We start from the raw sequence: 576,716 nt of genomic DNA on the forward strand, positions 1-576,716 counted from the left end.
CCAATTCACCAATATTTATTAAATAGACACAGGATTTGGTGGCTGGCAGAATCTTGAGGGTGGGTGGAGAAAAAGAAGAATCATGAACTAGTCCAAACTCTTCAGTCCTACAGAGAGGAAGAAAATTAGGGAAGAGATGTGCAATGATGGATTTAAGTCAGATATGTGATTGGACGGAAGGCACAGCTGGGAGGAAGAAGGGATATTGGGGTGGCAGAGTCCCTGAGACAAGGATGGGGAACTTCTGTGGTCACCTGTGTCAGCAGGGCCAAGTCCTGGGGAGAGAGAGTGTGGGGGAGGGGTGCCCCTGGAGAGGAGCTGAAGGCAGGCTACGGGACACTGGTGTGGGTGCCAAGGACGTGAAGACCCCTTGGGGGTGAAGGGAAGGAGAGAAGAAGGATGGTGATGTGAGCATGAGGAGGGCCAGGGAATGACCAGTTTTCAAGGCTGAGGAACAGAATTGTGGGCTTTGGTGACAGAACCGGAGGAAGGGGCGATTTGGAGTGCGGAAGTGAGCAGAGAGATGAGGTGGGAGGGGAGGGGGCAGGAAGCGCCCCTGGCACTGGGTGAGAGGAGGGGGCTGGTGTGGGGGCCAGGAGAGCGGGGAGTTAGTGAGTGCCGTGTCCAGGGGTGAACCTGGACGTGAGTGTGTACATGTCCCTTGTGTGTGATGGTGAGCACGCTGAGGTTAAGCTGAAATGGGGTTGGCCAGGGCAACTGGGTAGAGATGGGGCTGAAAAAAGAAAAGCAATTCAAAACATACCTTATCTATGAGGAAGTCGCCCCTGATCACAGCTGTTAGGACAATCATCAATTATTTGTGGACTGCTAGAGGAAGACGTGATCCAAGGGTCACCTGGGGGGGATGGGCCCAAGCCCACTCCAACTGCATGGTCTGTGGGAGTCCAAAGTCCCCCGTCTGTCTTCCGCCGTCTGGATATGAACTTCTCACGCATTCTCTGCCCCTAACGCTGCTGGTCTCCGCAACCACACAAAGTGCGCCTCCCCCGGGGGCTCCCAGAGGCTCTGGATGCCCCCCTCCTCCGGCATCATCCTCTGGGCAGTGCAGGCTTCTCCCTTTTAGAGTCTTCCTGGGCAGGTGCCCCTGATCCTGAAGCCTTGGCTCCCACAGACATGCAGCAAGACATTTTTCCCAAGAAAGAACAGTGTGTCCCATCGGAAGGTTGCACTGAATGGATTTTTCACCATCCACTTATTCATCAGGTTTCAGGTTTGCTCTATTTTAGACGGCCCTCCAGCGTCACACTGAACTTGGATCATGTCTGTTTTCTACCATCACAGGACGGGAAGACTCTCTGGGTGGCGTGGTCAGGTGATCTCAACCCCCCAGACAGGACCCAGCCATGCTTCCTAGCTGTTTACACAGAGGAGAGGCGCCGGGCCCGGAGCCGAGCCTGGGCTTTAGCTATGGCCTGTGGAAGGCGCATCTTTCCCAGGGCCTCGGTTTCCTCAGCTGTAAGGTGAGGTTGGTCCAGGAACCTTGACAGCCTATTTCAGGCTAAAGAGTTTGGCGACTTGGCTTCCCCGTGGCCGGCCTGAGGGGCAGCTCTGTGGGGCACTGCCTCTTTCCAGCTCTCATTGCTGGGCCCATCTCTGCCCAGCTCTGGCCCCATTTGTTCCAATGCAACCACATCCTCATCCCCTAGACACAGCCACCTTGGCTTCCTAGGTCGCTGTGAGCCAAGGTCGCAAGCCAGCCTGGGACACACCCTCAACTTTATTTCTCCTTCTGCTCTTTGTCACTCAAATTTGGACTGCCCCCATCAACGGCAGCTCCAGGTCCCTTGCTGTGAGTTCCCCAGGGTGTGTGTTGTTTTGAGACCCAAGGGACCACCCACGCCCCCGGGGGTGCTCAGCTTCAACTTTAGGGCTGAGCTGGGGATGCCCAGGGGTCCTTCCAGTCATAGACCGTCCCCATATGTACCTCCCCACAGAATGGGATTCTGGTTACTAAGGAGCAGGCAAGTACCCCAATTATTAATTCATTTATCCAACAATTCCTTCTGGAATGAGTTGAATAGTGACCCCCCAAAAAGTTAGGAGGTCCTAACCCCCAGTACTTATAAGTATGACCTTAACTATTACAAGGGTTTTGCAGACATAATTAAGTTACAGATCATCCTGGATTAACCAAGGAGGTCCTAAATCCAGTGACAAACATCCTTCAGGAAGAGACACAGGGAGGGGAGGGAAGGCCACGTGAAGAGGGGTCAGGAATCAGAGAGATTCTGCCACAAGCCAAGGAAAGCCTGGAGCCACCAGGAGCTGGAAGAGGCAAGGGAACAGTCTTCTCTAGGACTTTCAGAGGGAAGGTAGCCCTGCTGGCACCTTGATTTTAGACTTCTGACCTGCGGAACCATAAGACAATAAATATGTGGGCTTCTAAGCCACTAACTTTGTGGTCATTTTTTACAGCAGCCAGAGCAAACACAGTCTGGCTAAATGGGTCTTTCTCCCGGTTATAGGAGCAGCCCTGCACGGCTACGGCCCGTGAGTTCTTAGGAGTCAGAGCCTCTGCTGGCCAGCTTGTTGGTGTTTCTCATGAACTGGTACCTTTGCCTCTAGCATCATCACCTACTGGATTTTCCTGGCAAGGGAAACTTTCCCCTCCCCGCATGCTGCCTACCAGAGACCATCCAGCATCCAACAATAGGAAATTAATCCAAACGAGCAGGAAACAGGCGGGCCTGGACTTCGACTCTTAGCACCTGGATTTTAAACCTGAAAACCAGGAAAGCCTGACTCGTAGGACTGTGGTGTGGAAAGAACTCTGGTTACAGTGGAGGTTGCTGTGGGGGGAAGGGAAACCAAGCCACTCTCCTGATGTTGTGTGTAAGGGGCAGGGGTCTCTGGCAGTGACGTGTAAGTGCAAAAGTCTTCAGGGACAAGCAACGTAAAAGTGGAACTATGACCACGATCACAGCACAGACCCCTATAAATAGCAAGCAGAATCGCCGTCATAGTCAGAGAAGAGGAAGGCTCACGACCGGGTACGATCCGCCAGCCTGTCTTCCAAGCACTTCGCCCATACTTTTCAGTCTCCGCAGTAACTTACGAGACGTTTGCCTTTTGTAGTCCCTGTTTTGCTGATGGAAAACTGGAGCACAGAGAGGTTAAATAATTGCTTAAAAAACAATTAGAGAAGACGGAGAAGATGGCGGAGTAGAAGGACGCTCGCAGGTCACCCTCTCCCACAAATACACCAAGACCCACATCTACAGACCCACTCAGCCAACCAGAGCACCTGTGGAACTCCGACAGAACATCGCCCTCTTCAAAAGATAAAGACGCCAAAAATCTGGTAGGAGAAAAGGAAAAAAGAAAGAACAAAAGGCAAAGCAGCGCGGGACAGGTCCCGCGGGGAGGGAGCGGCAAAGGAGGACTGGCGCTCGCTCGCTGGGTCTCCCCTCTCCAACTGAGAGGCCAGCGGGACAGAGGAGGAGCCTCCGAGGCTCGGATCTGTACAGAGGAGCCCTTGACTAACAGAACTAAGTTAAACGGGCACAGAGCGTCCCCCCGACACCCAGCCTGAGACGCAGGCCGGCAGCGGCGGGCAGGGCCAGGCTGCACAAGCCGGGCGGAGGACAGAAGTGGCTGCACGGAGGCAGCCCCGGGGGAACACAAGGGGCTGCGTGCCGTGGCTGTGGGTGCACAGGGCAGAACAACCTGGGCCCTCCATAAAACAGCAAGGTTGATGTGCTCTCGGGGGAAGGGTGCACACCCCCATCTCTGAAAACCCGCGGAAAGTTTTCGGGGGAAGAGAGGCGGGGCTCAGGCACAGCCGCCATATCCTCCGCGCTTAGCACCCAGGCGGGGGCGGGGGCGAAACCTGCATCCGCACCGAAGGGCTTAGCAGCCTCAAAGGCCAGACTGAGACTGGCCTGCAGCCCGGGGCAGATAGGATCCTTCCATCCTGGTCCCTCAGAGAACTTGCTCCACAAAGACAAACAAGGAGCTGGGTTTTGGCTCGGAGCAGGGACAGGGCTGTCCTTCGGTCTTCCCCGAGCCCACCCGCGCGGAGCCCCGACCAGGGCGGAGCGCGCAGCCGCACAGAGCAGCGGAGCTACCGGCGGCGGCGCAGGTAGAGCGAGAGCGGATCGCCGCCTTTCGGGCAGGAACACAGCCCCTGACCGAGGTGCTGGGAGGGGGCACGACCCGCCCTCCTACCCGGCCAGTCTGCAACATCTGACTGCGGCATCCGGAGGGGCAGCGACCCGCCCGCCCACAGCAGAGGAGAGCTGCACCTGACCCAGTGTTAGGAGGAGGCGCGATCTGCTTGCCGACAGGTGCTGGGAGCAGCACAGAAGAGGGCGCCAACGGAGGGCCTCTGAAAACAGCAAGCTGAGCTTCCAAAACAGGATGAAGACAGAAAGACTTCACATTAAAAGCACACAGACTCCAGGAGAACACCGACAAGCCCCCCCCCTTTTTTTTTAAATCTGTTTTTACCTGTTCTATTTTCTATTACTCTCTTAATCTTTACTTCTTAATTCATTTCTATTTCTCTTGGGTTTTGATGTCCTGCTATTGATTAGACACAGGTTTCAAATACATCTATTCATCTCCCCCCCTTTTTTTGTAAAGGTTTCAAAAGGACGTCTCAACCCGATTAATACTCTGCTTCAACTCACTCTTCTATTATTCATTATACACTGTTTTCAAACCCTCTTTCTCCCTTCTTTTAAAATTCTTTCTCTCTATTTTTTTTCTTTTTTTTCCTAAGTTCTATTCCTAAATAGGCATCAGATAGATAAAATCCTTAAGGACCAAAATAAACAACTGATACTCCATAAACCACAGTGCCAAAGAGGTATGAGCAAGATGAAGAAGCAGAAAAACCTTTCCCAATTAAAAGAACAAGAGAAATCCCCTGAAAGAAAGATCAACGAAATAGACATCGATAGCCTACTAGATCAAGATTTCAAAAAAGGAGTGATCGAATTGCTGAAGGAATTAAAAGAGATAGTGTTTAGAGATATAAAACATGTCAAAAATGAAATTGAAGCTATAAAGAAGAGCCAAGTAGAATGGATAAACTCATTGACAGAGATGAGGAATGATCTAATAGCTGTGCAAAGCTGACTAGATAATGCAGAGGAACGAATTAGTGATCTAGAAGACAGGGCAATAGAAAGCACCCATTCAGAAGAACTACAAGATAAGCAAATAAAAAATAATGAAAATAGCATAAGGGACCTATGGGATAATATAAAGCGTCCCAATCTTCGCATAATAGGGGTCCCAGAAGGAGAAGAAAGATCAAAGGGGATTGAAAAGGTTTTTGAAGAAATCATGACTGAAAACTTCCCAAACTTAAAGAAGGAATCAGATATCCAAGTACAGGAAGCTCAGAGGGTCCCAAACAGGAAGAACTCAAATAGACCCACACCAAGACATATCATAATCAAGATGGCCAGAGTCAAGGATAAAGAAATGATTCTAAAGGCAGCAAGAGAAAAGCAAAGAGTAAGTTACAAGGGAACCCCCATAAGGCTCTCAGCTGATTTCTCTACACAAACACTACAGGCCAGAAGGGAGTGGCAAGATATATTCAAAGCCCTGAATGAAAAAAAGATGCAGCCTAGGATCCTTTATCCAGCAAGGCTATCCTTGAGGATAGAAGGAGAAATAAAGAGTTTCACAGACAAAAAAAAGCTGCAGGAGTTTAGCAACACTAAACCCATGCTAAAAGAAATATTGAAAGGACTATTCTAAATAGAAAAGCAGCAGGATGCTACAGAAATGAGAAACACACAACTGGAAAGGTGATAACTCATGAATTACAAATAAAGTAAACATGAAATTATAAAAGAAGACATACAAATCACTGAGAGTGGGAGAGGGAGGCAGGGAAATATAGAATATTTTTTTCTTTCTTTTTTAAATTTTTTTAACAGTAGGATGGGTTTGAGATCATGTTACTATCAGTTTAATAAAAACAGTTATAGTAATGGGGTGATAGACTTACAAAAAAGGGTAACCACAAGCCAAAAATTTACAAAGGAGTCACAAAAATTAAATAAACCCATGATAATACAAAGGAAAATTACCAAACCACAAAAGGAAGAAGAAAGGAACAAAGAGGATATACCAATTCAACTGCAAAGATAAGTTCAAAATGGCAATAAACACACATCTATCATTAATTACTGTAAATGTTAATGGACTAAATGCTCCAGTCAAAAGACACAGAGTGGCAGACTGGATAATAAAGCAAGAACCTTCAATATGCTGCATACAAGAGACCCACGTTAGGGAGAAGGACACATATAGATTGAGAGTGAAAGGATGGAAAAGGATATTCCATGCAAATGGAAAAGCCAGAAAAGCAGGTGTTGCAGTACTGATTTCAGACAAAATAGACTTTAAAACAAAAGCCATAAAGAAAGATAAAGAAGGACATTTTATAATGATTAAAGGAGTGATACAAGATGAGGATATTACACTCGTTAATATATATGCACCCAATATAGGAGCACCTAAGTACATACAAGAATTACTAACAGAAATAAAGGGGGATATTGATGGCAATACAATCATAGTTGGAGATTTTAACACTGCATTAACATCACTAGACAGATCTTCCAGACAGAAAATAAACAAGGCAACAGAGAAATTAAATACTACAATAGAAAAACTAGATTTGGTGGATATTTTCAGAGCATTACACCCCCAAAAAATAGGATATACATTCTTTTCAAGTGCACATGGAACATTTTCCAGGATCGATCATGTACTTGGGCACAAAAGAAACCTCAACAATTTTAAGAAGATAGAAATTATCTCAAGCATCTTTACTGACCACAATGCCATGAAACTGGAAATCAACAACAGAGAAACAAAGGAGAAAAAAAGGAAAGCATGGAGATTAAACAATATGTTATTGAAAAAACAATGGATCAATGAGGAAATCAAAGCTGAAATTAAAAAATACCTTGAGACAAATGATCATGAAAGCACAACCACTCAAAACCTATGGGACACAGCAAAGGCAGTGCTAAGAGGGAAGTTTATAGCGATACAGGCCTTCCTCAAAACAGAAGAACAATCTCAAATAAACAATTTAACCCACCACCTGAATGAATTAGAAAAAGAAGAACAAAAAGCCCCAAAAAGCAGCAGAAGGAAGGAAATAATAAAGATCAGAGAGGAATTAAATACAATAGAGATTAACAAGACCATAGAAAAAATCAACCAAACCAAAAGCTGGTTTTTTGAAAAAGTAAATAAAATTGACAAACCTCTGGCCAAACTCACAAAGAAGAAAAAAGAGAGAGCACAAATTAGCAAAATAAGAAAGGAAAATGGAGAAATTACAACAAACAAAATAGAAATACAGAATATCATACGAGAATATTATGAAAAACTATATGGAACCAAACTGGATAACCTAGAGGAGATGGACAAGTTTCTGGAAACATACTGTCCACCAAGACTGAATCAAGAAGAATCTGAACACTTGAACAATCCGATCACTAGAAAGGAAATAGAAATAGCAATTAAAAACCTCCCTACAAATAAAAGTCCAGGACCGGACGGCTTCACCGGGGAATTCTACCAAACATACAAAGAAGAACTCATACCAGTCCTTCTCAAACTCTTCCAGACGATTGAAAAGGAGGGAATACTCCCAAACTCATTCTATGAAGCCACCATCACCCTGATACCAAAACCAGGCAAAGACACTACAAAAAAAAGAGAATTATAGGCCAATATCACTGATGAACATAGACGCCAAAATCCTCACCAAAATTTTAGCAAATAGAATCCAACAACACATAAAAAAGATTATACATCATGACCAAGTGGGGTTCATCCCAGGGACACAAGGCTGGTTCAACATACGTAAATCAATCAGTGTAATACATCACATCAACAAGAGAAAGGACAAAAACCACATGATCATCTCAATCGATGCAGAAAAAGCATTTGATAAAATTCAACACCCATTTATGATAAAAACTCTCACCAAAGTGGGTATAGAGGGAACATATCTCAACATAATAAAAGCTATATATGACAAACCTACAGCCAGCATAGTACTCAACGGTGAAAAACTCAAAAGCTTCCCACTAAAATCTGGGACAAGACAAGGCTGCCCACTGTCACCACTCCTATTCAACATAGTCCTGGAAGTCCTAGCCACAGCAGTCAGGCAAGAGAAAGAAATAAAAGGGATCCAAATTGGAAAAGAAGAGGTAAAAGTGTCATTATATGCTGATGACATGTTACTATATATAGAAAACCCTAAAAGGTCCACACAAAAGCTACTAGAGCTGATTGAAGAATTCAGCAAGGTAGCAGATTACAAAATTAACGTTCAAAAATCAGTTGCATTTCTTTACACTAACGATAAATCAACAGAAGAAGAAAGTAAAGAAACAATCCCCTTTAAAATAGCACCCAAAGTAATAAAATATCTGGGAATAAATCTAACCAAGGAGGTGAAAGAATTATACACAGAAAACTATAAACCATTGATGAAGGAAATTAAAGAAGACTTTAAAAAATGGAAAGATATTCCATGCTCTTGGATTGGAAGAATCAATATTGTTAAAATGGTCACACTGCCCAAGGCAATCTACAGATTTAATGCAAACCCTATCCAATTACCTAGGACATATTTCACAGAACTAGAAAAAATCATAATAAAATTCATATGGAACCATCAAAGACCTAGAATTGCCAAAGCATTACTGAAGAGAAAGAAAGAGGCTGGAGGAATAACTCTCCCAGACTTCAGACAATACTATAGAGCTACAGTCATCAAGACAGCATAGTATTGGTACCAAAACAGACATACAGACCAATGGAACAGAATAGAGAGCCCAGAAATGAACCCACAAACTTTTGGTCAACTCATCTTCGACAAAGGAGGCAAGAATATACATTGGAATAAAGACAGTCTCTTCAGCAAATGGTGTTGGGAAAACTGGACAGCAGCATGTAAAACAATGAAGCTAGAACACTCCCTTACACCATATACAAAAATCAACTCAAAATGGATTAAAGACTTAAACATAAGACAAGATACAATAAACCTCCTAGAGGAAAACATAGGCAAAACATTATCTGACATACATTTAAAAATTTTTCTCCTAGAAGAAATAAAAGCAAGAATAAACAAATGGGACCTAATGAAACTTACAAGCTTCTGCACAGCAAAGGAAACCAGAAGTAAAACAAGAAGAAAACCTACGGAATGGGAGAAAATTTTTGCAAGTGAAACCGACAAAGGCTTGATCTCCAGAATATATAAGCAGCTCATACGACTCAATAAGAAAAAAATAAACAACCCAATCCAAAAATGGGCAGAAGACCTAAACAAGCAATTCTCCAAGGAAGACATACAAATGATCAAAAAGCACATGAAAAAATGCTCAATATCACTAATTATCAGAGAAATGCAAATCAAAACTGCAATGAGGTATCACCTCACACCAGTCAGAATGGCCGTCATTCAAAAATCCACAAATGACAAATGCTGGAGAGGCTGTGGAGAAAGGGGAACCCTCCTACACTGCTGGTGGGAATGCAGTTTGGTGCAGCCACTATGGAAAACTGTGGAGATTCCTCAAAAGACTAGGAATAGACTTACCATATGACCCAGGAATCCCACTCCTGGGCTTGTATCCAGAAGGAAATCTACTTCAGGATGACACCTGCACCCCAATGTTCATAGCAGCACTATTTACAATAGCCAAAACATGGAAACAGCCTAAATGTCCATCAACAGGTGACTGGATAAAGAAGAGGTGGTATATTTATACAATGGAATACTACTCAGCCATAAAAACCGACAACATAATGCCATTTGCATCAACGTGGATGCTCCTGGAGAATGTCATTCTAAGTGAAGTAAGCCAGAAAGAGAAAGAAAAATACCATATGAGATCGCTCATATGTGGAATCTAAAAAACAAAAACAAAAACAAACAAACAAACAAAAACAAAGCGTAAATAAAGGACAGAAATAGACTCACAGACAGAGAATACAGACTTGTGGTTACCAGGGGGGTGGAGGGTGGGAAGGGATAGACTGGGATTTCAAAATTGTAGAATAGACTACACTGTATAGCACAGGGAAATATACACAAAATGTTACGATAACTCACAGAGAAAAAAATGTGACAATGAGTGTGTATATGTCCATGAATAACTGAAAAATTGTGCTGAACACTGGAATTTGACACAACATTGTAAAATGATTATAAATCAATAAAAAATGTTAAAAAAAAAACAATTAGAACTCACAATTAGTCTGACTCTAGGGAATGCGCGCTTGATAATGTCAAGGTATTAACTGGCATCGTCACAAATTCCCAAAGCACTTTTCCATTAGTGGTTCCATTTTGGTGCCCAGAGCAGCAGACAGGAAGCCTTATCCCGTTCTTCAGATGAGGAAACTGAGGTCAAGAGACTGGTCCAAGGAAAAGTGACCACTGCCACCCTTGTTCAATGTCTGTCTGGTGTATCCACCCAGTAGAGCCCTAACCTTGTGTTACGGGAGAGTAAATAGGATAACTGAAGGGTTAGCAGTTACTGAGCAATCACTACACGCCTGCCAAGAATGGCGTTAATGCATTATCATGTGCTCATTCAGTCCCATAACGAATGCCACGAGGTGGAGACCAGAGAGGTTAAGGAAATTGTTTGAGGTCACACAGCTATAATAGTCAGTGGTCAAGCCAGAGCTAGAAACGCTCCCAAGCTCTTGGCCTGAGAGGAGCTCCGAGTTCAATGCAAATAGCTTCCTCGTGGCTCTTTGCAGACCTTGATGGGACGTGCTGTCCTTGGGCCTCTCTGGATTGGAGGTTACTTGTGCAGCAAGGGATCACACTCGCTTCATGCCTCAGGGCACACAGAGCGCTTTCTCTGCACTGTTCTACAGATATCTTGGGGTTGAATTGTGCCCACCCCCCAATTCCTATATTGAAGTTTTCACCTAGTTCCTCAGATGTGACCTTATATGGAGACAGGGATTTATGGAGGTAATCAAGCGAAAGTGAGGAGGTTAGGGCTGTTCCTAATCCATTAGGACTGGTGTCCTGATAAGAAGCGGGAATCTAGGTGCAGAGATCTGCGTGGAGGGAAGATGTGAAGGCACAGGGAGAAGACGGCCGTCCACAAGCCACAGAGCAAGGCCTGGACCAGACCTCCTCTCGCAGCCCCCAGCTGCCTGTGGGATCCTGCCAGCACCCAGATTCCCCGGAACGGTGAGACCATACATTTCTGTGGGCTTTTGCAAACTCGTACAGGTGATTTTTTTTTTTTTAGCAAAAAAAAGAACAAACAAAAAACACCTCTCGCCATAATTGCAGGACTCAGTGAATAAGCGGGTATGAGCAACTCCTCCTGGGGTCCCAGACAGCTCACCACTAAGTGTCCTGTGGACCAAGTGTCTCCACTAGATGTCTGAGTTGTTGACCTTGGTGTTCTTAGCCTTGACCTCTGGCCTGATCGTTTTAAATCATGCTCCGTTCTTAGTGAGCCAGTGAACGCTTTTCTGGCTCCAGGCAGCAAATCTGCTTTTAGTGGGGCATCTCCACCACTCACTCCTCATTTCTTAGGGCAGCCCCTCTCAGGGCACCAGGCAGAGTGACAAGGACTGCAGATCAAGGCTTCCCCTTGATGCTCTCTGGTTCGTCAGGGCAGCCCACGGCTGGCTTCATTTACTGTGTAGAGTGTATTCTGCCGGCACGTGAAAGACTCTCCGGGAGCACGCTGTACAGGGACAGGCAATTTAGCAGCATATGGTGGAACAGCACCTTCCCACTTGTCATAGTTCAACGAGCCTCTACTTCCAGTCATCTTCAACGCCAAGTTTAAGTCGGCTTCAATGTATGAGTTCCTGCATTCCCGGTCCTTAAAGGAAAGGGGACCCTTTCTGGTGAGCCTGCAGGCACAAGCCCCAAGTTCAGGTTGGGGCTCCTCTTTCCAAAGCCTTCCGAGGCCACCTCACTCTGCTCTCCCCTTGAGCACAGCCCCTGGGTCCTTTCATCTCGCCTTTATAGCAAGTGTCTGACAGTACCCGCCTTGTTGCATAGCACTGACTCCCTTCTTTGGACCAGGTTCTCATCATCATCCTGACCCCTGTTGCGATCCCTTCCTGTCCTGCCCTGAGACTCCTGCAGCCACTTGCCTGTCACTTCTGTGGCATTTACCTCTCACACCTGGGCTGTGTTTCATGTCTCACAAAGGGGCAGCACACAGAATGGGGAGAGGGCTGGCTCCCTCGAACCCACCGTGAAGGGAACCCTCCCCCATCCCAATGCTTCTTACTCCAGCCACGAAATCAGCCTTTTACTCTCCTGGTTTTCCTTGTGATTGCTTTTCAATTTAGTCTCCAAATTATTCACCCGACAGAAAGATTCTCTCTCCTCCAAACTCTCTTCATCTGCAGTGACACCTCCGTCCCTGGAGTTATAGTTCTATAAATATCAGTAATTTGGAGAATAAACTCAGCTCAACTGCTCCGAGGGTACAGCTCTGCTGAGCGTAAACCATCCCCAAGAGTGCTGGCCAGCGTCCTCCAAGCGGTGTTCACGTACAGTCATACTTCACCCGGACCCGAGAGTGTTACTATCACTATTATTCAGAATATTCTAGTATTTTTACTCCTTTGAGGCCTCATCATGTGATGGTGCAGTGGTTCTCTAACTTGAGGGAGCATCAGAGCCGCCTGGAGGCTTATAAAAACCAGATGGCTGGGCCCCACCCCCAGCGCTTCTGATGAACGGGTCTGGGACAGGGCCTGGGAATTTGCATTTCTAAGAGGTTCCCAGGTGATGTTGATGTTGCTGGTCCAAGAATCACACCGTGAGAGCCGCTGTTGGTGGCGCATGCGTAGGGTAGTAAAATTCTGCCTCATTTGAATGTAGGCTAATATCCTAGAATGACAACAATCAAGTTCATGTTGTTCATCCATCAATTCAGTGAATATTTTCTGACCACCTACCAGCCACTAGCCAGGCCCTAGGGATGAAATGGTAACGAGGATGGCTGTGAGTCCTGCCCTCACAGAGGACAAGGCAGACCAGCTCTGATGATGGAGTGGGCTCAGAACTGCAGGAGGGGAAGGACAGGCTGTTCCTGAAGCTCAGAGCAGGGGCCCCAATCCAGTCTGATGTGTGAGTGAGTGAATAAGGGAGAAGGGAGAAGTCCTGAAAGGCTTCCTGGAAGAAGTGGCATCTACGCTGGAACTTCAAACAGAAGTAGAAGCGAGCCAGAGGAAGTCAGGGAGGGACGGTGTTCCAGGTAAAAGAGAGAGCAGCTATAAAGATCTGGGGAGAGCTATAGCATATGAAAATTGGAAGTTCAGGCAGTGGGGAAGGTATCTGTTTGTGAGAGGAAGAGATGGGGCAGAGAGAGAGCCTGAAGGCTGGAGCTGGCCGTGCTAACAGGTGATGCCAGAGCGGTAGCTCTCCAAGTGTCCTTGGACCAGCAGCAGCAGCAGCAGCACTCGGGAACTTCTTAGAAATGCAGATTCTTGGGCCCCATATAGACTCTTTGAGTCAGAAACTCTTGGGGTGGGGCCCAGCCATCTGCGTTTTCATAAGCCCTCCAGGTGGTCTGATGCAGCTCAGGCATGAGAGTTACTTGACTTGAGAAGTGGGCAGAGGCTGGTGAGAGGCCACGTTAGTCCTGTTAGGGCATCTGGATCAATCCCACAGCACCCAGAGCACAGAATCGTTTCTTGGTAAACACTTGCTTGTTTGAGTGAACAAGTGACAGAATTTAAGCAAAACGATCACGTGACCTACTAGCATTTCCAAGGGCTCTCGGGCCAGTGTGGAGGTCATCTGCAGCAACATTTCTGCACATACCTTTATTCTTTTCTCTTCATTGAACTAAGGCCTTGAGGTCAGAGTCACATGGGTCAGAAGGTGGAGATACTGGCTGAGCCTGGCTCCCCACGACTTTCAAATATATGTATTAATATACCGCACACCTACAGTAGAATCAGCTCGATCAACTTGTGTGGGAAGAAAGGGAGCTCTGGTCTGTGAGACGTTCTGGACACCTGAGGTTGGACATGCTTATGCTATGAAAGTCCTTGGGATCAGGGCCTTATTGTGTGTGTGTGTTGGGATCTGTGTCTCCCATGGTTTTCCTCTGCTGACAGCTCTGATGCTGGAGGCTCAGAGACGCAGATCTGAGCATCTCTGGAATGCAGGGGAGTCTCTGTGGTACTGACCCAGGTCTTGTTCCTCCTTGTCCTGCACCCAGTTCTGGTGCCTGCCTCTTGAGGTGGGGGCCATCCTCCACCTTCAGATTCTTGGGACCCTACCCCTCTCTAGCACAAACCCTAGCACCGCTCTGCTGCCTGCCTGCCTGCCTGGATCTTTACCACCAGGGCTACCCTGCAGGGACTGCTCTGTTTTATTCTAGAAAGGGCCCTTCCCATCTTCCCTGACCACACTCCCCTGGTGGGGGCTAGCTGGGGAGATCTGCCACACTGGCTGGACCAAGGGTGGTCATCCCAGACTGTGCCTGGGCTAATGTCAGGCCAGTTCAGACTCCTCCCTTGAAAATGTGAAAAACAGTCTGGTTTGGACTGAAGGAGCAGAGCTGTGGTGCAGGGGAAGCAAGGCCAGGACAGCTGTGGGGGCTCGTGCAGTCCAAGTCACGTGGGGACAGAAACCATGTGCGAGCAGAGGGTGCTGGTCAGGCGACAGGGGGAGCAAGATGACGCAAAGGCGAGGGACAGCAGAGACACCGAGGGGGAAACACGTGCTCACAGCTTCCCTGCTCCCCGCTGCCTTTAAGTTCCAGTTTTCCTACAGTCTGGTGACCCCCAGTTTCACTCAAAGCATTGGGCAAGCCCAATAGCATTTTAAAAATTAGCTCGAGAGGTCTGCGTTCTTTGCAGCTCCTTGACCCTCAGTGGGCCTCCCTGTGACTGGTTGTGTGCCTGACTGACTGGTTCTGTCCAGAGGCTGCCCTGCCCTGTGGACGCGCACCCTGCCCGTGTGGCCTGGGCTGTGCTCCGGAGGACCATCGGGTCTGCTTCCCAGTCCTCTCTTTGAGCTCTGTCTTGCTAGCTCTGGGCCCAGCGGTGGGAAGAGGCTGGCTGTGGACATGTGCACTCTGCTGTGACCTGGCCTTTTCAACCACTGCGTGGGGAAATGGGCTGCCCAGTGCTCAGGCCCCAGGCACAGACATAGCCACACCTTATCCCACGTGGCCGGTGTTGTCGTCCAGGTGGCATCTCCCTCTTAGACAAAGAGGCCTCGACTGGAGGCTGAATCACAGGCCCCCTGCCACTAAAGGACGGTTTCAGTAGGTTAACTTCATAGACACTTAAACTCAGGCTTGCGGGTTTGGGGAAACGGAGGGCGAGCACTCTAGCCTCGCCGGCTCCAGCCTTTGGCCCATGTCGTCAAGACTGCAGGCTGGCATGTGCCTGTGACGCTGACAGGGCTCCGTGCTCAGGAACAGCCCAGGCTTGGTTTAATGCTCTGTCATCTTGAGAGTCTTAATAACTGCTTAACAAGGGACCCTGCGTTTTCATTGTGCAAAGGGCCCTGTAAGTGAAGAGGCAAGTCCAGCAGACTGGGCCCTCTTCTGGCCCTTTCCTGACTCCCACACTGATTATTCCAACTCATCGTCACACGCACAGATCTGGCTCTGATTATGCTAAGTTCTTGCCACAGGTGGTGTTCTTTTTGCTTGTAAGCAAATATTTTTGAGGGCCTACACCAGGCCCTCTTTATTCAAGGAGGAGACAGATTTATAGCTGGAAAATCAACACGCAGGGACAATTAATCTGGTCTAGCCATGGACAGAGAAGAGCCCTCTTGAAGGCATAGACACATGAGTTGAGTGATGGGTGATTAAAGATTAGTCAAAGGATGGGGAAAAGATATTCTAGGCGGTTCAGCCTGAGCAAAGATCTGGAGATGTGGATTGCCACAACGTGTGCAGGGAGCTTGAAACACTTAGGGAGACACAGTGCGAGGCCAGGAGGGACAGGAGATGAGGCTGGAGGGAGCACCTCGGGCCAGACCAGAGGGTCTTTTATAGACTCAAGGAACTTCGAATCTTTGGCGCCAAATGGGCAGTCATGGAAGGGTCAGAAACAGGCAGGAACACGACCAGATTTGCATATTGGACAACCTACGGGGGTGGCTGTTCTGTGGCCAATGGATTCCAGGCAGCGAGCCTGGAGGGTATCAGAAACATGCTACCCCATTACTGAGGATTATCTTCAGCTAGTCAGACCTGAATCTCCCAGGAACAGGGCTTCATTTGTCCTGCTGCAGGCTTTGCCTACAGATCGTAATTTTGCAAGCCCTGCTTAAAATTTCCGGGAGCTCTAATTAAGGCAATGAAAGGCTTTAACAGTGTCCAGAGGCATTTTTCCTTCTCTCCCTCCTCACACTGTGCCAGAAGGAGCTGAGAACCTTTCTCTCTTTTCCATCAGCATTGGCATCCCTTCCTAACTGTGGGCCAGCCCAGGTGCTGGGAGCCCTGGGATGCTGGAAGCCCAGGTACCGAGTATTTACATGGTGGACACTAGGGAGGCGTAGCTTCTCCGAGTGCCTGCTCGCTGGAAAATGGCATTAAGCAGGTAGTGTGCTGCGGGGGACAGGAGTCTAAGGATGTCTCTCAATGTCCTTGTCCCCTGGCTACTCAACCCAACATTCACCTCAGTGCTGATGTGAAGGAACTTTGCAGAGGCATTAAGGTTGGTACTCAGCTGGCTTTAAGACAGGGTGGTTATCGGGTTGTCTAGATGCCCCCCATGTAATCAAATGAGACTTAAAAGCAGAAGAGGGTCCCAGGAGAGAGTCTCAGCACGAGAAGGGTCCGGTGCACTGTTGTTTGCTCTGAGACAGCGGGGCCGTGTACCGGGACCACAGAGGTTTCTATGCATTAGAGGAGCACGGGCTGACAGCCAGCGAAGAAACGGGGACCTCAGTCCTGCAAACCCAAGGAACTGGATTATAGTGACAACCTGACTAAGTGTGCCCCCCTCTCCTCACCCTGCCAGAGCCTCCAATAAGAATCCAGCTGTCTGTGGCTTTCTAAACAAAACAGGCCTCCAAGCCAGGCCAGGAGTTTAGGCTTGGAGACTCACGAGGAAGGATAGCTTTGGGTGGCCCTGTGGTGAGGGAGTTGTGCCTGTGGGCGGGCTCTGACGCTGGCTGAGAAACAGGCACAGGAGTGTATTATTAACTGACTGTAAGTTTCATGAGATGCACTGCTACGTATCGCAGTAGCTCTGAGTGTGGAAAAGCAAATCCTTGGGCCCCACCGCAGACTTGCTGAATCAGAAAGTCTCAGGGTGAAGGTGGAAATCTGTGGTTCACCAAGACCTCCAGGTGGTCCTGCGACTGGCTCGCGTTTGAGGACCACTGGAGTCACGCTAGTGCGGTAACTCTCTAACCCCGGCTGTGTGCCAGGTGCCACTGGGATGCTCCTAACACGATCACTGCCTAGACCCTATGGCAGACCAACTGACTAAAAATGTCTGGAGTGGGGCTGAACATTTGTAATTAAGTTCCCCCTGCAACTCTAATGTACATTGAGAATTGCTACCCAGGTGCTTAGCACGTAATTGATGCTTGATAAATATTTCCCGACTGGATAGATGGTTGAACAATAATAATCTCTGAAAAATCCTTGATATTAGTAACCCCAGAGGAGTAACCCCGAAGCCTGACCATAAGCACCTCAGGAGCTGTGGGGGAGGGAGGGACGCCAATCAGCCTTGGTCCTGGTTGTCATCTTCCTCTCTGAGCACTTTTCTGACCTCCCACCTGTCCTACTTCAGTTTACCCAAAAGGGGTGAGAGGAGATGTAGGTATAAGATGAGAGCTTACAGTTATTTCTAGGCCCTCTTACATCACTCTTCAGCCCGAGGGCATGGAGTGCAATGGGCTCATTTCTGAGACCTGGGGGAGCTGTGTTACACCAGCTCCTCCACCACCTTTCAGAGTTGCTTCTCTGTCACTTCATTGATGTGCAGAGTCAGCATGTCAAGGCTACTTTCCTTCCCATGGGATTGCTTTCCCCATTAAGGTAAGCAAGTATGTGACTGGTTCTTGTCTTTTTTGTCCAAATAGCTATCCTTCTCCTGCAGGTGGATAACAGAGATACCAGGTCATTCTCAAATCTGGTTGCCCATCAAAATCTCCTGGATAGGCGGGTGACAATTCACACTGCTGGGTCCCAGATAGACCCACTAAATCAGGATGTTCAATAGTTGAGCTTTGAATAGAACCTCCAGGAGATTCTGATGTCGCCATTCCCTGGGAGTTTGGGAATCACTGCCTCCTAACATACTCTTGGCAAAGCTATGCTCTTTCTTAAAAAAAGTTCTCGAGATTATTAAACATAAACTAGCTTTAGCAAGAAGATTGCATCCAAAAAGGTGGATGAGAGTGAAAATTAAAGACTTGTCAATGCTTTGCAACAGTTACAATTCTTTCCATGACTTTCCATTTCTTTTTCACTAATCTGATTCCAGTCTCAGGATTTTGTGGGAATTCTCATCCTAACCTGATCTCAGAATTTAATCGTCCCCTTGTGATTTGAAGGCATCAGACTAGTTTGTTATCAAACACCATTCAAAATGCTGTTTCTTTTCCCCCTTCCCAGCCTCAGTCATTGGTTAACTGTAACGTAATTGCTGAGGGGTGACAGAATTCACCTCCCCACCCACGGGGTCTTTGCCATTTTCTCTCTTAGCTCCCACTGTCCTCTTGTCAAGCGGCAAAGGAAAACTATAAATAGTTAATGGTATCGTCAGGCCCACCCCTGAGTTCTCCTCTTGTCTGTTTTGTCTTAATCACAAGTACAAGGGCTAATTAGCTTCCAAGTCTTTCAAAGTTACAGATTGTGTGGATGCTAATTTGGAAAACAATGAGAAGATTTACATACCAAACATTTTCCTCTTGACTCCCTTAGCAACCATCCCCAAACTTGAGTCGAAATTATCAACCCATGTTGGCCAGAAGGCAATTGTAGGAATACATTTGGACAGATGCTAACAAGAGTTACCCACATCCTGGCTTCCATTCCTGGGCGCTGAGCCTCCCAGCAGGGTCAGGTCCTGAAGGCAGGGCAGCCCAGCCTCCTGCTTCCACACCATCAACTCTGCTGGCTTCCTGAGTCCAGCCAAGACAGGTTTTACTGTCCTTTCTCCAGGCTGAGTGAGGCAGGCCGACTGAAGGACTAGCCGAGACTCATCCATGCCCATCTCCACCCCCACGAGGCACCAGATCGAGGAGACCTCATTTTCTCTTCCAGTTCTTGGCCACTGACACTTGAGAAATAGCCAGAATATTCTTCAAGCCCTGTGCACTCTGGATCCTCGACTTAGGGGGGTCCATCTCAGGGAGGAGGTATTTACAGATGTGCTGATGGGGTCAAGTTACAAACATCTCCATGGGGAAAGGGATCCAGCCATCCAGGGCGGTGGGTGGAAGCAGAGGTGGGTGCACGGAGTGGAGGCATCCCGGCTGGGCCCGTCTGAGACGTGAGTCTTGGCTGCCTGTTGCCTCTCCCCCAGAGGAGGGGCGGGCATTGTGCTCTTTCGGTGCCAGGAGAGGAGGTGGATGGGAGAAACCTGACCCCTGAATGCCAGATGCCCAGTGCAGCTGATGCATGGCTGGATCCTCTTGCCAGACTTGGCTGGCCTTCCTCTCTGTTCGGGGCAGCATTAAGAAGATTGATTTCTGTTAGCCAGCCATAATGGGAGACAGTGATGGCTGTGAGGGAGACACTTGGCTTGTGGACATCTTGTCTGGGTGCCAGTCACTTCGGGGGAGAGCACTTGACAGAGAGCCAGGCCAGGCTCCTCTTCAGCTTCTTGCCGATCTGCTTTCTCTCCTCCCCTCCCCCTTCTCTCTTACCCTCCATTTCTTCCCTCTGTCCCTTCCCACCATCTCCCTTGCAGTCTGGGAGCTGCTCCACGTGGAATGGGTTCAGAGCCACTCTTGGCTTTGCATGTGGGGTGCTTGCTCACCTTGATTCTCCCCATTGTGTCCCTGCCAAGGGTGCACGTGGGGTGTGGCCTCTGCAGCTTCCCGATGACATTCCCAGACTGCCCTCAGGCTCATGCACAGAGTGCAAGCATTGCCTTGTGATGCTTGATCCCTCCCAAGAGGCATCAGAGAGCTGGGCCACCTCAGGAGCCAAAGGGTTGTTTCCAGCTCAACTGTGACTCAGTTGCAGCCCTCTCAGGTGATGAGGAGGGGATTTGGCTTCTGGTATGTGGAGACAGGTATCCAGGCTGGTGTTACCAAGGCACTGTGGTGAGTGATTCTCTCCTGGGAAGGGGTCTCCAGATTCCAAAGCATGGGTGGCAGCTGTGCCCAGAGCCCCCTGGCGCCCAGAAGCCCTTGCAGTGTGCTTGCCAGCCCCAGCCTCCCACCAGTGCACGAGTGCTCATAGAGATGGCAGGGCTGCCCGGAGTCAAAGGCTGGCCAGGTGCAGAGAAACTGTGCAGCTTTCTCGTTCTCTTCCTCTATCCTGGCTGCAAGACATTGCTCCTGTCTGCTGCCACAGGTCTGGGGCCAAGGCCTCAGGAAAGACAGGAGCCTCAGCCTCCACGTCGATGGGCCATCTGGTGGGTTCCTCTCCTGCCAGCGCCAGTCGCCCTTGGAGCAGGCAGGGCCCTCTCCACATGGCATGGCTGGGAGCGACGTTTAGGGAAAATTCTCTCAGCCTGGGTGAACGGCATCCATAGATCCAAGTCCACTTTGAGCATTAAGTTCCCAGTGCTGCTGCTGTTAGCGGGTAGGGGAGGGAGAAGGGCGAAGTGCACCCTGCCATGCTCCCCCTGGTCCGAGGTGTACCCCTCAGCATGCCACCTCCATGAACAAGACATACAGAATCTTACCTCAGAGCAAATGGGGCTCCGCATGAATGCATGCTGCCCATCTTACCAACCTCATGTCCTATGCTCTTGGCTACTGGCTCCTCACAAGGCTTCAGCCCCACTGCCCTGCCCTCTCCCTGACATTTCTGTCTCCTTCCCCTGATTGAGTGTCTTGTGCTCACAGCTGCCCTCCCCGGTGGCCCTGGGGGATGCACGCTCCTCATCCCACCAGTCATCACCCTCTGTGTGCAGTGTTTTACTTTGGTTTCTGGCTGGCATCCTCTGAGATGATATTATTGCATTTGCTTCGTCCTTAGAGGGGAAGGTCTGTCTCTTATGTAATTTTACATCCACTAGGACAGGGACTTTCTGACCTGTCATTGATTCCCCAGCACCCGCCATGTGGCTGCGTTGGTTTGCAAACTGACCCCAGTACAGGGAGGGTAACTCATTGCTTTTGCAAGGCTGCGTCCTCAAAACAGTTCCTAGTGTGGGACAGTGGGCAGAACGTACATTCCGAGGACGGGGGTAAGGATGAAGAGCCTCTGAGTGCCAGGGTCAGCTCAGGGATCAGCTGGTGGTCACATCCTCCCGGGGACCTCCTCCAACAGGCTGTCGGCGTACTCGCCTCCACTCTTGTTCTCCGCCACGGGCTCCCTGGGAGACGCTGGTACCCGCGTTCCTGCTCATTCCCTTGTGCTAAGTCATGTCGCCAAGAAACGACACAAAAAATGTACTCTCCAATTCAGCACACAAACTCAAAACTTAACTTCGCTCCAGGCAGTGTGATAGCATACTAATGTAATCCACAAGTACCTTGTCAGGAGAGCGAGTCCTGTAAAATGAATGACGCTTTTGTTCCACCGAACCCCCTGATGGGCTCTTGTCCACATGGGTCGCCTAGAGCTGAGGCCACAGAGAGGGTCCCTGGGGTGGGGCGGCTGAAGAACTCTGAAGAATAGGGACTTGCAATCTTATCTGAAGCCACCTGTGTTTCTACCAAGTTAACATCTCCCTCCCCACTGCTGAGTCCTCGGAGAAATCCACCTCACACACACATGCTGTGTGAGGGCAGTGAGTGTGTGTCTGGCTCAGTTTGGTGCCCAGTGGCGATGTCGTGGAGGTCCAGGCATTGAACTCACGAAGCGGAGACAAGCGAGGGGCTGGCACTGAAGGCGTTCCCACCGTGATCACATTTCCTCGGCCCTGGGACATCAGTCATGGTGGCCTGACTTCCAGCTGCCAGCATTGGGGCCCCAGGCCTTTCTCTGGGACCTTGGAAGGGTGGCCTGGCTGAACTCGAGCAGCTGGAAGTGCTGTGACGTTGAAGCACCCCCACCTTGGCAGCCCGAACCAGTGTCTGTTGGGAAGTGGTGTATAAAGACCCCTGCTTCCCTGCCCCTCGGGTGTGTATTCTACCCTGGTTTCCAGATTCCCCCGCAGTGTTACTCCCCGGTCCCCCGCGGTGGTGCCGGTTTGGCAACACGCCCTCACTGGTTGCATCTCTTCCATTGCCTCACTTTCCCCCTCACCTCTCCAAGCTTCCTTCCCCTCCTGTAGGAGTGAGGTCCCTGGAAGCAGAGCCTGAAGCAGGGTCTTGGTCAAGTGACTTAGCGGGGAAGAGGGAACAGAAGAGGAGAGAGGCTGCAGTGAGGCAGAGGATGGAGCTGAGCAGAGCTGTGGTCTGGGCTGGAGACTGGCTTCAGCCTGATCCCTTGGGGAGCACAGACTGTTCCACAGAGTTGGTCCCCTCTGGAGTCAAGGTCGCTAGCCTTTTGAACCTCCATTTCAGTTAGTTACTTCCTGAAGATTGCTCTGAGGGGTGGGAGTGGGTGGGTATGCCCCCCACCCCCAGCTGAGGCAGTGCCCATTTGGCCAAAGGCAAAGTTCCAGAAAAGGGCTCAGCTGTGAGCTGTTCACAGCCAGCGCTCACGGCTGGAGGATGGGTGCCCTGGCCAGTGGGGGCAGGGCGTCCAGTGCACCTCCACGCGGGCTTGTGTTTTAATCTGTCTCAGGGTCTGATTCTGGGGAACGGAATGAGAAACAGGTTTACTTAGACCTCCAGGAGAAGGGAGGCCTCAAATCTCTTGAGAGTATATTCAAGTTCCCATATGTCTGTTTGTTTCTGGAGGCTGCTTCGGATAACTGGTGGAGTTAATCAGACAGTGACCTCCTCGCTCTCCATCACTCATTCTGTGTGGAACAGTACCTCTCATTCTGGAGAGACCTGGCCCCTCTTTTTCGGTTTCTTACTGTCATTCGGCTGTGGATGTGGGGTGTCTGCCTGCCTGAACCCCTCTTCTCTGAATCAGATCTACACAGTGAGCACTAACAGCTGAAATGGCAAAGATGTTAAATATTACTGACCTGACCAGTGTTTTACCTGCAAGCCCCCTCCCCTCCCGTGAGCCTGTGGTGTTGCAGGACTGGGTCTCTGACTCGCCTCCCCTGTGTGGCAGCCCAGACCCTCTGGACACCCGGTACCTCGACCCACCTCCGTGTGACCTTGACACCCACCTAATCCCTGACAACCCTTGGCCCCAGAGAGCCACATTCTGTTTCACACAGTTCCAGTCATCAGCTGGCTAAGGTAGAAATAGAAGCTATATATTCTCTAATAAACACATTAAAAAGGTAAAAGAAACAGAGGAAATTCACTTCAATATAATTTAACCCAATATATTAAACTGTCATTTCAACACATAATCAATATAAAAATTATGAGATATTTAACATTTTTTTCACCCTTGATCCTTGGAAGATGGCATACAGTTCAGTATATTTTATACCAAAAGTACATTTCAACTTGGACTAGCCACATATCAAGTGCTCAAGGGGTAACGGGTACCATACTGGAGAGTTTAACTCTGGAGTGTCTGGTGGTAAAGCCGGCTGTGTTGAAATGGCCTGACCATGGTGTCTAGGCTGGACTAGGAGGCATGTGGAGCCAGGAGGTCCTGACGTTCCTGACGGAGCGGGGCAGCTGGACTGGGGCTGAGGACTGAGATTCATGATGAAGCTGAAGCGTAGTGATGAATGGGGGAGGGGCCGGAATGGTGCTGGAAGCCTGGGAGGTCCTGGTCCAAGACAGGAATTTCCACAGTTGGAGATTATGGAAGTGGGGCAGTGTCCAATGCTGGTGGCTGTGAGGAAGGGATGCAGATGGGACCTCTATGCCTGAGATGCAGGAGGAGTTTTCAGGCCAATGTTTTTAAGGTCTTTGAAACACCCACAATACTGGTAGGAAGACGGGCAGATGGACAGACCACAACACCGACGCTGACGCTGTTTGGGGCATCAGGGCCACCACGTTCAGACTGGGCGAGATCAGAGCCAACTGTGTGGATCTGAGGCTCATCTATGCATCGTGAGAAAAGCCAACCATTCTTAATTCTAATTTTTCAAAAAGAAGATTTCAACAGGCAAGAAGTGACAAACACAAATTTAACCAGCATTCTTTCTACTGCGTTATCGAGTCCTTGGCGTGGGTGTTAAAAAGGCACACGTTTCACGTTGACCTCCTTGAAAAGCATTTGTGGGTTTTACCATTAATAAGTCCCCTTTGGTTCTCTCTCCAATTAGTTGTGTGATCATCCAACAGTGTTTTGATCTGGATTGTATTGCTTGTTATAATGATCAGCATTTCATACCTTAGACTCTGAAGAGCAAGATAAATTGCCTTCATTTCTTCTTCTTGAACAACGACACGTGGCATTTCATAAAGGCAATGATCAGATTCTGCACTCCCAGTGCCTTATAGCTGACTTGGGAGCAGAATCTAGACTCACTTCATTTTTTTCAGATGGGTAAACTGAGGCTTTGAGCACTTACTGGACTTGTCCAATGTACTCACTTAAAAAAAAAACATAAAAACCAGGGAGTTTGCTTAATAAAAACACATGGAAATGGTGTGTCTTGTGGTTTCTAAGTTTTACTTTTGGTGAGATTCAATGCTTCAAATAACTGAATTCTGCAAAGAAGGCACTTTGTAATTCACCGCTGTCCCTCAGATTCCGACACATCATATGCATCAATAAACATTTACAAATAAATGGATGAGTTGCATCATCTCTTCACTTAGTTTAATTTAAATGGCCAAGTATCTTTTATTGGTTTTAAAACATTTTTAAGTTTAATATTTTAAAATAATAGTTCCTCATACAGGCATTTTTAAACAGCAAATTCTTTTTGGAGATAATTCTGGACAAATAAAGAATCCACATACACACCTTTAGGGGACATAAAATACTGTTTCCTCTCACTTGTTTTGTAACTTGCCTTTTCACAGAACACTGGGTCTGGAAGATCTATGTACATTAAGCACAAATAGTTCCACATCCCTCTTTCTACTCTGGCATTATTAGTATGACTGGATCACAGTTTAGTCCGTTCTTTCCTTAATTAACAGCATCTAGGGTATTCTAATTTTTTTCCCGTTTTAAAATTTGCTGCACCAAACGTCTCTGCCCATCACCTCCTTATGTGCCTCCCTGGCTGTTTCTCTATGTTAGGGTTGCACAGGGAAACTGCAGTTCATAGAAATGCCCAATTTAAGGTTTTTAGATACTGCCGAAATGCCCTAAAGGCTAAAACTGCCATTTATACTTTTACTGTCTCTCTGCCCACATCCTTGCCTATATTTAACATTAAAAAACATTTGTTTTTACCAGTCTGTTGGGTGAAAAATTATATCTAGTTCATTTTGAAGAAGTAACTTTATTATAAATACAGACATACATTCTTATATATAATGTGCACGTGTACATATATACACATACTATTTAAATTTTAATGCCTACTACTCAGCTGAATCTTAATATTGCCTTAGGAGCATCTTTCTAATAATGCAGCAGTGATTCATTCATTTGTGCTCCTCTATATGAATATACCATGATTTATTTCTCTGTTCTACAGTGATGGACATTGGAGTGATTTCCTGTCTTTTCCTGTGATGAATTGTGTGTCTGCGAGCTTCTTAGTGTCTGTCTCGTGGTGCACGTGGGCACGGGTGTTGCTAGGGTACAGCTAGCTATGAAATTGCTGAGTCTTAGGGTGGAGTGGAGACTACCAGTTGTCCACCCAGATCCATTCTGCCTGTCTTCACACAGGTGTCCTGCTAGACGTCATTCCCAGCCTCCGTTTGAGGTGAATGTGACTGCATGGCTAAGTCTTCACAATGGAATCTAAGGGGCTTTCTGCTACTTTGAGATCAGAGCCTTAAGGCAAGGTGTACACCTCCTCCACGCTTTCATCTGGCTTCCCTTTCCTCTAGCCAAAATCTAAAAGTAGTGGTGATCCAACCTGAACTTTGCAGAAAATGACAGAATCCAATTACCTGAATGACTGTGAGGATCAGAGTTGTCCCGCTGATCAGGACTGTCAACTTCAGGGATGATGTGTGAGAGGGAAATGAACTACTTTACCTTTAAGCCATTCTGTTGTTAGTATTTTATTGTTAGCATCTTTATTATGGCAGCCTGTACTTTAATTGATACATAAGGAAGCACGTGTTAAACTTCACTGATGCCACACTCTTACCCAAAATGTTTGAACCAACGGAGGCTCCCACTGGCAGTGTATGAAAGCTTCTGTTTCTCCGTATCACACCAAGCCTACCATTGTCTGGCTGTGTTATTTTTGCCCATTGGCGTGTGAGAAGTATTATCTTGGTGTTTTCACTTGCAAATGAGGTTGTGCATCTTTTCAGATATTGCTAGCTCATTCCTTTCTCCTTTTACCTGAAATGTCTGTTCTAATTTTTTACCCCCTTTAACATTGCGTGCTTTTAAAATTACGGTCAAATACGTATAACATAAAATTTGCATTTTAATCATTTTAAGTGTACGTTTCAGTGGCATTAATTACATTCACAATGTTGTGCAATCATCACCACTGTTGCCAAAACCCTTTCATCACTTCAGACAGAAACTCTACCCATTAAACAATAACTCCCCATACCCTCTTCCCGCAGCCTCTGTTAACCTCTAATCTACCTGCTGTCCTTATGAATTTACCACTCTAGATATTTCATGTAAGTGGAATCATACAACATTTGTCCTTTTGTGTCTAGCTTGAAAACGTGGAACGCTTGGTGAATTTTTGTTTCAGGGGCTATGCTAATTTCTGTATTGTTCCAATTTTAGTTGCAATATGCTGTCAAAGCAAGCACTTGGGCACTTCTACGCTGTTTCTTTTTAGTTTGTAGAAGTTCCTTATATATTCTAGATGCAAATACTTTCTTGATTAAATAAGTTGCAAACATTTTCTCCCAGTATGTGGCTTAACTGTGTCTATGGTGTCTTTTTGCACTAAAGCTTCTCGCTTTATGTAGTCAAATGTATCTATTTTCTTTTGTAATTGGGGCTTTTTGTGTCTTGTTTATGCCACCTTCCTCCACCGAGCTCACTTCATTAAGCAATTCTACATATTCTTCAAAAACATTTTTAAAGTTTCACCTTTCATACTTATTTTCAACCCGCTGGATTTGATTATATTTGGTGTGGAATAAAAAAATCTAATTTTATTTTTTTCCAAATTGTCTCAGCAACATTTACTGTATTCTTTATCCCTTCCCTAATACTTTCGTTGCCACGGGTTTTTCCATCTACGCATTCGTCCCAAATCACTACATCAGTTCCATGTTGTTTTATGTAAGACAGCTTTATAATAAGTATGGATAGGTGGTCAGGCAAGGCCCGGCATTCTGTTTGCCTTCAAAATTGTCTTGGTTGTTTCTGCCTTTTGCCTTTGAATTTGGACTGTTGTCAAATCCTTCAAAAATACTCTGGATACTTTTCATGTATTTGTATTCAATTTAGAGTTAAAACTGGGGAGAATTGCCACCAGTTTTTTCGCCCATGAACATGGTGTATCTTCCCCATTATTTAAGTATTCTTTAATAAAGTCTTGCAGTTTTTCCATGCAGGTCTTTTAAGGCTTTCTTTAGATTTGTTCCAATATACTTTTGTTTTCATTGCTATAACTCAATGCTATATTATTGAAAATTACAGGGAAATATACACAAAAATGTTATGATAACTCACAGAGAAAAAAATGTGACAATGAGTGTGTATATGTCCATGAATGACTGAAAAATTGTGCTGAACACTGGAATTTGACACAACATTGTAAAATGATTATAAATCAATAAAAAATGTTAAAAAAAAGAAAATTACTATTTTTTGATGATGTTTAGGAAAGCAGTAGATTTTTATATATTGACTTTGTAACCAGCAAACTTTCTCATTCCTCATGTTCAGTCTAATGGTTTGTCTGTAGTCTCTTGGGTTTTCTAGATAGATAATCTTACTATTTATGATTCAATATGGTTTTCTTTCTTCATTTCCTTTCTTTATAGCTTTCATTTCTTTTTCACATCTTAGAGTGCTGGCTAGGACCTGCAGTAAAATGTTTAATAGAAACAAAGAGAGCAAGCATCCTTTTCTTTTCCCCAACTTAAAGGGGAATGCTTCTAATGTTTGACCATTTGATGTATTATTTGCTCTGGGTTTTTAGTATGTACCATATCTCAAGATAGGAAACTCCTTTTCTGTTCCTCCTATTAAATACATTTCATTTATTTATTTAATAATTGTTATTTTTTTTTTTAAATTCCTCTTGGGGGAAAGTAATTAGGTTTGTTTGTTTGTTTATTTATTTATTTTTAAATGAAGGTACTGAGGACTGAATCCAGGACCTCACGCATGCTGCACATGCACTCTACCAACTGAGCTATACCCTCCCCTGCTTAAATATATTTTAAATTTTGAAAAAGTTCTGAATTTTTATCAAATGTTTTATGTGTCTCTTGAGAAGATTCTATACATTTTGTCCTTTAGATAATGAAGTGAATAGATTTCTTTAAAATTCAACCATTCTTGTAATCCTAGGACAAGCCCAAATTGGTCCCCTTGAAAAAGAGAAAATACACAGTACACAGCTGGGTCCAGTTTGATAATATTTTATTATATATTCGTGTATTTATTCGGTCCTTTATTTTCTTGTATTGTTCCTCTCTGGTTGTGAGGTCAAGGGTAAATTAGCTTCTTAACATTACTTGGGAAATACATCCTTTAATGTTTGGAGTAGAACTCATTGGCAAAAACCATCTGGACTTAATGTTTTCTTTTTGGTGGGTAGATTTTTATTGATTCAAATTATTTCATGGTAGTGGGGCTATTCAAATATTCTAATTTTTTGTGAATTAGGTTGTATATATTTCTTTTAAAGAAAAATGTCTATTTCATTTAAGTGGTTTATAGTATTCTTTAAAGTTTCAAAGTTTTATTCTATATGCATGTCCCCCTTTTCATCCCTAATGCTGTGTCTCATTATACATTCCTTGCAAACCAGCTCAGTCTTGTCGGAAACTTCTTCTATTTTATTAGTTCCTTCTCATCAGATAGGGAGCTTTGAGATGTGGGGTGTTGTTGATAATTTCTATATTTTCCACTCTTGTATTTTTGTGTACTTATCTTTATATTGTGTTTCTTTCCCTTGAGTGAGTCTCACTTTTATTGCTTCGTTTTTTAGCCCCATGAGTGAGTTGTTTAACCTGGCAACTTTCTTCTATTCTTATATACTTTCTAATATTCTGATATAAAATATAAAATTGCCTGTAAGTGTCACTTTAACTGCATGCCAAAATCCTGAGAGGTTGAGTTTTAATTATTCAATTTGAAATATTTTTCATTTCCCATTAAGATTTCTTATTTAAAGATTGTTAAAGTGTGTTTCAAATTTTCTTTTGTTACTGGTTTCTAATTGAATTGCTTTGAGGTCAGATAATGTGATTTAAAGTCAGATCATGTGATTTGCATGACAAATTGTTTGACCTTTGCTGAGACTTACTTTGTGGCCTGGTAAGTAGGCAATTGTTTGCAATTTTTCTACTTGTACTTGAGAATAATGGATAATCACTAGTGATTGGATAGGGCTTGTATACGTCTATTTATGTTGTTTCAATCTTCTATTTTCAATTTTCATCTGCTTGATCTATAAATAACCAAATGAGGAAAGTTAAAATCTCTCTCTCTAATGATAGATTTGTCAATTTCCTTTTTGAAATTCTGCCTTTATTTCTTTATATAATTTGAGGCCATGCCTTAGGTGCACAGAAATTCAAGATCCACGTCTTCCAAAAGAATTCACCTTATTATTGCGTAATGCTTCATTTATTACCAATAATGCTTTTTCCTTTTTTTGGAGTTAATCTAGCTATAATAGATTTTTTAAATTAATGTTTTCCTGGTATTTTTTTTCTTATTCATTTACTTTGAACATTTCCAAATCCTTATTTTTTTAAGTGTCTTTCTTCCGACAGTATATAAATGGATGTTCTTCTTAACCAATCTGATGTTTGTCTTTTTAAATCGGTTTCTTTCATTTATATGTATTATATGGCAGGTGCATTTATTGCGGTTGCTGGTGTACTTGGATCTGTTTCCTTCATCTTATTTTATGCTTTCTGTATGCTGTGCTTTTTTTCCCTCCTTTCCTCCTTTCCATTGTACTAATTAAGTTTCCTTCTTCCCCTTTCCCCCCGCTGCTTATCTGGGAAGTGGTTACCCTTAACATTTTAAAGCATGATTGCTTTATTCAAAGCCTTATATTCCACTGATACACATTAAAATTCAAGCCAGTAGATATCCCTACCAGGGCCTAATCCCTACCCACCTGCAGTTTAAGCGACCACGTTTATCATTCTGGATTTTAGTACTTTGTTTCTCGGCTTTTGGGGATACATCTTACGAACTCTGCAATTTATTGAAAAGAAGATATTTTACACATTATTGACTTTTTCTAGATGTGTTTAGCAAGAGTTTTGTGGGTTAACCTATAATATTACCATGAATGAAAGTTATTCTTTTACTGTTTATTTTCCCCTTTGTTTTAGGTATGGTATGTAACAAAATTATTTTTTAGTCAAAGAGACGTTTACATCAATATTCAGTTCATTTGTATTTGTTATTGGAAGTGATCTGTCATTTCTTATAAATGTTTATTGTTTAAACAATAACTTACCTCCTGTTTGTTTAATAATTTTTCAATTCCTTTTTTTAAAAAATAGGCATTATATTTTATTTTGACCTTCTCCAGTGTTTTCAAATGTATATATATATATACTTCCTTAAGTAATATTTGTGAAAATCTTTAACTATTTAAAACTGTGTTTAAACAATTTACACTATTTTAAACCAATTTCAGTATTTGTAAGATATAAGCATTAAAAAAAAAAAGCTTCTGAATCACTCCTATGTGAACAAAGAATTTCATATAGACTTGACCTGCCACCTAACATTCCCCTTCTCTTTGGTCTTAATGTAATTTGAGCTATTAGATCTTGGTTTTTGTAACAATTTAACAACATACATTCCTTATTGAGACTACTTTTGACATTTGAATTAAATTCAAAAGCAGTTTGCAAATATTTAGACTTCTATTTTAATTGATTTTAAGCTTGCCACCAAACCTCATCTCTGTCATTTGGAATATATTTTCAAGTAACTTTTTTTCTAAACTGTTGCAAACTTACTGAGATTTGAAAATGTAACTGAAAACGTCTCTTGCTCTCCGACTACCGGAAATATCTTTTCTGTGTGTCACAAATCTTCCCTCATCAAAGTCTACAGCTCTGGCTCCATTTTCTTTTGGAATCTAGTGTTATGAAACTAATGATATTTTTTATATTTTTTCCAACTGTAGGTAATCTATTTTTCTATGTGTCCATTTGTGTATGTCCTTGGAGAGATGGTAAGGTTTCTTCAAAACATCCATACAATTCAAAAACATTACCTAGATGTGACTTTAAGATCTTTATTTAGCCAAGAAGAGTTTTTTTTTTTTTTTTTTTTAAATAGCTTTGCCATTACTTTCACAGCATTTGTACTGCTGGCTCTTTTAGGAACTCTAAACTCTTTCAGGGATGCTTCTAGGGACTCTAACAAGTCCCCAGCCTCTTGCAAACATGAGAGCTCAATTTTACATATGTTGGTCTTCCATCTTCTGTCTTCCATGTGCTTTGTGGTGTCTCTCAATGTTTTCCCTTTTCTGTCCAGTTTGCATATATTCTTGGAAAGATTCTCCAGCTTGCATTCCACACCACCCATTCAATGCTCAGCAGCAACAGATCTGCTGTTTCCTGCCACACCAGTGTAAAGTTTAAAATCTGACCCTGCATTTTTGTTTCCTTAAGACACTTCTCTCTTTCTCCTCTCTTCTCTCATTCTGTTGCTTTTTCTGTTTAGCCTGTTTTCTCATCAGCTTCTTCCTTTGTCACGGAGTTTGTCTTTATGCATACCAACAAGCTTCCTGAAAATGCCTCTTGACGGAGCAGAGCATCACTTTTAAAGGGATGCTCTCCCTCTGGGTCTTGGTGGTGCTGTCCCTGCTCTTTGTCTCGCAGTGTTTCTAACACGCCCCTGGAATCTCCTTGCCCCTTGAGAAGGGAGGGACTCATCATCCTGTTTTATGCTAGGCAGGAGGACTGGATTGGCTGGGGACTCCCCCCCCCCCATGTCACTGCTTGATTGATGGTTGAATCATCTTTTCAAACCTACAGCTGGAGGACCAGCCAATATTCAATTGCCAGTTGCCAACGGGGTTCATCTAGTGCCTCTGCTCCACTGAGGTGGCATCATTCTCCAACTACCCTCTGGATTCTCTGGTGCTCTGACCTGATGTGTCACAGGAAAAACTACACTCAGCAGGCTGCACTGCTCCCTCAATTGTTACCGTGTCTGCTCCCGCGCCTTGATTGTTCCTCCCCTCCAGGAGGCACTGTGTCTCCACCAGCAGCCCAGTCTGCCCAGGTGTCATGCTCATTTTCAGGCTCTTCCTGGGTATGAGGAGACCTTGGGGAAGGAAGGAGGATGACCAGGGGAGACTGCTCTTCAATTGGTTTGGACCTGAAGCAATAATGGTGATGGATATTCACTCCATTCTCTGGTGAGTAGAGCTCGTGGGTGTCTGAGTCAGGAATTGACAGAGTGGGAATTATCACATATCTTCCTATCTATTTCCTTAAGGTGAGTTCCCTTTGTGAAAGAGAACTTGGCAGATGTCATATGTGTGCTTGATAGGTTTCTCTCCATCCAGCTTCATCTGCCTTATAAGTATTGTCAGCTCCTTCCACATCCTGGCAATTAGGTTGTCTGTCAGTGTTCATTCACCTTGTTACTCTGAGTCTTCATATTTGTCTGTATTTGCTAGGGTGTTTTCCTGAAAATAGGAAGAGGCTTTGTTGGAAGAGTCTAGCCAGAGCCCATTTTTTACAGAAATTCCTACAGTGCATTTCAATGTCTGTCTTCCTAGGGGGACCCTGAGAGCCTTGAAGGGAGGGTTTGGGTCACAGACATCACTGGGTCCCCAGCACCCTGCAGTCAACTAACACAGAATTTCTGCTCAATAAACATTGAAAGAACAAAAAAGGAGAGGAAGGTTTGTTATTTGTCTATTATCCATTGTTAAAATGTTTTAAAGAGCTCATAAATGATCCACCTCCCTTTTCAAAAAGAATTGATGAAAATGTGTCTTGCAGCTTAAGAATCTAATGAAAGGTAGCTTGGATCATGGAATCATAACTAAACCTTTCATGTATGCAGTTAAGTAATGCTTATAAAGAAAGAGGTGGGATAAGGGAGCAACTGAGTATCTCATGTAAAGACATACATATGACCATCCTCAAGGTGGTACCTATTTGTCTAAGCTCCCACTACTAAGAAGAATGAAGAAAACAGGCTTAAACTACAACAAAAGGGATGCAGGTTAGAGCTGAGCAGGAAGCGTCCAGCCGGGTAGCTTCATAATGTGTCGAAGGGACGTTGGGTGATTGCTTTCACTAGAAATGCTTTTCAACCTTTTAGCCACAAAACTCTTTAGAGATGAGGGTGACCTGGTTGGCTGCCCCCAAACCTTCCAGCCAGAAGGGCCTCTAGGCCCTGGCCGTTGGGTGCCTGAGAGCCCTCAGCTACTGGCTTGGAGGCAAACATCTGTCACTTTCAAGGAGTGATTTAGTGATATCAAATAGCGGGGTGATTAGTCAAGAAAACAAGCAAGGATTTGACATCAGAGAGAGAAAAAACAGCCAAGGAGATGCTACTGGGGAAATGGGCACCCAGGCTTGGAATCCCAAGCCAATGGTGCTTTCAGGGATATTTACAGAGCATAACTCGTTGCAAGAGAAAGATCAATCTGCTGCACAGCTAAATTAATATTTAACTTGCTCAGGAAAAGTCAATCCCCTGGGTTACTAGGGAAATTAACAAAAGCCCTTAACCAATGCTATTCTTGCCCAAGTCATCGGCAGGTTCTAAAAGTCCTCAGTGCTGTTTCCTCGTACCCTTGCGAACTGATGTGCCCCATCTCCACCCCAATCCAACCCTCTCCTCTCACCCACTTACTCGTCCCCTACCTCCTTCTCTTCTTGCCACAGAACCCTTCCTTCAAACAAAACCGGCTATAGATGCCCAGCAAGACAAAAAGCTGCCAGAAGAGAGGTGGGACCTGAAGCCCCGGCTCCTGACTGCTCCTGTACCTCCTCACCCGGCCGTCCCCTGAGACCTCAGAACATAGTTGTTTTTTTTTTTTTAATTGAAGTATAGTCAGTCACAATGTATCAGTTTCTGGTGTTCAGCACAATGTCCCAGTCATCAGTGCAGTTTTGAACGCCTAGACAGTGACTCCCAAGCCTCACTGTGCAGCAGATTTGATTAGGGTAGGGACTATAAAATCACATTTTGACCCTACTTCATCCCTGTTGACTTGGAACCCTCAGGGTGAGCTTTGGGGCTGAAAGATACGAAGTTAGCGATCCCTGTCTCATTTCCCTGGCCCAGTTCAGAGACCCTGGCCTGAGTTCTTCTTGGGATCCCCGTACTTGTGGTGTCTCAGGAGTGAGGTTTGCCGTTGGATAAAGGTCAGTTCTGTCTTCAGCTAGGTCTGGGAGATCCACTCTGTACTCACACAAAGAGATACAGCATGAAACTGTGGGTGAAGGGACCAGCCACGGGACACCAAGGCTTCCTGGGAGAGGTGGGCTTTAAGTAGAAGTCGAGGGCAGAAAATTCAATTCATTTCATTTCAGTTTGCATATAAACATCTGGTATAGTGCTTGTACGTAGCAGGTGCTCAATAAACAGAAGTCATTCTCCTCGTGTCTAGCTACCCACTGTCACCCTTTGGCTGTTACATTGCTTATTCTGCAGTCCTCACTGTAACACAAAAGAACAAATCTGACTCCGTATTAGATCTGTTTCTTTGGCTTTAACCCTGTACCCTGTTTTCTAGGCTAGCTCTGCACCTGTTGTAAAAAATGTTGCCTTCAGCCTGAAATATACAGGACAGCCCATTCTCAAGGCTATGACCTTTAAGGATATTAACACTTTTGCACTTATATAAAGATAACAAGTTACAGAATAGAAGATAACATTTGTTTTCTTTAAGGTTTTACAGGGGCACCATGACCTGACCCACGTGGACAGCTGCAAGAACTAAAAATTCCTACACCAAGAAGTTTTCAACAACCAACCACACCACCTCCCCTTTTTAGTATAAAAGGAACCTGAATTCTGACTTGAGTTAAGATGGTTCTCCAAGACATTACTCTGCCATCTTCTCCATCTGCCGGCTTTCAGAATAAAGTCGCTATTCCTTGCCCCAACAACTTGTCTCCCTATTTATTGGCCTGTCATGCGGTGAGCAGAACGAATTTGGACTCGGTAACATCATCATCAGACATACTATTGCCTCTTTATGGTCATTATTCTCCACTGCACCGGAAGCTCCCTCAGAGCAGGGCCTGTGTCTGTGTCCCCACTGCCTAGAGCAGAGCCTGTCTGGCTCCTGGCAGGTACCCAACAATTATCTGTTGGATAAGTGAGTGACTGAGTGGCTAGCCAGGTGCCAAGAAAGCAGAGCCTGGGCAGGGTGTGCAGGTGGCGAGGGGATCAAGCTGGCTGAGCGGCCCAGTGCAGAGGGAGGCTGGCGAGGTCCAGGCTGAGAAGGAAGGTTCCCGAGAGCTTGTAGAGGAATCTGGGATGCCATGCCAAAGCGATTGGTTTTCTTAGACAGTGAGCCATTCAGTTTCTGTACTGGGAAGAGGTAAGATCAAGCTTGGCTTGAGAAGGGTTTATTTGGCTGCAGGAAGATTGCAGAGGAAGAGGGGATGGAACTGGGCGACCATTCGGACACTCTCCAGTTGCCCAGGGGAAGGCAGCGGGCTGGCATGGGGACGGGGTCACCGGCTTGGGACAAGGGCATTGGGAGGAAAATGTGGCAAGGAGACTTGGCCTGATGGGCCTCTCAGAAGCCTGGAATGCAGCAAAGGGCAGAAAGGAGTCTGAGACCCATCCATCTGTTCCTCTGTGGGCGGAAGGCTGGAGGCAGAAGAGCAGGTGAAGCCGCCCAGGAACTGTCTACAGACCCAGCGAGCAGTGGTTCCAAGGACAGTGCCTAGTGGGGGGAAACTCTTTGAGAGCTGAAAATGAAATACTAAGAAGTGATAAGACAGTCAGGGGAGCGAGGACCGTGGAAACTGAGGCAAGAGCTCCAGGAGGACTGGTCCCTGATGTCAGGGGCTGTTGCAGGTTTAGGAGGACGCTAGGTAACTGGGAGAGGGTTGTTCCTGGGGTGACGGACGGCTCCAGTGATGTTAGGACACACTTGAGGGGATGTGGCAGGGCAGAGGGCAGCTGGCGTGCTGGTAAGGAGGAGGGTGCGGGAGTGATGGTCGAAGCTGAGGCAGGGTTAGGTGGAGGGTAGGGTAGAGGGAGGCAGCTGAGTCAGAGTGGGGGGGGGGGAAGCAAAACAGTATCAGCCTATGGAGAGGAGTCTGGCTGTGACTGGGGGGGAGCAGTCCCAGCAAAGCGGAGACTAAACATTCAGGGTGGGAAACTGAGGCAGGAAGAGGACGGAGCACCTGGGAGGGGCTGTCATATTTGCCCACTGTTAACTCACTGACAACTCTGGGAGAGGCATGGTGGGGCAGAGGCTAAGGAGGTGATCTAACAAGTCCTCTCTGACCCTGTAGGACCAGACCATCATCAGGTCTAGGGTGGGGGTGATGGGGTGAGGACATTTCATCAACACAGCATTGCAGCCTCAAGGCAGGACCTTGAGCTTGAACCCTCTGGCTACCCCGAGAGACAGGCAAAGACAGCAGAGCTGGGGGGCTGACCCAGGGAGAATCGCTCCTACCTCCAATGCCCTGTCCCCTTGTTGCTGCCTCTGCAAGTCCTTCCAACCCCTCACTCACAGTCATGGTGCCTTCCTCTGCACCTACCTTCCAGAACCCTCTGCTGCCCTATTATATTCTGACCCCATAGGGGACTGTGTGACCACTGGTCCCCCCACCTGACTCATCTTCTGGTTCAGGGCCCTCTGTGGATGTTCACAGAGCATGTTTGGAGACCTCTGGGGGACAAGAGCAGCAGGGAGTTGGCCAGGAAGCACATCCAGTGCCCTGCACACACTGGGGCTGTAGCCCCCAGATTCTCTGAACCTCATTCATTCGGTCATCAGATACATGCTATCAACTTTGATGGGCCCGGCGCTGTTCTAGGCACTGGCCATTCCATACTGAACAAAGCACACACGAACCCCAAGAATGAATACCCCTATTCTAGTAAGAGGAGACCCACAATAAAACTGATTAGTAAAAACCATACCCTGTTAGGTGAAGTGCTATGGGGGCTGTGCCATGCGGATTGCATTAAATAGCGTGGTCAGGGTAAGTCTCGCTGAGAAGATGAAAGACAAGTTTGATTATTTTAAAGCTCACCAGTCCTGGTGGGCTATAAGGGGAAGTCCTCAGCCTGCTCCTTCGCTAGGCCCCCTAAGTCCGGGCTTGGAGAGCTGGGGCCAGCCGGTGCAGTTCTCCAGGAGCACCACCAGAGGGAGCCCGGACCCCTCCTAGCGCCTTCCGAGCCCTCCCGCACAGCCTTGCAAGCAAAAGTTTTTCTTAAACTAACAATGCCAGTGTAAGGAGGTGCTCGCGCCTGATTGGACGGGGGAATTTTGCAGGTTTGATTCCTTGATTGGACAGGAGGTGTTAGGGGTGGGGAGAGAGCTGATGGTGGGGGATCCCGCTCCCTCCCTCGTCAGTCTGGCCGGCTCCGTCCTCTCGTAGGCTCGGCTGTAGCTCGCAATGTGACACTAGGACGCACACGCACTCGCGCGCTCTCCCCGGCTCGCACTCCCTCGCCCTCTCACACACCCGCACGCACACACCCACCTCTCCCATAAACACACACACACACATGCACACCCACACCCACGCGCGCCCGCACCGCCCCACGCGCGCACACTCCCGCCCACGCCCACGCCGCGCTCCGGGGAGTCCGGTCCCAGCCAGAGCGCGAAAGGATACGGAGAAGCCACCGGCGGGGAGCGCAGCGGCGCCCCAGGACGCGGCGCCCTCCCCGCGCGGCCGCCTCGGCTCGGGCTCGGCCTGGGAGCCGCCGGCCGGCGATGGCCCTGGATTGCCTGCTGCTGCTCCTCCTGGCAACCGCAGTGGCCGCGATGGAAGGTAACGTACCCTCCGCGGAGCAAGTTGGCGGCTGTATCACCCGGGCTTCTCTGGCGGCTACATGTCGCCCGCATCCCGCGACCCTAGAGCCAGGCGGTTGGGGAGCGTTGGCCGCGGCCGAGCGCGGGGCTGGGGCGGCACCCACAGGCGCGCCCCCGGCTGGCTTACGGCGCCCGCAGCTGGTTCGCGGAGCCCTCTGGCTCCCGCGCCCTGGCGCTCCCTGGCAGCCCCGGTCTCCCGCAGCTTCGGCTTGGAGAGCGCGGAGCCCGCTGCATTGCGGTGCAGGCTCCTTAGCTCCGGCGGAGCTGAGCGTTGGGGAAGTATGGACGCCTCGGGCGGTCCGGCCCCTGGAGTGCGGGCGCCTGTCTACTCCCTTCCTATCCCGGCCACAGATGCGCTTAGGCTGCCGTGCGCCCTCTCCTTTTCCTCTGCTTGCGGTCCGCGGACTGTAGGACTCTGGGCTCGGCGGGCTGGCGTTGCGCGCGGGGACCGATGAAGCAAGCACTGGCCCGGTACCCCCAAGTGGCCGCCGAAGGAGAGGAGCTGAGTTCATTGGCTGAACCCTCGGGGGACAGCCTGGTGGTCGGGGAGCCTGCGGGCTGCATCTTTTCGGGGTCATTCGGGGTGAGGTGGACACCTTTGTCACTTCCTGAGCCTGAAAACGGGGCGGGGTGGGGTGGGTGTTCGGTCCTGCCGAAACTCCCCCAGTATCTCCTTCGTCCCGGCAAGGGAGCCGACGCATAGCGACGCTCTCCCTGCTACTTCTGCCTTGGCTGTGCCTCCCTCCGCTGTGGCCGGGAAATCGCGCTCCGCGGGCACCGCGCCTGGCGCAGCAGGGAGCCCCGCGCTGGGCTGCGCCCGCGAATCCCTGTGGGAAATCCCTGCCCCGCTCCCGCCTCCCGCCTCCCGCCCCTTCCCCCGCCCCATTTCTCGCCGCGGAGCGGCGGCCGCAGCCCCTTCCCAAAGCGCTTCTCGGCCTAGAGCGGAGTTTAATGCCGGGATGGAAGCAACTGTGCGGGGAGATGCGCGCCGCAGCCCAGCTCGCAGCCTCGGTGTCCGGCGCGGGTGAAACTCCACTGAGGGACTCCGAGGACGGGGAGCTCGCTCCGCTGAACTGCCCTGGTCCTTGCCCAGCTGCTACCGTGGCCCAGTGGAACCCCTCCCCGTCCCTCAAGCCCCGGGTTCGGCGCCCCAACCCCTCCGGAAAGTACTGCCCTTCTGGAAGCGAAGCAGGGGCTTTTTGGCTCTAAGGCGGGTCTAAGATTACCCAGCCTCGTAGGGAAGACCACCATATCCCGCGTTCGTTCTGGTGGCGGCGCGGGGGTGCGGCGATGAATGCTTGGAAAGCTCGCTCTTGCTTTTCTGAAGGTGGCTTTTTGTCTGCCCTCCGCCTACCACTGCCCTTTCTGGCTGCTGGTCTTTGTGCGGGGCGGGGTGCTTTTGGGAACGTGCAGGGACTGGAGCATTGGGGAGCGGGGACAACATCCCGCAGAAAGGATGCTCGGGTTTGCCTTACTGGGGAGCAAGCGCGGGAGCGGTTAAATTAGGACAAGCCGGGCGAAGCACACCTCCAAACCGGTCAGGACGACCTGGGCGAGCGAGCATTTGCAACGGGCGAGGCTAGGCTGGACTTTCTAGCTCTGGGGCGGCGCGTCCTGCCAGCCGCTCTTCGCGGCCCCTGGAGGGGCAGTGGCTTGCTCTCGGAGTGCAGAATAGGTGCCTACTTTGGGAGCATGGTCCTGGCGTTGGGTCTGCGTCGTTGAAGGAGGACACATGCATTCGAGCGAAATTGTTTGAAGGGCAGATGTGTGGGAACACACCAGGTGTCTGGCGGCGCGCGGTTTCCGCCCTAGACCCCACCTGGGTTGGCCCTCCTTGTCTGCTCGCTGGAGCAGCCCAGGAAGGGTACCATTGTGCCCACGGCCAGCCGTGTATACCGGCCCTGTCACCTGGGGCGTCTGGTGCTGCCCACGGTGTGGGGGCGGTGTTCTTTCCCTCAGCGCAGCCCAGGGAACTTTGCCATTAGCCCCGCAAGAAGAGCCCGGCTTTCTGGGCTGAACATCTCTCCTGCAAGGGTTAAAAGAAATGCCACATTCAGCAGAATATTAAAGCAGCCCCGGCGTCCCTGCTCGGTGCACAGGGATAGTACACACCATTCACTCCTTCGTCTCCTCGAATGAGCACAGGCAGGCTCATTTTCTACTCTCCACACGCGGAGCCGCCTTCCCGCCTGCCTTGCTGGGCTGGGGCCAGCGTCATTCCACTTGTGATGAGTGAGGAATAATTATCAGAAAAGTGAATCAATGAGCTTCCTACACAGAGAGAGGATCCCACTCATGCAACTGTGGCCAGGGGGAGCCTCTCCTTGCTGGTTTGGCCCCTTATGTGTCTATCTGTCTTCTTGTCTTCGTGGGTCTCTGGTGGAATTGTAGTGGGGCCTTGTCACCCAAGGCAGGCAGCTCCAAGACCAGGCTGGTCCTCAGCCTGGGCCAGGGTGAGGACAAAGGGATAGCAGTAGCCACGGGCCAGGTGGGGACACTTCACCAGAAGCAGGCAGGGCCCTATGGGACCCTCTGCCTGGGTGGAAGAAGGAGGGGCTGGCTAACCCAGAGAGTGGGAGACCCACCCTGAAGGAGAATGCCCCTTTCCTCCCTGCTGCCCCCCCCCCCCCCCCCCCGCCGCCCACTTCCAGCCAGTGGCTCTGGCCTGCAGGGAGAAGGCTCTCTGGGGCTTTTAAAGTCTATTTTCAGAGGGGAGCAGGGCAGGCTGGGAGGCAGGGATGCTGACTTCCTCAGGCCTTCTGGACACAGAACGAGGCCTCTTTTCTGCCTCTGGGAAAACAACTGCCTCTTCCAGTCCGCACCTTTTCTCATTGGTCTGAGAGCTTGTTGAGGACCGGCTGCTGGCATCTATGGGCTGCCTCCTCTGAGCTGCCCTTTGGCCTGTGCCCTTCTGGTCGGGGGCTGAAGACATTCTCTCAAGGTGCAGCAGGAAGGACATGTCAGGCTGACAGCAGACACTTCGCCCTCAGAGTGGAGTATTTCTGGGCTAAGCCGTTGGCCCTTCTGGGAGGCAGCGATCTGGAATCACTGACAGCTCACAGCATCCTCCCAGCCCCAGCACCGGCGTCTGTGAGTGACCACACACATGCAGGGGGCCTCAGTGTGCGACACTGGCTGACCAGAGCACTCCTAGGAGAGCTGCCTTTTGATGTGGCCCAGAGTGAAATTCTGCACTTGCCACCCTTGAACCTGCATGTGTGTTTGCTTTGGTGGTAAATTTCTCAGGGCTTAACAAATAGTGGGTTCTCCGTAGGAATTCCTGAGGCCTGAATGCATACACGCCTGAGTTACAGTACCCCTTTGTGGGATAAGTTACCTTGAAATGCAAGGGCACTGCATTCCACGGCACACAGTTAAGTCTCCATCACGGTTTCATGGTGGAAACCCCCAAGCTCAGCCTGTGTGTCTGTAACAGGCTACCAGGCCCAGAAGTGATTGGCTGTTTCTGCATTTCCTGTGAAGATTTGTTTGCTACGAGTGCATCTGTTTTGGGTATCCATGAGCGTGCATGAGCCTGCAAGCAGTAGCAGGCGCCAAAGATTGAAAAAAATGTCTAGCGGAGAAAAGTAAAATTGGAGAAAATTCTATCCATTAGCTGATTTTATTTTCTGTGCGTCGTGAAAAGGTGGCTATTACTCAGTGTTTGCGGAGGGACCCCCTGAAGCAGCGAGTGAAATCCTGGTGAGGTAGGGTAATGCAGCCCTGGGCAATTGTTTTGAGAGAAGTCTTGATAGTGTAGACAGCTGCTGAGGTAAGACCCAGCCCCAGCCCGAACCTTCTGGATCGGCAGAACAGAGCTGCCCCAGCTGGAGCTGCTCACCTATTCTAACCTTAGAAATTGGACGAGACATACGTTATGAGGACACCCCAGTACTAGTTTAAAAATGAAGATGCTATTAAAGTCAAAGATACATTCATATTATTAAACTATGACGATCATCTTAGTTAACTCCCCAAGAGTTCCTAGAAACGCTAAGGTTTAAGAATGTAGTGTTTCCAGCATGGGCAAAGGGTGGAGGTGATTTTGGAAGCCAGCAGTGTGGGGTATTGTCTCAGGCAGGCATCTCAGGCTTCAGGCAGCCTTGTGGCACCTGGGCAATTCATTCTAGACTCCTGGACTCTGTTCCCAAAAGGTCAGCAGGTGTGGAAAGATCCTGAAAGTTGACATTCTGGCCTCCCAGAAGATCCTGTTGTAGGTGCTTCCTGAAAACTTTGCCCAGAGGAATGTTTCTAAATTAGGCTGCAGTCAGGAATCCTGAGCAGGTCTTGCTCTACTTGTCACTTCGGGAGTTGGAACGGCCAGGGCATCTGCATTTTTAACAAAGGGACTTGGCGATTCAGATGCAGGGAGCCTGGCCCCAGTACATTTAGGAACTGCTGATAATAGCTACCACCTAACACGAGGTGCCATTCTAGGTGCTTTACATAAATTAATTCTCTTAATCTTTAGACAATCCAATCACATAGGTATTATTATCCATTCTCCTCTCCCATTTCTCAGATGAGAAGACTGAGGTCCAGAGTGTTTCAGTAATTCGATGATGCCACATAGCTAGTAAGTGGACTGCACTTGAACCCAGGCAATCCATGTTCTGTACCACTCCACTCTACTATTTTTGTAGGCTTTGCTTGAAGAAAGGTTCAGATCAGCCTGATTCCATGGGTGGGAAGAACTCTAATGCTGATTCAGCCACTGGCCATAGGGTACTTAACTGATGAGTAGGGACTCCATATTTCCGTGGTCTTGGAAGAAGAGATGATGGAAATGTTCGGATAATCCCAGCACTTCGGCTCCAGCCCAGTTTCCCTGTAGCTCCCTTCCTGCCCCTTCTTTCCCACCTCCCACCCTCTTGCCACTCTATACACATGCAGATGTGGGGCTGGGAACAGCACGGCTTCTGATAAGGAAGGATCCCGAGCATCTTTGCCCCTCTCCCTGCCCTGGCCAGCTCTCCCAAGGAAAAAAATGGTTGCGGACAAGGGTCCCCAAAAGATGTGGGCCTGGGCATCCTGTGCATTCTGAGAGCAGTGGAGTGAGCACATGAGACCCTTACCTGTCCCCACCTGATCGTCTGAGGCACATCCCTGCACCGGCTTCCAGGAGCCCACATTCCTTGGAAGAGCTCCCTTTATGTCTCTGTCTTCTGCATTAGCCACTGAAGCAACCTGAATATTTCTCTCAGATTTCCATGTCCCCAAAGGTGGTGGAGAAACAGAGTATTGGATGCCTGCCCTTCTGAGGAAATTACTATAATAATAAAGTAACACCCTGGGAGAGATTTCATATTTAAGAGCACAATTTTGCATGAGAAATTTCTCAACCCCTTCTATGGATGCCATTTCACTTATAGCGACAGACTGGGCCCTCAGGTGTGTGTTTTTGTTCAGAGGTTGGGGGTGGGGGGATTGAATGGCCAGCTCAGGGCCACCTGCTCCATCAAAGGTCCCTGACACCTGATGTCTGAGCCACCTCGCTGGCTTTTGTTAATCACTCCTGGGGGTTAGAGAGATGGGAACACACTTGGCAGGGAGGCGGGGAGGATGGAGAGCTTGGTTCTTCTTTGCTTTCCATCTGAACTAGGGCTCAGGAAGCAGCAGGACGTACAGTTAGCTCTTGCCCTCCCTGGACCCAGTGTTCTCATTGTTGAAAGACTAAAGGAGGGGTTGTTATGATGGAGAGGGTAGCAGGGGCTTGGGGTGGGGGCAAACCCCAGAGTAGAAACAGTGATAGAAGTAGGGGGGCTTGGGGTTGACAACTGTAGGTGAAGTGCAGTCCGCAGCGTTGTGACCCCCTGGCTAGTTGTGGGCGGGGTGTGGATCCTCAGAGTCTGGGGGCTGGGTTCTGCAACAGTAGCTCAGAGAGAGTGAGGGTGAGCCTGGCCAAAATCAAAAGGGCCTTAGCCTAGTGCCCTGCTCGAGAAGACCCCACTCTCAGGACCTGTCACTGCCCAGGCTGTGTAGCTGGTACAGGTGGCACCTGGACCACAGCCCCCTCTAGTCCATTTCCACAGAGAAGGTTTCGTCTCCACAGCCTAGGAAGGGCACCTTACCCACCTGCTCCCTCACTCCCGAGGCAGCGTGGAGTGTCAGCCCCAGAACCGAAAATCTGGGGCCCTACGCAGCACCATAAGGACCCTGCTGATGATGGGGACCTCGGATGCTCCGTCCACTAGTGGGGAAACAAGGTGATGAAAAAGGCCAGGTCTCCCCCTCCATCCCCAGTAGAGGTGTTCCTCCCAGGCACAGGACACCCCAGCACCTGCAGACAACACCATTAGCAGCTGCTGAAGGAGGCTGCTCTGTCCCCTCCTGGAAGGTTCCCTCAGAGCGTTCGGTAGCAGAACTGGGCTGAGGTGGAAACATATAGGAAGTTTTCAGAGAATTACCAGGACTCATTTCTGCCCACAGGTTGCACCTGAGGCCCTGCCTGTCTCTCCTCTCTACCCTCCCGCTCCCTGGCAGCAAGTGACAAAATGACTGATTTGAATTTAACCTCCTCGAGCTGCTGCTTCATCCCCCAGCGGAGGTGATAATGAGCAGAGAAATGGGCAGAAGCAGGGGGCCAGGAGGGGAGGGGCCGGTGAGGGAGCGTGGCCCCGGGCTGTAGCCTCGCACTAGCGTCTGAGGTCCCTGGGACTGAGCCTGGAAGCCAACAGGGCCTCAGGCTTGTTCATCCGGAGCAGGACTGGAGACAAGTTTTAGGGAAGGGAAGAGACTTTCCAGAAATTCTGTAGCCTGGCAGCACTGGAGCCAGGACTGGACTGAGCTGCTGTGGCCCCTTGAGCATCTACCATGTGCTGATCCCCGACCCCTTACTGTCCCAGCATCTGCTCTCCCATTTTCCAGGTGAGGGAGGAGAGGCTTTGAGAGGGTAAGTTACTGGCACGAGAGCTGAGATTCAAACCGAACTTCTGACAAAATAAGTTGGACAGCTCCTCAGGCCTCTGCCTCCCAGTTAGTGCTTTTCCATTGAACATTGCTTACTCACGAATTTAATCAGGAGGCACTTATTAAGCACCAGCTGTTTATTCACTGTCCGGCCGGGTGCTGTCAAAGGTACCCTAATTTATTTTTCAGAATTTGCCACAGGGGTCACCTCCTCCTGGAAGCCTTCCTCCCAGCCCCAGGCTGGATTCGGTGGCCTGCTGGTCCCCACCACAGCCACCTCTGCCGCCCTCTGTGGGAGCACAGCCCACACTGGTCTGTGGTGGTGTGTTGACTTCTCTGGGTACCCCGCAGCTCTGTGAGCCCCTGAAGGATGGGGCTCTACCTTAATTGTCATGGTATCCCCAGAATGCGGCTCTGGGTCTCCACGCCCGTCCGTGGGGCAGGTTCTCCTCTTGCTCTCTGGAATTGCCCTGCCTGTGCCTCCAGCTGGAGGAAAACCTTTCTCCTTCTCAGTTTGCGTTTTCCTATTTGCACATGGCCTTTCCCACGTGCCCCCACCCGTCAGACCCCCACTGTGGTCATTAGTGGTTTTCTTTTTGCTGTGAGTCTGTCTGGCTCTGATCTTTGATGAGCTGTGTGGCTTAGATGGTTGCAGCTTGGCTTCTGTGCCTGGCTCTTGGCAGCAGGGGGTGTGTGTTGTGGGGGCAGGTTGCTGTGGGCCTCCTGGAGCTCCCGCTGTAGGCCCGCCTTCCAGAGGAAGGGCCAGCTGCCGGTGTTCACTGTTGAGGGCCGACCTGGCTTCTGTCCTGTGAACCCCGCCCTGCCTGGGCCTGTGCTACTCCCGGAGCTCTGGCAGCTTCTGCCCATCTGGTCAGGTGCAGACCCATGACATCAGGGGAGGATGCTGGGATTTAGCATCAGGTCTGAGCACGGCAGGATATGTGGGAGGAGGGAAGAGAGAAATCCCTCAGCATCCTAGTCTCAGTGGACAGGGTCTGGTCCCCTCAGGGCCACACCCATGGACAGGGCTGAGCGGGAGGACCGGGGATGATAGCAGGCAGCTTCGTCGACAGTGGCGGCTGAGAAAATGCCTTATCTGTGAGAGGCAGCTGGGCCCTGCGGTTAACTGTTCTGTTGTTTTCCTCTTGCTGTTTTTCCAGCACATCAAGGTGGGACCTTTGCCCCTGGCTTTCTCATTGATGCTGAGGCTAGAGCTGGGTGATGCACTTGGAAAGGGGAGAGAGGAGGGAGGAGGCTCACTAGGGAGGGTTGGGAGGGGAGCCCATCCCGGGATGCTGTCAGCCCCTCTGGCCATGCATCCAAGTGGTCTGGGTGGTGGGAGTGCAGGCTGTGAGCTTCAGGGCAAAGAGAAGGGTCTCAGGAGCAGAACATCTACCGTGTTGTGGGCGGGTGCCCAGGGACCTGTGCTGGGCACTGGTCAGGCTGTACTTTGGGTGTCAGACCGCACTGTGCTGTTTGGCTTTGCCCTGGCTAGCACATATGTGAACCTCTTCCCGCACCTTCAGGACTGTTGCAAGACCCTTCACAATCTGGGTCTTCCCTTTCCTTTCCCAGCAGCACCTCCCGCTGCTCTGTCTTCCCCTGCCCCACACAGGCACTGACGCACACCCACTGCTCAGGTACACGCACCCCGGCATCCCCTTTTCTTTTCCCCATCTGTGTGGGGGCCCAGCTGAGCCTTCTGCTGCTCTGTGCCTCTGGGGCTGCCCCTGCTTGTTCTGCCTGTGTTGCATTTTTAACCAGCTTTTCTTGGGTAACCCTAACTTACTTTTTAGAATTTGCCATAGGGGTCACCTGCTCCTGGAAGCCTTTCTCCCAGCCCCAGGCTGGATTCGGTGGCCTGCTGGTCCCCACCACAGCCACCTCTGCCGCCCACTGGTCTGTGGTGGTGTGTTGACTTCTCTGGGTACCCCGCAGCTCTGTGAGCCCCTGTAGGGTGGGGCTCTACCTTAATTGTCGTGGTATCCCCTGCACGTGGTATGTAGGTAGTGGCCAAAGTGTGTTGTACTGATGAACACAAAGAAAGAAAAGATCAACAGAACACATAAAAACCTGAAATCATGTCCTCTATGGTAGTTTAAAACAGGCCTGTAAAGGTTTTGACACTCTTTTCATCAGAATATGAAACCTAATTCTCCAGTTAAATATGTGTTTGCCTTCTGACTCACTCTAATGGATAGAATCTGGCAGAAGTGATCTTGCAAAAACTTTGGAGGTGAGATCAGAGAAGACATTATAGCTTCTGGCTAGTTTGCTCTCTCTCTCACCCTCTCACCAGGGATGCTTGCCCTTGTGACCCAGCCACCATATTGTGTGGAAGCCCACGCAACTCAGAGAGACACGTGTGGATGTTCTAGCCATAGCCCGAGCTCAGATCCCAGCCCCCTGCCAGCCTCCCATGCCAGACATCCGAATGAGTGCGTCTTCGGTTGGTTGCAGCCCCTTCTTTCCAGCCATCCCTGCTGAGTCTAAATGAGAAGAGACAGACTTTCCTCCCTGAGCCCTGTCCAAATTATAGATCTGTGAACAAAATAAACATTGTCAAAGTTGAAAACGACTAGGGTTTGGATTGGTGTATTATGCAGGAATTGATAACCCAAATAACCTGGGAGAAGTATAGAAGACAAATGGTGCAGAAAAAACTAGAGAGGACTTCGGGAGAAGCTGGGGAGTGGGGGAAGAGACGGTATCTCATTCATTCAACATCAAACAGATATTTGTTAACTTCCTACTGTGTGCCAGGCAGTATGCGCAAAACAGAGTGAAGGAAGGGGAACCCAGCCCTCGGGAGCATCCTGGTGGTGAGACAGTCACTGAGCAGACAAACAACGTAGACTGTCATTCCAGGAAAGTACTGTAAAGGGAGTAAGTAAGCAGGGTGATGATTGAGAGTGATGGGTGCAGGCTTGGGCAACTGAAAACGAGGGGAGAGGGTGGGGAAGGGAAGGTCTCTCTCTGTGAATATGAGAAGGGTGGTCTTGCCAAGCAGGCTTAGCTTTGCTGTGTGTGAGAGATGGATTTTGGCTTGATTATGAAATTCTTTCCAGCCAAGCTGAACCAAGCTGGAGCAGGCTGCCTCGAGAGAGGATGCAGCCCCCTCCTGGGGTGTCCAAGGAGGGCTGAGCTGCACCCAGTCTTGAGAGCCCAAATTCTACAAGATGCAAATGGGGAGTGGGGGCTGAGAGACAGAACTGACAGCTTGGTTTGGGAGCCATCAGGGTCATGAATATTCTTACAGAACACATTTATTGGGCGTCTACAAGAGAAACACTGCGCTTGAGAGGAGAACATGAAGGTCAAGAAGACACTGCTTTTCCTTCAGAAGCTCACTGATTAACAGACTGGTGGGGGAGACAGAGCCATGCAAATTACAAGCTGTAACAGGAGTATGATGGAGTCTGCTAGATGTGGTAACATGGTTACATGTAGCGACGAGGAGAAACCAAATGAGAGCGTCATACTTCCAGTGGGAAGGATTTGCAGCAGGAATGTGTGTGCATGTGTAAGAGAGAGAGAGACAGGGACAGACACAGGGTGAGCTCCTTGGAGGTTGGGTAGCAATTTGTCAGATAGAGGTAGGGGCGGGTAGGGGTGGGGATCCAAGACCCGTGGTCATTCCGACTCTCCGCCTCATGAAGGTGGACTTCTAGCCCTCTCCTCTTCTAGCGGGCTTTACCTCTTTTATTAGCCATATCTTTGGTTGTAGAAACACGTTCAGCTCAAGCTGGAGGAAAGGAAAGCAAAGGGTAAGGAGTGATTACTGGCACTTGTTATTACTGGACAGTTGGAGACTTAGGTTGCGATGGTATCCGGGGCCACGATGCTGTCTTAGGGCTCAGTCCCCCTTTTTTTCATTCCTTAGCTTTGTGTCTGTGTCAGGCAAGGTCTGGGCAGAAAACGGTTGGCATTCTCAAAGGGCTAGCTGAGGAGAGTGCAGTGAAGACACTCTTTAGGGAAGGTATGAACAGGGTTCAGGGGACAGTAAGGGTGGGATGCACTCAGGGACTGGCGAGAGTGGGGAGCCAGAAGGGGTGAGAGGAGGGGATGATGGCATCCGGACCTGGCAAGAGCTGTAGCACGGGGGAGGCTCCCTGGCCGGAGCTGTAGACGTGAATAGAGGGGCGCAGCCTCCGTCTAAGCCATGCAGGGGGTGGGGCATCATATTCCCCAAACTCTTTCTCCTCCACTTTCTCATCTCCTGCCAGCACCTCCCATTGGATGAATTCAACAGGAAGGCAGGGGGCATGGAAGCCTGGTTCGTGGAAGCCAGTCTCCCGAGGCTCAGAAAAGGGCAAAGAAAGGTGGAGAATGGACCTGGAGGGGGCAGTGGGAAACAGTCAGCACAGCCGTTTACGTTGACTTCATCCTCCAGCAGGCTCTCCCAGCAGATGGTCATGTGGCCGCTGGCAGCTCAGATTCACATCCTCTTGAAACCTCAGCAGAAAGTGGAATTCTCACGCTCAGTAGCTCTAGCAAAAAGCCCTGGAAATTTTGTCTCCTTGGCTCCATCGAGTCTCAAGCCTCTCCATGAACTAGGCTCTCTCACTGGGAAGTTGAAATGCTCTCATCGGCCAGGCTTGGGGCACATGGCCACCCATCCTTGGAGCTGGGAGGAGATGGTTAGGCCAGACTTGTCTGAGCCACCAGGCCTGAGATAGAGGAAGGCTGGCTCCCCAGAGAAGTGTCAGGGTGCTGGGCAGGGATGCAGTCTGCCTCACACATTCAGCCTGCTTGCATCACTGGACCATAATGGAAAGCTCGTGTGCAAGAGAGGAAAGAACATGGACTCTGAGGGCAGAAAGAGGTTGTGGTTGTGATGGTCCTGGTGGAAGATATGAGAAAAACTGGGGAAACTGAAGGTGAAGGAAAAGTGAAAACCCAGGAGAGGGGACCCAGAGGTGGCTGGGCAAACAGCTTCCTTCTCAGTGAGGTTGTTGTCTGCATTCCTGAGCATTGTGATCAGACTCCAAATGATGAAAAGGCAGAGAGCAGGGAAGTTTGGCTAAAGGCAGAATGATTTTACAACTAAGCTATCTCAACTAGATGCTGAAAAAAGAGGGTTCTTATTTGGGATGAAATGAAGAAACGAGTGAGGGGCCCTGCTTCTCACTGTAACTCTCTGGCTTCCAACATGGAGCCCACAACATCTCAACCTAACCATTGCATTAGAATTGGGTGCTCGTTGGAGAGCAAGAATGAAAGAAAGCAAACTCAGAGGTACAACGAGAGGGCTCATTTTTCCTCATTTCCCCCCAGTTGTCAGTCATGGCTTAGTCTCACCAGGAATATCCATTTTGTGTCAGTAGAATGTTTAGTCACAGTTTTCCAGGTACTTTTGGTCTAGGTTTTGAGACTTGTATAAAGATGGCAGGTCTTCAAAGTCCTTTGCAGACTTCCCCTTTCAAACCTTAGATGTCTCTTTCTCTTTTGAGAGAGGCATCTGAAATCTGCTTAGAGTTCATCAGAGGAAGACTCCATTTGCTCTTCCAAGTTCCCTGCTCTTGGCTCCAACTTTACTCCCAGCCAAGCAGAAAAAGAACAGGTTTTTTTCTTTTTTCTTTTTCTTTTTTTTTTAACACAGTAGCACAATGCTGTGCTCTGCATGAAAACCCATGGTTTTCTTTTTCCAATCAGAAGAAAGTAATTTTCCTTTCACTCACCTGACTAACTTGTTCAAAGCATCCCCTCCCCACCCTTTTCTGATATCTTGCTGCTAAGTATTTGCCAATTCATTTGCATCTGAATGGTTCCTTAGCAACTATCATACCCTCCGGATTAGGTACAAAGCTGCTCTCTGACACAGACTGCCAGGGCTTCATCGCCCTCTTTTATGGTACCTGAGTTACCAAACCTTGCCCTGCCCAGACAGGAAGCACAGTCACTCACAACATCACACAGGTTCTGAATTACAATGCAGTTCCTCCTTACCCGATTTGAGCATGCAGACTTCTAAGACCCTTGTGCTTGAAATGCTCCCAGTTGGTTCCTGAAAACTGCCCTGTGATATATATCTTCAGGAAGAGAATCACAGATAGCAGCATTGGAGGAGAGTCCTGTCTTCAGACAGGCAGTGAATCAGGTCCATTTTACAGATCTGGGGTGGGAGCTCAGGGCACTGCTGCTTCCTCGTCCTTGGTCCTTGTCCCACCCATGTACTGCACCCTGACAAGAGTGACTCCTGTTTACCAACTATTGTGAACTTTCAGGATAGATTTAAAGTAAGATTTGTTCTTTTAAGCATAGACATGCGACTCTTCTTCTGAGGTCCTGGGGAATTTCACTTCTCACCTAACCAGGGAGTAATTGTCTGAATAAATACAGCAAACATGTACATCAGCTGTTTCTCTGGTCTTGGCAGTTGGGACTCTTTCCATTCCTGCACTTGTAGCAGTGGCGGGTAGCACTGGGCGGAGGAGGGGAAACCCCCGGGGGGGGGGGGGTGTGTTTATGCAGATGATGCTGACAGTGGCCCGGGACTGTGGAGCAAATTAGAATCTTCCACCCCGATTAGGTGGTGCTGCTTTTGTAGCAGCACCAATCCCCCACCACCGGGGCTCCCTGGCACGGAACAGCTGGCAGATGGAAGATGCTATTCAGGAAAGGACAATAAGAACGAAGCTTGTTCTCCAATAAGGCTGACCTCTGCGACTCCCACTTCACGTTGTTATTAAATATGTGGAAAAGACTGGAAGAACAATTATAGTATTGTCATTACGTATAAATTCACAACGCAAGCCTTGCCCAGGGAGGCTCTGTCTCAGCTGAGCTCAGCAAAGCAGGGGACTCGGCTACTGTGCTTAATGCTTCTCATCAGGAGGTTGCCTTCATTACCTAACGCCCGCTGGAAACTACCAACCTGCTGTGTGCGGTTCTGCCATCAGGGGCTCCGGAAGCAAAGATGACAAGAAGAAAGGGATGGAAGTCCTCGGATTTGTAATTGTCTCCCTGTAGACCTCAGTGTGAGTCCAGTTGTAGCCGTCTTAATGGCCTGGGCTTCGCTGCATGGTGGTGAGAGTTTGCTTAGTTGAGTTGGTTTGTAGGCTTTCATAGGATGGAGCGTGAGCGACTGGAGTCCCATGACAGCGTGTCCTGTAAAGAAGGATCACAGGAGTTCATGTGGCCACTTCGCCCGTCAGGCATCTTCCCAGCTCACAATGCTATACCTAACGGTGCCAAAGATGGTGTCCCAGAGCGTAGGGAAACCCATCAGGGGGGAGTTCCACGCTTGGATGCAGGCTGGCTCTATGGTGTCATGGCTCTCTGTCACAGAGTCCTGCAGCTGAACCAGTGTTCCCAACATTATTCTCATTGTCCAACCCTCCCCCATCCCCTGCCCCACAGGAGCCTTTGTAGACATTTTTTTCCTGACCACTCCTACCATCCCCTGTGAAATGTTAATACCGCAGATGTACTATACCTCTCTTTATGTACTGAGGCTCTTGGAGGGGCCACAAACCATCATGATAGCTAAGATTTTTCACAGTCCTCCCCTCTTCCCCCAAGAATCATTTGCGTTCTTGTTCAGAAAGCACAATCTTAACGGCATAACCCTGGCAGCAAATTAGCCAACCCTCCCCTGAGTTAGAGCACAGCTTGGCACCATCTGTTTCTCCACTCAACTTTTACCAGGAGTGGCACTGGCCAATTGAGAAGATGTCCACCTTAGCTGGTCCAGGAGGGCCCCTGCTGGCTGGGATTAGCCTTTAGTTGCTGGGTTCCAGGGTGGTCTCGGGGGTCCAGTTCAGGCATGAGGCATAAGGCTAACCAGAATCAGGCAGTGGTGATTCACCAGTAAGTGTGGAAAGATTTCTGTATTTTGACAAGCATGGCTGTGCTAGCCCATACTTAACTGAATTCACCAGATTTGAAAATAGTTCCTGGAATCTCAGTCCATTTCTTAAATAAATAAGCTTTCTTGAGGTATAGTGTGCATACAGTAATATTCACTGATTTTAGGTGTACAATTCCGTGAGATTTGACAAATGAATATGGGTGCGTAGCCACCGTACAAACATGACATAGAATATTTTCATCACCCTCATCCCTTCTGTGTCATCCCCTTCCTTTATCCCTCTTCCCTTGCCTTCTGACAACCATTGATCTGATTTCCGGCTCTACAGGTCTGCCTTTTCTAGAATTTCACACAAATGAAATTGTAGAGTGTGCAGTCTTTTTCTGCTTGGCTCATTTCACTCAGCTAATACATTTCAGATGCATCTTCTCCCATGTCTGTGGTTCCTTCCTTTTTATTGCTGAGAAGTGTTCCATCTCATTGATACCCATGCTTGCTTTATCCTTTCAACAACGAGTGGCCATTTCCTTCTAATTTCTAGTTTCTGGCTTTTATCAATAACGTGAATGTTTGAGTACGTGTCTTTGTGAAGACACAAAATGAAAAATGGGTTTTCATTTCCCCTGGGTGAACACCTAAGAGCGGAATTGCTGGATAATACAGTAACCGTGACTATTTTTATGTGAGATTGCCAGTTTGGTTTTCAGGCATTTCGCGTTCCCATCAGCAGTGTGGGAGTCCCCGTTGCTCCACATCCTCGCCAGCAGTTGTTAGTGTCAGTCTTTGGAATGTTAACCCTTCTGGGGGGTACGTGGCGGCATCCCATGGTTTCACTTGTACTTTTCGATAGCTAATGATGTCCTTGTCATGTGCTTCTTAGCCATTTGTGCATATTCTTTGGTGAAAGGGATGGTCAGCTTCTTTGTCCATTTTTTGGTGGTTAAGTTGTCTGTTTTGGGTCCATTCTTACTGGTGTGGTTGTTTGGTGATGACAGAGGAACCTCACCCCTACTACGGCTGGACTGTGGGGTTGCCGTGTTGTGCTGAGAAGACCATAGGTTGGCACCTGCTGGGTCTCATTCCTGGAGGTGGGATAGGGGTGGGCCATGACCATCTCAACAAGTGGTTGTCAGTTATCAGGGAAGCAGTGCATCCCCAGACCAGAGCCAGGACCTTGGACGGTGGGCTCTTGCTGTGGGAGAGTGTGAGCCTCTTCTGTAGTCCATAACTCAGGTGGTCCAGGACTGTGTTACCCTGTGTTTATTTCCCACGTGTCACCCCTCAATTCCAAGCTTGTCTCCACCACATTCCTGGGTATAAAGGGCGGGGCGGGGGAGAGCCTGGGCACTGCCCCAACCCAGAGTTGCAGGAGGAGCCGGGCCTCCATGCTGGTGGCAGCAAAATCAGGCAGACATCCCTTTGGATCCTGCTTCTCCGGTGGCGGGGAGGGGGCTGTCTTCTGACAGGGATCTTTTGGTTTGGCATTTTCTTTTTAAGGAGAAAAGTGTGGTTCATCTTCACAGGATGCCCCATGAAGGCTAGTCACCCAGCCAGCTCGAGAGGGCACCCAGGTGGCTTGTTACCTTTCTTCTGGCCACACTCAGTCCTGAGAGACTTCCCAGCCCTTCCAGTTCGTGCTGAATCCAAGCCGTGGAGAATGACTTTGGCTCAGTTCTGAACTTAGATGACAAATGCAGGATTCCACAGACTTCTGAGTCTCCTTCAGCTGCATTTGCTGTTATTTTCATGGTGATGATCAGTGATCACTGTAATCAGGGGGAAGGTGACACATGACGAGGATGTGGAAGCCTGCCGTGTGTCATCAAAAATCGATGTGCTCAGCTGGGCCCCAAGGCACATCTCACAAGCACCTCTAGTGCCCGCCAGCAAAGGTGCTGCTGGCACTGCGTCACTTCTGGCTCTGGGCAGGGCAGGCAGCCCCGCTACCTGAGGGCCCCCTGGGATTTCCACCCCAGGACCTGGCCCAGAAGAGGCACTTGGGAAATGATGGACGGATGGATGGATGGACGGCCTGGGTCCCTATCACACTGCACACTGTCACTCAGGGAGAGATGCTGGAGCCACCATGGCATAAAACCAGGGACTCGTATCAAACAAAGTGACAGCAGCATAGGAAACCTAGATCTCATTGTGAAGACAAGACCACCACACCTGGAGCTGGGTAGAGAGACCTGAATTAATGGTTCAGGGTTCATATTCAGGAATCTGATTGGATAATTGGTTCTGAAAAGGAGCCACCCTTGAAAGGATCTATTTTAGGGGAAGCTCAGGGATAAACTGCAGCTTGAACATGTGGAGATGGAGAGTGGTGGGGTGCTGTCACAGGAGAAGTAGCAGAAGCTGAGGCATGGCAGTGGAAAAGGAAGGGCAAGTGCATGGAACAGCAGTTACGGTCAAGTGAGTGCTCAGTGGCACAGCCAGGTCGGTGCAGTAGGTCATCAGAGAACGGAGAGATTGAAGTGGCTAGGATAACCAGGATGGCTTCCTGAAGGAGGGGGTACCTACTGAAGGAAATAGAGGGTTCTTACTGGTAGGAGAGGCAGAACATCCACTTCCCTTCCAGGCAGGCTTCCCAGCCCTGGGCCTGTTTCTGTGACCTGTACCCCTCTGTCTCGGATCTCCTGGCTCCGGAAAGCCCAGGAAAGACTTTTCTTTCCTGTGAGGAAAGACTCAGCATCACTGTGGCTTCCTGAGTCCCAGGGCCCAGCTGACATTGCCAACAAAGGTTCACCTAGAGGAAAGCAACATGCTTTTTGCGATGGTCTGGACCAGCTTTCACAGCTGTCTTCTGTGGTCTTAACACTCAGGGTGTGGTCTGTGAACCGGGGTGTGGGCAGGTAAGCCCGTTTGCCACTTGGAAATGCAGAATCTCAGGCCTTGCGTCCCCCTGATTGAATTCATCCCTGCCTTGACCAGGAGTCCCAGGCTCTAAAACTTTTGCATGAGGGGAGTGGCCTCTTTAAGCAATTTAACAAACCTTTTGTTGATATTTTTTTTTAAAGGAATAGCTCCAGATTAAAGAAGACTAAAGAAAGACGACAAGTAAATATAACACATGATCTTTTATTGATCTTGTATTGAAAAAAAAATTGTTTTAAAGGACAGTATTTGGACAATTGACAACGAACTCCCTAAATTAAGGAAAGAGGGGTCTCATTAGATAAAAGTATTATAAAAATGTTAAAATTTCCAAATTTAACAATTGGATTGTCATCAAATAAGATAAAATCCTTTAAAATATATATATATATATAGCCTGTTAGAATACAATATATTATATTCTAATAGACTATAGAATACACATGTAGAAAGAGAACAAAAAAGTAAATGTCAAAATATGTTGAAAATTGGTGACTCTGGGTAAGGCTCTACGGGGCTTCTCTTGTTCTGTTCATGCAACTTTCCTGTATGATTGCTACAATTTTTTTAATTTAATTTAATTTGGGGAGATTTTATTTTTTTCTGTTCTATTAAAAGTTTTAAAAAAATTGAGGTATAGTTGATTTACAATGTTGTGTTAATTTCTGGTGTACAGCATAGTGATTCAGTTATACATATATATATTACTTTTCATAGTCTTTTTCATTATAGGCTACTGCAAGGTATTGAATATAGTTCCCTGCGCTGTACAGTAGGACCTTGTATATTTTATACATAGTAGTATCTACAAATCCTCAGCTCCCAATTTATCCCTTCCCACCTGCTCCCCCGCCCCCATAACCACAAGTTTGTTTTCTATGTCTGTGAATCTGTGTCTGTTTTGTAAATAAGTTCATTTGTGTCCTTTTTTTTTCTTTTTAGATTCCACATATAAGTGATATCATACAGTATTTTTCTTTCTCTTTCTGGCTTACTTCATTTAAAATGGCAATTGCCAAGTCCATCCCTACTGCTGCAAATGGCATTATTTTAGGTTATTTAAAAACGTGTGTCTTGTTTAAAAGTTTGATGGATGTTGCAAGTTACCCCTCTGAAAAGGCTGAACCAATTTGTATTCTCACAGCGCCGCGAGAGGGTTGGTGCAGCTGTTAGCCGTAGCTATTTTTATTCAGCCATTTTCATGCCAGGGACTTTTTCTGATGGGGTCATATATCAATTTTGACCTGGGGACATTTTGTTTTTTCCCAATTTAATATGAATATTTCTGAAAATAAAGAAAAATCATAGTGCAGCAAACATCCACAGATGATCACTTAGATTCAACAACTGTTAATATCTTACTGTATTTATTTATCAGTACATATTTAGGGGGGGCATGGTTGGGAATTGAAACTTAGCAAAATTTGGTAACAGCCAGAGGTAAGTGATGGAGCCAGCAACCACATCCTCTGTACCTGGTCCTTTATCTCGTCTCCCAGATTTTCCTGAATTGCTTCCTGTACGGATAGAATTCTTATTTTTTCTGAAGCACTTTTGTAGACCGTTAGTCAGACAAACCTGAATTGCAATTCCTATTCTGACCTCGGCTTACGTAACCCCTCTGTGCCTCAGTTTATTCGTCTGATAAGTGGGGGTGGCAGTCCTTACCTCTTAAGATGGTAGTGAAAGGTAAATGGGATAATCTGCTTAGCCATTATTCTTATTTCTCCTGAATGTCTCTTTTCATTTAGCACCGACCTCCAGGCCACCTCCTCCAGGAAGATTGATCTCTAAGTCTTTCCCCTGCCTACCAATACCTTGTGTGGACCATATATTGATGGTGTGTGGTTCCGTCCTGTCTGCTCCAATAGCCTCTGAAAAGTTGATACTCAGGCAGGTGTGCTGGGGTGAGGTTCAGCAGCCTGACATCACACAGTGTGACCAGGGACCCCAGCCTCGGGCAGCAGGGCCTCCCACATCACTGACCCTCTGAGGAGCAGGTCAAGATAAAGTCCCAGCAGCCCCAGCAGAGTAAGGAGAGGGCCTGTGGCCCCCTGCTCCCTTTCCCACCCCGTCTCCAGGACTTTTTCTCATTAGACCAGGATTATAGTTTGCAGGGACAGGGAAGCACCATGCTGGGGCTAGGGTGAGAGGAGAATTTAAGGGGGTACCAAACCCTCAGCAACCAGATAAATATTTTAATGCTATGTCTTCAAAAACCAAATCTTCAAATTTTGGCCTGTGAGCTGGCTGCCTGTTTTTCATAATGAAAAATAAAGTTTTAGAGCCTCAGCTCACACACACCTCGTCTCTGTGGCCCCAGGAACTGGGGGCACTGGGGAGTGCTCTCCTGGCCTTGCTGTGCTCAGGGGGAATACCCATCAGGCTACTCGAGAGTCTGCACAGCTCTCATCCCGTAAAGGGCCACACTGATGCTCTTCGCAGCTGTGTCCCCAGGCCCATGGCCAGCGCAGCTCGTGGCTCGGCTGGAGGAACACAGATGGCCGGAGGCGGGGGGTATGGTAGGATCACATGGTGCTGGGTGGCACCTGTTTCTCTATCACGCTGGATGGGCCCATGTGGGGGCCCTCTGTGGCCTTAAACTGAAGGCATGCCTCCCCAGCAGAGATGTGATGCTGGAGTCAGAGGACCGGCTGCTGTGGTCTTGGAAGGCCACCTCATTATTCCCTGTCTAACGAGGGTGATGGGGTCCAGCTTCCTCCCCTCTGGGGTCTCCAGTGAGGGGCTGTTGAGCTGTGTGTGAGATGCCCTGTCCCAGAACTGGCCTGTGTGCTGGAAATGCAAGCTGCCTCTGCTATTACAGTGGAAGCAGTTGGTTCTGGTGACAGGGTCAGCTCCTTGGCCCAGCAGGCCCAGCGGTCATCCCCACGATGAAGGATCCAGGCCGACAACCCAGTCCAGGGCTGGAGGACGTGGTGACAGACAAGGGTCTCTCCTCATCTAGCCAGGTTCACAGACATCTCTCGAGGCCCTAGACCTGAGCTCCTACTCACCCACTTCTCAAACAGGTGGCTCCCCAAGTGTCCCTTTCCAGCCCCCTTCCTGAGCTTGTGGGGCTGGGTCTCCGCCTTGCACCCACACTGTGCCTCCCGCAGGCTGCTCAGACACTTCTTGTGGGCAAGGTGGCTGCCCTACAGATTTCTGCAGCCCTGCTCCGCTCCTCCTTGCCCTGCTGGGGGCTTCCCTGTGACGGGCATCCAAGAGCACTGCTGTCTCCTTCCCTAGCCCATCCCTGCCTCCCCCACCTCCTGCTCTGAGCCTGGCCAGGGTGGTCCCAGCTCAGAGGACAGATGGACACCCCTGGTGCCCATTTCTGATTTGGCCAGAGTCAGCTAATTGCTGTAAGAACTGATTCCAAGTCTGTTACTCGACAAGATACTGGTTGAGTTCTGTCTCACGTCACAGTCTACTGAGACCAGTGGCGGGGACCCACACTGATAGAGGAGGAGACCCACTGCCCTCATCTGTCTCAGCCTGGAGATGACACATCACTTCCTCTCCTCTCATGGTCCCAACTGGACACGAGCTGGGAAGTGGAGTGAGCTTCCGTCTGGGAAGAGGACACAGGTTTAGAGAGCAGGTGGCAGTGTCCCTGCTGTGACACCACGGCCTCTGCGCAGTCCAGGCATGGGACAGGTGGCTCAGAACATCCCTTCCTCCCTTCCTCTCTTCATCCTTCCTCACCCCTTCCTTTCCTTCCCTTCCCTCCCTCCTTCCTGCATTTACACCAGAAACTGGCCTTTATGCAGTGGAGGAAGAGATGCTTAGGGGCAACTTCTCAGATCCTGGAGGCTGGACTCTGATCGAAGGCAAAAAATTACCTAGATTAATCCACATGGAGACAAGAGACCAGGGCCTGAGTACTTCTTCAACAGCAGGTTCTTGGTAGTTGCTTTGTATTTGTTTACGTTTGTCTGGCCGCCTGCAGCGCACCCCCCAGGCCGGCTGCCTCCTCTCCTCCGGAGGCTCCCCACGCTCCCACCTCCGAACAACGTTCACACCGGCTGTTCCCGCTGCTGGAAAAAGGAGCAAAAATCAGATAAGCTGTAAAAGGGGACTGATTTTGCATGTGAAGAAAAGGGGTTAGAATTGAGAATGTATGGAAATTAAAAGTGAGAATAAAATGGTACAACCAGGGAACTGGTTGATGGCTTGAAAGAGTTAGTGAAAAATGAAAGAGGTTCAAGTAAAGATTAAAGATAGGGATAAAAATGATGGTGAAAGAAAGGGGGCAAAACCCTAATGGGCAAGACAAGATGTGAAATCCCCAAAGCTAAAATACTGGAAGGCTAGATGGTGTACCACTGAATTCAGGAGACTGAATTCAGAAGAAAACATGTTCTCAAACCGTAGGCACTGAGGGCACAGCCTGGCTCTGTGCCTGTTTCAGGTGGATGCCTGTGCCCCCTTCTCTCTCTGAGGATTCTCAGGAGTGAGAAGTTCTAATGTAAACAGAAACAATGCTTCTTTTTAGGAGAAAGAGGTTGAGGTGGGGAGCGTGGAGCTGGGGGCCTGGGGCAGCTCGCGTTGTCCGTCCTGCCCCTGGGGTCCTAGTGAGTGTCCCTTTTTGCCCTGTGTTTGGGACAGCTGGAGGCAAGGAGGTTGGGCGGTCAGAATTGGAGGCCACATCTTAAGAGCAGAATGGCTCCTTCCGGACAGCATCTCCAGGAAAACATTGGTTAAAGGGAAGGGGAAAGACAGTGTTCAAATGGGGCAAGTGGATACAAAAGAATGAAATAGTGGCATTTACAGCAACATGGATGGACCTAAAGATGATCATACGAAGTGAAGTCAGTCAGACAGAGAAGCATTTATATGTGGAATCTTAAAAAAATGATACAAATGGCTTTATCTACAAACCAGAAATGGACTCACAGGTACAGAAAACAAACTATGGTTACCAAGGGGTAAAGGGGTGGGGTTGGGGGGACAGATTGGGAGTTTGGGATTAACAGATACATACTACTATATGTAAAATAGATAAACAGCAGGGTCCTACTGTATAGCACAGGGAACTATATTTAATATCTTATAATAACATAGTGGAAAAGAATCTGAAAAAGAATACATACATATATATACACACATAGAACTGAATCACTTTGCTGTACACCTGAAACTAACACAGCATTGTGAATAAATTACACTTCAATAAAAATTAAAAAAATTTGAAAATCAAAAAATGGGGCAGTTGGGGGAAAAGGGTGTCTCCAGGGCCCTGTGCTGTCTGGGAACTGGTGTAGGAGCCGGCTGGGGAGTGGGTCCTGGTGGAAAGGACTGCTTCAACTGGTAGAGACACCCTTTCCTTCCGACTGCCCTCCTGCCTGGAACGCAGCCTCGGGGCCCGACAGCGACAGCTGCTGGTCCCCACCCGCCGCTGGTCCCCACCGGCCACGTGTCCACACAGGAGACTTCAGGGTGGTCCCCAGCCATAGGCAGACTTCACAGACACCCTCCAGCCTAGGCTTCCTGGGTCCCTGGCATCTTCACCCCCAGTGCTGGCCACCTTTCCCTCTGACCTGGCAGCGGGTGAGCTGAGATGTCACAGGCTGATGGTGTGTGCAGAATGGTGGTGGGGGCACTAACCAACATGCATGTTTTCCTTTCTCATTCTTGAGAAAGAATTTGCTCCCTAAAGTCAGGACCTGGCCCTGACACGTCAGGAATGCCCGTGACTCTTACTCAGAGCTGTCGGATATCACTCCATACCGTTTCTGAACCCTCTCCCCGCCTCTCTCTAATGAACCCTCCAAAGCAGGTGCCTTTTTAATTTTGCCTTATTTTGCAAAGATGACAGATCTAAGTTACATTAGGGACCCTTCTGTTTTTAAATAGCAGACTTTTGCTGTTAAAAGATTTTTTTTTTCTAATCACCTTGGAAGAGATATGTGTCCTTCTCAGAAGTGCTGGCAGAATTCATGGGAATTGGAGTGCACATTGGAGCTTTGGCTTGGCATAAACTCACCTGGACTGTTCACCCTGGAGTTAGACTAAACAAGACCTGCACCCTGGCCTCAGATCTGGCCAGGAGGGAAGCAGAAGCACCCAGATGGGGTGTCCTGGGCCACCCCTTGTCCCCAGCAGGACCACCTGGCTTACTGGTTCTTTGTGCCCCCAAGCGTACAGCACTGGGTTGAAAGGCTCCACTAACTTGCCCCGGGGCCTGTGGCCTCTCAGATCATTGCTTTTGCTTAAAACCCATTAAATCTCTTGGAGAAGGTATACACTGATGTAAAGGTCTCACCTGTCTCCTTAATGAAGGAAGTAAATTCAGAGAGAAGTTTCCAGAAGAAAACAGGCCAGGCTCTCCGGGAAGGGAGGGGTTTTTGTGCGCAGTGGGTTTGATGAATGGGGTAGGGGTGCGGGGGCGGAGCCTGCGCTGGGAGAAGGGAAAGGCTGCAGGAGGTGTCTTTGGACTTGGGGATTGGAAGGAGTAGGGTGTTCCGGGGAAGACCAGAACACTCCTATAGACGTCTCTGGGTGGGGCTTTGACTCTGGGAGGGAAGGAAGCCCCTGTGCGGAGCCTGTGTCTCCATTCAGAGCAGCCAGGTGGGTTTTTCTCAGATTGGCTCACCCAGGCTAAAAGGGATGGCGGGAGGGAGATCTTTCTGGACTAGAGGAGTGTCAGGCCCTGGATTGTGGAGTGTGGAAAGGAAGGAAATGGGGGGGGTGGAAGGAAGGAAGGAGGGGGGAGGAGGAGGAGATGGGTGGGGCTGAGGATGAGTTTCTTCTGCTTCACTTGGCCCCTTTTGGGCACGAGACCCAACGTGGCCAAGGTCGCACCAGAGCCTCTTCTGGGCCCCAGGCAGGGTTCTTTCCACTCTTCCCGTGAGGCACTCAGTGATAAGGAAGTCAGTGACTACTCAGGAAGGTGATAAGTTTCCCATTGACCAGCATACACCGGAAGGTCTATGCTGATGTCCTTTCAGGAAACTGTAAATGCAAAGGCATCTTATTGCCTGAAGTCTGAAGTTGGTGATAGCATCTGTTTTCATGGCAACCAGCTGTGATGTCACAGACAGATGCCTGCCACAGCAGAGAGACAAGCAAGCGGGGACGTGGGGAGCTGCGGTGGGGCCGATGTAAGACATGATCCATTAGCACAGGTGCTGAAGGCTCTCTGCCCCCCTCCCCCAGCACTGGCCCTGCTTTCTGAAGGGGAGACACTGACATTTGGAGCCAATACGTGGGCTTGATGAACTATTGAATGCTTCAGCCTGCAAATTCTCACAATAATCAAAAAAAAAACATGACTTCCCTAAAAGTTTTCTTTGACTGTTTGCAAGAAGGACAATACTTTTTTGTTTTTCTTTTCTTCCTTTTTTTAAATTTTTTTATTTTTTGTAATCCTGGGATCTTGCAGTTGACTAAGTGGGTATTTGGTTCCTTGTGTGCCCAGCATGGGGAGGATATTAATTCCTATCTACGTGGCATACCAGGGTGAGGATGACAGTGAGACAGGGCTAGTCAGGGATCATGTACTAGGAGGTAAGTGAGCTTCTGGAAGGAGACTGGGAGGTAGAGCCCAGATGCTGAATTTGCTGGGGCTGAACAACACCAGGTCTGGTTCCTGAGGTGTGACACATGGTAACACCGTGTCGTCTTGCCAGTTGGCATCGCTCTCTTCTCAGTGCTCCATGTTGTTAGAAGCTGTGGCCGATGATGGTGCTCAAAGATGGTTATGGCATTGTCTCCCAACCCACATGCTCTTTAGTGATGGGACTGGGCCAGTGTGGAACCGAGTTCCCTCCCCTGGTATCTGGACTGGTCTTGGTGAGTTGCTCCACTGATAAAATGTGGCAGAAGTGATGGATCTTCCAAAGCTAGGTCATCAGCATCTGGCAGCTTCCACCTGGATGTCTGGGAACTCTTGCTGTTAGGATGCTCATGCTAGGAACCCAGGTGCCATGTTGTAAGATGCCCAAGCCACATGGAGATGCCACGTGGAGGGGCTCCAGGAACAGCCCCTGTGTGCTCCCAGGCATTGGGGCATCAAGCTTGGGAGAGGTTCAGGTGACTGCAGCCCCTGCCAACATCTGCAACCTTCTGAGTGACCCTCAGTGAGAACTACCCAGCCAACCTGCAGAACTGTGAGATGAAATGAAACATTATCATCTCAAGCTGCTGCGTTTCTAAGGCGACTGTTCCACACAACAGGTAACGGGAACACAAGCATCCCTTAGAAGTTGTCATGTGAGATGAAACCCAGACAGGCCCGGGGTCAGTGACCACAGTCACGGCATGTGACTGGTCCTGCGTTGGGCCTGGAGCCCAAGGCCTTTGACCTTCAAAACCAGAAGACAGTCCGTGGCCTGCCTGTTGATGAATCCTGTGGTAGGGAGGGTGCATTGAAGGTTTAGGGATCTGCTGTTATTTCCAGAAGCCTGGCCATTGGTCTGCAGTTTGGCAACGTAGATGCCAATCAGGCCGGATCTGCTCCAGCTCTGATGGGATGGCTTTGAACCTCCATGAGCAAGACCGTTCATTTTCTCTGGTTGGTTTTGGCTGAGCCTCCCAGCAATTGAGATTGGATGAATGTCCCTCGTAGAGTTTCATCCAAGTGATTGGTAAAAATGCCAGGGAGCACTGAGCCTGTGACTCTCACAGGAGATGTTGCTTCCATGAGGCCCTCTTTGGGAGTGTTACTCTGCCAGCTGTGAATCTACCAATTTGTACTTGTCTCGGCCTATGCGTCTCCATCTGATCCACCATTTCATGAAGGGCTTTACTGAAATCTAGATACAGCATGATTTAGTGGCCCGGGAAAACTTTCAAGCAGGAAAGGAGGTGGGTTTGGTGGTTCTTACTCAACTCATCATCCCAGGAGACCACCGTATTTCTTCTGTGTATAAATACTCTCCGGTTCCTACCTTCTGTGGTTTGGCTCATGGGATACAGTGTTCACCATTTCTTTCTCTTTCTTAAAGAAGCCTTACATTTGTCCTCTCCATTTTCTACCACTTTTTTCATCTTTTCCTTCCATGAAGTTGCGTCTCTTTGACTGTATCTGCATTGCCTTTCTGTATTAGATTTCCCCCAGATGGTATTACACCGTGGAAGGTAATGGAAAACATTTCTCAGATGTGGACTTGAGACTGGCATAAGTTCAGGAAGTTCTTCGTGTTGTCATCCTGATGTCCAGCCTGAGTCGGCTGGGATGCAGTGCTGTCGCTTTTCCCATTTCTTTCCCCCCGTCGCGTTGGGGGAGCATTCGGGCTTCTCACGGCACTGCTCTCTGTGTAATTGATGATGCTGGCTGTGACCTTCATCTGCCTTCTCTGCTTCTAGATAAATAACCCCCACTTTCTTGTGTGTTTCTTTGCTAGCCCTGTTTTTCAGGGCCCTCATCATTTTTATTTCACTCTCCACTCTAAATGATTTTAAAGCCCCTTGGAAATATAAAGGTTGTCTAAATAATAAATCATCATTTTGGCAAATGATCCTGAGACATTTAGAGAGATAAAATTAATCACCCCCTTATAGCTAGAGAGTGGCTCTCCACAGGGAGTACAAAGTAGTTTGTAGAGCTCATAGTTAATTCTCTACCCCTTCCTGGAGAGAGGGGGTAGGGGTCATTTATTTTATAGGGGGGAAGGGTGTGGTGGTGCAGATGACATCTTTTTTGGCACCTCTAGCCGGTGCAGTCCGTGGTGTGGAAGAGACCTCCGCTCTCATCCGACACTGCAGCAGGCTGGGCAGGGTAGGCTGAGCAGGGTAGGCTGGGCAGGGCAGCAGGCTGTGCTGCCTCTTCTTCACCCAGGAGGAGAGCATCATGCGGTGGGCCTCCTGGGCCCCTTCCCCCGTGCATCCTGCCTGTACAGGGCCCAGGATAGTGAACGTAAAGCATTTTTTCCTTAGAGTGAATTCTCCGTCCAGGATGCTGCAGTCTCCCATTGCATCGAGCACAGACGCCACAGATTCAGCCAGTAATCCAGGAGCCCGAGCTTTCACATACATGAGCTCACAGATCATCAGGTCCACTCTGATGATGAGGAAGCTGAGGCTTATGGAACCTCAGTGGCTCATTCAGATCCGCAGAGCTAGCGTGTGGCAGTGCTGGGATCTGATGCCAGGTTTATCTAACACCCTAGTCTAGTACTTTCTCTTCTCTCTAACCTGAGCTTATGGCGACATCCATGGTTATTTTGGTTTTGAGTGACAGTGAAATCAATACATATGGACACATATACACACACCTTATTGGCCCATGCAGTTCAAAGCACAGTGTGATGCTGGATTCAGGCATGGTTGGATCCAGGACGCTATCAGGACTCAGTTTCTGTCTCCTGGCCCCACTTCCTCTGGGTCGGCCTCACGCTCTCCATCAGGGTCAGCAGGTCCATTGTCCTGATACAGTGCAGACAGGGAGGTTCACCTCTTGGGAGCTCCTGCCCAAATCAATCCTGGGAGTCATTTGGTTGATGCCAGCCTAGGTCATGTGCTCATCCCTGAACCAGTCACTATGAACTTCATGGGCTTTGAGTTCACTGATTGACCTGTTCACTGATCACTCCTTCCCTTAGGCAACTGAGGGGGTTGGGGGTTGGGGCACTCTAAGGGGTAGGTGAATTGCAAAGACCATGCAAAGTAGGACAGGTGGGCACTGACTGACAGAACAGCCGTTTGCAGCAGCCCTCCCTGGGCACCCACCCTGAGTCCTCGCCACTGGCCAGGCTCCTCCTCAGATGGGCATTACCTGTCCTGCCAGCATCTCTTTGCTCTTGCTTGTTTCCTGCTCCTGTTTTTCCCCATCCCATCTGAATCCCCTGTACCCTTTGGCTCGTTTCATGCCTCCTTTCCTGGCTCCCGGAAGCTGCCTCCCTTGAGGACCTGTGATCCAGATTCCAGCTTCCTCTTCCGTGGTACCCCACTGAGGAAAGAGGTCTTCTTGCCACCCTGGATGGTTTTCAAGGAAAGAGATTGTGTCCAAGTTGGAATAAACGTGCAGAATTCACATCTCTGTGGTATTTGGTGCTTTTGGTGAATGGTTGGTGAAAATTACTGCAGCCAGGGATGAACTGTGTATAAGAGGGAACAAAAAAATCCTGAGACCTTAACAGTCCGATAATGACCATGACTCTGAGTATAATGCTGTAATGAGAAGTCTGGTAGGCTCCTCCCAGCCCCCCAAGTGGTATTAAAAGAAATGGGGCATTTTGGCCTGGGAAGATGATGTCCTCTAGCACTGTTCCCGGTCTGTTAGAACCTCCTTGGAGCCTAGCCTTCAATTGGGTCACTATACTTGAAAACATGTGTTAATTCCTAGCATCTGACTCTAATCATTTTGTAGATCAGGAATCTGATACCCTGAGAGGTGAATTAATTCCCTGGGGTCATGCAGTGGGCTGGTGGCAGAGAGAAGTGAAAATTCTATTTTCAGTCTCTGTGGTTGGTGGGGGATGGAGGGTCGGTCAGCAGAGCGTTTCAGCTGGAGGATGACTCTGAGGGAGGCTTGGGGACTACAGGCTGTCCCCAGGGAAAAAGAGGCTGAGGGCTGCAGACAGGGTCTGATGGTGCTTCCTGGAGACTAGCCAGCACAGTTGTGGGCATGCGTGGACACTGGACTAGTGTGTGGACACTGAATTGGCTTGATGATGCTTTTCAGGGATGGGAAGTTTCTAGTTTGGAAAGTACTGCCCCAGTATTTTCTAAATCACAGAAGACTGGGTCTGTCAGGGTGACAATCCTGGGATGGACCACGCAGGATGGCAGCTGGGTCCTGTCTCTGGAAGCGTTAAAGGAGGAAGTCTGAGTGGCTCAGACAGGAGCCGCCTGAGGCTGGCAGGGTGGGACACTCCATCACCCAGCTGATACTTGGTTTTGGGATCACGTACCATCTCCCTGGGTCCCTTCCTTCCCGCAGTCAATGAAGTATTGCTGTAGCGATGTGCAGCTTCTTGGATGCGATTTGAACAAATGGAAAACTCTCTCATGGAGGGTGCTATTTTTAAAGAGATACTAGTTACGGAATAAAATTCTGTGAAGCAATTATTTAGCTGTCTTTGTTCGGCAACATTCTTCTAATTAACTACCACTCACAACTGTTGAGGTGCTGGGCGAGTACGCCTGTTACATGTGTATTTGGAAGGGGGAAAATTAATTTGTATTCTTGACCCAAATCCTGAGTGAGCCTCCCCTCCAAAGACCTGGCCCCTCGTCTCAGGGGTGAGGAGCACGAGGCTCTCCTTGTCCAGGAAACATTGGGACTTGGGGAAGTCACCTCCCCTAGGTCCCTGTCAACAAGCTGCCTCCCTGGTGGGCTTTTATTACCCTGCAGTTCTGAGAAGCTCCCTCCAGTAAGGCTGTCCTCCCTGGCACACCTTCCCTTCCATCCTTCTCAGAACTCCTTTCCATTTATCTTTAAAAAAAAACTTTCTAATTTTGAAATGATTTCAGACCTACAGAACAGTTCTTAGTACAAAGAACCCCATACCCTTGTTATGAGTTGACTTATGTCCTGTCCCCCCCCCCCCCCCCCGCAAGGTATGTTGATGTCCTAACTCCCAGGATATCAGAGTGTGACCTTATTTGGAAACAGGTAGTTGCAGATGTAACGAGTTAAATTAAGATGAGATCATACTGAAGTCGGGTGGGCCCCAAATCCAGTGTGGCTGGTGTCCTTATCAAGCGGGGAAATTTGGACAATAGCTACGCACAGGGGGAGTGCCATGTGAACCTGAAGGCAGGGATCGGGATGATGCTATCAGTGAGCCAAGGAATGCCGAAGGTGGCCAGCAAGCCACCAGAAGCTCGGGGGAGGCCTGGAATAGATCCCGCCTCACTCCGCACAGAAGGCAGCCAGGACCTGGAGGCCCTGGGGCGGGGGTAGAGTGTTACGTCTTCGTCACTCCCGTCAGCTCTTCTCCTTCCCTGAAAAGGACCGTGAGTCCCTGCTCCCATGCAAGCTGCATGACATCCCCAGCCGGAGTCTTGCTCCTAAACCAACCTACCGAAGAATCCCCGAGTGGCCTTCGGGAAGGAGATGTGTCATGAGAGGGCTCGTCCGTAGTGTAACTGAGATCCAGAGTCCAGGCCAACAGCTTCGAAGAGCTCTGAACATTTGCAGGCGTGGACTCCGATCTTCCCTGGAGTCTGGGAGAGCGATGACTGGGAGAGCAGGTGTGGGCCGGCAGAGTTTCGGTTTCTAATAAGGGAACCTGTGCCCTGTGGAGCTGGACCCTGACCCCACGTTCTAGACTGGCTGCCTGACCCCAGAGTGGAGCAGACTTAGGACCCAGCAGATGCTCTGAGAACATGCCTCCCGACCTTGCCCCACTCTCCTTTTTTCAACTTTCCTTCCCCAGATTTGTAGACTTGCTCAGGTCCCTTCAAAACAAGCCACAGAAAGTTGCTTCTGACTGGTCCAGCCCCGCTGATGCTTCTTTCCCTTCCGGCATCTCCAGACCAGCTCCCACCAGCCGCCCTCCCCTCCGCAGAGACATTTCCCCACTGTTGAATGGACTCTTCATCCCTAAATGTTGCCTTTACGCAAATGGAAAAACACCTCTTACCCTCTCTGCCTCCTGGCCACCGAGGCTTGGCCCAGTGCTCTTTTCCATCTGTAACATTTACTGGCTTCCTCTCCCTGCCAGCTCCACCTGATGACAGAAGAATTGCTCTGAGCTCTCCTAATTTTCCCAAGAGAAGGTTCTGTAGACTTCCTTTGTCCAGCTGCATGGTGGGAGAACTTACCTCTTTGACTGAATATTTGTACGATATGGTTGGGAGAATTTGGGGCTGTTACTCTGAAAAGGAAAACATCATGGGATGCTTTCTGCAGTTGTCTGATGTACCAACAGATGGTGAGGGCAGTGCTGGGCAGTGCTGGCTGGGCGAGGTCACTGGTAAAATACAGGATGCCCAGTTGAATTTGGATTCCAGAGAAACAGTATACTGTGTTTAGTTTATGCACGTTCCAAATATTGTGGGGATGCACTGAAATATTGCATGTGACATTTGGGACATACGTATACTAAAAATGATCTATTATTTATCCGGAATTCAAATTTAACTAAGCATCTTATTGTTTGTTGGCTTGCTGAATCTGGCGCCTGATATGGACAGGCGGGCCCCAGTGAGGCGGGCTGTGGGGGGGCCTTCATCCAAGGCAAACAAGGGCGCTTGTGAGCATAAGCCAAGGCCAGGCTGGGAACAAAGCAAGACAGAATGAAGCTGAAAAGAAATCTGGGACAAGTCGTGAGACAGCTGAACTTCAAACCCTCAAATGAAGTGTCTGAGTCACTGGAGCGCCCCGAGAATTTGTTTGCCCTGTTCATCTGAGGCCCTCTTCTGTCCCCAGCTCCAGCCGCCTGAGTCTCACTGCCACGGCTCCCCCCTCACCCTCTGATGTGCTAGTGCAGATCTAATATGTTCCCCTAAATCAGTTCACTTAAAACCTTGAATAAATGTATTTCAAAAAGGAAACTTGACTCCGCCCCTCTCAGAGGAAAAGCAGTCTCACTTCTATCAAGTTGCAGGTGACTGTCATCCTAAGGACAGTGGGACTGAGGCTACTGAGCTCTGACTTTTGACTCTGAGTCCGAAACCTGCTCTTGACTCCTTAATAAGTGAACTTAGTAAGCGTGCAGAGGTGCTAATGACTAGCCCCTGATTGGAACTTTCTTCTTGGCATAATCAGAAGGAACCAACAAGGACTGCAGACGACACAACTTTCTAACCCCTCAGGCCAGCATATTTAATATTAAGGTGACTTATTTCTAGAAAGTGCTGGCGTTGGGTGTTTCTTAGCAATGGGCGATCATGCTAGTTTGCTTTGTTCTGTTTTTTTTTTAAGGTCCTTTATAAGTGTAATTTCTCCATGGACGGAGGTTTGAATTTTCGCAGGTGGGAGTCTGAGTTTCTGCAGTACGTGCTCAGGGTGACCTGATCTCACATCCACTGGGCTCAACCTTAAGGATAATGTCACAGGGCCACAAGCCAACATCCAGTAGAAACCATCATGGGGTCTTTTGGGGCTCTCATTCCCCCAGGAATGAGGCTATAGGCAAAAACCCAGCTAGACTCTCCAGCGTTGATCTGCTGAGGCCCCACACTGTCCCTGTGACCCCCAGGCCCTCTGGCTTGATGGGAAGGACAGGGCAGGATGGAGTGTGCTGAATGGCCCCATATTCTTGTCACTGGGGCTGTGAGTGGGCAAGCCATGTCTCCGAAAGGCCAGGCAGAACTTGGAACACAATTTTCCATGGAAACAATGTACTAAAGGGTGGTTAGCTTTTATGGCATGATTGGTTCAGGGTAGTAAATTTTCATCGAGCACCTAATATGTTCCAGACACTGTGCTGGGACTACCAAATGTGGAAGACACTGTTTCGGGCGGAATGGAGTTCGGTCTTGTGGGAGAGATGGACAGAGAGCAGAGGAAAGGGTGTTGGCCACTCAGGGCAGTGGGTGCCAGGACTGATGGAGGCTCTGTGCCGTGGGGTCCAGCAGATGGGTCGGCTAAGCCTGGGGGCATCGGGAGGAGCTGCCCTTAAGTGAGTCTTGAAGTGGAGAGGAGGTGTTTAATGAGGAAAGAGCATGGATGCAGGGCAGGCCCCGCAGAGTGGACTGCCAGCAGCAGTCCAGGGAGGTGACCAGCATGGAGTGTTCTGATGCTCTCCCATCCACCCAGATTTCCAAAGTGAGCTGAGTCTGGAAGGATATGCAGAGGGTGCTGATGGAGGTCCCCCCAGAGTCTGACGAGAAGTGTGGGTTTTCAGTCTTAGGCAGGGAAACCACTGAAAGAGGCTGCTAAGACAGAGGGGAAGGACCATTTAGACAGCATCTCTGTCATTCTAGGCAGGGGGTTCAGAAGGCCTGGGCGAGGGATCGCCAGGCTCCCTAGAATGCAAACTCCAAGATGGCAGGGATCTTAATCCTTTTTGTCCAGGCATATCCCAAATTCCTAGAATCGAACCGGATAAGCAATAAATATTATTGAGGGAGAGGTTCAGGCTGCGGGGAGACTTAGGCATCTGGTTTGGTGGAGATAAAACAGACATTTGATGTTCCAGCCTGGCGTCCTGACTGTCCCCTCTAAACTTCCAGAGACAAGAACTCTTGTTTTTTTTCCAGACTCAAACCAGACTCCTGACTTTTGGATGGTCTTTTGGGATGCGAGTGCTGGTTGCTTGGGCATCTCTGGGTGAGGTCATCTCTGGGGTTTTTGGGTTTTTTTTCTTCGTGACTCTGGTGGGCCAGTCCCAGTATCTCCAGCTTGGTCCTTAGTTAAGACAGAATAATGCTTTGTCATTATTTTGTGCTCAGAATGTGTCACCTTCTAGCTTCTTCTCAGGGATGACCCTACCCTTTGAAGCCTTTTTACTATGTAAACGTCAAGAGGGCTTTTCAGATTCTCCCAGTTGGAGGCTGCCTTGTAACCTGTGAGCTGAGGACACCCAGGTGAAGTTCTCCTGGCCATTGGGACAGTTTTGGATGTCACTCAGTGGAGGAACACGAGCAGCCAGGCCATCTGAATCCATGATTCATAGACATAATCTCCAGCAGAGCATTAATTTGGGGCATCATCAAAGCCTGCTGAATTACCGCAGTGTCAGACCTTGACAGAGAAGTCAGCCCGGGATTAGCATTTTGATTTAAAGTTCATTGGGTGGTATTTATCTTTATTTCTGTCACATCCGAGTGATGGACTGTCTGTCCTAGAAAATAAAAACAAATGCTACTTCCTCAGTCAAGTGAACGGGGCGTAATTTAGAGGCACTCTCTCACGGTTGGCTGGACACGTGCATAAGGGGTTGGCAGCCTCTCTCCCCTGGCTTCCAAGAGGTGTCTGGGATGCAGGTTCTCGGTTCATTTGGAGGCCAGGTGACCATGGGGGAAGCTGAGCTAAGCTCTGTGCAGGTGTGTCGCTCCCAATGGCAGTGTCTTGGCCAAGCTGGCCTGAGCTGAGAGGTGCTGGGATGCAGTGTGGGAGTCCTCACTGGACTCTGGAGAAACCAGGTGCATCCCCATGGGACTGAGGTCAGAGCATCGGAGACCCCGTCCCTTTCCAAGGCTGGGCAGCATTTCATGGTGGTAGGTTTCAGATTCCAGCCCCTGTGATGGCTCCTTCCAGCCCTGCAGGGGGATTGACCAGGAGAACACAGGAATGTGTATGTGAATATGGCGTTTATGGATGCTGACAGGACTGCCAGGCAGGGGGCTGCTGTCTTTGCCTGCCTTGTCTTGGATCTTGACCATTGCTCTTTATAGATAAGGACCTGGAGGCCCAGGGAGGGGAGGCGACATGCCCAAGGTGAGTAGAAATGGCACTAGCCAAGTCCAGCCCTGGACTGTCTGTCCCCAAAGCCCGTGTTCCTCCTATTCCTGCACCTGACCTATCCAGCCAGGTGAGGCAAACTGGGGGGCGGGGGTGAGAAGAGTGGCCCTTGAGCCTCGAGGGTGGCTCTGTAAGAGGAAGGGCCTGAAGGGGGAAGGAGCATGGCTGGGAGGAGGGCAGGAAAGGCCCGTGAGGGTTTCCCGGGCTCCCCAAGGCACCATCTATTCTTGACCCTACGTCTTCATCCCTTTCATCAGAACTTCGAGGTTCCTGTGGTCTCATTTGGCCACAGGTTGGAGGCTGCAGCGTGGGAGCTGTTTTGGTCCAAACTCTGAGTGACCAGCACTCTGCCAAGACTCAGTGAGCTTCTTCATAAATAAGGTTTTAGTGAAAGTTCGTATCAGAGTCAGCAGTTTCTATCTTTTGTGGACATTTCATCTAAAGTCAGAAGTTGATGCTGAGGATGTCTGGAGGTGGGGAGGGATAGGACCCCCCTCAGGGAGAGCAGTCCGCTGGTTACCTGCCCAGAACAGCCATCCAGGTCCTTCTGGGCACACTGAGCATGCCCTCTGCGCGGTCTCCACTTGTTCTCCAGTTGATTTGACAGCAGTGGTCAACGCAAGGCATGATTTCATCATCTGTTATACTCAGATTTTTCAATTAAAAGTAAATTTTAAGAATGGATTTTAGCTCCTTGTTTCTCATAAATCAGGTGTGGTTTTTTAAAAGGTGTATTTAAAGAACCGCTTCATTTGTCTGTTTTTAATTTTGCATCTGAAAATGTAGTCATCTTTCAGGAATTTCATTGAACACAAATCGAAGCAGGTATTTGTAAATTAAGAGGCAAACCATCTCCAATCTAACAGAGGTATCGTATATATTTGGTGAATTTAAAAAAATTATACTTTATTAGGCAAATGAAGTACAATAGAAATAACAGGCAGTCAAACTGTTCTGTTTGATTAAAACTGCATGTTTATATATTATGAATATTTATTTATATTCGACAAAAAGCACGTTTTAACAAAAACAGGTACATGCATTGTTAATATTTTGGTTATAAATATGAAACAGGGGCTTTAGAAAAGTAAATGTAAATATGAATCAGCTTAAGTTTAATCAGGGTAAGAAACTTAATGTCTTCATTATGCAGCTGCTGCCTTCTTCTTCCTGTTAATTCTTTGACCGGAAAAGAAATAGGAGCTCGCCTGCTTTTTCAATTCCCAAGTGACTAACCTCAAATAGATTTGTCTAAAAAAGAAGACATTGTTTCTTCATCTACAGAAGAGGTTACTGTTATTAAAAGCTTGGTTTATCATTTTAATATTCTAATGAGTAGGTAAGTGACTTTAACTAGTTGAAATTACTCATCAGCAAATATCTGCCTCTTAACGTGTCCACCCTTAGCTCTAGACTGAATGCCAAGGTGTCCCTGTAGTTGAAGAGTGACCCCAGCCCAGCTGTGGGGATACTAGCAACCAGTGTGTCAGGGGCACATTGATACTTATTTGTGAAATGCTTCTTTAAAAGATAAATATTCTCTCCAACACCCTAGAACTAAAAGGTATATTACCTGTTCCATGATTATGTCTTTGAGCTTTAGCATATCTCTTTGGCTATAAAAATGCAAATGAATGTTTTTAAAATTGGAGTTACTTTTTAAAAAAATAGATGTTTTAAAACCCCATGTAATCCTGAAGTATCCCTGATTGTGCGCTTGGGTGCAGATGTCGCTGATATAAACTCAAGATTGACCAACAAATGGTTCGCCTGGGCTCAGGCTGCTTTGCAGAATGCCCCCAGCTGTCCTGGGAGATAGCAGTGGGGAGGGCAACCGGTCCTGCAGACCTTGCTGGAGCTGGGAAGGGGTGGGGCTGCTGGGGCCGGAAGCCAGCAGGGATAGACCCTCGTGGGGAGCAGAGAGTGGGTTTGGCTTGGGGCATCTTTGGTTTTGCTTGCTTGACTCTATGAAAGCACAGGTTTGTCAAAAGAACAAAGTACCAAAGAGCTCTCCTCAGGGTCCCCAAATATTGAGAATTAGCCAATATGACCTAGGCATTTGGGGCTATTTGGTGGACCTAACAGTTTCTCTACAAGGAAAATTTAGAAAGCAAGTAGGGAACACGAGTAGCTTCATTCCTGCAATTTCTCTTTTGAGGATGCACCCTAGATAAAGAAAGCGGTCATACTTGCCCCACAGAACATACCCTGGACCTTAGACAGTCATGTAAAGAGAGGAAAGTGCTCCTGGGTGGACTCCCAAGACCAGGCAAGCCATGGAGGGTGGGAGTCTGGGGAGCATGAAACAGGGGCGTTGATTGAGTGGGAGGGCGTCACTGGTCCTAGACCGAGCTTCTGCCTGCCCTCTTTGCTCTCTCATGGTTTTCCTGGGCTTATTTCTGGCTCTTGGGGACACCTCCTGTATGCCTCTTCCACAGGGTCTCCTAGAAGTTTATGCTGAAATGTTGTCATCCTGTTGGTCAGTCAGTGTTTCCTAGTATCTGTCATCTTTGTTGCCCAAATTTAAAACCTTATCCTCTAAATTTGGGAATTTGAGATGTGCTATATTAACTACTATATATAAAAATAGATGAAAACCAAATTTCTTCTGTATAACACAGGGGACTATAGTCAATATCTTGTAATAACCTTTAATGAAAAAGAATATGAAAACGAATATATGTATGTATATGTATGACTGGGACTTTATGCTGCACACCAGAGACCGACACATATAACTGACTATACTTCAATAATAATAATAAAAACCCCTTATCCTCTTATGCTCTACTTGAAAGTTATGAGAGAATAATTGCTTAACACTAGCCTCTAAAAAAAAATCCTTCACTTAATGGAATCTTCTAATCAATATCATCTAGCCTTTCTTGCTCCTTGAAACTTAGTATCTGGAAACTTCATGGTTGTAGCTGGATCTAAAACAAAACGTGGGTCTTCCAGCTTGATGATGCGCCCAGAGCCGCCACCGCCACCTGCTGGCAGTGTTCCCTAATTACAAGAAAAATACAGAAAAAGGAGGCCACTTTCTTGCATGCAACTTTGAAGCTAGAAAATCAAGGGGAACATTCTATCCCCAGGCAGATTCTATTAAAAATAATAAGAGCAAAATAATTAGATGCAGTCTGGAACATTTTCAAGTAAATGATTTTGTTTTTACTACATATTCATCCATTAATTCATCAATTAATGTTCAGTGAAAGAGAAGGAGTATTTATGCAGTGCCTACTACATACCAGGTGCCTACTGTGTGAAGTGCTTTACAAATGTCACCTTGTTTGCTTCTCAATAGAGAACTCCAAAATATTATTCCTTCTTCACAGATGCAGAAAGATTAACATGCAAAGCCATGCACTCTGGAACTCACTGGGTTAGGATGTGAACCCTATTTTTCAGGCCCAAGACCACACCTGTGTTATTTGCGTCGCTGCCTCCTGATTCTGCACGCTCCTGTGTGCTGATAGTGTCCGTGCTTAATGGACACATCCCTGCCCTCACTGTGGTGTTGCTGGCTGGCGACTGTTTCCATGTTGTAGATAGAATTACTGATCTGAGTTTCACCTGGATTTCTAGAGTCTGTTCCTTTGCTGTTGGCTGTTCTGGCTGTGTTACCAGCCTCCATTTGCCGTGAGGTGGGAATGGAAGGGAGTGAGTCCCGGGGAAGGGAATGGCCAGGTGCTAAGCTGTTTTAGGTTACAAGGCAAAGGCGCAGAGTGTATCCTGAAAACAGCTCTGCCTGTGGACACCTGGAAGGCCCTGCTGTGCCAGGCTTCTGGCCCAAGGCTGAGGGCGCCCAATCCTGGGTCCCTAACTGAGGTGTGACCTCATGCCAGGCTGCCTCGAGTAGGATGACCAATGCAGTGGGCAGCTTCGGAGAGAGAGGCCGTGTCCTGGGACAAGGCCTGGCATAGGGCAGGATAACGGTGAGTAATGGGGGTGGACCTATGAAAGTGTTTTCCATTTCCCCACTCTGGACACCTCCCAAAGAGGGAGCTCAACTCTGCAGCTGACGGGACCTGTTTGGGGAGGGGGTGGTGTGAAGACGCTCCCAGGTGACTCTGCTGTACGTCCTGGGGCACACTTTGGTGAATAAACCAGTGAGAGGTTGAATGTGCTTCTCCTTTATTGAGGATTCGCCTAGGATGGGTTAGGACTGACGCTCCCTGGGGACCCTGGGGCATCCCGCCATCAGGGACAAGGAGTGGCCATTCTTTAGAGGATCCCGTCACCCCTCCATCTCTCCCTAAGAAATCACTTATCTCCGTTTGGTGCCTCCCTTGTTGCCTGAGTCTCATTCCTCTTTGGATCAGTTACTTCTGTGCATCTGGCTGGCTGGTCTTCCCGTTCTCCCATGGTGTGGGCCCGGGGCTTTGCCTGTCGTGGACTCTGCTGTTAGCATCTGTGGTTCATCTCAAGCACGGGCCCCAAATCCAGAAGCCGGCCGGGGACTCACAGAGTTCACAGCCAGCCGAGGTTGAAGGGGCCGTGTGAACAGGTGAGCCTGTACCCTACGTGGTTATACGGGCGTTGCCTCGTCTGGATTTTCATGGGATAATCCCCAGTTTTTAATTGTTGACAAAGTGCACTTTTTTTCTTTTTTCTTTTTACGTCAATGTGCAGGCCACATAAAATCAATCTGGCTCTCGGATGCATGAAAAACCTCTAACTCAAAGGACCACAGAGAGCCTACGTAGCCTTAATTCTTTAAAAAAAATAGTTTCCCAGCGTGCATGCCTGAGTAGATGGGCCTTGGCAATTGAACTTCTGTGTTTCCAGCGAGTGTATAAGAGCATCCACTTCATAAGAAGGAAAAATTTTATGAAGTTGTTTGAGTCAGAACCGTAACAATGCCAATAAAATGTATTTTACGAAGTTGGTGAGAAAGTTGTAATCTGGCTGCTGTTTTACAGTGTGTGGAACTGGTACTCGTTGTGAAAGCCGGTTCCCCCGCGAAGCTCCCGGCACAGGGTGGGCTTTAGTGGCCCTGGTGCCTCACTTCCAATTGGCTCATGATCGCGGTGACAGTCACGGGCTGGTGATCGCAGGGGTTTATTAGGAAGGGGGTTTTGAACCACCACGTGCTTCCCCATCTTGGAGCTCCTTCTAGGGGATGGGCCCCGCCCTCTGGTCTCCCAAGCTCTCAGCATCCCTTTCTCTGGCCGCATCTCCTGCATCCGGCCAGGGGCGGATGCGTGTGCTGAGAAAGGGCAGAACTCCCTGGGGCTGTGGTGTGACTGCGGCTCCTGCCCCTCCTGGGACTTTTCGTGGTTTCTGGGGAGATCTCCGAGGTGAGTGGTGGTCAGGGCGTCTCCAGAAGCGCATTAGGTGCTCTGCCAGCCCCAGGCGTGTTCAGACCCAGCTGGGTGCCCTGGAGGACTGGGCGTCCTGTCCCAGCAGCCTCTCTGACTTGTTTCTCACGTTACTGGTCCCTTGGGCTGCCTTTGGGTGGGGCTGTTTCAGGCGTCTGTCAGTGTGTGGGGTTGGGGGCGGGGGAGCAGTGCTGAGCCCAGATATTTTGCTTTCTGGGAAACCTGGGACAGGTTTGGCAGCTATGGGATGAGAAATTCCTAAAAGGAGGCAGGGACAATTCTAGCTTAAAAAGGTGTCTTCTCTTTATTTGACCTGTCTGATTGAAAAAGCTGACTCTTTGGAGTGGGCACCTCCCCACCTGAAAGCGCGACTGGGCCTGGGAAGAGTGTGCGCGCTCAGTCAGGCACACGCGCGTCCACATCCCGCCCTGTGCTGTTCTCCCTGTAGGACCTTGGGCCGGTGTGTCCTCAGTCTCCTGCTCTATGAAATGGGTTTAGTAAAATCCCTCTTTTAGGCTTTGAGGGAATTTGAGATACACATCAGAGTGTCTGGCATTGTGTATAGACTGGTTTACATTTTCTTAGTTGCTCATTCACTTGGTCTGTCTGCCCCTCAGGGGTCTCTCTCCTTGCTTTACACCTTGCTGGGCTTATTTGCAAGGACTTTGAGAGCAGGGGCAAGAATAAAAGTAAGAGGATGTCATGGACATCACCATGCATCATTAGGGTGGGCTCCCAAAAGACGTCCCTGACCCGAGCCTCGCTACTCTATGCCCCACCGTCCGGAGCCCACTCCATCCATGACCTGTGCCACCTCAGTGCCTGAAGACCCTTCCCCAGGCACTGATTGGAAAGATCAGTTATCCTAATTTAAAAACAAAACCAAAAACCCCTGTAGTTTCCTTTTGATTGGGGAAGAAATAGTCCTGTTTCCTTAGCTTGGCTCTTCGCGGTCCTCCTTAGTTGTTACCTGCAGCTGACTCATCCAGCCCTCCTGCCCGCCCCCCCTGCCCCCCATCTAGGCCCTCCACGCAGACAGCGTGCCTTTCCTCAAACATGACTTCCCTGGCTGCACGCTTTTGGCTGTTCAGTCCTCTCTGCCTGCGGTGTCTCCCCAGCTGTCCCCTCTCTCCCATCCCATGCATCCTTACTGGCCTGCTGGAAGTGGTGGCTGACCCTGTCTCCTTTATGCTGTTAACGTTGTATCTGTTACATCTACAGATGTTATAAATGCAATGATACAGTGTTGCAATGATTACTTTATATAATCTCATACTTTTTTTTAAAGATGTAAGAGAAGACACGAGGAAAATATATTTACATAGTCTTTTATATTAATCCACATATCATTTCCAGCACTTTCCACTTCTTCCTCTGTTTTCATTTTACCTTCTGGTGTCATTCCCTTTCATCTTGAATAACATCCTGTACTACTTTTTGTGGGGAATGTTTGCTAGCAGTGAATTCTCTCTGTCTTTGTTGACCTGGGAAAGTCTTCATTTGCCTTTGTTTTCATAGGATAGTTTTGCTGGATGTAGAATTCTTGGCTGACAGTTTTTTCTTTTGACACCTTGAATAGGTCATTCCACTGCCTTCGGGCTTTCATTGTTTCAGAAGAGAATTGGGATTAATCATATGGATGTTCCTCTGTATGTGATAAGTCATTTTTCTTGCTCTATTCAAAATGTTCTCTCTGTCTGTTGAAAGTTTGGCTATGATGCCTCTCTGTGTGGATCTCCTTAGACTTAACTTACTTTGGGTTCACTGAACTTTCTGACTCTGTGTAGATCAGTGTTTTTCATCAAAATTTGAAAAATTTTAAGCCATTATTTTCCATTTTTTTCTGTCCTTTTTTTCTCCTTTTTCCCTGGTACTCTCATCAAATCTCTATTGATATACTTGATGGCATCCAACAGGTTTATGAGGTTTTGTTCTTTTTACTTTAACCTTCTTTCTGTGTTCTTCAGATATTATCCTTTCCGTTGGTCTATCTTCAAGGTCACCAAGTTTTTCCTTTTTCCATCTTGAATCTTCAGTCGCACTCCTCTAGGAAGTTGCTCAGTTTATATTGTACTTTTCATCTCCAGAATTCCATTTGGTTCATTCTCCGTAATTTCTGTCTCCTTAGTGACAATATCTCTTGATTTGCTGTTGTCATACTTTAAATGTAGTTTCCTCTATTTTTGGACATATTTATAATAACTGCTTTGGAGTCTTTTGAAGTTTTTGTCTGCTGAGTACAACACTGGGTGACTGCTTTCTTCTTGAGTATAGATTTCCTATTTCTTTCCTATTTCTCTGGGTGTATCATAATTTTCTTATTGAAAACTGGACATTTTAGGTACCATATTGTAGTATCTCTGGGTTTTTTTTTTTTTTTTTTGCCCTGAACACTGTTGTTACAGTTTTATATATTTGTTTTGTGACTTGCCTGGGTTAAATCTGTGAAATCTGTCTCCCTTGACTTTTGTGGCCACTGATGTGTTGGTTCAGTTTTTATTTTTTAATTTTTGCTTTTATGTTTAAGTCTTGCTTCCTAGGGGTAGCCCCTCCTCCTGAGCAGCTTAGTGGTCTTCCAGCGATTAGACAGAGGTTGGGCTCAGACACGCTGAGCCAGTGCATCTTCCATCCTCTGCTGACGGATCTGTGTGCGGGTGAAAGACACAGAGCTCAGGCCGTTTGGAACCTACTCCAGCTTTGACTTTCCAGTGGGACGTCTTGCTTCTTTTACGAGCAAGCACAGGGCTAGCCAGGAGGGGGTGGCTATCCTGGGTCCTCTCTGGTCTTCACTGGACACACATGTAACCTCAGCCAGGGGTATGCGTGCCCTAGCCAGGACCCCAGCCTTGCCTGCTGAGGTCCTCACTGCTACGGACAGTGCTGCTGGACCTGTGCGTCAGCAACCACCCCAAATCCAAGGCCTCTTTGACCCCACAGCTCAGCTCTTCTCATGTCATTTCCTTCCCCGACAGAACCTCCACGTCAGCCCAGCTGGGCAGGGGGGTGGGAGGGGGCGGAGAGAAGCCCTAGGCAAGAATGCCACAGATTTTTCCTGTTCTTACCCAAAGTTCAGCCTTTGAAACATAAATGCTTCTCAGATGGTCTTTGGTAAATTTTCAGAGTGCTGAGATGGTTGTTTTTGGTCACTTTTCCCCAGCTTTACAGTTGGTTTTTAAAAAAGAGGAATTTGCTGACCTCGTTCCTCTGCTTATGAACCTCTACCAGGTTGTATATATTTTTTTAATGTGATCAGCCTTTTTCCTGGCTGCAAGGGCACTGGAGAGCTTGGCTTTCCTTCCCTACTGACCCAAGAGCTCCTCCCAAATCCACTTCGGTTTGTCTTTGAATCCCCAGTGAGTGCCATCATGCCTGGGACACAGCAGGTGCCCACCGTGTGCTCCTTGCACTTAGGATCTGAATATGGCCAACAGACGGGGCAATTCATCTGAGCTGGACTCGCACAGACCTGACCTGGGTTCTCAGGCACCATGCCTCACCTGACTGCTCCTTCGTTTCTCATCTGTAGAATGTCAAAAATGAAACTCACTCCTTGGGATAGTTGTGTGAATTAAATGAGAGAAAGCATAGAAGTCATCTAGACCAATACTCAGCATAGAGTAATGCTTTGTAACTATTCATTTCATTTCTTCCCATAAAATGTGGGCTTCATGAAGATACTCTGCTTTCGGTTATCTGGCTTATCCTTCTGTCCATCCATCCATTCTTCCATCCAACCATCCATCCATCTTTCTACAGATGCAGAGCTAAAAGAGGCAGGAGGTGTTCTCTGGAGAAACACCTCCACTGGAGAAGACAGACACATAAACAGATGATTTCCAATCCTGTGGGCAAGAGCTATGGCAGGCATGAGGGAAGAGCTGCAGGCACAGAGGCCAGAGGAGCGACACTGGGGTGGCAGTCTCGTGTCTGTGACCCTTTGCCATGGCTTCGAGGCTCTCTGGTTAGAGGCAGGGAGCCAGGGTAGGTAGAAACAAGACCACCTAGAACTTGCTTCGTCCTGTGCTGTCACAACGTCTGGCCTCATCTGGGGAGATAACCAGCGGAACTCAGGTGCTGGTGGTCACATATGTGCCCACGCTGTCTCTGTAGGAGGTACAATTTTACTTTTCCTACCCAAATGCTCATCATTTCTATCCACAGTTTTGCAAAGCACTTACATGTCCTAGTTTTCTGTGCAGTCCAGCGGTGCCCGGCAAGCTCTCACCCTTCGTCACAGGAGAGGCACCCTCTGCTCTGCTAGGTGACTACAATTTTGTCTCCCGCCCCCAACATACACATACTTAGGAGGTGGAAGTTTCTGTGCCCAGGTCAGAGAGCAGAGCACCGTGGTGGTTTCTCTTCACATCTGCAGAGGGTCTTCTGGCCACATCCTTGGGGGAGTGGGGCTGCCAACTTACACCCCAGACTTGGATTTCCTTTTCTGTTGCAGGCATTCCCTCTCCTCGGTGGCCCCAGGGCAGGACAAGGAACAGGGAACAAGACAGGTTTTCCCTGGGTCTGTTTGCCAGGCACCATGGCTTCTGCCATGCGTTTTTTTAAGCCGGTAACAATTTTTCTTTGTAAACCCAGACCCGTTTTGGAAGCCCAGACCCTGCTGTGTTCGAACAGAAGCCCGTTATGAAGTGGTTCATTGCTTGCACGTTGCAACCTGCTAGGGCCGGGCTCAGGGAACTCGTGCAGGGGAAGGTTAGTGCAGCCCAGTGCCGCTTGGTTGGCCCATCACACTGCCTTTGAGAGCCCTCCCAAGCCCTGCACTGCTCCCTCCACGCACATCATCCCGAGCATTGCTCCGTGTTCCTGGCTGGCCCTGCGAACTTTATTTTACACCCTGAGTTTACTATTCTTGTTGTCTCCAAAGTACGTCTTGTGGGGTGCCTGTTCCTCGTGAAATGGTTCTTCCTCCATCTTCTCCACGGAGTTACTTTAAATCCTGCCCCTGGCAGAGGGTGGGGGATAGTCCTGTTGATGAAAGCCTTTGCAGAGACGGTGCTCACCTTTGTGATATGTTTGGGGGAGGAAAGACTAAGGGCAGACCAGGCAGGCATGTGAGAGCTCTGCTGGGCCACTCCCCCGTCCGTTTTGGAAGTTGAAATTGAAACCTCTGGGTATTTACTCAGCCAAGTCACCTGGACGAGGAATGGACCAGGAGGGTCACGTGGCAGGAGTCAAGGCGAACACAAAAGAGTCCATTTATTATCCTGGCAGGAAATTTGTTCTTTTGGATTCTGTAGCTGCAGACATAATGATTTCATTTCCTTCGGGGGAGGGAGATTAATGGCCTTTCCCCGGGCCCATGTGGATTGCCGCTTCCTGCATCTCCCAGAGTGTCGTTGCCTCCGGTTTGCTGGGGTCGGGGTGCGTGTGCCAGTTCACGCTGATTAAGGGAACGTGGCCTTCCCAGTGGAAGGCTCCCTGTGGATGCCTGGCGGTGACCCAGGTTCAAACACACATCATGGAAAAACATCCCAGATGGAGAGAGACGGTCCACAGGAGCCTGTGGGAGCTGCCGACAGAAGCAGCACAGGCTGGATTCCCCTCCTGCTTCAGAGGTGGCCTCTCATCCAGTGGCCAGATCAGCGGGCTGGAGCAGGGACTCCCTAGGAGACAGCCGGGCCCTGGACCCCCGCCAGCACTGCCACTAGCCTGTTAGCCATGGGACTTGGCACCTCACTGAGCCCCGCTTCCTCATCTGGAAAATGTGGATGGCAGTTAGTCACCAGGCCTCGGAGGGTTAAATGAAAGCTGTGCCCGAGTGCTTTTAATATGTATATTTTTACTGAAGTGTAGTCAGTTTACAATGTTGTGTCGACTTCTGGTGTATAGCACAATGCTGCAGTCATACATGAACATACATATATTCATTCTCATATTCTTTTTCACTAAAAGTTACTACAAGATATTGAATATAGTTCCCTGTGCTATACAGTGTAAACTTGTTGTTAAATCTATTTTCTGAGTGTTTTTAAATCGGAGTCTTCCCCAGGATAAATGGCCTCTCGCAGCCCCTCTGGGCTCTTGGGGGCTTCTGGGAAGACCACGCCTGGTGCAGAATCTGCCTTGTCTAGAGGATGAGATGAGGTAGGTGGACTGAGGCTGGTGGTCTGCCTCGAGATGAGGAGGTCGAGAAGAAGGCAGGACGGGGAACCAGAAGACCGTCGCCAGGGCACGCCTCCCGGGGCGTCCCCGGGTGCCCGAGGTGGCCGCTGCACCGTGGCTTCCATGTTCCATGCTACGTGCAGCAGATGTCCCATATGAGGAGTTAGAGTCTGTGTCTGGATAAGGATCAGTGTTGTGTTAAAAAGAAAAAAAACCTGACTTCAACAATTTTCCACTGTGGCCTGGAGATGTTGTGTGGCCTGGTGCGGTGCCCAGAGTCAGGCTCTGGCTTGTGAGGCACAGCGCTTCCTCCCACGGAGCCTGGCTCATGATCGGTGCCTAGTGGCTGTTTGCTCATAAAGAACCTTTTATTCAATGAAACTTTTGCCTTCCAGAGAGATGCAGAGGTGATTTGGAGAAATTTTTGTGTTCTCCTTGCCTGTGTCTGCACTCAAGCCCAGCCACGCATCCATCATAGAGAGTGGTGTTTCTCAGCCTCTGCGTAAGGAGATGTCAGACTGAACAGAATGAAATTTAACTGAGTTAAACTGACAGGGCCTGTTGAACCCAGGAATGTGTGACTGGGCCGTGGAGTTGTCTGTCCCCTGGGGGGCTCAGCAACAGGATGAGGTTCTCAGCAGAGGGTGGTTCCTGGAAGCCTTCCTGGAGGCAGGGGCGTGTCTTGACGAAGAATTACTAAACAGAAGTTAAATATGGATAACAGAGCAATTTTAGTAAACATTTTACTTTTAATGTGTTTATAGTGCTGTTAATTATCTCTCTAAGTGGAGAAAATAGAAATTGTAGCACATTGAACAAAGATTGCTGATTAGGATAATAAAATGGAAATTTTAATCAAGATGATAACTTTAAGTCAAAGGAGGTTTTCTCCTAGGCTGTTGGAGCTTTCATCTTTATTAAACACCCCATTTATCATCACCACTCCATTCATCGCCAGCATTAGATTAATACTGACAATTTAAAATAGAGATAACTTTTTCTTGCCGCTATGATGCTGGTACGGTAATGGTGCTGGGGACTTTGAAGAAGCCATCATGAGCCGTCACGCTTCCCTCCCCTGCTGCAGTCGGCTGCTACTCTCCAACCCAGACCTCAAGGCACAAGCCACTCGGGGGGGAGGCTCCTCTCGCCAGAAACTCCTCCATGTCTCGTGTGCTCTTCACTGAGAAAGCAGAAGGCCTTTGGTGGCTTGAGGTTTTCTCTTCATGGTGGGAGTGTGTCCAGGAGTGTCACCGTCCTCTATTTTTCAATCCAGTACGAGAGCTACTTGTTGAGTATCTGCGAGGTGCTGTGCAGATGCCAAAAGGGGCAGAATTCAGCCCTGCCCTGTGGAGGCCACACCTGCGCACAAGGCAGGAGACGGGAGTCACAGATGAAGCACCCAGATGTTTAACAGGGCTGGTCCAATGACCATGCTTTGCGAACTGCTGACTTAGATGAAGAATGCTAAGAATAAGCCAGGAGGGCTGCATGGAGAAGGGTCCTTTGGCCTCTGCAGGAGGAGGAGGAGAAGTCCTGGAATGTGATAGGGCCAGAGGCGGAGGGGGAAGTTTGGAGGGCAGCTGGCCCAGGGATAAGACTGCAGAGCTTTTGCAGCTGGCGTGGAGGTGGACAGCAGGTAGACCTGGGAGGGGGCGGGGATGGGGAACTCTGTCTCCATCTCCGGAGATGGGTGAGTGGCACAGGGAGAGCTGCGGGAACGCGGGAAGGACCCTGCGGGCAGAGCCAGGAGATCGGGGGGTCAGAATCCACTCATGCCAGCTGGACAGCTCCCTCCCGAGATACAGCCTAGTCTGGACCCCACCACAGAAACCTGTGTCCCTGCCTCCTGTTGGGGTTATTATTGCTGCCTTGCTGGGTGGAGGAGGGGAGGAATGTGCCCCCTGGAGCTCTGCTCCATGCTCCATGGAGCCCCTACTATGGGGAACGGACCACTGGTTTGGGAAGAGGCCCAACCCTTGCCTGCAGTAAGTCTGCTGAGTCTGGCCTTAGGGGTTACCCAGCAGCAGGGTGGCCTTGGCCTCTGGGTGCTCTTCGAGGCTGGTAGCAGGCTGCTCCCGGTGGGCTGTGCCTTGCGGCACTGGGGAGGGGCCAGGGCCCAGGACACCAGCGGGAGCTGCCTCCTCTTTGGAGCCTCTTCGTTCTTCCACCTTTCCCAATCCCCCAGGGCTTCTTAAATGTGCTACATCGTTTCTTAAAAGGCCCCTTTCTCTGCCTTGATCATAAAATTGCCAAGGAACAATGGCTGTCATTTAAAACAGCAGCATTAAAGCTCCTTCCCGCCAGTTATTGCAGTTGTCATTGCTGTTCCACATCAAAGCAGCGCGGAGCTCAGGGGCACAGGGAGGAGAGCCTGGCTTCCCTGCTCCCAGGGCCGCAGGGACCAGCCTGCTGGCTGAGACCTTCTCTGAAGGAGAGGCATCCTCCACGTTGGCCCCTGGAGAGACCGTCCTGGTTTGGGGCCTAGAGAAATGAGGCTGGGAGGCCTCCAGGGTGTGAGGACTCCTCAGTCTTTTTGGGGGTCCTCTGAACTTGCCCTCACTGACTGCTGTCAGCCAAGGGTGTGCAATAGGAAGTGTGGGGCAGAAAGAGACCTGTGTCCCAGGCACAGAGGGGAGAAGGGACCCTGAGGCCTGAGGGCTGACTTAGGAGTCCTGGTGCTGGCTCCAGAGGGGTCTGGGAGTTGTGCCTGAGCAGGAGGGGCAGCCTGCACTGCTTGGTCCATACTGACTGGGATGATGCTTGAGGGGTCATGATGCACCCCATCCCATCCCTGTTCCCCAGAGCACTCCTCTGGCGGCCCTATGGGCACGAGGACACAGGCAGTCTCCCCGTGGATGGAGCAGGGCCAGCGGCAGCAGACCCTCTGGCTGGTTGGTGCTGAGCCAGGAGGGTGTCTGTGTCCTTTCCCTGGGAACAGTCCTGCAGAAGCAGCTGGGAGGGAAGTGGCATCACAGTGGAAGGATGGGCCTTGGCCCAGGTCTGGATTGGGAGCTGCCTTCCTCCCCTCTTCCCTGATGGACCGTTGCCCTGTTTGCTCCTGGCTGAAGTCCTGAATGTGTTTGGGACAAAAGGTGCTGGTTCTGTGTCACTCCAGGCTGGGTCCAGGGAGGAAAGCAAGAGGCACTGGGCCCCCCAGGACTGGGCAGGCCTTGTCTGGAAGGAAGAACCCCTGCTTCAGGGAGACGGCCCAGGAGGTTGCACACATGGCTCCTTAATGCAATGCTGCTTCTTAGTGACAGGTTTCCAAGGAAGGTTATGGTCTCTGGAGAGACTGCTTTCCAGGGTCTCCTTTGGGATCTGCTCCCCTTTCTCTCCCCCTGCCTCCTCCTCTTTCTCAATCTCTTCACATCTTCTTCTGTAAATTCCCTTCCTTCTAGAGTCACCCTCTTTCTGACAGCCCCCGGGCGCACCCCTTGAAATCTGCGGACAGTTGTTTGCATGGTGAGATGCACAGGGCTGTCTTGGCTTTTCCAGTCTTATCTCTTGGGCTACTGCCAGTTCGTGGGAGCCAAACCATGCTCATTGTCCTCGGTGCCGTGACCCGTGGGCACTGTGGTCACTCTTCACTGCCTGACAAAGGATAGTTGGTTTCGCATCTGAGGTTTGTTTAGACGTTAAGCCTTACAGAGGAAGGCATAAATATTGAATCCTCTTTGTTACACATTTAATGAATTCTGTTGGCTGAAAATCATAAAATGGTGAGAATCCTGACAGTCTGAGAAACAAATTGTAACCTGCTTCACCTTTCTGTAGCTACACCCACCCTCAGAGCCGGACTGTCGTCCTTTGCCCAATGTGCTTCCGGGGACCTTAGGATGAGCCTGGATCTTAGCACATCCTTCTTTGCTCAATGTCTGTCTTAAAATTCTCCCAAAGGCGGGTTTTTCAGTACAGCCTCAGAGCTACAAGGATCTGTCCCAGTTCAGATTACGTTCCCGGCCCCGGTCCTTGCAGGTAACTTTGCACTTAACCCACCTCAGGGGTAAAGCTTTCCTGCCTATTTTAAGTGGTCACAACAGGACAGGGCACTGCCATCTGGTGTCATCCTCCTGCCCCCATGTCTCACCACTGTTCGCCTCAGTGGTCCCCTCCTTTTGGCCTCCCCACTCCTCTGGCAGCCTGCCTCCACCAGAAATCGGCAGCCACAGCGCACCCTGCCACTCCCACCCTGGCGAGCCGCGTTTTCACAGATGGCTCTGTTAAATCTGGATGGGTTCCGAAGATGTTATTTGATTTCTGCAGCCCTCTTGTGCCAAGACCATATGGGGCTACAGGAGAAAAGGGCAGCGGGTCAGGCACTTAATCCCCCATCCACCACCCCCCGTATCTCCTTCGGGTACCTTCTTCATGGGATTTTAGTCAGTCCTTTGTGGTGAAGTGATGGGATTTTGAAGAGGGTTTTGGTGGGTGCGTCCAAGTGCAGCAGAATGCATCAGCCTCACCAGGAGGAGAGCTGCAGGCCTGAAAAGACACAAAGTGACATCTGGAGAGAATGAAACCACTCTCCTCCCAGACTTTGGGTGCTGGTGTCCGGGGGTGCAGTAAATCTGGAGAGACAGACAGACAGACAACCCCGAGCACCCTGATGATTGATCTGTGTTGTACGAAGAGTGACCAGCCCTGCCTTTAGCAGAGGGCCACGGTCATGGGATAAGGGACAGGGATGGGGAGAGGCTGTGATACGGGGAGTGTGAGTGGGGCGGGGCTGGGCTGGGGTCAGGATGTCGGGGTCCGAGGGCTGACCCAGCTGCCATCTGCTGTGAGCCCATGGGCGCATGGCTTTACCAACTGAGCCCCACGTTCTCCCAGCCACAAAGTCGGGAGGGCTGGGGAGGTCTCTTTCTATGACTGTCACATCTGGGTAGGGGTTGGGATAGAGGGAGGAGGCGGCAAGGCATTGCAGAATCCCAGGAGGCGGTGTGCTTGCACCCATCTGACTCATGGTGCCCACCCTCCCTGGGTCACCCCGAAAAAAACCAGAGGAGGCCAGGGGTGCCCCTGAGGACTCCCCTAGTTCATGTGGTGGATTTGGGCAGTTGCTCCCAAAGGAGCTAGAAATGGGAAGAAATGGAATACATGTTTTGAGGGTAAAACCAACAGATTTTAGTGATGGTTTGGCTGTGGGAAGTAGAGGAAGGGGAATTGTCAAAGGTGGCTTCCAGATTTCTGGCTTTTCCCGTTGACGGATGCTGGTACCACTTGTTTAACTGGGAGGGAATGGAAGCCTGCCATGTTTGGGGGATCTGAATGTGCTGACTCAGAGCTGTGGTGAGACTTCCAAGTGAACGTGGTGAAGGAGATTGCATGTGTGGGTCTGGGGCTCTAAGGAGAGGTCTGTGGTCCGAGATTGAGGTAGAAGGTTGGTAGCCATGGGTATACAGGTAGTGAGTTCCCCACAGGGAACACCAGGGCCCAGCAGTGTCCTTGGACTCTTCTCATCAGGACAGAGAACAGAGAAGGCTTTCGGGAGGAAGAGAAGGGTTTTGGGCCCTTGCTCTGCCCAGAGCTACGGGTGGAGAGTGTGAGACACAAGTTCCCTAAAGGATTTTGGGATTGTCAGCAAAGCCCATTGTCCTCAGCCAGGACCCAGAGCCCACCCATCACGGAGTCCCTTCCACAAGCCCAGACTTGGCCTCGGAATCCTTTCTGACAGTGACTACTACCTACTGAAATCCTGTTGTGACCAGCAGCTGCATGTGTTTTCTCTCCTGCCCCGGAGGTTAACCCGAGGCTCCCGTGCAGAAAAATGGTGTCTGTCTTGCTGCAAGCCCCGAGCTGATGTCAGGTGGGGCTGGCTTGGGGCTCCAGGTGATGGATCTGGGATTACTGGGAGAAATTTTGCCATTAGGTGCTCAGTGAATATGTGTGGAATGAGCAAACGTCCAGAAAAGTGGGTGAACACAGCCTCTTGGGGGCAGAGGCACAAGGAATCTGCTGGATGAGCTCGGAGACTGAGCTGAGCTGAGCAGAGTCCGGGAAGTACTCACTGAAAGGTGATCTGTGTCCTCATCTTGATCAAATGTCTCTTTCTGGACCAAGTCAGACCCACCATGAACCTGGCTCCTGGTTTCCACTCCTCAAGGAATTACCATTACTGCCCTGCACCTGGGCAGGACGCTGTCAGCCTGCATGGCGGGGCTTTAGAAGAACAGGCCTGGGAAAGTCTTGGTGGTGTTTGTCGTGAGGGTGTTGTTGGCAGTGTTCATTGCATTACACGGTGTCCTTGTTGGGGCCCATGGGAGGCATTTGATTCCAGCTTCCGTATCAAGAACAGTGGGCTTTTCTGAGCAATCATTTTATTTATGTCCTTTGGACCCCGTGACCCGTGTAACTGATCAGGTTTTCCTCATCCATCGACCGCTAGAAAATCCAGCTTTAATGTGTGGCTTGGCCAGAGAAAATGAGTTGTTTTAGCCTCACCATGGGCTCCAATTTATGTCTTTACTCTTGGTTTGGCTTTCCTTCCCACCTATTTTTCTTTAGAGATTTCCTATTGCTTTTTTCTCTTGATACAGAACAAATATAGATGCTCTACAAAATTTAAAAAACATAGAAAACTATAAAGAAGAAAACTGCATTAATTGTATTCCTTACCCCTCCTGGTGGCAACCTTAAATTTTGTGTTCTGTTTACCTGTATCAGTCCTATACACGCATGAGCACACGGCACATAGGTGTGCAAACACACATACACACACGCACAACGGTCAGACAGCAGTTGCACCACCTTATGCAGAGTGTTTGGTAATTTAAAAAAATTGCAAAACAGAAGGTGTTTTTTTACCTGGTTACTTATATATCTTATAGTATTTTACATAATCCTTGTAAGCCATCTTAAATCTTCTAAAACAGAGTGGATTATAAATAAAATAAAATGTAAGAGTTAAGGCAGAGACTTCCAAGGAAGCTTTGGAACTCAGAATGAGGCAAGGTCTGCGGCAAAATCTCGAGAAGGGCTCAGAGGTGCTCCGCAGAAGCTAGAGGCTCCAGACGGGGATGTCAGAGCTGCCTCGCGGGTGGAGTTGCTCTGGGAAGGCTGTCTTTGGTTCTTGAGGGAAGTTTGAACACACTGGAAGAAATTCAAATGTGCCCATTGGATTCCACAGTCAGACTGGAAGAAACTCGCCTGTTGAACCTGTAGACAGAGGACTGGGGCTACTATGAGGGGTGAGAAATGGGGGAATGTGCACCCTGTGAATGACCTACCACTCATCTGAGCAGAGACAGCAGAAGTCACCTCTAAGCACCAGGATGGCTCCTGGTGACAACCTGGGCTGTGACCTGGGTGTCCGCACTGTGATGGAGATGGTATGTAGAACTGTCTCCCGATACGTTTTTCCGTAGCAGTAGGCTGCTTGATTTCCCTGTAGCCTTTCCACCAGTGATGCTGGGGGAAGGAGAAAGGGGATATACTGCAGGGTAGGGCAAAAAGGAGGCAGGACCTAGAGACGTTTCTGCTGCTAGGATAACTCTTTTTTTAAAAACACCTCTATTGTGGTATGGCTCCTGTACAGTAGACTACACATATTTCAGATGTACACTTTGATGAATTTTGATAGATGTCTACACCCATGAAACCACTGCCACAATCAAGATAGCTAACATCTCCATCACTCCCTAACTTAAGGTGTAATTTTTTAATTGGGATCTCTTATGATTGAGTCCTGACCTGGTACCAGGCACTCTGCTGAGTGTTTTATGTCTGTTCATCATTGGATCCACAAAGCAACTCGATGAGATGGTAATATTAGCATTATACCCATTTTACAGATGATGAAATAGAGGAAGAGAGGAGTCAAGTCACTTACTTAAGGTCATGTAGCTACTAATGGGTGGAGGCAGGTCCAAAGTCAAGCGAGCTGACTGAAGATTTTACCCTTAACCTCACAAGACTCCAAGAGCGCACACAGGAATACAAATAAGATTGTGCTTCTGGTTCCTGGAGGAAAGCAGAGAGCTGGAGAGGAAGGCGAGGATGGAACTGGGTGCTGGTGCCCCAGGGCCCCACTTTGCGGTGGGGGAAGGTGGTGGAGGTATTGCGGGCTTGGAGATCCTTAGACAGGTTGCCAGGAGTGTGGGGGAAGAACAAGCAGATGGGAGGAGGCCAGGAGTGGGGCTGCAGCCCAGCGAGAGGGACCTGTGCAGGCCCCCAGGGTCTGAAAAATCAGGGAATTCTTCCTTCCCTTGGGGGGCAGGCTGGGCATTCCGTGTGGGCAGGGGCTGGAGCAGGCGGCCACATCTCATGTCCCCGTAAGTGAGGATAGCTCAGCATCCCCGCACCCCACCCCATCTCAGGGTGGGGGAGGGAGGACAAAGGAGCCTGAGTGTTAATCTGAAAGGAGATTTTTTTAAACCAGAAGAAAGAGAATTTTCTCTACCTGCACAGTTTATTTTTGCCTGCTGTCATCAGAGCTTGGTGCTGATGAACGAGAGCTCAGATTTTAGACCTGTTCTGTTCAATCTGGTAGCTACGAGCCACGTGTGGCTCTTGAGCAGTTGGAATGCGGCTGCTCCTTACTGAGAGGTGCTGTGTCAGAGAGATCCCGGACGTGGAAGAATTTGTCTGAAAGAAAGAATAAAATGGCTCAATGATTTGTGTATTGAATACATGTTTAATGGTACCATTTGGACATTTCAGGGCTAGGTAATTATTAAAATTGATTTCACTTTTATTAATGTGAAATTTAAAATGACACGTGGCATTATATTTCTGCTGGACAGCAGTGTTTTAGACAAAGAGGAAAGTTGTAAATAAACAGGAAGGAAGGTTGTGAATTTTGCACCTCTCACTGACCTGTGTGAATTTCTGGGGCATAAAGTGCATCTGAAGAAGGCATGTGTCCTTGCAGAGCTGGTGTTAGGTTGGGTTCCTTGGCAAGGTGTTGTGGTGGGGCTCTGATGCCAGGAAGCCAGGGGAAGACGAGGGAGCCCGCCCAGGAATGTGGGGATGCGGGTTGAGCTCCAGGGGGCGGCTCCACGGAGACCCAGCATGTCACTGAGTTTCCCGGGTGGTGCCTGTCCCCGTCTGCTCCTCTGTGTCCTCTCAGTACCTTTTCCTCCCTCTGAATCTCTGCCTCCTGGCCCCCCTCACATCCCAGCCTCCACCTTGCTGCCTTCTCCTGATGCAAGCATCCTGGTTGGCGAGATTCAGCTTTTCACACCAGGCCGTGTCATGGCCATCGACCGGATGTCAGCCCGGAGTCAGTGCCGGCCTCCGATCCACTCGGTGATGACCTCTGTGTGGATGCCAGTTTGACGTGTGCCCCTGAGCAGAGGGCAAGGAAGTTGGGCCTGACAGGCACTATGATGATAGGGGGTGGGGGTGAGGGTCGGTCACAAGAACAGAAACAAAAGACCGGCAGTGTCCATCCAGGTACCACGCCGAGGGGCAGTGCCCGCCCCAAGCACCTGTCCAGGGGCAATACCTGTACATCTCCAGGGTGGAAGTGAAGGTACAGCCTGCGAGCCTGATGCTCCTGAATATTTAAATTCTATCATCCATTTCCATGTACCTGCTGGATCCTGTGACTCTCTGTACAGCTTGTCTATGGGCGGGTCAGCACTGGTCAGCCAGCAGAGGTACTCCGGCTAATTTCTTTTGAAAGTGACACATTGGCATCCTGGTTACTCATTACTCTTTGTGAATGTTGCTGGCAGGAGTCGGCCCCCCGTTACTACAGCTGTGGGTCTGACCTGGTTGGGATGATTTCATGAAAGATGGTACCACGCTGGCAGGCTTCCTGAAAGCCATCCAGGGGGGTCTTAGTTTGTGCCATCCCCGCACCTAACCTTTACAGAACTTCAGGCTGACAGTGTTCCCTTGCTCTCAGTGGCAAGCATTTGGTCGTATCAGCATCGTCCTCATCACTGTTGTCATCTCCAGGGCGTCACTGTAGATTGGAGTGGCATGTACTCCTTGCTCAGGGCCCCAGAAGGCTGTCCTGTTACATCCCAAATGCTTAGTTGGTCCCCTAACAGGTCAGAATCAAGGACGATGCTTTGCGTGTGTTTATGCGAGCACTTGGCGTGGCACGTGGGAGGGCATCTGGGGTTCCATAGCCGAGTAATTAAACAGGAGAACATATCTGATGTCCAGGTAATTACTGCTGAACATCTGCTAACTATGGAGTTTCACTGATGGCTGGTGTTGTTAGGCACGAAAGTGGTGGTGTGTTTGCACTCAACACGGCAAAGGGATGATTTAAAATCTATTCCCATCAGTGGCGCACAGAGCAGCCCTGACATAAATTAAGGAAGCCGGAAGCTTATGTAACCTGACCCAAAAATCACTTCCAGAAAGGGGCACAGGAGAGCTCGCTCTGCTCCGGAAAGGCTGCTAGAAATAACAGCATGAAATGATCGACTCTTGATTGAAGAAGGAGAGTTGATCGAGCCTACGCGTCTTGACTGTGGAGGAAACTGAGGCAGCGCAGGGAGGGGAGGTGACCACAGAGGTCGGTGACAGAGCCAGGACCAGCTGGCCAGAACCTCCCACCAGAGCATCCCCCAGCGGGTCCCCAAAGCCCAGCCTGCCCTGGCAGATCCCTTGGAGGCACTTACGGACAGCCTTGGCTGACATCCTGCTGCCTGGCCACGTGGGGGGCAAGCTGTTTACCCCACCTCCTACCTCTGCACGATCATGGGAGCCGAAACCCGTGGATGGAGGGGAGGAGGAATTTGGGAAAGTCTCACCTCTGGTTTGGAGGCCTTTTCCTTTTTCCCATTCACGTCTGAGAGGCAGAAGAACACCGGGGACTTCTCCTGGGCTCCTGTGCCTCTCATTTTGTCTTTGCCTCCTGGTTAACTGTTTCAGGCTCTGCCCCAGGAGGTGTGGTGTAACATCTTCTCTCTTCTCTCGCTCTCTAATCGCTCTTCCCTAGGCCTCACCAAGTGATGGCTGCCAACCAGCAGAGAAAATCTTAAATGCAGCCTCGCGGTGGTGGCAACCAGGAGGCGTAGGGAAGCTTGCCTTAGATCGCACTCTCCACCCAGTCTTCCTACGGGAAGTTAACTTGGAGGGTGGGAGGAGGTGTCCAGCCCATTCAAGGCCATTCTGGTCAAGGAGTGTGGCAGGTCTGGGCCCTGATCTGGTCCAGGGGTGCTGAGATCTCTAATGGGCCCACCCCAGGGTGCTGCTCTGACACCCTGAACTCCCGGCAGAGTCCCCAGTGAGCCTTCTGCTGGGGCCTGCAGTGCCCTCAGTGGTCTCATAGCATCTTCCTCTGACCCTCACGACCCTGACTTCAGTCTCTGTGGAGCCTGCCAGCTGCCCCATTAGGACTTCACATCTCTCCTACCCAAATGTGATCATTCATTCAATTAACAGACACTTATTTGCAGACTCTTCCTTTTTTTTAAATAAAGATTTCTGTTACCAAATCACTAAGTACATTTTTTTCTGATTCCTCTTCCAATCTGTGTTTAGACGCATACAAATTTACTGATCATTTCTCCTTGCTTTGCATAATCTCTGTAATTTTCACTTGTCAGTGGTTTTGTAACAGTCCCTGAAGTGGCTGTTTAGTATTTAACCATTCCCCTGTTTTGTGAAATTGGAAATAAGTATATCATGTATTTAGCTTTTCTTCCCCATACTGCTTTTTCTGTCCTTTGATAAACTCTGAAGAGTGGATTGTTTTTGAGCACTCAGAGCTGTTAAAAGTGCAGAGTTGCATCGTATGCACATTTAAGTGAGCAGAATTTAACTCTAGCAAAAGAGGAGTGGAAATACACGCGCACACACACACACAAACACACACACATGCACACACACACACACACACACACGCAGGGGAAGGGGCACAGGGCTGTGCTGACCCCTAAGCCAGCTTCCCTCCCTCAAGCCTCCCTTTCTGGGAGCCACACCCTCGTTAAAGAAGCTGATGTTAAGGATGCGTGGTTTTCGTGTTCTCTGGCGCCTAAGTGTACACCAACTGCTTCAGCTGGTACCCAGCCAAAGAAAGGGCCATCTGTTCCTGGGAAAGAGGATGTGGCAGTGTCCAGCACGGTGCCTTCCTCAGGGCTCTTAAGGGCAGTTTTGACTGTATGGACTTTCACTAACCCTGGTATAAGTAGCAAGCCCACTTAATGCTTTCCAAAAGGTGGCTTGGTGCCGTCACTGTGAGTGACATTAGAGCCTCCCACCAGTCAGGGCACCCGCCATGCACCCCGGTTCGCCCCCAGATTTAATGAGTACTTCAAGACTCACTGCTCAGTTTGCATGTGTTTGCTCCATGTTTGGTTTTACTTTTTGTGTTTCCCCAAGAAGCACCTCCCTGGCTGTGGGCGATGCAGTGAGCAGGAGAGGGTGGGGAGGATATGGGTGGCTTGGAATGCCAGGAGAGGGCCGGGCCAGGTTTGCAGAGGTTGGAATTACGGGGCTAAAGGGAGTGAGTGTGGTGAGGAAGGGGCCAGGGTTGGGGAGGCAAATCTATGCAGAACCCAATTAGGGTCCCAAGGAGCAGAGAGAGACCCTGGGACTAGAAGAAAGAGCTGGAATAGAAGGATGATGATGTCATTGTAGCGTTGTCGAGGGCAGGGGTTTTAAGAAGGCAGTCAAGTGGGTGGGGGGTGGCCAAGACACCTGGCAAAGGCATGGATAGAATGGGCTTTGGCAAGCTGTTTCCTGGAATAGTGGGGTGGAATGCACGTTAGGGGAATAAGCAGGGGATGGATAGGGAGGCAGTGAGCCTCCCGGTGTAGACTTGAGAGTTTCAGCAACCAAATGAGAGGATTTGTCTTACCAACTAGAAAAGGCAGAGGGAAGCCGTGATAGCTTCCAGAAAAGGAAGCTGCCCTGGAAAGGTGTGTGGGAGAGTGAAGGAAGGGATGGGGGAGCATGGAGGGAAATAGGAGAAACTGTCCCCCCAAAGGTAGGAAAGAGGTGTTCAGACACCATTAAGCTAAAAGGATAGCCCGTGTAGGGTACTGTCCCTGGGCTTCTGCCAACATCTAACTTGGGTTTTCTGGGAGAAGCAGTTGGCTGTCTGGGTGAGGAGGACTTGGTACAGGTTTGGAGATGGGGGCAGCCCGGAGGGAGGAGGAGCAGTTTAAGTTGGGCTCAAAGAGGTCAGAAGTGTAGACTCCATGGGTGTCCCTAGTCTGCCCCCCAAGCCCTAAGTAGACTTACACCTGTCTCAGCCACAGCCCCTCCCCTGGGGATAGTGGTCTCTTTGGTCTCAGATTTATTTTTCTGAACAAGCTATTATTCTTTCTTTCGTTTGCACTTTGTGAGCTAAAAGTAAAAAAAAAAAAAAAAGACACCCAATTAGAACAAAACTTTAATTAAATCGAAACACCAATTAAAATATATCATCAATGAAAATTGAGTAATTAAAGTATGTCCGCCAAGCAGCGGCCGATACGGCTTGGTGGCCCAGAAGCACCAGCCGTGGTCACAGGGCGGCTGGCGGGCTGGCTGAACGTGCTGCTGTGGCCGTCGGGGTTTGGGGAGCAGGACACGGAGGGTTGGCTTTGGGACACGACATCCCTCTTGAGTCCTTTGACCCTGTGGCACCGTCAGTGACCCTCTTGCTCCATTTCCTGGAGTTAGAGGGGTTCAGTGCTGGTGCTGGCTGCGTACGGAGCAGAGCAGAGGCCGTCCTGGTGGGACCCGGAGGAAGAATGGCTGTGAGTCACACTTGGGGCTTCCCACACCACACCTGACAGTCACCTCGACTCAAAGCCACACACACATTTGGGAGTGGTGTCTTCCCTCCCATCGGTAGTGTGGCTTCGAGAACCACTCTGTGTGGGTGGCTTTGCTCCACGGGTCCCTGAACTTCAGAGGAGGGTGGACCCTAGGCTCCCCTGACTTGGCAGACCTGGTATTCGTGGCCTCGTGCCCCCTGGGCCTTCCCTCCTGTCTTCCTCCTCTCCCACTGTGCCTGTGTGGACAAAGGTCTCCATTCAGCCACTCCTGTTGTCTCAACCCGGCTGGTTGCTGGAAGTAGTAAGATGTTCCTCTAAAGCTGTCACTGGTCACCCCTACTTCAAGGCCCAGTTAGATATGTCTTCTTGCTGCTCCTCTGAGTCAGTCTGCTGACCTCAACTGGCCAGTTTTGCATCATACTGCAATTTCTTAGCTACACAGCCATTTCCATTCCTCTGCAGAAGTCAGGGTATGAGTTAATAAATAGTATTAAGTTCCATCTTCCTTGTGTAAGAGACTGCATGCTTTTTCAGGGTAGCGGCTGACCTTCCTTATCTTTTTACTAGCCACTAATTTTTACAGTCAGCAACTCCAACCTTTAGAATTTTATTTTACTCTTCTAAGGAAGAGTCTTAGTTTGACGGGCACAAAGTCCCCACGTGTGGAAGGGTCCCCCGGGTGGCCGTCCAGCACGCCCCACCTGCGGAGGCTGGGACTCCGCCTGCCTGAGGTGAGCTCACTTCAAGAGCAGGCGAGTTCTTAGGAGAAAATCAATAATCTCATGTGTGCTTGTCTTTTAAGCCCAGTGTTCTTAAGTGGCAGTGAGCTCCACCAGCAACAAAGGAAGGAAGAAATTAGGTAAAGGGAGAATCAATATTTGTGTGGGGTTTTAAAGACTTAACAGTCTTTTACGCTCCTTTGTTCTGGGGAATAGTCGCTGTTCCCCAGCAAGCCTGGAGAGAGAAGCGCCGCTCCGTGAATTTACTCTTTCGCCTGGAGGCAGAGCAGGTGTGGCGTCCCCGCAAAGCCCCGTTCCTTCTCTCTAACCTTATCCCTTCTTAGCCAGCGTTGTATTTAAGGCAGAGACCAGGAGAGGCAGAGCTGCCCTGTTGATGCCTGGCTGTGTCCCGTGTCCAGCATCCTGCTCCCCTGACCGCGTCCTCAGGGAGGGAAAGCAGATGACCTCGGTGGCTGCCCCTCCCCAGCTGTCATTTAGGAGGCAGGTGGCGGGAAAGTGGGGCTCAGGGTCCGTGCTGTGGGAGGCTGCAGCATCTCCGCTGGGGGAAGGATGAAGGCAGCCTCACTGGAGAAATGTTTTGGGAAGAGTGGTGCATCCTGTCCTTGGTTCCGTCAAGAACAGCAGAGAAGAGGGCTCAGTGGTGACCACACGCCCGAACGCTGGGCATTTTGATGTCTATTTGCCTCCACCGGGTCCTCTTCCAAACCCCCCTGCGCTAGTTTGCATTGTGTGAGGTTCCTTTTTCTCCTCTTTTTAAACCCCCTGATCTATGGGGTCTGGACCATGCCAGGTGATCCTGGGGTCCAGAGAGGGCTCGCGAAGACCTGGGCCCTTGTGCCCAGCTGTCAGGATGGACTCTGCTTCACAAAGGATCTGGCTGTTTTCCTCCCTCGAGCTCCCATCTGCTCACCTTTCTTCAGTTTGTTGGCGTGCCTGTGCACACATGCTCCTGTCCTAGAATGTCCCCGCCGCCCTCCTTATTTCCCTGGCTTTTTTTAAACCTTGCCTTAGGCCCCGACTAATGATCCCTCACATCGTTCTCCTCCTGCCAATTCCTCTCTTCCCCTAAAGGCTCTGTTTCTCTCCCGAGCCACAGCCTCAGAGTGAAAAAGAAATCAGTGGACTCGGAGAGAAGTCATTATCCTCTTTCTGAAACATTTTCCTTCTCTTTCTTCTTGCTTTTCATAAGAACCAAATCAGCAGATGGGGGCCAGTCTCATGGTGGCTGAGAAACAGAGGGAGCAGTGGAAGGCAGTTGGAGGGGCTGCTTTGTTCATTTCTTCTGGGCAGCATGTGTTTTCAGAACACCTCCCTGCCCGGCAGGCTGCCCACAGGGGCCGGCAAGACAGATAACCCCCCGGCCTATCCTCGAGTGGCCCACAGTCATCGCCCCAGGCTCCAGATCTGGGGTCCCAGCCTGGACCTCCAAGAAGTCAGAGATCTGAGATGTTATGTGTGTTGGTGCATTTTCTGGGAAGAGTGGCTTTTCCTTGGATTCTTGAAAAGTTTCAAGACCTAAGACTTTCAAAAAATTCTGACCATGACCTGTAGTAAAAAAGGCACGTCTCTATCTTGTCTCCCACATCTGTGCATGTACGTGTGTGTGTGTGAGAGGGGTGGGGGGAAAGAGTTAGTTTTCTGGGTATCTGCGTCTATCTCGATATATATTTCTATCTGTAACTAAATCATCTCTGAAACAAAAGTTCCCCAAACACTACTTACCCTTTCTACATGCAAATCAACGTGGTATTTTCTGTTTTATTCCTCTTGATTCTATAATAAGCTATTCTATCCTATTTCATTAAAAATACTGATGACAGCCCACAAAATTGATTTCATGACCCAGTAATGAGTCACAACCTGCACTTTGGGAAACACTGATCTAAAGGAAAATGTTGGGAATCGCTGGTCTGGGAACTCTGATGTGTCACTGGTGGGAGGGTAAATTCGCAGAATCTTAATGAGGGCCGTTTGGCAATTTTTGTCAATTTACAAATACATTCAACCCATTGACCTTCATGTTCCTACAGGGATATTCCACTTCTGGGAATTTCTAAAAATTCTATTTCTAGGAATTTATCTTACAGATATACGTGTGCAAAGTGATGTTCAAGCTAATTCTTTGCTCCATTGTTTATATTAGCGGAAGATTGGACACAACTCAAACGTCCATCATTACGGGACTGATTGAATAACTAACGGAACATCCATACAATGGAAGAATATTCTGCAGGTGTTTTTAAAAGAAAGGGGAGGGGAAGCTCTCAATGACCTAAGTTGGAAAGATTGCCAAGATGTATTAACTCAAACAACAAGATGCGAAACACAGTGTTTTTTTTAATAGGTTAACTTTTGAATGAAAAAGGGGATAATTAGAGTCTGTATTCATCGCTGCTTATATTGGGTTGAATCATATGAAATTACCATCTTTGAAGGTCAAACTGATTGAATATTGGCAATTTCATGTGGTTCAACATAACATGTGCATAAAGAAGAGTAAAAAGAACAGATGGGAGATTTCTCACTGGGACCTGTTAAAATAAGGAATCCCATTGGTTAATGGGAAACGGATGGGACTCACTCTGAGCTAAGGCAGAACCACGGGCAGTCCCATGCCCAAGTGGAGAAGGAGCAGAGGCCACCTGTCCCTGTCCTCATGCCGGAGACCCAGGCAAGGCTGAGACAGTGGGCAGAAGGCTGGGACAGAGTGGCCCAGCAGCTGGAGGATGCCTCTGTCTCCCTCCCTTGTCCTCCCCTCTTTCTAGATATCAAGTGTAGATAGCATGGTGAGAATGAGCTAGAAATATAACTTTTAAAATTTAAAATTTTGAATGCATTTGCTTGTATTGAAAAAGCATTACCCAAGGAATGCTGATTGCTGTCGACTGGGCCAAGTGGGGCTTTCTACTTCTCAGGGCTGGGCTGCAGAGGGCCCAGGACTGAGTTCCATTAGTTATTCAACCACAGAGGGACCATTTTTCTCATGCCTAGTACCCGTTGCTTGTTGCCCAGCCTGATACTCAAGCTCAGTGAGGCTTCTAGGATCCTAGGGTCATCTGGGCAGGTGTCCTGAGGGGTCAGACACTGGGGTTAGAGTTGAGGATAGAGGTAGGTCCTGGTCTGTTCACTTCAAAACCCATGCTGATTCAGATTTCCCAGGCCAAGGAAGATCCCTGGGGCTGGCATAGTGTTCAGCTGGGACCTCGTAGGGTAACATCTACGCAGTCACTTTGCCACCATGGTCTTAATGCTGCCGACTTGGAAATTCGTTTTCACCAGCATGTGGAGGGCATAGTCCTCTCTCCAGGGCAGAGTTACACTCTCCAGGCTCCCAGAGAGTCGTATGTGGACCCAGCCTTATTGTTCATCACCCTGGGAGTGGAACTGCCAAAGGAAGTGCATACCCATGCCCTCTGGCCAGTACACCCTCTCCCTTAGGCAGCCCCAGAGGGACAGAACACCGGCACAGGAGGGCCTTGGGCAGGCAAGAATCTGAGCTACCCAGGCTGGCCTGGGGCTGTGGACCACCAGCCCTGATGTATCACTGGGTTCCTGGGGGCTGATCCTTTCCACTGAGAGAGTAGGAAGTGAATGTGTGTGTGTGTTGGGATTGGGGTGGGGGGGGGCAATGCTGGGAGGGCCACAGCTACCTCTTAGAAGTTTTTTTTCTTTTTTTTATTCTTTAGATGTGACCAGTCTCCCTTGTGGGGCACATTCCTTCATTAGCCTTATGAATACCTTGAATTCAGTTATAGCTGATTGTATGTGGACAGAGATCTTTGGTCTCCTTTGGAAAACACCACGTGTTGACATTTATCCAAGTTATATATGTATGTATGTACGTAATTTGGCAGAGGAGGGTCTTATGCTCCCTCTCATCTTCTGCCTGCATTTTACCCAACACCTCACTGCTCAGAGAACAGAAACAGCCTTGGGCAGTGTTTGGTGAAGAGAATGGCAGGACCCCAGTGAGGCTCTGTGAAACTGATCTGGAAGTACAGGTGGACGGAGCGAGCCGGAGCTGGGCAGGGGCAGGTAGGAAGCTGCTGCCGATGCTCCAGTGAGCAGCCCAAGGGCCTGGGCTGGGAGGAGCAGGCAGGTGAAAGGGAGTGAGGGTGCTGGTGGCCTTGGGAAGGAGGGAGCAACAGATTTCGGAAGATGACACGACTCCGAATCAAGCCTGGTAGTGGGAAGAGTGATGGGAAGGAGACTTAGGGGGAACATGCTTAATTAGTTCGGGATTGGACTTTCAAATTTGATTGGGTGCTGGGGATGGAGACTTCCATCTCCCTTGGCCGTCGTTCTGTGGTAGTTAATCTCAAGCTAGGGACTGAGTTCAAGATTTTGGCCTGAACTTCAGAGACACAAAAGATGGTGACTCACTCACACGAAGGGATGAATGGAATCACTTAAGAGGGAGTACAGAGGAAGTAGATGACCAAAGACCAAATCCTGGGGACTGCTCTGCCGGGGAGTGCTGGACCATGTCTCTCCCTGGGTCCTGGGCTGAGTGATGAGGGCGTCTTGAGTGGAGAGGAGGCTGTACGCCCAGGGCTTCTGAGGGAAATGCTGTGGGCGTCAGGTGTTGGAGTCCCCCTCCCATGGGCTCTGTCCCCAGCGGTCCCTTCAGCTTGTAGGGGAAACGGAGTTGGGGGCGCTAGCGGGAGGGAATTGGAACCAGCAGAGGGTGTACCCTGAACTCAGTAAGTAAAGGCCTCGTCTGTCAACGTGAAATTCAGGGAGATTTGAAGGATTCGGCTGTGGCTACAGAAGACTAGGGTTAGATGAGTCATTGATTGATGAGTTAAGGTTTAATGAAAAGATACCAAATTGTACTTAAGTGCTTATCTTTCTTCTTTCCCTCTTGTTCTTAAATTATGTATCACATTTTTAAACGTGGACATGATTAATGCTGTTAGGATCTCCAGCCTGGCTGTTTTAACAAAGACTTATATTTTAACTTAAAAAGCATAACCGAGTGGAGACTCTTACCATTTTTTGCCAATTAATCACCCGTGTGAGAAGCTCAGCTGTTCGGACCCTCAGGCCTTCTGCAGAGGCAGCTGTGCCCACTGGGTGGTACTTCACCCTCATTACGGGCAGAGTATGTCGGAGAAAACAAACTGCCCCCTGAGAGTTGCAGCTGTCATGTGGGATGAAGGAGACCAGGAAGGGGAGTGGATGTGGAGGGGGAGAAGGGGGAGAGGGAGCCCAGTGCTGATGTGGGAGCATCGCGGATGGGCTTATCTCCACACACATCGGGAGAGTCCATGGAGCTTGGTCCTTGAAGGAGAAGGAACGGTGGAGGCTTGGGGAGTGAAGAACCCAGGAAGGGCCTGACTTGCTCAGTTACGTTCACTAGACATTTACTGAGCACCCAGTATATGTCAGGTTCTGGGGATACAAACCAGAATAGGATCCGTTCTTGGCTTCCAGTTGTTTACCAGACAGTGGAGGAAGATGGACTGGCTAAACGCTGGAGGTGATATACCTGTGGCCGGTGCAGGAATAGCCATGTATATTGGACCTCCTGATGGGAAGATAATGAGTCCGCAGAGCAGGCCTGCCATCACGCTGTGCTCTTAGCCGTCGTGTGTGACGGGGCGGCCACCGGTGCACCAGACACCATGGGTCTGATGACCTCTCCCTGGAGCGATGATTGGGTGGCTTCCTCTCTTGCCTCTGCCTCTTACAAGCTGTGTACCTTGAGGAAGTCACTTAACAGCCCTGTGCCTCCGTTTCCTCACAGTAGTACTTATTTCACGGGGTTGTTGGAAAGTTCAAATGTGTTACGCAGTGTTAGATGGAGAAGAAGGAGAAGGGGAGGTCGAGAAAGCCAGTCTGGAAGGGCGTTCTCGGAAGAGGAAAAATTAGGCAGGTGATGGAAAACATAATCCAAATTGGCTTAAGCAAATGAGAAATTCGTTGACTTTTCCTAGTGGACCAGGAGGGTTAGACAGCGCCATGGACCTGGCTTCTCTTTCCCTTTGTTCATCACTCCTGCTGGGCTGATGCCATTCCCCCAGACTCTCTGCATGACCTCACCAGGATGCTTGCAGGCAGCTGTAGCCTTCCAGGGTGGACTCAATGGAAAGAATAGCAGGAGACTTTGTTCTTGCACTCCTAGGAAGAGCGCTTGGGTGGACCCTGGCCGGGGTGGGGTGTGGGGTAAGCCTGTGCGTGACCTTGAACCACTTCCTGAGGTCGGCTGGAAGCTCAGAGACCATCTCACTCTGTCCATCTTAAAACACGCCCTCTCCCGTGTGCACTTCTGGCTTCTTGTAATGGAACAAGAACTTTAAGACCCTATAAAGCATTTTGAGTGCAAAATTGGCTGGATTTTTAGTCATATTTTGTTTCTGATCTCTTAGCTTTGTCTTACCCTGTCCAAAAAGTGAACAGTTTTTTAGCAACTTGTGTTTATGGTGTCTTTCCAAAGCATTCAACTTAGTGTCACAGGAGCAACAGCTCTACTTCACATTTATACTTTATAGGTTTATTAATATTTGATTAAATTAAGTATTTATAACAACAAATACAACTGGCAAACAGGTGTGGGGACAGACATAGCAGACTCTGGGCAAGCGTTCTGTTGAACTCGCGGGGCACAAGTGCACGAGTCTCCTTGAGCTGTCACAGGGCTGTGGGCATCGGGTCCGTGCATTTGACAGAGTGAATAGAGAAGAGCCGGTAAAGCGGGCGAATCAGACAAGGTCATTAAAGAGACTTCCACTGCCCAAGTTTGCTCTCGGATGACTGGCCAGTTGCAGAGGATGTTGAGAGAGTGAGCTGGGCCCAGTGGGATGGGCGAGAGAAGAAGGGAGCCCTGGACTCCCTAAGGAGAGCCCACAGTCCACATAGTGGCTTCAGTCCCACAGGCAGACCTGATGTCCACAGTTTGTGGGCGTCCGATCTGAGCGAGGGGGATACCCAGAGCAGAGTGGGCAGGGCTGGGTGGGGATGTTGGAGGAAAGCATCCTGCCCACTCTAAGTGTATTTCCTCAGGGTGGTCCCAAGTGCCAGATTCCCCCAGGAAGGCCAGGAGGGCACTCACCCCTTTTCCCAGGGACCCAGGCAGGCACAACAGTTTTGAGTCCCACTGGATTCAAGATCTCAGGCAGAGACCAGCATCACCTAATATCGCCCTGGACCGCCTGAATCAGCTGCAGTGTGCGAGGATGACCCAGCCTCAGAAAACCCCAGCCAAAGACAGGGCTGGTCTCAGGAGCCTCATCATTAGGACAGGGACAAGGAGGCCGACCTTCCAGACTGTCGTGGGGATTAAATGAAATAAGAATCACCGAGTTTCCAGTACAGAGTAAGTACTTAAAGTGTCAGCTCCCTCTTGGCCATGCCTCCCTGGTTTTCCACTGTGGAAATGGATCTCACAGAAGTTAAGCAACTTGCCTGGTTTATCTGGTACAAGAGGGTCAGAGCAGGGCCCCGAAGCCCCCTCTTCCCCCCTAGCCCGGGTGTGTTCAAACACCAGGTAGGCTCTCTATTAGCTCAGACCCCCTCCTGCCCCTGGGACGGGTGACCTGTGACCCTTTACCATGGGTTACCGCACAGGGAGAAAGGCCTCAGCTTAATAACGTAGCAGAGATTAGAAATGCATCAGCCGAGGGAGGCCATCAAAGGCCCCGGTTACTAAAACGATGTCAGGTAACAACCTTTCAAACCAGCTGCCGCTCAGGGGAGGAGGGGAGCTGGGTAATGATTACAGCTTGGGGTCTAACATGGAGCCCATCGCTTACTCAAAACACTGCCGCTTTCTGGCCGTTACTGCCCGGGTGCCCCTGGGTCCAGGCAGGTGGGTACCTTTCATAATCGGAGCCTCCAGTGAGTCAGTTTGGCCAATTCTCTGGGCTAGAGGCTTGGCTTGGATGAGGGAGTGAGGAGTTCTGCAGGTGAAGTCCTCACACTCTGGCACTGGGGTAGGGGAAAACGGTGCTAAGCTCCAGAGGCCTTTGAGTTCTTTGTTCAAAGTGGATTCGGTTACCGGGGGCAAATCAGGTAGATGTGGGGCGGTTGGTCTGCCACCTCGCCGTGTTCATTATTTATTATTTATGAGCTTTATTATTATTGCCTGTACTGAGCGCACTGCACTTTGTAATGCAGGGCTCCCTAGGTGAGCTCAGCCAAGCCTGGGACTTTAAATACTGCCTGGACCCTGAGGACCCCCAAACTCACTTCCAGCCCAGTCTCTCCTCCCACTGCAAACACCTGATTCCCCTTTGGCCCTGGATCTCTGCACTGGACTGTTGCAGCCTCCTCGGCCACAGCATGTCCAAAACTGAACTGTTCCTCTGCCAGTCCCGGTGAATGGCCTTATGATCTGCCTGGTTGTCATAGCCCCAAAGCACGGGTTGCCTTTAATCCCCTCTCTGCCTCGTGGCCCAGTCTACCCATATACCCTGCCAGCTCTCCTTCCAGAGCACCTCCTGGATCTGTCCCCTTTTTGTCCCCTTCCCTCCACCTCCACCACCTGGTCCCAGCCCCTATCATCTTTGGCCTCCAGGTTCCTTCTCCCCCATTCCAAGTCTCAGTCAGGTGAACCCCTTCCCCATTTCAAACTTCTGTTGTCTTCCCATCACACTTAGAATAAGACCCAGCTTGGTGCCATGGCCCCCGGGATTCCACGTGCTCTGACCCTTGACCCGCTTTGCAGTATTCTGCAGGCTCTGCTGACCTCTCTGGCCCTTTAACAGAGCAGGCTTTTTCCCACCTCGGGACCTTTGCAGTTTCTGTTCCCTCTGCCTGGAAGCCTTCCCTCGGGGCTTTCCAGGACCTGCTCCTTCTCATCAGGCAGGTTCCAGAGAGGCCTTGCCACCCCACCTTAGTTAAATCATTATTAGACCACCTTGGAGCACTTGCAGTTATCTGAAATTATCTTCCTTATTTGTTTACTAACCTACAGTCTGCATGCACTGGAGTGCGGATTCTGCTCTGAACAGGGCTTAGGACCCTACTTGGAACATGGGAGGCTCTCAGTAAATATTTATTGAGTGAATTCACGAACACATGTTTTGCTAATTTCAGTAATAACCTAGCAAAGTAGATTTCATCTACTCTGTTTTTCAGGAAGTGAAAGTTGCAAAGAAATCACCTATCTTGCTTAAGGTTATCCAAGCTTATCGGTGGCAGAGGTGAAGTTCAAACCCAGTTTTGTCTGCTCCAAAACTCTTCTCCATGCTACCTTTCCAAGACAAACCTGCTTGGGTGCTACCCCCAAAAGAGAATGTTTGAGGATCCCCTGAGACGGTGTTCCTTAGCTGGCTCATGGTCACTTCTAACAGAGCAGTTACTGTGTCTGGACCCTGGGTCTTTGCAATTACCCTCCTCATCATCCCAGCAGCTGCAGGTGAGGGAGCAAGTGTGAGTGGCGGGGAGGGTTGGGTAGAATGAGTAGTGGCTGCCTTAAAGCTCTGGGTTATCCCCACAGGGACTGCATCAGCATGGCCCCGTGATGGCCAGCGGTCGGCCTCCTTAGGGGAGTTAATACAGGTAACTGCACCAAGCTATTAATGCAGCCAAGGGCAACGTCTGCAAAAAGTCCAGATTAGAATGGAACCATATGGGCAGCTATTTGATAGCAAGCATTGGATGCTGTGTCACCATGTGGTGACACAGGGGCTGCCAAATTGCCCCTCCACCCACCTCCGATGCCTGCATCTGCTCTTGTTCCCCATGTGGAGGGGACCCCTTCTGCTGTAAAATCCTTGACTTTCCGGTCCTCTCCCGTCCCTCTGTTTTCCCTCGGGTGCATTCTGGTGGTTCTGAGCCTCACTGGACACCTGAGAATAAAGGACACCTTCTCACAACAAATTGACGAAGGATGGCTTGATTCTGGGGAGCAGCTTTGCCTGCCTAGGAGGGAACCGATGATCTGCACCCCCACTTCCCCCACACCAACTAAGGGGTTCCAGGATACTAGAGTAGCTCTGATGTGGTTTACCTGGGCTCTTATGAGCACATCTGAAAGATAACTCCCGTTCCAGGGGGAGGCCCTGTGCTAACAGTCCCTCTCCTCTCGCCTCTTCCACTGCTTATAATTTGGATCCAGTACAATTAATCAGACTGTAAGAGAGTCCAGGAACATTAAGCAGAATTTGCCATTTTCATGCAAAGCTGAGAGACACGGCTATTTCACATGTAGCGATTAGACATTTTTATGGCCAACCTATCACATTCCACACCACAGATTTCCAATAAATAAAGGGAGGCTAGAACGGGGCCTGCCAGTCATGTAACAATCCAACTAACAATATCGTGGGCAGAACTGTGCTTTCTTGACATGTAATTTATTCAATTACATGAGTGATCACGTCACTCCCTGCTTAAGTTCCTTCAGTGTCTTTACATAAATTAGAATGACGATGAGGACCTTAACAGCTCCCCTCCATCCTGGTACTTGTCCAGAGCACCGTGCGAGAATATTGCACATGCCTCCTCCACCAGGCTGGGTGTCCCAGGAAGCAGGGACCGCACTATTTTTCATATCCCTTGAAGAGCACAGGGCCCGGCACCCAGAGAGAGCCTGGCGGAGGTTGGCTGAATGGATGGATGAATGAATGATCAATCAAAGACACTGGGGACAGTCGCTGGTGGGGACGGACGGGGTAGCGTCTCATGGACCTGACGTGGCTCAGGTTTCAGCCATAATTCACAAAGTGACATTTCTAGATATTGGACACATCACTTGGAATTTTCTTTCTCAGCCTAGACCCTTAAACCTAAACCATTAAATTAGAATTCTGCCCACTTAACAACCTGGGCTGGGACGTAAATGGGGAGAACATGAGCCAGTTCATGCCCTCATGGAGAGAGGAGAGGGGAGAGGAAGAGGGAGAGAGAGGAACACATGCCTCTGAGTGAGTGGGGGCCCGGCACCCACTCCCCTGATTCCCTCCTGCTCCCTGCGACCTGACTGTCTAGCTGCCCTGAGTGTGATAAAGGATTTGGCCTCAAAACCTAATTTACCCCCTCCCCCAGGTAAGGGAAGCCTTTTCTGGGGGTGTATTTGCCACCTCTGATGGTTTGGGGATTCATCCTGAATTTATCTGTATATGGATAACCAACCATAGTGGTTATCTTTGCATCTGGTCAGCATCTGAGCAATCATAGTGTCTTTCTTAGTTGAGGAAATACGGCAGTGGGGATGTAATGGAGCAGGACCCTGTGGGCCTTCCTGGGACAGACCTCTCCCCCCGTATCCTCTGCTGCAGCTCCTCTCTGAAGTTCCCAGATTACAGTATCTCATGTATATTTCCTGAGCTTTTCAGATGCTTAAAACCACCACCAAAGGGAAGAAATTAATTACTTGATGATCGAGAGCACATGGCCCCCAGACCTTCTGGAGCCTACGGGTTGATGGTGTTGACCACCGTTACCTCCACATCAACCAGTCAGAATTGTGCACGAGCTGATCACGTACCCTGTGACCCCTCTCCCTTATTTGGCCTTTAAATATGCTTTGCTGAAACCCTTCGGGGAATCTGGAGTTTTCTTGGGCATGAGCCACCCCATCCTCCTTGCTTGATCCTGCAATAAGTTTCTCTCTGCTCCAAACACAGACGTTTCAGTTTGTTTGGCCTCATGGTGCATTGGGCACATGAACTTGCCTTCGGCAACTGGGACTCACTTCTTGTTGCTGTCAGTTCACAAGTTCTGCTCACGGCTGCCTGTCGTGCAACCAGGAGGTGGTCCTGCCCCACCCCTGCCCACTGCCCTTCTGGAGAAGCTGGACTGGCACGGGGATGGCCATTGAAGGACGGTCCCTTTGTGGATCTGGGTCAGCAGGTGGTGGCGGACAGTGCCTCTTGACATCCCTGAGGGAGAGATGGTCGGGGTGGGCTTGAGGGCAGTGGGGACCCTCCTCCAGTGTGGGCTAAAGAACAGAAGCAAAGAAGAACAAGGAGGTGGCATCTCTCTCAACCTCGGATTCCAGTTTCAGCAGAGTAGCCTTTATTAGGAAGTCGGTGGGCAGGGCTTCGGCACTCAAGTTGGGCTGAGAGTTTTCAAGGAGATACTGAGAAAGAACAGGGCGTCCTCCTCTCCAGAGAAACATTGGTGGGAGCAGAAATTCAGCTGCTTCCGTGGTTGGTCTGGGTGGAAACTTGATCTCAGCAGGGCTGGTTACGGATGCTGGCGGACGTGCGGGCAGCCTGTGGCTGATTGCTGCAGCACTGCCCTCGCCTCCAGCCTCCGGGTGTTCTTTAGTGCAGTCCAGAAATTGGGATTTTTATGTTACATCTTCATTTTTTAAACATTAGCAACAGATTTTTTTTAATCGAAACATAGTTGCTTTATAATGTTGTGTTAGGTTCTGGTGTATAGTGCAGTGATTCCGTCATACATACAATACATATTCTTTTTCAGATTCTTTTTCGTTATAGGTTATTACAAGATACTGAATATAGTTCCCTGTGCTGTACAGCAGGACACCTTGTTGTTTATATATTTTGTACATAGTAGTTAGTATCTGCTAGTCCCAAACTCCTAATTTATCCCTCTGCCCTCTTTCCCCCCTGGTAACCATAAGTTTGTTCTTTATGTCTGTGAGTCTGTTTCTGTTCTGTAAGTAAGTTCATTTGTGTCTTTTTTTAGATTCCACATATGAGTGATATCATATATTTCTCTGACTTACTTCACTTAGTATTAGCAACACATTTTTAAAAACATTATATACACTGTTCCCCTTCCCGGACTCAAGGGACTCATGGCTTGTTGGCTTTAGGAGGCTGCAGGCTGGCCTGGACTGCCTGGCGGGACTTCAGTGTTCAATACCTCAGGGGCACACGGTGATTCTTGACACCTCTTCTGAAAGCACAGACTGAAGTCACTCCTAACATAGAGACACGGTCCTCTTTCTTCTTGCTGGAGAGTTTTCAGGAGGCCCCCCAGCGTGCGGGCTGCATTCATTGTAGGAGTTACCTGGAGGCCTGTGTATAGAGTCTGGACTCCCTGCTGCCGTAACTGGAGCCCCTTACCTCTTACCTCCTTTGCAGACGGAGCTGACGCCGATGCACCCCCCTGCGAGCCCAAAGTCTCTGTCTGAAGGGGACTGTCCACTTCCCTCCCCTTCCTCATCACTGTCTGACCTGGGCGGCCAGTGGGCCAGGCCTTTGCACCACTTTTGGGGGTCCTGCCCAGAGCTTGATTCATGTCCCAAGAGACTGGCCTCCCACAGGGCTTGCTGGCACCTGGACAAAGTCTTCCGGGGTGGAGACCCTGCCCAGGAAGCAAGACAGCTCAGCTCCGACTCCAGCAGGTGGCTCTGTTGGCTCCTGGGGAGAATCCAGCCTTGTCCCTGATCCCCTTCCATTTGAATCAGCCAGGAACAGCTGACCTGCCCGCCTGGTCCCTCACCAGGTCTTTGTGTTGGCAGGCAGAGGGGAGCAGAAGGCCAGCTGGGAGGGAGAGCGTGGGCAGATGGCGGCCCTGCCGGCAGTGGGGAGGGTGCACGCGGGCAGTCTGCAGAGGACTCGGCCCGGGGCTCCCGCGAAGGCTGGGGCACGTATGGACCTGTGGGGAGTGGGGGACCGGTGGCTTTCAGGGGACCCCCAGAGGCCTGGGCAGCACGGCCCTGTAGACTTGTTCTGCCTTGAGCCTCTGCATTGATGCCGCCACAGTCGCCGAAAGTTCCTCAGCACCTCTGAGCTCTCGTTTTCACATCTATAAAATGTAGATAATAACCACCTCTCAGCGTGGTGATGAGCTAATGTTGGTAAGAGGGCTTGAAACACCGTAACTTGCTACATCTAAGTGAGATGATTATTATGTTTACCTATTTTTATTCCACTTCTTGAGTGCTTATTTTTCGTCCAGGTCTTTAAAGCAAACATTTTAAAGACATCCAAAATGGAACAGGTCAAGGAAGTGGCCACAGGGCCTCTTTTCAGCCTTTGTTATCTCCGGCTGGAAGGGAGACTGTTGCCTCCTCCCCCTAACTAGCCTCCCAGCACCCAGCACAGGCTCCCTGCACCATCCTCCACACAGCCTCCAGGGGGCGCTTTCCGAAACCGTGCCCACAATCTTGTCATCTTCCTGCTCTACACCCTCAGCTCTCACAGGACGCATGTAGGCTGAGTTCTGTGCTATGCAGGGAGCTGGGCAGGAGGAGGGTAGGGCACAGTCCTGTCCCCTGGCTTATGGCCTGGGGCTCCTCTGCCTCTGCAGGGTGAGAGTCACGGCTCCCCATCTTCTGGAGCTATCCCCTGTCCCCTCCTCAGCAAGCCCCAGGCGAAACTCCCAGCGCTGAATGGCCAGTGTTGTCCTTGGGACACACTCAGGCCAGCACAGGCTGGTGCTGGGCCCCCTGCCCTCTCTGCTCCCTCCATCCCTCCTGATCTACCAGTTTCTTGCCCAGCCTGCATGACTCAGCCTTTGGAGAAAGGCAAGGGATGGATATTCCACTCAAAATAGCTTAAAGGAAAGGGGGATTTATTGATTCACAAAACTAAAAAGTTGTGTGTTTACTGGATGCAGGTGCTCAGGCAACACCAGGACCTTACCTCTCCCATCTTGTGTCTCTGCTGTCTTCCCTGGAAGCTTCATTCTTAGGCAGGACCCCAAAGTGATGGCAAAGACGGACACCCACAAGTTCAGGAGTGAAATGTAGACAGTGTGCATCACTGTCGGCTGGTTTGGGTCATGTGACCGACCATCCCTTGTGGCTGGGGGTAATGGGCTAGGATGGGGCGGATGTTTGGGGCAGGATGGGGAGGGTGTGAGCCTGGTTGGATCCTATAGACTGAGAGTCGGGGGGAGTAGTTTACTGGAGCAGAATCAGGTGCTCTTACTAAAGAAAAGGACGTAGATGCTGGGCAGCCGGCACAGCAGGTTCCAGCCCGCCTTCCCCGACTGCTTGCACCGCCCCAGAGGGTCACGTGCCGCCCACCTGGCCTGCTGCTCTTATCACCGTGGAAGGAGTTTTCCCTCTCGCGCCTGTTTCTCCCACTGCCCTGTGAGCTGGGGCGTCGGTTCCCTTCAGCTCTGACTCCTCACCACCCGATCCTGTGAGCCCATGGAGGCCCATCCTCAGGCTTGCACACAAGTGGAGTCACACTGAGAAGAGTCTGGAATCAGATGGCAGACCTGGGGTCGATGCTAACGGTAACAGGTGTGGGCCCTTGCCGTGCACACCGGTCCAGGTCCTGAGAGTCCTGTGGTCTGATAAGATCCCCCATTGGGGGCCACTCCTTTGTGTGCTGAGACTGTCATGTCATGGACGAGATGCCTGGAGGCCCTGAGCTTTGGACGAGGATGCTGCCCAGCAAGGATGGAAATGAGTGGTGCAGCTTCAGAGGAGCTGGTCTGCTCCTGGTTGGGGAGGAATCCACCCAGCCGCTGGCACCGCAGCCCCCAGGGAGCAGGGCTGGACCCAAAGCTGTGTCCCTTCCTGGTTGAGCACCTCTCCTTGTCCTCCTCAGACCCTCAGGGCTCCCTCTGTGATATCCGTCAGCCCCCTTTGATGGTAGCCGAGCTCACGCAGGACACTACCTTCTTAAAGGCACCAACTCTAGAAACAGTGTCACCATCTGTCAGGAGAAGGATAGTAGGAAAATTGTGTCTAATTACAAAAACCCCAAAGTGTGTGAATAATTCGTTCACCTCTTTAACAAACTGTAGGGGTTGAAGGTTATTCCCTGTAGCAACTTTCCCTCCTGCACACGTGCTTTCCTGTGGGGGAGGGGAGGGGTGGCTCCACCGTAGGGGCTGGGGACTGTGTGTTACCTGCAGCCTCTTGTACCCGTGGTGCCGCCCCCCTACCTGGGGACCCTGGGGACGCTGTGCCTGGCAGTGTCACGCATGGAGGCAGGGATTCAGGTGAGACCCACTGCAGTGTCCTTCCTCTTTCCCTTCAGCAGCAGGAGTGGCCCCTCCCACCACCAGTTCAGCCCTCAGTGCCACCAGGTCAGGTCGGGGTGAATCACACGTAGTCCCCATGGGGGTGGCTGGGGGAGGGCCAGCCCGCCCCCACCTCTGCCTCTGTGTGGAGATTACCACCAGCCCCTCAGTGATGGTGATGGTGGACACTGAGTGTCCCAGGTGAGGATGGCCTCGGGAAGGCTGGGACTTCCTGGAGAACCTTCTGGCCCTGTCTCATTGATCTTTCTGAGGGGTATTTGTATATCGTGAATTCAGAACAAGTTTCAGGCTGTTCTTCGAGCAGTTTCTTAAGAAAATGGCCAAGTGAAATGAGCTATTCCGAATAATTCATTTTCCTTCTTCCACGTTTAAATGTGCTCTTCCTTTAAATGGAGAAGCAGCCAGATGTGGAATGGGGAGAGTTGGCGGCTCCCATTAAAGTTATTAAAGGACAAAGAGAGGCTGGAAACCCCGTGAATTAAAAAACTATTGTGTTGGTGGAGGGAACTGACCCCAGGGGCCGGCATCCGCACCCCTGGCTAGTGAGAGGGGAGCTGCTCACTGAGCACCAGGTGAGTCCACAGGGTGGGGGTGCTGAGCTGCCAGGGGTGGGGCTCTCCAGGCTGTGACTTCCTTTGGCTTCCAGACAGCTGGTGGGGAGGGAGGATTTGACCCCTTTGTGGTAACTGATTACAGGATTAGGAGGTTTTCCCAGCCGGGAGCCCAGACACTGAGGGCAGAAGGGACCTCCAGGGCCACGAAACCCAGGGTTGCTCTGCACGTCTGTTGTTCACACACTAGTCACCTTGATGAGCTTTTGCCATATGGCTTTACTACCTGTACCATTGCTGACTCACGTCTTAATAATTTAAGTGCATTCATTTGTAAAAGAAAGTTTAAATCAGTCTAGTACATGGAAAATTGGACATATGCAATCAATGGAAGACCACTGTCAAAATGAATCAGATGAAAAAAAAAACGATGTGAAGCTTTAGCAAAAATCTAAAGCTGGTTTTCTTGTATTTGAGTGCCAAGTGTTCAACAGCTGTTAAAAAAAACAAATACCACATGCAAACTGAGACTTTCTCCCTTATGGGAATCAGAAGGATTGGAAAGAAGTTAAAAGAGGCATGCATTTCTCCCTAAGTCATTCAGTATGATTTAGTGTGGTGTCTGGAGCAATCCTAAGATTGCTTTGAATGTTACAGCGGTGCCTGCCTCCCCGCTCACCCGGGAATCTCTGCTTTCCCCACCCTGCCCTCTTTCCTATTTCCCAGAAGGTGTAACTGAGGCTTATAGAGAGAGTAATACACCCGGGGTGCCCAGAGCTGACCAGAGAGCAGAGTCCAGGTCTCAAGACTGGGAGACTGGAACCGTTGGATCATTGCTCAGCCTGAGAAACCCACATCTGATCCCAATTCCAAGCCAGAAGCATTTACCAAGCAAAGATTCCATCAAGAAATGCAAAGGGTGGATATTCAGTGGGGGAAATTGGTCTCATTTCCTGAGCTTTAGGGGAAGGGAATCAAGTTTGGATGAAGTTCTGAAAGTGATAAGACAGGTCGGCAGAGTTGTCATAGAATGATTTATATCAAAACCTCGCCCAATACCATCATTACCAACAAAATCAAATCCCAAGTGGGCACTGGCAGGGGGCGGGGTCTGACTGGTAGAGATATAAGTGAGGCTGGAAAAAATCCACATACCCCAGAGGACGTCTCAGAGTTGGAGAACAAACGATAAGGCCTTCTCTGAGCATCCAGGATTCCTATTCCCTGATAACCACCCCAAATGCTGGGCTTTTCCTGACACCGTCTTGCACTCTCTGTTCTCAGCCTTTTGCATTTGTGTCTTTTGCTTGGGGGCTGGAAGAGGCCTTACAGAAGGAAACACTCTGCCTTGGTCTGAACTGACCTGCATGCAGCAGGCTGGACAATAAACACAGAACCGAAGGTGACAAGGACGTTGCTGCCCTCCAGCCGTGGAAGGACTGACCGGGAAACATGGGGGTGCCCTGTGAACAGACCTGGGCTGCTTTGCTCCAGGGCTTCTGTGGAAGTGTGTTTCTGCAGGATATGTGCTTCTTGGTGACACTTTTGGGTTATGAACAGTCTCTTAGGCCAACAAGGGAGTTTTGCTGAGGAGACACAGGGCTGGTTTGTCCACTGCAGCGGGCACCTGTGGGGTGCAGCCCATGGAAGGTACAGGATGGCTCCACTCTCTCTCCTCTGTCCACCCCTCTTGCCACTGGCCTGAAGGGTTCCCGGAGCCAGCCAACTGGCAGTGGCCACGTGTTGTCCACCCAGCTGGGTGTTCTTACTGGAGACAGCAGGAGCCCTCCACATAGCCAAGAGATGGCCCCCACTACTTCAGAGGGCTGGCATTGAGGGCCCATCACCAGGGACCGTGGGCAGACAGCTCGGGCCCATCACTCCTCCACCGAGATCCATCTTCTTGGGTCCCCCTCGGAGCATCCAGCCAGAGCTCGGCCAGGGAGGCTGCAGGGGGCGAGCATTTGGGCTGCCGGGCTGCGTGGCGAGGCACTCTTCACTGATGAGAATCCCAGATGTGTCCTCACAGGAAGGTTAGGCAGCTTGAAATTGGGCTTCTGGGTCCTTCTTTCAAGAAGGAAGAGATGTTACTGCTTTGTCTGTGAGAGGAAGAGGTGACGTGAGAATTACCACCTGGCCGAGGGTTCTGGGACTTGGGGTGCAGTTAAGGGGAGTAAAGCTGTTCATCATTGGAGCAGCACCATTCTCACACTCACTTTGGCAGATCAAGGGTAGCAGAGGGGCCCTGGTCAAAACAGTTTGAGCGCTGCTCTCGTGGGGGATTCTGCGTAGACAGCCTTCACTGGCTGTGGGAGGGCCTTTTGTGAGCAGTGGCTCAGAGCCCTTGTATCAATGTCCCTAATGCAGGGAATAGCATCTCCCGGGGAGGCAGAGGCCGCAAAAGCTCCGTGGAAAGAGGTGGGGTGTGTGTGTGTTTCATGTGGATGGGTGAATCAGGTGTGTAGCATGTGCATGGCAGTATGTTTTACGTAGCTGTGTATGTGGTGTGATGGGGCCTGCAGGTATGTGCAGGCAAATAGGGGCTGGGAACTGTCAGAAGGGAGAGCCCACCAAGAAGCAAAACACAGCCCCCAGGCTGACTTGAGAGAAAGAGGCCTTGGTGGGTGATGGATGACATGCATCCCCATTCCAGAACTACTTCACCTGGGGCCCCACTCGCCTCAGACTGATGGGGCCACTGGAGAGACCTGCTGGCAGAGGCTGAGTGCCAGCTACCTGTGGAGCTGGGTCAGAAGGGACCTCTCTTTATAAACCAGGCAAGACCTACAGGGGCGGGAGTCTTGGCCAAGGACGATGACACGTTTGTGTCCATCAGTGGAGTTCCTCAACAGACATCCACACCAGAATGGTAAATAAATGAATAGTTGAATTCAGTCCCTCAACACAAGCATCGATCTTATTTTTAATCCTTGGAATTCTGACTTCTTAAAAAGAGCTTGCCTTGTCAGGCAGTAGCAGAGAATGTGGAAGGGGCTGCCTTAACGCCTGGCCATAGCCAAGCACAGATTCCTACAAAGATGACTGAGCAAATGAAAAGAAGGGTTTGCAGAGGGTTAATAAAGCTTTATTGCAAAAACCAAACAAAGAATTCATGGAATGATATGATAATGGGGAGCTGTCCAACAATATTCTTTGGGATGCATCCAAGACTGTAATCAGAGGCAAGCTAATTCAGTACTAATTTCAGGGAAAAAGATGAGGGAAAAAGGGATAATTAGAAAAGAAAATGGAAACACTAGAGGAATCACATAAACATAAATTAGGTCCCAAAATACTACCACAATTAATCACAGCCAGGGGAGAATCAAATCTCATCCTATCAAGAAGAACTGAATATTTCATAAAGTATACAAAAGAAGGATGAACCAAGAGGCATGCAGCCAGCCATAACTAAAACAAAAACACAAACAAACTAAAAAAAAATTTGTCAGAAATTAACAACCGAAATGCAAGAGAGAAATAACATCTTCATTAACCAGTGGGGATGAAAAATGGACTCAGAGAATACAATGAATGCTCATATTCCTCAAAGCCCAATCTCTTTCTATTGAAATTACAGCCATAACTTTCAAAAATCTTTTTTTATTTTTCCTCTCTCAGGAGCAGAATGATTCATTGGATAGAAAAAAGAAAAGAGAACAGAGGAAATAATTAAAGCTATAAAAAAAATTCCCAATTACGAAGCATCCGAGTCCAGATGGCTATAACACAGACTCACTATGAAGAATCAACGTGTGTGTGTGTAACGGGGCTGGGGTGGGGGTGCGTCTCTAAAATGATGGAGTTGGAGACCTGGAGATGGATGTGCCGCAATTAGGACTTCTTAGGACTGGAAGGGAACATCCCACACATCAACACTCGACTCTGAAGGTGGGGAAACAAGCCACATTCTGTTCCAAGGAGCAGAAACTGGAAACCTGTCCTAAGAAGAACAACTGAAGCAATGAGGACCGACTGGAGAGGAAAGATCCCGGAGGCAGACGTGAGAGTCACAGCAAGGAGAAGGGCCCCTTGTGCAGAGTTTGCACTGAGTCTCTGATTTGGGCCCTGGCTGTCTTAAAAAGAAATGTCCCAATGTCCTGCCCTGGGAGATGCTGAGCGCTCCATCCTGAGCAGAGGTTGTGCAGCCTCTTGGCAGAAGTGTTGAGGGGGACTCCAGTACTGAATTGGAAAGGTCCTTTTCAGCCCTTGTGTTATTTAATTCTGAGAGTGTAAGTGGGACCAACTTCACACTCTCCTAGAAAGGACAAGTGTTAGATTTAAGATTTTTGGAGGAGGAGAGGGTTCCTTGGCTAGCTTTTAACAGCTGGCCATGAACCCTGAGTTAGCCCTCAAAAAATAAAGGACACTGTTTCTCTCATGAAGAGGAATTGGAGGTGGTGTGGACCAGGGGGTCACTGCCGGTTCTGAGACTGGACCTTCTCGAGTAACCTCTGGTTACGTGGAGCCTCTGCAGCTGCTCCCTGCAGGGCGGAGATGCTCAGAGGGCAGGTGTTGCCAGGCCTTGGAAGAGTGGGGCGGAGGTCAAGGGAGAGTAGCTCTTAGGGTCCTTCCTGGTGCTGGGTACTGTGTTAAATGCATTTTATGCATCATCTCATAGCAACTCTATGAATTAGAGATTGTTTCCCTTGATTTAAGAGGTGAGGAAATGTAGTGCCCATGAACTTAAGGGCCATACTGCTGCTAGGTGGTTGGAGGATGGGATCTGAGCCCAGGTCCATCCACTCTAGAGCTGTAAGCACGGTCCGGTGATGACTCCCATTCTGGCCTCGATGCGTCAGGGCCTGCAGCCGTGGTCGGACTCCTGGGCCGTGATGTCTGAATGTCCGAGCAATGTTCCAGTGGCTGAGTCCCACATGTCAGAGGCTGTGGTCCCCCTCAGCATGTCGGAGAGCAGTGGTGGTGTGGAGAAGGCAGGATTTGAATGGTCCTTGTTGGGCAGGGCACAGTTGGAAGAATTCTGAGTCCGTGAGCAATCACAATTCTATTACTTCCTGAAGCCTCAAAGAAGCCTTTTGTATGCATATGCTTATTATAAATAAATGAGTGTAAGCTTTCTTTTAACTCTGAAAACACATGCTTGAAGCCACAGCTGCTCAGATGCCGTTCCTGGGGATTCAGAAGTTCATTTGATCAGAAGGTGGTCTGTTCTTGCCAGAGAGGATGGTGGGTTCTAATTAGCTGGGGTTCAAAGACTGAGTGAGCTTTGGACACCATTCTGTTAGTTAAACAAAATATCAAAAAATCAGCATAAACAAGCATCAGGATATGAGTTAATAATACCATTTTCTTTCAAAAGATCTCAATGACCCAGACCGTATTTCCTTTGGCTAATTTGAATCTTTGTATTTTAAGAGGCCAAGGTACTGGGGCATTGGAATAATATAAATGAGTTTCCTCCACTGTGTAGGTTGAACTGTGCCGTACCCACACCTGACACGTGCGAGCACAAGGGAGGTGCTGGACCAATGAATAGAAACTGAGCGATCCATCTATTTAGACCTGATCTTTGGAATTGCATTCAATCAGTCAACATGCGTTTATTGAGTACTTAAGTAAATAAAGGCACCCTGGACTTGACATCAGCCCTTGGAGGAAACACAAGGAGCGGATGCAGCGATTCTCATATTGCAGGTCTGAGAGGATGGCTTTGTTAGAAATTCCCTGAATAATTAAAGAAAAAGGTTTGGATTCTGATGGTGCAGAGTTCTCTCTGCTTTTTGAGAAGGTTTTAATAAGGAGGGACAAAGAAGATGTGAAAAAAGATCCAAGAACACCCAGAGATGGACATCTGAGATGAGAAATGCACTGGGTTGGACTGAAGGAAGATGAGGCACTGCAGGAAAGTTGAGTGAACTCAAGGACATAGTCCAAAAGGAGACACAGAGGGATGGATGGCTGAAGGGTGATGAACAAACCATCAGTGAACTGTTTGCATTAAAAACAACAACAAAATAGTACCATGTGTAATGGCAGGAAATATAAACAGCAAAAAAAGTGCAGAATGAAAGTGATAGCCTCTTTCCCCAGTGTGCACCCCGCTGTCTTCCCCAGTGATAGTCACTGGTAGCAGCGTCTTCCCTCCTTCCTTCCCTCCCTCCCTCTTCCTTCCTTCCTTCCTTCCTTCCTTCCTTCCTTCCTTCCTTCCTTCCTTCCTTCCTTCCTTCCTTCCTTCCTTCCTTCCTTCCATTGAAGTACAGTCAGTTACAATGTGTCTTTCTTTGGTGTACAGCACAATAACCCAGTCATGCATACACATACATACATTCATTTTCGTTTTGGTGAGTTTCTTGCGATTCCTTTCAGAAAAGCAAATATGCCCATAGCCACCTCTTTGTATTCGTAGACCTGAGAAGCAGCTCCGCGTTCGAGGACATTGAACCAGCAGGTGACAGTCAGATCATCTTCTCCAGTTCTGTGCCTCCAGGACTCCCTAACCAAACTTCCTTATGTGCCCTCCAAGGAATTTTGCAGAACATAACTGATAGTGTGAGAAAGACGGGTTCTGTGGCTTAGAAAGTTTGGGAAAGCTTGGGGACAATGAAGTCAAGGGAGGGGACAGAGCTATCGCTGACTTGGCTGAGCTTCAGACTCCTGGTGAAGGAGAGAGAGCGGTGTTTCCCAGTCTTGGATCCAGGATCTCATTCAAGGAAGCGGGTGTGTTATTACTACCAGGGTGCTTCCAGAGTCTCTTGGGGGACCCTGCTCTGCCAACAAATGGGATACAGTGACTTGACTGGAAACAGAACTGAATCTCCAGCGTGGTTGTGTGTGGGTGGCGTGAGAGAGACAAAGTCACCCAGCTTGCAAGTGATGCTCCTTTCCAATTGGTGAGGACACCGGGGAGGAAATTGGGAAACGGGGGGAAATAATTAGAGACACAGACTCATGGGGCAACAGACCCAGGATAACAGTTATCCATTGCTGCATAGGAACCGCCAACCCCCCCAACTGTAATGGCTTAGGACACCAACAGCAAATGACTTCTCATAATTCTGAGCACTGGCTGTGTCTTTTCTCCTCTGGTGTCACCTGGGCTCACTCCTGCAGCTGCATTTAGCTGGAGGGTGGGGGCTCTAAAGTTGCATCACTCTTGTGTCTGGCAGTTGGTGCCAGCTGTTGGCTGGGGACCTCGTTCTCCTCCATGGGGTCTCTCATCTTCCAGGAGGTGCCACTGGGCTTCTTCATGGCACAGTGGGCTCCGTCCAGGCAGAGGACAGGAGTGGAAGTTGTCAGGCCTCCTAAGCTGCCTAATTCACACATCACTTCCACTGATGCTGTCAAATTGCAGCAAATTGCAGGGACAGCCCAACTTCAAGGAGGTGGAGAAACAGACACCATCTATTGAGGGAAGGAATGGCAAGGTCACATTATAAGAGGCATAGACTCTTATAAGAGGGAGGCTAGATTGACTGGGAGCTGTTATTGTAACCATCCACCATGTGGGTTTGGGACAAAGGGCAGCCAGAAAGAGAATGACATTTGCACAGGAAAAAATAGGAAGTATTTATTTTCATTTACGTCTTTTGGTGTTAGCTCAAAGGGTACCAGAACAGCTTGTTATAAATCTGAATGATGCAAAGAAGTTGTTTCGGGAGTGATGACGGAGGAAAATCAAGTTTCTGTGGTTTTAACTCTGCAGCATGACCCGTTTGGTAAGTTAATGAAAGGCTGAGGATGAACGAGACTATGTCCGTGAAGCGCTTCTAGCTCCCTGTGCAGAGAGGGCTGTATCAGTGTTGGAGGAGTCATTAGACAGCTGTCAGGATGCCGCTGGACAGAGGGCAGGTCGTATTTTTCACATGGAAGGGTTGGCTTCTGACTTTCAGGGGCCTCCCTGCCTGGATTTGTGTTGACTGTTTCATCCACTCCTCTTGGCAAAGAGTGGAGTGAAAACTTTTCCAAGGAAAGGATTTTGCGCTGGGAGAGGACTTGATTGAGCTCCTTTTGCTGGGTGCGTTTGGTGCGCTGGGTGAAGGGTCCTGTGGAAGGTTCCCACCTCCAGCGCATCCTTGAGGATGGCCCTTCCCTGAGGGCAGCATGAGCACGGCCACTCGGGGCAACTGAGGCTGGCTCGGCGCGGGCAATCCTGTCCATGTTGGGGAAGGAATGCCCCCTGAGAGGCAGCATCTGTGTTTGCACACAGGGGCAACCAGCCAGACCACCGGGGACTTCCCATGACCGGGCCGGACCCGGCCTGATGTGCAGGTCACTGACGCTGGGACTAGGCCAGTCTCAGTTCCACACCGACCCGGGAGGTGTCATCAGTGGGCCCCACCCCGTGAGGGAGAGGGATCCTCTAGGGTCCCTCGGCCTTGGTGAAAGCATTCTATGGGCTGATCCCTTCTAGGAAAAGATACCCCTCTTTTCTGGAAGTAAAGTATATTCTCCTGGAGATGTCCATCTTACCCATATGTAATTTAGCTTATTCATCAACATTCCGGGCACAGTGCTGGGAATGGACACATCACAGTGAACAAAGCAGACAAAATCTCTTCTCTCCTAGAGCTTCCGAGAGTATTCTAGAAGGGGAAGGAGGCCAGTGCAGAGGCTCTGAGGGGAGGAGTGTGGCAGATTCCAGTAGCAGAGAGAAGGTTTGCTCAGGAGGGGGGACTGAGTTTAGGGCCTGAATGCTCAAGAGGTGGGCCAAGGTAAACTCCTTAAGAGCCATTTATAGGTCCTGGTGAGGAATTTAGATTTTCTGCTGAGTGCAGTTGGGTGCTGTGGAAGAGATTTAAGCAGGAGGGTGAATGGATGTGATCTATATGTTTAAAAGATCCTTCGAGCTGTTGAGTAGGGAAGAAAGAGAGGAATCTGTGGGGAGGGGACCAGATGCAGGAGGCCGGGCCTGAGGAGATGGTGGCCTGGGCTGGGGGATTATGAACAAGCATGTATTTTTGAGTAGACTGCAAATTCTGCCTTCGTTGCGACAATACAGCTTGAGTCATCAATGAAGTGCTTGCCCCCATGGGGCCACTCTGGGCTATGGTCCCAGACCCCCAGTTCCCTCGTTCACCACTGTCCTATCACAGGGGATTCTTGGGTGAAAAACTACGCGAAGCACTACCACACAGAAACTATTGTGTTAGAACAGGTAGGTAGCCCCTTGGAAAAAGAAAGGGAGGGTTATTTTGAAACTTTGTATTTTGTTCCATTCATCTACCTCTTTCAGTGCCAGAACCGCACTGTTTTTGCTGGCTATGGTGTGACAGTATGTTTTAATACCTGGTATGACTGTTGCCTCTTCTTCTTTCGTTAGTTTTCCTGGCTACTCTTGCTTGTTTTACTTGCACTAAAATGTTTTGAAAATGTTTCAGATCTAGACAGAGTTTAAAGAATAATGCAACACTTTAAAAAAAAGAAAGAAGGATGTGTTGTAGATATTGATCGACCTACCACTCAGCTTCTGAAATATCTTCCAATTTCCTCTGCAAATGCGGAGGAAACCCCATCCATCTCATCTCAATCCCTGCCCTGCCTCCCACCAGGGTGCCCACTGAAGCTGGTGGGTTTTTTTGGTTTCCATGAATTGTATTCACTTTTAATGCCTGTGTATGTGGGCCTAAACAAAACAGTAACCTAGATGTTTCTAAATTTTGTACAGACAGTATTACACTGTATGTGTCCTGCGGAACCTTGTTCTTTTCCCCCGAACTCAACATTACGTTTGAGAGATTCTTCCAAGTTGAGACAACGTGCTCGCGCCCATTGTCACCGCAGCTGTGTGGTGTTTTGCTGTCTGAAAATACCAATTTATTCATTTTCCTGGTGATGGGTACTTAGCTTGTATATAATTTTCTACCATTATAAACAGTACTTCGATGGACATTTCTAAGAATTTCCCCTTGGGTCTTTTGGTTCTATACTGAGGAATGGAATATCTTGTTCATAGGACATCCACTTGTTCCGGCCTCCTAGACCGAGTCAAATTGCCCTTTGAAGTGTGTATACCTGTTCGTTTTCCTGTTTTAATTTTAGAATTAGCTCCACTATTTCTAAATGAGCATATAAATAAATAACAGGTTCATTAGATTAAATGTATAGATTAATTCAGGAATACTTAACATTTTATGATGTTTAGAATTCATTTCCAAGAGCATAGAACTTATTTTTTCTCTTAGTAAGCATATCCAGGGATTTTGTCCTTTTTGTTACTATTGTAAATGAGGGTTTTCTCTCCCATTGTGCCTACCAGTTGGTTGTTGGTAAATATAAAATCCATTGCTTTCTAGATATCACTTTGGTGACCTGTCCTCTTACCATTAAGAATAGATTGCAAGTTGGTTGTCTTACGCTTGCCAGACATATAATCATCTTATCTACTAATGTGGACCATGTTTGTCGCCTCCTTTCTCCTTAATACAACTAATTTCCTTTACAATAGTCCTATAATTGTTGCGCCTTCTGCTCCACAACACTGCTAACTAACATGGTAAATTGGGACATTTTTGCCTCATTGCTAATTTTTATGGGGAAAATCTGGTGTTTTTCCATTAAGTATTGAGAAAGATATATATCATCATGGCAGAAAATACCCATCTGTCTCTATTTTATTATGAGTTTTTTGAACATCCAGAGTGAGTGTTGAGTATTATTTATTGCTTCTTCAGGGTCCACTGAGATGCTTAGATGATGTTTGGATCTAGGACCCTCAAGATTGTATCATGGATTCTCTCATATTGAACCACTCTTGCTTTGTAGTGAACCCCGCTTGGTCCTTCAGTGTGTGGCTGGGTTCTCGGCTAGTACTTTATTAGCACTGATGTTCACAAGCAGATTGGATCTCAGAAGCCTGTCTGGGTGCTGGGGATTAGAGTCCCCCTTACAGCCTCAACACTTATACGAAGAGGCAGTTCTCATGATTCTTTGGGTCCCCAAATGTTCTACAGAACTTCAGCCTTTGAGAGACGAGCTGCATAAAGTCTTGTCACAGAGGATGGCATCTCAGGAAGGGGGGGGGGTCTGTTCAGAGTCCCTGGCCGTGGATCCTCTCTCAGCCTTCTCTCTGCTCTGTTCACTGCTTCCGTAAAAGCACTTCGCAGCTTTCCAAGCAGGTTCTTTTTTTTTTTTTTTCAGAGTTTTTTTTGGATCCAGGAGTGTATTTTTCCAGAGAAAGGATTTTCTAAGTGGTAATTGAACTACTGCTTCTTCCTGGCCTTGAAACCCCTTTACTGTTTAGCGTCCCTACCAGGGCTGTGGGGGTGGCCGTCCCAGCCACAGCTGCTCACCAGTTGTCGCAGTCTTGTGACAGGAACCTGGGCTGTGTTCCATGCTGGCATCCTCCCCGGAAGCTCGCCCTCTGTAACCCTGGCCAAGCGAGAGCGTCTGTCTTCACCTGCAGAAGGGCAGTTGCCCCTGGCGGACGCCGAGGCTGCGCTGCATGCTTGAGGCAGGAGTACCAGGAACAGGTTAACTCTGTTTGAAGAAGAGGCCCCCTCTCTATTTGCATGAGAAAAGAGAACTCAGTGCTTTTGCCCAGGAGAATGTAACTGCCCATCAATCACTCCCTAGGTGACCCCTTGGGAGAACAAAGGGCAGTTGGTTTTTCTAAGTCAAGGGTTTGTAAGTTGGGGGTGACCGGCAAATGAGATCTCTCTTGGTAGGGTGCTTTTCTCTTTCTTTTTCTTCCTGATGGACAAATTAAGCTCCATTTTTATTTCCTTCTGACTCCAGGCATCTCTGTAGGTCACTTTTCCCTGACTTTCCCTCTTCCCTTCTTTTTTATTCTCACTTTCCCCAATTGGCTGCCACCCGTCTCTGCCCTCCCTGCCTCCCTCCCTCCATCCTATCTCTTGGTGTGTAATTTGTTTGCAGTCAGGTTGTCTGTTTGATTTACTGGGCTGCTTCTCAGCAAAATTATAATAAATGGATTGCTTTGCTGAGCCCCGGCTGGTTCCCCACCACCAATGTGGCCTGGGTCAAGCCCCTTGCCAACAGAGGATGCCTGCAGCCTGCACATGCTCACACACCCCATATCAGCCCTCTGCATCTTTTTCTAGCCAGATAGAATGAAAAATCTCAAGTCATGCATCTGAGAACCAATTAAGCTGCAAGAACACAGGAAGAGATGTCCCCAGGACGGTCCACCTCCCCATAGCGTGGTCCTGGGTGCCGGTGGTCTCAGGGAGCTTAGAGACTGTCCTGATTACAGATTTCATCAGTCGTGTAATTAGCTAGTGGAGGCCTGTAAAACCTTCGTTGTTTGCACCTAAAATACACATAAAGAGCGTAAACCTACACAGTGCTCACCGAAACGAGGCGTGAATGCATCTGATCACGGGTTGCTCAGCCTCAAACACTTCAGCGGTTTCCCCTGGCACTGAGAATACAGTAGAAAAACAAGCCCACAAACCATCAGTCTGAACAAAGAGCATCCTAATGGGGCCCATGAGGCCCAGCCTGCCTTGTCTCCCCCTCAACTCTCTCTAGTGCAGGCAAACCCTCCCCCTCCCCCCAACACATGCATTTGCTCTGCCTGATGCGTCCTGACAGCCCCTCTCTTCCATCAGGCCGCTTCGACTCATTCTCTTGGCTCAGTCTCAGGGCTGCTTCTCCCGGGAAATGTTTCTATCCCCTAGTTCCTGTGTTGAGCGAAGTCCCCTCATCTCCTCCACACACTGGCGTCGTCCTCCGTGTCACAGAGCAAAGGTCATGGCATGAGTATTTGGGCCACTCCTTGTGGGTTGTCTGTCTGTCCGCCTGACCATAGGCTGCTTGGGGGCTGGACTCCTGTTATGTTTCAAGCTTTGTCTGCAGACCAGATAGGCACTGCTTCCTAAGTACCTGTAGACTTAACTGAGGAAGGAAGGAAGGAAGGAAGGAAGGAAGGAAGGAAGGAAGGAAGGAAGGAAGGAAAAGAAGAGGAAAGGAAAGGAAAGGAAAGAGGGAGGGCCAACCAAGAGCAACAGCATCTTTCTTCACTCAGCTGTTAGAAGCTGTTTGCATTGAAGGGTGCATTTCCCTTGATTTGCTTCCTCTGATTCCCACCCTCACCCCACCCTCCCTTATTCCTGTGCTTTGAGTTGAGCCCCTGCCGGAGCCTCAAGGAGTAGGGACTAAGCTTCCTCCAGCCTGGGTCTCCCGCAGCCAGTGCATGTGAGTCTCAATCTGTGTTTGGTGAACTGGTTGGTAATTTCACCCCGAGGTGTCCCTGCCTGGGGCCGTCCCTGGTCACCACGTCCCAGTTGGGCAAGGTGTGGCTTGTGGAGGGAGCCATGGGCTGTTGGCGAGGTCTCAGCTCTGGGGAGACAGGAATTGCTGTGCTGCCTGGAGGCCACACTCCCGGGATCAGTTTCCTCATCCGAGGTCCCTTCTGTTAATATAGTTTGAACTTTCTGAAGCAGAAATGCCAAGACTGAAGGTTCAGCCTGGAAGTTTCCCAAGAGGTCATCTAAACCACCCACAAGCCTCCAGGAAGGGCAGCATTTCCTCTCTCAAGTCCGTGTTTTCTGTATTGTCCTCTCCCTATTAAGACCAGTATTGTTGGTCTGGGTCTTCCCTTGGGTTCCGGCAGATGAAATAAAGGTCTGGAAGAATGATGGGGGAGTTCTGTTTGGAGCAAGGATTCCGGTGACAGACTAACCAGCCTCTGTTCCCAGACTTGCCGCCATGGGCTCTTTGAGACTCATGCCTTAGTTCAGCATTTCAGGATCCACCAGTCACAGAAGGTCCGTTTCTCCTGCCGTCTCCTGCCATCTCCTGCGGTCACCTCCCATCTGCAGACATACGTTGACAAGCCAGATGCTTTGTCCCCTTCTGATGGTTTTATTCCCTTAACTAGTATTTTTCCCTCTAGTTTTTCATTTTCTCTTTGTCTCTGGGAATGAGGAACCGTGGCTGTTAGGCAAGAGCCTCTCTTTCCCTTGTTTGAGTTCAGTAAATCTCCAGCATCTGTAAAGAGTGACACCCTCCAGCCTTGGGCTTCTGCAGGGAAACTGGCTTTTCACTCCTTAACGCATAGCCAGGTCTGCTTTAATACTCGCCCCCCTCTCTTCTGGAGATTTGCAGCTTACAAGGTGTTATTTAAAAGAAATTAATGGAAACTAGAAGTCTGCATTGGCAGAGCCCTAATGCCCTCTGCTTGCCCCTGTTCCCTCCCTGTGGCCCTGTGGGGCTGCCTTGCTTTTTTCTGCCGGATTTGGCCTCCAGGAATTGACATCCACAGAGATCAAAACTGCCTTTATCTTGTCTTCTCACCCTGCAGTTGGTGGCTCGCTGGATGCCCAGTGAATTAAACATTTTGCCCAGTGGCGGAGAATCGGGGTCCAGATGGATGCAGGAGAGGTCTGGGTGCCCAGTGCCGAAGGGATGTGTTGGAGAGTGAGGGTCTGTCCTTCCTTCTGTGATCACACATGGGCAGAGGGTGAGCTGGAAGGGAATAATCTCTTACTGTTACCAATGCATTTTTTCCACAAAGGGAGTAAGAAAGCCTCAGCTTTGATTTGGAAATTTTCTAAGCTTAGAAGAAGCTGAAAAGTAAAATATGATGCTGGGACCTTTTTTGTGCAGATGCAGAATCTGAAAACATGCACTTTTCCCATTCAACATGCTCACATATCTTTCTAGTACCCTTGTAAGCAAAAGTGAATTCGCCGTTTGTAAGCCCTAAGAGGAAGAGCCACTGAATGTTAAGAAGGGCAGCTTAAGTTTCTGTTCAGGTCTAAACTGCTAGAGAAGGTGGGCTGATAACAGAAAAGCACTCCAGGTTTATCTTCTGCATGCGAAGCTGATGGGCAGAGGAAGGGATGTGGGTACAGTTCAAACCCCAAATGACAGGTGCACAGGTCCCTCCATAAGGTTGCCCTCTGCCTTTCTCTTTTGATCTCAATTTCTGCAGCCTTTACCAGCCATCTTCGGGATTGGCAAATAAACCGGCCTTGAGAATGAGGTAAGAGTTGGGGAGAAGGAAGGAACTAGAACCTTCTCTTTGACGCCTTCTCCGGATTTCTTCCATGTGGTCAGTGACAGGGAATTGCAGCCTTTCTGGGATCTTTCTAGGTTCATCACTGGGGAGGCTCTAAATAGCTGCATTTGAATGACTCACCAGGTCAAGTATACAGCCTGCAGAGGCCAGGGAAGAAGCTCTGAGATGCCCTGCAGAGCATCTGGACCTCTAAGGGTCTTCCATGCAGAAGTCATCTCAGGGTTGCTGAGTCCGGGTTTGATTTGCATCTGCTGGGTGCTGAGCTTCCTCTCCAACCAGTTCTCTTCAGTCCTGGCACCCTCCCTTCCATAGCCTGGTCCATGGATGTGAGTTGTCCTGTCAGTAAAGGGAGACACTCATAGAACCTAGCTCAAAACCACTGAGGACCAGCAAAGGTGCTGAGACCACACTTGGTACATCATAAGCATCCAATGACAATTGTTGTGGTGGATTTTACTGTGACGACGATGATGACAGACATTATTTCTGCCCTCACTGACACGCCACAGTGCACCTTCCTTTCTTTTTTTTTTTTTAAATTAAAGTGCAGTCAGTTACAATATGTCAATTTCCCATGCACAGCACAGTCTCCCAGTCATACACATATATATACATATAGTCTCTTTCATATTCTTTTTCACTAAAGGTTATTACAAGATACTGGATACAGTTCCTTGTGCTGTACAGCAATTTGGTTTTAATCTATTTTTATATATAGTGGTTAATATCTGAGTTCGAGATTTGCACCTTTCTTCTTGCTGACTGACTTGCTGGTTTTCTCCTGTCAATGCCGGTGCAGGTTGGTCTCCACTGCAGATCTCCATGGAGTCGACCTCCTCCGTGTCCTGTGCCCTCAGATCTCTCGGGTGCTTTGCTCACTGGGAGTAGTTCCCTGGGTGTCAGGCTCAGAGGGCATTCCCACTACGGCAGACTTTCTAGAAAGCATCGTGGGTTTGGTGCAGACAGAGGTGACAATCTGAACGCAGAGCTGGTTCCTGTAGCTCAGTCATGACCCAAGGGCCCCACAAAAGACCTCTCCTGTCCTGATTCTAAGGGGTGGAGGTCAGTAAAGTCTCAACCCCAGTGGAAGGCTCATCCCCTCCTGGTGAATGTCACTCTCCTCGCGTGGTACCTGTCCCATCACCAGCAGGGCTGTAGGGGCACGGGGCCATCAGGGTGGCAGGAGGGGGGCTCCAGACCTTGGGTGAGATGGCTGTGCCTCTGGGAGTTGTCCTGAATGGGTGAGGGCAGAGGTGCCCCCGATTCTTCCTCACCACCAGGTTTAAGTCACGAGGCCCAAGGCACGCCCAGCCCCCTCAGCGTGTTTATTCCTTAAGGGTGGTTTTCTTCCAGGTCAGTTCAGTTTAGTTTATCACCCTTAGGAATCTGGAAGATTCCAACCTCTCTCTGGCCTGGGAAGTCAATGGTGAGGGGCTGCTGAACCTTGAAGGGAGAGTGCTCCAATCCCAGCCACACCCTAATCCCCTGGGACTCAGGGAAGAGGGCCAGCGCAGCAGCAACCCTGCAGGAGAGTGTGGCCGCCCTCAGAGTGCAGGCCAGCAGAGCAGGGCAGTGGGCTCACCGCACGTCCCTAATGGTCATTAATCACAGGGGTGCTGGTCTTCAAGCACTGTTGTTTCCTTTGCCCGGAGTGCCTTCCCCAATGGTTCTTTGAGGACACAACTCATCCAGAACCCAGAGGGACACTTCCTCTGGGCGGTGTGTGGTGACCACCTGCTCTGAAGTTGCCGGCTCCCACCCTTCCATTGCACTTTTGACTGACGCACTGAATGGACGATGGATGAATGGTGTTGGTTGGGGCCGAGCCCGTGTGTGCTGTGTCTGCACATCCTCTCTGTGGAGAAACCTCTTTCTGCTCGGGCAGCTGGGTCTCTGTGCTGGGAAGAGGGAGGGCTTTTAGAGCCCCTTCCACTGGCAATTTCTCTTCCCTTCTTGGAGAGCCCACACTACCTGTGGCCCATGGCCTGACCAACACTCCTGTATTTCACCGTGAAACGTCCCTCAGGGGTTTGTGGCTTGAGGTTTCGCTGGTTAATCCCGAGAAGGCCAATCGATGCTATCCCTTGTGCCGGCTGGCATGGAGCGGGGTGTTGACGGGGCGAGGAGGACGGTGACTTGGTGAATGAGCATGCCCGGGTCACGGGCCGTGTCTGTCATGGGCGAGGGCAGAGGTGTGGCTGCATTTGGCATCCCAGCTTATCAGTTTCACGCCCTGCTTCTCTAAGTTTACACTTTAACAGTCATCATCTCACAGCTCCAAGTATCATCCTGTAAGTGGGCTTCATTAGCAGCCCCACTGTCAGATGGGAAAGCTGACTCGACTGTGGTGGTCTGAGTGCTGACGGCAGGACTAGGAGGAGAAGCCGGGGACAGGGAAGGATTTGCACCTCTGTCTCTTCAGGTCCCTCCTTCCTGCCGACCCCATCATCTGACCATCGACACTTGTTTAACGGCACCCACCTGGTTTCTCCCTGTAGTTGGTGGCAGGCCAGCCCCGATGCTTCAGCTCCCAGGAGACTTCAGACATGCGACGGCAGAGTCTGCATCTAGCAGGTGATACGGGGCTTCGGCACAATCTGTAGTTTGGAAGCAATTCTGTGTTTTCCAGGCGCCCATCTGTGGAGGAGAGCGGGGTCTGTGCGGGGTCTGCTTGCTTACTGAGGCAACAACTGCTGCTCAGGACTGGAACTGTGTGCCACTTCGTTTCCAAGCTGAGAAGTCCCAGGGCTTCTCAGGAGGTGGCTCCAGCCTTCGGGAGCACTGTCTCCAGGTTTGGGAGCACCGTGCTGATTCCTGTCCTTGTTGGAATGAATCTGTGCAGAGCCAGGGATGCTGCACACAGGCTGGGAGCTCAGGCCTATCATTGCATGGTATTCTGACTCGGTCCAGTCTCCCAAGGGAGGTGGGTGGAGGGCAGTGTGTGGTCAGTGGAGCGGAGGACACGAGGTGAGGGGGCATGGGTTCTTCACGTTATCTGAGGTGCGTGTAGGACACTTCCCAAGGTTAGGAGTGGAAAAGACACTTGGGACCCCTTATGTGTGAGTTTCATCACTCATCATCATCATATTTATCACCATCCTCAGCCATGGGGGCCCAGGGATTATGGAAGGTTTGTGCTGGATGTTCTGGGCAGAGTGACTGCTCCTAACTCAGGTTGGCCTGTGATGTTCGTTCCCTCTTGTCTGTGTATCTGAGATCCTCTGCTGGGCAGCTTGCCAACCTTGGCAAGGCGTTTCACTCCTGCATGCCCTTGCTCTTCCCTTCCATGCCTTTCTGACTAGTGCACTCCTACTCATCTGCAAAGCTCCAGCTTCAGCGCCCCTTCTGCCAGACAAGATTAATATCTTTCCAGGGTTAGTGTTGATCATATCCTGAAGTTGATCTCTTCCCTGTTTTTCACTACCTCAAATACATGCTAGACTTTGAGCTTATTGAGGGGATGGGCTGTCTAGGGGAGGGCCAGCAGGCCATGGCAGGAATCGCGATCACATTTGGTGAGGGTGCGATGTAGGGCACAGACCAGGTGGGTCGTGGGGGGTGTAGGGGTCTGAGCTGATAAAACCATTCAAAGTGAATTGTCTTGGGAGTTTGACATGAGCTTGGTTGGAACTTGACTCTGGGTGCAGTACGTTCTGAGGTTTCCTCTTTGAGCCTCAGTGCCTCTTTCTGTAGGAACGTGAGAGTAGAGCTTATGCTCAGGCGGCTGTGAGAATCTGTGAGCTGATGTAGGAGGAGTGCGTGGTGGATGCTCAGACACCGTGGTCGTCATCGAGCTCCTTCTGGCTGAGAAGCTGAGGCCTTTGGGAGCAGGGATGGTACCTTTCACATCTTCAGATCTGCCAGTGGGCCTCCCACAGTGCCTTGCTGGCTGGCTGCCTCGTTTTTTTAAAGTAGTTGAGTGAAGTAACACCTTCAGAAGAACTTTGAGCTAGGAAGAGGGAGGGTGGACGTAGTGGTTGAGGAGGAAGACTTGGGCAGTGGTCTGTGTGTGTCGGGTGTTAGAGGGAGTGGAGGTGTGTGGAGGGGACAGGAAGGACCCTGAGCCTGAGAAATCAGGGCCTTTCAGGCACACTCCGAGGTCACCCGGACTGGGGAACTTCCCGCATGTCATGGAGCCTCTGGAGGAAGACCTTGGGCTCGTGGGGCCCAGTGGGAGGTAGACGTGGGCAGAGAGGTGGGAGGAGCATGTGGGTGGGCATAAGGGCAAGAGTGTGTGTGGGAGGGGTGGGTATAGCTCAGTTGTAGAGCGCGTGCCTAGCATGCACGAGGTCCAGCGTTCAATCCCCAGTACCTCCATTAAAATAAAAAAAGCTAATTACCTCCCTCCAAAATTCAAAAAAAAATCGAAAAAAAAGTCTTTAAAAAGAGTACGTGGGAGTGCGCTTCTGTGTGGGTAGAGGTTCTATCCAGTGGATGTAGGTGTTGGGGGGATGTGTGTGTGCGCGTGTATGTGTGCATGTGCTTGTGTGCGCCCTCACATGTGTCCAGCAGACCCAACACTAACCAAAGGACACATTTCTACCCTCACAAAACTTGTAATGGTGGTTACACGGGGAAGAATGTCTCTAATGACAATGAAATCATTACTTGAAAGTTTGGTGACTGATCTGATGGGAAATTTCTGGAATTCTTTTAAAGTTCGTAAGAGTACCTAATTCATAATAGGGGCTGGAAAGACAATCTGCTTTTTAAAAAGCTTTCGTCCTTTCATCTTATGTATCATAATTTTAACACACATAATTTACATTTTTTGCATAATAAATATGTGCATGTTTTCATTCTGTAACATAACTACAGCACCATAATCACATCTAAAAAAATTAGCACTGATTCCTTAGTGTTATCAAATATCTAGACAGTGTTCAGATTACCCTGTGTGTCTTATAAAATTTTTTACAGTTTGTTCGTTTAAATTAGGATCCAAACAAGATCCACACATTAGGTCTGGCTGACTTGTCTCTCAAGCCTCTTCTGATCCCTATGTTCCCCCATTCTTTTTCTATTTCCATGTTATTTATTTGTTGAATAAAATTTTTATTTATAAAAAGATTACATGTCCTGTAGAGTTTTGCAGAGTCTGGATTTTGCAGCTCATACCCCTTCGTTGTCAGTTAACATGTTTCTTGTTCCCCAGGACGTCCTGTAAGTGGAGCCTCCTAGGTCTGGACAGGTGCAGGTTCGGTTTAGTTTCCGCACAGGCAGCCATCAGTGTCTGTGACCTAGGTGGGGAAGACATCTCATTGACTGCAGCATCCAAGCTAAAGCCAGCTGGGTGAGAAGAGTCGCCGGGAAGATGGGACGGAAGGAGAGAGGCAGGGAGGGGGATCACAGACGGAGGCTTGAGTGTGCAAGAGGATCTGTCGGAATTGAGCAGCTCTGAAGAGCTGGGAGGTGGGTGGCAAGGTGGGCACTCCACCCTCTTTAAGCCTCATCAGTAGAGTGGACACACTGCCTGTGATTACTTCCTAAAGGAATTGTGGAAATTAAGAGATAGCGGCTCTGAAACCTTTAGCATCAGCACCCGGCAAATAGAAAGGAATCAATAGATGTTATCAGTGGTGATGATGTTGGTAATGATGATGATGAAGACAGCGTGGAGAAGGAGGGAGGGGAGCCTGGACTTTTCCCTGCGATCCCTGGGAAGCGACTGAAAACTTTTGGGTCAGAGAGTGATGTAATCAGATTTGCATTTTAGGAAGCCTGATCCATCTGTGAGATGGAGAATGAATTTGGGAGGTGTGAGAAAAGGGGTGAGATGTCAGTCAGGAGCTAATGCAGTTGTGCAGAAGAGAGGGGGCTGGCCTGGGTGGGGTGATGGCAGTGGGATGGAGGTAAGTGGACTTACTGGGAGGTATTCAGAGAATGAACAGAGACAAGACGGTAGACAAAGCCAGTGCGAGAGGGGACAAAGCAGTCCAGGAGGGGGTCTGGATTTTGGCTTGAGTCTCTGACAGGAAGATAGTGCTGCCCCCTGAGACAGGGAGTTACCTCCAAATTTCCAGGATCCCAGAGCAAGCATGCGCCCCAGGACTTTGTATATTTATGTATTTAGTGAGTACATGTGTGCTACTGTTCTAATATCTTCTGTGCATTTTTAATACATGCAATAAAATAAAAATTATTAAAAATCAGATAAAGATGAAATACACAATATTTTAAAATGTATTGCTGTGATTAAAATGGCTTCTTAATCTCATTAGCTGGTACAGCCAGGCAAAATATACACTCAGGGAGAGGTTCATCATTCACGGTGGCGGATGTATATCCATATTTCAAATAGTCTTCTTGATTATTCGATGTTTTTGGCCAATTTCGTGTCAGACCTGATTAAACTATCGTGGCTTTCAGCGCTCTGTGTGGGTGACGAAGAGCTCTGAGTGGGGGTGGGGTGGGCGTCAACAACCTCAGGCTCATGGGCTTCTCTTTGCTCGCGAGCAGCACTGGAATGGTTCAACTTGTGCGTTCTTTGCAAGAATCCTTTAAAGCCACTTGTTGCACTCTTTGTGAGGGTCAGTTTGGTGTAAACCAGGTCATATAACCTGTAAGTGCCCCTCGCCAGTGTGTCACCCTGAAAGTGACCAGAGTTAGGACACCCCAGTCACCCTTCTGCCTGCTCTCAGGACACTTCGGAGGCTGTACCTGACATGGGACTCTGACTACAGCCCAGGTAAGGGCATCGGGGTCTATCTGCATATTCAGTATGACTAAAGTTTAAATTTTTCTTATATCTTTTTTTTAATGTATTAAAAAAAGAAACAGAAATAGAAGTGTATTCACTCCACTTGGAGCTCCGGGCTGCTCTGTGCCTAGCTGGGGGTGAGCACATGCCTTGTGGGAGGTGGTTAGGGCAGCTGCGGCTCTGAGCAGCCTACTCAGGGCTCCAGCCTGGGCTCCTGCATCCCAGGTACCCTGCAGCTCATGGGTCTGGCTGTGGAGGTGGGTCCTACTGGGACTGGAAGAGCAAGGGTGGGTGCGGAGGGGAGGGGGCAGGGGAGGGGCTGGAACTTCTTGTCCCATCTCTCTGGCCTCTTGGACAGTCTGGCCAGGAGAGATGCCCCAGCTTGCCCCAGGGCCTGGTGTGTGTCATGCATGTGAATATTGGCATCTTCAGCAGCATCCCTTGTGATTAAAAATGAATTTGCCAGGGACCATTGCTACCCTTTCCGAGAATCCCCTTCTCAGATGGTCCTGGGGTCCCCCTCTCAGGGGCCTCCCACTCCAACTCATGGGCACTCCGTTCCCAGCCAGCCTGGGCTGCATGCATCTGTACCAGGTTTCTTTCTAAGGAGGAGGCTGATGAGGCTTCTGCAAAGGGAGGGGCCCGGGTACCCACTGAAGATGGGAATCAAATAATAGATGAACCAGGAAGAGTTGGCAGAGAAGGGATTTGTGGGGTTGTTTAAAAATGTCCGTGTTCTGAAACTGGTTATCATTCTGCTGCTGCTAATCCTTGGTCCTGATGAAGCCACAGGAGACGGATGGGCTCACACGTTAATGTTACTCCGGTGCTGAGCAGTTCCGCCGTGGCCCTGGCACAGCCAAATGTGCCTGCAAAGGAAAAGACTGGAGGATTGTGGGCCCTAATGAGTTGCCACTGGACCATTTTTGACTGAGTGCAGAGGCTCCTGCTCGGGGAGCCAGCACTGTTCTCCAGGAAGGGGCTGTCACCTGGGGCATTTTCAGGAGGATGTGTCTGCCCATCAGGGGACTGGCTGCAGCCGGAAGGAGCAGCAGCGACCTCCCAGCCCCAGCCCTGGAGAGGAAGCATCCCAGCTGGGAAGAGGGACCGCGGGCCTCCTGACCAATCAGGAGCCCTCCTGCCTGGCGCTTGCCTCCCCTGATTATCACTGCCTTCTGCGGAGGGCTTCTGCCCACTGAGTATTCATAGCGCGTCGCCTGTTTGGTTTTTCTCAGTTTAACTCCCACACTCATTTTGTGCCTGAATGAGTACAATGAAACCAGTGTAATTTGCTGTTAATTCTCTGTTCAAAATATGCTCTTCTGTTTAAGGGACATGGTCGGTCCCTTTCATCTTTCTGAGACAGTTTGTGAAAGGAGGCTATTGCAGGGGTGGGGAGGGCGGGGTCTTCAGGAAGCTGGTGAGCATCACGGGTGAGACACCCCCCAGGGCCTGTCAGGAAGAGTGTCCCTGGTTGTGGGGCCTTTACACTTGCAGAGGGAGGGGTCTGTTTGCACTCTCCTTGCAGGGAGAAGTTCGTGGTTGGAGCTATACCTCCTGGCGGAGGGGCTATGGCAGAGAGACTTGAAGGTGCAAACTGATGCCAGCCTCTGTGGGTCCCCAGTGTGGAGTCAGGAAGTGAATTTGGGGACTGGTCACCATTGTGAGGTAGTCAGGGTAGACATTGGATGTAATTTAGGAAACACAAACTTCAAAAATTGCCTTAAACATCTAAATATAGTGTGTGCTCAAGCTTAAGCTGATCTGAAAGAGATTTATTCTTGACAAAAAGTTGCTCATTGTGATCAGCCATGCCCAGCCCTTCCACCTCCCTGCTTTAACCACGGCCTTTGCGGGGAGGGGGCTTTGCGCCTGGTGGTAGATACTTGATGTCCAGTTGTAGGGCTGCATTTTGAGACACAGATGAGCTCCCCAGGAGCTGGGGTCTGCGAAACGAATGCTGGGTCTGGGTAGGGGGTCAGCAGCTGTGATGTTTGGTCACCAGGCAGTCCCTCAGGCCACGTGGAGGTGGGTGGAGGTGACTAGGTTGGGGACGGGTGAGCCTGGTTCATCAGAAGGGTCCACCTCGTCCTCCCTTAACTGCAGAAAGGCCCCGCCCTTGGGAGGGTACCTATGCAGATATGCTGGAAAGTTGCAGATGGAAGTTAAGAAGCCATGAGGGACCAGCTTCCTCTTTGGAACTATGGAAGGTGCTCCCCTTGGAGGGGCCTGGGAGCCTGTTTAGGAAGCCAGCATTTTTGATCTCTGAGAGTTCGCGCCATTGGTGGGCTTCCCAGACTGATGGTGCCCATGGCAGCTAGTGCCTGCCTCACCCTCCACACTGCCCTCCAGTTGCCCTCCGTGACATCTAACATTCCTGGGCTTTCCTGACTGCCCAGCCACTGATGATCAGGGTAAGAGGGCAAGGTTCTGCGTTGGGAAGCACACAAGCTTTATCCATCAGTTCAGCCCGTCTGGAGAGACAGCCTGCTGGGTCAGGATGCCTAGGTGGGTGCAAAGGGAAGGGAGCAACGTGGGGCGGGTGGCTTTACAGCGCCAGTCAGTGTGGCCTGGGTGAGGGGGGATGCTGTGCTGTGTACTGACTGGGGCACTGCCTGGGTGGGGAGCAGGGAGAGAGTTTCAGGGACCCAGAATGCGAGGAAGCAGGGATTCTTAGAGCAGATGTCGCCCTGTGGAGGGGAGGGTGGGATGAGCTGGGTTGGGCTGCGCTCAGGGGTAGCCCAGGCACGGGGCTGCTTCCCACCCTCTCCACTTCCTGCTGCCCCCTCTTGAAATGAGCACAGTTTGGGGGACTGGGGCAGGGATTCCCAGGACTGAGCTGGTAATGAACCAAATCACAATCGAGGTGCTGCTGAGGGGCACTGTAGTTGTACCAAAGTGGAAGATTGTCGTTAAGCTCATTGTAAAGGATGTAAAGTGAAGATAAACAGTCTGTGCCTGTCCTTTTGCCTCCTTTTTCAATTAGGAAGTTTTCCTCCTCACTGGAGAAGGTGAGGCTGCTCGTGTTCATGGGGGAGGGGTCCTCACCAGGGATGCCTCCCCCCCAGATCTGGGCCCCCCTCGCGTCTGGCTTCACACCCAACTCCTAAGTGATGCGGGAGGAAGGCTGAAGATGGTGAGGATGGTCCTGCCGGCCAACCCCAGTCTGGCCCTGCCGTGGCCACTCTCCTCTGTCCACTCACTGTCCCTCTCCTCGGCGGCCACAGCACATGTTCAGTGGCAGCTACTGAGGATTGTCATTGTCCCTGGAGCCCCACTTCTAAGTTCACCCCTTCACCCTCACTCCACAGGGTCTTGCAGTAACTGCTGGTTTAACTAACTTCCTGAACTGATTTGACCACACAACCTGTTTCTCCCTTGAAACATGCAATCTCTTTCCCCAGTTCCACAAATTACCGTTTGGGAAACACTGCTCCAACCTGTCCATCCTCTCATTTCTCTTCCCACCCAAATCCTTTGCATACTCCAAGCTGTGCCCCTCATCTGCCTCCTGCAGGAAGCCCTCCCTGACCACCCCAGGCTCCCCTGCCCTCCCCCAAGCCCTGGCAGTCTGTACCTGTTGGTTCCAAGGATTCTTTTGGAGACTGTGGTGATGAGGGGCTTTTCTCAGGACAGCCTCAAACCCCAGGGTCACGGCTTTCTATGAACCTAGCAACCACTTCCAGCTAACACTTCTTACCCCACTGCCCCAGCGCCCCTGAGCTCAGGACCTCCTGAGCCAAATAGCACCAGTCCAAAGCCTTTAAGCCAGCATCTCGGCCAGCTGACCACTCAGTCCTTCTCTCACTCTCAGGCCCAGGGGCTCCTGTCAGCCAGCACAGGGCCTCAGGTGGTCCTAGTTTCCAGGCGTATTTATAACATGCCTGGGGCTGAGGATGTAGGGTGGACAAGAAAGACCATGCCCCTGGGATCATGGTGGGGATGGGACACGCCATTCCTGGTTGGATTAGCTTCCTAGGGCTACTGTAAACAAACAAACAAAACCCCCCAAAACTAGGGGCCTAAAACCACAGAAATTTATTCTCTCACCCTTCTGGAGACCAGAAGTCTGAAACCAGTGTGTCAACAGGGTGCTTCCTTCTGGAGGTTCTGGGGGAGGGAAGAAGCCATTCCACGACCCTACTAGCTTCTGGTGGCCGCTGATAATGCTTGGCGCTCCTCAATGGCAGCTGCATTCATTCAGTCTGTGCGTCTGTTCCCACACGGCCGTCCCCTCTGTGCCTCTCTGTGTGTCACACCTCTCCCTCTTTTCTCTTACGAGAATACAGTCATTGGATTTAAGCCCCCCACCCTAAATCCAGGATGACTTCATCTTCAGATCCTTTATTGCATCTGCAAAGGCGGTCACCTTCACAGGTCCCGTGGGATCAGTCTTGGAGATGTCTTTTGGGGGACACAGCTCAGCCCACTCCACTGGTCTTGCTCCTCCTCACTGGGGTGGTTGGGGTCCCAGCTTGTTCACCCAGGAGCCGCAGCCATCCCTGCATTACAGCCTACATTCTTAGCCGGTCACAGTAATACAAGTCAGGCTTGGAGAAGGCTCACCCTCGGTCTTGCCATCTCGCTGGCTGTTGTCTGACTTTATGGACCTACCAGTTTCGCCTTCACTGCGGGAGAGGCTTGGAGATACCATGGGAAATCGCCGGTCTCAGTGCTGGCTGGAGCTGCCTTTTACACTGGAGGCGCTGAGGAGTGACTTTGCTGACGCCAGCCGTCCCCTCCTTGTGAGGTCTGGCTGAACCTGGGCTGACTCTCAGTTAACGTTTCGGCAGGGTGATGACAGGGGCCTTGCTGTGCCCATTGTCCCCAGGCTGTGGGAGGCAGACAGTGCCCCACCATCCCCCTGTCATTCCTGGGCAGGCCTTGACCTGCTTGGATTGAGCATCTTTTTGTTGGTTTCCCTTCTGAAGCCCCCTTCGTCCATCGGCTTGCTTCTCTGCTCCAGCCGCCTAGTTTTGCTGTGTTGCCTTTTCTCCCATTTCCTTCATCTTACCTCTGATTGTGGTCCCATCAGAAAAGAGGGGACTTTTCCCAGAGCCCAGGGCCCTCCTGTGGTAACATATTTCCATTATGTGCCAAGCCCACAGACTCCCAGCTGATAAACACACTAATCCTCCACATTCCTCTGCAGATTCGTTAGCGGTGAATGAGGCTTCTGCTCCCCATGTTTCCCCTGTTGACCTTCAGATCCTCTAGGAAGAACTCAATTCCCTCCCGAGGCAGGTAGAAAGCAGTTAGCGCAAGAGGACATAATCACAGGCCAGAACTGGGCCATCACCTTCCATAGGCGCACTTTGCTAACATTACCCGTGAGTATGAACCTTGTTTAATTTTGCTTCCATTCACAAAATATTCCCAGGGTCCCAGCTGGTGTCTGTCTGGTGTTCTGAAGGTCACACAGGCTTCTGTGGAAGTTTGTAGGTATGCTGATGGCTGGAAGGATATGTTATTATTGTACGCTAAAATTATGAATTAGTTGATCAGAATTTACAAGAAAAAAATTAAGTATCACGGAACAAATTTTGTCAGCACATTTATCCACGCCAGGGCCCATCCATCCCTGCTTAGAATAGGGATGGGCAAGCAGTAGCCTAGCCTGCAGCTTATTTTCAGGCTGCAATAGCAATGGCAGAGTTGAATAGCTGCGACAGAGATCTTATAGCCCACAAAGCCTAAAATAGCTACCATCTGGACCTTAGCAGAAAGTTTGCCAGCTGCCAGTGCTATGCAGTGCACATCCCAGCAGCCCAGCTCCTGAGAGCCAGTGGTAAACTAAGGCCACCTGGGAGGGGGTGCTTCTGGGCTGGGCTGGAGGACTTCACTTAGAGTTGTGTTTCTCCCCAGCCAAGATGATGTACCACCTAACGGGTCAAGCCAAAACCTGTTTGATGGATGGTGTTATGTCCAGTTTGTGTAGTAAGGTCTCAAGCTGGGGCTTGGAGAGTTTGTGTAGAGCTAATGCTTATCTCGTAATGGTCTTCTGAAATGTGGTAATGTCTGAAATATGAAATAAAATGAAATAAGCATGTATAGACTCAAAGGCTAGACAAGGACTATTTGTAAAAAGCATAGTTAGACACTCCCCAAAATGAAATAGTTAGGTATAAAGCTAACAAAATATGTGTAAGATCTATAGAAGGGAAATTTTAAAACTCTGATGAATGAAATCAGAGAAGAACTAAATAAATGGAGAGATGTCCCATGTTCATGGATAGGAAAACTCAATACTGCCATGATGTCAGTTCTTCCCAATGTGATCATAGATTCATTGCAGCCCCAATCAAATTCCCAGCAAGTATTTCGTGAATATTGACAAACTGATTTTAAAACTTATATGGAGAGGCAAAAGACCTGGGATAACCCACACAGAATTGAAGGAGAAGGGCAAAATTAGAGGATTGACTACCCAAGTTCGAGACTTACTATACAGCTACAGCAATCAAGACAGAGTGGTATTGACAAAAGGAGGAGACAAATAGATCAGTGGAACAGAACAGAGAGCCCTGAAGGAGACCCACATAGTCAACTAATCTTTGACAGAGGAGCAAAGGTAATTCAATGGAGCAAATACAGTCTCTTCAACAAAGGGTGCTTGACCACCTGGACATCTGCATGCAAAAAAAACCGAATCTAGACCAAGACCTACATCCTTCATAAAAAGTGTAATTATTTTCACCAACTATTTAGAAATAAAAATAAATAATATCGATGTGTGATTATTATGGGCTAGGTACAATAATAGACACTCTACAAATAGCATTTTATTTGATCTCTGTATTTCCTTGAGAAGCAGGCATATTGCATCGATTAAAACCCACGTCTTGTGAGTTCCACTCCAGCGCCTTCTGAACTGCAGCATGGCTGGCTAGGCAGGGAGGGGTCCTCTGAAGGAGGCAGGTGTGTGTTTTCCTCTGCTGGTAATTAAAACCTGGCATCATTTTTCTAAAGGAAGGGTTGGCAGGCCCAAGGAGCTTAGTGAGACATAAAGAAAACACGGCTCATTGTCTCTGGCCATTCCCAAATTTAACACTGAGTTTTGATTCTTGTAGAGTGAAGTTCCACGTCATCTTGCTGAGATGTGAACTTGAATCCTAGCTCCAAGGGACCTGCCTCTTGGGACACAGTTGCTTTGCTCTTTGCCATTTATCATCATTGTATTACGTCCATTAGAATCATTCTTACAAAGTGAGGAAAAGGGGCCCCTCTCCTTCCCAAGAAAGCCAGCTAGTAGTACTGGTGATGGAATGGTGATGTAAATCAAAATAAGGAGAAGAGAATAGACATCTTATAAGAAAGAGTGTACCCTTGGTGGCATTACTCAATTTAAAAATTAATAGAAGTCTTAGAACAGATTCACATTTCACCAGTTGAGTCTTCTTGGGAAGCCAGAAATAATTGTCCACGCCTATCCTTACCTCCCAGGAGCTGTCCCCTCCTGCGTGCCGGAACTTGACCTCCCTCTGCAGGTATCCAGCGTGCCGCTGCCCTTAAGTTCGGGGTCTCCGAGTACAGAGTGAGGGACCAGTGTGCTCCAGACAAGCTTCTTCCCATGAGATGCTGCAGCCTGGTCACCACGCTAGGGTCTCACTCCCTCTTATTCGGTCACTGATCCGTTCGTCCACCCTCGCAGCAAACATGTATGAGCCTGGCTGTGTCTGTCCTCCAGGGCACATTTCTCACCCTTAGAAAGCCTGTGAACTGCATAGCTCATCTCCCCTCTTGCAAGCTCTTGTCTCTCAGAACCTAGGCAAAGGATGCGAGGCCTTCTGTATACGCATCTAGAGGCCCCAGTGTGCCAGGAATGGAGGTGCCAATATTCCCAGTGACTGTGCGAGGTTAGGGGGGACCATGCCAGGCCTCCGGGACTTTGCAGCTCTGTTAGCTCCCACCCTGCCCATGGGCTCTCCCAGGGCCCAGGGCTCCAGCCTTGCTGCTCAGGGCTCCCGCATGCCCCCACAGTGTAGTGTCCCATGCGGGCAGCATGCAGGGAAGGGTTTGTTCTCTGTGCTTGTCACTCTGCACAGAGGGAAGCGGGGCTTTTGTGAATTCTCAAGTGAATCCTCTGGCCCATTGTCTGGGCCCAGCTCTCCACAGCCCTCCACCAGCACTGTGAAGACAGGGGCGGGGCTGGGAACACCGGATGTATTCCCAGCCAGAGCTGAAAACACTATTCATCCCAGAAACCCCCTATTAAACCACAACAACAGCTCAAAGAGGGAGGAGGGAACAGAGAGTGTGGAGGGGAGGTGGGGGCAGAGGGAGAAGGCCTGAGGGGTGAAGAAGGAGGCGGGGGGGGGGGGGGAGGGGTGGGGGCAGGAGGAGGAAGAGATTTGCAAGGGGAGCTGGCAATGGATTCGGAGCTCTGAGGAGCCTCGTTCCTCCTAGGGAGGCCCTGGTGTGCCTGGTGGGGCTCCTAAGGAGAGCAGTAGGATGTGCCCACCCGGGCGGTGACAGCCCTCTTCCCTCTCCTGTGAGGCTCAGACCACAGGCAGCACGTGCGCTCAGCAGGCGCTGCCCCATCAGAGGCAGTGCGGGCCGGAAGGAGAGCAGATGGAACCTGGAATGTGGGACTAGGGGAGAGAGAGCTCAGAGGTCCTACTCCTCATAATCCTAAGGGCAGCTGTGGAGAAAGGGGAGCAGCTCTTTCTGTGGGGACCCTTTCAGAGGCAAAGCAGGGCCAAAGAAAGGAAATCCTAGGGGCCAGGATTCTGATGGTTTGGACAATCTGACCAGAAAATGGCCAGTCTGGACAGGTAGTGAGTGTCTCATCTGGGGTGGTATGCAAGCAGAGATTGAATGACCAGCTGGTGAGGGTGCTGGATCAGAGGCTGCAGCTTGGGGAGGAGGACCTTGGTTTTTACTCCTTGAGAGGTTCTGACTTGAGAGCAGCGCCCAAATGGAGGTGGGGCCTTTGGATAGGAGGAACGCGAAGTGAGTGGGCAGATTGAGTCGAGACTGGTCATCAGGTCCAAGCTGGAGGGTGAGAACAGTGCTCCAGATCCTGAACCACTGAACTGAGACTATTTTCAGTTCAAAAGGAGACATGCAGGTGTCCTGGAAGCCTGGTTTTCTGGCCAGAAAACCGTAGTGGAGAGCCTTGGGGCTGTAGCTCCTCAAGGAAACGTTTGCCCCACCCCCACAGGGAGCAAACAAGGGCAAGTCCGCAAATGACCCTCCCAAGAGCATCTATCCCTGAAGAGGAGGAGGTGATTTCCAGGTGCCCGCCTGCCCATGGTTGGGAGACCTGAAGCGGTCCTTCTGCTTCCTCTCAGACAAGAGCCTCGGTCCTAGAGTGATCGGTCCCATCCCATCGCTGTTCCACCAAAGAAGGCTGGGCGGAAAGGGTCCAGGCTCGGACCACATGCTGAGGGCAGAGCCAGGCCTAGCTCCCAGGTCAGCTGTCTCCTGGTACGTTTTCCCCGACAAACTGATGTGTATGTAAATGGCCTTCCTTCTCCACGTCTCACTTTACCTGCTTGTTAAGTGGGGACAATTCCCTAACATGTCCCCTCTGTCACCAAGAGTGCTGCCCTCAGGGCTGGGTGTGCCTCTGGGTTGTACAGTGGCATTTATCCGGTCCCTGAAGCTGTGAGGCCAAAGCCTGACAGCTCTGGGAGGGGACAGTTCCTGCCCTGCGAGATTAGGCCAGACTTCCCCTTGCCTCCCTTTCTGCTGCAGAGGGCAGGTCGGGCACTCACAGCCAGAGCGGGAGGGGAGCAGGACTCTGCGGCCCCTAGGCCTGCTTGCCCCAGCTGTGGACACCCAGCAGGACCCCTCTAAGGCTAATGGGGCGGGGCGGCTGCACTTGGAGCTTCAGGTCCCTCTGGAGACATTTCTGCACAAAGGCCTGCACGGCAGGAGTTCGTAAGGCTCGGGGAGGACACAAGTGGGGTCTCAGGAAACGCGGGATGCCGGGAGCAGTCAATGCTATTGATTGGGAAACACAAATAGAAGTCTTCCGAGGGCGCTCTCCAGATGTCTTGGCGATGATAGAGCGGTCTTAGGAGCGTGAGTGACAGGCAGGCCAGGACAGGCTTTCCCGGACAAGGAGGAAGAATGGCAAAAGGTCCATTCCCATGGGCAGGAGACACCCGTGGAGTTACAGGGGCAGCACTGGAGGGGCCGAAGACATCACCCTACTGTCCACCACAGCTGCTCAGCTGGACGAGGCTGTGAACTATGAGCTCGCAGACAGGAGTGAGCCGTTCCCTGCAGGCTCCTCCCACGGGGTCTGCTCTTGGTGGTCCACTGCTGCCATCACCACCATACAGCTGACAGTTGTCGTGTTGGTAGAGTCAGGCAGGATCAGAGCCCAGGATGGACAGGCCATCACAAGCAGTTCAAAATCAGTCCCACAAGAGCACGGGAAGTGATGAAAGGCAGAGAGTGATTGAGGCTACACTGAGGCTGACTCTGTACCAAGGTGAGAGATGGGACAGACTGGGTGGCTTAAATCATCAGGGTGGCCTCCTAGAGGAAGAGTGACTGGGCCTCCACCTTGCAGCCTTCAGCCTTTGAACCCCAGGCCTGATTCACATAGCAGATCTGGGTACATCTGCTGATTCCCCATCCATGGCCACATGCGAGGCACAGAGGGCCCGTGGAGGAGAGTGATGTCACTCATAGTGCCTATAAGACACTGGGCATGAAGCCGCCAGAGAGCAGCCCAGAATGCAGGCTCTACAGAGCTGGGGTGCCAGCCAAGGGTGGTCTGTATTCTCAGGGGCAGGAGGAGAGCAATGGCGGGGTGGTCAGGCAGGCTTCCTAGAGGAGACGAGAGGGACTGTGGCTGCGCCTTAGAGAGCCAGAGGGACTTGGTGGGGTGGAGAGTCAGGTGTGATGAGGACAGATTCTATCTGGGGGACCCAGGTGGTGAGTCTGACAGTCCGCAGCAAGCCAGCCTTGCTTTCCGGAGAGAGAAGGGTGAAGCCTGTGCGTGGAGGTGGGCTGGGCCTGAAGGCTGGATGCCAGGAGGGCAGTGTCATGGGGCAGGAGCAGCCTTGGCAGGTGTGGCCATGTGGAGGGTCAAGGACACTTGAAAGAGGATGTCGGTGCACCTGGTAGGAGGTGTGTGCCTGGCAGGAGGTGCACTGTGGAGCAGCCCCGAGGGGTCGCATCAGCTCCAGTGGCCCCTCGGGACTTAGCAGCCCCAGTCTGGTCCAGGATGTATCCAGGAGAATGCCAGGCCTGCCTGCCAGCCCCCACACCTTCCTTCCTTGATGGGTTGCCCCACACCTGGCGTATCTCCCAAGCCCCTGCCACAGCCCTCCCTCTGGGGGCCCCTGGCTCTCTGGCTGCTGCCAGTACATGCAGGGGCCCTAGGGGCATGGCCCAGTGCCAGTGACATCTGAGAGTTACTGTGCCACAGATCAATCCGGGATGAGGGCGCAGGAGGGCTGCAAGAGAGAGGCGGACGGCAGCATGTTCCTTCTGATTAACGAGCCTGGGCCGCCATCCGTCGTCGGCCTTCATTAGGCTGCAGAGTCATTTTGCATGGGCGTGCGGCCTCTCCTCCCCACTCTTCTCTAGTGATTGATACCCCCCGGGTACCTGCATCCCTCAGAAAGAGAGAGGCCCTCTCTCCTCGCACCCGTGAGGAGCGGAGGCAGTGGACTTCTGGCCGTGATTCTTACCTGTGTGCCATCGCCCCAACGCACGGGTCTGTCAGGGTGGCCAGGGCAAACAGACTTAATCTCCCTTTGAATTCATGGTGCTGGGAGCCTGGAAAATGCCAGGCTCTTCAATTTAAATGAGTCTTTGACTCTCCCCACAAAAATGCAAATAGGTGAAGCACCAAGTGTTGGGCTTCTGGCCAGACCTGCCCCATCCGCGTGCTGGGGCGTTGATTTAAAGGATGTCCCTGAACCACTGCGTTCCTGGGTGGTTCTCTTTTTTTCTCCTTGTTGCCAGATGGTGCCCGTGTTGCTGTTGGAAAGGAAGCTGGGAGGAGGTGAGGGCTTGGGCAGAAGCTCTGTTGAAGGTCTGGTTAAAGGGCCTCCTGATGCCTGAGGCCTGGGCGTGGCTGGGGCTGCCGGCCATCATGCCTGAGCTGGACGGCAGCCTCGGAAGCCCACCTTGCCTGTATCTACCATCAGGATCTGGCCTCTGATGTTTGATGTTTGATGCTGCGGAGGACTGGAGATCTCCAGCCAGGATTGGTGAGACCCACTTTTCTTCTTGGTTCTCTGGCTGTGGCATATTTGCAGACATTGGAGGGGTGCACGTGGATGTGAAAGGGTGTCTGGCCATCTTGAAGGTTGAGGGAAGACATACCAGAATGAGAACAAGAACTGACATCAAAGGAAAAGAAGACAGCAGAAGGAAGACTGACTGGCATTTTATACCTAAGACGGAAGGCTTTCAGGCTCCCCTTTTCCTTGCTCCTGTGTTCAGTCTCACTCCCTCGGGGCTTCTCCTTTGTTGGAGAGCAACTACCAGTTTTTGTGCCCCTGGCCCCTTCTCCATCAAGGAGCCACAAGGAGGCGGGGAGCTGAGTGCAGGGGTGTGGAGGGTGGGCAGGGGTGCACGGAGGGTCCTGGGCACCAGCCCTGCCTGAGAACAGTCTCCTGAGGGCAGGGCTCAGTGCTGAGCCTCCACTTCCAGGTGGACAAGCGCATGATTGAATCCTTTCACTATGACAGTGAACCCGTCAGGCCTGGTGCATCAGGGCGATGGGGAGCATCTGGGAGGTAACAGGACAGGCACTGGGTCACCTTGCCTTCGTTCTGAAGCACCGTTCCTGACCTTGGCCCCTTGGGGAAACTCAAAGTGTGGTTGAGCTGCTTGCTGACTCCTTCCCAAGGGCTCTGGATGCAAGGAGAGACTCTTGCCTTCAGTCCCTGGTGGCCTCCCAAGAGGGAGCACTCTCTAGTGCCACGTGAGACACGAGGTAGGAGAGAAAACCACTGCCCAGCACCATTGTTCTCAAACCAGTGATTCTTCAACCATATTTTTGAAAAATGAGGCCATGAAGCCTGTGAGCCAGGGGTCCCACGTGCTATGAAGCCAAGGCTGCTGGTGCCCTTCTGCCTCACCAGCCAGACAGGCTGTGGGTCATGCGTGCTGTGTGAGTCCTTTACCCTCTCCCACCCTCACTCCCCATCCCAGTCCAGAGCCCTCAACCTGGACTAATCTGGTTAATCCAGAAAGTCTCGCTTCCAGCCCAGCAGAGGGCTGCAGCCCTTGGCTTGGCTGCTGGAGACTGCGGATGAGCGGCTGCCGCCTGGCCGCAGAGCCCACCCTGCACCGTGGGGAGGGAGCCCGTGCGGAGGAGGGCGAGGTGGGAGCACTGGGCTCGGGGTGGGGCCTGTTCATCCAGAGCAGAGCTGAGGCCCGAGCCCCTCCACATGGCCTCTTGAGCTCTGCGCTGAGAGGAGCGCTGAGCCCAGGAAAAGGCCAGCACTGCTCCCTGGGCTTCAGAGTGTGTGTTGAGGCAGGGCAGCCCCTTGGCTCTCTGGGTTCCTCCTTGTCAGCCTTCCCTTTAAGCCTGGATAGGGTTGCAAAGGATCCAGCTGGTCTTCAGGGGCGGCCTGCAGGGGAGGCATTTAGTGCACTGGTGCTGAGTCTGCGGCCCCGTCCCAGATCCCCCGTGCACGGTGTACGTGGGGTGAAGGGGCCCTCGGCAAGTGTCCTTTTGAGGTCAGGCAGGGGTGGAGGCCCTGAGAGAAATCAGTGTGGCTGGAGGGCTAGTGTGGCTTCCCAGTCAGCCCACGCTGCCGGGCCGGAGGGAACCAAAGCCCACCCTTCAGAGTGGGCCTTAGGGTCGGGACCCAGTAGCTGGCCCATCTCAGAGGGTGCAGCTAAGGACCTCAGGCCCGTGAGAAACTCCACTGCCCGCCCCAGGACCAGACACGGGGCGTGCCGGTGTCTGCTGTTTGAGGGGCGCCTTCTGCTTGTCAAGCACTTGTGTGGTAAGTGCTTGGTGACTAATATTTCATTGGCTTGGCACAAATGCCTTGTGACGTGGGCATTATTATCCTTATTTGATGGATGGCTGAGCATGAGCCTTAGGGGTCTGAGTGATGCGCTCCAGGTCGTACAACTGGATAGCATGGGGCTGGAACTCACACCAGGTCCGCCTGATCTGAGTCCAGTGCGATCAGGACAGGGCCATGAGCTGTTGACCTAAGCTCTGAGTAGCACCAGCGACCTGGAGACACAGACGACACAGTTCACAGAGGTGTTGGAGGGGAGATTAATGAGGGCACTGTTTGCCATGGTGTGCACAGAGTTAAACACAAGTGACAGGGAAGACAAAACAGGTAAGGACTCCCAGCAGTGGGGAGCTTTTACCACCCTGGGCCTGAGGGACAAGTGGAGAGGCCTGCGACCAGGACCAGCAGTGGGAGAGGGCCACCGCCCGCTGCAGCCCAGCAGAGGCGTGGGGCATACCCCGCCCCCAGCCTCTCCCTCCCACCTGCCCCAGGCTCCCGGGACAGAGGAGGGTGGAGAGGGATGGTGGGTGGATCTGCAGGAGCTAATGAAGGCCTCCCATTGCCTGCTGGAGTGGGTATCTCTGAAGGAGGCACCCGGCCTTCTCTGTGTCTGTGTTTCCTAAGCTCCCAGCACAGCGCCTGAGTATTTATTTGTTGGAGGAAACCCGACACCTATGTTGCCTGGCGTCCTACCCTCTGTTACGGGTTCACTTGTGTCCCCTCAGAAAAAAGATATGTTGAGGTCCTAACCCCCAGTGCCGTACAGTATGACCTGACTTGGGCATAGGGTCATTGTGGATATAATTAATTAAGATGAAGTCATACTAAAGGAGGGTGGGCCCTAGCCCAGTAGGACAGGTGTCCTTGTAATACAGCGTGTGAAGACAGAGACACAAGGGGGCGGGTGCCCGTGACCTTGAAGGCAGAGGTTGGAATGCCAGGGATTGCCAGCAAGACCCCAAAAGCTAGCAGAGGCGAGGAAAGCTCCTCCCCTATGAGTTCCAGAGGGAGCCTGGCCCTGCTGTCACCTTGACTTTGGACTCCAGATCTGTGAGACAACACATCTCTGTTGTTTGAAGCCAGCTGGATTGTGGTACTTTGTTACAGCAGCCGTAGGAAGCTAATACATCTCCTAAAGCAAGGATGTTTCTATTTTACTAGGAAAAAACATTTGCAGGGTGTGGGTGTATACACGGCCAAGTCACCACAGGACCCAGCCCGACCTGGGGGCTCAGGAGGCGGAGGGATCTACCCAGGCTCTGGAGGTGCCTTGTGGTTTTTTGCCATATTTCTTGGCGACCACTCTAGTGACTGGGAACTGGAAGTGACCCACTGAGGCCAGAGAGGAGAGGGACCCCCTCCAAGCGAGGTTCCATGTCTGAGCTGGGCTGGGCAGAGAAGGCAGCCCTGAGGTGTGTCCCCAGCCCTTTCCAGTTCCTCAGTTAAACAGACCAGATCACGTCCCTACGCTCTGGTCTGCTTCCCGGGGAGCCTGGCTCTGTAGGAGGGGAGGGAGGGAAACCAGAGCTGGGCCTCGGGGCTCCCCGGCTTGTGCACGGGCTCTGCCATGTGTGAACCGAGACCAGATCCAGAGCCCCTCCCGCCTCCCAGAGGCACAGTGCTACGCTGTGACCCATCGACGCTGTGGCTTCTTTTACGATAATTAATTAAACCTTGGAAAATAAAAGAAACAGAAGGAGAAGGGTGTGGTGGGGAGGACTGCGCTAATCTGTGTGTTCTTTAAAAGAGCAAATTTCGCAGTTTATATTTATAATTTAAGTGCCTGTTCCGACTCATTCAGTCAGTCAGTCATTCAGCAGATGGGCTGGACCAGCTCGCCTGTTTACTCAGGCTTGTTTCTCTTCCTCGCCAGCCACTACTGCACATCAGTCCGTGGAGGCTTCTGTAATAACAGCTTCTTTTCACCTAGCATTTTACACTTGGCAGAGACAGTAATAGATGTTATTCCAGTAAGAGTTCTTAAGAGTATACACAGCATCTCTCTGGGCCTGGCCTCATTGGCTGGTGGATGCTGGAGACATGCCTCTTCTGTGAAAGTCCGGCTTTGACACTCAGCCCTGACTTGATCTGCTTGTCAGTCACGGAGCTGGGACTGGAACCCAGGTCTCGGGAGCTGATTGAGCATTTATGCTGTCTAAGGCACCTGATCAAACCCCATGGGCTATGAGTCACAGCTCTGCCTTCTCAAGGTACTTGCAATGAACTTGAGGAGGGAAGATTCAGAACACAATTTTAGGTAGTGAGGAGGAAGAAGCCCTTCCAGGCAGGAGGACCAGCCCGAGTGCAGGTTGGAGGAGTGGAGGGGAAGTGACGGGTTTCCTCTGGGGAACTGAAGGAAGATCAGTTTGGAAAAGGTGGCCTCGATTCAGAAGGTTCATGAAACCCAGAACTTTGTGGCGTATCTTGGATGAGTGGAGAGACTGAAAATCATGAAGTAGGGGAGTGAGGTGGGGTGAAAGACGTACTTTTAGAAGACTGGTTGGATTTCTATTTCTGAACTTACATCTTCTAAAACAACACGGTAATAGTACGGAAGCCCATCGGCAAACTGACGCCCCTAGGCCCACAGCTCTTGCACCTGGCTGTCTAGTCTTTGTACTTAACACCGCAGTTTTATTCCACTGAAGCTGTTTCCAGAGTTGCATCTGTGAGGCATGTACATTTCTGTTTCCTGGTCTGTTTTATTGCTGAGGTTCTGATGCTGTTACATTGTCTTTGTAACACTCCAGGCACGTGACCAGGAGTGTTCTGTCCAGCATTTCCTTCCCCTCCGGATAGGCTGAGTCTAGTGTTCCCGGGTTCTAAACACTGCTGTAATGAACATCTTCATGATATAGAGCGTTTGTTTCCTTTTCTTTTGGAATTATTTCCTTTGGACAGATTCTTGGGGGTGACATCACTGTGTGATCAGAGGACCTGGGATTCCGTAAACCTTTGCTTGGCGTGGCCGTATTGCCTTTGAACCATTTACATTGACAGCAAGAGTAGAACTTGGCAGCTGCATGGTGAGTGGTGCAGACTGGGGCTTCTGCCAAGACACAGCTAGGAGGCAGTTGCTATGGTCCCAGGGCACAGGGCTAAAGCCCTGGACTCAGATGGGTTGCCAAGAATGCAGCTAAAGAAGATGCTGCAAAGAATCACTGTGGCGTGATGAATGATTTGGTGAGAGGCTGAGGGAGAACAAGGAATCAAAGCTGAATGCCTCTCTCGAGGTTTCACACCTGGGCTCCAGAGAATGGGTGGAGGGAGGCAAGTAAGCAGAAGATCCGGATGGGTGGACACATGGATGGGGTGTGAGGGCTTGTGCAGAACACTTTCTAACATCACTCTTTTACAGCTGCGCTGGGCCCAGGGCCCAGACCATGAGTCCCTGAGCTCATGCCCTTAACAGTTCCCACTCAGCCCGTGCCATCCCCGGACCAGAGCCAGCGGACCTCTCCCTCCTCTGGTCCAGGGAGGCAATCTGAGGCCAATTCAGAAGGATGGGGATGAGATTCCAGGGAGGCTGCCTGTACTGGCAGTAGGAAGTCTGGGCAGGTGAGAAGTTGGGGCTTAGAAACTGTGGTTCTGGGGCCTTGGTCAGGGGCTTGAATATCGAGGGCAGGGTGTCACCTGGGGAGTCCTGGAGGCATCATCAGGAGTTCCCGTGCCAACGGGGCTGGTTGTCCCAGTGAGTGGGACCTGTGAAGACTAGACACAGCCCCAGGGAGGGTCTGGGGAAAGAGCTCCAAGAAGCCTCCGCAGTGAGTCCCTGGCAGGCCGCTGTGGTAGGCAGACCAGGGCCAGGGAGCCAGGGCACTACAGGCGCCTGGGGTAGGGGTTGAAGGATGTGAGCTCCAGGGAGTCCTGGTCTGGAGGGCAGCACCGGGGATCCCTGGAGAGGCTGAGGGCGTCCCTGTGGTCAGGGCTGCCCTGCATACTGGGGTCACCGGCATGCTCTGGATCTGGGCGTTGGGGAGACTATTTCCTACACGTCCTATTCCTGTGTGTGTGTGTGTGTGTGTGTGTGTGTGTATGTATGTGTGAAGGGGCAAGTCCCTGTGCTTCCATCAGCCAGGGCCTGGGGAAGGAAGGAGGGCGTGCCCACTGTGTGCCAGGCTCCGTACACCTGTCATTTTATTCCGTGTTCACAACTGTCCCTGGGATTCCCCTCCCTGCCATTCACCCTGGCTGTGGTTGCAGACTGAGCTGCGTGATTATTTGATTAATTTCCATCTTTCCACTTGCCCGCAGGCTCCCCAAGGGCTGGGGTGTCTGTCCTTCTCTGCTCTGCCTCTGGTGCCGGCACAGCACCCACTTGTCTGCAGGAGTGACTCGGACAACCTTGGTTGAACAGACACCAGCATCCCTTTATTCTACCACATTTCAGCTCCCTTCCAGTGATCCTGATGCCTCATGAAGGCAGAGGGAGGCCGAGGGGCTGCAGTGGGCTGACCCGTTAACTCCTGGCATTTACATGATGGGAGCTGGGTTCCTGAACCCACTCTGTCCTGTGGCTACTGGGTTTCAGGAGTCCTCTGGGCCACAGAGGGCAGCACAGGGCAGTGATTGCATGGCTGCTTCCCTGCTTGGAAGGTCCGTGGACTTGCCTTATCAAATACACATGAGGCACTGCTCAGAGGAGGCTTGCAAGGCCCCATTCCATCTGTATATGTTGTTGTATGTTGTTACCACCATGGAAGGACGTTGTAAATATTTTCAGCTGAATGTCTGATTGATGTCTTTCCAAAAAGAGTGGCAGAGCTGTAAGGAGAGGGTTTATTTATCTCTCTTTCACCATGATGGGCATCTAATTCATCCCAAATGTCAATACATCCCAAGGTGCCAATCCAGACAGAATCGAGGACTGTCTGCAGAGAAGGGTGGCAGCTGCCTCTTTCTCCTCGAAGGGGCTCAGACTGGCCCCACCACCAGGACCCTAGGGTGGCGGCCCACCATGGTCGGAGAGGGGAACCCTGAGGGTTTCCATACTGAAGCCGCAGCAGGGAGATTGTTCCCTGGGAAAATGGGGTCTCTTTGCTAGGCTTCTCATGGCCCCACCCCTCTCGGGTTCTTGCCAGTCCAGCCGGCTCTTGCCAGAGGCCCCTTCTGTCTCCCCTCGCGGCCTCCCCTCCCCTCTGGCTCAGTCCTCCTCACCCTCCCTTGTGTTTGGATGGCTCCCACTTCATTCTCATCAGCCTGTCTCTACTCCTCCCTGGTTGCCCTGGGAAGTCACTGTGTCCTCTTTGTCCCAAGTGCCAGGTGGAGATCTCCATTCTCCCTTGCCACTGCCGCCCACTCTGTCCAGGGGACCATAGTGTCTGCCTCTGCTCACACACAGTGTGAGTCTCCTTTTTGGGTGGGCCCACCTACTCCCCACCTGGAGAAGAACTGTGTCCCTTCCCTTGAGTATCTCAGTCTCTTTCTCATGGGCTCGGCCAGTGTAGGATGCTGAGTGGTTCTTTGCTTTTTGTCCCTCCCTCAACTAGACCATAAGACCCACCCCTATCTAGGGGACCCATCGCTCTCATTCTCTGCTGTATCCTCTACATGCGTTACTCCTTGGTCCTCACAAAGAAGGAGGTAGAGGAGATACCAGTAGGTGGTTACCATCGCTGACTCTTATACATCTCTTATGGGTAGTTTACAGATACCATCATTAGATTCTTTCTATCATAGCTAGGAAACTGAAGCTTGGGGTGATTAAGTTATAATAATGAAAGCATTTGTTTTTGGTGCTTTGGGTAATGCAGTCCACCCACAGTCCTATGCACTAACTCGCTCTAGCCCCGTTCTGCAGATGAGGAGGGAGGGAGAAAGAAGTGGCCGCTAAGTGGTGGGAGTGGGACCTGGACCCTGACTGCCCACACCGATGCCCTCTTTCCACTCTGTGTGTCCTCCTCCCCAGCCTCCCTCCCTTGGGCAGCGAGTACGTGCTCCCAGAGAGCAGAGGCCAGGTGGTGGGTATGGGTCCCAGAGCCATGTCCCCTGTAGGCATCGGGTCTGACAGCAACACATGCACCTCCAGCTGGTTTGGTCCCCATGCCACTGTTTGAGAGCAGAAGTGATGGTAAATATTTAATTGTGCTTCCACCATAACTTTCTGCCAGAACTCTCAATATGCTTTATAAATGCAAATGAGTACTCTCTTCTTCTCCAGGGAGATGTAAACCTTCTCAGATCACTTTAATTCAGCCCCCACCAGAGTGTAATGCCATAATCAGGAGCGCTCCGTGCCAGAACACAAACTGCCCTTAATCATACTGAGTGGATGGTTTATGGTCTTGTGGTCTTCCATCTCCGCCGCAGGCAGGATGCAGAGAGATGCATTCCTATTGCTGTAACTTCTGTCCAAGAGGGTGGATGGAAGACATTATTTAGAAACAGATTCAGTGACAGCCCTTGAGCAGGAAACCATGATTATAATCAAGTCTTCGATTGTATTAATGGGGTTAACAAAACAGACCAGCTCTTGGAAGGTTTAGGAGTGAAGGCTGACTCTTACTTTTGATTCTGGACTGTATTTCCCTCCCTGCCCATATCCTCTGCGTGTTCCCTGCTACTTCAACGTGATCCTGAGGTTGGAGAGCGCCACTATATACATTGCTTTAGGGCTTTGGTGGCCTTTGGCTTTATGAGCAAGGACCCCCATCCCAGGACCACAGCAGAGTCCCCGGATGCCCAGATCTGTCTGCTGGGCGGCAGGCTGAGAGTTGAGGCTGTCAGCATCAGCGTGGAAGGCTGCGTGACCCTGTAGGAGCCACTATACCTTTCTGCGCCCTGGTCCCCAAGTCTGCCAAATGGGTTCAGTGACTCCTGCTTCAGGCCCACCTGGCGAAGGCATTTTAATCAAGGAGATGAATTTCTTCAGGGCCACGTGGAGTGCCTTCTGAGAAGTGTATTATGTAAATTTGGTGTGTCATTATGATCATTATTAGTGCTGTGAAGTGGAGACAGGGGAGAGAGGGAGGGCTGCTCGGTGCAGGGATCGGCCTCCCCAGCTGTCAGAAGACCAGAGGAGAAAGCAAACTTGAGAAGTCTGTGCCAGTGCTTGCGTTCCTTCAGATGTGCATGGGCCACGACTCTCCAGCCAAACCCAAACTTAAATAGGCAAGAAAGTCCAGCTGGCTGTATTTGTTGACTCTCCTGTTTGCAGTGTGAGCCCCATTCCACTGGGTTACTCAGGGTGCAGGCAAGCTATGCAGTGTCAGTGGAAGATGGTGCAGCACTGACCTGTTAGCTTCTGTCCACACCAGCACCTGTTGAGACACCGGACCCTGTCTGACCCTTGCGTATAGTCCATGCAGGTCACCATGGGGTGGCTCTGGGTCCCCTTAATTAGACCTCCCTCTGTCTATCTGGGCCATGTCAGCCTGGTGTGGTCGCTCCTGGCTGGGATGCTGGGTGACCAAGGTCCAAGGTTGAAGTCTTGTCACCCCCACAGACTCCTACCATCCCTTCTCTGGGGTTGAGCACCGGGAGACCAGAGTGTAGGCAACCCCTTTTCTCAACTCAGCTCCTCATTTGTCACTCTATTTTCATTCCCTCTGTCCTGCCAATAGGATGACTTTCTTCCAAAACCTTTGGTTTATGCCAAGAATCCGTTTTCCTAAGGGGCCCAGGACTCTGCATTCTGCATTCAGACTTCCTGTCTTCTGCCTGAAACAGTGAGCAGGGAATGGCTGTTCACATGGGGTAGGGGGATGCTCAGGAGAAAAGAGAAGCGAGAGAAACCAAAATAACACATCATACATATTCCCTGTGCCCCTGCTTGTTGAGCACCTGTGCAGCTAGGATGGGCTGTGCCTGGACCTTTGATACATGCCGTGGGACATTCAGGTGGATAAGACCCCTCTGCTAGCCTCAATGGCACCATTATGTGATTTAAAAAGGTGCTGCTCTGGAACATTGGATATCCACACGATAAAATCAATTGTATATTTGACTCATAGCTCCCACCTTAGGCAAAAATTAACTCAAAATAGATCTTAGACCTAGGTAGGAGAAAATCTTTGTGATCTTGGGTTAGGCAAAGATTTCTTAGATGTGACACCAACCATAAAAGAAAAACTGGGTAAATTCTCTAAAATTTAAAGTGTCTACTTTTTGAAAGACACTGTTAAAGAGAGAAGCCACAGAATGTGAGAAAATATTTGCAAAGTGTGCGTCTGATAAAGGACTCGTATCCAGAATATATAAATAACTTTCCAAACTCAATAATAAGAAAATAACCCAATTAAAAAATGGAAAAATGTTAAACAGACACTTCACTAAGAGAGATATACAGGTGACAAATTATTGTGTGAAAGGATGTTTAGCATCCTTCTACATTAAGGAAACGAAAATTAAAACCATAATGAGATACCACTACACATCTATTAAAATGGCCAAAATGAAAAATGCCTGATCATGCCAGGTGTTGGTGCAGATGTGGAGGAACTAGAACTCTTCATGCAATTTCTTTCATGTAGGGGGTAGGGTATAGCTCAGTGGTAAGGTGCTCACTTAGCGTGCACAGGATCCTGGGTTCAGGTCTGCGGTACCTCCATTAAAGTAAATAAATAAAATTTAAAAAGAATTTGTCTCATGTAGTTGCCAAAAACTGGAAATGCCAGATGAATAGGTAGACAGAAATGTCATCTCTCCATACAGTGGGACACTATTCGGCAATAAAAAGGAATACACTATTGATACAGCGTGATCAATCTTAAATATGCCAAGTCAAAGAAGCCAGATTAAGAAAACAGTATGTACTACATGATTCCATTTATGTAAAAGTCTAGAAAATGCCAATTAATCTATTCTATATATGACAGAAAGCAGAGCAGTCACTGCCTGGGGACAGTGACAGGCTGGGGCAGGGATGGGGGAAGAAGGAATTACAAAGGGACAGGGAATTTCTGGGAATGATGGCTATGTTCATTGTCTTGATTGTGGTGATGGTTTCATGGGTATAAATAGATGTCAAAACTTATCAAATATTATGCTTTAATTATGTTTATTGTATGTCATTTCTACCTCAACAAAGCTGTTAAAAAAAAAAAACCCTAAAAACGAAGGGGTTTTGGGTTTACAAGTCAGAGCTCTGATCCGCCTTTTGGGAAGAGTTTCCATTGAGAAGTGGGGTTTGACAACAGTCAATAATAGAAGGAAAAGGAGAGGAATAAAAAAAGAAAAAGGTACCCTGTGTCCAGGACACTTTACTGCTGTCTGCCAGAAAACAGTTTTGATGAATATCAACTCTGTGATCCACATAGTGCCTGGCGACCTCTGTGTGTGAGCTGCAGCCACCCGGGAGCTCCTGGGAGCCACAGCCAAATCAGGGCGTCTGTCTCCCTCGCTGGCCAGAGGGATTGTAACCAGGAAGCAGGTCCCTGGGGTCTGAGATGTGCTTTTGTGTTCTGGGTAAGGCCTTTGCCAAAGCTGCGTGAGCCCCCAGCAGAGTCTTAGGGAGGGGGTGGCTGTGTATCTGGGCTCAGGGGCAGAGGGACCTGCAGGAAGGCTGAGCGTTGAGGCCAGAGGAGCTGAAGGGAAATCACCCAAGAGTAAGTGTCAACACGGATGCTGGAGGGAAGGCAGAGGAGAGTGGTGGGGAGAAAGGAGAGCAGAAGGGCGAGGGTGGAGAGGCAACCCAGTAGGCAGGGGAGGGCGGAAGGAGGTTGCCGAGGAAGGCTGGAAGGAAGAATTAGATTTGGCTACTGGATCAACACAGCCTGGGAAGAGCTGGTGATGTGGACGTGCGGGAAGAGGATGTGGGAAGAAGCCACGTCTTGGGGGAAAAGTGATGAGCGGGCAGGTGACTTCACCCCATACAGGTGGCTTGGGGTCATTTGGGTAGAGACTTAGCATCAGGAGACCTGAGGTCTGTGCCCAGCTCTGCCATGAGCCGTGTCGTCCTGGCGGACCTCTTCCCCTCTCTGAGCCTTGGGCTTGGTTGAGGGGTCCAGGACTCCTAACACTGACATTTACAGTTATAAGTAACTTCATGAACGTAAGGGCCACTGTCCCATAATTCTTCTAACTTACCAATTTTTCTCTTTTTGGTCTGCAGAAACTTTAATGGACACCAGGACAGCTACTGCAGAGCTGGGCTGGACAGCCAATCCCGCATCAGGGGTGAGTGTCAGATCATCCATCCTTCAACCTCACTGGGTAGTTGTGGGGCCAAGGACGGCTTTGGGGAGCAAAGCCTGATTTGCCCCTTTGGGTGGTGGAATACAGGTGTGAGTCCACCGCCCATCCACAGAGGCGACAGCAAGGCTCGTCATCCTGAGCGGCTCCCTGGTGCGGAGATGCAGACCCTCTCTGGATGCAGCCGTCCAGGTGACTAGGGTGTGCCTGTGGGACTGGGGCCAGTGGGCACTCAGGCAGACAGACATCTGTGTTGCCCATGGGACCACAGAGAGGGCAAGGGCTTGAGGAGGGGCTGGAATTCAGAAGGGCGGAGGCTCTCTTTCACCTGAAATTGCCTTAAAGCAATGTTCTGGATTCATTAGTTCACTGGCCAGACCCTGTAGCTATAGAGATGAAACAGTCTGGAGGAGCTCATGGCCTCCAGTGGGATCCACCATGTTCATGAATAAGCTGAAGTACATCTTTGTAGCAGTGGAAAGATGACAGGCAGGTGTGGGCACAGAGCTGGGAGTGAGCACTTCGGAGGGAGACAAGAAGCCTTTACCAGGAAGGTGCGTGCAAGGTGGGTTTTGGAGGGTGAGTAGGAGTTTGACAGGTAGTGACTGGAGAGTCTGGAAACTCCTCCCAATAGGAGGAATAGCTGGTTGAAAAGGATAGGGTCATGAAAAGATGTAAGAGGCAAGAGTCTGTGTGTCTGGAACATGGCAGGGTGTGGGCAGCGCTGAGATGGGGCTGGGGTATGGATTGGCCGTGGTGGGTGTGCAGCACTGGAACCGTGCTGCTGAGCTGGCAGTTTGGACTTACCCTCTAGGGAATGGATGGGTCCTGGGCAGAAGAATAAAACAGGCAGGCTTGCCGACAGGATTGTAGAGAACAGTTGAGAGAAAGGCGTTTAAGAGGCTCTTGCAGCTGTCTTGGGTGGGTCAGAAGAGGGGAATTAAAACGGGATACTCAGACAGTTTACAGGAAACCAAGGGGGAGGCATTGGCAACATTTGGCAATGGATGGGCTGTGGACGGAGCAGGGGAGGAGTTTAGAATGAGATTCATGTCCCTAGCTTGGGTGCCTGGCTTGTGGTGGGGCTTCATCATGAAGGGAGAGGGCAGGAGGAGGGCATGGACTCTTAATCCCAGGAAGGGGTGAGGTTAGCAGGAGCAGGATGGGCTAGGCATGCCTCCTCTCTCCTTCTCTGCCTTTGATAACCTCCAGCCCAGGACCCAGTGTGGCTCTGCACCCCAGGGTGCACGTCACAGCCAGTCCTAACGTTACTGAGTCCAAACTCATTCTGCTTGCCGCATGACAGGCCAATAAATTGGGAGACAAGATGTTGGGGCAAGGAATAATGACTTTATTTGGAAAGCCAGTACAGTGAGAAGATGGGGGACTAATGTCTTAGAGAACCATCTTACCCAAGTCAGAATTCAGGCTCCTTTTACACAAAAAGGGGAAGGGGTGTGATTGGTTGTTGCAGACTTCTTGGTGTCAGAATCCTTTGTTCTCCCAACTGTCCACAAAGGTGAGGTCATGATGTTCCTGTAAACTTCCAACAAGACACATGTTATTCTCAGTTCTGCAACTTTTTATCTCTATGTAAAGGGAAAAGTGTTCTACCCTTAAAGGTCAGAGCCTTAAGAATGGGCTGTCCTGTGTATTTCAGGCTCTAGGCGACATTCTTTTACAAAAGGTGCAGAACCAGCATGACTAAGCACAGGAAACAGCACAGGGTTAGAGCTGAAGGAATAGCTCTAATATGGAGTTGGATTTATTCTTCTCTATTACGCTGACACGCCCAGTTCTGCCTCAGGGACGCTCGGATTCAGGGCCCAGGGCAGGATGTAGCCCCACCCCTGCATTCTCCCCTGAGTTTGAACTTTTCGCTGCCCCAGGGGCAGGCATCCCATCTTGGGGCAGGATGGCGAGGTCGTGGATGAGCTGTTCCTCAAAGCAGGGATGGGAGCAGGAGCAGATCCTGCCCGCTCTGACAAAATCCAAATCCTGCTAGGAACACTGGGCAACTGGGGCACCCTACCCACTCCCACTCGGGACTTTATGCAAAGGTGATGGGGCGACAACTTCTCAGGTGGCCTGCATATTAAGAACTTGCCACTCTTAAAAATCACGTGATTGTTTAAAGGCTTGCATGCTTTCTCACAAGATATCGACATGATGTATGGTTAATTTTTCCCTTGATTTTTGTACACACCACCTGTCTTCTTTAAACTTCTGATCTCCTTTTCCAGGGAAAATTGTCCTTTAGGGAAACATTCAAAGTCAAATAATGCCCTTTAGAGACAGTTGCTTGGTGGCCTATCCCCAAAGCTCTTCTCGCAGGGACAGAGAGCCGGGTAGTTTCCTGATGCCCTGAGCAGTTTCTGAGCCTGTCTGCTTCATGGCAGGAGGGTCAAGCTGGCCCTTGGCCTGGGCGAGAGGGCCGATCAAGGACTTCGCTTTCATCCAAGCCCTCTCCCATCTCCCTCTGTTCTTATCCCAGACAGTTGCCTCTGATTCTGTGAACACACAGGTGACTCCCAAGTTTGTCCCTAGCCCAGATCACATATCCACCTGCCACGTCTTTCACTGGCTGCTCAATGTGGCCTGAGCAGAATTCACCCTTCTCTCCTTCCCCCACCTGCACACGTGGGCTCCAACTTAGCACATCGTGAAGGCCAGAAACCAGAGCCGTTCTTGACTTCTCCTCTCTCGTCTTCGGTCCTCAGCTCACTCGGCCCATCCTCAGGCTGCCTTCCTTGTGTCCCCAGCCACGCTGGCCTCGCCATCACAGGTCATCTCAGGACCAGGGAGCTTTTCTCCATGGTTCTCTTCACAGCTGCCGATTTCACATCTCTGTGTGTCAGTACTGGACCCATCACCACCCCTCTCCCACTTTGACCATACTGTGACCTCTGTGGTGACCAGGACTCTGTATCTTTGTTCACCATCGGAAACTCACATCGAGTTCATTACCTAACTCAGTGTGTATTTGTTGCAAGTTCCTGACTTGAGCAAGTGGATGGCAGATGGTGTCATTCCTGGAGATGGGGGACACCGGAGGAGGAGCACGCTTGGGCTGAAAGAGGCTGAGTTCAGTAGTGACCTGTTGAGTATGAGGTGCTTCTGGGGCACTCTCGGCAGGGGCGCCGTCAGCTTTTGACTCAAGGGCAGTGGAACCAGAAGGCAGCCCCACGTGATGGGAGGCAAGCCCAGGGTATGTCTGCGGTCTCCCAGGAAGAGTGTTTGGAGGGAAAAGAGGTGAGAGCTTTGGATAGGTAACTTGATCGGAGTGTCAGGGAAACAGGAGCCAGAAAGGGAGATGAGAAGTGGCCTGGGAGGTAGAGAAAACCAAGAGGCAGTCTTCTCACAGGAGCCAAGGGAGAGTGGGTGAAGGAAGAAGCGGGGGCAACAGTGACAAGTACTATTGGCGTTGACTGTTTCCACTGCGCTTGGTTACAAGGACCCTGTTGGTGACCCGTGTGGATGCTTTCAGAGGGACCAGAAAGCAGGGCTTTGAAGGGTCAGCGGGAGGTGAGGAGCTTCTAAAGGGAGGGAAGACAGCAGGGGAGCTGGAGGGAACAACAGACTGTGGGCACCTGTGCCCTTCAGGGGCTGGGATTTCTCTTCTATTGAAATGACAGAACAGAGATCAGATAGCCTCAGAGAGATGCAGGGTTGGTGACAGAAGCCCTAAAATAGAAAAGTCTTCCAGCTTCCTGACTTCCTGCCTTCTCTCTGAGGTTGGAGGCAAGTCTCAGAGAGTCAGGGTGGGGAGTTCTGGGTAGCGGGTTTGAGGCTGGTGGAAAGGGTTTGAAGACTCTCTCGCTGCTGGGGAGTTGGAGAGAGGCTGGCAGGACGTGTTTGGAAGGAACGTGGCTGGGGTAAGGGCCTAGCTGAGGTTGTAGGCTGTGACCCGTGACGGTCCTGACCTGCCGGCCTCTTTCAGGTGTGCCTGGTCGCGGTGTGGCCGCTGAGTCATCCTGAGTTATGGTTGTGCCAGAATCGCGGACTGGGAGGGTAAGGAGCTGAGGGCTTTGGCGAGAGGAGGTTGGCATCTGGCAGCGTGGCATCTGCTGACCAGAAGAGTGAAGCCAGCGAGGACCAAGCATGGTGACAAAGTCCAGGGGCCCAGCTGGAGGTCTCAGCGAGACTGGAGGAGGACCAGAGGCCGTGGCCTCGCTTCGGGGCTTGGATTTAAGACACACAGAGCACTTCTGGGTGATGGAGGAGTCTGGGGAATGGGGCCAGAGTTGGACATCTGAGAAGTCAGGAGGCTGGGTGGGTGGTCCACATTTTCCTGGGATCCAGGGTGGGAGGAGATGGGGATGCCCACCCCAGAAAGGGGGCAAAGGCAGTTCCTGCAGTCAGGGTACCATGTATGCTTAAGACAGAGAAGGATGGGCAGGTTTTGTTCTGATAGCCTGTGGGTCTCCGAGGAACTGGCTTGACCTCACCCAGAAGAGGCATGATTCTGCCAGGGGCCCAGCTGGCATTGCAGTGAACCCTATCCACAGCGCGTGCCCACAGTGAGGCGGGCTCCCCAGGGAGAGGCCGGGAGACTTCCTTTTGTGGGGTCACCGGGTTTCTTTACCACTGTACTTGAGGACTGCCCACCCACACGTAGCCCGCAAATTGTTTTCAGTTACATGGCTCGAAAGTGGATCATAATATTACATGTCAAAAACAAAGTATTTATACTCCAATGGCAAAGTGTTGCTTATAATCTAATTGTGGCTTTAATTTAAAGCCTTTAGGTTTAACCTGAATCAGAGGCCACCTGGTGAGCAGAGGGAGAAAGTAACAAATGCCAGGGAGGGGCTGAGTGCCCACCAGAGAGCATCCTGGAACCCTTGCCCATGACCCTGCTGACCCCTTGCTCCTCCCTTCCGTTACTTCTCCCAAACCCTTGCTTCCAGCATTGCTTCAAAAGGGCCCTGACCTTCACATGACAGGAGCTCTGGGCAGTGGGGTTGCTCAGAGAGGTCCCAAGGTCAACACTGAGGCGGGTGGTGCCCAGCCATGGGTAGCGCTCGGGAAGCGCTAGTCTTCGTGGCTACACAGTCCCCTCTCAGCAGGCCGCCCAGTTTCTGGATGCTGCCTGGCCCTCTCCCCCCTTTTCCTTTTCCCCTACCCTCCCTCCCTGCACCACTCTCTGTCCTTCAGGTGTCAGCTCTGTTCTTCTTCCCCAGGGAGCCCTCCTGGATGCCCACCCCCACCAGGACTTTGCGGTCGGGCCCCCTCCCAAAGCAGAGGGCTTGGTGTCAACTTCGAACCTACCATCCTTCACTTTGTGAGCTAAATCTGTGTCGATGTGTGGTTTCTCTCTGAATGGAGAATGAAGTGGCTTCCTCTCTGTCCCTGGTGCTCAGCACTGGTCCAGCAGGGGCCAAGCTCCAGTAAACGTTTCTTGGCTAAATCAGTGAGCTACTTCCCTGCATCCTCAACCCAGGGTTCTGAACTTAGGAGATGCTCAGTTTAGTTTCATGGTAGCTCAGCAAAATGTTTGCTGTAACCTCTCAAAACCCAATTGATTTTCAGTAACTTTTTAAAGAGCTTAATTAGTGATGCAAATGAAGCCACCTCTCCTGAGATGAGTATGAGGGAGGAGACCAGGACACCCCTGAGAAAGTCCCAGTTTGCTTTCAGGCAAGCCTGAGTCCCCCCGAGAATGAGGCTTATTTGACTTTCTTGTTGGAACCCCAGGCAAGTTCTTTCACTCTCCCAGAGTTTTGCCAGGGCCCACGGGCTGTTTGCACCTGGGCCGCTAATGGCCTCTGTGTCTGTGGGACACGTGACCTACCTGTAACATCTACCTGAGTTGTCTCCAAAGGGCGTTCCATGGCCTTCCAGATTCCAGCTCCGTCTGTACTGCCCTTTGGAACCCCTTGACGGCCTGTGACGTACTCTGTTTACTACTTTAATATTGGCAAATCTGCATCATGGGACATGGGGGTTGATAAAGGAAAGATGGAAAAGGAGTCTGGAGCCAAGACTGATGAGCCTTCAGGATGAGCTGTGTGTGTGTGAGCATGTGTGTGTGTATGTGTCTGTGTGTCTGTGTATATATGTGATAGTGTGTGCATTTCTGTATATGTGTACATGTGTGTATGTGTGTATATATGTATTGCATCTATATTTGATGCGTATGTGATGTGTATGTGCATATATGTGTGTGCACGTGTATATATATGTGTGTATATGAAGTTAAATAAGCTGATTTCACCTCATGCCTCTGTAGGCAGGCAGTTCTCAGAGTTCTGGAAATATCTTAAACGATGGGAGGATTATTGGACTAAGGGGAGAGCTTCCGGGGAGGCCAGCATGAAGGGAACAACACTCATGTGGGTGCCTGTGTCTGATAAATGAATTCCCCACACGAGGTGCAGGCCCATGTGAGTGGCACCCTGGGGCCTTACCGCACAGCCACTCCTTGTCCGCATGGGGACCCTCCCGACCGCCTCCCCTCTCCCTGTCTGCCAGCTCCAGCTGCCCACATCGTGGGAATTAGGACAGTGCGCTCAGGAGAGAAATCTACTTTAGTAACACCCCGTTCATTCCAAGGCCAGGCAAAATCAATTGAAATTTATCTGGTCTGATGGATGAGAGGCTTATGGAGCCCCAGTGAAGGTTTCAGGCCTTGGCATCCAAGAAGCCGGCTCCTGTTCCTGCTCTGCAGCTCCCTGGCTCTGTGGTCTCAGGCCCATCGTGCAGGCTCCTTCGGTCCCTGTTTCCGCCTCTGCTCAGTGGGGTAAAGGGTGCACACTTGCTCCACATATGAAACAGTGTTGGTAAAACGTTTTCCTGGGTTAGCTCTTAGGAAGTCTTAGCGTGGTACTAACCCTCTGAAGGCCTAGATTTTCTCTTTTCTTCCTCTGATGACTCAATCATGCTAATTAAGACAGAAAAGCCTGAGCTAAATTAGGCAAATCCAAGAGACATTTAGCTCTGGGCAAGATGATTTTGTGAATGGAGTTGTACGGGTTTTGAGTTTCTGGCCATGCCAGGGGCAGGCAGGCAGAGGAGGGTGGCTTCGTCATCCTTTCTCAGACCGGTGAGGACCTGGGGGCCTTTGACCTGGTGACATTGCTGGGAGCCATGCTTTTGTATCAGTCAGGGCTTCCTGGTGGCTCGTGACAGAAAAGCACAAGTGAATCTTAAAGGAGATATCTGGGCTCCTGTCACAGAATGATCCAGGGGCGGATGTGGCTTCATGTAGTTCCAGATCCTTAGGATCGATCTCTGTCTCTTCCCATTCCCTTTCTCCTCTCTCTACTCGCCTTGTGTTGGCTCTATTTTGAGTCTCCTCTTGGTCGTAAGAAGGCTGCAGCAGCTCCAGCCCTTACAACCTCATCCTTCCACACCCCCTAGGTAAGAGCAAACACCTCCTTCTGGTCCCCCCAGCAGAAGCCCTGGAATTAGCTCTGAATGGGCTTGACTGGCTCAACTTGACTCCCACCTTGCCCAGATTCAGTCCCTGAATCCAGGACATGCAAAGTGCTGCATGCTTGGTACTCCCAGGTCCTATGCTCCACTCTTGTGTTGTGCTGAGCCTACCAGAAACCTTGGACTGAAAACCTGGAGGGAGTCACCTCCCAGAAGGAAGTGGGATATAGGTACCAGAAAGCTGAATAGGTGCTGGGCAGGGAACACAGCCAGGCACACATCAGTCCTTACAACAGCCCCATTTTACTGGTGAGGAAACGGAGGCACAGAACCGCAGTTAAGTTGCCTCTGGGCACATAGCTAGAAAGTGCGGGTGCTCACATCTACCCTCCTGCAGCGCGCTCTCCTGCCCGCCACGCTGCATCCTCTTTCCTAGTGAGATGCTGGCCTGCCCGCTGCCGCTGGTGTCTCCAGAGGGTGGCATCTCCAGAAGGAACTTCCAGCTTGAGTTGGCAAATTCGGGCTCAGTATCTAAAAGGTCTTTTCTCGCAATTCAGGATGCGGGTGATTTCCTTTCCTGAGCTGTTACCCAGGAATTAGGACTGCTCTCTCCCCGGGAGGGGCCTTGCCTCCCAGCAGGCGGGCCTCTGACCGCCCTCCTCCCTCTCCCCTCCCCTCCCCTCCGCTCCCCTGCCCTCTCCAGGTAAACCCCTGAGATAAGTCAGAGCTCCCACCCTGGGCCTCCCACCCACTCTTTATCTTTTTCTCTCGCTACCAAAAGGCCTGTAATTAGGAAACATTAGCAGGCTCAAAACAGCTTTCATACCTGAAACATCCTCTGTAATTGCACTCAGCAGTGCTCTTCCCCGGCTATTAATGTCACTTTTATGAAGCAATGAGGAACAAAACACCCCGAAGCACTTAAAACATTTTTTTTTTAATATAATACGCGTCTTTTAGGAATGGAAGTTTAAAATCATCTGCTTGACAGAGACAGTGATAGACAAAGGTCTGGGGGCTCAGGACAGGGCCATGGCGGCGGGGCCCTGGGGAGATGGAAGGCGGTCCAGAGGGTTCGTGTGTTGCTCTGGGAAGAATGACAGCCTGGCGGGGTGGGTGGGGGCATTGGCTGAGGCTGGTGGGTCCCAGGGGAGGAGAGGTGGGCTGGGCAAGGGCACTGTTCGGCCTGGCTTCACATTTGTGGTTGCTCCTGTGTCATGGGGCTGTTGTGTGAGCTCTTTTGTGGGATGTCTGTGCCTTTGACGGAGAGATGTTTGAAATATGACAGATGACCACTGTCACTGGGCTTCCTATTAATTGTCACATTGAGTAGACTGTCAATGACTACACAGGTTGCAGAAATACACCAGGTATGACTGTGTGTTTGCTGGTTGGGGAGGGCTGTGGGTGGAGGGAGACAGAGAGTGACTGAGGGAGAGAAGACTCCCTGGCTTGCCATGTTAAAGAAATTTGGGAGTCGTGGTGGTTCACCAGAACCTTCTGCTTGGCAGATTTATTTTCTTGCTCTTGGAAATGGCTCACAGACTCATTCATCAGCAGAGCAGGAGATATTTGTGTCTGCAGAATCTGGGAGGGAACACCACAGGTCACCCAGACCCCCTTCTCCCTCTCAGAGGCAGGCTTAACCCTCATCTGGCCGGACAGACAGGTGTCTTTTCTCTAAAATCTTCCCGAGGAAGGTGGTCCCCCTGAGCCTGGAAACCATTCTGCTGGGATGTGAGTCTGGAGGACCAACTGCCTCATGACAGCTCTTCTCAGGCTGAGGTGGCCCTTGGGGCCCTGGAAGGAAGCAGGTGCCCAACACGGGCAGTGGGAGGGAGCTGAGGGGGTCCACAGGGGATCGTTGTCCTGACAGCCTGAACTCACAGCTCCTCACTGGTCTCCTTGGTGAAGGAAAGAAGTGTATTATTGGGGAGGATGGAGCATTTGAAGGGAAGCGAGGCAGAGTTAAGAGGCCTGGAAAAGATGGAGAGGAGGAGAACGGATGGAGACAGGATGGGTCAGAGTGGGCAGAAAACAGATGGTTCAGGAAGGGCTAGTCTGGCTTCAGTGGGAACAGGGCAGCACTGGGATATACCTTCAGCCTCACCTCCAGCTCAAAGTGTTAGAACCGTGTGGCCTACATCCCAAGGTTCTTCCGGTAGCATCAAGGGGCAAGCCCAGGGTTTGGAATCTAATGTGCTGGGTCTATTTCCGTTTTCCTCTACGTTCTTTAGCTTCTCTGAGCCCATCTTCTGCCCCTATCACGAGGGTAATGGAAGATGGTATTTACACAGTGGTTAGCAGCATACACTGTTTACCTTCTTTGTAAGCTCTAGAGCTCAGTCCACACCATTTGCCCTGTGACTAGTCCTGGTGGTTCCAGTGACTCTTGCTTGTGGGACTGACCTTGGGTGTGATGAGAAGGGAACTGAGGAGGGGGACCCTGAGATGCGAGGTCAGCTTTCCAGCCTCTCTGTTAGGCTGGGGCTCGTGCGTGAATGCCGTCAGAGGTGCTGTTACTGACAGTGCGATTGTTAGTAACAGTGATCACTGCTGCTGCTCCTCGTTGCTGTTAATTCGGTGCCAGCGGGGCACCAGGCACTGACATCACTTGTATCACCTCGCCGAGTTCTCACCAGGACCCCGCAAGCTGCGTGGTATTTCTCCCATCTTACAGTGCATCTTACTGGTCCCAGGCCTGTGTGACCACAGAGCTCACCCTTGTACTTCTGTCCCTGGATGAGTGTGAGAGAGGGATCCCAGAGTCACAGATTATTGAGAAACCGGAGAACAGGGGTAAAAAGAGACAAAGGTTTCCCAGTTTTCTACAAAAGGAAAGGATTGGTTTGAAAGCCCTGTGCCAGGAATTGCTTTTTAAAGCAAGCTATATGGGGAGGGGTGGGGCAGGCGCTTTGTGGAGTTTGGAGGCAGAGAGTAGCAGGTCCAGGAGGAGACTTAAGGGGGCGGCCCTGCTCCCAGAGCAGGTGAGGCCTGGCCAGGGACCCAGAGCGGGACACAGGTGGTTCCTGGGGTGGGCCAGCTCCGGGGTGATGGAGGAGCCTGTGGTCAGCTCCCGCCCCCAGGGCTTGGCAGATGCTCAGGAAATGAGGACTCCGGGGACAGGAGAGATGGGAGGGGCCTCCGTGAGCTGCTGTTTCCCGTCCAGCCGACTCCGTGCCAGTTCTGCTGAACCAGCCCCTCCTCCATTTGCGGTGCTCCTCCGCTGATAGGATAGGGGAGTGTCTAGTCATGACAGCCTCATCTCCATGCATCTGTCCCCGCTCTTCCTGGTAGAGACAGGCACATCCAGCACATTTCCTGGTGTCACAAAGGACAACTAGCTTGAAAGATGTTGGAGTCCAGATTCAGGCTTGCCTTGCTGAGTGAGAGCTGTGCCTTCAAACTGACATGGTCAGTGGTAATGGTCCATGCTTGCGTTTAGGTACAAACAGGTCACTGTGGGCAATAAGTCAGGGGTGACCCAGGTGGGCAGTGCCTCTGGTGGTGGGGGCTTGCGTGTGGCTGGCTGCATGTTCACGAGGACTGATCACATGATGCAGGTGCAGAAAAGGCTGGACTGAGTTGGTGGTATTTGGAGCAATCCAGGTGCAAGTCATGGGGCACGGTGACCCCACTGTGTGCTGTGCTGGCCTGAGCACATCTGTTACAATGGGCTTATTCTGGGAGCCGAGTTTTTAAAGGAACAATGGAGAACTTGGAGTGCGCCTAGTGGGAGGTGGTACCTGGTAGGGGTGATGCCTACTTGGGGGGTGATGCCTAGCTGGGGGGTGATGCCTAGCTGGGGGGTGATGCCTACTTGGGAGGTGATGTCTACTAGGGGGGTGATGCCTACTTGGGGGGTGATGCCTACTTGGGAGGTGATGCCTAGTTGGGGGCTGGTGCCCAGAAGGAGGGATGCCTGGTCACGATGGCCAGTGATCATGTCATTTAAAGAATGTTGGTAGACCTGGGAGCCTCACCCCAGAGACAATCTGTAGTAAAGTCCAGGCGGCAAAGGCATGAGCTCCAAGTCCTTCCCAGGCTTCCCAGGACCAAGCTCCAGCAGCCACAGTCCCAGGAAAAAGTCCCCTGAAGTGGGTCACACTACAGTGGCCACATTCCCACAGTTGGGGCGGAGACAGGATGGAGGGGGAGTGTGTCGCCTTCCCAGGCCAGATTTGATTTTCCTGCACCCTGAGAACAGGAATGATGCCAAGAGCTCTGCTAGGAAGGCCAGTCTCTTCCTCCCCCGTGGCTTGCTCCCTTGTCTCCAGGACGGCTCCAGCAGGCCACAGCCAGCCTGGCTCATGTGCAATCAAAACTCTGCACTCATGGGATGAAGAGCCCGTTTCCTCCGCCTTGGTGGAAGAATGGAAAATGCCATCAGTCTCTTCCAGGGGTAACTGCTCCCAATCAAAGGAGCCCAGGTCTGTCCGGGCAGAGCAGTACCAGGCTGGTGGAGTCGGGGGCCCGCTGCTCCCACCCCTTCCTCGTTCAACAAGGCCTTGTTGGGCAGCAGCAAGGACCACATTCAATCGACAGCTTAAGATAATCACATGTGTGAGGCACTGGGATAATGACAGCTGAATACCCTGCCACGGTTGCCATAGTGACCAGCCAAGCACTGCTTTGGTTCCCTCCTTTTTATTTTTTTTCCTTTCTTGTTTTCTGGGCCTCCTTGTTATGAGGCTGGCTGGTGGGGTGGGGGCATGAGTTTGGGAAATGGGAAAGAGGAGGGAAGCAGGAGGGGAGACCCAAGAGGGGCAGCCCATTATCCGCTCTTTAAATACCCCAGCTGGAGGTGTTTTAAATCTCAACAGAGACAGAGAGAAACAGTGTCTTAATCCTCAGCTCCCTGTGAATTATTTAAAGGGATCTTGTCAGAGGGATGAATTTGTCACTGTTTCAGTGTCAACAGCAGCAGCAGCTGTCATCAGGGCTGAGGACCCCACTCCAGGCAGGGCCTGGTACGATATGCTGCTGCCTGGTGGCGGTTGCGGTGGCCCGGGTGCTGCGGACAAGGAGCCCCTCCCGAGGCACAAGCCTGCAGTGTTTTCCCTGGCGTGCTGGCGGAGACCCGGGTGTGAAATGTGCCAGGAGGCAGAGATGCGAGCCATCTGGACCTCGGGCCGGGCAGGCTGGCCTAGCTCTACTAAGGGGGCTCCCACGGCCAGGAGCATGGGATCTCCAAGTGGAGAGGGGTGCTCACTGGCTGGAAGTAGGCAGAGCATATACCCAAGAGAGGGCACCCAGGCCAGCACCCCGGCTACCCACCCACCCACCCACGCACTCTCAGGCATGCACATGCATGCACACATATGCACACAGACGTGCATGCGTGCACACTCCGAAGATGATGCACAGGTGCGGACAGCCAGACAGGAGGGGGTCGTAGGTCATACATGTCATGGAAGGAGGGCAAGACTTTCAAGGAAAGAAAGATGCCTGGTGCTCAGAGAGGCTCAGCCCGCGTATCTGGAGGGCTGATGTCCAGAACAGCTGACTCACCGGGGTCTCTTATCCTGGTTGAAGTATTTTATGTGCCTGATCACATTTAATCCTCACGACTGTCTGGTGAGGTAGGGTTTCTGGGTATCCCTCTGGTAGAGGAGGAAACCGAGGTTCAGGGATGTTGAAAGAAAGACATGACCGTGTCACACGGCTGGGTCTGGCTGACTCCGTGGTCTGTGAATTGAACTCCTGGGCTAAGCCAGGGGTCACCACGACCTCCAGGGCTCAGGATCAGGGAGGGTGACCCCAGTGCTTCTTAATCCAAACCCTTTGTTAGTCAGCGCAAACCCCTCCTTCCAAGCAATCTGGATCTATTAGGCTTGGGGCCTTTTCTCTCACTCCCAGTTCCACACAGCATTTCTGACGTTTTTCCACCATCCAAGTTGCCAGCAGGATTTTGCAGAGACCCTTAGAGACTGCACTGGGACCCAGTGAGTATGTTTTCCCTCCTCTTTCCATGTTATCGTGTCCCTCCTCCTCCCCGGCTCTTATTCATCTCAGGGAGCAGGTGAGGAAAGACTGTAGAAAAGTTATCACTTTGGGCTTTTTGGAAGCTCTGGGCTCTCAGAAGCAGTGCCCACTCCCGGCCAGGCACCCAGCCTCTTGGCCCACGGTGTGGGCCGTGGTACCAAATAGGGGCCTCTGGTGTCCTCCCAGCCCAGCACAGCTGGGAGGTGAATTCAGCATGCTGGGAGGTGAGCTGGGGCTTGCAGCCCTCAGGGGAGCCCCTGAGCGAATGGCTGCCTTGCTTGGTCGCTGTACTAAATGGTCGATCCCTCTGGGCTTGTAGGAATTTATGCCCCGTGGACCACATTTTACATTTTAATTAGCCCTTGAGCTTGTCTAATATCGGAGGTCCTTCAGGCTTAGTTTACTGTCTCCTCATAAGCCGTGTCCTTGGGATCCAGGCCGGGCCGGTCGGTGGGATGGCTTCAGCCCAGTGTGGGCAGTCTGCTGCCGGGAAGGGTCTCTGGGCCCCTGTGGGCTCTGGGCAGTCGTGTGCTGCCCGGGGCCTCCGTGGACTTCTTGTTCGGAGAGCAGCCTGCTCTAACTGGGGGGCTGAAAGTGCGTCTTTGGGTTTCCTCTGACGGAGCAGTGCCAGGGGAGTTAGGGTCCCACGGGGCATGGTGGTGGTGACTGTTGGCAAGATAGTAGATTCCTTCAAACTAAAGTCTGTGCCCGGATATGGACAGCTGAACGGGACCAGAGCCTGTGAGCTGTGTCCGGTTTTGTCTCCTTGTGGTCTGAGTGGTGGCTGTCAGGGATTGCCTGGTTGAGAGAAGAGGTGGAGGGGGGTCCCTACTGAAACCTGCCCAGAAGAAGCCTTGGAGGTTCTGGGAGGAGCCCTGGGGAGGGGATGCCGGCTGTCTCAGTGGGTCTGCAAGGAGATCAAGTTCAGCTTTTTTTTTTTTTAATTGAAGTATAGTCAGTTTATGATGTTGTGTCAATTTCTGGTGTACAGCGTACTGTCTCAGTCATACATGTACATGCATATGTTCCTTTTCATATTCTTTTTCATTATAGATTATTATTTTTTAATGGAGGTACTGGGGATTGAACCCCTGACCTCGTGCATGCTAAGCACACGCTCTGCCACGGAGCTATACCCTCCCCCCCCCCCCCCGCTGCCCTGAGTTTAGTTTAGTCCCTATGTTCTGCTGACCCAAGGGCGGAGTTATTTATCTAAGGTGGAAAAGATGATTTTGACACTCTGATGCGTTAGCCAGAGGCGGATCCTGAGGTTCACATAACAGAGCTGCTGCCGCTGCGGATAGTAACAAGAATAATCGGTACCTAGTGAATGGTAGTTACGTGCAGGCACGGCCTGGATGATGTCTTATGTGATCTTTGAGTCCTTGTGACACCCTGCAGGGTAAACAGTATTCTGCAGATGAGGAAACCAAAGCTCAGAAAGGTGCGTGCGGTGGCAGATCTGTACTTGGCAGAGGTGGGGTCCTCCTGCCCCCGGCGACCTCTCCCGCCTCACCTCCTCCCAACTGCCCCCTGCGCTGTGCAATTTGGCAGCTACCCTGGCCTCCTGACTTTCTTGGCAACGTGCCAGGCACACTCTGGCTCCAGAGAGTTTGTTCTTGTTCCTGGAGCCTGGAATGCTCCTCTCCCATGTGCCCTTCAGTCTGATGGCTACTGAGTGTCATTCTGATCTTTGCCCAAAAGGAGACCTCTGACGACCCCACTGCCAGCTGTCACTCGTTAACCCCTTACCTGCTTCTCAGTAGTGTTTGATGCTGTCCGACTTTGTCTTACGCATTTGTTTGCATGCTCACCCTCTGGTTTGCTTTATTAGATTGTCAGGCCCTTGAGGGCAGGGACTTTGTCTCTTGGTCACTGCTGGGTCACACCAACACCTAGACTACTACTGGGGGATGTAGCAGATGCTCAATTCTTCATTTTAAAAATGAGTTACATGAGCTGGGTTTGAAACAAATCAGAATAGCCTCTTCCTAGCCTCATAGAAGCTAAAAAGCCAATTACGATGATTTCTGTCCTCATCTTAAACAGCAGCGCCCAGAGGAAGTGCCCAGTTACTATGATGCTGCGCCATCGTAGCCCTCGGGCATTCTGGGAGGGGCAGGGTCGGCCCTGGGGTTGCAGCAGTCCCGGGAAGGGCCAGCGATCAAAAGTTTTTCCAGTGCCCCCTGCTTGGAAATCTCTTCAGAGGCACAAAGTAGAACCAGCTCACTCTTAACTTCATTTTTGATCAGGCCATGTAATTTCTTAGCTTACTCCATCATCTGACTCATCAGATTGGGTTCCAGATGCCCTTTGCCTGTTTTCAAAATCCAGATCCACCCTTGGAGGAGAAAAAACGTGTTAGGGTTTCTGAAGGTTGTTCTAGAAGGTAGTGTAGATGGACCAGTGGATAGAGTTTGTGACAGTGGTTTTGAAGGAAAACTGTGTTTCACACACACACACGCACACACACACACACACACACACAGGCACTCCGGCTGTTCCCGAGCATCAGACCTGCAGGCTCAGACTCCCACAGGCAAGTCTGAGAAACTGAGATGTTGGAGGAACCTATGGGCATCTTTATCAAACATCAAAGTCCTGGTCTGAAAGCCTGAACAAGTACTTTCTAATGGGTGTCGTTATTTTCTTTATTATGTTTATCTCAAGGACAGGAGATCCACTGGCATCACTAATAATGCCCTTTCAAAGGCGGTTCATGTTCTGCTGGTTGTGCAAGGCTTCTTTCTTTGTCTTCTCCCAGGGACAAGTTAGCCTGGTGGCACCTGCTGTAAGTCCCCAGCTAAGACCCAGGGACTGAGGAGGCAGAAAAGTTAAGGAGCAGACCAGGACCTTGCTCATTCCTTCAGTCTGTCACTGTTTATTGAGGGCTAGGTACTGGGAATATCAGGAGGTCCCCAACACAGCCTAGCCCCCTAAGAGGCAAATCTGGGGGGAGAAGGATTTGGGACACTGCAGCAGGACTGCAGAGAGCAAGATGGTAATTTCCAGGAAGGGGTCAGGAGGTGTCCCGCCAGCAGCTGGATAAATAAGTCTGGGCATCTTAGGGAGGTCTGGAATGTACCCCATGGTGGTTGCAGCCTTGTGTGTGGCTGAGATCACCCAGATAAAAAGTGAGAGGAGAGGGGGGTGAGGGTGGAGCCCTGAGAAACCTGTGGATTTCACGGGTCCCAGACATCACTGAATAAAAACGTGGTCACATAATACCCACATTGCAAAGCTAAATGCGTGGAGTTATTTCTCTGTTGACATGAACTAATAAATTAGTCAAAACCCAATTCCCTGTCCTCAAGGAGCTCACAGCCTGGCAGTGGAAACAAAGCAATTAACGAATAGTTTGAAACAGTGTATTATCAAATGCTAAATTGTGTGGAATGAGCTCAATCATGCTTTGAGCATCCGGGAAAGTGGTAGCTGAAAATTAACTGGGAAGATGTCATGGAGGAAATAAAACCTGAGCCCTGTGAAAGGAAGGGGCTGTGAAGAGAGCTGAGCTCTGCCACCCATCAGCTGCCTGACTCCAGGTCACTATTGAATGTCTCTGGGCCTCAGCGTGCCCGTTTGTCAACAAAAGATCTTGGTCGACACAACTCACTGTGGCTTCCAGCCAGATTATTGTTCTCTGGTTCCGTGTCTTAGAGGAGTTGAGTTGGGAGGATGAGGAGGTGGAAGAAAGGCATCTGGACATCATGGGGCAGAAATGGGTACCATCCCTGTGTGACGTGAGAGGACATGGTCTTGGCTTGAGCCCTGGCCATCTCTTGCCTGGTCTGCTCTCATTTCTTCTGACCAAACAGCAAGCCAGGGCATTAGTCCAGGCGTGAGGTCATGCCAATACCAGTGCGTGGCTGTGGAATGCAGGAAAGAGACCAGATAGGAACATTTTTCTGGAAGAAGGGGCAAATTGTGGTGACAAATTGGGGACGAAGTTGCCAGGGGCATACTGTTTGTGGATAAGAGAAATTGGGCCAGCATTGTTGGGTGTTGAGGTGTAGGCTGGAAACAGATAACAGATAACAAGGAGTGGTTTTCAAAAAAAGCTATATTGAGGCACAAGTTGCATGTCATAAAATGTACTCATTTTAAGTGCACAATCCAATGATTTTTAGTAAGTTGACAGAGTTGTGGAATCATCACCACCAACCCATTTTAGAACATTTCCATCACCCGCCCCCAATTCATCATGTCCATTTGTAGTCACTCCCATTTCCAATACCGGGCTCAGGGAAATACAAACACTCTTCTGTCTGTAGATTTGCCTTTTCTGGACATTCCATGTCGGTGAACCATACAATATTTGATCTTTTGTGTTTGGCTTCTTTCACTGGGCGTCATGTTTTAGAGGTTCATCCATGTTGTTGCATGTACCAGGAATTCCTTCTCTTTTATTTCCAAATATTATTCCCTCATATGGCTACATCAAATCATTATGTCATGTTTTTCAACAGCTGCACATATTGTTTATGTGCTCGCTGGTTGGTGGACATTAGCACAGGGTTCTAGTTGTCATATTCAGGTCCAGTGCAGAGCTCCAAGGAGTGCAGCCTACACCCAGACTGAGGATGGATCCCAGTTGCTGAGTCAAAGGGTGTATGAGGTTCTAATTTTGATAAATAACACCAACTTTTCCGTAAAGTTTGTACCAGTTTGCTCTTCATCCAGCTATGTATCAGAATGTTTATCCCCCACACCCTCTCCGACACAGTGTGTTATCAAATTTTTGTCTAATGAAAAAAAATAAAAAAGTGTCACAATGCGTCTGATGACCCTTTCAATTATAATGAGTGAAGTTTAGCATCTTTTCATATCTTTACACACTATATCTGTTTCTTTTTATTAAACAGTTTGTTAACATTCTTTGCCCATTTTTCTATTTTATCATTGATGGATAGATCTTCTTTATAAATGAAGGGAAATTAACACTTTGTGATAACTTGCAAGTGGTCTTTTTCCCAGCATTCTTTCTTTTCTTTCTTTTTTCCTTTTGATTTTACTTAGTGGCTGTTTCTGTCTTGCCAATTAAGAAATATTGGATGGCGCTGAATTGATCAATCTGTTCTTTTATGGCTTTTGAGTTTCATGTCATAATTACTATACATACATTGTCTCCATGGTTTCTTTTAGTATTTTTATGGTTTCATTTTTAATGTTTAAATCTTTGATTCACTGGGAATTTATTCTGGAGTAAAGAAGGAAGAATGGATGCAAAGTTATGTTTATCTCCAGATGGCTATTCAGCTATTACAACAATTAAAAAAAAGAGATTCACCTTTTCCTCCCTGATTTGAGTGGCATTATTTTAAATGTGGAGAGAAACTATTGATTTGACATCTAAAAGGTGCCACCAGTTATACTGAGACCAGTAGGCTTGGGAGTGCCCTCTTCTCTGCATTCTTACTGAGATTGGATATTTTATCTTTTTCATTTTTTGCCAATCTGATAAGCAAATCATAGCGTTTCGTTGTTTTAATGGGAGGTGATAATTACAGGAAGGAACACAGGTGGCAGTGTGTCAAATGCCCAGAAGTAGAGGCTGAGAAGCTGCCACTGAACAGAGACCTTTAGGAAAAGGGCTTTGGGGTGGGCAGTGAGGGCACCTCGTGGGGACTGGAGCCAGCTCAGGTCTTGGTAAAAGAAATTGGGTCTGAACAGCAAAGGTGTGGTATATCCAACATTGGTGAAACTCCCCTTTTTCAAGGATCTTGGAAGTGGTGTCCTTGGGAACATGGGATACCTCAAAGCGTGGTTGGGGAGGCAGGACAGATGCATAGAAAAGTGTTAAGGGGACACGTGGCCCCTTGAGTCTGGTTACACCAGCCTCTCTCTGTCCCCCACCCTCTACTTAGCTTATTGAGGGCCTTGAGATTCTACACCAAGATATATTTTCAGTTTCCACCGGTCTGGTCCACCCCACCATCATCTCTCACCTGGACCACAACAATGACATCCAGTTGACCCACTCATGCACTTATCCAACCCAGTACTCTACTTTGCATCTGAGAAATCTTTTAAAAACTCAGCTCTGATCACCTGTATTTGTCTCCCTAAAACTCATTAATGCCTTCTAGTTATCCTCAGGATGAAGTTTAAAGTTCTCAACCAGACTCATCCTCTCCCCAGTCTTCTTCTGGCCACCTCTGGCTTTTTATGACTCTTCATCACTCCACGGTGTCAGGCCACTTTTCTCCACCCCAGGGCCTTTGCACTTGCTGTTTCAGGCTGGATGCTCTGCGCCTCTCTGCCCACAGCAGATGCACACTTCTCCTAGCTAATTTCTACCCACTCATCCCTCTCAGCTTGGAGGGTCTTATCTGACACACTTCTGTATATCAGGTGCACCCGCCTCCTTGGCATCATGAAATTTTCCCTCACAGCAGTTAGCACAATTGTAATAATTTAGTTAATTTAATTACTGTTTGTCTAATTTCTGTTTCTCTCACTGATTATCAGCTTCATAGTGCTGCATCCCCTGTGGCTAATGGAATGCCTGGCAAAAGTTGGCATTCAGTAAATATCTTATTTTTCCCTGATGGATGAATGAGGTAAAACTATAAAACGATGATGCTGATTCCAAGTGTCGTAAACAAATCTTCATGTCTGTCCCTTCCCACTGGAAGGCTATTCCACCCTCATCTCGATTTACCCAAATCTTCTCTTTCTTCAAGTCCCCTAATCCTAGTAGCCACTTGCTCAGAGAGCATCTGAACCTCCTCTAGCCCACTCTGATTGTCATCTTTCTAGCCCCTCCTGCACCTGCTGGCAGGAGAAGGAGAGAAGGAAAGAAAGAGACTCCACGATGGCCTTTTCCCAAACAGCGGGGAGTTACTTTCCTTTCTCTCAGTTTCTCTCCACTCTTCCCCGTGGAACATACAGCTGTATTCTACCTAATTTGCTTTGATCGCTCCCTTAGGAACTGTCATGGAATCAATTAGATCTGTAGAATTTTATGACTTGAGGTCACTCAGTATGATTCCTCATTTTACAGATGAGAAAACTGAGGCCCAGGAAGGTTAATGTTTGAAACAATTACCCCTGTTGGGTTTTATAAGACCAATCAGTGTCATTTTCTAAGATAAATGTCCTCAATATCCCAGCTCCGCAAGAGTGTAAATCCTCGTTCTGTCTATTAAAAGACACACTGGCGGTGACAGTTTCAGTGCTGTGGTGGGCCCCCAGGGGTGGGCTTCCTGTCTTGCTCCCACACAGCAGAGCTGCATTAGTTTTGAGGGAGTCCAGGTCCCCGCCCTAAATGGGGTCACGGGTTTCACTTGTGCCTTGACAAAGGAGCCCGACGTTCCTGCTGAGACCTTATACATCCCAATGAAACGATGGATCGTGAGACGGGCTGTGTTTAAACAATTGCAGAGCAGCAAAAGAAGCCTGTCCTTCCCTCAAAAGTCATGTAGGGTCAACTGGGAAAAATGTGATTTCAAAATAGCCCTGGGAAGGGAGAGAGGCCTGAAACTTTGAACTAAAACAACTGTCAGCGATGACTTCTCCCTAATGTATTTGCTTTCTGGTTCCAAAAACCCAGGCAAGCAGAACATCACTTTAAGCAACATTTAAATAGAACATAACATCATCTCAGGAAGGAATAAAAAGTGGTTCCTCCACATCGAGAGGAATTAAGCAAAGTCCAGGTGAGGTGGGCCGTGTGCAGGGATCCTGGAAGAAGTCCATCAAGTGCTCCAGACTGGGGAGGGAACTGGCTCTCCTGAGAGTGCTGGGAGGGGCTGGGGGTTAAGGGCCATAGATAGGCTGCAGCTTAGGAGTCTAGTGAGGGGACCCGGAGCAGAAGTGGCCATGAGGTGACTGTACAGGCCTGGCTGGGCAGGGCCACCTCTGCATGCACCCATCTTTCATTTCCTCTGCACCATGCCTGGTCTTTGGAAGCCCCGGTACAAGTTTGAAGGACAGCCTTGCCTCCTCCCTCTTGCTCCTCCAGAAGGTTCATTCTGTGCAGGAAGACACAACAGTATATTTCCCATGCACACATGATTAGCTTTCAGCTGTTTTAATGAAGAATTCTAATTTGTCTATTTCAACTCCACACTGTGAATAATAAGCCATCAGCACAATATTTAAAGAAATGGTACTGTTTGATTTCTTTTGTCATCCCTTGTAAATCGTCAAGGATCTTAAGCTGTTTTCATGTTAGGAAGTTGAATTTCTTCTGCTCTTTATTTAATTCTTTAGCAAACACATTGGAACCTCCTGGGAGTACCCCCGGGTCTTGAGGTCAGGGTCCTGAGAGCTCCCCAAGATGGGCAGCTGCTTCCTCTCCCAGCACAAGGAAGAAAGAATGATGCAGGAACTCTTCTTTGGTCCCTGCTCAGAGTGGCTCAGTTAAGGAAGCTGTGTCTTTTATGGGCCCCCTCCCCTTATTGCCGGTTACTGAAATAAGTTATGAGGTGAATTTCTTTGGCCATTCAAAGCACTTGTTTCTATCTCCTCTCTTCCTCGGCTCCTCTTATGGCCACGTGACCAGGGGTGAGTTGAATGATGTCTTTTCACCTGTAAATTGGGGTTGATAGTATCTAGTTCCACGGGGAACTGTCGGGAAGATTGAGAGCGATCACTTAATAAATACATTGTGCCTCCTCTTCTTCCAGTCTACAGGACTGCTGAAAATGAGAGCTCTCTTTTCCAACATGAGTCACAATTGTCTCTGCCTTTTTAAGAAGCTTTCCTTACTCCCTAAGTAACACGGTCCAACATTCTCTTCCATCACATCTTTGCTTGAAATTTGCACACAGTGAAGCTTAATTTGCTTCCTTCAGAATCTCTCTTAGCTACCTCTACTCTTACCAGTTTCACAGTCTAGCTCTTTCAAAGAGATGGATGAAACAAAAGTTTATGTGAATCTAAGTTTGTTGAACACTTATGAAAAGCTTTATATTCATATGCTTTTCAGAGATATAAAGGAGTTTCACCACAATAAAGCAATTAGGTTCAGAAAGGAGGATTTCCAAGGTGGGGGTGTCATGTCCAAGGTGGGGGTGGTCAGACCCCTAATCCACAGACTGACTGTTGCGAGTAGAGTCTATGGCATTGAGGATGAAATTCCCTGCCGTCATGCAGGGCTAGGAGCTGCAGGTTGTCCCTGTGGTTGTAATGAGCCATTGTCACAACATGAGAGTTGTAGGCTGGATACAGGGAGGTTTTCTAGGGTGAAGTGTGTTATATTTTGGGATAGGTGACAGAGAAATCTTCTGAAGTCTGCATATAAGGAGATCTTTAGAAAGAAATGAGGATTAGGTGTGTTCATTTCTCAAGTCAAGCGGCTGGACTGGTGAGCTCATAAGGCCCCCTCCAGCTCCAGGCTTCTCCTCTGCTCTGCCAGTCCCGTCTTCTTACTCTCTATTTTGTGTTTTTCATGTGTGTGCCTGTGGCCTGCTTGGTCCAGTGGGAAGAAGTGAGCGGCTACGATGAAAACCTGAACACCATCCGCACCTACCAGGTGTGCAATGTTTTCGAGCCCAACCAGAACAACTGGCTGCTTACCACCTTCATCAACCGGCGGGGGGCCCACCGCATCTACACGGAGATGCGCTTCACGGTGAGAGACTGCAGCAGCCTCCCCAACGTCCCAGGCTCCTGCAAGGAGACCTTCAACTTGTACTACTACGAGACCGACTCCGTCATTGCCACCAAGAAGTCGGCCTTCTGGTCAGAGGCCCCCTACCTCAAAGTGGACACCATCGCTGCAGACGAGAGCTTCTCCCAGGTGGACTTCGGGGGCAGGTTGATGAAGGTCAACACCGAGGTCAGGAGCTTCGGGCCTCTTACACGGAATGGTTTTTACCTCGCTTTCCAGGATTATGGAGCCTGTATGTCTCTCCTTTCTGTCCGTGTCTTCTTCAAAAAGTGTCCCAGCATCGTGCAGAATTTTGCAGTGTTCCCAGAGACCATGACTGGGGCAGAGAGCACATCTCTGGTGATTGCTCGGGGCACGTGCATCCCCAATGCGGAGGAAGTGGACGTACCCATCAAACTCTACTGCAACGGGGACGGGGAGTGGATGGTGCCCATCGGGCGCTGCACCTGCAGACCTGGTTACGAGGCCGAGAACAGCGTGGCCTGCAAGGGTAAGCCCTGGGGCTCCTGGGCCTCTTCTTCCTGCCCCCCTGGGCCAGGGCCAGGCCTGCAAAGGTCCCCACCTCCAGTTCTGGATCCTGAGGGGACAGGAGAGCTTAACGGCTCCTGCCAGAGCTCTAGGCAACCTCTTCTCCTGTAATAGGCGTGATGATTTTCCAGTTGTGTCCAAGCAGAATATCAGTTTTCATGGTTGGAGGGGAGAGATGGGGAGAATTCCAAATGGTGGATAATAACTTAATAACCATTCAGTTATATTTAGTTTTGGGGACACTGACATTTAGACTGTCCTTTTCTGTCTTTCACACCCGCACACACACACACCCTTGCATCCTGTCCAACCCCGTAGCCCCGTGCTCTGAACCATGGAGAATTTAGGTTATCATGGACAAGTCACTCAAGGGTCATTGAGAAGTGACTGAATTTGGAAAATATCTGAGTTCCTTTCAGGCCAGCTCCCCTGGCACTCAGCTTGGTTCTGAACCCATGCAGCTTATTAACTCAAAGCCCCCTGGCTTGGCTGTCCTCTTCCAGGGGCTCAGAGCCAGGCCCTGTGGCAGGGATGGGGCCTCAACTTAGTATGTCCTGGAAGGAGGGGAAGTTGCTGGAATGGGGGTGGGGCAGTACCCTGTGCTGTGTTACCTTTGCTTCTGAGCGATGCCAGCTTTGCAGTTGGGGGTGTCACATTGGATCGCCTCAGTCCAAGAGAGCACATGTCCAAAACGTGGCCATAAACATGCTGACCTGGCTCGAAACTTGGTCTTCTCTGGGAGTTAACAGAAAGGTCTAGGCGGTCCACAGCTCATCTGTTACTTGAGTACATGGAAGCTGAACATTGGGGGATCCAAAATTGGGGAGGAGAAGACAGTTTTCCTTTATTAAAATTTACTGTGGCCTTCAAAGTTTCAGATTCTTTAAAGAGCAAGTCTCCCCATATGGACCTCAGAAGTGACCACCTTGACCCTAACTCATTATTTGGCTTGCCCTCATCCTTTGGGGACAACTTGGAGGTGGGGGGAGCCGTAGTTGCTCCTTCTCCATCATGAGCTTCCTGCCAGCTGTTCCCTGTCATCATCCCCATCCTGTCTGGGTGTCAGAACATCCCTTGTGTGTCTCCTTCCCTGCTTACCTTGCTCTCCAGACACCTGCCTGGGTCGGGGCCCTCACACAGCTGTTCCGAGGCCCGCTGGGAGTGGAGAGCTGTGCCTTTGGGTCTTTATGGGATTTCTTGGTATGGTACCCGTGACGGGTGGTGGGTGATGTGGAAACAGGGGAGAGAGGCCAGATCAAGTGATGAATCAAAGCAGACAGTTTTAAAACCAGTTGGGCCTGGTTCCATAGTGCTCCTCTTTGTCCTGTTGATTGGGGGTGAGAGGGAGGTGCCCTCCCGGGCCCGTGTCTCGGTCTGAGTGGGGACCCCGGCACCAGGCTGACTTCTTAAAGGTACAACTGCAGCAGCTGCCAGGCACGCTTGCCGTAGCAGGGTGATTTCTCCAGGCTTCAAAGGGCTGCCATGCTGCACTTGCTGGCTGGGGCCCTCTCATTTTTCTCATTATTTCCTGAGCAGAACGGCAGGAACCAGAGCAAGCATTGATTGGTTCTGATTTAATTGGGACTTTGGGAACAGGCTCTCATGTCTTTGGTCTAATTGGAACTTTTCTCTTTTGTGGGGGGGCGGTTCTGCTGTCTCTGCTGCTTGTCAGTCACCTCCGGTGGTGGTCCTGGGCGGCCTGTGGGGACAAATATGTAAATGCAGCTGGTCTCTTTCCACTCGCTCGCATCTTCTCTACACAGCCGCAACCCTCTCCTGACTTGTGGTGCACGTTCCTAATCTAGAGCTCTTAGGAATGTGACTTGACTTCGCAAATGGCTTGTTGCAAACTCTTTGGAGGCTGGAGAAAATGGGGACCCCAGGGCACCATCACGTTTCCATTTCAAGGGCACAGGCAGCCACATTTTGGTGGCATTTCTGAAAGTGGAGGGTGTCAAGCCAGGCATCATCATGGGTCCTGCAGTCCAGCAGCCTGGCTGAGCTCAGTGCCCTAGAAGGGCAGAGAAGCCTCTTTTCCTCCATCTCAAGAACTTTAAGCTGCATCTTCCAAATTCTTCACCCTGGGCTCTGCTGGTAACCCAGCCTTGGTGGCTGAGCTCAACCTCCCTCCCCAGGGCTCACAGCAGTGGGCTTCCTGGGCAGGTGAAGGGGCCTAGGACATAGACAGTGATCTGGGGACGACTCTAATCCCTTTGGATTGGGATGGAGGATGGTCCCCAGGGTGTATCTTCAAGGGAAGGTGTTCAGCTCATCTTGCATGCTCATGCTGGTTGTCAGGTGGGCACTGCCGCCCTTCACAGCCATTTTGGGGTGACCTGCCTTATACAGCCAGCTTTCCTGAGGCCTGGAGTGTGAGAATGGTGGACGCAATAGAGGATTGTGGGTGAGAAGGAGCGAATCTCCATCAGCTGTCCTGGTAGGACTGGAGAAGGAAGGTGAGCTACTCTCTCCCTACACAGCCCTGAGACCAGATGCCCTGGAGCCCGGCTGGGAGAAGCCTGCGTGGTTCTGCGATTCACACAGTTATGTTGATCTGATAAAATTTTCTTTTTTGGCTGTTTGAACCTGAGCCTTTGCATGTGTCCGATCTGCAGGGTGGCAGAAAGACTATTCTTTATATTGTTTCTCTGGCTGGACAGGCTTTTCACCACGGGCAAGAATCTTACTCTGACTCTCTCCTTGAGTCTGCTAAACCCTCTTCTGTCAAAGTCATGGTGACCAGTCACTCAGTTTTGCAGAAGCATCTGGAGACCAATTAGGCAGCTTAGCCAGCAAAGAGTGGTCCTGGCCTAGAGCTGTTCCTGGTGTGAGGAGGGAGGGTGCTGAGAGGAGGGTTAGCAAGCAGAGGAAGCCGTGGGGAGATCTTGCACATCACGATGTGCGACAAGCGGCTCCCACATTTTCTAGAGGGCTCCATGGCCCAAGGCCTGTTCCGGACTCATCCTTTCTGCAGGTTGGACTGACCGAGCAGAATCACAGCAGCCTGCTCACCCTGCCAGGGCCTCCGACACCATCATGCATTTAGCTCCCTGAAATTGTTAATTGCTAGGCAAATGGCCCACCTGCTCCAACTTTAAGTTTTATGCTCATAGTATAGCAGATAAATGGGAAATCATGGCTTGGTCGTTACCCACCCGCGTGCCTTCCCTTCTCAGGCTGCTGGCTAAGTTGATTCTTTGTGTGAGTCCCTGCAGCCTAGTGGTCCCTGGACCAGGTGCTCAGCAAGCTCTCTCTCTGTGCCATGGAGCCTAAAATGTTGCGTCAGCTAAAGCTGGTCTCAGGGGAGGATGGCTGGGCTGAGACTGACCATCGCTCGGGGGAACTTGGCATGGGCAGACCTCTTATCTGTCTGTTAGAAGCTTGAGGGCTGCAGTATCCCATATGGGTGCCCGAGGAGGGGTCCCAGGTGCTAGGAGAGCCTCTGGCAGCCAGATCTTAGCCCCCGCAGTATTCTCCTGGGGCTTGGATCTGTGTCCACCCCTGAGTTCCATAAGGGCCTGGCTTTCCCCCGCAGACACAGTCCCTGGAGCTTCCAGAAGGAGCTGCCTCATTATCCTGCCTGTCCAGCCCCAGTCAGGGCTCAGGAAATGATGATGCAGTACATACCCTTCCCTGCCATTGTCCCTTGCTCCTGCCAGGCTGGCCTTGGCTCACCCCGCAGAGGGCACACCCTGATCCTTAAAGGTGCCTAGGCCTTTATTGTAGATGCAGGGTGATGGAAAGGTGGAAGGTCGTGTCCAGGTGGAAGAGGCCAAACCTAGAGACTGGAGCTGTGCTGTGAACTTCTGGGTGATTTTTAGATCAGTCTTTTTCCGATGACAGTCTTATCCTCTCTGCCTATTTCCCACGGTATGTGGCAATCCAGGGAGGGGATGGATATGAGGACACTCTGTAAGCTGTGTAGCCTTTAAACATACCACCTGACTCTGGTTATTCAGGCAACAAGACTGTGGAATGAAAGTGGCGTGCCGTGCCCCCATCCACAGACACTGCTCAACAGGAGTCCTGGGCACCCAGCCACCACCTCCCTGCAGGCCAGCCCCAGCGCCGTGGCGGTCGAGCAGTGAGATCAGCATGCGGGCATGGTCCACTGTCCCGCGACAGGTCAATGGGTCAGTCAACACACGTTGGAAAAATGTGGCCCATGCGCTTGCCTCAGGGCAGGGGGTCTAGGCAGGTAGTCTTTGCGAGCTGAAGGTCTAAGTGGGGAGAGGTGAGTCCCCAGGTCTGAGAGAGAAGGATGCTTTTTCTGAAGCAGTGATTCTTGATCCCATAGTGGGCATGGGAACCCCCAGGAGAAGTTTTAAAGAATGACATCCCCAGGTGCTCCCTTTTGAGATCGCATTGGTCAGGTCTGTTTGGGGCTGAGGCCGAGAATCTGGCTGTAAGTTCCAGACTGGGACCATCTATGCATCCGGAGTCTAGAAGTAGGGGTCCTGGGTGAGGTCACTGAAGGAGTCTTAGGACTTGTGGGATTTATAGAAAGGATGGGCCTGAGGGGACATAGAAGAGGCTGGGAGAGGGGGCCATGGGAGCAGGCTGCAGTGGATGGCCTGAGCTTGAGGCCTCAGGCCAGCAGGGAGGGGATGCTCAGAGCATCACTGGACCTTGTGTAGGGGCTGGGGCTGCAGGAAGGTGGTCCAGGGCCCTGATGAGGCCAGAGAGTATAGACGTGGCACCAGCTGCTGGGAAGCCCCAGAAAGGCTCCGGGCAGAGGATAGAGTGCTGAAGGCTGAGGGCAGACTGCCTCTAGGTTACAGAAAAGAGCAGCCTTTCCTTGGGGCTGGGTCACTCAGAACTGTCCTCAGAACAGCAGGGGTGCCGCTGCTGTCCCCAAGGGCATGGTCAAACCAGCAGGATTCCCATGCCCTGTTCAGGGCCAGCCAGCCGGGGTTGGGGCTGAGCCTGCATGTCCTGTAACCGGGAATCCGTGTGGCTTCCCCGGGGGGCTCTCGGGGCAGCTGAGATCATTCCATCTCTAGATGTCGGCAGGGCCTTGGCAGCTCCTAAAGAAGAACAGAGACATTCTTGGTTCTTCCGGCCCCTGCTTTGTGTCTCTCCAGCTCCCTAGTATCCCACAAAGCCCTGCCTTGGGTCCTGCAACCTCACAGGCCCTGCCTGTTCCCCGGCCACACTTCCTGGCCTCTCCCTCAGGTCTCTTCACTCCCTGCTCTCTCCCTCCGCATAAGAACGGTTTTTCTTGGTAATTTTCCACCTCCATGTAAATTCCTTCATGCCTGGAAACCCCAGGGACATTTTGAACCTTTCAACAGTTTCGAGCCTTTGTCAGCTTGAGCTGCCGCGATGAGCCAGTTTGTAAGCCTGAGGGAGCCAAGACAAAAAACCTGCAGGATTTGAAAGTGGAGGAAAATGTGTCTAATTTAGCTCTTCTAGGAAAAAGAAGTTTCTGGGGCCTATTTCCACCTCCCTTAGGGTGGCTGGGTCCCAGCTCTGCCTTCTCACCTGAGTGTTGAAAGGGGGACCTGCGGGAGCGCGCGCGTGCGTGCGTGTGTGTGTGTGTTTGTGTCTCACTGTGCTGGCAGCCGCGTTCTGGGCACTGATGAACCCTTTCCGCTGTGCTCTCTCTGCCCCATCAGCTGATGGCTGGTGAGTGAGAGGAAGGCCACAGCCTAGACGGCCAGCCTCTGCTCCAGCCCCAGGGAGACCGGCTCTGCTTCCGGCTGGGGGAGGCCAGGGTCATTAACACCGCAACCCTGTAAGATGAGCTTTATAATAGGATTTCCCAACAGGCTACTTCATTTAGAAACCTCTCGGGCCTCCTCTGCTTCCCACAGTGGCCCTGCCCAGCGCCCTCCAGAGAGGAATCCGATGTAATTGTCTGGATGTAATGGGCTGTGACACCAGCATGAGCAACAGCAAACAGGGCTGGAAGGATGCCCTCTGCCTCACCGACTCCAGCACGCCGGTCACGGACGTGCGGTTCTGGACTCTGGAGGCGGCAGGGGACGGCAAGGGGAGCAGAGGGGAGGGGCAGCTCGGTTCCAAACCCCCTTGTGCCCTGAGCTGCTCCTTGTGTCTTTGAAGGATGGACTGGGGTAGAAGCACTCAAATTCCACTGTCAGGATTCTCCCAGATTAGTGCTAGAGTTACTGAGAATGTTCTGGGCACGAGAGCTGTCCGGGGTGGAGGTCCACGACTTAATAAATGTGTGTTATCAGAGATGACGGTGAAGGCACCATAGGTCATTACTGAGGTGGTGTGGGCAGTGGAGACATTGCGGGGTGATCAGTCTAGCTACGGCCCGGGGGCCACCACTACTGCCCCATCAATGGCCCATGAAGAACTGAAACTGCCCAAGCTGGTGCGGAAGTGGGTGGGATACCAAAGAAATGTCCATTCTGACCGCCTCATTGATCCATGGAGAGAGGGCAGCCAGAGGGCATCTCTGGACACCAGTGTAGAGAGCCCTGATGGGTGATGTCGGAGCAGGCTCTGATACCACTGCCTGTCTCTGCTTCTGAGACTGGTTTTTGTTGACATTAACCATCCTTGGACGCACAGCATGTGTTTTCAGGAATATCAGCCCCCTCTTGGCTGTTCTCCCATGAGCCCTCTGCCTGTGTCTATGTTGCCCCTTCTTTTTTCTTGGGTCTGGGTGCTCTGTGGAGCCGCGCTCTGTGGTTATACATTTCTGTACCGTACAGCTCAGGGCTCCACGTTGACTGCCCCATTTTCTTTTCAACCTCTCTGGAAGCAGTACTGTCTCTCCAGATGCTCTGCCATGTTGAGCCATCGAGGGGGTACACAGTGTCTCAGGGGGGTGACCCCAAGCTCCCTGGGAAGGACAAGGTCTAAGGCTTTGTGCTTCCAGAGAAGGGGGCAGGACTATGGGCTGGTGGCCTGGTTGTGGCTCTGTAATCAGCATGAGGACCAGCAGGGGCTCCCAGGGCTGAACCCTGGCTCAGGCAGGGCTATGCTCTGACTTAACCCCTTTGTTTCCTGTCCCCATCTCTCTTTGGAGCAGGACAGTCCTTGTCTGCAGAACCTGAGCACACACATCTGCACGAACTTCCTTGCCTGGATGGGGAATCACTACTTTCAAGTGACGAAAGGATGAGTCTGTGTAGCTGCAGGTGTGCTGGGCTCATCCTCTTCTCCTGTGTGTGTGTGTGTGTGTGTGCACGTGCACACGCGCGTGCATGTCCTTGTGGCCAGAGAGGTTAGCCACATCAGGCCCTGGAGAGGTTGGTGAGGGTGAGCAGGCAGTGTGGGGAGCCTCAAGAGACTTCTTGGAATCACCGGACAGCAATCAGGGCCAGGGAGGGCCAGATTCAGTCCTCATAAGGGTTTTCATTGTGGGTGGGGCCCAGTTCAGGAGAAGGGCTGGACCAGGAAGCAGGCACTCTGATTTCTGGCTGGTCCCTGGCCTCTGTCTGGAATAACCCACCAGCCCTCTGGGACGCAGAGTGGTGTGGTCACTGGGTCTTGGGGTATGACCATCGGGGCCCTGGTCCAGTCTCTCCTTGCATGACTTCTGGCCTCCTGTTCCTCAGTCAGGTTGGATTCCACTCATGAGTTCCTATGGATGGAGTGACTCTATGCTCATTCTTTAGGTTTTTATTGGGCACCTTTATACTCATCCACTCAGATGGAGCAGATTTACTTCTGAGAATCTTCTCGATTCTTAGCTCTTAGAAAGCGCTTTCAGTGTCCAGAGGGCAGCGGGGCCGTGAGTGACCTGTGGAGGGTGGTCCCTCCCAGGTGGGTAAGACCTCTCCAGTGAGTCCAGCCCACCCGATGACACTTCCTTTGCTTTCCCGCCATGGTCCCCCAGCCTACTCTTGGACACCTCTAATGATGGGACACTCAGACTTCCTGAGGCAGCCTGGTTCATCTCTGAGTCCTAGGATTGGAATGAGTCAGGGGCCCACTGCTCCCATCCCTGGGGTAAAGCTTTTATGCAAACTCCCTTCTCCTAAGTTGTCTTTTGCCGTTGTTACTGTTTTTTAAATGTTTTGAACAGGTAGGACATCTGAAAAGTAAGCTTTCCTCTGACTTGTGTCCTCATCAGGGTCCCTCCTTGTTTTACTTTCTGATGTTCTCTGTCCAAGAGGGTCCATGCATCTGTACCCAGACCACAGAGGCATCCTGTCCCCACCTGCACAGGACATCCTGCTCAGGGTTTTCACCTAGTCCCCACCCCCCACTCCCTTTCTTACTTAACAATGAAGATTAGCAGTAGTTTGGTTGTATCACATAGAAATCTGCCCTTTCTTTCCGATGATTGTGTAGTATTCCATTGGATAGATGTGCCTTTGTTTAATTGGCACATTTATTTACATGTAGGTTGCTTTCTGTTTTTTGTTGTTTCTAACCAACATTTCAACAAACATCCTTGTGCCTTCAACTTTGCACTTAGATGTGAGCATATCTGTGAGATGAATCCATTAATTAATTTATTCAATGAATATTTATTGAGGATTTTCTGTGTGTCAAGCACTTTCCTAAGAGCTAAGAATGCAGCAAATCCTTAGAAGTAAAATTGCTGAATCAGAGTATATCAGTTTTTAATTTTGATAGATATTCCCAAGCAGTCCTCCAAAAAAAAGGCATTTGCTACCAGTTTTTGCTCCCACCAACAATATACGAGCATTCCCGTTGCGTGTACTTTTGCCAGATAATAGGATATCAATCGTTTTTATCTTTGCCAGTCTGATAGATGAAAGCTGGCACCCCACTGGTTTCTGTTTGCCTTTGTCTTGCTATGAGGGGCATTGAACACGGCAAAGTTCCATAAATTGCCCTCTTTGGGAGTTGAGATGCAAACATTCCTATGTAAGACATCTCTCAGCTCTCACCCTTTGGCCCAGTCCCTCCACCCACATTTCTTCCTTTAACTCTCCCAGTTTGCCTCTGGAGCCTCGAGGCTCAGCTCATTTTGGTGGCTCCTACTTAGCTGCCCCTTCCTCCATCACCAGCCTTCAGTTCTCACCTCCTCCAGCCTCCTCTTCACTTCTTCTGCAGCATCCCTTCCTCACCAGATCTGCCACTCCTTCCCCGGCAACTCTGAATCTGTCTTGGCCCCATCCTGGACCACGTATCCATGCCCCAGGAGAGCGCACACCTTCCCCGAGCCCTGCTGATGCCATGGCCGGCTTCTGCCAATGAGCCTTGTCTTAGCCGGGGCTGCCACCACCGCCTCCATCACTGTTTGGTTTTTGTCTTCAACTCTGCAGCAGTTCGTTCTCCCTGGGGAGACTTCCTACCTCTCTTACTGGCCTCAGCCTTCCTCTCCCCTCTTCCCTGTCCCCCTCCTCTCCTCTGTTCTCCCCTTTCTTCCTTCTTTCCTCTCTCCCTTCCTTCCTCACTACTTTCTGTTAAAGTAAATATATTCAGGTTAAAAAGTGAGTCAGCTTCAAGAAAACCAATAAATAATAAATTAAAAACCTGGCAGGTAGATATGGCAAAAAGCAATAGAGATAATATGCAAATGATGCTTAAGAGACTGCTGACTTGCTCTGTTTACCTGGACTGAGAAAGCAGCTTATACACTCTTCAGGGCAGTCCTGCATTTCATTGTCAGAGAGTGGGGATGGTTATTGTTTGGGTACTGAGGAAACTTTTTTGGTTTGGCTTCTGGCTTGCGTTGAAGCACTAATACAACGTGGTTATCATTTATAGAGTGCTCACTCTGTACCATCTGCCAGATTTTTTTCCTGCGTTATCCTTGAAATCCTCACAATAGCCCTATGAGTTACATATGGCTATCATCCTTGTTTTTCAGTTGAAGACACCGAGGCACAGAGAAGCTAAGTAACTTTGCCAAAGTCATACAATGTAGGACTCTGAGACTTGACTGACAACCGCTGTTCTGTATCCCTCCCCCAGTTGGAGTAGAGCGAGATCCTATTATGGGCAGATTGTGATTTGTGATGGGAGCTGGGGCTTCTGTGTCCCATGTGGTCTGACATACAAGCCTTCGCTAAGGTACTCAAAGAAAAGCCATCAGAGTTTGAACTGTATTTCCATTGGCTAGGGGTCAACCGAAGGTTCATGGTGTGACCATGCTTACGGCAAAAATGAATCAAAGACACACCCCTCCACCTCCATGGTCAGCCCAGCTCTCAGTCATCTCCTCCCCGAGCTCCCCATGGGCAGAGCCACTCAATATGTCTCTGCGTCCCAAACACCCACCCTGTGCCATCCATTAAATAAGAACTAAATGAAACACATTGAAAACAAAATTGGTGGGAGCAGGATGTGAGCTGAGGAGGAAGGAAGGCTTTGCATTAGGATGTGTAAGAAGACATCTCAGCAGCGTTGGATAGCGTAAACTCTGAAAAGGCCAGGCAGGAACGGAATGCGAGTCCGATCACAAAACGTGCGCTGGAAGAGGTGACGATGGCAGAACCAGATGGAGGAAGTAACCAGTGATAGCAGAGGTGTTGTCTGTCTGTTGTCCAATAGAGTGACACGTTGTGCACACACATGCACACACAGGAGAAAATCAACAGGATGGTTGCAAGCCCATACGTCATGAAACCCCTTCCCTGAAAGTTGGTGATAATGTGTCAGTTTGACAGAGGACATAAGGTCAGTGCAACGTGTGTGTTTCAAGTGGAAAATGACAATCTGCTCTTTGCACAAGACGGATAGAGCTTCTCGTTGAAATTGCATGGAATACGCAAGAACTCTGCCAAATCATGAACTTGGCAAAACTGGGCCTGTTCCGGGAATTGAGCGATTGGAGGGTTTGTATCTGGGTCTGTCACACACATGCCTACGTTTATCCGAATCTGGCGGCCCTTGTGACTTGGGCTTCTCCTTCTTGCTGGTTCTGTTTGGCTTCCCCTCTGCATCTTCGGCCAAATTTGTTCTCCTGTTTTCTTTTCTTTTCCTCTGTTTATTCTGTTCTCTTGTCTGTCTTCTCTCTGGACTTGATTCGAAACGAGACAGAAAGCACATCCCATTGGTAGAATTTTCATGAATGGAGGGCTATTTTCATTCATTGTTTTTATTTTTTTCCCTAGGAAACTATTTAGATGCAAATTGCAAGGAAAAATGAATTTTTGCATATAGTAAAATGTAGGAAATCAGTGTTTCTCACTGAAATCAATTGCAAATATTACAAGAATGATTTTTGTCATCAGAATTATTAATATACGGGATTAGGGTATAGCTCAGTGGTAGAGTGCATGCTTACCAATTATGAGGTCCTGGGCTCAATTCCCAGCACATCTGTTAAAAAAAAAAATAAACAAATAAATAAACCTAGTTACCCCCCTCAAAAGAAAAAGCCCACAAATAAGGAGAAATTTTTTTTAAAACAGTGAGAGAAGAAAAGATTAAAAAATTATTAATATATAATCCCACATGTTGAAAATAAGATCCTTTATTTAAAAGAACGATAGCTTTTTAAAAAAAGTCTGTCGAATGCTCTGCTTTTCCGTGTTCATTTCTTTATTTTTCTGGAACAGACTCTGTTTCTTTCAGTTTCTTGAACCCTATTTTTGATTATTCTTGGCTTATAAGAACTCATTCAAGCCTCCTTTCCCCCTAACATCTTTTAAGTCTTTCGGTCCGGCTACTAGTTCAGAACCAGTGACCAAAGCTGTTCACTGTTGAATAACATACCCAGTCCAGGTGCTGGATTCAGTCTTTCAGGCTGACAGTGCCCTTCCCCTTGGGTGAATGTTTCTGCCCACCTACTCCACCCACTGACCTCAGAATTTCCTCTAATGAAAACACAGTTATTTGGGAGAGTGTTTCATCTTTGGGGATTGCCCTCCTCTCTCCCTTTTGCTCTGAACCCCATCAAGGTGCGCTTCCTGTCCCCTGCTTGCCCACAGGTAGAGCCTAAATGTGAACAGTCCCAATGCGAGCAGCAGGCCCCCTCCCCTCTGAGGCCTTTCTACAGCCTTGGGGGCCATGGGTTTGCTACCCAGAGAGCTGATAGCACACAAGCCCATGGGATGTCCATGCCCCCCTGTCTTCCTGACTCAGGAGGAAGAGGCAGAGACAGCTGGACATCCTGATCCCCCTGGGTCCTCTCCTCACCCTGGCTCTCCCAGTGGCCAGGCCTTTCTGGTCCCCCCCACTGCCCGCACACCCCCCACGTCTCCATTCCTGCCCGTAGCGGTAAGCTGTGTGCTGGCCCTTGCCTCTGGGCCACAAAGGGCCTTGTAGACAGACATTGTGTGCTGTTTGCCAACACGGGGGCCCGGGTACACAGAGGGGGCGAGGGAGAGGCCAGCTGCTCTCTCCTTTCACACAGACCTTTGCTTTCTCCCTTTCAGCCTCCCCCTCGCCTCTCTGTCTTCGAACATGCAGACAGAAATTTAAAAAGCGGTTGCTAATTAGAGCCAGAGAATGAGGGTGAGCCTGGAAGAGGGGTGCAGCCGAGAGGCCAGCTCCATGCAGATCCGCCGGAGAGGGAAGGACGGGGCCCCGGAAGGGGCTGGGGAGGGACGTTTTGACAAAATAAGCAGCAAGGCTTCCTCTTCAGGATGGCGGAGAGGGGTTTTGCCTTAACCTCCCCTCATAAATGGGGAGGGAACAAGACCTGACAGAGCTTCTTGTAAACTCCCGTGGCCGGCACTCACCCACCCTAGCCCTCCTTATCTCTGTCCCTCTAGCCCAGTAAACAATACTGTCTACTTTGGGAACATTTAAGTGTATCCTTTATTCGTAGTTTTGGTCCTGACTGATGGAGAGTGGGCCATCACCGGCTTCTCTTCCCAGCCAGGGTGGGCTGAGTGGGGAGCTTCCGCATGTTGGAGCCGCTGAGTCACCAGGAAGCCCCAGCTTGGAAAATGTCTTCTGACAAATCAAGGCTTTCCGTCAAGGCTTTTTTCTCACCCAGTCCTATTCTTGGTTCCCTGAGGGATTTCTTTTCCTGACCCAGTGTCATTAAGTTTGCTAAAAGCAGCCCCGATGCCCTGTGCTGAGGTGCTGGTTGCCTGGTGGGTGGCTGGCTAGGGGAAGAGCAGGCAGTGTTAGGACAGGACCCTGAGCCCTTTGAACCCACGGCAGCCTCAGGGAAGCTTCTAGATACCCACAGCAGCAAGGCCAGGGGCATCTACCTGCCGGAGCTTAGAATGGAGCGGCCAGGCTCAGTGAAGGCCTGGAGGTGCCTGGGAGGACCGGCTTTGGAGAGCTGTCGGTCATGGGGAGGGAGGGTTACCTGGCAACTTGGCCTGTCTAGAGATGCAGTTTCTCCAGGGATATGGGGAACGAACCCAAGATGCAGACATGCAAAGGTTTTGATGTCAGTGCCCTGTGCATTGAAAAAATGAGGTAATTTTCAGATTTTCTTGTGAATGTAGATGAAGAAATGAAACAGCATGATGTGGAAGGCTCACACACACTGGTACTGACTAGTCAGGGAGGAAGAAAGGAGAAGGAAATAGAACCTGGAGAGAAAGGCTGGTAACTAGCTCATCCTTCTCCACTGGTGGCTGCTTAAGGTGATGGCTCCATGTGAGAAGAGAGACCAAGCTGGAATCTATTGAGAAAATCCTCGGATTCTGGGATGAGGGATCAAAATGCACTTTTCCGGACTCCGTCCGCAGTGGATTGTGTCTAGCACACAATGTGCTTCTCTAGGAGCCCAGTGCACCCAGTCTTAACCCTGACCAAGGACTCCTCTAGAAAACAACGGCTTGGGTCTGTGTATTATGCAACTAGCCAGGCCACAGAGCTGTTGAGAAAACAGCCAGGCATGGGTAGTTGTCCAGAGCTGGTGGCAGGAAAGCTTGGATTGTTCCGCCTGGGCTCTGTGCTTCTTAGCAGAATGACCTCTCTGGGACCAGTGTTGCTCTGTGTTAAATGGTTTTACAACACTGGGCTCTGGGTTGCTGGGAAGACTCCGTGAGAATCTGCCCAGGTTTAGATTCTCTGGGTTCAGCCAAGATCTTGGCACTTTGCAAGGGTTCAAAATGGGATGTTGCTATTATCAACATTTTTATTATTAAATTAGCCAGAGGATAATTTTCTCTCTATCTCTGGTGGTGGTTCTCTTGAGGCATATGAGAACTGTGGAAAGAATGTGGTAAATTTACAGAGTCCCAGGAAATATTAAGGTTTTGTTAACATGATCTGGGTCGCGAATACGTAAAGTATTTCACAGTCTCTGAAAGACAGTGGAAGCCACCCATCTTGTCATAAATGGAAATGAGTTTTTCCGGTTTGTCATGGCAAAATTAAACTTTTCTAGAATTCTTTTTTTATTTTTGGTAACTTTAAATTTTATTTAAAAAGTTGTCATACAGAAAATTCAACTTATTTTGGCAGACAGTTTGACAAATTTGAACCTATGTATAGATTTTGTGTAGCCACCATAAAAATCCAGATACAGAAGAGATGCCTTCTGCTTTCCCACTGCCCCCTCCCATCCCCAACCCCTGGCGATCAATGACCTGTCCTCCCTCATGTCAACTTTTTGAGACTGGCTTCTTTCCCTCAGCCTGCTACCTGTGACAGTCATCCAAATTGCTGTTCGTGTCAATTGTTTGCTCCTTTTTCTTGCTGAGCAGAATTCCAGGAGATGGAGGCACCATATTTGACTTACCTATTCACCTGCTGCAGCACATCTGGATTGTTTCCAGTTTTTGGTGATTATCAATATAGTTGTAAACGTTCAGGTACAGGTTTTTGGGTAGACAGACATGCTCATTTCTCTAGGGTTAATCCCCAGGGGAGGGATTGCTAGGTCACATGGAAATAGTGTGTTTATCTGCTGGGCTGAGTGGCTGTACCATTTTGTGTTACCACCAGCAGTTGCCCTGCACCCTTGTAGCTCTTGGTATTGTCAGCATTTTTTACTTTAGTCATTTGAATTAGTGTGTCGTATCTCATGGTGGTTTTAATTTGCATTTCTTTAGTGAATAATGATGTTGAATATCTTTTATGTGCTTATTTGCCATCTGTTTATACTGTTTGGTGAAGTGTGTATTCAACATTTTCGCCTACATTTTAATTAGGCTGTTTGTTTCCTTTTTTTTCCATTTTATTTTTGTTTTTACATATACATACATATGTTCCTTTTCATATTCTTTTTCATTATAGGTTAGTGTAAGATACTGAACATAGTTCCCTGTGCTCTACAATATAAACTTGGTGTTTATCTATTTTATATATAGTAGTTAGTATCTGCAAATCTCGAACTCCTAATTTATCCCTTCCCATTCCCTTTACCCCCTGGTAACCATAAGTTTGTTTTCTATGTCCGTGAGTCTTTCTATTTTGTAAGTAAGTTCATTTGTGTCTTCTTTCTGGATTCTGCTTATGTAAGTGATATTGTACGGTATTTTTCTTTCTCTTTCTGGCTTACTTCATTTAGAATGACATTCTCCAGGTTCATCCATGTTGCTGCAAATGGCGTTATTTTATTCCTTTTTATGGCTCAGTGGTATTCCATTGTATAAATATACCACAACTTCTTTATCCAGTCATCTGTCTACAGACATTTAGGTTGTTTCAGGTTGGTTGTTTTCTTACTATTGAATTGGGAGATTTCTTTGTATATTTTGGATACAAGTCCTTTTGTTGAATGTGTGGTTTGAAAATATTTTCTAGTTTGTAACTTGTCTCTTCTTTCTCTTGACAATGTCTTTTACAAAGCAAACATTTTTAATTTTGATGAAATCCAACTTATCCATTAAAATTTGTTTTATTCAAGATTGTATTTTTTTTTGGAGCAATTCTAGGTTCACAGCAAAATCAAGAGGAAGGTTCAGAGATTTCTCATATCCCCCCTACCCCAATACATTACCAGAGAGGGCACATTTGTTGCAGTAGATGAATCTGTAGCATCATAATCACTCACAATCTATAGTTTACAATAATGTTCACTCTTGGTGTTGTACATCTGTGAATTTGGACAAACATATAATGACATGTCCATCATTACAGTATCAAACAAAGTGTTTTCACTGCCCTCAGAATCATCTGTTCTCTGCCTTTTCATCCTTCTGCACATCCATCCCCTGGCAACCACTGATCATTTTACTGTCTCCATAATTTCACCTTTTCCAGAGTGTCATAAAGTACCAATCATGCAGTATGCAGCCTTTTCAAATTGGCTTCTTTCCCTTAGTAATTTACATTTAAGGTTTCTCCATGTCCTTTTCATAGCTTGACAGCTCAGTTCTTTTGAGAGCTGAATAATACTCCGTTGTCTGGAGACTCTATCCATATTTTCCAATTTATCCAACCAATTATTTTTTCAATAGTTCCAGGATAAGGGTCCTACTTTTGGTGTCATGTCCAGTAATTCTTTGCTCAACCCCAGGTCACAAAGGTTTTCTCCGAATGTTATCTTCTCAAAGTTTTATAGTTTTGTGTTTTACATTCAGGTCTGTGATCGTTTTTTTTTTTTTTTTTTTTAATTGAAGTATAGTCAGTTACAATGTGTCAGTTTCTGGTGTACAGGATAATGTCCCAGTCATGCATATATATACATGTATTTGTTTTCAGTTAGCTTCTGTTGAAGGTGTGAGGTTCAGGTTCAAGGTCATTTTATTATTATTTTGCTTTCAATGTCCAGTTGTCCCAACATCAGAGAAGGATCCTTCATCTCCTTTAAGCCTTTCCTTGAATATTACCTTCTCAGTGGCCCCTACCCTGATCACCCTACTCACGGTGTAGACCACCCTCCATAACCTCCCATCTCCCCTACCTCGATTTATTTTTTTTCCATAGGACTTATCATCTCTAGCATAGCATATGACTTACTTACTGATTGTGTGTATTATCTGTGTCTCTTCATTAGCACCTGGGCTGCATGAGGGCAGGGATGCCTGAGGGTGCATGGAGAGGGGTCTGCTTGTTAACTGATGTGTCCTGAGTGATCGGTAAGCACTGGGTGCACAAAGAGGCTGGGGTCCCCTAGGGCACACGGCTGTAGAGGGAGAAGGCACGGGGGTGGCTGGAGGGAGCTCCCACACCGGCCACAGCAGTCAGATCCAGATTGAAGCGAGCTATCCAGAGCCCTGCCTCACAGGTCCATCAAGCAATACAGGTTTGTCAGAGTTTACACTCCACTCCTAACCCTCCACCCCGAGCTCTGCTCTCACTCACCAGCCCACCATATTGTTCAATGCCAGGAAGAACTTAAGCAATGAAACCATTTTTCCTCTACGTCTTAAAGTATTTGTTCCGTGAAATTTAAGCTTTATCCCTTTTCCCCCCTTCTACTTCTGAAAAGAAAAAAAGCGTTCTAATGCCCTGGGAAAATGATCTTAAACTCTAATCAACCCTCCAGCCTGAGTGTGAGAAGCCACTCCGAGGAGGGGTGGTTGGCAGGCAGGGGGCTCGCGGGGAAAGCTGTTTGGGAGGCAGAGTTGGCTAGAAGAGAGGTTTCAACTGACAGCTGCTGACAGTGCTTCACTTCCAGCGATGGGGTTTAACTTATCAAGGGGGAGGCCCGGGGAATCGGAGAAGCAAAGAGAGGGAGCGGCCAGAAGAGAAGAGGGCAGGTTAGATAACATGGGGTGGGGGACTTGGTGGATTCCCGTCCTCTGTAACCAGCCCCTCTTCCTGCTATCCCTTCACTGAGGCCCAGCAGCCCTCGCTCTATGTCTCTCCAATGGCAGGTGGGGGGCATGCTGACGTGGTGTCTCCCTGGGGTCTGCGCTGGAATTTCTGTGTAGGCGGGGCTCGTGGCCACAGTGTGGTTGGGTGGGTGGGGAGGGAGCTAGCTGGGCACTTGAAGGCTGTGTGTGTACAGCAGGCACACTGTTCTTAAAGTGAATGCTAATTTGGAGTGCAGGGCATTGATGGGGACAGAATGGGAGGGCAGCCGCTGAGTGTGTTGGGATCTGGCTAGGGGAGGTGGGGGTGGTGGTAACCACCTGCAGGAGCTGGTCCTTCCCCTTCTTCGCTGCAGAGGAATTAGCTGGCCTCCCTGGATACCATCCCGCCTTCCGCCCCAAAGCGGAACCCTTCAGGTCCAGCAGATCCTGGCAAAATGCCCTCAGTTCAGCTAGCCCTGCTCTTTGATGATCTCTGAACAGCTAAGGCTCCTGGCCTCTTTGGAATCTGGTCACATACTGCGTTTGTTTCCAGAAAAGCAAACCCATGTTGTCTCCTATTTCTGTCTCATTTCCACCACTGGGTAGACCCAGTTGGCTAATTTTCCCTTTTGATAAATTTGTTTCCGTTCAGTGGGAGGGGCTGCTGATTTTGAGTCATCAGACTTTAATGAAGACGCCCATTAACACTTGTGATAATTCATAGAAAAGAAGCCCTCGCAGAGCTGGCTGAAATGTTTTCCTTTGTCTTTTTTTTTTTTTTTTTTTTAAGTGTTACCAGCTTAAATGGAGGTCTTAATTACAGATCAGAAACAGAAACTTAGCAGTGTCTGAGAATTGCTTCTCGCCTGTTCCCTTGGCCACACCTACCTCCCCGTGGCTCCTCTTAGGGCAGACCTGCCCCACAGAGGCTGCCTCTCCCGACTGGTCCCCATCCTTTCTCCCCCTTTGAAGCATCCTTGCTGTGAGTCATCACTGAGTGCAGGGCTTCTCAGCTGTACTGAGAGTGCCTAGATCTTTGGGTCTTCCTCTGAAAATATACGTATGATAATGTCAAAACAGGGTTACCACACTGGTATGATGTAACTGTTTGCATTCAACAAATAAATGCTTTCAACACAAAAACTGCAATACGTAACATTATGCTACGAGAAGATACTTGCAGGGTTTCTAAAGCATGTTCACGTGCAGCACCCTGGAGGCCAGCTAGTTGGATAATGGGGGATGCAGTTTGAGATTGTGATGGATTCCTCATTTTAGTCCTGAGAGGCTCTCTCACTGAGTGAATTTGAGGGCTTTCCAGAATGGGAGTGAGGCCAGCTGGCCCTCCTACCTCACCGCTGGGAGCTGAGCTTGGCCCCTGAGGCTGGGGGGCACGCAGCTGTGATCGAGGTGGGGGCCTCTTGCACCTGCAAATCCCAGTGGCCCCTCAGCTTCAACCCCGTCTCTGGGAGCCTGGTCTGATTCCTCTTCTTGCTCCCTCTTCAGCCCTGGTGGGTGCACCATGGACCCATTTGGAACCACTGGGAGTCTGATTTAGAGAACAGGTCAATCTGATGGCCCACTGAGCGGATGGCAGAGGGAGGCTGGCACTGTCATTCTGCTTTCTGTGATGTGGGGACCGTGTCATCCTGCACGAGCCCTGTCCCATGGCACCCCCAGTGGCCTACAGGGTCGTGGGCATCTGTGTGCCCTGACACCAGGGTCTGCTGCCTGTTTCAAGGGCAGGCCCCCAGCAAAAAGGACTGCTCCCCTGGCTGTCTTGACTGGCTCTGTGCCTTTCCCAGGGAACAGGGCAAAGGGGCCTGAGGGTGAAGCTCAGGGCTGACCACGGTTCAGGCCAGGCCTAGCTCACCTTGCTTCTTTATTCTGGGGGAGTCCACCACAGCTCTGGCAGTAGGAGGAAAGCTGAACTTCTAAAAGCTCTCCTTGTCTATATGCTGATCTTTCAAAAGAAATAATCTGAGCAGAATCTAAATGCCCAGGAGTGATGGGGTGGGTTAGGACTAGAGATTGTCAAAGAACCTGGGGAGAAAACATTTGTGGAATACTTAATCCTGAAAGAAAGCACTGCGGCTCCTGGCTCCAAGGCCTGAGCAGGAGAGCGTGCCTTATCTCTTCAGGGCGGTGCTGAGAAGTGTTGTCTGACCTGGAAAAACAGAGACACATGTCTGCAGGTGGGATGAGCCAAAGGCCAGTGGGAAGTTGGTGACTTGGCTGAGGGGATGGTCTTTAGACAGCTGCCTGTGGGATGGAGGGTGTGTCCCGTCTCTCTGCCTTCCTGTTGGAGACCCTGCCGACTGCAGTGGCCTCTCACCAAACCCCATCCCAGCACTCCAGGGTCACCCCATCTCCAGATTCATCTTCCTAAATCCCAGACGGCTCAGTCATCCCTCTGCTCACAAATTCCTCGTCACTGTAGGAGCACATTCTCAAGCAAGCATTCAAAAGGGCACACATCAAAACTACAATGAGGTGTCCACCTCACACCAGTCAGAATGACCATCATTAAAAAGTCCACAAATGATAAATGCTGGAGAGGGTGTGGAGAGAAGGGAACCCTCCTGCACTGTTAGGAATGCAGTTTGGTGCAGCCATTATGGAAAATAGTATGGAGGTTCCTCAAAAAACTGAAAATAGACTAACCATATGATCTAGCAATCCCACTCCTAGGCATATATCCAGAAGGAACTTTAATTTGAAAAAATACATGCACCCCCAATGTTCATAGCAGCACTATTTACAATAGCTAAGACATGGAAACAACCTAAATGTCCATCAACAGATGACTGGATAAAGAAGATGTAATATACACACACACACACACACACACACACACACAGTGGAATACTACTCAACTATAAAAAAGAATAAAATAATGCCATTTGCAGCAACTTGGATGGACCTGGAGATCATCATTCTAAGTGAAGTAAGCCAGAAAGAGCAAGAAAAATACTATATGATTATCACTCATATGTGGAATCTAAAAAAAGAAAAAAGAAAATACTAATGAACTTATCTACCAAAGAGAAACAGACTCACAGACGTAGTAAACAATCTTATGGTCCCCAGGGCTGGGGGAAAGGGGGTAGGAAGGGATAAATTGGGAGTTTGAGATTTGCAAATATTAACTAGTATATATAAATAAACAAATTTATACTGTACAGCACAGGGAACTATATTCAATATCTTGTAGTAACCTATAATGAGAAAGAATATGAAAAAGAATATATGTATCTACATGTATGACTGAAACATTATGCTGTACACCAGAAACTGACACATTGTAAACTGACTATATTTCAATTTAAAAAAAAAAGTGCACACACACCCACAGACACCACAGGCTCCAAAGCTTGGCTAAGAGTGTAGACTCTGGGGCCAGACTGCCTGGCTTTGTACTCAGTCTCCACCACCTGCTAGCTGTTCCACCTTGGGTAGGTTACTTTACTTCTCTGTGCCTCTCAGCTGTAAAGTGGGCATAACTGTAACCTACTTCTTAGGGTAGTTGTGAAAATTGAGTGACTTACTGCATGCAAAATGCGCCTTTCACTGCTGGCTCTCAAAGGGCGTTCAGTGTGCATGTTACTATTTTTAACTCACAGGGAGCGTGCTGGTGCCCCTCCCCCTTCAAGTCCAAGTGTGCACATTGTAAATCTCATCAGCCACTCTCCCTGAACTTCTGTGTCTTCTATGAACAGTTTTTGATTTCCTGCTTTAATTGCCAACTGGAGTAATAATTGACTTCTCTGTTCCTACTTGTCTCCCAGCCCATGATCTATTTGCCTCTCTGCCTCCCAACTGAGGAGGCAGACCTGAAGCCCCAGAAGGGTCCTCGTCCTGTTCTTGCTCATGACCCTGTTTCTTGCAGAGGAGGGCCTTCGGCACAGGGCTCCTCCCTACCTCCCTGCTGCCTTCTTCCTTCCCCAGGGCTGCTACCCTCCCCCAGCCCCACCCTCTGTCTCTTTCTGTCCTCCCTCTCCCCATCTCTTCCTTCTCCATTCGCCTTGTTTCTCTGACCTCGCCCACCTCTCTCTTAATGAGAACTTTCACACGTCATATTGATTGGGACTTTTAAAAACCCAGCATTGATTTTTCTGGGGTGCTTTTCATGATCTTATTTTTAAATGTAGGAAGAAAGTGGTTTTAAAAGCCATTGACTTTGTTCTACTGAGTTAGGAGTCAAGGTTGGCAACTCTTTTCCGGATACCATGTCTCATGAACTGGGGTCAGGGCTGCCCCCTGCCCCCCACCAACCAATTCACAGACTCGAGTCAGGGCAGAAAGCCTTGAGCAGGGGAGGCCTTGCACACTGGCCTGGCCTTGAGGACAAGGCTAAAGAGAATGTGTAGAGATGGGCAAAGACCAAGTGGACATACTCCTGGGGACTGACTAAGGGGGAGGTGGGGGAAGGATCCTGGGGGGGCTTTGCTGGTGTGGCCACTGCTCCCACTGCTCAGCCATAAGGGACAGTTTGTCTCATCTCTTACCCCTGCCAGCCCATCGTGATCCAAGGTCTATGCCATGTGCCCGCTGGTGCTGTGCTGAGGGCCCTGCCTGCCTCATCTCAGATCTGTAAAGATGGAATAAGAGAGAGATCTAAGTGGGCAGAATGAGGGAGGGAAAAGTCAGTCTCCTGCCTCCTGGAGGATGTGTGTGCTCACCCATGCAGGCTGCTTTAAATCTTTTGGGGAAGGACGCTGGATAGACATAAAAGAACCAACAGAGTCAAGGGAATAGATGAAGATATTGGATGAAGGGAAATAAAGGCAGGGAAATAAGATGTTCTGTGGCTGAGGGTCCTGATGCCCATGGTCAGAGGCGGGTCCTCTGTATGGACTGGTTGGTTGTCACCAGGTTTGCCCTTTCCCCCCAACCCCTTGGGTTCTATAGCCATGTGTTGTGACCACCCCTCCCCACATGAGTTTAAAGCTCCATGGAAGCAGCCAGGAAAGCAGCAGCCTGGCCACATCTCCTCTGGGCCTGGCTCCGGGGCAGGGGCAGGGAGGAAGGGTCAAGGCCACAGCTGGGTCCGTGCAAGAGCCCCTCTGGGCACCATAGCCTGGCGGTCCCTGGCAACAGCATCCTCACCTGGCTCAGTCAGGGCAACGTCAGGCAGGAACAACTCGTGGGAAAGCTGGAAGGGATCAAACCATCCTGAGATGACTGGGGACTTTGGGCCTGCTTGCCAACTTCCGGATATTGTCTACATTTTGTTGCAGAACACTTTTGCTCTTTTTTCACCTGGCCAACTTCTCCCCAGGTTTGGATTTTAGCTTACGGGTCCCTGGATCCAGAAGCCACACCGTCTCCTCCGGGTGCCTCATACGCTCTCTGCCGCCCAGGCATTCTTCTGTGATGCCACACGGACTTCTCTAAAACTGCATCCTATGGTACCAGTGCTTCTGGGGAAAGAAAGGTCAGAGCTTGTCCTTCAACATGTGGGAACTCTGTAGTCAAAGCCCGAAGGAAAACAACAAATCTACTGAAAACAGTAGCCCGGATAAATCTCTGCCTTCTGTAGGTGGGGGCTTTGTAACCTTCAACGCTGGGGCCCTGCATTCTTCCAGGAAAGGTAGGTTCTGGAGGGCGTTTGCTTCTGGTTGAGACCCAGTTTGTCAAAATTAAAGATCTGAAGCTTCCTTGTGGGTATTTTAGGACAGGCTGCTGAGTCTCCGTGGCCACTCCATTTGCAATCCCACCTCTGTAATCCCACCTCTGTGGCTTAACTGAGGGGTGAAGCTGAGGTGCTTGAAGCTGCTAAGAGGCCACAGCTCATACGGAAGGAAGTGCCAGTGTAGACTTTCAACCTGCTCCCTGTGTCACAAAGTGCTGTCACAGCGAGTGGCCTGGTATATGGAGGAGAGAGCCTCAGACAATCCCTGGCTTCTGGCCAGAGGAGGGGCAGGAGGGGCTACAGGACATTCATCCCGGGGACAGCGGATGCCCAAGTCCCACATTCTGTTTGTCTTTTCCTGGGGGCCCACACCATGGTGATGCCCCCAAATACCTGTTTCCTTATTTTTGGGCTTTCTCTTCAGGGAAGACAGCAGGGCTCACAGTGCTTTGGGCAGACTCTCCCTCAATGACTGGGACACCCTCTGGTCCCTTCCTTCCCATGACTGCACCCCAGTTTCTCACCATCATCTTGAGCACATTCAGTCTTCCCAGGATTAGGGGCCCCCAGTTTGCTCCTGGCTGAAAAGCCTCTGTTTGTTTTATGTGTGTGGGTTGCTCCCCAGCAGGGTTGTGCTCTGTGACTCTCCCTGCTCTCCCTCCCCTCTGCCTTCTCAGCTGTTCCCCTCTCACCCCACCTCCACACTGGCAGGATGAGTTTCCCCTTCTCCCAGGATGCCCCCCGGGTTGTCCGCAGGAGCTATAAGGGTAGAGGACTGACCCCAGAGAACATGGGAAGTCTTCAGGGCTGGGGACGGAGCCTCTGGCCTTCCCAGGCCAGGCTGGGGGATGGCTCTATTTGTGGAGGAAGGAGTCAAAGGAGACTAGCCCTCTGTTTTCCTCATCCTCCATTTTTCTTGTGTCCAGGCCCGTTTGGAGGAGCCTCAGACAGCGGGACCAGGACTGGAGGAGCCTGGCATCTCTGCTGTGCCTGCACATCGGCCTGTGGCTGAGTTAGCCTCTGTGAGGAGGCAGGGGGCTTGGTCTGGAGCTTCAAAAACTGGAGAACCTTCCCTTCTCCCCACGCCACTGAGTTACCAAGTTCTGTCCGTTCTGCTGCTAAGGATCTCTGAAACCTTTCCTTTCTCCCCATTGCTCCAGTTATACTGCAGTTAGGCCCTCTCTGGTCATCCTCGCTCCTGTCCTGGCCGCTCAGTGCGTCTTCCACATGGCTGCCTGCCTCAGGGGTCTTCCCAAAAAGCAAAGCTAGTCTTGGTCATCTATGCAAAACTCTTTAAGTGTCTCTACTACTTCAGGATAAAATCTGGTGCACCCCATCCCCCCTTAGCACCAGGGCATTTCATAATTTGGCCCCTAACTTATCTCCAGAACTATCTCTTATGGCCTCACCTTATGCTTGTGGCCAAACAGTGCCCAGGGGTTCCCAGAGTTGAGTCTGGTTTTCAGTGTTACTCACACACCCTTTCCTCTTCCTGGATTTCCTTTCTCTGCCTCTTAGATTTGTTCTGCTCAGGTCTGCTCACATGGCTCCCGCTTACTGAGCCTTCCCTGTCTCCCCGACAAAGGCTTGTCAGCAGCCCTTGCTTCTGTGCCCCGAGTGCTTTGTAAACATCAACCCTGGTGGCCTGCATCACAGGGTACCAGCAGCGTCTTCTCTCTCCCAGTCCTCCCGCGAGATTGTGAGCTCCCTGTGGGCAGGACAGCCTCCAGGTCACTTCTGTGGCTCCTCATTCAGCCCAGAGCAGGTGTTACAAGGACTCATTGTGCACGTGTTGAATGAGTGAATGAATGAATGAATGGAAGAGTGGCGTGGGAACCACTCAGTGATGTGCGGGGTGTTGGATGCTGCTGCCCTCTGGCTTCAGAGGAGTAAAATAGAGCCAGTCTTCTTCAGTTTCCTCTCCTACCACGCTGATCCCCTGAAGGGCAGGGCTGGGGCCTTGGTCCTGGGATCTGAAAGCTAGACAGACACTCAGGATTTCTGGCCCTGTGATGTACCTTGTCAAAGCCCCCAGGGAAACAGAATCAGGCTGTTGGAGGATCTTTCCTTAGGGAAATAAATATTCTCAACTTATATTTAGAATGGTACAGTATCTTCTACATTATGGTTTGACTGACAGAAGAAGTGTGTTTAAGGTATTTTTAACCTGGAATCTTAAGAAGATGAAATCTAGTGATTAGATCTTTGAAAGCTATTGTGTAATTTAAAAACTCTGGTAAAGGAGTATGTTAAAATGAAGAAAGAAAAAAAAATAGGCAACCAGATTGATGTGTTTCAGTTCTCTCTGTAACTTTAGAATTTTTTGTTCCAGAGGAATCCATTGTCTTCAGAAAGTGGCAACCAACAATGTGTGTGTGTGTGTGTGTGTGTGTGTGTGTGTGTGTGTAGCTCATACCATTCTTTATAAATAGCTCAAGATTATGTTCTTCGCCTCAAGACAAGAAAACATTTTAGAACAGGCCTTTTTCACTCTGTTGACAGAGACGGGGGGGCTTGTAAGGAAGTTATTACTGTGATCAGCATTATTCCTGTTTTGTAGAAGGAAAAAAATTGCAAAGGAAAGTGTTTAAATGACCAGCCCAAGACCATTCAGTCAGTGCGTGGTTATAGATGGTGTTTGAGCCCAGACTCTCTTCCCCGAAATCATATATTTTTATGGTTATTTTGATGTCTGAATGCAGAAGCTGTTTTTGTTATCCCCATGTTGCACTGTGGGGACCTTGGTGGGTAGAGCTGTGTGCTGCTTACCTCTTGCTGCGTAACACACACCTCCACAGAGGCATAAACCACTTTTATTACTCGCAGATTCTCTGGAGCAGGTGTTTGGACAGGGCACAGCAGGGATGGGTTGCCTCTGCTCCACCGTGGCTGGGGCCTCAGCTGGGAGACTTGATTGGCTGGGAGGTGGAACCTTCTGGAGGCTTCTTCACTCACGTGTCTGGCACCTGGGTTGGGATGACTAAAAGGGAAAGCTCAGCTGAGAGTTCTAGAACTGGACTGGAGCCCTTTCAGGTGCCTTCTCCACGTGGCCTGGGCTTCCTCATAGCATGGCTGCCTCAGGGCAGTTAGACTTTTTACAAGATGGTTCAGGGTCCTTAGAGAGGGTGTTTGAGTAGAGAAGGCAGAAGTTACTTGGCTTTTATGACCTTGTCTCCGAAGTCACACATCATCACTTCTGTTCTACCCACTGGTCAGAGAAGTCACAAGCTCACTCAGATTCAACAGGAGGGGACATAGGTCCCAATAGATCCCTCGATGAGAGGGGTATCAAAAATTCACAGCCATATGTTTAAAACCACAACAGATGATTTCTCTTCTAACTAGATTGAGCCGGGTTCTGTGTCATCTGGAAGAAAGGGGATGAGGAAGATAGCCTCTGGAAAGACTTGTTAGCAGTGGAATTTGGTAATGCCTTGGATTTCTCCAGCCACATGAGGAGAAAGGCCTTCTGGGTCATCCTATTTACTTCTCCTGGGCAGGACCAGGTCAGAGAAGAGGTGGCCCTTGTCACACTCTGCTGGGATGAACACTCAGTGCGTATCAGGTGGATCACTGGACATGACACTAGGCCAGTGGCTTAAGTGCTGTGTGGTTTGAGGTTCTCTGCCCACTGATCCTAAGCCAAGCACTGTGGCACATTGGAGGGAAGATATTTCATCTGGCGTAATCCTGCTGAGTAAAGGGATTGAGAACCTCTCTGAGAGAGGAACAGACAAAGACATGGTTTCCTAGGAATTCTAAGCACTTTATCCATGAGCTCCAAGAGTTCCCCTCCTTCAAGGCTGGATCAAGGAGATAAGCATAGGACCAGCAGGACACTGGACCTCACAGGGTCATCCTTGTCCTACCAAGGCATTGCTGACACATTAGGGTCTTCTGGGATACGTGTTGACCAACTGCTTCATTCTTGGTAGTTAAAGGTGGCTCCAAATGAGCTTTCTTACTTCATTTCCCACATGGTGGTTCCCCTCACCAGCCCTCTAGCCACACCAGATTTTGCCATTAGTTTTTCATGAGCCATCATGCCTGTACCAGTCAGCATTGGCTAGGTTATGGTGCAGTAACAAACACTCCCCAAGACTTAGTGGCTTAAAACAACACATTTATTTCCCTCTCATAGTGTATGTTCATCATGAGTTGGCAAGGCTGTATGTCATGCCACTGAAAGTCATCTGTTAGAGGAAAAGGGGACTCTTGTGGGTCTTGCATTGGCAATTAAATGTCCCAGCCTAGATGTGAGACACATTGCCTCTAATAAACTCAGCACCAGAATGAGATTCATGGCTTCAGTCTCACCCCTCAAAAGGGCCAGGAAGCACAATCCCACCGTATCCCTGGAACACAGAGAGCTGGAAAAAAGGCAAAGTGCACAGTGGTCTCCTTACATCAGTACCTTTGGCCCCCCTTCACAATATGCTTTCCCTCTTCTACACATTTTCATTCACGCATGCTTGCCCATGTGCAACAATCCATCTACCCATCTAATGTTTAGTGAGCACCTGTCCTGTGCCAGGTATGGCTCTAGGTGCTAAGCATAGGGAGATGAGAAGGTTCCCTGGAGAAGTCCAAAATCTAACTGAGGTTGTTGAAAATCTATTCAGCTTTTTCAGGCTGTAGCTAAACTCTCCATGAAGACAGCCAGTCTTAGTGGATCCTTCCTCGACAATAAGTTATTGATGGTTAAGCAAAATAATAATCTTTATTTAGAGGGGAGGTATAGCTCAGTGATAGAGCATGTGCTTAGCATGCAGGAGGGTCTAGGTTCCATCTCCAGTATAAAATTGTACTCCATTATAAAATAAGTAAACCTAATTACCTCCCCCCAAAACCAAAACCAAACAAAAAATAACTGTTATTTAATTATTATTGAGCCTTTGCATTAAGCCAGGCATTTTGCTAATAGTTCAGCTTAACCTTCCCTACAGTTTTGAGTGGTTGGCTGGATTATGCCCATTTACAAATGAGTAAATTCAGCCTCCCAGGGGATAAGCCATTTGTCCAAGGTCACACAGCTAGCAGGTGGCAGAGCTGAGTTTATATTTGGGACAAGTCTAAGCCCTTCCTCTTCAATGGCTACATGACACTTATTTTTATTGCTCATGCACTCTTTTGTCTCTGAATCAGAGACCTGGAAACAACACACAAAGATTATTCTCTGCAGTTGTCCTACACACACAGAGAAGGCAGGGATGACTTCCCGTGTTGTCTGATCATTCGAGTCCTTTGGGATGAATTAATGAAGGAGAGAAGGGGAGGGAGGGAAAGAAGAAAGGACGGGAAGAAGGAAAGAGAAAGGAAAGGAACAAAGGTGGGGGAGGAGGGGGAGGGACTGATGCTCTTAACAGAGCGTGAAAGTCTTGATGTGGAGGTGGCATGGCTCTGTGTGGAGGGCAGGCAAAGGCGCGGACCCCGTGGGAGGGTGTCCTGTAAACTGGCGGTGCTGCTCTGACGCCCGGATCCCCAGCTCTGCCCATCAGTCTCCCGGTCCCGTGCCTTGGTGCCTCTCCTTACCGCGCCAGACTTTCTCCAGCCTACCACGTCTGAACCGACTACAATTAAATACACAGATGTATTCCTCCTCACTCGGCTGCTGAAAAGGAAATATTTTGGAAGAATCTGACAACTCAGGATCACAGCTCCAAGAAGCTGGAGGAAGGAAGAAAGGGCTACAAAGGAGGCATCAAACAGAGTTTTTAAAGGTCACTCTCTGATTTGGGGTGTTACTTTCCAAAGCGATATTTTGAGATTTAAAAAAAAACAAAACCTGCGAGTATAACAATTACAACTTGCCTCAGTCCTCTGCAGTTCAATGATGGTGTACATCGAGCTCCACAATGACTGGCGAGGCCAGAAAGGATCGGCCTGTCTGCAGCCTGGCCCTGCGAGCCAGGTCCAGTAAGTTTCCCACGATTGCCCCAGATTTATCATAAGAACAATCTGCATTCCCGCACGGCTCTTATCTGGTGCCCGAGCCTTAGACTGTGTCCTATATGTTGGTACAAGCCTTGGGTTAATCTAGATTCTTCTAACGCGGCTTCTTGGTATTTTAATAAAAAGGCCCCCCTTAGTGTCTTTCAGGGCAAATTGCTTTCTTCTGCGTTCCCTCCTTTGTGTGCGTGCACCCCTGTGTATGTGGGTGTGCCCCGTACATGCATGTGCAGCCCTATGTATACTGTGTGTGTGTGCGTGCGTGCACGCATGTGTGACCATGTGTATACGCGTGACTCCTGTGCTGGTGGCTTGCGGCCGGGAGATAATGTGGAAGTGCCTGATTGCATTTGCTGTTTAGCAATTAACCACTCGCAGGTGCAACGAGTTCTGAGCACAGTTCTGCGAGTGTGGCTCATTGCAGGTGTAAAGGATTCACCTCTCCGGTTCTCTTTATGGCTCAGTGGGGCTCAGGGCTAATTCTCCCCCACCATCTGGGTTCAGGCGTTTCCTCTGGCCAGAAGATCCCCTGGGGAGAGGAGCCTGGGGTGGGGATGGGAGAGCCACTACAGAGCATGAAGGGGCCTAGAGGTGAAGACAAGGAGGGCAGAGTTCTTGGGAGACTCTGCAAGAAGTCGTGAAGTGCTTCCCCACCAGGCCACCCGTGCAATGCAGAGGGTGGGCGGGATCCTTGATTGCAGAACCTCCACAGTGGGGGCCTGGCCTCTCCTCGGGTGAGGCCCTCTGTGATGGGCTTTGGTTTTCTGAAGGGCCTGCAGAGGGTGACCCCCTTTCCTAGGACCCTTTGCCGAGGCAGTGACCCAGACCCTCACAGACAGAGGTGGTTGATGGAAGTCGGGACAAATGTTTGGGAAGCTTGGGCCCCTCTGCAGTATCGCCACCATGCTATGTGACAGCTGCACCCTTGGCCTCAGCCAGTCATCTGCAAAGTTGGGGTGACACTCTCCGTCACCTTCCTGGCGGCCCCCGGGGTGTCCTGAGGGTTAGGTGACTGTGACTTCAGTTGTGGACTCTCCTGGTGAAGAATAAATTCTCTGCCCTGCAAAGGAGCAGGTGACTCTCGGGTGGTCCTGGGCGGTTTCTTACGTGAAACGTGTTCATGGTAAACATCTCCGAAAGGGTCATGGGGATGAAGAAGTAGGAGTGAGAGGGAATTCTCAGCCCTGAGCTCTGCTCCCTGTGTCTGAGCATGTTTCATAGCCAGTTGACAGTGAGGGCCTGAGAGCAGCCTGGGGTAACCCTGGGGTGAAAAGGGGCTCAGGGGGTTGTAGGGGAAAACTCAGAAAGTAACAGCTTAGTGTCCTGAGGGGTGGCATGTGCGTGTGAGGGTGGCTCCTGAGGCCGAGGGAGCTTGGGTGGCCTCAGTGGAAGGGCGTGGAGCCCGGTAGGGACCTCATGTGATTTCCAGAATTTACTCCAAGGGGAAGCTGGACCAGGGGGGACCACTACCCTGGTGTCACATTTTCAGTTGAATCCTTTTTATTGCATGACTAGACCTGGCTTCCCAGTCCCGGCCCTTGTGTTCCTACTCTGGGCCCCTTTCCATAGACCTCGGCCTGCCCCTTGTGGGGTTCAGTGGAACACCCAGAGCCGTGAAAGGTGGCTTTCTGTTGGGAGTGAGTTGAGTTGGCTCATTCTGCCTTATTTCTCAAGAGACTCCAATTCCTTCTAACAGGAATGAGGGCTTTCCCATATACTTGGCCACTGGCTACTTGCTCCTTAGATTTCTCATGTATGAAATGGGATAACACTAGAGCCTATTTCATAGGGTTGTATAGAGGATTAAATGAGATGGATGAGCTGCTCAGCGTGTGAGCGAGAACGGAGCCAACCCTCCCCAAGTATTAGTACTCAGGTTACTCGTGTTCCTACTCCTGCTCTTACCTCTGCTCTCCTGAGGCTGCTGTCTTCCAAGAACGCCTGCCCCTACCCAGGATGGCTTAGTCAGTGTTGCCTTTTGGCTCTGGCTGTCAGGACCCCATGATTCTGAGGTCAATGTGGTTTGAACTCGGAATCACTGTCTCAGTCAGGACAGTGAATGGCCGTGGGTCTCCTGGGAATCTGGTGGTCAGGAGTCACACACAGTTCCAGCTGAGAGAAATCTATCCACCCAGATCATGGCCCTCCGAAGCGGATTTCACTCGCAACAACTCGGGAGTGAGGTACACACAAAAACACCTGCATTTCGCCCGTTGCTTTAGATTATAAATTCAGGCTTCACACATCAAGTCGGGAGGTGAGCATTCAGATGCCGACTCCTCAGCTTCATCCTGCAATCCTGGGAAGGGGCTGTTTTGGGGATCATTAAAGAATGTGAGTGCTGGGAGGATCCCACATGATTATTCCATGAAACAGTGTTTTTCATTTGGGGAAAGTGGTGGCAGAGTGGCCAGTGAATGTAGCCAGAGTTCAGCTGACTTGGGTGCTTTCTCTCTTGGATGGTGCCTTTCAAGTCTTTCCTGTCAGATGCACTGCAGCTTAAACGAGCCTTTCTTAATTGCCAGTCCTCACAAATAAGCATAAGCATTGATGTGTGTGCATGTGTGGCTGTTAGCATCCCAGCCAGTGTGCAGCTGATTCCAGACAGTAGCTTGAGGGACTGGTTCAGTATTGGCCAGGGCACCTGGAAACCAAGTGAGGTCATGACCCAACTTACCCATCTGGAAAGTGGGGGGCCTGGGACAGGGAACTCTCATTTTTTACTTAACGTTGGACTGTAGTCTAGCCCATGGGCTCCAGACTTTTGGACTACAAATGAACCCCAAAATATCAGGTTACTAATACAAGATCTCCATTAAGGATGCTAACACACACACACACACACACACACACACACACGCACCCACTGCTGCGTCATTTCTTAAAGGAAGATCAGTTTAACACCAAAAAAGGAGACAGAGGGATCCCTTTCTCTTCAACTCAGTGTGTGTCCTCATGGTCTTGGGGCAGGCTAACTTTATGTTTCCAAAAAAGTGTTACCAAGTCCAAGCTCGTACTGCTTGCCGCACGACAGGCCAGCAAATCGAGAGATGAGGTGTTGGGGCAAGGAAGAGTGACTTTATCCGGAAAGCCAGCAGACTGAGAAGGTGGTGGACTAGTGTCCCGAAGAACTGTCTTGCCTGAGTTAGAATTCGGGCTTCTTTTATACCAAAAGGGGAGGGAGTAAAGCCAGACATTTCCTGGCTCAGGTCAGCCTTGGGAGGAGATGTGTTAATTTCTTCCTTCTTGCTGTCATTCATGGGTGGGCCTGGTCAGGCTGTTCCCTGTGAGCTAGATAAAGGTATTTTAGCTTAGTGCTCATTCCTTGGGAGGCAGGGTTCCCAGGGGTGGGCCATGCCATTATGTATAATTTAAGCTTATAGGCAACACCCCTTTAGAGATTTACTTGTAGCAAAAGCCACAGAATACAAAAGGGAAAGTAAAGAAACATCAAATACGGAGTCAGATTTGTTCTTCCCAATAACGATGGCTAACATTTATTACGTATAGGCACTGCCCTGCCTGAGTACGTCGCAGGCATGCATGCATGCATGTATTTATTTATTTATACTGAAGATAGTCAGTTTACAATGTTGTGTCAATTTCTGGTGTACAGCATGTTTCAGTCATACACATACATGCATACACTCCTTTTCATATTCTTTTTCATTATAGGCTACTACAAGATATTGAATGTAGCTCTCTGTGCTATACGGTAGAAACTTGCTGTCTGTCTGTTTTATACATTCACTCATTTAATCATCCCAACAACTGTTAGGGACTAAGTGGTGTCCCCACTAAATTTGAATGTTGAAGCTCTAACCTGAACTGGGACTGTACTTGGAGATGGGGCTGTTAGCAAGGTGATGAGAGTTCAGTGAAGTCACAAGGGTGAGGCTCTTAGAAGAAGAGGAAGAGACACCAGGGCTTTGCCTCCACCTGTGCTCAGAGAAAAGGCCATGTGGGGACACGGTGTGAAGGTACCATCTGCAAACTGAGGAGAGAGACCTTGCCAGAAACCAACCTCGCTGGCACCTTGACTTAGATAGAATTCCAGCCTCCAGAAGTCTGGAATGTGAGAAAATAATTGTGTGAGGGTTAGGCTACCGCCTGTGGTCTTCTGTTGCAGCAGCCTGAACAGACTAATACGACAGTCCTTTGGGGGTACGTCCTTTGGTTAGCTCTGATTTGCCGAGGAGGACCTTGAATCCCAGAGTTATGACTAGCTTGTCCAGGGCTGAGCAGAAATTGTGGGCTTGGCTTTGTTCCAGAGTCAGAGCTCGTATCCGTTAAGGCGGCGACCTGATGCTGAGATTGGACGGAGGCCCAAGTCCTTGCTCTTCAATCTAAGCCAGTAGCTCTGTCCCTCTGAACCAGGGCACAAGGCTCTGTGTTGAGAAATGCCTGCTAGCCCTGGGGGGCTGTTCTGGCTGAAAGAGAATGAATATAAAGTGCTGGGCTCAGAGCTGGGCACAAAATAGGCAACAGCTCAAGAGATGCTAATGGGATCTGATGAACACATACGTTGGCATCTCTTTGTCTTCAGCTTAATGTGTGTAACCATATTCCTAGAACAGCTTAAGTATGTCTTTTTCAAAGAGGAGCAGTTAGCCTAGTCAAATGAGTAAACATGAGCAGAATGAATCACTGTCAGGGTCTATAAATTGTCTTGATGTGCTAACTACCCTAATACGAGCAACCACAGTAAATGAACGCACTATTAGACTGTAAACAGGACTAGCCATACCACAAGGCGCCTCCCCCCACCCCTTATCGCTAACGGATACTGGCTGGGGTGACCATGACAGCGATGCGGCACAAGTATTCCGGCACCCGGATCCACATGGTTTGTACTTGTAGTACTTACAAGGATTTGTGTGTCCAGTAATCCCTCCCCAAACACACATTCTCTTTTTATGAAATTCTGGTATCCCTGGATTTATTTCTGTATACTCTGAGAATTTCTGTTCCAGGGTATTCAGGTTTGGAGTCACTGCTGTAGGGGATACTTCAGAAACAGGGGAACTGGCGGTAGGAGAAAAGAGAGGGAGTGGAAGGCAGGGAGGCAGGTGATGCTGACAAAGTGGACTCGGAGGAAGACCCGCGTGCCCTCCCTCCTGTGTCCGGGTCTGCTCTGCGAAGGGCCCTGGGAGGTTCCTGATCTGGGGTCAGCGTTTAAGGAGCTCTGTCTCTCTCATCATGTTTGTGAGCAGGTTGAGGAATCAGACACCTACAGAGGTCTTCTGAGTAAATTAAATAGATTCCTGAAAATGTTTCAAGCTTTCCAATTACTGTGTGTCTCTGGCATCCCATTGGAAGCAATGAGTCAAGGTCCAAGTAGCAGGTGACATAAATCACAAAGGCTCTGAATATTTGACTAGAGGACAGGATAGACAAAAAAAAAAAAAAAAGAAGAAAGAAAAAGAAGAATCAGTGTGTGCATTTACTGCACCAGCATGGGAAAATTACCACTGCTTTTTTTGAAACTGTGGAGGGGGAGATTCTGAAAATGTTTTGAGCAAACAGAAGCTAGTAAATGGGAATTATTAACATGGAAATCATAAATGATTGCTTTAGTTTATGCAACATGTTATTGATATTTTTTGTGTGTCTGACATTTTGATTTTAAGAAAAGTGACTTTTCGCTTTTACTAAAGTCACACATTTCTATGAACGTTTCACAGAAGCAAAAGAAAATAAGTATAATGAGGAAAGTGAAAAATGACTAAAAAAATCCAGACACTGCAGTTGTTAAATTTAGGTCAACACCACTTCAGACATGTCTTTATAATTTATCTTCACTAGAGCTAGGAAGATAGATGGAGAGTCAGAACTAATTTTAGAAAAATGTGATAATGGTAATCTTGCAAACATTAATATAATTTTGTTTAAGTGTAACTGAAGAAAAAGAAACTAATATAAAATTGAGGAAATTACTACATTTGATAAATGTCTCTTCACCAGAAAATATATTTCTTGAAAGATTCTCTTAGGACTGAGAAAGAATGTTACAAGACAATGTGATTTGAATCATTATTCTAAACTTCATATTTCAATTTTAAATAGTAACAATTAACCCCTTTCTGTTAAAGATGAGGACATTGGTATATTTTGATTTCTTCTATTTCTTTCCCTTTCCCTTCCTCCTCCTTTTTGTTAATTGTTTTGACATTTTTTTTTTCATTTTAAGGTTTAGACCAACTTCAGAAAGTTATTTGTTTTATTTCTACATTTAAGACTATAATAGCTCCCAGTTGCTTTATCCCAATTTCTTTATGCTGACTTCATTATTTTGATTTATCTCTTGGCTGAATCACATTCTCAAGTAGTTTTTTCCCCTAGAAGGACTCTGTTACTTGAGGTTCTTCGTCCATGAGAACATCTACCTGCAAATGGAAGGTCAACAGAGACAAGCCTAGGGCTCCCCATGTGCTTCCCTAGGTGACTTGCTCTTCCGTCTGCTGGCTGAGCACTTCCTTATCTTTGAAGTTCAACCATTTCACTAGGTCTGCCAATTAGTCCTTTATTTTCAGGAATTTTTTCTGTTAGGTCTTTGAATACTGAATACTTTTTTTTGACGTGGGCCTCTGATTTAGGAATACCAGTACTCAGCTGGGTCTGTGCACCATCTTTGACGGAGGCACAGCATCTGCTCTTCATCAGTACTTCTGACGGGCTGATATTCTTCGAGTTTGGGGTAGTCACAGGGTGAAGCCTTGGTATTTGAACTGTTTCCCAGCTTCAGAGTGGAGCCCTGAAGCTTCTCTTCCTATTGGGGTGTTAGCCCCGAAAAGAAAAAAAAATTAAATACCCTTTAGCCTATTCCTTTCCAATTCTGCAAAGAATTCTCAGACCCCCTAACTTACCAGCTGCGCTGAACTGGCCCCAGAGAAGTGCACAGTCTGCCTGCCTCACCCTGAACACCAGTGCAAACCACGTTCCCCCTGGCTGGCCTCCCCTCCTTCTGGGCTGCTTTTGTTCCTGGCCCTGCCTCCACTCTCTTCCAACCTGAGGCCTTCCCAATTTTGATCCCTCTGTTTGTTTCTTCCCCCCTCCCTCCCTAAGTCAGACCTCAGCTAGATGTCACAATCTCAAGGAGCCTTCAGGGACCCCTCATGTGGGCCACGCCTCTATGCTTTGCAAGGCTCTCTGCTGCCCACAGTGGGTGAGAATCCCTCTTCTTCTCCGAGTTAAAGGTAGGAATTTCCTTTGATGGGTGAGTCTGGAAGCCGGTCCATTTCCAGGGCTGTTTCATTATCCGTTTCTCCCCACAACTCTCTCTGCCTCCACTTTCTCTAGCTGCATTTGGGAAGCTGTAATCCCTGGTCACCTGCGAGGGAAAACTGCCTTTTCCTCTTTCATTTTTTTTTTAAAGGTCACCTAGTAAATGAGCTCAATGTTGGGACCTCACACGAGGCACTGTGGTCCTAGAGGCCTGTGATTTATGGCGCTGAGACAGTAGCCCAGCACCTGAGGGCTGGTCCAGGGAGCCAGAGGGCTCCCCGGGGTGAAGATAAAGGCTGGGGATCTGCTCTTGGGCTCTGGCTCCAGAGGAATCTCTGGTTTTGAGCTGTACGCTTGTGAGAGCTTGGTGGGATGCCTCTGAGGGAGGCAGCCCCACACAGCTCTCTGGGCTGCAAACTCCCCTCTGGTCCCAGCACGATGTTGCCTAAGCTTCTAGTCAGTGTGGTGAATGAAAGCTTGTTTGTGTTCTCATTTCCTGAGACAAAGGAGTTAAACCAAGACAAATATCCCGTGAGTGTTAACTGAGCATCTTCTTGGTGCCAGGCGCTGTCTGAGCCTTGGAGCACAAGCACAGAGTGGTCCTGCCCTAGTGCAGGGATCTTTCCAGGCACTTGAGCTGCCAAGGTAAATGCCCTCAAAATCCCTTGGGCTCACAGCCTCAGCAGTCACTTCCTACAGGAAATGGAGTGTCTAGAGTCAGATGGGGACAGCGTGGAGCCTTGTCCCACCCTCTCCACGCTGTGAGCTCCCAGAGGAAAGACCTGTCTTATTCATCCCTCCACCTGCAGTGAGACAGCAGATGGAACAGAATCTCTCTCTTGCCCGAACACTCAGATCCCATCCCTCCTGACCTACGCTGCCCTGGCCCTGCTCTCATGGCCCCTGAATCCCACTGGTGAGAGATGTGCTTCCAGCTCTGTCTCGGGATTTCTGTCCCTTGTTTCTCACCAGGGTTTGGAGCTGACCGGTGGCCTCCCCGCTCCCCCTTTCCACTGTCCTTTTCCTAAAGCCTCTCCACAGTTGGTACTTGTTCCCAAGAGGCATCAGAAGGATGCCTGCCTGGCCAGAAGGGGTGCCGTCCCCTGCCCCCCACTGCCAGGGGGCCGCCAGCAGTTCTGGCTCTGTGTGTTTGGAAACTACAGCAGCACGGGCTACCGGCTGTCCTTGCTGCCAGTGCGCAGCCTGGGACGCCATCCAGTCTCATCCCGATGCCAGGCGAGTAAGACCTGGGGAAACAGATATATCTAATCCTGGCCTCGGAGGGGACAGCTAAATTGTCGAGCAGCACACTAATGGGGGCTGCTGACGGCACAGGTATCTCTGGGTTATAAATGCCCAGCACTGGAGAGCCTCCTAAGTCACGCAGAGGACAACTTTATGATCCAGAAAGTAAAGAACTGGAACAAGATCAGCTTGTGACAGGGAGCAATTGATCGGGGATGGCAGAGAGCTTGGCCCGGGAGCTCAGAACTCCATAAACTACGGAGCTCGGTGCTTCCCCAGGGGACATGCGCTGACCGTGGCACAGGGGGCCCAGGAAGCTGTGTGAGAGCTCTGAAGAGCATCTTGGTGATGACCTGGAGCACAGGTGAGGTCCGGGGTCCCCTGCACCACCCCAGTTTAATTTCCTTACTGCTCTCAGCATGATCTTCCTACAACTCAGTTCTGATCACGAGCCTCTCCCCTATAAAAAAAAGACTTCAATAGCTCCTCTAGCCCCTTAAGAGCTCGCCCAGACTCCTTAGCATGGCATTTGGGCCCTGCACCATCCTGAGTGTGATGAACTTTCCAGCCACATTTAATTTCCCCAACTGTGACATAGAGTCTCACCTCTGGGCTTTTGTACAAGCCATTGATTCCTTTTACTTTGAAGGCTGTCCTTCCCCACTTGGGCTCATTTTGATTTCTGTTACTGATGCTTCAGGTTTTAGCCCAGATGCCACCTCTTCCATGAAGCCCTCCAGGTTTAGGTCCCCCTTCCATATGCAGTCTGTGCATACCTTGTTGTAGCACTTTTTACACAATAATGTTTTTGTACTTTTCTCTGTTTGCTTGTCCATCTTGGCTGGGGTGGACAAGGATGGTCTTCTGTTTATGATTTTATCCCCAGAGTGTGGTGCAGTGTCTGGCACATGGCGGATAGTTGTTGAACAAATGAGTGAATGGATCAATAAATGAATAATATGATCAATAAATGGAATATCATGAAAGATGGGGGAAAAAGATGCCCCTCCCAGGGCATCCTCTCTCCCTGTCTGCCCTGCTTCTTCCCCTTCTTCTCAGCAGACTTCTGAGGCCTCGGAGATGGTCATCACCGGAGCTCAGGCTGCATCCCCATCTCCTGTTGTTCCTTGCCTGGGAACGGGCTTGCTGTTTATAGTACTTTCAGACTCCTCAGTCCCCCTCCTACAGGAAGGCCTCCCTGAACCCCTTGTGTGCCTCCCCCAACCTCCAGTGTTCATATTGCTCTTTGCATAGCTATGTGTTAGCCTGTAACTTGTTGCATTTTCATTGTATATTTTTTATGTCCCATATTTAAACTTTTTAAATTTGGGGATAATTATAGATTCTTATGCAGTTGTAAGAAATAGTGCAGAGAGATGCATGTGCCCTTCATTCAGTTCCCGCCAATGGTAATATCTTGCATAACTCTAGTGCAGTGTCACAATGAGGAAGTTAACATGGAAACAATCCATTGACCTTATTCAGATATCACCAATTTTACATGCACTCACGTGTGTGTGTGTGTGTGTATTTAGATCTGTTCATTTCAATCACAGGTATAGAATTGTACGACCATCACCACAGTCAGGACATAGAACAGTTTATCACAAGTGATACCTTTTTATAACCATAGCCAATTCCTTTCTTCCTCCTCCGTTGTTGCTGGCAACCAATCTGTTCTCCATCTTTATAATTTTCTCTTTTCAAGAACGCCCTATAAATGGAATTACACATTGTGTAACCTTTAGGGGTTCGCTTTTTTCACTCAACATTCTTCCATTGCAATTCATTTAAGTTGTGCATAGCAAATATTCTATTTTATTGCTGATTGCTGATTGGTGTTCCGTGGTACTGATATGCACTCAGCTCTCCCTGCCTGCGGGTTCCACATCCACAGATTCAACCAACTGCACGTTGAGAATGTTTGGAAACAAACAAATTCCAGGAAATTCCAAAAGGCAAAACTTCAGTCTGCCATGCACCAGCAAATATTTACATAACATTTACATAGTATTAGATGTTATAAGTAATCTAGAGATGACAAAGTATAAAGGAGGGTGTGCATATATCATATGCAAATACTCCACCATCTTCTGTAAGGGAGTTGAGCATCTGTGTATTTTGGTATCCAAGGAGGGGATCCTGGAACCAGTCCTCTGCTGGATGACTAGTCTGTAAGTCTGTTTAACCATTCACCTGTTGCGAGACATCTGGGTTGTTTCCAGTTTGGGGCAATTACGAATAAAGCTGCTGTGAACATTCACATACAGGTTTTTGTGTAAACATAGGTTTTCACTTTTCTACAGATGACCAACAAGCACATGAAAATGTATTCAATATCGTTAGCTGCTGGGGACATACCAATAAAAACCACAGTGAGATGTCACTACAGACCTCTTAAAATGGCTACAATTAAAAATAGTGATAACATCAAATGCTGGCAAGGATGTGGAGAAACTGCATCCCTCAAGCATTGCCAGAGGGAGTGTAAAATGGTACAGCCATTCGGGAAAACAGTATCACAGCTTCATACAAAACCATACGTGTGCTTATCATATGACTTAGCAGTTGCACTCCTGGGCATTGTAATTGTATTTTAAAGCAAGTTTTTAAAAAATCATATGTAATTCATATCCGTAGTAAAAACGAAAAGAGTAGACATACAAATAAACATAAAGGAAAGAATCTGCAATCTTGCCGTAACTACTGCTAATATATTAGTGTATCGTATGTGTGTTTCTTTCATCAAAAATGGTGCCATATACTTGTAGGATTTCTTTTTTTTTTTAACATTACATAGTGTTCCCCTCTCCGTATCATATCAGTGAGTGCCTATGTTATCATGTTAACACTTGCCTTATATTAAATTTGGTAACTTATTTCACTAAACTGAGACATCTGGGTCATTTTAATTTTCTTCTCCAGCTGGTATAAGCAGTGCTTAATGAAGTTCCTTGTTCACATATTTTTGATAACTTGATGGTATTCTTAAGATAAATTCCAATAAGCAGAATTTTGGAATTAAATGTTTTCCCATTTTTAAAGCTTTTGACACAATTCCCAGTTGCCATTCAGACACGCTGTACTGATGTGCCCTTCCTATCCTGAAGGCCCATGAATGACCCCTGACGGTTTCCAACAATGGTCGTTATAATTCTTTTGATTCTATGTTAGCCTGACAGCTGAAAATGTGAAATCTTACTTATTTTATCTTAGGTTTTTAAATTTGATTGCCAGTTGGACTAAATATTTGCTTGTATTTCTTCTATTGTCAATTGCCTGCTTTTGTTCTTTATCCACCTTCCTAGTGATTTGCAGGATATGAATCTTTGTCATATATCTTTCATTTTCCCTGAATTTGCAATTAGATTTAGAACTGCATTTTTGCAGCAACCCTGACAATTTCTATGTAGTTCAGTCTATCAGTTTTTCTCCTAAGTGCTTTTTGCCTTTGGTTCCTTCTTTGAAAGTTCTTCCTCACTCTAAAGTTATATAAATATTCATGTGTGTTTTACCATATTACTTTTATGACTCAATTTTTCATTTAAATATTTAATCCAGTAGGGATTCATTTTGGGGATTTGGTATAAAGTAAAGATTTAACTTTTATAGTAGCTAACTTGAGTCTCTTGTTCCCTGAGTGATCGGCTCTTCCTCCAACTGGAAAGGCCCTTTTCATCACAGCCCGCATCCTCCTGTACCTTCAGGTCGATTCTCTGTCATCGAGATGTCTGAAGCCGCCTGATTCAACCTGTGAGCAGCCCGCTTTCTCTCTTTATTATTTTCCAAGATGTGTCTAGGGTTTCTTTTCGCTGACTGCTTGGTGAACCCATCTGCCTGTACACACAGGCCTTTATCTTCTTCAGCTCTATAATGTTTTATTACATTATAGCTTTGATTTCTCTTCTGCTTCATTGGTTGTGGATTCTATTTTAGGAATCCTCATTATCTGCATGTGGTTCTCCATTTTCTGCCAAATCTTTCACCTTCCACCATATCATCTGTATTTCTCTTGCATTTGTTTTCTGTGTTACTGACTTGTGTCCGGAAGCTCCATCTTTGCTCTTCCCCGCCTGCCAAGGGGCTCTGTTTCTGCTATTGCATTTGTAGTTTCCTTGCTATCTTCTCGTTTTCTCTTCCTTTTCATCTCATCCTGCTGACTGCCCCTTCTTGTGACTTCCTGTTCCTCTGTTTTAGAAACCAAGCTTTCTCGTACACTCCTAAAAAACTACACAATTTCCTGAAGTTTTCTGAATTCTGCCGTATCTCACTTTAGAGGTGTGCTCTTCCTCTGACTCTACAGAAGGATGTTCTCGTTCTTGTGGTATGTGCTGTGTTCCCTCGTAATTTAAGCAAAATGGATTTTGTTGAGACTTGGTGAGGTTCTGGAGACTGGGTGAGTGGCTTATCCTGGGACTCTGTGTCTGCCTGCTTCCGGGGTGACTTCATTCCCCTCTCATGTCGGCACCCGCTGTGGAGATGGGTGTGTGCAGGTCCCCGTTCACGTTCTCACACCTAAAATGTTTCCCGGGGGAGGGTGTAGCTCAGTGGTAGAGTGTGTCCAAGGTCAATCCTCAGTACTTTTATTAAAATAAGTAAATAAATAAAAACCTAGTGACCCCCCCAAAATAAATTAATTAATTATTTTTAATGTTTCCCGTGATACATCTCTGCTCTGCTTGGATGACGTATTCCTTTGACCTGCAGCATCTGGTTCTTTGACTCTTCCAGTCTGATGCGATTTGTGATTTGCGATGCGTGAGAAGCCCAGTTCCCTGCCCGCACCACTTCCTCACCCTTCCCTGCGCGTGTTCTTCCCCTCAGACCACAGCTCTCAGATGCATGATCTCACTTCTAGGCCATGGGTAACTGTTCTTACTGGCTGATTTCTGGGAAGGGAAGAGGGGTGGGGTGAAATGGAAGCTTCCTTGACTCCCAGTGTAGCCCAGTCCCTCACTGGCAGTAGCCCTGGGTCTCCGGGGGCAGGGACAGCAGGTGGGTCTTAATACCTTTCTTCTTAGGCAGTCCTTTGCTGCAGACGGCAGTCAGGACGAGCATGTCCTAAGCTCAGGTGGGTTTTCTCACTCCATCCCTGGTGCAGAGCCTCCCCCCTCCTCATCCTGACACCCGATTATCTGTCAGTATTAGATTGAGGAAAGGTTGTTGTAAGTATTCAACATTTCTCTGACATCATAATAATTTTACTGAAAAATTGGGCACGCCTTGGGCTGCTATCCCCATTTGGAGCCATAAAGTCTTCTTAATATAGTGTGTTAAATCATTTACTTATCTGTCTACTCCCTCCTCCTTGCCACCTCACCCCCCCCCCCACCCCATTTGTCTGTCAGCTTTTGGAAAGAATTATAATTCACCGCTATATCAACAGTGTCTAACACGGGGTCTTGTGCGTAGTATTAAATAGATATATATATGTATTTTTAAATTAAACTGGGATGTGATTGCCAAGGAAGGGACTAGAGAAAGATGGAACACTGGGCTTTGAGGGACGTGGCAGCAGCCGGAGGAGGAAGATAAGCCAGTGAGGGGGACAGCAGAGCAGACTCAGGAAGGCTGCGGTGGGAGGGAGGAGGGGGCCAGGTGGAGTGGTCAGGGATGGCAGAGTTGCCCCGAGGCTGAGAAGGGCGATGAGTAAAGTAGAGGTGATGCCAGGTCAGTCACCGGTGACCTCTCGTTGCAGAAGCGTGACGGAGACTGTCCCTTCTCTGGTTGCAAGGCTGTGTAGATTGAGGAAGTGGAAGCAGTACCGTGCGGATTTTAAAAGAAAAAGTGAGGAAGAGGAAAAAAGAGGGCTTGAAGGGAAATCTGCCAGCCAGAAGGGGCTTTTGTTTGGGTTACTGTTGTGGCTGTTGTTGGACCAAGGAAGATCTGATCAGCTTTCTATCCTGAGGGAAGGAGAGTGTGACTAGAAAGAGCAATTTGCAAGACAGAGAAGGACTGGGAGAAAGAGCCAGTGTGAGTTGGATCTGAAGAGGCTGGAATCAGGTGGGTGGAGACGGGGCTGGTTTGAAAACTCTGGGTGGGGGCTGCCGTTCACTGTGGCCCGGAGGCTCCTGGGGCAGGGAGGTGCGGGGGTCTTGTTGGGTGGGGAAAGGAAGACGGGGCAGTGGTGGAGATACCTTAAGATGCAAGGAGAGAGGGGAGGCTCCCTCTTCTCCTGCCTCCTAGTAAAGGGGGAGGGACAACGCGCAGGGGAGGGGGAGGGGCAAGGCACCGCCAGGCTGGGTGTAGGAAAAAGGGGAAAGCTGAAAGGGTTGCCCGGCATCCTGCTGGCCGCACCATGGGAGAGCATCTCACTTCTGGTGGCCTTGTGCCCTGTGCTAACCCTGATTGCCTTTCTAAAGGCTTGAGGAAAGCTCTCAGGAAGTGGCTTTAAGCCAGGAGGGAGACTCTCCCTGGACCACAGTCTTCTTTTCTTCACTTTTCAGGTGTCGTGGGGTGTTGCTCCTTACTTGTCTCCAGAGGTGGACACATGGTAAACCTCTGTGGAGACGCCCTCGTCCTGGGTCCCCTCATCCCCAGACACTGGGCAGCAGTTCTCCTCATGCCCTGTGTCCCTGCCCACCCCTCTCTGCTAACTTACCTCTCCAAGGACTGACTTGAAGCCCTCAACTGGACTGGCTTAGCACTGTCAGCTGGACCAGAAAGCTGGTTGTGAAATGCCCAGCTCTGATCCTGAGCCTGTGAGAGCCTTCTTGGGTTGAAAAACAAGATCTCAATGAATGAATTAATCAATTAATAAGGAAAACATGCCTGAGAACCTTGTGGGTGTCTGGTACGGGTACCACAGAAGCAATCAGGCCATCATCCTTGTCCCTGAGAGTGTATATATACAGCTCAGTGAAGGAAACACACAGAAACTCACAGGCTTTTAAACGAAGGGGGACAAGTCACTGAGAGGTAGACAGTCCATTGAAAGGAGAGACAGAGGGATGGATGAAGTGATGTCTAGGGTCCTGTCCCAACCAGGCAGTTTCATTATAAAGCAGGACCTGCAAATTGCCTTTTCCCCTTTGGTATTCTTCTCACCCTTTCAAACAAAGAATTAACCATACAAAAATAATGCAGTGCATTCTAGAACTCCTTTCCCAGTACTGCTCTCCAGAGCACTTGAACCCTGCCCTGGGGTTGCCTTTGTTACAAGGAACTCTTGATGAGAGTAATGCCTGATACTGCGTGGTTGTGCGTCGCTGGCCTTCCTTGCATGGCTCTGTACGCACATCAATTACACACATTCGGTATAATTTGTCTTTTTAAAATCACACCTTCTATTTCACCCCAAGAAGATAAATGGATCCTGCCTCGGTCCCAGTTCCATTGATTTTTCGGTGGTCCTATGGTGAGGCTATTATCAACACTAATCTCAAACCCTGCTAGGAGCCAGGAAGGCCTTAGAATACAGAGCACCAATTTCGGCAACTTTCACCTTATTTTTCTTTTCACAGGCTTTTGTTCTGACTCCCCTCCTCATCTCATTTTCAAATATGATTTGATTATCATCCTGTGAGGTCTGTTCCGCTGGCTCTGAGCAGACTCCTTTTGGACAGGTGCAGCCGGGAGGAGGGTGACAGAGGCGTCTCCTGATGGGGACTGACCCTCCCTCCTCAGGGCAGGGTGTCCCTGCAGCTTTGACGCCTCACCTGCTGGCCTCCCTTTCTGGCGAGGTGAGGCCGCATCCTTCACCCTGCCCCTCTCAAAGTTACTTTTCTAGGGAGAGGAAGGAGAAAAGAAGTAACAAGAAGATGGGAATTGGGAAGCTACAAGGCTCTGAGGAGGCTTTTGACAGTGAGCTCGGTGTTTGAACATGGGCCAGCAGCCTCGACGTTTCCAGGGCTGTCCTGCAGCCTCCCTGCTGTCACTGCCCCCTCCCCCCACCAGCTTCTGCTGGGCCCGTGACCAAACTCAGGACCTTAAAAGATCACATGCCAACTAAAAAACATATTGATTCATTTTCAGAAGGCAAAACATTCAGTTCATGGAAATATTTGTAGCAGGACAAAGGGCAAATAGGAGAGAGGAAGTTTTCCTTGATGGCTGACCCTGGGCCCAGTGGCCTCCTGGGGCACTGCCCTTACTGGCTCTGTGGATCCTTCCAGAGACAGTCCATACATCAGGCATGTGCCCAGTTCTCCTGCCACGTCGCTGTCCTTGCTGCTGCTTCTCCTCATCCTCTTTCCCCTCCTCTCCCTCCTCTCCCTCCTTGCCTCCCCAGACATAACAACATATCTTATAGATGATTCCATATGAAGACTCATAAGCCTGCCTCATCCTAAAGGTCTGCCCGGTATTCTAATGTGTGGATGTACAGTAACTTACTTAACTAATCTGCTATTAATATTTTGGTTGTTTCCACTCTTTTTTTTAATCATTCAAAAAGGTGCTGCAGGAAAGAATTGAAAGCAGAGACCCAAACAGATATTTGTGCAGAAATGTTCAGAGCAGAATACTGTATTATTATTCTAGATAATTTAATATATATTATTGTATTAATATGTAATAAAATATTACCTATTCCTCACTGTCACAATAGCCAAAAGGCAGAAACAACCCAAAGGTCCATCAGGAGAGGGATGGATTAACAAAATGTGGTATATCCATCCAGTGGACTATTATCCAGCCATAAAAATAAATGAAGTGTTGACATGTACAACATGGATGAACCTTGAAAACAGTATAAGTGAAAGAAGCCACACAAAGAAGGACATGTTTATGGTTCCATTTATATGAGGTGCCTGCAATAGGCAAATTCATGGAGGTGAAGAGAACAGAGGGTTGGGGAGGAAGGGAGAGTGGTGAGTTACTGTTCAATGGATACAGAGTTTTATGTTGGGGACAATGAGACTGTTTTAGGTATAGACAGCAGTGGTGGCTGTGCAATATTGTGAATGTATTTAATGCCACACTTGCAAGTGCTTAAAATGAAAATTATCATGTTATGTATATTTTACCACAATTAAAGAATAATAATAAAAAGAAAGATAGGAATATGCTGCTGAAACCTAAAAAATAGAAATGAAAAAGAAAAAAATAACGCTGTAGTGAACATCTCTGTACAACAGGGTGCTCTGTAGGAACACAAGGATACCTATGTGACACATTCCCAGACGTGGGGTTACGGAGAGGGAGTGTGTGTGCATTTTAAATTTTGGTATACGATGCCAGATTTTCTTTCAAAAGATTGTCCTAGGTAATGCTCTGACTCATGAGCTGGGAGGTTGGTTTGATACCAACCACAGTCTGACATCAAACATTTTGATCTTTGTCACCCTGACAGCCAAACCGTGGTGCCTCGTGTGGATTTCACTTCTATTTCTAGGGGGAGGTTATGCCGCATGGGTGGTGCGTGTCAGAGACTCCACAAATCAGGAGTCACCTTGGTCCCAGGTCAAGAGGGAAGCCGATCAGGAGCAGCCTGGAGGCACAAGGAGGGGCTGGGGGGCTGGGTGTGCAGGAAGACTCTCTGGCTCCATTCCCCTCCGCCCCAGCCTCCCTCTGCGGGCTGCTCCAGCTTTGTCACGTGATTCGTGGAACCACAGAAGGGCCTTGGAAGAGGACCTAACGGGTCCAGCTGCCTAACACAGCGAGTCCTTGGTGGACTCCCTTCCCTGCGCTGAGAGCCTGGTGACAGGAAGCTCGCTCCTTGATTCTTAGAAAGGTCACCCTCCATCGAATGCACCTCTTGGTTTTCCACCCCATTATCTGACACCTTCTGAAGAACCAGAATAGGTGTAGTCCTTCTTTTTAGTAGCTCCTGGGCCAGTGACTTGCAGAGATAAAGGAAATAAAGCCAATGATGGTGAACGGATCCATGAATAAATGAATTATCTGCAAATTCCAGTCACTAATATCCTTATTACCCTGTGGCTTGCACAACAGTAGAGACTCTTGGGAAGGAGCCTCCTCAGTCCAGAGGACAGTGGGCTGGCCTTTTCTGGGATGCAGCCCTGGCCTGCATCAATGCAGAAAGCATGCAGTCACCTGGCAAGCCTTGGTCTTCTTCACAGGGTGAGCTACAGAGCCAAGCCTCCTTGATTTATAGCATACATTTGTCCTGTCTCCAGATCACCTTCTCTTGGCTTCAGTCCAGAATTCCAAACCCCCATGATCGGTCTGAGTGAATCTGAACTCACTCACTGGCATTTTAGTCATTTCCTCCAGCTTTCTGTCACTTCCTGATTTGATATACATTCCGTTAAATAATTTCTCTCCACTTTATGGATTCAAATGTTGATTAGGTCAGGACCAAGGGCAGCGCCAGGTGATGCCATCCCATTTCTCAAGGCTGACAAGATACAGTTATTTAACAGAATTATTACTAATGGGATGGCTGAGGTCTCAGCCAACCATCATGTCTATGCTGAAATCATGAGGGGCTCAGTTGCTCTGCTGATACCAGGATGACTGGGACTGTGGGAAGAGTCCGTAGGGGGCAAATGGGAAATCTACTGTCAGTGCTGGGGGTCTGAACACCAAGGAGGAAGTAGCTTGTGCAGTGGAAGTCGGGGGCAAAGCACTGGCTTGGTATGTGGAACTGAAAGAAGAGAGAAGGGTGGGTGCCTTCAGACATGTGGGTATAATTCAAGAATAGGAATAATAGATCTACACATAGTGCTTACTGTGTGTCGGACACTGTCCTCTGCAAGCGTGAGCTCATTTCATTCTCACACATCCTATGAGGCAGGTTGAGGACATGGAAGCACAGAAAATGGTTAAATAATTTACCCTGAGTCATACCTCCGGGGTTTAAAGCCAAGGCTGCTGGCTCCAGAGTGTGTGCTCTAAACCACTGGACTCTGTAGTCTTGGAAAGTTCAACCTCCATCATATTATTGATTTCAAAGAGTCCACTGGCATGTTCAGGTTCTAGGAGAAAGATTTGGCTAATCCCAGGGACTCCAGATGTCAGGGCACTCTCTCCAGGGCCAGCTGTCCCTATGGAATCTTCTCTCAGCCAAGTAGGGGAGGTGGAAGTGACCGCAATGAGGTGTTGTCTCCAAAGGCGTCTGTCTCATCCTGTTCTGAGTGTGCGGAGTCATTTCCCAGCCGGGTAGGGGTCATCCAGGGACAGCGAATGGTCCAGGGTTAGTGGGAGGAGTTCTGGGTCAAGGGAGCGCTTTGCCATCAGCGGACACCTTGGTCTTCAGTTGCTTCATCTGTGACGAGACGAGGTTGATCTAGAGGACAACTTCAGTGTAGTGACTTTCTTACGTAAAGGTTCAGTAGGTCCTGAGGTGGGGGAACTTAAGTCACAGCCCGGGTGTCAGCAAGATCAGTGCATTCAGTAGACGGGTGTGGTCAACAGGGAGGTGGACTTGCCTTCCATCACACTCTGTTGCTGTCACTGGGCCTGGCGTTGTCTGGGGAAGGGAAGCGGCACAGATCCACATCCTTCGTTAGATCCAGGAGCAGATGTGAGGGCAGCGATTCTCAGCCCTGGCTGTGATCAGCGTCTCCTGGGAAGCTTGGAAGTTCTCCAATGCCCCGGTCCAACTGCAGAGCCCGATTCAGCTCTCACAGGTTGGTGGAGATCCGGATCACCGGCTGAGCCGTTGAAGGACCCAGAGCTCCCAGAAGCTTTGAAGGAGGATGGGGCCCAGGCTCTTACATTTATACCAGTTTTTTTTCCTGGACTGATTCTGATCATCATCAACTTGAGAACTAGGTCTGGGGTGTGGTTCACATTCACTTCTTAGAGCTCTGGGCGTTTCATTGTGCAAGGAAGGTGATACTATCTGTGGGCTCCCCTGGATTTGGCTGTTAGAAGTGCAGAGAGCAGCAGAGGACAGAGAAGCAAGGCAGGACTCAGTGAGCTCAGTCAGAGACTGGCAACACTCAGGATGGGCCACTGCCCAAGCTGCAGGCACCGCATGGCATGGAGGGCAGAACCCTGGAGAGATCCTGAGCATTTGCAAACTGCCAGAGAAGTTTCTTAACAGAACGCATTGCAAGGTTTTTCTAACATCCTGCTAATGGAAAAGCAGTTTTTAGTGGACCTAAAAGTAGTTAAATTTTTACCCAGCTCATCTCCCACTTTGACTTCTTTTTGCCTCATTTTCATTATATTTTTCCTTAGGATTTATACAATCTAAGAACTAATTAGAACATCACATCAATCTGTTACTTGAAACAAAGACAGACCTTTCTGATTATATTTTTGTTTTTTTTAAGAACTTTTTTTGTGAAATTGGTACAAACCCATTATTTGTTTTTTCAATCAAGTAATTTACAAATGTACCCGCGCCCCCCAAAAAAGAAAAAAATTACTTTGAATTCCACCATAGAGAAGAAATTAACATTTGGTGAATATCACCACAGCTCGCTCTCTGATGGAGTGATAGCTAATTAGGTAAATTGAAACACTTTTACAAAAATAGAATCTTACTGTACATATTTTTAAATTAAAAGCAATTTGTTTAGTTTGATTTGAATTTAATAGACAAAACAATTAAAACGAAACTTCAAAAATTGCTGAAGTTCAAAAATAGTTTTCTTCCTTCCAAGCTATTTCAATTTTCTGTGGTTATTCACTTATTTGGGAGGAAGATGGGATTTATTCCCAGTTTTAAAATTGCACAGTGTCTCTTGATCTGCTACTCACCACCCCCAGCTCTGGATTTCTCTCTCGGCTATTTTCACATCGGCGAGGCTTGTAGCATTTGTGCCCTGCGCTGTGCTGTCATGCCCAGGGCCTTACTTTACTTCCCTCGACTCACCTGCCATTGACTCACCTTCACCAGTGTTTCTCTATTTCAGAGCAACGGTTCTCAAACCTTAAAGTCTATACGAACCGCTTGGGGATTTGGTTGAAATGCAGGTTCTGGTGCTGGATGTCTGAGTTGGAGTTTGTATCTCTGACAAGCTCCGTTATGATACTAATGCTGCTTGCAGAGCCATGCTTTGATGGACAGGTTCTAAAATTTTTTGTTTACCTCTTAGCTGACCAGATTCCATCCTCTGATCTCTACCCCCTCCCTCTCCCCTTGCTGTGCTCTCTGAAATGTGGTGTTCTTAAGAATGCTTGGATGTGCCTACTTGTGTGCGTGGTGTGAGGAGCAGGCTGCCTGGCTTTAAAATACAGGGGTGACATCCATTCTTTTGCTCAGAATTGTAGGCATTTTTCAGCGTCTTCTGGTTTTGAACTTTGCTGTGGTCAGTTTAGGGTGAGCCTGAGTTTTACCTTTTTTAGGGTGCCTTACCTTCCTCCACCTGGCATCCAGAGGATTCCTTCTCTGTCCTTGAGGTTTGATGGTTCACCAGGATGTGCCTTGATTTGGTCTTGGGATGTATTTTGGCTTTTTGAGATGGCAGTGTCAAGTGTTTATTCAGGAAGCCTTTCTGCGGTCGGCCTTGGAACAGTCTGTGCTTTCCTTCTGGATTCTCCTCTGCAGAGCGCTGATGAGCGTTGTGGGTGGGGGCATAGCGAGGCGCCTTTTGCCGCTGGTTCTGTGGGCTGTTTCCCTGCCTTCTCTGCAGTCTTCTGGAAGTTTCTCTTAGTGAGGAGCTTTAGCCCGGGGGCAGGAAGAAGCAGAGACAGAGAAGACAAAAGAACACCCCCATGCCAGTCCCGCACCTCCCCTTGCACCTCGGTTCTCATCTCACTGCAGGACCTTTCTGCAGGATGCAGCATTTCCTCTGGGAAAATTCAAAACTTGCCTAGAGTCTGAGGAAGTTTGTGTCAGCTTTCAACATTCTTCCAAATTTCTCTGCATTTTCTACTACGCAGTTTGTAGTGGTGGCTGTTTCTTTGTTTTAGTAAAGGCTGATCTTTGTTCTCTTCCTACAAGAAAAAGCCCTTTTTCTTTGTGCATTTAGCTAGAGACATGTGGGAGGAGATAGAAGGCTTCAGAAATGACTTCACTTTCCTCTACCTTTCTGTCTAAGCCAAGGCCAAGATGTGGTTCAAATTCTTTCATGTTTAATTGGCTTTTTTCTTCTCCTTTTTTTCTAATTAACATGGCTAATGGAGGGGACATCTGACCAGCAGGTTCCTGACCCTTTGTCCTTGCTACTCTGATTCCCGCAGCTGGAGCTGCTCAGTTCTGGGGTTCTCCTGAGCTGACTCCCTCAGAGAGGGGAAAAACTTCAGCCCAAGCTTCTCAGCTCGTTTCTCTGCAAAGACTTTTATTGGCAAGCCAGGGGGAGGTCAAACACCACTGAACCCACCGACCCGACTCTTTGGGTCAGAGCCACGTGCACCACCATCACATGTGCCATTACTTGCATATCTGTGCTTGATTAGGAAGCATGGAAGTTTGGCTGGAAATACTTCAGGGTGACCCAAACCTCCCTTCTTCAGTACAGTTTCAAGCCATGGCATCATAATACATGCAGCACACTTCAGAGTGAAGGCCATTTGGTCTCCCAAATCATCCCCAACTTTGCCTGTTTAGGATTGTGCTGAACAGGACAGGCGTTGTCCCCACTTTCGAGAAAGAAAAATTGAGGGCACAGAATTGGGAGTCACAGACCCAACCTTGCATATGCCTAGAAATACAAAACAGGTGACGGCAATCCTCTGTCTCAGGACCTTGGTAACAGTTACTAGGGGATTGAGGAAAGTGCAAAGGTTTACTTCTGTTGCAAACTCATGTGTGGTCCGCCCCGTGGTCCCCCATCCCTCCAGCGATGCTCATCCAGACAGCTGTGAAATCAGTCCTGTCAGGGACAATGGGCGGTGAGCAGATTGCAGGCACTGGGAGGGGCAGCCCGACCTGCTGTCTTACCACAGCGTGCCGCAGAGTCCGTATGTCAGAGGACACATCTGGGAAAGCTGGCAGAAGATTTAGACAGATACTCTTAGGGTGAGAGCAGGGGCCGGGAAAAGGAGGAGGTGTCAGCCACCAGGCTGAGCATCCTGGGGCTAAGCTCCACTAGGGGAGAAAAGTGAGTTTGTCTAGACCTCCGCCTCCAGCCAAGACGGCAACCACTCCTTCCCCAGCCCCCAGCCCGGAGCTTGGAAGCAGCCTCGTTCTCTAAGGGTGCTTTATCTTCTTCTCAAATGTCTCCCCCAAGACGGTGTCCTCAGCCTCCCTCAGGACCCAGAGGCTAAAGTTAAACTGCCACCGTTTCCTCCTGACTGTGTACTAAGCATGTTGTAAACACTAGATTGTAAAATTGACTCAGTTACACGCCAAGCAAGAGAGTTTATTCCTGCTTCAGTTCAGCTGGTTTTCAGAGTCTGATGGAATGAAGTCATTCCGAAGGTTGAAGAGGGGGTTCCGTGTTGTAGTGGACACATGTTTGGTGAGGGGAGGGGAAAGCACTGCCGAGCATCTGAACACCCTGCTTGAAGGGGGCTGGGGCGGTAACTCCTTGGGACTCAGAAAACCTGAAGGGCCCAGGTGGCCTTCCTCCCACCTCTGGGGAGCCAGGGCATGGACGCTGGACCTCAGCTCAGCCACCTGGATGCTTGTGACTAAGGCTTTGACTTTTGAGGGGCAACTTGGAAATTCAGGAGAGTTGGGACAATTAAGTCCCGGCAGCTGCGTGTGCATCTGCATCAAGCCTTTGGAGGATGTGCAAGGCAGAGGGGCCATCAGGAATGTCTAGCCAGGTCCAGACCCTCCCTGAGGTGCAGCCTGGGCTGCCTTGCCTCCCGCCCCACCTCTCTGATGATTCTGAGCACTGGTCCCTAGTGTTCCCAAAGGCTGCCTCCCTTTTCGGTTAATTTCACTTAACCACAGTCAATTTCTGTTGCTTGCAGCCACGACTCCTCACTGATACAAGACTGGTGCTGAGTTTAGAGCTGGCCAAGTGCTTCTCAGGGGAAGGCTGCTTCTAGCAGGAAGACCATACCTGTGGAGGAGGTTGGAGGAGGTAGAAGAGTGCCCACGTGTAATTCAGTAAAGGGCTACTGAGTGTGTGCTGGTGGCAGGCGCCGTACTAAATACTAGGTCCTCATGGAGCTTTTGCACTGGTGGAGGGAGGAGATAGGCCTGTGCGGCTTCCAGATCACCGTTCCAGATGGGCCCCATTTGGAAGGCGGCCTGCCTGGTGGGAGTGTGTGCCATCCATTCACATAGCAGGTGCTCGGCTGGCCTTTGTGGAGTGTCAGGTAAGGTCCTGGCATTCGACAGTGGCGACTGAGCCAGAGCCCAGCTTTCATGTAGACACAAACCACCCACTCCTTCATCGGTTGTCATAGCTATTTCTTTCTGGTTTTATTTTCCTTTCTTTTTATTTAATAGACCTCAAGAGGGAGAGAATTGCTGGTCACAGCCAACCACAGATTTACCTTCTGCCTTTCAGTGTGAAGGGACACTGGGCTGCAAGGTGTTTATGTATTTGTGGGGGGTGTTAGGAACCCCCATGCAGCAGCCAGGCCCCGGTCCTGACTCCTCCTTTGCACAGCCATCCCATTTTGGCCCAGAACCTGACTGCATCCTTTTGCGATGGTGAGGCCGTGCTTTCTGACAGGCGGAGTTGAGGCCTCTCCTGCTCAGCCCCGTTGTGCTCCATCCTAAATGGGTCCAGGTGGGGGCGATTGGGAGACTGAAGGGCCTTCACTTTGGAGTGTGCTGCATGTATTATGATGCCACGGCCTGAAACTGTACTGAAGGAGGAAGGTTTGGGTCACCCTAAAGTACTTCCAGCCAACCTTCCCTGTTCCCCAGTCAAGCACAGGTCCGCAAATAATGGTGCGCGTAACGATGCTGGCTTTCGCCCAAGAAGCTGAGTCAGTGGGTTCGGTGGTGTCAGCCTTTCTCCTGGTTCACCATTTGCCATTAGAACACCCTTTGCGGAGAAACGAGCTTGGGCTGAAGTGTATTCCCCCTCTAAGTGTGGAGGAAGGCACTGGAGAGTTTGCAAGAAGGAGTGAATGATCTAACTGGAGTGAAACAATTGTACTAATCACTGCGACAGCTCCCCCCTGCCAGTGTGCGCGGAGAACTGGCTGCAGTGGAGTAGGTGGGAGGGGAGACCTTCAGGGCACTGAGGCCGAGAGGGGCCTGTTGTCTCTCAGTGGCCACCCAACACGTGAGTGACAGGCAGAGTCCTGCCCCGCCCGGGGCCTGGCCGCCTGGTGGGGGCCCTGTCCTCCTGCTCAGGCTCAGGTGCGCCATCCTGGGGGGGCAGTGTCCCCCTCCCCAGGGAAACTGATAGCTTTGTTCTCTTCTCTCACGATCAGAATGGGAACTTCACTCAACAAGCATGGCTGGCATCCAGTCCCTTCAGACTGCCTGTGTGCTGACTTCTCCGGGCCCTGGCCAGGAGTGTGTCACTCCAGAGTGGCCTGGACGGCCCTCCCCTGGCCTGGGCCTTGGCCAGCACCTCCCTCCCTCCCTCCTCTCCAAGCGGCAGCCGAAGGCCTGGAGCTTGAGGGGGCGGAGGAGGCAGAATTGGCAGACTTTGTCCTCAGGCGGGCTGGGAAAGATTGTTTAAATTTAGGCCTTACCCTCCCAGAGTGAAAATAAGTTATTTTTATGTGAGCAAGTATTTGTTACTGAATTAAATATAAGTCCAGGGCACCTCTCTGAACTGATGGCTCGGGTTACAGAGCGGAGGCGGCCTGCGTCATCTGGGTGCCCCCTTCGCGGCCACACTGGCCTGGCAGCGTCCCCCCCCATCCTGACACCCCCCCCCCATGCTCATCCATCTCGGTGTCCCCCGCAACTTTGTCAAACATAACGTGAAAGGAAGGGAAATGAAAAGAAAACAAAAGAAGAGATTTTTCCAAGAGGTAAAATCAGATTTATCCTGAGGTAATTAAATGTGTAGAAAGCCCAGAACAAAGGATTGCAAATAGTGTGTGTGTGAGAGGGAGTGAGAGAGAGAGAACAAATCATTATTTCCAGGGCAGCCTTCTGATTCATCTCAGATTCAGATGCCGGTGAGGTGGAATCAGCCAGGGAGGCTGAACAGGGCTTTGTGTGGCCTCGGCCACCTGCTCAGGTGTCCGAGCACCTGCACACACGGCGTCAGCCCCACAGCGCCTCGGTAGGAAAGCCACCCTCCACTCCCTTTCCAGTCAGGCTTCCCCGTCACCTCCCTGCAGAAATGACCATCCCTGTCCTGGGCTTCACTCGAACTTTTCTGTCTGTCTCATCTACTAGAAGCTGAATAGGTTGGAGTCAAGGACCGACTCTTTTATGGTCTTTTACTGTGGTATTCCCAAGTGTTCATCGCAGGGCCTGGCCTACTGGGGTCAGTCCGTATGTGTTTGTTGAATGAATAAATGAATGAATGGATGACTGGGCACAGGATGGACCCTCAGACATCCAGACACGTTAAGGCCGTCTCACTGCTGTCTTTGACAGGTGTGTCCACTATGCCTGGGCTGTGAGGTGGGCTGTGATGGGAGCCCTGGGGGGATGGGGAAGGGGGAGAAGCAATGCGGTAGGAGGTGGTGCTTAAACTGGGCCTGGACAGATGGACTGGGCCCGTCATGAGGGGGGCTGGCACTTCCAGGCAGGCAGTAGTCACATCCATCCTCCCCACACTCTGCACAACTTAGACCGTGGAGGTATGGGTCCTCCGAGGGACGGTGCCGGCGAGGGGCCAGCAAGGCCTTTTGGCGACTTTGATGGGGCGCTGAGCAAGGACTGAGCCCCTCGGGAGGCTTTCTGGGAGCGTGGTCTGCATAGCCCATCTGACCCTCTTCCTGCCTCTGTGACCTTTGTGATGCTGTGAGTTCCTTCTGTAATGGCCTTGCTCTCCTTCTTCAGTGACCAGTTCAGATGTCACCTTCCTGTCTTTAGCAGATTCTTGAAACCTCTGCTTCCCCCGTAACCACTGCATGCCCTGTGTCATGGTTACACTGCTCTGCCTCTTCCCATGAGGTCCACGAGCTGCACAGGACCCGGGTGGCATCTCGTTCAGTTTTCCTCATGGCTACTGAGTACACGCAGGGCTTAGCTCCTTGACGGCCCAGTCTCCTGATGCTTTCTGAGTGACACTGTGTGACAGGGATTATACATGGCCTTCGTGTGGGGGTCTCATTTCTTCCTCAGCACTGGACAAGAGTGAGTCTTGCCAGCTGATGGAGATGGAGTGATAGAAATTCCAGGCTGAGGCCGTGCCTTGGAGAGGCTGAGACCTGGGAGCCAGGGGAACCGAGGCAGTTTGGGGTAAGTCTGCCTGAGAAACTGTGTGTTCAGATGATCTTGCCTTTTTACCAAGGTTTAACCGTCACAGCCCACCCAGCCCAGCTCTGTGTGCAGTGCCACACAACACACAGAGGCCCCTACGGCACTCCCCCGGCCCCAGCCCTCGGCTCCAGCACAGGAGGGGCCGCCCAACGCCCCACCTCTTCCATGGGCCTGAAATTCCACCATGAGACATTCCTTTTTTAAATTGTAGTAAAACACTCAGAATTTAAATCTTCCCATCTGAACCGTCTTTAAGTGTCAAGTTTAGTGGTACTAAGTTCATCCATATTGTTGTACAGCCATCGCCGCCCTCCACCTCCAGAACTCCCTTCATCTTGTACAACAAAAACTGCACCCATTAAACAATAGCTCCCCATGACCTCCTCCCCCCGGCCCTTGGAAACCATCATTTTACTTTTATCTCCCCCTTTCCTCCATGCCCCAGTCTCTGGTGATGACTGTTGTACTGTTACCGTGAGTCTGGCTTTTATATGTATATTCCGTTTCTGTATAAGTGAGATCACGCAATATTTGTCTTTCTGTGTCTGGCTTATTTCACTTGGCATAATGTTCTCCAGGTTCATCCATGCTGTCCCAAATGGCAGGATTTCCTTCTTGTTTTAAAGCTGAATAATATTCCACTATATGATAGAATGAACATACACATATCACAGTTATATACAATGGAATATGTATATATCAATATATATCACATTTTCTTTAACCATGAGACATTCTTTTCACTGAGTTTTAAAGGTTCTTTAGTCTTTAATGTGTTCTTTGTTAGAATAAACAGCACTTTAGGAAAAAAAAGACCTCCAGGGGCATCAGTGTTGCCAACTTCATTATTCTTTGAGAGACTCGGCCCCCAGAGGTAAGACGCCTAGGTGAGCTGGAGTATACAGTACCCCACTGTCAGTGCTGCGGTCTGAGTGTTTGTGTCTCCCCCAAATTCATATGCTGAAATCCTAACCCCTAAGGTGATGGTGTTAGGAGATGGGGCATTTGGGAAGTAATCAGATCACAAGGGCGGCGGGACCCTCACAAATGGGATTCGTGGCTTTAGAAAAGGGGTTCCAGAGAGTTCCTGCACCCCGTTGGCCATGTGAGCATAGGATGAGAAATCTGTCACCGGAAGAGGGTTCTTACCAGACCATGTTGGTGCCCTGATCTCAGATCTCTAGGCTCCAGAACGATGAGAAAAAAAGATTTCTTTTGTGTATAAGCCACCAGTCTGTGGTGTTTTGTTACGGCAACCTGTACAGTCTGAGACAGCCAGGCTGGCCGAGCAGGGTGGGGCTGCCTCTAGGAGGGTGTGTGGGCCTTGAAAACTACCTCTACCCCAGGACGATGGGAGGAGGGAGAGCGTGTGGGGGCGGGGCTGGGGGGGATGCGTGCAAAGCGGATACCAGCTGTCAGCGAAGCTGCATCGCCATTACTCATTCTTATGGCCAAAGACTTGCCTGTCCGTGAATATTCCAGAGAAATACCATTTTTTGTTTTCAAATTACAGAAATAAAATATGCCTATTGTAGAAAACATGGGAGATACAGGAAATGAAAAGAAAAATGAAAATCACCCAGAATGCCACCACCTAGAGATCATTTCTGCCAGCCTCTCGGTGTATTTCATTCCAGCATTGCGTGTGTACAGGGTCATATTGTAAGCAATTTTATATCCTTCATCCACCGAACATTACATTGTGATCATTTTCCCTGTCATTAAATTTATTTGAAAACATCATTTTTAATGGCTGCATAATATTCAGTCCTGTGGCTGATCCATAATTTATTTAACCATTTCTCCCTTTTTGAGCACTTGCGCTCACTCTAATCTGTGGATATTGTGAATGTCCACAAACAGTGATGCTGTGAGCATCTCACACATAAATCCTTGGGCACTCTGTGCTTATTTCTTGAGGACAGATTCCTGAACGTGGAATAAAGGACCTGGGTGCTGATTCTCAAGTTGATTTCCAGCAAGGTCTCCAGAGGAAAGCTTTGCCGCAGTAGGTGAGAACTTCCTTGGTCTGGCCGCTCCTTCTGCACTGAGCATTACTGTTCCTTAAATCTCTTCTAACTTGATAGCATAGACGCTGTTCATTAGTTTCCTAGTCATTTATTGTCTGCTCATTGATTTTGCCCAATTTTTCCAATAGGGTGTCACTGTTTGCTTAACTTACTAAATTGTCCCCTATATATAAAGATTATTCACCCTTTCCCAAATATGTTACAAATATTTCTGCCAGTTTATTATTTGCCATTCAGTTTTTTATATCAGCTGTACTGAGATCTGATTCACTTACCATACCATTCATTCTTGTTAAAGCGTACAAGTCAATGGGTTTTAGAATCTTCCTCTGTTGTGGGTGTGGTGCAACCATCACCACAATCAATTTTAGAACATTTGCATCATCCTAAAAAGAATCCCCATACCCATCAGCAGTCACTCCCCGTTTCACCTCCACTCCCCTTGCCCCCAGCTCCTGGCAACCACTGATCTACTTCTGCTTCTATGGACTTGCCTCTTCTGGACACTCGTATAAAGAGAAGCGGGCATACATAGTCTTTTGTAACCAACTTCTTTCATTTAGCAGAACGTTCTCAAGGTTGTAGTATATCTCAGTACCTCAAGGGAATGCCATTCATTGTTGCTTATGATTTTTAATAGTAGAAGTTTTAAATGTTTACGGAGTGAACGTTTTGAGCTTGCCTTCTGTGATCTACCTTTTCTCTTTCCAGGGCTTTTATGCTTAAAATGTCCTTCAGTTAAATTTACAGCTATATTTTCTGTTAGTTTTTTTTTTTCTAATTGCATCATTAAAACATTAGAATAATTAAATCTCAAAGTAATATATGAATATAGCCCTGTTTTAAGTGGCTTTAGTTTTTATATCAACTCTTCAATCCACCTGGCATGTATTTTTGTAAATAGTAATAGGGTGAGAGTCTAATTTAATGGTTTTTTTCCAAAAGCCAATCGTCCCGGTGCATTTCTACCCCATTTATTTGTATTGCTTCCTTTGTAATTTATTAAGTTCTTAAATGTACGTGGGTCTATTTCAATACTCTGCTGTTGCTGGCTCTGTTTATCCAGGATTGCACCAGCGTTGGGCTTTCTAATTCTAACAGCTGTAAAATAGGGCACAGGTCTGGTTAGTTGACTTCACCTCTCTTCTTTTTGTAGATTTTCTTAATTCCTTTGCCCATTCATTTTTCCAAGAAGATCTTAGAAATTTTTTGATCAAATTTGCTTCCCTTCTCTGGAACAATGCCTGGCCCCACCCCCAAACAACCGCTGGTAATGTCACTGGTCATGTTTCAGACCTCTATATTATTTTGAGAATTGATTGCATTTAGTCTTTTACAACCAGGAGCATGTCTCCCCATTCTGTCAAATCTTATTTTCTATAGTTTAGTAATGTTTTTAATTTTCTTCATTTTGGTGTCACAATTTAGGGCTATTCTGATGTCTTTGATTGCTTTTGATTTTTTTTTTTATTATTGTTGTGAGTGGATTTTTAAAACTGGTTATTTCTGGTATTAAAGAAGGCTCTTTTTCCGCCCCATTTATAATGGTCTACTTTTCTGAACTCTTTTTTTCTAATTATAAGATATTTTCTAGTTGTTTCTTTTGCAATTTCTATGTCTCTAATCATTCTGTCCAAAGCAATGATGATTTCTTTCTTCCTTTCTAATAGTTGTGTCTCTAATTTCTGTTTCATTTCTTACTGCCTTGACTTGATCTTCCAGAAGAGTGTAAAGCATTAGTGGGGGGGAACAAGCTCATTTTCTTTCTAATTTTACTGGAACTGACTTTAGTTGTTTCACTATTAGAATAGTGTAGGTTTATAGTAGAAAACTGGGAAGAAAAATAGCATATATTTACTTGAAAGAATGGTAAAGAAGAGAGTCAGTTTATTTTGAGACAAACATACTGTTTTCCTTGTTGCTCAGTTGACATGAGGTTTTGATCAATAGTAATAAAAATACATAAAACTATATTTTCAATTTTTAGATTGAACTTTCATTGGCCACGGTGAATGTTGTTATATTTGGTTTCTAGTGCTTTTATTCAGATGTTCACATCGGAATTTGTAAGTGAATGATTCTTTTTGGTTCTTTTTAGTTATATTGGCACATTTTGGTACAAGGTTTTACTAACTGTATAAATCGAACTCAATAGAGTTCTGTATATTTTTAATGCATGGGACAGGTAATATAGCATACATTTATCTTTTTCTTAAAAGTTTAGAAAAAAAACCCTGTAAAAGTATTTAGTGTTGGAATCGTTCTTAGATGTAAACTTTGGTAGTTTTTTTTTTTTTAATTCTACTTTCATCATTGATCTCTTAAGGTTTAAATTTTTCCCTTAAGGTTTTAATTTTTTTGGATAATTTACATTTTCCAGGAAAACTGTTCTGTTTGTTGAGATTTTTTGATTCAGTACTGTAGAGAGAAATATTTTGAACTGGAAGAAGCCACTGTGTCTGTAGTTGTGTCCCCTTTCTTATTAGGTATATTATTTGTTCTCTCATTCTCATTGTTTACAATAATAATATAGAGAAGTTTACATTTAAATGGGTTTTATCGCTCCCCACCAGCTTTCCCATTCTTGAATTCTTCATTTTGATTCATCACTCAGGAGAGTGAAATGTATTTTCTTTTTTTTTTTTCAAGCCGTATTTTCTTTTCTACGCAATACATATTATAATTTTAAAGTTCATGCTCATCCTGAGATGTCTTTGCTGCTCCACATTTAGACAATGTGTCAGTCGAATGTAAAGCTTCATGGTCACAGCCACTGTCTGCAAAAGTCAGTGGGTGTTGCTGTCTGAAGTCTTCTGTTCTTGCTTTTGTGATACTGCTGAGGTGGTCTGAGGCTAGCCTTTTATTGTTACCTTATTTTTGTTTTGTTTTGTTTTGCTGTTTCTCTTCCCTGAATACTTGTAGATTTTTAAAAATTCCTTTTAGATAACAATATTAGGGCCTTCGAACCTAATGTTTTAAGGTGTATTAAGTGTGTGTGTGTGCACGCGTGAGATTCTGTATGATGGGGAGATAGGTATTCTCATTGCCTTAAGATATATCACAGTACAGCAGTTTTTCTCATCTTTGAGACTATCGACATTTTGGTCCAGATAATTCTTTGTCTGCGGAGCCATCTGGTACGTTGTAAGAGGTTTAGCAGCCTCCCTGATCTCTACCCACTAGATGCTAGGAGCATCCTCTTTCCTCAAGTGCTAACAGTCCCAGGTGTCCTCAGACACTGTGAAATGTTTCCTAAGGGTCAGAGTCACCCCCTCCCCGTGGAGACTCTCTGGAGCAGAGGGTGGCATGAACTTGAGTTTTGAACTCAGCTCCCGAAACGGAATGTCTTCCCCATCTTATTTCAGTTGGGCTCAAAAAAGTACCTGTGTGTCTCAGTTTGTGTTTTTCATCCTGCTCCCAAAGCAGGTGGAACTATAAATGGTGGAATTAGAATTAATTAATAATTTATTAATAATTCTATTATTATTATTAATTATAACTGGTGGAAATCCCTCAAGGTCTTAGCACGCTCTCAAATTCTAGTTAACGTAGCGGCTTTTGAGTTTTTACTTGTCTAGTTTTTACCGGGCTTTTAGTGGGAATTTGGGAGGAACTCTGTCACGCATTACTGGCCGGTGACTATTTGACACCATCCTCCCATGTTGTCAGTTTTCTCACTCTGCATTTTTTTACTCAGACTCTTAAAAAAATTACTTCTCGTTTCTTAGGGGAATTGTTTTGAATACATATGTTGGTGTTTCAGGTGAGTATTTCAGTGGTTCGGGCTGTAATTTGGGATGCCCAGTGAAGTCGTTTATCCTGGGCCACGCTGAAAAATGGTCCCTCGGCAAGCTTCAGTCCGCGGTCAGCAATTCCAGACCCGCGGATAATGTTGTTCAGGCCACATGCCCGAGACAAGGCTTGCAGTCTACACCTCGTCAGTTCTGCAGCCAGGCAGTGACGAAAATCCCCTCTAAATGCAAAGACGTGTGAGACGCAGCCGACACACGGTGTGAAAACAGTTTGGCTGCGTCCCCTTTGCCCAACTGCATCTCAGGAGGCTTGGGAAAAACACAGAAACACCTCCTTTCCAGGATTGTTTATTTTCATGTCACACGCTTGGCGGTGGAATGAAAACAGGGCCCTAGTGTGGCTCTACTAGTGAAAATACGACTTTTACTTCTATTTTAATCCCAGAGAGGGAAAGTTCCAACTCAGCTGCTAGAGCCACTTTCTTTGAAAACTTTAAATTCGTGGTTTAGAAACAAGGACGCATGTCGCCAGAATTGGAGCAATGTGGCGGTCCCAGCCAGAGTGGGCCACGTGCTCCGGGGGCTCCCTTGTCACTTGTCCCTCCCCATCTGTCCCACACCAGGGGGTGGCCTGGAATCTGCTGCCTCGCCTCGTCCTCGGTCCACTTGTGGGAGCAGCAGCTTTTCATTTTTTCCAATTAATTTAAATTTTTATCAAAGTAAATGGATTAAAAATTCAATTAGTACCAAAGTGAAAAAACAGTCTCCTGCCCACCGCCCCCAGCCCGTCCTGTTCCCTAACACTTTGATCTATTTCTTCGTTTTACTTCCATGTTTTGAATTATATGCTTATAGTGCTATTTATTGATCTCAGTTTGGACATCGTCTTTTGACTTCCTCCCTGTGATAGTTGAGGATTTGTCTCTCTTATTTTGTCCCTCTCCACATCCTTTCTCTTAATTTGTTAATATCCACCGCTCTTTCTCTTATATACCCATAATATTTTGGTTAAACATATCTGACTTCAGGATAGCTACCCGTGTGTAATACAGAATCTGTATTTATGTATTTTATTAGTCTATATTGATAACTTTATGGTTAAACCCATGTCATAATTACATTATTATATCTATGTAAACATTGTTCAATGTGGAACCTAATTACATGGTTATTTTCTTTCTTGTATATGCCTTTTATAAAATATGGGATTGGTAATTTCCTCATTTTTCACTTATTTAGTTTTCTGTGAATTATCTATGTGTTTTTCCCGCAAAAATCAAATCGATCCAATAATAACCAGTATGATTTTCCCAATGCTCAGAAGGTTCAGTGACCTCCCAAGTCTGTCCTAAAATCCTCTGTTCCCCTGCTTAAACCTTGCTCTCCAGTCTTGCTACACAGTTGGCATCTTAGGAATTTTCTTTTGCTTCTTTCATACATTGTTTTCTCTGTTTCCTGAGTCTTATGTCTTCACCTTTATTGGTTTACCCTCTTGTTTAGCTTGAGTGCATCCTTCAGAAATTTCCTTAAAAAAGAAGTGTACTGGGAAGTAAGTGTGTTGTATCTCCGCCATGTCTGGAAAGATTATTCTATGCTTGCACTTGATTGATTGGCCGGATATGAATTCTGGGTTAAAAATCATCTGAAGGCACTAATTTGATTTCTTCTACATGTCAGGGCTGCTGTTGGGATGTCTAATGACATTCTGATTTTCCTCATTTTGTTTTGCTTGGTTTGGCTTTCTTCATTGGGAGTTTTAATATCCTTTATCTTATCCCTGGGATTCTGAAATTTCATGGTTTTTTTTTTTAAACACTCATTGCACACCATGGATATTTTAATCTGCGGTCTGATGGTTTTTATTCTAGTAAAATTTATTTTAACGAATTTTTGATCATTTCTTTCTGTCCATTTTATCAGTTATCTCTTTCTTAAAATCTCATTAGTCAAATGTGAGACTTCCTGGATAGATCCCTTTTCCTTTTTTTTTTTTTTAAATAATCTTTTTCCTATTTTTCATCTCTAAGTTTTTTGTTCTCCTGTGTAGGTGACTTCCTTAACTTCCATCATGCAACCATTTTACTGATTTTTTTTTTTTTGCTTTTATTTTTATTTTCTAAGACCTATGTCTTTTCATAGCATCCTGTCCTTTTTTCTTGAGTATATTATCTTCCCATCTCTCTGAGGATATTTATTTTAACTTCAGACATTTTATTCAGTTCTCTGCTTTGCTGCTTTTTCTGCTGGATGCCCTTTCTGTTCGTAGGCTTTTCTATCTCATGTTGCAACTTAAAAATCACATCTGAATAGCCAAGCTGTCTGTTCACATTTTAGCGTGCGGCACTGAAAAATGATCAGACGTTCCATGTCAGTGGCTGGGGCTTATTGGTGGATGGATGAAACTGTCAGGTGGTCAGATGGCAAGATGACCAATTCACGGAGGTTAATATCCCAGTTTTCTCAGATGCCCTTCCATTTCCCAAGAGACGATTTCTCCATTCCCCTGGCTTGCTATTTATTTGTGTGTTTGCAGCAGAGGCATCTCTGCCTGTACACCCCACTTCTGCCCATGGAGGACTTTGCCTCTGAGAAGTTCCAGTGACCCGGCAGCTCACGTGGCCTCACTCGAGGCCAGACACTGTGGCCATTCCTCGAAGTCAGCATCCCCTCCTCCCTCCCAGACCTTTGTATGCTGTGTCTTTCCCTAAGTTCCCTGTCCATGGGGAGTTTGCACCTTTTCTACTCTTAATGTCATTCCCTGGAGTTCCAGGTGGTAGCAAAGAGAAACATGTTTGAATTAGAGATTTGAGTATGGATGACGGTGGCAAAGTCGATGAATCTTAGGACTGATCAGCACAGTGGGGCAGGAGAGAAGAACCCGAGGGCATCGCCAGGAGGGAATAGGAGCCCTTGGGCTTAGATGCAGGATTCAGTCTGTGTTGGGATTGAGTATAGCAGGGGACCTCCTTTCCTGCAAATGTGACAATCAGAGTAGACCCTGGAATTGTTTACTGAGGATTTGGTTTAAAGGCAGAGAGACAGACTTAGAGAACTCAAGGCCAAAGCTCACCTCGAGGATAGGGTAGCCTGTGTCTCATGGGGAAGGTCAGCTCCCTTTGGGACCTTCCATCATTACAGCCCCTGGAGTCCCCGAATCAAGGCCAGGACAGCTGCTCTGTTTGTTGACTCTCTAGGCCCCAGTCCTCCTGACTCTAAAGTGAGGAGGTGGTTTTCAGCCTCTTGGAGTACGTGGCTGTGAAATCACTATCTACAGAAGGCTCTGGGAAAGGAACCACCATTGACTGAGAGAACTTGCTCTGTGCCAGAGCCAGCATTAGAGACTTCACATCTGCAAATTCTCGCTCAGAATGGGTTTGACTGTCCTCCGAGGAAGGCGGGGGATAGCTTGAGCCAGGGTGGTATCCTTGAAAAATGAGAAACTGCTGTTTCTGAGTAAATTGTTTGCAAACAGGTTGAGAGGAGGAGTTGGGAAATGAAGACGAATAAATCACCCACCCTTTCCTGTTGCATCAAGAAGATTCCATCAGAGTCCAGGGCACTCCGCCTTGGCCCCCGAGCGCTCAATAATGTGTCACAGATTCAGAGTTTAGTTGCTGGAAGGGGCCTGAAAGGTTCTTGCAAAACGCCTCCCTTTGAAGATTCCTGCTACTCTGAGGCTCCCGTGCTGCACGCACTCCCCCACACCATTAGTGTCAAACCTTCGTCAATATTTAAACATTCATTATTCAGAATTTCATTTCTCTGCTCCCGTTCTCTTTTTTTTTTTTTTTTTTTTAACGTGGAGGAGGAAAGAAAAACAAGGTTAGCAACTGTATCCTGGATTTCTGCAGGCAAGAAATGAGCCACTTCAAAGCTGAGTTGATTTACTGGATAAATATATATTTAAACATTTGGGGACTTTAAATGTATATTATTTACCAGAGAAATAGGGGGCATCCTTCAGCCTCCACGAGGCAAAGATGTATCGACACAATTTCAACTGTATGGTTGTGTCTTTGATAAATCAGCCTGACTCCTTCAGACCTTCATGGTCCACTGGAGGGAGAATACGCACCTCCTGTCTGGGGAGGGCAAGGGGCAGACAGGCAGGGAGGTACAGCCAGGTCTGGCTGGAAGGGTCTCCCACCGGAAGCTCCGAGTGGCACAGAAGCCTCTGTCGAAGATCCTGTGGGAGGGACACAGGCTCCTGACTGTGCAGCATCTCAGGTCCCTGAGGCTGTGAGAAGCAGGCATGTCTGCCTTGGGGAGAACTGGAGGCTGGAATTCCAAGCGGGACCCTGGGGAGGTCTGTTGCAATGAAGCTATAGCTTTAGTGCCTTGACAAGGCTCGGCCCCGAGTCACAGCCATGGGGAGCCTGGGGAGGTCCTGCCAAGTGGCTTTGCCCAGAAAGTCCTTGCATGCAAGCTCAGGTGATCCTGTCAAGGCAGCTGTGTGGCTCCTGGCAGCAGGTGCTTTTGAAGGTCACTGGAAGGGGGCTTGTGACGATGCAAGCAGATGGGGGGACCCCAGCCCTGTAGCTGGCTTGTAAATGCAGCATCTCATCCCCTGGGAGCCTGCAGGACCTCTCCTGGGGTGGGCCTGGCAGGATGGACCCTGCCTGGAGGACCTGAGTAGGACTGAAAGCCAGAAGGAAGGGGGACGATGGTTGGGGAGGCTGCCCATTGGAGCTGAAGGTGGACAGAGGGGAGCCCCGAGTATCGAAGGCCGAGCACTCACACACTCCTCAGGCTGGAGCCATCCTCCACGGGGCCCCCACCCCCTGTCTGCTGCCAGCTCACAGCCATCTCCAGGACTGCACTCTGAGCTCATTCTTCTAATTCCACTGGGGTTTGGAGCCACGTGGCCCGAGCCCTGGGTTTCTGCTGCTCACAGGGAGCGGGTAGGCATACACTGTGCCCACAACCCTGATTGCATCTGTCGCCTGCCCTCCTGCATCTGTCTCTCCTGGGGATGGCTGCAGAGGCTGCTGTCACCCTCGGCACGGGTCTATGGTTTCTCTTACCCCCAGGCCTTGTCTGTGCCCTTTCTCACTGAGCTCCTTATGCATGGAGTCAGGATACTGCCTCTTAGTTCCACAGATGCCGAAGCTAGAATTGCACAGGGGAAGAAAGGACTGTCTCCTATTCTAGCCCAGTATTTACAATAATTACATGCAGTGATAAATGGAATTGGGGAAAGTGAATTAGCTTTAATTAGGGGGTCTTTTATTCTTAAAGTACATCCTAGGAGGCACATCCTTGGGTAATTAGAGAAGGAGGTTGAAATCCCGCAGATCCCGTGTTCGGGGCATGGCCTCCCACTCTGGACCCTCCACTGATCACCCGTCTACATTCATCTGGCTCCTGTTCTGGGGAAGGCTGGGCGGGCTGGAGACCTCATGTTTATTGGCCTTGAGATACTATTTCAATGTCTTCTGCCACCATGGACATCCTTCTGTGTTGCATGAGTCACAGACCATCCAAAACCTATGAGCTTGTGGCTGGGGTCAGATGACTGGCCCGCATGGAGGCCTGTGTATAACATGCCAGCCCTCTGCTGTACCAGCAAGAAGAGAAAATTGGTCCCTAGGGAGGTTAGCTCATGGGACTTGTCAAAGTGTCTGGTCTGGTGGGTCCAGAGATGTGCGGAAAAGAGGGGCATGAGGGCGTGAAAATCCGCTTAGGTGCTAACATTCATTTACCTCTCTCTCCATCCATCCTCCTTCCATCCACCTGTGTCTCGATCCATTCTCTGATGCCACGTACACCCACTGAGTACCCTCCAGTGGCTTCCAGACTCGGGCTAAAGGTTGAGGACAAGTGAGAAGCTACACCTGACCCTGGAAGCCCAAGGGTGGGTAGGGAAGGCAGTGTAAATAGCCTGGCAAGGCTGATGGAGCCCCGCCTCTGGAGGACCAGAGCTTCAGACCCATATCATACTTAAAGGGGGACAGGTAGTGCCAGAGAGAGCTGGGGCAGGTCTGAGCAGCTGCTAGGGCTTGCTTGAATTGGTCAGGGACAGACTTAATTGAGGAAGTGGTGGAATTGGCACACACCTGTCCAAACTGGTCAGGATGGAGGGGGCAGGCTTCGATGGCCTGTGAGGTCAGCAGGCCCCACTGCTTTACCGTTCTGCGCCATCTCTACCACATGGGGACCCTGCAGCTCACAGGTTAGCACGCCCTGAGACAGAGAGAGTCGTGGCCCCGCAGCCTGTCACATCTTCACCATTAATTCCACCCTCAGACCTGCGCGTGGTCCTCCTCACTCAGCCACCATCACAGTGTAACTGGTGGGTTTCTCAGCCTTCACTTTCCCTTGAAAAGCTGTCTGAACTAGATGCCTTCGCCTCTCTGGTCAGTAGGGTCCTGGTGTCTATTTAGGGAATTTCTAGATCAGCAGGCTGTATTGTCAGCAGGCAGCCAGGTTAGAAAAGCCAAATTTGGAAGCCACAGTTAGCATCTGCCCAGAGTATAGCAATGGGCTGAAGGGGCCGGAGTCCAGGCCTGTGGAGATTTACAAAGTGGGCATATGGACTTGACAGGCAGTAACCATAAGGACAGCTTTCTGCTGCCATGGTTGATTCGGGGAGTAGGACGCCAGGCGAAGTGGGCAGGACCAGAGCTCTGGGATGGTAGATGGACTGTGAAGAAATGGATGGGTTGTTACTCTGGAATCCAGCATTCCCAAACAGGGGGAATATCCTGACCTGGGATGCAGCCACCCTCACACCAGGCCCCATAATGAGAGATTTAGCACGTGCCAAAGACCTAGAGTCATTGCTCAGGCCCCAAAGCAAAATGAGGGTTCTCAGTACAGCGGATCACTCTGAACTCAATCTCCTTACCCTAGATGCACACCAAAAATGAAAAGTCTGCCCTTTGTTTCAAATCTCCATGAGACAGGAGGAATGGGGAGGATGAGTCTCTGGCCTCTGGGGAGGGTTTGATAGAATTTTCTGTGGTCCTGGCCTTGAAAACTGGACAGGGTTCAGCTGCTCAGGGTGATGTCCCTTGAGGATAAATGTTTTGTGCGGAAACACACTAGTTAGGTATGTAAGGGAGAAAATGACCAGCTTTGCATGGATTTGGCTCTTAAAGGTCACTACACTAGTTCCTAACACAAAAATATTGGAAGAGATTTAGAAAATGGACCAAGTCCATTTTACACAAGGGGAGACTCAAGTTCAGGGGATTTGGGTGACTTGCCGGGGACGGCATCTGTTTCTAATCCATCCGCAACCCCATCAGTGCTGATTTCCTTTTGGTGGGGGTTTTGAAGAAGAATGAACGGGCTAAAAATTTGTATTGTACCTCAGGTCCACTTTGGATAATAGTTTCATTACAGAACAAGCCAGGAGGTACAGGGTTGAAATGTGGATTTCATACTTCCTGGGGGTTCCATGATGCTTGTGTGGCGCGGGTGCTAATTGATCTGTGTTGCCGGAAGGGTGGATTTCATCAGGATGCATTTGCTCCGTCTCCTTCGCTTTTGACTGTTTGGGTGATTTATGCAGAAAAGTTACAGGAATTCTGTAGTCAGTGTTAGAACACTTTCCTGGTGTGCCCTGTATCGGTCCTTACCCTTTTCATTTATTTATTTCATTCTATTCTTTTAAAAAAATTTCAGAGTTATTTATTTTTTTAATTGGAGTATAGTCAGTTTACAATGTTGTGTCTGTTTCTGGTGCACAGCATAGTGTCTCAGTCTTACATGAACACACAGATACTCCTTTTCGTATTCATTTTCATTTTCATTATAGGCTACTTCAAGATACTGAATATAGTTCCCTGTGCTGTACAGTATGAACTTGTTGTTTATCCATTTTGTACATAGTAGTTTGTATCTGCAAATCTTGGAACTCCCAATTTATCCCTTCTCACCCCCTTCCCCCCAGGGGGTTCTCTATGTCTGTGAGTCTGTTTCTGTTTTGTAAATAAGTTCATTTGTGGCTTTTTTCTTCAGATTCTACATTTAAGTGATATATGGTATTTTTTTATTGAGGTATATGATATTTTTCTGTCTCTTTCTGGCTGACTTCATTTAGAATGACGATCCCCAGGTCCATCCATCCTTTTTTGTTTTACCATGATCATCATTTATGCCCATCAGCCTAAAAGCCCCAAAATATTTATTTGCTCCTGACACAGAGCTCTGGTGTGTCCCCTTGCCCCTGCCATCACCTTTACCAAAACAAGGTGGCAGGGGTGAGCTGGCCACGAGCAGCTCCAGTGGGGCAGCGTGGCCAAGTCCATCTGTGGGCTTGCTTCTCACTTGCATGGAAGAGAGATAACAGCAAATTCTTTGACACTCATTCCATGGAGAGAAGGGGCCCGTTTACTCTCCCCTTCACTCTGGGCTGGGCTGTGACTGCTCTGAGCAATCAAGTGTGGCGGGAGTGACCCTTTGCCCCTTCCAGGCTTTGCCTTTAAGAGTATGTGCTGCCCTCTCCTTGGTCTCCTGGTGCCCTGAGCCGCCATTTAACAGTCCAGCTACTCTGCCAGAGAGAGTCCGTGGGGAAGCCTGGACACTGCAGGGTGAGGGAGATGGGCCCAGCAGAGCCCAGCCTGCCAGCTGGCCCTGCCATGGTGCCAGGCAGGGGAGGGAGGCCATCTTGGAGCCCCCTGCCCCTGTCCACCACCAGCTGAATACCACTGAGAGACCCTGCTAAATGCCACTTGGGGTCTAGGAATTACCCCACCAACCTCCGTCTGAATTCCTGACCCACAGAAACTCTATAAATAATAAAAATATGAGTTTGGAGTCTGACTTCCTGGCTTTGGATCCCAGTTCCATCACTTTATGGCTGTGTGACCTCAGGCAAACGCTGATCCTCTCTGAAACCTTCGTTCCAACATGTGTAAAACTGGGTCACACTACTTTCTTTTCAGAAGAATTGTGAAGTGTATACCATAGTATGGTACGAAGGGCTGGCAGATAGTCAGTGTGCAATACATCCAAGCTCTCCTTTGAACATTTTGCGAGCATCTAGAACTCCCTCAGGCAACGGTGTCTTGGGAACAGGTCCCCCATATGCGGTGATGTCCCGAGAGCCTCCTGACTTGTCGTCTTGGGGACCTGCGGTGTCGGTATGGAAGGGCCACCCAAAATGCTGAGCCCTAGGCCTGGGGGGGCAATTGGTGAGCTGGATCCCTATGGCTCCGCCTGCCAGAAGTGCAGGAACGACATTGGGTTCATGGACAAGACACACCTGTTTCTGCAGATGTGCCCATGTGCCCATGCACACATGAGCATGTGTCGAAGGCGAGGAGAAGGGGCTGAGGTTGAAGATGCTGAGTGCGCATGGCTGTGAGGAGCACTGATGCGGGAGCAGCGAAGGCTCAGGGCACTGTGTCACAGCCCTGCGAGCCCCCGGGCTGCCCGGCTCAAAGATAATGCACAGAAAGCTCTTCCTAAACTGTAAAGCACTGTCTACACACAAGGCATTATTCTTAAGAACATGACAAAGAGGAGGAGGAGATAGAGGAAGTGGACGTGGAGAAATCCGCCTGAATCCTCCTGATAACAATTTTACATCTATAATTCCTTCCCCTTCTTACAGCATGGGAATTTTATGGGGATTAGTGAGGTCCAGCTGCAGAAGGCGTGGAGCCCCTTAGGAAAGGCTCAGCCAGGACTTTATTTAATGCATCCCCTCAGAGGGGATTTTCTATTGTGTGGAAATACTCCCTGCTGGTAAAGGATGAATTCCACTGCCTGGGGGCCCCTTCCCTTGTCTCCGTAAACCAGGAGGGCAGGGATGCACTCACCCTTCAGGATGCAGTGGTGGGTGTGTTGGGTGAACTACTTAGAACTCTGTATCCTCAATTCCCATTTCCTCCCTCCTTATCTCTGCCCTGGAGAGAAGAACTCCTGGAACCTATCATCCCCCCTCCTTCACACCACAACGTGGGACCCCTGGAGTTTGCGTGTGTGGCCCAGAGCTGCTGGTGTGCTGAGACGCACACACGCCCAGGGAGCCCTCTGTGGCTGCAGAGATGCTAGCTGTGGTGCTGGCGTTCATGGCCTCCCTGTGGGGCTCCTTCCTCAAGGTGGGTTTCTTACCTGCAGGTATTTCAACTAGTCTTGTATAAGGAACCCCTGGTCTTACGCCCACCTCATAGCCCAAGCCAGTCTACCCTCTGAAAGAGAAAAAGAAGCTGCAGACTCCATGGGCAAGGAGGTGAAAATCTGAAGCCCAAGATTTGAGACCACGAGGATGGCATTGGGGGTAGGGGGTGGTGCTGGATACAACACGAAACGCCCAGTTAAATTCCAGTTGCAGATAAACAATGAATTACTTTTTGGTATAAGTATGTCTCGAATGGATTTCTCACAAAGAATGAGTTTTCAGTATAAGTATATCCCATGCACTATTTGGGACATACTTATGCTGAAACAAATCACTTGTTTGTCTGAAATTCAGAGCCACTTGGGTGGGCATCTCGTGTTTCCTTTGCTAAATCCCACAAGCCGACCAGAAGAGGGCTGCCCCTCCTGAAGGGGTAGTCGGGGTCTTGTGAATGGAGCTGAGTTTTACTGAGTTCCTTGAATTTGTAAGGCAGCCTCAGCTGACTGTTTCCTCTCAAGGAATCACTTGTACCAAGGTCAGTGGCCCCGGGTAGGTGCTGCCTTATTATCTCCTGTGTCCAAATAGGAAGCACATCCTTCAACTGATCTAGAGAAACCTCATGACTCATCCCCGCACGTCCTTCTTTCAGCGTCTGAATGGCTCCCCACGCCAAGGAGCAAATGCTGGACCATTGAATTACTGTTGAAGAGGTTAACTCCTAGGATTTCATTTTCTTGTTTATATTCTGCTCTCCTATCAGAAAGAATGTGGAATATCTGAGCCCTCCCTTCACTATAGTTTGGCAGTAATCTTTTAACTGTTAGTAAACCAGGCTCAGGATTAGTCAAGGCTCAAATGGGGCTCTTTTAATGCGCAAATACCCATCTCAGAGTGTGAAACCCCCATGAGGCCAGAACCTGGAGTAAAGAGTCTCCTTCACATGAGCTGTCTCGTTTTCCTCCCTCCGCTCTGTCTGCTCCGACTTGCCGGTCAGCAGCAGGTCTCGCTGATCTCCCTGTCTGGGGAGGCATCTTTCCCGTATCTGGCTGGGGGTGCCCTGTGGACTCCCCGCCCTCTCCCATGTAAGGGCCTACTCCATCTTCATTCCAGGAATTTCCAAGATGCATTCCTGGGGTGGAAGCGTCTTGCATCCGTAGAGATTCAGCTGCTTCTGGTACCGATGCTGCCTTGAGGCTGGTTGGTCCCTTGTACCTCAGATTGTGCTCCATAGGTCCTTTCCTGAGTTAGTGCCTGGGGAGGAAGACGTGGGAGAGAGGCTGACCTGCGTGTGCCCTGAAGCTGGGGGTGAGTGGAGGACAGCGAGGGGGGAGCATGTCGGCTGGCTTCCCAGTGATCCCGCACCAACCTGTCCTGGAGTCTCCCCGGCACTCTGTGCTTCCCAAGCTTGTCCTGAGAGCAAGTAGGGCAGTCCCAGGTTGGCAGGCAGATATTGCAAAATGAATGTCCTGAGGAGTGAATTTATTAGGAATTGGATTCTAATTAAAACAGAATTTGCCTCACTTTCAAGCCACTAATTAAAGAAAAAAAAAGGGTTCTGCCTACAGTCACTGCAGCTCCCCAGAAGGTCAAAGGGGTGGATGTTTCTGTATGTTACAAGTGTGTGCAGGGAGTTTGGTGCTGTCATGGCCACTGTAACGACTAAAGGCCGTGAAAGTGATAAGAACCACCTCCTGAGGGCTTGCAAAAGTGATGGAGCCGTGCTCTCCTGGAGCAGAATAGCTGTGCCTGCTCCTACCCTGAGGGACCAGTGCCCATGGATGCAGGCTAGCATCTTGCCCTGGGCAAGCAGCAGAGGAACATCACTCCACCTGGGGTCAGCCGTGCCCAAGGTGCTGCAGAGCAGAGAGGCTAAGAACACCAGCATCGTGGTCCGAGAGAACCCAAGTTCATCATCGCAATTCCGCTTACTTTTTTAGACTCTGGTTTAATACGGGGCACGTGACTTCACCTCTCTGAGTCTTAGTTTCCTGGCCTGTAAATGAAAGTAATTAGATTCGTTTCATAGGGCTGTTGGAAAGAGGAAGCAAGATAACATAGGCAAAGGTCCCAGCATAATGTCTGTCCCTTAGTAAATGTTTAATAAATGGTACTGATGATTATTAGAAAACACATTAATTAGGTCTGCAGTGTCTTAACACATTTGGTTGTTTTTAAAATAATGCCTTCTAAGCTAAAATAAGCTGCCTGCTTAATTCAGCTGTATTCTTAGCTCATGCATTGCAGTATAGATTACTCTCTTTCCTGAAATGTTTTCCCCCTACATTTTCACCTTTTGTGTTTTCTTTGCTTGATGTGTCTAATCTCTTGACGCAGCTTGGAAAGAAGGCTGAGTATGAACGAGATAGGTGATTAGTTGTTCAGGAGATGCCTACAAAATCCTGAGGAATTTAATTTTACTGTCACAGAGAGGATCTCAAAGTGTGCTCCGTGGACCCCTAGGAAATCATTTTAGGGGATCTTCAAGGGCAGAACTATTTTCATAACAAAACTTACATGCCATTTGCCTGTTTCACTGTGTTGATGTTTGCACAGATGGTGGGTAAAACTTGGATCTACCTAAATATGGAGCTGGTATTCTTTATTTTTAATTGAAGTATAGTCGGTTTACAGTGTGTCAATTTCTGGTGTACAGCATAATGTTTCAGTCATATATATACATATATATTCATTTTCATATTCTTTTTCATTATAGGTTACTGTAAGATACTGAATATAGTTCCCTGTGTTATACAGTATAAACTTGTTTATCTATTTTCTATCACTCATATGAGGAATCTAAAAAAGAAGACACTAACAAACTTTTCTACAAAACAGACTCATAGACATAATAAACTTACGGTTACTGGGGGGAAATGGGGTGGGAAGGGATAAGTTAGGACTTGGAGAAGCTGGTATTCTTAATTCTTGCCTTAGTAAGAATTAAAGGAATTCCAAGACTATGTTGAGTAGAAGTGGTGAGAGTGGGCATCCTTGTCATGTTTGGTGGGAATGCTTTCAGTTTTTCACCATTGAGTATTATGCTGCCAGTGGGCTTATCACAAATAGCTTTTATTATGTTGAGATTTGTTCCATCTATACTCACTTTGGTAAGAGTTTTTATCGTAAATGGGGGTTGATTTTTGTCAGATACTTTTTCTGCATCTATTAGATGATCATGTAATTTTTGTCCTGTCTTTTGTTGATATGGTGTATCACATTGATTGATTTGAGTATGTTGAAAGAACCATCCTTGTGTCCCTGGGATGAATCCAGCTTGATCATGGTATATGATCTTTTTTATGTGCTGTTGGATTCTTTCTGCTAATATTTTGTTGAGGATTTTTGCATCTATGTTTATCAATGATATTGACCTGTAATTTTCTATTTTGGAAGTGTCTTTATCTGGTTTTGGTATCAGAGTGATGGTGGCTTCATAGAGTGAGTTTGGGAGTACTCCTTTTCAGTCTTTTGGAAGAGTTTGAGAAGGATTGGTATGAGTTCTTCTTTGTATGTTTGTTAGAATTCCCTGGATTTTGGTTTGTAGGGAGGCACTATATATAATAGCCAAGATGTGGAAACAGTCTAAATGTCCATCAACAGGTGAGTGGATAAAGAAATTGTGGTATATTTATACAATGGAATACTACTCAGCCATAAAAAAGAATAAGATATTGCCAGTGCAGCAACATGAATGGACCTTGAGATCATCATTCTCAGTGAAATAAGCCAGAAAGAGAAAGAAAAATACCATATAATAACACTCATATTTGGAATCTAAAAATGTGTGTGTGTGTGTGTATATATATATATATATATATATATATATATATAATACTAATGAACTCATCTACAAAACAGAAACAGACTGACAGACATAGTAAACAATCTTATGGTTACTGGGAGAAAAGGAGTGGGAAGGGATAAATTTGTTTGGGAGTTTGAGATTTGCAAATGTTAGCCACTATATAAAATATAAATATAAAAATAGATTAAAAAACCAAGTTTTTTTCCATATAGCATAGGGATCTATATTCAATATCTTGTAATAATCGTTAATGAAAAAGAACATGAAAACAGATTTATATGTGTATCTGCCTGACTGAGACATTGTGCTGTACACTAGAAGACACATTGTAACTGACTGTACTTCAATTTAAAAAAAAAGAATTAAAGGAGTTGCGCCAAAGTTTCTTAGTAACCCTTCTGTCCTTTACTAATAGCCACTCAAACTAACAAAATGTTACCAGTTTCACTCAAGAATGCCCTTGATGAAGCAGTTGAAGTTAACAGATTTTTTTTTTTAAAGTCTTGATTCTTTAGTTCATGTCCTTTTAATATTCTGTGTGATGAAATGGTAAGTTCAAATAAAAAACTTCTGCTGCTGAAGTATCATGCTTGTCTCAAGGAGAAGCACTCATGATTATTTAAGTTGCAGGCTGAACTAGCCACTTTTTTCATGGAACATCATTTTTTTTTTTTTTTTACTTGAAAGAACAACAGACATACAGATTATGGCTATTCAGATGTGGATATTTGGCAGAGATTTTCTTGACAATGAAAGGAGCAAGCTTATCATTCCAAGGAAAACAGTTGGAAATAGTGGTTGCTAGTGATAACGGTAAAATTTGAGCTTTCAAGTGAAAATTAGAGTTTTGGGAAACTTGACAGTTTCCCATTATTTTAGAGATTATACTTTAATGAATATAGTTTTTTTTTTTAATACTGTATGATGTGTCAGTTTTGGAAGGCCTGCATAATTCATTGTACTGATATTTATATGCCAAATGACTAGTATGTGACTAAATCAAACATAAGTGAAAGTTCCATGAAAAATTCAAAATAGACAAGTGTGTTTTAATGCAATATTAATGCAAAATTTTCTTTGTTTAGGTGTAGGATTTTACATTTGCAACTCAACTTCCTGATTTTTGCTGTAGTATTAAGGAATAGCCTCAGTTATCTGAAAAGGCTACTCCAGTGCCTTTCCCTCTTCCAGCTACATGTCTGTGTGAGGTAGATTTAATTCATATATTTCAACCAAAATAATGTATAACATCAGGTGGAATGCAGAAGCACAAGTGTGGATCCAGCTGTCTTCTGCTGAACCGAACTTAAGGAGATTTGAAAAACTGTAAAGCAATGCCAGTCTTCTCACTTTGGTTGAAAATATAGTTATTTTTCATAAAATATGTTATTTGTGTTCACATGTAATGAGTCCATTGTCGGGGTTCTCAATAATTTTTAAGATTGTAAAAGGACATTGAGCCCCCCCCCCAATTTGAGAACAGCTCCTCTAGCACATGCTTTGCTCTTTCTGAACTATAGTCCTACCTGCATTTATTGTAATTATTGTTGTATGTGCCTCATTCCCTCCATGGACATATAAGCTCACTGAGAACAGCTTATTATTTGTGTTTGTATCCCCAGTGACCAGCACATGGCAGGGCAGGTGGTAGATGTTTGGTAAATATTTAATGAATGGGTTGATGAATGTTAGATTGTCTCTCCATCTATAAAAGTGGGATCTGTTGGCGCAGATCACCTGAAATGATATCAGGTTATGACTTCAAACTCTACTATCCAAGAGACCTGGGTTCCCATCGACACCTTCCCCCTTGGCATCTGTGTAGTAATTAGAGTAAGTTACTTGATTTCTAGTCTAAGGAATTCATCCTCCGGTGGAGAAATACAGATTCTCCAGCCCCAGCCCAGAATTACTGAATCAGAAACTCTGGAAGTGGGTCCCGCCATTCAGGTTGTAACAGGGTCTCCAAGTGATTCTGATGCACCTTGAAAATTTGAAAACTTCTGACTGCCTTTTTCCTTCTATAAAATGGATGATGGAAGTCTTATTCCTGAGGACGCTGACAGATCACATGAGATGATACCCATAAGGAGCTTAGCAGTAGCAATGCCTCAACACTCAGTGAGCAGGACCTGATTTCATTTGAAAGGACAAGGAAACCTGAACTGTTTTACGTCTCACTGGACCACTTCCTCATCCACAGCCCCAGCCCTGGCTCATATTCTGTGGTCTCGAGCTCAGGGTGAGGAGTGTGGCTGAGTTGGAGAGAGGGCAGAGGGGTCCAGGAGGCCAAGGAGGGATGGTGTGCAGCCAGCCGCTTGAGCCTTCTGCCCCCCTCTTCCTCCTTGACAAAAGTCTGCTGACCTTTAACCCTGCAGGTTCACTAGTCCTACCTTAGGAGAGACAGTGCACAGCAGTTCAGTGAATTCCAAGAGAGGTGGTGATGGAGGGAGAGAGAGGAAGAGGAGTGACAGCTCAGAGAGAGGTCGACAGAGGAGACGTGCTGGGCAGATGAGCGCAGGTCACCTTTGCAGATGGCAGCTGGGACGCAGAAGGTGAGATGCTGTCATTCCAAACTACAGCTTGACGAAAGGAATGAATCAGCGCCTTGGCAGGCAGGTACCTGAGCTTCCCGTGTCACACTCTGTCTTATCAGAGGCCCCATTCCTGCGACCCTATTCAAGGTCCATTGACATCTGTAAGTCCTCTCGTTAATTGGAAACGCATTGAACTGCACAGGCAGCAAAAGCCCATTGAGGGTCCAAGGCTAACCCTTAACTCTTCACTGCCTACAGCTCTCAGCTTTGGGTACCCGAGCCCTCCGGGAGCAGGATGCTTCCTCTCTGGCACACAGATTCATTCAGTCATTCACTGATTCACTTGCTCATTCATTTCCCTTGTTCACTTGTTCCTTCCCTTAACAAATGTTTATTCACATCCTTGAGGCAGCCTCTTTTCACTCTAGCCCAGTGGTTCTTAAACAGAAGAGGCAATTTTTCCCCTCTTCCCCTCTGGGGAACTTTTGTCTTTTGATGGTCAAAATGGGAGGCTATGTGGGCACATAGGGGTAAAGATGATGCCACGAAACATCCTGTGATGTGCAGGACAGCTTCCCACAGTGAAGAACTATTTGGCCCCAAATGTCAATAGTGTTGAGGTCAAGAACCCTGTGCTAAATGGAAGATGGCTATTCCAGGGTTACTAGGGGAGTGAGTAGGTGATGGAGACAGCAGATCTCGACCTCCGTTGTCAAGGTGAAGAACTAGACTATGGAATGAGGCTTGAAGAGGGAGCCTTGGGAAACTGAAGACTGTTCTCTTTAAGAGTCAGTGCAGGACGAGAGCTCTAGTACTGGGGAAGGCAGGTTGAGGTCCCGGGGAGGGAGAGAAGGATGCTTCCTTTAGTCTGTCCCTTGAGGCTCCCTTTGAGTTGTAGAAAGCCTCTCCTCTCCCCAAAGGCCCTGGACCTCAGGCGGTATCCTGGAACATAATGGGAGCAGAGTAACTAACTTGTCACCACATCCACCACGCCATGCACACGGAGGAGCCTGGTCACAGTGCTGGGCAGTGGGCATTATGTTCCTGGGCCCCCGGCCTCCACACCAGGGCTGCGGGGTCCTTGATTATGAGGCCATTGTATCTTCCATTTCTCCCAGCTCCATGCTGCCTCAAGTGAGCGTCTGTCTCAGGAGATGATGGAATAGCTCAGATGCCCCAACAATAGTTGCTTCACTCCTGTTTCCTCCCTCTGTGGGCTTGGTTCTAAGTACGCATTTCTGGAAGGTGTGGGGACCTGTCGAGCTAGAGTTCTAGCCCCATGGATGCTTCTTTACAGGCTCAAAAGTAGTCCATCACTCTGGAGAAGGTGGCTCTGGACATCATGGTCCACTAGCTTTTTGGGGATCTAAATGGAGCAGCTTTGGGCCAGATTCTCTGTGGGGATAGATACAGGAATTCAGGGCTCACAGACTAACTTTTGGACCTTTGAACTCTTGGTGCTTGGAGAACTGCTCTTCCTGCTTGGAGAACTGCTTGGGACAAAAGCTGGCTGGTCCTTGAGTTCACAGTGTCTTTCTGCTGTGAGCTTCCTGTGGTACCCCAGGACAAGCACCCCAAGGGGATCCCCCCAAGGGAGTGAAGCCTGCTGCCCTCTTCCATTTGAACTTCCCCAGCCAATGCGTTCCCTTTGGAATTTAAGCTCTTGTGCAGTGGGTTTCTTGTGACTGGCGTTTGAACTGACAAAAAGCACTGACTAAGAATGAATTAGAGGGAGCGATACAGGGACGAGTGCACGCCGTCGTGTTTGTGTGACTGCCGTGGGTGGCTAATGGAGAGTCTTCGAGGATGAGATTCTGAGGCTTTTGCCTTACATGCTGACTTGAATGGCTAACCTTCGAGTTAGATGTTTTCTCCTGTGAAACCACTGGAAACGCAATGACCATCTACAGCCATTGTGAATTCTGTAAAAGAGAAGATACCTTAACCCAACCTCCCAAAGTGGCAAGGATAGAATAAAAGACTGTCCTTTTGATGAAAATGAACTTACCTTTGTTAAAACGTATTGCATTGTTCATATTTTGGTCATCACACTGCAGATTAACAATCAAGGTCGTGGGCACTGTCTTCCCAGGGCCATCCTCTCCCCAGGGGAAAGTGTGTGCCCTTTGATTACGAGGGGGTGGTGTCTGCTTCTTGCAGCTTCGGGCCTCCCCTCATTCATGACCGTTGGCCTCAGAACCTCTGATCCACTTAAGGCTGATGATGGAGTAACTCCAATATCCAACCACCAAGTGTATTTGGGTCTTTTTATCCTTTGCTGTTTCCAGGGCTCTATTATCTTGGAGAATGGCCAAAAGGAAGGGAAATAAGGAATCTGACAAGCTAGACTGAACAGGGTCACTTCATTGCAGCCCACCCTTCCTCTGGGTCTGGGTCCTAACCACCTCCACTTCTTCCCAAAGCGTATTTATTTATTTTTTTGAAAAACAAGGTAGACAAGGGCACCAAGGTAGTTATTCCCTAACAATAACTGCCCCCAACCCCACCCCCTGCCAGCCTCCTCCCTATCTCTCCATTAATGACTTAGTCCCTTGGAAGTTTCCCCTCAGAAATTTAGAAATGGCTCAAGCAATAGCTATCATCTTTCTAAATCATTTTGGATCATAGCTTCAAGATTGATTAACACCTTCTCTCCTGTTTCTCCCCACCTGCAGGCATCTTTGAGAGCAACACTCTGAAAAGATGACAACAGTAGGGACCTACGTAATTCATAAATGGCTTTGACTGTGTGGGTTTTGATGAGGCAATATGGAAGATGATTGCATTAAGCATTGCTATTTATTTACTTGACTTTGTACAGGACCATCAATTTGTTCCCATTCCGTGCCTCCTGTCAGGAAGTTAAACGGCCGAGAAGGCAGGCTGGATGCATTACCTCATTGCTCTAAGAGATGCTGTCACTTCTCAAATCGCTTTAGATTGTTTTTAATAACAGCATCTTTCATTCCTGTCCACCGAGGAGGTGGAGAGTCTCCCTCTGCAGAGAACAGGACGCTGAGGATGGTGAGGTCCAACCAGGAAACGATGAGCTCATTTTGCCTTGAACTCTATGGAAATTCTGTTTCCTGGGTCAGGTATCAGCAATTTCATGCAGGTCAACCTAATAGTTTCACACATGCCTTTGCCAGGATGGAGTTCATCTGTACTGGGAAGGAAGGAATAGGTCCTAGGTGAGCATTTAGGAAAAAAAATCCCAATCCTTGTAGAGACAGCTGGTCAGTATTCGGCCCTGGTCATGGCAGACATCACACTAGGGTTATGTAAAAAGATGGCAGGTCAGAGGCTGAACGGGATGGGCCTCATGGGGCAGTGCCTGCATCTCTGGTGTGTGTTGATTGAATATTTTTGGAACCTCTGGAAAATTGATCAGAGTGATAGATAGTGCCTTCAAGATGGCCTCTGAGTTTGAATAAGCTCTGGAAATCAGGCTTCTGGGTTTAAGGAAAAGGCTGGGTAGAGAAAGAGAAGAAAAAGAAAAAGTTTGTGTTTGATTTAAGAGGTGAAGAGTGGAAGAGGGAAGTTTCTTAAACACTGGCTTGAATATGAGTTTAGGCTCTTGTCAGCTCTGTAGCCTGGTCATGGTGTCTCCCAGGACTGGGTTTTTTCTTCATCTATAAAACCATAAGATTAGTTTGATGGTTACTTTTTACTCTGTCAACTTGGCTAGGCCACGGTATCAGATACTTGGTCAGATATTATTCTCGGTGTCTCTGTGAAGGTTTTTTAAGATGAGATTAACATTTAAATCAGTGGACTTTGAAACAAATTACCTTCCATAATGAGGGTGGGCCTCATCTAATCAGTTGAAGACATATATTTTAAAAAAAGACTGACATCCCCCAAGAAAGAGAGGATTCTGCTAGTAGACTGCCTTTGGACTTGAATCCTTACTCTCCTCTAGGTGTTCATTCTCTAGGGAAATATTAGCTCTCCCCTTCTGGCCTATCTGGCATATTTTGGACTTGCCAGCTTCACAACTGCATGAACCAATTCCTCAAAATCATTGTCGCTGTCTCTCTCTACACACACACACACACACACACACACACACACACACACGCACACACGCACACACACACTTTACTGGTTCTCTGAACAGCTCTGAAAGCTCTACAGTGGATAAAACAATGTTCAAGTTATCCCACTCATTCATTCACGGCTGAGGCATCTCCTCTGGGTCTGCCCTGGCACAAGGTACCTTGACATTAACTTAACCTCTAGGAGTCCACACCTGTCTCATCGACTGCTAGGTCCCCAGTTCCCTGCATGGCACCTAGCTCACAATTTGTTCTATTACTTTTTCTTTTTAAGCCCTTAAATTTGGGGTCCCAGAGGAGTGGGGCTTGGCTGGGAACTGGAGCAGAATGAAGGTGGAACAAAAAGATGGATGCAGTGCCTTCAGAGACCTGGGAAGCCCGGTGTGGAGGGGAAAATTCAGAGAGCTCCAGGGAGATGCTAGAAAGGTCTGGATGGACATGCTGTGGACTCTGCATCTTGCTTCACTCTGCCCTGCAGGGCACAGATGGCCTCACACACGGGTGAAGGAGGGTGATGACCTTGGAGCGTGGCCAGCTCAACCCACCATTGTTGTACCAATAACCCCGATCACCTGTGGGGAGCCTGAGACTTTCCACGGTGCTAGCTGGCAGGGCCGTTAGCTCATCGGATTTATTATAAAAGATTTACATTATATACATATTTATTGTTCTTTTTTTCCAGACGCAACACAATTTCCACAAACACTGCATATTTATTCCTTATAACTCAAATTTATTATAGATTCAATTTTCTTTTTCTCTGCATGGGTCTCATCCTCTCCTTTCTGAGTATTTACCTGATTTTAGAAAAAGGCATCCATTTATTCTGATGTATCTCATTTCCTTACGCCTCCTTATGCCTTACGTCCTGCAGAATATGCCTCTGGCTCTCACTTTTCACTTTTGTTCAAGTAAATTAAATATTTTAATATACAGTTGGCCCTTTGTATCTGCAGGTTCTCCATCCATGGATTCAATCAACCATGGATCAAAAATATCTGGAAAAAAAATTCCAGAAAGTTCAAAAAGCAAAACTTGAATTCGTCATGCACTGGCAACTATTTACATAGAGTTTACATTGTATTTACAACTACTTACATAGCATTTAAATTATATTAGGTGTTATACACGGAAGAATATATATGTATATAACTGAATCACTATACTGTACACCAGAAATTAAGACAACATTGTAAATCAACTATGTTTCAATAAAAAAAATGGGAGGATGTGAATTGGTTATATGCAAATACTACATTTTGTATAAGGGATTTGAGAATCTGCTGATTTTGGTATCTGCGGGGCTCCTGAAACCAATCCCCTGCAGTATCTGACGGATGACTATAGAATTAACAGATGCCTACTGTCAAAAATTTGAAAACTTAAACATAATAAAGATGTAGGCAAAATATTACCCATAATCCTGTTAGTATTTTGGTATGTTTGCTTTAACTTTCAGCCTCGTTGTCTGGTTCATTATCATTTTGAACCTAACAGTCTAGTCCAAGCATTTTGATGTAAAACATCACGAGCCTCCTTTTTAATGGCTGTCCATTTGGCAGTCTACCTTTGGGTATCATATCATATGGAAAACAGTTTCTGCAATGCTGGACATTTGGTTTGTATCTGCTTTTCATAAAATGATACTTAGCACTTGCAAGAACATATTGTACCTGGCTCTCCGTCCGTCTTCTGGGGGACATGTGTCGGGAAGACTCGATCACGTGCTGGCCCACATCCTCCGCGCACTCCCGCGGGCCAGCCCCTGGGCTCGGCGCTGCCTGGTCGCTTCTGAAGCAGCCTGATGGAATTGCTGCCACAACTCCCACTTTTCAAAGATGAGAACACCAGGATACAAGGAGATTCAGTGACTGGGACCTGTCTGTGATCGCTGCTCAGTCGGCCAGCGGCAGAGCCCCCTTTGAGGGTGGACGGGGTCATGCGGTCAGGGCTTGGCACCAGCCCACCCGTGGTAGGTGTCCACCAGGGGTGCCCGCTGTCATTTCTGTGGTGGGATCTCCTCTTCTCCACCTCCTGCTTTCTCCATTTTTCTTCCTGTCCTGTGGCCTAGAGGACAAGGAAGCAGGAAACACACAGCGTCTGCCCAGGGCTCTTCCCCCCCGGGTCTCCCTCACACCACTCCTGTCCCAGCCCAGCGTTCGGTAACCGGGCACTGATAGCCCAGCCATCAGATGCCCACGCCCTGGGGAAAGAGCAGTGTCACTTGCAAGCCCAGACCAGTGGCCATGGTACCAGGAGACCTGCACATCACTGTGGGGCCTCCAAAGCCCCCACAGGGCAGGCAGCCACCACTGCACACAGCAGGGCGAGGCTCCCTCCTGCAGGGCTGCTGCCCATGCTGGCATGCTCACCCCAGGCTGGCCTTCACACCCCTCCTCCTCTTTAGATGGAGAAGTCCTCCCAGGCCCGCCCCAGAATGCACCGCCCAGCAGGCCTGCGGGCTCCTCAGAGCCTCCAGAAGGGCCTGTCCTAGGCAGAGCTGATGTGATGCTCTGTGTTCTGCATCCGAGGCAGCAGGAGACAAATGAAGGTGTGCTGATGGTGCCCCAGGGCACTTCTGAACAAAGGCAGGGCCACACCCAGGCAGACCTGAGATGGTGACATCAAATCCAGAACTGGGAGAAAGAAGTTAAATTCTGTCTTTCTATTCTCTTTTGGTCTCATTAGATTTCCAACAGATTTCATGCTTCCAAATGCATTTGCCACATGGAGATGCTTGAGGCTTCTCCGAGGCTTTGCAGATGGGCAGGAGGGGAGGAGGGAGCTGCCGTGTGGTGGGTGGCTCGGCCCTGGGAGCAAGGCTGCTGGCAAACAGGAGGCCTGTGGAGTATGGACTGGGAGAGAGGACATGAGCCCCAGGGGCCATCACCAGGTTGGGAGAACATTCCTGGCAAAGTGGCAGACCCAGGGTGTCCACCCCTCCCATGCAGGCTGAGAGAAGGACATGCAATTATGCAGAGTGAAGAGACTGGGAGTCCTCTCTGGACTGGCTCGGTGACCCCCAAGGGAGTAATCACTGGGTACCTCGGAGAAGCCATCAGACCCCACGCATGCATGTCGTAGCCACGTCCTTCCTGCTGCCTTGGATCCCAGGAGTAGGCGAGGCAGGGGATGGGGAAGGAGCCAGTGCAGGCTTAGAGGTGTCCTTGCTACACACGTGGGCTCCAGGGGCCTCGTGCAGTCCAGGGTGTCTCTGGAGAGAGTCCTTTCCAGCAGGAGTCCCTGAATGAAGAAGGCTTATGGAAGAGGAGGCCAAAGAGCAAGAGGCCACAGGCGGGAGGGATCTGGGGGCAGGTGAACGGGATGGAGAGCAGGCACCATGGGCCAGGCCCTGAGCGCCCAGCGTCCGGAGGCTGGTTCCTGTCCTACCCCAGGGGTAGTGCCGCTTATCTCTCCTTTACTTTTCCCTCTGCCCCTCTCTCGCCCCACTTTGTAATTTTCCTCCCCTTTGAGGAGGTTCTGGTATGGCCTACCAGTGGGGTTATCAAGTCCTCCAGACCCCAGATCCCCCAACCCCCAGCCCCATGCGTTCCTTCAACCTCCCTCCAGGACCCATGGAGGACCGCGGTCCCTACTGTGCGTTCCTTCTGTGATGCTTGCCAGCCCCCCGCCCCCGTCCTGCCTCGTTTCCCTGAGACTGGGCAGTCTGAGTGCGGGCTGGCTCCCTTGTCCAGCTCTCAGAGGTGTTCTGCCCCCCCGCCCCCTGGGCTTCGGTCACTCTTTTTTCCTTGCAGGTTTTCTGAGAGTAGTGACCACATTTTCTAATCTCAAAGTCAGATTCCTTGATACTGTGCACTTGTACATATGCACATGTCTATACATCCAGGTCTGCTGTATATGTTAGTGTACGTGTGTCGGTAGAGATGCCCCAGATCAGGTCCTTTGCTGCCTTTATTGGAGCCCCGATGACCTTGGCTGCGGGGCTGAGCCCCCGCCTGCTCGGGCACTGTGCTTTGTCTTTTAGGATGCTTCACTTTTAGCTCCCTTATTTTAGGGAGTTCATTTTTCTCTCTCAACTGGAAAATTACATTTGATCAGCTGTAGAGAGCTATCAGATACTGAAACATCGGGATTTTGCCCAGGAGGTGGCCCCTCCAAAGCTGGCATGCGTTCTCTGGGATGAGACAGGACTCATGGGGGACACATCGGGGCCCCGGGAGCAGGGAGTCAGGCAGCCAGGGCACTGGTGCAGATGGGGAGAGAGAGGACTGAAGCAGCCAGAGGGCCCCACTGTGCTGCACGCTGGAGCCCCAAGCTTCTGGGTTTGGGCCGGTGCCTTGTGTCTACCTCGCTGTCTCCCTCACTTGTCTGCTCTTAATCTCACTTGATGAATGTGGCGAAAGGTGAATCAAGTGCCCTTGTGGCAGCACTGATGTCCACCCCTCTGCGCTGGGGCGTACTGTGAGTGGGAATGGGGGGGTGGCCTGCCTGGCGGGCAGTGGGCTCCGCCCTCTCCTCCTCTCCCCCTCCCCCGCTGCCTGTGGCCCCTCCACGCCCTGGAGAGCGGGAAGGCCCGGCCACAACAGGGGCTTCCGCGCTAGCTTGTCTTCACCGCTGTTCCGGATCTCCTGGGCACAGCTCTCCTGCTGGCGTGTAAACAGAGTCCAAGCAGCGTCTCTGAGCCTCTGCTCACATCCAGCTACCAGGAGGGCGTGCGTCAGTCTGCAGCCCTGCAGGTCCTCCCACCACCTACTCAGCCCGTCCTTAGGCGTCAGCCCAGGCTCCAGAACTCCTGAGCTGCTGCTGCCGCTTGCCCGTGGCCGGCATCTACAGCTCCACCTGCGCCTTCAGCACCGGCCACCCTGCATCGCCCTTTGGCTCAGCTTTGGCATCTCCTACCTATGTCTAGAGAGTGCTTGTTCCTTTAATGGATGTGGAAAGGGGTCCATGGTTGTAAGGATGTGGGAGGGCTCTTCTCTGCGGGCTCCTGAGACCTTCATATCCCAGGATGCTTCTTAAGACTCCAGTAAGGAGGTGTAGTATGAACCTTCTTCTCAACTTACGTGAGCACAGGAAGCTACTCTCCTTGGAACACCCAAGGGCACCTCCCCGAGTACAGTTTGGGAGAAGCAGTTTTTTTTGTAACTGATGTATGGTCGATTTACAATGTGGTGTTAATTTCTGGTGTACAGCATAGTGATTCTGTTATACATACATATATATATATTCCTTCTCATCTTCTTTTTCATTATAGGCTATTACAAGGTATTGAATATAGTTCCCTGTGCTCTACAGTGCGACCTTGTTATCTATCTATTTTATATATAGTAGTGTGTGTCTGCAAATCAAATTAGACTCCTCACTCAGGTTCCTGAAATGATCCTATGGATGTTATCAAACAAATCATCTCAGAGAGTATTTTTTATGCACCTAGTGTATGCAGGGTATCCGGTTGGTCCTTTCAGCAGCAGAATCTTCTGTCCAAATTCCATTCTGTGAGAAAACTGGGGCACTTAGGCTCAGCTTCTCTGCAAGTCTCACTTCTGAGATAGGAAACATTCCTGAGGCAGGAAACTTCTGAGAAGGAGCCCTTTCTGAGTGAAAACAGTCGTTTCCTGCTTCACAGCTCTTAAGCTGCCATTTAGAATTCAGGTGTCACCCGAGAGTCTCTGAAGCACCACGTTATCTGGATATTAAGACGTGGGTCCCTTTTCCCCAGAGGACTGATCCCCGGTGGCTCACCTCATCATAGGGAGGTCTCCCAACCTGCCGTTACTTCAGGGGTGAGCTCCCACCTGCCTGAAACAACTCAGAAGGGGGAGCAATAAAGAAAGAGGAGGGGGATGGAGAAGGGAGGAAAGGAAGAGAGTAAACGGGGGAGGAGGAGAGGCGGTGCCTTGCACATGCAGGGGTTTGGGGAGCAAAAGCCGCCCAGCCTCCCAGGTTCACTGTCAGTGTCAGTTGGATGTGGGGGGCATGGGGATTTTCCCTGTTTTAGGTGTGACAGATATTTACTTCCTAAAGGGAGTGGATTGGGGTGGTGATGCTGTAGACATAAAAGAGCAAATAGCATCCTAAGGCCTCAGACGCCTAGGGCAGCTGAATGGGGCCTTAGAGGCTCCAAGATGTGAGGACATGGGCTCTGGTTCCAGCTCTGCCACTGCTAACATGTGACCTTAGACTAGTTCCTGTGTTTGGGCCTCAGTGTTCTTGTGTGTAAATGGGCCACAGTTCCCAGAGGCAGTGCCTGTGAGGGCTGAACTCAGGGCAAGGCCACAGGGAAGGGTGAGAGCAGCAGTGTGCATGCGCGCTCTCTCTCTCTCAATAATAAGATAGTTCATAACCATAAAATCCACCCTTTAAGGTGGCTTTTAGTGTATTCACAAAGTTATGCAATCATCACCACTGCCTTATTCCACAACATTTTCAACACCCCAAAATAAGTCCATACCATCAGCAGTCACTCCCTTTTCCCCTCTCCTCCTGGACCCTGGCAACCACTAATCTACTTTCTGTCTCTATAGATTTGCCTGTCCTGGACATTTCATGTAGATGGAACCATACAATGCGTGATCTTTTGTAACTGGCTCATTTCACTGAGCATGTTTTCAAAGTTCTGCATGTTGTAGCCTGGACCAGCGTGAAAAAGCAGGTTCATTCTTTTTTTGGGACTGAATAATATTCCATTGGATGAAGATCCCACGTTTTGTTTATCAGTTGATGGACATTGGGTTGTTTCTATTTTTAGTTGTTATGAATAATAATAAGCATTTGTGCACAGCTTTTGCATGGGTGTGTGTTTTCAGTTCTCTTTGGTTTGGAATTGGAAATTCTGGATCATATATGAACTCTACGTTGAGTTTTTTAAAGAAATGCAAAACTACTTTGCAAAGTAGCTGCACCATTTTACATTCCCACCAAGAATGTATGAGGATTCCAGTTTCTCCACATCCTCACCAACAATTCTTATTGCCCATATTCTTGATTATAGCCATCTTAGTGGGTATGAAGTGGTATCTCACTGTAGTTTTCATTTTCATTTCCCTAATGACTAATGTTGTTGAATATTTTCTCATGTGCTTATCGAGACTGTTGGTACATTTTTAGAGAAATGTCTATTTTTAAATTGGGTTATTTGTTTTTTTATCATTGTGTTCTAAGGGTTTTTATATATTTTGGATACTAGTCCCTTTTCAGAGCTATGATTTGCAAGTAGTTTCTCCCATACTGTGGACTTCCCTTCCACTTTCCCAATAGTATCCTTCGAGGCACGAAAGTTTAATTTTGGTGAAAGCTAATTGACCTGTTACTTCTTTTTGTTGCTTGTGTGTTTGGTGTCACAGTTAAGAAATTGTGACCTAAATCCAAGATCATAAAGATTTGTATGTATGTTTTCTTCTGAGAGTTTTATGGTTTAAGCTCTTAATTGAGGTCTTTCATCCATTTGAGTTAATTCTTGTAGCCTGCTCTCGTAAGACAATCAATTCAATTAAAAACAAAACAAAACCTTCTTGTGTTCTGTTGGGCCAAGCCCAGCTTTCTTGTGGGTCACCAGTTTTGCAAGTTCTGAGCAAGGGATTTCTAAAAGATCTCTGTTCCTTCTCTGTCAGGCTGTCCACCTTTTATGAGTTAATGGAGAAGAATCTAGAACCCAAGGAAGACAGTTTAGAGCAGGACCTCCGGCAGCAGTAGAGGCCAGTGGGCTTGCCCTGGGCAGGGAAGTGTGCTGGGTTTCTGATGAGAAAAGCCAGATGGACACAGATGTGCCGGTGAGCAGGCTGCAGAGCTGAGTAAGGCCTTGCCAGGTTAGACTGGGGCTGACCCGGGTTCTGTGGGCTCAGGCCTGGTGTGATTGCTCCCATGTAGCGTCCTCCCAGAGTTCAAGCACTGACCTGCTTTCAGGAGCTCTGGGTCCCCTTGCTGGTTCTACTATAACCTGCTCTGTGATCCTAGGCCACTCACTGAACCACTCTGAACCTCCAGTGTTTACTCTGAAACATGACATTGGTGACCTTGTATTAAAGGTTCTAATGGCCATTTGAGTCCCACTGACATGGGATGCTTTCCAAAACGTTAGAATGGTTTGATCGTGGAGATGGTGAGTAGTGTTTCCTCAAGGGCGTACCATGGGAACATGAGCGACAATGGTTGTGTGTTTGAATGACTGAGAAACGCTAAGTTAAACACAAATAGGTCTCTTTACTATGGCACGTTCCAGAGCCTTTCTGGGAACGTCGAGCCTGAATCTGTAGGAGGGAGATGTGCTGTGCAGCATTTCCCAAATTAGTTTAACCATGAAAGAGCTATTGTAAAATGTGAATGCTGCCAGTTTCACATAATGTGAATGAAATGCCAGTTGTGGAGCTGAACTTGTGTCTGAAGTGATGCTGTGTGGGTCAGGGGTCACACTGTCCAACCTGGCACATAGTGTTATGCCTCTGAGAGATGCTTTGCACTCTAGGGTGCCCGAAACAGTCCACCAAGCTCTGGATGACCTGTAAAATTTTCAGATCTTCACTCCCGGGGGGTCTGACATTCAGGGCTGCCTGCGTGCCTTTGTTGGAATTGGGCAGCCAAGGAACCTCAGAGTCCACCTGACCTGTTCTGGACCAGTGGGGCTTTGGCTTTTGATTGTGTCAGAGGTAGAAAGCCAGGTGTCTCTGGGCTCATCGATCAGCATTACTGGCAGTAGAACTGGCCAGGCCATTGGGAAGCTGAGCCCTGGAGTTTGGGAAAGAGTTCCCAGCCCAAGGAGGTAAGGAAGGGACTGTCAATGTCACTGCCAGATGGCCTTCCTCTTTTCATCAGCCCAGGTCATTTGCTTATTATTGTGAGGAGTTTGCGATGGAGTGGGTGGCGATAGTACTGAAGGAAAAACTGTACACAATAAAGTCATTAATTCATTTATTCAGATATCTTTTTGCATTCTATTTAACTCCCTGGTTTTGCAGTTTTATCCAGATGTTTGCATTCTTTTGCACTGCTAAAGTACAAATTGAAAGCTGCAGGTTGGATGGCAGGGTGGGAGGTGGGTCTGGGGCAGGGGAGAGGGAGTTCCTCTGTCCTACCTGAGACAGGTGGATGGAAAGGGACAGCTGACTGTAAGCTCTGATTCTGCACACCATCAAAAAGATGCACGTGGCCAAGTGCTCGCTGTCCTACTGCCTAGGTGTGGTCGGGAGGATCAGAGGGCGGTCGGTCTGGTCCATGTCTTCTTTCCTCCCACACAGCTGGAGGCTTCTGGGGAGTGGGCAGGGCCACCTCCTTCCATGGGATCCTCCTCAAAGGCCAAGGAGACTTGCTCCCAGCCTGACTTCCTTTAGTGACCTGATCTGGCTCTGCCTTGGCATAAGTTTTGTAAACCTTCAATAACAGGCAATCCTTCCCTGGAAGAACCACTAAGGATATCCTGTGGTTCCAAACATCCATTCCCTTTGGTTTTTTTAAGAGGGTTGGTGAGGGTTTTTATTAAAGGAAAGATAAGGGCAGACTGGTCTGGGTTCTGTAGCAGAGATGCTGGGATCCAGAGGTCAGACCAACACAGTCTTTGCTCGTGGGGACATCATAGTCTGGCTGAGGCTGACTGTGCCCACAAATTCACGGTACCAGGCTGAGAACAGAAGGATCTTAGAAAGGCAGGTACAGGTCAATGGCAGTTCAGAGAAAGAAAGATAATTTCCATCCAGTTGGAGGGACATGAAGTCTTCATGAGAATAAAATGACTTTTAAAAGAGTCCTTAAAGAGGGTCGGAGTTGCATATGCTGTCAAAGGAAGGGTTTGTGTGGCTTCTTCTAAGAGTTCATGAAGCAGAGTGACAGGAAGATAAAGAGAGACCTTGCTGGACCTGGACGTGCAGTCTTAGATGCGGGGCTCTGGGGACTGAAAATGGAAAGCAGTTTGACACTTCTTTCTGTTCCAACAACGTTTCATTTGAAGTTCCGGGCATGTCTTCAGAAAGGGAGTGGGGGCTCCTCTCAGTGCTTTATTTTGGTAATGAGTGAAAAAGCTCTTGGCTCTAAATACCATCTATATGCTAATGACTCCAGAATTTACATCTCCACCAAGACCCGGGCTCAAGAAGCCATATATTCACCGACTGACTTGACATCTCCCCTTGGATAGCTAAGAGACCTTTCAAACTCAATGCCACCCACGTGGAACTCTTGATTTTCCCCTTCACATCAATCACTCCCCACTTTCTAACATCTTAATAAATGGCACCACCCCAGACCCCACTGTTGAATCAAATGAGTTAGGTCACTTCTGATTCTGCCCCTCGGCATCTTCCCCAGCCCTGCGTCCAGGCCATCAGCAGCTTCCATATCAGCTCCACCTCGAGAATATGTTCCAGTCTCTGCTCTGGTCTGTCTCGGCTGTAGAGCCCAGCCCCGTCTGCCATCCTCTTTCCCTTAATAAAACCATCACCATCTCTTTATTAAAAAGCCAAATTCCCTCCCAGCCCTCAGTGGCCTGACCCCACCCCGTTCTATGACATATCTCCTTCCACTCCATCCAGGCTCACTGGGCTGCAGCCACAGCAGCCTTCCTGCCTCCCAAATGGTCCACGGTCATTCCTGCCTGAGGCCTTTGGCGCTTGCTACTCCTTCTGCCTAGACAGTTATTTCCCTGACCTTTCATGTAGCTGGCTCTGACCTTCCCAGACCTTACAGTCTAAAGCATCCCTCATGCCCCGTCCCTATCACCCTAATTTTCCCTGTTCTGTTGTCGTCAAGGCATTTACCGTTGCATGACCTTGTCTTAGGCATTTGTTGATTTGCTGTCTGTCTCTCCATCCCCTGTCTACCCTCGCTAGAATGGAAGCCCTGAGAGCCCCATGAGAGTAGTTTGTTTTTGTTTTTGTTTTTGTTTTTGTTTTTAAATTGAAGTATACTCAGTTTATAATGTTGTGTCAATTTCTGGTGCACAGCTTAATATTTCTGTTATACATATACATACATATATTTGTTTTCATATTCTTACTCATTATAGGTTACTACCAGATATTGAATATAGCTTTATTCTCTTTCTGGTTCACTGTCCCGTCCTCTGCACTGTCACCCAGTAGCCCGAGCTTAAGAATACATTTTTAACTTATTTATAATGGAAAGGTTTAAACACTTGTGAAAGTAGAAAGAATAGGATAACGAACCCACTCCTGGGCCAATGTGTTTTCACCTGTCCCCCTGTGTGGAAGTAAACCCAAGACCTCATGTAAGGTTCATCTATACATATTTCAGGAAGTATCTCTTAAAGATAAGGGTTCTTTAGAAAAAGTAACTACAGTGCCATTATCATATCTAATGGCATCAAATATCCAGTGAGTTTTCAAAGTTCTCTAACTTTTTCTTTTTTTCAGATTTGTTGTTGATGTTTGAATTAGGCTCTAAAGAAGGTCCTTAAATTGCAATTGTTTATAATGTCTTTTAGTCTCTTTTAATCTGCAGTTCTCCCTCCAACTCTCTTGTTTTATTCTTGAAATCTGTTGAAGAAACCAGGCACTTTGTCCTCTAGAGTGTCCCATAATCTAGGTTTGCTAATTGCATTCCAGTGATGCTGTTTCACATGTTCCGCTGTCCCCTGCATTTTCCGTAAATTGAACTTAAGAGGCTTGATAAGATTCAGGTTTGTTTCTTTGGAAAGAACGCTTCGGTCTCATCTCCTTCCATCAGGATGCACATCGTGTCTGCTCGTCCATGATGTGAGAGGTATGGGTTATCCTCGCCCAGGCCCAGTATTTCATTAGACTTGACAAAATGGTAACACTCCTCTGTTTTCCCTTCTGCAAATATTAGCTGAAATACTTTCATAAGGAGAAATTTACCTTCATTGTGATTTGCTTACCCTGAGGTATAGTTTGTATAGAAAGGGCAGATAAATGCTTGACTCTTTCTCTTTGTCAGTTTTCCAAATAATGAGTTGGTCCCTACAGCTTCTAAAGTTGACCAATGAGGATTTTCATTTGAAATATCATTATGCGCTCATAGATTTAAACATACGTGATGCATTTCCATCAACAGATATTTGTTGAATGAATGAATGAATGAGGAAATGCAAGTTTAGGGCTTTCTGTCGGCTTTCCATTCTTTCTTTCCAGACTTTATAGTCCTGGAGTTTATAGGCAAAACCATTCAATGATTTTCCTTTAGGGTTAATTCTGTTCCTTAACTATTTACATCGTCTCCCAAGGTTTCATTGACTAAGTACCGCACAGTCCCTGCTTTTAGAAATATGGTTCTCCATCTGCTGCTGAGCAGAACGCTTTCCATTAGATCTTGAATCACTTCATGATCAAAACCTACCGATGTCTTTCCCGCCTGGGAACGTGCTGGTCACTGGCCCAGAGGCAGCGGCACTGATCAGATCTGGTCCAGGCTCCTAGGCTGTGGGGTTGGGCCCAGTCATCTCCCCTCTGGGTCTCAGTTTCTGCATCTGAATGTGTAGGGATGGCACCAAGTTATGGCCAAGGCTCTTTCCAGTCCTTACATTTTGGGGAGCTGTCCCTTCTCCTCAGTGCATGTGACCTTTCGGTAAAGGCCATGTGAACAGCATCAGAGGGGGTGAGCGAGGCCATGCTGGAGGGGCATGGGGAGCAAGGATGGGACCCACAGGCTGGCAGAGAGAGCCCACCACGTGTAATTCAGCCAGCGGCTTGAAAGGAGCCATAGATGGAATATATATGCTGTTCTGTGTGCTGTTTTATTTGAAAACTTTCTGGAGTGTGATGGGAGCAGCAGCAGTGCCTCCCAGGTTAAGAAAGATTTCTGGGAATGTTTGGTGATCTCTGGATGTAGAAAGCTGTTTTCAAAGTATGATGCCCAGATCACTGTGACCGGATGCCTGAGCCATCCTTCCAGGGACCCCGCACTTTCTGTCAGGGCTGCTCCACACCCTCAGCCCATCTCTCCTATCTCTGCAGCCCTCCCGGAGCCAGAGGCAGCCTTGCCAGCCACCCTGGCAGCTCTGCCCATCTGGGAATTCAGACATTTGGCGTGCCAGAGGGTCTGCTGGCATTTTCCTTTTGTCTGCCGCAGAGTTCGATTGTGTGGGCATCCCTAGCCTGCATTCTGCGAGCTTTCTGATCAGCAGGCCTGCTGCTGGGTCCTCACCCTCCAACCACAGCGCCCACATTTCTCCATCTCCATCGGCAGCGTGCAACCCAGCCCCCCAGAGAGAAGGTCAGTTTCTCTGATGCTCACATGAGATGAGATGAGATGCTCACATGAGAGCCCGATGAGATGTCTAGGGAGGACGAACTGTCTCTTTCTCCTGCTTCCCAACACTAGCTGCCAATAGCTGGGGGCTGGTGGTGCTTTTTATTAGACAAGGACAAGGGTTTGGCTAATAAGGAGGTGTGGTGGCTTCCTACTCTCTGTGGTAGGAAGGCTGCTATCCTGCCTCCATCCCCATCGTCCTCACAGTTCTCCTCCATCTTTGCCTCCAGCTCGAGTGTAAATAGTGGGCAGGTCACTCTAAGAGGGGAGAGGTGTGCTCTGCACCCTGCGAGGGGCTGGCATGGTGAGGAGCCCCTGGGCCTTGTAGGCAGTGTTACTGTCCTCACATTTGAAGCATCTGAGGATGGGGGATGGTAAGAGTCACATTGGTGGTTGGAAAACATCCCAAGAAGTGAACTCCTGGTGTCTATTTAGAAAGAAGGCACAGTGGTGGGACAGTTGGATATTCATATACAAGAGAAACAAACTTAGACCCTGACCTCACACCATACGCAAATATCTACTCAAAATGGATCATTAACCTAAATGGAAAAACCAAACCTATAAAACCTTCAGGAAAATATTTTTTGATCTTCCAGCAAAGCCTTCTTTGCTATGACTTCAAAAGCACAATCCGAAAGAGAGAAAATTGGTAAATTGGATTTCATCACAAATAAAACTTTTGCTCTTCAGAAGAGACCATTAAGAAGATTAGAAGACACAGCACAGATTGGGAGAAAAATATCTGTACAACATACATCTGATAAGGGGCTTGTATTCAGAATATATAGAACTTTTAAAACTCAATAATAGGAAGTCAAACAATTCAGCTAAAACATGAGCAAAATATTTGAATAGGCATTTCAGTAAAGAAGATATAAAAATGACTCATTTGTACATGAAAACATACTCACCATCATCAGTCAGCAAGAAAATGCAAATCAAAACCACAATAAGATACCACTTCAGGCCCACTAGCATGACTATAATTCTTAAATTTTAAATCTAAAGAATGGGCTCCTTGTATGTTACTGATGGGAATGTAAATTGCACAGCTGTTTTGGAAAACAATTTGGCCATTTCTTAAGTGAAACATAAATTTACCATATGACCCAGTAATTCTATTCCTAGGTTTCTACCCAAGAGAATGGAGACATATGTCCACACAATGACTCGGATATACATGTTCACGGCAGCATTATTTGTAACAGCCAAAATGTGGAAATTATACAAATGTCTATAGACTGGTCAATGGAGAAACAAAATGTGGTATATCCGTACAATGGAACGTTATTTATCAATAGAAAGGGATGAAGCATTCATATATGCTGCAATATGGATGAACTTCAAAAACATTATGCTAAGTGAAAGAAGCCAGATGCAAGGAAAATATAAAACAAGTCTATGTAGTATCTAGAAAAAGGACTCTGTAGACCGAAAGTAGACCAGTGGTTGCTCAGGGTTGGGGTGGGAGCAGTTATTGACTGTAAATGGGCATGAGGGAGCTTTTGAGGGGGGTGATGGAAGTGTTCTAAAGTTGGATTGGGGTGATTGTTGCACAGCTCTATAAACTCACTAAAAATCGTTGAACTGTACACTAACATGAATTTTATGGTGTGTTAATCATACCTCCTAAAAGCTGTTTAAGAAGCAGAAAGGAAGAAGGGAGAGAGGTAGACTCCAAGTGTGCTTCGCCAAAGGGACCACCTCACAGAGAGAGAGAAAGGGAGAGTGGCTGATGGGCCTCATAAAACAAGTCTCAGCCTCCAGAGAAGGGTGCAGGTTCCACCTGGTCCTACTGCTGAGCTGAGTCCTGAGGATCTCCTACTGCCCCCTGCAGGAGAGGCAGCCCTCGGCTGCTTATTCTCTCTTCCTCTCTCAGATAGCATGTGTGTCTTCCTGCTCTCCTAGCCACTGCCCCTGACTTGCCAGCTCAGCCCTGCCCCTCCCAGCTCTGGTGTCAGCTGTCCCTCCTGCCCTCTCCATGGACCTGGCAGGAATTTCCTCTGATGGCCACGCCTGCCTTTCAGCCTACCGTGAAGTGGCTGGGCGTAGACTTGCTGGGCACTGGTTGCAATCCCAGGGAAGGGGAAGACATAGGAGGAGATGCTGACTGGATTGACAGGGAGCTGAAGGGACACCGTATTGGGTGTGGGCAAACATAAAGACCATCGGATGTGCACCACTTTAACACACACACGGGGGTGTGGATGGGGGCTGGACAGCCCAGCGAGTGAATCTTGGGGTTATAACTAGAGGTTGGATGCTCTGGAGCAGCTAAGGTCTTTGTGGGCTGACTTCGCTGAGTTTCAGTTGAGACCCCCTGGAAGGTCCGCCTTCCCATTGGTGTAGTCATTAACCTCTGAGTATGACTCATCCCCTCAGAACTTTGAGCCTAATTTGGCAGCCCTTACCATGAGGTAGACTCTATCAAATGGATGTAATCAGCATCAATTCATTTAATCCTCACAAAACTCTTTGAAGTAGGTGCTATTGTTAATCACTCCATTTTGCAGATGGTGGAACTGAGGTCCCTAGGGTAAGGCAGATAGGCTGAGGCTTGGATAGCAACCAGCGGCACAGCCTGGACTGGAGCCTGAACACTGGGCCTCTAGGTCCTGCATTTCCCAGATCCTGCCCAGAATGAGTCTGCTGGGATAAGAAGCCAGACTCTTAAAGGCCCAGGATGAGAAAGCTGGGGGCCTTTAAAACACTGGGCCCAGTAAGGGGTGGGGGGAGGAAAGGAGCAGAAGAAGAAGCTGACATGCTCTGGGACAGAGGAGAGGCACGGGTCCGCCCAGGGAGGTGTCCTGGGAGCCCGAGGGGCCTGAGGCTGCTTGTCTCCTGGAGGGAAAGTAGCAGGCTGGGCAAATCACCAGAAGCCCAGCTCTCTGGCCCCAGGTGGGAGGGAAGACCAGCCACACGCAAGACCAGTTCCTATATCTGTGATGTGCAGATTGGTAGAAGCAGCCTGGGCCAGCAGCTCTTCACCCGGTGGCCTGGACACTGCAAAGCCAGCACCTTCTTGAGCCACAGCTGTGTCTTGCCAAAGAGCAGTCAAGTCTGTAAGGCCAGTGTGCTGGTGGACAAATGGACAGAGGAGGAACCTCCTGTGTAAGAGGGAGGCAGAGAGAGTTTGGGAGCTGGGATGTGCTGTGCCCAGAGAAACCTGGTCTTGCATCTTTCTTAAGGAGGAGGTGGGCTCACAGCAGCCAGGGGCTAAGCCTCAAGGAATCCAGTGACAGAAGAGTTTTCAAATTTAAGAGAATATTTACCTTCTCCTAGTGTGCCTTCAGATTCACCCTGGACTTTCTGAGCACCTACTATGCGCTTGGCTTCTAGGACAGAGTCCATCTCATAGATCTGAATGGGCTCATTCTCTTCTCTGGGTTCCTTTTCTTGTTCTTTGATTTCTACACCCACAGTATCCTCCAGAGAAGATCCTTGGAGTAACAGTGCTTGTGAGCAGGTGCCACAGGTCTCCGTATCCAGCATCTAACACCATAATGCTGAGCCCAAAACAGTGCCTGGGTTGGGAAGTGGGAAGTAGTAGACGTAAGTTTAAAAACCAGCCAACCACCCACTAAAGAGTTACCCTCTATAACGTCTTCCCAGAGAATTGACGCCTCTCCTGGGCTGGGGCAGTGATGGCCCAGAAGGCTGCAGTGAGTTGTCGTAGGGCCCTGAGCCTGCAGAGTGATGGTAACTTGCTTATGGGCCCATGTCTCCATCCAGCTGGGATCCATATCTCCATCCAAATGAAACTCATGCTCCTGCATCCAGTTGGGACACAAACTTCTATCCAAGGCCCCATGCCTCCATCACAATGCCTCTAATTAACTGGTACCATGTGAGACTTCCAGCTGCTGCTGCTGCTGCCAAAGATTCCCTGACCCCATTAGAGCAAGTACTCTGAAAGACTCTGCCCACCAACCCCATGTGAGAAGAGGCCCTCATCTGCTTCCTGCCTCCTGGGTACCAGCCATTCATTTAGAGCTGGGCAGGGAGGCCCTGGGCAGAGCCTTCCTGGGCTCCCTCAGGGCTGTTCGTCTTCCCTTTGCCTTCAGTTTGATTGTTATTCCAAAGGCCTCCGTATGGAAATTACAAAATAATGGTTCTGCAATTTGTGCTTGTGGGGCTGTGTGTAGGCTAATTGCATCTCAGTGTCCCCTCTCTCAGAGGCACTGTGGTAGAATCTGACACACAACTCCCTCTCCACTGCAGCTTTGTGTCTCTCTCCTGCCAAATTTCTCCAAGGTCTGGGGACAGCATGAGTGTCTTGAGTAGAAATGGTACCTCCCAAGCCCACCTCCATGTCTAAAGGGGCCCAGGGCCCCTGGCTTCTCTATCTATGAAGCATGCACACTGTTTTAACAGAGATCCTATTTGGGGTGGCTGTAGGGGGCTGGTGGAGGTAAGGAGGCACACTGCCCCTTGGCACTGTCACTGCAGCCACCCCGCCTCCCGGTTTCCACACCGTCCCTAGCTGGGGAGTTACCTGTGAGGAGGGGAAAGGGAGGGGTGGGAGAGAGGATGCTTGTGGCAGGTGGGATGTTACTGCAGATCCAGGTCCAGGCACGTGCCCTGAGCAGGACGAGATCCTGGGCTCAGAGGAGGGCTTCATGGAGGAGACTGGGTGGTCCTCAGCCAGATTTCAGAAGGGGAAGCTGGGGCCGAGGGCAGCACGAGAGATGAGCAGAAACGAACTGCTCCCAGCTCCAAACTCCTGTTACTGAGTACAAAGTCAGTTAGGCTCTTTCTAAAGGCAATTGTTTCTGGGGGAAAAGTTAAGCTTTCTTTGCAAAAAGGGGTAAATTGTTTTAATCACATTACCCCTGGGGACATTTCGGGTGGGGCAAAAGCAGAGCCTTCAGAGGTCCTACTTGGACCTCTGGGGAGTGTGTGTTTCTGGGGAAGGGGAGGGGGCAGCAGGTGTGAGAAGGACTCAGGTGGGTGCTGGCCTGGGACGACTTGGCATCTCTAGGATTTGAATAGCAATGAAAATGGCTGGAGGTCACGGTCAGAAGCTTCGAACCTCACCTTCTCTAAGCTTCAATCAGATGTAGGGGTAACACAGGCCTGGGCTGAATTTTGATTCTGTCGCTGGCAGCTGTAGGACCTGGGCCTAGCTGCTTCACCTCCGGGATCTTGGTTTCTGCGTCTATTGCAAGGTGTAATGGCGGCACTGACTTCCTGGGCTGGGGGAGAATTGAACACGACAAGGTAGCTGAGTGGTTAGCATGACACCCAGAGCGAGTCCTCGCCCACGATGGCTGTTTGCTGTTATTACCCTGCACGGTTGTTGTGCTGTTTTGAGGATTAAGTGACATAATTACATAATTTCTGTACAGCATGTAGAACAAGTCCTGGCGTGTAACCACGGTGTATTCAGTGTTGACTGTTCCTTTTACATCCGCCCTCTTCCAGGTCAGGCAGACAGCTTCCGCTCTAAATCTCCATCCCCTCTCTCTCAAGAGAAGTGGGGGGAGATCAGGTAGGGGAGGGGGAAGGGGGAGAGGCGGGGCGCCCAGGGTTCACCCCACGCCGCCTCCGTCATCAGCACAGCACACCAGGTCTTTGAGGATTTTCATGTTCCTGGTGCCTTTGAATACGGTCTCACAAGTTCTCAGAGCGTGTGGCATAAAAGGAGGTCTTTGGGAACAATGATTTCAACCTATTTTAGAAAAAAAGCTGTGTGGGGGGAGGAGAAAGGTAGTCAGTAGAGAAATACCCTGGGTATTGCAAGTAGAATCAGATTTGATATAGGAATTTAGGTGCTTGCGAAGCCCTTGAAAGGGATGGGAAACGGATCAGGCTAGGCCACTGAGCACCCTCAGGTTGGCCACTAGTGTCCAAGGAGTCGGTAGCCTGAAGATCCCGTCGGCAATGGTCACGGCTGCCTCTAACGCGGAGGCAAGTGCATGGGAAAACTTCACGTCTGCCAAAACCCATAGGCTGTGCACTGCCCCGGCCCAAGAGCCGCATCCCGGCTGCCACTTCCTGTGCCCCTTCCAAAGCTGGTGGTCGGGCCTCTCATTGGTGGGCTCTAAGCCAGACCCACAGCGCAGCCTTCTGGGAAATGTAGTTCCTTTGCTTCCCGCCCCTGTGAGCCTGAGGGGAGCACAAAAGGTTGGAGGTGGGTGGGCGCTGACTGTCCAACAGACAAGCTGCTGCAGAGGTGGGGATCTGACCCATTGAAGATCCAGGATGCAGCAATCGTGGGAGCAGAGGTGGGGCCAACGTCGGGGAGGCAGGAGGGCAAGGAAGACAATTTGCTGTGGGCGGAGAGCTTGGAGCTGCACAACTTCTGGGGGAGGAGAGGAGAGGAGAGGTGAGGCCTGAGTGTCTCCCTGTGAAGCAGATGGAACAGCAGCAGGAGTGGGGAGATCCGAGCAGGAGGCCCAGTCTGGGAGGCGCTAAATGCAGGCTCTCCCCAGCATGCGCGACTGGCTACGTAGGCGGGACTCGGAGTTACAGGAAACCCTGCATCACCCTAGAGGACGCCGAGATCTGGGTCAGGGCCAGGAGGAGAGCTTGGGGAAAGCCAAGGGTTTCAGTGAGAGGATCACCATGGACAGATCTGAGAGCCCAGGAGCCACTGGGGATGGAAGTACTGTCTTATCATGAATTTAATTCAGCGAGTACATGAAGCTACCACCTGGGCCTCAGGACCTTCGACACAGACAGGTACAAACGGGATGGCCTGTGCCTTTGCAAATGTACTGTTTAGTGAGAGAGATGGAATGCTGATGGTGATGGTGGTGGTGGTGGTGAGGAGGAGGATGGTGATGAGCTAACTCTTTTGACTGCTTCATACACAAATCATTTACATGGATTATACAAGTTTACTCTCTGCCAGGACAAGCAGGCACTATTACTATTATGCACTGTCATTATATACTATTATTATTATAGCAGGTAGGAAGCACTATTATTCCTAATTTGCAAGTGGGGAGCCTGAGGCTTAGAGAGATTAGTGACTTGCCCGTGGTCACAGTTGGTAGGAGGTGGGGCCAGGGTCCCTTCCTGGGCTCCCTGACTCCATATTTAACACAAGACAGACCGTGCCAGTGGGGAAGACAGACACAGATGCATGGATGGTGCTAAGGGGATGTTTTAGGGGGGAGACATTCATGCCAGCCGGGGAGTGAGGGGCACTGTCTTGGAGGGAGTGGCCTGCGAGCTAAGCCAGAGGGAATGGGCACATTTCAGGTTCAGAGGTGGGTGGGAAGGGCTTGCAGAGATCTGAGTTAGTGATGTCTTAGAAGGTGGTAAATCATATAGTAGGAAAAAGTTTATTTTAAAAAAGTCTGAGCTCTTCAAAGTTTGTCTTGCCTATACCCACTTTTTTGCTCATTGAACACGAGAACGTGAGCACCATCTAGGTATGGGCAGGCAAAGATGCGCAGGGCGCTGGGAGCAGCTTGGCGGGGGAGGCAGGTGGGTAAACAGACAGACCCAGTGTGGGCACATAGATGTCTAGAACAGGCTCAGAGGAGACGGTGCTTCCTGGAGGAGGGGGTCTTGAGTGGTTCTGACACCGATAGTAGCTCCTTGGGCAGCCAGGCATGGGTGCATAGTGGCAGGGAGAGGCTGACGAAGAGGCTGGAAGGGTGAGCGGGCCCACTGATCCCGAGGGGCTGTGGAAAAGCCACGACCAGGCACAGGACTTTATTGCCAAGTCAGGGGTGCCCTCGGAGGTTTTAGACAGGAAAGTGGCATTGATTCTGATCCCTGTTACTGGAAGATTTCTCTGGGAGGTGTGCGGGGGAGGTAGGCAACAGTGGGGACATCAGGGAGCTGGTGATGAGACAAGGGCCTGAACCAAGGTAGGGATAGCTCAGAACCTAGAGATGACAGGCCGTGGTGACATGTGGATGTGGGGTAGGGGAGGGAGGTTCGAGAAGCAAGAGGCTGTGGACATCTGCTTGTGGGCCATCCATGGAATGAGTCCTCAAGACAGAGGGTGAAAATACAGAAGAGAGGAGGAAACCGTTAGGTCAAGGCTCTGAACCCAGCAGTGAAGGTATGAAACAGGGCTGAGAGTGAGTGGGGGTAGGGCGGGGCTCATCTCCATCACAAGAGCATCTTCTCCAGAGCTTGGGGAGGGGCAGGAGGAGGCGGTAAGTTTCCCTCCTGCTGTTCTGTTTCTTCAACTGGCGCTTTTAATTGTGTGTAGTAGGCAAGTTAGTGTTAGGTGGTCAAGTTAATTAAAGCCTGCACATTGAAAAATAATGATAATAAAGGCCAAATGCATCCGTCACCTGTCTGTCCCCCTGGCTTTATCCCTTGCTTCCCAGGAAGCCCGAAACAGCCCTTGCAGTCCTGGTCTCGTGGACTCCTGTCCCAAACAGGGGCCCCCCTCACCTCCTGGGAGCTGGTGATGATGGCAGTTCAACACAGGGGCGTGTTTGTGGTGACAGAACTATGAAATAGTGAAATCTCGGCAATGAGTAAAATCTTTGCTGGATATGGTCCTCCCTCTCCCTTTTCAAGAATAGAATTTTTTTGTTTGTTTGTTTGTTTTTTAGCTCAGAGATATACCAAGCAAATGAAATAAAATAAAGGAGGGCAGAGAGAGAGACCAAAGTGCCTTTAATTTGAATTGCTTTTCCCACGTGACAAAGCAACAGTTCATTGCAAAATATTTATCTTCATTATGGTTGGTACCATTATTGATGAGGAAGGCCTGCAGACTAATGGGAAAATCTCTCTAGGAGGCCTGCATCCAGATGAGCTGAGTCTCCACCTTGCCTTGGACACGCTGGCTGAGCACGGTCTTTTATTTCTGGGTGCCCCAGCTGACCCACGGGGCACAGCCGCAAAGGAGAGTCACTGCTCTTGGTTGGATTAGCACCACAGAAGTGGGAGCAGTCCTCCAGGTCAGGGCATGACCTCCTTGTGACAAGGACTGCTTCCTGCTTGCCTTTGAATATACAGGGCCCCTGCTTAACAAAAGTGTGTGCCAAGTGGCTGCAGGATGGATGGATGACCTTGAAAATGAGGGTGTGATAAAGGGATAGGTGGATCCTTGAATCCAGCTTAACCATTCATTTCACCAAAGCGGTCAGTGGGGTCCAGGGAGGGGACTCACCCCCGTCAGCTGCAGAGCTGGCCTGAGGTTCAGCCCCTTCCTCCCCTGGGACCTCTCTGTCCCTGTCCCTTCTGCTGAGAGGTATTGCAAAACACGAATGAGAAGGTGCTCTTGGAGCTATTTTTACTATTTAGAATAAAAGGAGTTTACAAAAATCAAAGTGCCATTTACCATGACGGATGTTCCGAGAGGCTCAGGTTAGCAGCTGTGGGAGCTGTCATTCACAGGAGGATTAAGCCTCGTATGTGTTCACCAATCAGGAGCAAAGAAGCAGAGCTGAGGAGCTGTCCTCACTTCCCACGCCCCCATTTCACAGATGAGTCCACTGCAGCTGGGAGAGGCCACCATGGGTCTTGCGCGTGACCTCACAGACAGCAAGGGAACTGGTCTGGAACCCTGGTGTTCAGAGTCAACACCAGGGGTGAATTTTGCTGGCCCATTGCCGCCTCCTGGGACATCCTGGGCCACGTGTTGAATGTGCAGCCATGAGCAGGCGGGGCCAGGGCTCAGCTGTGTTTTCCGGTGGCCGAGCGGGTTGATTAACACAGGAGGCACCGCGAACGGCCCTGACTTTGAGGAATTCCTCGAGGGGAGAGCTGAGGGCATCTTCCCAAGCTCATTACCTGGTCTCAGAACTTTGTAGCCACCCCTCATAAATCGCTTCAGTGTGGCACGCGGCCGTTCCCTGGGAAGAGACGTCAGGGTGATTGAGAGCTCCGACGTGCAGGCTTCCGGTCGGTGTCAGCGCACGGAAAGCCTCTGGAGGACAAAGGCTTTATGAGTTGTTTTCTTCCTTCACACTCAGCCACCTTCCGGCCCAGGTTTACTGCTCTGAGGCTGTGAAGGTGCCGAGGGAGGGAGCCTGGGCGTATTTTTCCCTGCACCTGCCTCGGATGGAACCTGCTGGTCTGGACAAACATAGCATCACCAATGTCTGATGGGGGACCCGAGCCCAGCTGGTCCTGAGGGCGTGATCCAGCGCTCCCCAGCATGCACATCCCTCCCAGCAGCAGAAACGAAGCATCCAGGCCCTGCCCTCCTGTCTCCGTCTTCCCCAGGGGACTGGCCTCCCCTGTCACCCGTCCATCTCTCCGCATTACCGACACCTCTGTCTGACTCATGCCGCTTCCCTTCCCCCAGGGAGTGCTGTGGGTTTGAAATGATGGTCTTTAATCATTTCTTAAGTGACCAGCCCCGAAATCATTTCTTAGTGCCATACACACAAATTAAATCATAAATCCACACTAGGCCCTGCCTGGGAAGGACGGAGGTGCAGCCCTGATTTGGAGTAGAGAAGAGGCCTTCGCAGGAGACAGGAATCAGCCTGCGCCTGGAGGCAAGGCCAGGGCCTGGGAGGGAAGGAAGACCTTCCTGCTGTCTGTGCGAGGACTGCTGTAACAGAAGACCACAGATGGAGGGGCTTGAGCAACAGATATGTATTCCTCTCTGTTCTGGAGGCTGGAAAGTCCGAGATCAAGACGTCAGCAGGTTCAGTGTCTGGTGAGGGCCCACTTCCTGGCTTGTAGACTGTTTTTCCATTAAGTCGTCACATGCCCTTTCTTCATTGCTTGCATAGAGAGTGAGAGAGAGAGAGGGAGAGAAGGAGGGAGAGAGAGGTCTCATGTCTCTTTCTTTTTCTACAAGGGCATTACTCCCATCATGCGGCCCCCTCTCATGACCTAGTCTAACCCGCATTACCTCCCAAAGGCACCACCTGCAGATACCTATCAACCACATTGGGGGTTAAGTCTTCAATATATGAATTTGGCTGTAGGGGGACAAACATTTGGTCCATTGCACCTACTAACTCTCCTTCCTCAGATGGTCCCTTTTGCACTTGTGTTATTCTATTCGGACAAAAGAGGTCTCAGAGAATGCAGTCAGGTGGGTTGGGGGCATGAGGAAGGTGCTTATCTCACGTTTAGGAAGTCTGGGCAGCCCCATTCAGGGCTGAGACACCCATGCCCTGCTATCCAGAGCCAGCCAGGTCCAAGAGGTCCTTTTGATTACCTCTGGGAGATCAGAAGGAGGCGGGCAAGAAGGACCACGTGGGAGAGTGAGAACTGGCAGGCAGTCATCAAGAGAGACTCAGTAGTCGGGGATGCAGGTGGGTGCTTCTGAAACATATCCGTGATCCCTACTGACTTGAGGACTCAGTGCAACATTCTGCCCCCATCCAAGACTAACTGCAGCCTATTTGCAACAGCTGATGCTTCTTCTCATTCATTAGTTGATGATGGACATATAGCAAGGACACTAGCAAGCTACTAAACATCCTTGACTCTTGCCCACCACCATGCCTTTGTGCGTGCTATTTCCTTTGCCTGAAATGCCTTCCTTCATTTTGTCTACCTAGAAAACTCCTATTCATGCTTCAAAACCCAGATCAGCTGTCCTCTTGTCCAACAAATACGGAGGGGACTGCCTGTTTTCTCCCCACTCCCATACATGCTTCTCTTTTCCCACGAATCACGCTGTTTTATAATTACTGCTGGCATTGTGTTCTTCCGTTAGGCCTGTGTTCCTTGAGAATGGGGACTCTGGTTTACTCTGCTGTGTATCTTCAGCAGGGTCTGGATCCAGGGAGTGATGTTTCTGTCAAGTGATCAGAGACCCAAAGTGAAGGAGTGGCTGTGTATCTTTCTTTTACCTCCAGTATGCTTTGTTTATGTAAGTCATTCAGCTTCTGAGCTGAGAGTCTGAGTTTCTGCCTCTGCAAAGTGGGAGAGATAAAGCCGGTGCCTTCACCACTTCAGAGGCCTACAAAGAAGATGAATCTGAGAGTGGGTTGGTGGGGAATGTGTCGAAACCCTTTAGCTCCTTGAAAAAACCCATTAGAAAGCCTAGGTGTTGGTATTGCAATTATTATTTGATTCCCAAATGGTGAGCGCGCTTCCAGAAATGTGCTTTGCTTGATGAACCAGTACATTTTCAGCCCCCACTGATGAGTTTGGGAATCGAATACCTGTCATCTTGAAATAATTGACACATCTTGGTGAAGCGCTTACATTCCTCTGATGAAATTCTGAAACCTTATTGAGAGCAAGGAGAAAGACGTGTTACATGGGAGCAATATTGCTTTATGGACCTTTATCTTGGTTATTAACAAATGAGTGTTAGATGTGGAAATGGTAAAGGGGGGATTCGGTAATGAAGTTTCATAGGATAATAATGATTATTAGCCTGATGATGATGAAATCCAGACTTTAACGCACGTGGCTTCCTTGGCACTCACTGTTCCGTGCCCCCTGAGGCTGGTGGACGGCAGGCTGGATACTTCTGGCCCCAGATCCCATCCTGAAGTTATCCGGGAAGTGGGCATAAAGGTGATAGTCTCCTTCAGCGTATGCGGACTGGGATGGCCTAAATGATAATATTTACAAGTGCCCAGATGTCATGTCCATAGCAAACATCTTATATTCTAGGAAGCTGGCACCCACTAGAGGCAGGAGCAGTGAGTGCCAGTGACCACTCACCGCCCCCTGATGCCGAGCTGCCCACGCGTCCTGGGGAAGCTCAGCCTGTCCCACCGTTTACAGTCCCTTCATTTTCCTCTGCCCACTGGAAGCCACAGGGAAGATGAGTTTGCCTTTTGGAGCAGGCGTCTGCAGAATGCCCAGCAACCACATGCATACATCACATTTTTTACATCTGATCAGGAATTCAGGTGGGCAGAGACTCAGAGGGCTCAGCGCTACCTGACCTAGACCAAAGCTGGGGTCGCTCTCTCCCTTTGGAAGCAGGGAAAGTAAGTAGGGCAAGGTGCCCTCAGTAGGCGGAAAGGCACTACATCCGGCCTGTTTCCTGGGCCTCTCTCATGAACTCATATGCAATGGACACGTGCGTTCTCAAGCCTTAATGCACATGCATATAAATGCCAAACGCCCCCACCCCCATGAATATCGTCACTTTAGTAAATAACTGGGAAGGGCATCGGTTTTGAAGCCAGGCAGACCTGCTTTTGAATCCTGCCTCTGCCACAGACTAGCTGTGAAATATCAGGCAAGTTGTTTTACCTCTCTGAGCCTCAGTGTCATTGCCGGTGAAATGGGAATGATAACTCTTTCTTACCAAGTTTCATTGAAAGGAAATGGTATGTTAGAATTACATTCGTCTATGAGAAATGGAAACATGTAAGATAATTTGGTTTTTAAAATAAAAAAGACTTGTTTTTTCTGTCATGTCAAATAAATTCAGGCTGGAAGGGCCCTCCCTAACGTGGTGTTAGAGACCAAGGTATATTCAAACCTGCTGCTCTTGACATCCTTAGCACAAAATTTTCACCTCGCAGCCCAAGATGGCTGTGTGAGTTTCAGCCATCACGACCACTTTCCAGCCAGTGGGAATGAAGAATGAGGGAAGAAGAGCTAGCTTTCTCTTTTGACAGTCACTGCCCAGAAGTCACATAGGCTTGCTTATATCTCTGGATCTTAGCGATTCAAGCCGAGGCCCATGCCTCATTAAACCTTGATAGGAATGCTGTATGTGGTGGGGCAAATGTTGAATTTAAAAAATATAAAACATTAGCAAGGTGATGACACATTGCCTATTGTGAACACATTATACTTTTATAACAGAATAATATTAACAGCTACTTTTAATTGAGTAGTTATTATATGCCAGGTACTGCACCAAACATTTTTATTCATTATCTCATTCAATGATCAAAACAATTCTATGAGATAGGGACTAATGTTACTCCATTTTTACAGATGAGGACACCAAGACTCAGAATGATTATACAACTCGCTTCTTATGGCTCTGAGTAGTGGCGTCTGTAACTCAGAAGCTGGTACTCCTTCTCCGTGAAGTCACATTGGCATAGTTTATATTTAACATGATGCACACTGGTTTTGTTGGTTCCAAGGAAACTGCTTGATTTTAAAATATTTCAGCCAATGAGTTACCAAGTCTCTGGAGTCAGGCAACTTGTGTTCAATTCCTGGCTTCATGGCTGGTTGTGGGACCTCGGACAAGATGCTAACCTTGTTTGAGCCTCAGTTTCCTAATCAAAATAAGAATAATTGTGGCCTGTGTCTCTTAGGATGGTTATGAGTATGAAATGAGGTCTGCAGAGCCACTGAGTCCCTGGCCCTTGATAAATGCTGTTTAAATACTGATCATTGTTATTATTCATAACGTTATTGTTATTAATATTGACAAGACTTTGTAACCAGTTTTAGGCAGTGGAGGTCAGCTTGACAACCCACAGACCTGGCCTTAGGAGGGTGCCGCAGGTGGAAGGGGAGGACCCAGCGTCACCCGCAGACTGCGCTCTGCAGGACATGCTCATCTCTCATTTGATGTGAGGTTCTTGCTGGCCTGACCCAAAGGCTGGCCAGGGGAGGGTGGACAAGGACAAGCCCACCTCTGCCTTCCTCTGAAACAGAGGGGCCAGCATGGTGGTCCATGCTAGGCTCCTGTGTTCCCTTCAGCCCCCGACTTACTTCCTTTGGGCAAGTCCTCTCCCAGGCTGCTCAGCAGGGTCTGCCCCACCTCCTCCCTCCTCCCTTCGGGCCCTTCCTGGGGGGCCGCACCCACCCACCTCTCCTTCCCTGGGCCCTCCCTCATGCCCCCAGGAGTTGCCTTCAGAGGAGGGGCTCTCTCGGCTTCCCCTGGGTGTGCACGGAGATCTGAGTGCTAAGTGCACCCTTCACACCTCTGATCTTTGCCGCAAGCTTCCCCCTTAATCACGTCTAACTGACAAACTTGAAGGCAGTCGGTGATGCTAATGTACCTCCAGGAACTGCAAACAGGAAGGACACAGAGCACTCTGGAAATTACCTCTCAGCACCTGGGAATAAATGGTCACTCCGGGTAGAGCACAGCCGTTCAATCCTTGTCTGCCCCTCCTGCAGCGGGAGCCCCCTCCCAACTGCTCTGATTGACAACAGCCACTGGGCCACTCAGGTCCTCCAGGGGTCCAGCACCTCGGCTGACCCTGCTCAGCTGCTCAGTAGGAGGGCATCCTCCCTATTCCAGAACCCGATCCGTGAGCCCTGTTTCCCTGTTCAGAGGCTGCTTCAGATTTGGTGAGGTTCCTGAGAAAAGTCAGACCAAATGTATTCTACCAAATTTGTCTGCCTTTAGCCTTTTGGATAAATGTCATGCAGAGGTTCTGACTGTCACATTCACTCCTCCGTGGGAAATCTTTGGGGATGAGTAGAACCTTGAACCTTATTATTTCAACATTGATTATTTCTCACAGCTCTTTCCCTCTTTCAGAGTTGACTCTGGGACTTACCAAGTGGCACACCCACAGTTACTGCAGTTTAAGGGCTGAGACCAGACCCAACAAACCCTTCTGGCAAGGGCGTGTTAGAGCCAGTCAGACCCGACTGATTCCTCTGTGACCTTGGACAGATCCCTTTTCTAGGACCCTCTGCAGAAGGCCCATATCCCCAACTCTGTGCCACTGGGCCAGGTCAGGGCAGCGTGAGGGAAGTTTCCTGTCCTTTATCTATCAAGACAGCTCTGGTCATACAGCTGGAGAAACTCAGCCTTAATGCTTTTGCTCTGTCATTATGGAAGAATAAAAATCATTTCTTTTGCTCACTTGTCCCACTTGAACGGTGTGTAATAGTGTTAGAGATTTATGGTGTTTCTGACTTTGTGACCTGGGGAGAAGCTGGAAATTCCACTGTGCCCATTTCTACTCCTGGGTTTCCGTAAATGTCACAGTGAAATTATTTTATCAAGTACACCACAGAAGGGGAAAATCTTAATCTTATATTATACATATGCAGCACTTGACCTTCTCTTGAGATGCGGCACCTCTTAGCTACACTTACTTAAACATGATGCAGCTCTTCCCCGATGCACGCAGAGAGAATAATTAGGGGCCCTGGTATCCCAGCTGGAGAGGAGGCTGTGCTGTGGGGCTGACCTCGAAGATGAAAGGGAGAAGGAATGAGGCAGGTGGGGGCAGGGCTGCAGCACACTCGTCCTGACGAGGCAGGTGGACCTGACTCTCTGCCTTGTTCTGGTTCCCCTGCTGACTGTGCGCCTCTGGCCAAGTTATTTGTTGCCTTCTCTGGGCCTTAGTTTCCCCATCATAGCTCTGGATTTGCCAGTTTTGATCCACGGGTAGTGGCTGCCTAGGGCATTGTGTTAAAGATTCTGAGCCCTGGTCTGGGTTGAGTGGGAGTGAGTGCCAAGATTGATTAGTGATGTCTGCCGTGGCCGGCATGGGAGGTGGCGATTGTGGCTCTACTGGCTAACCCTGTTCCAGGATATTTCTAAGGTCTTTTTTCCACCCTGAGTACATGTGATTTGTGGACTCACCAAAGCCCTGGGGAGAGGAAGCTTGGAAAAGGGGAAACAATAACAACCTTCCCTCAGAGAAAAGTACGATTTGCCTTGTCAGGTTTTGGAGAGAAAATAAGATTTGTGTGATGCATCCAAACGTGATTCTTTTTTTTCCTTTTTTTCATATGGGCTCTGTGAGAAGCGAGAGAGCAAGGGACGGCAGGCTTTTTCTGGGTGCGATGACTCATCAGACCCGGCTGCCACAGGAAAGAGCAAGGAGCCCTAGGTGGCTTCTTGCCATTGCCCAGCCTTGAGAAACACTGTAAGAAGTCACCTTTATTTATCTTAAAGACTTGGTTATTAATTATTTTTTCAGGGAGTCCATCAAGATCTGTATTGACTGGAGTACTTAAAACTAAGGTTTTTCTCAAAGGGTAAGGACGTCAGTTCAGAAACGTGGGAAGCTGCCTGATGGACGGCATATGGTCCCGTTGCCTGCTGCCCAGAGCTACCAGATTGGTGATGTTTTTAGAGCATTGGCAGCCAGGCTCTGACGTAGGTGGGGACAGGGCCTCGGGAGGGGACATCTGGGGATTCCCTGCCCTCCCCTTCCCCTGGCATAGAAGTGGGAGCCTAGGCCCGGCAGGCCCTGGTGGCCTGATGGGCCTAACTGGGATAGAGGACCTTGGGGCCCCTTGGAGTGGCCAAAGTGATCTGACCCTCATGTCCTCTTTGTTGGGTCATGGGAAGCATCTCCCTGGTTGTGGAGAGGGAGATAGGAAGGCCATGCTCCCTTAAAGGAGTCTGTCCTGTTGCTGGCAGGACACTTCTGCTCTCTTCTAAAGGACAGACCCTCCTGCCAACTGTGCCCCCAGCATGGGCTCACTCACCTCCTTCACCATCTGGCTGTGACATCAGCTCTTCTCCAGGAGGCCTCGCTGTGCCCCGGGAGCCCCACATCTAAAGCATTCCAGCCTCACCGGCCATCTGCTGCCTCTGGATCGAGGGCTCCTCCAGGCCCCCTCTCACTTCTCATTCCCCGCATGTCTGTCCTGCTCCTCAGCCATAGCCCTTTTCTCTCCCGATGGAAAGAAAGGGACTCTCTTCTATCTAACTCTGTGCATATCAGAAGTGCTCCCCAAATGTCTGTTGGATGAATGAGACGTGCATATAAAAGGGAAAGGGCTTTGTTGGGCTAAAGCTTAGTAAGTGTTTCCATGGGGCTCCCGGCAGCTTCTTGTGGTCCGCGTTGGAAAGGTGCTCAGGTAGGGCCCCACCTTCAGGGTCCAGGGAAATCACATCAGTGCTGGGGCTCCGTCTCCAGATAGAGGCCTCCTCCCCATCCCATCCCAAAGTCCTGAAGGATTCCTGAGTCTGAAGAACCATCCTTGGTGCACGGGCTCCTCCAGCCCTGTTTGCAGGCTGGAGTTAGGGGACGGACTTGGGGAGCAGACCCAGCCAGCTTCGAGAGGAGCCAGGCCAGCCCTGGTTTCCGAGTGAGCCCATACCGCACCTTCCCTGCGCTTCCTTTTCCTAATGCCACTCTCGACCCCCTCGGTATCATAGGGACAGTCAGCCCACTGCCAGGGTGTAGGATTCTTAAAAGAGAACTCCAGGCAGAGGAAGATGCCCAGCCCAAGTGGATGAAGTGTGGAGGGCAGGCTTTCCGGCATCAGCAGGAAAGCAGGGGTACAAGCCAGACGGCCGGTCCCCTGGCCCAGTGCCTGGCACCCAGCAGGGGCTCTGTGCAGACTGTTGAATGCATGAGTGATCCCCAGTCAACGCCCAGATCCTCCTCTTCTAAATGACTCTTGACTCTGTTCCCACTACCCTAGTGATCATTACTCTTCCTGTGTCTCCCCCTAACCGTCCCCACTCCTCCAATCTATTCTCTTCCCAGCAGCCAGTGTGATCTTCCAGAAACAAAAATCTGATTGTGTGTGTCCCCCCCCCCCCCTAGTGTTAAGCCCATCAGTGGTTTCTGTGGCCTAAAGATAAAGTCCAGGGCTAACGTGAGCTCAGGTTACTCTCCAGACTCAGCCTCCTCTTTATGAACTGACCCCCATCCACCCCAGATGTACTCTCTGCCTGAGCCTGTGGCGCTCACACTACACCATGGAAATGTTGCTCTCAGTTTGTTGACTGAGTCATATTTTTTTCTCCTGGGCCCTTTGCACATGCTGCTCTGCCCATGGGGAGGGTCCTCTGCCTCCCCTCACTAACCCACCTTACCTCTGCCAACCTAAACAGCTCTTATGCATTCTTTATATCTTAACTTGGATGCCACTTGCCTGAGACCCTCCCAGATGGAGTTAGGTCTCTGCTCTGGCCTCCTGCACCAATTCCCTCTGTTGGAATTTCCAGTTTAGGGTCTGTCTTCCTCCACTAGGATATCAGCCCTGTGAGGGAGGGATCTTTGAGTGTTTCATCCACTGGCGGATCCCAGTGCCCAGCACAGCACCAAGTATATATTAAGTGGCCAATTTAAATACTTTAAAAATAATGATTGGTGAGAACATTCAGCCTGGCTCCTTGCAGGCAACAGCCAGCTGCTCTTCACTGAGGAGATGCTACATTTCAGAAAGTTGGCATTCATTACACTGGCCTTCACAAAGCTGAGAAGGAAGTTACCCTAGCACCCCTTTTTACAGAGGAGGGGGCTGAGGAGGCGGGGGAGCGGTAAGTAACTTGCTTAAGATCACACCACCTGGAAGTGGCAGTTTTCATTTGGCCCCACGGCTGTGATGTTTCCAGTCTACCAGGTGGCCTAGAGCCGTGGTTCTCAGCGCAGAATCTCCTGGAGGGCTTGCAAACACTCAGATCGCTAGGCTCCACCGCGGAGTTGCTGGTCCAGTAGGTTTGGAGTGGGGTCTGTGCTTCTGTGTTTCTACAAGTTCCCAGCTGATTCTGCTCCTGCTGGCCTGGAGAGCACAGTTTGAGAATCACTGGCCTAGTCATCAGAAAACTCCTGGGTTTGCTTTGTGGCTACTCCACTCTCCAACCACACTGACCTTGCACCAGGATTGCAGGATGCAGCCCAAAACTGCCTGCTGGGAGGCTCTGATGCCCTCCCTCCCCGGACCTGGCCTTGGTTGTGTTGTGCCTGGCTGCTCTCTGGGGGGACAGGCTGCCATTAGTGACAAGGACCTGAGTGCCTGCCCCTCCCCCTCGGAACACAACATTTCTGTTTGTCATCCTTCAGTCCTGACCGGTGATCTCCCCATTCACCAAAGCAACGCGCCCCTGACCCTGACCTCACGTCTTCAACAACTTCCATGCTGACTGATGTGTTCTAGGCTTGCTGCTGCTGCTGCTCCCCGAGCAGCTTAACAGCCCTGGAAGTTACAGTCTCGTCTGTGTCACGGTGCCGGCAGCACGTATCAATTTCCTCAAGTGTCACCAAGAGTGAAAGGAGTGTGTGACACAGCTAAGTGTTCCCTCTGCCCAGGCCATTACAGCTGGCGCGGGGCCTGAGGAGGCAGGGTCTGGAGGGCCATGTGGCCGCCTGTGGGCAGGTCAACATAGAAGCGGGTGCCCCAGCCCACCTCCTGCCGTGGTCCCACGAATGCTGTGTGGGCCCGGCAGTGTCTACAACTCTCGCAGCTCCCCTAGGCAAGCACAGGGTCCTGTTCCCTCTGAGGCTTGGGACACTCTTTTCCCTTTGCCTAATCCTCCCATTTCTGCATCAGTTTGTACCCGTCTTTCAAGGCCTGTGTGTGTGCCACCATCTCCAGGCAGCCTTCCTGGCTCCCCTTAACTCTCTCCTTCCTCTAAAGACCTCTGGCACAGGGCATCTCCAGCTCTGGTGTGGGACTTTCCTTGGTAAGCAGCCCACTCTGACCTGCCCTGTTGATCTCAGCTTCTTGGGGTTGGAGGTGGCCAGCCATACTTTCGTGTTCTCCCTCAGATCTAAAAATGTCGTGACTGAGATTTTCTTTGATTACTCGAGTCCTGTATGGACAATTCAAAACATTGGGAAACTGTGGAAAATCACCAAATCATCATCAGCGGTCATACCACCACTCCCAGTTTCTGTTTTAGTGTTTATGGTTTATATGTGTGTCTGCATGTTGTTGTATATGTACGTATGTGTGTATGTATATACGTGCGTGTGTGTGTTATCAAGTTCATGCTCTATGTATAGTTTAACATCTACTTTAAAAATACTTTTCCAGGACATAATATTGATGACTCTGTAGTATCACATTACATGTAATTTATTTAGTGAATACCCTATTTTTTAAATTAAAGTACAATCAGTCACAATGTGTCAGTTTCTGGTGCACAGCACAATGACCCAGTCATGCATATACATACATATATTCGTTTTCATTTTCTTTTTCATTAAAGGTTATTACAAGATATTGAACATAGTTCCCTGTGCTATACAGAAGAAACTTTTTTTAAAATCTATTTTTATGTATAGTGGCTTACATTTGTAAATCTCAAACTCCCAAATTTATCCCTTCCTTCCCCTTTCCCCCGTAACCATAAGATTGTTTACTATATCTGTGAGTCTGGTTTCTGTTTTGTAGATGTGTTCATAGTGTTCTTTTTTTCCTTTTTCTTTTTTTAGATTCCACATATGAGTGATATCATGGTATTTTTCTTTCTTTTTCTGGCTTACTTCACTTAGAATGATGATCTCTAGTTCCATCCATGTTGCTGCAAATGGCATTATTTTATTATTTTTTATGGCTGAGTAGTATTCCATCATATAAAGTGAATACCCTATTATTTGACTTTTAAGTTCTTTTTTCTTTCTTCCTTTCTTTCTTCCACATTGTAGATAACAATGGAGTAAACATCCATTGACGTAAATCTTTTTCCACCTCTGCTTGCTCTTGCTTTAGAATTATTTTTAGATGTAGAATTATTGAATCAAAGCACTGGACATCTTGAAGGTCTTAATACAGAAAAGCTTTAAGCATCCGCACTGTGTATGAAAGTGCCTGTCCCCTCTTACCCTGTAATACTAAGATCATATTATTATTTTTTGTTGTTATTCTTTTTTCAATCACAGCTTTAATCTTAGGGTCTTATCACAGCAGGCCTTCAGTGACCATTCAGTTCAACCAGCCACAGGATGTGTATGCTTAATGTGTAAGGCCTGTGCTCAGTGCCAGGGAGAGGAAGAGGCAAAACTTACAAGACCTAGCATCAGCCTTCAGAGAACTTTCAAACTAGCACAGTGATTGGACAGAATCCTGCCTGCCTGCCTGCCTGGGAACCACTTCTCTGCTACTGGTTTTTCTCAACATACTGCCATGTCTATATGGGGAAGTGGGAGTTTCACAAGGCTCTGGGTCCCACTGGGATGTCCTGGGGTTCTTCACGGAGACCCATTTCAGGGAAATTCAAAGACAGCTGATGAGCACAGATGGAGAATCCCAGAACACCTCTTTCCCGGGAGCTTCATGCCTGGAGTTCCAGAGTCAAGAACCCCTGGGGTCAGCAACCCATTATGTGAAGATAAGGGAGACATTGGGCCACAGGCTCAATGAGAGACCACAGACCTATGGGGAGAGCCCCGCAGAGCTCTGCGCGTGCCCCGCAGGAAGCTCTCGTCTCCCCTCCCCACCCCCTGCCCACCATGCCCATCCCAGGGGTCACAGCAGCTGTCCAGAGTGGCTGGCTCTTTGCCTGTCTTCCAGACCGAGAGCGAGAGCAGAGCCCAGAGTTGAAGCGATGAAGATGAGGTTGAGGAGCAGCGAGCTCAGGGCCATGAACGTCTTTCTTCCCGGCCAGGAGCATGCGCCTTGCCCCTCTCACTGTCGCCCTGAGGCAGGCGCACCTCCCGAGCCAGCTGCTGAGCTGCACCTGCCTTGAGAAAAAGGCACCCGGTTCTTAAGCAGGGAATGAATATTCATTGGCATGAACCTTTGCAAACTCATTTGGGGGAAAAAATGAGATCAGGAGAAGTAATCAGATTATTAAAAGAAGAAGCAAGGACAGAAGGCGGCGGTGGAGGGAAGCATCGCATTTAAAATGCAAGGAGAGATTTCCTTCCTGCAGAGGAGCTGTGACCCCCTGGACCATGCACTGGGAACAGTTAAGCTCTCCCACATTCCTGCTGCATAAAAATGTTGTTTTGTGAGGCCTCTGTGGACGGGGGAGGGGCAGAGGCGACGTGCACGCTCCGCGTACAAAAATATATATAAAGTAATGTTATGAGGTTTTCATTTTATCTCCCTTGGATATCAAGAAAAATTGTGAGCGCTCAAGAGTCTCTGGTGAGTGCTGAGTGACAGGTTAAAGGGCTCCAATAAAGATTAGATGGTCCACTATCTCCTGAGGAAATTGCATAAAAGTGGTTATTCCCTCTTGCTTCTATTAATTTCCTCTTCCTGGCTGCTTGGAAATGCTTCATAACCTGATGCTGCAGATGGGGCGAGAGGCGCTTTCCATTATCTCAATCACTGCACTGTTTATGAGACACTTAATCTGTTTCTTTATAAAGTAATAGTACTGTCGGTGATGGATTTAGTGTCACTGGAACGCTGCGTGCTGAGATGGGAGGGGAGGGGGTTCTCCAGAGCATTGTAGGCACTAGGTCATTTGTTACATCTCTGTGAAGTGGGGTGGGCATTTCAAGGTGACCTTCGGGCTATCAGCTAGAGGTCACGTGTACCAGTCCCTTTTCGCTTGAAGGGGGAGGGAAGTGCTGCGTGTTTTGCCTGGGGAATGGAAAATCCACATGTGCTCAGGGAGCTGGTCCTCATATCTTGTCTTTTCCTCTCTGCCAAAGAGAGGAGCAGGCGGGGAAAGAGGTGTGTGTGTAGGGGTGCCACCCCAAGCTCCATTTATCACCTGTCTGAACTGTGATCCCCTGCCATGGAGGGAAGTAAACTCCCTTTTCTTAAGGAAACAAAGCGGTCTGGGCTGCACTGGTATCAGCCACGTATAGACTCACAGGTGTCCCACTGACAAAGGTCTCCTGGGAATACACAGCAAGGCGACTTCGGCTCTGCCTTTCCCACCCACGTCCTGGAATAGTAATGCAACCTTCCCGGCTGCGATGGGGCAGGGCAGTCTCTGACCTCATTTCCCTTCCTACGTCTCCTGCTCTTTTACCTCTGCCTTGCTGGCTTTGTCTTTGCATCTCTTGAATCTCACCTCCTAATTGCCACAAAAATATATTTCTTCCAGTCCTCATCTCATAATGATGCACATCCTGCCTGACCAGTCCCCCCCCACCCCCAACAGCATTCCCTTTTCTGCCTCCCCCTCCAGGAAGGGCGCTTCCCAAAGTCTGTTCCCCACCGCCTGTGCTCTGCTCTGTTCCTCTAGTGGGGCGCTAAGCTCACGGTAGATCTATAAACATTTGTTGAATGAGGGGTTCATGATTGTAGTGGTAGTGCTGACCATAATTTTGAATCAAGAGAAAGGCAACCCCTGAGTTCTGAAACGATATTAAAGCAAATAATTTGTTATCTGCCTCGAAATTGCTGGAAAGTGTAGCTATGTGCTAGATTAGGCTATCACAGTATTTAATTAGTATTTTTTGAGCCTTCCGGCAGGTGTGCGGTCTCCAAGCTGCCGGAGTCCCCAGCGTTCTCCACCGTGTTACTCTCAGCTGCTTTATATACTCAGGTGACTTACCTAGGCTGAAGCTATTACATTTGCTTCTCTTGGTCTAAATATTCTTTGTTAGAATCTACCCAGACACTCCATGTTTCACTTCTGATCACAGCTGCTTTTCCTCAAGGGGCAGCACAATTTTCTTATTTTTTACGTTAAATTTCTAGTAAAATAACAATATCATTAACTTCTATTTCTCATTAATGGTGTCTGATACAGGATGAGTTAAAAAGGCTTAATGGACTAGCCTGGCATTTACCATTATTTAAAGCAGTAATTCTATGAGAAAATATAGCCCAAGTGTGCTCGCAAGTTACAGTCTTAAAAGTTCAACAAATGAACCTAGGAATACTACTTCTTGATAAATTAGGGAATGCCTAGATGTAGGTTTTATTAAAGTATTAACTTATTAAATCTGAATATTAATGAGATTCATTCATTTTGTAATTATCAGTGAGATATACTTTACAGAAGTAATGATTCGCCCATTACACAAAACAGAAATAATCTGTGCAGAAACACGTTCTTCTATTTAGTTGCACGATTTATTGGCCCACTTTGGGAATCTGAACTCACATTCTAACCCTGAATTCTAAAAGTTCCTGCAAAGAAAACTTGTTTTTCAAAAGGAACTGAGTAGAGGTAGAGAAGAATTAGCATTGTCTAACACTTACTGATGCTGGGTATATTTCTATATTTGATTTTGATAAATTCTAATGACCTGAGGGAGTTGTGAGAAATGTTACATTTCTTTTTTATGGATTCTTTATACAGATGAGCAAATTGAGGGTTACATAGCTTGCCAATGGTTATCCAGTTAGAACCAGCAGAGCCAGGAATCAGACCCAGGACTGTCCGATCACTGCCCAGGGCTCACTGTCACACCTGTTTCCAGGACCTTTTACCCCACCTTTCTCTTAACTCCTATCCTTTAAAGTCCAGCTTGGCCCCACTCTCCTCCATTTCCTGCCTTTGTGGCTGTCAGAGTCTGGAGACACCCAGTTCTGCCTTCCTCCATCAGAAATCTCAGACGAAGGCATTTTCTATATCCCTCTGCCACTTGTGGATACCAAGATGGTTGTTTATGCTGTTAACTCATTCAGTGTAAAGCAAGGAGGCTTTTAAGTGCTAGAAAGAAAGTGAAAACACCTTGTTTCTCTTGGGCTGATACATTAAGAAAATTACATGTGGCAGAGCTCCAGTGAATGCAGGAGAATCACCACGTTCCCCTCCCCCACCTTCCAAGGAAAGCACTTCTGCTGTGTTTGGGTAGCACAGGTCGGGGATGTCTCTGGGTTCTCCAGCTCCCGAACTGAATGCGGCGCAGCACTGCTGGGTAGTTTACAATGGGAAGTGCCAAGTGCTTCTCATGAGTGACAAGGGGGAGATAAGGAAAGAAGACAGGGAGAGAGGAAGAAAGCAATGGAGAGAATTCACTGAGAGGGCTTGGAACGCTAGATCAGCAAGCCAAATTCTAGGGTACTTTGGGTGTACCACTCAGGGCTTTCCTTCTGGTGTTTTATTGGTTGAGCCTTTAGTAAAGATTTGATTTTTTTAGTTTTATCTTTCTACTGAGACATTTCTCTTGAATGTGCTGAGGTGGCTAACAAGGGGCCCATTTTTACATGGATCACAACAGAAATCTTTAAGGACCTTACTGTAACATCTAAATGACATTTACCCCTGTGTGTTCCATGGAACATCCCAGAAGATGCTCTACAAAATAGAACTTCATGGTGAGAAAACATAGCATTCTATATCCCAGTTTTTGGAAATTTGGAAAAATTCTGTAATAAAAAAATGAGATTAACTTTTTAAATCCACATTTTCAAAATATCTGGCTGCAGACCCCTTTTGTTAGTAAGAGGTGTTAACACTCTGAAGAACGTGGACTCCATGGAACACTGTTGGGTTATGCCATTCCAGAACATTCCATCTAAGAAATGATTCCCATTAAAATGAGCTCCCACCTCAGGGCACTTCCAGAGTGACTGAAATCCTATACCTCACTTCAAATGACTGAAAGAGTGAGAAGACTGCAGCAGAGGAAACAGTTCTTTCTTGTCTTGGTGGCAAAGATGTGGATATTTGTCAGATAGTTTATATGCATATCATCGTGATGATTTCTCCCACTGCGTGATCCTGGGCAACTATTTTAACCTTTCCTTGTCCCAATTTCCTCATTAGCAAAATGGAACTAATAATAGCTACCCCATGGAGGAATGCCTGTAAAGCATTTAACAAGAGCATTAACAGATGGTGGCTACTGCTCAGTAGCAGTAAAGAATACGCTGCACTTTCCAGGAGGGAACAGTGTATTTGGGAAGATGAGCTTTGTATAAGCAGAAACCTTTATAATGGCACTTCTGTTATGGCAATGATCACATTGTATTACAGTTGTATGACTACACTGGATCAAGAGCTCCTGGAGGGCAGGCTCTGTTCTCAAAATTCCCTGGGTCAGCTTCTCAGCAGGGTGCCAGTAAATGTTTGTTGAATGAATTAGTGAAGTATATAAGGAAGCCAAGCAAGTTGACCATATGATAACTTGTACCTGATCTCAAAGGAGGATGAACCAGAGCAGGTTTCTTGGAAAAGTCAGGAGCTGAGAGTGAGAAAGGGCCTCAGAGAAGCAGGGAAGGTAGGGGCAATTTTCTGAGAAATCAGCCAGGCGGAGACCAGGTGCCTGGAGTCGAGGGTCTCTGTAGACGAGGCACAGCAGAAGCTTGAGGGACGGCCTAGAGCCAGACTTTTTGGGGCATGGCTCTTCCCAGGCTGACCCCATGGGGAAATAAGAATAAAAGCCTCATATCTGAGGGCAGCTCCAGTGGACATCAGGCTGTACCAGGCGTTCCCAACTTTCCCCACTGTCAAGTACGTGATAGATGACATCAAGTACATGACACATTCCCTGGTGCACTGCCTGCCAAAGCCATCCTTTTTTGCCCCACCCCCTAAAGTATTTCAGAATGCAATTAAGGGATAAGAATGTTGTTAAGCCAGTAACCTTGAAATCACTTTAATTTCTTCTTAAAGGATCACTCATGAATTTCAATCCTTTATCATCATTCATAACAAGTATTAACACAGCTCAGTGCCCCTTGTGTGTGTTGCATTTAAGAACCACGGGTCCAGTCCATTGTCAACGAGGACCTCTTTCTGTCTGAGGACCAGGTGAGATTCTTTCACTGAGTGGCTCAGGGTAAAGCCCTGGCTGTTAACCAGGTGGAAGAGGGAGGGAATAACCATTTATAGAGCACTTACGCCTCAGACACTGAGCTATAGATAGATTCATTTTGTCAATTAAATCTCTCAACACACCTGAAAGGGAAGAATCATTATTCATATTGTTCAAGAGAGGCTATTGGTACTGTGTTTCACTAAGGATTTTTGAAGACTTCGAAGTGTTAAGTAGAGGTTTCATTAATGTGAAATGCTCACTTTGTGCAAGGGGTTATTTCAGTGTCCTTTTAGAAGGGGCAGAATGTTTTATTTTCTAGTTCCAGGGAAGGGCCTCTGACTATCACTCTTTCATTAGTTCTAAGATGATCTGTTTGTATTCCAGCCTGCCCTGCAGGGATGTTCAAGGCCAGCCAGGAAGCTGAGGGCTGCTCGCACTGCCCCTCCAACAGCCGATCCCCTTCAGAGGCATCTCCCATCTGCACCTGCCGGACTGGCTACTACCGAGCGGATTTTGACCCCCCGGAAGTGGCATGTACTAGTAAGTGTCTAGTAAGGGTTCTGGGCTGGGGAGTTTGGTTTCCTGACAGTACAAGTGGTGGGCGAGGAGGACTTAAGACATCATCCTCCAGTTGCAGTAGTACAAAGCAGAGATGCAGGCTGTGGTGCTGAAACGGACAGCTCCCGTGCCTGGCTTGCATGCAGAACCCCCTCAAGATTATGTGCTTTCTTTGCTCCCTCCTTCCAGATGGGAGGGCCTTCCTCCTACCCAAGCGAGACAACTTCTGTCCACCTGATGGTTAAAAAATGCCAAATGGAGAGTTCTTTGTGTGCAAAGTCAAAATGCATTGGATATTGCAACAATTCTTAGCAACTATTCCAGTCACGTCCTTCAAGAAGCCCCCTTGGTCTTGACAGCTGAGAATATCCTCTCTTTTCATTGGACTTCCTGTATCTCTGTGACCAGGCTCCCCTCAGAACTCTCATGATTTTGTTAAATGTCCAATTATTCTGTACCTACTGTCTTGGTTACCAAATGAAGGTCCTGTGTGCTGGGTTCATAGATTCATCTCCCTGTGTCCCTTCTAGTGCCTAGCATGGTGCATCCATGCCTCTACTAATGACTAGACCAGAGTCGTGGCCAGTGTGTATCTCTGAGGCTAACATTCTAGGGGCTGGGGCTAGTGCATCGGCTCCACCTCTTTGCCACTCTCTGCTGCAGAGGGAAAAACAGTCATCCTGCCAAAAGTGCAACTCCACTCCCTAGAGAGGGGTGGGGGAGGGAGAGTTTCCTCCCCATCTTCTCCTTCGTAATTCATAATCGTGGGGAGACTGGAAGCACTACACTCTCTGCACAGCACTTTTGAGAACTTGCTCCTCCTCTCCTAAGTGTTGCAGCCTTGAAATAGGAATGCCTTTTCTTTTCAGTATTCCTGTTGCATTCAGAAGTCAGTGCTCCAGCTTAACTTCTAATTGTGATAGAAGTTTCTCCTGTGTTCCGTGCTGTTGTCTGAATCCCTGTGAGGGAGGATCTTCCCTTCACTTCCTCTCACCAAACTCCTTCTGCCCAACCCCCACAAAGAAGGACACAGAGGAAACATTTCATACCTCCTTCCAGTTTGATGGACAGAAAAAAAAATGACTGAACTCTTGAGTAGAAAAATTTCTTAATTCTGGCCTTGCAGTATATATCACCTTTGCTGGATAAAAAAAGAATGACAGTGTCTTCTAGATCCAGATCCTAAGGTCAATCAATGCTTATAGATTGGAACTGAGGAAAAGCTTACCCTCTTGTAAACTGATTTTTTCCCAGACCTCCCTCTCGGGTAGGTAGGTATGAACAGAAGTGATTCCATTTCTGCTGACTAGAGTCCCCGGCTTTTGGTTGTGGTATCCTCTCTTACTGATTTCTGAGGTTTCCCTGTGCATCCCTGTGAGCCTAAGAAGCATTCTTTAATGTACTTCTTACTGTCTGCATGTCCAGACCGAGGACCAGTCTCTGTGTTGCCAAAGCCCACGCTCTCACAGCTTCCCTCCTGAAAACTTTCCCTTCCACTTCTGCTTATGGATCCCCTCTCACTGGCCAGGCTCTTTGCAGAGCAATGCATGCAAAAAGAAGTCTAGGCTCCCAGCTTCCCACCTCAGCAGACACACCCTGTAAATCCATCCAGCCCCTGGATAAGGTCACCTAGAGAGGTCAGCCAGTGGCCAGCAGCTCAGAATGCTGACGTGGAGCTCCTTGCTAAATAGCACCTCTCCCACCTACCTGTCACCTGATGCCTCCTGTCTCCCTCTCTGCCACCTGACCTGATGCACTTGAACCAACAGACCCGACTCCTGGCATAAATAAGAACATCTCAGAGCCTTCACTCTGCACCTTGTAGATACTCACGCCGCTTTGCCTACCCATATCCTGAGTCCATGTCATTAAAGTCAGACCCCACCCCCACCCCAGGCTTTTCTCTCCAATCCTGGTCCAGCCAGCGATGAGTTAGTCACAGCTTCCCAACCTCTATGTCCCGCTACCACCTCCCCACCTCACCCAGAGTGCGGGTGAGGGCTGGACGTACCCGTGAGTGTCACCACACCCTGCACACAGCGCTGTGCTCTTTCACCCCTGAAAGAAGAGCGCTAGGGTCAGACTGGAAATCCCTGAATCAGAGCCACCCTTGTCTGTGGAGGTCGGGCCAGGAGCAGCTCAGGGACGCATTGTCCAGCTCCCAGCCCCGGCCTGCAGGGGCAAGCACTTGGTGAGAGGACCCACAAGCCGGGCTGGGCAGCAGCACAATGCTAGGCAAAACATGTGTAAATAAACCTATTATTTTATTGAGTCTCATTATGTATTTGATTTATATGTGCCAGGGAAGTACTGTATGAAAAAGTCAATTTGTTGGCTTTTATAATCTCATTAGGGTTTCCTTTTAAAGCATTCTAATTGGAGGTGCCATCTGTTCTCTTAAAAAGGCACCGCACATCACCACAGTAATAATTTTTCAGATACAAGGAGCATATCTGGGTATGTTGAGGCCAAGCACAGCCCTGCACCGCGGCCTGGGGGCCCGGCTGGTTCTGCTGGTGGAGCAAGGTGTCCAGCATGGCCTGGCCAGCTGCCAGGGGTGGTCAGGGAGGGGAGGGCGCAGGTGCTTGCTCACCTTGCAAGTGCAGCCCTCTGTCCAGCCAAGCAGGAGATGGTGACGGCCTGGTGGGGCATGGGGAGGACCCAGGGAAAGGGGAGCTCTGCCCTTCTTTTGCTTTGTTCTGTTCTTTTTTGTGGGGGGACCTCATGCATGCTAAGCATGTGCTCTAGCACTCAGCTATACCTTCCCCTCCTCTTCCTTCTAATATGTACAGGACGGTGGACATCTGAAGTGTCTAGGTCCAGTGGGAGTCAGGGAAAGGGGGCACAGTTTTGGAAGCACACAGGAGCCCAGGCCTCAAAGTCTACAAGGGCCTCAGGTGTGGCCTGTTGCCACCGTCTTTACATAAGGTTGTATCAATAGGCATTCACTGACAATATTGAAAATTTTATAAAGAATCGTACAATATAAAATGCACTTTTTTCCAAAGCGGAAATATCTATAGTGTGCTAAAATTTAACATTTTTTAATGATTCCTGTTAATCTCATGAAACAGCACATATATATTCATTGTATTTTTTATAGTGTTAAATGTGTTAATTTATTCTAAGATAATCTAAACGTTTAGAATGCATGATAACTTTTGAAGCCCTGTGTGGGCATTTCTTCATTTTTTTCTTAATCTCCTGGGAGAGCCTGGGATCTCCTGGACCTCTGAGAGGCCGTGGCAGCCCTGTGTGTCCAGCCTTATTCTTGATTTAACAGGAACTGGGGTGCATCCCAAGGCTGCTTCAAAGGGCCTGGGGTGGGCTCCAAGTGAACTCAGAGAACGGGGGCATAGGGAGCTCTGTGTCTAAGTCTGTGATGATGTTCCTGCTGCTGGTCTGGGGACACTCAGCTTTTTCCTTTTTCTTCATCCTCCTCACACCTCTGCCAGGCTTGGGGTCCTCGATCTGCTGCATCAGTGCCTGGCTGACTGCCCCCTTGTCCGTGGCCCTGTATGCTCATGTTGAGGAAGAGGCCTTGTCCCCCGACAGACTTGGGAGGGAAGGAGGGGAGGGAAGACTGAGAAGGCTGATGTGAGGCTTTAGGATGCATACTGCCATGTGTCAGGGCTGCCCTCAGAGAAAGAGGGACAGCTAAGCCATGGATGGAATGAGGTGGGAGCTTGGAGGATTGCTAGAGGCAGGTCATATAGGTGGGCCTGGCCCTCCCTGCTAACCTAACCCTCTGAAAGAAGCCAGGCTACATGGAGTGGACAGTGGGGGCCACCTTTAATGAGGAGAAGTTACCAAAGGGCCACTTACAGCAGAGGGGAGGGGGAGAGGTCAAGGGGATGGTGCAGCTCCACCAGCCGGGAGGGGTTGAGAAGTTTGTGGGCTGAGGAGCCGACTCTCAACTTGAGGTTTACTGAGCTTCAGATGAGGAAGCTGCCACCTTCCTTCTCCCTCCCTGGGGCCCCCCGGGGAGTTCTGGCATCCCCAGACTGCTCCAACCTTGAGTGGGTCCTGGGAATGCTTACTGAATTATCAGTCTTCGTGAAGCACTGGAAAGGTGGGCTTGGCACGGCCCATACGAATATTTGAATCTTGACTCTGTCTGGTACCTTCTCTGTGACCTTGAGCTAATTTCTTAACTTTCTTACACTCTGTCCTTTTCTTCTCACAACCTCATAATAATGTGTGCCTTTCTGGGTTGTTATGAGGATTAAGCAAAACAGTATGATGGAGTCTTTGGCAGAGCGCCTGGTTCATAGTAAACTCTCAATCAATGTTAGAACTTGCTGTGGTTACATCCCTGGAAAGTGTGAAGATTGCAGCGGATATGGAGGCTTCCAGCACGATAGGAGATCTAAAAATAAAAGTGACATCCTCAGGGGGTGGAGTACAGGTTTCACGCCGGCCCTGAGAGTCACAGCAGAATCCACCGTGTGGCTCAGGTCATAGTCACCAGTCACCTCGGCCTGGAGATCCCAAAGAAAACAAGTGAGAAGGTGGTGGCCACCGTGAGCAGACATGCTGTGGGAGAAAGAGGGAGGTGCCGGTGGAGCATCTGAGACCTCCGGATGTTGCCACGCCCTCTCCTCTGGGACCGAAGCTGGACAGGAGTGGCGAGATGGACTTTCAGTCCTCAGGGAGCAAGGGCTCAGTGACTCCTCAGGGTCAGACAAGCATGTTTCACAGGAGGATCTGATGGCTCTGGAGGTGTGCTGGGCGGGACCAGGTAGAGAGAGGCAGGAGCCAGGAACGCGCGGGAGGAAGTGCCTGGCAACGTGAAACCAAGCACCGAAATGGATGTCTTTCAGTTTTAAATAATTTCTATTTATGGGGAGACGAAATGGGAAGGAGGAATTTATGAAGCAAGTGAAAATAGATAATTATGCCTTATAAAATTGCTGTCTGCCAAAAACCATGCGGAAGGATTGGTGTAAAAATAATTATCTTGTTACATTTCTGACCACAGAAACCTTTTTTTTCTATCACTCACGTGGGACAAACTTTGATGGATCACAGAGACAAGCTAGTGCTTGTCCTGGTTCTTTATTTCTTCTCTAGATGCAATGGGTTTCCCTCTGATCATGGAAGTGGAATGAAGAAGGGGCTTTAGAGGTCACTGTCTTATCCCTGGACCTGCCTGCTGTCCCCTCCCACCAGAGGCACAATGTCGGCTAGCCCTCTGGGATTGCCCAGTGACTATCCCTGACCTCCCTCCTGACTCCCACAGAGAGGCCGGGAACCTGAGGGACAAGGCAGGGGCTTTGGGTGTAGAGCCTGAAGGCATGTGACCTGGGGCAGGTGACAGCCTCTGTGAACAGGGGCTTCTTGTGGACAGATCTGGGCATGATGGAACCCAAATTAGGAGGTTGTGAGAATTAAATGACAGGATGTCAGCGAAGCCCCAAGATAAACACTCAGGTCTGTCTGCCTCCAAGGGCACAACCTCACACACAGTGAGAACTAGAATTTGGCAGGCTTCAGGAGGACGCTGTCACTGGTTGTGGTGGTGACGGTGGTTTGCTGTCACTCTCACTCTTGAATCTGCCTCCTACAGAGAAGGATAAGAATCCATTCTTCCCTCTCCCATCTCTGCGTAATCCCATGTCTCTTTTTTAAGCTCATGTTTCATCCTTTAAGGGGCTGGCAGCTGTCCCTCTCTTTCATCCCAATCATCCCGGTGCAGCAGGGTGGTCCTTATGATGCCAGGAACTTGCTTCTTGGATGGCCCGCCCAGAAGTGTGACATTGCTCAGAGCCCGGTCTTTCTAGGCAGGCTGGGTGGAAGGGAGAGCAGAGTACCAGGGCCAGAGGGTGGAATGAACCTTGGGATAAGAAAGGAGGAAGTCCTCTGCAGCCAGGTCTGATGGCCTTCGTGATGTTGTGAAAAGTCTGTAAGGACATCAGATAATACTCTCCTTCTACTATCTCGGGTCCTGCTGGCTCATGCTTGACAAGCTGGCCAGTGATGGCTTGTTTCCTTTATAGCAGTGGCTTTCACATGCAGTCCTTGGACAAGCAGCCTCAGTGCCCCCAGGGAACCTGTTAGAAACACAGATTCTCAGCCCCTCCCTAGACCTCCTGAATGAGAGGCTCTGGGGATGGAGAGTGGGGCAGGGGAAGAGGCAGAGACCTGAGTTTTAACAAGACCTCCAAGTGATTCCGAAGCTCGCCAAAGTTTGAGAACATTGCTTTAGAATTGGGTCGTGTTTCTCTGTCCTCTGCTTTGTGATTCCTGGGGAGAAAGGACATTGAGTGAATACCTACAGACTGAAACCACAGGCCCTACTCCTCCCCATCCATGTCCCATGTACCAGGTGGGGAGAGTGAGACAGAGACAGAGAGACAGAGAGGGACTGAATACCTGCCTGAGGAAGAGGAGCGGTTGGGTGTGATATGAGGGCGAATATGTGAGTGTGTGCCTGTGTTTGCCTGTTTCCAGCATCTCACTAGCTCTCAGAACCACCCTCATGTGCTCTCGCTCTGTTTTCATCACATTCTCACTCTTGGGTGGTTGGAGCCGTGTGGGGACCTCCAAAGTCCAACATCAGCTGGGGCTGGGTGCAGTGATAGGGGAGAGAGTGGAAACCAGCGAGCACAACCTGGCCAGGTGGACTCAGGGAGGGCTGAGGGGGAAACAAAGGCAGAAGCAAAGTGACTGGTGGGGACCATTCACCTGAGCTCAGACGGGCAATCAGGTGGGCAGAGGGATGGGTCATTGGCCTCACTCCTCAGGTGGTCCTCCACCCCACCCAGCAGGAAATAGGTCCAGAGGAAGCCTCTGGGGACCACCACAGCAGGGAGGGGCCCCTCAGGCCAGTATGGCACGAAGGTCCCCCAGGGCGGCAAACATTCCACAGAGCACAGGAATCCTGTATTACTATTTGGGGACTGCTGACTCACTGGCCTACGTGCCTACACATTGGGGATGATTTTAAAGACTTTTCAAAAGTTAACCCTTTCAGAAGCATCAACCTCTTCATCTAGGAGTTGCAACCTATTAAAGATGAACTCAAGGTCAGCTTCACCCACTGCTGAGCAGGGCTTTAGTAAAAGAGCCACCAGGTGCCGCTTTCCATGCGTGAAGTTGCTGCTTGGTTTTACCCTGATATGTAATCCACACTGCACATAAAACATATCATTTGTGCTTTTGAGGGGGAGATAATCTGTGTTTTCCTTGACCTGAAATTCCATCAAAGGTCACAGATGAACAAGAGTCATAGGGTAAGCTGACTCTCGGAGTGCCTGGGTTTGGATCACATAAACACCTGGATGCAGAGTTGAAGGAGTGTGACGGCGAGCTGAAAGCTATTTATAACTGTCACTGCTGTTTCAAGAAGGGTCAGTGTGGCCTGTGTACACAGGCGTTCACACTTCTATAATCTACAATTTCTTTTCACAGTTGTTGGACCCACGTGGGTGGAACCCTTAGGAGGCATTGTCTAGGTCTAAGTTTTAAGCTGATAGCCGGGCATGGGCGCTGACGTGTCTGTTTCAGCTTTTCATCTTAAGAGCGTTTCACCTTACGGGCATTTGGAGTCACAGATTATTAACACTCAGAGCAGCCTTGTCAGTCCTGCCACCCAAACTCCTCCCTGGGGTCAGCTCAGTCTCTCCAGTAACCCTGAGAGGTAGTCATTCCATTTTTATTTTTCTGAATATCTGTGATGGCAGATAGCTGATCTGTTTTGCAGAGCGGCTCCCGTCCGCTGCTAGACAGCCATCACTCATCACTGTCAGAGGAATTTTCTGGACCTTGGATTGGCCACTGCCTCCCAGCCCTCCTCACCGTTGGTCCACCATTGAGGACCAATGTTCTGCAGGCGGGAGCAGTGGTTCCAATGCTTAAGAACAACTTTCTCATCCTTTGTTAATCACCTGCTGTAGCCTAAACATCTGTTATGTTATCCTGAGCCCCGGTGTCCCGGCTTTCCTGAATCTCTCACAATTATCAGTACAACTCGTAAAATACAGCAGACAGGATGAAACATATGACGCTCACCCCCAAGCAGGGTCCAGTGGAAGCACGGTGGGTTTTCTCCTGTGTCTGGGATACGGTTGATTGTTCACGTTGGTTGCAGCCTCTCACACTGTGGGCTCCGACAAGACTTTTTGACCCCTAAACATTCAGAGTTTTTATTTGTCCTTCAGGAAATGCTGCCCACTTGGATTTCCTGTTTTCTGCCCTTAGACGTGTAACTTCAGTCATTTTGCCTTGTGGATCTAGACATATGCTCATTCAAGTATAGATCATGGTGAAAACTGATTTTAGAGTCTTTCAAATGACAAGTGTTAGCTAATTGTTCGGAGTGTGGGCTCTGGTGTCTGTGTGCTGCGGTCTGGATTCAAGAGCTGCTCTGACACTTGCCAGCTGTGTGATGTGGGGCAAGTGACAAGGCTTCTCTGTGTCTCCATTTTCTCATTCATAAAGTAGATATAATATTAGCACTTGCCTCACTGTTCTATCAAGGGTATTGAAGGTAGTAAGACTATTTAGAACAGTGTTTGGCATATAGGAAGCTGTCCATGAAAGTAAGCTATTTTATTTTATTACTATTATTGGAGTTGCCCACCCTACTTTTATGCTGTTTTCAAAGCAGTTACAATCTGAGCATTGGAGTTACCATTTAGCTAACGTTTCTTCTTTTGGTCCACAAGTATCTATGTACTTTTTTCAGTTACCATTATTGAAATCCAGGTATGCTCTCTACATCCTTTTTCTCTAAAGGCTCATAAACTTTTAGACAAAGAAGCAGTGTCACTTGGCCTGATGTATACCGAGAGCCCCATGCTGATTTTTGGCACTGTTTCCTTGAGGCTCTCAAAGCACTGATTTAACTATGAAGTTTTAGAAGTAGGAGGGGTTGAGGTAAAATTTATTCATTTAATCTATTCTCTTCTCTATTTTGAAAATCAGAACAAAGCTGTCTACCCCGTGGCTCTAGGATCCTCTGTTGTCATGAATGCACCTTGGTGGCCTTCAGGCAATGGCTCTGATGTCTAATTTGCAGACTCTGGTCCCAGGCGGGGCTGGTCTGGGATGGATGCGGGAACTTGATGGCAGCTGTAGCTCAGGGCTCTTAAATCTTCCCTGCTCCAATTCTCCTCCTCAAAGGAGAAGACAGTCAGGGGCGAACGGCTCTGCCTCCTCTGTCCTCTGCCAGCGTCTTACCTCATCCCCAGGAAAGAAGTTGCATGCCCTGAATATTCTATTCAGATCTGTTCAGGTGTAGGGCTTTCTCTGTGCAGCTGTTGACAGGGTGATCTGATTTTTCTACCCCTTCTGTGCTCATATATGTAGGTGCCCAACAGGGGCAAGTCATCAGAGCTCTGCTGTTGGCATCAGGTAGACCAGCGTTGACTCTTGGCCCCACGCCTCCATTGCCTGGGTTACTTAACCTCTCTGAACCTCTGTTCTTTTCTATAGAATGAGGATATTGTTTATTATTGTGCCAGTTGTGGTGATGTATGTCACTAACTCAGTAACAGACAAATGGTCAGTGCTCAGTAAATTGTTGTCTTTTGTTTTGGTTGTTACGAATAAGGTTTGAGTCATATCTGAATTGCACAGTCCAAAATAAGAATGGAAAAAAATGTAGGGAAATGGACATTTTAGAGCAATTGCTTCTAGAGAGCCACCCTAGGTTGGCTGGGTCCAGACACCGACACTCCCTTCTCCATCCCATCATGATGTGATCACAAATCTGTGTATCACCTGTGCAGACCATCTTGGTTCCCAGCTCCTCACAGGTGGACCCCAGCTGTGACTAGGGTCCTGGTCCCCCTCTTCCCCCCTCTTCCACCCATGTAACCCAGAATCAGATCCTGATCCAATTCTGAACCAGAGGCCAAGCCCAGGTTTCATAGTAGGATCATATCTCGGATGTATCTCACCTCTGGCCAGTGTCCTCTTTGCAGTCACCTTCCAAGGTCACCCCTGCCAGTCAGTCCTGGAAACTACATGGACCCACTGTATGCCACTGCTACTGATCACTGACCTTGTGCCTGCGTCAGCTTCAGAACCCACCCTCAACTCCATTACACTCGGTGGGGTCCCTGGCTCCAATCCGTTGGTCATTCCCTGAACCCCCAGCTGCCGTATTGGAAACTTGGTACCAGCCAACATTTTCCCAAACAATGACTGTGATCTTCCAGATTTCCTGGTTTGGTAACACGTGTGGATGCAGCAAGGCAGCCAGGATCAGAGACCCACAAACGTCACTGATGGCTTCACTGGGGTGTGACAAAGACCAGGGGCCCCACGTGTCTTTAACTCTCATCAGAGATTTAGAAGGAAGCGACTTTCAACTTCATGTAGGGATAGATTCTATCTAAACAGCATCCTAGAGAGCAAACCCTCCTGAGTAATTAGTGATCTTCCCCAACTGGAAGTGTACAAAGAAGGCTGGTGATGCCTGCCAAGAGGGCTCCTGATTGTGTGGGAAGTTGGGTGAAGTAGAAAGAGATGGATCTCATGGTTAGTTTGGGTGTGTCCGTGAGCTCTGGATTATGTGTGGCGTAGGATCAGGACACCAGCATTTTGTAGTGATTTGTTTTGAAACTCTGTGTTGTTCTTCTGAGAAACTTTCCACACAATTGGCTCTAAAGTGCCCCATCGGAGCCAGACACCTGATACGGGGTTGGCTGTGGGCTGGAAGGCTGGACGCCTCTGTGAGTAAATGGTCACGGTGGACTTCGCAGAGAAAGAGCAGTCTGCAGTCCCAAGTCAATAGTGCAAGGGCTGGGATTCTTTCCAGCTTGTGCCAGAGACCACCTCCGCCCTGCTCAGTCAAGGTACTCTTGACTCTGAAGCCACATTAAGAAGGGTGGCTTTTCTCACGGGTTGGCAGGTAGAGGGCTAGAAGCCACCTGGACACAAAGGTTGCTCTGTCCTCACTCCCCATTGTGTGGAGAGAAGGCTGGGGCAATGGTAGTAATGGGGTGCTGCCCCGCCCCCAGCTCAGCCCCCTATGGCTATGGGCTTAGACTTGTAGGAGATGCTCAAGGTGGCCTTTTGAACAGCTCCTCTGGGATACTTCTAGGCTCTGCTCACCTTGGAAAGGGTAATACAGGATGCTCAGCAGTGCAGAGTGGAGTGAAGCCAGCATGGCAGCTGTGTACTGAGATGCGGCTCGGTGCAGGCTGGCTCTGCTGGACCAGATGTGCACAGAAGGTGGGTGGTTGGGGAAAAGGGGCAGGTGGGCGATGGGAAGCCACGGTCACCACAAAACCCTGCCAGTGCTCAGTGAGCGGAGCTCGAGAACCATTTGGTTCCCCCAAAAAGGATGCTGTCTGCTGGCCAGCAGGGGGGAACTTGTATGTGGGGCGAGAATTCACTCTCCCAGTACGTGAAGGGCAGGCCTTGTGCTGGTGCCTGTGAAAGGGGTGCAGGCAGCTCTGATGAGGTTAGCCATGCCCATGCCTGCACCCCCGGCACGGGGAAGGCTGTGCACAACCACAGCCTAGGGCAGAGCCCAAGTCTGTGTGCCTGATCCTGGCCCCCACTGACTACGACCAGCTGTAAGTGTGTTAACAGTCAGCCTAGCATAATAGCTGGCACTGATTACGGTCCTACTGCAGTTAGGCTGTGCTAAGAGCCCTGACGTGGATTTTCTCAATCTCACACAGTGTAAGATAGCTGCTACTATTATTCCCAATTTGTAGATGAAAAAACTGAGGCCCGGAAGGGCCAAGTGACCTGCCCTAGCTCACACGTTAGTGAGCGGCAGGGTCCAATTTCCACTCTGGCCTGACTGGGTTCAGGGCTCCTTACCCTCGGGGCTGGGCTGCGTCCCTCGGGAAGGAGGGCCGCTGCCTCCGAGCTGGCCTGATGCCAACCTGACGATCCCACCCAAGGAAGACCGTGAAGGATCGAATTTCATTGGTCAAGGCTCATCGTGTGATCTGTGTGCAAGTGGCTGGGAAATGTGTCTTTAATGAGACTAGGGAAGAGAGGAGAATTGTGGGTGGGGAGGTGGGAGGTGGGAGGTGTAGGGGTGTGGTGTGTGGAGGCAGTGACCTCTGCTGTGTTAGCCAGACCCTGAGGTTCAGCCCACTGTTCAGGTCAACAGTATTTCACTAATATAAACAATATTGCCATGAAAATGCTCAGACATACCTTGGGGGCACATAAGCTTGTATTTGTGGAGGAAATTCCCCTAGAAACAGAATCGTTGGATTGCTGGGTACAGGCACTCAGAAAGCCAATCGATACTGCCAAAGTGCCTCCTCTGAGGACTCGACCGGGCTACACCCCTACCAGTGGTGCACACTTTGCTTCTCCGCGTGCTGGCTCAACTGGATATTATCCAGACTTCTAGCTTTCACCGTTTTGACTGATCGATCTCCAGTAATTTTGACTGGTACTTCCCTCATTATAAATTAGTGTGTATTTTTCATTTATTTATGGACCAATTTATTTTGTCTTCTGGGAACTGTTTATAACCTTTGCCCTTTTTCTATTTTTAAAAATTGGTTTCTAGATGCCATAATTATTTGTGACACCTTGCCCCCCTGCCCTCCACTTATTTTTAACTCTTATGGACACATGTAGGTTTTTGGGGGTCCATTATCAAGGTTAATTTTTTAGCTCAAACCTGATCATCTTTTTCTTTCTGGTTTTGAGGGAGTATATATTGACTTTTGCCTGGGTTTTATATATGTCCTTCCCACTCTAAGGTATAAAAACCCTCTCTTCTATCATTTTGTTTTAATTCTTTACATAGAATTTATTTTTAGCTCTTTCCTCCATCTGAAATTCATTTTTACATAGGATATGATATTGATATTCTTATTTCTCTTATTAAAAATAAGACCCTCTCAACCCTACCTGTGTTGTCCTCATGTTAGTGAGCTGCCTCTTTTATTACAGACTAAATACCTGCACATACTGATTTGTTTTCTTTCTCATTGATTGTTTTGGTTTTTCTGGCATGAGCTCTGAGCTGTTCTAAAGATAGTAGCTTCATAATATGTTTCAGTAACTGGTAAACCAAGTCTGTACGTATTATTCATTGTCCAAATATCTTGCCCATTCTTAAACATTTTTATCTTCAAGATGAACTTGTAATCAGCTTGGCACAGCTCACTGAATAATACTATTCGGTTGGGACTGGGATAGCGTTGAGTGTATGGATAACTTTGGAGAAGACCATCACCTTTATGATGTATACCTCTTCCTTTAGGAGCATGTGTTCAAGTCTTCGTTTGTGCCCTTCAGTGATGGACAGAGGCAGCACAAGTTTCTTTTAGAATAGAAGTCGGTGCTTGGGGGGTTCTTCTGTGCATTCCCAGGGAAAATCAAATGAGTAATCCATGACTCTGGAACCCATAGTGTCTTCCCAGCTATTCTTTTGATGCCATCCTGTTATACAGACTCTAAAAAAAGATGGAGAATTATGACAACTGGAAAAATTCTGTCCCACAGCGAGGGGGCTTTTGGTCTTTTCTGACGAATTGTGGAGATGCAGGCCTCTTTCATGGGTACCACCTTCTTTCTGGGGATGGTGGAGAGAGAAGACTGCTCATTGTGCAGTGGCCTTGACACCTCTTCCCAGCTACCACTGCTGCTTCCTCACTCCCACATGCAGTTGTCTGGTCCAGTCTGGTCCAGATGATTATCTTCTTTTAAAAGCTACCCTGAAGATCCATGCCCATCCCTCGTCAGTACCTTGTATCTGAGAGTTCACAGTTGGCCATGCTCTGTGTGCTGAGAGTACTTCGGGGAAGCTGAGAGGCTTTACCTGCAAGGCTCCCATCATGTGTGTGCCCCTCATCCTTGACCAGTCAGTGACTGCCAACCCCATATCAAGACACATAGCATCAGTTTCCTTGTTCTAAATTTCTCTGCAGCTCTCAGTCTCCACACTTGCCTCAGCACCAGGGGAAATCACCAAGCTCTGGACTGTCAGGACATGCTAAATCAGATGAGTGGTTTGGGGTTGTTCAGGGTCTGGATGTGCATCAGTTAGGAATGACGTTCCAGACCTAGTTGCTCTGTGGGAGGCTCTGTCCAAGTAAGGTCTATCCCTTTGTGCCAAAGACTGAAGTGTGTCCCAATGTCCTCTGACTTCAGGAAGATTCTAATTGGCTGAGACTGTTGCCTCTGGTAACAGAAAGCATCTTGGAACCTGCCTTGCCAGGATGTGGCCTAGTGTGTGATTCTTCAGCAGGAAGGCCTATGGGACCTCTATCTCTGGGGACCACCTGAGCCAGAGATGCCATGCCAGGGCCTGGGAACGTAAAGTCTAACCCTGACTGGGGTGGGAGCCCTGTATACAGGCCTGAGAGGTCCCATAGAGAAGATGTCTTCCTGCTTCAGAGGGCCTTTGGGTCGACGGTTCTGGACGCAGTGTCTTTTGCTCGCTGTACAGGTGTGCACGTGGTCACTCTCTCTGCTCCAAGGTGGAGTGGATGGCCAGGGATTCCTGGGAGACTCTACCGGACAGTCTTCTGTGCATGTAGAGTGCACTAAGATACACTGATGCTTCAACATACATTCTGCCATTTGATCCCCTCGCCGGTGGGAAGAGGGCAGTGGCCCTCCATGTCCCCGCAGCACAGTGCCTGGCGCTTTGCAGGCCTGGGGGCATGGGGGTGCGTTTACAGCGGCCTTGTCACTCAGTGGTCTGTGTAGCTGCTGGGCTGGTGCCCAGCTCCCCTGCAGACTTTGAGCTCCTCAAGGTAGACAACAGAGAGCTTTTCATACTGTATGTAATCTTTCATACAGGGCATAGCACACAGTGGGGCCGCAGTCACACAGGGAGACAGATCAGTCAAGAATCCATGACAGGTTAAGCTCAGAGAGCGTGAGTGACCTGCCAAAGCTCACCAAGCTGGCACTTAGCCCGATTTTCTCTTAGTGAATGAATCCAGGACACCTCTCAACACTCCAGAAAGCCCTGAGGCCTCACTTCAGGGCCAGGAAAGAGGTCTTGAAGGCTACATCTTTAAGGTGACATGACCTGTAGCTCTCTTTGACTTGAAGTGTCCCTTGGAATCTGAGGTGGGAGTCATGTCAAAGCTTCCCTCTCTCTGGCCTTGCCGTGGGCCACAGATAGAAGACTCCACCTTCTGCCCCTCCCCTACACGGGCAGTGGCACAAGGTGCCTGTTAACACATTCCTACTGAGACACACTGCTCTGGGGTACAGGGGCCTCAGCTGTCCTCCAAGGGCTTCTGCAGCCCCGTGGAAACCTAGACACCCAGGCTTCAGCTTAGGCCAGGTAGAGGGGCTGCCTCTTTTCCCAGAAGGTGAAATCCACTCCCTGTCTCCCAGACAATTAGCGCCACTGAAGCAGGAGAAACAAGAAATACTTTCTACAAACATTGGTGTTTGGTGAAACGTGTAGCACTCGTTCTTTGATGCTCCCGAGATCCCTCTCAGCAGGGTCCCTCCTTGTTTTGACTAGTCATTTCTTCTTATTACTAACTGTTATGATTAGGAGAATTGCCTGAGTACAGGCCCAGTATTTCTAAGACCCTAATGAGCCACAGACGCAGACGTGCTCAGCACGGCCTGGAACCACGGTCGCTCTGTTCCTACAGGAGAGCTACTGAAACGACTCAGGAATAAGAGCTTCCCATCTCCACGAGAGACCCGCCTCCTACCCCCCAGCACCCAGCTGCATTTGCAACACACCTGCACCTTGCACCTTTAGGCGCCTCCATCCTGGGTGAAAGTGTTTTTAAGGATGCACTTTGGAACCATCGAGGCCTGTACTCAAGCCTTGATTCTGGCACTCACCTGCCACATGGTTTAGGCAAGTTATTTAATGTCCCTGAGCTACAGTTTCCTTATTGTAAAATAGGGATTATAGTTCCTACCTCATACAATATTGGAAACATGAGATTTCAGCCAGTAATGTGCCAAAATGCCTAAGATAGTACTTTGCATATAAAGTTTGTTATTAAAATGAAATTCAGAATTCCATACAGAATTCTGTTGAAATGTAGACCACAGCCATCTCTCTGATCTTGCAGATGATCCTTGTAGACATCTACTCCAGGCAAAGTACCGAAAGTAATCGCTCCCTCTGTGGCGTGAAGCAAACAAGTTCCACCAAATCAGAGCCTTGTCCTTCGATGTCAATGCAGATGGTACAGATGTCCATCTGCAGGAAGGTTAGGTCCCTGGGGTTTATTTTAAACTGGTTCAGAAGGTGACATAAAGGTGACTATGGGAATGTTAGAGTCCCAGGGCAGTGAGGAAAAGTAAATCAGCCTGATTTCCTCAGGTGTCAAGATCCTCTCCTCCATGCTCCAGAGGGGCAGCCTGCATTTTGAGGGGAGTAAACAGGATGCCTGGGCATGCAGTGGGACAGACATGACACAGTTTTCCAGTCCTACGCCTCAGGCCCCCAGCACAACCCCCTCTTTGGAAGAGACACCTCAGAACTTCAGACACTACCATATTCACATGGAGTAAAACAGTGTTCCGGTTGTGTGGTGCTCATCACTCACCAATGATAGACCTGTTTATCCCAAAGACCTCAAGCCTCTCTAAACTCCCCTACTGGGCGGAGGGTGCCTCAGCGGTCTGTCCATTCGATGCCACTGCTTTCCACCAGGTCCCTGATAACTCACTCTTGGTTTCCTGACATGACCTCAGTCACTTCTCCCTGCTCCCAGTAAGACTGTACAACTTGTGCTGTCACCAACCCCTGTTACTGTGGCATTACTGGTGCCTGACATAATCTTTAGGAGCTGTCCACTGCCATCCAGGGAACCCCACCCAGACAAAGGGGTGGGAGCTCCCAGGCTTGTGCCCCTCTCCAAGGTGCTGAATCAGCATGGACCACTGGGTCAAACCCTTTCCTCTAGCACAGTGGTTATTCTCCAGTCTCTCCCAGGAAATTTATACCTAGTGAAGGAATGATGGAAGAGGAATTAGTGTCTCAGGAGGGAAAGAGAAATTCTGTAGAGAGAGAGAACTGAACTTAGGCTGAGTGTCAAAGCTACACATGGCCACCAAAGAGAATAAAGAGAGATCTTTGTTTGTTTGTTTTGACGCTGTTTTCAAATAGCCAGTTACCAAAGAAGGAACCACAACTGAACGTGAAGCTGACTTTGTGTTTATTTGGTAAACCTACTTCCTTTCTAACAGTTGCAAACTTTCCCTCTTTTGGCTGCCATTACCCTCCAGTCCTTCCTGTTTTCAGCTTTGTGTGCTGTGTTGAGAGCAAAGGCGTAACAATCAGCCTGACTTGGTTTCCTGCATATTTTGCCTCCATAGAAAACCTCTTCAGACCTCCATAGCCCCCAGTCCCAAGTCTGCCTCTTCTCCTTGATTCCTGCCTCTCCATAAAACCTCAAAGACTGTTTCCCTTCTCTTAGAAGCCTTCTGGTCACTCAGACATGGTTCCTTTAAGTAGCTGTGTCACAGTGAGCAACGGATAAAGAGGTGTCCTGATAATAATACCACTTTTGATAACCAGTCCTGGACCACTCCTCCCATGTCTTTCAGCCCCTCACAGCACTCTTCTCTTGCCATCCCTATCCCAGGGGTCATTTTCTAATCTCCCATCTCTTCTTAACCCTGAGCCCACTAAAATATGCAATCAGTTTTTCAAACTACATTATTGACTCCTCTCAGCCATGAGAACATTACCTCTGCATTCTTCTGACTCACAGTATTCACGAGTCTTGAGGAACACATGTCCTTCCTGATTCATGCCCAGACTTTATCACAGTCCTCTTTCTTAAAGGAAGATTGAGTAGAGAACTCAGTTTGCCGTAGGAGTAAAGGAGGGGCTTCCCTGCCCACAAGAGAAGGGAGAACAAGCAAGACCAGATAACCGTTGTCAAAGCCAGATCACCTCTTGGGAGGCCAAGAAGCATCTATATAGGTGCACACCAAGGTTTTTAGCCCAAGAGGTAAAAAGAACTGGACCTATTCTGGAGATGCAGCCCCATGCCCAAGACCAAGGCTCAACCTAGGGTGTGCTTGCAAGGGTTAGGTGGCCTAGAGGGTATAGACGGGAGCAGATAACTTTCAAGGTGCTTCTCCCCAAGTACAGCTCCAGTCTTGTGGGCAGGATACCCAGACACCATCTCTGAAGAGTTTGCTCTGCATTGGTCTTACCTTTTCTGAGACATTTGTAACTCTTTGTGTTTCTGTCACTTGCTTTGATCCTTAGCTGTATGTGTCCACAATTCCCAGTACTCCATAGGTAAGGGGCCTGGCTTCAGTAGTAAACATCTGGTTCCCCCAACTCTACAGGTGGTAACCTCTATATCTTTATGACTCTCACCATGCTCAGCACAGTTCTGAGCATGGGGGTTCTCTGCTCAAGGAATGAGTGGCTGAATTAGATCAGTCATAATTCGATGAGCAGGTTAGGGTTTCAGATCATCCAATAATGATAATACTAACACTAATAGCAGCTGACATTTACTGAGTTTCCGTGTACCAGCCACGATCTAAACTCTTTGGGCTTATTATCTCATTAAATCCTCAAAACTACCACTTTTCCAGATGGGAAAATTGAGGCATAGAAGTTCTTCTTATTAAGATTTGCCAACAAGAGAATTTTTTTTTAACTTGGTTGCTTTGAACACTTAGGAAGTTCATTGGTTGATGTCAGTGACCCCTCAGAGTCTTTGACAACATGTATATGTTGAAGCATGTGTTCACTCTCCTGAAGAAAAGTTTGTTGCTTTCTTCAGATTCTCTAAGGGGTCAGGACCCCATCTCTGGCCTGATGCAGCCTAATCCCAGCCTGCATGATGGTCTCCTAGGAGATCATTGCCTCACCATGGTTGTCACTCTCAACATGCTCCCTGTGGGGAGGGGTCCAAGGACACAGATCCTGGCTGCTGAAATGCAGTTAGCTGGACATGCCTGCTCTGTCCCTTGGACCAGCCAGAAATTCACATCTAAATCCTGAATCCAGGATGTTGGTCTTATTAAGATTCCTGATAAAAGAATTGGCTTTCAGGGCTCAACTGTCTTTAGCAGATTTTCCCTTTGATTACTCAAGAGTGTCTACAAATACACTCATCTACTCTCTCCCACCCACTCTGTCTCTCTACTCTTTAAAAAAAAAATCATCTGGCCCAAAGCACATTAAGAAACAGGAGATTCTGTCTCAATATGGCAACACTTGGGCTAGCCCTTGGCTCTAAAATAATCCCTTCTGCTTAACTCTTTGAAGTCCCAGTGCCATCCATGTATGCAGGCTGAACCAACCTCTCCGGCACATCCTGGAAGACACTGGAGACCCATCCCCATAACACAGAATCCATCATGTTCCTCCCACCCAAACAGAGAATCACAGCTCAGCAGTTTTCCCATCCTTTAAAAGATCTCAGTTTTCCAAGCCCTTTTAACAGGAAGCTTTCATCAGTAGTAACCGTGGCAACAGATCAGAGAAGCTTCAAAAAGCCTGTCTGTATGTAATTAAGAAAAACGAGGACACGGATGCAGGAGCAGGGAGCTTTGACAAGGAGACCTGGCTCAGAGCCCTGTCAGTGCACTTCCCAGGGGCTTCTGAGACTGAAGAAAGCAGATTTTTTTCCCCTCTGGTATCCCTCTCTAGACCCCCATTAAATTTTTTGTTTGCTTGTCTCAATTGGCCTCCTTCCTGAGGATGTTGCTGGGGACCCTGGTGCTGGACAAAAATCTTCTCTGTTGGGTGTGGGTCCCCAACCCAGGGAGCGCAGCCTAGATGTGTAGGAAGTGGCCCGAGCATTTCCTCCAGGGAGATTTATTTGGAGGCCAACACGGCTCTGGTCAGACTCTGCTCAGGCACAGGAGAGTCTGAGCTGCCTGCTTGCAGGAATGCACCCTTGTCATTAGGACAATGGCGCACAGACTTCAGACTATCATTGTCTTAGCTGCCAGACCTGGGCTTGGTCACCTGGTCTGGAAGTGGCCTCTTGGAAAAAGGGGCAGGAGCTGAGCATTGCAGGGAGGCAGTCTGAGCCTGGGGGCTGCTTTATTTCCTGACACTTGTTTTTATCTGAAACTGTCTCCTTTATCTCTATGATTCCTTCCTTCCTGTCAGTTTTCTCTTGTCATCTAAGTTCCATGGGAGCAAGAGCTCATCTGTTTTGCTCTTTTCCATCCCTGAGTGCCCAGAACAGTGCAGGCAGTGTTTGTTAAAGGACTGAGCAAGTGAGTGAGTGAATAATGAATGTGCTGTGAGCTCAGGCACTGTGCTGGCCTCTGAGACAACAGGACACGTGTTCAAGTTCTCCTCGCTGACAAAGTCCGCTCTCCAGGGAAGGCCCTTAACGTCTGCTCCTGCTCCTTGGAAGGAAAGGGTTCAGATTTATGCAGCCCTGGACTTAAAACCATGGCCCCCATAGAACCCCGTTCATGCCCCACGGATGCATTTGCTCTGAGTGCAGCCCTGTGTGAGAGGTGGTGGCTTCATATGAAGGCTGCTTCTGAGACAGGAGGGACGGGCACAACCATGGAAGAAATGACACAGCGGTTGAGGACAGGTGACACTGGTTAGAACCAAGATGGTGGAAGACTCGACTTCCAGTAGACCTTGAGCCTCATGGCACAGCCACAGGTGCCGTGACAGTTCCCAGGCTGACCATAAAGGTCCAAAACTGGGTGAAGGCCAATTCCTGGAAATCCCCGCCCCTTCCCCAATGTAGTTAGAATAATCCTCCCACTCGTTAGCATATGAAATTACTGAGCCCGTAAAAACAAACAGCTCCACACCTCGTGGTCACTCTCTCTTGCCTTCTAAGACGGCCCGCACTCTATCTATGGAGTGTGGATGTGCTTTTACTTTAAACTAAACACGCCCCCACCTCTCGGTCTCTCTCCCTCTTGCCTTTCTGAGATGGCCCACATTCTGCCTTTGGAGTGTGTGTCTCCTAAGCCGTTTTCCCTCCTGAGACAGACCCCACTCTGTCTGTGAGTGTGTTTCTCTCTAAATAAACTTGCTTTCACTTTACCATGCCTTGCTCTTGAATTCTTTCCTGAGCGAGGCAAGAACCTGTTCTCTGGCAACGTTTCTAAATAAACATGACAAATCCTTCCTGGAAACCCACTGCTTTTCTTCTTAAGTGGGAAGCAAATGAATAGACGTGGAGAAAATGTTGACCAGGATGGGTCTCCCCAGTGGCCATGGACACCGACACATCAGGGACAGGGCAGGCCTCTCCCAACTAGCTCCTCACCTGCCACCTTTATCTCAGCGAAGCCTCTCCTGCTCAGTCACAAGCAGGGTCCTCACTGCTCCTGCTGCTGCATCCTCCCTCAGCCCCACCGCAGGGCATCCTGTCTCGTGCTGGAGAGGGGTGCTCACACGTGCCCTAAAGCCGTACACACTGAGCAGAGGTTGAAAACCGGTGGAATGCCAAAGTGCCAGGCATGGGAATCACAGAGACCACCCAGCCACCAGCCCCTGCTCACCAGGAGGCCACAGCGTGGTCAGGACGCAGAGGAAGAGTGCATCACAGTGCAATGGTGGAGTCTGAGTTAGGCGTCTCGAAATGGGCTTATGGAAGCACAGGGGGTGAGTGCGTGACTGTGGGATCAGGGGAGCCTCCTAGTGGAGTGGGTGCTAGATCTTGAAGGGTGAACAGGAACTTGGCAAATAGGTAGAAGGAAAAGAATTCCAGGCAGAGGAGAGCACGCAGGGCAGAGCCTCAGGGACTTGAAGAAAGATTAGCGTGCACGGGAAGTCGCAGGAGTCTCCCTATCGGTCCCAACATGAGGGGCGAGGGCCAAGTGGCTGGAGAGGGGATCAGGAGCAGCAAGACCACACAGGGGCTTGAAGAACACGGAAACGAGGGGAAACTTTTGAATAATAGGTCTGAGCAGAAAATGCTACGGTCTCATGTCCATTTTGGAAATCACTCCCTGGCAGAAAGGAGTGGATGGGAGAGATGCCAAGTGATGTCGGAGAACTGGTTAGGAACCTTTGCAATTGGGCAGGAAGAGTGATGAGGCTCATCACTGGCAGGCGACGGGGAAAGGAAGGGAAAGACCGAGGAAAGGAGATGGAGCTGACAGACTGTGTGTCGGGCTCTCCCGTTCCGCCTGGCAACAACGCAGGGTACGGGAAGGTAAGGACTGAATTGTGTTCCCTGGATTTGTTAAGTAGAAGTCCCCCCTCCCCCAAAAAAAGGCAGACATGGCAGAGGAGTGAGAGTAACCAAGCTGTAGTTGGCTGAGCTGGGAGCGAGGACAGCCCATAAGTGTGACTCCACTTTGGGAAAGCTTGGCTAGAAAGTGAAGAGAGGACATGCCATACAGAGAAACGCCAGGGAACCATGTGTTGATTTTAAAATGGCAACGACTTAATGCAGGTTTAAGGAGACAAGGTGGAGTCAGGCGAGAGGCTGAGGTTGAAGTGCAAGGGAGAGAGGAGGTAACTGAAGGTAAGTGAGGTCTCCACAAAGAGTGGGAGGAATGGGTGGTCCCTCTCCCTGTCGATGCTTGCTTCTGCCCCTCTGCCCAAGGCTGCTTTCTGAGTGGCAGCCTCAGACTGCCTGGAGGATGCAGTAAGATAACTTGGTTAAAGGATTTACCCCGTGCCTGGAGTGCAGCAAGTGCTCGGTGAATGTGATGGCTGTGAGTATGAGAAACAGTGGCCTGTGGCTGGGGCTAGGCTGTCTGCCGTGACGATGAGACAGGCATCGATGGCAGTGACCCCGGGGAGCCTGTGATCGGAGCCTGATCAGTCTGAGCAAACAGACATGACTAAGACAGGCACCAGCCAATATGGACGTTAATGAGCAGTGTGGCGTGAGAGGAGGCTGGCCAGGCCCAGCAAAAGCCCACCTCGGGTGGTCCTGACTGCCCTCCCAGTACTCGTTGTGTGCTGATTCAAAAGAGCTGGCTGTTTTTCCCTGAGCAGAGGGGTGGGGAATTCTTGAACACTATTTGCAAGACATCAGTGAAAATGCTTCAGGAATCCTGCCCTGTGACAAGCGTGCCTGAATGTTGTGCTTTAGCTCCGGCCTAATAGGCTTTGTAGAGTACGGTACTGATTTTCTTTCACGTTTTAATAGAATCCGATTTAATATTTGCTTTCTGCTCTAGCTGCTAGCTGTTGACTGATTCAACACAGAATCCTTCCCTAGTGCCCCTCGACCTTGTTGTCATTCCCTCATTTTGTGTGTTGGCATTTGATTCCTGTCTCTGGCAGGAACCGATTTACATGTGTCTTCGTTCAGCTGGCGACAGTCACGTACATGATAACGGAACGCATTACTGTCCAGAGCCGCTGCTCCAGCAGACCCTACCATTCGGGAGCGGGGGGCTTCCAGGCAGGATTTGTTTCCGTCAGGTAGACACTGAGGATCAGCAGAGCTCATCCGGGGAACTCAAGCCTATGCTCTGTCCTGTTTTGGGGCAGGAGACTCTCCAGCTTAATCTCAAAACACTCAGGACTGCAGCCATTAATTCAGCAACATTTTGCCCCCTGAGTAGGTACCAGCTTTCTGGAGTTTTGTAACAAGGCATCTCAGCCTTTGCCAGAGTGTGAACAGAAGCTCTGGACAGAACTGTCTAGAGGGAGGAGGCTGCCGTCCTGGAGTCCCAGGGAGCCTGGCTGGTTTGTAACGGACAGTCTGTTCAAGTGTCCTGCTATCTGTGAATAGATCTGACCACCGACCTTTGGACTAGCATATAGCGTAAGGCCAGCCTTTCCCTCAGTAGAAAAAGATCGTTTCACCGGCAGGCGGCACAGGGCTGTAGTTGAGAACGTGAGCTTTGGAGTCAGGCAAATGTGGTGTCCATGCTGACTTCAATGCTCAGAGACCATGGGCTCTTTAGCCAATCCCCATTTTCAACGTTAGTTTCCCTTCCTATAACCTGAGTTCACTGTTGTATCTTCCCAGTAGGGTTCTTGAGGGGGATGAAATGCACGCGAAGTGGCCAGCAGAGGGTCTGGGACACACCCTTATACTCTTTTTGAGTCATGGTGTCAAACATGGTCTCTGCGTGAACCTCCCTGGCGTCTTGTCTTCATGCACCAAAGCTTGCGTGATGTGAATACTCATCTCTCCAGGTGTTCTGGCAGCCTGTCCTACAGAGAAACACTCCCACTTCCATGCACGCCCCGTGCGGATTCCAGGTTGGGAGATTTTTATGCAGGAGGCCAGCATATATTGGGGCTTATGAGGGGGTCACTCCTATGCCTGAAGCCTTGAGTTCTACACCCATGAAGAAAAGAAGGAATCTAATAGGTGTGCCCTGTTACTGATGCTAAAGCGGGCTGGAGGATGCAGCTTGGTCCTGAGAACAAAAGGGCTTGTAGCCAGGTCCTCCATCCTCCTCTCGCTTGGCACATAGGATTCAAAGAAGGAAAACCCTAGTGGGGACGACTGAAAGGGGAGTTGGGGACAGGTTGCCGTCTTCATCCATCATTTTTTCTCCGAATGGATTGGAGCGTGGAGATTTAGGGTTGAGGGAGGAGACGGAGATGCATGTATGTGATGAGGTTGGAAACACCCCAAAAGCGGATGAAGGGATGCTGGGCAAGGCACTTCTGTCCCGCCTCACCAGGCCTTTCTTTGTCTCCCTACAGGTGTCCCATCAGGTCCCCGCAATGTCATCTCCATCGTCAATGAGACGTCCATCATTCTGGAGTGGCACCCGCCTCGGGAGACAGGTGGGCGGGATGATGTGACCTACAACATCATCTGTAAAAAGTGCCGGGCAGACCGCCGGAGCTGCTCTCGCTGCGACGACAATGTGGAGTTTGTGCCCAGGCAGCTGGGCTTGACCGAGTGCCGCGTCTCCATCAGCAGCCTGTGGGCCCACACGCCCTACACCTTCGACATCCAGGCCGTCAATGGCGTCTCCAGCAAGAGTCCCTTCCCCCCGCAGCACGTCTCCGTCAACATCACCACAAACCAAGCTGGTAAGTCTGTAGGCATCTGCATCCCTTCTGTCTGTCTGCCTGGCCGGTTCTTAGCAATCTCTGTGCTGGAACAAAGCTGCAGCCACGCCCATGGCATCAGTCTGCCCTCAGGCCTCCCCGCAGGAGTGAAGGTATCAGGCGATGGGCTTTTGTGAGCCTGGAGGAAGCAGGTGTAGTGTTCTACCTCTAAAAGTGAACCTGGATTCTGAGGGATTTTCTTGTGTCCAGTACAAAAGCCAAGATGTGTATCCCAACCAGGGTAGGACCCAGTGCTCCGCCCCTGGCTGGGGCTCAGCAAATGTCCTTGGAAGGATGGATGGACACACAGACGGATGGGTGGTAGGTGGACAGACAGGTGGACAGATGGATGCATGATCTTGAGAACACAGGAGCCGCTAATTAGAAAGCCCCATGAAAGAGACTTCCCAGAAATCCTGTGATACTCAGTATTGCCTTCATAGATTATTTTTCAGTTAAACCCACGTAATTCGAGAGTGTGTTCTCCTCTACAGCCTCCTCAGATGAACGCTGCGCTGTTACAGACACTTCAGGTAGTTGGCAATAGATCACGCCTGACCGCTGGTACATCCCCGTGGCACACGCAGCTCAGAACACATTTTCTTCTCTTCTCTTTGTTTCCCTCTCCTTTACACTTCTGACCTTTTCTCCTTATTGCTTTTCACACCTCTTGCAAACATCCATTTCTTTTTATACCCATTTAATCAGTCCATTCATGCACTCCCTCACTTATTTATTTACTCACTCATTTATTTATTTACTAACTCATTTTCTTCTTTTTTGGGGGGTAATTAGGATTTATTTATTCATTTATTTACTTAATTACTTATTTTTAATGGAGGTACTGGGGATTGAACCCAGGACCTCGTGCATGCTAAGCATGTGCTCTACCACTGAGCCGTACCCTCCCCCCTTACTCATTATGAAGAGACAGTTATTCAGCATCTCTTGTGTGCACAGCTGTGGATTAGACACTGCGAGGGATACAGTGATGCTTAGACACCATTGTTCCTCCCATGAAACTCATTAACTGAAATATTTCCAGGACCTCGACACAAAGTGCAAAGCTGCAAGGTGGTGGATTCTAAGCACCGTGTGCTGGACAGATGCAGCAAATGACAAAGGAATGAGAGAGAAATGAGCAATCTCTCCCCTGGGGTGAGGGTGCTGGGCTGCAGAGGGGAAGCGAGCATCACGTCTATAGGCAGTGATGAGGGCCGTAGGTGGTGGACCATGATCTTTGGAATTATGGATTTTTCTCAATCCACAAATTCTAAAAGGACAGCTTGTGAGGGGACTAGCAGGAGCCGAGCATTTCTCTTCGCTCTCTCTCCCTCCGTGTAGCTCCCAACTCTTGACCTCTTCTATCCTACCCCATCCTTTCTAACTCCTCACCTCCCCATGCTCAGTCTCATTCTGCCTCTTTCAATACGAGGCATTTTGAACGGCAGATGATTCTGGGGTTTAAGCTTTCAGAACAGAGAAGAAAAAAAGGTGTCGTCGGAGAGCATGGCTGTCCAGATGGCTGCGTGGTTGCTGTGAGCGTGTGTGTGTTCTTGTGTGCGTGTTTGTATGTATGCGTATGGTCACGTGTTTACATGCATACGTGTGTAGTGAGAAAATAAGAGTGGAAGTGTGGAAGCCTCCAGCTGGTGACCACAGCCCCGGCGCCATGGAGACAAAGGTTGTGACGATCTCCCTTTATCCAGCGAGAAGGGAATGGTAATTTCTGCATCATGTCGAGCACGTAACATCGGTAGCCTTTGTTAGCAGTATTTCCCTTGGAGAGTTGAAGGCAGAAAACTGGCTGAAATATTTTAGTGTCCCAGCTTCTGGGAATAATAATCCTGCCAGGCTGTCATGTTTCGCCGGGCTTGGCTGTCTTCTCTCTCTCTCTAAGCATGTGTGAACAAACCTGCCACTTATATTGGTTTGCTTTGATTTCTGCCCCTCCCTCCCCTTCCCCTGCTATTCCCGAACCTGCCCATCTGCTTGTCTTGCCATCTGCACCTTCCCAGGCTGCAGCAGAGCCGAGGGACCCTGCATTACCAATATCCAAAATATTTATCTTTGTCCTCACCCATGTGCCTCTCCAGGAACATTTCTCATGCCCTTTGTTCCCCCTCCAATGGGCCCTTTCTTCTTAACCTTCCCTGGTTTTGTAGTCCCAGCCTCACTGTCACCTTTCAATCTGTGATTTCTCTTTGGGAATTCTGGAATTTGGGTGTCAGAGAGTTTACAGTCAATGAGAGAAGCATGCAGCTGCTTCTTGGTGGCATACGGCTATTATAAAATCAAGGTCAAGTTAACCAGCAGTTCCTGATCTGTGGGCGGTGGGGCTCTGAGGAACACAGTGCTGTCACACTGCTTTGGTGAATCTACACGTGAATGTAAATTACTTTCAGCCAACAGATAATTTGTTTTAAAAGAGAACTTTCAAAATCAACATTTGAGCCTGTCCCTCTGCAAGAACAGTTTAGAAACATGAATGGAAGCCCCAGATTGTATAAGAGATGAAAGAGAGACGAAACAGCAGGCAGCATAAACGCCTAACGGCTCACTCAGCTCCATTAAGGGAGGAGGTGGATGAACACGAGGACCACCAAGACGTCATGACATGTCTAACCATGTTCCAGGGCACCCTGAGCTCTTCCGCTCTGGGTGAGATCCAGGTCCTCCCACCCTGACCTTAGGATACAGTGTGACCCCTGTCAGTGCCTGTCCCACTGTTTGGGTTATGAGTAGGTAGATGACAAGGAAAGAATTGGACCAAGAGCAGTCCAGAATCAATCATTAAGTCAGCTGATAAGTGTCTATCCTGTGCCTAGAAGTGCCCCAACTGGGCAGGGGACTATGGAGTGGGTCCTGATTGAGGAGTAGTGACTAATAGTTATTATAGCCAACATCTCATGTTAGTGTCTTTTGTGTTGACAGAGAACTTTGGAACACATGGACTCATTTGATTTCATAATTACCCTATGACTTAGGCATTATTGTTCTCATTTTTCCAGTAAGGAAGCAGGGGCTTAAAGGGGCTTGAGGCTTAAAGGATTAGAGGAGGGTCAGCAGGACAACCCTTCTCTGTTTCTGCCTTCTGTTTCCTGCTCTAAAATGGGGACAGTCCCTCTGTGCTCCCCATGGCATAGCCTCCAAGCTCAGAAGGGTTATTCAGAGCCAGCCAGTGCCATCCTGCTGAGAGGAGGGGACCTCAGTGGGCAGTCTGGTGACCCTTCCACAATTTTCTCTGTGACACTGAACCATGAAAAGCTTTCCCCTGCCTCTGGGTGGCTGGGAGATGGGTGTGTGTTTGTTGAGGGGTGTAAGTTATTCCCAAGGTGAACTGGATCCTGACAATGGATGTAAGGGTCACATGAGAGAAGGGTTTGGACAAGTTGATTGCCAAGGGATTTGGACTTGATCTGACATCAGACTCTGTCTTGAGAGGCTGTTTGGGGCTGGTCCTTCCTCTGTTTGGGAGCTGCGGACCACATCTGTCGTGTTGGTGCTGTCCAGCTGAGGCAGGGTGTCCTACTCGTCTTTCCTGGGGCTGCCCAGCTGTGCCATATCAATGCTGCTTTGTGCTGCTTTCACGAGCTCTGCCCAGTGGAGGCGGGCAGCTCATTGTAGCTGATCTAGGTACCTGACAGAAAGGGCTATGGTTGGCATCAGTCCGTTAGAGAAAGTAACCAGTAGTCTTCTCTTGACCCTAGGGTCTAAGGAGATTTTGTAGTCATCTTTTGGTACATTGATTAAACATTAGATACACTTCTTCTCTTGGAGGCAAGCATGACGGGGGACACCAAAGGGTCTGTTGAGTCCTGAGATCCAGAGAGCCTCCATCTCCTTCCATGATGACCCCAGTCAGGTATACAGTCAGACTACTTAAGGATCTTGTATCACCTGGAGAGCATCAGGGTAGGATGCTCACCCAGTCCATCAGTGGTGGCAGAGAACTACCATATTTGAGCACCTCCAATGTGCCAAGCCCCTACCAAGCTCTTTACAAAGACAAGGTTGGCCAGAAACTGGGGTCAGAGTGCTTTTAGAACTTGCCCAGCATCTCACAGCCAGCAAATGACGTTTCTTGGTTTCCTGCTCAGGTTTGTGGCTATTTTATCCTCAGACTGATCAAAAATCGCATTATGGCGAGCTGTGTAAGCTGTAAACTCTCTCTAAGCTATTGCCACATAGCTGGGCCACTTTAGCTGTCAAAAAAATGTCCATCATCTTTGGTCAGGATTGGTCATGAATTATGCAAGCTTGGATTTATGTGAGGTCTTTTGGGATACAGCCTTGCACTGAATGCAGCTGCCTTAAGTTTAAAATAGATCAGATCAGGTGGAACTCTCTCTGTTCCAGCGGCCAAGCGATCTGCAGAGAGGTTGTTAACACCACTAACTTCTGCAGTCACTCTCTGGCACCCGGCCCCAGGTTCAGACTGATGGCCAGATCATCTGGCTGTCAGAGAGAATTAAAGTGAATGACAAACTTTACTTCTCTTTTCTGCCAACTAGACTCAGAGTGTCAGAATGGGGGAAGAGGACCTCAGAGGAAATCTTCAAAAAAATAAGTGAGACAAATCAGACCTGCACATCTATGAAATCAACTTATAGCAAGGTAAAATCAAGTCCATACATTTGGGACCAGACAAGCCAGAGAGAACAAGCTTAAAGACCCAGGAAGCCAGGCAGGTAATGGAGAGGAGCAAAGCAGGGTCAAGTCAGGTAATAGGGAGTGGTGGGGACTACGGTGGACTGAAGAGAACGGGGAGGGGAAGCCTGCTCAGTCCAAATCTTATAAACTGCAGATCCTGATGAAATATGTTGACATCTAATTAGAAAATTTCAAAACACTTGAGAGCCCAACAAATCCAACTCTGGACTTGGCCTGGTGGCTGTGGTTTGCAACTGCTGATTCAGAGGGCTCACTGCTATACCCAGGCTTGCGTGGTGAGCGTGCTGTGTTGTTCCATCTCATTGCGCCGTGGGGCAGTCACCTTCCTTGTCTCCTGGACTCCTGGTGAAGCGGTGCGGAGGGGAAGGGGGTCCCGGGGTGGGTTCCTCTTGCTGCTGCTCCTCACGTGACTCATGCAAGTTCACTGAATTGCCATGCTCCCTCCTTTCCGGACTGTAAGATGGGACTAACCACACCTGCTTCCTAGTGCTGTGTGACAAGCGAAGGAGACGGGATAGAAAATCACTTTGCAAACCATGTGATGGACTGGGGATGAGCATCATTTCAGAGATGATGTCCTGAGCCAGACAGCAATTTGCTGGACATTTTTTTTTCCTAGGCTGTTTTCTTCCAGGGAATCTCAGTCTCTTTGTTTGGGACTAATGTCCTCCAGAGCAGAGAAATGACACGTATTGGCTTGTCCGTTCTTCAGGGAAGGAAGGCGTAGGCACCAGGAAGGAGAAGTAGTGAAATCTGTGTCCCAGGGAGTTAAGGAAGAGGGCAGGAATGGGGCACAGAACCGGTGTACCCGTCACAGTTTCGTCCAGCCCCTCAGACGAGCCCGACTGTTTTTCCGTGTCATATGTTTGGAGAAACAACACTTGGCCCTTCCTTTTCAGGTTGCATCGGCAGCATTTATATTTGACATTTATATTACGCACAGTTCATTGCCTGTGGAATACCAACACATTCCTCCTGCCCACAGCAAGCCATTATGTAACGTTGTTTAAAAAAATACTACACTACTCTGGTAGTAGTCATAAGCCCCTATAGCTTGTCCTCATTCAAGGCATTTTTGAAGTTCCTAGACAATTAAAGTCACTCAGAGATGCCACTTTTCCCACAAATGAATTACTAGCCCACCAGTTCCTCTGAGCATATCACCTAATTTGCATGATTCCTTGGTTAAATATAGTATTTGCATACATAAAGAATAATCCTTGCATAGGAAAAAGAATTTTATGATACTGCAATATATTGAGCTCTTTGGAGGAAAGATATTATGTAAATCTCAAAATTAAATATTAAAACAATATTACATTTCTGCCTGTAAAAATTTAGAGTGTTAAGATCTATTGGCTGAATCTAGTCCATTTTTAAGGGAGGGTCTCATTGGAAATGAGCAGGCGAAATTTGCTCCCAAGCAGAGAAAAGACTGAGTCAAAACTTCAGAAAAGACTAGAATGACTTTAAGGTAAACTTTCATTGAAGTGAGTAAGGAAAAGTTAAAAAAAAAAACCTTAAGTAAATGAAAATTTCACTGTTCTTAATTCAATTTCATAGTTCATTTCATTGCTTTCTTCTCATTGTTAGTTCCCAAAAGGTTGTTTTTCTTGTTTCTGAAGCCCTGGCTTTGAGAAGGAACTTCCAAGCTGCCTCAGAGAGGTCCTGCCATCGGCAGACAGTGTTTGTTGTCTGTTGGGCTGAGCAGGTCAGTACATAAGGCTTGACCTTGACCAAAGTCATGGCCTTACACTCCGGGCAGCCTTGATTCTCCACTAGATGGTAAGCTCTGCAGAGAATCAGACTTTCAAACCTACTCCAGCGTCATGAGGGAGGACCACACAGCACTAGGCACAGAGCCTGATAAATACTTTCCAGGTTCCTTTAGTCCCTGCTTATGTGCTTTAGTATATAAATGTTTGGTTGATGTGTAGTGATCAGAATATGGCCTCGTGGTCCACCTGTGGGCAAGTGATCCCTGCAGCTCAGCTAAGGGACCAGGTATCTTCTTCCTCTGTGGCTCCAAGGAGGAAAAACCTAAGGGAATGATCTTAGGATGTTCCCAGGAGCCCTGATGCTCTCAGAGGAACATGGTGAAATTCAACTGCATTCAAAGGGGGGTCTGCTTGTTGGTTTGTTTAAGCGCGCTAACTTTGGAAATGCACTCATTCATTCCACTGGTCTCTGTGACTGCTTCCCTGTGCTGGCCCTTTGGCTCCTGCTTCTAGGGGTTCCCATTCACTTACTCAGCAGATATTCCTAAAGGCCTTCCATGTGCCATTCACGGCTCCAGACACCGGAAACACAAGAGCAAACAGCATAGATAAGAGCCAGTGCCTTGGGGAGTTCACATTCTGGTCCCCAGAACCCACTGAGGCTGGGATCGGAGGCCCAGAAAGTCACCAAGGGAGCAGGTGACTATCTGGGAAGCGACTTGGGAGGGAGGGCTTGAGTTGGGCTATGGGTACCACAACCCACTGCAATGACAAACCTCCGTTTGCAAAAGTTAGGATGCAATCCCCTGCCATTGCTAGAGACTGTTTCAGTCTGGCTGGAGTGGTTGTTGCCACACAGTGATGGTATCGAGGTGGGTGTTTTGTTGTTCATGATCTGAACTTCTCACGGATGGACATCACCTGCTGGGCCCCGCTGGGCTGGGTGTAGGAATGCTGCCCACTCTTCGCCCTGAGAGTGCCTAGGGATGCTGTTGACGGCTTGAGGATGGTTACGTTGTGACCAGAGGGCCCCACCAGTCCCAGGGACTGCATGCTCATTTTATCCCATCCTGGGCCAGGCCCTCAAAGTACCTAAGTACATGGCTTGTTAAGTGAAAATGGTACTGCTGGAGTGAGATGTAGCAAATTCCTTTCCTTGTTTAAAGTCCGAATGAGATTGTTACCACCCTCATTACAGAGGGAACCTCTTGTTGGATTATGAGACAGCTTCCTTTCGACTTGTGGGCCTGGCCAAGGGGGTGGGAGGGAGGAGGAGTCCAGTGATGAGTCTGCCCCTCCATCCCCTGGCAAAGGTCAGTTCCTTGAGCCGCCTGTCATCTCCAGGAGACCGTGCCCTGCATCCATCTTAGTGGCTCCTGTTCCCCAGTGTCTAGCCAGGGGCCTGAGATAACAGCGTTCAAGAAACGCTCATTGAATGAATTAAGAAATTATCACATGCATGTATGAATGGGTGCTTCAATCTCTTTAAAAAATTTTTTTCTCCTTTAATTTTATTTTTTATTGAGCTGTAGTTGATTTACAATGTTCATTTCAGGTGTACAACAAAGTGATTCAGTTATACATATACATACATATATACACACACACATATTTTCAGATTCTTTTCCATTATAGTTTATTGCAAGATATTGAATATAGTTCCCTGTGCTGTACAGTAGGACTTTGTTGTTTATCTATTTTATGTGTAGTAGTTTGTATCTGCAAATCCCAACTCTTAATTTATCCCTCCCTCTCCCCTTTCCCCTTTGGTAACCATAGTTTGTTTTCTAAGTCTGTGAGTCTATTTCTGGTTTGTATATCAAATTTGTATCTTTTTTAGACTCTACGTGTAAGTGATATCACCTGATATTTGTCACCTCAGTCTTTCTTAAACTCATCTCAGGCATCAGCAAATGGTGCGGCTTGCACTTTCCCTGAGAGCTTTCCTTCCTCGGGCATCTCTGGGAGGGTGCTCTCAGCTAAGACCCCACATTCTTCCAGATGTTGGGGAGACCTGGACTTCCTGGGTGCACTGTCCTCCCAAAGCACAGCCCTGTGGAAGACACCCTGATCAGCCTGGGCTGCCCCCTCCCCGCAGGCAGGGCCCCAGCTGCTCCGGCAGGCCCCAGCGGGGGTGTCGGGGTGGCATTCCGACGCAGCTCTCTGTCCACCTGCACGCCAGCTCCGCGCCTATCATTTTCACAGCACCATCCATGTTAAACAGGCAGGAGCACCAGGGGTTTTTGAATGCAGCAATTAACAAAACAGTAATCAAGCTAAGTGTTTAATTTCAGAAAATTAACATCTTCTCTGAGCGGATGTGAAAGATGGAGGGAAAAAGGCACATTCAATATTCTGGGTAAATAAAGGCAAACGCCAGAGCCACAAATATTTTCCAGTGCAAGGGGGACTCTTTACCAACCCTCAGGCCTTGGGGTCTGTTTCCTTCTGAGAGCACAGCCATAGGACAACGTCTGCTATAGAATTGAGTCCTAGGAATTCAAAATGCGTACGTTTCTTTTCTTCTCTTTTTATTCCCCCCAGACAGAGAAAATGCTTTATCTATCTAGAAGAGCTCAGGGGAACAAGCACACATTCCTGCCCCTGTGAGCCTGTCTGCCCCAGACAAGACCCTGGTGTGTGTATTGCCCCTCTGAGCCATACTAGTTACGAGGACAACATAATGAGTTCCAGAGTGTGCATGTGTTTTTGGCATGCGTGGGCCGTATTTCTCCTGATAGACTAAGGGCTCCAGAGGGAAAAGGCTAGGGCTCCCTACTCACATCCCCCTGCACCTCCACATGGTGTCTGTCCTCTGTCCCAGGATAGCCTGGCGCGCCTGATACAATGTTCACCTTCTCCTGGCACCTCATAACCCAATGGGCTGGCTTTGTTTGCAGGAACAGGTTTGCATGTGGGGAAGGACTCTTGTGAAGAGGTGCATGTGTGAGAGGGAGCTGGGTGAAGACAGGACCTCCCGGTGTCTATTGGCTCATCTGGTGTCCTAGAAAGGTGGGAGGGCAAGGAGGGCAAGGATAGTGGCTTTGCAGGAGGGTGGCAGTGAGGTCTGAGGCACACATAAGCAGCCATGAGGCTCCCGAGGAGGTGCTGTAGCTCAGCTGGGTGGTGGGCTGGGTCAGGGGGTTGAGTGGGGCACTGCCTGAGGGGACACGGGCCCACAGCCCCCCAGGGAGGGCGCTGGGAGTCTGGCTTAGTGGGCAGCTTTCCTAGGAGGTTCTTGCAGGCAGCAGACATGGAAAACAAAGAAACCAAAGCAAGAGAAGGAGTGGATGGTTTGCAAAGATGTGAGAGACATGCTGGGGGCTCCCAGAAGTGCACAAAGACGGCGCCCTCGGTTCTGCACATGCGCGACTTGTGGAGGTTCTGAGCACCCAAGTCGAGATGTTATTTATGCAGTTGGACATTCAGGCTTCTATTTTCTCTGTAGGTGGGAGATAAGCTTGGTGCTGAGTGTGAAAGAGGAGGCACTGGGGTTGAAGGTTTAAGGAAAAAATTTTAAGTTTGGCAGTCTGTTGCCCAGAATGGGAGAAGGTATGGTCCAGAGAAATTCAGCAGTTTCAGAAAGGGTTTTGAAGGCTCATCCGAAGTTAGTGATCTTGTATTTACAGAGCTGCCTACCTGCCCGGTTCTGTGACTTTCTCAGCAGCGCCTGGCTGTTCTGAGCAGACCCTGAGTTTTACCGTTGCACCCTGTGGCAGGGTAGAGGCAGCTCACACCCCAGGCTAAGGGGAGCATTGTCAGTTCTGTCATTGCCGAATGGAACCCACGCTGAAGAATGCGGACAGGCTCTGCACTGGGAGGAAGCGAAGGCCGAGGGCCAGAGGAGGCGGAGGGGGGCGGCGGGCTCGCCAGCGGTGGCCCCGGGTGGAAGCTTGCGTTCCAGAAGCATACTTGAATGCGTGGCTTTGAAAAGGGAGCAGCTTCAGGTGAAGCCAAGCCCAAGTGCCCGGCAGGAAAAGGCAGACAGGGAAGCGCTGTGGGGATTGGGGAAGCGAGAGTGCGCTGTTCAGGAGGACATTGGAGTCACCCACAGGAGCAAGGCTCAGATTGAGAAGGAGACAGTGGACACGCAAGGCTTCAGTGAGTCGGGGAGCGGTGGTGGGTAGAGTGCTGGACGGTCCCAAGTGCAGGGAGCAGCGGCCTCACCGGCTGGCATCCGTAAAGAAGGTGCAGGAGATGCTGAGCGGTGGTAGATAGGAACAAGGACACCGCCCACCTCCTGATCCTGAGATGTGTCGGGCATAACGTCATAAACCGCCACCGTTGAGAGCGCGGCAGGGCAGAGGTGTCTGCAGGGAGACCTACTGTTTCTTAAGGTGGGCATTGGAGGGAATGTTCTGGAAAGAGCCAGGTGGAGGCCACAGGGGAGTTTCCTGATTCTGGAACAGCCATTTGGAGGGTGCGGGCAGGGACATGCACCATGGTGGAGGAGGAAGTCAGGGTCAAGGGGAAGGAGGGATGGTGGTGTGCAGGGAGGGGCTCAGAGCTGGGCTTTGCAGATGGAATCCTGCCTGCAGGAAAGGGGGCTCTTGGCGCCAAGACCAGAAGACTTTGACCTCTAGGCCTGGGGAAGAGCTGCAGCCACAGCTCCCCCGCCTGGTGTTGGTGGTGGTGATGTCAGGCGTTGGGGGTGGTGGTGTGTTCCCCGGCTGTGGTGGGTGCTCTGCTGAATGCATGTGAGTGAGAACCAGGGAGTCACGGGGTGCACAAGGCTGTGTGCTCGCCCCTCTGGCCACTCAGTGCTGACGTTTCTAATGAACTGCCTTCTGTGATCAAACAGTCGTTGCTCAGGTCCCACACCAGAAAGGCTGACAGGCCTGTGGGAGGCAGAGCGGAGCCATGTGCCTCAGCTTCCATCAAAGCCACCCTGGGGCACCTGCCTAGGATGGGTGCCATCTGGCAAGAACCCCCATTGCTCAAGGTCGCTTCACAGCCTCCTACCACCACAGGGCACAGCACTCCCATTTGCTGCCTTTTTCTGGTTCTCCCAGCGGGAAGAAGGAACGGAGAGAAAATGCCAGGCAGGGGTGATCCCGGGGGCAGAGGGACCCCAGGACACCAGTAGCCAGGATGCCTCGCCCTCCTGCCATAGGGCTCTGCACACGCCCACCTCTCTGTGGGGACCCAGATCTCTTTGAGGGATCAGAGGTCCAGAGGACAGTGCCCACCCATGAATGAGGGGACCCTGACTGCAGTGCTCCCGCATGCTGGGAACCCCCCGCCCAGGGCTCTGACAGTGCTGGGTGCTTGAGTGTGGGTGGAGGGGAGAGAGAGCCGGCATCCATCTCAGGGACGGGAGCTGGGCTGTTTCTGCCCTGCTCTAGCCCGCTGGGGACCTCCGGGAGTCACTTTCTCTTTCCATAACTTGTAAGAATTGACAGAAAACTGAATAACCTCGGATATCCTTTTAAAATTTAACATTCTGATTTCTAGAGTTCTAGACAGTTTTCAAACTTGAGTTTGCATCAGAATCCCCTGGAGGGCTTGTTAAAACTCAGGCCCCACCTCCAGAGTTTCTGATTCAATAGGGCTGGGGTATTTCTTACCAGTTCCCAGGCGATGCTGATCCGGGAGCTCGTTTTGAGAATTAGCAGGGTCAGATCGATGATCCCAATAATGAACCTACCCCACCATCAGAGGTCATATCGGATACGAGGGCCTCTGCTGTAAACCCACATCCTCAGAGCAGCCCCCAGCCCCATCCCCCACTGCCACACCTTCCCTTGGCTTAAAACCAAACCTTTAGTGGACAGACCAGTGAAGGAGGCTCCTCTCTGGGGGTGTGGGGCTGATTCAGCCACCCAGGCTGGAAGCCCTCGCTTTCTCTCCTACTCACGCTTGAATGAGCCTGTGACAAGACTCAGCCAGTATTCAGCAGCATCCAACTGATGCCTCCTTCCACCCCAAGCAGTCCTCTGTCCCCAGGTGACTCAAGGTAGAGAGGGAAATTGGAAGGAGATGTCAGAGTCATTTCAAGCCACAGCCCAGAGCAAAAGCAGAGAAGCCAATGTCCACAGGAGGGGAAAACAATTAGAAAAATAATTAATTCTGCTTTTGTATTCATATCCAGCCTCCAAATGAATTGCTTATTTGTTTAATTTACTTTGACCAGAATTGTTACTGCACCAAAAATATTTAATGAGTCAGGCTTCTTAATGGAAAATTCAAGCCTATTTGTGCAGTGAAATGAGTTTTCATCAACAGAGGGAGAACCGTGATCTAAGCAGTACCTTCTCCATGGGGTCGTCTGCTAGAAAAGGGGTGGTGGAAAAAGCATGAGTCCTCTATGCGCAGTTCATCCTTTGCACAGTTCATCCATGTGCAAATTGTTCTTTGTCATCAGTACTCATGGGCCTGATGTCTTTAGCTGACATTTAAATGCAGATTTTGGTTTTTCTCTAAGGATGTAGTTCATATAAGGAAAAAGATAACCTTTCACCCTCAGCAGTTCGTATTCAGTCCCATCATCCGTGCCTTTTAAGAACTCATGGAATTTAATCTGAGGGCTCAAGGGGGCTTCTGCAGGCAGCCTGGGAGTTTTGGATCTCTCCGTGAAACCTTCAGAGTCCGGGCTGGGGAGATAGGAAATGGACTGGCCTCGGGGCTCTGGGACTCTTGCTTCTGAATCACCCAGAGTAGCTCTGCATTGTTCTGTTCTCCACTTGATGCTTCAAGGAGTCTTTTCTTGGGAGAAAGGATTCCACAGCTTAAAAAGAAAAGAGGCTAGGAAAGCACTCATGTTAGGGGAACATCTCAGCTGAGACATCCCAGTGAGATGGGAATGGCCCCAGCCTCCCAGTTTCTGCCTCTGAGATCAAGCACTCCTGTCCCTGCTCCCTGCTCCCCTAGGACCGCTATATTCAGACACACTCCGTATTCCTTCCCAGGTACAGGCTGCAGAATCACAGCCCTGCCCCACCTCTCCGCACATTTTTCTCCTTTAAAGGCCAATGTCCACATTTGCTGCAGCTATGCCATTTTCTGACCCCTTTAACTTCCAGCGCCTGTAGGGAAGAGCCCGCAATCTTTCCAGTAAGGGCAAACTTTTACTGAACATCGATCATGTTGCTGACACAGTGGGAAGAGTCTAAAAACATGACTTCTGCCCTAAAGAGTTTATTCCAGTGATGGAGACCCGAGAGGAGCACCTGGAAAGTTAGATCCCAGTGCACTGTGTCCCAAGATGGCAATTATAGCCCCTTGAGGGTTATTAAAAATAAAGACTTTAAGTTGGGAGAAGGGATGGGACCCTCTGGTGGGTGTAGTCTGGCACAGCTAAGCCAAGGCAGTGTGTGACCTGATCTGTACCTTTGAAGGCTGGTAGGACTATGAAGAGAGGTGGCCGTAGCGGGTGTTCCTGCAGGCAGAGATCCCCGAAGCTGAGTTCTGCTGGCACTTGGTGAGTGAAGCCTTGAGATGAGGATAGCGGGCTCCTGAGAGGGAGTGGAGGGAGGCAGCCTGGACTGGCCAGTGGCTGCCACAAGGGGAAATGTTAGGGAGGTAGTTGGGGCTTTTCCCACTGGGGAGCCATTGGAGGTTTTTGAGCATCAGAGGAAGTGGATAAAAAGAGCTTTGGAAAGGTTAATCTGGCCACAGCATACTTTAAAGTGAAGAAGATGAGAGATGGACAAGGGAGTTGGGACAGGATATTAGGTGTAAGGAGATACGGGTGACAAGACCTGGAGACAGGTGGACATGGAGCCGAGGGAACATGGTGACTCCTGGGCCCAAGTCACACCATCTGATGGGTGAGTCATGCCCCTCCCCTCCCCACTGTCACAAGCTCTCCTTGTCCTCAAGGACAAGGTAGCCCAGTGTTTATTTCCTTGATTACTTCCCAGAAAAACTTCAGGTCACCTTGAGATGTTCCAAGAAAGCATCTCTCTTCTGGAACATTTATCACACCAACCTCTGGGGAACCCTGCTGTTAGCCTTCCCTTTCTCCAAGCCCATTCTCATTCATTGCTCCACACTGACTGTGTTGACGTGTTCATTTATCCCCTCAAAGTTATTTATCAAACAAATACCCAAGGCTTGTCACTGGATCATGCTTTTCACATTTACCTTGGGGAACTACGCCCAGGGATTGATTTGCATATGTGAACAGTGGTGGACCCAGAAGGAGACTTTGGGGTGGTGGCTGAGTCCCCTGGCCTGGCAGACTGGATCTAGTTGGAAGGAGCCATGGACCACACAGGGCACATCCTCAGGATGTTTGGAAATTTCACAACATCAGGGTTAAAATTCCTATTTTACAGTTGAAGAAGTAGAGGTCCAGAGAAGTTAAATAACCTTCACCCAAGATCACACAGCGAGCAGACGGCAGGGCCAGAATGGGACCCCTCGTCTCGCTGCAGCATCTGTGGAGCCCTGAGCATTGCCCTTCTCTATTTTGGCTAATTCCTGCTGCCCTGGGCTGGGACCCTTGGCTCCTGACTCTTCCTTATCACCCTTGTTTTCCCTCACAGCTGAGACCTCTCTTGTAGATTGTAGACGGTTAGTCCGGAGGGGAGGGTAGAGCTCAGTGGTAGAGTGCATCCTTAGTGTGCACGAGGTCCTGGGTTCCTTCCCCAGTACCTCCATTAAAACAAATAAATAAATAAACCTAATTACTTCCCACCCAAAAATTGAAAAAAAAAAAAAAAAAGCAAACAGATGGTTAGTCCAAGGATGATTTGGCCAGGAAATTCTGTTCTACAAAAATAGAAGAGGTTAGTATTACCACATAATCCAGCAGTTCCTGTCCTAGATACACCCAAGAGAAATGCAAACGTTAAGTCCACAAAGAAACTTGTATGTGAATGTTCTTAGCAGCATTATTTACAATCGTCAAAATGTGGAAACAACCCAAATGTCCAACAAATCATGGACGTTTGTCCTAGAAACAGCAGTGCCCAGGATGATACAAGGGGTGATGATAAACCTCAGATGCGCACTGTCCAGGCTGGGGCAGCCACATTGCTCTGAGGAGTCCCGAAGGGTCCCTGAGAGGACCTCCCCACCATGAACCACGTGAAGAGACTGAGGAAAGCTTCCCCTCCACACACACCCAGCATGAGTTATTTTGAGGGTGGCAATGAGCTCTCTTCCTTGGGAGGCTCAGATAGGAAAGCCCTCTACCTCAAGAGGCCACTTGCCTTCCAGGAAGTTTGCTAGTCTTGTTATCTGAACCCAGGTAGAAGGGACTCAGCTGTGACCTGCACCCTGCTCTAGGGCGGGTGAGAGGTGACCTCACAGCAAGGTTGTCCCTGGCATGACTTCCACCCGCAGAAGCAACACTGTCTTGCCTTTCAGACAAGACTTGCTGAACTCTGAAAACCCAAGCTCCACATTATTATACCTCTTCAAACATCTTACTCCAACTGATCAACTTCATTTTGAATGTATGTGTGTTTTGCTATTATTGGTCTCCAGAACCACTGATACTTTTGATGTCTTAAATTATTTTACCACACTAAATGGTTACATCCTTTCTTATATCCCCAAATGGATTGTGGTGATAACTGTTGAAAGAATTCTTTTTTTTTTTAACCTTTTTTCTTGATTTATAATCATTTTACAATGTTGTGTCAAATTCCAGTGTAGAGCACAATTTTTCAGTTATACATGAACATATATATATTCATTGTCACATTCCTTTCTCTGTGAGCTACCGTAAGATCTTGTATAGATTTCCCTGTGCTATACAGTATAATCTTGTTTATCTATTCTACAATTTTGAAATCCTAGTCTATCTTTTCCCACCCCTCACCCCCTTGGCAACCACAAGTCTGTATTCTATGTCTATGAGTCTATTTCTGTTCTGTATTTATGCTTTGTTTGTTTTTTTGGTTTTTTTTTTTTAGATTCCACATATGAGTGATCTCATATGGTATTTTTCTCTCTCTTTCTGGCTTACTTCACTTAGAATGACATTCTCCAGGAGCATCCATGTTGCTGCAAATGGCGTTATGTTGTTGGTTTTTAATGGCTGAATAGTATTCCATTGTATAATATACCACATCTTCTTTATCCAGTCACCTGTTGACGGACATTTAGGCTGTTTCCATGTCTTGGCTATTGTAAATAGTGCTGCTATGAACATTGGGGTGCAGGTGTCATTTTGGAGTAGGGTTCCTTCTGGATATATGCCCAAGAGTGGGATTCCTGGGTCATACGGTAAGTCTATGCCTAGTCTTTTGAGGAATCTCCCTACTGTTTTCCACAGTGGCTGCACCAAACTGCATTCCCACCAGCAGTATACGAGGGTTCCCTTTTCTCCACAGCCTCTCCAGCATTTGTCATTTGTGGACTTTTGAATGATGGCCATTGTGACTGGCGTGAGGTGATACCTCATTGTAGTTTTGATTTGCGTTTCTCTGATAATTAGTGATATTGAGCATTTTTTCATGTGCCTATTGATCATTTGTATGTCTTCCTTAGAGAATTGTTTGTTTAGGTCTTCTGCCCATTTTTGGATTGGGTTGTTTATTTTCTTTTTGTTGAGTCATATGAGCTGCTCATATATTCTGGAGATCAAGCCTTTGTCGGTTTCATTTGCAAAAATTTTTTCCCGTTCCGTAGGTTGTCTTTTTGTTTTACATATGGTTTCCATATAGGCCAATGGAACAGAATAGAGAGCCCAGAAATGAACCCACAAACTTTTGGTCAACTAATCTTCGACAAAGGAGGCAAGAATATACAATGGAATAAAGACAGTCTCTTCATCACATGGTGTTGGGAAAACTGGACAGCACCATGTAAATCAGTGAAGCTAGAACACTCCCTTATACCATACACAAAAATCAACTCAAAATGGATCAAAGACTTAAACATAAGACAAGATACAATAAACCTCCTAGAGGAAAATATAGGCAAAACATTATCTGACATACATCTCAAAAATTTTCTCCTAGAAGAAATAAAAACAAGAATAAACAAATGGGATCTAATGAAAGTTATAAGCTTCTGCACAGCAAAGAAAGACTTCTTTTTACACAAAAATCAATGAAGACATTAGGAAGTAATTTTTGATAAGCAAACATAATGTTTTAGAATTTCATAACTGTCCTAGGGAGAAAGCGTCAACTCATTCTCACATTTTGGAATCTGACATGCTTAGTTGTAAGGGGGAAATGCCCCTAGCAAATAAGGAAAACAAAATGAGTAAGGGAAAACTTTGAACATGACTGAGTCAGTAACTACATTAAAAGGTCAAGGAATGTCATAAATATAAAATATATGGTCCAGGTGAACCTGGGATAGGAGATTGATGCTCCACATGTGAAGATTCCAAGGTCCAGATTTTGGGTTATTAATTTCTGAGATAGATTCACGCCATTCCCCCAGACCCAGCCTGAGTCTCACAGGAGTGCAGTCCTTACGAACTCCTTTGGAATCCTTCTTACAAGTGGAGGGCTGGCTGATGCTCTTCCGGGTCTCATCCATATGCCACTGGCAGTTTGGGCTGATGCTTGTCCGTTGTCACTTGTGAGTTCTTTCGTCGCTTGCAATTGGGGCCAACCTATCCCTGCAGTTTAATCTACATTTCACTTGTCAGTTCAGGCAAGAGCATTCTGTGCTGTCTGTGATATACTACCTTAGATCTGTCTGCTTCAAAAGCAATTTGGGAGTAAGTTCTTCCCGAAGTCTTCCTTGACAAAAACAGAGAAGGCTCACTCGGTCTGCCTTTGCATTGTCTCCATCCCTGAGCCCCTTGACCAATGACGCTCAAGTCTCTACTTGTGACACATTTAAAGGGCTTCTTCTTATTGGCTGCAGATGCTCTTTCAGACACTCCTGTTCTGATTCTGTTTGCTTGCTGATTTTCCTCAGTGCCTGACAGGACACTTGTCCTTCCTTCCCCTCCTTCGTCTTCAAATCTTGGCTTCCTTTTGGGTTCGCCTCTGTATTTGATTGAGGAGTGCAGGGCAATTTTGATTGTGTTTGGGTTTTTCGAGCTCTGCCTTTATGGGCCAATCACATCTTTCTGGATCCTTCAGTACCATCTTTCCAAATAACCCCTAAGCTAATTTTTGTCCTCACTTTTTCTAAAGAAAGGTCTATATTTGCTTATTTGCTAAATTTTCATAATTTTCATCTTCTTCTCTCCATAGAATGTTTAATTTAGTCAAAAGCGTTCTGTGTGCTTGTGTGGGAGAGACTCATTCAAGCATTCAGTGAAACTGTTCCTTCATCTGAGGATGCAGGTTTATGGAGAAAAGACAGCTGACCAGGACTTACTGTTCAAACCATCGAATTCAGGGGTCCCAGGGGGCTGCTTCTTTGAATGAATCTTCCCGTCCCTTCTTAATCTGCCTTAGTTTTGCTAGAAGTCGGTGTCTGAGTGGATACCTGAGCCCTTTTTGATTTTTCTGTTTCGTCTGAAGGCTTTATAGCATGTAAAACACCAGATCTAGATGTGGCATTTGCACTTGGAGAAAGAAAGAAAGAAACAAACAAACAAACCCGTCACAGTCGGTGATCACCGATGGCAGAATACCAAATGAGAGCTGTGCCTGATTTTCAGGGAGGAGAACTCCCACTACTTTCTTACTTTCTCCCCTGTGCAAAATCCCATCTCTATTAAACTGTTAAGACATTTCGAGTGACCTCTTTGAGGATAAACAGCCCACCAAGGGGTCTGTGACACTGCTGTCATCCCCATAAACCTAAGAAACGCTGGCAGCGGTGACTGTTACTCTGGCAGCTTCTCCTGGATCTGTGCGCTGCTGATTGGCCCCTGGGAGGTCCTTGCATCTGCGTAATAGGGCGTGCCTCTCGGTGGGTGTGGCTCTCCCTTGCCTCTGGAACATCCTGCAGAATGATTGCCTTTTTCTCGTCTGACCCCAACCAGGACTTCGCGGCAGGACTGAGACTTTTTTTTTTTTCAATTATTTTTTCATCTTTTTTTGGAGGAGGTAATTAGGTTCTTCATTTGTGTGTGTGTGTGTTTGTGTGGGAGGAGGTAATTAGGTTTATTTATTTATTTATTCTTAGAGGAGGTGCTGGGGATTGAACCCAGGACCTCATGCATGCTGAACATGCTCTCTACCACTTGAGCTCTACCCTCCCCACCTAGGATTGTGACTTTCTCATTTGTCCTTCTGTCCTGGGTGGTCAGAGCCAGGGGCTGGCACAATGGTTGGCAAACATGAGTTTTGAATGATGGTTTTCCAGGGATTTGAGGCAAAGAAGAGAACCAAGCCCATCAAAATCCTCAAGATTAGTCTTTCCAATTTTTTTTCTTGTTTTTTGGGGGGATGGGTGTGGGAGGAGGTAATTAGGTTTATTTATGTATTTATTTAATGGAGGTACTGGGGATTGAACCCAGGGACTCATGCATGCTAGGCATGAGCTCTGCCACTGAGCTCTACCCTCCCCACTTTCTAATTTCTAATACATGATGCTTCAGCTCTCGAGGCAGAAAGGATCCTGAACGCCTACATGGCACTGACATGACCGACACCGTGTGGATCAAGTCGTGTTTCCAGGGCGGCTCTTTCAGTCTGGTTGGGGGAGGGGACTTTGGGGGACTATTATCCCCTCCCCGTCCTGGTGGATTCAGCAGGGTCCCAAACCATCCCGACGGACACCAGAACACCGCCTCATCTTCCCCGAGGTGACTTCACCCTGTCCCGGGGCTCTGCGCGGTGCACACAGGTCTTGGGGAAAAAAGAGCCTCGGGCCAGCCACCCCGTTAATCATCCAGCCTACACTAAAGCTGCCCTCGGTTCCTCGTTTCACGTCAGTGGCTCAGCAGCCGCATCCCACACGTCCTGCCCTCCCGGAACAGAGACTCCCGCTTCACTTCTAGGCAACCGCACCCTGGTTCTCCTCCCACTTCACTGGCCTTTCTTTCTCAGGCCCCTTGGTGGCTTTCCCTCATCTCCTGAATCTCAGAATACATATTCTCTTCTGCTCCTTTTCTTGGTGATCTCTTGTTATTTCCGGTGCTTTCAGTATCTTTGCGATACTGATGACTTCAGTTTTATGACCCCAGCCTGGACCTCTTCTGCGTGCATCTGCCTCCTCAGTGTCTACTCTGGGACATCCTGGATGTCTCAAAGCGAACAGGGCCAAAGCGGAGCGCCCGATCTTTCCTCCCACGCTGCCTGTGCTGACATCTCCCCTGATCTCAGTTGATAACATCCACCGTTCCGGCTGCTCAGAACAGAAACCTGGGAGCCATTTTGATTCTTCTGTGTCTTCCACATCCCACAGCCATTGAGATAGTCTAAATATATTCAGAATCTGACCACCTCCACTCTCACCACCTCCACCACTCTGAGCCTGGTCCAAGTCACCACGCTCTTCCAGCTGGATTAGTGCAATAGTGCTGGGAGGATTCTTTCAGCTTTCACACAGCCCCCTGCGCTCTATTCGCAATACAGCGGGAGGGGGTGTTCTGTCAACGTGTAAGTCACATGATGTCACTCCTTTGTTCACGACCCTCCCATGGGTCTTCACTGCACTCAGTAGAAGCCAGCATCCTCTCGGTGTCTCTCGGGGCCCTACCATCTGTGGCCTCTTCTCTCCATCAGTCCCACTGGCTCTTTGCTGTTGCCTTGAAATGCCAGGCTGCTCCCAGATCAAACTTTTCCCTGGCCTCTCCCCATCACATGCTTTTCTCCCAGGTATCTGGCTGGCTTCCTCCCTCCTGTGCTCCTAAACCTACTTCTCAGGCAAGGCTTGGCTGACCACATGGTTTAGAACGCAGCCTTCATCCAGCCAGCCTTCTACATTTTGGCATCCCGGGTTCCTTCCCTGCATCCCTATCCATTCTTTATCTCCTCTTCCCATTGTATTTAATATTTTTAACATACGTCGTGGTTCATTTATTTATTGTGTCTAGTCTCTGAATCCCTCCAATAGAAGAGAAGCTCTATGAAGGCAAGTGATTTTAATTTGCTCACAATGGCATCTCTAGAATCTAAGACAGTTACTGGCATGTGACAGTTGCTCAGTAAATATTTGCTTAAATAAATAGTGAATCTGGGCCATGAGACTAAGTTGGAAGGAAGAGAAGATGCATTTGATGGTTGAACCAGGATCAAAAGTGATTTCAACTTACTAGATTAATAGGCCAGATTTGACACCATAAAGATACCTAGAGACATGTAAATCCCTGGAGTCAAAGCCCAAAGTCAACCCTGTAGACCAAAGATGAGGAGCATACCATGGGAAAACCTGAAGGTTATATTTGACTATGGTTTCAAAATCAAACAGTGGGGACATGTTTTTGAAGCAAAGGCTAATGGTCACGTTAATAGATGTATAGTACACAGATCATGGTGGATATTAGTTTTACTCTAATCTTTGCTGTTCAAACAGCAGTGAGAGAATTGAGTTCACCTCTGAGCCTCACGCCTAGAGAGATTTAGATAACATGAGCCCCATTTGGAAAAGAGCATATCATGGGAGAAATGTTCACAGTATCTGGCCATTCTTTGCAGTGGGAAAAACTCAGGGGAGACCTAACTAGTTTCTTGAACTTTTTGACAAGCCGTTCCGTGGAAGAGGGAACATTCTATATTACTTCAGTTGGCAGAGCTGAGACCAGTGGGAAGAAGACATATTTCAGATATGAATAAGGAAGATGTGCAGATTGGTGAGTGCTATCCAGGTATGGAGCAGCGGTTCCTAGAGACAATGAGCCTCCCATCCCTGGGGACGCAGCAGGGCTGGGCAGAGACTACTTGACAGGGGACTTCAGGACTGCATCAATTCAGGTCCTCCACGAAGCAGATGCCAAGATGGTATTAGATGTGCCAGAGATTTACTGGGAAAATAAGAGGCTGGGAGAGCCATCAGACCACAACGAAGCCTAATCCTTCCAAAGGAGAGAGAGAAGGAAGGAGGATTGGATGGGGAGAGTCTTAGACTGCCACGAGTACAAGGAAGCACTGGGAAGTCCAGTGGGGAGTGCTTGAGCGAAAGTCGTCCATCAGAAGAGTCAGGAATGGACCTACCATAGCATCCTTGCCACTCTCAGCCCTTGGCTGGGAGCAGCATGTGGGAAGCAGGCTCTATGTGGTGATGGACTACAGAATGCAGAGCTGGGCCCGTTAGGCAGTGATGCTCCCAAGAGTAGGATCTCTGAGAGGCACATTTTCGAGGCCATCGCAAGGTCTCTAATGGGAACCAGGCAAAATCCCAGGCAGACACTCTGAGTCTAAGGGCTCCTCACGGCACCCCTCACACTGTGCTCTCCTATGGCTCTCTGGACTGTGAGCATCTTCAGAACAAGTGCTCTGCATCTCCACCCTGGCCGGGGGCTCGTGTAGTAGGTGCCCACTGAGAGTCCAGCAGATCGCGGAGAACGCAGTAACCCCTGTGACCCGGTAGCCATGCTCTGCAATTTCAGGTCTTGGAGGGGAATCTGTTAACTTAGAATGCGGATAGTAAATGTCGCTCAGCCATGGTCCCCAAAGAAACCCTTGGAAAGTGGAGTTTGTGCGAGGAAACGACCTTCATCACTGCAGAAGCACCAGTACTAAACGGAACAGCCCCTGAGCAGAGCACGGACTGCAGCCTCATCCATAACCCGCCTCCTCCCCTAGACAGACAGCCCTCATTTATTATTTCCAGACTGTTTTCATTTTACACCGTGTGAAAAATGTCAAATTTGGAAATAAATAATCTTCTTTTTAAACGGAGATTTCAGAAGCACTTCGCAGATTTTGGAATGATTATTCTGTTTCCAAATGTTTGGTTGGTTCGTGTATCATTTCTTCATTTATATTTGTGAGCTCTTGATAGCAGACAGCCTCATTTGGAAAACTGACAGGAAGTCTAAGAGAACACTGTTATTGGTCTGTGTTCGTGTCTTTTTGAGAGATACCCCCCTCTTTACTTTTTTTAAAAAAATTTTTCCCCAATGTTATTCTTGAGCCACATTCGATTTTATCAGGTTTTCTCATTTTTGCCAAACTAGTGGGTGTGAAATGGTATCTCACTGAGTTTTTTTAAATTTTTAAATATTATTTACTTAATTTTTTTTGGAGGGGCAGGTAATTAGTTTTATTCATCTATTTATTTAATGGAGGTACCAGGGCTTGAACCCAGGACCTCGTGCATGCTAGCTAGGCACACACTCTTCCACTGAACTACACCCTACCCCTTCTCTAACTTTAGAAACACAGGAAAATCTTACATGCCATCTCAGAAGGAGATATTTGCTAGAATGTTCCTTCCCACCACTCAGCAATTCTGATCTGACTAGTTCTGCTCTCTCGCTGTCATCCTTGCCCCCAGATTCTCTTCCCTGTGATGGCTCAGCCCATTACTGCAAGACTGAAGTTCCTTCCACATTATCTACTCAAAACCATCCCATGGCTCCTCTTGTCCTAATGCCTGAAGCCTGGGCTTGTCCTGCTGGTCATGCTCTCCGTGCCTGACTCCAGCTTCCCCAGAGTTTCCACACTGTTTTCCTGTGATTCCTCCAACCACCTCTTTTTCCAAGCCTTGCTCGTTCCTGCCCAGAAAACACCATGTCTGCTCCAGCCCCTGCCCTCACACACGTTCTCCCATCCTAAACTGTCATCTTTTCTCTCCTTTGGTATCCAAACTCCATTCATTCTGCAAAACCCATGGGAAGTTCTGTAGATCCAGCTCAGCTGATGGGAAAGAAAGAAAGGGCAGGGTTCCAACCCAGTGATATTTCTCTGCCTGCTTTTCTCTGAAAGACGGCACCTCTCATCTAGTCGAGAGTCTGCTCACCTGCCCTGTCTCTCCCTCTCTCCGCAGCCCCTTCCACTGTTCCCATCATGCACCAGGTCAGCGCCACCATGAGGAGCATCACCTTGTCGTGGCCACAGCCAGAGCAGCCCAATGGCATCATCCTGGACTATGAGATCCGGTACTATGAGAAGGTGAGCCAGCTCACTGGGCTGTCAGGGATGGCGAGGACCAAGCCCATTCTCCCAGCCATGTGCTTGCTACACTAATGCAGTGGCTACAAAAGCACCTGGTGTCCCCTGAACCTTCTGAAGAGTTTGTGGTTTTGTAAATTAGTGTTTTTTAGCATTTTTGATCATTTACCTCCAATGTAATATTGTTTATTTACAAATTGTATGCAGGTACTACTGCACCGAGCCATGTATGGAGGTTTAAAATATTTAAATGGAAATGTAAAAGGATGAGATTGAAATCAATGGAAATGGAAATTTATATATTATATATTATTTTCATTGACTGTTCTTTCACAGCTGCTGCTGGGCATGACAGCAGGGCATGTGCTCCAAAAAAGAGGAAATGGTGCCCTGTGGAGTTGACCCCTGGGCTAGCTGTGGGGGAAGCAAGGCCTTCCTTCCACCATGATGACCTGTAGCATTTGCAAAATCCCCAGAAAATATGGTACTTTCTCTACTGACCCAGCACATAATTTGTACAAACACCAAATTTATTTACGTATTTGTTCAGGAAGTATTTATCAAGTGCCTGCTATATGGCGGGTACTATTCTAGGGTAGATTAGTGATCAAAAGAAGGTTTCCTGCCCTCAAGAAGCTTACTGTCCAATAGAAGGAGACACACAATGAACAATGAATGTAACAAATAAGGTAATTATACAGTGTGTTTGAAAAAGAGGAGTGGAAAGAGGGGGCAAAGTAGATCAAGGTAAACGGGATCAGGAGGGTCAAGTTTGGAGGAGGAGTAGGTTGCAGAAATAAATATAAAAGTAAAAGTAGGCTTGTTGGAGGAGGTAAGTTCTAAGGAAAGACCTGAAGGAGGTACTGGTATTGTGAAGCAGGTACCTGTGGGAGAGAGAGCCTGTGCAAAGGCCCTGAGGCAGGATCATGATTGATGATTCATGGAGCAGGAAGGAGAGCTGTATGACTGAAGTGATGCATGCAGTAGGGAAAGAGTAGACAGGGGAAAGGCAATCAGAGGACGCATTCATATTGGGCCTTAAGAACTTGAGCTTTTCCACTGAGTGAGGTAGGGATCTGTAGTGGGGTTTGGAATAGAGGCGACACAAAATGACTTACATTTTAAAGGGATCATTCGGGCTTGCTTTTCCATGGAAAATAGACCTGCTAGATCACAATCATCTAAGGCAAGGAGGATTGTGGCTTGAATCAGAGAGGAAGTAGAGGGCTGGTGAAACAGAGTTGATTTGCAGGAATATATACTGAAGATAGAGCCAACAGGATTTCCAACAGGTTGGATTTTGGATGTGGGAGGGTTTTGCCCTGAGTCAGTAGAAAGATGGAACCACTGGTGACTGAGAAAGGGATCACTGTGGGTGGGGCATGTCTGTGGTGAGGGAAGTTGAGCTCAACGTCTGACATGCCTTTGAGAGAGCCAAGTGGAGGCGTGGAGAAGGCGGCTGGATGTGCGTGTCTGGGGTTCAGGCGAGAGGACCTGGCTGGAGATGTCCATTTGGAAGTTGTCAGTATGTAGATGGTACAAAAGCCCTTAGATAGGCTGAGATCATCCAGTGGGGCAGTGGCACTAAGAAAAGGATGAAGACCTGCCACCTCCAATATGGAGGCTTTGTTGGATGGTGGAACTCGACTGCACTGGGAGGCAGGAGCCCCAGTTTCCAGGGCCCTCCGTAACTGACAGCCACACAGCCGTGGCCCCATGACTGAACCGCTCTAGATCCATTTTCGCATTTGTAAAATGATACCAATTTACCTCGCTGAGAGTGGAAGGCCAGATGGGTCGCAGTCTAGTCTGCGAAGAGGCATGCCCTCCAGCCATTACAGCTGAACTTGGCCAGCAAGGTGAGGGTTAGGCTGCTTTTGACTCATTTAGAGGCTCCTGGGTTTTGTACACAGTTGATTCTGATAATGCAAGAAATTGGGGTAATTTAAACTATCTGGATTCATAAGCCACCATTATATCCTTTCAGCTTTTAATTGGGGGCCCTTATTTGCTACTTTTTATCAGTTAATAAGGTGAATGTTGACATTCCAAAATGTTCTTTAGCCAATTGGCCACATGGCCTCATATCACCGCCAAGTTAATCTAACAGTTCGATAGAATAGAATATCATGAGTGACCAGTAAACAGCGTGATGTCAGAGTCACAGCAAGCTTCCACTCCAGTCCGCCTTTCCGCACACACGTGAACTAGAGCCTTGTGGCTTATCTCAGGAAAATAGTAACAATTTCTCCCTAGGGTGCCTCTTTTGGGTGCTAGGGGCTTTCTAAACATTACCTCCTCTTCCCCTCACATCCCAGTTTGGTAAATACTAGTATTGCTGCTTTGGGGAAAGAAACTCATTCACAAAGAAGTTAAAAAACTAACAAAACCAACTTGGCCAGATCGCACAGCTAGCAAAGGATCTACAGCCTGGGTTCTTTGCCCTGCAGCCCGTGGCAGTGCTGGGAAGGGGCTGGATGTGTGGAAACCACTTGCCTTCCTCCTCATCTGTAGAGCCAAGGGCAGTCACCCCAGGGTGGGGCTGAAGGGCTTAATGACAGCAGGGTTGGGGATGGGGCGGGCTCGGAACCAAAACCATGGCTCCTCATTCCCCGATCCATGCGCAACTCCTCCACGGCCTTTCCCTGTCCGTGCAGGTCTCCTCCGTGGAAAAACTGTAGTTAATCTCAACATCTGATGCTGTGAAGGAGGGTCATCCTCCTCTTTCAGGCCCTGTCCCTACCTCCCGGTAATTTATACTAATTATTAACAGAACACATGCACAGCAGCTCAGTGCCTGAGGGTGCTTCCACACCTCAGTGAAGCATACTGGTGTCCCAGAGGATAGACTGCTTTCCTCAGAAACGCAGAAAGTCCTCTGCCCAAGCGTTGGTTACCATTCCATATATTATGATAGATCCCTCACTTATAAAGTGCTTAACTATGAAGTCTGCTACATTGCCTTGACCATTTCCAATATGTCTAAAGAAAAGACAGGACCTTGTGAGGGTATTTTGAAATAATAACCACAATGATAATAATTCATCATATATTGAGTACCTATTATATGCCAGATACTCACAGATAGATGACTTCTGATCCTCAAAAGAAATAAAGATACTTGAAAGCCAGATATAACCAATTTCTGGCCGATGGAAATAAGTCACAGAAAGGTTAAATGGCTTACCCGTGACTGCACAGGTCATAGCTAGGGAACCACAGAACCAGAACTCTAAACAGTTTTATTGTGTTTCAGTATATTTCTGAGCTCACTGTAGGATTAGATGAAACCGTGTTGACACTGAGGACCTCAGAATTAGCATGGCCCCTGAAATAAGAGATTGTGTCTTAATTTTAAATCCAAGTGTTTGTAACCAGAATGATTCACCCACCTGCTCCACAAGGTCGTGGAATCCTGGGCTGTAGAAGATGCCACCACGAACAGAACTCAGCCCAGCGGATGTCTGGAATTCAGTCCAAAGAAACAAAACCCATCATTCATCCATCCTATGGATGGAGGAGCCGCAAACTTCTTCTGTGAGGAGCAGGCTGTGAATATTTCAGGCTTGTGGGTCATAGAGTCCTCATCCCAACTACTAACTCTGCCTCTGTAGCAGGAAAGCAGCCGTGGGCAGCATGTCCCTAGATGGAAGTGGCGGGGATCCAATAAAAGTTTATTTACAAAAGCAGGTAGCTGGCCAGTGGCTGTAGTTTGCCAAGCCCTGAAAACCCTCCCTGGGTCTTCCGCTCCATATTACCCTCTCGGTTTGTGCTTGGGACACCTTTCAATTTCAGCGCCGTGAATACAATCAATGAGGTTTTTGCCTCCTGCAACAGCTCATTAATAGAGAGCTCAGATGCCATCGAGCTGATGACACTCCCAGAGCCTCTCCCATGTTCATCTCCATCCCCATTTTAATACGTTTCCATTCATCATCCTCTCCTGTTTACTGTCTTGTAGCACTTTTCACTCCTGGCATCAGCGCTTGTAGGCAAATCAGGGGAGGAGCATCGACATCTGCGCTCGGCTGTCTTAATGATTAAGCGTTTAGCTGAGGACTCACCCTCCATAATAACTGTCTAGGCTCGAACGGGCTGGTTGAGACCTTGGGAATTTCTACCCTTCCAATTTAGGATGATTTTCTCATAGAAACCCTTTCAGACCTTGGCAATATTTTGTGCTCAATCGATCGGTTCAAACAACTGGTCCGAAGTGTGCTGTTTATTCATTCATTTAGCACTGAGAAGCTGGGCACCCGGGCAGGGGGAGCCTTGTGCTAGGTTGGGGATGGAGGGAGGAAGAAGGCGTGGTCTCTGCCCTAGACAGATGCAGCCTCTGTCTCCCAGATGCTTATAAAAATCTGTCATAAGCAACAAGAGAAAAAGCAACCCTGCTCTTTGCTCTCCCTTATTTGTCTGTGATTGACTAATGGTTTGAGAGGGAAAAGGGCGGATACTCATTTTAATCACTGAACTTCTTGAAGAATGCATGGACGATAAAGTGGTGATGGGTTCATGTTTGGTCCTCACGATCCAAATGCCAATACACCCACATACATTTTTCAGTAAAAAGAGCTGCCCAGCCAGTGCCTCACGTATTTCAAGCAGTGCGTCCTTGCATCCAATTCCCATAAAGCCATGGAATTCAGGCAGCCGCCTGGATTTTGTAGCAATGGGATTTTGTCCTAATTCATAAGGTGGACGATGATTTTCATAGCTTCAGATCTCCAGTGTGTCAAGACAGTAATGACCAAAGCTCTAGGTGGCACCTCTCCTAGGGTGGACGCCCTTCTTTCTGCTGAATCCCTGATTGGTGGTGATGGGGGTGGCGTTGGTGTTGGTGGTAAACTCATTTTTTTAAAATAGATCAGATAGAGGCTGGGGAGGCCCCTCCCAGAGGCCAATGGATATTGCCTCCCTTAGGGGCACGGGCCTCTCTGTAACTTTCAGCTGTCTATTTGAGCTGGCCTCTGGCCTGTGGTCCCTTACAACTGCTTCCAAGTCATTCATCACCAGCCGCTATGCCACCTACACTCCAGAGACGCCCCGTTTCTTGCAGGTTCCTGAACTCCTGCGGGCCTTGCCTTTGCATGTTTTAATCTGTTCTCAGGGGATATTCAGTTCAACTCTCACTCTCCTCATTCATCCATGGGACTAATTTCTTTCATCTTCCCTGACTCACTCATGCCACCCTTTCTATGAGCCCCTCCCGACCTCCTTATCAGTCTGGGCTGGGGGACCCTCTGCCACTCCCCCTCTGCCAGGTCACTCAGTTGGCACTGCTGTCATCCTCTGTTTATTTTTGGCCCCACCTCACAAGGTATTGGGGACCCAAGGGGAGAGACCATGACTTGGGACCTGCAGCTCTTGTGTAGTGCCCAACACATGGTAGCATGACATCAGATGACCGCCTGGCCAAATGAGTGAATGATCACACATCATGTCATCCATTGTAGCCTTTGTAAAGTAGACTTTTACATATTTTAAGACAACAGTAATTTCTTACCATTGTGCTGTATTCTTTTGTCCTGGTTCAGCTTCACACATTTCTTCTGTGGTTTGACTAAGGATATGGCTTACAGATGGCTTACTAAGGATATGGCTTCTCATCATTAACTTTCCCCTCGTGTGTCACATGTCTCCTGGGCTGTTGTGCCTGAACTTGTCACAGTACCCTAGATCAGCACATAGGACTCTGGGCCTCCCTCCTGGTGACCCAATGTCTTCTTTTTCACTAAGGTCGCCATTTTGCTCTAAGATTCATGGTGGAAACAGGGGCAGACCCAGATTCTAAACTTTGTTGCTGCACACTGCGGGGTGAGCCACCATCTCCAAGATGCTCGCGTGGAAATGATCAGAGGTGGGATGGTGTGTACGAAGGTGCTGAGGGTGGGACGTCAGATGAGAGTCCGTGGGCTGGAATAGTGAGGGGTGCTTTCCTAGAAGAAGCGGCTTGAGGGGGAGAGGCTTAAGGCACCTGGAGAACGCAGGGGAGGCCTGGAGAGAGGCATTTCGGCCTGGGAAAGCAGTCCAGGCAGAGGCCTGGTGGTCAGGGCTGTGGCACCTGGGGGGACAGGAAGGTGGCAATTTTGGGGCATGTGAGAGCCTGGAGTTGACTTTGTTACAAAAGATCCAAGGACCGAGATTTAGGAGTTTTTTCTTTATCTGATAATAGTTTTAGGGAGTCAGAGATCTTTTTTACAAGAGAAGTTCGGATTTGGTAGGCAGGGAGTGGAAGAAAAGATGGGAGGCTACCAAAATCCAGGTACAAACCACGTGTTGGGTAAGATTAGCAGAAAGAGAGGAAGTAGGGACACTTTAAGGACCTCACATTGGTGGGGAGAGTCAGAGGGATGAGATACACAAGCTGCGTCTATGCACACCCGACAACACGTGTGCAGGTAACAGGGACAGTAGAGGGCAGGGCAGTGCCGAAGAGAGTGACACACAGGAGTGGGGGCTGGCCCCCTGAATAGTGGGACGGGTGAGGACACAGGCCCTGCTCTCCAGGGAGGAGGGACATGCCCTCCCTGGATGCTGGCGGAGCGGAACTTGGAAGATGAGGACCCAGACACACACTTGCCAAGGTGACAGTAGAAGCAGGGGTGCGAGGCAGTCCTGAATGGCCTCAAGCTCTTAGACAAAATCATTTGTCTGAAGACTTGAGGGCCCTTGAGGAGTGATCTAGAACAACCATTGCGAGAAGTGACCAGGAAGGTCTTGAGTGAGGATGCAGAAACGAGACAGAGAGAGGTGGGCAGGGTGCCAACGTGTGCTTCCGCTGAGGTCAAAGATGGATGTGCTTTGCTATTCTGCCTCTGAACCCTGGAGGGGGAAGGAGTGGAAAATGACTATGTGTCCCCCTGCCAGGCTGTGAGAATCAGCCACTCGCTCAGACCCCGCTCTTTAGAGCATCACCACCCCATGGTCCAGAGCTGGTTTGTCCAAGCCAGTCTGTCCCTATTTTGAGGGATGCCCTGGGGCTGGGGACAACTAGCAGATCTGCAGGACCAAAAACTGAGGGGGCCCATGTGCTCAGGAGCAGGCTGCTGACCTCGGCCCTTTGTTCTTTTGCAGGAACACAATGAATTCAACTCCTCCACGTCGCGGAGCCAAACCAACACCGCGCGGATTGACGGGCTGCGGCCAGGCATCGTATACGTGGTGCAGGTGCGCGCCCGCACCGTGGCCGGCTACGGCAAATTCAGCGGCAAGATGTGCTTCCAGACGCTGACAGACGGTAAGGGGCCGGGACCTGGGAAGCCCGGTGACCTGGGCATGGGGCAAGCATTTGGGGAGGAGAAGCAGGACCTAAGAAGCTGTGCTCACAGCGAAAATGCTAGCCTCTAACTAGATTCCTGTGGAGTTCTCTCAGAAGGGTTCATCCTCAATAGGGCCCTGTAGATTTGCTTAACTCACTGGGCAGGATGTCTGTCTGAAGTCTGGCCCGTTTCTCAACATCTTTATTTGTGGGGGACAGTAATTAGGTCTATTTATTTATTATTAAGTTTTTTTTATTCTAATGGAGGTACTGGGGATTGAACCCAGGACCTTGTGCATGTTAAGCACGTGCTCTACCACTGAGCTATACCCTCTTCTACCATTTCTCAACATCTCATGGGGTCGCTGGAAAGGCTGTCTGCAACACACACGCGCAGAGAGGCCCCCAAGTGTGGACCTGCGTTCGCACAGCAGTGAGACCCACACATAACTGAAGAATATGCCTCTGTTGGTGCCTCTGTGGTTTCACCCTCACTCCCACTTCACGCCTCTGCTCTCGGGGCTGGGAGCTGAGCGCACAGCCTCACTGCACGAGCCAAGGTTGCCAGGAAGAAAGCAGAGAGACACAATTTGGGGAGTGGCTGTCTCACGCATCTCGGAATATTTGAAGCAGCTTCATGGGGTGACCCCCAGAAGGCCCTGCTTCATTGTAGCCAGAGAGATGGCCACTGTTTTCCAAATGATCCCCAAGGCCAGACAGTCTGTCACCAAAAATGCTTCCACCTTTGGGGTTTATTAGTTTCCTGTTATAACAATCTCCCCAGTCCTCTGAGACCACCCCCTTTAGTTGTTATGAAAATCTGACTTCCCTCAGCATTGCGTGTGGGTGTCTGTCTCTGTTAGCCACTGACCACAGAGTGTATGTTCATTTATCTATCTACTGTCTATTTACCTGTTTCTCCATATTTATTTCTTCATTGATGACTTATTTCTGATCATTTCCCAAATGTCAGTCTGTTTCCAGCTTCCCAGTTGAAAGCCTTTAGTTTTTCCTTTATTACTTAAATCATATAGAAAACCAGCTGCCTTTATAAAACATTTTATTTTAGGCCAGTGCTCTCCAATGTAACTTGATAGGGCTGGAGGTTTTATATTGATTTATATTTTATATACATATGTATATATAATTGAAGTATAGTCAGTTTACAATGCCATGTCAATTTCTGGTGTACAGCATGATGGTTCAGTCATCCATATATGTACATATATTTGTTTTCTTATTCTTTTTCATTATAGGTTACTACAAGATATTGAATAGAGTTCCCTGTGCTGTACAGCAGAAACTTGTCATTTATTTATTTTACATATAGTTGTTAGTATCTGCAAATCTCGAAGTCCCAATTTATCCCTTCCTGACTCATATATTTAAACAATTTAAAAATTCACCAGAAAGATTGGAAAATCAGATGATTTCATGTCAAAATTGTGATATCCATTTCGTTGTGAAAAATTGTAAGAGGAGCCAGGGCTGTTGGGTGTTCTGGTGTGAGGACTGGGCTCTGAGCTGGGGGCTTGCTGCCCCGTGCAGGGCTTACCCAGGGGTCTGAGCCTGGATGCTTTGATGTGAGCTGTCTGGCCTCTAGAATTAGAGTTTGCAACTGGTGCTGAGTTTACTTAGGGGCGGTTTTGCTCGTATTTTGAGGCGGTGAGCTAGGGTAGAAAGGTGAACCAGTTGACTCAGATTAATAAGGCAGCTGGTAGGAAGCGAACACAGGCTGTCTTCTGTTCCGTAAAGACTCTGTCACCCTCTTAGCACCTCACTTACCTTCTAGATTTATGGGCACTTTGACATCAGGAAACACACAGGATTAAAAGCCCAAAACTCAGCATGCTCTGAGCACTGGTCTCTTGGCAATTCTGCTAGACAAATCAAGAAGTAACAAATTTCTCCCAAGAAGGCTATTCCTTTTACATTTGGCAGTTAAGTTTTGTAAACCCAAGAGGGGCCGGATGTGAGAGAGTTCTGGTAAGTGGCCAAATTCTAGAGTGTTTGTCTTCATGACTGAGGTTCCCACATCAGTAGTAATTATATTCACCGAGGCTTCTGGTCTCTCTGCAGCACAAAGGTGAGTCTGAAGGTTGGTCAGTGATAGGGTCACTGGGGTGGGGGGACCTGTGGGTCCCACCCAGGGTCAGTGACCACGCTTTGGGCAGGTGACCTCCACATGGACCAGAGCCGCTGTGGTCCCTGGGCTGCTCTCAGCTACAGCCTGCTTACCTTTGACTTGGCCGCCTAATTTTTTTAAGCCATTTATACAGCAGGGCTTACCAAGGTTTACCACGGTTTACCATGTTTTCTAAGCACTCCAGGTGGTTCTTACGCGTCCCGATGGTGGAGAACCATCCTTCAACTCTATGGGTGGAGAAGGAGACTTCTAAACTCAACGATGTTGGCTCTCGAAGCCTCTGGCTCTTTAAAAATCAGTTTGAAAGCCTGAAGGTCACATGGCTTAGGAAGTTTTTAATCTATTTGGACTCCTCACTTCCGTTTCTTTTTTTTCTCTTCCAAATTAATTTTTTAAGCACACGTGTTACAAAAAGCTCTCAGCAGAGGGAAACTGAAACTCTACCTTTAGTCTTTAAAATTGATTTCTAGAGACTGGGAGGCTTGAAGAACAACATCCTTGTCTTTAGAAGTCTCCTCCTCCACCCACAGCGTTGAAGCATGGTTCCCAAACACTGGGGCACATAAGAACCACCCAGAGTGCTTGGTAAACACACGGAGGTTCTAGATTCAGCAGATTTGAGCAGGAATGGGTCCTACAGTCAGGCTCAGGCACAGGGAGCCTCACTTCTAGAGGAACTGTCATGAGGGTGGCCAGATAAAACACAGGATGGCCAGTTAAATGTGAATTTCAGGTAAACAGCAAATACTGCTTTAGTGTAAGTATCCCAGATACTTCTATTCTGTATTTTTCTTTGCTATATCTGGCAACCCTACTTGTAACAGAACATACATAGCTTGGCTTGCATACGTCCCAGTCCTGAACATTAGATACTGACTCCTTGACTCCCCGGGTGTGAGTAACCACAAGGATACTAACAGGCCACTGGGCAGAGTGGTTTATGTAGATTAAGGAAGAGAATTAGTGTTCGGGACATCTGTGCTAGGTCAGACACTGTGAAATAGGTGTCACATGATTTGATTAAAACATGTATTTTAACAGAGAAGGAGTCTGAGAGTCAGAGGGACTGAAAGCTTTGTCCAAGATCACAGGCTTCCCCGCGGGGAGAGCCAGGGTTTGGGTGAGCTCTGTCCGTCTCTGTGACCCACCGGCACCCACTCCCCTGTGTAATACAGCCTGGTTCCAACACTGGAGAAAAGCCTGGATCCTATTCTTCTAGAGTCTGAGGTGGAGACCGCGGGGCCGTCTCTGGGTGTTCCTTCCCCCTCCGCAGCTCCTGGTGCAGTGCTGGCTGGCTGCAGATGCTCTGAGGGGTCTGCTCGGTGACTCTGTTTACTCCAGTGCATGTCAGCAACGTTCGGTTTGAGAAGGTCCTTCAACAAGGGTTTCCTTCCCTGCCATTAGACGTGTCCTTGGCAAACCTTTGAGAGACCTTCTGAATCAGGGCGTGGAGACCTGGGTCACCTCTGCTCTGGGACAAACGTCATCAGCTCCATGTCCTGAGATCTTCTGTAATTGCTGTTTTGCTTTTAGTGTTGTCATTGTCATTTGGTTTTGGTTGTCTTTATTTGTGACTTAATGATGTATCCTTTGTTTGAGTCAGTCTTACTCTGAAGCGCAGAAACTCCCTAACTATCTATTTCTCTGGCTATCCGTCTGTCTATGTATCTGATGTGTTTGGTGTCATCACTGAGTACCAGCCCTATGCACAGGGCATACAGAAAGGTTCTAATGCCTTTTTTTTCTCACCTAGACGATTACAAGTCTGAGCTGCGGGAGCAGCTGCCCCTGATCGCTGGCTCGGCGGCGGCCGGGGTGGTGTTCGTGGTGTCCTTGGTGGCCATCTCCATCGTCTGTAGCAGGTAGGACCTCCACCCCGGCTCCTGCCTGCTCGCCTCAGACCCAGGAAGCCCCCACTTGTGGGCCCTTCCCCGGTCATGCAGACAAGACAGGGCCTGACCATTCAGGGACACACCTGATGGTGTCATCAAAATCACCCCAATCATCACCCCCATCTCCATCCACAGGCAGCCTAGAATTCTCCAGATTGTTTATTTTCTCTGTGCCTGGGATAAAATCCTCTGTAAGAGCCAGGCAAAGCTCTGAGTAAACAGCATTTGTCCTCAAACCTCATTTTAGCCAAGACGTTTAGCCCCTGCTCACACAGGGCGGTTTTTTTGGAGTGACAGTTATAAAATTGTGTTTGACCCATTGGAGTATCACACCCTGTGCCGTAGCCCATCCTCTGGCTGGAGAGACAGGACCTTCGGCACAGGGAAAGTGGCAGGTGGGCAGGAGTGGAGCCGAGGAGGAAAAGACAAGCTGCAAGTTCTGCAGCAGGGCCGGTGCAAAGGCCTTGTGAATTTTTAATACTGTTGCTGCCGCCTTGGGCGGTTAGCACGGATTCTGCTGCGCACAGCCCTGTAGCCGGACCTGCAGCTCCGCAGTGCGGCCAGAGTGCTGGTAGGCATCCTCCAGAGCCTCTGCACCAAGCGCTGGTGGAGAACCCCCTGCCCTGCCAGCCTCTGAAAGACCTTGACTTGAAAACAGACCTAGCTGCCCACGGTGGTGGTTGAGCCAGAACGCTGGCCGCAACAGGAGCTCCACTTAAAGTGAGAGTTGCAGTTCCCAATGCTAAGAGATGTCTGGCTGAGCCCCTGTCAGGACTGGAGGCCCGGGTGGAGGTCCCGGGCGCAGAGTGGTGGGGTGCACCCCGGCTGAGAGAGCTTCTGCCCCTTGTATCCACAGGAAACGGGCTTACAGCAAGGAAGCTGTGTACAGCGATAAACTCCAGCATTACAGCACAGGCCGAGGTGAGTAGAAAGCAGACACCCACTGCCTGAGCCCCGGAGAACCACTGAGTCAAGCGGCTGAGTGCTTGGAGCGCTCCTTAGAGCCAGACCGGCCGGTCCCAACTGCCGGCCCTCTTCCCACCCCCAGTGCCCAGTGGCTGGGTCCCCAGGGCCCAAGGCTGCCCACCCTATCTGTGTCCGCCCTTCGTGGGCGCTCAGTGGATGCCCAGCAGGTAGATTATCTTCTGCACTGATAAGCCCAAGTGGGACACGGACTGCAGGGGAAAGATTGGGTTTAGCAAGTCAATGAATCCTGAAATCAGACTCAGTGGGAAAAGATGGAGGGCTCTCTATTAACATCTTCTGCCTTATCTTATCCAATGGAGCGGCTGGGGAATGTGTGTTAACTAAATTCACAGATAAGCCAGAGAACACGAATGTAGGGAATTAAAAAAGATAGCGGAGCCCAAGAGGCCAAAGTGTTGGGCTATCTCCCAAGTATTCTCTTTCGAGCAATACCTTTAAAAGTTCTTCTCACTCATTATCTATTCCTCTCTTCTTCTGAAAACGTATATATAATATTTTTAGAACTACGATTCCCCCCCAACCCACGTACGACGTAAAGTCCTGTGTCAGAATTATTCTTTTAGCTGTGTAATTACAACACGGCAGGATCTGAAAAGGTCCCGCTCGGTCAGCCGGGCCACCTCCTGCCTCCAGAAAGCAGAACGCTGAGGTCCTGACAGCAGACATGTTCTGTTTCCAAATAACTCCTTGTGAATTCTGCAGACGCCCTCAGAAACCTGCCCCCGCCCTTGGTGCTGCGCCCTCTCTGTCACAGGCTGCCTCCGTGAGCCGTGTGTCACCTCCATCCTGCTGTGGCAGGACCAGCCCCCTCTTCCCGTTCACTGGGCGGTGAGCATGGAAACCTAAGCACGCCATCACTCGGCGGTTGTGGGAGCAGAACGGGCTCCAAGACAAAAGTTCTCACCCGAGGTTACCTAAGGTGGGGAGTGATGCCCGACCTCTCATGGCAGCTTCACGGCCAAGGAGCCCGTGTTCTTGCCTGGCCAAGGCCAGTGGGGGCTGGGCTGCACCCTGGCCACTCTATAGGTATGGCTTTGTTCCTCCGGGGATTTTCAGTCCAAGACCAAGAACCTGCCAAGGGTCTGTAGAGGACCAAGCCCCTGGCAGCTGCGCTGCTGTTCTGTGGTCATGGCTGGGAAGCCGCTGTGGGCTCGGCACCGGCTGAGGCACTGGGACTCTCCCAAGGTGGTCCAGGCAGCCCCCATAGTCATCAGCACAAAGTGGAGGGGGGCGTTGCGAGAGCCGCCCCTTTCTAAGGCTACAGGCACAGCTCCTGCGACACTCAGAGTCCCATTTACCTCCCTTTCTTCCCTGACAGCAGGCCACCCTGGCCTCCGTTTTAAGCAGACCTCCCTGGTTTTAGAGGAAACACCTTAAACTGTTCTCTCTCTTTTCCTCTGTCCTGACTCTGCACCTCACTGCAAAATCTGCAGATGTTTTTACTTACACTAACTTGTGCATTTGCCCTTCTAGGCAGGCCCTTAGCTTCCCCAGCTGGAAAACAGAGACTGGGATTTAGTTATGATTCTCAAGGGACGGTGCCCCCTCCAGGGTGCATCAGAATGACCTGGAGGGCCTTCTCTGTTGCCCTGCGTCCCTGCTCTGGGCTGACCTCCGGCCATATTGAGAGTCACTAAAAGTCTATTTCAGATTTGGTGTCCTCTGAACTCTTTGGATGAAACTTTTAAAGATGATCTTGTCGACCTGAAAGGCGAGGACACAAAATGGGGTTCAGAAGGAGGGATACCGTCTTAAAGACTAGAGATGCCCAAAGGTGAGAGTGGGGTGCCCTTGGAGGGAGCTCCCCTTTTCAAAGGCAGCCTTGTCATGACCCCTTCGTTGGGGTACAGAGAGTCCCTGAGCATCAGGTCAGGGTGCAACTTGCTGCCTTTCGGGCCCCTTCAACCTGAGATCTGACCACTCTCCTGCTCTGGAGGGGCCGGCTTTGCTGGGCCACCACGCGGCACCCACATACATACTTCCAAAGCGCTCACAGCCCCCTTCTAGGGGACTGTCCTCTCTAAGGCCACCAGGAGGAAGCTTCCCTGGTTCCCAGGGTCCACATGGAAACCAACACTCAGTCTACAGTAGTAATGGCCTTGCTGCAACCAGTAGGACATCTGATTACACAGTGTTGACAAGCTGTGTGGTCTCCACCCCCAGGGACTTGGGGACACAGAGTTCTTCACAGATCAGAGTTCACTCCCTCAGCTGCCTTAGAAGTCTGTCTTCTTTTTAATTCAGTTCTTTTATAAATGCTTTTTCCTTCTATTCACATGCATGCTCTTTTTCTCCAGTCCCTGAAACCCTGGTTCCTCTTTGCATCCAGGTTCTCTAAACTCATAGTCCTGTGCATTGAATCGCACTAGTACATCTTCTCCTGTGGACATCTGTCCCTCTGACTAAAGCTATTATTGTTGGAGAATTGCAGTCAAAGGACATGGCACATGTATCGCAAAAGAGGAAACCCAAGGCTCTGATGGAAGATGGGCCTGGCCCGAGACTGGGGAGGGTAGGAATAATTTGTTCTGGAAAGCCTTTTCTGCGACATGCGTTGGGAACTTTATTCTGGTAGCTCATCTCAACTCCTTCAGCCCTGACACACCCTCTAGGGGGTGGGCATTGATCTTGGGAGATGAAATGACTTTGCCAGATCTCGTGGCTCATGGGTAGCAGAGGTGGACTGCACCCTCTCTACACCTGCCTGCAGAGCCCAGGGCCTTTCCCTATCTCAGAGGCCCATGCCTGAAGGCCAGAAGCAAGTCAAAAATGGGCTGAGGACTAACCCCAGGAGTTCCGGTTGGTGGTTTGTTGGTCCCCCTCTGGGTCGCAGTGCAGGAGGCAGAAAGGCGGATAATGCCGGATCTGAATGTGTGCGTATAAGCATTTCTGGGCCATTCACAGGCATGCTCCTCACTGTGGGATGTGGGCAGTAACCTGGAGAACCAAGCACTTCCTGCCCTGGGAGTAACAGAGAAGCTGCAGCAGCTCCCCAGCCTCACATATCAGTATCCAAGGGGCCCCTGACTCTCTTCCCCGCAGGCAGGGCTCTCAGGGCACTGTACAGAGGTTGGCAACCCCTGCCCTCCCAGACCCGCCTTTCAAGCTGATGCAAAGGCTGAAGGAGACATAACAGAAATGTTGGTAAACATAATACTTTCTCTAGCCCATCGAGACTTGGCAGATCAGGTCAGTTTGAGAATACCAAGGGCCCTCTAGGGCACTGGCTTACATCCCCCCTCTGCACCTGGAGCACAGAGAACCGACTTGTAAAGGGGGACTTGGATTTGGGTGACAGAAACTGGAGGGAAGGCAATCTGGGAAGAGATACTGTGTGCACATGGTGCTGGATGCTGGGATGAAGCGCCTGGGAGTCTGTGGTCCATGTTCATGGGAGGGTGGGTTGGGGGCGGGGGTCTCCCGGGCCCCATAAGAGGTAGACAGACGGTGTGTTCTCATGGGTTCCACGGACCAGTTTTCAGAAGGAGCTGGCTGACTAAAAATTGCGTGGATGGGATGATCCAGGTGGCTGAGGGTAGGCTGGGGAATCTATCTCTAGTAAAGTTCCAGTTGATTCTCCATTTGGGAAATGTTACCAGGTACTTATGGGGCTTGGATAACTACTCCCTTGATGGTGGTGGACACTGCACTGATTTCTGAGATGGATGGAGTAGGCAGGGGCGGGGAGAGAAGAAGGTAAGGGCTTGGTGAGGGGCCAAGGGCTTTCAGAAAGTGACCCTAACAGCATCATCTCCATGTCACAGGCAACTGCAACTATAATCGCAGAGTCTCTTTTGTTAAGCTTTGAGAAAAGCAAAAACAAATGGGCTATGTCTCCGAAGACCCTAAGACTGGAAAACACTCTAATTTTCACACAGGACAAGAGGACAGGACACAGGGACCACAGAACGGGAGTATGAGCTTGATCCCGGCCAAAAGCTTGAGGAGACTGGAGGCAGATGGATTCTGGGCATTTAAAACTGAATTCAGTGATCCCTGAGAATGAACATAGGATTATTAAAAAAAGTTCTGGGGACCTCATCTCATTTCCTAGGGTTATGAATTTAGGAAATTAGCCAGGAATTGCGTATGTAGTGCATTTTTATTTTGGCAAAACTATTTGATGCTCTCCTACGGGAGAGCGTTGTGCAGTGGGTACAGAGCTTGCCTTCACAGCCGCAGAAAGTGGGTTAGTGACTCTGTCAGCCAGGAAGGAAGTCCCCCGTTTTATTTCAATCCTTGTCCAATTCAATCTCTTTGTTTGTTTGATTGTTTTTTAAATTCATGAGTCAGGTGCAAGCCGAGGAATGCTTATCGAGTTTGGAGGTAACAGTTGGGTAGCAGAAGTAACACCACAGAAGACAGAATCGAAATTCAGAGCGGTACCACAGCCTTGAATGCTAATTTGAAATCTGCGAGACAAAATTTTAGAGGGATAAATCTGGAATCTAGTGTTGAGGTTCAAACAAGAATAAAGCAGAATGAAAAGTTGGAGACCTGACTTGCTATCTTTATTGGAAAGAGTTTAGGTATTTACATTAGGTATCACATGCTTAACAAGAGTGTATAAATAGCTGATTAAAAAGCTATGCACTCTTACTGATGCAGAATAATACTACTAAAATCCTCCAGTTTTGAGCAGTTACTATGTTAAGCACAGTCACTTTAAGGTAACTAATTTAATCCTCGTAACTGTCCAATAAAGTAGATTTTGCGTATGAGGAAACAGAGCCTCAAAGAGGCCAAGTAACCTGTTTGTTCAGAGTCTTGGAATTAGTGATTTGCAAGAATCAAAGTTTTAAATTCAGGCCTGTCTGCCTTTGTGGTCGCAATGACAGTTCAGATCAGAGGAGGTAATACACAGACGTGCTGTCCTCTGTGCTGGTAAGAACACGTCTAGAGGGATGTTCTTGGCTCTTGGGGTCCCCCCGTCAAGAAGGACTTTGTCAGCAAGGCAGCCTGCCTATGGAGGGTGCCAAGTCCTGACCTGCTACCCCAGAGATACCAGCCAGTTTGGTGCCAGAGAAATGCAGGCAGGGACCTGGGGGTCACCATTAGGCGTGACACCATCATGCAGTTGCTGCGTTTGTGAGGTTAAATGGAACTGTCAGTGAAAGATCAAAGGAGGCAGACTTTGATTCAGTGCGAGAACACTGCCCCCCAAAACTGGAACTGTCAACACAGAGTCTGGCTGCTTGTGGGGAGGGAGGTGAGCCCTCTGCTCTTGCAGAGACAGCTGTCAGTGAAGGATGCTGTACAGAGGATTCCTGCTTTAGGGAGGAGATTGGACTTGATGCGACCCAGAAACACATCTAGGTCCGAGATTCCACACCCGGCTTTCTTGACTCTGTGTAGCAGGGATGTTTTTGAACTGCAGAGGACACAGCATCCTGTCCATTGGAAATCACCTTGGACACCAGGGTGAAGGACAGGTGTGCCGGGACGAGGGGGACAGACCGGGGAAATTTTGGCTGCTTCTCCTGGAGGTAACAGCAGCGTTAGTCACTGAGCAGGAGTAAATGAGGGCCTGTGGGAAGAGGAGGAGAGGCCCCCAGGTGCAAAAGGTGGCTGAGTGTTCAGTGGGTGCTTATTAAATGTCAAATAAATTTAATGAGCTAGATTCACCCGTGTGTCGGCTGCTGGCTCCAAGCCAGAGTCTCTAAAAACTAGGTTAACTCTACGAGTCCCTGGCTCCTTCACTGTTGTCCTCAGCTTCCTGGCAGGGTGCCAGTTGCCCAGAAACAGTGGGCCTTGACTGGAAGGACCTGCCTGTTCTGGTCAATTGATACCCAGGAAGCAGGGAGATACTAAACTTCTTCTCCTGAAATATCTTCCTCAATAGCAAGGAGCCTGTGGCCCACTTGCCTTCTTCTGGAGACACGTGGTAGACAGTAGCTGCGGTTTTAAGAACAAATTTTAAAGTGTGGTGAAAACCCCAAACAGAAGGTGGAAGAACAGTCTTCCTCAGACTCAGTGCTTTTCCTCCACCCTGGGGCTCCCCCTCTTGGATTCATCCTCTATCCCTGGCTGAGCACCCAGCACCTCCAATTTTTTATAGAAAAAGACAACCACCCATTGCTCCGGTCTTGGCCCTAAGAAGCAGGCAAAGCAAACTTTTTAGAGCCTTTCCTGTAGCTTTAATCTAAGGAACTGAGTCCTCAGCCCTTCACATCCACAGCTTCAACTCCCATTCATGTGTCTTCCACATCCACATCTCCAGATCCAGTCTTTCAGCTCTGTTTCCATCCTGAGTTTCCGGACTGGCTTCTAGGCACTTGCACATTTCACCTGTGCATTCAAAATTTAACACCATGTGTGCAAACTTCCCCGACAATAGGGTTTCCTTCCCAAAGTCCATTACCTGGTTCATAGGAGCAGGATTCTGGAGGCCTTGGCACCGATTTGGATTCTTCTGGTCCCTCCGTAATTCCTCATCTTTAATTGCTCACCATGTGCTGTCAGTTCTTCCTCTGAAATTTCTCTTGCCTCTTTTGCTGTTGTCACTGTGGTGCTCTGGTTGAAAACTCTGCACCTTCATTACAGCGGCCACCCCAGAGCTGTTTTCTCAGCCCCCAGCCCCTTCCCCACAGCAGTGCGTGTGAATGCTGCAGGCTGCCTGCGAAATGAACTCCCCGATGCCTTCCTCTCAGTACATCCCTTCCCTGCTGCTGGAACACTTGTCAGCTCTGTGTGTCCGATGGCATCAATCCCAATGCCGTTGTTTGGTGGTCAAGTCCCTCCCATGCTAGCAAATCAGCGCTGGTCCACCTCAGACCCTGCTGCTTTCCACGTTCAAGCTGGCCACACTCTCTTCACTCATGCAAGGGCAGGTGTCTCTGAGCTTCAGCCTTCTCCCCCTCCGATGAAGGACCACATCACTTGTCCTTCTAGGACTCTGACCTTGAAGACTGGTGTCCATTGTCTTCCATCTTCTCTGGTTTCTGCAGCATTTACAGCTTGTTTCCAGATGTGGGATCCTCATTCCAAACTCTCCGGCTCTGTTCTCCAGTTATTCCGTGTCTCAGGGAACTCCATGAGTGTTGTCTTCTTCGTAGCTGCCACAGCCCCTAGCACGGTGCTACTTGGGTGTCTTGTCCACTTTGAGAAAATGAGGGGCAATCAACGTCCTGAGGCAGGGGACTGGATGAGGTCCCTCCCCGGGACCGGAATTCAGGTGCTGATCTCTAAACAGCTTCTCTCTTGTGCTTAGATATCTGGACCAAATTTAGGTGAGTCACAGATATGACAAAGTCTGCCTTGGATCCAGAATGGGGAACGAGGAGGCAGACTCCCACTTCCCATGGCTCCCTCAAACCTCCTGGGACATGAGATACCGACAGCTGGAAACAAGCTAATGCACTAGCTCCGGGACCTGGCTGTAGGCTCCAGGGATGGGGAGCACTGGGCTTCTCCGGGCGCCCTTGAAGCCTCCCTCACAGGCAGTTGTGAGCTCCATGGACCCACAAGATGTCCTTGGAACTGATTTTGTACTTTTTCAATTTGCGAGAGGGCTGAATGGCAGCCTTCCATCTTCTCCTTCGTTTTTCATACCCAAATGTCACCTACTGTTCAGGACTGTCCCTTTCCTGGCCCGTGCTATTCTGCCCTGAGACCCTGGCACTTGTAAACATCCCTAGCTGACTTTTTAGATGCACCCTAATGATTTCCAGCAGTGAGAATTTGTCCCAGTCTCTTCCCTTTTGGGAGCACCCTGACCTACTGATGCAAGGTCTCCGACAACGGCCAGGAGTTTCTTCTGCTTCAAGGACTGCTCCATGCCAAGCAAGAAGGCTCTGGGTGGTAGCCAAATCATTTCTCCCCAAACCTAATACATTTAAAGGCTTGGTTCATGTTTAAGATTTTGCAGATCTCCTGGGATGATGGTCTTTTAAAGCTTTGGCATAAATGAGTTTTGAGATCAAAGAACAAACGTATCGGCAAATCAGATCTTCAATAGAAATTAGTAAACTAGACGATCATAAAATTGAAGATTTTTTCTCTCTCTCGGCACCATCAGTCAGTTTACTATTTTTGTGCCAAAGGTATGTAACCCATGTTAAAAATAATGAAAATAACCAGGAACTATAAAATATTATAAATATAGATTATTAAGACTAATAATAATAGGAAGCATTGTGCAGAGCATTATAAAAAGTCTCACATTGTAGAGCTATATTACATCTGATATTATTATAACGGCCATTAATATTATTTCCCCAACACTCAACAATCTGAGAGCATTTTCTGAGCCCTGTCTCCAAATGTTTGGCTGTGCCTGACTCCACATCTGACTTGAATTCCTTGTTCACTGTCTGGTGATTCATTGCACAAAATACCATTTCCCTGATAATTAAAAACTGCTCACTGGCAAGTGGGAGCAGGAACAGGCTGATGCAGGATTTATGCAGAAACACAAAATGAGCCAAAAGACAAATGACCTGTTCTGCCTAGCTAAAGGCATTTTTTTTCTTCTTCTTTTTTTTTTTTTCTCATCATTTTCTGGGACTTGGAAAAGGCTAGCTGTGATGAGGGAGACAGGTCTGGAGGGAGGCGTCATCCCGAGATGAGGTGGATGCGGGGGAGCCATTAGTGCACGTGCTCCTCAATTTCAGGGAAAACAAGTCTGATTTCTTACGCCTGCACAGATGCAGGACGTTTGAAACTGGCATTGCATCAGCACGCCGAGGCTCCGTGCCCCTCCCTGGCTTCTTGTGAAAGGCTTTGGCAGTGACCAAAGCCCCTGACCCAGAGCAGCCGTTGAGATATCATGTGTGCACAAACACACACTCTCACATGCACATATGCGCACACACATGCGCGCACACACACACTCCTTAATTCCACAAGCCAGCGAGGTAGCACATCTGTCTGAATAAACTGCACAGTCATCAGAGCGTGAACTTTTTTCCCACGTAGGTGTGCCTGCTTGCACGCCACTGGCCTAAATGAATCCTGGCACCGTCAAGAGAACGGCCTTTCTCTTCTGGGAATAGCTCCTTCCCAGAACTGATTGGGCCGATATCTGTGGAGCTCATTAACTCGGAATCCTTTCTCATTCATCCTTACGTATGTCTTCACTTGAAAACCATTCATTACAGCACATTCTAGATTGTTTAATTAGTTTCCATGGAAGAGGTCCTGTAGGACAGCTTAGCATACATCGTTTAAAAGCTCTTGATCCAAAATAACAAGGTGGTTATTTTTAAAGTAACTAATATGACCTTAAGAGGCTTACATCCCCCACTGCCCACCCCTCTATCTTCCTCTTCCTAGCTCCCCAGACACTTCCTAGAACAACTTGCAGATAACAATCACGAGCATATATCAGTCTGTGATCCCTCCCTGTGCATCAGGCACTGTGTTAGTGTGTCACTTGCAATATGGTCTTTAATATTGCAACTGTCCCTGGAGGAAGGTGTTCCCTCCTCTGTTGGCAGAAGAGAAAATTGTTAGAAGAGATGTATGTGGTCTTGCTGCAGAATGCCAGGCTGCAAAGAGGCTTTGGGGTTCTGACCTCACCTCTGGATCCCAGCCTCTGGGCTCTCAACCTCCTCTCATCTCAGCCCAGAACTAGGAGAAAGTCACAGGTTGTTGACACTGACCCGCTGCCCTGTTTGAGTGGGTCTGCCGTGGCCTCATCTCTTGCCCTCAGCTGTCCAGCATCCACTGGCTGACTTCCATCTGCCACATCTGCATTTCTTCACCTAAGCACACTCTCTCACCTTCCAGCCTCCCTGCCCACCTGCACAGCCTTCCAAGCAGCTCCCAGCCAATGACTGATGGGAGTTGTTGGTAACACTATAGCTCCCTCCACCTGGGGTGGGCAACTCTGAAGCATGTGGTACCCACACAGCTTTCAGAGCTTTGGAGGGGGCGGGGCTTAAGCCTGCGTCAGTTACCTGTGTCAGTTACCCACAGTGTAAGTGCCATGAGAGCACACCTTTGATAGGCTGCCTATTCCCCACCTTCCTTCCCCACTCACCTGCAAGTACTTCTTGGGACCACCTCCCAGATAAGCCACTTGCTTTCAAAACCTTGTCTCAAGTTGTTGAGACCCCAAAGACGACTGCCGGAGATGCTGGTCTGCATTGTTAGGCTTTCCATCTGTTCCAGTCCCTCCTGCTCTTCACTTGATCTCCACACCACATGAGAGAGATGAACCCCCATCTCTGTGTTCCTTCCCTTGTGCCCAATGAAATTAAAGTAAAATCTCCTCTTTCTCTCTTCATCCATTCATCCTCCAGGGACTAGAACATTCTCTTACAAAGTTGAGGATGTGGTTTGTCCAAATTTCAATCAGCAGATTCCAGAGTCAACGTTGTCAACTCCAAGTTTCCAACGAGCATTCTAGGATGATGCAGACCACTCTAAAGCAAGCTGCCTAGTACAGCACGAGTGATTTTATTTCATGACTGGGAATAACCCAACTATCAGAAAAAGCAATTCCCCTGGGCAGGGCATTTGGCTCTCGTTGGCTTTAAAAAAATACCCTCTTTAGTTCTCTACTGCATCTTCCTTCTCTCTCTGGATTGTATCCCGGACAGAATTGGTGACCAGGCCAATATTAATTTGGGGAAGCTGTAGAGTCATCAGAAGTTTTGGGGATGAACGATGTCAAAACTGGACGGACCATGTGCTCAGGGCCGGGAGACACTGAGAAGAAGCCACGGTGGGGCGTGTGTGCTGAGAGGGCGGAGCTCAGGGAATCTCAGGTCCAGCCTCAGCCTGGTCCCCAGCTGCAAGCACAGCGCTCGTGCTGTCTCAGACCCGCCTGCCCTGCTGACCCGCCTCTTCCACGAACCAGACAGCAGCTGCGGGCAGAGAAAACGGCTACTCTCCCCAAGGATGTGATGCTAGACTGTGCTGTTTAGCTTTTGAAGCCCACCTCCCACCACACTACTGCCAGGCAAACAATCTCCATACTTGCCTAATGACACATCCAACGTGGTGAAAAATGATACTGCGATGAATCCATTTATTTCTTGGGTTCCATTTCCTTCTTTTGTCCCCTCTCCACTTTTTGAATGCATTTTTTTCCTGCAATGACAATTCTCTATTTTGTCCCCATGCAGACCTATTTATCTTGCCCCTGTAAACATCAGTGACAAAGTCCATATTCCTTTATGTATTTCTCATTTACCATCTTATTCACTTTTCATACTTCAGTGTGTTTGAAGGCATGGGGTTTCAATAACCATTTTTCTTTCATCCCACCTCATTTATTTCTCTGTAGACTTTCCTCTTCTATCTTTCTCAGTGTTTCTATACTCTTCCACGTTTCCTCTTCCAGTATCCTGGCTTGGCACTCCTATCTTGAGGTTTTTCTAATAGCAATTTCTTTTTTTTTTCTTTTTTTTAATCCATTCTCATCCTTCTTCCAGCCCTGGACACAGCCGTCAGTTATAACCTTAACGGTGGCCTCCACTCAGGAAAGTTGTCAAGTTGATAAATATTGATATCTACCCTACCATTTTACCACCACTTTTCTGCTAATGTATTTGGTTGGCATCAATCAGCTTCTTTGCCTTCTGTGAGTGCCCGGTGTGGGAACTGGTCCCGATCTGTCACGTATAAGTAATCTGCTCCACATTTCATCAAGAGCTCAAACACAGAAGGAAATATGGAGGAGAAGTAGAGGACAGAGAACCAGGCTAGTGTGGCCCAGAGGGAAGGGAGATGGGGTGGTCCAGCAAGGAAAAGAGAGGCAGCTTGATGTACAGGAGAGACGTCCCCTCAAACCATACCCTTCTCCTGGGGACATCAGCCAGCGCTTAATGACCACCGTGTCCTCTTTGGGATGTTAACCCTGCTTATCTCCTCCAATAAGGGTCCCCAGGGATGAAGATCTACATTGACCCCTTCACTTACGAGGACCCCAATGAAGCTGTCCGGGAGTTTGCCAAGGAGATTGATGTCTCTTTTGTGAAAATCGAAGAGGTCATCGGAGCAGGTATGGCTCTCCTCCCCACCCTACCCCATTTCTGTTCTCTTGGTGTCCAGACATCCTCTTCTCAGTGCTCTGGGTGTCCGCTGCCATCTTTCTTTCTCCCCAGAAGATGTGTCTAAACTACCTATGGTGTGTGTCTAGGGATCTCTTGGGGATCTTGTCCATGGTGTCCAAGCTTATTTTTTGTTGCAGAGAAGGCAGTGCTAATTTTAAAAGATTCAGAAATAGCTCTGAAAGTGGACCACCAAACGCAGATAAGGAGAGAGACGTAGGGCAATCAGTTGAGAAGATTTTGAAAGAAATGCAAGTTTTTAGAAGCCAGATCCAGTATTGCATTCACCGACACTGGTATCTTCATGGTTCTGGGCCAAGATTTCTTCCCACACTTTCAGTTCTCCTTCTGCAACGTGCATGGATTTGGAGACAGACCATGAGGAACTGAAGAAGAACCACTGTTTCTAGAAGAAAACCCATCCATAGCCATAGTTCCTAAAAAAGATCTATGATATGGATGGTAACAGAAGACAAATTTTAGTCCCAAGAAATGTGTGCTCTCATCCGTTTTACTGCGTTGGAATAGAAACCCAGCCCAGCAGAGAACTAACTGCCTGAGATGCTCTCAGGGAATTTTATCTCAAGACTGAGCTAGAATTTTCATCTTCCTTTAATGGAGCACTAGTTGAGTCAGATGGGCAATGGATCCAGCCTTATTCATGTAACTGAATAAAATATTTCCAAATACCGTTCCTTTGGAAGTAATCTCTTTACTGCCCCCTCTGCTGTCTTTTCTGAATCTTTTTTAAAAAATGTGTTTGCTTTGTGTCCTCTTTCCTACTTTTGTTTCCTTCTACAACATTCTTTGTCTTTTCTTCTTCCAATCATAGTAGCCATTGTTCAAGATCCCTTCACTCACATCTGTAGCCTTCTTTGTAGCTCCTGTGTCTGGAAGTGCTTTGTTCACATCGATATTTTGAAGGCCATGGGGTTGCCACTTCCAATAATATTTTTGCTCCATAAAATACGTTGAGTCCAAGTCTTGCAGACAGCTACTCCATATATTATCTTTAGGGAGAAAGTCACCGTCCTTCCATTCACTGCCTCTCTTAATGCACTGAGAGGTCAAAAAGCCATCTGTGAAATTGGAAGTCACATTTGAAAGCTTGCCCCACGAAGCCACTATTTTCATGCTCTGGTTTCCCTCTTAAAGAGCTCCAACCTCATAGCATCACCGTGGTGGGTACCGGGACTCTCCCTGTGGGGACACACCACTCTCTTGCTGCCAGCCCCTCCCGAGTCCCCGCCAGCTGACCATAACCTGGTCCACAGGAGTCTGTACAGATTTCCCACTGACTTTCATTACATATGTTACTGAACCATGACTTCCCCTTCTGTGCAGATAATTTTCTCTTCCCCCTTAGATGCTGACATACCTAAGGATCGTGCCTTGGAAGGCTGGATAGCAGATAAATCGGATTACTCGTAGGAGCTCAGGTTTCTCCAGTACAGTTGAAAGCGTGTTGGGGAAGAGCTCTTTCACTCCCGCACCCTGTTCCTCCACATTATTCATTGTTGTGTCATGTGGCCGTGGTGCTAGTGATTTTAATGTTGTTATTTATGTCATGAGCTTAGCGCAGCGTGTTCAGGACTGCATTTCATCCCAGAGAGCACATGTCAGCCCCCTTCCCGCCTTTGTCCGGGGAGAAGGAAAGAGCCTTCTCACTTTATGACCCACCTGGGGAATTGCTACTTGCCGCAAGCTCACCCACTGCTGGCCGCCTGTAAAAGGACAATCATGGCCCCGCTCCATCCTTCGCCTTCCATCTCTGTGTCGCCTTTGCTGATGCTGCCGTGTTTGTGCATTCTGCTCAGAGAAGGCTCGGTCCTCACCATGGCTCACCCTGTCCTGGGCAGGGATGATACATTTAGCCATTTATAAGATGCCCAGCACCTTGGAATAAAGACTTCTGCCCAGTTGCTGCTAATCATCCTCTACCAGACACCCCTCTGCTCGTGTTTCAGAAATTGCAAAGCTAATCCCTGTGGTTAATTCACTCTGTGTCCCTTGATGCAGTTTCAACAGGAGACACTCCGGGCTGGCATCCACCTGCCTTCACTCTCCAGTTCTTTTTCTCCTCCGTCACTGCTCCTGCTTGGCCCCCGCCCTGCCTCACTGAGACTGACTTTACATTGTGCTGAAAGAGCTGATGTAAAGGTCAAGTTAAAAAAAAAAAAGAATTTTGTAAGGTGAAAGGTATACAGTGTAATTGGCAATATTTCCCTTCGCCACCTGGCAGATTGAGTGCAGGGGTTAGACTCTGGCTTGGATAATGGTAACACAACATGGGAAGAATTGGAAATCAGTTCTCCTTCCTTCATTCTGTTCCTTCCCTCCATCCCTCAACACAGTCTCATTGAATATTTTTTGCATGCTGGATGTGGAGTCCCAGAGGTGAGCAGACAGCCGCCCTACTCTGAGGTCTGACAGTCTTAGAGACAAACAGACCAGGCGTGTGCTCACTGATTCACACAGCTCCCAGCACAGGCGTGTACAAAGTTCAGGGCCAACACAGAGCAGCGTCCAGCTTCTCAGGGAGTGAGTCAGGGGATCAGGAACACTTCACCAAGGAGATCGCCTCTGGGCTGAGTGTTCAAGGATAGAAACTAGTGAAAAAAAAAAAAGTCACTTTTTGTGAAACTCATGAGAGTGAGATGGAAGAGGGAAATTAAATGCCTTAAGGAGGGAAACGAGCGTGACCTTCCAGCAGTCATGCGCTGCAGCCAGCTTGCTCTGTCTCGCGAGAGCCAACAGTGTGCCTCTGTTTCCAGCCCCGTGTTCAGTGACATCGTGTTGGTAGTTTGACATCAGCCGTGGGAGGAGTGTTTATACCCTGAGAATCGGCAAATGCTACAAATCAGGGGTATTTGTTTCTTTGTTTTCTGGGGAGCTGGTTGTTGAATGCTTACGCGGACACCCAACGTGCAAGGTAACTTCAAAGAGGTTGCAGAGGAACTGGCCCGTTTCTGCTGAGTGTAGACCCAGAGGAAAGGGCTGCATTTGTGGCAGGAAGGATTAAGTTCAGAATTCAAGAAGATCCTCATTCATGAAACACTGATTCCCTGCCTGTGATGGTGGTGGACACTGGAAAACACACTCAATCCCTAACCATCCCGGCCCGACAAGTCATGGCCTGACACAGTCCGACTCCGCTAGAGGAGGGGAGGGGACAGAGCTAAGACGAGGGGCCAGAGAACATGTAGCCATGGAGGTGGGAGAAGAAAAGGCTTGATGGCCAGAGAGGATACAGGGAAGCAGGTTTGGAGGGCCCCTGAGGATGTGGAGGCTTTGGATGGGCTAATGCTCTGCGCAGCACGTGAGAACAAAGAGGAGGCTGCTGGGGAGGCGTTTCTTGAGGGTAAGTTTCAAGGATTAAGCCTGGAGAATCAGGCTGAGGTTTAGAGATCTGGGGGCTGCGGTTTGGATTTGATCCTGTAGAAGTGCTGAGCGGGTGGGTTCTGAGCAAGGTGGGTGGTGGGAATGAGGTGGGGAGAAGGTGGTAGATGCTGTGTTTAGACTGGACTGGAAGCGGTGATGGGGAAGGGTGGGTCAGAACTAGGAGGCAAGGAGACCAGTTGTGGGGCTTGGAAATGTGGAGAGAGTTTGAGATGGCCAGTGCTGGGACCAAGGGTGCTCAGGAAGGCTGCACTGCAGCAAGTCAACTGATCTAAATCAGAATGTATCCAAACACAGCAAATAGAGAGGCTGGTGGGCTTGGTGACTGGCATTGATGGAAAGGCACGGCAGAGGGCGCAAGGTAATTTCACATGCGAGACTAGAGAGAGGTGGTGAGTGCGCTGGAAGTGGCCTGGTGGAAGGAGGAAGGCCGATCCTTCCTCTTCCTCCTGCCGGTGATGGGAATTACTGAAGTCGCTTGAGAGAGGGCGGCAGGCAATCAGGTTGGTGCCTTTGGAGAATGTCAGCTCTTGGTAACCATGAATCTAATAGGAGTCCCCAGGATTTGACCTGTGGAGTTCTGATCCACTGGTTAATTCTGATTGGTTTGACCTGTAGACATGCCCAGAGCATAAACCAGGGCTGCTGGTATCATTGGGCCTTATGGCATGAATAGCACTACTGGGTTGTGCAGTGTGCAACCGATATAACTGTATGTAGCAGCCCTGAGCATGACAAATGCACAAAAATATAGGTAGGGGTGTCACCAGAAGGTGTCATCCAAGGGGAGAGATGCCAACTGTATTTTAATTTGTAAACACATCCTCCCCTGACTCCAGCAGCTGCCGGTTCAGCATTTCCACAGATGGCTTGTCGTGAAGGAGAGGAGGCCTGCGGCGAGAGGGCTGAGTAAGGATAGCTGGGGAGAGGGAATTCGTGCTGGATACGGAGGCAAGCGGGCCAGCGAGGCCCACCACTTGTGCCTTAGAAAAAGAGGAGGGGTTTCTTGGGGATGACTTGGTAGAAAGTCACCTGCCAGCCTGACTCTCCTGGGCTCATTCAGAGTGAGGATGGACAGCGTGAGGGTCGCCTCAGACTGGAGCAGAGTCGCAGCAGGAAGGGTTTCTAGAGCAGTAAATCAAATAGATGTCGTCAGTAATGATAATGAATATAGCTGGCACGGACTGAACCCTCACCGTGTACATACTTTACAAGCATAGTCTCATTAAACCCTCATAATAGCTCGGTTAGCCCTGGGAATTAGCGTGTGTGTGTGTGTGAGAGTGTATGTGAGTATGTAAACTGGTAAGGATTTAGAGGACAGCTTGCCACAGGCCCTGCTGCCAGTTGAGCTAATGCTAGAGCAAGAATTGAAACCCAGAGATGGTTGATCTTAGTCTGATGAAGGTAACTCTCACTACCTGCCGTTTTCACTACTGTTCTGGAAAAAAGCAGCCAAGCACACAGGGACACTGCTCCCGAGAGAGAACTCTGTCTGGCAGCTTGGACTCCCCAAGCCCCTTGGCTGAGAATGATGGTACTTTCTCCTAGACTTTCGGATGCCCATGTGATGGTACCACAAAGTTGTCCCCCATTCCCTGGGGAGGGCACGATCTTCCCAGAACACCCTTGTCCCGTCCTTGGTCCGGTCCTCCTATTCTGGCTTGATCAGTTATTGCCTGAAGAAGGACGGTAATGAGGACCAAGACATTTAGCATTGCAAATCATCTGTGCCTGCTCTATGAAGGAAATAATAAGTAACATCTAGGTATATGGTTGTCTAATGACCACAAAAAGCTGTGAGTAAAGAGAAAACTCATTTGCTCTTACCAGCTAGGGAGTAGGTATTGTGGGCACCATGGCTATTAATTAGATTCCATCTCATTTGCCAATGCTGGTAGCCTGGTAATGGGTACCTGGGGAACTCTGCTGAGAAGGAGAAATAGGGTTGTGATCAATTAGTAATGTCTGTCCTGGGTGCAGGGTCAGGAGGTGGTGGAGCGCCGGCCATGGTCTGACTATCCCTGGATTAGCCACAACCGATCTTGCATGGGCTTGTCTGGAAATCATACTTAAAAACTGAGTTTAAATTCATTCTTCCAAAGTTTCTTTTCTGGTGGAAGCTTGAATTAGTAACTAGAAGCTCCGCTTTCCTTTTCTCTCCCCTAAGGCAGTTTGTGACTTCAAAATGCTGCTAAAAAAAAAAAGAGGCAATTGTGTGTAGATCCATGCTACACATGGCCAACAGCTAGTGCTCGAAATACCTGCTGGCAGGTTGGATGTTTCATTTTCAAAAATTGAAAATTCTTCCCTTCTGATTTTATATATAATAGTTGAGGCATTTAATGCTGCTGAACTATTTTTTCCTCTCTCCCTCGATTTGTCAAGGAAGGTAGGGAAGAGGATCTGGCAAGGAGCTGAAACTTGTAGAGAATAATTTAGCAGCTGTCTGGGAGGGCAGTGACAGGAACTGGCTAAATGGCTCTCTGCTGACAGCTTCGAGGGCTGTGGTTCTCAAAATGGGGCCAGGCATCAGAATCGCCCTCAGGCATGTTAAAACCCAAGTCACGGGGCTCTCCCTACCAAGTTTCTGATCCAGTAGGTTTTGGTGGGGCTCGAAAATCCGCATTTTCTAACAAGTTGCCAGGTGATGCCGCAGGCTTCACACTTTGAGAACCACAGCTGAGAGCCACTGACACTAAGCTGGCCTGAAGCTGGTGAGGGGTCCTAGCCAAGAGGAGGTCCAGCTGTAGGCGAGGATCCAAGGTCAGCTTCCAATCTGAGTCCAGCCAGACCAAAATTAGGTTGCCTGAAATGACTGTCAGTCAAGGAGCTGCCTGAGAAGAATCAACCGTAACCACTACCCAGTCATTTCCTATAAGTGTCTATTTTAAATATAATGTTAATGCTTGATTTGTTGAACACATTTTTCAGTTACTAATTTTTATGGAAAGGATAAAAAATGGATGGCCATGATTTGGAGCTTATGTAAAAGGAAGGTCTTTAGAGCTCAGATCATGGCAGGTCAAAGCACCGCAGACCTCAGATTCTAGCCCTCATTACAGGAAGGGTGTTCGAAAAGCAAAATTAGTTGTCTGAGTCGAGTATAAGGAACGCAAAGTCAATCACAGGTGACAGCAGTCAGATGGTAAGCGACACAAGGCCTTGGTTTTCTGTTTGTTACTTGTTTGAGGCCCACTGACTCCCATTCCCTAGGAGCCTGTTGGGGTGCTGGAGGGCCGGAACCCCCAGACTTTAGTGTCCTGGACTTACCTGGATACACCCTCCATGCCCAGGTACCGGCCGCAGGGCTTCCTACACCCCTGGCAAGGCGCCCTGCTGTGTCTCCGGTCAGTCCCACTGGGCTGCAGAAACCTGCTTTCCTCCCTTTTCTCTTCTAGTACCCACCCTCACTCCCCACCCCGCATCCTCACCCACATCCCAACTCCCCATCCCTACCTCCACCCCCACACCCCTACCCTCACCCCACTCCCCACCTCCAACCCCAGTCCCCACCCCCCACCTCACTGCCCATCCCCATTCTCCACTCCCTACCCCACACCCTTAGCCCCATCCCCATCCCCATCCCCACCCCACTCCCTTAGCCCCATCCCCATCCCCATCCCCACCCCACTGCCCATCCTCACTCCTACTCCCCACCACCCACCCCACTCCCCATCCCCATTCCCCACTCCACACCCCACACCCCTATCCCACCCCCGCTCCCCACCCCTGGCTGCTCTTTTTAAGTCACTACCCACCCATGTGGAGTTTACCAGCACATGGACCTTGCTTCATGTTAGGAAGGCCCTAAAGTACATCATTTCATCATTTCTTTTTGTCAAGCTGAGCTAAGGAAGCTGAGGCTGGAAGGAGGCACCTTGCCTGAAGTCAGGCGTGGGGCTGGAGTAGACGCCAGCTTCCTCCAGAGTTTCTTCTTGGCCAGACTTTGTCCCCACTGCACTGGGAGCCACTCAGTTAAGGGGTGGAGCAGAGCCTCCGAGTGAGGACAGTGGACCAAGAGACTGCCTCTGCAGTCGGTTTGAAAACCTCTGGGCTTGGAGAATAGGAAGCCATTCATTTGTCAGATACAGGAAAGGAGCGATTTTTACAGAATCACCATCCTTTAAGCCACTGCTTTCCAGTGATTATGGAGCAGGTTTCTAAGAGCCACCACACTGCTCGATGATAGCCATACAGAACCATCTCGGCCTACCCAGGGAGAGCACTTTTTAAGAAAGACTTAATTTTCTTAGAGCAGTTTTAGGTTCCCAACAAAACTGAGTGAAAGTTACAGAGATTTCCTATACCGTCCTGCCCTCGCACACGCCTGGCCTCCTCCATGATCAACATCCCCCAGCAGAGTGGTCCATTGGTCACGATTGGTGAACCTCTGCTGATTTTGTCATTAGCACCCAGGTCCACAGTTTAAGGTTCACTCTTGATGCTGTACATTCTGCGGGTTTGGACCACTGTGTAATGACACGTGTCCACCATCATAGCTTTCCATAGAGTAATTTCACTGCCCTAAAATCCTCTCAGGAGAGCACGTTTTTATTTGACAATTTTTAAAAACCGTTTGATGGCTATAGCGTAGCTCTAAATTCTCTCCCTACAGAAGAGGTAATTTCAGGCTAAAGTCTTAAGAGCGCAGCACCTGAAGACCAGTCGGCCACAAAGATTCAGCAATGACGTGGCATTTGTCAGTTAGGGAAGGAGAGCACGTGGCCCGCACGGTTCTGCGTGGAAGGGACTGCTCAAAGCCACACCGGCCTCGGTTTCTTGCCTCTTTCTCTTCTTTCTCCCCTCTCACAGATACAAAGCCCACACTGTGTGTCAGACCCTGGGCAGCAAGAGGCAGCTTGTGCGTAAGCACTGCTTTTGAAAGAATTCAAAGGTATAGAGATGAATTCCAGTTACCTCAGGGCCTCTGGCGGGTCCCTGACCCGTGTGGAATATGCTTGGGTGGTTTTTTAGACCCACGGCTCGCAACGTCAGCTCAGAACCACCTGGTGACCAGGCTTCCTGGGCCTGTGACCGGAGCAGCCACCCAGGGCCCGTGCTCAGGAGGGCCCACGCTTGGTTTAAGGCTCTGCCATCACAGTCTTGAAATTCTTAATACATTTTGAATAAGGGGTCCTGCATTTTCATTTTGCACCAGGCCAGGGAGATTATGGAGCTGATCCTGCAGACAGCTTTTAAAGATGTCTGGGTGCCCAGAATGCACCCAGACCAACTAATCAGAATTCCTGGAGATGGGACCCAGGCCTCTGCACATTGTAAGCTCCCCAGGGGATGGCAGTGGGCAGCCAACTTTGGGAACGGCTGGTATAGAACAGAAGTGCTCACCAGGAGTGTGTATGTGTGTGTTGTGGGGAATAGCAGATTCACGTGGAACATTTTTACAAACTGCACAGACTGTTGTGGAGACGGGGACAAATATTCCGATTCCAAAATATTCTGATCCCACCCGACTAGCCAAGCAGGAACTTTCGATGAAGATGACATTTATCTATGAGAGAGTCCCACTGTGTCTGCTGTTCCCTGGTGGCTGAGTCGCTCTGACAGTAACCGCCTCTGAATGGTTAGGACCTGCACGGTTGGGGCACAGTGGTCCCCGCGTTGTGACCTCACATCCACCACAGCACTGTTCCCTGTGACACTGCTAACTGGACACACCTACTAGGTTGAGGTGTCAGAAAGATGGATTCCAAATATCTATACACACACATATAGACACATACATGTACACGCCTATGAATATATACACACTAAGCACACTCTACACACACACATATATATACACATATATGTACACACCCATATATGGCAGGTCGCTGTTCCTCGGTACTTTTCTTGAAATTTTACTTTTCTAAACTACAAAAGCAATGCTTATTGTAACAGTTTAAACAGCACAAAAGTAACTAAATTAAGTTTACTAATCTACTCCCCCAATCCTATTCCCCCCATACTAGTGTAACCATTTTTAAAAATAACTTGAGGTTGAAACTAAACTCATTATGAAGTTTTTCTGTAGTGGCTTTCGGCATACACACACACACAGCCTGTCAGGGTGTCTACCACAAGATCACATGGTATCACTTGCTCTTTTCTTCTTCACTTAGCAACGTAATGCGGGCATCTTCTGAAGTCCGTACATGTCACTCATCTGTTAGTTCTTAGTAGCTTGTGGCATTTCTGCAGGACGGCTGTCCCGTTTTCCAGCCATCCCCCTGGTTATGGTCATATGGTGTTTGGCTATGGAAGGAGATACTGCAATAGACAGTCTTCTGTAAAAATGTAAATACTGGTACTTCTGCGTCTTCTGGACAGAGCAGGGGTAGCGCCTCCAGCAGCTGATAAGCCAGGAAGGGCAAAGCGAAAGCCGCACAAGTCCCTGCAACTGTGACACCTCAGCTTGTGCTGCTGTGCCTGCCACGGACCAGGCATTGCAGGGGGGTGCAAGCCACGGATGTGAAGGAGACTTGGTCTGACTCTAAACAGTCGTGATCGCAGTGAAAACCCAGTGTCCCACACACTGTACAGCTCATGTCCGTGCTGAGAGCTTCCTGATGGTGCTTAAGCTCTACTCCAGCCCTAGGTTCTAGCAAGTTCCGCCGGCTCTGGAGCAGTTTTGCACACAAAGCCCTTTCATGCGGCTTCCTACCAGACCACGCAGCAGAAAATACAGGAGACTTTCGACGGAATCGCAGGCGTTGGCTTGCTTTTCTAATGCGGCCGGGCATTTATCTGGTTGCTCACAGTTGGCTGCATCATTTTCTTCCAGAAGCTGAAAGTAGAAAAGAGAGTTTTCTCATGTTTCTCCTCTCAGGCCTTTGACGTGTGTTCTGTGATGCACTTCAAGGAGATGCTAAGCTGCTTCACGTGAAAGAACTGAAGTTACAGAACCAAGTTACATCATAAAATAACTTTCAAAAGCACATTTAACGGGATTCGACAGATTTTTCTAAGCAGCTGTGAAATAGTGTCACCAGAATTGTTTTTACTCTTGGTGGTTTTACTGCAGAAGTGCTGAGATGCTGTGTGTAGCTCCCGTCTGCTTGGAAAATCCACTTGCTGTTGAGCCGCCGGGAGCCTTCAGCTGCAGCCCCCTCGGGTCTGCCCCGACCTTCCTGCAGGGAGCAGCTCTTTCCAGCAACCCCAGTCAGTGGCTGAGCACAGTGGGATGCTGGGGCCTGGGCCTTTATGGAACAGGAGCTCCGTTCTGGAGCTCCTCATTGCAGTCTGGGCTTCTCCTTGTCCACTCCTGCCTCTTCCTTACTTTTCATGAGGTCAGGTCTGCATTGTGATCTGGGACTCAGCCAAACCCTGCATCCTCTCCCCTATATCCTGCACAGGGTCTGCTAACTTCCCTCCCTAACTCCTCAGTGTCTGCTTTCTGAGGGACCCAGTCGACGCAAACGCTTTCAGGGCAATGTAGGAACATAAACGCTAGACTTCTCATTCAGAGGACTCAAGCACCTGAACGTGTCCCCTGGCCCCGGGACAGTCTTGCACCAGGCTCTGCTCAAAGTAAATTACGATCCCGCCGCAGTGAAACTGACTGTTTCATTTCAACTGTTCAGCTGGGACACAAATGAAAAGCCAAACGTGGTGAAAAACAAATTTGCAGACAGTCTGAAAATTCCACTTTAGTCGAAGCTTTCTAAGACCCGAGGTAAAGAATGTCTTTGGGTAGTCCTTCTGTGTTTGCCATGAACTGATTAAAGCCAGGACACCAGAGTTACAGTGAGAGGACACTACTTCGCTTCTGCCACCCTAATCACCGTTCCACTTGGAGTATCGTTTTTTAAAAATTTTTTATTGAAATGGTATTAATTTACAATGTTAGTTTAAGGTGTACAGCAAAGTGATTCAGTTATTCATATACATAAATATATATATATATATATATATATATATATATATTTTCTTTTCAGATTCTTTTCCATTATATGTTATTACAAGAAATTGAATATAGTTCCCTGTGCTATACAGTAGCTCCGTGTTTTTTATCTATTTTATATATAGCAACATGTGTCTGTAAATCCCCAAAGCCTAATTTATCCCTTCCACCCTTTCCCCTTTGGTAACCATAGTTTGTTTTCTCTGTCCATGAGTCTGTTTTGGGGGAGCATCATTGTTCTTGATAAGCCGCTTCCTCTGGTGGTCCCCCAGACTGAGAAGGAAGCGGGTAATGATTGCCTTCTTGTTGCAGGAGAGTTTGGAGAGGTGTACAAGGGGCGTTTGAAACTTCCGGGCAAGAGGGAAATCTATGTGGCCATCAAGACGCTGAAGGCCGGGTACTCGGAAAAGCAGCGTCGGGACTTTCTGAGCGAGGCCAGCATCATGGGTCAGTTCGACCACCCCAATATCATTCGCCTGGAGGGCGTGGTCACCAAGAGTCGGCCGGTCATGATCATCACGGAGTTCATGGAGAATGGCGCTTTGGATTCTTTCCTCAGGGTAAGGGCAGCTCGGGGGCATGGGTGATGCTGGTGTGGTGGATGGTGGAGGACGGTGGCTGGATTGGGGAGAAGGGTCTGTGTGAGGACAGCCTGCCGCTCAGGAACCCCTGATGAAATGCGAGCAGGCACTGGAGATGTTAGCGAGGTGAACATATTTGTTGCTAAAAGGAAAGAACAAAGCAGAGCGTGTGGGCCCCTCGACAGGAGGACGGCAGAGCAGGGCCTGGGTCAGTGCTTGTTGGACGAGCAGGGATGAATGGAGGAGGATGGAAAATGGCCATCGGCATCCACATGGGTCACGGAGACAAGACATTGAGCAGCTACACCGTCCTGCGTGATTCACGCAGACGCCGGTGGCCTTCTCTGCCTTTTCCCCAGTGCAGCTGCCCTCCCAGCCCGCTCTCGTCATTCAGAGGAGGGTTCAGAGATAGAACAGGTTGCCCTTTTCTGATGCCTGGGCCACCTGGCCTCTGAGGAGGTGCTTCTGGGCAGCTCAGGGGAAGACTGTGTCACATGCGTCCACAAGTCTTTTCTGGGGTTGATACGGAGCTGTAGCTCCCAACCAGCCAGAGGTGGGGGTCCCTGAATGCTTCTGGTCAGGAGATTGATAAAAGACCATTATCAGGGCGTGCCCAAAGGCAGCCACAGCAGAAGCACTTACATTTCTGTGGGGTATCCCAGAGCTACTCAGGGGCTGAGTGATGGTGAGCGTGATGCTCGTGTGCGGGAGTGGATGGTCTCTTATCGTGGTGGGGGAGCCAAGGTCTGCCTCGCTGGGACCAGAGGCTCAACTGGGGACTTCTGGACATCCTGGGAGCACTGGGTCCCGGGGGCGGCATCAAAGAATGGGGCAGGGCTTTCTGAGCAAGGCTTCAGGGTAATACCAAGGAGCAGGCTGTGGCTGTCACCAGCGCCACCAAATAGTAGCTGTGGCTGAAGATCGAAGAGTCAGTCATTGAAACATTCATGAGGTGGCTGCTCTGGTCATGCCCTGTGCTGGGAACCAGGCCTGTAAGAGAGGAAGGAGATGTGGCTCTAATGCTGTGGGACACATCACCCCAAGACTTAGGTGGCTCAGCACCACAACGATCTCTTTTGCTCGTAAGCCGGCAGATTGGGCAGGGCTCGGCGGGACACCTCTGTTCTGTGTGTTGTCAGCAGGGGCGGCTCCAGGGCTCAGGCCTGGGATCATCTGAAGGCTCATTTACTCATCTATCTCGTAATTGACACTGGCACCTCTCCACCTGGCCTGCTAGGGCTTCCCCACGGCAAACTGTTTTCCAAGAATGCATCCTGAGAACGGAAGGCAGAAGCTGTATCCGTGTTGTAACCCAGCCCGAAAAGTTGCACAGCACCCCTCAGCCCCAGTGATGGGCCGCCTAGATTCAGGGGGAAAAAACATGTCCCCCATTTTGATGGAGGGCGGCAACCTGAGGGCTTCATAAACATATAAGGCATGGGGGTTCCGTCATGCCCATCTTCGAGAATACAACCTACCCAGGGGTCCCTTCCCCCCTCACCGGCCTTAGTGCCCAAAGCTCCCAGCAATCCTCTGCCTTGATGATATGCTTTGTTTTTGTGCCTGGAGTACGCGAAGTATCACATAGAGAACTGAAATCTTCCTGAGGAAATCAGGGAAGGCTTCAAGGAGGAGAGAGAGAGAGAATTTCTCTGATGTTGGAGAAAGAGGAATTTGCCAGCTGGGTCAGGAATGGGCAGGTAGGCCGACAGAACAGCGGGACTGGGTGTTCGGAGGTCACGGTCAGCGTGGCCTGTTCGGTAGTCAGGCTGCGTGGTGGCTCCCACGCTCAGCAGCAGTGCTTAGGCGCTGCAGTGTGGAAGGGTGGCAGACAACTTGTCTCGAAGCTGCATTTGCACACACTGAAGCTACCTTTGCGGCAGGGAGCACACACTTAATGCCTCGTCTGGGTTGTCGAGCAGTAGTGGGTTTTGTTTTTCAGGCTGGAGGGTGACTGACGTGAATTGTGGGGCCCATGTGTGTTGCCTGGTACAGCTTCCTTGAGGGTATGGGTTATGCTTTGTGTTTTGAGACCCCAGCACCTGGCACAGTGAGTACCTGGTAAATGCGAGCTGAATGAAGAGCATACAAGACCATTTCTGGAGCAGAAGCGTGTGGGCGTGCGTGGCAGGAGAGCTGGGGCGTCCTGAGTGTACGTGGTCCTTGTGGCCAGACCTCTCTTGTCAGGGCCGGGCACGGACCGTGCTTTCCTCTGGGCACTCCTTTGTGAGCAAGGGTGTCATGAAGACAGCCAGCGAGAAGTGAATAGAAGGCCATGTTAGCCGAAAAAGGCTTTTCTTGAACCAGCATCCAGACCCTTTCAGAAGGCATTTATTTCCTACGAGTCACCTGTCTGTGCTTCACAGAGCCACACGACATGACCTGGGGACTGTGATCAGACTCTCTCCCCAGAACATGCAAGGGAACATGAAGATTTCATTCTCAGGAGCCGACAGAAAGTCCAAACCCGGCACACCGCTGCTCTGCACGGGCCGATTTCTATGTGGGGGAGGGGAGGCAGGACCAGGGGGCAGGCTGGATGGCAGTGTTTTTCATGATGATGTGGCCCACGCAGTGGGGGAAAAGCCGAGGGCAAGAGAGGCACACAGGGAAGGAAAGGCTGGCAGGAAGGGGCGGCCGGAGCAGGCAGCGCCAGGAGGTGAGGGAAATGCAGCGTCTCTGCTCCCCGCGCGGCGTGGAGGCAGGTAATCTATAAATCTAATTTCAGCCTTACTACCAAACCCTGGAGCCTAGCAGCATTAATTGATGTATCTGCTGCTTGATAAAATTGAAAAGTGGGTCATCAGTTCAGTTCTGCAGGGTCCATCTTCTGGGAGGTAGTATAATTTTAGGATCACCATTCAGAGAAGCGAAGAAAAGGGTTAGTCTTCCATTTGTGCACCTGTTCCCTCCCCCCTACACATCCCACTGGACATGGCGGCTTTGAAGACTGGCCACAGCTCCAGCTCCCGGTCAGTATCTCAGAGGACCTGGGAATCAGGTGTCCAGTGAACACACTGCACAGGGGTTCTCACAGCCCGCTCATCACTGCTCTCCCATTGCAGGACTTTGAATCTACATTCTGTAGGGATTGGAAACACTGTTATCTTTAACCACACATTCAGTGGGTTCATCATATCCTTTTTTTTTTTTTTTTTTTAAGGTCTGTGCCGTGGATTAGGTAGCATGCAAATCCATAATTAAATATTTCCTTCTTGGGGCTCTGATTCAGGGACTCAATCTTGTAGCTCTTCCGTAATCTTAGGAACAAGCCTTGAAGCCCTCCTCCGTGTCTTATGCCTCAGCCAAGAAGGTCAGTGTGCTCCTTAAAGCCTTCATGGCTAAAGCTTGGCTTTGTGGTTATTGTTGGTTCATTCACGGATGGTCATAACCAGAAGACTCTTGGAAGTTACTGAGCAATGTCAAATGGGGACTTTTACCATGCATGGGAAGCCCATTCATGGACTGGAGTTAGGGATCAGCAACCCAGTTGTCAGGAAGAGGACACTATACTGGGAGTCCTGAGAGCAAGGTCCTGCTTTGGGCTCTGCTGTGAGTCACCCTGTGGCCTTGAGCAAATCCATTAACTCAATTTCCCATCTATAAACTAAAGGCATTGAACTAGATGATTTTGAAAGGGCTCTTTCAGGTAAAAAAAAAAAAAAAATCTATGAGTCATTCTCTTCAAACAAATCAAATAAGGGTTTCATTTCCCGAAGTGGGTTCGTCAATGAAAGTTGAAATACCTAAATCCTTCCAGTCTAATAAAAGGGCCAGCAAGTGGCTTCAGTGAATTTACAGAAAAGCTATTTCAGCAGAAAGCACTTCATGAAGGGAAGAAAGTTTAAATCACTCCACCTAGCCTGTATTTCTTCTGTGTGCTGTGTTTTCACCATGTGCTCAGCGCAGGAAACAGATCCTCTCTCAGAGTTCTAAAAAAATGTGGGGGTTTTTTTCGTCTTGTTTATCTTTGTGTGTTGATGCTCGTATCTCTGGAAGTTCTTTTGGGGGCATTTATACCAATGAGCTGACCGTGAAACAGCTGAACTTGTCAGAAAATCATAATGTGTTTGTATCTTTAAATTTAACCAAGATTATGAACACAACACGTATGACTTTGTCTTATCATGATACGTGATTTCCCTGCTGATCCTAAAGAAAATGTGTTGTAGAGTCAGCATATTCCAGAGGAAAAGGCACTGGTCAGGGATTAGAAAAGATACAGATAAGAGTGGTCTGTTTGTGGTACATGTCTATACTTTGTTTCTATGGCTGTGGCAGACATCATTAATCAATCACAGATCTTCTTCCTACAAAGCTTATACACAGACTTCTCCACACAGCATTTGAGGCAGCCATTGCCAATTGATGAAAGATGGAATGTCAGTGGAGAAGCAATTTGGTATTTGAGCTTAGATTCTTGTTATAAGTCAAAATCACACAGAGTGATTTAAGGCTGATCACTTAAACTTTCTGGGCTTCCTTTATCTTCTCTATAAAAAAAAGTAATATTGCCTGCCTTGCCTACTCCACAGGACTGTTTTTAAGCATGGAAACATATTCCATGAATTATGACTTGCTATTCAAAAGTCAGGGAAGGGAAGAAATCACTGTTCATAGATTAATTAAGTCAAACTTCACGCTGGCATCATTATGTCCTATTACAGTTAGGGTGGGGGTGGTTATTACAGAAACCAACCTGTTGAGCTCAGAATACACTGTGAACTAGGCTCTCAGAGGGCCATGATCCAAGGATGCCTTCCCCACACACCCAGGAAGCCAGAGGGAACCTACATCCCAGCCTGAATTGTTCTCCATCTCTTGCCAGGCATCTGGGGTACATGGGAGAGCTGACTCGTGAGATGTCATGGCCTTGCTGTTAATTCCAGCAATCGATGCTGCTGTCTTAGTATTCTCGGGGCAGTGAGCTAAGCCTTCACAGGTATTGTCTCATTTAACCTTGAATCCAAAATCTTAGGAAGAATGGGCACTATGTTCTTATTTTACAGATGTGGGAATAACTTGCCCAAGGACACACAGCCAGTGAGAGACAGAGCCTGCCTCCATCCCCAGTCTGCCTGGCTCCAAAGCCTGAACTTTTAACCACTTCTTGTCCTTTGTGGACCCCAGAAACTATTAGGACGACTGATTTAAATATTAAAACAAATCAGAAAATGAAGCAGCTCAAGGAAGTCTTCAATGACTTAAAGTAGAAACACAGACACAAATCTGCAAATGTTTTCAACCCTGTTCTCTCGATGTTGTTTCCAGCTACCACCAGTGCCCTCCCCAACATCTACCTACAAGTGGGCTTCTTCAGGGAGACATTCATTTTAACCACATTGTCGTCCTCACTTAACAGAGGGAAAGTAACAAATTGAATTGAAAAAATACGACCCATGTGACTTGTGGCTGAAATCCATTTTCTAATACCCGGAAGTTGCATGACAACCTTCTGGGGAGGCAGATCCCCAGAGACCTACTTAGAAGAGTGATGTGCTGGGGAAAGCCAGCCGAGCTTCTGGAGGAGATGTTGAGTGAGGTTCATTAGTGAGAAAAATTTGCATCACTCACGGCACACCCAGGTCTGGCAGGTGGGCACCGTGTGTTGAAACCAGAGCTGAAATCAGCTCTGCACTTTCTTTTGGAGTTGGTTAGAGGAAAATATTGTGGAGAATACATTCTGGGCAGAGTGGGAGGTGGCTGAGGTTTGAGCGAGGAACAGCCTGTCTTGCCTACTCCACAGGACTGGTTTTAAGGATGAGTGCATCAAACTCAGTGTGTTCGGGGGTCCTTCTTCTGGTCAGGGGTGGGGGTCAGGAAGGAGTGGAGGGAATGTGAGTTTGCTCCACTCCTTCAACTGACTGTGGGTCATAACCAACCCCCAGGCTTGCGATCTTGTACGGGGAACAGAGGTCTTCAACAATTCACGCCATCACTGTTAGACTTTCTATGTTGGTTTTTCCCTAATAGTGTATTTTTATAACAGCTCTTTTATTTTCCCTTACTTATCTTTGCATAGAAAATACTTTTACAGGAGTGCATGCATAAACAATGTGTCGCATCCATCCCAGTGAGATAATGCATGAGGGCACTGTGGACCATCTCACAGACAGCAGGTGCTCCGTAAATGGGAACTGCTCCCACTGCTTATGCTTCCTGCATTTCACACTGGGGCATTTCACAAGGGAGGGACTGCCTTGCCCAGGGTCTGTGTTCAGCGTTAACTAGACTAGCCCCAGGGTGTCCTGCCTCCTCCCACCTCCCCCAGGTCAGAGCATCTCAGTACCTGGGCCATGCTCTACCTCCAGAACACAGCTCCCAGCCCTTTGGGGAGCAGCTGCGGCTGGTCTAGATGGGAAAACGTGTTCTTGGCAGCATAGCCCAGGGTCCACTAATGTAACCAGTGTGTGCGGAGCCCAGACTCAGGGGCTCTGGAGAGGCAGAAGGAAGGCATGGGTTCATTCACAGAAGAGCCTGTTATCTAACCACGGAGGAGGGAGGGCAGCCAGGTAAGAAGCTGTGATTAGAGAGAAGGCGGCGCTTCAGGTTGGCAGGAGGCAGGCAGCAACAGCTCCCATCCACTGGGAGGGGCCACAGGTCCGACACAGGTGGTTCTTGTCCCCTCCTGACCTCCGAGCCCTTCTGAGGCAGGTATGGTTATACCAGTGTTAAGGAAGACACCTTAAACATTTAAATTCTGGGGACAGGAAGAGACATACCAGTCGTTCATCCAGCATATGTTTATTGACCTTTTCTGTCTACATTCATGTTCTCAGCACTGAAAATGCTATGGTGACTACAGGAGAGAGGGTTCTTGTCTCTTCTTGTCTCAGAGCTTAGAATCAAGCATCAGAGACAGACAGACAGACAGACACATACACACACACACACAGCTAAAACTTTTGATATGTGCTAAGGAGGAAAAAAAGAACGTGCACTGAAAGATAGTTGTTAAGAAAGTGCTAATTATGTTTAGGGGAGGGGACCAGCTACAGAGACATCCTCTTTGAGGAAGTAACATTTAAGTGGAGATCTGAGGCGAGTAAGTGTTGATTGCGGGGGGTGGGGGGGAAGCATGTGTAAGGGCCCTGAGGCAGGAAGGGCTTGGCTTGGGAAAGGAGTGAAAGATTGCCAGTCACTGTGGCTTTAGCACAGAAGTGAGGGACAAAGTGGCATAAGGTGAGGCAGCGGCTGACTCCCATGAGGCCCCGTGGGCCACACTGAGGAGTTTGGAGCTTTTCCTTAATGCAAGGGGAAGAGCTTCAAGCCAGCGAGTGACGTGACCAGATTTATGTCTTACAAAGATGGCTCTAGCTGCCGTTAGAGGATGGATTCTACAGGAGAGGGAGAGGGCAGGCAGAGGGAGCCTGTTACAGGTGATGGATGATGATGAGTTCGTTGGAATGGTGGCAGTGGAGGTGAAGAGAAGTGGATGGATTTGAAATGAAATTTGGAGATGAAACCTACAAGGCTTGGAAAGAGAAGAGAGCTGAGCATCCAAGGAGAGAGGGATGAGGCTGGGAGTGGGGGAGGGGGTGGGAGTGGCTTAACCCAGCCCTGACAGAGGGACGAGCAGTGGGATCATGGCACCTCGGCTTCTGTTTAACCCCTGAAGCCCATCTTGACCTGGATGCTGTTGGTGTCTTATTACAGCAAAATGATGGGCAGTTCACAGTGATCCAGCTGGTGGGCATGCTCAGGGGCATCGCCGCGGGCATGAAGTACCTGGCCGAGATGAACTACGTGCACCGGGACCTGGCTGCACGGAACATTCTGGTCAACAGCAACCTGGTGTGCAAGGTGTCTGACTTTGGCCTTTCCCGCTACCTCCAGGACGACACCTCAGACCCCACCTACACCAGCTCCTTGGTGAGTCCTTCTGGGTCTTCTCAGGTTGAAGCAGGGCCTGAGTGAAAGGTGGCTGCACGTGGCAGGGCATATTGGGAGGGGCTGGGGGCTGAACTCATCTGTCCACGGGGGGAGCCAGGTGCTGGGCGGGCCATTCATCCAGGAGAAACAGTAGCAGCCATTGTCCAGGTAAGCGTTTGGGCACAGACCAGGAGGAGGGGTCGGTGTCTCCGCTGAAGCCATGCTGTTCCTTGGCCAATGCAAGAGGACATTTTGGAACAGATGACTTGGGGGAATTCGAACATCTGGACAGTGGCATCAGAGACCTCCGTCAGCCGGGAGCAGGCTCCGGTGGGGCTGAGCACTGGGTCAGCAGGTAGACTTCTGGTCCCTTTCTCTTCTCCTCCTCCCTTGCTTGCAGACGACTTTAAGTACCATCTGCACCACGAGTACTCTTAAATTTGTACTTCTCACTCGGCCTCCCCGACTACAGCCCAAGCAGCTCTAAGCATCTGTGTCCAGCTGCCTGGTTCACACCATTCGATTTAGAACTTTCCCAGGCCCAAAACAGAGCTCTGATTTACTCTCCAGTTCCCCCTCCCCAGTCTCTCCAGCTCAGTGGTTGCACCATTCAACTCATGACTGAATCCTAGGAATCAGCCCTGATTTCTCTCTGTGCCTCTCCATCCGTGTCCAATCCCTCAGCAACTCCTGTAGGTTTCTATAAACTCTGTCCCTACCTGATTCCAAAGCATCATTCTCTTTCACCTGCACTGACTGTGGCTTCCTGACTAGTCTCCCTGGTCTCCTTTTGTCTTCTGAAGGCCACTCCCAACAGTGTCCAAAGTGACTGGCCTTCCTACCTACCTACCTGCCCACCTATATTCCTTCAGCTTACAAAAATGATACGATTATTATAAAAATCAAAGCAATACACAGAAGAGGAAATGAATAACTCAGAAACTACTATTGCCCTGAAGCAGGGGTTGGTAAACATTCCCTAAAAGGCCAAAGAGTTAAGAATTCTAGGCTTTGCTGCCTAAAAGGCCAAAGGAGGGTATTATGTAGATGATTATAGAAACAGCTAAAATGTAACCCTTTAAAAAATGGATGAACACCATTCTTAGCCCGTGCACTGTAAAAAACCAGGTCACCCACCAGATTTGGTACCCAAGCCGTAGTTTACTGACCCCTGCACTAAAGCATCAGTTTCAACAGTTAGATGTGTCAGCTTTCAGGTTCTTCTCTTTGTTCAGAATACTGGAAAAGTTTTCTTTCACAAAAATAGGATCATACTGCGCCTGTTACTTGCTGTCTTGTGTGTCTCTTGGGCGTCCTTCCTCCAGGTTGCTGCTCTGAAAATTTGTAAATCTTCTCACTCCACCAGGGAGCTGTGGTGCCTGTCTTTCAACAGCTCACCAGCAATGGGAGTAATCAGTATTTAAAAATTTGCTAATCCAAAAATGAATAATGAGACCTCATTTTGTTTTAATTTGTATTTTCAACTGACTGCTAGAGATATTACCGTCTTTTTACACAGTTTCTGGGATTCATGTTTCCTCCTTGGTTAATTATCTGTACATGTCTTTACCTATTTTTTATATTGGGTTATTATTTTCTGGTTTCTTAGAAATTGACAGGAATTCTTTTTATATTAGAGATGTTAACCCTTTGCCTGACTTATCTGATGCAATTGTTCCTCCACCTTTTTTTGATACAAAAAATACAATTTTTTTGGATTCAAAGGAATACAATTGTCCTTTTGATATTGTTTATGATAGCCTTTGGGTTGCAAAAGTGGTTAATATTCATTTAGTCAAAAATATCTATCTTCTCCCCTACTTATTGAATTTTCTGGTTTATTCTAAAGTTCTTTTCACGCCAAGGTTACAAAGTGCTTTTCAAAGTTTCCTGTGCTGTTTTGGGAAGGGTTTTTGTTCTATATCTGAACAATTAGTACACCTGAAATTTATTTATTTTTCCCAAGTTTTTATTTTGAAAACTTTCAAGCATACAGAGAGCTCAATAGCATTTTGCAAAAGACCACATAGATTCTAGAATCAATACCTTGCTATGTTTGCTTTTTCATGTCAATATCCATTTAATCCATCCCTCTGTCCATTCATCACTCCATCCTGTTTTGTGGATGCATTTCCAGACAAGTTGCAGATATTAGCACATATCACCCCTGAGCGCTTCAGCATACATGTCTTTAATGAGAGCTAAATATTTGTTTATAGTTCTTTCCTTGTTTAAGGTAAAACGTGCCTATCAAGAAGTGCACAAATCTTCATTTGACTGTCCTTTCTGATTGGATTACTGCATTCTGTTGATTCTTATCTTGTGGTTGGCTTTATTCCTCTTATAACTATGTTAAGTTTAAAAAGCTAAAGCTCTAAACTGTTCTTAGAAACAATGAACAGTACATATATGTCAATTTTAAAACGGTTTTATCTCTCATTGAGTTGCTCTTCCTAGAATAAACTTTGTGTATCAACCCCCCCCAAAAAAAGTGCACAAATCGTAAGTGTACATTTACAGAGTTTTAATAAATGCATCTACCTATGCAACCCCAAATCCTATCAAGGTCCAGAACATCATCATCAGACCAGGAAGTTCTCTCATGTCCCTCCCCCGCCCCACACCCAGAGGCACCCACTGTTGTGATTTTTTTTTTCAACCATGGGTTTGTTTTGCCTGTTCCAGAACTTCACATACGTAGAATCAGGACGCTCTTCGTGTCTGCCTGCTTCCCCTTAGCAGTCTGTGTGTGAGATTCAGTCATAGTGTTGTGTGGGGAAGGAGTTTGTTCTTATTTACTGTAGCATTCCATTGCTTCCTTCTCCATTCTCTTGTTGATAGACACCAGGGCTAGTCTCAAATATGTCTCTGAACATGTGTCAGGGCGTGTATATTCTTACCCTGTTTTCATACAGGTGAATAATTGTGCCATCATTTATTAATGATAGTTTCCATGTTTTATTGAATCACATGTCATCCTTGTCATATATTAAGTTCCTTATATCAACTATGCTTTGAGTCTCAATTCTGCTCCATTGATTTATTTCTTCTTATGCCTAACCATAGTGTTCTGATTATAACAAGCTTATCAAAAGTTTTACTATCTATATTGTTCTAATTATAATAATTTTAGCAAGAGTTTTACTGTTTAGGTAAAGTTATTCCTTCTTCTTCTTCTTTTTTTAAAATTTCTTGGCTCTTTTCAAGTATCTTTTCTTTCAAGTGCGATTTAAGATCACTTTGTCCAGTTCCAAAACACGCGCACACACATATACATTCACTTACAGATTTTGAATGGAACTTCAACTTTATTCTGCATTTGGAAAGACCAACATTTTAATGATCCTGAGTCACCTAAATAATAATATGAACCAAATATACAGTATGTATATGCTTTATATTGGAGGTTTCTTAGATGAAAGTTTCCCCACATTATTTTCCTGCACGCAATATTTAGATCTTTTGTTGTGGTTTTCTACGTGCTTCTTCTGAATGATAAAGCTTATAAACTCCTCAATGTAAGAGCTTTTGAGATCTTCCACATTTTATCATATTAGTCTTCACGCTTTGCCTTTTATTCAAAAGAGAAAATGATCATGTTTGTTGAATAAACAATGTACATTTCTAAAAACAGAGTTTATTCACATGAAAAATATTTATTGATCATCTACTATGTGCCAATCCTGGACCACAAGCTAGAGGCACAATGAGGATTGAAAAAAGACAGCATTATTGTTCTTACATCACTCGCAATTGAATGAGGAAACGGAAGGTTAATCAGACACAGACAAAAATAAGGGCATAATTGCCAGTTGAGATAAAAGCCCTTATGTTCTATGACAGCATGAAGAAAACAGTAAGTGAGAAAATAGTCTGACTCTGTCTAGGGAAATTAAGGAGGATGTCCAGAGGAGGAGATAGTGCTCCAGCAGAGATTTGAAGAATAAGCCATCCAAATGAATGGGGCAGATTATAGCACTGAGAAACATAAGCAGCACATACAAAGGCCCTGTGGCAAGAGGGAAGATGAAATTTTAGAGCTGCTGAGAGAAGACCCCAGTGCTTGGTATTTGGAGAGAGAAGGGGAAAGTGAGCAAGGAAGTCAGCAGCAGTTACATCATGCAGAGCCTTCCAGACCCTTGTGATGGAATTTACAGCCTTAGAGCAATGGGGGTCATTCAAGGGCTCTGTGTGTATGTGTGTGCAGAGATGGACACGCATCACCCAAAGGTGATGGATTTGCACTTTAGAAAAATAGCCTGGTTTTTCTCTGTCTTTTCCTTTCTAATCTCTTCCCTTCTTTCTCTACAAACAAAACAAAAAGACTTTCTTGGCTTTCATCCTTTTTTCTTTCACCAAAAAGCCATCTGGCAGGCCCAGTCAAAGTAGATGTCCTGAGTTAGGGAGGCAAGCCCTAGGAGGGATCGAGACCAACGTGTGAGGCGGCTGGAAACCCAGCCAGTTTGGGAGATTAGCTATATACAGGGATATTGAGAAACATATTGGGATAATGGGAGCTTTTGGAAAAGAAGGTTCAAATATGGAAAGCATGAAAGCTAGAATGAATTACGTGATATTGAATTGGAATTGGAGGTATCAGTGTGAACTTGTGGTTTTCAATATATAAAGAGATAGAGAAATAAATATGAGGGGAGAGTGCCTCAACGCAATGGCACCTGTGTAGCAAAGAGGTCACCGGGCACTCAGATCTCGGATTCTATATTCTCTTCTATACTAAAAGCAATCAGAGCTCATTAGAGAAATGACCCCTTCCTGGGTCACTGGGGAAGGGAAGGATGAGACGATCAGTACATATTTTTGTGCTAGAAAGTATGCAAAAAATATACAGTGATTTTAACAGATTATAACCTATTGAATAAGATAGGAATGAAGGAGTCCACACTGATATGAATATAAATGAATTAAAGAAATAAAGAAAAGATAAAGATTTCCCCAAATAGTGTAAAGAATGACATTATTAGAAAATCACTATTTGGCGACCATCAGATTAATAGTTAAGAAACATCAATGGACGCTAATGCTTGGGGTGAAACTGAGGAGAGAAACAAGATTTTACATAGCCTCAAAGTATCTCCCCCCAAAATATTTATTACAAAAGGGAGACAGTAACCTTACAGAGATGTCTGGAAATGCCATCTGAATCAAATGATTAGCCTTCACACCACCAATGACAAGATAAGCAGACATCATGTGCCCCTTGAGAGGATGCGGTGAAAGAACACGGTATTTGAGATACTCTGCTCAAAATGTGTAACTTAGGTCTTATCATGAAGAAACATCAGAACAACTAAAATTGAGATACATTCTGTTAAATGCCTAACTTATGATCTTAGCATTTCAAGGTCATGAATGTTAAGGAGACTGGCAATTGCTCCAGATTGAAGGGCATTAGAAAGGCATAAATACTGGGTAATACATGTGACTCCTAAAGAGGCATTTCTATGATGATTGTTAAAAGTTGGAATGGAGTGTCTGGGTGAGGAGTGGGTAGGCATTGTTTGTAGTATTCTTGAAACTTTTCTAGAGGTTGAAACTGTCTCAAAATAAAATATTTAAAAAAAAATTTACCCTGGCTGACATGTGGAGAACGGATGGGAGAAGCAACAGTAGAAGTAAGATGTGTCAGGAAGCCGTGGGGCAATGGGGGTGCATGAAGCTCAGAGGGATCAGGAAGAAACATGGAAAACATTGATAGTAGGTGATGCTTATGGGTGAGGGTGAGAGAGGTTCAAGGATGACACCTGTACCTGGCCTGTGCCTCTGGATGGATGATGGTGCCATTCTCTGAGAAGGGGGATGCTGGAAAGGAACTGATTAGAAGAATAGAAGGATTGAGAGTAAATTGTGGGTTTCATTTAAAACAGTGTTTCTCAAATTTTGGTGGGTACCACATTTACCTGGAGAGCTAATAAGGAACCCAGAGGCACAGACTCATTGAAGTAGAATAGGGTCTGGGCCTTTGCATTGATCCAAGATTTGCCAGGTGGTTTCTGATACAAAATTTTGAAAGACACTTGCTTAGAACATTTTGATGCTTATGTGCTGGTAGGATATCTAAGCAGAGCTCCTGAGTAGGCAGCTGGATATACAGGTTTGGAGCATAGAGAAGTCCAAATGAAGATACATGTTTCAGAGTCTTTACATGGGTGAGGGGTAAATATACTTGACTTGGGAGAGGATAGAGTGGGCAAAGGACTTCATTCTGAGCATGAAGAAACCCAACGTTGAGCAATACAGATGTATATAAAGTAGGAGGCGTGGATGCCCAGCTGTCCCTTCCTTCCAGAGAGGCAATTACTGAGAATTTGTTGTAACTCCTACCCCTCCATTTTGCAGAGCAGGGATCCGAGGCCCAGAGAGGTCAAATGAGTCAGTCTGTCACATAGCTTGTGGGCGCAGCTTTGGCCCTTCAATCCAGGTGTCTGCACTCCGAGTCCAGCACCCAGGACATCTGGGCTCCCTCCTGGCCCGACAGTGTGCCTGACTCCCTCCCCAACTTGGGTCATTTGTGATGTCCCAGAAAGCCTATTTCTGTCTTTTTTCCCCCTTTCCTCCCAAAGACCCAGCAAAGGGTTGTCTTTAGAGTCCAAGTCAGCTGTCATCTTTGTCAACTGGTTCTGCTGGCCTTCAGGTGATGCACACGGAGGCCAGGCCATGTTGCACCCCCCACAACCCATCTCCAGACAGAGGTGGGCAGGCTATTAACTTTCATTTGTCTATTGATTTTTTTCAGCTCTACTTCTTTACATTTTTTATGGTTACTCTAGAATGTAAATATATAAACCCCATACACATATATAATGTTTTATATATACAGGTTTGCATTATATATATGTATAAAGATAGTAAGAGGAAAATGTTATATACTTACTCGAAATAGTTACTGTTTCTCCTGCTCTTCCTTCATTCTTTAAGATCCAAGGATTCCTTCAGTCTGAATAACTTCCTTTAGTATCTCTTGTCATGCAGGTCTTCAGACAATATATTCTCTAAGTTTTCCTTTATTAGAGAAATGTCTATATTTTGCATTCATTCATGAAAGATATTTTTGTTGGACATACAAGTCCAGGTTTGTACATTTTTTTTTCTTTCAGCATTTTAGAGATGTTGTTTCATTGTCTTCTGGTTTCCATGGTTTCTGATGAGGAGTCCCACAGTTATTTGAATCATTGTTCTGAGATAGATACAGACATAGATATAAAGATATAGTGATTTTTCTCTGGTCACTTTCAAGATTTCCTCATTATCTTTGGTTTTTAGCTTGACTATGATGTGCCTGACTGTGCTTTTTTTCCCCCAGTTTGTCTTGTTTGAGATTCTCTAAGCTGCTTAAATCTGTAAATCTATGTCTTTCACTATTTTGCGGGGATTTTTCAGCTACACTTCTTCAAATATTATTTCCTGTCCCTTTTTCCCTCCTCCCTCCTACCATTACCTTTGTGTAGATCTTGAGAAATTGTCCCACAGGTTCCTGAGGCTTTGTTCATTATTTTCCCCATTTTTTCTCTTTCCCTCAGATCTATGTTTAAATTCATTGATTCTTTTCATTTGCCATCTCCATTCTGCTAAAAAAAAAAAAGGCCTTCAAGAGACTTTTTTCTGATCTTGTATATTTTAGCTCTATTTTTTTTGTAATCTTCTTTTAATACTTTCTAATTCTCAGCTGAGTTGTCTTATCTTTTTATTCATCATAAGCATATTGTCCTTTATGTCATTGAACACAGCCATAATAATTGCTATTATAAGTCTGGGTCATCCTCAGGTTGGCATCTTTTTTTCCTATAAAAGTGGGTCACATATCTCTGGCTTTTTGTAGGTCTAGTAGTTTTGGATTACATATGTTGTGAATGTGATGTAGAGACTCCAAATTCTGTTACATTGATCCAAAGAGTGTTGATGTTTTTGATTTAGCAGGAAATTATCATGTTACACTCAACCTGTCATGTCTGCACTGGGCAACAGTGCAGATTTCCGTTTCTGTGGTTTTCAGTCTATCTTATACTTGCCAGAAGCTTAGGAAAAGTTCACACTCAGATTTTGGGATTCTCTTTCCCTGGGTCTCCAGGGATGTGATTTCCCCGGCTCTCCAGGGATGTGATTTCCCCCAACTCTCCAAGAGCCCTAATTACTCAGGACTCCTTCCCTTGGTTACTCCAGCCAGAAAGATGGTGGATTTTTCAATTAAGAATTTTTGCCACTGAGTGGACTGCAGTGACAGCTGCCCCCAGGGTAAAACTGCAAAAGGTAAAACTCACCTCGTGCTGCTCAGTTTCTGGAACCTTCAGGTCGTTTTTTTCCTTTCTTTTCGTTCCTTTTCTCTTCTCTTGTATTTTGTTGTTATTTGCAGGAAAGTCCATCTGTTAGAAGCATATTCCTCCACCCCAAAAGTGGAGCCTTCAGCTTATTACCCTTAAGCAGCAGTTCCATAAAACAGCCCTTAAGACTGATCTGTTCTGTCTTCAGTCCCCTATTTCATGCGGTTCTTTCAAGGTCTTTTAAACACCATCATCTTCTAATACATCTCGTTTTACTTTATAAGTGAAGACCTCATGAATAGCTATTAAAGTTTTCTAGTTTTTCCTACCAAGCCCTCAGCCTTCATCTCTTACTCTGTCTTGATTCTCCGCCGTGCTTTCCCCCAGGTTTTCCTTCTCTGTGTTAGATTGCTATTTCTAGCCCCAGGAGCATTTCCTTCCCATCTAGCTCCTGGAATAATGAACAGATAGATTTTGCTTCTTTGTGCTTTCTTATGATCGGGAGAAACCCACTCAACTGCTCCTGACATTCCAGAGGGACAGGTCAATGAGCAGGGCTGGGCTCTAACACCTGTACAGTTTACACAGCTCCCTTTTTTTAGCAGGTATATTTCTGAATACTGTTGTGAGTGTTCAACAGAACATTCCCATGTGTCTTAGTTTGTGCAGGCAGCTATAATAAAATATCATGGACTAGGTGGCTTAAACATCAGACATTGATTTCTCACAGTTCTACAAAACTGGAGGCTGGGAAGTCCGAGATCAAGGTGCTGGCCAATTTGGTTCCTGGTGAAGGCCCTCTTACTGGCTTGCAGAGGGCTGCCTTCTTGCTGTGTGTTTACATGGCAGACAGAGAAAGAGGTGGAGACAGAGACAGAGAACAATCAAGCTCTGGTCTCTCTTCTTCTTCCTGTAAGGACGCTAATCCCATTATGGGGGCCCCACCCTCATGACCTCCTCTAAACCCAGTTACCTCCCAAATGCCCTTCCTCCAGATACCATCACATTGGGGGTTAGCACTTTAATACATGAATTTTGAGAGGACGCACACATTCAGTCCATGACGCTGTGCTTATGTTACGGACCAGTTCACAGTGTTTGACTTCACAGGTCGCATTCTGGTTATTACCAGTCCTGTCTCCTGTTACCAAGAGGAAAAAAGGCACCTATATCAGGGAAAGTGCCATACCTCTGGTTCACTCTTTGCATCTGGGGTTCATGTATGCATTCACAAGCCTGACCTTCACCCTTTCACAGCTCACATTGGTGGATGGAGCCCCAGGAGGAACCCGCAAACCCTCTCTGAAAAGCAGCTTTCTGCTGGCTAAGTCAAAGCCCTGCTTCAGCATGCCTTGCTTTCTTTTCTGATCAGTAGGGAGAGGCCCCATCCAGTCCCTTTGTGAGCAAAATCCTCCCTTCTTAGTATTCAGCCAGGTTCCTTCTGCTAAAGTAGTGTCAACTCTCCCATCCTTCAGAGCCCCAGGCTGCCTATCTAAGAAGTCTCCGGCCTGGCCCGAGCTTCCCGCAGCCCTGCTCCCTGCAGGCCTCCCTGTTTTATCAGGATGTGCACTCGGTCTTCTAGGCGCCTCATATGTCCCCCAGCCCCTTCCCCCAGCCCCTTCCTCTTTGCTCCTCCTGCTGCTCAGTCCTCTGGTCTCAGCCCCCGTCTGGGCTCCTCCCACACCCGGTGATTTTCTTGTTTTTTTTTTCCTGCCCCCTCTGAGGCTCACTTCCTCCCAAGCCTGCTGCCCCTCCCTTCTCCCTGCTTTCTCTCTTCTGCTTGTCTGCAGACACTCACTGCCCTGCTCTTTCCCCCTCCTTGAGCCTCCAACAGAGCTGCTTCTTGGGCATCTGCCCCTCCTGGCAGGAGGCAGAAGCCATCTTCTCAGGCGAGTTGCCAGCTACGCCTGGTCGGTCCTCAGTCTCTGTCCTTCCCAGCTCCTCCTGACATGCTGGGCGGCCTGTTACCACCCTCATTTCCCACGATGACTGCCTGGACCAGCTCCGGAGCAGCTTAGCTGTTCCCCTTCCTCCAGAATCGGCCCCTTCTGCATCAGATTCGTTTCCTGAGCTGCTCTGGGGCACTGGACACGGAGAGGGTCCATCCCCCCCAGGGAACAAGGGGCAGCCTGTCCCCCAGGGCGAGCTCTGTGGGCACCTGGCCCTGTGGCTCTTTCTGAACCTGCTGGGGAAATCAGACCTGCTCCGCACGTGCTCGGCAGAGGCCCTCGTTCCCCTGTGATGAATTTCAGTCACCCCGTCACCATGGAGGCAAGGCCCTCGTCTCATCTTCCCCCATAATTCCATGAATTATCGGCTCAGCTGCAGCCTCCAGCCTCACCGGGAGTGAGCATCCATTCTAGCCACGATCGATTCCCTGCTGAAGTCTGCAGGGCCTTTCCTTTCACACAAAAAAATGTGACCTTTACTCCATGAGATGATGCTGCCCGTGTCTTCAGCAATGTGGGCTGAGAAGGTGGCAAAAAGATCCTCTCCAGAACTCTGTCCCGCTCTGGTGTGGCAAAATAGTTCTTTGACCTTGGAGGGGAGAACGCAGGACTTGGATTCCAAACATGCTCTATAAACTTGGCCTTCGGTCTCCTCACCCATAAGGTGGGATTTGTAAGAATTGTGCGATTCCTAAGACCCGCTGTGATAAACCGGAAACAATCCCTGATCAAGTCCCGCCCAGGTCTCAGCGCCCGTGGCTGTTGTGATTGCCGCCGCCACGGGTGCGTCCCCGGCCTCAGAATCCACACCTCGTGGCAAGAGCCACCCAGTATACATACTCAGAGCTAACTGGTAGAAAAGATTGTGACTTGCTCTCTTCCTAGTCGCCCTAAAAAAGAAAACAGAAAGCCGAGAGCTTCCAGGAGCCCAGGAAAAGCTGTTGTTCACAAAGGAAAACTGACAGGCTCACATGGAAGAATTTTTGAAGAACTTCTCAGGAGAGAAGAGGGGAAAAGGCAACTGCGATGACCGTGTCAGTTGAAACCCACAGTTCTCGCACATTCCTGGGCCCCAGAACCCCTGGAGTGTTAGGAAAGCTCAGCTTTGTGGGTCCCCCCACCCCAGAATTTCTGATCGGTAGGTCTGAGGTGGTCCAGGAACGTGCATTTCACACAGAAACCGAGGTAATTCTGATGTCACCGGTCCTGGACCGCCCTTGAACTTGAAGAATGACTGCATTGAAACTATTTGAGGGAGCATAAATTTACTCATAAACCTGTGTTGCGAGAAATGTCAGTTATTTTTCAAAAATCGAAGTAAATCTGACACTGAGTCCCCATGCTGTCAGACTAGAGGAGAAAATGTGTGTTCAGTCATCCTAGAATTCCTCCTCTCTCCCCAAGCCCAGGAGAGTACGCAGTCCTGGGGCCACACTTAGGCCCTGCGTCTTTGCAGGGCCTGGGGGCCCTATGCCTCTGGGCCAGCCTCCCCTCTGCCTGAGGAGGCAGGGAGGGCACAGTTCCAGTAGGTGTCCAGACCACAGAGCCCCAGACCAGCGTCTGCCTCCAGGTCTTGGGAACCTCTATCTGGTCCTGCCACTTTGGTCCTCTTAATAACCCATTTCCCAGAATCTGAACACCTCCCCATCCATCAGCTCTTTGAGGGGAAAAAAAAAAAGCTGATTAAATCAACATTGGAGATGGGGGTTGGTATTAAGGAGTTGGGGAAAGATCGACCATCACCCTCAGTCTTATGATTCTTCTATATCGTAGCATCAAACAAATGCAAATTAACACCTCAGTCATTTTCACTGACATGGTTATCAGTGAACTGGCTGCTCAGTAAACTGGAGTTCAGCTCAGAGAGGGTCTCTTGCATTTCGTTTGCTTAGCCTCCATCTCCTATAAGAAAATAAGGACTTAAGAAAGAAGGTAGTTTGGGGTATCTGAGGGGCTCACCCATACCTGGGATGGAGAGCCTTTTTCCTCCAGGACGTTCCTTCAGAGACTTTCAAAGAGGGCATCCACAGAAAGAAGATCAGAGGGGTCAGAGCCTCGACCTTAGGGGCGCTCCCCCTTCCCCAGGCCAAGTCCTGAGCCTGGCCTGCACAGGAGAAAGGGATGCCATGGTCTGAGACTTTCCTTGGCTTCGACACACCTGGGAGGAGGGGCAGACTTGGATCACTGTTCCCTGAACCAGCAGGGACCCAGGGCAGAACTGGGAACACCACTGTCTTCCTGTCCAGGCTGCCCAGACTTTCTGTACCACTAGGAGCCAGCAATGCTCGTGTGTGACAAAATGGTTAGGCGGACTCTGCGAACTTTCCCTAAAGTCTGTGAGCGTCTTTCCACCAGCATCATGCACATAGCGGGCACACACAGGTCTAGTGCAGGACACACACATAGATACACAAAACACAGAGACACACGCACCCAGGGCCACGTGGAGACAGACACCTGCAGACATAAACCTTCCCAACCGCTGCAGGGCAAGGGCCAGGCTTTTCCTTTTGTTACTGCTCAGAAGTGAGTCCCACTGCTAGAGCAGTCTGTTTTAGACTTTTGTTTTTTCTTTTCCTATAATGCCCTTAATATTTAAAAGATGCAAAGAAAGCAGAAAATGATCTCAAAGATAATCTTGCAAGCTTTCAGGAAAGCGCCCCCTCTGTCTGCACTTGGCAACTCCACATTCAGAAGTTTCTACTGAACAGATGCATCCCTCAGATCCCCGCTGGCTTGGGCCAGGGCTAGAATCGTGGTCTTTCCGGATGAGAAAGGCTTGCTGGCTTTCTGTCCCTCGACCCCAGGCCCAGTTTCACTTCTCCCCACCACTCTTGGTGGCTTTTACATTTAAATCACACTTCTCTTCCCCGCCCATTCTGTGGCTTCCCTCCCGAGGCCGTTTTCAAATTATGATTTCTCCCTCTTCTTTCCATCTCTGAGCAGGGGTAACAGGCGCTCTCTTGGGTGGACAGGAAAGTGCAGGGGAATGAAGATAGTAGAGAAAAGGAGGGGGAGCCCCTTAAATTGCAGCCAGAATAAAACCAAGTCAGGTCCCCTGGACATTCTCCTGCAGTGTTAATTAAGCTGAGGGAGGAATGATTCAAATGCCGCCCCCCACGCCCTGCCGCGCTCACACCGTGCTTCCTCAGGCAGCTCGGCCTCCCCTTTCCAATGACACCTCTCTCCAGATCACTTTGTCATCGGATGCTCAGTTAGGGACATCAGGCCCTGACTGAAATGCCCTTTTGAAAAAGATTCAGTGTAATTATTATGAGTAAGTCCAGTGTATTATTAGCATGAGTGGGATCGGCATGGGATTTCAGATCCCGAGCCAGCTCGTACCCTGGGGATCAGAGCAAAGCCCCGGTCGGGTTTCTTGGCCAGCGCATCTCCACTCTGAGCCCGGTGTGTGGAGTCAGACAGGCAGAGCCCTCCTTCCTGTGTGCCTGTCAGCATGCCTGTCACCACCCAGGAGGGCTGGCCACCTGGGTGCAGGTCCACGCAGTGCCTCTACCAGCCATTCTCAGCTAACACACATTTATTAAACACCTACTATGCACAAAGCACAGCAATGAACAAATTTGAATGAACAATTTCTGAGCTCCTTGAATTTCCTTCCTAGCAAAAATGATGGACATTAAACAACGAATGCAGTTAACTCTGTAATTACAATCGTCAGGTGCTCTGGAGAAACGTGTATGGAGTATCAATCACATACCCTGAGGAAGGAACATCTGGGCTGAAACTCAGAGATGGAGAAGCGTTCATTAGGGAAAGAGGGCAGCCAGTGCCCCGTGCACTGGACACAGACGCTGCTTCCTAGGTGAGAGCAGAGTGCGGAGGCGAGGAGGGTGTCAGGGATCAGAGAGAAGCCACTGCCCAGGAGGAAAAGCTTTCAAAGGGGATGTTGCAAGAAATGGCAAGAAGTGAGCCAGCATCAAGGGACAGGACTGTGTGAGCAGTGTGGGTGGGATCACCCTGTGAACCTCAGGGGAGGGGTAGGAAGAGAAGAACCAGAAGTGAGACCCCAGACACGGGTCCTCAGGGAACGGACAGGGCAGCCCCAGGAAGAAATGGAGGATTGAACTGTGAGGGCGCCTGGTTCTAAGTGCTCCTAGCAGAGGGTGAAGCCAGGTTTCAGCTTCTCAACTGAGGTCCCAAAGAGAGTTGGTCAAGAAAGTCAATGACCCAATCAATCAAGGATCATTGATTTCTCGCAAGAGCCAAGGACCTCTGCTAGAGAAGGAAATTAAATGTTATTTACATTAAATATGTTGATTGGCAGTGGTATCTGTAAATCATTCACTAAGATGTAAGCTTACTTTCCTGATTGGGTGCTTAGTAAATAAAAGTTTGGAACCTTAGCTTAGAGAAGAGAAAGATGGCTTTTAGCTGAGATGAGAGAAGGGGGTGGAGGAGATTCCCAGATGAGTTAGATGCGAACTGGGCAATAAAACTGGGCATCTGAAAGGCACTCAGTAACTGCTTATAGGGTGGGATGGATGGAAGGATGGATGGGTGGGTAGGTGAATAAGGTTATAAGGGCTCAGAGAGAGGGTTTTCCAGAAAGAGGTAACAGTTTGATCAGAATGGAAGAGGTCAGAAAGTGGTGTGCTTGCAGGCTGTAAACAGGCTGGTTTAGGGAAGAGGGTGTACAGGCCAATAAAATCACGGTGCGTTAGCCCTTAAAGGGCCCTGTTATCAGTTGAATTGTGTTCCCCACACAAAAAGTTACACTGAAGTTCTAACCCTGTACCTGTGAGTGTGACTTTATTTGGAAACAGGGTCTTTGGAGATACAATCAAGCTAGGATGAGGTCACACTGGATTAGGGTGGGCCCTAAATCGAGTGACTGGTGTCCCTCTAAGGAGGAGATTCTGGAGTCTTGGCAAATCTCCCTCTAGTTCTGCAAGCATCCTCTGCATCATGAGAGAAGTTGATCCAGAGGGTGGAGGTGCCCATCGGAGGAGCCAGCTTAATTGGGCCTTCAGGACCTGATAGGGCTTGACCCATGTGCCCTGCAGAAGGCAGAGCCTCCTCCCGAAAACAAGCCTCGACATGTAGCAAATCTTTAAAAGGGAAGGTGTTTATCCAAGAAAGCGAAACCAGGCCCTTCAGTTCAGCCCTCCGAGAGCCCACAGGAACAAGTGATTTTCTGAAGACCCCAGTAGCTCAAAACCCGCATTATCAAGGCAGGGCATATTACAGCTCCTCTGGGAGAGCTGAACCTACAAATCTGAAGGCAGCCAAGAAACTCTCTCCCAGAGTCGTTTACAGATCCGGAGGTAAAAGGAAGAGCGAGTCAGTGTATGCAGGCGAGCAGGAGAGCGCGGACTGAGGCAGGGGCGGGAGGATTCTGATCAAAGGCCACTCTGCAGGTGCTCCAGCCATGGGGGGGGGGGTGTGGGGAGGATTTTAGAGGTGAAGATTTTATTTTGATCCTCCCACAAAAGCAATCAAGTAAGCCCTTCCCCTGCGAGAGAGCGAGAGAGTCCAAAACAGGAAAGGAAGCTTTTCAGCGAAAAGATCCATGTAGACTTGGACTAATACTGCTCACTTAGAGAGCGCGTGCCATCTGGGTGTTTGATAAAAAGGGGAAAAAAAAAAAAGGCATAAAGAAAAGTTCAAAGCCCGTGGATTCAGCTTGTGAACTGCAAGCTGCTCGCCTCCCCTCCTGGCCAGCTCTTTTTTTCTTGGAGGCGGATATTTTTCCTCTTGGTCAGAGGGACCTGTCAGGTCTTCGTTCATTTATTCTCTCACTGGCCGAGGAGCTGAGTGAGGAGCAGCGCGGGGAGGTGACCCAGGTGACAAGAGCCAGGCTGACCTCCTACTCATGAACCTCCTGAGGGTTTTCTATTACGATGCAAAGCCTCAGCCCACTTGCCTGGGCCAGGAGCTTCGCGCCTGAAGCTCCAGAAGCTCCAGGAGCTTCGCGCCTTGCTGCTCTGTGCCAGACGGGGCAAGACCCCTGCTCGTGTCCACGCGCATTTTCTTACTTTGTGTCTGTCAGAGGTGGTGGATTGTTTGAGGCGCACACCCCAGGGCTCTGGCCCATGGGTTAGCTAGGAATGGCCATGGGACCCTGACCTTAGGCCTCATCACTTTTGAAAACTTCTCCTTTGGAATGGAATTTGGCACATTCCAGGAGTCACAGAGGACGGCAGAAAAACCAGGGAGAACCCACCCCAAACTGCCAAGCAGTGTGAGTTCATGTGCTTCTAAACCAGCATCACCAATAAAACGGCACGAGATGGCTTCGTAGTTAGATATTCTACCCTGAAAAATTAGAAAGGTAAGGGTTTGGCCAGGAAATGCTGGGGCAGGAGGCGGTGGGAGTGGAGTGAAAGGGGGAGCAAAACCCTGAGCGGGGAGGCTGATTCCGTAGTATCCCTTTAAGATAGTTTATGTTCCTCCTAAACTAATTTTTCCCCTATTATACCATGCTATGGTTCTATTGCTCTAAAATAATGATTAGTGTTCTACAATAATTCTCAGTATTAGAAAATTATTTTAGTAAATAATACATCATCATCATTTAAAACCCATTATTCAATCTTTTTTGTTGTTTATCTGTATTGGCTTTTGATACACATTTTCCTACCAGTCATCATTATCTTCAATAACAAACACACTGAACTCATTCTTTCTTTGCTTTATTTTTCAATGTTTTCATCACATTTCAAATCATGTAGCATAACTCGATCCAATAGCTCTAATGACAGACAATTCAATGCAAAGAACTTCACAATAGGTAATTCTGAAGGGTGGTCCCTTAGCATTTAGAAGGACAAAGCTGGTTTTTGAGCCAGAAAACATGGTTTGAGTTGCTGGCTCTGCCAATTGTTGGGGTAAAAGTTACTTTACCTCTTTGAGGCTCTGTTCATTATTTGTTGGATGGGAATAGGGTATTCTACTTGATCTGTATCACATGACTATTGTAAAGATCAAAGGAAAAATATTGTATTCAAAGTGCTTTAATAAATTTCTACATGCCTATAAAATGTAACAAAAGAAGTTACTATAAAAGCTGATGACCTAGAATAAATTATTCTGGATCTTGGTAATACACTTTTACCTGATTTGGGGAGAAAAAATCTGTTCCAATAATACATGACATGCCAAATGTAATTAGCAATGAATGGGACTAGTTCCATCCTGTTAATAAGGCAAGTAGTGGGATCTTGCATTAAAATCTAATCAATATAATATATGTATACATAAAGAGCACAAACTTGGATGGCAGTGAGACTGAAATATAAATCTCATTCTGTTAATATATTACATAACCTGGGTGAGGTATTTACTTCCTGAGCCTCAGTTTTCTAATCTGTGAAACGGGAATAAGAACCTACCTCTTAGTAAGACTGTGAAAATTAGATGATATTAAATATGTGAAGTGCTCAGCAGAGCAGTTGGCACCCAGTGGATACTTGATAAATGCCCATTTGCTCTCTTCTCCCCTGAAGTTCCTTATAACAATGGGGATGGAGATATAGCCAGTTCTCTTACGGTGCCTATTTCTTCAATGAAAACTCACTCAATAGACGGCTGGTAAGTGAGGGAATGATGTCAGTATAATGAGGAAGTTCTGCAGTTCTCGTATGATCTTTCCCCAGGATAGTTGTGTCGTAAAGCCATCAGGGGCAAGGTTTCTTAACAATTAAAGAGAAAGCCATAGCATCATAAGAAGACCTTAAGAAAACTTAAAAGTTGAACATTGACAGAAAGGCCTTCCCTTAGTGCAGACAATGGCTGGTTTAGTGGTTTCCAGCACCCACTGTTCTCCACTGTTTTCTGGTGAAGCTGAAAGCAAAGCTGAGCAGACTGTGGAAGCATTTCCTCTATGTTAAACTAGATTTTCTTGACGAAGACATCTATACTCTGGGTCAGATTTTTAATTTTAATGAAGCTGATCTTTATGCAATAGGAAAGCCCCCAGGACCTCTATCTCCAAAAAGAGGCACAAAATCCAGGATTTTTGTTACAAAGGAGTGACTGACTGGTACACTGGTCCAAATGCAGGTTTTAATTTACCTGTGCTGCCGTTTTTATTAGGATTGTTGTGTTTTTGTTACATTTTGAGCGGTCTTCCTCAAACACATTTTTTCCCCGTAGTCTCTGTTATTTTATTGTGCAATTTTTCAGAGTAGGGTTTTCATTTTCAATATATATATATGGCATTAGAGCAGAACAGCCTGTATTGGGAAATGAGTGCACTCAGTCACCTACAGGAAGCATGCTGCTTCAGGCATAATAAATAGTTGAACCGTCAGTAGATCTGACCATCTAAGACAAGGAATATTTTTAGAATTTTTAATGAAATCAAAATTAAAGCAATTATGTTAGAATGTATGTATGAATCAAAGGAAGGAACAATGTGAGTCACTAGAATGCTTTTCACCCCATGTGGTCGATTATGCCAGCTTCACATCCTAGGGTTTATAGAAATTGGGCTGGGGCACTGCTGGGGTGATGGGGAGACCGGGCCAGGCTCCAGACCATGGCCAAGCATCACCCCCAGCAGCTCCCCTCTTCTGTTTTAATTGAAGTTTTACTAAGGTTTCCTTTCAGGCAAGGGAAGTACAGTATTTGAAGACTCTAGGTCATCAGATGTGATGACAGTGGGTCATGTTATGTGGTCAATATTTCTATTCCACAAATCATGCTTTTTCCAGGCCTGGAAGAGCCTCTACAGACCATGCCCAATATTGGTCTTTAAGGAAGATTCAGGGAAATTTTATAATATTTTAGGAGCTTCAAAGTGAGGCTCTTGTCCATATTACATTTTCCTCACTGCCCACATTTGAGGCCATGATAGACATGCTTGGGGTGCTCCTCACTGGCGCCTCTGGAAGGACAACTTCAAAAGGAAGTACATTGTTTGGTCAAAAAACTCCTTTAGATATTCAATCAGTTAAAAAGGAGATTTTTAAGAGCTTTTTATTTAGATAACATTTCCCCCCTAAATTTAGTGAAGATGTCTAGACCATGAATACGATTCTTAATTTTGTCCAAACCAACCTCTATGAGAAGTACCTGCCTTCCCGGACCTGCGGTCCAGAGTTGGGTCTTAGTCCTCATGTCTCTTCCGTCTCCTTGAGCTCCAGTCTGGAATATTTCCACTGTCTTTCTTTGTCTTTGATGACATTAACATATATCTATACATATATATTTTAAGAATATATCACTTTTTTATTATTAAATAGAACATTCTTCCTTTGAGGTTTTTCTGGTGTTCCTCACAATCAAATTCAGGTTCTACATTCTTGGTCATAATCTCACATAAGTGGTGTGTGTCCTTTCTAGGGTATCACAGCTCAAGACGCATGATGTCCATCCACCCCTTGTGGGAGTTACTGGTTTTGATCACCCAGTGGAGGTTTTCTCCAAGTTCTCCAATGTATATTTACATGCAGTATATATTACATTTTTTTCCACTTATGACTGATAAGACAGCCTTTGTGAATATCCTGTTCTTCATCAAAACCCTGCATCCCTAGTTTTAGCATCCACTGATGATTCTTGTCTGAACCAGTCTGTATTATCATGGCTGCTAAATGACGTTTTTCCAACTCTAGCCACCAGGCCAGCACTTGTCATTGACAAGAAAATATGTTTGGATAATAGTTCTATAACCCAATCAAATGTTCCTTTGTCCTGCTTGGAAAGTCAACCTGATAACATTCTGAAGATCACATTCTGGATGATTTTTGCCCAGGAACTTTGGGAATGACCTTTAGCCAAAGATATTAGGATTCTCCTCTGTTCCCAAGTTGCCAACCCCTGTTTAAGGCAGTGACCTTTCAGACTGCTCTTGTCCCATCACTGTCTACTCTGCACACACCTTTGATGGAAATCGTCTGATTTACTTTAGGGGAGGGCAGAAGAGGAAGGAAGCAGACAAGCCCCAATCTGTCCCATAGATACGCTGGCTCATTAATTCCTGCTTCTCTGCCTCGTGCCTGCTCTGCTCCAGAGCTAGGATACCCTGCTCTCCATCTATCCTAGTCTCACCCATCCTTTGCCACAGGTAGTAAAATACAGCCCTGGAGGGCCCAGAAATGAACGTCTAAGAGGTCTCAGGGGATACTGAAATGTTCCAGCAGGATGTCAAACACCTGGGAGGCTCCCCTGGGAGAGCCCAGATGAGCAGGTTCTGCTTACTGTGTGCAGAGGTCACAGATCTTGGGAATTTCTCAGGACTTCTCTTGACCTGTGATTGAGGATTATCTCCTGAACCTGTTGGGCTCCTACTAAACAGTGAACATGGGTTCCCCGGCCTTGGGAGACCATGTATCTGGTGGAAATGGGAACTGTTTTTGAGAGGTTCACAGTTCACCAGCCACAGATAAAATGGGTTCTGAACACTCTTGAAAATAATGAGTCTTGGACTTCAGCAGGAGATGCTCCCATGACTCTCACAATTCCAGAATGTTCTGGAGCAGAGGCCCTGCAGTTCTAGGCAGAGCTTCAAGTCTATGGCAAGATTAGGAAAGCCCTAAGTCTGGTGAGTGAGGCTGGTGATAGCAACCACTGAGCACCACAGTGAGAGGGTCAAGTCCAGGGTTGGAGGAACAGACGCTGATGGGAAGAACCCAGCTGCCTTTGGGACAGCCATACGGTAAACCCATCCCCGAGCTCCTGTGGGCCCAAGCAGGACAGACAGGAAGTCAAAGATTGAGGGGTTTAGGCCCACCAACTTGGGGGAAAGCTAAGTCTAGGAATGTGGGTTGTCTCCAGGAGTTGCTTTTCTAAGGAATGGGAAAACATAGCATAAATCCCAAAGTAGATCAGAAAACAGAGATTAGTCCAGAGAAAGGAAAGATAAGATGCAAGCAGCATTGACTAAAGTCGAAATCAAGCTGGGGTCCCAGCACATCCCAAGCCTGGGTTCTGTAGGGCCTGCCTAGGTAGGTCAACAGATTCTGAGGCCAAAAGAATGAGAGATTGGGAGCAACCATCTGCAACTCGGCCCAAGGTCCAGCCTCCGACATGCTCTTAACGCTACTCTTAAAGCGTGTACCTGCTTTCACGTCAGTGCCCTCCTCCAGGCTGTTCTGTGGCCCCTCAGAGCCTCTGTCACATGCCTCGTGGTCTCACTCAGCTCCTCCTTCATCTCTCCAATAGCTGGCCTGGCTTCTTCCTCTTTTATCACAGCATTCCTGAGCTTTTGTGTGCAGCTCAGTGTTTGTGGAGTGAATTAAGAAATTCATTAGCAAGTGACGCACATGTCCCTGGAGATCTGGCCAGTGTTGAATGGAGCAGGAGCCTGAGTACCCAGGGAGCCATGTGGCTGTCCCAAGGCAACTGGGCTCTTCACAGCGGGAGGAAGATACCTTTCAGTTCCTGCCCTTCCAACTTGGACTTGACCCTTCCCTGTGGCTCTTAGGGGCTGGTATCACCAGCCCCACCCACCAGACTTGTACCCATCATAACCCCCACTCCCTCCCCTCACACCTGGGGAGGATGGATCCCAGAGGTGGCAGGGAGAAGGGGCCCATTGGTCCAAATTGAAACATCAGCCCATCTGGAAAAAAAAAAAAAGGAATCCAAAGTAGTCTCTAGGATGCTGATTTTAAAAATATTATGGATTTATTTATAAAAGAAGTCTTAGAAATAAAAAAATAAAAGTGTGTTTCAAGTAAAAAGTGAAACAGACTCTCCCTTTCCACGTCCCAGAAGTCACTGCCATTAAGAGTTTGGTGTGTGTCCTTCCCAGCCTTATTGCGTGTATGTATTTATTTATATTTTTATGGTCTCAAAGATGGTCTCATACTATACTTTCCAAGCTCTTCATCACCTTGCTTTGTCACTTAACAATGTATCATGAATATGACCTTTCCTCCCCTTAATACCTCGCTTCCCGCCTTTGAAACCTTTTTCTGTGCCCATGTGGGTTTCTCAGATCCTTTCTCAGGCATCCTGTATATGAATGAACTGTAGAAACTATTTAATAAGCTCCATTTGATGGCCGTCTTGGCAGCTTCTGATGTTGTATTATTTCAAACAGTGCTTCAGTGAATATTCTGACATGGGTGTCTGCAACACTTGTATAGATAGTTCTGTAAAGTTAATGTCAAGAAAATGAATTGCTGGGCCAATGAATTTGCACATCTAAAAATTTTAAAAGGAATGTCAAAGCTAAAGAAAAATTTCAAAATAAGAATAATGCAAAAACACCCATGTAACCTGTGCCCACCGTTCTTCATCTATTATTATTATTTCATCCCGTTTCTTTATTATTTGCCTGCTGCCCACCAAAAGATGTTTTTTCCTAAACTCTTGGAAGACATGCTGTATACATCATGGCTTTCTAGCCCCATGAAGCATCCCACATACCTCAGTGTGTATTTTTGTATTTCCTAAGAAGAGGAATTTTCTCTTAATAACTGTAACAGTACAGTTATCAGCTTTGGTAAGTTAACATGGATAAAATGCTTTTATCGAATCTACTGTCTGTGCTCTAATACTGGTAACTGACCCCCAAATGTCCTTTTTAGCATTTTTTCCTTCTTCTTTCCTTCAGATGTTGCATTTCATTGTGATGTAGGTAAAGTCTCTTTTAATCTGGAACATTTTCACAGCCTTTCTTTGTTTTTTATGATATTGATACTTTAAAAGCATACTCCCCTTTTTTAATAGAAGCATCCTCATTTGGGGTTTGTCCGACCTCGCCTTGTGACTAGACCCAGGCTATGCATTATGCATTACCAAAATGATGCTGTTCGCTTCTTGGGGTCCCACATCTGAGTGCATGATGTTCATCTGCCCCTCCTGGTGATGTTAAGAACTGCATATTTTAAATTTTGGTAGAAAAATTTGATTTCCCAAAACTTGTTTTGGCAATTTGTACTCCTGCCACATTTTGTGAGATTTCCCCACACCCCCAGCCCCTCGCTCATATGGGGTACCGCCAGTGTCCTTAACCTATTCCCTGTCAGTACACTGTGCTTGTGAATGCTTTATTTTAAATGGAAAGCAGTACTTTTCCCCGCCCCGTCATTTCACTTTGAGATACACTTTAGTATTCTTATGTCTCGACAAAGCTTCTCCAAACATCAAAAATGCGGTAGACTCACATGGCCTTTTGTATCCCCAAACTCACTGGGGCTTGGACGGTTTGGGGGTGATGCTGGCCCAGCTGGGATGGGACCCTTGGCTGAGAGTGTGGGGCTCCATACTCTGTAAAAGTAAAACAGAAGCCAATCCATTTTCCCCCCTTTGGAAGAGAAATGATGTCACCTGCCCTCCGTACACGGGGACATTTATCTACATTTATCTTTCCATCTTCTTTCCCATTATCTGCTATGAAGAAAAAGCAATGGGGCTGGGAACTGGAAGACAGATTTCAAGTGCCTCCCCCCAACTTTCTATCAGGTGCAGACCCATGGCCACCTCCTTGTCTCCCCTGGATCACATAACTGATGAGGAAGGAACTCAGGAAGGAGCTGGCCTCCCCACCAGTGGTCAGTGGGGCTGGCCCCGCCCTCCCCACCATCCCTCACTGCCACCAGAGAGGACAGGCGGCTGGGAAAACAGGGCTCCTGCCGGGAGGCGGCTGAACAGCCTCGCTCACATACCTCACACTCTGGCAGCATCAGCGAACAGCTCCTCATGCGCCCCTCTGAGATAATTAAGCATTATTATCCCTATTGGCAGGTGGAGACGGTAAGACAGAGTGGTTAAGTGACTTGGTTATAACTGCCGGGACTGTTGGAGGGAGAAGCCGTGCCAAGAAGGGAGTGCAGCTCAGGGGGCCAGAAGAACTTAAGCTATTTAATGTGACTGATGATTTTTAAATAGCTGTTGGAGGGTGGGGGTGGGGAGAGAAGCTAGTGGACATTGGTGACATTGGTGAGACACCAACAATTACACTGGAAATAAGGGCTAGACTCAGGATACCTATGAAAATGGATTGCCACAGTCTGTCAGCTGCTTCCAGAAGAGGATGGAAAACACTGACAGCCTTAGTGAACTCAGTGAGGACAAGGAATAAGCCCCACAGGCTTCCCACAGAGCTGGACAGAGGTCCCCAGGATGGCTGTGCAGACAGACGTCCACCTGACCAGCAGCCCCACCTCTCACTGCCGGTGCCCTGCCCCATTACCATGGGAACCCTACCTCAGGGTGGCAGGAAGCCCCAGGGGTCTCTGTGCACAGGGGCAGGAATGGAATGGGAGAAGGGTGGGTGCCTGAGGGTCAGGGGCAGACACTTGGGGCAAAGGTAGGAGAGTTGTCACCGCCTGTTGACAGAGACAGGAACCATGGAGACCTGGGGACAAGTGGGCAAGCCCAGGGGTCACTGGCGAGGCAGACAGATTGACTAGAAAAGAAGAGAACAGCTGTGGTCTCTAAGGGTGGGGTTGATGGGCAGCAGTGAAGCAGTGGTGATGGGGGCTCCAGTAAAAGCATAATCCTTCCATGTTCCAAGAAGCAGTGGATACACACTGGACTGGCCCAGGTTGGGAAGAGTAGAGAGCAGGGTGACCATCTAGCCGCCTCCTCGGCCCTTCCCATCCCTGTTTCCTGGTCCTCCCCACCAGCCTTGCCATTCCAAGGGACTAGAGGCTCACCCTCCCCACCCCACCCCCTTGGGGGCAGGGAATATTCCTGTTTCAGCAGCAGGAAGAAAACATCCTTGCTCACCAGGTCCTTGACAGGGACTGGCTCCCTCCCCAAGTTACCAGCAGTCCACCCTCTGGGTAGGCAAAGTGTAGAGAATCTAAAGCCCACGGGACTAGTTAATCTAAACACTCTTTCCACGGAGTACACCAGGAGAGAGCAAGCCCCACCATCCCTGACTATTACCACTGCAGGATTCCCTGCACAGCGCCCTCCTCGGGGCAGAAGTGGTATTGTTCCGTTCCCAGCTACAGACCCTGGGCTCACCCAGAGAGGGTACCCACTGCCTGCTGGTCTAATGAGTGAAGGCAGTTGGTAAATAATTTAGCCCTGTCTCTGCACTCTTTCTTTTAAATTATAGGCTCAAGAAACACTGTATGATAATATAAACATATACATACGCATGTTATATATATATAAAATGTTGACATCTCAGCCATCAGGGTTTAATTTTGGGGGTGAGTGGTAAAAGACAGCTGTTTGCCCTGATGGTATAGTACAGAGAAACAAACATCTGTTTGGTTGAAAAACAGGGTTTTGTTTCTTTTTTCCAGCTGGGAAACGTCACCAAGTGGCCTTTCTGTTCTTCACACATGAAACACACACTATCATCTGCATATTTTTAGTTAATTTATGTCCAATGGGCCTTTCTTTCTCTCGCTGCTGGAAAATGATGTTTGGGCTGCAATTACCTTTCACAGCATCTCGCAGAAGGGTTTCAGCGCTCACAAAGCTCAGGGGGGAGGCAGTGCGGACCCCACTGACTGTAAATCTCTCCATTTGTGGCTATTCAAATCACATATTTTATCACTAGTACGAAATACATTGTGTCATTCATTTTGGAGGAGCCGCTAATGCTTTAAGAAAAGCTTTGAAAAACATTCTGTTTAGAAACAATTTTGTCTGCAGCCAGTGCAATGTGTCTTTTTGGGTTGTATTTTCTCCCAGCCCCTTTTCTCTGTTCGTTGTGCAATTTGCATGACAAATAAGACCATCCTCTCCAAAAGCTCACCTGTTCCCACAGCCTGTTTCCCACCTAAAGTTCTAATTCTCTGTATGTTGCATCATAATCCTTAGCCTGGTAATAAATTATAGTGTCACCATCAAGATCGTGGCTTCTGGAAAGAAATAAGCAGCAGGGCCAGATGAACTCTCTCAGAAGATGGAGAGACTGTTTTCATGCAAATTCCTGGCATCCTGGGGAACTGGGAACTGCCTCTTTATTATATAGGCTCAGTTGCAATCCAGCAGCCAGAAGCCATTTCCACTGGCTGTTAGAAGCTGGTTACGCTCAGAGAAAGATAACCTTTCAGGAAGAAACTTCTCTTCCTTCCGACTGATATGGGTCTTATCTGGAAAAATCACTTTGCTGATTAGGTTGGGGAAAATGGGTCAGTGTACTTTCAGGGTGCTTTTAAATGGCGACATTCCTCCTAAAAGATCTTCTTAATTTAACACATAGAATCATGTTAAGTCTCTGGGTCCAAGGCAGTGGACAGCGAGGGAGGCGTGTCCCATGGATGTACCCAGAGGGCAGAGCCATCTCTGTCCCACCTGCGTAGCAGGGCTGCTCAGAGCCTTTACCAAGGCTGGTCACTCACATGGTCAAGACGGTCACTGCCCCAAGGGGAGTGCTCAACCTGCCACTCCAGAGGGACACTTGCTGTATGTGATGCAAACTTCACCCCAGTTCACCCTCCATTTCCCTTGGGCCATGGATACACTTGACAGAAACTATGATGAAGCCAATTCATTGCCTTTTTAAAACCCATCATTTTATGATCTTTTGAGGTTCCGTGCAGTGAGGCAGATGCTTGCTGTACATACAGCCACCTGTCCCCTCACCCATAGCAGGCACTGCCCATCAGTCATGGCAGCATTCCTAGCTGAGCTTCAGATGAAGCCTCAGAATCCTTCCCAACCCAGCCATTACCAATGACCAGAGCTGGTCATCAAGATGAGACCTCACTCAGTCCATGACTTATACTGGATTGTTCTATACCAGTGGTTCTCAAAGTATGGGAACCACGCTGAGAGTTTGTTAGAAATATAATTCTCAAATCCCAGGTAGCACATTTGAACTAGCACATTGGAAAGTTCAGGGTAAGGCCCTGGGATGTGTGTTTTAACAAGGCTTCCAGGAGACTGTGATGCACACTCAAATTTAAGAGTCACGGATACAGTCCAGTTGTTGTGGCTAACGGCTGCGCATTACGGTCACATGAAGCATGTTCAAACTTCCCAGTGCTCGGGCACCACACCCAGAGATTCTGAATAAATTAGAGCACCCATTGGTATTTAAAAAATAATAAGAATAATCTTCCGCAGAGTGATTGCAGTGGATAGTCAAGCTTGAGAAGCACAGGCTAGGTGTTCTGGGGATGCCAGGAAAAGGGATGTTGACATGGCCTTCAGCTAGTGTTGTGTAATTGGGATGCAGCTACCCGGACCTGGAGTGGCCACCTGGGTCTGTGGGCAGAGTGAGGGTGGGTTCCCCTCAGGCGTGTCATGCTCTTCACGAGTAGGAGTAGTGATGTGGCTCCAGCATCGTCAGCATACCTGCTTTCTGATTATCATCCTCGTGACCACATCAGTGGAAGTGCCACAGTCCTGTCCCTTGAAGTCCCCACCCCACAGCACTCACATGGCTAAGCAAAGGGCAGTCCTTCAAGATGCAGACTGCCCTGGGGCCAATCAACAACACTGAAGAAGTTTTACAGAGGGCCCTGTGGCGTATCTGCTAGGCTTCCACCTAAATGTTAGAGGTTTCCCTCACTCCCAAATCCCACTGCACTGTAACAGCATCTCAGGGTGGATCTGCCACGAGGGAACTTAGACTAGTGCCTGATAAAATTGTATATACTCACTGTGTTCGTTTCCTGGGGCTGCTGTAAGAAAGTAGCACAAATTGGGTGGCTTTAAACAGCAGGAATGTTTTCTTTCCCAGCTCGGGAGGCTAGAAGTCCAAAATCAAGATGTTGTCTGGGTCATGCTCCCTCCAAAGGCCCCAGGAAAGAATCTGGTCCATGCTTCTCTCCTCATTTCTGGTGGTTGCTGGCAATCCTTGCCGTTCCTCGGCTTGCAGATACATCACTCCAATCCCTGCCTCCATCTTCACTTGGTTTTCTCTCCTATGTCTCTCTGTCTTCACATGGCCTTCTTACAAGGACACCAGTCGTTGAATTTAGGGCCCACTCTTATCCAGTATGACCTCTTACTTGCTAATGTTACTGAACAAAGGCCTGGCTGCCTGATGATCATTGAAGCCAAAACTACGGCACTGACATTTAAGAAAAGGAAAAGCTTTATTGCGAGGTCAACTGGCAGGGAGACAGGAAGCAAGGCTCTCAAATCTCTCTCCCTGAACCAGGGTTTGTTACACTTTTATAGGTAGGGAAGGAGGGTTGGTATGCAGAAGCGCTGACTGGGCAGGTTTTGATAGAGAACTTTAAAGCTTGAACTCTGATGGTGGTACATGGTTACTGTAAGTGGTAAAGAAGGTTCAGCACCAGGTCTTCGTGGACAGCGGACACTTACCTTCTGAAAAAGCTCAGGCTTTTAGGTTCCAGTCCTCTCCTGGTCTTTTGGTTCTGTAGGGTGGGGACACTTTGGCTCCAGGTGTTATATGAGGTCAAAAATTTCTCCTCTGTGTATGCTTCGGCTGCACGACTTGCATTTTTGTTCTGTTGTCTCTGAAAAACAACTTAGCATCTTGTTAGAAAGAGGATAGGGCTGGTTTGGGGCTGGTTCTGTGGCTACAATTATATCCCCAGTGACCAGATTTCCAAATAAGGTCACATGTACTGATACAGGAGGTTAGAATTTGAACCTATCTTTTGGAGGGGAACAGAATTCAACTCACAACACTCAGTAAATTCTTGTTTAATGGTAACAATAATATCCTGATTGGTTTACCTATTTATCATGTTGGGTCTTCAAAACAACCCCAGTATGTTTTGTATATTATAAACCTATTTGAGACTGAGCATTACAAAATTTAGAGCCATTGCATGATGCTCTGGGTCATAAACCTATCACTTCAAGGGGCTTCCACATGCAGCAAGATTCCAAGGATTCTGTGATCATCATACTCAATATTCATGAACATCTCACACGTGGTGGTGGAGAAAAATACTGTAGCATTGCCCAGACACACAGAAGCTTAATCCTTATGGGCATCTCTAGGGTAAGAAACTAGCAAGGGAAATCGGTCCTATGCTTCAACTTTGGTCTGGAAAATTCCACAGTTGGATGGGTTCTAGAACCAAAGCTATGAGCTGTGACTATCTTAATGTCACTGTGGCTGGTGAGGGCTGGCTGGGTGGCATTGGGGGTATCCATTGCTCCTTAATAGTGGGACTGGGTCTCATCACTGCCAGGCTCCAAGCAGGGAGCTGGGCAGAGTGGGTGCTACATTGGATGCTTGTTGCAGGCTGGCTGAGGCTGAGGGACTGAAGTGCCTCTAGGCTGAGACTTTCCACCTGTTGGCATCACTCCTGGTGACAGGTGTGGGTTATCAGCAGGTGACCCTGAAGATGGCTGGGTTAGAATTAATCTGCTGCCAGATATCATCTCCTAATTTATCAAATTACACACACATGTTAAGTTATGGCATGATTATTCCAGAGCAAACTTTTAGAGATGTCAAACTTTTGAAGAATTTCTTGCACACAGCCATTCAATGCCAAGCTTTGCCAGGAAGGTCAGTATGTGGAGGACACCGATGACAGTGAGGCGCCTCCCCCTTCTCCCCTCCCCACACACCAACAGTGACCCCCAGCTGCAGCTCTGGGGAACCTGGTCCCTGCAGAATGCAGCATCCTTGGGGCATGAGGTCATCTGGTGCTGGGAGAAGCTCCGTGCAGGGGCCGATGCTCTCTTCAAGCCCTGTGTCAGCCCCTCTTGCCCACGTGGGTGCTGAATCCTTCCAGTGAGCCTCCCCTATTCTCCACCCCCTGAGGGTTCTTCCCTCATGTTTCCTCCGATCCAACAGAGCCAACCACCCCTTCCCTATCCCCCTTCCTCACACCTGCATCGGCAAGAGCCAGGACCCTCAGAGCACTTAGCCGTCACAGGAATGCCCTGGCCTTGGGCCTTCTGGTCCAGACTTCTCTTCCGGCAGGAGGACCTTTCTCACAGGCAGAAGCCGTGGAGGCTGCAACACTGTCCCACTTCCTTTTCTTCTAATCCCCTGCGTGGGGATGGTCTCCATCCTCTAAATGAATAGATTTCCTTTCACATAATTGAAGACAGGTTAAATAACCATCATTGTAGTTACCTCTGAGCATCAGAAGGTAATGCCAGCAGTATGATGTTTGAAAAGCCGAGAGAAAATGCGAAAACTCCCTGGAAGGAAAGCGCCCATCCCCGTGCTCCCCCTGCTGCCTCGGAGGTCAGCATCCCCTGCTGTCTTGGTGGAGAGCCGGTTGTGATAAGCTGTCACCTGCCTGTCCCGGGCTGCTCTTCTGAAAGGCTCTGCCACCTGCTGGGTTGGAGGAGGGGTGGTGACAGGCCAGGCTCTGTGTTCAGCGAGGCCCGACAGCGCAAGGTGGCAGGAGGGCTGGGGCGCCTTGCCAGCCGGCCTGGCCCCACCACCTAACGTGCCAGAGGGAGGACACCACAGCTGTCACTGGCGGTCCCTGGGGTCCACTCCAGACTTGGCAGAGAGGACACCTTCAGACTCCCAAATCGCCTCTTGGAAATTCAGAAGAGCCACACTTTCCTCTCACCCACCTCCTTCTTTGACACAAACAGCCACACAAAAGAGAAGCCCAGGCTCTCTTTTAGCCACAGATCCACACGGCCAAGGTTTCTCTTTGTCTCTCCCTCCCTCGCACACATAGTGAGTGAGAGAGAACTTTCCACGTCTCTCTCACACACACACTCACACTCGTGCTAATTCAACTCCTGCTGTCTCACCCCATATAACCCAGGATTCAGAGGGACCAGAAATCCCTCTCCTCTGGGGGAGCCCCTGGCCCCCGCTAGGTGAGACATCACCCCCTTCCCTAATGGGGACACACAACGTGGGGTCTCTGGGCTGTGGGACACTGGCCTCAGGTGTTTGACAAATCCTGGTCCCCTGAATTTTTCACCTCCCTTCTGAGCCATGGTACCACGGAGAGAAAACCAGCAAATTCTTTCATGTTTGGGTGGGTGGGGGGATGGTGGGCAGAGAACAGAGCCTCCGGTTGCCTCCGCCACCCAAGCCTGCCCTCCGGGCATTTGTCACGTTGCTGGCATTTGAGCGGAGGACGCGTCCCACCACAAAAGCCTGCCACCATCCGAGGGGGTGGCAATCAGGGCTGTCTTCTTTGCAGAGAGCTGGATGTGAGCCTGTGGAGGTCAGGACCACACCGCCTTTCTTCCCCCCAGACCCCGGGTAGGAAACCAGATAAAAATACACTTTGCAGTTCACTCCCTTTTCTCTCGTCCATGCTCAGATTAACCACTTATACATTTTTTAAGGTATTTTTGCTGAAGTCCAACACGTATCTCTGGTGATTTGAACAGATCGTGAGAATGGTCAGTATAAAAATAGCCTCCTTGCACCAAGGCCTGAGATGGACAAGAGGGGAGCGAGGGAGGTGCGGGTCTCATGCATTATGCAAGCAGAGCCCAGGCCTCGCAACGGGGCCGAGCGAGTGAAGTCCGGTATTTGGCGTGAAGAATTGAAAATGAGGAACATATTTGCTCTAGAGAATGCTGAACTCTACCCCCATAAGAGGCATCTGTGCCCTACAGAATGCCTCCTGATCTCTCATCCTGTCTTTACTTCCCCTCCAGAACTCCGTCCTCCGGCCGTCCTGCACCCCTGCCAGTCACCCCCGGCATCGGACCAGCTCCTCTCTGCCCAGACTTCCCTCCTCCCCGCACTCTGCCCGATTAACTAGTTTGCACATCTGCTGCGTGGACCCTATGCCAGGCCCTGCCCCAAGCACTCTGTGGATAGTAACCCACTTATCCTCACGAAAACCTGACTATGTAGATGCGATCATTACCCCCATTTTGCCAATGAGAAACAGAGGGACAGAGAGGTTCGTTAACTTGCCGCAGGTCACACAGGTAGAAAAAGGCAGTAAAGTTATCTGTACTTGACCAAAGGCTCCAGGAAACTTTCCCTCTGACTGGTCCCAGCCACCTTCCCTGACCCCTCCCTGTGTTAGGGAGATTCCTCTGATTCTTAGAACATCCTGTATCCCCCTTTGCCTCATCACTTTCCATCCTGTTAACAGTACGTTCTGAGTTTCTGTTTTCTTGTCTGCCTCCCCACGCACTGTGCAGATTGTGGGCAGGGCCCCTGGCTGGCTCAGCTCAGGGACACCAGCTCCTTACGAAGGACCTGGCACAAAGCAGTACTCATTTCCTATTTGTTGGTGGAGGTGAATGAATGGCTGAATGGATGGATATCAGTCCCCTAGGTAAACAAAACAGAGTAGAGTCTGGCAGACAAACTGAGGATCAAGCAGAGATCCAAGTTGGAAACTCCCAGATGGAGAAACAAACCCAAGAGCAGCATTTTAGAAAAGTGTGCCCACACGTGGCAAGAGCCGGCAGAGCCCCGCAGATCCCCTGCCCGTGGGCACGCGCTGCCCCGCTGCCCTAGTTCAGGAGCCGTGGGGGGAGGGGGTTACAGGGCGTGTGCCCAGTTTATTCTCACCCGCCTCCAACCAGGAACCCCACAACTGGGCTGACCAGGCTTCTCCTTCCTCCAGGGAGGCAAGATCCCCGTGAGATGGACGGCTCCAGAGGCTATCGCCTACCGCAAGTTCACGTCTGCCAGCGACGTCTGGAGCTACGGGATTGTCATGTGGGAAGTCATGTCGTTTGGAGAGAGACCCTACTGGGATATGTCCAACCAAGATGTGAGTGTCAGCAGTGCCTGGCTGCCACACCCCTCCTTGGCGGGGGTGTGCCAAGCCTGCCTGCCTGTCGTCAGCTCAGGGTCTCAAAACCTGAATGGGAGGTATCTGGGGCAGGGGATGCAGGGACACCCTTGGCACCAATGTTTGAACTAATGAGGGAGCCCAGCAGGGAGATGTGATGGTCCCCACGACCTCAAAGTCTCTAAAGGTGCGCAGGCCAACCCAGGAGCCCATGGGTTGGTTCTGAATGGGTGTGTATTCTGAATAGATCAGGCCCTGAATTAATCATGGACTCCTAGCCTGCTTCAGATCCCCAGCCTGCGTGCCCTCCATCACTACTTGTGATGGAGGGGAAGCAAGGCTGGTTGGAGGGCGGGACCTGGCTTCCAGGCCTGCTCTGGGCTGACGGATGTGCTATGTTGAGCCAGCTGCACCTTCCTTCTGGGGCTTGCCTTTCCCAGCTTCAAAGAGAGGAATTAATTGTAAAAGGCCCATCTTTTCTGTGAATCTGCTCTTCTGGGAGCCTCTGTCACCTGTCAGTGACAGAGGTGCTGAGCAAACCTCCCAAGGCTGGTCAGATCCAGACGGGCCTCAGGAGGGGACCCTTCTGAGTGGAGGTCAACACCACCTCTCCAGGCTACCAGCAAGGGGTGAGGGGAAAGGAAAGAGAGGGGTCACCTGAGATGCTTTAAGCAGAGGCATTTTGGGGGTGTTCCAGCAGGGACCCTTGGCTCCATAATTACTAAAAGGTGGGAAGCCTTTTGAGGATGATTTGCTTTGATAAGATTTCAGTCAGAAGTCCTCCCTGGCTTTCCCCACCACCTTGGGCCCTGGGCCATCCCCTGGGACCACTCCCCCTGTTACATCCTGAATACACGCCCTCCCCTTGCAGCTGGGAGGACTGCAGTCTGCAAAGCCTGCACACCTCTTCCCATCACGTTGGAGAGCAGTTATTATCTTTCCCAGCTTCCCAGCAAGAAGAGGCAGGTCTGTCTCAGTCGAGATCAGGCAGCCAGCCACACCGTAAGCCCCGCATGCGGGGATAGGCTCTGAGGCACCAGTACACTGGAGAAGTCTGTCCCCAGGTGGCCCTCTATCCAGCCAGAGGTTTCAGGCCATGGCCGATTCTCAGAAAGCTAAGAAAGGTGGCAACTCGGGGGCCCAGAAAACACATTCCAAGGAGGAGCGAGGTACTGCCCCTTGCTCCCGTGGGTAGAGTGGCTTCAGCCCAGAGCAGGTGAAATGGCTGCATCCTTAACCAGGTCCTGATCCGACCACGTGTGGTGTCTGGATCCTCTATTATCTCCAATTATCCATGCTTTGCCTCTGCTCCCATAGCATGTCGAATCGGTAAGTGTTGGAATTGATGCCAAGGCTGCTTTCACGAAATCAAGTGCACTCTGGTTCCGTCCAGACTGTCAGCTAGAGGAGTAATAAATGTGAGTCAGAAAAAGCCGGCCCGTTTCGTCCTGCCCAGAGACTGTAATCCGATTAAGAGCAATTCGGCACACCGAGAATGGCTTAGGAAACTGTCTGACAGGCAAGATTTGACATTCAAGATATTCTCAGCAAATGCATTCACCTCTGTGGAAGACAAATGGCGTTTCTGATATTAGACTTTCAGAATTCCCAAATCATCCATTCAGCAAACACTCAGTGTATGCTAACTGTGACTAAGCATTGTGCTTGCCGGCTCTATTCTTGGGGGGTTCACAGCCCAGTGGCACATACACAGGGTGGTGGGGACATTGCGGGGGGGAGGTGGGGATGGCTTCCAGATCTTTGATGCTTGAGCTGAGCCTCAGAGGGAATAAGAACATCTGTAGAGTAGCAGTTTATTCTAATTTTGTTGTGTTTCTCCAAAATAAAGCCCCTCAGCATTGTCTCAAGTACCATCCTGCTTTCTGTGGGCGGCGGAAGGTGACTTTTGCCCGTTCAGAGGGCATCTTCTGACCTGGCCTGGGAGACAGGCAGGAGGGCTCCCAGCGGCTCAGGCTGCAGCCGGGCTCATCAGAAACCACTGAGGTGGTGGCAGTAAAGGATGTTACAGATGACAATTGAAAGGCTTTAAGAAAGAGAATTGCAGTGGCAAGTCGGAGTGCTGGTAATTGGGCTTCCGGAGCCCAGGAAAGTCTTTGAACATGTACAGAGAGTTTGTCAGCCAGAGAGAGAACTTGGAAGTTCTACTGCTTGGATCTGATTGACAGAGATAATGAGAGTGGCAGTGTCTGTGGAGAGGAGCTGCAGTTGTATTGAAACATCAGAGCTCAACTTAACCCCCTCTGCCCTGGTTCCTCCACTGCTCTGAGTTCCTCCACTTCACTCTCTGCATGCAAGGTTGAGTGAGCCCGCCCACCGCCCAGCTCACTAATAGGAAGTGCAAGTCGGAGGACAGGGGACAGCCAGGAGCCCAGCTGGGGACAGGAGGGCAGGGGAGGGGCCCTACTCCTTTCCCAGAGGAGCTCCAGCTCTGAGGCACCCAGGTCAGACCACCTGCCCCTGGTCCCCACCTAACCCCCATTCTTGCCATCTCGGGGTGCAAAATAGCAAAGGCAGCCCTCATCCCACCCCATCCCTGCCTCTTTCAGCCCCCGGGGCATTTGTTTACACTGGCCCTCAGGTGGGTCCGAGGAGTTGCTGCTGACCATTCAGAGGAGGAAAAGCAGCTAGGTGTTCAGTGTAAGGCTCCCAGGCAGAAGAGTCCCCCGTGCCCGGGTCCCCAGCCTCTTGATGCTCTGCCAGGAGTGCTTGGGTCAGCTGGTGACACCACGGAGCTGTGCCCCCAACCAGGGCTCTGCCTCCAGTGCTCCTTCCTCTGATGGGCAGACGGGAATGAAATCTTGTCACGGGGGAACATCAGTATTTGGGGTTCTGGCCATCAAATCATTTGAGCAGAGATGCGGGCAGTTTGGGGGAACACGAGCTGCTCTGCATTGGCAGACTTTGGGGCCCCTAACCCCATGAGAAGCTGAATTGGGACACCAGCTCTTCCTGCTGGTCCCACCTAGCCTGTCCCTAGGGCACCCAGAAAGAATTCGTGGGGCCATTCAGTGGGTAATCCCACTTGTCTCCAGGGTGAGTGGGGACTGCGCCCGGGTCCCTCAATCTGGCTGTCTGGGAGGAGCTGAAAAGGGGTGCCAGTTTACAAGCCCGGCCTTTCCTACTCGTGGATTACTTGGCTTAGCTCCATCCGCCCATTCCCCCGCCCCCCATGAAGGCATCACAAGGCTGCGAGGGCTGTTCTCCAGGCTGCGAGCAATGTAGCGTCCCCACCGAGGCCTAGGGGCAGTGGGCTTCGAGGTAGTCCTAACTTACACTCAGATGTCCCCGGATTTATTCCCAGCCCTATCACTCACCAGCTGCCTGCCTTTGGGCACCTCCCTGCCTGGGCCTCCATCCCCTTGAGGGGAAAAACGGGCTAAAGTACCCTCCTATGAGGTTAGCCGGTAACTTGATTGACAGCAGCCTGGCTGAGATAAACATTTGTTGGCGGTGAGATATATTATTCAAAAGTGAACGTTTCCAGTCGCTGGTTGTTTGTAAAGTGATAATATTGGTATGGTCTGTATGCTTGTTTGTTTTTCTGGCACACTGAAGAGAAGGAATAATACAATATACCTTGATTATCTCTAATGACTTCAGGTTATTATATTATCTCGTGCTCCACCTCATGCCCTGTATACTATGCATAGAATTTGTAAAAATATAAACTGATTGAGAATATTCACTTTCTGATTCATTTACAAAGTATATTTAAAAAAAAAGAAAATGAAAAAGAAGAAGAAATAATCAGTTGAAATGAATCTGACATTTTTAAAAGTAGAGGCAAAAACACCTGAAAATCCCTGAACTCCAAATTATGTCCTATGTTGTTAAAGGCCCTTTCACTGTTTAATGTAAAATCAATGCCTAATTATTACAGAAAATAAACATACAAACAAACAGAAAGAAAAACACAAAGGGCATGCATGTTTCTACCTGCTCAGAGGCAATCACCGTTAGCTCCATGGTAGATATCCTTTCAAGGTCTTTTCTATGTATGTGTGTAATTTTGGTTTTTGTTTTGTTTTGATTTTTGTTTTTGTTTTTCTTTTACAAAAGCAAAATTATACCATATTTTCACTTATGCAGCCTGCTCTTTTGCCTAATATTACAATGGGAGCATATTTCCATTTCAATAGGTATATTTTTGCAACATCTTAAGGTCTGCGTTGTATTCCAGGCCTTCCATTGTGTTATGAGTGTTCCATAATAAATTTATATGCTTAGTACTGGGTCATTTACAATTATTTTTGCTATTACAAAAAGCACAGAGCAAGCATAATTGATTTAAATGAATTGGAAATTAAGAAGTAAGGGGTGAAGACCACTTACAAGAATCTAAAAAACAGAAAAAGTACTTAAATCTTTACAGAATTATTCCCTGGAGTCTGCGAAAATTAACGAAACCTGATTGGGGATATTCATGTTGGATCACCTTGTTATTTTGACCATTGTCATTGTACTGAAACCAATTTGTTTAACTAAATTATCTTCCACCCAGTTCTTGTTGCTGCCTCATGAAGATGAAGGTAAATAATGCCTAAGAAGCATCTCGAGGGTCCCTGGCATGGAGCAGGTTGTCTATCGAATGATGGTCCCTTCCCTCCCTTTCTCTTTCTGTAGCAGTGAAAGGATGAGGCCGCCATGGGCTTTGAGGTGTGACCTTTGTATTAGTGGGTTCACTAAGTTTCCCATGTGCCACTGTTTCATCTTCCCTGGTGCCACCAGCTGCCAGGAAGGCAAAATTGGGCCTGATGTCGTCTCAAAAGAGGAAGCTCAAGCCATTCACCGGCTCATCCTTCAGTAAACATCTACAGAGATCTTGTGTGTGTCAGGCCCTGTGCCAGGTGCCAGAGACACAAAGGGACAATAAGACATGGGCCCTGCTTTTTGGGATCCCACAGTCTAGAGGGAAAAGCCAAGTGTACATAAAATCTGTTACAGTGAAAGGTACTGGTGAACAGAATGAGGGCATCCTGGTCAAGGAGTCTCCGTCCTCAGAGGCTAATTCGTGAATGACTGGCTGGTGGCTCGTCACCAATCATACCTGTTCCCATGGATGTCACTGCAGGTCATCAATGCCATCGAGCAGGACTACCGGCTGCCCCCACCCATGGACTGCCCAGCTGCTCTACACCAGCTCATGCTGGACTGTTGGCAGAAGGACCGTAATAGCCGGCCCCGCTTTGCAGAGATTGTCAACACCCTGGACAAGATGATCCGGAACCCGGCAAGTCTCAAGACTGTGGCAACCATCACCGCCGTGTGAGTCTAGTGGAACAGGAGGGTTCCTAGGTGGAGGGGGTTCCTAGGGTCTCCTAGTCTGGGAAAAACCCACAGCCAGTCTGCTAGCTTTCGGTCTACTGAGAGCAAGGGGGAGGCAGCTAAGCTTAACCACTCTTGGAAGAAGTTCCAGGATTCTTCTATCTCCCTAAAATATTCCCTGCCTCCAGCATGGGCTGCAGACAGATGATAAGATCCCTGTCTGGGTCTCTCCCTTCCATTGACTTCTGATGGGCGAGGCACCAGGCGCCTCTGATCTGACTGGTATGAGGCCACTTCTAGGCAATCCCGTTCCCAGAAGGCACCCTTTCTGCTAACCTCACCAGTCCACGAGGCAGGTGGAACAGCAGACTCGGAACTTTGGCCAACCTGATTGCTGGGGGACAGAGAAATTCAAAGCAACTAGATTTGTTATGACCAAATGCACAGAGTTCTCAGTTACTGTCATCGACTGTCAGCTGTGGGTCACTCACCTACATGTGCAATGTTAACTCACTTATTAACTCATTCTGACCGAAGTTTGCTGGGTACTTGGATGCTAAGCATGGTACTCTTGCTGGCCGCATAGGATGGAAAAGATAGACACGCCCTCGTGGAGCTTAGAATCATTTAGGAGCAGCAGACCTTAATCAGATGGTCACCTGAAGAAATGCAAACCGAGACTTCAGTGGCCAGCGTGGCAGAGGGGAGCATGGTGCTTGGAGAGCATACAGCTCAGTCAGGCTGGGGTCAGAGAGGTGTCCCTGATGCCTGTTATCTCAGTTGAGAGCTGAAGGGTGAGGAGGCATTAACCGAATGAAAGGAAGATGGAGGTAGAGGATCAGGGTTCCAGGCCAAGGGCACAGCATGAGCAGAGGCCCGAGGCTGGAAGGACAGGGCCAGTGTGTTGGGAATGCAGTTTGTAAGGGGACAGGGTGGAGGCTGAGGCTGGCAAGGTGAGCAGGGACCAGCCGCTTAGAGCCTTTAGGCTCTGCTAGGACTCCTGGGCTTGATTTTCAGAGCAGTGATCACCCATCGGAAGGGCTGACATGAATCAGGGTCGGAGTGAGAGTTATTAACATGACCACATTTGTGTCTTTTAAAGAGTGCCAGGCTAGAGTGTGGAGCTGGTGTTGAGGGCAGCGTGCAGAGGCAGAGCATCTCAGTAACTGTGGTAAAGAAGACAGCATCTCAGACTGGGCAAATGGTGTGGGAAGAAGTGAATGGGTTTGAGAGATTTTGGAGGTCAAATCTTGGTGATGTGGCGAAGAATTGGGTGTGGGTGCTGAAGGTGAGGGAGCTGTGAGGATGGCACCCTGATTTCTGGACTGGGGACCTGAGGGTCTGCTTTGAGTACAGAAGAGGTCAGTGGGGGGCTGCTCTGTCCCACTTCTTTCAGTTAGCTGAGGATGGAACCGGAAGAAAAATGTTACCAGGAGATCTGAGGAGGTTGCATTGAACTTTATATGTATTTTTAAAGGACTCTATCTTCAGATAATGAAGCTCTTAGATTTCAGTTTACACCAGAGTCGTGGTCCTTCTCCTCCCTTCAGACTGCACGCTGGGTCAGTCTGCCCTTCTGGACTGACCAGCATGGGACAGAGCCCAGAGGTAGGCGGACTGGCCACCTGGCCTTAAGAAGCCATGCCAACTTGGGATTCTGTCGAGAAGGAAGGGTCAGCCCAGGTTTCCCCTCTAATCCTCATCCCACCAAGAATGCTGAACCCCGTTGAAGTCTGCCGTCTGCTCAGAGTGTGACTCTGCCCATGCACCCCTGCAGCAGTGGGGTGACCTTCTCCCCTCCGTCTTGCAGGCCTTCCCAGCCCCTGCTTGACCGCTCCATCCCAGACTTCACGGCCTTTACCACCGTGGATGACTGGCTCAGTGCCATCAAAATGGTCCAGTACAGGGACAGCTTCCTCACTGCCGGCTTCACCTCCCTCCAGCTGGTCACCCAGATGACATCAGAGTAAGTGATGCGAATCGCCTCTGTCCCGCCCATGGCTGGGGTCACGGCTCCCTCCCTGCTATCACGCATGTGCAAGTCCTGCCTTCTGGCCTCATCCCTAGATCCCCACTTCTGTATCGAACCAGGCCTGGTGGGAAAGATGGAGGGGTGGGCTGGGGAGGCTGAGATCCACTCAGGGCCCCAAATGAGAATTCTTCAAAGTCACAGCCATATGTCGTTTGCCTAATCACTGAGAGTCTCTCCTCCGTTTAAGTTTTTAAACTCAGCCCATCAAAGAGAGCATCCAGATGGAAAGAACACAGCCAGCCAGCACTTTAAACAACACCGCGGGAAGGGGCATTGCACTGAGTCAGCAGCAGTCCCCGATGCACGGGATCCGAACTTAGATGGCACTTGTAAATAAGCATACGTTTCCATCCCCCACAAATTATTTTCCAATCCGCAGCCCCCACAGGAGCACCGAGGAATACAAAAACTAAAATTATTCAGATAAGATGGGAGCCAGAAAGGGTCTTAAAGATCCATGTTGTACATCATTTTCCGAAAATGTTCTGAGCAGCCCCAGTTTGGGGAAATGTTAATAGGTTCTCCTTGGGAAGACGAGTCCCATGGTCAAATAAATTAGGGAAATACTGAGCCTTTTATCTTTCTCCTGGAGATTCACTCATATATTAGCATGGAAAAGGCCATGAGGAATCCTGAAATAGAGAAAGCCTTGTAAAATTATTAAATACCATGGAACTATATTTTGGAAGAGCAGAATTTTGTGGAACCATAGTTTGGGAATTCTGTCTAGTTATCCCCCTGCCATTCAGTGATTTAGAAAGTAGGTGACATTAGTGTCTAAAGATTCAGCTCTCAGGAGCAACATAGCAGGGACTGAAGCCTGCTTTCCTGGTGGCCAGGTCCACATCCTCCCACCCATCCACCCAGGGCCACCCGGGGCCTGTACTTTGCTGCACACTGGAGTCACCTGGGAGTCTTTTAAACTATTGATGCCTGATTCCCACACACCGATTTTCTGATTCATTTGGCGTGTGGTAAGACCTGGGCATCGCATGTTTAAAACTCTCCAGGTGGTTCTAATGTGCAGTAAAGTTTGGGAACCACTGGACTAGGGCTGGCAAGAGTCAAATTTTGAATACACACACATAGTCACGCACGTGCATAGCAGCGGGGACCTCACCAGCCGCCCGGCTGCAGCGGGCACTGACGGCCCTGAGGTTGGTGGCCCGTGACACACATTTCCCTCGGTAGAGGATTGGTCAGTCCACCAGGCAGGTGACAGACTGATCACCTGTTCCGGGTCATACACCTGGGATTCGCTCCTGGGCAGGCCAGTTGCTAAGACCCAGGGGAGACAGGTGGTCCTCCACCCGCTGCAGTTGAGTCCGAGGGGGACAGCTTCTTGACTCTTGGCCTTCTGTCCCAGACTCCTGCTCTGCAGTGCGTCTTCCTAGAGGCCAGCTTTACCTCTCTCGGGTTTATTCCTGCTAGGAATGATGAAACCTCCACTTCCAGGGAGATGGCTTGAATATGCCTAAAAAACTGTCCTCGCTGTTATGAACTATTGTCAGGCACCAAAAAATAAAAACTAAGCCCTTACCAGTAGAAAACCAACTTCCCCATCTTGCAGAGCTAGAATAGATGCCAGGGTGCAGGGACCAAGCAGGTACCCGTGAAGGCAGGGCTACGCCTGCTTTCCCACTGTCGATGGCTCAGTGTGGGGACTGTTGTCACCTGATCCCCCATGAACTGAAGGAATCAGATTGGGTAATTCCCTCAGTCCGGGAAGAGCCACATGAAACAGAACAAGGGGCAGAATAAAAGGAAGGTGAAACTGAAAATGAAGGGATTTAGTTCAAAGTGAAAAAAAATCTTCACAAACTATTGGAGCAATTTCGTTTGATTCTTGAGAGACGAACGATGGGGGAAAAAATACGTATAACTAAATAAAATAGATAGCGGCCAGTTTGTGAATTTGAAATCCAAGCATACTTCTCAAAAGTGTTTGCCGAAAAGACACGGGCAATTGGACAGTCTAGACCAGCGGCAGCCCGCGGGGGCCTGACTGCCAGCTGAAAGGTGGAGGTCCAGAGGAGAGCCAGGCATTGAAGATCGGGATCTGCACAGCATCCACCTCGTGGGTCTTATGCACAGTGTACAGAGTGATCGGCTGTGTGGGGACAGAGGAATCTGGAGGGAGTACAGTCAGAATGTTAGACTTCCCAGAGCTGCCCGGCAGAATGGCTGAGAGTCGGGCTGTCCTGAATTGGAATCCCAGCTCCAGCACCATATACCTGCTATGTGATCTTGAACATGTCACTCAACTTCTCTGAGCCATACATACTCGCCTTGTCTATAAATGTGCAAATAATAATAGTGCCCATCTCACTGTTTTGTGGGGAGAGGTAAATAGAGTAGTCCTTGCAGAACACTTGGTCTATTGTCTGCCTACAGGACACACGTGAGAAATGATTGCTGGTAAATGATCGTCATTGACTGAGTGGTTTGGCAATTTGTACAAAATGCTTCTGTAGGTTAAAGGAGTTAGTATGTGGCACATAGGAACCACTCAAGTAACTGCTACCTTATTAACTAAAGAAAGATGCATGGGTCGATGCATGGGTTTCCCCAGAGTCAGGTATCAGCCATGGACTTGTTCATATGAAGAATCACAGCTCAAAGACGAATCCAGTCCAAATCCCTGTCCTAAACATATTCCTTGGATTCCTGCTTGGGCAGATATTTTAAAGTTATTTTGAGATCGCCCTTCTTAAAAATTCATGACATTAAAATTCAAACAGAGACAGAAAATGGGAACTCAGGGGAACACATCAGAAAACCAGGCAAGCCCCACATCTTTTCAATCACAGTGGGTGATCACTAATTTAGGCAGAAAACTCACAGAATTACTGAAGCCCCATAGAGTGTGTGCTTGTGGTGTTAAAAAAAAAAAATAGCAGAAGAACCTTCTGGTCCACCTAGGGTCATGGACACAGTGAAGGAGCAGCTCCAGAACCCACAGGGGAGGAGCAAGGCACAATGCTTCCAGGTTGTCTAAGCCGGAGGGGAGCTCGGAGATGAGACCACTGCATGGAGAAAGCGAGATTCAGTAAAAGCATCTCTCGTTAGATGTTTGCCAGACTCGGGTAAACTTGGGTGCTTTGGATTTCAAACACACTCATTTGCCTACCCCACTACTATCAGGTGCTTGCATTCTGTGATGAGTTTTGATCCGTGCAAAGCACTAAAATGCCTTCTTCTGTGGCTTTTTCCCTCCTAGAGACCTCCTGAGAATAGGGGTCACCTTGGCAGGTCATCAGAAGAAGATTCTGAACAGCATTCTATCTATGAGGGTCCAGATGAGTCAGTCACCAACGGCAATGGCATGAGAACTCTCATTTTCTGTGGGGAGGAGAGGAAGGAAAAGGACCTGGCTCAAGGGGGAAGCCAGAGGTTGACCACCGTGGAATGTTCTGGAGAGATCAGCTTCTCAGCTGTGAAATGCATTCCCATCAACGAAGAATAAACTGGACCTATTCCCCATAGGCAACCTTCGTTTCTCAGTGACAGACGCACATTTAAGATGGGAAACCAAATAGATAATAAAAAAACTACAAGGTGATGGTCAACAGAAGTGAAGACAAAACAGTACGCATCAGGGGACCAAGAGTGAACTCAGCTTCCACCCTCGGTGGGCTGACACCTCCATCTACAAGAAGAAAGGGAAGGAGGTAGAGGGGAAAAAACAGAAGCAATTGTCCATTTTCTTCCTCACCAATGACGTTCTTTTCTGTTCTCCTTCTGTACTCCTCCCCCAGAGTCCCCTCCCCTCTCCCATATCCATTTCCCTTTGCTCATGACTCGTGTAGGGAAGTTTCTTCCAACAAACCCCAGCTCCTGAGTCTCCAGATGTTCTGTCAGTTGCCAAAGGACTTTGCTGACCACTGCATGGGGGATCCAACCAATTCAATTAATGTCTTCATATTGAAGAAGAGATGTACCTTCAATTGAAAACCTTGTTTTTCTTTCGTTTGCATTTTCTGCAAAAAAGGAAAAAGAAACCACAAATTGGGGGAAAAAAAAAAAAAAGAGAAACCTGTTTCCGTGTGCAAGAGCACGCGTATGTATGTCTGCGTTATCAAATGACTGTGCTTGTTCGTAACAGATGCAAATAAGAAAGAACTGGGAGTTCTTTGCCCCTGGAAAAGCTAAAGGGGCCGGAGCACGTTGTTGGTCAGGTTTTCTGGTTGGCTCGATGGGCCTGTTGGCTCAATGGAGAGAGAAAGTAGGGAGAAAAAAATTTTTAAATAAAACAAAAGGGGAAAAAACCTCTGGTGAGCTTGCAAATTCAGACAGGAAACAGGTGAGTGGTTTGAATTGGATGCAGTGTGGGCCCTTCTAGAATGACACTGACTGCTTACTTATTGTTGGTAACATCTAAAGAGAAGGAGGAGGAAGGTGTTTCTGGAGAATGTTCTTCCACATCCCTGGAATCTGCAATTCAAGAGGAGGTGGCTGAGGGAGAGTCCTTCTTCCCTTATCTGTGGACTGGCTTCAGCTGTGTGGCATCCGAGGAATGTTTCAGATGTGTCTGTGTTTCTCTGCATTCCTTCCTGTACCTCATTGTTCGATTCACTTTTGTAAATTCCACCTAACATTGAAATATTTTTAATTTCTCCTTTTACCTATAATCTCCTTGCTAATTTTATCTGTCTAATTAAAATGAGCAGAAGCATGTCTGGGTTTACATAGGATGGTGTCGGAGTGTGTGTTCCAGAGGCCAGTGGCTCCCCCACCAAGTTATTGGAGAAGACTTAATAACTGCTCCCTCCCCCCTAATAGGGCAGGAAGGGAACACATCCCAGATCCTGGGCCCTGTGACTCGCCAGAAGCAGAGTATGTTAGAATCATTCTCACTGGTGTGACCCCAAACAAGAACTGAGTGCATAGGAGGCTCTGAAGCCTCAAATATGCAGTGTAAGAAGTCACTGGCAGGGGAGGGTATAGCTCAGTGGTGGAGCACATGCTTAGCATGCACAAGGTCCTGGGTTCAATCCCCAGTCCCTGCATTAAAAATAAACAGATAGATAAAACTAATCACCTCCCTCCCAAATAATAGTACACGGAAGTCACTGGCAAATAAACACAAACAATCACCAATAAGTATTATACGGTTAGCCCTGACCTCAGCTTACACCCTGCATTTGAGAAGTTCCCATCCAGGCCAGTTTTGTAAAAGCCACTAAAGACTATTCCAGACTGTGTGTGTGGACATGCAGTTGGAGGAGACAGCTAAAGACGTTCTGGTTCCCAAGCAGCTGATGTGCGACATCCTGAAGGTGAGATGAACCTTTCTCCCTATTCCCAGGTAACTTTGTACTTGGAGAGGTCCTTACCTTCTGAGGCTCCTTCAGAGAGGCTCACAGGTCTGGGGTACGGCTCTGATGCAAGGTTGCCCCATCTTAAAGCCCCGCCCTTTACTTAGTTGGGGCGGGAGAAGATGGACAGAATTGCCCCAGCAGAATGGCTCACAGCTGCAGAAGGCCCCATTCCAGCCATGTAGCAAGTAGAAGAGAAAACTTCCTCTACTAGGAACTTACCAATTCCATGCACAATTTGCTAATTACCCCAAAGACCTCAATCCATGCTGTGTCTTACAAGCCTAAGCAATTCAGCTAATCTACTCGCAATTTTCCACAGGAATGAATTCTAACTTGTCACCAAATTCCTCAGGCAGCCTCCTGAACCCGAAATCCTCTCTGCGCCTCCACCAATGCCAACCTACCTCCTGGCTGTGGACAAAGCAAGGTCAAGGCCAAGGTCATGTCACACCCCTTGGTTAGGTTTGTCCATGAGATCCCACCAAAGAGAGAAAGACCCCAATGTACATGGAGGGAAAACGTAGGCAGGTCAGCAGAGCCACGGCCAGGACATCTCAAAGTGTGGTTCCCAAGGGAGGGGGTGTGACCAAGTCTGGACTCGGCCCCTCGCTATAGATGCCCAGAACCCCTCCACACCCCGAAATTCGGTGTGTCTCTGGTGAGTGAGACCCCACGCACTCCCTCTGAGCAGGAGGTGGGTCACTAACCTCTCCAACCTCAGTTTCCTCAGATGTGTCTAATGGTCACTACCTTGGAGGAAGCCTGGCTAACACTCCAGGGCAGGCCCTCGGTGCCAGGCACGTTTCTAAGTGCTTTACTTGTATTAACTCTTAGCAGATGCTTTATTGTGCCCCATTTTCAGGTGAGGAAACTAAAAAACAGAGACCTTTCCTAGGTCACACCATGGTGGAGACAGCATGTGACAGGCGTCTGACTCCGTGCCCTTACCCTCCATCGCAGTGGGGCTAACCCTTGAGTGTACATTAGCATCTCCTGGAGGGTGTGTTAAATAAGACACAGATCACTGGACCCCATCTCCAGGTTTTCCCCATCCAGTGGCTCTCAAGACAGGAACACAGGCATTTGCACTTCTCAGAATCAGCACTCAGGGGGTGCTGATTGCTGCTAGTCCAGGGACCACACTTTGAGAATCACTGCTCTGCACTCACCTACCTTCCTGATAGACATAAAGCCCTGACTCAGGATGATAGGCATCGAGGTTCTGGAGATACCCAGGAAGAGAGGAAGGAACCCTCATACTCTTGGGCATGAAGGATGGGAGAGGCTTGTCTCCTGCACAAGGTGTCTGTGCCCACTGGCACTTTGGCCCCAGGGAGCTTTACTCACACTGTCAAAAGAGCTCCCTGGGGAAAAGGCTACTGACAGCAAGACCCCAGTCCCCTGAATTCCAGTTAGACATGCTGCCTCATCATCTGGCAGATAATTAATTCTAATTCAGATCCTTTCTTAAAAACACACTTTGCACAGTGGTCAGTGGCTCATGGCCCTGACAGCCAGGCTAAAGAGAAGGAGTCTATGGCCGTGCTGTGCAGCCCAGGGGATGGCTCACTGGGGGCCTCTGCCAGGCACACCTGCAGTCACTCAGGGTCACTAGGGGTGGAGGCAACATAGGAGGCAGGTGGGAGATGCTTAATTAATGTTCTGGGGTCAGGGATTATGGGAATGGAGGTGATTTGTGGGAAAGATGTGGAGATTATAACTCATCTCCCTATGCCCTCTCCCTGCCCATCTCTAATACTCAAAGATAGGAATGAAGGATGAATCTACAGAGCATGTGTTTACTGCATCATCTGAAAACCACTGAAGTTCTTAGATATTGAATAAGAACACCGACTACTACAATTATAGGCCTCTTCCCACCTCCCTGTACCCTGCCCTACCCAAAGTTACGTGTAGAGCCAGGTCACTGGGCTCATACTGAGAACCCCTAGGATAATTGAAATCAAATGAGGATTAGAAGTTACTCTTGACCACCCATGTGTGAAGTGAACATAAACCAGTGAAGGTTGTGGTCTGGGACTCCAGGAATACTGAGGAGGGGAGAGTGAGACATCAGGTGGGAGGATGAGAATCTACAAAGTATCAGTTAACACCCACATCAGCAACAGAAAGGTCAAATCCCACGTGATCATCTCCATAGATGCAGAGAAAGCATCTGATAGAATTCAACATCCATTCATGATAAAAACTCTTACCAAAGTTCATATAGAGGGTACAAACCTCAACATAATAAAAGCTATAATGACAAACCCACAGCCAACATAATACTCAATGGGGAAAAGTTGAAAGCCTTCCCACTAAAATCTGGAACAAGACAAGGATGCCCACTCTCACCACTTCTATTCAACATAGTGTTGGAAGTCCTAGCCATAGCAATCAGTCAAGAAAAAGAAATAAAAGGGATCCAAATTGGAAGGGAAGAGGTAAAATTGTCACTATTTGCAGATAAGATGATACTATGTATAGAAAACCCTAAAGACCCCATACAAAACAATAGAACAAAGATTCTAACAGCTGTGTTTTGTTCTAAGAAAGCCAGGCTGGCCTGGGAACTCCATTATCCTTTCTGAAACAGCAATGGCTCTGGCACCAACTGGCTCAGCATGATTAGTTCCCCAGAAAGTGAAGCGAGGGAGACATACAGCCATGGTGGGGTATCATCAGGCAGGGTTCACTGCTACCAGGAAGGTTCAAGGGACACTTAAGATCCCTGTCAGAGTGAGCCCTGCATTCACTGCCACACCTTGAAGCTCAGAAAGAAGGCACAGGGTCATTTTCAGAAGTAGCCAGGGGCTTTGTATTGTCCAAAATATCAACAGGGCTGGGGGCAGGTGGACGTAGAGGGGAATTGCTGAGGGCACAGAATGGTTATCAAACAGAGGAGGGGTGTCTGGATCACACTGGACGGTCATTCAAGTTGACTGAGGTCAGACAGCAAATTATTCACCATCAGGGAGTCTTTTGAGACTAGTAATTTCTAAATGAGAACAGAACAGGTACACAGAAGTCTGGGAACAAACTCTCAATCCCTCTCAGAGAGGACCAGCCCTGATGTTAGGGGTGAGGGTAGGGGACAGTGTGTTCTGCAGCCCCCACTTCAGGGTAGGTGGGCTGGACAGATCCACGGACAGTAGTAGACAACTGAGAGAAAAGAAGGGCCCCCCTCTCCTTTCCCGTGACACTTGCATCCCTCTTGGGCTGACCTTGTCATCATCAGCCCTTGATGGGTGCCACACTGCTGCTAGTCATGACTGGCACACAGCGTTCCCAGACTGAGCCTTCCAGTGATCCCCAGAGTGAGAGTGGACAAGTGGACACAGGGCACTTTCCATTCACCCCTGTACCCAGCACCCAACACGTTGCCTAACAGAAGGAAGGTGCTCCGTACATATTTGGTGATTCAAAAAAGTTTGAGTTGAGAAAGCTTAACATGTCAAATGTCACCTACAGGGGTCCATGACCTCAAACAACATGCTTTTAAAGGAATTAATCCCTTCCTAGGTATTTAGTGGGACTTTCTCTCACTTACTCTTAACTGCAATCAATTGTAGGCTATTCTAATTTTAGTTTCATGAAGTTTAACACACTCCTTTTCAACCCCATCTGCATCTTTAATTCAATGTCACAAACTTCCCCAGAGAACCAGCCTGAGAAAGCAGCCTCCCACTGAATGTCAGTCACTGCAAAGTTCCCGAGATGCAGAAATGGAAGCGGCACCATGCCTGGTACAGTAGAGGCAAGTTGGAAGGGCAGTGAAGCATGGCTCATCCCTCTGAAAGCAGAACCAGGCTCCTGTCCCACCAGGACGAGGTCTGGCTGAGTAGAGAGGATGGACAAGGCTCCGCTGGCCAGGGAAACTTTGCTAACTTCATTTGTGTCTTCTGCCATCCCCTGTACACTACGACTTTATTCTAAGAATTGTTTTACCTTTCTAAAGCCACCATCACTCCAAGATTTCTTGTAGCCACCCATTCATCAGGGTAGAATAAGCTGAAATAAGAAAACAGAAAATGATGGGCAAATAAGCCACTTCTATGCTGCTGAGACTCTGACCCATGCTATGCTGTTCTCCTAAAGGAGAGAGTTTCTTGTCACTCCAATCAGACTTCAGTTTCCTTTTCTGATCTTTAAATTCATGTTGAACCAGTGTCACTCTGGAAATGGCTTTCTGACACACAACATAATGACAAGTCCCAGCTGCCATCTTTATGGCAGAACTCAACTTTGTAAATAACTTCAATGGGGAAATAAACAAACATGGCTGTGAGAACCCAGAGAAGGGCACTGCCATTGTCCTAGGGGGTCAAGGAAGGCATTCCTGAGTGGGGTCTGCTAAACTGGAACCCAGGGAGTGAAAGGATTTATCAGATTGGGAAGGGGGAGATGTTAATGGTGGAATTAGTATTGCAGGAGGAGGAAGCAGCAGGAACAAAAGTTCAAAAGGTGGCATGTCTGTGGCATTGCAAGCTGTTCAGCAAGGCTGGGGAATAAAATGCTGGATTTGGATGCCTTCAGGGGAGGCAGGGGCTAGATCATGAAGGGTCTTATATGGCATGAGGAATCCGAGTATTATGTTGAATGCAATTGGTGGAAAGTGGCTTGGAACAAAGGAATTAGATTTTCTGTAAATCACTCTGGTCACAAAATGGAAAAAAGAGTGGAGGAACTAGACTCAATTCTGGGAGCCTCATCATTAGGAGGCTGGTATAAAACGCTGTAGTCAAGAGATGGTGGCCTGGGTGAGGGTGTGAAGTAGCGGCGGAGATGGAGAAAAGTGAACCAGTTCAAGAAATACGAAGGAGGTAAGATCAGCAGAAGGTGGAGGTGGTTTGGGTGTGAGGGGTGAGTGGGGGAGGAGTGAGGATGTTTCTGGCTTGGACAGTGAAGTGGGTTTTGATATCATTCACTGAAAAAAGAACCAAAAGGAGGAAGAAGTTGGGGGAGGGTAACAATATACATCTGAGTTGCCCATGGGCCATTGGACATAGGAGCTCATTGTTTAACAAAGAGATCCGGGCTGATGATACAGATTTGGGAGCCATCCTCTTTTCTAGATGGTCATTAAAGCCATGGGAGTGGAAGAGTCTCCCCCTTGAGAGTGTGAGAGCGGGGAGAGAGGGGGGTGCGCACAGAGCCCTGAGAACAGCTGTGTTTAAAAGATGCCCTGACAAAGGGTGGCTCCTAGAGGGGTCTGGAGAGAGTCGCTGTAGGGGATGAGGAACAGCCAGGGGCGTGCTGTGTCTGTGAAGCCAAAGGAAAGCCGTTCAGGGGAGAACAGTGGCCCCAGTGTCCAGGGATGCCAAGGGGGCCATACGAGGCGAGGACTGAAAAATGCCCATGGGCTTGGCGGCAGGAGGACATGGCGACCTCGGTAAGGCGGCTGCAGCAGAGGTGGTGGCAGAATATGCTGGCAGGGCTGAGGAAAGAGAGCCTATCAAAATCTTTCAAGAAACTCGACTTCAAACAGGAGAAGAAAATAAGGAAGTAGCGGGACGAGGCTCCTTTTGGTTGTTACTTTTCAGTGGGAAAGACTTGAGCGTGTCTAAAAGCTGATGAAAAAGAGTCCATGGGGAGAGAAAAGAAGGGGGCTCATGAAGAGGGCGAGGCCCCAAGAAGGCGAGGGGTGCAGCAGGACGGGGGCTGTGGCTGAAGATGCAGCCACCCTACTTCAATTTGGAGAGTGAATTAAATGAGGACTGGCATGTTCCAGCAGGACCCGAGTTCACCTTCCCACCTCCTCGCCATCTGATCACGTGGTTCCCACAGCCTCTTATGCACACCACCCAGGAGCAATGGTTGAACCCATGTTCCTCGAGTCACGATGCCAGAGCCGCATGGCAGGCATGCCCATTTCTGATGAGAGGGATGATCAGACGGTGAGAGAGGATCTGGTAAGAAATGCACTGAAGCTTCCAAGGCTTCTCTCCCACTCAAATACCCCAGTGGCCACTGCCCACCATCAATGGGAGAAAGTCCAAATTCTTGATCCTGGCGGGGAGGCCCATGCCCACCTCTCCAGCCCAACTTCCCACCATACACCTGCTGCCTGCCATGCCCTTTCTGCCTCTGTTTCTGCACCCCTGGCTGTCCCTGTTCTAGGATGCCTTCCGCTCCCCCGCCTGTGAGCTCACCAGGCCCCTGCTTAAATGTCACGGGTCTTATGAGGATGTCCCCATATGCATAGTCAGTCACCTAAACAATTGTCTTCATTTCCATCATATTCAATCCAGCGGGCTCACCCTCCAGTCTCTGAGCTCCCCGAGGACAGGGACTGGATCATATTCATCTGCGTGTCTCCAGCACCCTGCTTAGGGTCCATATCTAATAAATATTTATGGAGGGGAGGGCATGGCCAGGCCCAGGGAGACTGAGGCCAGAAAGAAGGAGCAGTCTGAGTGCGTTGGGGTCAAGAAATAGACAACCTCTGGGCACTGGATAAGAGAGCTCAGCCACAGAGGATGGAGGGGGCGCCCAGGGGAACAGGCTCAGCTGGGATGGTAAGCGAGAGGCTACGGGAGGTTACCCTGGCATGTAGGGAAGTCCAGGGCAAGTTCACGGACATCCTAATGAATGGACCAACTGGCAGACAGTGGGAGTGGGATATCTATGTCTCAGGGTTAGAGTCTTATCCATAGGGCAGGGCCCAGGGTCAGGACCTCAGACTCCCAGGAACTGGAGTAGGAGATGGGGAGCAGTGCCTCATAATAGCAAAGCAGGACTCCACTCATTCAACAGCATGCATGAGGCTGCTGCTGGCTCTGAGGGCTTTGCCGAGTGCTGGGTAGGTACCATGGAGTCATAGAGTTAGCACAGCCTTTTGAACTGTGTAAAGGGTAAATCACAGCTCAGCAGGGAAGAAAGAAGCCTTCTTGGGGACCAAGGCTTCAGCCACAGGGAGAGAAAGGCCGCTGGCAGGTCTCTGACGATGACACACCACACGAACAAGGGGAGGTAGGAGGCAGCGCCACCCCTCGGCAGACGGGCCAGGAGGACAGGTCAGACAGATCGGGGAGGACACTTGGTTTTTCCACTCAGACTTGGGATGTGTTTGGGCAGGTCACCAGATTCCTCAACTGTGACTTCGCCAGCATTCACACAGGAGGGAATCAGCCAGACTGGGTGTGGAGGCTGGGCTGTTTGCCAAGGGGCTTTACTACCACGGGACAGGGTCCTGACTGCACAGCGATCTCTCCCTGTGCAGGTGCGGTGGCATTTGTTGAATGAGCAGGTGAGTGGTGACATGTGAGCATGGGGCTCTCTCTGCCCACATCAGGGTCATGGGAAAGCAATGAAGATCTCCTCAGAAAGCTTCCTATGTCTCAGCTGTACGAACAGAACACACTGCTTCCAAATCTGAGCGGTTAGCCTACCTTCTGCTGGGTGGCTAAGCTTGTGTGTTGACTGAGTTTCCTCTTGCTGCTGGGGTGGTAGGGCTGGATAACAGCCCAGCCCCCTTCTCGAGCACGCATTAGAGGTCTGGAGATAGAGCACACGGATGCCCAACACTTAAGATCAGTGGGGTTTGGCACGCCAGTTGGACTTCCCGTGTGGCCACAGACATCTCCACATCTCTGACCACAGCCAAGAGATTTTTCAAGAGGCAGATAAGCTGATTAAGGCTCCCATAGCAGGTTTTGGTCTGAGTAAGAGCTGGGAGTAGTCTACATTTAGGATTTAAAGTGAGTCTTTCCATCAGCTAATTAGAGGCATTATTCCTGGGGTGAGGCCGGAATTATGGCCGTTTGAGAAGTTCAAAAAATAAATAAATCACACATTCAATCATATAATTGGTAATAGAAATTGCTTTTTTTTTTTTTTTCTGAGCACTTGCTATAAGCCAAGCACACCAAGTATTTATACAACTGGTATTATTAGACCGACTTTGAAAGAGAATTGACTAGTAAGGCTCAGGTTCAAATGGCTTGTTCTAGATCACAGTGAAGAGGCAGGAACGGCACCCAGGTTATCTGCCTGCAGCACGCTCGGAATCGCCCAGCACACGGCCAGCTGAGCTAGAAGTCTTTCCGGAATTCCTCCTGGCCATCCCAGTCCTGTCACCCAGCGCGGGGGACTTACACTCTGAGGCTTTGTGTCTGTAAAATGGGGGTACTATCAGCCACTCTACGAGGTTTTTGCAAGGGGGTGGAACGGAAGGCCCCTTGCAAGTGACACAGTCTAGCTCCTGGTTCTTAGGGGAGCTCCGTGAATGTTACCTGGTATCAGTCAGTTTATTTTGCTTCTAGAGATTTGGGAACATGATCTAAAAATAGAAAGCAAATCAGTGCCTGAGATTGTCTACAAAAAGTCTCCTTGCCTCTGATAAGGTCAATCCTTTACCTCTGCGGATGTGGGGGTTTTGCAAACCTCTCAGGTGCGTGTCTCTGTCATCTTAATCATTTCTGCCCTTTACCTGGAATGTTTGCTGAAGTTGGAACTGAGCTTGGCTTTGTTCCTGGGTGGGTTCCCAAGCTGCCTGTCATTCTGGACTAGGGGTTGGATTTTGGAAACTTCTTAAATATGTTGCTTAAGCACATTGCCTGCTCTCACAGACCAGGGGCCCATCCATCCTGGTGCTAAACTGAATCTCTGCTTTGGATTAAAACCCAATTTCTAGGCCTATCCATCAATATGAATCAGCTAATAACTCTTCAGAGATTTTTTTTTTGTGACCAAAACACCATCCTCAGGGGTCAGCCTGCTGGATTTCCCACAGTGCACCAATGTGCAAGAGGGTTTTAGGATGCACGTGTCCAAATTCTTTAAAATCCTAATAGTTATACATTTATTTTAATGTATACTAGAGAAAAATATATCTAGTACGTGAAACACATTCTCCATTATTTCACACATATCATAAAGTTTTCTCTTAAAATAAATGTATTCAAGTAAAACCATGTCTTGGTTTTAAGAAGAAATAGTAACTAAATGGCAGTACATTTCATATGTGAGTATGGCAAAAAAATCTTAAAGGAAGGACTTGAAAAATGGAAGTTTGTAAATCTAGGAATCCTCCTCATTTTTTTTTTTTTTTTCAGCTTTCCCACACCCTGCTCTGGCGCCTCCTGTGACACTCATTTTCCCCGATACCCAATAGCCCTGCTCCTTGCCCTGGAATTCCAAGCTGGAGCAATGCCCTGACCCACCTCTTCTCACCTGGCTGCTTCCTGGCTGTGCTTGGAGTCTCAGCTCCACTTAAAGGCATCCCGGGGTCCTCCCACCTGGTCGCCTGCCTCTCCTCTGGGGCCCCTCAGCTCTCTGTGCTTCTCACCATGGTAATGTTCACTCTCTGTATAGTGATGGTCTGTTTCTGTGTCTGCATCCCACCCTCCCAGACCGGGAGCGTGGCCAAACTGGGGAGCATGTCTCATTCATGCTGAATCTGCAGGCCTGGGGCACAGTCCTCACACAGCAAATCTGTTGAATAAGTGAACTAATAATGGAATCCACGCACCTTTGCCATCAGTTGCCTCCAACCAAGGAAACCAAAGGACCAACAATACTCATTGATTCCATTGATTCTTCTTGAAATGACTTCACCGCAGGCTCAAGGTTGGGCCACCTTTACTCCTGCTTTTGAGAGCCATGCTTACACCACCCTGTGTACGTGGTTTTATTTGTGCTTCCACTAAAGGGAAATGCAGCAGCTGAGCAGGGCACCTGGTGAAGGGTGTCCCTGCTGAACAGAGCAGATGGCACCAAGCCTCACACCCGCCTTGCCTGCTGGGGGAAGGGCCCCTTTGCCTGTGGGTGACCTCCAGCCTTACTCACAGTCCGATGTTTTCCAAATGCAAACTGCCTACTACAACTTTGAAAGATATTTTCTCTGACATCCAATTTAACAATTAACAATTTTTTTATTGTTTTTTTTTTTTCCCCACCATGGGGCTCAGCTCCTGCTGGGATGTTTCACAGAGAGGGCAGTTTGCCAGGCATTAACTTGTCTGGCCCAGGGGGCCTAACTGTACAGCTGATTTCATCTGAATGAACATCATTCCTTTGGTCTTGTTTGAAAACTGTTATGTAGCACTGAGACTTAGTTAACTGTTTGTGGTTCTGAGTCTCTGGATAGCCAGAGAGCAAGAGATCCACCATCTCTTCTAGAACCTAGTACAGCAGATATAATCCAGGGGATGGTAGAACTTTTCTGTGAAGGGCCTGAGAGTAAATATTTTAGACTCGTGAGCCGTGTGTTATCTTTCACAACTATGCGACTCTGCCATTGTAGCGTGGAAACGGTCATAGATGGTGTTTAGATCAATAGGTGTGGCTGTGTCCCAGTAAAACTTTATTTACAAAACAAGGTGGTGGGCTACATGTGGTAGACAGATCTTAATTTGCCGAATCTGGTCTAACCAGTGGTTAAGAGCTCCTGCCCTGGAGTCAGGCCAACCTGGACTCAGCCTGCCTCAGGTGGATGGAGGGGCAGCGGCTGGAGTCATGGAGGCTGTGACAAAGTTCAGGAATCCAAAATCCTCGCAAAAGCCCCACCGACTAAATCATAATCCTGAGACTGTCGGGTCCTCCTTGCCAGGGAATTATCACCAGTGTCTCTTATAGTCGTTCTTGAAAGTGGGTTTCAGGGGAATCTTACTGTACTTGAACCCTGCTTCTCATCACCAACAGCACAGAAAGATGGAGACAAAGCACATTGCTCAGAATGTTACTGCGAGCGGTAAAAAATAGATAACTCATCCCCAGTGTTAAAATGATCATGGTCCTGGACTAAAGCACCAGGAAAGGGGGCCGTCGGCCACCTTGGACTCCGTCTCCTTAGGGATTAGGGCGAATGTTGCGACTTCTCCAGGCAACGAACTAGGGGTCGGGGGAAAGTGGAGGCATCCAAGCGGGTGACTCGGAGAGGGTGGTGGCAGTGAAGACTCAGAGTCTGTAAGAGGTAAAAATATATATGTGTTTGTTTATGTATTCATGCATTCATGGACTCACACCTCTTTACTGAATCTCTCTAAGTGCCAGGTACCGTCTTTGCCCTGATGGCACTCACAGTCTGATAGGGGAGTCGAGGAAAGTGATGTGAGAGGTGCTGCTGGGAGACAGGAGTCAGGAAGGAGGGCAGGGGAGGCTGACCTATGAAGGTGTGGCCTCCTGGGTGACAGATCTGGCAGGAGATAGACAGGGTGGCCATTTCCAGACACACACGGAGTGACAGATGTGCTCCAGAGAGAGGTCAGCTCGCGAACTTGGCCCCCAGCTGCCGACACCCTCACTGGAAAGGTCTTCCATCACTGGCCGTGATGGGGATAGTCCCAGTGACGAAGATGCTGCGTGCTCCGCGCCCCGGCTCTCGGAGCCATCAGCCCACCTCAGCAGCCTCTGAGCCCCTGGGGGCCGTTACCGAGGGCTCCCAAAGACTGACTTCTCTTCTTATACCAGCCTGCGAAGAGCAGCAGGCATAATCGGTTGCCTCACACATGTAATTAGAAGAAATAAGAGCAGTGAGAGAAAATTGGTTAAGCAAGCCCAAAATGACTTTTTTAAAAAAAAATTTATAATGAAGGAATAAATCTCAGGGAGAAAAACGAAGTTAAGGCAGAGTGCACCACTACATTTCCTTTGCCACAGCTCAGGATTTTAGAAGGAATCCCAAGGTCCCCTGGCCGCCAACAGGGCTCCAACTCATCCACACAAGAAGGTGGGTGATCCCACGGACGGGTGAAGGTGGAGGGCATCTGGACGGTTTCCGAGGCATCGCTGCCTGTCTGCAGACCCTGTGTTGCTTGCTTTTCTCGCCCCAGGCCTGGTGACTGCATTCGGATCCCAGCGCTGCCCTCTGGCAGGATCTGCACTCCTAGGTGGGGACCCTCTCTCCACAGCATCCTTCCTCCAAACACATGTTATGAAACTGCCATTGATCGTCGCCCTCCCCTCCTTCTCCTTTGCTCTGTAAGAGCTTCTCAGTTGTCAGTTGCATTTCTATATTTCTATGGCAACCACAACCCCCAGCCTCATCGCCTCCCCTACCTCCCTGCTTCTCTCCCCACCCCCCTCCTTTCCTTTTGCAAGTCGGATTTGCAGGGAAGCTGCTGACAGGCTGGTCTTCTAGTAATTTCCTTCATAAAACAAACAGCTGAGGAGAGGGAGTTGGGAGGCGGGGCAGTGGGGTGGGGCCAGCTCCTTGGAAGCCACAAGGGGATGGAGAAACAGGAGAGTGGTGTGCATACTAAGAAAAAGAGTCCTGGGGTGCAGTGGGTGACAGCAGTGTGAAGTCAGGGCCATCCCAGCCTGGGGCGGGGGAGGGATGGGCTGGGTGAGGTGTGGAGGGCTCCCTCCAGACGTGCAGGGAGGCGGGTCCAAGTGCTAGCAGGACTGTGGGCCATAACAGCCACCCCGGGGGAGGCGTGCCTGCCACAGTAGCTGCTGTGACACAGACCAGGGTGAGTGAGGACACGAGCTGCAGCTCACAGGGGAAATTATCCCAAATATCCTCATTATAGAAGCAAGTGCCTCTGAACCCATCAGTGCTTAACAGCCAGAAGTGCCCTCTCCCTGGAAGACAGGGCCATTTTACTGACTCTAATGGCAATTTACATCCATCCCAGTCGGCTGCGAGTCCCAGGCTCCTCTGGGTGCTGGAGGTCACCAGGCAGGTGTCAGCTACAGGGCAGGTGTCAGGAAGGGGAGGCCACCAGGGGACACATTGCTGGGGGGCCAAGGTGAGGCAGGCAGCTTAAGCTTGAGCGAGCAAGTCAGCATGCCGGAGCTCAGGAGGAGAGTAATTATTAATGGCTTTATTACATGCCTTTTTTTATAAATAAAAGAAATATGTTTTTGGCCGCTAATGACCTTCAAATTAGCAGCTCTTTCAAAAAGCACTTATGTATTTTTAATTCCTAACGTAGCAGAGTGTCAGTTGCAGCAGCAATGGAAGCAGCAGGGCAGCTGGGTAGTTTTAAATAAGAGGAAAGCCAGATCATTATTTCTGAAACTGTCAGCTTTTACGCCTTTTAATGGATTCAGTTTCTCTCATCTCTTCCCCGACTGTGGTGGTCTTTGAAGATTCCCAGGCATTCTCCGAGGGAGAAAAGAGCAGAGGCACAGGTCTGCCGTACGGAAGGACCTGGGCTTCCAGAGTGTCATGGTCCCCGGCGGGGAGGCGTTAGCATGAGAGCTTGCAAAGAGCATCAGAGAGAGGCGAAGAGAGAAAATTCCAGCCTGGGATGCAGGGTGCTTCTCTTCCCCACTCCTGATTCTAAGTTACAAAAAGCGAAATCAGTGACTTCAGAGCAGCAGACAGAGAGATTAGCGAGGACAGAAAGAAGAGACAAAGACAAGGAGAGAGAGGAGTTAGAGGCAGAGAAATAGAGAAACACGGTAAGAAGTTGAGTAGTGGGGAAGGAAGCAGTAGAGTGGGGCTTCTCGAAGGTGGACCCCAGACCGGCAGCAGCAGCACCTGGGAACTTGTTAGAAATGCAAGTTCTCGGGTTTCAGCCCAGAAGCAATGGATTAGACACTCTGAGGGATGCGCCCCACCATCTGCATTTTCATAAGGCTCCCAAGTGGTTCTGATGCTCCATAAAGTGTGAGGACCACCAATTTAGAGCAGAGTTGCCAAGGCAGAGGAAGAAAAGGGGGCGAGAAGGAAGGAAGAGGAGTTGATGGTGGCAAAGGAGGAGGAGAAGGCACATAAGAGAGAAGAGAAAAGTGGAAGTGAGTCTGTTCCTCACTCATACACTGTTTTCTTTTCTTTTTTTTTTTTTTGTATTTATTATATATTTTTATTGAAGTATAGTCAGTTTACAATATTGTGTCAATTTCTGGTGTACAGCACAAAATCTTGTAGTAACTTATGGTGAAAAAGAATACAAAAAATAATGTATGTATGTTCCTATACAGTGTTTTCAAATATCCAGCACCTTCCCTCGCCACCTGGGACCTCTCTTTACCAGCAGGTTTCTGAGTGGAGCTGACCTCCAAGTCACCAGGAACCCACCAGTCTTCTTCTGACATGAGGGAGGATGCAGTGTCGCTTTGCTGGTCTGAGAAATGAGAATCATGTTCCTCCTTTGCTTATGTAAACTCCTGACAGCCCTTTCCAACGGGTACTCCATTTTCATTTCAGCTACCAGAAGGATCAGCTTCCAGGCTGAATTTTAGATAAAGTTGAGCTCTTTTCCAAGTTGTCAGGCCAATGGACAACAAGCAAGGCTACTTCCCATTTGGTCATGGAGCTCTTGGTGCCCAAGACATGAATGTCCCCATGCTCAAAGATAACAAATGCCATCTCCAAATCCAGCCAATGGGCTTTTATTAAGTGTCTTCTCCATGGGAAGGTGACTGTGCCCAGCTGCTCCCCACAAGGACCTCTGGTCTCCCAGGGATTGAGAATAAGGACTCCTGCGGGGAGATCCCAACCCCACCCAGACATCGGTCTGGTGTTTCTATTTTCCAAAGACTAACTTTCTCAAGCATCCATGATGATACCATGAAAACAGCTTAGGTAGGACTATAATGATTTTAGAAGGACTGAGTATAACTAGTCATTCAACAAATGTTTGATCTGTAGTGACATCAAGCCACCTGGAAACAGGCACTATTTCAAGCGCTTAGGAGCCATCAGTAAATAAAACAGAGCTGGGTCTTCAACAGGATCTAGCAAGGGGAGACAGACAAGTAACAATAAACATAAACATAAACAAATAAACATCTTTGAAGGTCAAAGTGCTGTGGGAAAAGGAAAAGTAGGAGAATAGAAGAGTCGTTTGCAATTTTAATTATGGTGACTGAGACAGACCTCCTTGAGAAGGTGGGATTTGAGGAAATACTTGAAGGAGGTAAGGGAGTGAGCCAGGATGGAAGGGTGTTGCCAGCAAATGCCACTGGAGCTAAGGTCTGGTGTGTTTGAAAAAGCCTGGTGCAGTCAAAGAACAGTACGTAGATTTTCCATGTGCTGTCCTGTTTGAGCCTCATTATGCCCTAAGGCACCAGCTATCATTATTAACACTTCACTGATGTAAAATCTTAGATGTAAAAACTGATGCAGCTTAGGAAGATGGCATGGTTTGGTTAAAGTACTGGGTTGCAGAGATGGGATTCCAATCCTGATTGAATGGATCCTAAAACACACATTGTTTTCTAAAACCTACCTTGCTTCCCTGTGTGCAAAGGTGGATGTGGGGATGCTGACCACAAATGAGACACAGAGCCTAGTCGTGAAGACAAGGGAAGTACCACAGCCAGTAGGCACAGACTACACAGTGAAGCCATCCCCACCAAGTATGGCCCAGCTTCCAGACAGGGCAGGTGCATCTCTGCCAAGGGAGATGGTCTCACACCGGAAAAAGAAAAACTCGTGGCCAAGAGAAGGTGCAAGTCCTCAACGGTAAAAAAAAAAAAAAAAAAGAGCCAAGGGCAAGGCAGTCACTATAAGTGATTTCAAATCTCCCAGCTCAGTTGACTAATGTCATGGGACTCTACCAGAAGTTTTCTGGTGGTAAGCAGTCAAGGCCATCTGGGTGCTCATTACTGAGGAAGTCGATAGCAAAAATGTGGTGAATGCACATCGTGGAGTGTTTGCGTTCCAGGTAATGGAGGACTAGATTTTCACATAGCAGCTTGCATCGATTTTAAGACCACAGGGCTCAGTAGGTAAAGCAAGAATTAGGATGGCTATATAATATAATACTTATTTTATTAGAACAGACATAACCAAAGTATCTGCATTGAGCACAACAGAAAGTTGCCTATGGTTGGGAATAACGGGGCTAAGTCACTCATACCCCGCTTATTTCCCTTGCTGCCTATAACATATATACATAATGACATATATATATAAATAAAATTATTTCATTCTCTGGCATACAGCACAATGTCCCAGTCATGCTTATACATACATATATTTGTTTTCATATTCTTTCATTAAAGTTTACTACAAGATATTGACTATAGTTCCCTGTGTTACACAGAAGTTTTTTTAATCTATTTTTATATATAATGACTAACATTTGCAAATCTCAAACTCCCAAATTTAAACTATATTAATAGATGTGTGTGTGTGTGTGTGTATACATATCTGTTTCTGAGATGCTTCATTAGTCTGTCAACTCTTATTCCAGGACAGCACTATCTTAATTATGGCAGCCTCATTACACATTTTAATGTTGTGTAACATGGGTCATCCCTTCTTACTCACTTTTATAATCACGTAACTGTTTTGACCTGCTTATTTTTCCAGTTGAATTATGAGATAGTTTTTGTGAAGTTCCAAAATATTGGTTTATTGGTATAGCTCTAAATATTAGATTAATATGAGAAAGTGGAAATCTTTACCAGATACATCTTCTAATTGACAAATATGGCATTCCTTTCCATTTCATCAAGTAGTCTTTTAAAATCCACAGCAAAATTTTGTACTTCTTACAGGTGCTGTGTATTTCTTGCTAAAAATTCCCATAATTTATGTTTTGCTGTAGTCAAGGAAATCTTTTTCATTACACTTTCTGATTTTTAATGTATATTTTATAAATATCCAACATGCCAGGCATTATTATTATTATTTAATAATTCTTCAATGGAAGTTATCATTTCATTTGTTTTTTATTCAAACACATAATAATATAGTCTACAATAAAAGAGAATATTAATTCCAAGGCACTGATGTTCTTAATTTGTTTTCCTGCCTTATTGCATTGTCTGGAATGTGTAGAAAAACATTTAATATAGTATTGGCAGATGTATTTATATTTCTTTTATTTAAATAGAAATGCCTTTATTATTTCACAAAGAAGTGTGATATTGGCAGCTGCTATCATATAGATATTCAAATAAGGGAGTTTCTATCTTGGTTTTACTAAGAATTATCGTTTTAAATAGATTTTATTTTTTTCAAATGCATTTTAGCATCTACAAAGAAGATAATATATTGAACCAGACTTGAATTCCTGAAGTAAATTCTACTTCATCATGGCATGTTTTGCTTTTAATTTACTGATCGATCTAATGTGTTATAATTTTACTTGGGATCATTGCTTCTGTATTAATAAATATAACTGATGTGTAGTTTACTAGTTTGCATATTTGTGCCAGCCTTTTCAGCATTTTATTTTCAATGGACCTGATTATTTAATACTCACTTTTATAAAAGTATAATATACAGGAAAAATTATCCAAATTATGAGTCAAGAGCAGACTCACCCATGTAACCACCACTCAGATCAGGAAATAAAAAGCCACTAGCATCAAGTACCCTCCTAGTCACTATGCCCCAGCTCTGCAAAAGTAACAGTTAACCATCTCCTGGCTTCTAAAACAAAAGACTGTTTTGCATTATTTTGAACTTTATATAAATGAAATAATATAGTGTGCATTATTCTGTCCCTGATTTGTTTTGCACAGATTTCATTTGTGAAATTCATTTATGTTCTTGTGATTTAATTCATTCATTTAATAGCTGTATAATACTCATTTGTATGAATATACCACAATTTGCTTATTTACTTTATAGTTATATATTTGAGTTATTTCCAGCTTTTGACTACTATAATTTTATTGTGAATATCCTCACACATGCCTTTTGGTGTACATGTCCTTCAATAAGCACATGTATGCATTTCTGTTAGTATATGTCTAGAAGTGAAAGTGCTGGGTCATAGGATATCTGTATGTACTGCTCTAATAGGTACTTTCAAGTAGTTTTCCAAAGTGCTAGAATAGGAGATGAAGCTTCTCCCAAAGAGATAGCTGCCACTTTCTCATGTACCTCCAAGATCCTGTTGGGCCAACCTATCTGAGGACTTGAATATACTATTTCCATTTGACAAGTGAGATTCGTGGGGCACTCACCAAATTTTTAATCACTGACCCTGAGTCACAAGGACTTCATGATCAGGAGTTCACTTTCCACAAGAGCATGCCACTAGGTGCTTTTCAGGAGGGGTGTATTTGAACATTGTGAATCCATCCACATAGTCCCAAGAAACTTGACTCAGAGAGCAGGGCTTGAATTTTGTCACAGTTTATTGGCCACCCCTGCTGGCAGAGATGTGATCACCCTACAGTCAGAACCTCAGAGACCCAGGCTTCTGACTTGCTAACCAACAGGACATCATTTATGTAGTGAAAGCTTTGGACATCGGGAAGTAGAGACACTTTTGCTAAAATCTGACTCATTCACTGGTGGCAAATCACAGCACAGTTTAGGCACCCGTGGGGAAATACTAAGCGTCCAGTGAGCACTTCTCTTCTGATCAGAAGACTCTCCTCTGAACCTTATGAGCATTCACAACACATGCATGTAAGACATCAATATCAATTATAGGCTCAGTAGCAGAAGCCACAACCATAGTACATTTAATTGGCCTAAAGGGTGCAACCACAAAATCACATTCACTCCCTTCCCCCAAACTAAACCTTGGCCAAACCCCATTAACTACATCCAGGCAATGGATACGATGGTGACTTGGGGGAACTGTGTCCAACAGAGCCCTACAAATTTTAATCTCTTCTCTCCCTGGAGTTCCCCAGCACATACAGACAGGTGCATGTTGCCTTCAGTACCTCTGGGGACAGGAGGAGATAGCCCCATGCCTAATCATCTTTCTCATTAAAGTAACTGAGATAGAGAGGGATAGATGAATCTAGGGGACTTGAGAGAGTGGCTCCACACCAGTAAACAAGGCACAATTACTTTCCATTTTAAGCCGTACAGAAGCTGCTCAGCTCAAACAATGGAAGTTGTTTGTTTTGCATTGTTTTCAGCCTACCCAATGCTATACAGAATGGCAAAGTCCTCATGACTGACACCCTCCATTTCATCCTTGGGAATCTCTTGACTCAGCAGTCACAGCCATATTGATTTCCCGCTGGGGCCGTGGGGTGTGTGCCATCTGGCTGGCTTGGGCTTGGCTCCTACAGTGGTTACCTTTTCTGAGGAGCCCACATTAATCTGGGGCATCGTTTCCCATTACTAAGACAACACCTCCTAAATTCTTATTCGATCTCCATATATTAAGGGCTAGGGGAATTTTCCAGGGCGGCAGCGCTGACAGCAAGCATTTATCTAGATTTCTTTGGGTCAGTTTCTCATTCTGCACTGGGTCATTTTCAGCACTATTGTAAATCCAATCCAGGGCAGTGAGACCCTGAATACTAGTCAACACCTCATTTAGGTTTTCCCAGGGGAGTTTGTCTGCTTAAGGGAAAACTCCCTTCTTGCATTCAGAACCTGCTGTAAGAAAAAGGGAATCTCTGAACCTTTTGTTTTGTCACCTCCAAATGGACCTACAGTTGTCACGACAGACCTCAGCAGGGGGCTGAGCCACAGGAGGAACCAGCTGTTCCCTTTCTTCCTTAACAAGCATTCTGCATCCCACCTCCTTCATCTCCCAAGTGAATTGGCCAAAGCTCTATCGAGTCTTCTTTTTCTGCGCCTTATGGTCACAAACTTCCCTCCTTTTATTCTCAGTATACGTGGGTGTTTTTGTAACTGTTCTTTAATAGAGACAGAACCTTTAGCTAGCTGCCCTCAGGAAAAGTCTTAACATTGTTACTGTTATAGTCGCTACAATAGGGTGAATTTGAAGCTGACACTGCACTGGTGAAGAAGTCCCCTCGCTAGAGCGGAGTTGCAATATCCAAGGCCCAGTTCAGGCAGCTGTCTTAGAACCTATTTCCTAGCATTGGATCCACAGTTCCTCCCCAATTCCTTCTCATTAACAGGCAGTGAAGTGGAGGACATTTGGTCAACGTGTTTGCTGAAAGTGTCAAGACAGTGAAGGGTCAGAGATTTTACTCCACTTGCAAACTAACAAGTCATCCTGCCATTTTTTCACCAACGCCTTTCTACCAGACTCCTGGGTTGGACATGACATAGTAGTAACCAGAATATCATAACTTTGGGACCAGTTCCCTGAGTCCCAGTTCCCACCAGTAGCATGACACAGGCCACATGCCCCCTGCACGTACAGTGTGTTGCACTGCAGGAAAGGAATCCTGAATTTACTCCACAGAAAGTTTGCCTTTTGCTCCTGAGGGTGACACTATCTTTGTCTCTCAAGGCTATTGCTATGCAAACGGTCTTGAAAAAATAGTTCAGAACAAAGGACAAGCATTGCCTTACCCATAAGACATGCAAGAACTCCATGGAGACTTGTCTCTCAACAAGTATAATTCACACAAAGTTCACCCTTTTGAGGTGTACAGTTCTACGAGTTTTGCAAAACGTACGGTCATGGACTCAATACCAAAGTCAATATAGAATATTTAATCATCCCCCACAGTTCCCTTGTGCTCCCTTGTTGTCAATTTCTTCCCTCCACCCTCAGCCCCTGGTGATCACTGATCAGAATTTGATCTCCATAGTTTTGCCTTTTCCAGAGCATCATATAAATGGAATCATAAAAAAAAGATAGCCATCCATGTCTGGCTTCTTTCACTTAGCACAATGCTTTTGAGAATTTGTCCATGGCATTGCACGTATCAATTGTTTGTTTGCATATTTATTTATTTTGGTGGGGGGAGGTAATTAGGTATTTTTTTTATTTGTTTACTTTATTTAATAGAGGTACTGGAGATTGAACCCAGGACCTCATGCATGCTAAGCACGTGCTCTACCACTGAGCTATACCGTCCCTGAGTAGTTCATTTATTTTTAATGCTGAGTAGTATTCCATTGTATGTATAATGATTTCTTTATCCATTCACCAGTTGATGGAAATTTGGATTGTTTCCAGTTTTTTACCATTACGAATAAATATGCTATAAACATCCATGTACAGGTCTTTGTGTGAGCATATGTTTTCATTTCTTCAGAGTAATTACTTTGAAGTAGATTCTTGAGCTCATGTTTAACTATAAAAAAAATTGACTGTGGTTTTCTTAAGTGATTTGTATCATTTTTCATTTCTAGCAGCAATGGCTGAAAATGTTAACTTCACATTTTTGCACATGATGTGGTAGAATTGTTTCTGTTTTTGTTTTAATTTTAGTCATTGCAGTAAGTGTTCAGTGATAACCCAGTTATACTTTTTATTTACATTTCTCTAATGATTAGTGATGTCAAGCATCTTTTCAAGCTTATTTATCATTTTGTATGTCTTATTTGGTGAAGCAGCTGTTCAAGACTTTTTTCCATTCTTTAATGGTTTCTTTTGTCCTATTGAGTTTAGAGAATTCTTTATATATTCTGGATAGACATCTTTTATCAGACTTTATTTTTTCCCCCAGATATTTTCTTCCAGTTTTATCTTTTTATTTTCTTAACATTCAAAGAATCTAATTTTTAAATTTTAATTAAATTCAATTTATCTTTTTTATTTCGTTGTTTGGATATTTGTGCCTTCTCTAATAAATCTTTGCTTAACTGAAAGTAAAAATATTCTCTTTCATGTTTTCTGTGTTATGTTTTACAGTTTTTCATTTTATATTAGTCTTATGATCCATTTTTAGTTGCTTTTGTGTGTGGTACAAGGTACAAATTGAGGTTATTGGGTTTTGGTTTTTTTCTTTTTACTCGCAGATATTCAACTGTACCACCAATGTTTGCCGAAGACTATCTTTTATCTATTAAATTACATTGGGAACTTTAGCGAAAATCAACTGAACATGTATGTTTGAACTGATTTCTGCTATCTCTATTCTGTTCCATTTATCAGTATGTCTAACCTTTCACAAATATGACACCATGTTAGTTACTGTATTTTATGGTAAGTGTTGAAATGATGTGGTAGGGCCCTCCGTGTTCTTTTAAAAATTGTTCTAGCTATTTTAATTCCTTTACTTTTCCATGTAGATTTTAGAATAAGCTTTCTGATTTCTACAAAAAGAACTTCTGGTATCTTGAATGGGTTGCAATGAATTTATAGCTTTATAAGTATAACTCTCCATTTATTTAGTTCTTCTTTGATAAATTTTCATCAATGTTTTATAGTTTCAACATAGAAATATTAGGATACATTTTGTTAATATTTTGTGTTTATGATCATATTGTAAGTGAAACTTGATATTTCCAAGTGGTCATCTCTAGTATATAGAAATATAATTAATTTTTATATTGATTTTGCTAAATTTACTTATTAATTCTAGAAGCTTCTTCGTACATCCATTAGGATTTTTGACATAGACACTCATGTTATCTGCAAATAAAGATAGTTTTATCCCTCCCTTTCCAATCTAGATGCCTTTTCTTTTATTCATTCTTTTTTTTCTTCCCTTGCTGACCAGAACCTTCAGTAAAATGAAGAAATGATGAGATGAGAGCTGACCTCCTTGCCTTGTTCGTGATCTTAGAGAAAAACATTCAGTCTTCCACACTAAATACGGTGTTAACTGTAGGGTTTTTCTAGATGCCCCTTTTTACACTGAGGGAGTTCACTTCCTTCCCTAGTTTGATGAATAGATACTGAATTTTGTTGAATGCTTTTTTCTGCATCTGTTGAGATGATCACATTTTTCTCTTTTTAAGGTTATACTATGGGGAATTGTATCAATTAATAGTCTACTGCCAAACCAGCCTCATATTCCTGCCATAAACTATCTATTATCCTTTTTATGCATCCAGGTTGCTAAAGTTTTATTAAAAGCTTTGCATCAATGTTCATTAAGAATATTAACCTGCTGGTTACTTTTGTTGTAATGTCTTTGGTTTTAGTATTCGTGTAGTGCTGGCCACATAAATTTAGGAAGCTTTCCTTCCTCTGAAATTTTCAAAAAGAGTTTGTGCAGAGTTGGCATTTTTCTTCCTTACATTTGGTAGAATTCCCCACTGATGTGAACTAGCCTGGGGTTCTTTGTGGGAAAAGCTTTAGCTACATATTTAATTTCTTCAATAATAAGGGGCTTTTCAGGTTATCTGTTTCTTGGAAAAGCTTCGACAGTTTGTGTGTTTCAAGGAAGTTTGCCATTTCATCTAAGATTTTAAAATTTGGTTTCTATAAAACTATTTCTAATGTTTTCTTAAAATTTTTTATGGCTGTAGAATCTATTTTGCTGCATATTTCATTCCTGACATTGATAACTGGTGTCTTCTCTGTCTTTCTCATAATCTGTTTGGTTAGAGATCTATCAGTTTTTTTGATCTTCTGAAAAAAATTTTTGTTTTTATTGACTTTCTCTGTTTTCCTGTTTTCTATTCCATTGACTTCCACTCGGATCTTTATTGTTTTCTTTCTTCTACGTGAATTTAATTTACTCTTCTTTTTCTAATTTCTAGAGATGGATGCTGATTTGGGAATCTTTTCTTTCCTTTTTTTTTTTTTTAAGTTCCAAATATTTACTAATTTTCCTTTTGATTTTTTTTCTTTGATCTGTAAGCTATTTGAAAGTGTGCTATTTACTTTCAAGTATTTGGGAACATTCTAGATATTGTTCTTCTGCTGATTCTAATGTAATTTTGGTTTTGGTCAAAGGGTAAACTTTGAATCACTTCAATCCTTTTAAATGTATTGAGATCTATTTTATGGCTCATAATACGTTCTATCTTGGTAAATAGATCATGTGCATTGAAAAAAGATGTGCTACACTGTTGTTGGATGAGTACACTATAAACATAAAGTAGGCTATGCTGGCTGGTATGGCTGTGCAAGTCTTCCATTTCTAGTATTCTGTCTGCTTGTTCTGTCAATCATTAATAGAGGAATGTTGAAACTTCCAACAATAATTATTTGATTTATTTATTTTTGTAGTTTGTCAGTTTTGTGCATTTCGAAGCTCTGTTATTTGAGGAATAAACATTTAATTTTGTTATGTTCTCTTGATGCATTTATTCTTTTCTTACCGTGAAATGTCCTTCTTTATCTCTGGTCACATTCTTTACTCTGACTAACGTCAGAGCATCATTTCCCATCCTTTCATTTTTAATCTACTTATGTCTTTATATTTAAACAGCATTTCTTATAGACAGCAAGTGCTTGGACCTTATTTCTCATCCAATTTGAAAAATCTACTGTGTAATTAGGATGGTAACACCATTTGCATTTAATGTGTTATTGAATAACATTGTTATAAGGGTAACTTTTAAAACACTATTGAGACACACAAAGGAAGTTTTTAATCATGGAAAGGCTATTGTATTACAGGATAGAAAAATCAATATTATAAATTGTTCACTTTGTCTTAATTTAATATCTATATTTAATTTTGATCCCTATAAAGTGATAGATTATTTTTTGAAGTAGAATAAGTTGAATCATATATCTATATGAAAAAATAACCATGTGAGAATCCCTAAGAAAATTCTGAAAAATAAAAATGAGGAAAAATCAGTCTTAGAAATGTTAAAATATTTTCTAAATGTAGAATAATTAAACAGTGTGCTGTTGACACATCTGGAAAATCTATGAATGGAACAGAAAATGGAATAGAGAAATAGACACAATATTTTAACAAAATTTTTATATATGAGGATTCTGGATCAAGATGGCAGAGCAGGAAGAACCTGGACTCACCTTCTTCCATGGACAAATCAAAGCTACAGGTACCTATAGAACAGTTATCTGAGAATGACCTGAAGACAAACAGAACAGATTTTCTCAAACTAAAGATACAAAGAAAAGGCCACTCAGATGGATAGAAGGGGCAGAGATGCGGTATAGTCAGAACTCTGACTCCTGGTGTGGGGACCCGCAGGCAGGAGGATTGTAACAACTGCAGGGCTTCCCCCAGAGACCCAGGGGTCCGTGCCACACATGAGGGTCTCCAACCTGGGGAACCACACCAGGAAGATGAGTCTTCATTGCACCTGACTTTGAAAAGCCAGTGGGGCTTCTATCTGGGAGAACCAGAGGGCTGTGGGAAAACCAAGACTCCAATCTTGAAAGATTCACATACAAACTCACTCTCCGAGTCCTAGTACAAAGGCAGAGGCTTAAAAAGCACCTGGGTCATATGAGAAGGAGATTTATTGATTAATTTTAGGACATGTGCTGGAGGGGCAGGGGTCTGGTGGAAATTTCACCAGAGACAGAAGCCCTGGCAGGCACCCTTTTTTTTCCTTTCCTTTTCTTTTCTTTTTTTTATTTTACTTTTTCTTCAGTGAAGCTATTGTGTATGATACTGTGTTGTGTGCTGGTTTGACATGATTTCAAATCCACTTGTTTATGACAAAGACCCCAAAAAAGTTGTTTTTAGAAGTCAAAGGGTTTTTTCAAGAAGTAAAGTTGTTTTGATATAAAAATGAAGTAAGTTATGTCAAGACGTCATCCCGTCATCTATTGTTGCTGATAAGCACTTAGTAGCTCCGCTGCTGAGGGCCCTGCTGGGACTTATCAATAAAAACAGACGAAGAAGCAACTATGGAGAAGGAACATTTAGATGGTAAATGCTGAGTTTGTGAGGAATAGCCAAGAGTTTTGGTCTTTCCGGGAAATTACCCTTTGCTGATCTGCCCTTTGAAGATCTTGAGATGCTTGCTCCTGCTCCTGCCGTGGTCAAGTGACTCTTCGGTGGGCAGTGGTGTTAATATCAGTCCCAGCAGGAGAGGGGGCACTGGCTCCTGCCCTCATCAAGGTGACTCCTTTACTGGAGGTGGTGACAAAACTTGCCAACACCGCCTGCGAAGCTCAGCCAGTCAACCAACACCATCCTTCCCTAGCAATGTGCTCTAGCGACAAAGGACTTTATTTTTGTGCTGGTACCAGGACTTCAGCAAAGCCTTCTCGCTAGAGCAATGAAAACTCTAGAAAAGGTAAACCTCCCCTGAATTTGGACTTTATTCTTTCATTTCCCCTTGCTTGGGACAACAGTGTAATTAAGCTAGACTTTGTTTGGAGTATGTTATTTACTGGCTTATTAAGAGACATTCTTCTGTGTGCTATTGGCTTATGAAATTATTATAATTCTCACAGTGAGCCTGTGTTAAATAGAATATTGGCAAAGACAATCTCAGTCTCTGAGCATAATTTGCCTCCTGCCCCCCAAACAAACCAAAACACATGTAATGGCAGCTGTAGGACACTATACATTTGCCAAGACCCATAGAACTTTACAGCGTGAAGAGTAAACCTTAACATATGCAAATTTTTAAAAAATCATTTAGGAGATTAAGGGAGCCCTAGAATGGAGAGTAGAGTAGAACAAAATAAACTGATTGTATGATGGATGCATGGAACAACCTCACTGAAGAGACTGCAGGGAAGTGTGCTCATCTAGGCAACTTTGGAAATGAGCAGAATCTATAAGACTAAAAGCAATGGGACCTGTACTCCAACACTGGGCTGTAGTTGATAAAGTTGTTTCGCATGGGGTACAGGTTAACAATTCTGGAAACACTAGACTGGAACTGAACAATTAAGTAAGTGGATGATGGATGGTGGGTGGGAGCCAGGGTTCTCACTGTCAGAGTAAAATTTTATGGATAAGCAAAGGAGGAAGCTAGAAAGATCCATGTGGTGGTGCTGGATTATAGCTGAAGACATCAATATCAACTCACGTTTAGCTTCATATAGATTCAGGTGGTTATATATGGAAACATTTACATCCATGTGTTTACACATGGGTTCATATACACATATATATTCCTCGCTCTGTCAGCTAACAGGGTCCAGAAGCAATGACTTTCCAGTGCAAATGAGCACACCTGGAACCTATACCTTGGTTTGTACTATTCTCTAGTGAAAGGAATGGGACTCCTTAGAGAAAAGGCTGATTCTAGGACTGGGATGGGAAATACACCAGATGAGCCTTGCGCATCTTGCAATAAGGAACGGCTTTAAAAACACACATGCACAATGATGAAGGTATGCGAAAGAGACACAGGAACCAGCTAAAGAACAATGGCCAAGCAAAGCAGTTTGAGCAACAAAATAAATAAAGTAGTAGTATTAGGTTATAAACCAAAGTATAAAATAGATATTCATGAGACCACACTGACGTCAATAAAACATTAAGATATCACTCACATGTGGAATCTAAAAAAAAAAAAAAGAAAGTAAGGGAAAAGAGAACCCTAATGAACTCATCTACAAAACAGTAACAGACTCACAGACATAGTAAACAGTCTTATGGTTACCAGGGGAAAGCGGGTGGGAAGGGATAAATTTGGGACTTTGAGATTTGCAAATGTTAACCACTATATATAAAAATAGATTAAAAAAAGTTTCTTCTGTATAGCACAGGGAACTATATTCAATATCTTATAATAACTTTAATGAAAATGAATATATGTATATATATGCACATGACTGGGACATTATGCTATACACCAGAAATTGACACATTGTAACTGACAGTACTCCACTAAAAAAAGAAACAAATATGTACATACCTACATAAATTATAAACAGTGGGTGGACAAATCTGCCATGCAGCATTCTCAATAATTCATGAAGATACTCTGTTTTAAGAAAGTGAAGCCTAAGTGCCCACTCTCTAGCTGTGAGCTGCATGTAGCAGCTTCCTTCTAAAGAGTCAGGTATAGAAAAGGGGAAAAGAAAGTAACTTTATAGTGGAGAAACAAGACTGCCTCAGCCAGGTAGTCAAGGTTAACCTCAACAGTGGTAAGTCATGTCTATAGTATGTTCATTTTACATGATACGATGAGAATAGTACTTTACCCTTCTGGTCTTCCTCCCAATATAATCATGAGAAAAACATCAGACAAAAGCTAACTGAAGGACATTATGCAAAATACCCAGTAATCCTCAGAATTGTCAAGGTCAGCGGAAACAAGGAAAGTCTGAGAAACTAAGAGGGGCTAAGGAGACGTGATGACTAAATGTAATGTGATAGGATCCTGGAACAGGAAAAGGACATTGAGTAAAATCAAGGAAATCTGAATAATAAGGTACGGACTTTGGTTAATAATAATGTGTTAATATTGATTTATTAATTGCTACAATTGAACCATACTAATCCAAGATGTAGGTAATAGGAAAAGCTAGAATGGGGTGTATGGAAACTCTGTACCACCTTCACAATTAAAAAAAATTCTGAAATTATTCTGAATTTGAAAAGTTGGCTGGAAATTTAGGATGGAAAAAACTCCATAAATTGTAGCTAAATAAATGCTGTTAACTCACATGATAGCAAAATACTAATTTCTTTAACACATAAAGAATTCCTACAAAACTTTAAAAATGTCAGTAACAACACATGTGGTCCAGATTTGACTAAATAGCAGAAATTCAACTATAAAGAATTATGAATGTGCAATAATTTGATTGTTATCACTTATAATAGGAAAAATGCAAATTAAACTGTATTAAGATATTATTTTTCACTGAGGAGGTGGGACAAGCCTGATAGCATACTTCGTTGGGGCAAAAGGGTAGGACACAGAACTCCCTTCCCTCTTTGTGAGATTGTAGATCTCAGTGGATGGTGATTTGGCAATACATATCAAAATGAGCAGTGCGTACACACTTCAACTTAGCACTTTTTGTTTGTTTAGTGTACTGTTTAGGTGCCAATCCTTTTTTTTTTTTTTTTTTTTACTGAAATATAACTGACATAACATTGTATTAGTTTCAGGTGTGCAATGCAATGATTCCATATTAGCATATACTGTGAAATGATCAGCACATTAAATCCAGTTAACATCCATCACCACACAGAGTTACAACATTTCTTTTCCTGTGATGAGAGCTTGCAAGATCCACTCCCCTAGCTACTTCCAAATACGCAACACAGTATTATTAACTGTAGTCTCCATGCTGTCTGTGCTACATGCCAGCACTGTTTACAACTAGGAATTTATTCCACCAAAATAAAAATCTGCATGCACAAAGATATTCACACAAGGAGAACAACTGCAAAATTGTTCGTGTGCTATCAATTCTTTATTTTAAAACCAGATCTCCCTCATTAGGACACCTGTTAAAGAGTCACACATGTGTAAAATATAAAATGAGATACACTGTAGCTATTAAAAAGAACTGACATAACCCTATGGGTGATGACATACAACAATTGCCAAAATGAACTGTCAGGTAAAAAAGAGCAAAGTTCAAAATATTGTGTGTCTAATAATAATTCTTATTAGTATACATAACAAAAATTTAAGAGAAAGTGTATCGCTAGAAGAAGAGTTGGGTAATTTGAAAAGTACAAGCAAAAACAAAAATCTTCCTAGTAATCAAATATGATTGCAAAAAATAAAAAATTAAATAGCATTCTGAATAATAAGTGCACAGCTGAAGACATACTTGCCCCTCTGGCGAATAAGGTTATGTTAATGTCTCATAACATAAAATAAAGTGAAAAATATAATTGAAAGTTCAGGCACTGTAAGACAGATGTAGCCGTTCTACCATTCGTACTGAAGAGGTTTAAAAGAGAAAACTGGGGGAAAATGATAATAGCAAATTATTAAGGAAGTATTAGAAGAAAGTGTCCTAGAGGCTAAAGAAGAGATTCTTCCAGGCAAAAGACGTGACCAAATCCCAATAGGGATTAATGCAAAAAAGCTCACACGGAGAGAAATCTTAGTGATGTCTCTGAACTCCCAATAGAAGGAGAAAATCTTAAAACTTCCTAGAGAGAAACAAAGAGATGACTTCAAAAGAAGAAGATTTAAACTGGTCCAGACTTCTCATGTGCAACAATGGGTTCTAGAAAGCAAAGGAGGAATGCCTTGAAAATTCTGAAGGGAATCATGTGAATCCAGAATCCCTGTCAGCCTAAATGATTGGTCACGTGTGAGAGTGAAGTAAAGGCATGTCAGGTATTCCAAAATTCATAAAGTTTAAATTCCATTCACACATATTTTCTGAAACAAAAATGCTCAAGAATTTATTTCAGATACCCCCTAAAAAGAAAGAAAAGATGAAAACACGGACTCCCAAAATCAGGTAGCTGCTGTATAGCCATCCTAGAATGTAACCAGTCACTTAAAAACAGGAGCATGGAGGACCTCCACGAAAAATGTCTGAAATAAAAAAAGGGGATTTCTTTCAATCAACACAATGGCTAAGGCACTTAAAATTCTTCATATGTGAAAAGAATTTCAGTATGATATCTAAGAAAAAATGAAAGGCTACCCAAGAAAAACAGTTCTGTCTTAAAGCAGATTAGAAATGAGGTGCGGGGATGAGCTGAAAGGAAAGATAAGGCATTTGTCATCTGCAGTCTGGCCAATCTTCCTTAATATTGAAGGAAAATATACATTTTTGAGGGGAAAAAAAATCACAGTATTGGGATCTGCATTAAATGATTCTTAACACATTCATAATATTTTAAGTGATATTTATTTTTGGAATTAACTTATGGATAAGTGCTAAGAAGATGAAATTATGTTTACAGGATAAAATAAATATTACAAACTTCGATCGTGTAAAAGGTCCAGGGGAGAAATGAGTGTTAAATTCTTTCCCGTCCGTTGTGGGGAGGAAGTAGATAATGTCTAAAGTTGAGAATGAAAAAACATAGAGGTTTGATTATATTATGAACAAAGGAACCAATTTTAGAACCTAGAATGAATACTGTCTAAAGTTTGAAGAATTACAAGAGGATAAGCAGGTTATTTAGTGACACAGTGGTAAGTAATCATCAAACATGCTAAAGACAGGAGATCTTATGAGTGGCTGACCCAGGGGAGAGGGACTTGTGTATTTTGGGTGAAGGAGGACCACTAGGGTTATCACTTTCCATAGCGGACTCTGCTGTACAATTTGAAATTGTTTAACAATGTGCATGTTTGACTCCATAATAAAAAAAAGTGAAATAGATTTTCAACCAATGATCAGGGAACAATTAGAAAGTAAACCTGCGATCAATTAGAGCCCTCATAGATTGTTTTAAAAATCCCTTTCATGTGGTCTTATGAAAACTGCAGTGGAAAAACAGTATTCTGGGTGTGCTGAAAACTCGCTTTGTCCAGGTCATTCCTCTCTGGGATCTCAGGTTCCCCACCAACCAAATGGAGGCTTTGGCATAACAATGTCTAGGTTCTTTTCAGCTCTAACTTTCTAACATTCTAATTTGAACTTCATTTATTTCACATTTGATAAGCTCACTGGCTTGATGGATTAAGGACACCCCACAGACATGTGTTTTTGAACTAGCAGGCATCTGTATCTGGTTGGTCTTTCAAGATTAGCCATGAGGTAGATGGAGCACTGGCTGGGAGGCAGGCCAGCTCCTGGTTGAACAGCGGCTTCTGATCGGTAGGGTCATGCGCTCATGGCAACGTGGAAGGCAGGCAGGGCATCTAGCCCTGTTTTAATTGACAGGGTTATCAATGTATCCACATGGGACCTGCAGGGAGAGGTACTTAGGATTCATTTTGTAGAAAGACTGTCACCAAAATCACAAAGAAGGAGTTTGCAGCAGTAGATGCTAGACTCCAGTATTGAGTTCCTGAGTGGAAGGAAGGGGAGAGGGGGTGAGGGCAGCTTTGGCATCCTCTATACGGAAAGGACTGATTCTGAAGGAAGAGGAGAGGAGCGAGAACGTCTCACCGGCTCACTCATCCTCAAGGTCAGGTGGACCCAGAGCTGGACACAGTGGGCAGTGGGTAGTAGGGCTGTGTTGTACTCCCAGAGGCACTGAGAGAAAGAGAGAGACTTGACTGTGGTATGATATTGTGATTTATAATAAGAAATATGTATTTGGTCTTCATTCCCATTCCTGGCACAGAGCTCCTAAACTCTTGGAATTTCCTGTGATGAGAGCAATAAATGTGTCTTTTGCTATGTTAATGAGGTGACTTTTGGAAAACACCTAAAGATGGGGGCTGGTTGCCAGGAGACCCAACCATGGGCTTAGAGAGTTAAAACTTTCAATCTTATCTTCCTGGCCTCTGGGGAAGAGAAAGAGACTGGAGGTTGAATCAATCACCAATGGTCAATAAGTTAAACAATCATGCCTCTGTAATGACACCTCCATAAAAACCCAGAAAGGTGAGGTTTGGAGAGCTTCCAAGTTGATGAACTCGTGGAGGTGCTGGGAGAGTGGCTAGCTAGGAATTAGCATGGAAGCCCCATGCCCTTCCCCCAGACCCTGTTCCATGCCTCTCTTTCATCCAGCTGTTCCTAAGATATGCCCTTTTATAATAAACTGGTAATCTAGTAAGTAAAATGTTTCTCTGAGCTCTGTGAGCTGCTCTAGAAAATTAAGGGAACCCAAGGAGAGGGCTGTTGAAACCTCCCATCTATAGCCTGTCCTTCAGAACAACAGGTGACAACTTGGACTTGCTATTGGCATCTGAAGGTGGAAGAGGCAGTCTTGTAAGTCTTGCAAGCCCTTAACTTGTAGAACCTGACACTCTCTTCAGACAGGTAGTGACAGAGTTGAGTTGAGTTGTAGGACACTCAGCTGGTGTCAGAGAATTACTTGGTGTGGGGAAACCCCACACATGGTAATCAGGTGCAGAATCTGAGATGATCTCACATATTAGTTTCCTGATGCTGCCTTAAGAAAGTACATCAAACTGGGTGGCTTAAAGAATAGGAACATATTGGCTCCCACTTCCAGAAGTGAGAGTCTGAGATCAAGGTGTCAGCGGGGTGCTTCCTTCTGAGGCTGTGAAGAAAAGTCTGTTTCATGCTTCTCTGCCAGCTTCTGGTGGCTTGCTGGCTATGTTTGGCATCCCTTAGCTTTTAGAAGCATCCCCCCGATCTCTACCTTCAGGGTCATGTGGTGCTCTCCGTGTGTGTGTGTCTGTGTGTGTGTCTGTGTGTGTGTGTCTGTGTGTCTGTGTGTGTGTGTCTGTGTGTGTGTGTGTGTGTGTGTGTGTGTGTGTGTACATGCCTAAATTCTCCTTTTTCAAGGACACTAGTCATGTCGGATCAGGGGCCCACCCTACTCCACTGTGACCTCATCTTAACCACTCACATCTGCAATGACTCTATTTTCAAACATGGTGACATTCTGAGATGCTGGGTCATGACAGGTGGGTTAGGACTTCAACAAGTGAATTTTGAAGGGATACAATTCAACTCACAACAACTCATAATAAAGATGTAGATCAGAGCACTTTCTGCTCCACAGTATGGGAACTTTTGGAGAAAAGAAAGTTAAGTCTAGCCAAGAAGTGTGGTTTCCACCTCCTTACCTGCCATGTAGGTGATGGTGGGAGGCAAGTGACTTAAAGGCAGGAATGTGTGAGCACAGCTTAAGCGGATGGTGGGGAGACACAGAGAAAGGAGAGGGTGGCCACAGCAGCTAGAGGAGGGTGGGTAACTATTGTCAGGACACACAAGCCAGCATGGAAGAGGCTGATCTCCTATCTGGTCAGTTATTACTATAATTACGCTATATGTTTTAAATACTCCCCCAGTTACATTTCTTTTTCTCTATCATGATTCCATGGGTTGATGAAAGAATGGGGATTTCTGCCTTGGGCTATGGACCAGGTTGACATCTGCTCCAAGGGCTCTCAAATCTGGGACCAACAGCTACTGAGGGCAGGTAGATGGTGGGCCACAGGAGCACAAGTGGCCAACCAAACCACACAGACAATGCCTCTGCTCATACCACACCAGGTAATATCATATTGGCATAGCAAGTCACAAGGTCAAATCCAATGTCAGTAGATCAGGCACACATACAGTGTTTACTCTACTGGGGCTACTAGCAAATGTCCCAGCAAAAGGAACGAATGTATTGTCTCTTTCAGGAAGACAGTGAGAAGGTGGAAACAATATCCAATCTATAAAACTCCAACTTTCATTTATTTTTTAATGATGAAATTAACCCATGCTCATTGTTAAACATTTGGAAAATATGAGGAAACCCCCCACCATTTGGCAATATCCATTGCTAATATTTGGCGTGTATTTGGTATATTTCAGTCTTCGTGGTGGCCGCATAAACCATCCCCGCGCCTCCCTCACCCCAGCCCTGTAGCTGGTCCCTTAAGCCTGGAAAGTCAGGGGATACGCATTACACCTATGAAGGAGAAAGCGTCTACGCTTTAGATTCAGAAGTAAAAGAAGATTTAATTCACCCAAATGCTAGAACACAACCAGATACATGAAGCTCAGTAAGAAGACATGAAATATCCTACATTTGGTTGAGAAAAAAAAAACCACACAAGATGGAGAGATGAAAACTTAATAACACTTCATGTGCAAAAGATACGGGGTGTTCCAATTCATCATAAATAAAACGGGAGCCAATCGCAAGGCTGTTTAACAGATGTAGCCAAGCTGAGTGGATCGTGTGCGTATTACATGTGTACCTGCGTGTGTGTGTGTGTGTGTGTGTGTGTGTGTGTGTGTGTGTGTGTGTTCTTTACTTTAAATGAAGAACACATTTTTGGAAAGATATACAAGAAACTGCTAACAGTGATTATCTCAGAGTGGAGAAGGGTTATTGGGGAGGGAGCTCTTTACTGCTTATTTTATATTCTTTTGTGGGTATGAATTTATTTTTACCATGACTGTATATTATTTTTGTATTGTAAACATTGTTTAAACTGAAAGAAAATGTGAGAGAGGTGGTAGAAACCCTGTTGGGGCTGGATAAAGCGGTGTTCCTTTTGGGGCATGCTGCTTTTTATTGTCTTTATTACAATAACACCATATGACAGCATTGGAGCCTGCCCAGTACATATCCTCACAGCTGCTGTCGTAGCTTATACACGATTCTGTACCTTTGGCTTCATGCTCCAACTTTAGCAGTGGTCAGGCACGGTTCCTTTGGAATTAAACTCCCTGGGCTCTAGCTGTGTGACTGTGGGCAAGTTACTCAACCTCTCTGGGTCTCTTTCCCCACTTTCAAAATGAGGATACCACTGGTATCTTCTTTGTGGGGTTGTGGTGACGATTCAAGGAGGTGATCACTACTATGCTTTGAACAGAGTCTGGAGTGTGGTCAATACTCTGTTTAAATGTTATTATCACAAGCATTTCCTCAGGTTTCTATGTAGTTTCTATATAGTTCCTATACATAATATCTCATAGCCTAAATATGTCATCATTTAATTAATCTTTCTATTGTTTGGCATAGAGGTTACATACTAATATGTGTCTGTTTCTACAAAAAATGCTATAAGCTAGTGCTTCCAGTATTTCTCAAACTTTAATGTGTATATAAATCACCTAGAGAACCTGTTAAAATTCATATTCTAATTCAGAAGATCTGGATGTGACCTGGGATTCTGTGTGTCTAGCTGGCTCCCAGGGGTTGCTGCCGGTCCATGGACCGCACTTTGAGTAGCAACTGGTAAACATTTCATGAAAACAGGAGGATTAATAGGGGTTTAGAGACAGTCCTTGGAGAAACCAGGAGTAACTTGCCTGGATCTTTTAGATGTTATGACTCTTGAATGCCTTCAAATACTTGGAAGACTGTCACACAAAGGAGAAGCCCGATTTTCTAGAACTTCAGAATTGAGACTAACGGGTAGAAATCTTAGGGAGGAACATCTTGCGTCAACTTAAGGAAGAACTTTCTTATGGGTCCTGTTGATCTCCACAGCTCTAGGAGTTTGTGAATGAACATTGGCTTGGCCAGTGAGCATGGAGACAAAGCTGGTCTCCTTTAGCAAAGCCAAGGGTGGCGGGGATGATGTCCCCACGTGCAGTGACGGCTCAGAGGAAACCTTCCCCGAGGCACATCAGGTGGCCACAAGCATCCAGATGTGGTGACGGGGGAACCCTGGGGTCCCCACTATATATCCCAAGCCGCTCTGGGTCTTACCGGGCCTTCTTCTGCCAGAGCAGGTGTGGTGAGATCCCGCTTTGTGGCTGGATGGTTCTGCCTGTGAGTGCTCCTTGTGCCAGACTCTTCAAATCTGCCTGCAGTCGCACGGCTTGCTAACTCGTTTCCTGGCTCTTGGTCTGTCCATGAACTTGCAGCCTGCAGACTGCCAAGGCAGCAGACTTCAGTGACAGATTTGTGCTCACCACGTGGCCAGGAAGGATCCGGGCATGTCCTTCAGTGGGATGTAGACATTTCATCGTCCCGCTGGCAGAAGTCAGTGGCACCTAAGTTCCCTCCTCTCCTGAAGTGGTGGGCCTGGCTCTGCACCCACTGAGCAAGAACAGCTGTGTATCTGCGGGAAAGGAAGTGCACCAGATTCCCTGTCCCAGTTCTGCTTGGAAGCGGAGTATCATCAGGGTCCTCAGGCGACTTCTGAAGGACAAAGGAAAGAGGGGGATGCATGCAGGGAATAAGCAGGGCAGCCCAAGCTCTAATTAGAGCGGGACCCATGAAGCCAGCGGGGGAAGAGGTGTTCTAGAGTCGCAGAGTCTGACCTGGAGGAGGGGTTGTCCACAGGAGGGACCCTCTGCCGGTGACATCCTACAGCAGGACCACTTTTGTCTTGAGAGACAGTTCTCTGCCCAATGCAGACCCACCCTTCCCTTCTTCTCAACACAGAACAAAACCTACCAGGCAGAGCCTTTTCCTCTCCTGTCAGTCATATTTGCTAAGTACTGGATACAAGGCTAGTGAGATGTGCTGCAGAATTAGACTAATTCAGTTCAAGACTAATATCCTTCTGTGCACTGCCTAAGAGGGTGGAATGAGAAGGCAGTGTCAAGAATGCAAAAGAGCGCACTGCTTGTGGTTGACGGACGCTGCTGTGATTGACAGAGAAACAGGAAAGCATGACGCAACACCCCACACCATCGGCCCTGCCCCGGGTTGGTGTGGGCACGGTGGCCTGTCTTCCATGTGTTTATCTTCCGTTGGTGACGCTGAGAGCAGGTATTTGATATTTATCTGTTTGTCGTGTATCCCCAGGGTGTAGTTCCAGCCCCATACGAAGAGCTGGTGCTCAGTAAAATCTTGAATGACTATGTCTCTGGATGAAAGACAAGGGCAAGGAAGAGCCGGGCAGGAGGGAGAAGAAAAGCAGTGTGGACTCCTCAGCGCAGAGACTGGCACGTGGTGTGTGCCCACCCCTCGTAACAGGAGACCATCTCATTGGGTGAGCCTTCTTTTTCATTTCCATCTGAGAAATGATGGTCCTTTTCCTCAAGGCCAAAGACAGGAACAGTAAATATATCAGCAGAAGGTATTTCTTGAATGCACTGTGTCTTCTCCCCTGTGCTCAATAGGGTCAAATTATACAAAGCTTTCAGTTCAAAGCTACTCACCTGGACATAACCGATATCCTTGGAACAGGGGAGGCTCCTGATGAATGCGTGTTTAATGAATGGATATGAAGCACCAATAACAATGAGACATAACATGGGAGACTTCTATTTGGTTTATTTCACAAGCTGGAGGAGAAAGATGTGAGGAGACAAGAAAAAAAGAAAGGAGAGGCAAGTGATCCCTAACTCAGCCTGAAGGAGTTTGGAGCTGAGCTTGTGTGTCTGAGGGGCTGGCTGGGCGGAAGTCTAGCTTGAATCTTGGTGGTGGACGCACACGGCTGGGGGGTGGGTGGGATGGGGGCTCGCCAGGTCTCCGCTGCACGTCCTCACTCACTGTCAGGTTCTCCGTCCTCCCTGGCCTTGCTCGGATCTCCCCCTCTTTGATTATCTTACAAACATGCTTATTAGACAATTAAATGCTTAATTTGGATAAAAGACGAGAGAGTGTGAAAATGATAGTTCACATGCACATCTAATTAGGGTTGAGTGGGACAAGTGGCATAAGGTCCAACCTGGATGCATAAAGAGAGTGAAACTGGAGCTGCAAAGCCAAACTCTTTGTTGAAATAGGGAGGGAGATGGGTGTCAGCCTGATCCTCCCACTGTCTGTCAGCAACTTTAATTTATTGTCTCTCTACCCCTCTCAACATAGACATTCACTTTATACTATTGTTTTCTTTAACAGGAAGTTCACAAAGCCCTTTAAGTCACACAACTTATGGTAGAATTCAAGGCATCTCCAAGGACCTGGAGATCGTCATTCAAAGTGAAGTCAGCCAGGAAGAGAAAGAAAAATGCCATATGATATCACTTAGCTGCGGAAACTAAAAAAAAAAAAAAGGAAAAGAAAAAGGTGCAAATGAACTTATTTACAAAACAGAAACAGACTCACAGACATAGAAAACAAACTTGTTTGGTTACAAAGAGGGAAATGAGGTTGGGAAGGGGTGAAATTGGAGTTTGCGATTTGCAGATACTAACTACTATATAAAATAGATAAATAACAAGTTTCTACTGTAGAGCACAGGGAACTGTATTCAATACCTTGTAGTAGCCTATAATGAAAAAGAAGATGAAAGCAAATATATGTATGTGTATGTATGACTGAGACATTGTGCTGTACACCAGAAATTGACACAACATTTTCAACTGGCTATACTTCAATTTTAAAAAAATGACATCTCCAATGGATAGAGAGCATAAAAGGAAGGTCTTGTACACTCTGTGTGTGTGTGTGTGTGTGTGTGTGTGTGTGTGTGCACATGCGCACACATATGTGTGTGTATGTGTGTGGTTTGGTCTCTGGCACCTTCCAGAGCTGGAGCCTAGTGGGTGAAGGGAAGGGCCAAACAGTGGGCTGGCCAGGACCAAGAGGTGGGACCCATCCTCAGGCCCTAGGAAAGGTGCAGGTCTAAGAATCAGGCAACAGAAGATTGACCAAGCAGAACAGTAAAAGGAAACTGCCTCCTTCTTGAATAAAACAAACCCCAATCACCCAAGTTTGGAAACATTAAATTTAATAGATACCATTTATTGAGAATTTACTATGTTCCAGGCTCTATGCTGTTTTGCATATATTATCTCAATTGATTCCTGTAATCCTCTGATAAAAGTATTAGAGATTTTACTTTACATGTCAGGAAACTAAGGGGTAGAGAGATTAGGTAAGCTGTCCAGATCATAAACCTAGTAAGTGATGGAAGTGAGTAATCTACATCCATCTGCAGTCAAAATCCATCCTCATAGCCACTCCACCACTACCAGTCTCCCGGGGACGGTGGGTCTCCTGAGGGAGGGCTAGCGGAACCATCCCGCTTAGAGCCTCTCCCCCAGATTTCTGCCTCTCTTTGGGATCTTGCTAATAGTTGATGCCACCTCCCCCTGGTTTCAGGTGATCTGATTTCCAACTTCATATTCCATCCCAAACAGATAAACGTTGAACTCTACCTCATGTGGCTAAAACCAGGCCATAAGGTTGGAATGAGGGTCGATACTTGATACTCAGGGTACCATCACACACGTCTTTGCAGTCAGGATGGTCTTGTTTGTTTTTAATACAGTAGATGTTCTATAAATGTTTTTTAAATGACATTAGGTAATCAACTACAAAATAGAGTCAATTTTCGAGTGCCCAATGCTCCAGTCCTTCCTACTGGCTGGTCTGCGCCCTTCTGATGGATACCATCAAAACACCCCTTACAGCACAGAAGCACATGCTTAGCTCTCTAGGCATAAAATATAGTTCCTCTTGGTACTTTCAGAGAGGCAAGTGGTGTCCCCTCCCCAGCTGACCTATGTTAGCTGGCATCTGAGTAATTGTCTAGAAGGATGACCCTATTCTTCAAGCTCAACCCATAGACACAGAGCATAGCACAGCCCAGTAAATCGTAGGGTCAATGCAGGCAGCATCGGATGGGAGGAGGTCTTGCCAATACCTTCTGGCAACAGTGGGAAGAGGCCAAGAGGTAGCACTGAACTAACTCAGTAGGAGCTGGGAGCCTAGACCATGAGGGCCAGGACATGAGCATATGTCCAGTGGATACAGCATTCTAAGATATAGTCTGGGCAGATATTTAACTGAGGATGGGGCACAGGTGTTCAAGTCTGGAGCAAGGGACCCTGGCAGGTGTGCATGGCATTCATAAGTATCAGTGGCTAGGTCCAGAGATCAGATGGAACCTGCAGGTGGGGGTCAGAGAAAGGGAAGGGCTGAGAACAAGACAATATCTGAGAGATGCCAGGGTCCCAGACACAGACTCGGGGCAAGACAAATCTCTGGAAGACTTGAGGTCAACCAGGATGTGCCATAGGAAAGTAGGAGCTAGAGCCCTGAGATAGGGCTTCATCATAGAGGATGAGGCTGGTGATGATGGGACCAAAAGAAGATAAAGACAAAGACTGATCCTAGAAAAATGATGAATGCTTTGGTTCTGTAATCCAGGACACTTGAGATGGTACCGCAACCAGACTAACAGACTCTCGAGTCAACAAGTCGCAGACCCCAGGCTCTTTACAGAGCACCTGCCTGGAGCTGGCCATGGTCCCTGAGACTGGAAGGGCAGTGCCTACCTGCAAGGGTTAAATAGTCCAGTTACAGGGGAGGGCTGCAGGAGCTAGGATCTGAGCCAGCAACCCATCTCATCACTCTCCCTCTGTCCAGTGCGAGATCAACTCAAGATCGGCCATCTGTGGAAATCCACTAGACATCTAACATAGACATGCCAAGTAAATCAATCTCCAATTGATCTGGACCAGCCGTTTCTGCTTCTTGCCCTGAACGGTTGCCACTCAGGAGCTGACTGACAGTGCACTCCACAATGCCATGACCTTCCTGCAGTCTGACCCTGGCTTTGCGTTCCAGGCTCTTCTCCCTGGGACTGGAGTGGCTTCAGGGAGTGTGCATGGCCTAACAGTGGTCTGAGTCTTACTGCAGGGAACTTCAGGCCAGAAACCACGCCCCATGCCATGTCCTGCCAGTGTCCTTAGCAGGCTGAGGGGACAATTACTTAACTAGCAAGAGCAAGCCACCCAGCAAGCCACTCATCAGGGCTCAAGCCACCAATCTAGAAATTTCCGCTCCTTCCTCAAAAATGTCTAATGGCTCCCCATCCTCTGGGCAGGAGACTGGAGGCCTGAGTCCCCGGCACTGGTCTTGAGGACGCCCTCCTCCAGCTTGCCTGGCTCTGGGCTAATCCCAATTTAGCCATCCAAGAGACAGAGAAGCCCCCTTTCCTCCCATGAGTTGGGACCCCTGGCCTGGAAACGGGACCTTATTTCCATCAGTCCCTTCCCCATGAGTGGAGCTCCACTGTGACAACTGAAGGAGACCGTGGTTCTGGGACATGAGGCACATTCACAGTCATATAATTGTAGTAACGGCCTGGCCTTGGGGAGGGGCCCCCAGGGAGGGGTAAACTGATGAATGAATGAAGAGATGAAGAAACACACAAATGGGAGCCATCCTTATCCATGAAAGGTTTTGCTCAGACGATGTGTCCAGAGGAGATTGTATTGAATTTTTGCTGCCAGCATCTAGACCTTGAGAGGGGAGAGGTGTGCCCTGATGAAAGAAAGGCAGGTAGAGAAGATGGCAGAGTAGGAAGACCCTGAACTCACCAACCCACAGTCACACTGACATTACAAATATTTACAGAGCAACTGTCTATGAGAGTGAACTGAAGACTTGCAGAAAAGATTCTCCACACTTTATAAAGATATAAAGAAGGACCCACAATAAGATGGGGAGGAGGGATGGAGACTCATTATAGTCAAGACCCACACCCCCATGTAGGTGACTCACAAATGGGAGGATTATCATAATTGCAGAGGCTCTTTCCAAGGAGTGAGGGGTCCAAGCACCACAGCGGGCTCCCTAGCACCGGGAGTTTTGCGCCAGTATGATGTGCCCCCAAAATACCCTTGTTTGAAGACCAGTGTGTCGTGTGCATGGGAGACAGAGAGGGCTGTGGGAAACAGGGACTTTTCCCTTAAAGGGCTTGTGCAAGATCTCATGCTCTCAAACCACCCAGCCAGTCCCACAGCCACTGTTGGGAACTCTGTGGATCCTTACCCCAGCTCGTCTACCCTCCCAGACCGCACTGGCCTACGGGAGGACTTCCCTTCCCCCGTGGTGTTTCAGGCCATCTCTGGCTGAGATGAAAGTCCCCGGCATTCATTTCTGGGTGGTCCTGACAGGTGCTGTTGGAACCACCTGGGGGTCAAGCTCTCATTTTCCCCACCGTTATTTAAAGGCCACAGGGAATGTTCCCATGGTGTCACAGGGGTTGTGTGCTAGTCAAGTGGATAGGGTGGTCGTGAGAATGAGTTTTGTTTCCCAGATATTTTCAGTGACCCACTTTTAAGTCCACGGAGGACTGCGTTTCCCGGCCTCCTGTTGGTTGTTGGGACTGCGTGGCTGCTTCTGCCCCGCGAGAAGTCTAAGTGCCCCTCCTTTGAGGCTCAGTGTGAGACCCTCCCAATCGCCCTCCCCCTGATGGGACTGGCATCACTTAAGACAGTGGCCGCTGCATCAGCTTGGGCCCATACGTAGCGGTGAGAACCAAAGCCCTCCCCGGCCCCCTGCCCTGAGTAAGCCTCAGTGGAACCTGGCCTTGAGCGAGAGAGATTTAAATCTTGGTTATTTGAAGTAACGGAGGTTGTGGGAGCTGTTTGTTACCGCAGCGTCACCTGACCTGACGTGCCAGTCTCTGGGGGCAGGTGACTGACTGATCACGGCTGGTTATCCCTGCCTGTAAGACCTCTCACGCCCACCACACTTACAGAACGGTCTGTTCTGAGAACCAAAACCCACTGCTTCTAGCTGTGCCCTGGGCCATTCCACTCTGAGATTCTTCCACCCCTGAGGCTACCAAGGGCCCATTTTGAGTAAGCCCCATCCAGAATATTCTTGGCCCAGAGGGGACTATCAGAAGACCATTTAAAAAGGATTCTGGCATTTCCCCTACCATCTCCTCCTCAAGGCAAGAGAGTTAGAAGAGTCTTTGGGGCGCTGTCAAGGAATATATCATTTTGAACTTCCTTCTCTGCATTACCGCAGAACTTTCTGGCCTTTCCGTTCCACCCAGCACGAGCCAGTCTTCAGGAAAGCATCCATTTGTTGGAATCTAGCTGGCTGTCCGAGCGGGCACCCAGCAGGCCCAGCGTCCGATGGGCTCACCTGTGACAATAGATTCTGCCTCATTTAAAAATTATGTTTCACCCTCATTAGTTAACTCTCAAAATATATGCCCCCCAAGTTACCCCAGATGATGGAGCCACAACTACTTCCAGGCCCAACCTTCCCGTTTATACCCTGCTTATTCATTTCACCCTCCCAGCCACACTGAATCTAACTCTTGCTGATTCTGAGAGAAACAGAGAGGTAGGAACAGAGGGTTAGCCACTTCGACAGGCAAGAGAGGGGCAGAGTGAGTGTGTATTTACGAGGGGTTTCAAGAGGCAGGGTCCACAAGCCCTGATGTGCCCAGGGGTCCCCACCCCAGTGTCATGAGCCCCCTCCTCCATGCCCCAGGTTCATGAGGTTGTGAATTAAGCAGTGTTGTCATTCACAAACTGAAAGACTCAATCCTTGGAATTTTTAAAGGTGTATCAGCCCAACAGCCATGATTGAGAAATTACTATAAGGAGAGATTTTTGCTTAAGCTTAGGTTAGGACACTTGCTTATGCTACCAGACACTCTGCCAAGGACCCGTCATCCCCACATGTGCCCTAGGGCTGCTGGTCCCCGGCACTGCACCCTCACTGGGCTCGTGGTGTCTCAGGTGAGCACAATAGGTAACTGAGTAGCGCTCCTTCTCCATATACTTAACAGCTTCTATTTGGGCCCATGACCAATTCCACATCCCCCAAGGGCCTGCTGCCAACAACTAATTTCTGGAACCAATTTCTACATCAGCCGAGATTTTGCTGCAACAACAGAAACCAATTCTGACTGACTTAAGCAGGAGGAAAAAAAAAAAGAAAACTATGAGGAATGAAGGGAGTCTGTGTGTATGATTAATTGGAAGGCTCCGAGGTAGTTTGCAGAACTGAGGATGAAAAGCTGGCCTCGGAACCTGGGATCTCAGGGACAGGGCTGCTCTATGCATCTTAGCAACAGCAGGAACTAAGAGTCCTTCTCAGATGACACATGTGACCCTTTATCTTCCTTTGTCCCACGATTATGTTTCCCAGGATAGGATATGGTATTGGTCCAGCTTGATCACTTGTCCAGTCCTGGGAAGAGTCAGAATCCATTACCAGCAGAAGGGGAAGCAATGGGTATCCATGTAATGATGCTTTGACCACTTCACCCAGCCCAGGACCATGCAGCCCTGTCTCCTGAGCTCTCTTCCCACCGAGCGAATGATATGGATGGATGCGAGGCAAGGCTGCCTGTTGGTGAGCAGGTCGATTGTCTAGAGGAAAGGCTGGCCTCTCTGAGACCCTAGACACGGGGACCTGTTGGTCACTTATCCTGGCCCTGCCCAGAAGGAACTCCTCTGAGCCTGTCTTCACCAGCTTCCTGGATTCTCTTTCCTTTGATGCAGAACTGGTTTCTTGAGCATCACAAGAGCCTGGAGAAGGAACACAGACCAGGTGGGGTTTGCCCCCTAGATGCAGGGGCACTGGTTCTTTTTCTCTTTTTCATCCCTGCTAGGAGATTGCAGTCAGGAAAGTTAGCACCCTCTATTTTCACTGGAACTGACACGCCCCTGGAGGAACCCCTTGGCAAGAGGGCAGCTTTCATTCAAGGAACGCTTTCAATACATCACCAGTAGCAACCTCTCTGGGGAGGACTGACCCTCACTTGAGTTCACTTACAGTCTCAAATTCCCCCCCTGCAAGCACGCAAGCTCACTTCTCTGACAGTGTGCATCCCCCCCTGGACATAGCACTGGGAGGGCTGGGCTCTAGGAAGCACTGTATTTTGGAAAGCAAACGCCCATACGACTCCGCATCCCAGCCTGAGAGAGTGCTGCCAACTGTCCATGGCAACAGGCCTTTGAGTTTCATGAGCTCTGTTAGTGTGACCAGAAGCCACACCCCATCATGCCCGAAGGCCCAGCTTACTGCAGGGCAGGGCCCGATCCTCACGCCAACCCAGCCTCTTACAAGGGCTGCCATTACCTTTACCTTTCAGTGATACTGACAGGAAACAGGTCACGTCGTCTTCTGGGGATTCGTGGCGAGGCGTTTACTTCCTGACGTGAATGCCTCTTAGCCACTTATCTGCTAAGGTGCCACAACACTTCCCCTGCCTTCCTGCCTGGTCCCTGCCTACGCTCAACCTCATGCTCCCCTTCACACTTGGCTCCCATGCCATCCACTATTTATCTTTCAGACTCATTGTCTTTACATCCCTTCTAACCACATCTTCAGCCCTTCTCCCCAGGAGAATTGGCTACTTCCCTGGACCCCAGTCTCTCTTCTGTTTCTGTTAGAGCACCTTAGCATTTTTGTGCAATTATTTACTTAACCTCCTGTCTGCTCCAGCATACTTTGAGCTCCTCCGTGGCAGGCACCATGCATCTCTATACCTGAGAGCCCAGCGTAGTGCTTGGCATGAAAGCATTCAAAGCAGGTGTTGGATGCACGGGTACCTGGGTGCAGCAGCCTGTGCCCTGTGCGCCCAGGACAGCGCTGTGATCCAGGCACCTGCACCAGTGCAGCCTCCCTTCTTCAGCTGGATTCACATTCAGCTTTATAGAGCCTCCTCTTTTTCACACCCCTGGTGCCACTTTGTAGATCTTCAAACCGTTTCAAAGCTTTAACTTCCCACCAGCAGTCTTCTCACACTGTCTTTGGTGGCAGAGAACAGCAGGTTGGGGGAAGAGTTATGAAATGCCTCTTTCCATTTTTAGTAAATTCCAAATTTGCTAAAGTCAGGTATCAGAACCAGCTGGGAAGCAATATCAGATGACAGACAGACAAGCGGACTGGCCTTGGTCTCCAAACTTGCTCCGCAACTCCCCACCCCGATCACAGGTTTTTCCATCTCTAAAAGGGGCAAACCTTCCGCAGAGGCTTGCTATGAAGTGTAATGGGGTAACATTGGTTAAGGACTGAGCAGTGTGTGACTCAAGCTAGGCATGTGATTTCCCCACATATAAGCAGTAAAGCAACTGGTTAAGGGAGAATTTCCAGGAAGCATCTAAAAATATATAAAAATCTAGGAAAATCAGCAACATGGAATCTTAAAAGGATCTTGTAAGAAGATGCTCTGAACTCATTATACTGTATTAGAAGCTCTTCTCTGTCTGACAAAAGCCAGAGACCCCACTGTTTTCAGAGAAGGCCCAGCCCAGGCGCCACGGGCAGCAGTGGCTGTCAATTCTGGGAAAGAAGCAGCTTGTGTCTACTAAAACTGAACATATGCGTACTCCATGACACAGCAGTTTCATCCAACAGAAACACATCCATAAATTCATCAAATTCATGCACATTATTCATAGCAACACTATGCATGATTGCCTCAAACTTGAAACTACCTACATGGCCATTAACAGAAGGATGGATAGTAACAGTGGTGTATGCGTTCACTGGAATAGTGCACACCAATGAGAATGAATGAACTACTACCATATGTGTCGATGCGGATGAATCCCACCTCCTAATACTGTATGAAAGAAGCCAGGCACAAAGGACTACATGCTCTATGATTCTATTTACATTAATTTCAAAAGCAGGTGAATCACATAATCACATATATGCTGTTAAAAGTCAACAGAGTGTCTATCAACAGATGAATGGATAAAGGAAATGTGGAGTCTATATACACAATGAAATACTATTCAGCCATACAAAAGAAGGAAGTTCTGCCACTTGTGACAACACTGATAGACCCTGAGGGCATTAGGCTAAGTGAAATAAGTCAGACAGAGAAAGATGAATACTGTGTGATCTCACTTACATACAGAATCTATGGAATCTTTAAAGAAAACTCATAGAAACAGAGATCATATTTGTGGTTGCCGGAGGCAGGAAGTAGATGGTGGGAGAATGGGGTGAAGCTAGTCAAAAACTTCCAGTTACAAGATAAATAAGTTCTGGGGATGTAATGTACATCACAGTGATTCTAGTTAACAATACTGTATTGTCTATTTGAAAGTTACCAAGAGAGTAGATTCTAAGTTCTCATCATAAGGAAAACAGCGTAACTATGTGAAATGGAGGATGTTAACTAAACTCACCGTGGCAATCATTTTGTAATGCATACATATAACAAATCATTATCTTGCACACCTTAAACTTACACGGTGTTGCATGTCGATTATATCTCAGTAAGTATCAAAAAGACATCAAGAGAGTCGTCATCCTTGGAAGAGGAAGTATTGACAGGAAGGGGTGCTCGTCATGTTTTGCTTCTTGATCTGGGTGCTGGTTACATGCATGTGTCTAGATGATAAAAACTCACCAAACTGGACATTTATAATTTGTAATTTTTTTTCTATATGTATGTTATATGTTATACTCCAATTTAAAAAATTCACTTAAATGTTGCCACTCATGCACTCAAAACAAAAAGGTGACCTATGGGAAGGCCTCTGAAGGAGTGGTCCTGTAGGATGTTTGGGTCAATGTAGTTCCTACATCTGTGGCAATGTGATACCTGCTCCAGACCAAATGGAATACAGAATTCTCCCAGTGGTGGCACAACATCTAATTAGCTGTCTGGGGCCCAAAGAAGAAAACTTGAGATGAATTCTGATTCTAGGATTCCCTTAAACCTGCACTGAGTTGTGGATTGTGATTCTTGCAAAATGCTTTACTCCACATAATTGGGCAGGCTTGGCCTCAAGTCTATTAATGAATCTAAAGAGGGTAAGCTTCGGCTCTCCCCATACTTTGGATACATCAGCCCGTTGAACGTATCTTCAGTGTTGATGCCAGCTCTGTCTTAGATAAACCAGAGGCCCGGGTGCTTCCATTGGAAATACTCTGTGAGGTCCATTTCCTCTAACTGGAAACACAAATAAAGGTACCCTAAGACCTGGAAGCAGGTATTGATCTTGTCATTAACTGTTTACACCACACACAGAAATCAAACTTAAACCAAGTTCTACATACTCATGATTGACCAAAGCCTGTTTAACTCTCTTTCAAAGACTTTAATGCAAGAATCAGACTGCAAGGAATGCCCCTACTCCTCACAAAATTACTGATACCATAAAAAATATCTATGCTCTACACCCATTCTGATAGTTTTTAGATGATTTGAATTTATTTTTGTCTGCTGAAGCAGAAAAAGATGTCCAGCATCTTTTGTCGAAAGATAGTGTAGCACTCTCAGGAGGGGTCTTGTGAGGCAGCCCCTGTCACCAAGAACAGCTGAGGAGCAGTTATGCCTGCGGCAGACCCTGCTGGTCGGCGTACCCAGCTCCCACTCCCCTCCCCCTCTCCCTGGCCACTTGTCCCTTACCAGAATATGAAGAGTTAAATACTTTGCCATCATCGGCCACAGCTAGAGGTAGTCACCCTGCGCAGTTCCAGCCAAGGAGACTTAAGCTAGAGTTTTCTGGAAGGTTGTTTTGTTGATTAATGGGAAAGCCAGCTGGCATTTCCTTTATCATCTCTTCCTGCATCGACTATGAATGATGTCTGGAAATGCAGCAGCCATCTTGCTATGTATGCTGCTAAGGATGCTGAAAAGGAAAGACAGAAAGACCGCGGAACGCCTGTTTCCAAACAAGAAGGGATACTGAGGAGACAAAACCCAGAATGCTTGGTAGAACCATAATGTAAACTATCTAGACAGGAAATTGGTAGCAGTCTGCTTCCTGTGAGTGCCAGTGTATCATGCAGAACTACCTGCAGTCTAGGCCCTAGGTTCAGGGGAGGGAGAAGGGGCCTGTCATTCACAGGGAATTTCCCATGATGCCACAGATGTCTCTGGAGGCAGAGAGGCAGTGCAGGTGTGTACTGTAGGAGTTTGGGTCACCTGTGAACTTGATCTGCTTGGGTCTGCAGGACTTGCTTGAGCTTGATCATTTGTATCATTTGTATTTTCACTTGATGATAAACTGCATCTATGCATGCCTAACCTAGTGACTTGAAGGGTCCACTAATACTCAACTTAGGAGGAGCAGCTCAGATCACTTGAGTCCCACGTCGCACCTTCAGACACCACCAGGGCCAACGAGCAAGCAAGGAACTATTTCTCAAAGAAGTACTTATCTGTAGAAGAGAGGTGCATTTTTCTCCAAAATCCCGAGGCTTACCACAGTGATCCTTGCCAGAAGACATGCAGAGATTCTGAAACTTTGTGTGACATTGGATCTCCTAGGTCATAGGACCACACATCAGAGTAGCTTGCCATGAAGACTGGGCTTCCTGCAGAGACTTCTCTTTCTCTAGGACCCACTTAAATCTTTCCGTTTTATACCAATTAAGTAACATTCTAATAGGATGTCATATATTCATTCTTGGGACAATGTGATCAACTTGCCACTGCCAAACATTTCTGCAGGTTCCAACTGTTCAAATGACGATGACCACTTCATCCTTGCTGCTCGTTATGGTCATTCTGTCCACCTCGTCTCTGGTGGTTCATGGTTATCGCTTGGTTTCTGCTACTTCAAAACTCTGTCAATCTCACTGAAATCAGGAAACCACCTCAGAAGTTGCCTACAGATGACCCCGCCCACAGATGACCACAACAGGGCTGTTCAAGATTTTGGGTGTTCTTACCCTAATGATCTTCCCAATGCCTTAATTAAGGAAGTACAACCTGGACCCTTTTTGGGGGGTTTAGTGGGACTGAGTAAGTGCAGAGTCTGCACAACATAAATCTCCCTCAACAGTCTTATTTTCTTATACATTTTGACTTGATGGAGCTTGAGCATCTCAGCATCACGAAGCCTGGCTAACCAAGAACCATACAGATAAACTCAGCCTCATCCACTATTATAGACAACCCTTCATGCCCTGTCACCTTATAAATCACCCCCAGACATCGTTCCAGGTCTCTGCTTCTGTAAATTAGCAAAATATTGCAGTTATTTGGGCATATCAGCCATTTCCCTCTGGGACAGACTTTGCACCTGTCCTCTGGAACATGCAACGTGTCCAGAAACAAGGAAGGCGAAGAACTAGAGGGAATGGTTTAGGCAAGAATGGTTCTGGAAGGGTCAAAAGAAGCTGAGGATGAAGCCAACCTTCTGCTGATATTGGGGGAAGATGAAGGAAACATGAAAACCAAGAGAAATTCCCCCTTTTCCTCTTCTTTTCTCTAGTCTTCCTCTAGTGCCTCCCATTGGCACAACTTAGGAATCCTGCTGAGCTTGGGAGGTAGAGTTTGCAGTCTCATCCCCAGCATCATAGAGCAAAGTATGAAGGGGTGGTCTTGGACGTGAGATCCAGCAGGTGAATAGCTGATCCTGGTGTGGTCTCAGCATTGTTTCATTTATTCCTTTGCCACACAGCATCCATCCACTTCTTTCTCTGGGAAAAAAAGCAATACCATTGAATTTTTTGGAACCCACTGTTTTTCTCATTCCCAGTCCTTACAAATTAGGTAAAATGATCCACCCCAGTGCCAGAGGTGAGGCTTAGGTGAGTTTAAGCCAATCAGAGCAACACATCACACTGGTCACAAGGAGGAGGGATTAAAGGCAATATGACAAAATTCAACCAGAGTGAATGAGATGTATGAAGACTTCCCTAAGATTTGGGGGACAGGGACAGAAAGAAGCTTAAGGCTGATTCTGAAAATTCATAAACTGAAGGTCTTACCAGCATCTTGCAGGAACTTGAGTCTAAGCATAAAGTCAACACGTGAGGGAAGACAGAGCTGAGACAGAGACAATCCATGTCTTGGTGATATTGTGTGAGCCCCAGTCAAGCTTTGCCTAAAACCCAGCGTTATCTCTGAACATTTCCATGTCATCAACCATATACGTCCTTTTGGCTGGGCCAGTGTGCAACATTGCTTTTGGTATCTACCAACACACCCCTCCAGAGAACTACCACTGAACAGTAGGATCTGTTACAAGATGGATGTCTATTTCAATGGGAGACCACCCACCATTTACATTACATTTATGGTCAAGGCTGGATGAAAGTCCTGGTCAAAGACCAGGACTTGTGTCAGTTCTTCACAGAGGGTTAAATTCCAGGCACCCAACCTTACTAACATGGTGCTGATAACCAAATAAATTTACTTAGTAAACCTATTATGGACAAGTGCATTTGATTTGGGTATAAAACATAAACATATACAAAGAGTGATACAAGATGAACACAAATAGAAATCTGAAAAAAGGAATACAAGAATAGATGCTGACAGGAGCCTGTAGCTAAGACCCAAGTGAGCTCTGAGTTTCCTGGCAGTAAAGAAGAAATGAGAAAGAAGCTGATTTATGGAGTCCTCATACTCTGCTGAAATGAAGCCTACAGGTTTGTTTGCAGAAAGAAGAGGGTATTAATATTCATTTAGCACCTACTATATAGCAAACACTGCCCATGTATTGTTTCATTCAGTCCTCTCAATAACTCAGTGGAATGAGTGTTCATTTCCAAGATTTAGGGATAAAAGGGCAGTGGTTCACAGGAATTAAACACCTAACCCATGGTCTTAGCTATGGAAAGTGATGGAACCAGATCTTGAGCTCTGATCTGGTACCTGGCTCCAAGCCCATTATCTGTCCACCAATATACTAAAGTTATGTGTAAATCAAGAAAAGTTACCAGACACTTATATAGTATCCAAGAAGATCCAAAGGTCATCACATGTGTGGTCACAGTTGAGCTTCCCAACAGCCCAGAAAGGTAATTACACGACCCCATATTACATATAAGTGAGGCGTGTTGAATGTTTTTCCTGATGCTGAATAGAACAAAGTTCTAAAAGGGAGGCTTCAAAAGAGAGGATTGTTATGGGAGTACATGAAATCATGTGTGTGAAACTTTTGCAAATTGTAAAGCACTATAGAATTTAAAGAATCTTTCATTCAATAGAAGAAAGACTTGAGAAAAAATAAAATAAATAAAATAAAATAAAACAAAAAGGTGGCACCTCAAATAAAGGTTATTGATTACTTGATGGACAATGTCTTTAACTTCAGTTTGACAAAAAACACAGCATATTTTTCCAGATGGATGGTTCTTGTATTCAGGAAATATCATTAAATTTCAGCTCTGCCATGCATGTCTGTGGGGGGACTAAAACAGCACAGGACAAGCATTTTGGTTTCTGATGACCTTGCTAGATAAGAGTACAGAGCTTAGGGGATCCAGGAAAATGAGAAACTAGCTTGCTCTTCTCACTGCCCCTTTCAAATTGCCTATGTCTTGAGCTGGCCTTTGGGAAGGGCTGGGTCTCTGTGTGTCTGTGCTGGATTCTCTAGACTGCGACTAGAATGATCTTTCTAAAATGGGAATCTGAGCATGACATTATCCTGCTTAAAGACCCTTATTAAAGCTGCATATTGACTTTGGGATAAAGTCCAAGATTCTTAATGTGTTCTTTTATAACTAAGCCCTCACACTCTGGACTCACGTATTACCTCTCTCTTCTTCCCCAACCTCTCTGCTCTAGTCACACAGAGCTACTTTTAGCCCCCAGTGCACCCTCCCCTCACTCACTGGCATTTCTCTATACTGCTTCATCCTTCCAGAATGTCCTCTCTGACTACTCCCTCCCTTTGCCCTTTCCCAAGCCTTCCTTGCCTGGCTTCCATCTACGCACATTTCAGGAGCCAGATCAGGCTGGCTTCCCTGAGAGGCCTTCTCTGACTTCCAGTTCTGGACTGAGTTGACCACAGGACTTGGGCCCATGCCCACCCTGGCACTCCCACCCCGAAGCATCATTCCATTTCTGCATTGGATTCACTCATTTCTCCACCAAGTCTCAGGAGAAGCTACTGTGTACCTGGTGCTTGTGGCACAAACCAGCTGATGAAATGAACGAAGACTCTTGAGTATGAAGTCTCTTCATTGAAAGCAATTTCCAAAAGTTTCAGTTACTGGATGTTCAGGTGAAAGAGATGACAACTTGCTGCAGAAGCCTGATTCCTTTTTTCTTTTTTTAATTGAAGTATAGTCATTTTACAGTGTCGTGTCAATTTCTGGTATATAGCATAATGTTTCAGTACATACATATATTTGTTTTCATATTTTTTTCGTTATAAGTTACTACAAGATACTGAATTTAGTTGCCTGTGTTATACAGGAAAAATCTTGTTGTTTATCTTCTTTATATACAGTAGGTGGTATCTACAAATCTCAGACTCCCAATTTATCCCTTCCCACCCCCTTTCCCTCTGGCAATCATAGGTGTGACTTCTATGTCTGGTGAGTCTGTTATTATTTTGTAAATAAGTTCATTTGTCTTTTTTTTGGATTCCACATATAAGTGATATCATATGGTACTTTCCTTTCTCTTTGTGGCTTACTTCATTAGAATGGCAATCTCTAGTCCCATCCATGTTGCTTCAAATGACATTATTTTATTCTTTTTTTACTGTTGAGTAGTATTCCATTGTATAAATATGCCACAACTTTTTTATCCAGTCATCTGTCGATGGACATATAGGTTGCTTCCATGTCTTGGCTATTGTAAACAGTGCTGCTATGAACATTGGGGTGCATGTATCTTTTTGAATTAAAGTTCCCTCTGGATATATGCTAGGAGTGGTATTGCTGGATCATATGGTAAGTCTATTTTTAGTTTTTTGAGGAATCTCCATACTGTTTTCCATATTCATTTGCACCAAACTACATTCCTACCAACAGTGTAGGAAGTTACCCTTTTCTCCACACCGTCTCCAGCATTTATCGTTTGTGGACTTTCCAGCATTTATCGTTTGTGGACTTTTCAGTGATGGCCATTCCGACTGGTGTGAGGTGATACTTTACTGCAGTTTTGACTTGCATTTCTCTTCTAATTAGCGATATTGAGCATGTTTTCATGTACCTGTTGGACATGTGTATGTCAGAAGCCTGACTTCTGAGTTAAATTCTACCCTTGACGTAGGGATGAAGCTGTGGATAAAAATTAGAAATATGCTGGAGTGGGTTGGAAATGAGCTGAAGTTCAGGCACAGAAAGACAACATCACCATAGACTAGTCGGACCAGCATCTTCTGAGCCAGAGCATCTGACGTCCTTGCTCCCAGGGCCAGGCCTGGGCTGAGTCCAGAGGTGGGGGGAGAAGTAGCCACAGCTGTGGGGATTTACGGAGCATGGAAGCTGGGGACAAGCTCTACCAATGTTCAGTTTTATTTCTGACTTGATTTTGCTCCACTGTACCAGGGGAAGTCTTACTAGTCTACCTCCAGCATAGTCTCCAGAACTATACACAGAAAGCCTTGGGGAGCACACACATCGCCTGTGCCAGACAGAGCCAACATCAAATATCTCAGTCACCCCAAGTCTTCAACCTCTGGTCCCCCGAACGCCAACCGGGTCAGGTAGTGCAATTTGGTAGAAAGAGCCCTGAGGTAGCCATCAAAGCTTGATCACCAAAGGCTCGACACCACTCCAATTTCCTCTAGTTTGGGGGGTCATGTCACCTCGAGACAAATCTCCATCTCCCTAAGCCCTAGATAATCTCATCTGTAAAATGGGGATGAAGATACCCTCTCTGCCCACCTCAGGGGTTGTCACGGGGATCAAATCAGGGAATGGCTGTGAAAGAGCTTTGAAAACTGTAAAGTGCCATGGAAATGCCAGAGAGTGTGATTAAGAGACAGCGGCTGCCCCCACACTTACTTCAAAGGGGAGAAACAGGGTGGAGAAAGCTGACATGCTCTGCTTTTGAAGTGCACAAGAGCAGCTCTCAGCAGAGAAAAAACAGCATTGCTGCTTAAAAGGCAACTTTCAAAACAACCATTTTCTCTCTGAAGGGAGAATATAGTTGGGAGTACTTCAAAGGCTGGGGAAAATTTCCAGAAAAAAAAAAAAATGACGCTCTCAGTCCAACTTTTAGTCAAGTCAGTTATTAAAAAAAAAAAGAAAACTTCAGAACTTGTCACTTATTTAAAAAGAATTTTAATGCATCGATAAATTAAAAACCGTTAAGAGGGGCGGACAAAGGCACTGTTTCTTCCGTTCCTAAGGATCACACTGCAGAAGGTGGATGTAATGAGTCTGCCCATCGTTCACTACTTCCTCCGATTAAACATTCTCTCCAAGGCTTTCCTCTCTGTCCTGATAAATTTCATACCAAGAATAAGTCACCAGGAAGAGGCCCTTATTCCCCTCTATTCATCTCTGACACCTAGCTATCAAGCATGGAGAGATTATTTATTCAGTTTTTCTTTCTCCTTCCTTTAAATATGGCAGCCTACAAAAGATTAACTTCAAGAAGCCAGAGCAGAATTACAATATCCTATTTACAGGGAAAAAAGATATCTCTACTTCCAAGCAAAAGGAGACGTCTTTTAGAAAAAAAAAAAAAACTAAATACAAACATCAATAAAGCCCCGGTCTTAATTCCAGCGGGCAGTGAACAGTGATGCAGCAGGAGCGCCTGGCTGTGATGCCCGAGGGGTCAGTCAACTGGAACTTTGCCAGACTTATATGGAAATGCTATCATGCCATCCTCCCCGCTCCCTGTTGCTTCCTGTTCTCAGGATTGTGCAAAGGAAGCAGCTCAAGACTGGGGCCCCCGAGGTCCTGAAGAAACAAGCTTTCTCGTCAACTCTGCCCTGGAGGGGCTCTGTGGATGTCACAGCCAGAGGGTTACTGGGAGACCTGGCTTATTTTCCCCACAGGTTGGACCCATGTTTACAGAATAGAAGCAAATTAGGTACCTCTTAGACAAGATGCAAAGCTCAATGGGACGGTCACATTTCCTATTCTTATTATACACAACCAGGCAGGGGGAGGGAGTGAACAGGAGAGGGAACAGAAAGAATTCCCTCTTCCCAAACGGGCAGTCTCCATGGGGGAAGCTCTTTCTGCCCCCACTCCCCACCAGATTTAGCCTCACAGTTAATTTTTGGAAAGGGCTTTGAGAGCAGAAGTGAAAGCCATCCCAAGGGTCTGAAGTCGGAGAACGGCAGCCGCCACGAGACGATCAGTCCAGAGGAGTAGTGGAGGGAGGCTCGCGAGCAGGGTGATGTCATAGGAGAGAAGAGGCTGTCTGAGCCCCAGCTCTTCTGCCACAGTTTTGAGCAACTCCATTTAATTAAAGTGGTGCCTCTCACTGGCATGAGAGCAATGGAAGTGTCAGTTTGCTTGACAGGAGCTCCTTTGCCTGGAGCACAGACCGGAGCACCGGTGGCTGAGTGCCAGACTTTATCTCCAGCACAGATGGGAAGGCCAGGGGTAATTACCTTGCCCCAGCCAGTTGCTTTCCTGGGTGAAATTAGTGAAAAGTAGGAGACAGTGACTCCATCGGATTCTTCCTCAACATCATTTCCAGGGAAGGAGTGAAGACAATCAAGCGTGACATTCTGATTTGGGCAGGAAGGCAGCCCTGAAACTTTCCACTCTATGGACTGTTTTGTGAGATAGTAACTCGGAGAAGCGGGCATGCTGTGAACTGGCCACACTATACTCCACTCCGGTACCTGGCTTCCCAAATGTAACCGGCTGATTGAACTCTGCAGGGCACATACATGAAGTGGATTTCTGCCAATCTCTATCCCCAGTGGTGCTTTGTCCAATCTCCCCTTCCCCTCTTCCAAGGATATCTTGGACAATTCTGGGCTTTCTGTTCATTTCCAGTCTAGATTGCCACTTTAGATTTCCCCTCCCTCACTGTAGGCCAAGCTTTGGCCCAGGGGGGATGTGAAGTAGGGAGGAGAGCACACAGTCCACCCCCTATATGTCTTACCTGCCTTGAGAAGGGAGTGACCTGCCTCGGGCCCATCGGCCAGGGCTCAGCCCCTTACACCCGTCCTGAGAGTATTATCCAGGCAGTGATCCCTTGCTGCCCACCTAGGCAGCTTGGGAGCGGATTCCTCTTACTCATTCTCTCATGTTCCAAAAGAAATTACTGAGGACCACTTATGTGTCCTCCAGAGACATGGAAAATGAGGACCACTGTCGTATCGTCTTTTGGGGCCAATCATTCCATCATTCCTCCTTGCAGGCGCCTCTGAAAAACCCTTTCCTCCAACCTGGATGAAAGCTCCTCGCACGTCCAACCACCCATTTGGTAGATTAGGAAACTTGGGTTTAAGAAGCACAGGATACCTTGGAGTCATGAAGAAAGTCTACAAGAGAGGGAGTGAGAACGCTTTGCTGAGTGTGCAATTTGTATGAAGCTGGTGCCGATAGACAGCAGAGGTCACTACGTGCAGCTCTGAGGTTATTGGGGAACCTGGGTCTGTTGCAACAGGATGACCAGGACCAGCTCGTGGCTGACACAGAGAGAATGTGACTTTGGGCTTGCATGAACTTTGATGAGGATAAGAAGAAGAAAAATAAGAAAGATTTATTGAGCACCATGTATCTGACACTTGCAACAACTTCTGTGTAAGTGTAACCTGATAGCATCTTGCTTCTGCTGCACCTTGTCTCATTGTTTTTGAGGGATTCTCGAATTTCTCAGTGTGGGACATTTTGAGGACCTGCTGGCACTGCCACATGCAGTCAGAAGTGTGAGGAAGTCAACACACAAGAAGGCCACGTTTGGCCAATGGGCAGCAATAAATGCTCTCTCTTCCACCCCTCAGGGGGACAATTCCAAGATACACTGCTTTGCAGGGGATTCCAGCAGGATTGAGCCCCAGTTGGCAACACTGGTGACCAACTTAGGGACATACCCATGTACTAGCCTTCCCTCCCTTGTATTTCACTCTTCCTAGAACCTGTACATGGACTTCCCAATCCCCCACTACTATTGCCTGCCATTTCTCCCAAAATAAATTCCTTGCCTGCAAAGCTTTGTCTCAGGCTCCAGAGGAGACCCAGGTTCAGTTAATGAACCACGTTTAGTGAGCATGTTTAGTGCTTGACAGGGATTATTTGCTTTAACACTCAAGTAACCCTATGAAGTTAGTATCATTTTTTATCCACCTTGGATGGATCAGGAAAGTAGGATACCAAGAGGGGAAATAACAGAAGCAGAGTGTCTGCCCTGGGTGGTGGGGTAGGGGGATGATGACCTCAGTGAACTCAGGTGAGAATTTTCCCCAGTCTGGAGTGCTGGACTTGGTTCTGGGCTCTGAGCCCATCACAGGGAGTATTTCCATCGGAACCCTGGGATGATGAGGGAAGCAAAGCCAAGACTTAGAAGGGAGAATTGGAAGAAATGAGTGGCTGAGCCCAGAAAACACTCAGAAGGCACATGAGAGCAGCCTTTTCTTTAGGATGAAATGCACTGAGTCAGCTGAGAAGATAGAACTATCACAGTACAAGGCAACAAGTTTATGTTCAGTATAAGAAAGGACTTTTTGCCAGACTTTCCCCAGCACAAAATGAGAAACCCTGGCATACAGCAAACCTGATATTGTAAATGCGAGAGCTGAGAGTGCATGGCCAGCCATTTCTCCAGAATATCATAAAGAGAATCCTGTGGGGGAATTCTTTCAGATTAGGGTAGGATCCTAATTTAGGGCTGACAAAGATTTGCCTCTTCACTCACCAATCCAAGACAGCCTTAACCTTGACAGTCCCCTGGGGTTCCTCTGAATCCTTACTGCTGGTAGAGCCACCAAGAGGTAAGATTTAATTTGTCATTTGTTTAATTTGTTTTCCTGCCTTATTGCATTGTCTGGAACTTCTAGAAAAAAATTCAATAGTAACATTGGCAGATGTATTTATGTTTTTTCTTATTTAATAGAAATGCCTTTACTATTTCACAACAAAGTATGATATTGGTTCCTGCTATCATATAGGTAGGCAGGATGCCTTTCTAGGCAGGAAAGACCTTGCTGTTTGCTGAGTCGATAAAGGGCTTATTCTCTCAGGTAAAGTGTAAAGATGAGGACCTACTATGAGATCAATCTCTATTCTCTATAGTACTTGGAACAGGGGTGAGTATAAAGAAGATGCCCAGTAAATGCCTGGTATGAAAACAGGGTATACAAATGAGTTGAAAAATTTCTTGGCTTCCAAGTGGCCTGATTCCTCAGCTGTAGTAGCCCAGCTCCATTCCAAGTCCTCTGTGATGAGCTTGGAACACCCTCCTGATATTGGGAGTGACTTACCTTAAAACCCAGTGAGTGTTCTTCTCAAAGAAGAAGCCTGGAGCTGGAAAGAGCAGATGTAGGACTGGGCTCAAGAAATGTGTCAGTGGGCCTGGTGAGTAGATTGTTCCTGGCCTTTTGGGGGCTGTGAGTGGATGCAAAGCTTCCTGCTCAGAGCTGGTGGTCAAGACTGTGCTCCACCCATAGACACACAGGCAGAAAGGCTGTCATCACCGAGTTTGCCCTTGGTGTGTGAGTTATGCACGCGCAGAAGGGGGCTGCAAGGGGCCATTACCTCCACTAGTTCCTCAGAGAAAAGAGGAAATGGGCTGGAAAACAAGCAGTTTAGGGAATTTAAGGAAATGAGTGAATCAAGGCCCAGGCTTCCAATTGCCTCAAAAGCCATCCAAATTCCTGGAGACCAAGCCCTCGTCAGGCTCTATTTCCCTCCCCTAAGTCCCCTGGTTTCGTGCACAATCAGTGTGAGTGGCCTATGGCCCTGGTTGAATTTTGCCCCAGTTTCTGGAAGAAGAGGCCCAGATAGTCAGGAGGCTCCAAGGAAGAAGGAATGGATCATAAGGGTATTAGGGCCATGAGCTTCCCCAGCTCCAGCCTGGCAGCTGTCGGAATGAGGAGGAAAGAGGCTCAGCTATCACAGAACATAGCCTGGAGAGAAGTTGTCTTTTTAAAATTTATTTACTTATTTATTTATTATTTTGTATGGAAGTGTAGTTGACTTACAATTTAGTTTCAGGTGTACAGCAAAGTGATTCAGTTATACGTATACATACACATATATAGTTTCTTTTCAGATTCTTTTCCATTATATGTTATTACAGGAAACTGAATATAGAGAAGTTGTCTTTAGACTAAGAGGATGCCAGGGAAGTCGGCCCTTCCTGTCCTCACTAGGACAAGGGGGAAGGAAAGGTACCTGGACTCCATTCAGTTCCCTTCACCTCCACTGCCTCCTCCAAGCATGGATGTGACAGCCTCCCCTGGGTCTCCCTGCCTCCTCACATCACCCAAGCCAATTCCTCTGCACACAGCAGCCAGAAAGAATCTTTCTTCTGCCCCGATGAGTGTTCAGACTAAGCCACCAAAAATCGAGTGTGGACACTACACCATGGTCTGTGAGACCCGGCATCATGGGCCCCACACCCGTCTCTCTGCCTCGTTTGAGTCTTTATGCCCCTTACTCACCACATCCCACACACATTGCCTTTCTTTCAGTGTTTCAGGACAACACTGTTCCTCTTTTCTGCCTCAGTATTTTCCCAGGCTGTTCTCTCTGCCCTAGCCTGTGCTCCCCCATCCTTCACATAGTTGCTCTTTCTTATCCTTCAGGGCTCAGTTTGAAGTCACCTCCTGAGAGGACTCCCCTGACCTCTCCAGCTAAAGTCCATCCTGGCCCCTGTACCTTCAGATCGGTTCTTATCTTTCCCTTGATGCTTGTCCTCTTGAAGTGGGGGCAGGGGGAGGCTGACCCCTGCAGGCAGTGTTTTCCATCCTCAATTGGCTTCTGGCAAAGCTCAGCCAACGGGAGGCACTGACCTGATGTTGAAGGCAGGAGGATGCCTTTCTCTCAGGTAGTATCTCTAGCAGTTTGGATGACTTTGGAGGCAATTGAACGTCTTTGATGGGTGTTAAGCAGAGGGGGACATCATCAGTTTACTTTTTAGAAAGATCACTTTTGGGGTAGAGGTATAGCTCAGTGGTAGAGCGCATGCTTAGCATACACAAGGTCTTGGGTTCAATCCGCTGTACCTCCAGTAAAAAAATAAAAATAAATATAAAAAGATCACTATGATGGCCCTATGGAAGATGTGTTAGATTTGGAGAAGCAATTTAGGGGCAGTCCCAATGAGAAAAGATAATGGCCTGGACTGAGGTGGTTGCAACTCTGACGGAGAGAAGTGGACAGATTAAAGCTGTCTTTCAAGGAAGAATTACCAGAACTTGGTGATTACTTGGATGTGGTCTTTGTGAGAGAGGTGTGATCAGGAATCACTTCAAGGTATCTGATTGGAGCAACTGGGAAGATATAGATGCCATTTATTACGATGACAAAAGCTAGGGTGGAACAGATGCTGTTCTGTTCACAGGGGAAACATTCATATACATTCCTTTGATCCATTTTCCCCTGTCCTGTAATATCTTTCATCTATGTAAGTAACCTATTACCTATCACCCATTTATCTATTTATTATTTATCTGTCGTCTGTCAGCCATGTCTTGAAGTTTGGATTATAGTGTATATACTATGCTATAATTTCACTTCGATTGTTCGCTGCTACTATATACCTATTCATTTACATTCTGTATTAACTTTATATTTTGTACTTTGCCAGTTTCATAAATTAGATTCTGTAGATTTCTTTGGTGTGTGGCTTTCTTACAGTTTTCCACGTGAACAAAGATGTTTGTGAATAGTGGTAGTTTTACTTCTTTATTCACATCTTTGTAATTTTATTTCTATATCTTGCCTTATTACAATGGCTACAACCTCCAATAAAATGTTGAATAGAAGTATGAGAGACTATCCTTGCCTTGAAATCAATCTTAGCTGGAAAGTGTTGAATATTTCATTATCAAGTATGTTGTTTAGCTGTAGGATATTCTTTTGTAGATTTTTTTAAAAATCAGATTAGGACAATTTTCTTCTAGTCCCAGTTTTCTGAGGATTTTTATCATGAATAATTGTTGAATTTTGTCAAATATTTTCTACCTATTAAAATAATATTTCCCCTTTATTTTGTAAATGTGGTAAATTACACTATTTTTGAAATGTTAAGCCAACTTGCATTCCTGGGATAAATCTCACTTGGCTAAAGTGTATTACTGAGTTTATATAGTGCTGGATTCAATTTGTTAATAGTTTGCTAAGAATTTTTGTGTTTTTTTTAATGTCTAATTTTTTTTCTTTCTTACAATTTGTTTTTGTTTCTGTGATCTTTATGGCTAAGATATGGCCTTTTGGGGGTTTCTGGAATACTCCAGAGGTATAATAAGGACTCTTCACCCTGACTCCATTGAAATTTGAGTGTCTCCCAGCACTGTGGGACCTCAGGTACCTCTGCTGCTCTTTTGTCCTGCAGTACCTGCTCCCTGCTAGGTAATTCAGGTCCTTGCTCTTTGTGTTCATGGTCATCCCTCCAAGCCATGTCAGCAGCCCAGTCTCCATATCTACCTCCTCAGTTCAGTGAGACATTACTTCCTCCATCTACCCTATGGTAGGGATAGAGTCCCCAGACAGAAAGCCAGGGAACTTGGGGCCAGCTCTGGCTGAGTTTCCCTTCTCTCAGGGATTAAAGCTCTGCTCTGCTTACTTCCCAGTGCCATCAATAATCACATGTATGTGTCCACTTTTACAGATGCCGATGGTGATGTTGATGACGGTGGTGATGATGTGGCTTTGCTTTTTGCTGGGCACTCAGTTGGTCTTTTTAGTCTGGAAACACATGCCCTTCCCTTCAAGGAATTTGCCTTACTTTCTTTGATGAATGCCTCCCTTCCATTTTTTCTGTTCTCCCTTTCAGGAGTCCCTGTTATTTAGATTTTAGATCTCCAAGACATTCCTAAAATGTTCCACTATTTCTTCTCAATTATATCTCTTTTCTTGTTCTTTTTGTTGCTACTTTCTGGGAGATATCTTTAACTTTATCTTTCCTATTGGGTTTTTCACATTTTAGCATCGTATTTTAAATTTTCAGGATTACGTTTGTGCTACCTGAATATTAATGTTTATGGCCTCCCCTTCTTTTGTTTCATGGAGATAATATCTGTATTAGCCATCAAATGATATTAATGATGGATTTTAAAAACTTTTCTAATTCCTGCATCTCGTCCAAGTTGCTTTTTATCCTGCTTGTTTTGATCTCTATGTTTTAAGTTAGATGACTTCTTCAGTTTCTGGTGACACTTAATTGTCCACTTATGTTTAAGATTAGGAAACTGAAAGTCTGCCTGGGAGCTCTGTGTAAGTGGCTAGGTCTTCCCTGTTGTGGATGGGAAGCTTCAATTCCATTATCTTTTGGTCTGTCCACCTAAGCTGGTCATGTTCCTCAGAGAAAATTCTTCTGATCTTCTTCTTGGAAGGTCAAGTCTGGCTGCCAGGGTCCTGGGACCTGAGTGTGAAAGAGGGCTGGCAGCCTCATCATTCAGTGTACAAGCTTGCATGTAATCCCTTCTTCCCCAATGGTGACCTTGCCCTCACACAGTTCTGATGCCCTCAAGGCAGAGAACTCTTCTCTTTTCTCCAGAAAATAAGCTCCCAATATTCTGGAAGGGTGGAGAAGGGTCAGGACTCGACCTTCCTGGAGTTGGAGGAATCTAGAACCTCATTCATTCTGATTTTAGGATTATTTTCATCCCCACTCCCAGGTGTACCAGGACCAGTGAGTCCTGAGCCTTTTGAGAGCGTGGGGGTAGAAACTGGTTTGCTTTGCAGCTTTTCCCACTGTGACATTTAGATCCAGCTTTCTTTATGCTAAGTCAAATGTGACCTGTACACCTGCAATCCAGCTTCCAAAAATGTTGTTGGTGCTGCTTCTTTTATAATCTCTTTGTCCTTGAAGGTGTATGTCTTTTATTTTTTTAAATATCATTTCAGTAGGTTTTTGGAGAAGACCCCTATGTTTTTTTAAATGACAGATAAAATGATAGCTTGATACCTAACGCTAGATCTGGTTGCCCACAGTTACCAATGGAAAACAAGCAGGCAGACTTGACAGGTTTTCAAAACACATGCAGGGCTAGGATGGATATAAACCTTTCCCCCCGAAACTCCACAGCAGTAGACTTAGAGGGTAAGCCTTACACTTGAAGGTATGAAGAAAAGGATGTCTACCCATTATAGATGGAGAGCTTAGAAAACTCATTGTCACACGAATTGGCTATTGATTTACGTACAGTTGTTTTCCCAAATGTTCAGAGAAAATGTGGGAAGCAGAGCCACAGTAGACCACATAAGGGAGTGGGCATTTGGGACCCATCCAGGAATCCACCTGTGTCTATAACAGCCCTTGCCTCCTGGCCTCACCCACATTCTGAGCTTAATACCTGCAAAGCCCCTCTCTGGCTCTTGGTCACAGCTACCTCAACTCAGACCCAGCAGGAAGTTGCTGTTTCACCACTATGCCTGGTTGATGGAAGAAGCATTCTAGGGTCTAGGTTACCTTATTCAGGACTCTGTGGCTAGCTATGTTCTCAGCCACAGCCCTCAGCCTCTAGTCATTTGGGAAAGTAATTACAGTAGCCATCAGCTATTTCCAGAAGACTTGAGGAGAGAGTATTTCTCTAAGACCTTTTTTCCTAAGAAAGCAAACACGCTTGCCATGACCTGCAACCCTCGGAAGATGGGAAGGGGCCTTCGTACAAATGGACCATCATATCAAGGTGACTGTGCCTCTTAATTCAAAAGGTAGGTCTCCCCCTGGTGCTGGGCTCTGGGCACTACACCTACCTCACCCTCCCTGGTGCATCCTGCACCCAGTCTCCCTGGGACCACAGCCCCCAGGACACAAGCCTGAAAAACACACCTAGTCTGAAGCAGCCTTCAGCCTCCAGCCTCCAGAAATCCATGGGCATGGACAGGTCCGCTTCTCAGTCCTGCCCTTCCCGTTTTCCCCCAGGGAACACCAGTAAATATAGAAAGGACTGGGGTAGGGGGGCATTATCAGGTAAAATTTTCTTCTGCAGGTTGAGAGATTACAATTTGATTCTGTCTTCAGTGCTGCGTTATGATACAGCAATGTCATGATCACTTCACAGCCATGGAAAGAGATATTTTCACTGGCATCTTTCATTTCTGATGCCCTCATCCTCATGTGTCTGCCTGCTGACAAACCAGAGCTGTCACAGCCACCTGTCACTGCGGGGGGAAAAATACCTTTTTGACAACTGTGTCTTCCTCTAGAAGATACTCTTTGTACCCGACGCCTGCTTCCCAACTTGTGCTTGTGACACTTCTGGTATTTCAAAGAGCCTCATGAAATTCTCCAAAAAGGAATCTCAAACCCAATTAATTTAAATTCATTTTCATGTTGAATGTGCAGCATGACATATTTAGGAAGGAGGACGTGCATCATAAAGTTAAGCAATGGGAGGGCCTTATTATAAAGAAGCAACCTCCCTTATTAAAAGGAAGCCCAGAAACTTCTAAGAACCTAAGCAGAGAAGGGCACCAGGAGGTGGCACATTGCAGCTGGGGCAGGGGTGGGTGGAGGATGCTTGGTTCTAATTCTGATGCTAGCGTCATGCTGGTAGAGAAACAGTCCTTTCTATTTCCCTTTAAATGACACCACCCAATGCTAATAACAACCTGCCCTTCCCTCCGCCAGTCTCACCTACCCCCTCGGATAACATGCCAATGCCATGTGGAGCCCCAGGAGTTCTCTACTGCATGACAGAATCCAAGCTTGCATGCTCTATCTCCTGATTCCTGTGTCAGGCTGCTTTTTTGACTTTTGTTTTAATAAAGACCAACAGAAAATATTGTTTACAGAGGACACATTCAGTAGGGAATTTCTCGTTCTCCAAGTTCAATAGCAACGTCTTGGTGTCAGATTCGGGATGGTGGCCAGTGTGTACACAGTGTCCTTCCTCCTGCAAAATCCCGCAGATGTGTCAAAGACATTTGGAAAAAAAAAATCCATGACGGCCTTAAATATGTGGAAGAGTATCATCGATGGAACAGAAATTATAAAAAATGTATGGGCGATGGAGTACAGATGTGGCTGATTGTTGCAACTCAAAACCACGAGGGAGAAGCCTCGAGCAGCTGTAAGCACAGGACCTCCCAGGGGAGCCCCAGAGGGTCTCCAGCTTGAGTTTGGCTGTAGAGTGACAATCAGGACTGTTAGTTGGAGGACTGTCTACAGCAGCGGTTTCCAAATTGTTTTGAGTCACGTACTCTTTCACTTAAAAAGAATTAAGCACACATGCACAGTTTATGTAAATGTATCTATCTATAAATTATATACATATGTTATATTCACTAGCAAATATGTCTACGCAATTTATATTTAGTCGAGATTAATCATTAATGATCATCAGTGAGACTGCATCATCTAAGAAGTCATGATAGTTTGAAAGTTAGGGACCAAATTCTCATCAGATCTCATAAAAGCATCATGCTTGTCATCACATAATATAGTTAATTAAAGTTAGGCGTATTGGCTTTGCTATTCTCAAGTTGTTTCTTAGTGTTGGCATTTTAAAATTTTCTTGGATTCACATTTCCTATGCCAAAAATTTTAATCACTTAACCATTTTGAAAGGATTAGATTCTTTAAAAATGGAATCTATTATCCATAAATCTCCTTAACCAAGAAGATATAAACTGGAATTCACCACAAGACAATTAAACAAGCAAACGAGTAGATTAAGAAACTCTGTCTTATTCAGGAATGACAATCCATATGTTAAAATTAGTAAGCCTTATTGTTTTTCATATTTGAGATAAAATTCATGTCAGTGAAAGTTAAGCTTTTCTTTGCACACCCAGTGAAGCCACTTGCACAGTCCTCAAGAGGGCACCCCCCACTAGTATCCACTGAGGGCTTATCCTCTGGGCTAGTTGGCCCTGTGCCTTCCTGAGTCACAAGGAAGTTGGCTGCAGCTTCTGTACCTGGCTGGCGCCGTGGCCACAGTGTGGATGTTGGGGAAAGTGGAGAGGAGAGTCCAGGCGCCTCCTAACCTCCTTAGCAGACCAACAGACAGAAACAGAGCATCTCCACTCAAGAATAAAATGCAGTAAAGTTCTGTGACAGGGGTCAAGGCCAGTTATGGAGTGGTGGGAATCATGAACCTGCCCGTCAGCCCAGGCTCAACATCCGTACTCCCCCTGAGGCCTTGCCCACCGTGGCAAAGGGTCCCTTGTGCACCTCCTGTACCAAACAGCCTTGTCTTTGTTTCATAAACATGAAAAGTCAGCCAGGGCTCACAAGGCCTTTAAGGAAGATCAACAGCATGAAAGAGGAAGCCCAAATGAACCAAGACAACAACAAATTAAAGAAATCAAGGAAAGAAAGTGAGTTTAAAATTGTCCTTCTTACTTGAATAGTTAGAGTCTTTTGAGAAAATATTTGAAGAGAGCAATCTGAGGGAAAAAGAACTATTGAAAATTTGAATTCTGAAAACTGAAATAACAATTAAATAGCAGAGCAGAAAAAAAGAAGAATTAACATAAATGAAAGCCAAAATAGTAGATGGAAAGACAAGGAAATCTTCCATAGCAAAAAGGCAGAAATGGAAAATTAAAAAGTAAAGATTTTTAAACGTGAAGAAAACAGAGTCCAAAGTACATTTAATAGTAATTCCAGTAGGAGAGACCAAAGTCAATGAAGATGAGGAAACCATCAAAGAAAAATGCTGGAGTCACCTTCAGTCCAGACATGATGGTGTAAGCCTGATTTGCCTGCCTCTTTCATTCTAAGCACAGCTATAAACCCTGGAAATGGAACACAGGACAACCAAAGAAGATCTCTGAAAGGTGGTAAGAGAAAGGTAAATCGGTTTGGAACTTCAGGCTAGAGCAACAACACGGAGGCAGGGCATTTGCATCCCCCCACCCAACATAAGAAGGCTACCCAGACCTGGTATTTCCCAGCCCCCAATCTCACAGTACAAAGCAACCGAGGTAGGTTCCTTCTTCCCCTGGATCCAACAGGAGCCCCTCTGACAACGTCAGGTGAGCCCAACACACCTGGCAAGGGGGATTCATCAGGAGCCAGGGGAGGCATTCTCTTTTTCCCTCAGGCCTGAGATTCCTCTTTTCCACAAAAAGACATAAGAAGTGGGCAGGTGATTTACAGCAACATGGATGGACCTGGAGATTGTCATTCTAAGTGAAATAAGCCAGAAAGAGAAAGAAAAATACCATATGATATCACTCATATGTAGAATCCAAAAAAAAAAAAAAAAAGAAGGAGAAGAAGAAAGAAGAGGACACTAATGAACTCATCTACAAAACAGAAACAAACTCTTAGACATAGTAAGCAATCATATGGTTACCAGAGGGAAGGGGGTGGAAAGGGATAAATTTGGGAGTTTGAGATTTGCAAATGTTAATCACTATATATAAAAATAGATTAAAAACAAATTTCTTCTGTGTAGCACAGGGAACTATATTCAATATCTTGTAATAACCTTTAATGAAAAAGAATATGAAAACGAATATATGTATGTATATACATGATTGGGACATTTTGCTGACACCAGAAATCAACACATTGTAACTGACTGTACTTCAATAAAAAAAAAAGTGGGTAGGTGGAGCCAGCAGGAGAGACACAGTTACAGCAGGCAGCTTGATCTAGGAAGAATCTTTGTCCCCATGAGCCCAAGACTTTCCTCCCCAGCCCAGAGACACCTGGGAATGGGAAGTGGGTGATGATGTGAAGGGTGAGAGAGAACTGGGAGGGGATCCCACTATGCCCCTCCCCCACCCAGAGCCACCTGGTGATCCCACCTGAGGAATCTCCTTCTGTCTCCCTAAGGCAGCACCAGCAAGGATCAGTGGGAACCCCAGTGGCACCAGATAAAACTGCAGACTGAAATAACACTACAAAGACTTTGATTAATTAGTCTACCTTTGGAACCACAGCCCACAAAAGTAAGCCAAGACCTACATGCTAAGCCTAAACAGGATGCCTGCCTCTCAGGTGTAGAAAGAGAGAGGGGCTGAGTCTTTGAAGAAATCATGGCTGAAAACTTTCCAAATTTGGTTTAAGATACAAACTTCCAGATCCAAGATGCTAAGTAAACATCAAAAAAGATAAACTCAAAGAAATCCATCCCAAGACATCATAATTAAACTTTTTAAAATTAAAGGAAAAAATCTTTGAAACAGTCACAACACATTATGTGTAGGAGAACACCCATTTGGATGACAGTGGATTTTCCACCTGAAACCCTGGAGGCCAGAAAGAAGAGGCACAATATTTTTGAAGTACTAAGAAAAAGAATTGTGAACTGCAAGTGTACTATCTACTGACATTATCCTTCAGACATGAAGGGGAAATATAAACATTCTCAGACAAAGGAAAATTTTAAAAAATTGTCATTAGCAAACATGTCCTTAAAGACTGGCTAAAGAAATTTCTTCAAACAGAAAGAAAACTTTAAAAAAATGAAGGAAACTTGAGATTTTAGGAAACAAGGACAATGAAAGGAGCAGAAGTATGAGTGTATCCAATAGACATTTTCCTCATGAGTTTTATAAATCATAATGATGACTGAAATAAAAATTATAACAGTATCTCATGCCCAAGACAATGATATTTGAAAGTGGAGAAGGTAAGGGGATCTAAGTGGAATAAAGTGGTGAAATGTTGGTACCAGTTGTGGTAGGCTAGGTAATTAGCCCAATGATGCTCATGTCCTAATCCCCAGAACCTGTGAATTTGTCACTTTACATAGAGAAAGGGACTTTGTAGATGTGAGTAAGTTAAGGATCCTGAGATGGAGATATTAACCCTGGATTATCTAGGTGGACCCAATGTAATCATAAGGCTCCTCATTATAAGGAGGGAGGGTGATCACAGTCAGAGAGAGAAGACGTAAGGATAGAAGCAGAGGCAAGAGAGGAGAGAAGAGGCTACACTGCTGGCTTTAAATGTGGAGGAAGGTACCAGGCCAAAGAATGCAGGCACTCTTCAGGGGTTATCCTTTACAACCTTGGATTTAGCAACGAATTATTAGATGTGACACCAAAAGAACAAGCAACAAAAGTAAACAACAAATAAGTTGGACATCACCAAAATTTAAAACTTTTATGCTGTAAAAGAGACAATCAAAAGAAAGAAAAGACAACCTACAGAATGGGAGAACATATTTTCAAATCATATGTATGATAAGCATCTAGTATCTAAATCACACAAAGAACTCAACAACCAAAGGACAGACAGCTTAATTAAGAAATAGACAAATGACTTGAATAGACATCTCATCTCTCATAAAAAGAGATACAGTTGGCCAACAAGCACATGAAAAGACGCTCAGCGTCATTAGTCTTCAGGGAAATGCAAATCAATACCACAGTGAGATACCACTTCACACCCACTACAATGACGATAATCAAAAAGCGGAAAATAACAAGTGTTGGTGAAGATGCAGGGAATTTAGAATGCTTGCGTATTGCTGATAAGAATGGTGCAGTGGCTGTGGAAACCAATTTTACGCTTCCTCAAAAAGCTGAGCATAGAATTACCACATGACCCAGCAATATCACTCCTGGGTACATATCCGAAAGATTTAAAAACAGGATGCAAACCAAAACTTGTACATAAACGTTCATAAGCATCACTGTTCACAATAACCGAAAGGTGGAAATAACCCAAATGTCCATCAACTGATAAATGAATAAACAAAAATGTGGTCTATCCGATACAATGAAATAGTATTCAGCCATAAAAAGGAATGAAGTACAGATACATGCTACAACATGAATGCACCTCAAAAACATTACACTAAGTGAAAGAAGCCAGATACAAAATGTCACATATTGTATGATTCCATTTATATAAAGATCCAGAATAGGTAAATCCATAGAGACATAAAGCAGATTAATGTTCCCTGGGGGCTCTGCGGAGGGGCATTGAAGAGAGACTGCTTAATAGGTTTGGGTTTCTTTTTGGAGTAATGGAAATATTTTGAATCCAGTAGAGCTGATGGTTGCACATTGTCAGTGTACTAAGTAGAACTGGACTGCACACTTTAAAATAGTTAATTTTATGTTATGTGAGTGTTACTCTAAGAGAAAAGCCAATCTCATACTGCATGGTTACATACTGTACAACTACATACTGTCAAGTTCATTTAAATAATGTTTTTGAAATCACAAAATCTTAGAAATGGAGGACAGATTACAGGTTGTAGAGGGAGGGATATAGATGGGAAACAGGTATTATTAAGGGGCTACACAAGGAATCCCTGTGGTATTGGAAGTGTTTAGTATCTCAGCCACGGTGGTGGGTGCGCAAGCCTTCACAAATGATAACATTGTATTGAGACTCACATACAGGTGTACACACACATGCATGGCTACAACCAGGGAAATCCAAATAAAAATGGTGTGTTGGCTCAGCGTCAGTATTTCGAGTATGATGTGATACTGTAGTTCTGCAAAATGTTGGGGAAACCTGGCGAAGAGTACAAGAGATCGCTATGTATTATCTAAAACTGCATATGAGTCTATGAAAATCTCAATTGTGGGTATTCTTATGGTGAGGGGATACATACAATAAACAATAACAAAATATTTATAATATGTAATTGAAAGCTATATAACTATAGAGTAACTGGGAGCAATACTTTATTAGGTTAGTTAGAAAGACCTATCCAATAGCATCGTTTAACCAAATTTTAAACAAGAGAAAACTAATGTTGTAATAGTCATTTCACACAAGATATTATATATAGGAGTAAACATAACAGGGGTAGAGAATAATTACACAAAATGATAAAAGGAACAATATAGAAATAAGATACAACAATCATGAACTGTCAAGAAAGATCCTATTACAGAATTTGCCTGATTAAGAGCATGTAACTCCATAATGGTTAAATGAAGGCAGACTCACCCTCTACTAATGAAAAAATAATTCCAACCAAGACAATGGCCACTTTTATAAATTCTTTCTGAACTATAGCAGCTCGCCATAGTGTAATATATACCAACACAGATCCTGTTTGCAGAGCAGAACTGAGGCAGTAAGCCAAGAGGTGAGGGGGAGCAGCAGACTTGCAGGGTTTTTGTGAAGATTAAACGAGGTCATATTACTTCCTCATAGGTCTGATTTGCCATTTAGCACATAGTAGACATTTGTGTTTGTCAGGATAGTATAAGCAATGCTGCGGTAACAGATTCCCACGTCTCAGGGTCTTAACATGAAAAGGTTTATTTATTACTCAGATAAATTGTAATGCAGATCTTGTAGCCCTCGTCCATCTTGTAGCTAAAACACGTGGAATACGTGATCACAAGGACAATGCAGCAAGGAAAGAAAGGTTGGGAGGATTTTGTAAAATGTTTGTAAGTGCGAGCCGGGGACCAGCTCATAACATCACTTCCACCTGCCTCCCACTGGTCAGAATTCTGTCACATGGTTGTAAACTAACCGCAGAGGGAGCTGGAGCATGTGATCTTCCTGTGTGTCCAAGAAGACAAAACAGCACAGAGACCACAGATCACTACGGGGCCACAGCATTCAATACATGGACACCCTGCCCTCCTGCTACAGCTACTGTTTTCACTGCTGTTACTTTTAACGCCCTAAGAATAAGGACAGGGCCACCTAACACTTGTTGCCAGGCATCGGGAGCTTTCAGTTTGCATAAAAATGCTACCAAATAAGTGTATTGTTTAAATCAAGATGCAAAAATATTGAAATCGCCTGTAGTCACCAGCTGGTACATACCTGTCTTACTACCAGTCCTTCCCCTACTTGAAAGACAGCGTGCCCTTCACGGGGCTGGGCAGCCCCATTGCAGGCTCCTGGGAGATAGCAGTCTTCTCAGCTCTAAGAGACCTGCCTGGTACGTGAGCACTGGAGCATCCATAGAAAACTTCCTTCCATGGCAATTTTTTCTTTGATTTACTGGCTGTGTTAAAAATATTGTTCTATAATGGTCAAGTCTGGAGGATGTTGTCCTTAAAAGAGAAAACTGCTCTAAATAAGAATGCGTAATCCTAGAATCCTTTCTCTCCCAATGAGATGGTTCTCCTGGATTTTGTTCCCCTTGCAAGCACACCGAAAAAGCTGCTTCAGTCTGTAATTTCCCAGTTACCTCCTCCAGTGTTAGCTGAGAGCAGAGAAGGAAGACGGGATCATGAGGCTCATAACATTTGATCTTTTCCAGGCTTCAGCAAACCTGTGAATCACTTCCATACGCCAGATCAATATCGGGTGTCACCTGCTGGCAGGTAAGGGCAATTCGATGGCTTTTCTAATACCTCGCAGGCATCGATTTCCCCACGTGTCAGGAGAGGGGGGACTGAATAGGAAATGGAGGAGCAGGGAAAGGCAGAGAAGCCATGCAGTCCTGCAGGTCGCCCCAGGAGACCCCAGGGCTCGCACCTGCCCTGACTGCACGCCAGTTTCCCAGCCTCCCCCAGCCAGGACCGCTGCCCTCGGAGCCTGCCCAGGTCCACAAGCCAGGAGCACACGGCTTCGCACCCATGTACGAGCGTGCACCTGGACCGCCCATTCACCAGCTGAAATCGGGCAGTTCTGCTTTCGCTGTGTGAAAGGGCTGAGTGACCCAGATGGCGTGACTACAAGCTGCTTTCAGAGGACGAGGACGCGAGGCAGGAAACATGGTTCTCAAAATCTGGTCCCCGAACAGCAGTATGCACATCACTCGGGAACTTGTTAGACATGCACTTTCTCAGACCCCACCCCTGACCGGCGGGATCGGAGTCTCTAGGGGTGGGGCCCAGCCCTCTGTGTTGTAACCAGCCCGAGAAGATCGGGAGGCAACTGCAGTGCGGGAATCACCGCACCAACAGACACCGAGAACGGCCGTGCTCCCCGTTTCCCTGAAGTGAAAAGCAGGGCCCAGGGCAAGGGAGGGCCGCGGCACGTCGGGCTGGGAGCCCAGCCTCCGGACCTTACACAGGTTCCCTCTGGGTAGCTGACCAGGTGGACGGAGCTGAGTGGGGCCTCCGGACCACAAAGGGGCAGCACAGACGCAGAGCTGAAGCCCAGAGCGTAAGGGCGGCCCCGCAGTCGTCGCTGGGAGGCCCTCCTGCGAGCCGGGGGGGGGGGGGGGGCACAGGGAGCGGGAGGCGCTTCTCAGCGGACGGTGACCCCTGCCCAGAGGGTGAGTGGGCGGAGGGCATTGAAAGTCCCACCAACGCAGTTGTTGCTGAACTGAATCCCAAACAAACCCATAGATGCATTTGTTATGGGGAAGCACACCCAGGCTTACTAATGGAGGGTGCTTCTTCCCTGAGAAAGGGGAAAGGCGGGGGATGAGCTCATTTATCCTGTATCCCTGGATTCTGTCCTGCTCCCCTGCCCCTTCAGGCCTGGCCATCTCTCACCCTGTCTAGTACAGGAGCTTCCTACAGCTTGCCTCCCCCAGTGTCGCTGTCCTCTAGTCATTCTCCATCCAGAGCTGGAGAGAGGGGTCTCTCATCTGACCATGCCTCTCCCTTGCTTAAAATCTCTCCCCAGCCTCCCACTGCTCCAGGAGGAAATCTACCTCACTCGCTGACATATTCAGCCCTGGGTAGCTGAACCCTGACTTTCTCCAGGGTCCCCTCCTGCCACTTTCCTGCCAGGGTCCCCGCCTGGCAGAGGAGAGTCTTTGTGGTACCAGGGATGCTGTTCCCTCACACCCTTGTCACTTAATTTCTGCTTCTTTCAATATTCAGGTTGAGATCCATTCATCCAAAGAGTCAAAACCCCTTGCCCCCATCAGCACTGTCACAGCAGCTGTACACATGTCTAACACAGCCCTGGTCATGGTCTTGAAATATATTTGTCTGTCTCCGAGTGCAGAATAAACTCCTTGGCAATGCTATCTTGAAACCATTAGCATATGTGTGTGTCCACACTGTGCATATGCTACATATTTTTAATCACTTGGGTTATCGCCCAATTTATTCTTAGAGTGCCACCTCAGGTAGGAAAGAGGAAAGGCATGGAAGTTCAAATTCCTAGAGTTTCCTGCTTTTTATCCTAATTATGCCTTATCCTAATTATTCATTCAGGCTGGAAGATCCCTTGAGAGGTCCTCTCATCCAGCCCCTTGCCTCTCAGCACAACTGAAGGAGGCTGTTGGGCTTCTGTTCTCAACAGTTCTTAGCACACCGAAGTCAGGGAGACGATGCATAAGAGAGGCTGGTGGGCGGGTGCCCACCCAGTAGAAGACCCATTCTCTCAGCATTCCACGGTCAGGGGACAGAGCAAGAAACCCTCTGGGCTGAGTGAGGCCAGCCTAGATTATTTACCCAGAGACATCATTTTAAACACGTTATGTGCCTCTTAAAATAAAATTAACCCTGTCTCCTTGCTTTTACCTAAATTTAACCCTGCTACTTTTGCCCTCTTGGTAATAAAGCAGATGGAAGTGTGTGGTTGAAGAAGTTTGAAATAAGAAGCTTGTTTTCCTTCTTTTCTTTTTCTTTCATTTTTGCTTATATCCTGCTTAGGTTAAAAAAAAAAATGAGGCACTCAGAGAATATTACAAATCCTCGCAAGGCTCCCCGTCTTACAGATGGAGAAATACTCAAAACATTCTCTTGTTCATTTGGTTATTTGAAGCCCAGATCATGTTTTTTATAAGTAGAGGCTTTATTGATGGTGGTTCCAAGAGCAACATCAGGTGAGGTGATGTGGGAGTGGGGAAGTTTAACCTTGAGCTTGCCTCCAAGTGCAAAGACTAGGTAGGACCTGCTCTTTGTCACCAGGGAGGAAGAAGCTGTCAGGTCTGCCTGGAGAGCCTGGGTTCTCTCAGCCTCAACCACACTTCATTCAGCCTGGTTCTCCATGTGGCATGAGTCATTGCGTCTGTGCCTCCAGAATCTAGCTGCTCTTTCTTGCCTGAAATAGCCCGAGAGCCTCGTGGTTGGCTATTCCTAGGAACCAGAACGAGAGAGAAGTGTTCCTAAGGTGGGTGTATCTCAATAGATCCTTTTTTGCTTGTTTCCAAACTGCCAACCCACTAGATTGCTCCTCCAAGAACCCCTCTTTCCCCCAGCTCAGAGTGGCCCCCTGGAAATTCCCCAGAAGGTGAAACCAGGCCAGCTCTAATCACTATTGTATTAGTCAGGATAGGCCAGATGTTGCTACACCAACAAAAAATTTCAAAATCTCAGTGGTGTAACACAGTGCATGTTACGTAGGCCCATAACAGGGTTCTGCTGAGATTAGACACTCAGGGGCCCAGGGTGACAGAGGCTTCATCTTGACATGTGCTTCACTGACCACTGAGGACATCTGACTCTTGAAGTCTTCCACTTGGAAAGGGCACAGTTCACGACCACCCATATTTTGCTGGCCGAAGTAAATCACACAGCCCCATATTGGACATACAGAAGCACATAAAGCCCCATATAGAAGACCTCAAAGAAAGACAGAAGCGTGGTCCTATTATGTGCTCAGAAGGTTGATGGTGAGCTGGAAATATTTAGTAAACAATTGCAACTAGCAGCTCATGGAGCCAGACAGTGTACCTTCCCCAGCACGAGGAGCCTATAGGTCCCTCTTGCACTGTGTGCCAAGAACTCCACAGACCATGCCGATGCCTCCAGATACCAACCCAGTCTGTTCAGAGACTGCGTGCTCTCCCATCCCTCTTAGGGAAGCTTTAATTATAGCAAACAGCCCTGCCATCTCTGCCACAGAATCCTAGGATATCAGGGAGAATGACAGGGATCTCTGCATCACACAGACCTCTCTGCAACCTCCTTGAAGTAGGACCACACTTTTAAAGAAAATTATAAGAAGGAAAATTCCAGAGCCTCCTCCCCTCATCCATCCTAGTGCCAAACATTGCATCCTTCTCATTTCTCCTTTTCTGACTGTAGAGAGCACTTGGAAATCAAAATAGTGAAAAACAAAAACAAAACAAAAAACAGTTCTTAAACATTCAATATTGAAAGGAGACATCACAGTGTGTGTGTGTGGGAGAGTGAATAAAATAGATCTGCCCCCACCCACGTACTCTCCTTCAGAAAGGCTGTCGAAGAGACGTACCCAGTTGGGCTGCAAGCTATGATATAATTAGAACAATATTGCCCAATTGCAAAGCCATGTGCCTGTTTGCATGAAATGGAAGCATCTGCTGAAATTATTTGAGGTGTCCCATCACTAATTAAAAGAGCTTTCACTTATAGAGGATGCACCATATGGATACTGTTGATTCTTGGGTTGCTGGATGTGAATGAGTACTGAGGGAGCTGCTGGGGCAGGTGGATGGTGAGGAGTATCTGGGAAAATATGATTCAGCCTTCCAAAATGCCTCCTGACAAGGAGGTCTGGGGCGGGGGAGGTGCTGCCGGAAGTTGTTTGAGGGAGGCGCGGACACGTGGTGCACCATTCCATTGCACCTAACTGTGCCTGTGGCCCCGAGGCGCTTTGCCCGGGGGCCTTACTGTGCCCTTTTTACTTGCAGAGTCACGACCTTGTCTTCAAGGGACTTTCCAGGTAAACAGGATCAGCTACAGAATTTGCATGGCTCTCTGCAAAATGAAAATGTGGGACCCCTTGATAAAAATTATTAAGCATTTCAGGACAGTGACAGCAGAGCATTAAACCACGTGCAAGCCATTCTGAGTGTGGGGTCCTGTGCAACTGGATGGATCACATACTTATGAAGCCAGCCCTGAAGGTAAGGGGAAAAAAAAAAAAAAAAGCAAGAGCTGTTGGAGAAATAGGGGCCGAGGGGTGGGGAAGTTAGAGCAGAGAGCAAAGCCGGACAGTCACCCCAGCACAGTATAGCCCATAAGGGACTTTTACATCCACACTCTGCTCTGTGGGCCACACCACCCATGCTCTTGGCAGGACAGACTCAGAGCGAAGAAAGACTTGTTCTCACATCTCCTTACTGTGCAGAATTGTGGTAAAACCCAGGTACTGACTTCTGGCCCCACATGTTTTCTCTTTCTTCATATCTTATTCATTCAGCAAGTTCCGCCCACTATGGATTCTACTTCGCATCATCCTCCCCCGGTACATAGCTATGCTAGGAGTCCACGTGCAACCCATTTAGCACAAATAGGTACCAGGAAAAACAAAGTCGGCCCCACCTGAGCTGGAAACATGCATTCAGGAGGCACTAGTAAAGCTGATTCTTGTTATTCTCCCCAGTTAGAAGGGACCTAACAGATTATTCAAGTGCTTTCCAACCAACTTGGGCTCAGAGGTTCAATAACTGGAGTGTACTTGAAACAATCATAGAATGCTTTCTCTCACAAAAGATATTGGGGGAAGGAAATAATAGCCACTGATCTAAGGCTTCTAGTCTAGGGTTCGTGTTCTTTTTCAAGTTCAAGGGAGCAGTCCCATTCCAAAATCACTCTGGGGTGCAGCAATTCCCTTGTTTCATATGCCAGTTTTAAAGAAGTGTCTTAAGGAGGCAGAAGACCCACAGCACTCAACAAATACAATGATCTTTTTAAAAAACAATAGAAATGAAACGCATCAAAATCTGTCCCATGTAGTAAAGCTGTACTTGGGAAGAAAGACTTAACATCAATTCCCAAGAGTTTCAACTTAAGAAACTAGAAAAAGAAGAGCAAAATAAACTCAAAGTTAATAGAATGAAGGGAATAAAGACTTAGAGCAGAAATTAGTGAAATAAAATGCTGGAAGAAAGAAAACTGATATAGCAAAAAGCTGATTCTTTGAAAAGTTCAAAAACTTGACAAGCTCTAAATAGATCAAGCAAAAAAGAGAAAGAACACATATTACCAATTTAGTAATGAAAAGAATTTATCACCATAGATCATACATACATCAAAAGAATATCAAGAGAATATTATGAACAAATTTAGGCCAATAAATCTGACAACTCAGTTGAAACAATTTTTTGAAAAATACAACTTGCCAAAATCAACAAAAGAAGAAACAGAAAAACTGAATACTATACCTATTGAAGAAATTGAAAAAAATATTAAATCCATCTCACAAAGAAAATCCAGGCTGAGATGGTGATAGCAGGGAGAACAGTGGCTTTCCAGAGATGTCCGCATCCTATCTCTGGACTTTATAAATATGTTATAGCAAAAGGGGTCTATAGCTGATGGAATTAATGTTTCTAATCAGCTGACCTTAAGGTAGGCAGAGAGAGTCTCCTGGATTAGCCAGGTGGGCCCGATGTCACCATAGGGTTACACTTAAGGTGAATGAAGAAGGCAGAAGTGTGAGTGTCAGAGAGATTCAGTCTGAGAAAGATTCAACTGACCACCATAGACTTTGAAAATGGCAGGGGCCACGAGCCAAAGAATTCAGGCAGCATCTAGAAGATGGAAAAGGCAAATAAACAGATGTTTCTTAGAATCTTTCTCAAGAAGGAAATAAAGCCCTGCTCAGGCCATGAATTTAACTTAGTGAGACCCATTTAGGCTTCTGGCCTCCAGAACTGTAAGATCATAGATCTGTGTTGTTCTAAGCCACCAAATTCATGGTCATTTGCTACAGCAGCAATAAGAAACAGAAATGTAGAAAGTTTCCCTGGTGGATTCTATAAAACAATGAAGAAAAAATAACACTAATAGAATACAAGTTTTTTTAAAAAAATAGAGAAAGAAGGATCAGTGCCTAACTTATCTTCTGAGGTCAGTATAACTTTGATTCCAAAACCTAACAAAGATGTAACAAAGAAAAGAAAATTGCATACCTATATCTCTCATGAATATAGATGCAAAAATCCTTAACAAAATTGTAGCAAGCTGAGTCCAACAATATATAAAAAAGAACATACATCATCACCAAGTAGGGGTTATTCCAAGAATGCAAGTATATTTAACACATGCAAATTAATCAACACAATCTACCATGTTAATGAACTTAAAGGAGAAAAATACACCATTAATTTATTAGATGTGAACAAGAATTTGAAAAAATTAAATGCCCATTCATAATTTTTTAAAAAAATCTCTCATCAAACTAGGACTAGAAGAGAACTTTTCCAACCTGGGCATCTATATCTAAAAACAAAGCAAAACCAAACCAAAGTCAGCTAACATCATACTTCATAGTGAGAGGCTACATATTTTACCTCCTAAACCAGGGACAAGGCAAGAATGCCCACCTTCACCACATCTATTCACATTTTTCTGAGGTCTTAGCTATTGTACTAAGGCAAGAAAATAAAATCAAAACTGGAAAGGCAGGAAAGAAGGAAGTAGAACTTTCCACATTTGAAGATGATATGATTTTTCATGTAGAAAATGAGCACTAAAGTTAATTAATGAATTTAGCAAGGTTGCAGGTTATAAGGTTAATGTGCAAAAATCAATTTTATTTTTATATAGTTACAGCTACCAAGTAGAAAGTGAGATTTTTAAAAATTCATTTAGAGTGACATCAAAAATGACTAAGTATGTAGGAACAAGTCTAATAAAGTGATCCAAGAGCTCAACACTGAAACTACAAAACATTGCCAACAGAAATTAAAAGACCTAAATAAATGAGAAAAGATATTGTTTTATTCTGCAGATTGGAATATCATTACATGACAGGTCTCCCCGTATTCAATGCAATCTCAATCAAAATTCCAGTAGACATTTTTGTAGAATACCTTTGGCAAGCTAAAAGATATATGTAAATGGTATATAAATTCATATAAACTAAAATTTGAATGGAAATGCAAAATACCTAGAATAAAAATAATAATTTTTTAAAAGAACAACTTTGGAGGACTTATTTGATTTCAGTAATCAAGCTTCAGTAATCAAGACAGGCTGATACTGGTGAAAAGGTAGACATAGATCAAAGGAACAGAATAGATAGTCCAGAGAAATACTATACATATTCGATCACTTGATTTAAGACAAAGGTGCGAAGGCAATTCAACAGGGAAAGGAAAGTGTTTGGGGAATGATGTCCAGATAGCTATGTGGGAAAAAGTAATAAGCATTGATTTTTCCTTCACACCATACAAAATAATTAATTCAAAATGAATCACAGATCTAAGTATAAAGCCCAAAACTACAAAATTTCTAGAAGAAAATATAGGATATCTTTGTGACCTTGGGATATGCAAATAATTCTTAGAGGACAAAATTCCATAAAAGAAAAAATGATAAATCAGACTACATCATTAAAAAAACAAAAAGGCAAGCCACATACTGGGACAAAATGCTCACAGCACATATAACAAAGAAGTTGAATCCAGATTAGGCAAAGAACTCTTACAAACCAATAAGAAAAAGGGCAAAATTGTGAACAGTCACTTCACCAAAGATATCCAAATGGCCAATAAGCACATGAAAAAAATGCTCAACATCATGAGTCATCAGGGAAATGCAAATGCAGTGAAAAACCACTCGATACCAATTAGAAAGGCTAAAATGGAAAGACTGACCATGCCAGGGTTGGACAGGATGTGGAGGAACTGGAACTCTCACGCACTGTGAGTGGGAGTAAAATAGTTCTGCAGTTTCTTAAAAAGTTAAATGTACACCTACCATATGACCCAGCCATTCCACCCCTAGCTATTTACCCAAGAGAAATGAAAACATACATAAACTTCTTATAAACAAATGTTCATAGCAGCTTTATTTGAAATAACCCCAAAAAACTGGAAACAACACAAATGTCTATCCACAGATAAGTGGTTAAATAAATGTAGTACACCCACACAATGGATGCTATTCAGCAGTAAAAACTAATAAATTGTTGATAAACATACCAACATGAATGAATCTCAAAAGAATTATGCTGAATGAAAAGGCTGGATTAAAAGAAGTATATAATGTATGATTTCATTTATATAAAATCCCAGAAAATGCAAAATAATCTACACATAGTGATATGAAACAGATTTATGGTTGCCTGGGGATGAGAGTAGAGGGAGAAACAGATTACAAAGAGGGTGAAAGTAACTTTTTGGGGTGATGCAAAGTTTGTGATTTTAATTGCAGTGATGGATTAACAGGTGAAGGCAGCTGGATCTCGGAGAACTGCAGCTGCCGGGAAAGGGTACCCAGGGCTCCCGAAGCTGGGCTGTCTCCCAGATCCCAGTCTACACCCCTTTTTCTGCACCACTACACGTCTGAAAAAGGAGCTTCTCCTAAAAGCCATGCACATGGTTATCCCCAAGACACATCAACACATTGAAACAAGCCTTTGTGAAGCATGTTAAAAGAGACCTGAAGTGGCTTCACAAAAGTAACAGGAAAACCAGTTTCTGCACACTAGCAAATTGGGTCCCAGTTACCTTCTGCAAGGGAGACCTTCCAGCAATAATTTCTATCTTTTGGGTTCTCTGTCCACAGCACCATTTTTTGATTGCTTACTGGGAAGCGAAGGAATGTATTAAAATATTGTCAATTTCACTCTGAAAATCCATGGCAGAATCAGGCTTCAAATTCCTGCCGCCTGACCTCAGGGTTACCCTGCCTCCCTTTCTCTACTCTGGACAGTCTCTTCCCTGGAGCACCCAGCTATGTCTTCTTGGCACCTTCTCCACCATTATCAGTGCTGGCTTTCCAAGGTGATATACGTGTGGAGTCCCACCTTGTCATCCACTTATACAGAGACAGTAATAATATAATGGCAGCAAAGCAGATAGTCATTGTATTCATTGGTCATGGTGGTTCCATATATAAAACCAGTCTCCTTGGATTGAGTCCCTTCAGCAAGGACTATTTCCCATTAGTGTAAATGTCAATGAATAAATCATCGTGGAGGGGCCTGCGGACCACTTCTTTGAGTACCTTGATGAGCTAGAGCTTCTTGGACCTCAAGGAATTTGTAACTGGTTTGGAGTAACATGATTAACATATAGGAAAAAATGAGAGCCAATATAAGAAGAGTAGCTGAAAATGCTTGTAGAGGCTGACAGAATTCAGGTGATGGAAAACTGGGTTGGGGAGGTGTCAGAGGCCCTGAGGAGAAATGATACAGTCGGAAAACTTCAGGATTGATAAATAGAAAACAAACTTTGGATGCATCCACGTTTTCTTCTGGGATCCTCTGCTTATCTGGAAGATGGCTTCTGATCATTCTTTCAGTGGTTCTTCGAAGGATTTGCCAGAAAGCTCTGCCTTGGATTTCTTCTAACTCTTTGGCCCTGAAATTCTAGAGAGAAACAAAATAGCACCATTTGTGTGCCTTGAGTCAAAAAGAAAGCAAATCAAGCAGCTGGGAGATCCAGATTTTGCTCAATAACCATCTATAAAGACGAGAACAAAAAAATCCTATAATCTTTTAAAATGCAAGATAGGAAAATGACTGTTTTAACCAATGTAATTTTGTATATTTCTGAATTGAAATAATTACATTTCTAAAGCAATCAAAATTTCCAATAAAATCGACCTCCTTGATAAAATTACCTAGACTTTCTAAAGAAAACAAGGAGCACTTCCCTCTTTCAATTTAAAAGTATCAGGAATCAATTTCCAATTTGTCCTCAAGGAAGCTTTCCCAGTTGGCCCAAGCCATTCTCTAGTGTAACAGCACTTCCTTGCAAGCCATCTTTCTCATTCACAGATACAGCAGCTTAGGACCAGCCAGCATCTGCACTCCCTCCCTATGAGCCCACTGTTCCCCCAACATACATGCTCTCTCTGCCCACAGAGGGAGGTTAGAAGCTAAGATCAAAAGGGCAGATGCTAAGAGGGTTTTCAGCCACAGATTCTAAGAGGGCTTTCAGCCACAGTGGATGTGCTAACTGATCAAAAGTTGTGTAGGGCACCAGTCACGGAGATGGGCAGCCCTGAGGTTGGGGAGACAAAAAACACACAACAGAAATTGTTGAAAGAGAATCATCAGGACCAACCAACTATTTGTACAGGAAAAGCAAAAGGCAAAGACAGATTCAAAATGACAAGCAGTGTCCTTCCTAAAGGATGGGAGAGGTGACTGTTCAACCGCTGCAGTGGCGAATCCGGATCAAGGGGAGGACAGCTGAGCAGCACTGTTGTCCTGTGTTGGTGCGGGGACCTCGGTGTGAGCATCAGTGGCATGGCTACCAGGCCCAGCTAGCCCCCAGGGAAACCAGTGAGAAGGAGCAATGCCTGGTGCTGAGTCTGGGTTAGGCACATTCCCCTGCAGCAGGAGGCATTGTCCTGCTGGGTCTTTGCACAATAAAGACTGCCAGTGGGTCTCTGTGGTCTCCAGCATAAAGCACAATTTCCCAAGGCTGGCTCTCCAGATCCTCTGTACGCTGATAACTGGGGTGATCTTCCACTGCCCAAACAAAATTGGTCACTGGCCACAGTGCTAGAGCAGGCTGGCCCTGGAGGCCCTCTGTAGTGCTGGGCACTAATTTTTATTTCTGAATTTAAGGAACTCCTTGGGGAGAAAATGTTGTCCCAGGTTGATGACAGGATGTGAGCAGATTTCAGGACTTAAACAACCAGTATGGTCCTACGTCAGGCGCTAGCTGCATCTCTGCCTGACCCACAATGTTACCCACAACAGCCCATTAAGTTGAACCCTCCATTCTAGCCAGATTGGTCTCTTCACACACCTACACACCCATACACACCCCAGCTTATCACACTGAGCTAAAGCCTCTCTGACTTTTCTTTTGATATGCTCTTACTTGGAATGCCCTCATGTCATCTTGGATTGTTGCTTAGAGCAGAGTGTACGTCCAGCCCCTGCTTCCTCCTTGCCCAAGCTGGTGCACTACCAAGCGTCTGTAAGGTAAGGACACACTGCATGAAGTATCTTCTTTCAGATGGAGAGTTCCCTGGAGGGGAAAATGATGTCTGATACTCCTTTCTCTTCCTTGTGGGTCCTCTACAGAGTCTTGCACACTGCTAGCCACTCAGCTGACCATCAGTAAATGCTTTCTGCAAAGAACTGAACCCAAAAAAAGTGATGTTATTAGAATAATGAGAGAAATCAGAGATAAAAAAGTGAGAATTCCCATCCCCTCCTCTCCCACCCCTAACCCTGTGGAGCTACTCTTGAGTTTAGTGTATTTGATCCGTATATTATCAATACTATCTGATGAGTATTTAGCATTTATTAGCTTCAAAATGCTTTATAGGTACATATATTTAATCTTTACAACAAACCTGTGTATTATGTATTATAATTAACCCCATTTCACAAATAAGGTATCTGAGGTGAAACAAAGCAAGATGACTTGCCTATGGTGCCTCCAGAATCCAATCACCTTGCCCTATCAACTCCCTCAGATGAGTGAGGCTCTCTCCAGCATAACTTATTTCTTAAGTTTTCTTTACAGCTATTTGGGAATTGATCCTTCTGTAACTCCTCCATCAAAGACGATGCTGGTTTCTTCCTGGCAACATTGTAATGGAAGACAAGCTAGCACCCACATAAGATCAATTTCTGAACCAATAGAATTTACCTGAATTTGTTGTGGATCAATGGTCTCGTTCTGCAAGCCCATGAGGAAAACAAAATGTAGCTCAAGCCCTCTTGCTGGGAATTCCAGACCATTATCCATACACTTTTTGGCTGTGCTGGTCACACTATACTGATTGTGTGGATGACCTGTTGGAAGATGCTGCCTGTTGCAACTTAGCAATGCTTTGATATTAATATTAACGGATTATTTTTAGGCACTTACTATGGATCAAGCGTCGCCCTAGGAGATGTACACACATTCTACCACTTAATCTTCCCAAGAAGCTGATGAAGTAGGTGTATTTATTATTTCCATTTTAAAGTTGAAGAAACTAAGTCACAGCCAAGTCTACTAAGTTGTGCAAGCTCTCATATGTAGTTGGTAATGAAGCCAAGATTCAAGCCTTGGCATGCTTGTTCCATGCTCAGTTACATAATAAGCACACATGTCCGCCTTCTGCTTATTGTTTAAATTTTTCATTGGAACCGGGTTTGATGCCATGCACTCAAATGTGGTGTCCTGGAAAGCATGCTTACCTGATAATAAAATACCATACAGAATCCTGAACCAGGTAATTTCTTAGAAGTCCCCCAGTTCCAAGTCTGTATGATCTTGTGATTCTCTACCTCAGTTGATAACACGGTACATGGTACGCAGTACAGGTATACCTCAGAGATATTGTAGATTTGGTTCCCGACCACCGCGATACAGTGAATAATGCAATAAAGTGAGTCACACAAGTTTTTCGGTTTCCCAAGGCATATAAGAATTATGTTTACACTATACTGGTGTCTATTAAGTTTGCAATAGCATTGTGTCTAAAAAAATGTACACAACTTAATTTAAAAAATGCTTTATTGCTAAAAGAAAATGCTAACCATCACCCAACCCTTCAATAAGTTGTAATATTTTTGTGATGGAGGCTCTTCCCTTGATGTTGATGGCTGTTGAGTGATCAGAGTGTTGTTTGCTGAAGTTTGGGGTGGCTGTGGCAATTTCTTAAAATGAGACAGTAATGAAATTTACCACATTGATCAACACTTTCTCTCATGAACAATTTCTCTGTAGCATACAATGCTTGTAGAATTTCTTTCAAAATTGGAGTCCATCCTCTCAAACTCTGCTGCTCCTTTATCAACTAAGTTTATGTCATATTCCAAATCCTTCATGGTCATTTCAACAATCTTCACATCTTCACCAGGGGTAGATTCCCAATGAAGAAACTACTCCCTTTGCTCGTCCATAAGAAGAAACTCCTCATCCACTGAATATATATAGTGAGGCTGCAGCAATTCAGTCCCATCTTCAGGCTCCAACTCTAATTCTAGTTCTCTTGCTGTTTCTTCCACATCTGCAGTTATTTCCTCCACTGAAGTTTTAAACCCCTCGAAGTCATCCATGAGGATTAAAATCAACTTCTTTCAAATTCCTGTTTATGTTGGTATTTTGACCTCTCCCATGAGTCACCAATGTTCTTAATGGCATCTAGAATGCTGAATCCTTTCCAGGGGTTTTTTAATAGACTTTGCCCAGATCAATCAGAGGAACCACTATCTATGACAGCTATAGCCTTACAAAATGTATTTCTTAAATAAGGCTTGAAACTCAAAATGAGTCCTTGATCCATGATCTGTAGAGTGGGTGTTGTGTTGGTAAGCATGAAAACAACATAAATCTTGTTGTCAATATTTATCAGAGCTCTTGGGTGATCAGGTGCATTAACAACAAACAATAATTTGAAAGAAATATTTTTTTTTCTCAGCAGTAGATCTCAACAGTGAACTTAAAATATTCATTAAACCATGTTTTAAACAGATACACTGTCATCCAGACTGTTATTCCACTTCCAGAGCGCAGGCAGAATAGATGTAGCACAATTCTAAAGGGTCCTAGGATTTTGGAATGGTAAATAAGCACTGACTTCAACTTCAAGTCACCAGTTGCATTAGCCCCTAACAGGAGAGTCAGCCTGTCCTTGGAAGCTTTGAAGCCAAACATTGACTTTTCCTCTCTTGCTGTGAAAGTCTTAGATGGCATCTTCTTCCAATAGAAGGTTATTTGTATACATAAAAAATTTGTCATTTAGTGTAGCCACTTTCATTAGCTACCTTAGTGAGGTCTTCTAGAGAACTTGCTGCAGCTTCCTACATCAGCTCCTGGTGTTTTATCTTGCACTTCTATGTTACAGAGACAGCTTCTTTCCTTAAATGTCATAAACCAACCTCTGCTAGCTTCAAATTTTTCTTCTGAAGCTTCCTCACCTCTTTCAACCTTCACAGAATTGAAGAGTTAGGACCTTGTTCTGAATTAGGCTTTGGCTCAGGGAATTCTGTGGCTGGTTTTATTTTCTGTCCAGACCACTAAAACTTTCTCCACATCAGCAATAAAACTGTTTCACTTTCTTAACATTTGTGTGTCCACTGGAGTAGCAATTTTAGTTTCCTTCAAGAACTTTTCCTTTGCATTCGCAACATTAGCTAACTATTTGGTACAAGAGGTCTACCTTTTGGTCTGTCTTGGCTTTCAACATGCCTTCCTGATTAAGCTTAATCACATCTAACTTTTGATTTAAATTGTGAGACATGTGAGTCTTCTTTTCTCTTGAACACTTAGAGGCCACCATAGGGTTATTGATTGGCCTAATTTTAATATTGTTATGTCTCAGGGAAAAGAGAGGACTGAGGAGAGGGAGAGAGAGCAATCAAAACATGCACAACATTAATGGATTAAGTTTACAATCTTATATGGGCAAAGTTTGTGGTGCCCCCAAACAATTACAATAGTAACATCAAAGACCATTGATCACAGATCACCAAAACATAATAATAATAATAATAAGTAGAAATTTTGAAATATCACAAAAGTTACTTAAATGTGACACAGAAATACAAAGTGAGCAAATGCTGTTGGAAAAATGGTGCTGATAGACTTGCTCAATGCAGGGTTGACAAAAACTTCTTATTTGTAAAAAAAAAAAAAAAGCAGTATCTACAAAGTGCAGAAAAACGAGGTGTGCTGGTACTTATTTGGGTCATAGAAACTAGGATTCATATGTTCTTTGAGGACAAGTATTAAAAGATAAAGCAAACCAAATCCAACAATGTGTTAAAAGGATCATACAACATAATCAAATGGGATTTACTCCAGTTATGCTAGGATGGCTCAACATTCACAAATCAATCAACCTGCTATATCACATTAACAAAGTGAAGGATAAAAATCATATGATCAAGTCAATAGATACTGAAAAAGGAATTTGACAAAATTAAACATCTATTTATGATTAAAAACTCTCAACAAAGTCTGTATAGAGAGAATGTACAGCAATATAATAAAGGCCACATATGACAAACCCACAGTTAATGTCATACTCAACAGTGAAAACCTGAAAGCTTCTCTTATAAGATCAGGAACATTCTCACCACTTTTATTCAACATAGTGTTGGAAGTCCTAGCCACAGCAATTCGGTAAGGAAAAAAAGTCATCCAAATTGAAAAAGAAGTAAAATGACCACTATGTGCAGGTGACATGATACTATATATAGAAAACCCTAAAGACTCCACCAAAAACTGTTAGAACTAATAAATCAATCAGTAAAGTCACTGGATAAAAAAATCAATATACAGAAAACCTGTGGCATTTGCGTAAACTAATAAAGAACTAGAAAGAGAAATTAAGAAAACAAGCCCATTTATAATTGCATCAAAAAATACCTAGGAATAAATTTAATTAAGGTGGTAAAAAAGCTGTACACTAAAAACTATAAGACACTGATGAAAGAAATTGAAGAAGATGCAAATAAATGAAATATGGAAAGGTATTCCATGTTCATGGATTGGAAGAATTAATATCATTAATAATGTGCATACTACTAGAAGCAATCTACAGATTCAATGCAATCCCTATCAAAATACCAATAACATACTTCAGGGAACTAGAACAAATAATTCTAAAATTTGTATGGAGCCACCAGAGCCAGTTGTTTAGTGGGTGTCCTCTACATGGGCTGCATGAGCCCTCCTGTAGTGGTGGGGCTGAGGCTTCTGTTGCAGCATAAAACCCAGCTTGTCTGAGGCCCACTAAAGACTATTGCAGTGTGCAGGTGTCCATATGTTTTGTGGAAGGAGATGAATTTATTCAGGATCTTTGGACACTGCCATCTTGAACCCTCCCTTGAGAATCAGGCACTCTTGAAATGTATAGTCAGTGATCACTGGCAGGTAGACTATGTCACAGGCAAGTGTTTTGGGACTCACTAAAACCAGGGATGGCACCTGTTGTTTGAGATGACTTGAGGAGATTTTTCTTCAAGTAGCAGCACTGTCATTGGGCCCATGCTTGCCTCTGTGTGTATGCTACAATTCTATCCTTGTCAAACATTCTCCTTTATGTTCTTTGTCAAGCCCATGCCTGATTATCCTTGAATCGTCAAATGTCATTGCCCCTGGGAAATCCAGCAGGCTGAGCATCACCCCCGCTTCTCCAGGGGGCAAAGTGAGTATCTTCCTACTGGGCAGCCACACAGCACTGTGTATTCGCCTGTATGGAATTCCCCTTGGTGCTGAGATCATGAATTTGACACCACATAGCAAAGGTCCAGAACTCAAACCCCACTGGAAACAGTATTAGCATCTTTAACAAAAGTAGAATTCTTGGGTTTGATTTCCAGCTCTTGCACCCACTAGCTGGGTGACCTTGGACAAATTATACAATCTCGTTGTCTCCAGTTTTTAAAATCTATAAAATAGGATCTTCTTGGGAGGACTGAATAAGACAGTGCACACCAAGTGCATGGTGCACTGCCCATCACAGAGTGTTCTCCATTGATGGGAACAAACATTATATTATCCTGTTGCTGTTTCCACATCTGCCTTCTCCTCTAGTCCATGAACTTCTCTAGGACAAAACCTTTTCTTATTCATCCCTGTCTCTGCAGAGCCCATCAAGGTGCCTCCACCTTGTGTGCACTAGTAGATTCATGATAGATGTCTGTGGAGAGACAAAATTGGATGGCTTTGATCCTCTGATATTTCTTGGACTCCCCCTCTCCCAGTGCTCAGCTCTGGAGCTGGGAGACTCCCGCCAGGACAGGTCTTGATCCCCTCCCCAGGCGTGGCAGATGTTTCTTTGTCTGGCTCCAGCCCATAAGGCACCAGCTCCCAGGCTCTCTCATTCCCTCTGATTCATCACTCCCGGAGCTCCATGTCCAACATGGCTTTATGTAGCGACATAAGTGGCAGTTCAGTGGTGTGTGCAGGCTTTGCTTTCATTTTGAATCAATGGAAGTTAAAAAAAAATCTTACCTTATTCCTCAAAGGCCCATAAAGCCCTTCATGGGGCTCAAGAGGATTGTTCACTGTAAGATTTTAAAATTGCTTCCAAGTTACTTATCATTCATTCAGGCTCACGCTATTCTTTAAAATTCTTATTGATTTTGGAAACAGTTCTTTAATTGATATCAAAAAGCAATTACATTTTCCAGGCTGTAAATCTGCTTCACTCCCAATATTAAATTCATCATCTCTGTAAATAATTTTCTCTTATTATGCATACGTATTAACCAAACTAGAAATAGCATCATTAGCGTGCCCATGGTTGCCTTAATAATCAGTGACCCTTGAATTTGATTTAGAAAAATTGATTCCTGCTGAAATTTTCTCTTAAATGAAATTGCCATCCCTGCTGAATGTCCGGGCAAATGAAGGCATTAAAGAGTCGTTCCCTTCCATTTCCTCTTGGACTCCAATACAGCAGTTTTAAGCAGGGATTCACATAGACTCACCTGTTGATGAGCAGTCCTTCAAAGTCACTGCCTTAACAGCACGCATATTATTTTTTATTTGATGCTCAAGTTTTAATTTTTAAGAGAGGAGACTTCTCAGCATTGCACTCCCTTCTAAACACACAGAAGTTCATGGAGCCCTCATCTTGAAACCTGATGTTCAGCTTTGGACAGACTATGGGGAGGGGGGATCGGGGAGGAAGAGGAGCAGAGAAAGCTGGGCTTCCTACCAGAACAATCTATAGCCTTTGAGCATGGGTAGATGGAGAACCACACAGCAACGTTGGGGAAATGCCCATGATGTGACACCAGGAGAACAGAGCAGAATCCAGGGTGATAACTGGGCTTTGAGCCAAGCAACATAAAATATGAAGGAATGAGGATAAAGACTAAAAGGAGACTCAGGAAAATTAAAATAGTTGATTTAGGGTGATTTTATGAATAAATGTATTTCCCTTTCTTCTTCTTTTTCCCCTTACTTTATTCTTCTGCTATTTTAATAAAATAAATAAAAAGATATACTAATAATTTTAATGATATTTTAATAAATACAAAATTGGAGGAAAATAGGGGGAAAAGGAAGAAAAGAATATTTGAGTTAGGGAAATCTTACTCTATGTATGCCTTGGTTAGAATCATTTAACAACCCTATGACTCTAAGGAATTGTGGTGTGATGGAAGGTTGTGAATTTTGTGCTAGACCCAAGAGGGACCCCAGCCCTTTACCAGGCGAGCAGGCTGGGAAAGCTTCACATCCCACAGGTCTTGTGATAAGTCAACAAAATAATGTTTCCAAGGAAACCAGCACATGGGAGGCAATCTGAAACTCACCTTCCACATTGGTAAAATGGGGATATTTGTGTTTATACTGTCTAAACATTGACTTATTTAAACTATATGAAAGCTACTTCTGAAACTATAAAATTGGGTACAAATACTGTTATTATTGATCCAAGTGAGACTAGATTTCAAAGGAGGAAAGGGAAGTGGCTGCCCAAGGGGACAGTTTCTGTAAGCTCCCCTGTCTGATAGGTCAAGAAGTCTGAAAGTCTGCCAGTGCACCTGCACCTCTCAGGGTCATGATGCCTTTGAGACACCAGGTCCTCTTACTATAATGCAACATCTCCACAGGATAGGGAGGAGAATGGATGGTCATATTTTGAGTCTTTATACCTGAAATCTTGAGAGGTTGATCTGAAAACAAGGCTCTTCCACCTTGGGATGGAGCCCTGAAGGTGTGTGTGCTTGCCAAGGACACAGAAGAAATTGGGTTGAAAAGTCTCCAAGACAAATTTGCCTGATGGGGTCCCCATTTGGCCCGCTCCACCCTATCCTATGTGTAATTGTGAGACAGAAAATTGGACAGAAGCAAGAATTTGAGAGCATAATGACTGTTTTCAAATATGGCAACAAACATCAAGCTTCAGATGCAAGAAGTGCTATGAATTACAAGCAGAATTAACTACAAAGAAAACCAAACTGAGCACATTATAATAAAATTACAAACATATATACAAATTATAGTTTACTAATAAAATTTGACATATTTTTATATCCATGCAGCCAACATCCAGAACAAAATGTAGAACATATTCATTATTCCAGAAGTTTTCTTCATGCTCCTTTCCAGTCAATCCCCACACCCGGATGCAACCACTATTCAATTTCTATTACTATAAATTAGTTTTGGCTGTTCTTAAGCTATGTAAAAATAAGATTGTACAGTAGGTACTTTTTTGTGTCTGTCTTCTTTTCCTCAATATGTTTTCGAGAATTATTTATGTTTGTGTGTATTAGTAACTTCTTAAAAAATTGCTAAGTAGTATTCTATTTTGTGAGTATAGCACATTTTGTTTATTTATTTTCCTATTCTTGTTAACACTCTCAGAACACTCCAAAATGAAGGGAACTTCTTCTATCTGATAAAGCAAATTTATAGAAAAATCTATAACTAAAATGTACTTCCTCATCTGGCTCTTAGGTTATGTCTTGGTCTTTTTAGGCTGCTATCAAAATATGATAAAATGAGAAGATTTAACAACACAGTTCTGAAGGCTTGGAATTCCCACAATCTGGGAATTGGCCAATTCAGTTCCTGATGGGCAGATTATCATCCTCTTGCAATGTCCACACATGGTGGAGACAGAGAGAGGTAGCTCTCTGGTTTCTTCTTATGAAGGGCACAAATACCATCATAAGGACCCCACCGTCATGGCTTCATCTAAACTGGATTACCCACCAAAGCCCTCACCGACTAATATCATAACATTGGCGGTAGGGCTTCAACATATGAATTTGGGAGAGATATAAACATTCAATCCATAACATTTTGCTCCAGGTCTTCCCAAACACATGTCTCTCTTGAATGCAAAATACATTTCTTCCATCAAAAGTCTTAACTCATTCCAGCATCAGCTCCAAAGTCTACAGTCCAAAGTCCCAACTAAATATCATCAAAATCAGATATGGGTGTGACTTGAGGTACACTTCATCCTGAGGCAAAATTCTTCTCTAGCAAAACCAGATCAGTTATGTGTTTCCAAATTACAATGGTGAGACAGGCATAGGATAGGCACTCTTATTCCAAGAGGAAAACTTGGAAGGAGAAAGGGAATGATGTGTCCTAGACAAGTCCTAAACTTAGCAAGACAAATTCCATGAGATCTCATGGCTCGAGCATAATCCTCTTTGGTCTGACGCTCTGCCCTCCAGGCTCACAGGGGTGACAGCATCACCCCCACAGCTTGGCAAGTTGGTCCTGCCTCTTCAGCTCTGTGGGCTGCTGCACACATGGCTCTCTGGGAAGGCTCTGCCCCTGAGGTACTGACCCTCCAAACCAGAGAGGTAGCCCCACCCTCTTAAACCAAGGAGGAGCTACCTCCCAACCCCCACCAGTGGCAGGAATGGCAGCGCTGACTATCACCGAATCACCTTGGGTGTCATTTTTTTCCCTTTTCTTGAAAAATAGCACATGTTGGCAGGATTTGTTCCTCCTGTCCTATTGTCCCTGTTTCTTTTAGTCCCAGCTTGCAGTATTTCTGTGGGTATAATTCTATCTCTAGTCCTGGCTTCCACTGAAATGGCTGATTAGGTCATTGGTTCACACCCACACTAATCTCCTTACTGGTTAGCCACACACTTAGACTTCTCTTCCAAATGGGATTTCTCATTTTTGTTTTGCTTTGCTTTGCTTTGTTTTGAATATGGATAGGCTGAGAATTTTCCAAATTTACATTCTGGTTCCTTTTTGTTTAACAATCCCTTCTTCAATTCATTTCTCTCTTCTTGCATTTTACTGTAAGCAGTCGGGAGGAACCAAGCCTCTCCTTCAACACTTTGTTTAGAAATCTCCTCAGCTTAATATTCAATTTCATTGCTCACAAATTCTACCTTCCACAAAACACTAGAACACAAACACAATTCAGCCAAGTTCCCCCCCCCCCCTTTATAATAAGGATTACCTTTTCCCCATTGTTCAATAACATGTTCCTCGTTTCTGTTTGAGACCTCATCGGACTGACCCTTGTTGTCTATATTTTTTCAACATTCTGTACATGATTGCTTACGTATTTTCTAAGAAGATGGATGCTTTCTGTACAGCTCTCCTCTTCTCTTTCTGAGGTCTTACCAGAGTCACCTTTAAAATCCCTTCCTGACAATATTGGATTTTTCTAGCATGTACCTCAAAGCCCTTCCCATTTCTACCCATTACCCATTTCCAAAGCTGCTTCCACATTGCAGGGAATCTGCTACAGCAGCACCCCATTTCTCAGTCCAAGCATTGTCTTAATCTGCTTGGGCTGCTATAGCAAAATACCACAAACTGGGTGGTGTAGAAAGCACTACAGATGTTTATTTCTCAGTGTGGAGTCTGGGAAGTCCAAGATGAAGGTGTCAGCATAACTGGCTTCTGATGAGAGCTTGCTTCCTGGCTTATAAAATAGCTACCTTCTCTGTGCTCACATAGGTTTTCCTTAGTGTGTGTGCATGGGTGTGTGTGTGTGTGTGTGTGTGGCGGGGCAGAGATTGAGAGAGGGAAATCCATTCCTCTTCTTCAAAGGGCACTAATGCCATCAAAGGGGCCCCACCCTCATGACCTCTTCTAAATCTATGACTACCAAAAGGCCCCACTTCCAAACATCCTCACGTTGGGAAGAGGTTCAACATACGAATTTTGAGGGGAGACAAACATTGGGTTCATATCCATTTTCCATATGCCAGTTCCTTATGCCCTTACCCTGTGCACCACAGATCATGCACAGGGCTCAGGTGAACATCAAGTGTCATTTGGAGGAGGCTGATATCAGTCATCTTTTGCTACAATGAATTTGTGAAACACAGAACCTTAGAATCTCAGAGGCTTATGTCGAGTGAGAGAAATCGCACAATGTGAGAGCTAGCTATGAGTAAAATTTTATTTGGGGCCAAAGGAGAACTACGGCCTGGGAAACAACCTCTCAGATAGTTCTGAGGAGCTGCTCTGAACAGGAAGAGAGGGAGGTCAGTGTACATGTGGTTTTGGTGAAGGGGGTATACTTGCAGTCAAGCACACATTTTGGCAGAGAGTTGCTGCTCGTCTCCAGGAGCAGATGTCTCTGTTAATTATTTTAGTGCTTTTCTAGAAAAGCAAAAATGCAAGAAATTAGGCTCATAAAATCTTCTCCTGAAAATATCTAACTATCTGAAGGCCTGTTCTGCTGGCTTTCCCAGAGCACAGAGGGCCTCATTCCTGATCTCCGCCCTGGACTCTTTTCAGGGTGTGCTGAAGGTCCGAAACTGCAGTGGCTCATGACTTCATCCTTGTAGGACCAGATGGCGAGCAACAGTTTTTAGTTGGCACTTACAACCATAACTATTCGTATATTTCTCGAGTTGTACGATAATGGCTGTGGTCATGCCCTGTGGCTGTGTCCCATGTCTCTTCATTCTAGGACCCAGACTGCAGGGTGCCCCCATAATCAGAATATAATGTTCTTACGGCGGAAAAAACAGCCTGAGAATCTCTCTAAAAGGCTTTGTTTAGAACTGGCACAGTGAGATGTCTGCTCACATTCTGTCGTCCAAAGCTAGTCACTTGGCAAGGTCCAGTGTTAATGGGTTGGATAAGTATCTGCCTCCCAAGGTGAAGTGTGGGGTGGGGGCTGGGGAAAAGAAATGTATGCTATGCACTGAACAATAACCCACTGCCGCTGGGGTGGAACTCATGAGCAGAAGCGCCAGCCAGTGCCTGGGTCCCCCATTTTCTCAGCATCTTGCAGGGACATGTGTGGGGACCAGCTGTGGACACAGAGGGCATGCTCTAGTGCAGAGAGCCTGCCACTCTGCTACTCAATCTTTTAAGGTGTGCACCTGAGAACAGCCTTGTCTGTGAGTAATAAACAGTCTAACCCCAGGTGCTAAGCCATCCAGGTTCCTGGCTGCGCAGAGAGTTGTCTGAGAAGGCCAGTTTCCAGCACTCCACCACCCAGACGGGAGTCAGATTCAGCGGAGGAGGAAGTGATGCCCCCAGCCCTGTGGGAAGCCTTCATCCCAGCCAGCTCATTGCCAGGAAACATGAGGCTCCACAGTGGCTCTCTCTCTCTCTCTCTCTTTTTAATTTAAAAGTTTATTTGATCAAATATCAATTTGAATCAAGCAGCATCCAATCTAGCAGATAAAAAGGAGCTCCAAGGAGCCGTATAAAATGGAAAATTTTATAGGCAGAAGGGAGAAGGCACAAGGACATTATACTAGGCAAAAAGCAGCTTGGTTATTGCAAAGTTACTTTCCTTTAGGGGATGGCAGGGGGCTTTCGGGCAGATTGCCTAATGAGTGCTGATCAGGAGATTCCTTTCTTAAAAAAACATTTTAAAATTCACATATATGTCTGTTCATTGTTTCTAAGAACAGTGGTCCTCTTGAGCGGCACCCACATCTGCTCCCTTCTTCAGACCAGCCTCCGACTGGGAGAATCTCACCTTACCCCGTCATCACTTGGCCAGCAGCTGACTCTGGAGCTCTCTCTCCACTGCGCAGTTCTCAGCTCTCAGTTGGTCCTTCTCTTCAGGCTCCTCCAGTGCCTGGGTTTCCCCTACTCTCAGGGACATAGGACAAGCTCTTCGAGTGGTTCATCTAATGCCCCATCTCTGAGATTAGAGGGAGAGAAAAACACTTCATTTCCTTTCACAGACAGGGGTGGGACATGCCACACACTCCAGCCACTCCTTCCAAAGAAATTCTCCCTTCCGACCTCCCCACCATCATCATATTCTAGAGGCTGGAGGTGGGCGACCAGCTAATGCCGTCACGTCACTTTACAATATGAAGCTATTTGGACTTACCGCATTGGTGTTTGGGTCAAACCTGAGCCATAGAGATCGTCATTTTAATAAGCTTCTATAACAATTAAGCTTTGATAACGCTGGATGGTGGTATCATCCTATAATTTCCTATAACTTTTTTTGTTTTTAATATTTCCTAATGTAAGTTTTTTGGTGACCAATATTTCAAGTATTTTATTTTACATAGAATTTATCCAAGTATTCAACAATTATCCATTAATTAACCCAATGTAATTTTTTTTTTAATGAGGGGTAGTTGGGTGGTCAAACAAGGCTTCTCTAAGGAGGCAGAGAACTGAACGAAAGAAGAGGTGGAAAGTTTGTCATGGGCCAAGGGGACAACAAGTGCAAAGGCTCTGAGGTAGCTGTAACTCCAGCATGTTCCAGGGACAGAAAGACCTGTGGGGCTGGAGTGCAGTGAAAGGCAGAGCAATAGAAGGTGAGACCAGACAGAGAGGCCACGCTAGGAGTCTGCATTTGAAGGGTTTTGCATGGGAACATATGACATAGTTCACACTTTAAAAAGAGCCCCCTGGCTATTGAGGGGAGACAGCCTATACTGAGGTAAGAGTAGGCTCAGGGGGACATTTGCAGGGGTCTGATGGAGAGACAGAGTGCAGCACAGGCCACCTGGACCTTTTCCTTCCTTGGTTCACAACAAGGAGATTGCATTTCACAGCCTCCTTTGCCGTTAAGACTGCCATTGACTTTTTTGCCAATGAAATATACATGTAATATGAGAAGGAAATAAGCTTTTATTGTATCAAATGACTGAAATCAAGAGGTATGTTTGTTGCAGCAGCTAATATTCCCATACCTAGCAAAGGATGGTGCCATGAGGTTATGAGAAGTGATCAGTTTTAGAATATACAGCATTGTGAAAGCAGGTACTATCCAAAGAGCATCTAGAGACCAGACTAGGCAATGCGAGCATCTTGGCTCTAATCCTCACAAGACTCCTGAAAGGAAAGTATTACTGTCCTGATTTTACCATTGATGAAATGAGGCTCAGCAAAGTTAAATTACTCATGTGGGACCACACAGTGGCAGGGCCAGGATTGGAATTCCAGGACTGTCTGTCTCTCATTTTGCTCCACTGCCCTGTGTGTTATCATAAGGGTTGTGTATAGGGAGAGAACAAAACAAAGGGATCCAAGGGCTCCAGATATCCCTGTTCTTCTTATTATTGAAAAGACAACAAGGCAGCCGGGGAAGTGAACTTCTTGTCTGCACCAGCCTGGACGATGCTCATGCATCTCCGATGGGCCTCTGCTGATGTATAGGGTTGGGTTCATGCATCTACCTTGTGCTGCAGGCTGTGAGCTCTTCAGGGGCTTGTGCATCACCATATTCTCAGAGATGGGCTCAGCCCACAGGAAGCACTCAATATGTGTCCTTGGAATGGTAATAATGGGTAAAGGATAGAGGTTTGTTCAGCCACAACAGCCCAGTGATGATGGAGACCAGCAAAGGGATCACAAAGCCCACTAAAGGGTGAGGCTGGTTACAGAATACTGAGCCTCCAACCATGATCTCTCACTGTGCTCTGGACCTGGGCCAGCTCAGGCCTCCTTCAGTCACCATGTGTGTTGGGGGTCCCAGCCATGGGGCCTCCTCCTCATCCTGGGGGACTGTGTCCCCAAAACAGTAGGCAGAACTCATGCTAACAACATTTTTCTCTTTTTCACGGAAATCCTTCCAAGTTTCTGGAATCCTGCAAGTTCCCTTACTTACACTGGTTTCTCTGTGGGGTACTGAATGCTGGCCCCCTTTCTCCTGTCTGTGGTCTCTCCTTGCAGGGGTCCTTCTTGCAGGAGAGAAGTGCGAGGGCTTTGCCAGGGCCACACAGAGGGACAGGCATGCCAGGCCCTCAAGGATGCCACTGAGATTTCCAGCCTCCTCTCTTTGTTTGCATTTATATCGCATGGTCCCTGGAGGTGAGAGCCTTGCCTCTAAGACTTGAGCTCTGCTGGGGCAGAAAATAGAAGAGAAGAAGGGTCTGCAGGAGACAGAGAGACAGAGGCAGCCACAAAAGTGCCAGAGTGGAACTGAGGCCACTAAAACTAAAAGACAGTCACCTAGCCAGACAATGGAGAGCTTGATTCAACCGCTGGAGTTGAGGCTCATGAGTTCTGTAACCGTGGGCAGGATAATAACACCCCTCTGCTGAACTGTACTATGTGTTGACAACTGTTCACTCCCCCTCCACCCAGGCTATGGTCCCCTGCCGGCGGAGTGTATAATTCCCCACTCCAATGATTTTAGGGTTGGCCAAGAGACTTGCTAATGAAATGAGAGAGTGGATGTGATGGAGGCCATGTATGAGCTGAAGTTTTAAATATGCTCCTGGGATTTGGCTCTAGTCTTTTCGTTCCAACCCTCCACCCCGAGAACAGCCTGTCTGAGAAAGTGGCCGCCCCTTCAATCTGCATGGGGAGCCCAGCTCAGTCTAATCCAGCTGAGGCCAGCTGAGCTACCCCAACCTGTAGCCCCTCATGTAAAGAAAGTCAGGAAGAGAAGAGTGGTTGATGGTTGTAAGCCCCTGACAAACTGGGGCTGTTTGTTATCACCCTGAAAACTAACCAACACAACCCGTCATGTGCATGATGAGCGCTTTCCCAGACAGTACCTTCTTAGCTAGTGCCATGTGTGTTTAGGGGGAAGGGATAGTCCATGTTTCCTTTCCCTCGTGATCAAGTGAAGAGATGGAGACTGGGAGTGAGTAGAGGGTGAATCTAGCACAAAAACAATGTGCTTCCCATCCCTCCCAGCTTCTTAACCACACCAAGCCTGACCCATCCTCTGGATTACGTACACCTGGGCCCCCTAGACCTGGGATTTGTCAGAATCCCCTGGGGCTCCAGTTGACCAGCTAGATTCCTATCCCCCATCCTGAAGCCGTGCGCCCCTTTGCCACGGGGTGAGTGAGTCCCAGACATCCACGTTCTTAAGAGATGATTAAAAAAACTCCGGGGAGGGTCCTCGTCTGTCAGTCAGAAGCAGCCACGTGCGGCTCACCTCTGCTCCTCATTAGCTGTGACCGGAAGGCACGTCACTTAACCTTTTATCAAAAATTACAAGAAGAATATTTGAACCCTCTTTTTTTTTAGAGCTCTTGGAAGAACCAAATGAAGTGATTAAAATGTGTGAACATGCATCGCCTGTGGCGAAGTGATGGGGAAAAGGGCCTGGCTGTGTGCATCTTGGGCCTTTCAATAGGCTGCTGAGAAGCAAGCACTGGTGAGCTCTCCCTTTAAGGGCTGTGCCCCAAGGAGCCTCACTTCTCCAGTGTTTGCCGCAAGGATGGCAGCCTCCTCATCTCCGAGCAGCCTCCTCATCTCCGAGCAGCCTCCAGCGCCACTCACACTGGCCAGGCGGTGGAAATAGGGGGGACGGGCACCTTGTCAAGGGGAATTATTCGGACACCTGGAAAAGACCAACAAAAAGCCAACCTGAATAATAGGTCTGAAGGTGCCAGACCAGCTCAGCAGGTTACAAAATTGTTAACTTGGAAGGCTGAGCCGGATTCATTTCTGTTTCCTCATTAATCATTTCAGCATCTTCTTCGGATGCTGAGAAGCCCTCAGTGCACGAGCAGCGGGAGCACATCTTGAGGAAGAGCCGTTCTCCTCTGCCTGCTCTGGGACTGGGAGCAAGCCCCAGCATCATGTGGTCCCCGCCCCTAATTTCCCAGGTGGGGAATTCGAGGCCCCGAGGGGTAAAGGGCCTGCCAAGATCACACAGCTAACCAAATTTTGCCATGTGCAGCCAGGAGTCCTCTCCACTCCATTCTGCTCGAGAATCACGCTTCAAGAAGGTTCGTGTGTGTGTGTGTGTGTATGTGTGCGTGTGTGTGTATGATTGAGTGTACCTCTGTGTACGTGATTGCGAGTGGATGTGAGAAGGCTTTATGTATGTGAGAGGGTGTGTGTGTGATGGGGAAAGCACTGATGAATGGGGGCCTACAGGCGGACTAAGCACAGGGTAGGGGTGCCTCTCCCTTTCCAGGGCTGCACATTTTCTTCCGCGCACAGCCCTAAAAAGGTACTGCCGAACTGCCCTCTCAGCTTCCTCTTTCTGCCATCACACTTCTTTCATGGATGATAAGTAACATCTGATTTCACTCCGTGGTTTTGTATTCTTCCCACATTCAGTTCTCTCTGACTCCAGGACTTAACTAAAATCACGCAGACTGCCCTGAGCGTGTCCTGGGCCCCCTCTACCCTCCAGCGAATGGACAGAGGGTGGTAGCCCAGGGAAGAAAAGAGAAGTAGCCTGGGAACCACGGCGTCCACCCCGACATGATCCGCACCCAAGGCCTGGATGGAAAGTGTGAAGTGTTGACGTATTTTCAAATTATTCTTTTTAATCTCACAAGCCTAAAATGGAAATGTTGGCAGATCCCAAAAAATTAGTAACTTGGAGATACAAAAACTACTATGTAGCTCTGTTTAACACATGCTCTGGCATATTTAAGATATATTTTAAATTTTGGAAAGGCCAAAAGAGTTTGGCTTCTTTAAGGAAAGGGCTGTCAGAAGAAGACTGTACCATCCTGCACACTGTGGGCTCCGAGGCTGAGGCTTTAGTGGGTTGGGGTTGGGGGGGGGGGAGCTTCTGTTCATCAGAAAAGGCAGGGCAGGCGAGTGGAGAGAGCCAGGCAGGGGACAGAGGGCACAGCTGGCCGGTGGCAGTGACCCTGTCATCAGGTAACCACAACCTGATTAGAAGGAAACCAGACTGGGAACCACAGGAGCTTTCATTTTCTTTGTGCTCTGACCACAAAGGGAACAGAAACAAGAAGTCAATCGTCTCTTAAAGGGACTTGGAGAGAAATGAGGAAGCAAAGACCACTCCCCCCAGCAAAAGCCAGGCCAGAAGGAACGTGCACCAGAGGTTCCCAGACAGGCAGGGGCTGGAAAGAGTGTTAAAAGGATTCCTGGAGGAGAACCTTAGGTCAAGCAGCAATTAATGACAGCTCCCGTTCAAACGCAGCAGGCTGCGCCTCTCTGTTCTGTGTCTCTCTACACCCCAACAAAACCTCAAACTTATTCTTCTATGGAGTAGAGTTAATTAATGCGTAACATTTGTTTGGTTTTTTTTTTAATCCTTTCTTTTTATAGAATCCTGACTGACTGGATCTGAAGCACTATCATTGAGATGTCAACTGTTTACACCTGGAGAAGCAGTGTCACCGTACCATCCAAACCCAGCGGAGCCTTCCCTGTGTGATCGGTGACAGTCAGTGGCTCAGTAGCAATGGTCCTCATGGTAGGAGAGAAGTGATAGGAATAAGACAGGGGGCAGGCCATGCAGAATTTCCTTCCACCTTCCAGAGCTGCACACCCACCCTCTTCTCTGCCACTAGGAGAAAATTCAAATATGAATAAGAGTTGTATTGTTATAAAAATAGCTTTGAAACAATTATGGAGGCCACATGAGTTATACTTAGTTGTTACAGGTGTGGCCACACATCCTTGTGCTGTGACATCAAGTTAAAAACCATGGTTACAGATAAATGAAAGAGAAAGAGGTGTGGGTGGGAAAGCTTCTGGGGCTCCAGACCCTGTTGAGGTCTCAGGCTCCTTGTCCTAGAGACAGAGAATGCAGGGCTGTCTCTGGGCTCCCTTCCCTACCAGCCTCAGCAACGCTCGGACAAGTTCCCAAGCATGAAGGAAATCACATTTGTATGATTTTTCTTGCTTTCTCTTCTTTGTACAGGCACTCAAACTCACAGAATATTTCTATTAATTTGGGATACTCTTCATCTCAAAACCACACCAAAACACATCCCATTCATACCAACATCAGGACAATTGTCCGGATGCTAGGATCTTCTGAAACCTTCTTTACTTTTAGGAATTTTGAGAAAGCACATATGAGAAGGCACTTATCCCTCACCCAAAAAGGCACTGACTATTTTAGGACATTTGTAGCCAATGTTTTAGTTTGCCTGTATCCTGATTTAGAACAAAAAAAAATGTATACAAAGTTAGTTACTTCTTCTGCTATGTCCCCCAGCTATTTTGTTCAACTCACAATGATGGAATTTTCAAATAGCATTTAAATTATTTGTCTAACTTAGCTTTCTCTCCCTTGCCCAGATGATGATCTCTTTGAAGAATGGGATCAGGTCCTATTCACGTCTTTGCACGCCCTTCATCAAAGGGTCTGCATATAGACATTGATTAACAAATGTTTGGTTTTGGATGTCTGGATGCACATAGAAGTACAATATGATCTGCTTCCCAAAATATATGAATGTGATCTGCTTCCCATTATGAGAAAGGACCTATAATTTAATAACCAAGTTTGTACACCCCTCCCTTTCTGATTAGAAAGCCTACAGCTATGGGGTTAGTAGCCAGCAGCCTAGAAATGGTCTTTATTGAGGTAAATTGTGGTCCCCCTGAGTTGTCCGAGATCCTGATTTCTGCTAAGATCTCATTCAAACTGGTCCAGCCAGGGCGTTGAAAAGCCTTGAGCCAAGTCTCGTGGTGCTCCCTGCTCGCCCACAAGGGCTGATGTGAGCTGATGGAACTCCACCTGCCTGATCACACCTCTCCTGGTACGCCGAGCCAGTTGCCCCATGTTGGTTCCTGGGATTGACTGTGATGACATTTTCTAGGCTTAGCCATTTCCTCTCACTCCATATGCCTTTTTAGTTCTCCTGGCCAAAAAGGATTCTCTGAAAACTACTGAGAAACTCATTTATTCCAAAGAGTAAATGATTCGCAAGGTTTGGTGTATTACTCCTCCTCAAAACCTTTGCAACTTAAAGGGGACGACGTCTTGAGTCAAAAAAGGAATCGTGGCATTTCAGGCATAAGCATACACTCAATTCTTTGCTCCTGGGCATACAGTCCCTGTCCAGAGATACTGGCTATTCTGCCTTCTTCCCCTGCTCAGTAATGCCATCTTCCTACCATTCTCATTCATAGATGATGTTGGCCCCTGCATCATGTGACTTCATGGTCCACATGGATGACCATCCAACATTGAGATGACCATCAAGTCCTCTCAATCATTTGATTTTCTCAATCCCAGTGACCATCTTCCCTATTCCACATTGGTCACTTACTCCCCAGACTACCTAAATCTTTTCATCATGTTTCATTTTATGCATAAGTCTTAACTTTCTCTCCAGCTAGCTTGGTCAACTTCTGCCCAAATGGTTTTTGAGCCTCCTGGGAACCTCCAGTCAATGAATTCTTCACTCTCTACCAACCCATCACCTAGCTTCTTTCTTTATTAACCTCTTTATCCAGCTTAGATCTCATGGCCCATCACTCCACAGCACTTTTTTCAGAACTCCAAACTTCTCTGTCACTCTGTCCTTTTATCACACCCACCTGGCAAAAAGGCAGCTCTGAATGGACCCAACTCCCCTCTTGCTCTGAGGCGGAGCACATGTTGAGTCCTACTGAAAAAGTAACACACAACAGGGCAGATCAATTTCACCATGTACTCATGAGAACTATTCTCAGGTGTCTCTCAACCCTGTCCGGCACACATGCCACTTTTCTCTCATCAACTCTGCAAAACGCTTCCAGTCTAATCTGCCCTCCACAAACTTCTGACTCCCTCGCTTCCTCCTTGAGTCTCGGCTTACAACCCTGCCTCTTACTTCTTAGGGAACACTGAGTCTGTTATGCGGAACTCTCTCACCCACCCAACACTGAGTGCTTGAGCCCACCCCCTCCCTCCTGTTCCCTGGCCTTTTCTCCCTCCCACCAAGCAAGGCTGGTTCCTCCACATGGCTTAAGAACCACCTTCTGCTGCCTTGTCAGGAAATGTGCAGTAGCCACCGGCCTTTCTTTCTCTTGTTCCCTCTCTAATGGGTTTCTCCCAAAGGCATTGAAATACCCATAAGTCTTTTCCACTTAAAAACTGCCTTCTCTCAACCTTGCATACCCTCTAGCTATTGCCTCATCTTTCTTTACCCTTTAAACCAAACTTCCTAAAAAGGTTGCTTCATTTGAAGTTCCTCACTCTTCTCACTCCTCGGCCTACTCCTGGCTGGCTTTAGTCCCCATCATTCCACCAGAACATCTCCTGCTTGGGTCACCAGAGATCTCCACGCCCCTAGTCCCGTAGGCATGTTTGCATCCCCATCTCCCCACACTTGACAGGTCCTCACTGTTGGACCCTCCCTACTTCTCAACACCCACTCTCTTCCCTTTGCTCTAGTGACACACCCCTGCCCCACTCCTAGATTTCCTGCCAACATTTTTTTCTGTCTCCCTCACAAACCTCTCCTTCTTTAATTGACTACTTCATATTGGAATTCCTCTAGACCTGGTCCCAGGCCCCCCTCATCCTAACACTGTAAACTCTCTCCCTCAGCAAACTCACCAGCTTCATGGTTTCAGATTCCACCTACACATAGATGAACTCTGAAATCTACCTTGCCTCGGTCTCCAGTTCTTTAACCCCTTCACACTTCTTATTCTGCAGACTCTCTCTAAACGACCTGGGCACCATGTCTTCATCCAGCCATCTTGCGATCAGAATGTCAGGGAATTCGTAAACCAGTTCACCCAGCATCCAGCAATCCTCCTGACCCCAAGCTGCTGGTGTCCATGCTGTGACAAATCCCATTCACTCCAACCTCAGAGCCTGCCCCACTGTGTTTCTCCAGTTGGCAAAGGATTAAGGCTGACTTTGGTGCCCAGTTGACTAGTTAAAAGCTTATCTCTGTGATTTTTTTGTTGAATGACCAGGGGTTATACTATATAATGAGATTATGTTATTTAACCTCTCTAAGCCTCAATTTCCTCATCCAGAAGGTGGGCATATTAATACTCACAATATCTAAGGATTATAGTAATTATATGAATTATTATGTAGTAGGCATAGAACCATGTCCACCATATAATATGCAGTCATGAAGGTAATTTTATTATGATTGTATTTATATTCAGCCTTACTGATTCCTTACTGTGTTCTTCTCTGTATAGACCCTAAAATGTTTCTATTATTCCCAAGTCCTTCATGGAGAGACATTGACCTCTTGACATGGACATTCTTTGTTATGAAGATCAAGACCTCCACCACGTGCTCCCTCAGTGCCTTAAAGGTCCCTCTCTAGGTAGCCATGGAGTCGTCCTTCCTGCAGGCCCAGAGAGTGTGCCCTGTCTCCTTACAGGGCAGCCTCCTCTTCTTCAGGACCTCCGGATGTCAGAGCTCAGCCACCTCCCTCCACCAGTCATCCACTCTACCTTTCTTATTCAGACTCTCCTACTTCTCCTTCTTTCTCAAGACAGAAGGAACCTCAAGACTCTCCTAGCCCTAAGATAAACAAACAAATAAAATTAGATATTTCTCTTGCCTTCTCTCCACTAGCAATCTTCTTGAATGGAGTCTACACAAGCTTCTCTTCCCATCCTCTTGCCAGCTCCTTCCCAGCTCTCAAAGGCTTCCCCTCCCTGTAGGTGGGTCACCCTCCCCGGCAGGCCTTTCTGCCACATGTCACACAGCCCAACCCTGCCCCCTGTGGAGCTGCCTCTCCCCTAGGAGGCGCTGGTGCTTGTCCTCATCATGTTTGGTCTCCACTGCGGTCTCTTCCCACTAAGCAGACCTGTATTGTGTATGAACTTCTGCCTGTAGACTCAAATGTTCAAGAAACATTGCATTTCTTTAGTTTCTGTTAATTAGCTGAATTCCAACCCCAGGCTCTCATGCTGCTGGGTTGGTGAGAAATTCAGCCTCAGTCCTTTACGGGGGCTTCTTCTCCCTTCTCTGAGGGGCTTTGCCATGGTTCTAAGGCAGGACACAGCACTAAGGCACAGGGGGGACCTCTTTGGGAGTACAACATCGATCTGCTCTGAGAATTCCACTGTCTCAGGCTCTGAAGCCCTGCGTGCCCTGCTCTTTCCCACCAGGCTTGCACCCTTAGCTTTGGGCTGGCAACCCAGGCGTCAGGGGCTGCCTACTCTGAGGTCCTGCCAGTGCTTAGAGTACCGCCAGGGCCAAGGAGAAGGACCCCACTGCTCCCCTCCAGGACCACAGAACTTGCCCAGGGAACTCTCTTCAATCACTGGGAAACCCTCCTTGCCTCTACGACCCTCATCTTCTACAGACAGCCTTGACCTCACAAACATCAGAGCCCTGCCCCATGAGGCTTATAAGCATAGAGTCTGTGACTTGCCCCAGTCAGGGAAGGAAAAACACAGAGAGAAAAGATGAATCCAGATCTCAGAAAAGTATCCCACCACCAAACTCATCAGTGTGTTTGCCAGGAGTTGGGAGATTGGGTTGTAATATTTTATTTCTTTTTTTTTCCCCAACGTAGCAGATATGACCAAATATATTCTTGATGATGGGAATATGCGATTATGCTATATTTTTCTTTGCTTGCTATTGCATTTTTAATGTCTCAAAATGAATAACAAAATTTTAAATCTCCAATAAAACTTTATCTTCCAAAAAAACATTTCCCAATTTATATCCCTATACCATCTTCCTTAATGATCTCACCTCTTTTCACGGTTTTCCTTTTCACCACAACGCAGGTGATTCTGAAATCGATCTCACTGCCTCTAAACCATCTCCTGCATGTCAGAGTGTCATTTCCAAGTGATCCCTGGACGTCTGCATTTGCATATGCAAACAGGCAGCTCAGGTTCAACCCACTGCCCCGTTGACACAGAGCCCCCCTGCTCCCCACCATTCCCATCCATCATCGAGCCCAGTCAACTCAACCTCAAAACCTCTCAGATCAATCTCCTTCTCCCCATCCCCTCTGCCACTCCCAACCAAAGCCACCCCCACTTCTCACCTGAAAAACTGCAACAGTTCCTGAATGTCTCCTACTTACTCTCCAACCTCTGCTCCACACAGCAGCCTCGTTGAGATTTCAACCCCACACATCACGCGGGATCCTTCCTGCTTAAAGCCCTCCAGTGGCTTCCCTTCAGGTTAGTATCCAGACTCTGTAGCATGGCCTCTGATGTGGGCTGAGTTCTGTTCCCTCTCAGCAAGGTGTTCCCCTCATTCCCCACATCCCAGCTCCCCTCGCTTGTTTCAGTTCCTCCAACAGGCCAAACTCTTTCCCACCTTCACACCTCACATGTGCCCAGTTCTTTCCCAGTGCTGTTCCTCCGTGCAGAATGCCTTTCCCCTTATTTGTCACTGGGGCAACCCCTACTTATCCAGGTTTCAGCCGAAAGGTGGATGTCCCCAGAGAACTCAGTCCTGATTTCCTACCTGAATCTGGGGTTCTTCATCTTCCCAGGGCCTTTGTGACAGACTGTGATGGTGTTTTTCTTTTTGTGATTTTTTTTTCGTTAATGTCTATCTTTCACTCAATGTAGGTAGAGATGTCTGCGCACCCCACTCCCGCCCTACTCTCCTAGCAGGCTAGTTCAGTGCCAGGCATATAACCAGGACTCAAGAAAGGTTTGATTGAATAAACAAATGAATGTCTAGGTTTGAGGCTCCTTTATCCTCCCTTCCTCTCCCCACCACCCTTATCTTCTATTGTGTTTCCTCCTCCAATCGTTGGTGCTTGAAGACATCCCACCCCTCAGGCTCAAAGTCCTTGTGTCCCCTTTGACTCCTTTTCCTCCTCACTCCTTCTATCCGACATGCAGTCACAATATATCAAGTCTATCTTCACTTAGGTCCAACACACAAACCCCTCTTCTCCATTTCCAGTACTTGGCCCAGGTGACCTTTCATTTGGATGATTAAAATTGCTGCCTAGCGCCCCCTCCCCTGATGACTCCAGTCTGTTCTCCCCAGAATCTGCAGAATCATTTTCTTGAAGTTCAGATAGGCCTCTTGCTCAAATTAGCATACTCTCCCATAAAAATAAAATCTGAATGGAGCAATTAGAAGCAACAGATTAGATTTCAACACAGCAACATGAGTGAACCTTAAAAACATCATGTTTAGTGAGAAGAGTGAGAAAGGAGATGAGATTGTATCACACAATACCACTTACAGACATTAAAAATACATGCAGCAGAAGAGTAAACATTTTACAGAAACATATATAAGCAAAAAGACAAACATCAAATGCAAAAATGTAGCTCCCTATAGGGAAAAAGAGAACGGGAAAGTAGTAGGGAAGATAAAAGGGAAAAAATAAATAAGAGGAAGTTTGGCATGTACCAATCATGATGAATAGACCATGAAGTCAGGAGGATAAACAAGATCCCTAGGGAAAAACAAACAATAACAAAAAAACAACTTGTATCCCAGACAAGGAAGATTCAATTCAGTTTTGCAACTCTCTTCATCATTCTTAGGATATTTCTTTGCATATCAATGTGCAAAGTGTAATTTATATTAATCAAGCGAGCTCCATGATGTGCCTCAGCACTGAGAAAATAAGCCATCCACATCCTCACCTTACCCAACCCGAGACAGGTTCCCAGGTACAGCCCTCCTGATCACTTTCTGCTAATGATCACTTCACTCAAGCACAGTTATTCTTTTCACAATTTGAGCTACGTTAAAAAAAAAAAAGTCTAATACACAACCCTGAGCTTTACCACAGCTTTTGAGTGCACTAGAGACACTGTATTGATTTTGTCAGGTATAGCCACCTATGATGTACAGCTACATATTTCAAAGGAACTAGAAACTCCATTTTTATCATTTTTGGTACCCCACACTAAAGCTCCTACCTGCTAGGAGTTACAGAATCCAAAATGAAAGTGCAGTCTCAGAAGGCACGAGGTCACTTGGAGATGAGCTTTGCTGGCGGAATCTGGGTTTCAAGGAGAAGTAATAAACACTGTGGACTGACTGGTCTCGTAATCCCCATCCGTCCCCTTCTAGCCAGCACAGATTTGGAAAGCATAAATAGTTGATCATGGGATTGCTAATTCCATCTGGATCTGCAAGACACTGAGAACACCTGCTTGCCATGGGATGAGTGTGCAATGTTTTCATAAACTTTTATTTAAGATCTACAGACAGAACTGATCTTAGTAGGGAAGCCAAGCCTCTCACAGCCTTTGAATCTAGCTAATGAAAATGTTAATGGTTTCAGTAGACACTGTAAAATAAATACTCGTAAAAGTTTGCACAGCACACCGTTATACGGCCTCATAAAATCCACAAGGCAATTACCGAGTTATGAGCTCTCTGCCCACCTCCCCGGCACCAAGGTTAGCACAAGTGGAGGTGATGGAGGAACTTGGCAGAGGGGAGGGGCTGCTGGAGCAGCATCCAGCACCAACCTGGGGGAGACCTCGGCTTCCTTGTCTGTGAAATGGACATTTGACCTACAGTCCACACGCCTTTGCCAGTCCTCATTTCTCTGTGCTGCATGTGGAGGAGAATGCTGGCATGGGAAACGCAAGCATGGGCTCAGTCCGGGTTTCACTTCTCGAGGCTGAGTGACCTCAAGCACGCCATGCAATCCAACGCCCCTCTAGTCACACTCCTAGCCAGCATGATGTGCTCCTAGTGGGCCGAGTGCTGGGTTTTACACTGGGCATCCCATTCAGTCCTCACCTAATGCCTAGCTAGGAACTGTGCCTGCCATTAACCCCATTTTACAGATTAAAAAACCTATCCAAGAACCTGATCGATCAACCACTGCCACACACTGGCTCATAAGAGGGAGAAAGCAGACCCCCAGGCAGTGCAGGGCTGGGGTGCTCAGAAAGCTAACACTTTGCCTTGACCTTTGCCATGCATCATTCTCACTGCTCCAAAGAGGAAGGGATAAATACGCCATAATTGTGCAGCCACAGAGCTTAGGTGTGGGTGAAAAACAGACACAAAAGCATCAGCTGAATGTTGAACACTGAATCCAACACCTCTGAGCCCCAGTTTTCCTCATCTACCTCTGCTCCCTCTCTGTCCACCTGCAGCTCCCAGGAGTCCCTGGCGATATGACAGTCAGTCCCTGGAATGGTGCCCCATTCAGGCATTTTTTCTCACCAGCACGGACCTCATCAGAGGAAAAACAACAAGAGTGATCTTAACTGGTTTGGTGCTATGCAGGTTATAAAACACTTGGTTACAGATTGCCGTAAAATTCATAGAAATTACTAAAATGATATTAGGGGAAATGGGACAGTTATTTTGTAGAATAAATGTTGGCTTGGTTTCTTTTGATGTTTCCGCAGGAGTAAGTTCAGGTTGTGCACTTAGGCAGGAATGTCACAGAAGGGGTGGTGCATCCATCCGGCGAGTCCCGTAAAGATGCACACGGTGTCGATTTGTCCCGCTGCTTGTGATGTTAAGTCTGATCACTGGGGTAAAGTGACGTCGGCCAGGTCTCTTCACTGTGAACTTACTCTTTCCTCTATATGACTGAGGGGATATATTTTGAGACAGTGGCAACATCTTATTTTTCATCATTCTTTCCGTCGTTAACTTTGCATCCTTGGATGAATCTTATCTGAACAACTATTACTAGAGTAGGATAAACAGATAAATAGAGATGTGAGAGACAGAGAGAGAACACAAGTGTGGTAAAATGTTAACATTTGGGGAATCTGGGTGAAGCGTTCTTAGGTTTATTATTTTTGCAATATTTTATAAATGTGGTTAATTTGATCTTTTTTTTTTTTTTTTAAATGGAAGTACTGGGCATGGAACCCAGGACCTCATGCATGCTAAGCATGCACTCTACCACTGAGCTATACCCAACCCCTTCAATGATTAATTTGATCTATTCAAAAAAATGATGTAAGTGTGCAATTATTTCAAGATAATATTTTTTTAAAGGATATTGGCTCATTCACAGAATTGACCGGAGGGGTAAGGAGCCAGACTTAGGGCCACCCAGCTATGAGCAATGTTCAAAACGTGTCAGAAATTGATCGCACTGCCAAACAGACCAGCCAGGTGCCACTGCCGCCCCTACGTCCTTGTGTGGCAACACACACCCGCCAGCACTGAGCTGGACACGGCCATCAGCCCTGCGGCCGCCAGAGCAGCTTCTTGGAGGTCGGCACTTCCCTACCACCTATGTGCGTCGAAGCTGGGTGGGTGTCGGGGAGCGGGGAAGCCTGGGTCCCCACCTGGCTGCAGGGGAGGCTGATGTGATGCTATTTTCAGCTTCCCCCACCTGGGCTTAGAAGGTGGGGAACTTTTCAGCAGAAGTAAGAGCGTTCTGCTTACACAGTGGCCAAAAAGAACAAAAAGGCCCATCGTGTACCAGAAAACATCCACGCCATTTGTCCTCGCCCGGGCTGTCTCTGTTGCTCGGTTATCAGTATTTTTGTTCTTTTCCTGTCACTTTCAGCTCTGTAGATCTTTCTGATTTTTTTCAAGTGTTTAGAAACCCTTCTAATTTCCCACCATTGACCTCTCAGTCATCTCCTCACTTCCTTCTTTACAGAGATGAGAGGCTCCCATGGTAAGAGTTCTGACTGGTCCTGTGGGCCTGAGGTCAGGACAATGCAGGTGCAAATCTTGACTCCATTACTTACTGGCTGGGGTCCTGGGCAAGCTACTTTCTCTGAGTCTCAGCTTCCTTGCCTGTGGAGTGAGACTAGTGATATGGACCTTGCAGGGCGTTGTCTGGAAATAAGGCAGTATGTGTGGAGCGCAGGGGTAATGCTGACACACAGAAGGTACCTTGTTTTCCTTCCCTTCCCTTGGCCCACTATAAAGGACACTGGTGTGTGGCCCAAACTGGGACTGAAGGACTCTGTTCTCCTGCTGATGGAGCTGCCATCGGGACGGCCACCCTCACGGGGAGCTCTCCCCGACAGAAGTGAGTTGCCTCACCTGGAGTCCCACCCCTTCCTGGGGTAGCCTGCACCCAGGGACTGGCAGTGCAAAGGCACGAAGGCCCGGCTCCCTTGCCCCAACTGCAGACAATTCTGAAGGGTCATCCCAGCTCCAGAGCTCCCCAGGGAGTTGGCTGAGGTCCTTGTTGTGACTGCATCACAGTCCAACTCCTCACTCAGTCCAGTCCTGACCCCTTCCCTTTTCCCTGTCTGTCCTGATCCTGAGAGCCCATCCTCATCAACTCCCTGCCTGCCAGTCCATGTCTGAGAGTCAGCTTTCTGGTCACCCTGACCCATGCTAACCCTCTTCTTGGTCTTGCCTTCGAGTCTAGCCTGTTCAGTTACATACCCCCTGGGACCTGATCTCATCAGTCTGGTCCAATCTCCCACCATCTCTCCCACATATTGGATGTTACCTTCGGTTACAGTTGAGTGTTAATAGTGCCCTTCCATCCCCCACCCCTAGCTTTATTGATGAGATTTCTCTAACCTTTGAGGCTCATTTCAGGTGGTGCCTCTTCTAGAGAGCCTTCCTTGATTGTCCCTTGGAAGTATCCACTCCCTCCTTCAGGCTCTTTCACTCTTTGCCTCCCTCTCCCATCTGGCACCGTGCTTGAGTGGACGGACCAGTCAACTTCGGGCTCACCCTCAGATCCATCCTTGCTCACTGCACACCTTGTCTGGTGTCTTGCAGGCCCAGCACTGCAAACTGTATCTCCCAGGTGAATGTGCCCATTGGCTTCTAGTTGGCTCTGCCATTGGGACGCATGGGTGAGAAGGTGGAGGACAGGAAAAGGGGAGAATCCAGGGAACATCTTTCCTTTCTCTCTGCTTTGGGGAGAGGCACCATTGGCCAGATGGCCTCAGCTCCCACAAGGCAGCCCCAGCTCCTGGGCTTCAGTCACTCCATCCCTTCCCTTGGCTTCCCCAGCCTAGGGGCGGCAATGGTTTCTCTTGTTAACCTCTGGGTTGCCTCACCATCCCATTTTCATTTTTTCCAGCCCCGCTATAACTATTTTCCCATAGCAAACTCCCTCAGTTGAACTCTGCTCTGGATCCTGTTTTCTTGGGTGATACAGATGGTATTTCTGGATTGTCTTCCCTTCTCTCAGAAGACTGGGAAGACTTCCTGAGCAGAGACTGAGTCACGGCCCTGGGGTGGGGGTGGGGGTGGGGTCAGCAAAACCGGAAGTGGCTCTTCTTATTGGAACAAGCCAATTGACAAACGCAAGGATCAGATGTGCAATTCTCTAAAACAAAGAATCCCACAATTAACCAATGTTGTCACACCTTCTCACTCTCCCGTATCAGTTAGAAGAATCCAGGAATCCTTTGCCATTTAGTAGAGAATCTGCTTTCCCCAGCTTACTAACCTCCTCAGTGACTAAAAGTCTACTCTCTGCACTGTCTCCTGACACGAGGCTTAAAAACTTTTAATGTTGAAACAAAATGTGTTTTAGCTGGCTGATGTCTCTAGGAATTATCTCCAGATCTTGCTTGTGGTTTTGAAGATAAACACTAACAGTAAATCTGTTTGTAAACATTTTGAACAGCTGCTAAGTCTTTAATTATTTTTTGCATTAAAAATTGACAACAATCGATAGTCCCCACTGATGAGCGACAAACACCGTGTGTGTGCCTGGGTATATCTCCTTTTTAACAGCAATCATTGCTCCGTGATGACTGGGGAAATTGCTCTGAGGTTTAAAAGCGTATTTGCAGCTATACCCAGGGGATGGTGGATAGGAATGCCTACGGTGTCATCCACCTTATTTAAAATTTGCAATAGGAAACACAATTCCATCTAGCTCATTTCTAAAGACCAATGGGAAATAGATGGGACAGCAGAATCAGGAAATGCAAATCCAATGCTAAACTCCATCCCAAACCCATCCGCCTGAGTTTTACTTCCTTTTTTTCTTTCCCCAAGGCCAGTGGTGCTGACTCAGTAGTTCATTAAACACAAATGTGTGGGTTCAGCCCTGACCAGCCATTAATCAGTGTATGGCCAGGAAGGCAGCATCCTGGGATTAGCAAACTACTGCAAGGTGCCAGGTGCAGGCGGGGAGAAATTAAACCAGGCTTTCAGAGGTAGACGGGGGCACGGGCAACTTCCTGGGCTGAAAGGTCCTTGTTGATTGAAAAGAAATGTAAATGCCAAAACGGAGTAGTAAATATGTGGTATATTTTAAAGGCTTACATTTAACAAGTTGACTCCTTTAACTGTGGCAGAAAAAAAAAAAAACCAAAAAAAAGACCACAAAATGAAAAACAACAACAACAACAACAAAAAAACCAAACGGGGATGGTATATCTCAAGGGCTAGAGTGCATGCTTAGCATACACAAGGTCCTGGGTTGAATGCATGGTACTTCCTCTAAAAATAAATAAATAGACCTGAGTACCCCCTCCCACTAAATAAATAAATAAATAAATAAGACCTACATTTTTTAAAAAGATGGAAAAAAGAGAGAGCAACAATTGCCCACTTAGCCTCACTTGGAAATAACACTGAAAGTCTACATTTGAGGCCGTTTGCAAATGTGAGCCTGAAAGAAGTCCTCCTGCCCCTCTTTCCACACCACAAAGGCATCAGTGCAGGCAGCCTGGGTTCAACACTCCAGCCGCCCCTCACCCAGTTTACACAGTGGTCCCATGGGGGAACCTCACTAGGAGAGGGGCCGGCCTCCAGCTCCTCACCCTGAATTTTCACTTTCCACTGGGAAACCCAGTGCTGTTCCGCCCAGAAGGCAGGTGCTGTCCCCTCAGAAGCTGCCTGTGTCCTTGGACAAGGGCAGCCTCCTGGCACCAGAATGGAACTCCTCCTGGGGCCCTCGGAGAATGCAGGATGTGTGCTCAGTTCCCAGGAAGAATCAGTGCGGGAGGGAAGGCTCAGAGATGATTCCTCCTGGGCAGTCTCTCAAGGCAGCAACTGCCCTCTTTTATCCCTTCCCACCTCTTTAATCTTGCTTGCAGGAACCACGTGATTTGTACCTCCAGCCCCACCTGGGGAGGTGTGCACCGTGCCCCTGGGGGCACACGCGCTCTCTCTCAAGTGTAGGAGAGGTCCCAGCATCCCACCTTCATTAAGGGGATTGGAGAGCCCTACCCTGCCAGTCCCCTGCCCCTAACATCACAAGGGGGAGGCGGAGCACCTCGAGCATGGAAGTCAGAGGAACCTCCAGCAACAGTAACCTAGCAACAGTGTCTCAGGATTTGAATGTAATTATACCCCGAGCGTGATAAATACTCCGAAGGGCTCCTTATGTGCAGATCATACTAAACAAGTCTTTGAAATTACCCTCATCAAATATTGATAGAAGGAAAGTTTTTTGAAAAGGAAAAAAACCCTGAAGTGCCTGGATGATCTTTCCCACTGCGTGGCCGGGGTGGTGGGAGCACACCCACCAGGGCGGCTCAGAAAGCCTCAAAGCCCCTTTTGAGGGGGCTGTGGCAAGTCTGGGACAGAAGACTGAGCCAGGTACAGCAGTGTTCTTCCACCTAGATGTGGTGTCCCTGTGCTGAGGGCCACGGTCTGGTTTTGAGGTCCAGGGGACTGAGGCTGGAGTCTTGGCTCTTCTTTCAAAACTGAGCTTTTCTCATTTCGAGTGAGTGTGTGGACCAAGAGAGGGGAGCTGCAAGAGTGGACGTCAGCCCAGGCACGCGAAGGGGGTGGTGCCTGGAAAGAGACGTCCAGGCGGGTTCCGTGTCATCTGCATCCTCAGCTCCACGTTGACCTTGACTGACCCAAGAGGTTGGGTACGTAGACAGTGTGCAAGCTGATGCTGAAGCTCTGGGTGGTCCCCAGTGTGAAGGGCCTCGTAAGCCTCTGTGAGGAGCCTGGGCTTTATACCAAGTGGAAATGGAAGTCAGTGCAGGTGTAGGGGGTGTGAGGTGTGAGCGAGGGGCTGGGATGGCTCGGTCAGATGTGCACAGCTGGAACAGTTCTCTAGCTGCACGGTGAGCAGGGCCAGAGGGCAAGGCTGGTCCAGATGCTGTCCGCACTCATCCCTGTTGGAGAAGGTGGGGACTTAGAACAATGGTCAGGAGAAGACGCTTGGCATAGGGCTGACCTTGAGGTGTTTTCATTCAGGTGCTTTGCCAAGACCCCTCGGACAGAGCCCAGAGCTTCTACCCTGAATCCAGTGTGCTGCATCCCGTTGGTCCCCGGGGATCAGAGCAGGACTGACAAAAACGAGTCTGGAGTGAGAAATTCTACAAGAGGAAGAGAGACACGGAGGTCTCTCCTGACCTTGGGGTATCAGGGTGCACATCTGGACACACTGCTCAGCTCTGTGCAGCCAGAGACCAGGATCTGAGAGCAGGACCGAGAGAGGAATGTCCTCCATAGACACTCAGCCTCCTTGTATTCTTTAGGAGGCCCTGCTCAGCTGGACCACTAACCTACCACGTGACTCGTGACTGTCTGTTCCCCCTGGGCCAAGTGTGCAATGAGGGCTCCTCTTAGCCTGGCCTTTCAGGGACCCTGAGCGTCTGTGACCATGTGGTCAGCCAGGGCCGGGGACACACAGCAAGCCCCAGCGCCTCCAGGCCCGCTCCCACTTCCTCCATCCCCGAAAGCCCTTAGCACTGGGGATGGCCCCCTCCTCTGATGTCTCTCTCTGAGCCTGCCGTGCATCTGTCTCCTGCCGGTTAGAGGAAATCTTCCTCTGTTAGATGCAAGATCTTTAAAGGGCCTCAGATCTCGTCCTCGAGCTCTCTTTTCTGGGCTCCCTTGACAGCCCTGCCGGTGTCTCCCAGCAAGCCGGGGTGAGGAGGTGGGGCTGCGGGGGGATGAAAGGCCCCCCTTTCCTGCTGTGGGATTCAAGGCTGGATCAGGGCCCAATTACACCGCCTCATTCATCCAGTTCAGTGTTCTTCCCAAACAATGAGGTGTCTGACAGCTCTGCTCTGGGTAATAATGACTGGGTAGACCCCGCTTTAAGGAAACTCCTTTTACAGGAATGCCCTTGAACAAACGAGCTCAAAGAAGGCGAGGCTGTTTGATTTTCATAAGACTCTGCCCAGAGATCCCTGGAAACCCCAGTAGCCCCAGGGCACCACCCAGTCCATTTGCAGGGCACTGCAACGTGGGCGGAAGGAGTGAAGAGGAAAATATAAATACCAAATTGAGGGCCATTTCTTTTAAAATCAGGGGGAATAAAACGGAATAGGAGGGAGAGACATCAGCATCAGAGCAAAATTTTCCTGGAGTCGCCGGTCAGCAGGAGGACTGGAGAAAGCATTTGACCCATCTTTTGGACTCAGTCTTCCGACCTCAGAAACAAGCAATGGGTCAGACACTGTCTCCATATATACACATGGAGAGAGAGGAGAGAGAGAAAAATATATAAATACATATATAGAGAGAAATATACATGTGTGTGTGTGCATGTTTCCTGGTACAAGAAGGGAATTACCATATATATATTTATTTACTATATGTTGCCAGATTGTTCTTGCCAACAGCTTGCGATAGTTCCCATTGCTTCACATCTTCATGATGTTGGTGGGTTGAATGATGGTCTCCAAAAAGATACATGCACATCCTAATTCCTGGAACTTGTGAATGTCACTTTATTTGGGAGAAGTGTGCAAATAAGTTAAAGACTTTGAGAGGAGATCATCTTGGATAATCCGGGTGAGTCCTAAATCCCTTGTTAAGAGTGAGGCAGGGGGAAGTCAGACAGAAGACGAGACGCAGACACACAGAGAGGAAGGTGACATGAAGGCAGAGGCAGAGATTGGAGCGACAGAGCTCCAAGCCCAGGGACACCAAGGATTGCTGGCAGCCCCCGGAAACTAAAAGAGAGGCCTAGAGTGGACCTGCCCCCAGGGTCCCCAGAGGGAGCCTGGCTCTGCTGACACCTTGATTTTGGACTTCTGGCTTCCAGAACTGTGAGAAAATAAATTTCTTTACTTCTAAGCTACAAAGTTTGAGATAATTTGTTATGACAGCCATAAGAAACTAATACAGTAGATAAATATGAAAGATTCTTTCTTTCCTTATTTAAAAGATTCTCTTTAGCAGATAAGTGATTTAAAGCAAAAGTAATATCAATGAATTGAAGGGTTTATAATACATGCAGAAGTAAAATGTATAACCATAGCACAAAGAACAGGAGTGGGGAGTGGAGAATTACGGTTGTTCGGTTATTACACTCTACTTGAAGTCCTGTAATGCTCCTTGAAGAGACACTGTGATAAGTTAAAGATGGATACTATATACCCGAAAGCATCCACTTGAGGAAAAAAAAAAGAGCTGAAAAGAAAAAGAAAGCTATGAAGCCAACCAATAATATGGAGCAATACAAACTACTTAGCATCCATAATCTATCATTATTATAATAAAACACAAAATTATGCAATATTGCCAGCTAACCTCCTAAAATAGTTTTTTAGAGTTGACTTTGTTTAACTCTGCCGTATTGCTTTCCACGGTGATGGGTTTATCACATTTACGAGCAGAGCTTACTACTCTCTGAGTTCCCCATTGTTTCTCCTACCCCACGCCTTCCTTCTTGGCTGACTTTCCTTCTGTATCTCAAGTGTCCCTCTTACGATTTTTGTTTGTTTATTTGCCTACTTTTTATGAGGAGAGAAATGTAGTTGGCAAACTGTCTTCATTTTTTGATGTCTCCAGACGTCTTCATTTTGCCTTTTGAGTGAAAGTCTGCCGAGGTATGCAAAAAAAGTGAGGCACTTCAGGACTGTAAGTATATAATTTTATTCCAGCCTCTCTTTTTGCTGAGAAATTTGCTGTCAGCCTGATTGTTGCTTACCTCTTGCCCTATCTCCTCTCTCTGTTGCCTTCTGAGATTGTTTTCTGCTCTTCAAGTAACACAGTTTCCCGTGATGTGTCCCAGAGTGGACTCTATTTATTTTTAAGCACTCTAAAGGTAGGTGAGCTCTCATGACCCATGCCTTTCTTTGATTCTAAAGACGTCTTAGCTCTTTTCAATGCTTGTGTCTCTGCTATGATTTCTATTTTCTCTTGAAATCCTTGTGAAATATTTATTGGATAATATTAAAGTATCTTCCACGTCTTTGAACTATGCCTTTCTTATTTTTACATCTCCTCCCCCTCTGTTCTGGATTTGAATACACTCCTCAGTGCCGTTTCCAATACATTCCATTCCTCTTCAGACACATCCAGTTTAGAATTTATCTCATCCGTTAAGTTTTCATGTCAGTGACTGTAGTTTTTATTTTTATTGCTTGACTTTTACTGTGTGCATCTGTTTTTGTTTCACTTTACTGGCCTTGTTTCATAATTTCTTATTCCTAGTGTAATTATTTTTTAAATTATCTCAGATTTTTTCTTCTTTGAAGTATGGTTGACAAACAATATTAGTTTCAGGTGTACAGTGTAGTGATTTTATATTTGTAGACATTCTGAATTGATTGCCACAGTAAGTCTAGCAACCATCTGTCACCATACAAAGTTATTGCAATATTATTGACTACATTTCCTATGCTGTACATTACATACTCATTACTTTTATTTTATACTTGGAAGTTTGTATTAATTCCTTTCACCTATTTTGTCCAACTCCGCACTTCCTCCCCCCTTGCAACCGCCAGTTTGTTCTCTGTATCTACGAGTCTGTTGTTTGGTTAGTTGTTTTGATTTTTTAGATCCTGCATGTAAGTGAAATCATACGGTATCTGTCTTTCACTGTATGACCTATTTCACTTAGCATAATACCCTTCAAGTCCATCCATTTTTTTTTCACAAATGACAAGGTTTCTTTCTTTTTCATGGCAGAGTAATATTGCATTGTGTATGTATATACCATGTCTTCTTTATCCATTTACCTATTGATGGGCACATCCAAATCTAGGCTACTCCAAATACTGCTGCAATAAACTAGGGATGCATTTACCTTTTAAGCGATTGTTTTTGTGTTCTTCAGATAAATGCCCAGAAGTGGGATTGCTGGATCATAAGGTAGTTCTATTTTTAATTTTTCGAGGAAACTCCGTACTATTTTCTATAACGGCTCCACCAATTTACAGTCCCACCAGCAGAGCATGAGGGTTCCCTTTTCTCCATATCCATCATCAAAACTTGCTTTTTGTTCTCTTTTTGATAATGGTCATTCTGATAGGCATGAGGTGATCTCTTGTTGTGATTTTGGTTTACATTTACATGATGATTTGTGATGTGGAGCATCTTTTCATGTGCTTGTTGACCATCTGCATGTCTTCCTTGGAAAAATGTCTATTCAGGTCCTCTGTCCCTTTCTTAAATTGTATTGTTTGCTTTTTGATATTAAATTATGTGAGTTCTTTATATATACTTTTGGATATTAATCCCTTATGGGATACATTATTTGTAAATATCTTCTCCCATTTGGCAATTTGCCTTTTCATTTTGTCGATGGTTTCCTTTACTGTGCAAAAGCTTTTTTTAGTTAGATGTCATCCCACTTGTTCATATTTGCTATTGTCTCCCTTGCCTTTGCAGTCAGATTCACAAAAACTTCTCTAAGACCAATGTCAGTGAGGTTACTGCCTATGTTTCCTTCTAGGAATTTTATGGTTTCAGGTCTTACATTCAAGTTTTTGGTTTATTTTGAGTTAATTTTTGTGTATGGCATAAAATAGTGGGGCTAGTTTCATTCTTTTGCATGTGGCTGTGTAGTTTTCCCAACACCATTTCCTGAAAAGACTGTCCTCTCTCTGTTGTATGTTCTTGGCTCCTTTACCATAAGTTAATTGTCCTCATATGTGTGGATTTATTTCCAGGCTCTCAATTCTATTCCATTGATCTGTGTGTGTGTGTGTGTGTGTGTGTGTGCACGCGCACGTGCACGTGCACATGCACGCACGCCCTGGTGCTCTACGGTTTTCATTAGTATAGGTTGATAGTATAGTTTGAAATAACAGAGTGTGACACCTTCAACTTTATTTTCTTTCTTAAGATTGCTTTAACTATTTGGGGTCTTTTGTGGTTCTATACAAATTTTAGAATTATCTGTTCCAGTTCTGTGAAACATGCCATTGGCATTTTGATAGGGATTTTATTAACTCTATAGATTGCTTTGGGTAGTATGCACATTTTAACAATATTAATTCCCCAGCGGTGACCCAGAGGTTAGCAAGCACATGCCTGGAGTGCTTCTCATTTCACTGCCTTTCTGCTTTATTCAAGATCCATGGAGATGGTAATCTCATGTTTGCGCCTGTTGGTGTTCTTTTTATCTAGTCATAGTCGATCTATTGTTGCTATTCATTTCAGTATTGAGGATATCAATCAAAATGTGAAGGTGGTGATAGTCCTGATGGAAGACCCAGATGCGGCTCCTAATCCACTAGCATATAGCTTATCATCTGGCCTTTTGAAAATTAGGAATAATTGTGAGATCCGCAACATTACATCACTTGGCTCCAAAAATCTGGAGCCACCAGATTTAGAAACACTGGCATAAGAGATGCAATTTGAGAAGTTTAGAATGGCCCTTCCCAAAATATCTTCAGCATGGCCCGGCAAAAATGTATCAATTTTAGTGTCAATCAAACACGCACTTAAACTGCTGACTGTGGGGAATGTGGACAGACCTTACTTGAGACCCTGAAACTATGAACACATTAGCACCTAACAGGAGAGTTTCCTTTGCCACACTGACTTCTAATACTGGGCAAATAGCAGTGTCCCATGGAATGAGACCTATGACAAGATGGCTGAATCAGGGAAGCATAAGGGCAGAATCCATGAAGAGCCAGTGACAGATTTGTTGTGACAGACCACAACCCATCCGGGTCCTCCAGAAAGGGGGGACAACCAAAGGTCAGGGTCATGGTGTGGGTTCTGGGCGTGTCAGGGTGTCAGGGATGTGGTCAGTTTGTATTTTAGTGCACTTGCTTTTCCACTAAGTACCTGAAGAGTCACAGTATTTATCCATCACTGACATCAAACAACAATGTTCTGCTTCATCTTTTCCAAGAGATTAAGTTAAAGGGAGCCTTTTTTTTTTTTTTTTTTTAAGTTTAAATTCTTCTCCCACAACGTTTCCTTAAAGCTTTGGGCATGCTATCCCTTCCAAAGCTACCACCACTAGAAGTTAAGGTAGGTAGTTTTCATGCAAAGTCAATAGCTTTGTACACCCTCATCTTCACATTAAATTTGATAATTGAACTTACGTTCATTACTTCTGTTTTACCCAAATATGATTTCTAAAAATGTCAATTTTGGGGACGGGGGTAAAGGCAAGATCCACTTTAATACAGCCTAGTTCTAAATTTCCTAATTTTTTTTTTTTTACTTGAATGTTCATTCCATTGGTTGTTCACTGGAATTACCTAGAAAAGGAGATTTTATCTTTTTTAAAAATAGAGGAGGTACTGAATTAAGCAAAGTTAAACTGATTTTATTTTTTTACGTTTGCTTTAGGAATTATCCAATCCTTCAACACTCTCATGTGTGATTCATTAGGATGGAGATCGGGTGTTTGACTTTTCTTGGCACACCTGATCGTGGAAACTTTCTTTGCAGAGCACCTTCAGGACCTTCTGTTCTGAAGACACTTCTGTGGGAAATGCCAATAAAGGAATCAAACTTTGCATGCTCTTGTTAAGGAGAACAATATTTCTAGGTGTTATGCAGAGGGTAAAGTACTTATTTACAGGTGCTCCTCAATTCTGAGAACCAATCATTACCATTTCACTGGGTCTGGTGTCAGCATTACGGAGCTTCGACTGCAGCAGAGTGCCTGTTGGGGTTCCACGAAGGGAGACTGCAGTGGAAAACTGCAGTCTGAATTATAAAAAGACAGACAAGCTTGAGAAGGAGGCCTGGGTTCAGAGTGGAAATGAGAGAACTTGTGCCTCATTGGATGTGAGCAGTGATGGAGAGGGTTACCAAGAATTTGATCATTTATTCATGCAAGAAATATTTATTGAGCACTTGCCATGTGTTGTTCTAGGTACTGCAGATACAGTGATGAACAAGAGATAAAATCTCTACCTCTTGGAATTTATATCTTTCCTATGCTTTAGGGTGACTGGGTGGGGTGCTGTGCATGAAGAGAGGGACCACATTGCCAGGCAGGGCAGGGAGCCTGACACTCTGGAGGGTGCCCGGGCCCCTGGTGTCTAGGTGGAGATGCTGGTGGGGGAAGCGCAAAATGTAACCTGGAGCTGAGCTCAAACAGAGAGAGGGGCTAGATGTAGAATTCACATGTGTAGTTGGAAACTGAAGCCCTGAGAACATTTACAGGACCCATGAGAGAGTCAGTGGAGTGACAACGGAAGAGTTAAAGAGCCCTTGTTTTTGTTTGTTTGTTTGTTTTCCCCTTTGACAGTCAAGGGTTTTTGTTTCATTTTGGTTTTTTTTTTTTTTTTGCTGGTTTTATTATTTTTTTCTACTGCAGTACGGTCAGTTTACAATGTTGTGTTAATTTCTGTGTGCAGCACAGTGATTCAGTTATACATACATATATTCCTTTCTCATATTCTTTTTCATTACAGGTTACTACAAGATATTGAATATAGTTCCCCGTGCTATTCTGTAGGACCATGTTGTTTATCTATTTTATATACAGTAGTTAGTATCTGCTAATCCCTTGTTTTTAACAAGAGGAGTGGAAAAACGATCAGAAGCACAAAGAAGTTTATTCATATGTATTTAGTGAATGTCAATAAATGAGACTTGGCCTGAGAGACAGTGAACCAGGAGGGAGTAGTGCTGGGAAGACAACAAAGGAAGGTGATGTCAGTCAAATACAGCAGCCTTAAAGCAGGCCAAGGGCTGTGGCAAAGAAATAAAACAGCCACATGTCTTTCTCTGCCTTAACCACCGGCTTTCCTCCTGCTCTTTTGCGGGGGGGTGGGGTGGGGGTGGGCTCTGGAACCCTCAACTTATTTTAAACAAATTTTCCCACAGCCTCAATCTCTCTCTCCACGGACACTCCACGCATTTCCTGCCTCAACTAAAATCTCGGTCCCTGCTTTCACCTCCAGCTTCTTACAAAAACATGGCTTCACAGACGTTTTCTCAAGGGGAGGCAGCTCACCCTAGCACATCCTAACTAAGCCGGGCGGGTCTGGGGAATGGATTTCTTACCTCTTCTTTCTTTACAACACTCCACCATGGAAGGCGATGGACAGCTGGACCACAGTTACTCCTTTTCCATCTTGCAAAACCCTTACTCCTATCACTGCTGTCCACTAACCTAAAGGTCCTTAAAATATCGACAGCTGACTTCCATTTTGTATTTCTATTTCAAGTCCACCATCGTCCTGGTGACTGACATCGTCAAGGTCTCTGTTAATGGAACATCTGGCATCAGCATCAAAGTCCCTTCTTCTTTATCCTCACATCTTTCATGCTCCACTCCTGCAGCCTATTTGGTGGCTCCACTCTGGGTTTTGTGATTACTAGGAAACCTCCCGTTTATAATCTCCTAAACTCATAGCCCTTGATTCACAGCCTTTTCCCCCTTCACTCTCTGAACTCCCCCCAGGACCTCACCAAGGTACTGGGCTGAGGTCCAGCACATCCTGCTTGGGCTCTGGTCCCTTGCTCATTTCCCTGGGCTTGTCCCTCACCCTGTGAATCATCTTTCCCATTGCTTCCTTCTAAAACTTCCTATAACCTTCATCTGACCACTGCATTGCTCTATTCAAATCCATTCAATGGTCCCCTTTCCTTGTAGAGCAAAATGCAAACCTCACAGCAGAACAAGCCCTCCTAGCAGGACTTAGGAGACCCTCCATGGGCTGGTCTGTCCCTGCTCCTCTGGCTTCATGCCTTCCCTGCCCTTCCTTCCATGCCCCAGATGCACCTGTACCACACGCTAGCCACCCATCTGTGCCATATTGACACTGCTGCCAGAAAAGCCCCTCTTCCCCATCTCCCCATCTACCAGCTTTACCCCTCATCCTTTCCAGCTCAGCCCTCTTAAGCCAGTTCCAGCTTCACCATCTCTGTCCTGGGCCATCATTGAGTTGGTCTCCATATGCCTAGTGTGTCCACTGTACCCCAGGGAAGCCTCGATCACAGATCCTGTGAGATCACCCTGTGCTTGGGTGTCAATTTCTCTGTCTCTCATTAGATGCCAACCTTTCTGAGAATGTATCTGTGTTTATTTCATCTCTTTTTCCCCCAGAACCTTGCCGGTATAGTCAATGTTGTCAACCAATGTTTGATGAATAAATGATGATTTTAGAAAAAAAAGAGGTGAGGAAGAAAGTTGAAGTTAAAGAATTCTGATTAGAGATGTTAGCTAATAAATTTGAAATCAAAAGACCCAGATTCAGATCCCACTTCACCACTTACTATTATGTGACCTGGAACAAACCACTAGGAATGACAGGACATTCATTGAGTGCTTGTCACATGTCAGGCACTGTCTCATTCAAGCCCAGTAATAAGTCCTTATCATTCCTGTTTTATAGAGAAAGAAATAGTGGCGACTTGGTTAAATAGCTTGCCTGAAACCACAGTTTTATATAAAAGAGACTTAAACCTAAGAACATCCAGAAACCTATGATGTTTCTGCTCTGTCCTAATGCTGCCATGCCCTGACTCTTGCCATCCTCTCCTGTCCACTTCAGTAGGTTGTTGTGAGGATGAAATGAATGAATACACATCACAGAAAAGTGCGTTTCAAATGTGAGTTCTTATTATATGTTGTCATTAATTCACCAGCCCTCCCTCCAACCCCTCAGAAAGCTAATCATTTGAGCATCTTTTTGTAGTTTAAGAATAGCTCTTATGTAGAATCTGAATTTAACACAGGATTAGAGTCAATTACAGTTTCTGGTAAAGTTAATCTGTTCTAACTTCTTCTTCTTCTTCTTCTTCTTCTTCTTCTTCTTCTTCTTATTATTATTATTATTATTATTATTATTATTAATTATTATTAGACAAGATCTGAAATTATTTCTGGCTCAGAGATAGAGAGAGCAAACTATTTCTTGAGCCCAGGACACAAAGCCCATCCTCCCTGAGGCTCGGAGGTGGCATAATAAAGAGCTCCTGGAGTGATCTTTGCTGAGCTGCATTGCTAATGCTCTCCTAAGGGACACCCTTGGCTCTAATTGCTCCAGTCTCTCCGACCTGTGGAGCTACCTGAATTAAGTGGGAGAATTGGAATTTTCAGTGGAGCATCTGGGACATCACCTTTAACCCTCCCCAGTGCACAGTCCAGCCCATTGCTCATTACAGCGGAGACCCCCTCACCTCCACCCACCTCCCCTTAGGAGTGTGCAAGTCTCTTTCTCCTGCTGGAACCTGGCAGAGCATTTAGTGAATGGGATGGAGGGAGTGGGGGAGCAGCCAATACTCTTGCACCTGAGCACCAGAACCTCCAAAATCCAGCTTTTAGCATCACAATCTGCCCAGGGGAAGTGCCAGGCTTTGAATTAATCCTCACTGGGCTCCAGGTTAGAAGTCCAGAGTTCAACCCTCTTCTGCCACGTATTCGTTCTATGGAATAGGGCAAATCATGTAAATTCTTGGGTGAGCGTACATGAGAGATGAGAGTAGGCATTGTGTGAGTCAATGGAGAAAAGGGCTACCTCATTCAGATGGAGAGGGCTGTTGGAGAGGCTTCCTGGAAGGGTGATTTAGTTTTACAAAAATGAACCAGAATTTGGGAGAGGAGCAAGACAGCGTCCATGAAACGTGGGAGGGTGGCAAGAGAACCTGGGGGATGGGGAAGGATGTACAGGTATGTGGAGGAGCTGAGAGATTGGAAGGTCATGTGTAGGTGAAGGAAAATCACTGGACAGTACGGAGCAGAGATGTTCTATGGAGAGAGATGGACTTGAGAATAATCAGCCTTAATGCTACAGGAGGTTGGAGGCGATCACACCTGGAGGAAGGGAGACAAATCAGTAAGCCTCTACATTAATCAAGGCAAGAAATGAGGAAGGAAGTGACAGTAGGGATGGAGGAAATAACTTTCTTTTAAATTAGTAAAATAAAAGTAAGCAGCCAAAATAAAACTATTAAAGAGGAACAAACAGAGGAGGAACCCGCTGAACAGTCCAGATTGGGCTTTAGCATCATAAAACTCGTCCCTGTGGATAAATTGGGAGTTCAAAATTTGTGCCTTTTGGGGAGTGATGGAAATGTTAGTTAATCTAATTGTGGTGGTGGTTTCACTGGTGTATACATCTATCAAAATTCATAAATTGTACATGTGAAATACGTATAGTTTACTGTACAGGACTCATACCACAATAAAGATGCTTAAAAAAAACTGGTCCCCTTAGAGGCCCTCTGCTAGTGTCCCCTGGCCAACAGTGGGTAAATCTTGAGCAACATAACACACACACATGCATCTGCACACATATGTGTACACAAACATACATCAATGTATGTCCACATGTGTGAGTCCATGCAAATATGTGAACGTGCACACATACACACAAGCACACACATATATTGCATCCCACATACATGAATACACATAAGCACAAGAACATAATCATGCAGTCACACACATGGACCCTCGTGCAACTGGACCATCAATCCGTTAAAGGAAATATTCCTATTAGCCCCACTTTGCAGGTAACAAAGTAGAAGCATAAGAGATTAAGTAATGGCCCACTCTTGCACAAATATTAATTTCCTATTAGAAAAGGACCTTAGGATTCTGTTAAAAAAGAAACAAAATATTATGTTTTTGAGTGTCATCACTAAAACAAAAGATACAGAAAACTGAAGAGTAGAAAAGTGGGCAAAGATATATAAGCAAACGCAAATCTTAAGGAAGTATTATAATATTGATATTTGATAAAACAGAAATCAATTATGGACAAAATAGGCCCAAAAAGGCATCAAAAATATAAGCTTAACTTAATAGTAAGAATTTAATGTTGAACAATATGAAGAAAGATATTAATTTAATATAAATAAACAGGTAATTTACAGTGAAAAGCTAGTCACCATCAATCTCTGTGTACTAAAAAATATTGCATCAAAATATGTAAAGCACGTATTATTAGAAAAACAATTTGCAGAAGAATAAATTTACAAAAACACAATGGAGTTGGGAGTTCTGAACATATTTATGTTAGTTAGGGTTTGCCAGAGAAACAGAACCAACAGTGTGTAAATATATACTTAGAGAGATTTATTTTTAGGAATTGGCTCACAGCATTGTAGAGGCTGACAAGTCCAAAATTTTCTGGGTGGTCCAGCAGTCTGTAGGCTCAGGGAAGAGTTGTGGTTCAAGTGCAAAAGCAATCTGCTGACAGAATTCTCTTCTTCTTGGAGAATGTCAGGTTTTTGTTTTGTTTTGTTTTTTAATTAAGGCCTTCAACTTATTGGATGAGGCCCACCCACATTATGGAAGCAATCTGCTTTACTGATTTAAATGTCATTATCACCTACAAAATACCTTCATATAAACATCTAGAACAAGGTTTGACCAAACATCTGGGTAGCATGGCCCAACCAAGTAATTTAACACATAAAATTAACTATCACAATACCTTTGTAAATACTTGACATATCAAATAAGAGCAAAACAAGAATATTGGTGCTGTGAATAATATATTACAAAGGAACTTTAATTTCATTTATTTGTGCATATGCACTTATGCATACATGTGCTTATCTGTATAGCTGAACTTTGTATTCCAAAAGCATAGATTGCACAACTTTTTTCATGACCCATGTCACACTTCAAAAATACCGATCACATATCATTAAAGAACTAAATAAAAAAGGACTGAAAGAACTGAATAAAAACTATACAAGCCACAATGAATATGCTAGAATTTAATTCTACAATTTATATTGAAATTGAAATGCCCCAACCACTTTGAAATGACTTTAAAAAATCCACTTTCATAAATAATTCTTAGACCAAGAAGATAAAATTTTCATTTGCATGTGATTTAGAAAAGAACAATAGTATGAAGTCACCAGGTTAATAAATATTGGATGAGTCCAAAACTAATCTCAAATAAAAACTGTTGAATCTCAAGTGCTTTCAGCATCAAACACAAAGGAATGCAAATAAATACAACCAAGCTCTCTAACTAAAGTATTAAAACAGGAAATCCTAAATAAATCCAAATTCAAGAATGAAAAATATACACATAGTTAAATAACCCAGAAAAAAAGCTAGAAATATTTTCCAGAAATTGAATACCTTCAATAACAGCATCAGGCCCAGTGAGTTTTACAGGCAAAGTTGATATTTTAAACTTTTAAGAGACAGAAAACTTCCATGTTGAGATAGAGGGAGGGTAGATCTCAGTGGTAGAGTACATGCCTAGCATGCA

General features: G+C 47.7%; 1 protein-coding gene and 1 non-coding gene across 3 annotated transcripts; one reads left to right on the top strand and one right to left on the bottom strand.

Moving 5' to 3' along the window:
* The first annotated feature begins 37,836 nt into the window (after nucleotides 1-37,836).
* EPHB1 (EPH receptor B1) lies at nucleotides 37,837-446,565 on the top strand. 2 transcript variants are annotated; one of them, XM_031439520.2, is made up of 16 exons: nucleotides 37,837-38,374; nucleotides 161,242-161,306; nucleotides 184,111-184,792; nucleotides 308,399-308,554; nucleotides 333,084-333,419; nucleotides 357,578-357,702; nucleotides 364,780-364,942; nucleotides 368,863-368,971; nucleotides 369,858-369,922; nucleotides 381,816-381,938; nucleotides 393,605-393,852; nucleotides 401,530-401,745; nucleotides 434,311-434,460; nucleotides 439,574-439,767; nucleotides 441,578-441,733; nucleotides 445,020-446,565. In XM_031439520.2, exons 1-16 carry the CDS (start codon nucleotides 38,317-38,319, stop codon nucleotides 445,126-445,128), a joined length of 2,955 nt encoding a protein of 984 aa, XP_031295380.1. In that variant the 5' UTR covers nucleotides 37,837-38,316; the 3' UTR covers nucleotides 445,129-446,565. The 2 variants fall into 2 exon arrangements, with proteins under 2 accessions (XP_031295380.1, XP_010973822.2); XM_010975520.3 differs by lacking the exons at nucleotides 37,837-38,374; nucleotides 161,242-161,306 and adding an exon at nucleotides 172,011-172,112.
* On the bottom strand, nucleotides 365,226-365,297 carry TRNAV-AAC (transfer RNA valine (anticodon AAC)). The gene has a single exon. It is a non-coding gene; the product is annotated as a tRNA-Val (tRNA).
* Nucleotides 446,566-576,716: the final 130,151 nt, after the last annotated feature.

The sequence above is a fragment of the Camelus dromedarius genome, chromosome 2 (genome assembly GCF_036321535.1).
Source record: "Camelus dromedarius isolate mCamDro1 chromosome 2, mCamDro1.pat, whole genome shotgun sequence".
Taxonomy (NCBI): domain Eukaryota; kingdom Metazoa; phylum Chordata; class Mammalia; order Artiodactyla; family Camelidae; genus Camelus; species Camelus dromedarius.

Bases quoted from the DNA above. Each gene is read 5' to 3' on its own strand.
- EPHB1 (XM_031439520.2), top strand. From the start codon at position 38,317: ATGGCCCTGGATTGCCTGCTGCTGCTCCTCCTGGCAACCGCAGTGGCC. The intron at 184,793-308,398 runs GTAAGCCCTGGG...TTTGTATTCCAG, and splicing joins GAACAGCGTGGCCTGCAAGG to CCTGCCCTGCAGGGATGTTC. The intron at 368,972-369,857 runs GTAGGACCTCCA...TTGTATCCACAG, and splicing joins ATCTCCATCGTCTGTAGCAG to GAAACGGGCTTACAGCAAGG.